The 538,753-nt window shown below is 40.3% G+C and overlaps 2 long non-coding RNA genes, 2 pseudogenes and 14 gene segments (V, D, J or C); 1 reads left to right on the top strand and 17 right to left on the bottom strand.

The window, feature by feature from the left end:
• Positions 1 to 2,024: 2,024 nt before the first annotated feature.
• LOC123620673 lies at positions 2,025 to 479,739 on the bottom strand. The segment is given in 8 exon segments: positions 2,025 to 2,566; positions 3,265 to 3,372; positions 4,282 to 4,326; positions 5,872 to 6,129; positions 54,102 to 54,150; positions 401,606 to 401,611; positions 479,153 to 479,436; positions 479,637 to 479,739. Coding segments are annotated over 7 exon segments (825 nt in total).
• On the bottom strand, positions 49,129 to 411,832 carry LOC123620697. The segment is given in 5 exon segments: positions 49,129 to 49,716; positions 51,063 to 51,121; positions 398,663 to 398,665; positions 411,293 to 411,569; positions 411,754 to 411,832. Coding segments are annotated over 5 exon segments (555 nt in total).
• Positions 82,753 to 137,272, bottom strand: LOC123620833 (annotated as a pseudogene). Its single transcript, XR_006728965.1, has 8 exons — positions 137,122 to 137,272; positions 136,619 to 136,969; positions 109,766 to 109,777; positions 99,067 to 99,111; positions 86,086 to 86,364; positions 85,441 to 85,512; positions 84,970 to 85,089; positions 82,753 to 83,788 (listed from the first exon to the last, which is right to left on the bottom strand). The product of XR_006728965.1 is annotated as an immunoglobulin epsilon heavy chain-like (transcript).
• On the top strand, positions 126,963 to 141,706 carry LOC123620842. Of its 2 annotated transcripts, none has more exons than XR_006728966.1 (3): positions 126,963 to 127,017; positions 129,549 to 130,255; positions 140,887 to 141,706. It is a non-coding gene; the product is annotated as an uncharacterized LOC123620842 (long non-coding RNA). The 2 variants fall into 2 exon arrangements; XR_006728968.1 differs by lacking the exon at positions 126,963 to 127,017 and adding an exon at positions 127,674 to 127,731.
• LOC123620723 lies at positions 235,582 to 236,714 on the bottom strand. The segment is given in 3 exon segments: positions 235,582 to 236,033; positions 236,201 to 236,341; positions 236,709 to 236,714. Coding segments are annotated over 2 exon segments (524 nt in total).
• LOC123620823 lies at positions 248,193 to 248,837 on the bottom strand. The segment is given in 1 exon segment: positions 248,193 to 248,837. A coding segment is annotated over 1 exon segment (285 nt).
• LOC123620770 lies at positions 274,245 to 275,508 on the bottom strand. The segment is given in 2 exon segments: positions 274,245 to 275,214; positions 275,365 to 275,508. Coding segments are annotated over 2 exon segments (408 nt in total).
• LOC123620805 lies at positions 402,445 to 403,191 on the bottom strand. The segment is given in 2 exon segments: positions 402,445 to 402,920; positions 403,141 to 403,191. Coding segments are annotated over 2 exon segments (363 nt in total).
• LOC123620809 lies at positions 420,360 to 421,541 on the bottom strand. The segment is given in 2 exon segments: positions 420,360 to 420,752; positions 420,950 to 421,541. Coding segments are annotated over 2 exon segments (348 nt in total).
• On the bottom strand, positions 427,039 to 429,051 carry LOC123620848. The gene is made up of 3 exons (XR_006728970.1): positions 428,992 to 429,051; positions 428,681 to 428,742; positions 427,039 to 427,106 (listed from the first exon to the last, which is right to left on the bottom strand). It is a non-coding gene; the product is annotated as an uncharacterized LOC123620848 (long non-coding RNA).
• Positions 450,609 to 451,553, bottom strand: LOC123620690. The segment is given in 2 exon segments: positions 450,609 to 451,261; positions 451,389 to 451,553. Coding segments are annotated over 2 exon segments (642 nt in total).
• On the bottom strand, positions 456,711 to 474,670 carry LOC123620778. The segment is given in 2 exon segments: positions 456,711 to 457,055; positions 474,452 to 474,670. Coding segments are annotated over 2 exon segments (390 nt in total).
• Positions 479,740 to 485,945: 6,206 nt separating the features above from the next.
• Positions 485,946 to 486,604, bottom strand: LOC123630426 (annotated as a pseudogene). Its single transcript, XR_006732680.1, has 2 exons — positions 486,476 to 486,604; positions 485,946 to 486,309 (listed from the first exon to the last, which is right to left on the bottom strand). The product of XR_006732680.1 is annotated as a T cell receptor alpha variable 14/delta variable 4-like (transcript).
• Positions 486,605 to 490,657: 4,053 nt separating this feature from the next.
• On the bottom strand, positions 490,658 to 491,800 carry LOC123620734. The segment is given in 2 exon segments: positions 490,658 to 491,395; positions 491,565 to 491,800. Coding segments are annotated over 2 exon segments (441 nt in total).
• Positions 491,801 to 507,281: 15,481 nt separating this feature from the next.
• Positions 507,282 to 507,949, bottom strand: LOC123630480. The segment is given in 2 exon segments: positions 507,282 to 507,688; positions 507,897 to 507,949. Coding segments are annotated over 2 exon segments (459 nt in total).
• Positions 507,950 to 514,105: 6,156 nt separating this feature from the next.
• On the bottom strand, positions 514,106 to 514,807 carry LOC123630538. The segment is given in 2 exon segments: positions 514,106 to 514,527; positions 514,696 to 514,807. Coding segments are annotated over 2 exon segments (471 nt in total).
• A 5,430-nt stretch (positions 514,808 to 520,237) lies between these two features.
• Positions 520,238 to 521,867, bottom strand: LOC123620740. The segment is given in 2 exon segments: positions 520,238 to 521,604; positions 521,770 to 521,867. Coding segments are annotated over 2 exon segments (441 nt in total).
• Positions 521,868 to 531,976: 10,109 nt separating this feature from the next.
• Positions 531,977 to 532,620, bottom strand: LOC123630598. The segment is given in 2 exon segments: positions 531,977 to 532,365; positions 532,569 to 532,620. Coding segments are annotated over 2 exon segments (441 nt in total).
• Positions 532,621 to 538,753: the final 6,133 nt, after the last annotated feature.

Raw genomic sequence — 538,753 nt, forward strand, 5'->3', positions numbered from 1 at the left:
GGAGCCCCTGGTTTTAGGTGGGAATTTCCCAGGTGGCGGAGCTGGCCTGCTCTGCAGATGGCCTCCTTCCTGCCCAGGCCTTGTCACCCTGTGCCTCAGCTTAGGTGGCGCCTGGAAGCAGGAGGCCTTACTCCCTCCATGGGTATGGGTGGGTCTCCAGCCCCGGCTGCATCACCCTCAGGTGACGGCACTGGGCTGTCGGGACTCCACAGACCCCCGGAGGCCTCCTGCAGTCTGGGTCTCCTCTGAGGTTCTTGGAGGGGTCTTCACTGCCTTCCAGGCTCCTGTCCCCTGCCCTAAGCCCCGTGTCCCTTCCGTCTCACTGCAGCCGACTCACAGGAGCAGACCCGCCTGCCCGCCCACCCACGCTCCCCTCCCTGGATCTCTGTGCAGAGCAAAGTGAATTACCACTTCAGGAAAAAAGAAGACAAACTAATTTGCCCTAAGTTTTTAACGGTTTTTAAAGTCTTGTTCTATTAACCCTCCCAGGGGCATTTTCATTTAGAAAGGGGAAGAAAATGCTTTAATGAAAAGAGATCCCCAATGGTGGAATCTCTGGCGTGTGTCAGGCTGAGAGGAGGCAGTTGGAGGCAGGAGGCCTCCCAGAGTCCCCCGCAGGGGACAAGTCCAGTGCCATCCTCCTGTGTGTGAGGGGACCCTTTTGTGCTGGGAGTTCTGAGACTTTTCCCTTTGGTGACCTTTAAAGGGATTGCATTTCGGCTGGAGATGGGGCAGCTTGGAAGGACCTGGGATTCTGTCACTACCCTCAGTACGTGGGACGCTGACTTTTGGTTCTGCAGGGGTCACGGAATCAGAGATGCACGGAGCTGGGGTAGCCTCCACTCTGACCTGCCATTTTATAGGTGGTGACCCTGAAACTCCCAGAGGGGAGGACATGCCCTAGGTCACCTATTAAAGCTGGTACAGGCTGAGTATCCCTAATCAGAAAATCTGAAATTAGAAATGCTCCAAAATCTGAAATTTTTGGAGTGCTGACATGACACTCAAAGGAAATGCTCCAGGGGGCATTTTGGATTCCTGATTTTCAGATTAGGGATGCTGAACTGGTAAGTATTACACTAATATTCCCAAATCTGAAAAGATTCAAAATCCAAACTGCTGCTGGTCCCAGGCATTTCAGATAAGGGATTCTCAACCTGTAGGTGAACTATAAAGGTACCTGGGGCTCGAACCCCCTCCCACTCCTGGGATTAGTAGGCACCCAGCTTGGGTCCTGGTAGCGGTTGTTGTTAGTGGGTGGCTGAGTGGTCCCTGAGGTACGTTCCCATCAGGGCCTGTGACCCTGGGGAGGAGTCCCAGGAGAGCGAGCAGTGTGCTGCGGATCCCAGGGAATCCCACTCCTTGTCTCCTAGGTGAGAGCTCGAGACATCTGCTCTCCGTGGCCAGGTCTCTGGGCTTGAGGGGAGAGAGCTCATCTCCCCTTTCCTCATTCTCATGTCCAGGATGGTGGAAGTGCGAAGTCCTGTTGGGCTCACAACCTCCTCCCCACCCTGCTCCTAGACTGGGTACCTCAAGGCGCTGGGCATGGGGCTGGGACCCGGGCAGCGGAGTGGTGGGTGGTCCCCAGCCACGAATCTGTCAGGCAGTGCAGTTTCAGTGGGGATCCAGTATGAGAAGAAAGGCAAAGGAAACGTTCCTGGAGGGCAGGAGACAGTGGGTGGCATTTTGGGGACACTTGCTGTGTGGTCCCTGCCTGCCAAATTTCAACTCCAGGTCACCACCACCCGTGTGTGGCCCCCGCTGTGGGTGGTCCAGTGCTGTGGCATGAGGACGGCAGGGGAGGGGCCCAAGCTTTCAAGTGGGTTTTCCTGGCCCCCAGCACAGCCTGCTAAGTGGAGTTTTTCAGATGTTATTCCAAGAAGAGGTTGACTTATGCAGCTTGTTGAATTGGGCTCCCTGGACAGCATCATGGACAAATGCCTTGGTTTCTCTCCGCCTGGCTCGAGATCACCAACAAGCAGAAAACGACCCCAACCAAACCCAGTCAAATGGGAAACGCCGTCTCTGCTCTTCCAATCACTTTTAATGAAGCTATGGGCAGCAGGATATACACAGCGCGGCTCAGATACACAGCATAGCAGGGCCTCGGTAATGAGATCATTTCCCCACATCTTGAGAAATAGAGTAACATGTATGTATTTCTTTATGAACACTATTAAAAAAAATAAACTCTTCACAACACTGTCCAGGAGCTAGTCCGAGAGACCCCCCGGGGCTCCCCTTCAGCGGGACAGCAGAGGCAGTGTGTGGGGAGGGGAGGGGTTTCTCCACGGCCGGGAGAGCTGCCGCAGCCCTGCCTCCGCCCTGGCTGTCAGCCGGTGACGGGCAGCAACAGGGGACACACCACAGGGCAGCAGTCTGGCAGCTCCTCAGCAATCTTCATCACAGATTCGGGCAGGATCTTGTCCGTGGCATTGCCGGGGGGCTGAGGGGCGGTGGGAGCCTTCTCCTCGTGGGCTGGGAGCACTCCCTCTGCGGGAAGAGGGGGAGGGCGGCGATGCGGAGCTCGCAGCGAGGGAGCAGGGGCTCTTCTGGTCTTGCTGACCTGGGGTGAGGAAGCACAGAAGTCAGGCTGGACGCCGCGGAGGACGCGGGACTGACAGGGAGGTGACGGGGGTGGCTCTGTGTGGGGCTGCGTCGTGGAGTTCCAGGAGCAAGTGGTCCTGGGGTTCCTTTTGACGGCAGCGGTGGACGGGGTGCAGTTGTCAGCAAGATGACCAGGCTCACTGGGGTGGGGGGCCTGGAGGCTCGAGCGGGATTAGGGGTGATATGAACGAGCATAATGACTTTTCCCTACTGCTCTGAGAGAGCCATGGTGGCACGGAGGACCTGAGGAAAGGACGTGGGGACCCTTTAGGAGACACTGTGGGAGGGCGGAGGGCACGCTGTGTGAGCGAGTCTGGGCCCCGAGTTGCTCTTTTCTCCCCCCATTCGCTGTGCGGCCCTCGATGTCACTTGGCCTCCCTTTCTTCGTTTCTAAAACAGGGATAATATCTGTTCTTCATCCCTCCTAGGGGAGAAAGCGCTCAGCTGAGGTGGCTGAAATGAGTGTGTTTTGTCGTACAATGTTTCAGGCTACTGTTATTAATAAGAGGAACTTGTAACAGAGGAAGTAGAAGAGTTTGACAGGCCCAGGCTTAGGTCCTAAGAGCAAGACCCTGCAGGGAGGTTTGCCCTCAGAGCTGGGGATCCACCTCGAAACCTGCACCCTGAACCCCGCTCCCAGCTTCGCTGCCCTCTCACCTCAGCTGGACCACAGCCGCAGCGTCATGAGCAGATTAAATCCAGCCACTTTGAGGAGGAGGATGCGGAGCCCCATCACTGACAGGTTTTGAAAGTTTAGGTTCGTATCTGTAAAACCAAGAGGTCGCAGTGGTTAGGGGTGTGCACGCCTGAGGTCTGCACAGCCCTGCAGGATGCAACAAAGGCTTTCTCAAGGCAGAGTGGGTGGGTGGGGTGGGCCTCAGCTCCTGGACCTGCCTCTCCCGTTGAGCTTTTGTGCACATCTCCTTGCAAACATATTTGTGCATTCCTCCGGGGTCAACGGTATTGTGTTTCAAAACAAAACCAGCCCCTGGACTTGGCCCTTCTTTTATTTCTGAGCTCCTGTGGGGATGGGGTAGAGGTAGGCGCTCAGAACTTATCATCGTAATGCTTTGGGTCTGGGCCCCTTCCATGAGCATCCAGTGGCTGAACCACAGGAGGGATGACTCAGGAAGAACTACTCAAATGGAAATGAGTATGTGCCCAGGGTAGGTGTCAGGGGAGGGGGTGTCCTTGAGAGGACACAGCCTACAGCCTGTGTGAGCTCTGTTGCTTTTCTCAAAAGGAGGCCAAACCTCTTGGCTACGGAGTGGACACGTCCTCAGGAGGAGGTCAGTTTAGGGCTACACCTAAGGGGCTCAGACGTTGCATAGCTGGGCCACCCAGAAGCTCTCGCTGGCTCCCCTGCCTGTGGAACTATTGCCGGGAACACAGAAGCCTGGCAGTGAGTCACTGGTCTAGCGGAACTCGACACTCATTCTCAAAGTACTGAGAACTTAGAAAAGAAACTTCATGCTTAGAAAAGAAAGTTAGAGATGCTGACAAGGATTCAAGCAAGACCCCGGGCAGCTCTGAGCAGGTCTCCACCTGCCGTTCCCATTCCTCATAACTGTGTTCCCACATCCACTAATTCCTCCCCCCTCCACCCTGTCTGGGTTATTGTGGGTTCACTGCCTTCACAACCCTGCTCAAAGCCAGGCTAGACCCCTCTCTTACCTGTTTCAAAGCTTTTCTGTACCAACTTGGCATCACAGGGAAATTCTAAAAGGAGAAATAAAGAAATTTTCTTAGCTTCCAGAGCACGTGGACTCTCCCGCCCCAGACCTCCCCGTCGCTGGGCAGGTGAATGTGCACAGCCTTTCCAAGCTTCCCGTGGAGAGATCTGGAGGGAACGTACCGCGTGTGGGCACCTGCTGGGGAGAGCCCTTGCCCCTGGCAGGACCAGCCCTCTGGCTTCTGGGCACCATTTTATTTACCACACAGGTTGGTTGTGCAAAGTACACGTCACATGACACAGGCCACAGGGGACTATCACACATAGACCCTGCTCTTGGGCAGTTTCAGTCTAGAGTCCAATAGGGGCAGTGAAATAAACACACAGTGACAAGGGCCATAAATTAGGTGTAGACATTTTCGTGTGTTCCAAAAAGTTTTTATTCCTGCACCCCAAATTTGTTCCTTTGCTGCATCCCTAGTTTGTTCCATTTCAGTAAATGGTGCTACCATTGACTCAGCTGCTCAGGCATAAAACCCAGTCACCTTCTCTGATCCCCTCTTTTCCTTCTCACCCCTGCAGGGTTCTGTCTTTGAAACCCAGTGGTGTTGGCCAACTCCCTGCCAGCACCCGGCCTGGGCCTCCATCATCGCCCTGCAATCACTCCCTTTCTGCTTCCACTCTTGGTCTACAACCCATTCTCCACACAGCAGTCAGGCTGATCTTTAAAAAAGGAAATTAGATGTCCCTCCTCTGCTTGAAGCCAATCAACAGCTTCCCAGTATATTTAGAATAGTATCTGCCCTGATGGCCTTCATGGCCCAGGGACCTGGCCCTGCTGACTTCACCAAGCTCGTTCCTACTGTTCCTCCCCATTCTCATTGCACCCCTGTCTCAGGCTTCCACAGGGTTTTCTCTCTGTCCTTGGCTTGGCTGGTACCTTCAAATAGCTTTTCCTCAGAGAGCCCTTCCCTGACTTCTGTCCTGAAGGGTAGCTGTTTCCTCAACCCCAAGTTAATGCAAACGTTACAATCTGAAGTTTCTTTGATTTTCCCCTGTGGATGGATGGGCTTCCCTAACTAGAGTAGAGAGATCTGCCCGCGGAAGCTCAGCTGGTGCTTTACTCCTCCACTGCAGCACCTGGTACATTCACATAGGTGCACAGTCAGTGGTTGTTGAATGAATGAGTGACTGAGTGAGGTTAGGAGCAGGGGAAGGTATTTTGGCAGACAGAGAGAAACGAGGGGAGACATCTTAGAGAAGGGCATTTGAACAGGGCCTGGTGGAGCAGGAAGGGGCAAACAGCCCAAGACAAGGTAGGAAGGTGAGAGCTCAGAGCAGGGAGACTGAGGCTGGGCCAGTGCCCTCTCCTGTCACCTGTCCATCTGCTTTTTGCCCAGGACATTCTGTGAACTGCCAGGGCAGGGCTCATTGCTCCTTAGTAAACAGAGTGTGGGGGCTTTGCTGACAATTGATGAGGCTGAAACTGCCAATCAGAGCAGCTTTTAACACCATTGCCCTGAGCTCTGGGCAGAACCAGGCCTCTCCTGCAGCAAGGAAACAGCTTAAGAAGGCATCAAGGCTGCACTCACCTGAGCTGGAGTAGAATTTCTCCTCCCTGAAGGTGTCTGCACATGCAAAATCAGTTTTGTTGCTCCAGGCCAAGGCTCCGTTGCTCTTGGAATCCATGGACCTCATGTCCAGCACAGTTTTGCCTGAGACGAACACATCAGATTCCTCGACTTGGGACACATTCAGTTCAGAAGCATAATCAGTGAATAGGCAGATGGAGGTGTTCCCAAATTTAGAGTCTTTCAGCTGGTACACGGCGGGGTCAGGGTCCTTGATATCTGTGGGCCAAGAGGACCAAGGTCAGGAGATGCTCTTGTTTCCCTCTTTGCCCCAACCCAGGCCAGAGTCCAGTTGCCAGTGATGAACAGAGTGGGGCCCTGTGGGGCTGGCAAGTCAGGGGCTCAGGCTTTATATGGGAAATAACATTTTAGAAACCAGCTGTTCACAATGGACTGGGACTCAGGGACAGGCACGAGCCATCAGTCCCGGCCAAGAGGCCAGGCTCGCAGTGAACATTCTCTGCCAAGCCCTGCCTGCCAGTCAAGGAAACCAGAAATGCAGGGCTATGTAATGATATTGCTTATTCTATAATACTTAATAGGAACATCTTCAAAACCTCAGCAAGCCTAGTAAACAACACAGCTCCAGCAGGGCAAAGGCAAGCGTAGAAAAAAGGCCCAGCAACGCAAACCATACGTCTTGGAACCTGGAGTGGCCTCCTGCACTTGGGCTGGGCATTGGCTAGAACTGGAGGTTTCTAACATGCTGGCATTAAGGTGGAACACCTATTGCATCGCCGGGAGATTTCTCTCTCACTGATAAAAGTTCTGGACTACAAATCCGAACACCTGTGTCCAAGCCCCGGCTCTACCAAAGAGTAATCTAGTAAATACTAGATATATCAGCTTGTGAAGTCTCAGGAACTTCACGTGCACAATGAAGATGTTGCGTCATCCACCTTCCTAACCAGGCTACTCTGAGAAACAAATGAGAGTTTCTTCACATAAACATCTATTTAATAAACTGTAAAGTACTGAACAAAGGTTAGTAAGTAGTTAGAGCTCCTGACGCTGCCAGGGTATCGCCGTGGAAAAGTGCTGCTGAGTAACACGGAGTCACAGTTTCTACTCTGCAGCCCCAGGAAGCAGGAGCTGCTGGAAGCATTTCCTTAGTGCTGAGACTCATTCTTTAGTATTTCCGTAGGATTCTGTGTTTTTAATGTGACTCTCATTGTTTATTCTTTCCAACCTCCTGCCTTTAGAGAAGGAAGCAGAGGTTTGAAGGGAGGATTAGCACATTGGGGCCACCCAGAGAGTTTCCAGCAGGGTTGGGATTAGAACTTCCTGCCCCTGTGGTTCTCTGCTCCCAGAGCTCCTCATACATGAACAAGGTTTCTCAGATCCTGGCAGTGCACCCCACTTGCTGAGCCAGCCAGGGTGGCCTTGGCAATGCAGACATCCAGCTGGATGAAAACCAAAGAACTCAGCCCTCGGCATGTCCTTGGGATGCCGATGAAGGTAGAGAGCTGCCTGCAGTGTGGGCTGGACCCGGAGCTGCAGAGCAGGCCGTAGGCTCCATGGTCGGGTGGGGGAGACACCAGAGCTCTGGCCGGGAAGGGTTCTGCCTACTCCCTTCCAACCTCCACATACCTGTGCAGCCTGACATCACTGAGGGTTAAGGCCCTGAGGCATAATTTCTTTACTGGGAGGGGAGAGACAGAGTTAGCTCCACTGACACATCCCAGTGGGTTGTCAGTCATCAGTGGGGGTCTTGGGTAGGAATGCGGGGATGTGGAAGAGTGTGGAAGTGCTGAGAGAATGTGGCCTTGAGGGTGAGGCAGTGGATCAGGTGCTGCAGGACAGAGTTTGGCTTTAGAGGGGAAAGAGGGTTGCTGTGGGGGCCAGAAGCCCAGCTCTGAGTCCTGGTTATACAGCCACTCAAGCCTCGGGGCCAGGGGGTGTCAGACTGGAGAGGGTCTAGACCACCCTGTCCAATATGATAGTCTCTAGCTACACGTGGCTATTTAATTGAAAATTAACCAAGACTAAATGCAACTTAGAATTCAATTAAAAATGAAAACTTCATTTCAGTAGCCACATACAGCTGGTGGCTACTGCACTGGACGGTGCCGGTTGCCAGAACATCCCCATCATCACAGACAGTTCCGCTGGGCAGCGTTGGCCCAGAAAATGCCGTGCCATACATACAACGTGAGATTTTGAGGAATGGCAACAGGAGCTGAGTTAGAGGCACTTAATATTTTTTAGTCCCCTGTCACTTTCGTCCCCATGTACCTTTGGTGCAACCTTATCTTGTCTGAAAATAAGAAATGAGCCATTTTTAATTTGGAGGTCTTTAGGGGTGCATATGCCAGAGCCCCGTGGGGAGAGACATCCTATTCCACCCAACTAAGAAAAACATGTCCTACCCCTGATGCTATCAGAAGGTAGCCTTAGCAAGACCGATTGATGTTTCAGTGTGGAAGTTCAGCTTTTCTAGACCCTACCCTGTCATTTTAATTCAAAACTAACTGCAGAAGCACATGTCAGAATGCTCCAGTACTTTAGATCCCCAAGGGCGCAGCAGTGATTGAAAACTCCTTTGCCAATAAATCTGTGCTCTGTAGTTAAGCACTGGGAACCCAGAAACGAGAGTGAGTGACGCTGACTCCGAGTCCCACTGAGGCTCTGCTGGGCGTGGGAAGCAGCAAGCATGGGCAGACTCACCTGGAGTAATGGCAACTCTGGTTCCTTTGCCAAATTGCAACTGGGAGGCAACACCTGCATCCCACTCCCAAAGTCTCCATTACAGAAACCCCTAGGTTTCTCCTCCTCTGAGGCTTGGGGTAACCCCTCTTTGAGCCCACTCAGGAAGGAAGGAGAGGGGAGGCCCCTGCATCACAGCTGGTTCCTCTCACCTTCACATCTGGTCTGCATTTCTCACCTGGATTCTCAGCTTCCCAGTGGCTGTGTTCTCCTGAGTACTCTAGTATTCCTTTTCTCCATTGTCTAAGAAGACACCTTCTTTCCCATGCTCTCCACCCAACTTTATTATCAGATGTGTTTACTTAGGACAAAATGCATGTGCCTTGTTCATTCCCAAGATCACACCTTCTTTCTTGTTGTCCTTATGCCCGGAACTCCCCCTTTTTCCCTTTCTGTGCTCCTATAGATCTTACCCATCCTTCAGGGCTCAAACAATCCTTCATACTGCATAAAACTTTCTCCATCTAGGCCAGCTTTGCAGCTGGGACCCTATCCCTCTGAATCTCTATTGTGCTCATCGACATCGTCAGTCGGTTCATACTAAAATAGCTTTCAGTTTGCTTAATTTACAATAGCTCTGTACCTTTGGCTATTTGGGGATAGGTCAGACATCTATCTTAGGCTTTCTACTCAGTGTAACATTTTATAGAGTGATAGCCACATAGAAGGCATTTAAAAATACCTTCTGAATGATTAAAGTCAAACTTTAATGTATTTGACTTAGAGAAACACAAATATTCAAGATTGATAGTGATGCATTTTCCCTTCCCAGCCCTCTGTAAAACAATTAGTTATAACATACACAGTTAGCGTTGCCATAGTAGGAACTAATATCTCTCGGGAAGGAATTAATGACATTGGCCCATGGGGTTGCAAACGGTGCTGCCCGGGATGACTCACCAGTTATGACGGACACTTGGGTCCCCTTCCCAAATACGAGTTTACCACTCATTCCTCCAGTATTCACACCGCAGGTGACACCATTACAGAAACTCCTGGGACCTATGACTTACATAGGAGAAGGACTTTTCTCCTATTTAAGGACAGGAGAATCACATTCCTAAGAGTTAGACCTGCTCTTTTGTATTGAAATTTTGTCTCTGGTCCGTACAGTCTTTTTCCTCTTGCCCCCTTCTGCTGTGGTTACCTGGGCTGAGGTTGTGATTTCATGTGATTTCGATAAACCAAGAATCCAGTAGAACAAAAACCCCTGTTCAGGGCAGCAGTATCTTGGATACTCTCGTGGAAGGTGCAGGATGACTTACACATCACCTGTCTTGTGACTCCTAAAGTCTCAGCCTAAGGATAATGTCTCCAGAGCACTGAATGCTGGATGGAGGATTTTCTGGGAATGAGTAGAAAGAACCATTTGGGATCCTACAGAGGAAAATACCTGGGCTCAAGTCAGCATCCTGGACAAAGAAAAAATAGTTGTCAATGTCCACCCTTGTCCCACTCTACTTACTTGGCTGGATGCTCAGTCTGGTCCCTGATCCAAAGATTAGCTTGGAGCCACTGCTGTACCCACACTGCGGGTAAGGTCTTTGCGATAACCTTGCTGATGCCAATCTGCTGGAACTCGCTTGGGTCTCAGAGCACCAATCTAAAATTCTCACTGGGTCTTTGTTCCTCAGATCTCCTATTTCCCAAGGAAACTATTCCCCTTTCTTGTTATGGTAATGTAAACTTTAGTATAGCAAAGCCTTAATAATAATAATTATAATAGTAGTATTTTAGAAAAGCTACTACTTATTGAGTACTTTTTATATTCTGGGCATTATCTCATATGATTATGATGTTATGATGTTATTGTCATTTTGCTGCGGAGAAAGTGAAGACTTTATTGAATACAGCTGCTGAGGGTAGAGCCAGAATTTCCCCCAGGTCTGTGGGCCTCCCTATACATTGCTGCCTCCACACCTTGTTATTTCATGTGGTTTACTTGCCATTCAGATGGGGGTCTGGGTCACTTTTACCCTTAGGAGAGGGTTCAAAACTACTCGACTCCAGAGAGGAAGATTCTTTGAGCAGGTATCCCTGTGCCGTGCTCATTAGACAGTCCAGGGAATTTAGCTACCTGCTGCAATAAAAGAGAATTTGTGTTTGCCAGTAACTCATCTCTTTCCCCCAAGGGCACTTAGCTAATTTCCTGAGTATTCAGATTATCTGGTGCTGATATTATCGGCTTCGCTTGAAGGCACCGAGTATCTGGACCTCTTTTTATGTTTCTGTAAATTATTCTGGTCAGATTTTCATTTACTCAATTGGCTCTTGGTACTTCTGTCTTTAATATGAGAAATGGGAACATTTTAAGTCACCAAGAGAGCTTGTAGAAAGGGAAAATGAGTGCTTCCTGTATCCCCAGGTCTGCTATAAATCATCGCCTATCTTCCCGCAGACAAGTTCTTGGTTCTTCTTGCCCTGGTCATTTGTGTGGTCATACTCACATGGGTACACGGCCAGTCTGGTCCCTGCTCCAAAAATCAGCTTATTGATGCCACTAGATGCCACACAATAGGAGGGTGCTTTACAAGAACTCTAACCTGGGCGTGACCAGCCTGGCTGGGGCTCTCCACTGCCTGTCTCTGATTTCTGGGCTCCCCCAAGTCAAACTTTCTCCGACAAGAGAGACAGTTCTTACCATCGTGTCTTAATTCCTCCTACCCACCCTGCAGGCACTATCAGGAGCCTCATTGATGCTGATTATTTCTTTCTAATCATCACAAAATAACTTCATTTTATTTTGGCAATTGCTGGACACTGAGGCAGCTGTGCAGCAAATGCTCCTGCCACTGCTGGGAACAGCTCCAGGGCAGAAGTGGATGCAGTCGAGGTGCAGGGTCTCCTGCTACGAACAAGGGCAACTTGAAAGCCTTTCCCAAATGTGAATTTTTGGTCTTCTTTCTGCACATCTCCCTCACACACCTTGGAGCTATACATTTCAAAGATGATTCTGGTCCTAATGAGGAAAAATTTCCTTAGAACAACTGTTTCCTGGGTGGTCTCTCAAGCAGAGACATAGACTTCATATATTTATCATCAGATCTCTTTCCTTTTTGCTGCTAAAACTCATTTGTGCTGCTTCCCTATCACAGATATTATAATCCTTTTGCTTCTGAACTCTGGTTCTTGAGAAGTACGAGAGATTTCAGGCTTTCTAAATCCAGCCTGAACCCATGGCAGGGAAGAGGCTTTGGTGAAGCACGCAAAGAACAGATAAATACAGCGGCGCTCTTCCTTGGAGAGATGGGCTTCCTCCCACCCACGTGCATTTGGATGGATTCTGTAATTTCCCAGTTTTGAGCCTAATAACGCTCTCTATTGAAGAATACTGTTAATGTCTAAACCAATATGTTTTATACAGTAATTCCCCTCCACTCAAACCTTCCCCAGCTCTCCTAGCCAGAAGACATCTTTTTCACGATCATTTATTTGGTGACATCTATGTGCCAGGCATTGTGCTGAGTTGTAGAGATGTGAGGATGAAGGGGAGAGGGTCTTGCACTCACTCACCAAGCTTAAGGTGCTGGAGGAGGCATATAAGTACCAGGCAACTAGGCTAGAAGGTTAAGCATGCCTTCCATCGTGCTCCCATTGCAACGTGTATGTACTGCCCCTGTAACATGGTGTCACTGGGCTGTAAGTGTCTGCTTACACCCTGAGCTCCCGGATGGCAGAGACTCTACGTTTTACTCTCTTCCCTCCCTCCGTCTCTCCCTTCCTTCTTTCTTCTCTCCCTCCTTTCCTTCCTTCCTTCTTTCTTCTCTCCCTCCTTTCCTTCCTTCCATCCCTCCTTTCTCTTTTTGCCTTCCCTCCTTCCCTCGGCTTCCTTTCCTTCCTTACAGCTAGCATAGTACTTGGAATAAAATAGTTGCTCAGGCCGGACGCGGTGGCTCACGCCTGTAATCCTGGCACTCTGGGAGGCCGAGGCGGGCGGATCGTTTGAGCTCAGGAGTTCGAGACCAGCCTGAGCAAGAGCGAGACCCCGTCTCTACTAAAAATAGAAAAAATTATATGGACAGCTAAAAATATATATAGAAAAAAAATTAGCCAGGCATGGTGGCGCATGCCTGTAGTCCCAGCTACTCGGGAGGCTGAGGCAGGAGGATTGCTTGAGTCCAGGAGTTTGAGGTTGCTGTGAGCTAGGCTGACGCCATGGCACTCTAGCCTGGGCAACAGAGTGACTCTGTCTCAAGAAAAAAAAAATAGTTGCTCAATAAATATTTGTCAAATGCATCAACCTTTTAAATATTTTATTTCATTTCTAATGCAGTCCTGCTACCTTCTTTTCTTAGGACTATTTTATTTCTTCTTTAACTTCTGTATGCTTCCATTTTCAAAACTTTTTATTATTTTTATGGCATTATTTAGGTTTTAAGATTTTCCCATATCTCTCAATTGGACACGGAATTTTGCGAGTGTGTCCAATGCCCAGAGTCTTTGGGAAGTGTAATTCATCACCTTTCATGAAAACCAAATGGTAACAAAAATAAATCTTTTGGCACAGTCACAATTTCTTTTCTGATAAAGATCTTTTGTCTCAAGGGAATCTAAAAACAGCAAAAGAGTCTGTCTCTGCAATGATGAAAAGGCCAATTCCCACCGGCAATAACAACTATTAGAAAACAAACTACTATTAAGCTAGTGGCTGGGAATTCAGATTTCAAGACATTCAAGCCTCATAAAGAAATATGAAAAATTAGTTCAGGTAGTACAGATTCATCATCTAAGAAAGCAGAGTAGGGACGTTCTGTGTCTTTGGCCAGAGACTAAGTTCAGGCACTTACTTGGCTGCACTTGGAGTCTTGTTCCACTCCCAAAAGTAAGTGTTCTGCCGCTTGTGTCCCCACTCTGCTGCAATGCAGTACAAATACCTGCCCTGCCACCTGGGCAGCTGCCCCTGGCGCCTCACACGCTCACGGCCTTCTCTCTTAGGGAACAAAGCTTCTAAACCTGTTCCATGATTTTGATGATAAATTTCTCCTTCCATGTAACTTTAGGCCCAACACACGGTCCCCCTAAGTCCTCCTTTTCTCCCTGCCATACCTGCATCCTGCCAACCCAGTCCCATGACTCTACTGAGCCCTTCAGAAACGCTGAGTCACCACGCCGTGGCCACTGTGGTAAGAAGGCTCAGGATAGGCAAACAAAGGACCAAACAGGTGGCTTCTTAGGTGTGGGGTCTTCCTTCACCGAGCGCAGGAGGCATGGTGGTAGCAGTGTAGTGGCATTAAATGAGGCCCTAGCATTACATAGGTTTGTGTTAAACTCTAGCTCTGTTATTCCTAGCTACATCATCTTGGGCAAGTTACTTACTCCAACCCTCTGTTTCCTTGTCTGTAAAATGGGCATAATACCAGCCACCTATCATTAGGATGGATGTGAGCACTGAAAGAGAACTTGTATGAAGAACAGAGCATGGTCACGGGCACATGTCAGGCACTGAGTAAACAGTAGCTCATGACAGGCTGATTCCCAGCCTTGCTCTATGCTGGGGGAAAGGACGAGGCTTCTTGCAGCCAGAGGAGGCCCATCCCTGCCCTGCCCACTGCAGCACTGCCGAGGCCTCAGCCGGCACTCTGGCTGGCGTGCTGTAATCTGGGGGAAGATATCTCACGGATCTGAGGGCCGGTGGTAACAGAGTCTCAGCCACAGGGGTGAGGGGCAGGGTAGACCCCTGGCTGCCAACAAGAAAGTTCTGTTTCAGAAACACAAAGAGTGAAGTCTTTTCTCAAAACTTGGGGATTTGTCCTCTGAAAACATTATGCAAAACCCTCGTCCAGCACAGCCGCAATCATGTCATTAGAGCCGACACACTGATAGTTACTCCCTGGCAAAGGAGGACTCCTTTAACGACAGAGCAGACCACACTGCAGACTCACTGTCGCGATATCCTTCCTAACAGTCTGTAGACAACACCTCCCTGATCATTTCTACGACGCTCACACGGATGAACAATGTGGCTCGTCCCTCTTCCAAATGCAAGTTGGCGGTTTCCTCCTGATGCGTACACCGAGGAAAGCCTTTGGTAAAACCTGTCTCACGTGACCGTCCTCTACCGATGGCACCAGTGGCGTTGGGGTGGCAATCCTGGGAAACACAGGCCAATGCTCCCTGGGTGGCACCACTGTCTGCAGAGCCCCCGAGTCCTGGGGCCCAGGGGCAGGGATGTGAGCAGGCAGGATTCAGGCCCTTCCTGAGATCTGTGCTTTTGTCCTTTCCTCTTTACTCCCTGGAATTAGGCCAACACTTCCAAAGCCCTTTGACTCCTTTATTTCTAACGACCTAGACTCAGACGGGGAGCTGCCTGCGTGAAACTCTAGGACTGCTGAGAAAAAAGTCACAATAATTTCCATAAAATTTTTGAAAGATGAGAGGCAATCAGAGACCAGGCTGCCTACTTCAGAGGCGTGAAAGCCGAGGCTCAGGGAGGTCACAGCGTGGGCCGCAGACCTGGGCTGAGGCGGAAATTCAGCCTTGGGTTCCCAGGCCCCACGAGCGCTGCTGACAGACACTCAGCTTATCTCTCCCTGGGTTTGAGGGTCACTTAGCAAAGAGCTGCATGGCTCCACTGAACTGGGGCGAGAGTAAGGGGCTGGGGCCCTGACACCGCTCTGCACTGACCATCAACGCGGCCTTGGATAGACGTTAGACCCTGGGCCTCAGGCGCCCTTGTAACACGAGCAAGATGTCTCACTTCTGTGATCCTCTGTCCAACTGGAAACCCAGCCTCAGGGAAGGGTAGGGACAGCTTTATACAGAGAATGGGAGTGTGGTCAGTGGAGATACCAGGAGAAGGGGAGGGAACAAACCAGGGGCAGGCAAGGATTTGGGGCAGTGACCATCTACGATCCTTAGGTGTGGCATTGATGAACGGCACGACCTCCCTCACTCTCAGGGAAATATGATAAGAGGTTGTTCAGCGCTGGGGTGGGGACAGGGCCAGGTGGGGTGGAGGGGCCATTTGTGCAGGAGGATTCTAGTTCACTTACTTGGTATGACCACCACTTGGGTCCCCTTCCCAAAAGTGAGTCTGTTGTTCCCATAGTCACACTCTGGGTTAGTGTATTACAAAAACGGCCTGGTTTTGCCCACCCTTTCATGGAGGACACATACCCTTCTCAGTAGCTCTAGGATCTGGAAACCCTGCAAGGCTGATTCTAAACTTTTCCCTGCAGGGTGTGGTGTGAGGACTCGAGGGAGTCCCCCAGTGGGTGGACACAGCACCAGCTCCCAGTGCTGTCCCCAGCCTTCATTTTCCTGATCATGGCTGCCAACAAACGTAGCCTCTGGGTATACTCCTCTGGGAAATACAGCATCTTTACAAAACTTTGTGAAAAACACTGCTTCCTACATAGGCTGGGTGGGTGTGAGTATTTCTAAAGATACCAGGGAGCGGGCGGGTATTTTCCCACTTCATCTGCCATCCTTGCAAAGAAGCACCATTTTGCATATGGGGACATATGCAAAAACGCATTTCTCACTTTGCCAGAAAGAGTAGGAGCAAGAGCATTTCCAGCACACTGTTCTGGGGCACATGCTACAAACATGTCTCAGCGTGACTCAGAGTCACCGCGTCCTCTTGGGGCTGAGCGAGAGTCCTGGGTGACTCACGCCTGACTCATTCATTTCTGTTTCTGTTCTCACCTTGCTAAGGAGGCTAACTGCCAACGGGGCTTTTTGTCCTCAAGAAAGTCAAACATTTCAGCACAGAACAGACTCGAATCCTTTTCCAGAAACATATGGGGTAGAATTGTGCTTGTCCTCTGCCAGGGAATGGGGTCTGTTGTCATCCCTGTCCTGTCTCCAGCCATCAGGGCTCCCTGTCCTCCCCACCCCCGCCTCATCTTGGCACATGCACATATAAATTGTTAGACTTTTCATTATGAGTGCTGTGCTCTGATAAGACTGGAAGTTCTTGAGGTCAGGGGCCATATCTTAGGCTTCTTTTTCTTCTTTTCTTTCTTTCTTTTTAAACCAACTATGGTCCCTGGCTTGTTGATGATACTTAATTCTCATTTACGGAGTTGAACTGATTTTTACTGTGCATAATTATTTGGACAAGGAGGCCAGTTTTGGGAGAGGTTAAAAGCTAAGTATACTATGGGTAAATGTGAGCTGCAAAATCTGAGTGCTTAGGCAAGGAAAAATCAAAGAAGCATTTCTAAGAGAGGTAATAAGGATGCGGTATAAAAACCAAAGCTTTGTGAGATTCATATTGACCTTCAGCAGAGAGATGGGAACTAAACGAATAAGAAACTTGATTCAAAGGAAACACAAACATTTTTCTCCTTATAGGACAGAGATTCTCCTTAAAGGGTAAAAAGAATAATACGGCAGAAAATGTATGCTTCAAGCTAGCAGTCTTATTATGATGAATAATAACAAAATAGTAATAATAATAATAATCGATTATAGACCAGAGTAAATGCTATAAATATAAACCCAATGTTAAGGGTGGGGCTACACATTTCTGGAGATCTGACTTACTTGGGCTGACCAGAAGTTGGGTGCCAGTTCCAAACACAAGTTTCTGTAAGCCTGTGTTCACACTCTGACGTAACTCTATACAAAATGGCTCCTTGTAACTGGGCCATAGCCTAGGATTCCTCAGTCACACACAAGTTAGTTGCTAAGGATGCTACTGTGTCTGCATGCATGCACCAAAGTGGTGGGAGGTATGATTTTACCATTTAACTTTCATTTTCCTAAGATCATTCGAAGATGGCAACAAATAAGGCAGAACCCAACAGAAGATTCTGCTTTGTACATAGTGGATTATATAAAAGATGTCACTAATACTCAGGTTGAAAAAATCATTTATATAAGTATAGTTTCAGTTCTAGACAGGACCTAGGAAAGTTTTATCCATACCCACTTACCGAGTGTTTGTTACATGTTTCCTGTAAGAATGATGCCTATGGACCTTACATAATGCAATGTTATTACTGCCAACTATCTTCTTATTTAAATAGCAGATAAAACCATTTCCCTCCCCCCAAAAATCAATGAAAACAGATATACCTAAACTGTAACAAAAATCAGGTTATTTCATGGAACTTACTTGGATCAACAAACAGTCTTGTTCCTGTCCCAAAGATAACTTTGAAGCCTCCAGTATTTCCCACAGTGATTTGTACTGTGACAAAATGAGCCACTTCCTTCTCCTTCCATTTTTATACCACAACTGGGGAGCAGGTCCAGAGTGCCTATAGTAAGGCGCTGATATTAAGAAGCACCTTTTCCTGCTCCCCTAGTAAAACCCACTTGGTTTTTTCCTGTCATGAACGTATCTTACACCTCCTACCTACCAGAAGGTTAGTTCACCAAACAATAGTCATAGAATACGGCTCCAGGACCAGGACCCCCAGGTTCTAGTCCAACCCTCGTTCTCACTGACTTTATGACTTTGGGCAATTCTACCAACCTCTCTGGCTCTTAATTTCCTTATCGGAAAATAAAGAGGTCTGAACTAGCTGATTTCTAAGCTCCCTCTCAGAGCTAAAGTTCTATGATCTGGTGATGTACAAAGTGCCCTCATGCTGCATTTTCTATAATTCACAAACGAGTCAGGCACTTGCAGAGCAGTTACACTGGTGGCTGGTCTGCCTAGGGACAATACAAGAAACAGTGAGGGAAAGGGACAATCAACAAGGGAGTGGCTGCTGCTGGCTCCCCTCTCTCCTCTCCCCATCGGGGCAAATGCTCCCAGCAGCCCTGCACGTTTCGTTTCATCATTGAAACGGGAAGTGAATCCCTTCGACATTTGGGGGATCTAGGTCAACATTTCCTAAAGCTCCATCTCTAACTCATGGCAATATCTAGGGACAGAAAAGATAAATTCCAAGTATTTCCTTACTCACCGTGATTGGTATCACCTCTCATTTCTAAGCAAACCCTGGCACAGGGTCTGGGACATCATGTAGCAGAAAGAGCAGAGCTTTGAGATCAGGCAGGCAGACCTGGGTTTGAATTTAGGCCCTTCTACTCACTAGCCTTGGGATTTTGGGCAATTACTTCTCTGAGCCTCAGTTTCTTCTTCTGCAAAACAGGGACACTGCTTCCTCCCTCATAGAGTTGTTTGAGGATAAATAATACTATGCATCATGTATCTAGCATCTCACCCACACATCAAAGGTGCTGAGATGGTGGTTATTACTTCTATGTTAAGTTAGATTATTGACTAACAAGATAATTTCCTTAGGGTTATAGAATTTGTTTATGAAATGTCAACAAGACTCCGTACCCTTGAGTGCTATAAACTCTAGGGTGGTATAGGAGTGAGATCCCAGAACTACAAATTTTGAGTGCTCTGACCCCTTATCTACTGGAGGAGTCTGAGGCACACACTTGTTCAATATCACACAGCCAGTTGGGGCCAAATCAAATCTAAGACTGTGGACTGAAATCAGAAGCCCCAGGCTCTGTACTTCGCTGACTCTTATTGATCAGTGTCTAGTGTGAAGGGACATAATCTCTGGAGTGAATTGGGCCTAGCTGTTTTGGAGCACGGATAAAATGACCTTGAATATCCTCCCCTGAGTGCTCCTCTAAATTCATGGCAGTAGAAGCAGAAGGGTCTATTACAGCATGGACATGCAATTTTCTATTCGTCCAGATTTTTTCCTCTAACTGGCTCCATTTAGCTCAACTCTAGTGTTGAAAACACTAATGTTGAACAGAGCTTCTGTCAGCCTTATATCTTGGAAAAAGTCTTAATGGTTAGCTAAACTCCACCCCAAAGAAAATATGCTCATATATTGTTTGAATACTTTCACTCATTTGTCTGAGTGTCACAATTCTGAATCTTTCAGTTCTAGATAAATTAAAAATAAGATGTAATGACAAAAATGACAGGAAAAAAAAAAATCTCCTTTTCTTCTGTTTACTGTCACCAGAATACATTTTGTAGCTACCATAGAATCTCATACTTACTCAGCTTCACTTTTAGCTGAGTGCCGGTGCCAAAGGTGAGTTTGTTTCCTCCTCCCCAGGAGCCCCACAGTGTCCAATGCCTCACAATAAACTCCCTCTGCCACTTTACCCCTTTTCTTGGTTTACCCTAATGAGTTAGAAAATACTCAAGATTTAATAGAGCTATTAGACTTATTCATGTAAGAAAAAAGCACCCCATACCCCAAATGGGATAAATTCATAGACTGTTGCTGCTAAGGCGCCAGAGGGGTCATCTGGACCCACTTCCCCATTTACAGATGAGGAAACTGAGGCTTGGAGGCGAGAGATCTACTCTAAGTTACATTGCTAATTGGCAGCAGAGACTAAAGCATGGCTCTATTTGATTCTCGAGCCACTGTTTCTCCCTTCCCACCACACACTTGAATGTCCTGTGTCATGTACTCTATTCTCTTCTTCCCTTTGGCCCGGAAACTTGATTTCTTTGGGTGCTTAATTTCAATTAAGCAAGCATTTCTCAAGCACTTACTTTTATAAAGGACCCTATTAAACACTTCACAGTATATAAAAGAATCTCTGTTCTCAAGGATCTTTCAGTTTTAATAGGCAGATATTCCCAGTAATAAAAGAGTTCTGTAGCTGTATGTGTTGCAGATTGTCTAAGATTCCACAGCTAAATTTGGGATACAGAGGGTTAGAGGAATGTGAAGGATGCGTGGGGGAGAGACCACAGTCTAGGCTTTACACAGGAAGTGAGGCTATTTCTGGAGAAACTATGTTTGTCCTAATCTAGGGTATTATTCTCTACTTCGATATGACCTAGTGAATTAGTTCTACTGTTATTTCCAACTTAAGGTTCAATCTTAAATTCACAGAAGGTCAACTGATAAGACAAGTATGATGGAATCCAAGGATGATACAATACACGTAAGCCTTAAACCACATAAAACAAGGGTGGGGTGGTCAACGTTTACCTGGAGAGACTAGAAGCGTAGTCCCCTTTCCAAAGGTGAGTTTGTTGTATCCTGTAGTCACACTATAGCCAACCCCTCTACAAAAATGGCCTGCAGTGTTGGGCTTTTCAACCTATGATCTGCTTGGTGAAGGGCAAAGAAAACTATCATTCATGGAGAACTTAGTATGCGCCAAGCAGGTTAAGAACGTGCATATATTACATTACCTCTGGGCAACAACTGTGCCATGAACTTAGATGTTATTATCCTTATTTTGCAGATGAGGAGTGATCCAAGACTGAGCAGGTTGGGCCAGCACTGCTAACAAAGACAAATATCCTGGATACAAGACATTTTTGGCAGAGGACAGATATATCTCAGGAGAAGCTCTTAGGGGACAGGAGAACCCACCTCCGTGTTCCTGTACAGTGGAGTTAATTATTTTGCTAGAACCAGACATCAGAACTCAAGCAACAGTGATCCCAATAAACTCAAGCAACAGTGATCCCCCAAAACTCCAGTTTATCTTCCATTACACAATCATTTCTTGAGACATGGAGACATTTTACCCTCAATCTTTCTGTTACCCCTCTGATACCTTACTCACCAGGCCTGACCAGCAGTCTGGTCCCACTCCCAAAGGTCCATTTATAGCCTCCATCTTTCCCACAGTGTTTCATAGTCAGCCAAAAACACACACAAGCCCACACACCCTTCTCATACCTAAGGCCTAGAGATACGGCCCTTTCACCTACAAAGGGGGTTACATCTTATTTTCTTTTTGCATTACACATAACACGCAGGCCATTTGACTCATTGGGTACTTAACAGTGCAACACTTACAATGAAGTCTCTACCTACCCACATCTCTGGGTCTATCGCCATCAAACTCCTGATTTTCAACTCTATTTATCCAACAAGTGTAGCTAGCCTTTTTTCCATTTCCATTACAGTTATCAATTTTGAGATTCCTGACATAGTATCAGCCCTAATTTTAACTTCAATTGATCTGAAACTTCATGGAATAGCATCCAGATCAGGATGAGTGGCAGCTTCCTGCTCCCCCAAGTTTGTTTTATAAGCTCAGTGACTCCATGGGAGACTTTTTACTCACTTGAGTCCTATTCTGTCCCCAAAGCCAAGTGTCCCTCTGATTAAAGGACATTCACTGTGCTTCAAGTTTGGTAAAAAGCACCATTTGTCTTCTCTTTAGTCATCTTTTGCAAATTGACTATTTTCCATTGGCCTCACAGGCAATGTCTTAGTTTTTTTTTTAATATTAAAAATGAACACAAATTAGATGAAATGATACAACTAAAATGTTAAGAGGTGGATGAGGGCTCCTTTTACAATCTGAAAACAGGCAGAAAAGAGCAGGCCCATTATATCCCATTATGAGCTCCAAATGTTACAATCAGAGAGCAGACAACATGAGAAAGAGGAAATGCTTAGGAAATTGGACTCACTTGGGATGACTTGAAGCTTTGTTCCGGTTCCAAAGGTAACTTTCTGGTAACCCCCAGAATTCACACTGTAATGCAGGCCTTTACAGAATGGCTTCCCCTCCCCTGCCACTCTCATTTGGGTGGCATTCAAGTCACTACCCTTGAGTAGGAGAGAGAGTGCTTTTTTCCCCAATGCCTATGGCTACAGAGCCACATGAAAATAGATATTTTACTTAGCACCTACATATTTTCTTTATGTTAAAAGAATGATATGATCTGACCTAGTTCTTTTTGTTCTGTGAACAAATAATAATAATATTTTACATGTGTATAGCATTTAAGAATTTCCAAAACACTTTCACGTACCTTGGCTTATTTTATCTTTAAAATAACTTATGAGGTGATATCAAATGCTTTCATTTTACAGATAAAGAAACTGTGCCCCAGAGGCACTATTAAAGGCAGGTATAAGAGAATTGGAATCATTCAGCCAAACTTTCTGCCTTTTTCTTCAGGATCAACTCTCTGGGCTGTTTCAGTCTGTTATTTTTGGTTCATCTACATGACTATTTTTCCTCCACAGTGAGCTCTTGCTGTCCTCTGTGCCATTACTTTAACATTTCTTTCTACATCAGAATGCACTTAAGTCTTCATAAACCATTAATTTCTCAACACTTGGGCCTTACAAATACTGTAGTGAGTTCGGTGGGCTTCAGTAGCCACATTAAACCTCCCACTTCAGTGACATATTGCCTACTTACCGGGTTTTACGGATAATCTTGCCCCACTCTCAAAGATGAATGTGTTATAAATCACAGCATTGTGCTGTCTGACAAAAATGCCCAAGCTATCTTGATAATAATAGATTAATGTGATTAGCACACATCTATCCTCCCTCATGGGAGCTCTGGTTGGGATTCCCTCTTTTTGATACTGGAATAAAGACTAAGCCATGGAATTAAGCCCGTGAAAGCCTCTGTTCAGGGCACAATAGTAGTGGTACAATAGCTGTAGTGGAAAGCCTGAGTCCAAGTGATATTCCCTAGACAACTCTGAAACTTACTTCTTTCAAAAAGATTTGCATAATTCCACCAAGTAATCTTGTATTACTAGTTAAAGGATATCAGCTCTGATCCCCATTTTTACCTAGGAATCAACACCTGTACATAATCTCATTTTACCAGTGTTTGGCAAACTGCTCATATCCTCGTAGGCAATCTTTCTTTCATCACCTTGTTTAAAAAATTTTTGTGAGCATGGAGCGGGACATGGGATATGGTTAGAGGGTTAGGGGTGGGGGACAGAACCCAGTTTTCATTTTGTTTTAATGATTTTCATCATTAAACTCCAATACTCTTTGACTTAAAGATTAAGGAGATATTTAGTCATATGTACAATAAAAGACCACAGAGTAAGTAGAAGCATGATGATCAATAACTACCAGGCACTTACTGGGGCTCACTGATACGGTGGTTCCTTTCCCAAAGATCAACGTATTTCCCGCCTGGTAGGCACAGTGAAATCAGGCCCTGCAAATACCTCATGTACCTGCTCACTCAAACCCACCTTTATACAACTACAAACAACGGAAACTTGCATTCTGTCCTTGCCTTCGACAAGGTTCTCAGTGGGTTTTCAGGGTTTGGGTCTGCAATAACAAAGCTCTGTAATTTCATGAGAAGGAGGGGCAGCTTGTAAGTAGGTCCTTTATTCACTCAGTAACTTCACTGAACCCCCCGACATGTACGGCATTGCACTGAGCACTGAGGACACAGTGAGAGCCGCTCAGATACTGTCCCTGTCCTCACGGCACTTACGGTCTAGGAGGAGGAAAACAATAAACAAATGCGTAGATAATTTAATGTCAAGTGATAAAAGTATATGGATTAAAATTAGGCTGGCAGGATAGAGAGCAACCAGGCAGTGGCTGTGTTTGATGGCTTGTTAAATTGGCTGGACAGGAAAGGCCTCCGAGGTTATGTCTGCAGTGAAATCCAGGCATGGAGAAGTTAATCATCACCCCCATTTACAGATAAACAGATTGAGGGGCTCAAAGAGCACAGCCTGGCTCCAAATCACAGGGTGTCAACATGAACACTTAGAGCATGCCTTCTCCCTGCTGAAGTACTAGATGTAATGAATTCCTGTTTGGAAAAGATAAAGTAAGGCAGAGATTCTTCTAGAGTGATATTGGGATATTATCTGGGCAAGGAAGCTGTGGCACTGGCCATTGTAAGAGGACACCAGCTGGAAGAGAAGGTGTGGCATCTCAGAGCAGCTTCCTCTGATGGAACGGGCCACTGAGCTAAGGAGATGTCTTCCTTCTGCTTCCCTATGAAGCTTGCCAACAATGTCCACTATTTCCTGGAAGCATGAGCTCTTCTAGTTGAAGTGGGGAAGGCATGGAGAGTATTCTGCTCCCCATGAAATCCGGATAAATTGAGAACATCTGGCAGTCCGCTTAGAATTCCAAAAAAGCTTGCTACTAATACTTGTCTCAATAACTAACTAATCAAATGCAGAACACATGGCAATACTTACTGAGATCCACCTTTAACATGGTCCCCCTTCCAAAAACCAGCTTCTGGGAGCTGGAAAACCCCACAGTGATCCATTTCACCACAAAAACCAAAGGGTGCTTCATTTTCAAGCACAGGAATTCTCCCAGGGTTCTTTTGCTTGGTTGAAACCTAATCCAACACTAAGTGCACATCTAGGTAAACTCAAGAAAAATCTTAAGCTCACACACGTAGGAAGGGTAGAAAGCCTTGGAAGCCATTTACTAACATCTCCCAGCCTCACACATTTCTCTGGGCTTTAGAAGATCTCCAGGGAAATTCTTGGCCACCAATTCTCATGTTCTTTTTCCCTCATAATTAGAAAGTTCTACCTTATATCCAAATTCAACCCTTTCTCTGCCATAGCCAAAGTCCATGAAATATGTTCACCTTTAAGTTTACCCTCAAATGGAATTTTTCATAAAATCTCACTTTTGAAAATCATGAATCATCTGACCACCCATACTTTTCAAAGAGATTTCACATATATTGTCTCATTTGAGTCTCACAGAATCCCTTGACATAGTCAAGGCTAGAATCATAATCTCCACGTTATACGTGAACTGAGATTTAGAGAGTTTGAGTATCTTCTCATGGCTACGTAGTTAGGAGTGGCTGAACCAGGGTCCATGCTGTCTTTCGGCTCCCAGTTGAATGCCTTAATGATTTATTTTGTACACATTCATGTGCAAGACCCTTGTTAGCCCTGCCCCAGTGAAAGAGACAATATCATCAACAAAATAATACTCCCCCCCTCGAAAAATCCCCTCCAGCTCAAATCCTTTAAAGAGCAGTGTCTTTTTAATCCTCACACACTTTCTGTGAACAAGGAGATAAGGATTACCAATATTACAGTTAACATTAATTGGGAAGAGTGAGGGCCAGAGGAAATAAATCAGAATAATGGTTATAGAGACTGCAGTCTGGTACTGGCAGTAATATTTAGATCCTTAGAAAATGTGAGTCCTTGCCCTGCTATGGTGACCATGTTCAAATCACTTTACTACTCTGAATAGAGGGAGTCAGCCCTTTCCACCTTCCTCTGCCTCTTGGGACATTCAAATAAGATATGTGAAGAAATAAAAGTAACTTTATTGTTTCCCTTTTTTTAAGAAAATAGACCCTAGAAAACCTCAAGATAGCAATATCCTTTACCCATGCTGAATTTGTACATACGTGTTTAAGCAGAAGAGCAACACTAAACATTTTTAAGGCAAGTTCGAGATATTTATCTGGGCCAACACAGCACACTCAATTTAAAATTGATGACTGGGCTCAATTGTGGCTCAAGCCCCCATGCTTACTTGGCTTAACGATCAACTTGGTTCCACTTCCAAAAGTTAGCTTGGTCCCTGCAGCGTTGTTCACACAATGATTTGAGGCTCAGCACAAACCACAGGGACCAAGGAAATCACACTCAGTAGACCCCTGACAGAGGACAGTCTCTATGGCCTTGGAAAGGTGGAGGGGTTGCAACGTTTGGGGTAATCCTGTCTCCTAGCACTGTAATCTCTTCATAGAGCTGGAATGCTTGTAGGTGGGCACATATTTGGGTCTAACCCATTCATATAGTTATTCAATACTCTGCTTTGGATGTTTAGATCTGGTTCTGTGAGTAAGGGTAATTGCTCTTGACCAAAACCTCATTCAGGGGCCCATTTGGGCATTTTTAACTTGCAAGGGCCCTTTTAGTCTGAGACTGGGAAGTCCTACAAGCTCTGGGAACCTTCACGGCCAGGCTCTTCATACATTCAGAATAGAAATACGGAATGAACTGACTCATACACATGCATGCACTTGCTAACAGGGGCTCTCCATTCAATTTAGTGCCTAGGAAAGGTCCCAAAGAGATGATGGATACTTTAGTCCTGGGCCCACCCAGGCCCTTTCAGTCACCATACCTGCTGCACTCTCTGGATCAGCTTTACCTTCTTTGATCAAAGTTCAGACCCAGACTCCCTCTAGCCATTCTAGAGCCCATCCAATGGTGAGGCTTGCCCCATGGAAGGGGTCGAGCAGGCTTCTTGGGGAAAGTTTACAGAGCATCATGGAGAGGTCATTCCCAATAAGAAAAGAGTGTAGGCTGGTGGATCCTCTGGCAGGGAGACAGCCAAGAATCACAGGACCCAAGAAAAATAAACCTTGTAAAGCTGTCCACCAGTTTGGCTTGCCCATTCTGGGTGGAGAGCCATACCCTTCCCCCAGTGCTGGGTGTGGACCAGAGCGGGTGTTTTGGGATGTTATGCATGTGCTAGTGGGACCACCACATTTTCCTCTTGGATTCTTGGGTTCCTAAAAGGGACTCTCAGTTATCTTGGTCTTCCCTCTGCCTCCCCACCCCAGTCCACTGGGGAGAGGGGTCCTCCAGGAGAGGCACCACACATATTTCTTTAGTTTCTTTCACCTCCCTTTTCATTTTCTTAACAGTAACATTTCCCTGAGTAGAAAATGACCCACTCACCAGGCCAGACAGTCAGCTGAGTTCCTCTTCCAAAGTACAGCTTCCCCACACTTGAGCCTCTGTCGGCACAGTGCTCATCCCCTTTACGTGAACCTGGCCCTGACGTTCCCCATCCTCTTTCCCCTGCTGCTTTGGGCCTAGGGTTGAAAATTCACCTCCATCGTCTTTAAGTGGCGTTAGGTCTTTTTCTCGTGCAGCTGGCAGTCTGAGCTGGACAATCAGTCCTCAGAGGCTGTATCTCAAAGGACAAATGATCTGTGGTAACAATATTCTTTCCACCTTCAGAGTTCCCTCCCATCAGAAAGCAATTACACATCCTTTTGAGAGTGTTTAAATTGAAAGGAGCTTCACTCCCCTGGCCCTATTTCCCAGCATAAAAGGCTGCTCACTTACTTGGATTGCCATTATGTTTGCATCCCTTTCCAAAGCTGAGGTTGTGGAAACTTGGATAGGCCAGGTCTGTCCTTTGCAAAATCACCCCACTTCCCGCATTCGACCTCTGGTCCTCCCTCCAGGCATTCTCTTTATCTCTTCTTCCCTTTTTCCTCCCTGTTATCTCATTTTATTTTCCCATTTACTGCACTAGGAAATCATATCCCACCATCTTCTGGGCGTAAAAACCCCAAGTAGGCTTTAGCTCATGAATAATTTGATGAACTATTTCTTTAGCTATCAAAATAAGAAGCAGCAGCAGGTCTGAGCTCACCTTTTAAATCTCTAGGCTTGAGTCATAGGATCTTAGCATTCAGAGTTGAAAGGGAGCCCAGAGGTTATTCAGTGTAATATCTAAAGTGGCGTAGAAATCCCTCCTGCAACGTCCTGATGGTTAGCCTTAAGGACCCAACGTGAGGCTCTCCAAGGAAGCAGAGATCACCCTTCACAAAGCAGCCTTTCCCCTGCAGCCCAGTTCTACTTGTTCAGACGGGTTGTACAGGAGGCTTGGGCACATCTCCTTTCGCCTGCTGGTTTTGATTTTGCCTCTGTGCTAACCCCTTCCAGGGTCTACAGAGCAGCTCTTCAAATCTTTGAAAAGAGTTCTCTCTCTTCTTCATACTGTCCAGCAATATCCTCTCTCACCTATTTCAGAGACCTGAGATAACTTCAGATAGTTCAGTTTTTATCTGACCATGAAGACAGTGCCCTCAGCAAATGAGTCACTGTGAAGGCGTACCTGAGGAGGAGAGCTATTTTGGGGGAAAGAGGAGGTGAGGGAGACAAGAGGGGTAGAAAGGCTACAGTTCTAATGCACACTGAGAAAGCTTTTGGAATTTAGTTACCGATTACCTGTACTTCCCAGGTGAAATTGCTCATACACATATCTACCATTTTGTCCAAAATTACTGTGGAATTTTCCTTTTTTACTTACTTGCTCTTACAGTTACTGTGGTTCCAGCTCCAAAGCTGAGCTTGTAGTTATTAGAGCCACAGTGCTAGATCTCCCTACACAAACCTGGTCAAGACCTTGGTTAGGGATAGGCCTGGCTCTGTCCCTCATCTGCTACGAGCCCTTGGGTAGTTATTTCAACCTCTTTGCTTTGTTTTTAACTTCCACACAGTTTCCTCATCTGTGAAAGTGGGGATGATAATATCTATCCCAGAGGGTTGGTGGGAGGGTCAGATGAGTTAAGGTGTGAAAAGGGCTTTGCACATTGCAAGTGTTCAATAAATGTTAGTTATTAGAGTATTATCAAGGCTATCTAATTCTTTTCATCTTTAGAAAATACATACAATTTTAATTTGCATGTCTTCTCTATGAAATCCTAGACATTCACAGGTACTTCAAATTATACCCAAATGTTCTTTTGTCAAGTAGCAACAGTGTAAATAGGGATATTTTCCTTATATAACATCCCAAGAGCATAGTTGGCAGTTTCAGAATGTTTACTGAATCATAGGATTTGTTTATTACATTTTATATCTGTTCAAACTACATATGAATAAGGAATAATAAAATGTTATGAGTGGGGACCCAGAACACAAAATAAAAGCTCAATATACTCAAATACAAACTGATAAGAGAAATTTAGTATAATAAAAGTTAACTATGTTAACTTTTTCTTGTAGGCAACTTCAACTTACTTGGTTTTACATTGAGTTTGGTCCCAGATCCAAAGTAAAATCTGTTGTTGTTGTACACCATGTTCACTACCATTACAAAAAGTCCCCTGGGACTTCCTGAAAGGGAGATGTATTATCCAGAGATGACCAACTAAGTTAGGCCAAGACTGACCCAGCCCCACCAATTCATTGCTAATTCCCTAGGAAATCTGAGAACCGAAGCGAGGACTGTGCTGAGAAGACACATTCATTATCAGAGACAGGCAAGATAAGGCAACTGGGTTTCGTCAGTAGTCTTATCGATTTCTTTTCTTTAGTTTTCTGCTTGGGTTCATTCTTGTGTCCTCTGTGCTCAATGCACACAATATTTGAGACAAGGACATGACAAGTAAATGCTCCTTACCTTTTTCTTTTCCTAATTTTAAATGAAAATTTCCCTAGGGCAGACTTAACTAAGAGGAAAATTCTTATTCTGCCTTTAGTTCCAGGGCTCTGTGATGGGTTCGCTTTCAGATACAACCTGGGTCTGGGCTGTAATTTACAACCAGACCTGAGCTTCTCTCAAGGACATCCCGAGCCACACCAGCTAACCAGCTATTTCTATATGCACGATCTAACAAGGCCACTATAGCCTACATGTCAGGATACCTACATTTACAACCAAAATGTACTTTAATGCCCACATTGACATTCCCTCCCAGACTCCACAGTGAAACGGTACATTTTGGCTTTTTTTCTTTTTTCGCTTCCTGCCTGCATATTCCCTTCGAGGGCGGGGTGGGGGGGAAGAAAAAAAGAAAAAAGAGCCTGCAGTGTTGGCTGTCATTTGCAAGTCTAGATGAAACATTATTTATGGGCAAAATATTTTGCTGACAATTTCAAGAGAAAGGAAACCTCAGTGCCAACAGTTAGACGCCCACACAGTTTGGATTTAAACAAATCTCAGCAAATGAACACAGTTATGAGAAATAAAATAGAGGTGACTTCAGTCTCTGCCAAGTAATTATAATACTTACACAGTTTTGGAGGGCAAGGGGCTTGCTTGTTCTTACTTGTAGAAATAATAAGCAATGTGTTACAGGAATGCTTTGCTGGAAGAGCACCAGAGAGCTATAGAAATAGAGTCTCATTTAAATATCTTAAATAGGCACCTATGTGTTTAAAGACTTATGTGGAAATAAGCTAGAATTGGCTAGCAATGTAGATGGCTAACAACTAGACTTGGTTTAAGATAGTTCCTGGTAAAACCATGTTGTAGCAGATGGTCTGCTCCTAGTGCAAATGTTATCAGAAGCAGAAGTTCCCTTTCTGGAATCTGCTCCCATTATTCAGCAATTCTAGGTTAGGACGGATTCTTCCCTAGCCATTTTCATCAACTCCTATTTGAACTTAGCAAAAAGGCTTCTCTTTTTCTTCTTTGTCCCTGATACATATTTCCCTTCTCACTTCACCCTTTCCAGTGTGCATTGTTAGTGTCTCTCCCCATCTTCAACCCCAGGCCCATTAAGTTATTTGTGCAGAAAACATTTATAGACTAGTAAATCAGTGCAAATAGCATTAAACTGTGGTGGCCTACCAGGTACAACCGTCAATTGGGTCCCAGATCCAAAGGTCAGTTGCCAGCCTGAACCGGAAGAAACACTGTGATATGCTCAACAGCAAAAACCAGATCACATAGGCCAGGCCGGCAGGGCACTGAGTAAAGAGTTGGCAGCTGGTTGCTTTATGAATTAGGCCTGTGTCACTGTCAATCTAGATTTGGTCTGGAGTAACCAAACTGACTGTTTACAAATGCTAAATAAATCCTTCTTTGTCTTTACAATCCCGTGTTCTTTTAGGGGATCTTTTATTACAGCTTTCCACTACAGAGTTCTAGGCATCAAATCTATGTTTTCAATATATATGTAGAGTAAGTGCTCTCTGATTTTAGATGTCAAACCAGCATTTGGATATGTTCATCCAAGGAAACTCACAAAGCCCAGAACGAAGAATATTTCTCTGTTGTGGGCATCACTGGATTGTGCCACCACAGAACTGCCCAAACTCTGGAATCCTCCTTAGGCTGAGTGTGAAGAATCTAAATGAGGTAGGTCTAGAGCTGGCACTGTCCAGTTAACTTGGCCACTAGTATCATATTGATAAAATAATTTTATAATGATCAATTATCAGGGAAATTGCTAGTTTTCCACTTTGCTTTTGGGCCATTTCCTTTCTCATGACTTAAGTAGTATCTGTGTTGATTTATCTGCTAAAGGACTTTAAAACTGTCCCCCAAAACCAATTTTAATATTTCCTAAGGTAGTGGGGATGGATAAAAGGGTCATGCCCAAGAGGGACCAGGGTGTGCATTGTCATATCTGGGAGAAAAAATGGGATTCCCCCTCCAGAATATAAGTCCCCTGAGGGCAAAATCACATTGAGTTTGTTTCCTGCTGGATCCCTGGTCAGAGCACTGAGCCTGGCATAGAGTCGATGCAAAAAAATATTTGTCAGATGAATCTTGCAGACTCCTCAAACTTCAGATTTGAGCAAACTGACAGGTTTGGCAAACTGGAGATTTAAGGTCTAGTCTTAGCTTGTCCACAGACTTGTTGAAGGGCCATGATCAGTCTCTTCCCCCAGTCCCAGTTTTCTCACAAATGGAGACAGTCAGAAAGGAAGATTTTAAAGTTTCTCTCTGCTCCATGAGGCTATGCTGTACACATTTTTGGCCTAAAGTCTCAGAAACAGAAAGTGTCCCTCAGTACTCATGCATCAACTTATTTTAAAAGGTGATTTTCAGACTTTGGGAGAGACTAATCGTATTTATTTTGGTCAATGATTATTATTTACAAGGTTTCTTCCTTCTATAAATTGACATAATCTCATTCAAAGAGAATTGTGCCTTAGAGGGCTTGTTAAGGAATTAGAAATCTTGTCACCAATTACTGTACAAATCCGGGGCTATGATCCAAGCCAATACTCCAAGTAATCAGTCATACACTTTAGTCCCAACACATACATTCAGGAGCAAGGCCCAGAGACACCCTTACATGGCCCATTTTGCACCCAGATGCCAGATCCTAGCCAGGGAGAATTTTGGCCTCCTATTTGACACTCATTCCCCTCTCTAAACATTCTTCATACAGTGTATAATTGGGTCTAAATCAGCCCTTAATCCACAAACATTGCTTAATCCAGGGATACAATTTTATACTTACTGGGCTTCACAGATAACTTGGTTCCCTGTCCGAAGATAAGCTTTCCTCCCTGGTTATAATTCACACTGTGTTACATATCCTGTCAAAAACACATCCAATCTGCCTGAACACATTTCTAATCCTCCACCCCCAAATCCACAGATCGCTCCCACACCACAACGTGAATCATGGCTATACTTCTTACTGTAACTTTTTTCCTTATAAGGGGAACAACGGTATTCACACAGGGACTGATGGAGAATAACGAGAATTCCTATTTATGTCAAAATGTTTCTATTTAACACCAAACTGATCTCTCATTTTTGCTTAATGGCTCTGGGTACTGCTGTTTGGGGAAATGGCTTCCTTTCACATGAGTTTCTCATAGTCTCAGCTAGAAATCCTTAGCAGGCGGGGGTTAAAAGTAAGGGCAGGCGAGGCTCCAGGGAATCAGGCTTACCTGGGGTGACCACAACTTGGGTCCCCGCTCCAAAATTCAATTTCCCCCAGCCGCCAGTTGTCACACTGTGACAGACACCTCTACAAAATGGCTTCCCCAGAGAAGACAGCTGCTAAATGAAGACAAACTGCTCATGGGGAAACAATCTTGCTACAAAATGAGGCAACTGCATGATATGAGATACAAGCTTTTCCTCCTTCTCTTCTAATTTCTCTTCTTGGAAGACACTGAAGATGATGTGTGCCAAGAGCTGCACTTCCGGGGCAGCAGGGCCCGAGAGCAGCACCACTGGGGTAAGGAAGCCTGGGTGCCAGCCCTGGACTCCGCAGTGGTAGGAATCCCCCAGTCTAGGAGTTTGCCTAAGACTCCACCCAGTCCTCAGCACTGCCGCTCAAAACACAGCGGATTACAAGTGCTACCCTCTCATTTAAATAACTGGCGTTTTGGACTCACGAGTCTAGTGGGAAAACTATTTCAGGATCCTTGGGTTCTGTTCCTGTTCAAAAAGTTTTAATCACTGGTCTTTCCTTACTCAGTTTCTAAATCTGTTGAATGGGCATAACTATGTTAGAGTCTCCTTCTCAGGAACATCTCGCCATCAGAGGTTTTACTTACTGGAAGTCTGACAGAGTGGACGGATCCAAGGCCAGGTTATTGGTGGGGTCCTGGTGGGTTTGTTCCTCTCCATACCTTCCAGAGCCCCTTCAAGGATGAACAAGATGACTAGATCCTAGGACTTGGTCTGTCTAGCCCCTTTAATGTCCTTCTGACCCAAGGAGGCCTCCATGGAAAAGACAGCAGGTTTTACTCTTGGAGATAATCATATTCAACACAGAATTTAAATTATATGTCACTTACTTGGCTTGACAAGGAGCCTTGTCCCCTTCCCAAAGACAAAGGAGAAGCCTTGTCCTTCCCCACAGTGATTATCTCAGCATCAAAAACCTGCCAGCTCAGCTTTCCCTCCCACAAAGCCCTCCTGAGGAGGGAACTTCCCATGTGTTTCCTCCAGTGTAATTCATACAGGTTTGTGCTTTTTCTCCCTTTATAAGTGAGCCCCTCCACTTCTTATTGAACTCATGGTTCTGTTCCATACTCCCTCTCTACCTCTCTCTTCATTACTGCTCCTGAGGTCACAGTGGACCCCTGGCCTCAAGCTCCTCCAGTTTATCCCCGTGCTGAACATTGGACGCATCTCCTTTCCCCCATATCTGTACTTACAGGGCAGCACAGACAATCTGGTTCCAGAACCGAAGATCATATTCTGGGCATAGTTATTCCCACAGTGCTTCTGGGCTCAGCAAAAACCCCCTAGGGCTTCCTCCCCACATGCCAGGACATCTCAACACCACAACAACCCAGGACCCAGAACCTGTGTTTTTGGCTGCAGAGTGAAAAAGCCAGCCCATCTGTCAAGTCCCGAAAACAAAGGGAGTTTGGGACCAAGCAGGCAGAGGTTCCAAAACTTAACCCTGCAACCCCCAGTGTCCCGCAGGATGCAGCTCTGCATTAATGAGCCCGAGTCTTTTCATGGAGAGAGGCTTCAGGGGCTGGGGAGAGGCTTAAAGAGGTTCTCATGTCTCCTCCTGCCTTGAGGCAGGGCTGCACTCCAATCACCCCTGATAGCAGGGCGTCTATCTCCTTTCAAAAACCCTCCAGAGAAAGTGCCCTGGCAACTACTCCTGACAGCTCATTTTCACTGTTCAAAAACCTATTAGGAAGGTTTTAGCACTAACCTAACTCCCTTCTTGCAGTATTAGCCACGTCCTGTGGTCTGAATCCTGGTGGAGCTGGAGCATGAGCCCCTCCGTCTTCTGTCTAATGCTTCCTTTCCTGGATTTAGAAATGACTCAACTCCTACCTTACCTTCAACCTCTTTTCTTTGAAATAAACTGCCCCATTTTGCCTCCACAAACATTACTGATCCTCCACCTCCAGGTTTCAGAGTTTCATTTAGTGGCTCCTTTTAGGAGTCATATCTCTCGTGAGCTGCATTACCCTGAAGAGAAGTCCCTTCCCTGTGAAGCCTCCATCCTCCCTCTGTCACTGCCTTTCCACAGGGGGAGCCCATCTCGTGGGAGGGGCTCCGGCCACTTTGGAGGCTGTCGTATTGGGGTCAGCTTGCTGACGGGGTGGTATGAGGTTTCAGTTTCTGCAACACTTGCCCTGCTGTCGTGTGAACTGCATCCCTGCTCCACCGGACAGTCCCAGCCACGCAGCTTTCTGCAGAAATCTACCCCCCCCGCCCACCCCCCCGCCTCTGACACTTGGATGATTTTGTATTCAAATTAGTCAGGATTCTTTCTATTTCCACTTTCAAATCCCAGGTGAAGAATTTCATAGAACAGGCTGACATTCTCCACCCTCCCCCCATTCCAGCTCCGCTCCTGATGCATGACAGAGCCTTGACAGAAGAGCCCGAGGGGCGAAACAAAAGCTCTGCTGTGCGTTAGAGATGATGTTTATCATTATTATTAATAGCTAGGGTTTAATGAGATTTTTCTCTGTTCTCAGCACTATGCTAAATACTTTAGCTGTATTATTTCATTTGATCCTTACAATAACTCAACAAGGTAGTTATATTTTTACTTTCATTTTATGGATGGGGAAACTGAGGCTCAGAGAGGTTAAGTACCTTGCCCGTGGTCACACAGGGCAAGGACTTGGATTCAGGTTTTTCTGTCTCCAAAGCTCATGCCGTACTGCCTAATCCATAATTACTGAAGCTCAAAATGCCAAAGGGGACATGATGGCTGCAGAACTGGCCTCAGTGTTCAGCCTCACACACTACGGCAGATATTTTATTCTCAATGAAAAGAACCACCAGAACTAGACACACAGAGTTCTAGTGGTTCTTTTCAAACAGATTTAAATTGTAGCAGGGGGATCAAAGTTAGATGTGAGAAAGTACTTTCTGGCAGCAAGGGTTGCTCAATTTTGGAATTGATTACAGAAAGAGGCTGAGGAGTTTCCCACCCTAGACCATCTGACAAAGCCAGAGCGTATCCCATTTGGCCAAGAAGCCTGTTAGGAAGCCCGGGCAGGGGTGGTGGGCACTGAGTCATCCAGGTCCTTCTGGCATCCTCATTGGCTCAGTTATTGTTTGTGTCTCTATTTCTTTCAAAGTGTTGTCTATGCTCCTGAGAACCCCTCAGCATGAGCTAGAGCAAGAGTATGCGTGCATGTGTGTGTGTGCACGCGCTCACATCTCATTTTAAAGCAGAGAAGAGAACCAACTCTCTTTGGCCTGGGGAAATAACATTAATAAAGAGCCCAAGCAGATGCACAGGATTAAAGGAGTTTTCAAACTAATGATTTGATTGATTGCCCCTGAAGGCCTAGGTGAAGAAGAACACAACTTACTTGGCTTCACAGTGAGCGCAGTCCCATCCCCAAAGGTTAATTTGCCTGCATTGGTGGTACACAGTGTGCAGTGCTATTGCAATAACCTTGACTGGGGCCTCCAGGAAGACAGGTGGAGGTGGGGAAGGCAAGCAGGAAAACAAAACCTGAGATGACTGCCCATGGCCAAAACAACCTCCTTGCAATTAGGTTATAACGTGGGAGGAATACTGATAACTAGCACCTCCCCAGCCTGATTCTATTTGCTGTAATTTTCCTCGAAAGAACGGGCCTTGGCAGGAGCACCTCCTGGGAAATTCACTCCAAGTGGCTACTGCTCTGTCTCCTGGGATCCTGTCTTGTTTGTATTCCTGCAGGCCCTTTGTCCATTTTCATCCAATTCCTGCCTTTCCCCCCACTACTTTTCTTGAACCTTCCTCCTTGTGGAGGTTCACATAGTTTCCCAGGGAGAGACTACATGGATATTAAAAGCCCAAGCACACTACCCCAGGGAATATGTGCTTTAAAAACCTTGTTTTCCACTGGTATCATGAACCACCCAACACAAACCAAGCAAAGAAAACACCACCTGTGTTTTGACAGCTTCTGCATGATGGAAGATGGGCTTCTTGGGAAGAATAATTAGCCGGAAAGAAGAACTTACTTGGTGTGACCAGGAGTTTGGTGCCCTTCCCGAAAATGAGTCGGTAACTCCCAACGCTAGAGTATGCACAGAGTTTCCTTTGTTTGCAAAAACCCCGAAGATGCTGAGAAAAGTCAGACCACTCCCAGCATAGGAGCAGCTCTGACAAAAGCTCAGAGTATAACAACTACCAGACAATAGGCAAAAGAGAAGAGCATTACTGAGGCTTGCCATGGACTGGACCGTCCCTCAAAGTCCTGGCTAGTCTGTCGAGGTCATCTAGTCTGTCCTCCTGTCTTCAGCCAAAGGTGTTTTCTGACCAAAGACCTGCCTTGCTTTAAAGAGCTCCTAGTTTTGAAGAGCAAGCAACTATTCCTCATCTTTAATTGAAATCCTGCAGACTGCAGTCTGAGCCCTGGTCCCTTTGCTGCTTAAGATTCCCTAGGTGGAGACAGGATTTCACATCGACATACTGCACAGTCAAACTCATCACAATACAGCAAACCAGTCTCAGTGGTTGCTTTTGGGGAGGAAGCTGATATTGAAGAAATGGGTCAGGGTGAATGTTGGCTCTATCTGTAATCTGAATGGTTTACAGCGAGACATTTTTATGTATTACTTGTGCAAATTAAAATTAATAATAACATTAAACAGAAACCTACAATGTATTTAAAAATGGCTCTTGGACAAGCCTTTCTGTGCTCCCCTAAGCTAAGGCATCTGAAGTTGTTTGTGCTAGGGCTTTGGTCTCCTGTGGTCAGAGGCGGGAGCTGGGCCGGGGTGTGTGGTCAGAACAGGCTGGAGGCACTGAGGCCAGGCCACAGTGCAGGGCCCAGCCTGTGCTTGCCATGACTGCCTGGTCAGCTTTTGAATTACAACAGAGTAGACTGTTTCATCTTTCTGCTCAACACTAATGGCCCAATTCCTAATAGACCTTTCTTGAAGGCAAATGCATTCCTAGGTACACTGCAAAATCATTCAAGGGAAGAAGCCATTCTTGATCAAAATTAGGGATGGCCAGGAACACTTACTTGCAATCACAGAGAGTCTTGTGCCCTTTCCAAAGACAAGTTGCCTGTTTCCTGATTCCCACAGTGATCACCTCCATGACAAAAACCCTGAATGACTGGCCTCAGTGGTTTAAGAAGTTTCTTCTTGTTAATCCTCTTCCCTGGTAGAAACATTCAGAAATCTCTCCACTTAACCATAGGTTTTGTTTTTCCTTAGCACGTCTTTGCCCCCTTTTCCCTGAGCCTCTACAAAGTATGCTATTGTCAAAATGTCTCTGGCTTTGCCTGTCTACCCTACTTGATAAGAGCTTCTATACATGCAGTTGTGGCCCAAGGATGCATTTCTGAACTGCCTACAAACTTCCAGCTTATCGTTAGCCTGTGAAAAATATTCCAAAGGAAAAAACCTCTGTTTCTGGCCTCATGATGAACTCTTTGCTCTACTGGGAATAAAATGGAGTGATCACTTCTCCTAAACGAAGAAAAGAGTTCGGAAAATGGCACAGAGTGAGAAGGCTCAACACAAGACGTAGCTCTTGGCCACAGACCATCTTTGTTGTCTCTGACGTTAAAGTAGCTCCTAAAAAAGTTGTCTCACACCCACTCCTGGAACAAGGGAAATGAGAGAGCATGGGCCATCAGAGCCAGGAACCTTAGCAGAGGCCAAAGAGAGCCAAGCAGATCTTTTATGCAGGGTGGAAGGAGACGGGTCATGGGTACGCTGGGGTCATTTCCAAAATCAATTTAGTTGGAGCCAAAAATCACACTGGGTTTAACATTGTGTCCAAACAAAGTCCACTGGGGACAAGCCTGGGGGAAAGACTTGAAAATGAATTCTGGACAAAGTTTCATGGCTTTTTATTCCTCACAGTAGATAAACAATGAAAAAGAGAATTGATATTTAGGTGGAAGATGGGCAGCAACGTTCCCAGCACTAGAGGAGGAGAATTTGGTATGTACTAAGCTGTTGAAAGGCTGAGGACCAGGTCTCTGCAAGAGAACAAGGGCCCAGGACCCAGAGGCCACCTACACATCTTAGAGCCTAAGGAACTTTCCCACCCAACACTCCCAGCACTTTTAACTCAACAGGAGTCAATATCAGAAAATCACGTGAACAGCACTTACTGGGGAGAACATGAAGTTGTGTCCCTTTTCCAAAGATGACTTTGTAAGAACTTTGTTCACACTGTGATAGGGATCATAACAAAAACTCCTAGTAACTCTTTTTGGGAAAGCTACACATTCCTTGATGGATATTTCACCTTCATGGACTTAACACATTCCCATTTTGTCTCTTTTCCTATAATAAACAGGCCTCATTATCTGCTCAGTCATCTTTCTCTGTGTCTCTTGGTTGTTCTGCTTGAATTTCATGCTGCTTATTGCAAACACGCAGAGAGGAAATTGAATGACCTCATTTGACACTGAGAGTGAATTATAACAGCAACAATTCAACAAACTCCTTTCTGATATCAAATACAATTCTGTTACTGCAGGCAAAAAATGCCTGGCAGACAGCCACCGAACTAGAAATCCACTCTTCAGAGCCCAAACAAGGATGTGGGCAGGAATGGGCTGCTTCGGACACACATCTGAATTTCCACCTGGGAGGGACTGCATCACAGAGCCCTTCCCTCACCCTGGCTCTCAGCCTTAACTTTCAGAATCAGCCACGCCACCAAACTCTGAGGATACTTTGCCTCAGGTCAAGCACATGTTTGCTACACTCATTATAGCCCTGCCCGAGCTGGGGTCATAGAGATAATTCATTTTGGCCCAAAGGGATCCTGTTTCGTTTTTTTTTTTTTTGGAGGAGGGGGAATGTTCTCCTTTTGCAGTCCATGGATGTGGTCTCTCACCACCAAGAGATGGAAACTGTACGCCATTGCCATCAATCCTGACCGGATCCTTGTTCGTCATGTAAAGAACAAAGCCCCATTTCCTCCTGCTCATTTTCTCCCTCACCCCAAAGATGCTCTTTGCCATGGTCTTAAAAAAAGTTAACACGGATGGTTACATTTACTAGATCTAAAACAAACTTATGGAGTCATCTGGCTCGTTTCCTTGTCTGCTGGCATTTCCCACAGCTAAACCGTTTAAGAGCAGGCTATTCTATTTTAAAGCTCCTTGGGTTGGTCACCCATAGTTGCAATTATAAACTGTTGTAGGGTTTAATAACCCAGTTAATCAACTTGTCGACATCTGCCTCTTAATATTAATTTTTGGTCTGACATTTGGATGGGTCCTATTGTCTGTCCCCTCAATAGCAATGTGGGGGAACCAACACCCCAGGAGCACCCCAGGAAGGCCAGGCTCCTGACTGCCTCATTTCCCTGCTTTCCAATGAGGTATGTTTAAAATGCTTTTACTCCCCATGGAAGAAATGATCATTAAACAAAAATCTTGTCATCATGCCTGTCACTCTATTTCACTCTGAATTTCCTTTCAGGTGTTTATAAAGCCATCTGGGATCAGCAATTCGTCTCTGAATTGTTTATTTTCCCCCCATTGAATTTGAATAGTAAGGCTGTGTTTTCAGTGAAATTTGACATGTATGGGACTAGATGTGGACATTTGTCAAAATGGGATGATGTCTGCGTTTCCTATTAGATCTTTTGGAATAAATATATATGCAGGCAAAAGAGACAAAGAAGGTACCTTATGAATATTAGAAGCATTTAAAATGAGATAGTTTCTCATTTATAATACAAGGGAAGACAAATTCAAGGGAAGAAAAAAATAATACAAGGGAAGAAAAAAATAATACAAGGGAAGAAAAAAATCACAGTAAACACACAAATCATTGCAGAACATAATTTAAGAGATACTGTGGCTGTAAATAACTCATGGCCTCAATATCTCTCTGGAAAAAGAAGAGCTGAGTTACCATATTAAAGGTGATTTGGGATGGTCTAATTTTGCATCTATTTATCATTATTACTCTATTTTCAACAATCATGACTGTTTCACACATTTGCAAAAGTCATTTTTCAAGATGTACATTTGTTTACATATTAAATTAAATCTCCACTAACTTCACAGCACTTGTTTGGTCAAATATAAACAGAACATGGCCACTTACCGGGCTTCACCACCAGCTGGGTTCCATTTCCAAAGAAGACCCTGGCATTGTTATTCCCACAGCATTTCCTGCCTTTACGGAAAGCTTTAGTGAAACCCAACCAAACACATGGCACTCTGGCGAGGAGGCAGTTGGACTTTCTATGGTTTTTTTTTTTTTCCCTGTGTTTCTGGAAATGGGCTTTTTATGACAGGAAGAAAAAAAATTGGTTCTGCTACATAAAGCAAAACATTTCTCCTTTAAAAAGCCCAAACTTATGAGCTTTAAAACCCTTTTGCATTTGTAGGCTTAAATCTGCCAAAGCTGAATCAAATAACTTGTTAACAACTCTCACACTCACATGTGTGAACTCAGCCTCAGACACACAGGTCTGAAAGGATGATATATTCCTACATCCACAGGGATATTTCCTGCTACGGAGCCATCTGAACTCACCTCCAGACTCTACCTAAACTCCAGGGCCCTGTCCCCTACCCACTGGTCAAGTTATTTCTAAGCCTTCTCAGTGTGCAATAGTGCTTATGTGATAGCCTAAGAAAATATTTCATCAAAGAAGAGTAACAAAAGTCAAACAGTCCTATCTTTTCCCCAAGAAGTTCCACCATGGACTCATATGTAGTTTCAGCCAGGAAGGGGTAGAGAGTAACGACACACCATCTCCCACAACCTTAAGAAAGTCCAGTCCTGAAATAAATGGAAGAAGTGAACATTTTCTGTTATAAAGAGGATTGGATCCTAAAGGCAAGGATGAGGGCACGCGAGAGCCCCTTTATCACAAAGCTGTACATTGGCTGGGCTTTACACTAAGTATCTGGAGAAAAGAGAGAGGAGTGAGCATCCCAGATGGTGATACCAGGTCACTGACTTTCTTGGTTACAAGTAGAGCTTAAATAATAGACTTTTAAGCTTGGAGAGACAAGGAGGCTTGATCTCATCCCCAAAATGACTATGACTTGTTGATTCTTCATAGTTGAAGAGGAAGAGTTCAAAGCTGATTTTATTAGGCGTCCAGAGCAAACAAAAAGAACTTATTCTAGGGAAAGCGAAAGGGAAGCCAATGTAGGAAATAGAGGACGGTGTTACATGGATCACAGCTCTCATACTGAGCTAACTACCCTAAGCCTCCTCTTTCCCCTCCCCACCCCAGGGGGTTAGTTTTGCCTGACTTCCCAGCACTCTTCTGGAGTGTGGCTCTGGAGTCTCTTTTGGAAGAAAACTAAAACATGGCCTATAGAAGAAGGTGCTTATGTCAGGTGACACAGAATTGTATGAGTAGGTTAGCAGAGGTTGTATCCACACAGGTAAGTGTATGACCAGAGCTGATAAATGCCCAGGAAATTGGGTTCACAGAAGCAGAAAGACTGCAGCATTTGGATGAGAACAATTTCCCCACAATAGTCTTTTTTCTTTGGGGTTTATCTTTAAATTAGCACGTTTCCCCTTCCCTGACTGTGGTGTGCCATCCAGGAGAATGGGAAGTTTTGAGAGCCTGCCATATCATGGGCAGATGAGGGATGAGAGCTGGGAACAAAGTCAACCTTCAGCCCTCCTTTTCCTCAAAGGTTGGCTGTAACCTCCCACTTGCTGCGGACACAGAATCCACCTGACAAAGCCCACTACTCACGTACTTGGCTTGACGGAAAGCAGAGTGCCAGTCCCAAAGATGAGCTTGTTTGCAGAACCCCCATAATTCACACAGTCCTTCAGAGCCTTACACTAACCCTTGGGGGGTGAGGGGTGGGCATGGCAGGATGGGGTGAGGACAGCTCAGTCCCACTGCTGCAAAAGCTGACTTTCCAAGTATCCCTCCAACCTTCATAGTCCCCCGACATGCCCTGATGCTGCCTGTTAAGTTACATCCTTACAGGGTTTGTGCTAAGGGCCAGAACCCTGGGAGATTCCAGCAAGTGCCCAGGAGCTTTGCAGGCATCTGCTGTCCTGGGGACAGCAACCTGGGCAAGGATGTCAGGAAAGCTGCATGCAAGCTATTTTTCACCTTTGCAAATTTCAGTCTTTGACTGTGACCCTTTCCCTTTTCTTTGAATTTGCTTTTCCAATGGAATGAGGCTGTTTCTATCCTTGGGAAAGAATTCTAACCGTATCAGAGGGAATTAGACACTCCCTAACAACCTGGCTCTGCTCTCTTAGAGGGCTAGTTAAGCATTATTCATTCTGGAAGCAACTAGACCAAACAAAAGAGTTGGTGGCTGACATGGCTTCTCGCTGGGAGTGAAGACCCCACTTGGGTAGAATGCATTGTCTCCAGCAGGCTGGATTGTTTTTAAAAATATAATTTGTATGCTCCGCTTCGTGCATTATTCAACTAGTGTCTCACAGTCACATCTCTGAGTCTTACCTGGCTTTATAATTAGCTTGGTCCCAGTGCCCCAGATCAACCGATAGTTGCTATCCACACAGACACAAAAACCTTAACAAAAACCTTCACTGTCCTTCTGGGGAGCTTATTAGAGATAAAGTCCAGATAAAAAGTCTAGAGCAAAGCATATAAAACAATGTAGGAGTATTGGCTATTGGAGATTATTTGCTCATTTAATTACATTTGATTCCCTTGCCCATTATAGATTCCAGACACAGATGATGAAATCAAATGACTAAACATCCAAAGTCAATCTAGGTCTCTCTGCATGTAAAGGAAACATAATTCATCAACAGTTTGCAAATTGGAGAAGCTGAACTTGCTTCACCTCCCTGATATTTTAAATAAAAATGCAAAAGCGAGAAACAGATCATTTGTTTGGAGTCATAATGCACCTGACTCTCTGGTGTCTTAGTTTCACTGCTGATCAGATTTTAGTCAGCACCATGGTGTTCACATACAAATTGTCCTGGTTTATACAGGGTTCTGTCTGTGAGAAATGGCACCCTGTGGGCTGTGGCCCCAGGCAGCTGAAGATGTGGAAAGCCCTTATAGAACCCATCGTCGGGAGGGGTTGCCTGCAGGACTGTGAGAATGTACCAGAATGGATTGGCTGTGTATAGAAAACACCTTTTCAGAATTGCTCCTTGGTTTCTAGTACTTACTTGGAAAGACTTGCAATCTGGTCCCAGTCCCAAAGATGAGCTTGTCATTGCTGGAGGACACAGTGATACGGAGACCAACAAAAACCTCCTAAGCCCCTCTGCTCTTTCCCTGTCACTGGCACCGAATGACTATCAACAGCAAAGAAGGTCCGGGGATACATTTAAAGCACCAATGCAATCAAACAGGCAGTTTTTGTTCCGGTTAAGTTTCATCTCCTAAAAATACCTATGACCTGTGCTTATTATGTTGGCAATGCACAAAGTGACAGCTCAAGATAATTCACTGTAAGAAAGCAGGGAGACTCAAGCTCTAATCCCAGTTCTGATTTTTGTTTTTTGTTTTTGGTTTGACTAAAATTATTTAACTTGTCTGTGTGTCAGCTTTTCTGTGAAGTATGTTTGATGATGTATGACCCTGTTTACCTTATTAGAGAACATTGTGGGATAAAAGGCCTGGTCGTGGTGCAGTGGGTTACAGATTGAAATGCATTTTGAATAATGTGGGGAAAACATGATTGTTCAAGTCAAGATATTATTAACACAAATAGCAGGAACTATGGCAGCTGAAGTTTATTGTCAAAATAACTAACAGAAAAGCTTTCCTAGTGAAAACTGAAGGAGAATATATCTGTCTTGTGCGTTTTCCCATAAGAAAGTTAGTGGATATACCTCTTAATCTGCCAGAAGAGACAGGCATGGAAAAGGTCAGCTTAATTCTGAGGTCTGAATGCCAGGGGAGAAGAAATGATTATCCTCCCACAGCAGTGAATAAGCATAGATTAGGTTCCCGTGACATGCTAATTTCCCTTTGCTATTGGCAGTGTTGAATGGAACCAAAGTTATTTTCAAAAATGAATTCGATCATCTTAATGGTCAAACTGGCTATGTAGGTAGATCCAGAAATTGTATCCCATCAGTGACTAGCTGGGAAATGGGTATGTGTGTGTGTTTGAAGAACTCTTCTATATGATTTATAGACATATTAGCCCACAGAAAGGAGAAAAGACACACTTACGTGGCATAACAATCACTTGAGTGCCAGACCCGAGATGCAGTGCACCCCCAAAGCCTGTCTGTCCACAATGGATTGCTCCACTACAAAAACCCCCGCCACCTCTTCATAGCCACATGTCCCGGGTCCCAAGGTGGAAGCTAAAGTATCTCAGGCACGAGAGAGGATTCAGGCACGCATGTCGTGGAGGCTGTGGTATTCCTTATTCCATCTCAGACCTTCCTTTCCAAGGCTCTTCCTCATCCTGGGTTCCGCTCCAGCCTTCAAGGAGGCAACAGTATCGCATAGCAGCCTCCTCCACTCCTGCAGGGGCTCTGCTGGGGCCCACCCTCAGGGAGGATTCGAGCATCACTAAAGGCGCTAAGAAACCGCTCAGAAATACAACTGATGGCTAAAGAGGCAGGCAGCAGCGTGTGGTGAGGATGCCAGTGCTGCCCGTGGGCACGGTAGCCAGGCATCCAAAGGAGAGAGCAAGGAGTTAGATGCTGGAGTTGGAGATGGAAGGGATAGTAAGGAGAGGGGAAGGGTCTGGAAACAAAGGCAAGAAGACTAGACACACACTAACGGCTGATGCCAAAATTAGTCACGCTCTGCTTTGTGAATACACACAAGTTCTAGGGGAAAGAGATTTTCCTGGCTCTGTCAGTTGCTCTGACCTACAACCTCTCAGGTGCAGCTGAGAAGCTCCACACCACAAGCGGGGACCACCTCCCTGTCTGATTTCTGTCCTGGAGAGCCATCTGACCAAATGCTCTGCACGAGGGGGTGGGAACTGCAGACACAAAAAGATACTCAGAATCGGTTTCTCTCTTCCCAATTAGGCTGTCAATCTGTTTAGCTAATAAGTCGTATAAAGTGTCTTAATCTCTTCCCAGGAAAGGAGCCATATAAATGCAAAACAGCAGCGGCAATAAGTCAAATGGCTTGCTGGGGAATCTTTTCTTTGTGTGAAGAGACACTGTTTAGTAGAAGGAAAACTTTCTGCGTGGAGAGGAGACAGACTGAGAAAAAAAAAAAGCCACAACAGCATTTGTTTTTATTAGGCTGAGTCTATACAGCACAAAGTAAAACAGATTTGGCAATTATTTAGGTAATGTGACAGTCAATTTAAGCAATTTTGAGCACAAAGAAATTTTCTCAAGGAAGTGCCTAAATATCTGGGTCAGCTACTGACATTAATCAAATTAACTGGACAATTGTGCTGTATAGACACAAACTAATAAATGTACCCTGAGACAGTTCTTCTGAAAGGCTTACATTTTATAAGCATAACATTAAAACTGGTCCAATATTTATAACCACTCTCTTCATCTTGGCACTGCAGTTGACATTTCCCAATTTTTCTTACAACACACGTCTTACATTGAGAGCTGCAAAGGTAAGGGTGACCTTCTCCCCGGAGAGTCTTATCAGGTTAACACATGGAAGCTCATTTAGAAATTCATTAGGTGTCTGGGATGTGAGAGCTGGTCGTTATAGATTAAGAGCTTTTTCTCAAGTGGCAAAGGACTTACGGGGAATAATGGTGAGTCTCGTTCCAGTCCCAAAGATGAGTTTGCTTAGCCCATAAGTTGACACAGTGTTTCTGCCCCGTATAAAAACACTTTGCTACTCTGCTAGATCTTCTTCTTCCTCTGTCAAGTTCACCACCAGGGGCATGTTTTACACATTTGGACTCCTACTTGGTGATAACCTTAAAAAAACCATCCAATAAAAAGTACCATTTTTCATGTTTCCTAATAAACAGTAAAAAACCCAAACAACCAACAGTCTCCTTTCTCTCACCAATTTTTTTTTTTTTCCCAAACGAAAGCTTGCCGTTTCCATGCTACCTATTTTCTCCCTGGAAGATAATGTTTTCTTAATTCTAGTGGTCACAGAGGTGGCTTCTACTCTATTATACTATTATGTGAAATTGCCTTTATTTTTTGTGAGCCACCCACATTTGATGTTTTTATTCCTCCCAAGTCAGCCAAACTTCCATTCTCTCAGCCTTAGCCTAGAAATTCCAGACCCAACACATCTCAAGCCTTGCTGCTCTTTTCTTCTTTTTACAAGCACAGAGAGCTGTATTTGCCACTCTTTTTGCCACTAGCTGAAACTAAATGGGTTAGAAAAGACCACGTTAGCCAGACTTTCCACATATTCTACTTATTTTTATAAAAGGAAAATATAACCTAAAAGTAAGAGTCTTTGGTTGGAAGTTGAAAAGGCAGAGGCGATTAACCAAAAAAATGAACATTCAGACCTACCTGGTTTTACTTGTAAAGTTGTCCCTTGCCCAAAGATTAGTTTTCCTGTGTTGCTAGAGGCACACTCTAATGCTATGCTTTACAAAAACAGTAAGTGGAGATCATTTCTATTTTTCCTTCCTTCCCTCCAGCAGCGTGATCTAGGCATAATAAAAACACCAACTGAAGACTTACTACGGGCATTAACTCTTTTAATTTCAAAACATCTCAGTGAGCTGGGATGTGAGAGCTGGTCATTACAGATGAGAAAAATGAGGCATAAAGAGATTAAGTAACATGCTCAAGGTCACACAACTAGTATGTGGCAGAGTAAGGATTTGCCTAAACAGTCTGATTCCAAAATTCATGTTCTTGACCACTATGCCACACTTTTCACTAGCTTCCCCTGCCGCCCCATTTTAGGTTCTCCTTTGAAGTGTGTATACTAGTAACACTGACAAAATAGTTAGCTCATTGACCCTAATGAATACATCCTGAGATAGTTCTTCTGAAAGCCTTACATTTTATAAACTTGACGTTAAAATTGGTCCAGTATTTATACCCACTCTCTTCATTCTGGCACTGTAATTGACATTTCCCATTCTTTTTTACTACACATTTTATATTTAGAGCTGCAAAGGCAAGGGTGACCTTCTCCCTGGAGAGTCTTATCGGGCTGGCACATGGAAGCTCTTTAGCAATTCATCTGTGCCCCTATCAAAGGTCCCTTTCCCGGAGCCGCTGGGCTCTGCTGTACGCTCCGCTCTCCTCCTCGAGCCTTGCCAAGCCTGGAGCTCCAGCACAGACCCAGCTCCTAGCCCCAGCCAAAGCCACAGCAGACACTGCTAGGAACACAATTTGGTTTGTGAAGCAAAATGCTGAACAGGGTAGGTGGTCTCTAAGATGCTCCTGAAGATTCTTAGAATAACTTCTCTGGGAAGGCCAGAATTAGGATGAAATCAACTCCTTCCCTGTTACTGCTAGCAAATCCACAATAAGGTTCTAAGCCAATGAGAACTGAGAGATGTAGGAATTATATGGCCAGTTTGAGTCATTCTGGATAATCTGTGGTGGGAGCTATTCTCTAGCATGGTCACTGGATGGCCCTGAGTCCCGAGAGTTCCCAGCAGCACTTGACTCATCTTGGCTAGCAAGAGAGACAATATTTCCCAATGGCCCATGGACAGGCTGGTGCAGGATGGACTAATGTGCTGCACGTTCTCTAGCATTCAATGCTCCTCAACGGCCCTTTTTGGAATGGGCTAACCTGTTTGCTCTGCAAGAATACAGTCTAATACTCCAACTGCCTGCCTACCATGCACTTCTGGCTTCCTCTGCCTAGTTATTTTGATTGAGGGGTAGGCAAGGGTCCAGCTTTGGTGAACAGGACAAAAACACTAACTAGCTGCAATTAGACATTTCAAACAGTAAAGCTTAAAAAAGAAGGAGGCAGTTTCTGAGATATTTTAAACTACATAGACGGGTTTGAGAGAGTTAACATGAAGACTCACTTGGATTTACCGCCAGACTTGTCCCCAATCCCCAAATCAGCTTACGGTTGTTGCCAACATTACACAGCCACAGAAAGCTTAACAGAAACCGACCAGGCCAATGTGTATCAGGAAATCCCTTTCGATCCCCAAATCCGGCCGGCGTGCTCCTCCAGCTGGGACTCTGGCCAAAAAGGCAGCGGAGAAGACTGTTCATTATGGCGGTCAATTCACAGCACGGTCAGGCTCTTCTGAGGTTAAATAGTTCATCCCTCCACCTCCAGACTAAGTTGCCTCCTGACCAGGCCAGAAAGGAGTGGTGTAATCCTGACAAGCCACTGGAGAAGGATTCTCCCACTCCAGGTCTCACCCACCCTGTCTCTAACACAATCAGACTTTCTGACCCAAATGGTTAAGACAAAAAGGACAAGGATTCTTTTTTTCTCCAGGGCATTCGTTCCTGTGCCAGACAATGACATATATACCCACTTTCACATGTACATATGCCATGTGTATATACCATATAATCATTAGAATTAATGATTAGAATTAACATAAAAAGTAAAATCTAGTAGAGAAAACAGAAAACTGAGTTCAGTGCTATGGCTTCCTTTTGAAATTAGAGCATTCATTATGGATTCAGTAGAGATACTCACGGGGTTTGACCATTAACCTTGTTCCCCCTCCAAATGTGAGCATGCGGCCTGCATTATTATTCACACAGTGATCTTCAGCTCAGCAAAAACCTCCTAGAAACTGAACTAAGTTTTCCCTAAAGATCTTCTGGAAGGAGCGATATCGTGAGCACAGAGAATATTAAGTAATTGTCACAGTAATAACCTGGCACAGAATCCTAGCACCAGTTTGGATTTCAGGACTATTTCCACATTGACTAAATAAAGAATATTTTTTCTAAATGTTCTAAAGAAAGAGTTTTCCTGCACAGGCCCAGGATACTGATGGCCAAAATCCTAGCATATCCTCTGGTATTTTAGATAATAATTCTCCAGGGTTCTGAAAATCACATACCTCATTTGGACAAAGTAGGAACAGCTTATGTCTATGGCACCAAAGCAAAAGCAGTCAGAGAGACTGTTGCCACCGTGGGCGGGGCTGAGGGAAGCTGTCACCATCCACATGGCAGGTGGGGGCAGCATGTTGATCCACACTTTGAGGGCGCTGGAACCAGGCACTTCTGACTGAGGCCAGCTCTGGAACATCTAAGGGGATACCCGGCCATTTCAGTCCACACAACTAGAGACAGTCACATGCAATGGTCTGCCCTGGAATTCACCCTGGACTTCATCTCCAGATCTTTCCATCCCCTGCTTAGACAGTCACCAGGAAAAGGACTTTTCATCACTTCCTATCCTTGTTCTAGGAGAGACTTTTCCACTCTCACTGTCCCTTTCCTAGGAGATAACTCAGGTTCAAGGACTAACCTGAAATCATTCCTTTATGATTAAGAAGGTAGCTTCTCCCATCTTTTCTATGTGATCCTTTTGAGCTTCTCTCAATTTTGAGTAACCTGATGACAGAAACCCCATGGGCACCAGCACTGAGTGTCCAGCATGGTCTCCTCCCTCTTCTTCCCCACTGGCCACCTTGAGGACCAGGGGCTTAATGACTGACATTAGGAATTGACCATTCTAGAAAGAAACCGAGAAACATGCAGCCCATAAACTTCCTCCTTGGATTAAGTCAGTGTTATTCCTCCTCCAGGGCATACCTTCCCAGGCACAGGCCCCTCCATCTCACACCCATCACAGAAGCCACCTCCTTCCTTCTGACTTTGCTATTTGTCTGTTGGATCTCTTACCCCAGCCTCCTTAATAAGAGAATCATATAATTTCTCAAGCTCTCCCTATGAAATTGTCTGGTGACATCTATGCTGGGCTGTGAAACCCAATTTGTTTCACCTGTGCAGCTGTTTTCAGTGGTGGGTCCAGAATGGCTGATGCATGGACACAGGGTGCCAGTGTGGGTATGTGTAAGCATTCGGGGGAAGAAGATGCCTGGTTACCTGGAGCACAGCATTCGTGAAAGGGAATAGCTGGGAATAAATTTGGAGAACAGAAAGGACCCAGATTCTAGAGGGCCTTGAGTGACAGGCTAGGATCTGGACATGATTTTCCCTTGAGATAGTTTCTCAAAATATGAATGTCCAGAGGAAACATTGAGTTGGACAGGCAGAGAGAAACAAGGAGGGGTAGGAAAAGCAAGTGAAGAATGTGAAATGAGAATGTAATTTTCAAATAAGAGAAGAAAGAACACAGAATTCCCATTGTGTTTAGAGGAGTCTCTAGAGGTCTTCCAGTCATAAACATTTTTCTAATGATTAATACAGTTCTTATGGAATTGGTGGTAAGTCCATCATGGTGAGCCTCAGAGTGCTCCTTTACCCCTCCTGCCCACAGTAGAGGGACCCAGAATTGCCACTTTAGACAGCAGTAATTTTGGTTTCCATAGTTTATAACGGGAACCTCCCTTATCCTACCTTCCCCTGTCCCTCAAATATAAATACCAACAACTTTTAAAATGAAGTCTGTCTGCCTGAAATACTCACTTGGTAAAACATTCAGCCTGGTGCCTGCTCCAAAGATGTATTTGTAGCTCCCTGAGGTAGTCACAGTGTTATGTGTCTCTACATAAACCAATGCAAGGTTACCATTTCTTGAAGCAGTTTTGCTGTCCATAAGTAGGACATCACACCCACTTTCCCCATTGGAAGGCCTTGACCTCATGTTTTTCTAAAAGGAATTTATTTGGGATTATATCTCAGTCCACAGAGAAAGTCTTCATTGCTTCTATTGGGTCTAGGTTTGCAAAACTTTCTCAAGATCGTGCTATCTTTAAGCATATTTATTAAATAAGGAGATTGATTTAGCAAATGTAGTAGGACTTTAATCTAAATGATTATTGAGTCCTTCAAAGTATTTTCTTAAGGACTTTCTTTGAGAGTCAGTTTGTGAGCCACACAAATAAACCAATGACGTTATTTTATAGTTACACCTCATTTTGGATACCAAACTGTACCAGCAACAAAGTTGATTTCCTCCTCTATTTACAAGTCTTGTTTCTGAAAAGCTTTTGATTATTAATAAAAGCAAAATCCACCTTCAAAAGGTAAAGCCATCATAGATGCCACTAAAAGAAGGTGCTATGGCCTTGGAAGGCAGTTTCAAGAGAGGAGGTGAGCAATGGACAGTGTGGGACCACTTCAAGCTGGGTGCTTTGACTGGGCCACTCCAATGCATAGACTCTATTTGATAGCAGACCAGCCCCCTTACCTCTTGTCACCCCTGGTTCAGACACAGAGGATTGTTGAGGAAAGACTACCAAAACGTGAGATGGGAGACATTCTGCAAACAGTGTGCCTGCAGGAAAAGCACCCTTGTTTCTGTAATTCTAACAGAAAAACAGAATAAACAAATAACAAAAAACACTGAACTCTGGGAGTGTGGAGATAGCCTGTAAATTTTCAATATTGCTTTCTATAATCCATCTCTATTACCTTCTCCCTGACAGCTTTGCAGCTCGGATAAACATTCTGCTTTATTACAGATAATCCAGTGGCGGGGGAGGCCTTCCATGGCACTGGGATTCTCTGCTCTTTCCATAGGGTCGACTCGGCCAGCCTAGGTGAGGGGGTGAGGGCCGTGCGGGGACTACTTTGCACCTGGGGTGAAGAAGGGGGCCATTCAAAGAGAAATAAGCCCACCGACATGACACACCAAGGGCAGTCCTCTCTCCAGAGAGTTTTGTTGTTGTTATTCTTGCAGAGGACGAAAGCCACGAGAAGCTTGTGACTCCTGCTGCTCTCCCTCCCCTGGGTCCTCAGTCCTTATTTTCTAATTCTACCAGGTGACACGAGCACAAACTCAACTGGGTCCTCATCGCATTATCTGTTAAGGACACGCTTCCTTGGCTACACACTGCCGCTTCGGTAGCCTCCCTTTTCATTGGTTTGTTTCTGTCTCTATCACAAAGCTTTTCTTCTTATCTCTTCCTCTTTCCCAAAGCCACAATGTGCTTTGTGGACCTTAGAGAAACACTGATTGCAGTATTAGCACAATTTATCAAAAAACTGCCCCTAGACCTGATAACCAAATCCAGCCTCCAGGGAAACATGTATTAATATCTTGCCCACACATGGGACACAGTTAACAAATGCACGCTAAACAAAGCAATTAAATTCAGCTGTGTTTTGACAGGTCCCATTGGATTTCTTTCCAGAGAGGATAGGTAGTTAACCATAAGAACTCACAGGGTGTGATCAACAGTGAGGTGCCTTTGCCGAAGTTGAGTGCATACCCGCTGTTTGAGTTCCACAGTGCCTTCTCCCTAAACAAAAAGCCCCTCATGGTAGCCACCCTGTCCTTCCTCCTCCTATGACCCCCTGTTAAAGCTAATGTCTAAAAACCAACCACATGGCAGTCACATAGACCATGGATCATCCAGGGCCTTTGATGGTATAAATAAAGCTTCCCTCTTCCATGAAACTACTGCTGAGAGGTCACTGTTGCCCACAGTGATGTGGGTGATCACTATGGAGAACTGCCCTCTAGGGAGGGGGCCCTGTGACATGTGATGAAGCCCAGAGTCTTCCTGTGTCCAGCAGAACAGGTGCTGGTCTGGACTGGGGGGCGTGGATCAGGAGCAATTGTGTGGGGTTCCTGGGTGAAGAGGGAGAAGACGCCCCAGAGAAAGGGGTTGGTAAGTTTCTTCTCATGCACCCTGGGTTGTACTTTAGTTGCACTCACTGACATAGTCTTTGAACCCCCAACACTTACTTGGTTTAACAGAGAGTTGAGTGCCTTTTCCAAAGATGAGCTTTCCTTGGCCTCCTCCATAATTCACACAGCCATATGAGGCCTTACAATAACCAGCAGGTGGGAAGGATCGAGGGGGGGACCGAGTGGAAGTGTCATCACCCCAAAGCTCAGCTCCCACTCCTGGGCAGGGTTAGGGCATTTCTCTAAAACTAACAGCCGGCTGTGCAGATAGATCTGAGCTTGATCTTAAATTGCCAGTTTTGTTCCCGGAACACTGGGTTCTGACGGACTGCTCGTGATAGAAACATGGGGACAGTAGCAAGGTCAGGCAAAGCCATGCCACCTGGCATGGGAGGTCAACACTGGGGTCAGAGAATGGCTATTTTAGGGACCAGGAGCACCCTGCCACTTTCACAGCCACAGTTCTTACAAAGAATCATAATAAAAAACCCAACAAATGAAAAACAACCAAAGAGCTGATTGCATTCCTCTTGGAGTGCAGGGATTCTTAATGAGGACAACCTGATTTCTGAGTTGTTAGGTCTTTTTATCACAAAGTATAGATTTTTCATATCATTTTTACCATTTACATATATGCAGAACCAATGAAGAAGCCAGCTAAATTTTCTACTTCTTCTTAACCTAATCCTTAGGATGGCCAGAATTCATCAACTTACAGACTTCCAACCAGCTCAGGGTCTCAGGACAAAGAAACCAGGTACAAGGATCCTCTTGGAAGTGGCAATGTCTTAATCCCACGGAAACTGCACAGAACAGCACCAGCACTCACTCAGGTCAGCTTTCAACGCTGACCCACTGCCCCAACTTACTTGGTTTTACTGTCAGTCTGGTCCCTGCTCCAAAGCGCAGGGCATTGTTGTTATTGCCACAGCAATGCGTGCTTTAACAAAAACCTCCTGGGGAAACCTTGCAGGCAGCCCCCAGCATGGCAGGGACAAGGGAAAGAGGCACTGACAAACACCACACCACACACCACACGACAGTCCCATGCTCCATTTCCTGCAGGAATGGGGCTGTTTTGTCATGCTTTTCAGTGCCCTGAGCACGAGCTATACCCCAAATTGGCAATCTGAGACATAATCAGCTTTCAAACAGGTCCCTGAACGATGTGTAAACCAACACTGCAAACAAATCATGCCCAGGCACACTGTTTGTCTTCAGGGACCACTATGTATGAGGAACTTCCTGGTGACATGCTCCAGAACACCTACAGTTTGCATCTTAATCATTGGTTCAAAATACTCATCTATTTAATTTCATGTAAATTATCACATATTCATTTCATAATTGTAAATAACAAAACATGGCAGTGCTTTGGGGGAGAGGAGTTGGCATTTGATTATGTTCTCGGAGGATCAATGTTTTACTTTTACGTCACCAAGGGTCTAACAAGCTGAGGGTGTGGGATGCAAGATTCATGGAGTCCCTCTAAAACAGGCATTGGAAGGTCATTCTAGCCCACTTCCTCCCGCTTACACGTATCACCCCTGCGGAAGTTATCAGAGTAAGCAGGACTCTCTATTCTCTATTTGAGAGCCCTTTTCATTGTTATCCACAGTGACAAAGTCCTGATGATAAGTTAATCCCCAAACCACTGTTCCAAAGGAAACACACGGAATGATGAAGACTGAAGAAGCGTGGAGCAGAGAGAAGCCTGTTTGCACAGGTGGAGAGGAAAGCCTCTGTAATAGAAATAAAAATAGCACCGTACTGACTGCATGCCGGTATCCCCAGTGAGATCACCGCCACTGGAAGGAAGGAAGGACTACATCCCACCAGGATATCCCCTCTCTAGTATTCCCTGTTTTAAAGGAACACACAGGTTACCTCACGGCTCCTCTTACCTACTAAGGGTGACCAGAAGTCTCGTTCCGGTCCCCAAAGCAAGTTTCCTGGCACTGCCAGTGGTGACACTGAGAGAACAGAAACCTGCTGCTTGACTTTCTCTCTGGCCTCTGCTCCCCCACCCCACACTCTCCCCATGACCTCTTCTCCGCCAGGCAGCTGGGTAAGCCCTTGGGGATCCATTGCTGTTTCCCAAACTCTGCAGTATTAACTCCTCTGAGGGCAGTAAGGCTCTGGCCAGACACTTGCTTGGCTAACGCTACCTGCTAGTTGCCCTCTTTGACCTCAATTGATCATGGGGCTAGTTGATTAAGGCTGAGGAGTTGTCAAGTTCAACTCTGAAGACATTAAGAATTGAACTCTTTCTCCTTTCTCTTTCTGGGTTTATGTTAATGGATCTTTCTTGTCACACTCGATGAGTGATGGGGCTGAGAAATGAAATGATTAATAACTGTTCTAATTTAAGGTCCCTTAGCCAGGCGGAGAAGAGGGCATGAAGACAGAAAAGGAGAAATGGCCAACCTCCATCTACACAGACATTTCCACATTTCCTAGGAAAGTAATTTTCATCGCAAAGGCGCTGCTGGAGAAGTGGCCTGCATATGTTCATGACCCAGTCCCAAGCTCGTAAACTTTGTCTACTGGGGCCCAGGATTTCCAATAATGGGCTCCTAGTCAAACACAGTTGCAAAAGGGCAGATCTCAGGACTCCTCCAAAGCAGACTGTATCACCTCCTTCATCTACACGGCCCAAAACCTCCTTTGTGCTTAGGACAGTGCCACCAATGGCAGTGGTACCAGAGGCTTAAGAGCAGGGTTGGGACATCCCCATGGGACTTGTATTTAGACCCCTGCCTCCCGGGCAGAAGCACTTACAGGGCTGGATGATCAGCTGGGTCCCTCTCCCAAAGGTGAGCCGGTCACCACCTCCTCCTGTATACACACCCTGGGCCAACCTTTTACAAAAACTTCCCTGCCAGAAACTCATGCCCTCAGCCTCGTAGAACTTCCGCAGCTGTTCTGAAGCCCACAAACACCAGGACAGCTGATAGCCCTGGCCAGTGCTACTGTTCATTTCTTCCTCTCCTTTGTGCTGACATAAAAGCTTGAGACACACATAAGCAGGGGAAGGGGCCCAGGGATGAGGACTGGGAGTGCCTCGGCACAGCGACGAACGGCATCACTCTTGGCCTCTCAGGAGAGTAGACTTGGCCACAAGACCCTCCTGTCGTGTAGGAGAGGATGGGAAATACAGAGGCCCCCAGCCACAAATACTGAAACGGGCACGGAAAGACACTATGGTTTGTTTGTCTGGAATCTAAAGGAGGACAACTCAATTGTCAGGTTAGAACAAATAATAGGAAAAGACAGAAAGATCTCACTCTCCGCTCAGACTTACGGGGCCTAACTGCCAAACGCGTCCTGGTCCCAAAAGTCAGCTTGTCTCCGCTGCCTTTCTTCTCACTGTTGTCAGTCGCTTTACAGAAACAGGGCAGACACCTGTCATGAACGTCTCCTCCCCAACCTGTCTGCCTGGGCTTTTTCATGACACTGATCCCAGAAATGCCCTACAAGCCAAGCCGCGTGCAGCTTTTCTTACATCTCCAAGTCACAGTCTCAGGATCAATTGCTAAGCTCCAAACTACAAACTGAGGTTTCCATTTTGCAAGTCTAGACACCCAAACAGCAAGCACTGTAGTCCACAGAGACACTGACAATTTTTGCTTTTAAATTTAAACTCAGTTTTAGAGCTGTGGGTCACAGCAGTGAATTGGTGGGATTAACTCGAAGGCAACACATGGAAATGCTTAAAGGAGTCACACTAAGTTGCACCTGGAATTTCACTTTTTGTCTCTTTAGAATAAAATACTTCTGAGACAGAAAGAGTCTATTTAATATGGAATGAAACTCAGGATGACATTAGGGTGGGCTGGAATGTGTTTTATACTCACAAGGCTTGACTCTCAAAATGGTTCCTGAGCCAAACGTCAGCTTGTTTCCATAGTTCACACAGCATCAGACTCCTTTACAAAAACAGTGCTTGGGTGTGGATGGGTGTGGGGTGGGGCGAGTTATTTGGTTCTATTAATAGAAACAGAGAACTGTTCCGTTTTGCATTTAGGACCAGCTAGTATTTGGCCAAGAAGCCAAAGACATTGGTAATAATCACAGAAACTTGTAAATGTAAAAAGGCCGATTGTGTATTGGAATTTGGCTGTGTTAGCTCTTTGCTGCTTGGACTAGGATAAATGCTACAAATCCCCCAAGGTTTACTGTATCTTTTCTTTCAGAGATTTTCTAGTTCTCTAGCCAGAATTCTTTCATGTCATCAATTCTAATCATACTGTCCTGTTCCAAATAAATCCACTCTGCTGTGATGTCCTTCAGTTTCAAAATCCATAGCAACTACCAACCACTAACAACTTCTGGAAGCACTGCTTGGAAAATGAACTCATTATAGCTAGCTTTCATATAAAGTTTTCAAATATTTGGGGCTCTGAGTTGGTTTAAAGCCACTCTGACTGTCCCCTGCTGGGTAAAACATTCTTACACTGAATTGCTCTTAGTGGCAGAGGGGAGTGTGGCATTTTCCCTGCGTGTGTTACATTCTCACCTGGAGACAGTTCCCTGGATGCTTCTGGAGACTATGGCAACTGTGGGAGGGACAGGACTGCCTGTCACTGGGTCCCCAGGTCCCACAGCTCAGCTCTGCCACCGTCTTGCTTTGTAACTTCGGGACTGTCTCTGAGCTCCCTGTTCCCAGATACAAAGTAAGAATAGACCACTTTCCTATCTTATCCACAGAGAAAAGAAGAAAATGACTTTGATGTCTAAAGGTGCTTTATCCAACCTGGCTGCGAGGTGCTTTATAATTTAATTTTCCCTGGAAGAGTCTGAGCTATCCAAATCCTCAATACTCATGCCTTTAATTTCTAATGCAGAAAAAAGCAAAGAAAAAAGATTCCTTTGAGTAACTGAGTGGTTAAGACAGTTGGGAAGTGCAGACTTGGTTGGAAAGGCTTCATTCCTCCAGTTCTTGCCCTTTCGGTATGCTTTTCTTTCCATTTTGTGAAGTTGTCTTTGGTTACAAAGTGAACATATTCAAACTTTCCACAGCTTTTAATTGCAGGTGCAAAAAAATCCATTTGCCCCATATTTTGCACATTATTTTACTCTGTGTAGATATATACAGTATCTACCTACCTATCATTGCAGACATAATTATTTTTTTAACAGAATTGTATGCCTTTGCCCAAACTGTAATTAACTAAATGCAGATGTGCTGTCATACTGATAAACTCCACTGGAAAAAAAAAAAAAAACCCCGAGTTTTGCAAGTTTAAACTTTCCCCTTGAGATCAGTGCTTAGTTTTCCTATTTAGATAACCCTGCCCCACCCAGAGCACCTTCTCAAATACCTTTGCCATCTGCAAAGTGAGACATAACAATGGCTTAGTTTTGTAAAATTATACGGCTGACGTTCTGTCTGCCTGCCTCTCTCGGTCTCTTGGTTTGCTTGTCTCTTTGATAGCCTGTGTTTCTACCGTTTCTTCCAAACACTTGCAGTGCTCAAAGTTAAAATTATCATACAAGATAAAAGAGAAGATGCAGTCATGCTGTCTAAATTCTTTTCACATGTCACAGTAGCACTTGATGGCAGCAGGAAAAACAGAATTATGAATCGTATTTTCTAATTTTGAATTAAATATTCAAGACTGGAGTTCCCCCAGAAAACTCAGGTATTTGGCCAGCACCTATCTCTACCAGTTATGAAAACGCTCTAAGCCTGCACAGTCTGCTGTGCCCCCCGGGATCTTACACACAGACTGATTTCCTGCCCACGGGTGAAGAACTTACTGGGTGTAATGGTGAGTCTGGTTCCGGTCCCAAAGGTTAATTTCTCATTTCCATAGTTAGCACAGTGTTCTAAGTCATTACGAAAACTGCTGCTCCAAATTCCCCAAACCCTCCTGCAAGCCCCCACCCCCATTTCTCATGCAGCCCCTCCCTGCAATGCTTCCACAACATCAAAGCCACCAGTGACCCTTTCCTACCATTGCCTGCTGGAACCACTGAGAGAAACCAGGATAAAAGGCTATAAGTAGGAGAGGCTTGACATGTGTGATCTGTTTTGATTTTTCTGCCAAATTTTTCTTCAGAGAGAACAGAAATTCTCTTTCTCCAGGTGGTATCAGTACATCCCCCAGGTCTAAACACAGCAGTGAGCCTGGACACCCTGCCGTCTTTCTCATCCCTTTACGCTGCCCCATGTTCAGTTTTCTGCCAGGTCACCTCATTGTCCTTCTCTAGCCTTCTGGTCCCTTTCCTCTCAGTTGAGAGCTGTCCCTCCAGTTTCTGCTCCTGAGGTCTGTGCCACAAAGGGACGAGCCTCTCTGGTTGGAGCAGAGGTGGTGGGGGAGCTAGAGGGGCTGGCCGTCCCTGCCAATGACCTTGTCTGTCCCCTTTCTTCAGGAATGTTCAAGCAGGGAAATAAAGACCTGTCCTGGCATAAAGCATTCTGCGTGGGGGAGGGCTCTTTGCCTGGGTCCAGATAAAGTTATAGCTAGAAGCAGAGAAACAGAGCAGCAGACTTTTGCTGATTCTTTCTGCAGTTTAAAGGGTTTGCTCGACACAATAGTGGTGGAAATTTTTCTTTGACTTACTTGGAATGACTGTCAAACTTGTCCCTGTCCCAAAATAGAACCGCTGGTTACCGGTGTTCCACTGTGATAGGAAGCTCAACAAAAACCAGGCGGAAGAGAGAGCAGAGCTTACACCTGGGGCCCCACCAACTGAGGAGGACAGGCAGGCCTGGGGGCAGGTGGGTGGGCCGTCTCCTTCCCTGTCCCCGCGCCATGCCGGAGCAAGGGTGTCAGAGGAAAGGACTCCAGGGCTTAGAGCAGCTGCGACCACGTGCAGCTGGAGGGACTGATTCCTCCTGAGAGGGGATTACAAGGCAGGCTAATGTGCAGCTTGTGCTGCTCGCTGTCTAATTAAAGGTGTAGGTCCATTTGTTTTATGCTCGGGCATTTAAAAATTCTTTTTCTTTTAAGACTTAATTTCTCTCCTGATGATCGTATGACTCTGAAGTGCATTTTAATCAGGACTCCTCATTACATCTTTTGACTTTAGTTCTTTGTGAAACTTCTGGAACAATTCATTTTCTCTGGATTAACCCAGTATGAGGCTCTGGTCACCTTGCTCCTTTCCAGAGTGCCTCATTTCTCTAACACCCCCATTATGCAGCGTCCCTTGTCTGTTCCCCAATCCCTGCTTGTCCCCCATGTGCAGTGAGAACGTGCTAGTAGATCACAGGTTGTTTTTCTACTCGCCACTTTCAAGTCCCCTGTTCTCTATGCTACCTGTTAAGGACTAAACCTGCATTTGCTATTCTTTGACCTTTTTTCTTGACCAGAGTTAATATATCTCAATTCCCTCAGCTTTGTGTCCCCAACCACCAGGTGACCGCACACAGCCTCGGCCCCACCACACTCCACAGGCAACACATCAGGGAGACTTACTTGGAATGACTGATAAGCTCGTCCCCTGCCCAAATGTCACCTTGCTGTAGGAGTTGTCACACAGCCACCCAGCCCTTTACAATAACTGACAGGTGACTCTTAAAGGTCTTAGAGCCCAGTCTTTCTTGATTCCACTTCAAAAGGCATTTCAGGTACTGTTCAGCATTACCTGTAGGATCTGTGAGTTGGAGCCACAGGCAGGCCAGATTCTCTTGGGGATAATAGGAAACTTGCTAGGCATGTGTACTTCTCTGCCTTGGTGTCATTGCAATTTCTGACATGCTGCGGGTTTTAAAAAGCACCATTGAGCTCCCTTGTCTCCTTCTCCCTTCTCGATTATTCCCCATCCACACAACATCCCCATCTGCATCTCATTTCCATCTCTAAGCCCCAGCTTGGTGACACCAGGTGCTCAGGCACCATTGATCTGCCTTCTCAGAGACGGCATATGTTCACCGGCGTGCGGTGATTAAAGGACTGGAAATGCCAGGCTCTCGGAGGCTGAGATCTGGGCTCCCCACTCCTTATCTCTGGTCAATATGTTGTTCTCATTTGTCTGGCTAATGAAGAGCTGACCTTTCTAAGAGGATGCATTTTGCTGAAATGACAACTGCCAGAGAGCTAACAACAAAGGCTGAGCTCTGAAGGCAGTTTTGGCCTTTCAGATCCCTTTGGCATATTTTAGTCAATAGGATCCCTAGCTCAAATGTCAACCTCCGCGTCGGCTTCCACGTTCCTGGGCTTGGAGAAACTCAACAAAAAATGGGCAGTATCGGTCCAACCTGCACTCTGCTCATGAGAACCAGCCTTCACTTGGAGGTATGTTGCACATTCAAGATCATTGATCATACCAACCCAGTATTCAGCCTGGCAGCGGAACTGGAACATTCTAGCTCCACTCCACACTCAGCTGGTGTGAATTTATGCTGCCACTCAGTGGAGCAGATAAAGACGACAGTGTCAGATGGCCTCCTGCACACACACAGAACTGGGACTTGCTATCTGCCTTACCAGCTGTGCTGTACGAGAGCAGCTACTCCAGAAATACAGGCCCACACTCACCCTTTGGCATGAGAGCCCACTGGCCACGGTGGAGATCCTGGGAAAACAGAGTGCCCTGCAGAGCAACTGCAGTGATGACATCCTTCTCAATACCCGCCTCCCATCTCAGTCTTATCAAGCTGCAGTGAAAGACAGTCCTGCTTCTTTATGTTTTTTCCTTGTCTCTCATTCCTTTCCTTTATCATTTCCAAGCACCCACGGGCCTCCAGACTCTCCTTAGTCCATTTCCATTTGACTCCCTTAAGATGCCTACAAGAAAGAGCCAAAAGGCCTGAAATGGAGAAGGGAGCAAAACACTAAATACACGGGGGACCCTGTGAGATTGGGTCTTTCCAGCAAGCTTGGCTTCACAGTTAGTCACATTCCTTTCCCAAATATCAGCTTCTCATAGCTGCCATGCAGCTCCTTGCCTCAGGGAGTTTTACGACGACTGACAGAAGGAATTTTATGAATCTTAAAAAAAAACAGTTGAGTTTCTTTCTGTTCCCAGTGGGGTGCGGTAGCAAACACACCAAAGCCAAATCTTTCTATCTGCTCTAATTATCAGCAAGGATACAAGTTACCACGAGGAGAAAGGTATTAAGCCTTGTATCTGAAACTCTTTGGATTTAATTGTAATCCTTTGCCTGGTGGTTTCAGCGATAGGGAATGGACACAGAGGATGCTTATTTTTGTCTCCCCCTCCTCCCCCCACCCCCTTTGTAGTTTTGTATCTACAGAAGCAGTAGGAGACGTGCAGGAAACACAGAGGGATTTGAAATAAGACCTCAGATTCCCATCCAGTTTTCATTTTTTCCTTCTCCGCTTTCATTTAAAAACCATTCTGAACTGAATACCACGTACCTATTCAAACTCTGCTCTCAATTATTCCTCTTTGCTGTGGATGATACCAGTGGAAATAGCCTCAGCTGCACCAAGAAGAATTTAAGATTGATAGGAGGAAGAACTTTCTGACAGGGAATGGTATTAGACATAAGAATGGGTCACTCAGAGGTGTCAGTTGGAAAGGGTGACTGCCCCCCTCCAAAAAAAAAACCTAGGATGTCACCTCCAGAGAAGGCTCTGAAAGCAGAAATGATTCTTTGTCTTTCCAGGTCAAGGTCAGCTGTACTCACAGTGGGGAGACAGACCTAACGGCTCTGAGTCCAAAAGGGAATCTTCGCATATTGAGATTAAAGAAGAGAAAGGACCCTGGAGGACACTACTTTACTTCAAGCAAGATCTGGTTCCCAGGCAACATACATTTCTTTTAAACCTGACACCAGTGGTGAAATTACAGAATTTGCCAGTATGCTGCTGTGTCCTGTTACACTTACTTGGAAGGACAGTCAGGATGGTCCCTTGTCCAAATGTCAGCTTTCCATAGCCAGCACCACCAGCGTTAGCACTGTAGCACGGGTCATTACAAGAACCCCAGGGGAAACTCTGAGGCTCACAGACATCGTCCTCCTTTAGTTCTGGGGAGAATAAACTCACCCAAAGGAGCCTGGATCTGTGAAGCTGAGTTTCTTCCCACCGAAGGTCAGAGGGCCACGTCCGTGTCCGCTCCTGGGACACTGGGCTGCTGCTCTCCCCCAGGGCCCACCTCCCGCCTGTCTCCAGCTCCTCTGGTTTCTGTCCTGAGGCTTACTGATTTCTCATGTTCAGCATCTCTCTTTCTAAAGGTCTCATTTCCATTTTACAGCATCATTTTCAAGACAATTTCTCTGATCAGTTTTCAAGACATGTCCTCCCCTCCCCTCGAGGTGTCACACATTTCTGATGACAATGAATTGATTACAAGGAGACAAGAGGAGAGTGTTCAGCTTTTTGGAGGCTGACTAGAATTAGATGAGGTTTAGACACCAGCCTCATGAAACACTATCTCCTGAGCTTCCCTTCATGCCCCAGCATGAGAAATGAAAACGATGGGCACATTTAACTGAGCTTTCACACAACATGGCTCTTTTTTATTTGTCGGTCTTGAACCTGGTGAAATGTAAGCAGTGGCTCAGAGAAAGTTTATACCTGAGCCTTCCTATGGTGATTAACTATCCTGGGGTCCATTCTGGATTTAGCAAAGAAAGACCTTTGTCCTGGAAAGCCGCTTGCCTGAGGTGTCCTGACCTCACAGAGCAGCCCGGAGGCCACAGTGGTGGAGCCAAGTGAGGTCTCTGTGAGAGGCGGGCTCTTGCGTATCTACTTGGGGTGGCTGTCAGTTTCATCTCTTGACCAAACAAAGCTTCCACTGCTGGCAGTCACAACCATGGGACTCCTTGGCTGTGCCTGCTGGATGCCACCAAAGATGGGAAGAGCAAAATTCAGGCAGTCTCATCACATGGGAGGGTGGTGATTAAACCCTATCCCCAAAGAGTATAAAAAACAGATTTTTTTCCTCATCTTTAATTGAATTCAGTTTTTAAACTCTTTAACTTGTTCCGACTGAATTTATACCTAGCCTCTCTAGTCATCTCTTCAAGCAACCACTTATTAGCAAAAGGTTGAAGTTTTAGCCTGCTTACTACCACGGAAAGGCTGAGAGAAAAAGGCTATTATTTAGCTAAGAAGAAGTACCCATCTCCTCTAAGGACAGCAGTCAGGGATTCGAACAACCCTTCCTGTCTCTTCGCTTTTTCACAGCATTCACTGTCTAAAGAGCTCCCTGCCCTCCACTTCAGCCTCCACAGGACATACGCAAAACCAGAAGCCTGCCTCAGCCGAAGCCCTCAAACAGACAGGCACCATGGTGTTGCTGTGGCAATAATCTCTGTGTTCTGCTGATTGCAGGGAAACAGAATTTAATCATGGGTTCCTTGGACTCTAGCCTTGCCTTGCAGCCCCTGCATAGAAAGAGTCCCCTGCATGGAAAATCCGGCCTACAATTCCTGTCCAGGGCTCTGGAGGAACGCTACCTTGCACAGATATTTTCTTTGCCTCTTTAGGCTGTCAGACTCCCTGGCCTTTCCAGCATTTTAAAGTGTGAGGGTTGTCACAAGTCTCCGTCCCCCAAGAGGCCAACCAAATGCTGAGGGGGGCTCCCAGCTTCCCTCTGCATTCTAGAAAACTCACCTCAGAGCCCTATCCTAGCGTGTTTCCAGTAAAACACCAAAGATATAACGAATGTACTGTCTCTTGCCTTGGCTGCCCGTCCTCTGAAAAGCAACTGAGTCCTTGAGTCTCCTGGGATGTTTGCATGAAACCCCTTGAAGCCTTAATTTGATCAGACCTCAGAGACTGCTGAACGCATGGGATTTAACAACATCATATATTATTTATTGTTCCTGTTGTTGCAGACTTGCTGATTTTGCCCCTGCTGAGAGAGGCACTTCTGCACGTGAAAACTTCACTGCATGTTCTTCAGGCAGGGCCTATGCCAGAACATCCCGTGCTGTCTGCTACCAGGGCTGCATTAACTCCCTCAACACTGCATGCACTGTATCACTGAATCATTTCCAACCACCTCCTCCAGTCTTTTTAAGAACTTTGCCTGGACTGTGTTTTCCGAAGTGCCTCTCCTAGTCTGGCATCTTCTGTTAATCATAGAAAGCTGATCTGAATAATGGGGTATCTATCTGGCCTTTACTCAGCATCCAGAGCACTTAGCTTACACCAAAAGGAGACTAAAGTCCTTCCACAAAATTTTCCCATTTTTGCTGTACCTGAATTTTATAACAAGTCATTTTCTCCCAGCATTGGTTTATTAGTCCACCAGCAGCACAAATTTTCAAGAAGTGCCAATGGCAACCACAGTTCCTTACTTTTATATATAGCATTTTTAACTTTTTCAGGTATTCACACAGACATTATTGTCATTAGGGAAGGGTGGGTGTATATTTGAAGAAGAGAATGTGCTGCTCTATTCTCATGACTCAGAGGACAGAAGAATTTATTCCCTCTCAGGTGAACTAAGTAAAGTGGAGGCTGAATCAATTATTTTGGTAACCAAGGAAAAAGTGGGGTTAAATGCTCTGCCTGAGTTAACCAGACAACTCCACCCATAGAGACCTTAGTTACTGGATTGGGGACTGAGAACACTTTCTTGAAGAGAGATAAAGTGAAGGTAAAAGAAGAATTCTATCTGCCTGTAGAATTTTTAGCATTAGTTAATGAAATTGCAGGTTCCCATTATTTCAGGAGATAAATTTAGGGGCATTAGTTTCTACGTCAGGAAAATTTATATTTGGTCTACTGAATTTGCATAGTCACAATATGCCAATTTCCTCTCTATCTTTTTGGCAAACATTCCCTGACCTTAGCTGAATCCCTCAGGATCCTATATTCAATTTTTCTCCCTGCACGAATAATCTTGTTTAAGATGGATGATAGGAATGTTTTTGGCTGAAAGTAATTTAGTCTTTGTACGACGGAGTTCTAATCCCTCTGATGGGGACCATATCCCCCCAGTACAAACATTAGATTTGAAAGCTAAATTGTGATCTTTTGGAGGGGCAAGTAATTTAAATTAGAAGTTTCTGAACCCTCCTCCCCCCAGTCCCTTCAAACTTACTTGGATTCACGGTTAAGAGAGTTCCTTTTCCAAAGGTTAGTTTATAGCTGCCACCTCCACTATTCTCACAGCCAGGGGAGGCTTTACAAAAACAGGAACAGGAGCTGCTCCTTGTGGAAAGGCCCTGGGGGTCAATATGGTCTTGATCTCTCAACCCGGCACTCAGACTACAGGTTTACAGGTTATTTGATAATAAGTCCAGAAGGCACCTGTTATAGGTGGAGCTGGGCTTCCAGAGGGCACTGGAGCCCTGATATATATGTGAGGGCTGTCCGGAAAGTATCCAGCCATCGTTGATATAATAAGAACAGTTACACAGCTGGATACTTTCCAGATAGCCCTTATATATATATGTGCATGTATATATATTACATTTTTAAATTTAAGTTTATATTTTTTATTGTTCTTTTTATGACTAAGCTGCCACCTTGGTTTTTGTAATCCATTTCTTTTTTTTCATTCCTAATTGTCTTCCCCTGGCTGGTACTCACATAGTTTCTACTTTATCACACTCTGAAGGTAACTGTTTCTCTGCTTTTCATTGAAATTGCTCACATCAACCCACTGGATTCTGGTTTACTGGAAATCGATTGCAGAAGAGGATGAGAGCAAGGGATTTTTTACAGAAACACGTTTAAAGATAGAAATTTGAGGGCTTTCCCATCTTTTCTGGTCTGTTTCTCCATAATGGATTAAGCAAAATGAGTATGTGTCCGGCAAGAACAGCTGGCAGGACGTGGCCCGGAAAGGCAAAGACTGCAGTGAGCCGCATGCAGCTTCACCCTTTCTTACTTACTTGGGTTAAGGGTCAGCCTGGTTCCTTGCCCAAATACCAGCTTCTGGGTGCCACTCCCTGAGTTACACCGCAGCGCACAGCTTTACAGAAACTGCAGACGGGCCACCCTCTCCCTGCCCGGGAAGGAGCCTGCTCTGCGCTCCTAGCACTGCCAGCCTGCGGTGGAGAACGCCCGAGTGTCCCCAACCAGAGGAGCTCAGGACAGGGTCTCCTTGGAGCTGCTCGTTTTCTCCTTCACAAAGTCTCCTTTAGCAGTCGTAGACATGTGCCAGCCTTTTCAGTTTCTTTGCCAGTCAAATATTTAACATCTTTATTTTCACTTCATAGAAGTCTAACTTTTTAAAAAACCTTTCCTTCAGCCTTTTCAGAGCTCTCCCTAAAAACGGCTGGATTAAAAGAATCTTTAAAGTCAGAGTACGCTGGGTCTCCCGAGTGAAGTTAAGCTGGCTTCCTCCTTAAAGTTTCTGGTTTGAATCTTAGGGCCTGCTCGTCTGGGACCTAATTTATCAGGCTCAGACAGGAAAGGTTAAAAGGCAATGCAGAAAATCCGGGGGAAATCCTGTTCCCTGCGACCTTCTTGCCCCTCCACACTTACTCGGATTTATTTTCGTGCTCATGCCCTTCCACCCAGCAGGGGCACGAACAGGGAGCCAGCCCCAAAATTGATTCTGGGAGACACCTACCCACAGGAAATTTAGTGGAGAAACAAACAAGGTTTCTTCTTCTCCTGGGGGAAATTTGATTGAAAAACAATTTTCAATTTTGCAAAGTGAAAAAGATTAGGAGAAAATCTGTTTGCTTCTGTTCTTCTCCTTCCTCCTCCCCCTCCTCTTCAATAGTTTTAAACTATTTATAGACACATTCCCTTTAGGGTTAGAGAAATGTGGCAAGTTTCTAATCTCTTCATCCTTTTTCTTGTTATCTGTTTACTGCAGTCAAGTATTTACAATCTAAATTTATATTTCATTTCCATTTGCAGGAGCTTCTAATACACTTTTCTATTACTTCCAGAACACTGTGTATAATGATAAAGCTCTACAGAAATAAACCAAATCACAAGGAGTTTTTTCGATCTGGAGGCTGGCATTTCTCAAGACAGGTCTGGGGCAAACAAGTTATTATTACTTTTTCAGGCAAGACCAAGATAGGGCCAGTCCAGCCAACTGAGCAACTAGGCTTACAGGGTTGACGTGTCTAAATAACTATCAACTGAGCATTGCTCCTTGGGATTAATTTGGATTTTGTTTTTAATCTAGTTCCCAGATATCAGCTTCCCATCTTTTTTAGCTCTTAGAATTTCTCTGACAGGGAAAGCTTAAGTTAAATCTCATGGATGTTTTTTGAATCTTAACCGATATTTCATCTCTGTATACATCATGTACAGACGAACCAAAAGAAGGATGAATATAATACCTTTGGGAGAAAATTTATAACAGTTCTTTGGGAAAGATGGGAATTATAAAGAAAAAATGGAATTGCATGTGCTTTTTCTGATTACTATTTTTAGTATCTGGAGGACTGTAAATATCCAATCCAGTGTGGAAACATAGCAGCCGACTCACCAGCTCCTTAGACTCTAGTTAGCTACCAGCACACAGGTCAGCATGGAAATGCTTTTCTATCGTATACTGTTTTAGGCATAAAAGACTTTAGGAAGGTCATGTGATGCTAACAGACTACATATTAGGACATTTGGATTCTAGCCTTTCTAATGGGGAGACTAATTTGGCCGTGAAAGTATAAGTTTCATTTTGAGGCACCCATTGAATAGTTGGTATCTTTTGGAAATTATAAGCAAAAGTTAAACCCCAAACAATTGTTTGGAATGAGCTTCCATTGCTACAGAAAATAGAAATTTGCTCATGTAGGAAAATTTCAGCTACATTCAAGTAAATTGAAATTAGGTTTGTTTTGAGAATGGTGGGGCAACACTCAAAATATCCCTCTGGGTATTGCATTTGCATTAGGGAATCCTCTTACACTCGCAAGCTTAGTTGCCACTTTTTCAATGAGGGGCATAGAAATGAGTGGGTATCAAAAAGGGTCTCCTTTGATGCAGAAAGTTCAGCCAAGGCAGGGATGAAAATGGTCCATGAGGACCCAATTAGAAATACAGTGGTTAACAGCATCCTGGGGCATGTTTTCAGAAGTTCACGATCTTTCTGACTAATTTGAATATTTGCTTCCAATCTTATCTTTTCCTTAAATATCAGCTTGTTGGCAATGTCAGTACCAGAAAATCTTACATAGCTTTATCCAACTAGCTTTGCTCCAAGATTTTGAGATTTATAGGGTTTAGATAATTCTTTCTCCTAATTGCACCAACATGGAAGCCTTGGGAAGACAAGGTCATTTGGTTGTTTATATCATTAGGCTACACCTCGCTGTCTCTTTCTGGGTCAGGTTGCATTGCACACTCCCTGCCATTGCTACGTACTTTAGTCTAATCTTCCTGTCCTTTTCTCCTTCCTTTCTAAACACTTTCTGCCCTTACACACGAAAACTTCAATTCAGATTTCATTTGTCAGACACACACCTCCATTAACCAAAACACACTTAACATTCCCAGGTGCTTAAAGGTGTTATAGAAACCTGTCCTGAAGGGGCTCCAGGCAGGGGCTGCTCAGATTGTCATTTTCACCAGGAAAACACATGGTGACAGATGCCAATAACTGGGTGGGTGACTCAGTTATCTTTCACTGAATTTCTAAGGATGGTGGCTTATGTTTGGAAACAAATAAACTTCATTAAAACATACCTGGTCTGACACTCAGAGTTGTTCCTTTCCCAAACGTCAGCTTATTATTGGCTCCTGTATCACACAATGACACGAGACTCTACAAAAACTCGGTTGCCCAAACTCCCCTTGATACTTACTGACATATTTACTTGTCACCGAAGAACCCCCTGATAAAACCAGCTCTTTAAAAATAGTGAGGAACTGGTGGAAGAATTTATGGACCATGTGGGGCCTTCCTTTTTTTCCTCTGTACTTATTGTCACTTTACTGGACATGTGCCTATATTCCCTCACAGTCTACCTGCTTTGATAAAACAGGAGCAGGAACTGCCCGCCACTCCCTGCCGCTCCCCCACCCCCGCCCCACTTTTACAGAGAAGGAAAATAGAGGCTCAGAGAGTTAATCGATTTTCTCATAGTCCCATTGGAAACTCCACCAATTATAATAGGAAATTCAGCTGTCTAGCAGTTTGACTCCTTAGTCTATGCTCCACTAGCACAATCGTTGGATGAAATGGCATATGAGGGTAAACATCAGGCCCTGCCTGCAGTAGGAATACATCAGCAGTTATCTGAGTTGGAATCCATTAATAGGACTGCTGTGGTTTGGACTTGAGTTACAAAGCAGAATGAAAAATTTGGAAATCAGGGTTCCAGAGAGAAATTTGGAAGCAATAATCATTCAAACTTACTTGGGCTTACTGTCAGTTTTGTTCCTTTTCCAAAGACGAGCTTTTCAGATCCCCCTGAGTTACACCCCCACAAACTGCTTTACAAATACTACCAAGACCCTTCCTCCAGGGGCTGGGAGCCAGGGCTCCACCCACTCCTCCAAGGGAAGCATAAGATCACACGAGTGTATGGTTATTCCTAAAAAGAGAGAGGAACTATGGAGAAAATGTGACCACTCTTTTACCTAACAGCCTGTTAGGGTGTTGTCTTATTGATTCAGTAAGTAGTTAATTTAGCTCCTTGGCAGTTGCAGTTAATTTGAAAGAGCTCAGGCTTTGGAGTCAGACAGACTTGGGTTTGAAACCCAGGGAAAGTCCCTCAACTTGCTACACATCAGTTTCCTCATCTGTAAAGTGGGGAGAATGGTAACTGTTTGATGATGTTGATGCAAGGGTTAGGAATATATAACTGGGTCACGGTGGTCCTGTTGATCAGTCCTTGGCTTTACCTGCTGAGAGCACGCTTCTCAGGGAATTATTTTAGCAACTGTAGTGAACAAAGCATCAGTGATTTTTCTCCTAAACATAATCCCCTCACTAATACGCATTTAGCTCTGGAAGCTGAGTGCCAAGAATTAAATTCCAGGTCCTCTTTCTTACTGTATCAACTTGAATAAGTTACCAACCTCTCTTTGCTTCTAAACAAATATAAAAAGTTCTCTTCTATAGCATGAGGATAATAATAGCACCTAACTCACAGAGCTGGTATAATAAGGATTAAATATGATAATGGGTAGGAAAGCATGCATTACACTGTCTAGCACATGTGAGCAATCAATAAATTATCATTATTATTTTAAAATGTTCCTCTTCTTAAAAATCTGAAAGTCCATGGGCACTTCTCTTCCTCTGAATGATAAACCAGCAGGGCTATGGGGGCACAGAAGAGCCACCAAGGAGTTTGAACAGGGAGTTAAGTGATTTTGTGAGAATTTAGAAAGAGCTGCATCCAGCTGCATGGAGGTGCCTCCATGGGATGTGGGGAGGGCCTCTTTTAGCCAGGCAGGACTTGAATATTGGCAGAGGTGGGGCAAGAAGCCACATCCCTGTTAGTTGGTGTAAAATGGATCTCCAATCACTTTCAGGAAAAGGATTCAATGCTTGCCTCCACTTACCGAGATTCACTGTGAGTTGTGTTCCTTCCCCAAATGTCAGCTTAGAGTCACTGGTTTGCTGAACACAGTGCTGAGGGGCTTTGCAAAAACCTGTGGTGTCGGCTTAATGTACCCAGCTTTGCAGAGCTTCCCAGGAACTGGGAATATTTCTCTAACCTCCAAGCTTCAGATTAGGAAGCGTAAGTGATGGTATCTTTCTTTCCAGGAGCCCATGGCTTCAGGGCTGAAAGGTTTGTCCAGAGATTTGATTTTTCACTTCAAGACACCGCAAGGCTCAGCAAGCCAATTCTGTATACATGTGGTCCAAAGCAATCACATAGCTGATGCAATCTATCATAGAATATAAACTCCCACTGGGAAAGAAATTAGCTATGCAGAATTTATAGGTAGCGTTTGATGGTCATTGTCATTGTCTGAAGACAAGACTAGCATTTTCATTCTGTTTTTTTTAGTCACAGATGGCTGCACCTATGCCCTAATAGCAAGTTCAACTATGGTTCTACCTCAGTTAGCTTTTCCTTCCAACAGGCACAGAATGATTTTATCTCCCTTTGGAACTTGGGGCTCCTTTTTGAGTTAAAGGATGTTAAAGGTAAAGAATGTTAGGGATGTAAATGATCCTGCCATGGCCAAGGACTATGATGTTTTTTCTCCCTTGGGTCTGGGCTGGTCAGAGTACGAGCTGTCTTGGCTTTGTCCTGGACCTTGGTATCAGGCTCAGCTGTGTGATCCTGAGCAAGTTCATGGCCTCTCTAAGTTTCACTGTCTTCATTTGCAACTAGGTGAGGAGATCTTTAAGGACTTTCTGAGCTGAGAGTTTTTGATTTGATTCTCTGGGTCTAATTTATCCAAAAATGCTGTGCAAATGTTCCCCCCCCCCCAGGCTAGTCCCCTAATCCTCCTCCCCATTTCCTAAACAAAATAAAACAAATAAGCAAACAAAAGAGTAGGTCTCTACTTATTGCATAGGGAAATAGAGGTTTCCAAGCCTACCATCTGCCTTAACATTTAATCTTTTTACAAGTTTGAAGTCAGAATTTTGCAACCAAATCGCAGGAAGAATTGTTCTTTCTTTGGAACTTTCACATAATTCAAAAACCAAACCAAATAGCCCAACACCTTTGGTTTCAAGACAGTGCTTACTAAGCTTCACTCTCACTTGAGTCCCCATTCCAAATGTCCGTTTCCTATTTCCTTCCTTCCCACAGGAGCTGCTGTCTTTACATAAACTACAGACTCTTGCTTTCCCACAGGAAAGGTGATGTGATCTTTTGTAGCCTTTTCCTGCTGAATAAGAGAATTCATTATCTGGCCAAGTGTTTCAGCCCTCTGATTGCCTGGGTGTTAGGTACTGAGGGGTTCTGCTAAAGCTACTGCTGACTGGAGCTACTCACCCGGGATTATGATGAGCTGAGTCCCCTTCCCAAAGTTGAGTATCTCAGTGCTCTTCACACAGTGCCTAGGCCCTTTACCAAAAGCCCCTCTTTGTGTTGGGCTGCAGCTCCCTGTGCTCAGACCCTAGTCCTGTGTGACTTCCCCCTAGTGTGAGGAAGGGCACAGAGGAGGCCAGCCCCGCAGGCGGTCATCTGGGGTTGCCCTCTCCTACTCGCACAGCCCAGGACTTGGGCTGTGAGGAGAGCAGGACCAACCATGTCGGGATGGTCCAAAGTCCTCTGGCTTCGCAAGGAACCCATTGCCTGAAAAGCGAGTGGCTGTTTCTTGCTGCCCATGCTGTTGTACAGATTTATGAGAAGATAATTGCCTGGTGGTTTCCACTAGCTCTGACCTGGGGCAGGGCAGGGGGCCCCTGTGGACAGTCAAGGACACAAGGGATGCCAGGGTCCCTTTTTCATCACTGGAAAGACAAAAAATCACCACTTCTCCTTTGTTGACTTCTGGGAGCCTCAATTCAAAAACATACAATTCTTAAAATGCCTTTGCTCCATAGGCTTTGCAGATCAGCGTAAGAAAACTTGCAATTGGAAAGGTAAACCTGCCCCACAAAATAATGAATTACATGCTAAAGCCAATCATGCAATAATGTTTTTGATTACCTGGTGTTTTGGGTTATTCATGCCACTGTGCACATTTTTTTTCTGAAGCTAAGCTACTTACTCAGGGCCACTGTGGTTAACTGTGTCCCAGTCCCAAAGATAAATCCGTTGTCATTGTTCATCCAGTCTCTGGCCCTTTGACAAACCCCTGCCTCCCTTAGGGCAACAACACTGTCTCCTCAGAAACTGGCTCAGATGATCCTTGAGAAAAACTGTAGGCTTGTAATAAATATGTGTTAAATTGAGTCGTATTAAGCATTCATCTTTTGTTCCTATTTGTTAAGGAATATTTGAATCTCTCTGACAATTTTCAGATAGAAAAAAATTAATTCTGCCAGATATTACTTGCTGGTTTCATGATTCCTCTAGTCTTGGCTCCAAATGTCAGTTTCCTACTAACCCCATACCCACAGGAGTGAGCACCTTTACAAAAACCGGAGGTGTCAGCATGGTTGAAAGGGATGTGGCATCAGCTCTGCTCTTTCCTCACCCGAGAGAGAAACCCCTCTGTTCCCCACAGGTGCCTCATTTCGCCTGGGGGAGAGCTGCCCTCCTGCTATCTTTCAGAGCAGAGATAGGAGGGAGCAGAGTGGATTTTAGGGATGCAGATGATAAATAAGATATCAAAATGTTATCACACTAGACAGAGATGCCTTCTTTATCTTCTTTTTTTTTTGGCCGAATTGATGGTTTCCCAAAGGCTGTTTTCAGCACTTTTCTCTGTCCTAGATGCAGTAATAACTGGATTCCAACTTGGCATCTGGGCATGAACCTCCAGGCTCTGATGAGTCACACATACTGAACCAAGAAATTATGCTACCCCCCAACGAAGAAGCATGTTTTCCTTTTTCCTCTTGCTGGGCAATGAGGAGTTCAAGCATCATGCACAGGGGGATATAAACTAATAACTCTCAGGTTAGCTCTATAGCTTTATACACTAGCATCCTAGAATGTGAGACCCAGAAGGACACTTAGTGACTGCCTGGGCCAATGCCCTCATTTTAAAGATGAAGATGCTGAAGCTTTGAGGGGTACATTTGCTCAAGGTCATCTAGGTAGGCAGAGGTAGAGCTGGGACTAGAACTCAGGACATCTGAGTTCCATTCCTGCCTCTGTTGCTTCCTTCATGTGAATCAGGAAAACTAGGATCTTCCCTGGGTGGTCTCTGTCCCCAAGGGCTCTGTTGGCTGGCCCAGGTTGTGATTGTCCCTGTTAGACAGTGGATAAATCACACAAGGGAGGTGTTTGGCTTTGGCATGTATTTTATGATTTTAGAGAGAATTATAGAATCTTCTAATTCATTTAAAAATTTTTATTTCTTAGGCTGCAGGCAACAGCAATTGATAGCAGGGGAAATGGCCCATGAGATCCCAGGGAAGCCAAGGAAAAGATAGAGATTGAAAAATTTGCCCTTTACCAAAAGGATAATCCAACAGAGAGCTGGCTCTGATTATTCTTTCTCTGCAGGACTCATTACAGGGAATGACATCTAAAGCAGGGATGGCAAATACGAGCCGTGTGGTGTTACCTCCTGCTCCTGCTCCCATGGCAGATATTGCTAATAGACTCATCACTCTTCTCCTCTGAGTGTCGCCATGGCCTCAGAATCCTTCTTACCAGCGTGCTCCAGGTAGCCACTCCCGATTATTAGCTTGGTAATTGAGATATAATCTGTTTTCTCTCCCTGCCCTGGAGAATGGCTGGAGACAAGACCCTACAGGTGGCGTGAGAAGTCCAGCTGGCAAGAGTCAGGCCAGCTCCCACACAGCCCCATCATGAAAAGTGTCACTGACCTGGTTGGACCAAGACTGCTCCAGAGGTGGCAACAGCAATACCACGGAGAATCCCTTCTTCCTCATAGCAGTCCTTCAAATGCTGGCTTTGGAGAGGTCACTGGATAAAAAACCATGGTAGGGGTCTTCACACTCGCTCTTGCCCAAAGGGCCTTCAGCAAGGTCTTTCCCCAAAGCACAGGCCCTGGGTCACCACTGTGCTGCCTGTGCCTGGGGCTAGAAGTCATCTGCTGGGCCTTGTCCCTCTCTGGTATGCTTCCTGCTGTCCGTCGGGCGTGTCTGTCCCAGGGATCTTGGAATGGAATGTGGCACAGGAAGACAGTGATGCAGAAATCTGTTCTCTCGAGCACTCACCCCCATTACCACACATTCAGCTACTTCTACACTTTTCCTTTTAAATCATGTTTGTATTCTTTCATAAGGAAGACATGCACTTGTCTGTATCCATCCCTACGTCCTCTACTGCTGCATTAGGCTTTTTACACACAAGAAAATGTCTTGTCTGTCTTCTGGTTGGGAATGGGCCCGTTGGGCAGACAGAGAAGCAGTTGCCAGTCTCAGGGTTGAAAGGGGAATGGAGACAGAAATAGCAGCTTTGACTTAAGTTGAGAACAAAGAATGTTTTCCTTCCCTGACCTATTTTCTGTCAACCTCCAGTATGACCTGTTTATGGAGATGGGATAATTAGAGCAGCAGAGGGCGCTGCAAGGTCAAAAACAAAGCCACCCATCTCAAAGGAAACTGGGAGAAAAGTCCCTTATTTGAGTGATAGGAGTGATCAAAATCCAAGCTGTGGGACAAGGGTGGCTTTGTTTACCGAATCCCTTGGCCCCCACCCAGTCTGAGGGCCCCTGTTGAATGGGAGTTTCAGGCTAGGGGGAGACAGCCCTGCCCCATGGGTGGGTCGGTGACTTGGGGAGCTGCACAGGCTGTAGATGCCAATCAACAGGCTTGAGGCTGTCTTCTATTCCTAAACTTTGGGGTTACTTGGTCACGTATTGTGATCTGTCATGGACGAGCCTGTTATTAATACAACTGTTGGAAGACATAAGAGCAGTGGGCTGGAAGGCTTATTTCTCCTGCTCCTAGTGCTCTTAGGGGTTTTGGTGAGAGCACAGCTGCCTCAGGTCTCAGGGGAGCACAGAGCTCTAGGACATGCTTGCAGCACTGATGGCAAATTAAACACGTCAGATTTTTTTTTTTTTAACCATTGATTGGTACAATGTATCTTTTGCTAAATTTCGAAACTTTAAATTTTAGATTTACTCAGAATCTTTTTTTCTCAGCATCTTTGATGAGAATAATGCTCTTAGGAACTCCATTCATCTGCCTATTGAATAAAAATGACAATAGCAACAGCAATACCTGACATTCATAGATCATTTATTTGCTGGGTGTATCACATGTGTTATTTCATTTAATTTTCTAATAGTCCTTTGCAAAAGTTATTATTATCTCCATTTTACAGATGGGGAAATTGAGGCTTGGAGGGTTAGGTCAGGTTTAAGGTCACATAGCAAGGAAATGGGAGCAGCTACGAACCCAGGCAGACTGGCTCCAGAAGTCTACTCTTAGCTGGGATTCTGCGCTGCTGTTCTGAGAAGTGCACTTCCTGTGGGTGCCTTTTGGGGAACACTGGAAGGACACCGGGGCAGGAGAGCCACGGTTATGCCACTCCCAGCAGGGCTCAGTATCTGAACCCTCTGTGCGAAGCGCTAGGGGAGAGGGTGCGCGCCTCTGTGTGAAGGCCCGTGAAGCCCACTTCTCTGTGCTTGGGTGTGGGCAGATGTAGCTGAGGTTGGGCAGCTAGACGAGGTTGGGTAGCTAGACGAGGAGGAGCAGCTTGACTTGAAGACTGTGATGGTCTAGATCAGGAAGAGAATACTCAGCTCTCAAATAAATATCAAGCCTGGGTGACACCTACAGAGCAGGGACAGACACCAGGAGACTGTGGATGGGGGAGTGAGCAGAGTCCATGGGCTTGGGAGACCTGGAGGCTCTGACTCCGACTTCTTCCAGCAGGGGCTGGCAGCTGTGTGCGGGACCCTGCCAGCAGGCGGCGCTGCAGGCCACAGCGGCTGGCAGCTGCTTTGCAGGTGGGGCAGCCACTGGGCCGTGAACCTTCCTCTCCCACATCCAGGGGCCCTGGGGATGCTCACGGTGGGGCTTTGACCTGCCTGGTGTTTACTTTTGCTATTCTTAGGGCTTAGAGTTGCCAGATAAAATACAGGATACTCAGTGGAATTTGAATTTCAGATAAACAATAAATACTTTAAAAAATATATAAGTATGTTCCAATTATGGAATGGCCCAAATGCCTGTATTACTAATTTTTTTTTGTTGTTTATTTGAGATGCACATTTAACTGGATGTCTTGTATTTTTATTTGTTAAATCTGGCAAACTTATCTGTGTCAGTGGTGGGTTTTTAAGTGGAGAGCGTTGCACTCCTTTACTGCACAAATATTGACTGATTGTGATGTGGCAGACACAAGTCTAGGGGCTGGGGACCCATCAGCGAAAAGATCAACAAGGTCTCTGCCCTCATGGAGCTTTTATCATGGTGTGTGTGTGGCAGGGGGTGGTTGCAATGGCAGAGGTAAACAATAAACATGTATAAATCTGATGATTTTAGGTGGTGATTGTGAGAAAATAAGAACAGAGATGTCATTGAAGGTGGTTATGGGTGGGTGGGCGACTAATTTAGCAAGAGTGGCCAGGGAAAGCTCTTTGAGCCGAGGTTTGTGAAAAACTGGGCCCAGGGTTTCAGACAGCTAGAACAGGGTGGCACAGAGGGACCGGAAGGAAGGGCACGGCAGCTGGAGGGGAATGAGCAGCAGATGTGGGGGGAGGCTGCGGAGGGGGCAGGGGCCAGATCACTTGCAGGGTGTTACAGGCCCAGGAAGGAGGTCCAGCTGGCATCATGTGATTTACATCATATGAAGACCTGGGGAATGGATAGTCCAGGGACAAAAGCAGAAGCAAGGGGACGAGTTAGGGGGTTATTGCAATGGTCCCAGTAAGAGGTGATGGTGTTTGCAGGAGGTGGTGGCAGTGGAGATGGGAGAAGTAGTGGATGGACTAGAGGTATATTTTCATGGTAGAACCGACAGGTCTTGCTGATGAATCGGATGTAGGGGAAAAGGTAAATGAATGAACTCCTAGAAACACTCCTGGGTTTTGGGGAGTTGGGGAGTCAGTGAGTCAGTGTTCTGTTTTTTACAGCAGTGCTTCCCAACTGTTGTCATGTCATGGCTTGTGTGGAAAACCATATTTGTACAGCTTGTGGCTGGGAGGGGCTGGCTCAGGGGCTCCAGCCACCCGAGGCACCCGTGGCCGCTCTGAGCACTATCTCAGCAAGCTTGTAACCCACTCAAGGCAGTGCACCCACTGGGAACCTCTGCTTTGGGGGAGAATTTTCCAGCTGGAGCCAGTGTGTGCTGCAAAGCGCCCAGTGAGAGGTGGAAAGTCATGCTGTTGAAGTACAAGAAGCACTTTCAGGATCAGGGCACTCCCTCAAGCATTTGAAATAGAAAATTTCAAGAATGCAAGTCTAGGATAGATTTTAGAGCCAATCTCATCCAATCTCCTTTCCTCCCTCTTTACACAGAGGAGTAAGGGACTTGTCCAAAGTGCTCATTCATTTACTCCCTGTACTGAGTACAACAAAGTGCTAGGTGCTGTGAGGCAGTGCTACCGAAAGGGACGTGTGCTTTGTGGACTGGTACACCAGTCTGCAACCAGATGATACAGAAATGGAGAGTGAACTACTTTTATAGCAATTGGATATCCAAGAATGCCATCATTGGGCTTGCGGTTCCTCCCTTCTTTCCTTCTTTCTTTCTTTCCTTCCTCCCTGCCCCCTCCCTTCCTTCATCTTTTTTTTTTTTTTAATAATGTAATTCCTTTTCATTGTCCAAAGTATTAGTTCAAGATGGATTGAGGCCCAAGATCGCAATAACAACAGCAGCTTCCTTGGCTGGAGTCATCTGCCTCAGGAGTCACAACCAGTTCAGTCACCTGACTGCCAGGGGGCCTGTCTCCCCTCACTTCCCTCCCATCTCCTCCTGCCAGAGCTCTAAGGAGGTCTCAGAGACTGGAACCCTGTTTTTATTATATATCCTTTGCCCTGATAACAAGATGATTCTTACTGCAGGGTTTAGGCTTTTGTTTTTCTGTAAGTCGATTCATTTGTTTGCATTCCTCCTGTTCTATAACCCGTTTCCCTTTCTCTGACGTTTGAAGGCTTGGCCTCTTCCCCTCTCACTCTTGGCGTTTCAGTTATTCTCTGCCTGTGGTTTTATTTCTGGGTCCTTCTACCCCTGTACAAGGGCTAGAAGTTGTGTGCTGGACCCAGTGCCTGGGGAGTGCGGAACTCACTATTTTCTCATCTCTCCACAGACAAGGGCATGCTGTGTAACGAAGTGACTTCAAGCCAGATAGCGGCCAGTGGCAGTGAGGTGACACTGTGCTGCACTTACAACGTTGGATTCTCAAATCCACATTTACTCTGGCACTGAATAAGGCCAGATTATTCCTTTCAGTTTGTCCTTTACAAGGGTGCCACCAGATCTCAAAGTGTGGCTTTTACTCAAGGTTGGTTTTCTGTGAAGCACAGTCAGACCCAGAAAACACTCCACCTGGTAATCTCCCCAGCGAGGACTGAAGACAGTGCCACTTACTACTGCTTCTCTGCCACAATGACACTGGTGCCCAGGAAATCTGTACACAAACCCCCGGGCACAGGTCAGGGGAGCTACATCTCAGGGCAGGTCACGTCCGAGACCTGGCATCCTTCTCCTAGCCATTTCGTGTTCCAGCCTGGCCTTTACAGGTGTCCTGAAGTCTCTGCTGAGACTTCGTATCCAGGGGAGCACCCTGGCTTCAGAGGAGCAGAGCATCTCCCCACTTCTGACTCAGTGGGCCCATGCCACCTGAGTGACTCATGGTAGGCAAGGAGTGCCACATGTGTGAGGGGTACGGTCTTTGTGTCCCCCTGGCCAGGTCACACCTGGTACTGACTGGGGCTTGTGCTGCATTTGCTGTGAGGGCATCAGAGGGTGCAGGTGAGGGGTCCATCTACCGTGAGCCATCAGCAGTGTCTTTATTTTACTCTCCATCATCATTTATTCATTATTGTGAATTGATCTGTTTTCATTTTAAGAATCAATTGGAACATAAAGTTATGTACTTAAAAAATTTCCCCCAGTTTATCTTTTCTTTTGCATCTTCTTATATCCAACCATTCTTATTTCTCCCTGATGCTCTCTGATGCCTCCATTTTACTTTAATTAGAGAAATTTTTTCTTTTACTGAAGAGCACTGAGGTATCCTAGAACGTTGTCTGTGAATCCCAGGATCCCAGCTTCCAAATCCCTGAGTTTGGAGCTCAGTGGTGTCTCCGGCAGCGAAAATCCCTCTGGGGGAAGCCGAGGATGTGATGTTGCCGTAGATACACTCTCAGCCCCTGGGCCTCAGCCCCTCCTTCCTCTACTTCTGTTGAATTCTCTGCCTTAATAGAACTTTAGAGTTATTAGATGCAATCTTAGAAATGGAAGAGGCCTTCCATATCATTTTATAGGAAATACGCTGAAGCCCAGAGAAGTGGGGGCATTCCCAAGGTCTCATAGCTGGCTAAGGACAGAGCCAGGGACGGGGCCCTGCACTTCCAGGGCTCTGTCCTGGGGCTGCACCCTGAGGCTTGATCACAGGCAGTTTGGGCAGCAGTTTCCCTGCACTGCAGGAACAGCGGGTGGAGAGTAGCCACTGTGTGGATGGATGGAAAGAACACAGGGTGAGGGAGCCCAAGGCCTTGGGCAAGTGGCTCGGCCCCCTGGAGCCCCTGTTCTGCTGCCTCCTGGGTGGGTCACACGTCCGTCACACAGTCCACATGATGGGTGTGTCTCATGTCCGTCACACAGTCCACATGATGAGTGGGTCTCATGTCTGTCCCACAGCCCACATGATGGGTGTGTCACATGTCTGTCCCACAGTCCATGTGATGGGTGTGTCACATGTCTGTCCCACAGTCCATGTGATAGGTGTGTCACATGTACGTCACACAGTCCACATGCATGGATTGGAAGGCAGCTGCCGTCCTCCCTGGCTCTAACCTTAAACCTTTTCTGGAGGCTCCTTTCAGTGGAAGAAATTCATGGTGATATGCTAGATTTTTTCTTTTAGTTTTTGGGGAAGTGGGCCAGAGGGTGGCTCATCTATATGCTAAATAAAGGACAATCCTGAAGTTCATTCTAGCTGGTATTCAGATTGACACCTTGTCCTCATTTGGGGGATGCAGGGTGCTCTTGTAGCAGAAACTTTGGGCTGACAGTCTTGTTTTTAATGATTTTTTTTTCTTTTTTAAAAACTTTAATAGATTTAGGGGGTACAAGTTGAATTCTGTCACATGTATACATTGTGTAGTGGTGAAGTCTGGGCTTTTGGTGCACCCATCACCCAAGTAGTGTATATTGAACCCCACAGGTACTTTTTCATCCCCCCCCAACCCCCTCGTGAATCTCCAATGTCCATGATACCACTCTGTGTGGGGCTGACAGTCTTGAGACCTAGGTTCTGCTCCAAGCAATATCCCTGCCTCATAGAATGACTTTGGACAAGGTACATACTTTTTTGGGGGAGGTGGGGGGTGGGGAGGGCATGCTTTTTTTCCATCTGAAATGAGGGTGTAATCTTTTCATTGCTAGCAACTTCTGAGGAACATCCTAATGTTACCCACGGTAATGGATGTGAATGTTTTAGAAACAGGCATTCTTTACACATACAAGATGAAGTTGTGGGGAATTTTTTAATTGCCGATCCTTGGATAGGCCTGGCTTACCCAATAACAGATTGTCCTAAATCCACTGACTCAGTGCTATTGCCCCCTTTCTTTTGCTGGGCTGCAAAGATGTGACGCAGGAGTTTGCAGTTGGTGATGGCAAGTGGAGTTGTTGGTGATGATTGCTCTTTCACTTGGGACCCCCCGCCCCCCACCTGACACTTCACATAGGTGCTGAGGAAACCACAATAATGGCTGCTCGGGCTCTGCTACCTGAGCGGGTGCACCTGGGAAAAGCTGTGGCTTTCCTGAGGTGGGAGTCGCACAGCTCGTTAGCCACAGCGAGGGTGCTGCTGTTGTTACTGCTGTAGCAGCAGCCGGAAACCCAGGGCTGGGTCCCCAAGGCAGGGGCTCTGTAGGCTTGGGGTACAGGAAGCTGCGGCGTGACCTGTAAGTTCAGTTTGGCTTTCAGCTGACTAATAGTGAGTTCACAGAGCGGACTTTCCCCCTGCAGTGGTCCACAATGAATAAAGCCAGAAGTGAGGTATGTATAATGGAGTTTAATAAATGCAACAGAGACAGGCGCTGAGAAGAAAGGCAGAAAACCACCAACCCCAAAGGCCTAGGCAAAAGAATCAGTGCCCAGTGATCTCAAACTCCCTGTGCATAGACTGCCAGGCAAAAGACAGTAAAAATATTGTTTTTATAGGGGAAAGAAAGGGGGTCGCATTACTATCCCTCCCTTCAAAAACACTTGCTCGAAAGCAGGGCCAATGTCTTTTTTGTACTCTCACTACAGTGCCTGGAATTTAGAGGAAGTCAATTCACATATATTAAATTAATTAACAGAAAGAAGTACCTTTCCTCTGTATTTTACTCTGATCTTTGCTAATAGATTGGAGAGTACAGAGATGAGATTTCAGAAACCCCAATGCCTGCTCAAAGAATCTTAGGGAAGTCAAATATAAACTTGTTTGTAAAGTATTGGAAAAGCAGAAAGTACTGAAACTTTGTCCCCCTCCCTCGTCATGCAAAATGACTTGTGTGGCTGTGGAAGTGAATACAGAGGGTAGGATACAGGTGGGTAGAGGTGGATGCTAGTGTGGCACAAATCTTGGCTTGGTTGAGCAGAGGCTTCCATGTTTAGGTAAAATGACACCTGCTCTTCTTCCCCCAGGGCCTATTTTCCTCATGGAGAATGGAGCTGGAAGCCTTTCGGGTCCCACTTTCTACTTCTGAAGGTAAAGAAAGTCAAAAGGAATGAAATACCATTTTCAAAGTGTATCAGTTGTAGTAAAAAAAGAGTCCTACATCCCTTTATGTCCCTCTATACTTTAAAAAGCAACATATAAATAGGTTAGGACCATAAACCCTCTTCTCTAGGACTTTTGTCTTTCTACCAGGCTGGAGGATGAGCTGGGTTTGTTGCCTCCAAAGAAAAACTGGTTTGTCCAGCAGCCATTCAAACGAGGCTATGATGGGGTCAGCTGGAATCAGAAGTGAGAAGCCCAGGAGAAATCATCTTTTAAAACTTTTGGTTTCTTTCAAGGAATGTGGCCTCCTCTTCCTAGTCAGCCTGCAAGTGAAGAAAGTTGTTAGAGCACCATAGATTGTCGGCGCTAGATGGGATGGCAGGGGTCACGTAGTCTGGGGGCGGCCAGCACTTGCTATGCTGGACCATTGCAGACATCACTAATCTATCGTGGTGTGTTTCCCTTCCACATATGGCGACAGTTCAGCTGGTTCAGCTGTCAGTGTTGGCACAAGTCATGAGACCCATTTGCTCTCCTTTAGTCATGTTTAACTCCTTTGTTTTATAAATACAAAAACCCAGGCCCATAGAGGTGACACACACTGGCTAAGGGAACACAGTGAGTTAGTGATAAAGTCAGGACTAAAACCCAGATTGTTTTAGTGCTAGCGTAGTGCTCTTTTTATACAGCCACTGTGTCTGCAGGACTGTCAGTAAAATAACAAGTGGGCTGGACACCCACTTGGGAATGACTGGGTATGTTTACAGTCCAACACTCGAAGTCTAGGGCTGCACCTAGAACAGGAGCTGGGGCTGATAAGTATTTGGGGTATTGGAGAAGGAATAAGGGGGACGAGCTCCACAGGCAGACCTAGGCCCTGTTTGAATTTCATGCACAAGATTACTTGAAAGGGGAATGTAAGTAACAAGCAAATAATTAATGTCTCAGCCCCAGCTTTGTACGTATCCTGAGTAGCGAGTAGTGGGCTATTCACTACCAATGGGGCGGGGTTAGGTTCTTCCCCAAAACAGGTTGGTCCACACATGGACAGGCTGGTCCTATGACTAGGGAGTGGGGAGCTGGGATTCCCTTTATCTGACAAAGATAGGTTCTGCTTCCCCTCAATATTTTTCAGGCGGAGCTTTACTTAAGGCTTTGCAAATAACCCATGGCCTCTTGGCCAGATAAACAGCAGTGAAAGACTAATTCTCCTTATTTAGCTTCAATTTTCTCTCTGGGGTGGAGGTGTGGTTATTGGCTGGTATATTAGAAAAATAGTACATTATACTACCTAATGGGTTTTGAGTCTGGCTTAAAATGAAAGGGTAACAGGAGATGGGATATTCTTATGCTGCGTATCTGAGATAGCCCACCTTATTAATTCTAAATATGTCTCTATTTTCCCTTCCCAATGATTCTTGGTTTCTTACCATTCCTAAACCTCTTTTCCCCATGTGCAGCATAATTTGGGCGGAGGTGGGAATAAGAAGCGGCTAATTCTTACCTTAAAAGAAAAATAGCTTGGCAGTCAAGAGGAAATTGACAGCAACACTCTTGGCAAACAGCATTCGTAGCCCCAGCACCGTGAGGGACACTGTGTTCACCTTCTCGGTGCGACCTATGGCTGAACAAGAGTGAAGAGAGCGGCTTCAGGGAGAGATGCAATTCTCTTCCCCGAACTGGCTTATAGCGGAAACCAGTCTGCCTCAGATCTCCACGGTTCTCGTTGGCCTCCAAGCCCCGCGTGGTGCCAGGCAGCCCTCGGGCTGGGCTCACACCCAGCCAGGCCAGCTTTGGAAGCCTGTGTTTGTAGCCAGGCAAGCTCTGCTAGGGGGAGTCAGAGGCTCAAGAAACCCACTGGGCTCAGTATGGTTTTTGTTTTCTTTTAAAATCTGATGCTTTTTGACCCCAGTTGACAATTACAGAGTTTGCTTTAACCCTCAATCCTGAGGTTGGCCCTGTGATTTGAACTAACCTTTTGGTTTCTGGCACCTCTCTGCAGCTTGCTTCATTGTGGGTTTTTCTGGTTCCCTTGGTTTTATATCATCTGGAACAAACGTCAGTGGTCAGGGTTACATGGGCAACCAAGAGGCTCAAAGAACTGTAGGGTTTTAAAACTAGAGGAGACTTTAGGTAAGTAAACTGAAGACCAGAGGGGTGACCTGGTTAAGGTCCTAGAGCTATTGACACAACCAACATGCTTCCCATTCTGGGCTTTTTTCATTGCACCATGAGGCCAACATCCAGGCATGCCTCTAGTACGTAGGAAGAACTAGGGTTCTTAACCCCATCCTGGGCTGAACTGCCCTTTGTGTTGGAATTTAGCACTGGATTAGACTACACATGAAGTTTCAGTCCCAGACTCGAGTAGTAGGACTGTTACTCATGCGAAGGAGGCAGTGGTTGGTGAGGAGGAGAGATGGGAATGAAATGAGATGGCTTTGCCTTAGATTCTAGCTTTTCCTTCCCAGTCAATGGCAGGCTATAGCTGATCCCAAGTCTTGTTTCCAGCATGATGCCATATTGAGAAGTATCTGTCTAGAGTTTATATCTCTAACTTGCCTTTCCCCCAATTTTTGTTCCCTATAATCTGTACCCCTTAAAGCCAGATACAACTTACCTGAAGAATTTTTCTTCACTTCAAAGTCTGTGGAGTGCACTATTTCATTGTTATGCTGAACTGAACATGTCACTGAATCTGAATCTTCATACCGACCAAGCTTGACAGCACTGTACTTCCCACTGGGAGTGATGACAATAGCAGGGTCAAATTCTTTTATCTTCTTGGATGATCGGAGATTTATATCCACATTCTTGGGGTAGAAGTTCTTCACCAGACAAGCGACATTTGTTCCATTTTTCATGACGAAAACAGTTGGTTTGGAAGGAGGCTGAATTCCTACAAATATAACAGACTTACTTTGTGAGATGATTATCCGCAACTTTGTGGGAGTTAAACAGTCATGATTAATGCCAATTACCCTGGGGCCAAACACTATGCTCCGGACTTCCGTGCATCCTGTTAGTGACCTGGGCTTGTTAACATTTCCATGAAAGGATGGCCATGGGGAGCAGACATGAAACACAGTCAGTTTGACTTCTAGGTAGGAGCTGCTAAGAGAGGGCTGGAAGCAGAGATGGAAAATAACAACTACAAAGAAATTTCTGGATCATCTGGGTTTCAGTTATCTATGTTTTATTAATCAATCCTCTGGACAATTGAAGTCAGCCTGGATATCTGTCTGCATTAGTTGGTTTATTTTAAATGCATGAGCTTTGGAGGGAGATCAGGGCAGGTGTTCAGGCTTTGCATTATGCCTATTAAAGAATCAAGGGTCTGAGAAGGACTGTATAACTCGCTCAAATGCTCTGAGGATGACGGTGTTAGGGTCACTGCAGCGTGTCATCCCCATTTTATGGACTGGAACAGACCTGCCAAAGTTAAGTGGAACATCTCTGCCTTTAGGTAAATACTTATTCTTTTGTAAAGGACTGCCTACTGTGGAGTTTCCTTTGAGTCGCTAATCAGAGAATAACAGCTATCATTCTCAGGAAGTCCTTATAGACATAAAACTCGTATAAACCCATTTCTTCCTGTTTTATTCTAAGAGGAGCTATGGAATGTTGGTCTCAGTAATTAGATCCCCTCCTGGCCTTCTCGTCTTTCATGCCTCACCTTGGACTGTCATCTATCTGCTACTCTGTATATGCATCCTTTTCTTTGCTTAAAACTGAAAGTCTTGAAGCTTGAGAGAGGTAATAATGATACTTTCACACTGTGCCTTATTGAAGTGTTTGAATTGTGATTAAGTTTTGTGTCCATGGAGACTTGGTTTCTTAGGCTCTTTTCCAATAACTGCTAAAGAAAGAGCCCTGCCAATACCTGAAATCAGGAAAGACAATCAATCTGTGAATGGCCATCTGGATATAGTTCCAATCCTACACTTAATTGCTGATTTTCTCTATTAATTGCTCCCATAGATACAGCTGTTAGTATTTAAAACTTAGGTGAGTTTGGCTTCTTGGCATCAAATGAAAAATATGTTGCATTCTAGCATACATTTTATCTGTTATGGTCTACAATCAAGATATTAGGTATTGCTGAACAAAAAGTTGTTAATGAATGTGTAAATGGAAAATAAATAATTTTTCTAATGCTTTACTCTGAATTTAGGTTTAGGTTTCAGCTATGAAGCTCATGGTAGTAGAGCTACAACCAAATCAACTGGTTATGTCTGGTTGAGAGGGAGTGATTCCTAGTCAGGAAGTTCCTGCTGATTAGCTCTTTGTAAATGGACCATGGCGGATCAGGGCTTTCCTAGGGAATCGACCATTCAGAGGAGCCCCCTCATCATTACCATCATAATTCTCCTTCTCTCCTCTGCTGGGAAGCTCAGCTGAAAGACTAATTCTGTTCCAGTCACTCAGGGCAGGAAACTCATTCCTAAGACTCTGGTTCCTTATAATTTTGCTTTAGCTCTCAATAAAAGGGAGGATTTGGAATTTTTCAAAGGGCTTTCCTGGAACCTGCTTTCAACCTGCATGAGAAAACCATTATTATTTTGTTTCCTTGCATAGCCGAAGCCACTGATAACAGAAACTGATAACCCTAGCATTAAGGGCTGAAACCACAAGTGTTGCTCATTCACCTCCCTTCAGAACTGCAACATTTCTTGCTCATATCCTGACTTTGGTTTGAGATATACTCTGGTTGACTTTTAAGGGAATTATGAGTTAGAAAGGAAACTTGTCCATTAAAAAGAAAAACCCTCCCCTTGTTTATTTAAGCATATGACTTAATCCTAGTCTAATTTAGTTGGGCAATTAAAGCTTGCTGGGATTTTAAAATCTAAATTCATCACCAGTTGTCAATGATCACTTTGGGTTGAGGAGATGGGATTTGAATAATCTGAACAATGGTGAAGAATTTGAACCTTGAGGAAGGTCATGTACTTATGATACTGAGCTCTGAATCTATTACACAGCATTTCGGATAGTGCATAATGCCTTGATTTGGTAAAACATTTTTCTTAGACCATCTTTCTAGGTTAATGTCTATATGTTCAAAATAATTGTTTGTAAGAAAAGTGTTTTATTTAATCAATTTTTTGGCATCTTGGTAACCTAAGAAAAAGCTATCTGATTGAATTAAAACTTTTTTAGAAGAATGGAATGCACTCAATATAGTTGCCACATGTATCCTAGTCTATCTTATATTTGGCTTAAACCAAAAATTGAAGTTGTGTAAAATTGTAGTTCAAAATTTAAATTAAAAACTTAATCATTTATCTTTTGAGAATTGTCAGTCTTTCTTCTTGGTCCACAAATGTTATTATATTTCAACATGTGTTTCAAGTACTATTTGTTTGGACAATTGTTTTATTTTCAGACTTTCTCTTTTTATGAGTATCAACACAATGCTAAGTTTAAGTGCTGGTAGACAATACAAAAAGAAGTGCATACCCTTCCTGAACAGTCTTTCTTAATTTATAAACTTAGAAATCCTCTATGTTTTAGATTCACATAGAGAGTCCAACTGATTCCCTAAGAACTGGAACATCTATGATAGATGTTACTCAGAATTTCAAGACTTTCTGTCAGTATGGGATTTAACTTAAACCCTGAGTTTGCTCTACCTGATTACTCTGACCAGGCTAACCACCTCTCTCTAGAATCTTCCAAGCTGCAGGATATTTTTCAGTTTGCAATGAGGCATGCACATGAGTCAACCAAAGGGACATGCAAGGACGAACCAGCCATCTGGGGAATTGGGTCCAAAGTGTCCCTGCCACTGTCTCTCCCCCGACACCTGAATGCTCCAGATCCTAGTGTAATTCTTCTAGATTTCTTTGTGTTTTCTGGGCTGCTCTGAAGAGTTCAGAAATAAGTGGGAGCTATAGTCTTAATATACAGTATATATATTTAAAATTAAAAGTAGTCACAGAACTACTGCAGTGACTCAGTCTGGCATCTTCACTCTGGCCCACTTCTTGTCTGCCCTACTCCATCTCCTAGTTATAATTTCGTTTACTAGTTATAATTTGTAATGCAAACTGGATGGCAGCCCCAGTCCCAGGACTCAAATTATCCCTAGAAATATAGGAAAAACATCAACTCATGGGGCTCCATGAAGAGTTTGGTGCCAGTTCCAAAAAACATCTGTTGGGTATCCCTGGAGCACATTGTGATGGCCTGGGCTCCCTAGCTGCGTGTCTCAGCCTGGAGACCCTACGGCTCAGAGAACTACAAAGCTGGCCTTGATGAGACCAGGGGGCTGAGGGCACACAGTCCCAGTTCTCTTTTAAGCTAGTAACAGTTGAATTGCTGGACAGAGATGTGGGCATGAAATCTCCATCCACGCTGGGACAGGGCTGAGACAGAGCAAGAAAAAAGGGTGACAGCTGACCGATAGCTGCCTTCAAGATGGAAAATTTAACTCCCAGTTTATTGGGAGGGCCTTCCAAGAAGACCACGGTAGCTTGGGAGTAGGGATGCGGCACTGAATATTGACACTTCTTACAATGAATGTTGGATTGAGGAGAGGAGGGTTTAGAAACAGGTTGTTCTCATATTCTGGTTCCCTTCTCTTGGGTCATAAACACTGCTTTTTGATTAGAAACTTAATTCTCCCCATCACTCAGACTGAGTCTCACAATAATAACGAATCTGTTTTCTAATTCCCTGAGCCCACTGAAAGGCTTTCTAAGGACCTGGGGGTTGAACAAGAAATTGGTTGCTGTCAGGGCAGCCCATTGGTGCTGTGTGTCATGGATGTGGGTCAGAGAAGCCAGTGCTTGTTTTGGATTGCTTATTTTTGTTTTATAATTTCTCCTGACTCTGGACCCAGATGCAAGTCTCAGGAGAATATAGTAATCATGTGAAATAGATCTTAAAGACCATATGAATTATTCTGTCTCATCACCAAAAATCAAGAGCCTAGGGCTAGAGCCAGGCAAAAGAGAATGACAGGTGTGTAGGGCCATTATTCACTGTCAAAATGGTAAAGACTGGGGGCTTGATTGGAAATTCTCACTTCCCCTACCTGAGCTTCACATCATCATATTACACTCCATCACTGCAGGAGAAGAAAACCAGAGAAGCAAATGGAGTGTCACTGGGGAGCGTGGTCAGCGTCCTGGCAGAGGGGCTAAGCATCAGTTTCATCAATTTCCTTCTTCCCTAAGACTCTCAAAGGCATAGCCTCAAAGATTTGATTCTAACACTGCAGATAATTCCAAATTTCAAGTGGAAATGATTTAAAGGGAAAAATGAAACACAATACTTTTTGCTCAGATGCAATTTGCTAAACATCAATCAGATTGCAATCAACTACAACACGATTCTGTTTCCCTCCTTTTCATTGCTCTAGTCTCTCTCCCCTCAAAGATAAGAAAACTCACCAAATCTCACTATTTCCCTGGAAACAACAGGAAATGAAGAAGCCCTATAAGTTTATATTATGTTCTGAGAGGCAGAGGCCATATTCACAGTAGTAGTCACTTCTAGGACTGTCAGACTCGCCACATTCATGTATCTTTTCTCACTTCTTTATTTCTTCTGAATAAACAAAATCAATATCTAGCCAGGTAAGAGGCAGTGCCTGCCCCACTGGACTTGACATTTTGGTGTCTGAAAGACCATTGTTCTCTGAACTGGTCCCAGTGATCAACCCTTAGCAGCTATCCAAACTACCTGAATACAGACCCTGGATTTCCAAACACTGAGACAGGCTACCAGTGGACATTGCCTCCAGGAGAGAAGAGTGACTTCTCCATTGTCCTGAAATTGGGGCTGTGTTCTACACTGAATGAGGGCTCCTGAACCCTTGTGCCGAGCCCCCAGATTCAGGGCTAACAGGGAAGGTGAGCACATAACTGCTCTCAGCAGACCTAGGCCAGGATGAACCCTTGGGGACCATTTAGTCTGAGCCAGCCATGTTTGTTTAATACAAATTCTCAGAACAAAGCAACAAGGGCAAGACTGGCTTCTTAGAGAGAGAGAGAGAGAATGAGAAAGAGAATTTCTTTACTTAACTCCTTTCATACCTCCCCCTTTTCCTACACCTTGACCATGACTCTTTTCCCTCCTAGAGTGAAGAGACTCTCCTCATCTAGACATCTAGAGCTTGTTTTTTCCCTGGTCCCAGGGGGCCAGAATCAGAAGCCTGCCCTAGAGCTTTTTTAGGTAGTTATAAAAGACTTACCAATACCAAGCCTCAGAACAGAGTTTCCAAGCATACACAAAGTATTTTCTTAAGAGAAATCTAATGCATTTGGCCTCAAATTTTACCCTGATTCTTTGGAACAAACAATGGGTTTCCAATTTAGAACCAACCAACTTCTCCCAAAACCCCACTCATTCAGGACAAAGCAGCAACAACTCTAAGGGAATATACCCACTGAGCTATAGTAAAACACACAACTTACTTGGTTCCACAATGAGTTGAGTCCCCTTTCCAAAGAAGAGCTGTGCTGTCAGTGCACTACCCTGGGCATCATTACAAAAAAACCTCACCACCGATTTGCCGCCTGTCAGTCCAGTTCATCTGTCTGGAAGGGGGTGGGTGGAGGTGGAGACATAGACCTTTGCAAAGGCTTCTGAGATCTGAGCAGTGTGTTTTGGCAGCTTTTTTGATGTCTGCTATCTTCTCAGTGTTGACATTTAGGAAAGTCCCTAGGTTTTCTGCTGTTATCTCCTCAATCTGCCATCTCTTACCCCTAGATCTCACTTCAGGATCATACTTTCACAGGGAGGAAGGAATCATTTTGGTTTTGCTGAGAATTGCCAAATGGCCCTTGTCAGCAGAAATGTAACTCTAAGGCTCAAGTAAATCAATCACAACAGGACTGTGTCTCCACGGGAGGTGGAACGATGTGATAGTTGGAGCAAGAGACACTGATACAAAAGACTTGGGGTCTGTCCAAAGATCATAATAATCACAGATACTCACCATTTGCATAAATGCTTTTCTATTTAACAAACAGCTGGTGTCTATACCACCTCAACAAACATTGTAATAAACTCTATGAGGTAATATTATTAGATCCATTTTACAGATGAAGTCTCTGAAGCTAAGAGTGCTTCAGTGAGCGGCTGAGCTGGGCCTCCCTCTCAGGTCTCTGGACTCCAGTTTCCATCTGTGGAACCAGAGTGATAGAATAGGGTGGGAAGGAACCTCAGTGGTCACTGTCCAAACCTCTGTGGTCACACGAGGGCTAATTAATGGATGCACAGGGAGAGTTTTGACTCTCTTTCCATTAAATCACGGAATTCCTTCCCAGTCGTAGGATATTCACACCATTGGATACCCTTGCTTTTTCTATCAAATTGTTCCTAAGAATTGGTCTGGGGGATAAACAGGATTGTAGTGTGCTAAGTTGGAAGATACCTTGGACAACTTTCAGTCTAACTACAGGGAAACTAGAGTGCAGTGAAGTCATGGAGTTCATCAGTCACTGAGAAGGATTGGAACTTGGTCTCTGAATTTGGTCTCTGAACTTGGTCTTGTGCTCCTCATTCTACCTCCCATCCACCACCTAGAAGTATTGTAGGGTGGTTCTGGTCATGGTCGTGGCCTGGATCTGTACGTGGTGAATGCATCGATGTTAAGTAAGCAGCTCTCCAGAGTTAGCCAGGTAGAGGGAAGACAAGGAAGAGTCTCTAGGAAAGGCAGTGGATCAAGAAGCCTGATGGAAGCATATACCCTGCCCTGGATTTTATCAGAAACTCAGTCTCTTTTCCTCAAACCATCCCTTGCTAAATTACCTGCTGGAGAAATTTTTCAACAATCTGAGAAATGTTTCCCAACCTGGTGATGTAGGAAGATATCTAATAAAGATAATTGCCAAACATAGTGATTATAAGAAGGAAAACCAGGCTGGGCGCGGTGGCTCACGCCTATAATCCTAGCCCTCTGGGAGGCCGAGGTGGGTGGATCGCTCGAGGTCAGGAGTTCGAGACCAGCCTGAGCGAGACCCCGTCTCTACTAAAAATAGGAATAAATTTTTTGGACAACTAAAAAATATATGTAGAAAAAGTTAGCCAGGCATGGTGGTGCAGGCCTGTAGTCCCAGCTACTCGGGAGGCTGAGGCAGAAGGATTGCTTGAGCCCAGGAGTTTGAGGTTGCTGTGAGCTAGGCTGACGCCATGGCACTCACTCTAGCCTGGGCAACAAAGTGAGACTCTGCCTCAAAAAAAAAAAAAGAAGGAAAACCAAGTTACTTATGTAGTTCTACCTCCAGAATAAGTTCTTTTGCCAAAGATCAGGATTCCCACACAGCTGTTATACCTAATCCAAAAACTGCTTTGCTTTTCTCTTCTGTTTATAGTAACCCTAGCCCCAGTTGCCAAGGCATGTGATATCCATCGGATGGGATTTTCTGTCCCATCTGGCCGAACCTCTTTTCTCCTCAGTCTTTGGGGTTGTCCTTCAGGATGGAGCATGAGATGGCTCCAATGTCAAATAGAAATCTAAGCTTTTGCCCGTGTCACAATCTGACAGAATTTGTGCTCTGAAGGAGAGGGAATGAATGTAGACTGCAAAGGAGTTATTTGGTTTGATCAGGAGTAAAGAAAGGTAGAATAAACTCTATGAAGTGATATTATTAGATTGGTTATAGGGTAGTGGTTCCTAAACTTTGGGCTGCATTTAGGTGGGGCAAAGACCTAGTGGGTTATGTACACCACTCATCTAGCCTTTTAGGGGAATTCCATCTCATATCCAGAGCTTTGCATCATTGCCAAGTATTATGCAGCAGCCAGACTTCTTAGTACAAAACAGAACTAGATTCTTTAGTTCATTTTAATAAACCATTCATGAATACCAAATTGTAGCAAGTTTTCATGAAACACTCACACTTAGAAGACAGTTAAAAGTGTCATATGTAAAAATCAGAGTCTATGAGATTGTCTGTATGCCACTCATAAAACCTGAGGAGGGAATGTGCATTTTCAGGTCAGTTTGTAACCCATGAAGGACTGCACATCATACTCTGAGAGTCACTAACATGGAGGGTGGTTTTCAGTTGATATGAAGTAGAAAGATGTCAGAAGATTCTATCCCTTACTAAGTTTGTAATCTTGGCCAAGTTCCTTAAGCTCACTGAACTTTATCTGCCTCCTTTATAAAATGCAGATAATATCTTCTATATTGGTAGGTTGTAAGATTAAATGAAAGGATGTATGTAAAGCATTCTGTAAACTAGAAAGTTTCGATGTAGTTATCAGAATGTTTGTTAGGGGGAACAGGCATGGTGGCTCATGCCTGTAATCCTGGTACTTTAGGAGGCTGAAGTGGGAGTATCGGTTGAGGCCAGGAGTTAGAGACCAGGCTGGGCAACAGCGAGACCCTGTCTCTCCAAAAAATTAAAAACTTAGCCAGGCATGGTGGCACATGCTTGTAGACCCACCTTCTTGGGAGGCTGAGGCAGGAGGATCCCTTGAGCCCAGGAGTTTGAGGTTGCAGTGAGCTATGATGATGCCACTGTACTCTTAGCCCAGGCAACAGAGTGAGACACTGTCTCAAGTAAAAAAAAAAAAAAGTTTGCTAGGGTGATACTCAGAGAAAATAAGTTTTACCTGAAGCAGGGGGGATGTAATTCACTAAGAGCACAGCTCCCCAGGGAAAGGGTTGTTGAGAGAAGTTGCTGAGGAAGAACAGAATCCTATTTTTTGGTGTTCTTGAGATGAGGAGGGTGCTCACTTCTCAGGGCTATGGGTGAGGACTGGAAACTAGTCCTCTTTGGGTCTTTTCTCTAGGTCGGGTGTGACCTCATTCAATTCTCCAATATTCCCTCTTGAATCCAAAATCATAAGTCTTACAGTGGCCTACAAGCCACCCTCTCCCTACGCCATCACAAACCTGACCTAATTTTTTCATTCTGTCCCCATCACTCCCTCCCTCCAGCTGCATGTCCTCCCTGGGATTCTTCATACAGCCCAGGTAGCACTGGGTCCTCTCTACCCGGAAGAGCTCTGCTCCAGATGTGTGCATGGCTCGCTTAGCCGCCCCCCCAGGTCACTGCTCAAATGCCACCTTTCCAACAACGCCTTCTACGATTCTTCCATTTAAAACTACATACTGCTTCCTCCCACTAGTATTCTTTATTCTCCTTCCCTGCTTTATTTTTCTACGTAGGGCTTATTACCACCTCAAATACTATATATTTTATGTATTTAGTTAGTTTACCATCTGTCTTTTGCCATTAGAAAGCAAGCTCCAGTACGGCATGAACTTCTGTCTGTTTTGTTCTTGCTGCTTCCCTGGCACCTAGCATAGTGCTTGGCACATGATGACAGTGACTTGTCACAGGCTGCAGAGCTGGGACTCAGGCTTGGCTCTGCAGATTCCCAACTTACTTCCATTTCTATTTCCTTTGGCCTTACACCACTGATTCATTCATTCCTTTATGCATTTATTTACTTATTTGACAAACATTTATTTAGTGCCTTCAATGTATTTGTAGATATAGTAAGAAACAACTCAAAATCCCTGCTCTCATGGAGCAAGAGAGACAGACCATCCATGAGCATACACAGTTTCAGGTGGACATGAGCTACGAACAATATAGCAGGAAAGGGGTCTGCAGAATGACAAGGATGGTTGGGAAAGGCCTCACTGACGGTGACATTTGGTAGGGACCTGGAGGAGGGGAGGGAGAAAGTTATGTGAGACCCCTGGAGAAAGTGGTTCCAGGTCGAGGGATCTGCAGGTGCAGAGGCTGTGTTCTGGGAGACGCCCATAAGGGCGGGAGGGAAGGCCAAAGATGCCAGGGAAGAGACAGTGGGAGGGAGGAATGGGAAAGTCACCTCTTGGAAATTTGGAAACATGTTGATGAGCCCAGAATTTTGTGAACTCCTCTTTCTTGGGGGGAAGGGTAATGCTCTGATCATCACCTGGACCTTGCCATGTTTAGGGACCCTCCGCCTCCAGGGGTGTGCTGTGAGGGATGGGCCTCACCAGGCTCCTCCTGGGGACAGAGAAGGCCTCTGTGGGTAACTGGTTTTGGCGTGGGGGCAGGAGCTCTCCTTCAGTGAAGGAGGTGGCGGGGATGGTGCTGGAAGGGAAGCAGCGTAACTTTTGTGTAAGATTCAACTTGGAAAGGAACTCATTAGCGGCCTGAGGTGGAGGCTGGGCCAGGCAGGACAAACTTCCACCGGTGCCCCAATTGAGCTGACAGAAAAGCAGAGTTCTTAAGAGCTCAGGTCCTGGGATCAGACAGATGATTCAAATTATGACTTTGCTAAGCTGCGTGATCTTGGGGAACTCCCCTGAGATTCAGTTTCCTGATCTGTAAAATGCAAGTGATGGTACCTAATTCCATACAATCATGGTGAGAACTGAATAAAATGACATTCATTAAAATGCCTACCCCTGTGGCCTGATAAACGACAGGCACTCAGAAAGCAGTAGGTGATATAATGACGACATATGATGATAGCACTCCATGCAGATATTGCCGGCAACCTTGGCTCCTTTCTAAGCCCCTGCCATCGTCACTGTCAGAAGCACACATTTGCATTGCGGCACTTTATTCCACGCTGTGTTGCCCTGTTCTCTGGTGCTGTTTTACGAAGGTAAGTGGGGTCCTCTGGTTTACTCTATCCAGAGGGCTGAGATGTGTGACGGGACCTGCAGTTGTGGGTCTGTATAGACCCGTTCTGTTAGTTTTGTGCTACCTGGGAGCCTTAGGAACTTGAAAGAAGCTTCTGAGGAAAGAGAGCATCAAAAAGCTTCGGAGAGGATAAAGGTCCTGGGTTTGCAGTGCTGCCTCTTTAATCCAATATTAGTTGTCTAAAAAAAGGAGGCACCATTCAAAGGTATCCCGGGTCCTGCCCCCTCTACACGCCCTTTATCTTTTCATTTCAAAGGATGATAAGAATACACCAGTTCAGTGTTTCCCAAACTTCAATTAATCACATCTTCTTTTTTTGTTATATCCATCTGTCATAATCTGCCTAATAAATGTTTTAAAAATTTACTGACTTTTTAACTTAAGATGTAATTAAAAGGAAACTTTAAGTCATGTGGGTTTGAAGCTCTAGTTATACTATTCTTATGTTCATTAAAAAAGTCATTAACATGAAAGGAAAGTCTATCCATGTACCATCTAAAATCATGTGCTGTGCGCTCCACACTTAGGGATATACTGAACCAAGTAAATCAGTAAACAGAGGAACTTAATTCATTAGGAAGAACTTGGCGAACAAAAGGAGATTAGGGAAATCACTCATTATCTTTTGCTGGAAATGTGGATAAACTATTATTTTAGGGAGAGGTTTGAAAGCCAATGAAGTCTAAAGACAAGGGCCTGAATTAGTTGAATTTTTAAAATCTTTCTAAGATTTTGATTTTTTAAAAAAAGCCTGAATGTGCCTGCTTTGGGTGTCCCTCTCTTTCTCTCAGGAGGCAAAGTCCCTCTCCTCCCCGCAGAGTGTGAGGTCTGGGGGCGTGCAAACCTGTCCTTCCCCGGCCTCCTTCACTGCATACACCAGGGCCACGCAGTCCTCAGTTTCTGAGAGAGAAACTAACTAACATCACCCTCTTCCACCCAACCTCTCTAGAGCCTTCTTTTACCTTGAAAAACACAGGATAATGCCAAAGCCCTAGGGCAGGGTGTGCTGTTTTTTTTTTTCTAGCAGCCAGTTGGGCAGATTTAGGACCATGACCCCTACTGCTAGACCTCCCTAGGACCTTTGAAATGGGTTTTGATATTGGTTTATTACATTCTCTGGCTTAAGATTAATATGCACCAACTGGAAGCTGCTGCCAGGTGGAGACCACTGTCTTTTTTTTTAGCAAGATACAGTTGAATTCAGATTTCACTTAAACGGATACCAAAAGATGCCTTCCTGTGTTAAACATGATTCCTGCATAACAGTTAATAGTGAGTGGTTCCCTGCTCTCTTTGTGAGGAAGATGGACACTATGCGTCCTTAGGGAACTACTCCTGGCTACGTCCTAGGGAACGGCAAAGCATCCCTTAGTTGGAAGCGTTACACATTCACTTTGTTCTGCTTGGAATCTGGTCTCAGTGAGAACCAGAATGTTCCATTTTTCTCACTAGTAACCTAGTTTCCATTTGCAGCTCAAACCATTAGAAATAAATGTCAGGAACACATTCCTTTCTTCTAAAGAGAAACATAGCAGCACAGGTGACCACTTGCTCTGGCCTCACCCTCCAAGCCCAGAGATGAATGTGTTTGGTCTAAGGAAGGTCAGAATTGTTTATGTCTGGAGTCACCTTGATAGAATCACCCTGACTCAGATCAGCCTCATTCCGGGTCAATTCTGATTCTGCTCAGGAGTTGGGTCGATGACTCCGGTTTCTACAGCTGGACCCAAATCCCATGAATTGGGCAGAATTCTCTCACTTTTCTCTGAACTGTATGGGTTCTTTCACATCCCCTAAAGACTATTTTTTTTACAGAAACCTCCCCACCCCTGCCTGCTATGGAAGGGATTAACCATAGTTCATGACTTCGCAGGAGTCGTCCTCGACACAAGATCGGTACTATTTCACCTGCTTCCTATTTCCTGCTATTTCTGCCTTCTGGATGGAAGATGCCTTAACTCCAAATTTCAGAAAAATGAGTTACTTACCTGGTTCCACAGTCAGATGGGTTCCTTTTCCAAAGATGAGCTTGTCTGTATCATAACACAGCATGTGAGGGCATGCCAAAAACCTCTACAGTGTGCCTGCCTTCCTTCTCCCCATTAGCTTTAGGACTGGAGGATCTTTAGGGCTTTGCTCCTTGAAAGATGGCACTTGTGGCTTATCCAACTGGTTCATGAGGATTTAATCAACTGCAGATGGAGATAGGTTTGCTCTTGGGAGGCTGTTGTCTGAGGAGTATGCAGGAGCACATATTCCTATGGTGAACATTCCCAACACGGTACACATTATGAAGTGCTCTGAACTGTTGCTTTCTGTTGTTTTAGATTGTTCTCACTTCCTAGACCTACATTTAACTCTCAGCCTCGGAAAGCTGGCCCCATCAAGGTGATGGGTCTTGGATCTATAACTATTCCAGAGTCAAGGCCTTTAAGTCACCAGTGCTACTATGAGGGCAGATAATGTGTGACACAGTAAGAGGAGACAAGGTGGCACGAAGCACTGGTCAGGTATGGGTGAGTCACAGAAGAGCCAGCTTTAGAATCAGCAACTATGGCTGGTGATTGCCTAAAAACAAATCAATCTCTCTTCAAATCCATCTTCCCAAATTGCAAAGCAGAGCACTTGGGCAAATCTCTCTAGGGACTTGGATTCATACATTCCATATGAAGTAGCTCATATAACTCTCTTTTGCAGTAGAATCAGCATGAAAGCAAGACAGGAATAGTTTTAAAGAACACCATTTTGTATTCCCAAAATGTGCTGTGAGAAAATGTTGAAACTCCAGTTTCACCCAAGGGAGAGCAGCAGGGAGTGAGAGGCCAGCAGCTGGGGTCATCTCCCCCGGTCCAGTCAACTTCAAGGCCTCCTTTCCAGGCCACAGAGCAAGGAGGAAAGCTGCCTGCTGTGTTCATTCCATGAGGCACAGGGCCCGGCCTGAGGATTTCCCAGGGAAATGGCACTTTTGCCCCTGTAGTTTTTGTACAGGTCTCTGTGGGTTTTGTAGCACTGTGCGTATCCACCCAGTCACAGTGCTACACAGCTTTACAAAAACCTCCCCTTGGTTTTGCACTATGAGGCCTCTGAGAAGCCTCAGAGCCAGATGTTCTAATTAAATTATCAAACGGTTTTGGCAGTTAGGCCGGGCCAGGCTGGCTCAGGTGCTCCTCTCTGAGGCTCTTCTGCCCCACTGGCTAGGTCTGCCCTGGGATTTGCAACTAGGGTGGACTTTTAGAAATCATCACATCCACTCTTACTTATCTGTGCTTTCTCGCCAGTCTGCCCTCAAATAGTCTCCTACCAAGGAGTCTGTTAGAAATCTGAATATCTCATGTGGATTTTACATGCTGTGGGTGAGGCCAAAAATGTTTGTGGCCAATGTGATTTCTTCTGTCCCCTGGTAAGCTTTTGAATCACCCTGCCCCAACCTGCTTTATGCTTGAATAGTGTTATACAGTGTTCAAAGGGCTGTCATATAAATTTAAAATTTTATCTCCCACCTTTGGCCTTCCAGTTGCTAAATTCAGGGCCAGTAGCCCATATGGTGCTTTGTGCAATTTAGAAGAGATGACCCCATGGGGCAAACGCAGAGATAGCCCCTGGGGCTCAAGCTTGGCAAACAGATGGCAACTTTGTGTGCTTTATAAAAGGCATCCCTTTCTCCAGATGATGCAGCCCTGCACCAGGGCCTTGGTGAGGCTGGCAGAGCACATGCTGAATTTTAGCCCCACTTGTCCTCTTGGGCAAGTGCCTTCATGCAAGGCACAACTTGTGCAAGTAGAGGCAGTGTCTCCAGCCAAATACAACTGATTATTTTTGGTTATATTCTCATTTGATCTCTGATTTTTAATCCAATTACTCCCTTCTCAAAAACTCCACTTGGGACTCTCAAGACACTGATCTTGTTGGCCTTTGATCTCTGTTTGTATCACTGTGAAAACAAAGCAATATAGTAGCCTCATGGAAAGTGACCTCATTAAATGTTTACCATGAAAGGAGAGTATAAGTTGTGTTGTTGTTGTTGTTGTTTATCAACAGGGAGCAGGGTTGTAAAAAGGTTGATGCTCATACTTCAACTGGAGGTCTTATTTAAATCCATGGTTTATTTAAATTGTCACTATTTTACTTATGCTCTTCTTCTTCCACAACATACAACTGCATTCCAGTACATAAACTCCAAGCAACTTCATCTCTATATACAAAGTCTAACATTCTTTTGCTGATTAAAAAAAAAAATAGGAAAAGCAGAAAAGAAGAAATGTTTTGTTCTCAATAACAGATCTATGTGACAGGGAGGGCTTAGGGCAGAAGGGAAGAAAATATGGGCCTCATGGGGGAATCAGATGAGGATAAAGAATTGTAACTTGGACTCTTGAGTATAGCTAGCTTTAGGTGCTAGTCTTTGAAATGCAAGAGGTAGGTGGTTACTGTGTTAACTAATAAATTAAGCTTCTGCCTGACCCATATGAGATTCACTGACTTCCTGCTGGTGCTGGTGTACAGACTTTCCCAAGAAGCAGCCATCAGAAACTGGCTTGAACAGAAGTAGTTACAGGAAACAAAAAGTTGGGAACCTTGATGAGAATGCAGCTGTTGTCATTCCCAACTCTTCACTCCCTCCCTACAACAGAAGCGTATATTCAGATTCTTTGCCACGTAAGTTTTCAGGGTTTCCTACTATAGGCAGAATATACATCCCACTGTATTGACATTAGGTCTTCGTCATGCCACGGTCCATGGAAGATGAGTGGAAGTGACAGTGTGCCAGTTCCAAGCTGAGCCTCTGAGGGGCATCACAGTGTGGATTTCCACCAGCACTCTTGAACGTCTGCCCTCTGAGATGAGAAGAGTTTGGTCCAGGGAGTCATTGCTGCTTTGCCCTGAGTGCTGGAATGAAGACACACAGAGAAGACCTGAATCCAACCCACATCTTGAAACCAACTCCAGCTGGCTTGCAGAACAGTGAGCAAAGTGATATATGTTTGTTTGTGTAAGCAACTATAATTTTGGGGTTGTTTGTTAGAGATCATAATCATAACAGAAATAGCTGATTAATTTCTGCGGGGATCCCAACCTTCCTATGTTTTTAAATCTCTATCTCCAGCAATCATGATATTGCATGCTTAAAATTTTTTGTGGCTCCCATTATTTCAGGTTAAAGCAGTATGAAACAAAGGGCATTTGCCTACTTGCTCCGTTAAACTCAGCTGCATTGAGCTATTTGCTTCCTGAACGCTCCATGTTCTTTCATTCTTCTTTGTGTGAAATTCCCTTTCCTTCTTCTGTCTCCCAGTTGGTCTCTGGAGCACCTCCTTAAGTCCTCTGCATTTTGTGGGTTTTAGCTTAGCTGTTGACTTCCCTGGGAATTCCTAAATGACTACCCCAGGCTGAACTGGGTTAGGTGTGCAGGCTTCCCTGAAATTTCATGGCATCCGATGCTTATCTCTATCCTTGCACTCAAAACCCTTTTCCTCTCTCCTCCATTAGGTAGAGACTCTTGAGAGAAGGGATCTGTCTGGTTCATCTCTATATATCCTGTGCTGGCACAGAGCCCGACTCAGTGGGTGCTCAGAGTGCCTTCTGAATCTGTTTTAAGGATGTGGTAATTTAGGTGCAGAGAAGATAAGCTAGTAAGTAAGTGGCAGCACCATGGCCAGGTCTTCCCACATCTTCATAACTCCAAGTCTCTTACTGGTTCTCTGGCACCAGGCTGCATTATGGAATACTACCTTACATTTGGTTAGTGGTGCACAATACCACGAGCTATGATCAGACTGATTTTTAACGTTAGCCTGAGTTCAGCATTGTTGGGAAGATTGATTTGTTGTAATTTGCTCCACAAGGTGTAATATATTCTAAATCCAAATAGAAATGGTTTCATGCTGTCTACATTTTTGGAGTATTCAAATCACATTTTCTCCTACTAACATGGGTAATCAAAGATCAATGTGCCTTTGGAGAGGAATCCTAGATGTCACAGTGGGGAAAAGCATCAAGGATCATATGTTCACTCCCCTGGGATTTCAGATGGCAAAGTCTAGAAAGATCCAGTGAGGTTTCACAACTTGGCTAAGGCACCCAATTTCAAAAGAATATATGAGAAATTAAATATCAATATCCGAGTGCAGTGATCTTTTTGGTATACTGAGTGAATACATACTCTTCTTTGGTCTTTCATTCCATCGTTTATGGTTTACAGGTATTTTAGTCCCTCAGTTGATGTCTTTCTCTGGAATGGCCATAGGATTGCTGGCAACCCGTTGTCTTCTTTCTTTCTGTGGCTTCTCATTGTTATATGAGATGCTGTTCTGTGAGAAAGGGGACAGGCAGGCACAGGGTAGGTGTATTCTCAATTTCAGCTGTTTCTGGAAGGAGGCTGGGCCATGTTCTCAGTGAAAACTTATTTTTAGATGAAAGGGACAGTGTGTGGGAACTGGGTTTACCATGGTTCTGTCTGATCCTGACTGGGACCACACCTCATACTTGGAGACTCAGATCAGCTGGAGCCAATTTATGGGATATCAAGTCAAGAAATGAAATAGGGATGGAGCAGGGGCATGCTACAGGCTTAGAACATTTGAAATTGTGGACTTTGAACTAGGGTTACTTATCTCTACCCTGGGTCCTGATATTAACATGTACAGATTCAGGGTTGCAGACAAGTGCATTGTATTTAAAAAGGATACCAGGCTGTTTAAGAGACTTCCAACCATGTCCAGGTAGGAACAGCAAAAGCACCTGTGTGACTGTAGACCACAGGAAGTGAGGTACTAGGGGATTTGATCATAGTCTTTAGATATCTGTCAGAGAGGAGGTGGTTTATCAGAAGACACCTGGATTATCATGTCTCCCTATGCATTCTATATGTTGCAATATGCTGGTTTGTCTGAAATGTATGAGAAAAATCTGGCCTTCCACCGGTATGTAGTTCAAAATAGAGGGGTATTTTAATAGCCTGGAGATTGTGGACATGATGTTCTTGATACTCCAGGAACATTTGAGAAGAGGGAGCTTCTTAAAGGTTATTTGCAATGTGAACTCTGAAGCTATGTAAATGAACATATGATTTTATATTACCTTAAAATATTGGTCTATCTTGCAGTTTTGGATGGAACTCTCACCCATTCATGCATTGTTTTGTAGCATCACCCATTGGTCACTTGGGAAATTATTGGTTCACTGAGTTAAGCAGCTTCCACATGTTGATACATTTTATTATACAATACCAAGATATTACAGCACTGATCCTCACCACCGATCTCCTTTTATCAGAAAAGTTTTTAAATATTGAGGAGTCATCTAGTTCACGGTGGCAGATATAATTTTTCTAAAAGTCTAACTTTTACCTGAAAGCTTGGATTTGATCTTTAGCAACAGCAATCAGTTGTTTATCTTAATGTGAGAGGCTCTGTTCATTCATTTTTGAGACTATGCCTGCCAAATATCCAAGTCTGAATGAGCATAGCTGTCTGTAAGTCCTTCTTTCAAGTAAAGGTGGTGTTTCATGGAAAGTGTGGCTATTTCTGCTTGCAACTCAAACAATTGCACAGGGGTTTCCCTTTGAGAGAATTGTCATAATCTAGAATGGAGCAGAAGTGCTTTATGTATACTTCCCATTTTTCACCCAGAATACTAAAAAGCCATCTATTCAAGGGTTGAGATTTGAGAAAATCAATGGTTTTTAGTGCTTTTCAATGTTGGGGCTGAATTGCATCTTCCTGACATTCACATGTTGAAGCCGTAACACCCGTAACCTCAGAGGGCCTTTCAAGAGGTTATTAAGTTAAAAATGTGGGCATTGGGGTGGGCCTAATCCAATTCGAGTGGTGTTCTCATAAGAAGAGAAAATTTGGACACACAAAGAGAAGAGACACCAGTGACATGGATGCATAGAGGAAAGAGCATGTGAGGACACAGTGAGAATCCAGCCATCTGCAAGCCAAGGAGACAGGCCTCAGAAGAAATCAATCTTGCCAGAACCTTGACCTTGGACTTCTAACCTCCAGAACTATGAGAACTTAAATTTCTATTGTTTAAGCCACCTGGTGTCTGGCATTTTGTTATGTCAGCCCCAGCAAACTAATGCAGTGAATATCATTTTTAAGTGAGGTGGGCTTTCCCCCCCTACAAATATGTGGCAGACAAGAATACAATGTCATGGGTTAATACAGATGATGCCTCTGCCTTAATCGTGCTAAGGCACCAGCAGTTTTATCCACCATGGCTTTTGCACCATCAGTGCAAGTGTGAACACAATGAAAAAGGCAAATAACATCTTGGTGTTATTATGAAAGTAGTTCTAACCTCATGGACTCCCTAGAAATGTCTTGGGGTTCCCAAAGATCCATGGGCCATAGTTTGAAAGCCACTGTCCTATTTCCATCTTGTTTGTGCTGCCAAAGCTGCTAGAGCAGCAGGACGTGCCAGGCTTTCTCTGCTACTTCACCACTCTTTACCTGCCTGTTAGTGATCAGGAGGTCAATTGTATCGTGTGTTTTGCCTGATCAAGGAGTAAGTGGTCAGAGCCATTTTAAGCAACATCTTCTCAGTTCTGTAGAAATGATAAGATTGACCCACACACTTCGGATGAAATGTCTGCAGTCAAGGACCATGGATCTTTACGTTTTCTGCCTCTGATTTCTTCTTCTTGGTGGTACTCTGGAGATCAGATGCTGGATCTATGATGACTCTCTTGGTGACAGAGAAAGAAGGGCTCAGTGATGACCTGAGAGTCTGACTCCATTATCTTCAGTGTCCATGCTATATCTCTGTGGGAATACTTCAGTGTTTCCATTAAAAATAAATACAGGTACTTGGAACTGTAACCTGAGTTTTTGCAAGGCCATAAGGAGGAAGAATGGACTAACGTAGCTTGAGGGTCAATGGGTCAAATAGTATACTTAGCATCTGGGCAGGAATTAAAGAGGCTAGGCTTTTGAACTGGTGAGGACCATGTAAGGCCCTGTGGATGGATTAAACCTAGTCACGTTCTCCTTATTTGAGAGGTCCAGACACACTTTGGATTTTGTGAAGATCTTCTCTTAGCTTCCCTATGATTTCCACCCACCTGAAGGAGAAATGAGCTTGACAATCAACCAACAGATGAAGTTCACTGATGTAACTTCAGAAGTCTGGAAGTATTCCCTGCCCCCCACCTTCCAGCACAAGTGACAGACTTGATTTTCAGCTATTATCATTATCTTAGATCTTGATATGCAGTGATTTTAAGACACTTCAGTTATGCCTATGTCTTGAAAAAGAATAATAAAAATCCAAAATGTACAACTTCATTATTAGTGGTTTTCCTACTTATTTTACCTGTATCGTCAGTCAGGGAAGTCATTATTGTCTTAGAAATATGTTACATGAACATAGAGTTTTAATTTGTTCTAACCCGTACAGATCCAGGGAGTTGTTTGAGCACAGCAGTATTCTTTTTTTTTTTTTTTTTTTTTAAATTTTTAATTTTCAATTGAGACAGAGTCTCGCTCTGTTGCCCAGGCTAGAGTGCTGTGGCATCAAGCTCACAGCAACCTCAAACTCCTGGGCTTAAGCGATCCTTCTGCCTCAGCCTCCCTAGTAGCTGGGACTACAGGCATGTGCTACCATGCCTGGCTAATTTTTTCTATATCTATTTTTAGCTGTCCAGCTCATTTCTCTCTATTTTTAGTAGAGATAGGGTCTCGCTCTTGCTCAGGCTGTTCTCGAACTCCTGACCTCGAGCGATCCTCCCGCCTTGGCCTCCCAGAGTGCTAGGATTACAGGCGTGAGCCACTGCACCCAACCCAGAGCAGTATTCTTTATGAAGGTATGCAGATTTTCAAGAAACATATTGTTTTTCACTTTTTCATTTTCTAAATATGGTGTATACTGGTTTACCACTTAAACATGAAAATGGTAAAAAAATTTATTATCAAGTTTTTTGAAACATTTCAAAAAAGTTTAGTAGAATGTATATCTATAGAATGACCACCTAGATTAAATAATTAATTGTTGCCATATTTTCTATTTTGCTCATGTATTTAAAAATAAATTATGGACATCATGACAATTCGCTTCAGTATATATTAAAAAAAAAGAAGAAGATTTTTCTACATAATCACAGTATTATTTCCCACCTAACAAAATTAACAGTAATTCCCTACAGTGAAATTTTCCTGATTTTCCCCAAAATGTTTTTTAAAGATGGTTTTTAATAAACAGGAATCCATTTAAAGACTATGCCTTTCATTTGGTTGTTAAATCTTTTAAGTCTCTTTAATTTGTAATAGTTCTCCTTCCACTGCTTCCCCTCCAGGGTGCTGGTTTTTTTCCTCTTTCATGACATTGATTAATGGAGGGACTTGGGCCTGTTGTCCAGTAGAATGTCTCACCTTATGGATCTGTCCACATGGTTCTTTATGGAATCCTTTAACTTATTTTTCTAGCTTCCTGTCTCCCGTTAGAACTAAAGGATGGATCCGTTTTAGTTTATCTGTTTATTTTCGTGAGGGATCCTGTGTAGGCGAGGTGTGCACTTGGTGCTGCAGCACATCAAGATGGACATAATGGCTCAGTGAGAAGGAGATGGAGCACTAGCAAAGATGGCGGCAGACAAATGTATCTTTTGTAAAGTTACACATTCCCATTGTAGCCAGCAAGTAATCGGGAACTTCAAAATGTTTTAAAACTTTTTTTTTGGCGTGGAAATTTTTTTGTGCATAATATCTTTGTGTGAAGCAGGAAGCTAGTCATATTTCTTCTTTCTGTTACTGGTAAAGGCTACAATCTTTTTTACAAAAGGAAATGCTACAAAGTCATCACTATATGTTGAAAAAGTAGTATCTAAAAGAGTCTTCAGTTTTAGAAAATAACATAAGGATGTTATGTTCCATTTCTGCACTGAAAATGAAGATTTCATGAAAAGTGTTATCTCTGTGAACTGTTTATATTTGCTCAAAATGGGTTTCTTTGTTTAATTTTGATTGGGTTGATGTATTCTGTCCTTGATGTCATAATCCAGTTAGTTTGGACAATCTAGGGAGGAGGTCTAGGCATAGTTAATTTTCCCTGTACATTGTTTTTACTCTTCTAGACATAAAAGAGCAAATGGACTTGGTGTGCTACCTGGAGGTTGTAATCCCAAAGTGAAGGGATTAATCCCTGTGCTCTTGGATCAAACTCACACACGGGCAAGAGAATAGTGAAAAAGAGCGCAGGGCTTGTAAACTCTGAGACCTGTGGTGTTAACTCTAATTGATCCTCTGATCAGAAATATTGCTCTGCTCCCAGGAAATATCTTTCAAAAACATATAGTTTAAGTGGGTGGAGATAAGTTATCTCTTTGCTCTGGGATGAAGGGACTGCTCGGTGGCATTAGTCAGAGAGGGAGATTCCTTAACTCTCAGTAATGTTCCCAGTGGTGCTAGGTCTTTCACCGTCTTCAAGGACCAGCTCAAGATTCATCTCCTCCAAAAGTTCCTATTGGCTAACTCCACCCAAAAACCTTTTCTTGCCACCATTCTTTTACTTAGTTATGACTTTCTAATAACTCAGGTTTGATTGTTGAAGAATTTACACTTTTCATCACATCACTGGGTCATTTTTCCCATGCTACCCACTGGCGACCTTCTTGCCACTGCTACGCCCTCATTGGGCAGTTTTCTCATCTGAACCAGGTGGCACATGAGCTGTTAGGATTTGGGCACTTAGTGTCTGAACTACACCACATGGATCTGCTTCCATTTATGGTCTCGAGAACACGTTGTTTCAAAAAGTTGGGACTCTGCAAGCAATGAGACAAATTCAGTCCACAGCACTTGCTGTGTTTTGTACTAGGCATAAAGCTCTTTGAAGGAAGGCATTATGTAAATTAGACAGGTCTGGGTTTATCCTCTCAGTTCACCATATACTAATGTGTGACCTAGTGTAAAAGTACTCAGCCACTATTAGTCCCATTTCCTTTACTCTCACATGATATTCTCCTTTACGGTGCCATGTGCATCTTTCGTAAATTTTGAAATGTGTGGTTGGGATTAATTATCCCTGATGTCTGTGGTGATGCTTGTTCATATTCTGAACTACTGTATTAGAGGATACGGAATAAAAAGCTAAAGAAAGGGGCACAGGGGCAATAAGCTTATATATTATTTTCCCATGACACTCAGAGGACTCTTCCCAGTGCTGAGACACGCATAGCAGATCACAGGTGGGTGTTTTTGAACAAGAGTTTAAACACTTGAACCTCTACGGTATATAGTCACTGTGAAACAAATAAGTACAAGAACCCTCCTCTTCCTGTGTTTCTTTCCTTGGCATTTGCCCTCACAACCCTCTGCCGTCCACAACACCTCTCAGATATCCTGTCACCGATACTGTTATTGTGGTTAAATGGTATAAAACTCAGGCACAAAATTATTGCAATCACACAAGTCAGTAAGTAAAACAATAAGAACCTAAAAAAGAAATGGGCAAAGGGCAAACAAAGAAAGTTAATCATTGGTTGACAAACTTGGAAAAATATTTTAATCCTCATGTAATAAAATGTGAATAAAACATTAACAAAGCATTTTGGTGAACACATTTAAACAATGATTTAGCTAGAGAAGGTGACACTCTGAATATGGGCAAGATATTGGTAGCAATATAAATTGTTTAAATTTTATTGGAAGTCAATTAGTTAATGTCAAAGGGTTAAAATATTCATACCAGTTTAAGGACCTATTTCCACTGGGGAATTTATTGTCTAAAAATACTATGTATGTTTGAATCTAAACTAAGGTTTATTATTCTCAGACAAGAGGAAATTCCTTATATTTGATCCCTGTTAAAAATTATAAAGAGGAATATTACAATGCTTTCACTTAATGAGTTTATTTTGAACAGTTGAGTTTAGTGAAGAATTAATCTGTTATGATCTCCATTAACTGTAGTTCATTGGTGCTTATGCAAGTCAGCTGATGTAATTAGTGAAAAAGTTGAGTAAGTATTAATAGTTTAACAAAAACTTAGAAACTATTTTTGGGCCTCCCAATGCCTTTGAAATTGCTAGTGTTTGCTATTGTTTAAACAAGTCTTTCAAGTGAATGTTTTATTGTGGAGATCATGAATATACAGTTCCAGGGTAAATGGCAGAACATTTCTAATGGTATGTGAGTGGGTATTGCCCCTCAAAAATAGGTATTCTGGTAGCTTCAAATATGGATTAATAATGTGCTATAATTCAAACAAAATTGAATCCGATATACTCTAGAAAAAAGAGGATTAAAAAAGTGGCTCAAATGGTGACAAATACATTGATTTGAGATAGTTGTGAAGAATTTTTTTTTTTTTTTGAGGCAGTCCCACTCTGTCACCTTGGCTAGAGTGCTGTGGTGTCATCCTTGCTCACAGCAACCACAAACTCCTGGGCTCAAGCAATCCTTCTGCCTCAGCCTCCCAAGTAGCTGGGACTACAGGCATGCGCCACCATGCCCGGCTAATTTTTTCTATATATTTTTAGTTGTCCAGCTAATTTCGCTCTATTTTTTAGTAGAGACGGGGTCTTGCTCTTGCTCAGGCTGGTTTTGAACTCCTGAGCTCAAACGATCCGCCCGCCTTGGCCTCCCAGAGTGCTAGGATTACAGGCGTGAGCCACCACACCCAGCCTGAATAATCTGAATAGTTATTTTATGAACTATGAGAATGAAAAAGAGCAGTATAAAAAATTGATATATAATTTTATATAATATATGATTTTAAATATGCATGTGTGACTAGATTAATACATTAAAAATTCTAAAGTAGAATTTGATAATTTCATCTATAACCTAAGGGTTTATATATTCAAGTTGATCAAAATTCTTCATTTTGAGCTTTAAATTAAGGGAAATAGGGCCTTATTTTATATGTATATATTTATAAAGTTTCCTCACATACATATATAACAATATTGAATAATGAAAAAGTTATAAGTACAAATATGTTCATCACAGCAATTTTTATAATAGAAAAAATCTGGAAGCTACCTAAATGCTCAACCATTAGAGAACAGATTGAATAAACTATAGAATGCCCCTAGATACAATGTTAATGTAGCTCATTAAAAATACCAATTAGGGAAAATATCCAATAACATAGAAAATTGATTATATATTGTTAAAAAGGATACAAATATGTATATGGAGTATGATTACCATACAGAGTATGTAATTGGCAGGTGTGCTTTTCTTTCAACATAGAATTTTATAATGAATTCTAGGGAGGAAAATAGCCCAGGTCATTGAGTTTAGTGCCCAGCCAAGGTAGACAATCTTTCCGGTCTAGTCAGCCAGTGAATTCACTTACTGACAAGGATGCTAGTTTCACAGTTGAGTGGCTGCCAGCTACTACATAGCTACTCCTGTTATTGAAATGAAATCTCTTTCTAGGTATCTTTGTTTTTTTTTCTACTGGCCCTAATTGTGCCCTCTGCTGCAATGCCTTTCCCCACAATCAGGCCGTTGTTCCCTTTGGTTGTGTGCTCCAGCTGGACTTCTTCCTGGACAGGGGAAAAGAAGTGCCCACTCTGGGAGGCTCCAGACTCTCCAGGTGTGATCCTCACTGAACGTCCAAAGAAAGAACAAGCTTTCACCTTTCATTTTGGGCAGAATTCCTCAAACTTTGAAAATTCTGCCATGGTTCCTTCGGTCTTTAACTGATGGGTATTATCTCCATTAAAATGCAATGCTCCCTCTCCCCCAACCTCAGAAAAGCTAAAGCCTCCCTCTATTTTCATTGCTCAAGCATTATTAGGGACTAGATTCAGGTCATTTCTTGAGATGGGGTTTTGATGGGATTAGAATGAAAGCACATGAAGGATGTGATGAGGAGGAGGGTCCAAGAAAAGGGCACAGACACATTAGAATGGGGAGCCGAAGACGACCTACTTTACAGTTTACAAAGAGGGGGACAGCTGGTGGCCTCCTTAGGTTTTTACCATGACATTAGATCATTCTGGCAATTGGCACGCACTGTCTGTGTGTCTGTGTGTGTTCTGCTGTAGCACTCCTTCAATTGTCATAGTTTCCTTTAGAGACCCTAAGAAAATATACATCCTGATACTGACCTTGATATTTTGGCAAATGTCTCTAGGGAGTTGGATCCATACATTGCATATGGGATAGCTCACATAACTCTCGTTTGCGGTAGAATCAGCATGAAAGCAAGGCAAGATTCGTTTTTAGAGAGCACCTTTTTGTATTTCCCAAATGTGCTGTAACAAAACATTGAAATGCCAGTTTCACCCAAAGAAGAACAGCAAGGAGTGAGAGGCCAGAGGTTGGGGTCATCTCCCCTGGTCCACTGAACATCTGGGCTGCCTTTCCAGGCCATAGAGCAAGGAGGAAAGCTGCCTGCTGTGTTCATTCCATGAGGCACAGGGCCTGGGCTGAGGATTTCCCAGGGAAATGGCACTTTTGCCCCTGTAGTTTTTGTACAGGTCTCTGTGGGTTTTGTAGCACTGTGTCGTACCCCAGTCACAGTGCTACACAGCTTTACAAAGACCTCCCCTTGGTTCTCCACTATGTGGCCTCTAAGAAGCCTGGGAGTAAGATGTTTTCTCCACGTCAAACGGATTTGGTGGTTCAGCCGGGCCAGGCTGGCTTAGGGCATTTATCTGAGGCTCTTCTGCCTCACTGGCTAGATCTGCCCTGGGTTTGCAATTAGGGTGGACTTTGAGAAATCATCATATCCACTCCCATCTGTGCCTTCTTGCCAGTCTCAAAGCACAAAGCAATATAATAGGCTCATGGAAGCTAACCTTATTAAATCTTTACCATGAAAGAGTATAAATTGTGTTGTTGCTGTTTATCAGTACAGAGCAGGGTTTTAAAAAGGTTGATCTTCACACTTTCCCTGGAGGTCTTATTTAAATCCATGGTTTAATGAAATTATCACTATTTTACTTATACTCTTCCTCCTACGCTACATACAACTGGACGCCTGTCCCAGAAACTCCAAACAGCTTCATCTCTACGTACCAAGTCTAACATTCTTTTGCTGATTAAAAAAATAGGAAAAGAGGAAAAGAAGAAATGTTTTGTTTTCAATAACAGATCTATGTGACAGGGAGGGCTTAGGGCAGAAAGCAAAAAAAAAAAAAAAATGTGGGCCTCATGAGGGAATCAGATGAGGATAAAGAATTATAACTTGGACTCTTGAGTGTAGCTAGCTTTAGGAGCTAGTCTTTGAAATGCAAGAGGTAGGTGGTTACTGTGTTAACTAATAAATTAAGCTTCTGCCTGACCCATATGAGATTCACTGACTTCCTGCTGGTGCTGGTGTACAGACTTTCCCAAGAAGTAGCCATCAGAAACTGGCTTGAACAGAAGTAGTTACAGGAAACAAAAAGTTGGGAACCTTGATGAGAATGCAGCTGTTGTCGTTCCCAACTCTTCACTCCCTCCCTACAACAGAAGCGTATATTCAGATTCTTTGCCACGTAAGTTTTCAGGGTTTCCTACTATAGGCAGAATATACATCCCACTGTATTGACATTAGGTCTTCGTCATGCCACGGTCCATGGAAGATGAGTGGAAGTGACAGTGTGCCAGTTCCAAGCTGAGCCTCTGAGGGGCATCACAGTGTGGATTTCCACCAGCACTCTTGAACGTCTGCCCTCTGAGATGAGAAGAGTTTGGTCCAGGGAGTCATTGCTGCTTTGCCCTGAGTGCTGGAATGAAGACACACAGAGAAGACCTGAATCCAACCCACATCTTGAAACCAACTCCAGCTGGCCTGCAGAACAGTGAGCAAAGTGATATATGTTTGTTTGTGTAAGCAACTATAATTTTGGGGTTGTTTGTTAGAGATCATAATCATAACAGAAATAGCTGATTAATTTCTGCGGGGATCCCAACCTTCCTATGTTTTTAAATCTCTATCTCCAGCAATCATGATATTGCATGCTTAAAATTTTTTGTGGCTCCCATTATTTCAGGTTAAAGCAGTATGAAACAAAGGGCATTTGCCTACTTGCTCCGTTAAACTCAGCTGCATTGAGCTATTTGCTTCCTGAACGCTCCATGTTCTTTCATTCTTCTTTGTGTGAAATTCCCTTTCCTTCTTCTGTCTCCCAGTTGGTCTCTGGAGCACCTCCTTAAGTCCTCTGCATTTTGTGGGTTTTAGCTTAGCTGTTGACTTCCCTGGGAATTCCTAAATGACTACCCCAGGCTGAACTGGGTTAGGTGCGTAGCCTTCCCTGAAATTTCATGGCATCCGATGCTTATCTCTATCCTTGCACTCAAAACCCTTTTCCTCTCTCCTCCATTAGGTAGAGACTCTTGAGAGAAGGGATTTGTCTGGTTCATCTCTATATACCCTGTGCTGGCACAGAGCCTGACTCTGGGTGCTCAGAGTGCCTTCTGAATCCGTTTTAAGGATGTGGTAATTTAGGTGCAGAGAAGATAAGCTAGTAAGTGGCAGCGCCATGGCCAGTTCTTCCCACATTTTCCCAACTCCGAGTCTCTTACTGGTTCTCTGGCACCAGGGTGCATTATGCAATACTACCTTACATTTGGTTAGTGGTGCACAATACCACGAGCTACGATCAAACTGATTTTTAACATTAGCCTGAGTTCAGCATTGTTGGGAAGATTGATTTGTTGTAATTTGCTCCACAAGGTATAATATATTCTAAATCGAAATAGAAATGGTTTCATGCTATCTACATTTTTGGAGTATTCAAATCACATTTTCTCCTAGTAACATGGGTAATCACAGATCAATGTGCCTTTGGAGAGGAATCCTAGATGTCACAGCGGGGAGAAGCATCAACATCATATGTTCACTCCCCTGGGATTTCAGATGGCAAAGTCTAGAAAGATCCAGTGAGGTTTCACAACTTGGCTAAGGCACCCAATTTCAAAAGAATATATAAGAAATTAAATATCAATATCCGAGTGCAATGATCTTTTTGGTATACTGGGTGAATACACACTCTTCTTTGGTCTTTCATTCCATCGTTTATGGTTTACAGGTATTTTAGTCCCTCAGTTGATGTCTTTCCCTGGAATGGCCATAGGATTGTCTGGACAACCTGTTGTCTTCTTTCTTTCTGTGGCTTCTCATTGTTATATGAGATGCTGTTCTGTGAGAAAGGGGACAGGCAGGCACAGGGTAGGTGTATTCTCAATTTCAGCTGTTTCTGGAAGGAGGCTGGGCCATGTTCTCAGTGAAAACTTATTTTTAGATGAAAGGGACAGTGTGTGGGAACTTGGTTTACCATGGTTCTGTCTGATCCTGACTGGGTCCACACTTCATGTTTGGAGACTCAGATCAGCTGGAGCCAATTTATGGGATATCAAGTCAAGAAATGAAATAGGGATGGAGCAGGGGCATGCTACAGGCTTAGAATATTTGAAATTGTGGACTTTGAACTAGGGTTACTTATCTCTACCCTGGGTCCTGATATTAACATGCACAGATTCAGGGTTGCAGACAAGTGCATTGTATTTAAAAAGGATACCAGGCTGTTTAAGAGACTTCCAACCATGTCCAGGTAGGAACAGCAAAAGCACCTGTGTGACTGTAGACCACAGGAAGGGAGGTACTAGGGGATTTGATCATAGTCTTTAGATATCTGTCAGAGAGGAGCTGGTTTATCAGAAGACACCTGGATTATCATGTCTCCCTATGCATTCTATATATTGCAATATGCTGGTTTGTCTGAAATATATGAGAAAAATCTGGCCTTCCACCGGTATGTAGTTCAAAATAGAGTGGTATTTTAATAGCTTGGAGATTGTAGACATGGTGTTCTTGATACTCCAGGAACATTTGAGAAGAGGGAGCTTCTTAAAGGTTATTTGCAGTGTGAACTCTGAAACTATGTAAATGAACATATGATTTTATGTTACTTTAAAATATTGGTCTATCTTGCAGTTTTGGATGGAACTCTCACCCATTCATGCATTGTTTTGTAGCATCACCCATTGGTCACTTGGGAAATTATTGGTTCACTGAGTTAAGCAGCTTCCACATGTTGATACATTTTATATACGATACTCAGATATTACAGTAGTTATCTTCACCACTGGTCTCTTTAAATCAGAAAAGTTTTTAAGTATTGAGGAGTCATCTAGCTCAGGGTGGCAGATATACATGTTCTAAAAGTCTAACTTTTACTTGAAAGCTTGGATTTGATCTTTAGCAACAGCAATCAGTTGTTTATCTTAATGTGAGAGGCTCTGTTCATTCATTTCTGAGAATATGCCTGCCAAATATCCAAGTCTGGATAAGCTTAGCTGTCTGTAAGTCCTTCTTTCAAGCAAAGGTGGTGTTTCATGTAAAGAGTGGTTAGTTCAGCTTGCAGCTCAAACAATTAGGGGGTTTCCCTCTGAGATAACTATCATAATCTCGAGTGTAGCAGAAGTGCTTTATGTACACTTCCCATTTTGTCACACAGAGTACTAAGGAGACATCTGCTCAAGGGTAGAGATTTAAGAAAATGAATGGTTTTTGGTGCTTTTCTATGCGGGGGCTGAATTGCATCTCCCTGAAATTCATCTGTTGAAGCTGTAAGCCCCATAACCTCAGAATGTGACCATATTTGAAAAGAGGGCCTTTCAAGAGGTTATTAAGTTAAAAATGTGGGCATTAGGGTGGGCCTAATCCAATTCGAGTGGTGTTCTCATAAGAAGAGAAAATTTGGACACACAAAGAAAAGAGACACCAGTGACATGGATGCATAGAGGAAAGCCCATGTGAGGACACAGTGAGAATCCAGCCATCTGCAAGCCTCAGAAGAAACCAATCTTGCCAGAACCTTGACCTTGGACTTCTAAACTCCAGAACAATGAGAACTTAAATTTCTATTGTTTAAACCACCTGGTGTCTGGCATTTTGTTATGTCAGCCCCAGCAAACTAATGCAGTGAATATCATTTTTAAGTGAGGTGGGCTTTCCCCCCTACAAATATGTAGCAGTGAAAAATACAATGTCATGGGTTAATACAGAATTGATGCCTCTGCCTTAATCGTGCTGAGGCACCAGCAGTTTTATCCACCATGGCTTTTGCACCATCAGTGCAAATGTGAACACAATGAAAAAGGCAAATAACATCTTGGTGTTATTATGAAAGTAGTTCTGACCTCATGGAGTCCCCAGAAAGCTCTTGGGGTTCCCAAAGGTCCATGGGCCATAGTTTGAAAGCCACTGTCCTATTTCCATCTTGTTTGTGCTGCCAAAGCTGCTAGAGCAGCAGGACGTGCCAGGCTTTCTCTGCTACTTCACCACTCTTTACCTGCCTGTTAGTGATCAGCAGGTCAATTGTACCGTGTGCTTTGCCTGATCAAGGAGTATGTGGTCAGAGCCATTTTAAGCAACATCTTCTCAGTTCTGTAGAAATGATGAGATTGACCCATACACTTTGGTTGAAATGTCTGCAGTCAAGGACCATGGATCTATGTGTTATCTGCCTCTGATTTCTTCTTCTTGGTGGTACTCTGGAGATGAGATGCTGGATCTATAATGACTGTCTTGGTGACAGAGGGAGGAGGGTTCAGTGATGACCTGAGAGTCTGACTCCATTATCTTCAGTGTCCATGCTATATCTCTGTGGGAATACTTCAGTGTTTCCATTAAAAATAATAACAGATTACTTGTTTAAGTGACAGGTACTTGGAACTGTATCCTGAGTTTTTGTGAGGCCATGAGGAGGAACAATGGACTAACATGGCTTGAGGGTCAATGGGTCAAATAGCATTATTAGCATCTGGGCAGGAATTAAAAGAGGCTAGGCTTTTGAACTGGTGAGCACCGTATAAAGCCCTGTGGATGGATTAAACCGAGTCAGGTTCTCCTTAATTTGAGAGGTCCAGATACACTTTGGGCTTTGTGAAGATCTTCTCTTAGCTTCCCTATGATTTCTGCCTACCTGAAGGAGAAGTGAGCTTGACAATTATCTAATGGATGAAGTTCATTGATGCAACTGCAGAAGTCTGGAAGTATTCCCTACCCGCCACCTTCCAGCACAAGTGGCAGACTTGATTTTCAGCTATTATCATTATGTCAAATCTTGAAAGTCAGTCATTTTAAGATATTTCAGTTATACTTATGTCTTGAAAAAGAATAATAAAAATCCAAAATCTACAACTTCATTATTAGGGGTTTTCCTATTCATTTTACCTGTACCCTCAGTGAGGGAATTAATTGTTGTCTTAGAAATATGTTACATGAGCATACAGTTTTAGTTTGTTCTAACATGGACAGATCCAGGGAGTTGTTTGAGCAGAGCAGTATTCTTTATGAAGGTATGCAGATTTTCAAGAAACATATTGTATTTCACTTTTTCATTGTCTAAATATGGTATATGCTGTTTGGCCACTCAAACATGAAAACATTAAAAAAATTTCATTACAAAGTTTTGGAAACATTCCCAAAAATGTTTAATAGAATGACCACCTAGATTAAATTATTAATAGTTACCATATTTTCTATTTTGTTCAAGTATTTAAAAATAAATTATGGACATCATGACAATTCGCTTCAGTATATATTTAAAAAAAAAGATTTTTCTACATAACTACACTATCATTTCCCACCTAACAAAATTAACAGTAATTCCCTACAGTCCAATTTTTCCAATTTTCCCCAATATGTCTTTTAAAGATGGTTTTTAGTAAACAGGAATCCATTTAAAGACTATGCCTTTCATTTGGTTGTTAAATCTTTTAAGTCTCTTTAATTTGTAATAGTTCTCCTTCCACTGCTTCCCCTCCAGGGTGCTGGTTTTTTTCCTCTTTCATGACATTGATTAATGGAGGGACTTGGGCCTGTTGTCCAGTAGAATGTCTCACCTTATGTATTTGTCTAAATGTTTCTTTGTGGAATCCTTTAACTTATTTTTCTAGCTTCCTGTCTCCCGTTAGAACTAAAGGATGGATCCGTTTTAGTTTATCTGTTTATTTTCGTGAGGGATCCTGTGTAGGGGAGATGTGCACTTGGTGCTGCAGCACATCAAGATGGACATAATGGCTCAGTGAGAAGGAGATGGAGCACTAGCAAAGATGGCGGCAGACAAATCTATCTTTTGTAAAGTTACACATTCCCATTGCAGCCAGCAAGTAATTGGAAACTTCAAAATGTTTTAAAACTTTTTTTCTTTGGCTTGAAAATTTTTTTGTGTATAATATCTTTGTGTGAAGCAGGAAGCTAGTCATATTTCTTCTTTCTGTTACTGGTAATGGCTACAATCTTTTTTAGAAAAGGAAATGCTATTAACTCATCACTATATATTGAAAAAGTAGTATCTAAAAGAGTCTTCAGTTTTAGAAAATAAGTAACATAAGGATGTTATGTTCCATTTCTGCACTAAAAATGAAGATTTCATGAAAAGTGTTATCTCTGTGAACTGTTTATATTTGCTCATAATGTGTTCCTTTGATTAATTTTCATTGGGTTGATGTATTCTGTCCTTGAAGCGATAAATCCAGTTAGTTTGGACAACCTAGGGAGGAGGCTGAGGCATAGTTAATTTTTCCTGTACATTGTTTTTACTCTCCTAGACTTAAAGAGAGCAAATGGACTTTGGTGTGCTACCTGGAGGTTGTAATCCCAAAGTGAAAGGATTAATCCCTGTTTTCTTGGATCAAACTCACACAGGGGCAAGGGAAGAGGGAAAGAGTGAAGGAGAGCACAGGGCTTGTAAACTCTGAGACCTGTGGTATTAACATTGCTCGATCCTCTGATCAGAAATATTGGTGTGCTCCCAGGAAATATCTTTCAAAAATGTATAGTTCTAGTGGGTGGAGATAAGTTATGTCTTTGCTCTGGGATGAAGGGACTGCTCGGTGGCATTAGTCAAAGAGGGAGATTCCTTACTCTCAGTAATGTTCCCAGTGGTGCTAGGTCTTTCACCGTCTGCAAGCACCAGCTCAAGATTCATCTCCTCCAAAAGCTCTTATTGGCTAACTCCACCCAAAAACCTTTCCCTCCCACCATCTTTTTACTTAGTTATGACTCTGTAATAACTCAGGTTTGATTATTGAAGAGTCTGCACTTTTCATCACATCACTGGGTCATTTGTCTCATGCTACCCACTGGCGACCTTCTTGCCACTGCTACTCCCTCACTGGGCAGTTTTCTCATCCGAACCAGGTGGTACATGACCTATTGGGATTTGAGCACTTAGTGTCTGAACTACACCACATGGGTCTGCTTCCATTTATGGTCTTGAGAACATGTTGTTTCAAAAAAGATGGGATGGGGGAGGGGATGGGTGTATACATTCATAATGAGTGCGATGCGCATAGTCTGGGGGATGAACATGCTTGAAGCTCTGCTTTGGGTGGTGGGGTGGGGGGGGCAAGGGTAATATATGTAACCTAAACTTTTATACCCCCATAATATGCTGAAATGAAAAAAAGAAAAAGAAAAAAGTTGGGACTCTGCAAGCAATGAGACGAATTCAGTTCACAGCAATCAGTTTTTTGAACACTTGCTGTGTTTTGTACTAGGCATAAAGCTCTTTGAAGGAAGGCATTATGTAAATTAGACAGGTCTTGGTTTAACCTCTCGGTTCATCATATACTAATGTGTGACCTAGTTTACCAGTACTCAGCCACTATTAGTCCCATTTCTTTTACTCTCACATGATATTCTCCTTTACGGTGCCATATGCATATTTCATAAATTTTGAAATGTGTGGTTGGGATTATTTATCCCTGATGACTTTGGTAATACTTGTTCATATTCTGAACTACCGTATTAGAGGATATAGAATAAACAGCTAAAGGAAGGAGTTGGGCCACAGGGGCAATAAGCTTATATATTATTTTCCCATGACACTCAGAGGACTCTTCCCAGTGCTGAGACATGTATAGCAGATCACAGGTGGGTGTTTTTGAACAAGGGTTTAAACACTTCAACCTCTGTGGTAGGTCGTCACAGTGAAACACATCAATACAAGAACCCTCCTCTTCCTGTTTTTCTTCCTTTGGCATTTTGCCATCACCACTGTCTGCCATCCACAGCACTTCTGAGAGATCCTCTCACTGATGCTGTTATTGTGGTTAAGTGCTATAAAACTCAGGCACAAAATTATTGCAATCACACAAGTCAGTAGGTAAAACATTATGAACCTAAAAAAGCATTGCGGAAAGCACAAAAGATGAAAGTTAATCATTGGTTACCAAACTTGGAAAAATGTTTTAATCCTCAAGTCATAAAAATGTAATTTAAGCATTTACAAGCCATTTTTTGGGAGAGATATTTAAGCAATGCCTTTGCTAGAAAAAGTGCTTCCAATGCAGGTAAGATGTTGGTGGCAATATAAATTGTTTAATTTTTGTTAGAAGCCAATTAGTTAATGTCAAAAGGGTTAAAATATTCATACCGGTTTGAACAGCTATTTCCACTTCAGGGAATTTATTGTAAGAAAATACTATATATGTTTGAATATAAAATAAGATTTATTTTTATAAGAGAAGAGAAAATTTCTTATATATGATCCCTTATAAAAATTATGAAGAGGAATATTACAATGCTTTCACTTAATTATTTTATTTTGAACAGTTAAGTAGAGTTCAGTGAGGAATTAATCTGGTATGACCTCCATCAATGCTAGTTCATGGATGCTTATTGAAGTCAGCTGATGGAATTAGTGAAAAAAATGACTAAGTAGTTTAACAAAAACTTAGTAACTATTTTTGGGTTTCCCAATGCGTTTCAAATTGCAAGTGTTTGCTACTGTTTAAACAAGTCTTTAAAGTAAATGTTTTATTGTGAAGATCATGAATATACGCTTCCAGGTTAAATGGTAGAACAACAGTTCCAATGTTATGTGAGTGGGTATTGCCCCTCAAAAATAGGTATTATGATAGCTTCAAATATGGATTAATAATGTGCTATAAAAAATAATGTGCTATAATTCAAACAATTGAGATAAAATTGAATCTGATATACTCTGGAAAAATGAGGATTAAAAAAGTGGCTCTACTGATGACAGATACATTGATTTGAGATACTTGTGAAGAATTTGAATAGTCACTTTATGAACTATGAGAATGAAAAAGAGTAGTGTTAAAAACTGACATATAATATTATATAATATATGATTTTAAATAGGCATGTGTAACTAGATTAATACATTAAAAATTCTAAAGTAGAGTTTGATAATTTCATCTACAACCTAAGGATTTACATATTCAAGTTGACAAAAATTCTTAATTTTGAATTTTATAATTGAGGGAAATAGGGACTTATTTTATATTATATATATATATGAAGTTTTCTCATATATATATATAATTTTACATAATGAAAAAATTATAATTACAGATATATTCATTACAGCAATTTTTATAATAGAAATAATGTAGAAGCTCCCTTAAAGCTCAACCATTAGAGAACAGATTGAATAAACTATAGAATGCCCCTAGATACAACATTAATGTAGCTCATTAAAAATACCAATTAGGGAAAATATCCAATAACATAGAAAATTGATTATATATTGTTAAAAAGGATACAAATATGTATATGGAGCATGATTACCCATACAGAGTATGTAATTGCCAAGTGTGCTTTTCTTTCAACATAGGATTCTATAATGAATTCTAGGGAGGAAAATAGCCCAGGTCATTGAGTTTAGTGCCCAGCCAAGGTAGACAATCTTTCCAGTCTAGTCAGCCAGTGAATTCACTTACTGACAAGGATGCTAGTTTCACAGTTGAGTGGCTGCCAGCTACTACATAGCTAATCCTGTTATTGAAATGAAATCTCTTTCTAGGTATCTTTTTTTTTTTTCTACTGGCCCTAATTGTGCCCTCTGCTGCAATGCCTTTCCCCACGATCAGGCCGTTGTTCCCTTTGGTTGTGTGCTCCAGCTGGACTTCTTCCTGGACAGGGGAAAAGAAGTGCCCAGTCTGGGAGGCTCCAGACTCTCCAGGTGTGATCCTCACTGAACGTCCAAACAAAGAGAGAAGAAGCTTTCACCTTTCATTTTGGGTGGGATTCCTCAAACTTTGAAAATTCTGCCATGGTTCCTTCGGTCTTTAGCTGATGGCTGTTATCTTTACTAATATGCAATGCTCCCTCTCCCCCAACCTCAGACAAGGTAAAGCCTCACTCTATTTTCATTGCTCAAGCATTATTAGGGACTAGATTCAGGTCATTTCTTGAGATAGGGTTTTGATGGGAATGGCATGAAAGCACATGAAGGATGTGATGAGGAGGAGGGTCCAAGAAAAGGGCACAGACAGATTAGAATGGGGAGCTGAAGGTGACCTACTTTACAGTTTACAAAGGGCTGACAGCTCGCGGCCTCCCTAGGTTTTGCCAAGATGTTGAATCATTCCAGCAATAGCTAAGCACTATTTTTTGGTTGTTGTTGTTGTATGTGTATTCTACAGGAGCACTCCTTCAATTCTCATATTTTCTTTTAGAGCCCCTAAGAAAATATACATCTTAATACTAACCTTGACATTTTCTGGGGAGGTTAGCTTAATATCAGTTCAAATGATAAATACTCAGAGTCCGCAATATTTTCCCTCGTGCTAATGTCTTTGTTTCTCTCCTTGTACTTTGTTTCCTTTCCTTCTTGTCTTTCTTAGCTTTACTAAGTAGGCAGTGCACAGCAACGACCATTTCCTTGGGACGGGGAGCGGGGAAAGGAAAGGAAAAAGTCTATAGACTTAGGGTAGCCAGGGTACAATCTCTCACAGACATTTGCAGTACAAGGACATCCTTGCAAGGCCTGGCACAAACTAGCAATGATATTCTGATAAGCAGAATCCCCAGCTCCTTTGTCCTGCACACAGAGAGAGGCAAGGTCCTGCTGCTCACGGCTTTGAATGCCTATCCAGTTATGTGGGACTCAGTAAGACGGGCAAGGTCAGTGTTAAAAGAAACGTTATGTCAAAGGTGTGAATAGATCTGCAGATTTTCCTCAAGTCCATGTAAAGTTGTAATACCTACTTTCCAATAATTTCCTTAATTCTGTCTCAGCCTTCTTAAATCTGGGTAGTAACCTCAGTCTTCTTAGTTCCTAACATGAGTTAAATCCCTCAAGATGTGCTGGAGAAAGTCTCCCAGTCGCCCTCTTTGAGCAGGTGTTAAATGATTGATGAGATTGCATGTATGGGAATTTCTAAGAAGATGATTCTCATGCCCGCTCTGGTGGATGCTTCCTGAGTAGTTGGCGGTTGTGGCCCACAGCCGTTGTGAATTGGTCCAAAGCCAGCAGCTTTTGTTCTCTGAATTGGAAAGGAACTCAAATGTGGGGTGTTAGGGGTACAAGGGACCACAGGACATGGCCATTCTGTGCCTCATAAGGAAGACACATCTGTTGGATCAAGCAGCTGGTGAGAAGACCAAGTCAGCAGCCGACATGAGCAGTTTCCCAGCACTCAGTCCCTTTGGGTCCCACCACTTCCCATTTCTCTTAGAACATGGACTTTTCCAGGTTTATTAGCCAAGCTGTATAGTCAGGTCTGACTACTGGTATCAGTGTGATGGCATAAATACTGCTGAATAAAAGAGATCCTTCCCCCCGATGTGATGGAGACCAGATGGCTCAGGGTGTAGAAGCCAAAGAGCCATGGCAAAATTATCCTAACCCCTCCTGGCAAGCAATCTATCCAGAGAGAGAGTCATAGTAGGAAAAAAGCTCTTTCTTGTTTTTCTCATTAAAACAAAGGTTAGTAAATCTTGGTGCAAAATTGTCTCCCCTCCACACAATCGATCTGCACTGATAGTTGAGTTAATTTGTGTATGTAGGACAGAGTCTCAGTTTTTATCACTGAATTCTGTATATGCAGAAACAATGTGCAGAAACTGGGAGAAAAACATTCAAATGGAAATATAGAGTGTGTAGACTGTACACACAGTCTTTAGAGTCTGCCCTGGAGAAAGGGGAAGGTTTTTCTCCGGAGTCAGATGCACTTACTTTACCTTGGGCCCCCACACTAACACAAGGTTGCGTTGACTTGTTCTAGGTTAAGCTTGCCATAAATACATTGTATAAAGAGGTGTGGTATTAGGGAAACAAAAGTAGACCAGAGTTGGAGTTGTCTAACGGGACAATGATATTTTCTTCGAAGATCATATGAAGGCGTATGATCGGAATAGCCTCCATTACAGTCCACAGAACTGCTGTAGTCCAGTCTCTGCCGGGGAGCTTTAGAAGATCCATATATCCTGTAGAATCTAAGATTCAGTTCTGACCCTCTCTAGGAGTGACATGTTGATAGCTCAACCTTTTTCCATGAAAAATTACAGTGATGAAGTGGCTGGACCTGGATTTAGGTAGAAAGTCCTGAGTCTTCCTGAGCTGGGCACCTTCAGTGGTCATAATATCAGTGAAATTTAGGCTTAGTCTCAAAATGCTGCTCTGGGGACAAGTCTCTGAGAAAAATGCCCACAAATGGCACAAGGTGGTGCTAACATTCAGACTTGCATGGGTTAGGTTGAAGTGGGACCGAGAAGTAAAAAAACAAACAAAAAAACACCAACCCCAACCCCAAAGAAAACCCAAAACATGCCCCCTCCAAAAAAAAAAAAAAAAAAAAAAAACAAAACCAGAAATAGGGAGGGACCTGTTTTAGATTTTACATCACTTCCTTGTTGTGATGTAAATGAATGGTCTAGGAATAATCACTGTTGGAGGGTGTAAGGCTCAGGATGAGAGAGGCTGAGAGGGGAAATGAGAAATGGAAAATTTGTAGAGTATCAACACTCAGTGAGTAGATTTCAAAGAAAGTATGCTTTTTAAAAAGTGAAGGCTCAAGGATCAAGAATAGAGAGAGATATTTAGAAACAAATGCTGCAGAAGACAACAAGTGAATGATTGGGTACGAAAATAGCATCGAGAGCATTTTTACTGATGTCCTGTTCCAAGGTATTCAGGCCAGGCTTGAGCTCTTTGCTCCTGATAGCTACCTGGGATAACAAAGACATGAAAGAGGACATTTCTTAGAGGTTTCTGAAGAAGTTCAAAAATGTAAATTGTACATCGACCTTGTAAGGGAAGTGAGAACGTACAGGAAAGCCCTTGTGGGAGTTAGCTTCAGAAGGCAAACACTGGGAAATAGAAATAAGCTGTGGCACTTGCAGAGAAAGTGAAAATTCCATGCTTAATAAATGACGAGATTTAACATAGCTTAGAACATATAATTTTCCATCAGAATATTGGTAAAACATTTCAGTAAACTTGGGTCTGGATGCTTTGTGTTAAGTAAAAATGGTAGCTGCTATTTTGCATGAGTTTAAACATGGAGACACAGGGAACAATTAGTCTTGTCCCTGATTCTATTGTTCAGCAGAACTTCTGGCCCAGAAACACCCTGAGATGTCTTGTGTTTTTCAGTTCTTTTATTTTTGAATGCTGTCCAGGGCTGTGATTGTACCTGAGGACCTTGCCTTTTTCATTCTGCATATGTATGATGTGGGACATCCCAGATTAGAGACACAGATGACTTATTGAAAGCCCTGCCTAAGACCTAATTAATATCACTTTCTCAAGTAGCTTCCAAGACTGGATTTGGAGGCCATTATATAGGAATATAGAAATATAGACTTCCTGGTCTTTTTCTTACTGCCCTCAAATGTAACCACATAATCCTCTGTCTGGTTACTGGGGAGCCAGCTGAATCTTACTTTCTTTTAAGGTTTTAGAGCCTTACATTCTAAAGGTTCCTTTAGAAAAACCTGGGAAAGTATCAGACTAAAGACAAACCACAGCCTGAAGCTGAGGCTGCTGACTTGAGCACAGATGGGAGAATGTTAACAGCTAAGAAATATGAGGTCTTTGGCTCTTTTCCCAGAACTGCCAGGCTAAGACCTTGGCAGAGACTCAACAGGAAACTGAACTCTATTTGCATATCCTTTTATACATGGGAGATTAAAAGCTTCAACCTTGAGTGATCACAGTTTTTGAGAATCATGATGAGGCATTAAAGAGCAGGAGGAGTGTCCCAAGGGAGGTGAGCTGGAGGCGATGCAAGGTAGGTGTGAGGTTAGCAATGACTTTCAATCCCCTTTGATTAATCAAGAGAGTATTTCATTTAGTTCCTTTTTCGATTTTATCCTTATTGGGTCACATAAAGGAATCAGCTAGGCAGGAATCTGCTGTCTTCCTAAATCTTGGGCATCTGTCAAATTTGATCTCTTTTGTCTCCTGGATGCTGCTTCCTTCTCTTTCTTGCTGGGCAGAGACCTATAGCTTGTTAGTGTTGAAGGAAACCTAGACATAATCTAATATAAACTCTTTATTATACAAATGAGAATCTGAGGTACAAAGAAATTAACTGACTTGTCTAAAGTCATACACAAAGTTAGGAGTAAGAGTTCTGACTCCCCAATAAATTTTTTTCCCCCAACAGGCTGCTAGCTCTTTATAGCAGGTGGAAGTTTCCTCAGATCTCAGATAGCTTCTTTCCAGTGCGTGATTTGGCACAGGCACCATCACTGTTTTTTGCCATCAGAGCATGCATTTCTGGCAAGACAGTGGCTCTGATTCCCCGGCTTTGCCCCCTAGTTCCTTTAGACCAGGTCCCTGTAATTTTTTAATGGAAGAAGCCAGAGGAGTAGAACGAGGATATTTATCCTTGTAATTCATTTAGGGAAACTTGGTTTCCTTGGCCAAGTACTGCAGTGAAAACTAACTCCACCTAGACAGCATGGGCAGCTTGAGGATGGACAAATGTCACCCCTCACAGGTCAGTGATTAACTTTATAGGTTCCTTTTTAAGGACAACAAAAGATCTGTATGTCTACAAGGGTACATTAATTAAATATATCCTAAGATTAGGAAGGCCTTTTGGGAGAGCATTCCTAAAGCTGGATAAGGCTGAGTTTTCTGAAAGTTGAGACCACCTCATCCAGCTTTTGTCTCAGACATCTGAACCAAGTCTGTTGGAAAAATGTTTGGTATGAAAAATTCACTCTCCCTGTTACTACCGGTGAGGCTGACACTGGGCTGCATCCCCTTCATCTGGTACCGACGAAAAGCAGTGAGGACACAGTAGCTCATTAGGGAGCTAGACCCACCCAATGATGGTCTTGCCTTTGCGACTGTCAGTATTGTTAGTGCAGGGAAAGAATTTAAGAGAGGTTATGTGGGAAGAATACTCCCGAGGAGGTATTTTGTGAAAAATGTGCTTGCAGCACATTTAGACTTCTTGGTTTGGAAAAAAGCTAGTGGTCATTGGCCACGTTCCCTCCCATTCTAGCTCCTTCAGTCTCTTCTGGGTAAAACTGCTCTGCTGCAGACCATCAAGTGTGGCGGGGAACAGTTCTCATCAAGTGTTGAGAACTTCTGGCTGGTAGTCACCTGGTGTGCCTGGTGCTTACCAGCAATTGTTTAATTTAATCCTTGTAATAACTCTATGAAATCATTATTCTTATTGTATGGATGAGGGAACAGAAGTCTAGAGAAGTTGAGCAAACTTTTTCAAGGTCCTAGAACTAGTAAGTAAGGAGTTGTGATTCTCACTCATTTTTCTCTGATTCCAGAGGCTATTCTCTTTTCACTGCTAAAACAACTCACGGCAGGGCGCAGGGGCTCACGCCTATAGTCCCAGCACTTTGGAAGCCTGAGGTGGGAGGATTGCTTTAGGCTAGGAGTTCAAGACCAAGCCTGGGCAATGTAATGAGACTCTGTCTCTACAAAATATTTTGAAATTAGCCAGGTGTGGTGGCACGCACCTGTAGTCCCAGGTGCTTGGCAGGCTGAGGTAGGAGGATCATTTGAGCCTAAGAATTTGAGGTTGCAGTGAGCTATGATTGTGCCAGCCTGGGTGACAGTGAGACTGTGTCTCAGAAAAGAAAAGAAAAGAAAAGAAAAGAAAAGAATTCACATATAAAAACATATATTCAATTTACAATCCAAATTTTTAAACTTGTTCATTTTAAGATAGGTGAAAGGACCTGGCCAAAGTTAGGGACAATTTGCAGATTATTGTTTTTACGCTCGACACACATTAAAATTTTTGTGAATGATTAAGCCTGTTTATTTTTGTATATCACTTTGCCTTTCTGCACTGTACTGCTTAAGAGAGGAAAATACACCTATTTAAATTGTGCTGTGAGCCTTTTTATTAAGGCAATGAGAATGTTTTCCTGGATCTGCAATGCGGGAAGGATTACAGGAGGTAGTTGTCTAGAACTTAGAGAAAACACCACTCTCATCCCATCTTTCTTTCACCTTGGCATGATCACATGGTTTGTCCTTTCTGTCTTTTCTTTTTTCTTTTTGGAGACAGAGTCTCACTCTGTTGCCCGGGCTAGAGTGCTGTAGCGTGAGCTTAGCTCACAGCAACCTCAAACTCGTGACCTCGAGTGATCCTCCCGCCTCAGCCTCCCAGAGTGCTAGGATTACTGATGTGAGCTACCTCACCTGGCCCCTTTCTGGGTTTTCTTAGCCCTTAAATTCTAGGACATTGGAGGAAAGAGACATAAATACGGTGTTATCACTTTACCTATCTACATTGTATTGTGTGATGGGGGCAAGTCACTTAATTTGTCTGTTCTGCAGTTTCTTCATCTTCAGCTGAAGAAGTTGAGCCAGCTGGTGACTAAATCCCTCACTGCTCCAGCAGTGTGTGTGTACGGGGGTGTGGAAATCCTTCTTACGGGAAGTACAGTGATGGCGTTGATCCTGGAACCGGACTAGCTGTGGACTCAAAGACTTAAGTTGATGCTTACTGTGAACGAGGATTATTATTGTGCCACCTCCGTGATTTCAGCTGATAGTGCCAGTTACACTGGCCCCTTTGTGGTTCTTTGTGACCTTATTTATTAACTTGGTACCTGAAACCCTCTGTACCTCCTTAGAAGATGGAAGCAGTTAATCCTTCATCCATCAGTCACTCATGGCCATACCACAGGTGCTATGCAAACACAGTGACGTCCTCATGTATGAGGAGGCCTTTGACACGACAGAGCATATGACAACACACACTCAGGCCGTGTCTCTTTGGTATTGTCCCTGTGGAGGCCGACTTTCCTTCTCACTGCATCTGAGTAAGACTTCCCACTCCTGTCAGGGGGCAATCAAAGCTGGAAACTGGCCTCGCCTGGGCCTTCGGTTCCAGCCCATCCAGAAGCCGTGGAGGGCGAATCCCTAAAGCTTCGCTCAGTATTGTAAAGGCACTCCAGCTTCCTCCAGAGTCACTCTAAATTCCTCAGGTTTCTTTGTGACTGGCTTCCTGGAGAAGAGAAGAAACCCAGAACCTCACTGAGGTAAACACATGATTTTTTTCAGTTTCACAACCTATTGGGACAGTTTTGGGGATTGATCTACAAGTAACGATGAGGCTGCAGATCCTCTTCCAGGGCTGCTGCAGTAGCCATCTGGGGGCCAGCGAGGGAAATACCTCACTCACTTGGTATTTATTCCTTAGTATCCTTTTGTGGTTGGGAAGAAACACTCCTCAGGCCACAGAATGTGGTCACATGAGTAGCGAGAGAATCAAGGCAAAGTGCTCCAAATTCCATGTCCCATTTTCCATTTGTCAATAATCAGTTCTGTCCATCTTCCTTTTCACGTTGTAAGCTTTGACCATTTCAGGACTGCTTCCTTGCCACACCCTCCCATCCATGCCCAGCACACTTTGTGCTAATTAATGGAATTCCGTCACTTGGGCTTCGGAAATGAAAATGTGAACTACCGGTGAAAGAGCTCTTAGCAAGCCAAGAAAGAAAAACTGCTCCCTGTTCTCCCTAACCTACAGAAAAGCCAGTACTATTATGTCTCTCTCTCTCTTCTTTTTTATGCACTAAAGACTTCTGGTATTCTTTTTTTTTTTTATTTCAGCTTATTATGGGGATACAAAAGTTCAGGTTATATATATTGCCCATGTACCGCCCATCCCCCTGAGTCAGAGCTTCAAGCATGTCCATTCCCCAGACAGTGCGCATTGCACTCATCATGTAGTTATACCCCATCCCCTCCCCCCACCTCCCATCCCCCTGAGTCAGCACCTTCAAGCATGACCATTCCCCAGAGGGTGAGCAACGCACTCGTCATGTAGGCATACACCCATCCCCTCCCCCCACCCCCCACCTCAGTCTGATACCCAATTGGTGTCATTCCCAAATGTGCATTTAGGTGATGATCAGGGAAACCAATCTGCTGGTGAGTACATGTGGTGGTTGTTTTTCCATTCTTGGGATACTTCACTTATTATGTGTCTCAAAACTGTACATGCAAATGTTATTTCTAACAGAGGGGTGCGGTAAACATCCAGACTCCAGATACTGGGCTCCCTGCCTAAACCCAGGCCTTTGCTGAAATGTTACCTTCTCATTGTAGCTTTTCTTGACAACCTGATTTAAAATTATAATCTTCCCCAGCCTGCTGGCAACATACTCTCTCTCTCCCGCCCTGTTTTATTCTTCTCCATGGCAATTATCGCTATCTAACATATATTTTACTTACTTATTTTATTTTGTGTTTATTTTCACTAAAATATAAGCTCCTGAGGCTTCTGAGAGCTGTATTCTCAATGCATCTAGAAAAGTACCTGGGACATAGTAGGTACTTAATAAATTGTTATTGAATGAATAAATAAAGATTGTTTTATTCTGTGAGAGCTAATCTCTACAAGTCTATACTTTGGATTGGTTTTCTTTCATAGTAATCTGTTGCCCTAGTAATATATTTATACTGACATTTCTTTTTCTGAAAGTTATAAATACTCATGAGATTTTCTCCCTAAGCCAGAAGAGGATAATTTCAACTTCCCTATTTGTCCATATGCATGTAGGTAAAAAGAAAACATATTCCTGGCTGTTATATTTTTTACTTAAACACAGAGTTTGAGAACCTGGCTTTATTTAAATTGATACAAGCAAGTGCATTTTGACTAGACTTCCCTTTGTCCCGATACCAGGTCTTTCTCCTATTGAGTATGGCACGCTGGGTGGCATGTTACTGCCCTGGCTGACTGCTGCCCGGGAGCCCTGGGGCATCTGGGGCAAGCCTTCAGAGAACGCCTTCAGTATTTGATGCACTGTACTGTATGCTATTAACATTCACAAATACATGTGTTTATACATGTGTAAATTGCTAAAAAACCCCAAAAGACCCCAATGGATTCTATATTCTTGAGGAGTAACAAAATCATTTGGTGGTAGTGGTGGTGGTGGTGGTGGTGGTAGAATGCAAGGGAGCTAGGAATTGCTCTTTTGTTTGGGAAAATGTGTTATTGTGGCTTTTGGTTGTGAACTAGCATGCTCCAGAAGGTATGTTTGGGGAGAAGGTTTGCAAAATTCCTTTGTGAAATGACGTAGAAGTGCTTAGCTTTCTCCTTGACAGCCTAAGACACATGGCCGGGGGAGTCTTGGGACTCATCAGAGGGAAAAAGTGGAGGAAGCAGAAAGCCTGCCATCCTCTGCATTTTACCCCTGCTGTGGGGGACGTCCAAGGGACTTAGGAGCACTGATGTCTGCTCTCCAGAGTAAGTTACTTGGTGTTCTGGAGTACTTTTTTATCAACCCTTCTGAGAATCTTGTTATAGTCAACAGCATTTTGTTAGGGGACAGATGAAGCTTGGAGAAAGCATCTTGGAAAGCAGAGTCAGCACCAGTCTTGTGCACCAGTGTCCCCTGCACCCAGCACAGGGCAGGTGCCATAGCACTCATTCATATTTCATTCCCTCATCCATTTAATATGTTTATTGCGTACCTATTACGGGCCAGACTTGTTCTAAGTGCTGGAGTTAGGGCAATGAACAAAACAGACAAAAATCCTTGCCATCACGGGTCTTATGTTCCAGTGGAGAGCCAGTCAGTAAATGAATAAACAGGTAAAATATATATAGCATATCAAATAGTGATAAACGGTGTGGAGAAAAATTAAGTAGATACAAGAGATGGTATTTGCTGGATGAATGAATAAAGTGCTTTGACAAAAAAATTAAAGCTGCATAGTTCTCATTTTGATTAGTATTTTGGGGAAATGTGTTGAATTGAAGAGTAGGAAAGAAGCCTTGATTCTGAGTTTGTTCATCTTGTCAGTTTGGAAAATCTATCAGCCAGCATATATTGACTGCGACACTGCAGGGGGCTAAGACCTGCCTAGAGCAGAGAAGGCCTGTTTAGAAATCAGTTTCTATTCTTTGCACAGTGGCTCCTGCACCTTGATCCACCAGTGTTTTCTACTGCCCATTTGCTCATTTTTGAATGCAGAGAACTGTGGATGTCACATTTTGAGCCTTTTTGCTGCCTTGGTATAAGTGATAAGTCAGTGACAATGACAGAGACAAATTTGCATGCTTTGCCTCACAGAATGCATACACATGGGCGGTAAAGTTAGCAATTCTCTGGACCTGACGGAAACCCATGGAATTTCTCCAGCTCTCATTACACCAGCCCCAGACCCCTTGTAGCTGCCATTCCAGGCAGGCCCCTGAGAAGGGGAGGAAAAGGCAGTGAATCCATCAACACCCCCAGAGACTCTAAGGGAGTCCAGCAAGGTACTACCTCTGACAAGCATTCAGAAGGAAGGGATATGTGGGCTCATTTCTCATACTGTAGCCTGAGAGAAGAGTCGCTGACCTAGAGAGTGGTGCTCAGGAGTGTACGTGGCCATGGGCTGGGTAGCAGCTGTCTTCCTTCAAGCAGGGGAGCAAGGCATCTCAGGAGAACAGCCTGGAAGTGAAACTGCAATTGATGTTTTAAAGAAGGGGAGGGAGAGGAGGGAGTGGAAGGAGTTGGATACCTCTACTTCCATTCCCTCTTCTGGAAACTGGCTAATGAGTCAGAAGCAACCTATGCATCAGCAAAGGTGACTGGACTCCACACACCTGTTCCCAGCCATGCTTTACTTGAGATGCTACTATAGGTGAGGGATTTATTTAGTATATTCTGTAGCTCCTAGCCCAGTGCCAGGGCAATTAGCCTTCAAGTCAGACCCAGATCCTGGCTCTGCTTCCGTAAGCAAGCTCTCCGGTCCCTCTGAGGCTCAGTATCCTGCTAATAATGACCTTACTGGGTTGTCATAAGGATAAGTAAGTTCACACCTGCAATGTGGCATCTTATTGGTGATCAGAAATTTAGTTCACTTTGTCCTCAATTATTCTACAATGTAGTTTGCTCTTTCTTATAATAAGTAACATTTATTGAATAGCTACTATGTACAATGCAATTCATTTACCTCCTAACATTAGATTTTTACAACACAGTGAAGTTGGAACTCATTATTCCCATTTCATAGATGGAGAGATATGGATGATTTCAGAAGACTGTGTAAAGCTTGTGTCAGGATCATGAAATCTCGGAGTTAGAAAACATTTGAGAGGTCATTTGGGACCGCTGCTCCATTGTCACAGTTTTTTGACAGAGTGTCACGGAGCATCAGTTTGAGCAGGTCTGGTGATGAGGGCACAGCGCCTGCTGTCCTTGTTTCTGACACGTCCTGGAGATGGGCTGTTCTATGGGCCCCTACCTCCCCAAATTACATGCTGCGTCCTCTAGCACAGAGCCCAGAGTCTGAAGCCTGTTGCTCTCCCTTACTAGCTATAGTGTTTTGGGCAAGTGTTTTAGCTTTTCTGTGCCTTAGGGTCCTCATTTGTAAAATGGTGATAATAATAAAAAATGAATCCTCTGGTGTTTGTGATGATTAAATCATATGACACATGTAAAGTGCTGAGAATGGTGCCTAGAACACACTAAGCACTCAACAGATGTTAGTTATTATTACAGCTAACATACAGTTTTATGGATTTGTCCAGATATTTTCTTTTTTTTACCTGCTTCTCCTCAGAGACATCCTTCCCAGTCTCTCTCAGAGGACTCATTGGGTGTCTTACTAGGAATCCGTCTTGCAGGCTTTATAAAACCATATTTTTAAAACTTTGACATCTGCATAGGCAGCTTTCCAGATGCCATTCTTTTTCCAAAGTTGTGATTGCAAAATGGGAGAAGTATGCCCTTTCAGTGTTGGAGATACACCCCACCTTCCTGCCTATCATCTGCTCAAAGAAGAATAACTGGATTGGAGCAGCAGGCAGGGGCTCCATGGGTCGTGATGGGCCCCCTGTGGTGACCTGGACACATCCTAGGGAGGCTGGGTCCTAAGGCCTTCCCAGCACTTGGGGCTCAGGGTGCCCTGTCTGGATGGGGACTTGGGAACCTGATTTTGTGCAAGGGCAGAGCCAACCATCCAGAGCCGTGCAGACAGTTCAACTCAAGAAGCTGCCCAAAGTGGTGGGGCAGAAAGGCAGAAGCCAGCTTACAGGCCCATGTTGGAATTGGGTAGCAGGACACAGTGAGTAAGTCTAGGATGAAGAGTAGAGGAGAACGATTCTCTGAAGGGTTCGAATGTAGCTGTCTGGGGAGATGAATGGTAAGAGCTCATGGGGGCAGTAACGACTAAAACTCATGGAACAGTTACGCACTGTAACATTTATACCTATACACCATGCGTATATGTATGAGCGGCCAGGCAGAGCCACGAAAGGAGGGAGGACTCTGGGGGGCCCTTGATGAGGCAATGAAAGCCCTGACTGGAACCGAGTGTGTGGGGGGCAGACAGACCCTCGTCAGCCTCTTTGTGCTTCTGAGGAAGGCAGGATATTTGATTAGAGGGGTTAGTCGGAGAAAGTTTTCCCTAGATACTGCCTGAAGTAGTCCAATGAGGCTTTAAAAAGTTTTATTTTAGATTTTAACAAATACTTTTACAACTTTATTGGGGCACACTTCAGGTGAAATAAACTGCACATATTTACAGTGCATAATCTGATGACTTTTGATATACCTGTACATCTGTGAAGCCATCATCACAATCAGGTTACTGGACATACCAGTCGCCACGAGTTACAATGAGGCTGTTGAATAAGGTGAATGGTAGATTTTTCTAGATGAGGCCAGAAGGAAGGCTGATTTCTGCCACAGTTTCAGCCTTGGAATAGAGAGCCCTGTCAATCATCTAAATTTGGAAAAGCACATTTTTCAAGATAAAAGTGCAGTATTAAATTGAGCTGTCCAAAAAAGGATAAAAAAGTGCCAGGAGAAGCAATTTTTCAACGTTTTGTTTTTTAGCACATATGGAAAAAGTGAAGAGGTAGAGAAGAAAAGGAGGACAAAATACCAAATTCAGTCAGTGGTCATCAAAACCGTACAGAATGGGAGGGGTGGAGCCCCGCCCTCGTGTTGGGCAGGGTGGCAGGCAGCGCCCTCGCTGATGCACAGGGGAGGGAAAGGAGCCTCCCCACCTCCCCACTCCTCCTCTAGGACACCTCGATTCATGGTGTACGTGGTTGGGGAGAAGCTGCACGTCACCTGTAGTTGCTCTTTGGAAAGTGCCTCTTTAATCTATACCATACCCTGAGCACTTTGGGTCTGTGGCCAAATCTTTTATGAAGCTCCAAGAAAATTGTTACAGTCAATGCTACAATTCATTCCTTTGACTCCCCCTCTCCCTTCTTCTGCCCCACACTGGGCCACACCCCGCTGTGGGGTGGCATGTCTGAGCGCCACAGGAGGGCATGGGCAAGCCAAGAGTGACTGAACCTGCAGGAAGGGCAGGAACACCAGCTTTCTTTGACCTCCATTTCTTAAATGGAGGACAAAGTCATGATCTTTCTGGAACTGCTGTTCTACATGGATCTCATTGGTTTTTGAGTTCCTCAGAAGTAGACCTGTAGCAGGGTGGTAAATCACAGGCACAGTAGTAAAATCCTTCATCACTCTCTGATGCCGTAACAATCTTCAGTACAGCCTGGTTTCTGGGCAAATCCTGGCCACCCTGGAAACGGCCCTGGAAACCAGGACCATAGGTGTTCGATTCTCGGTATATGAAAGTCAGTGTGTTACCCTGGGTCTTCCTGTACCAGTTTGCGTAGTAGCTGCTGATCGTTCCTCCTTCCATGGAGCACCTGAGGGTGGCAGACCCCCCTACGGGCACAGTCACTGCATGGTTTTCAGGCACCAACACAACGGCTGGCATTACTCCTGAGAGAAAAGACACAAGAGAGGGGCTCAGTGAGGACTGGGGGCTGCGATCATTGAGTAAGGGGCAACGTCCCTGAGTAGCAGGTCCTGGAAGCTTTGATGCCTCTTTGCTGCTGAATCTTGCGTGGCTGAGGTTCCAGGATCTGCCTTACCTGCACAGAAGAGGGAGAGATGGATGAGGGAGGAGATCTTCTTCATGGCTCACTCAGGGAGAGCTCTGCCTGCCAACTCGCCTTCTGGCTGGTCCTTCCTCTGAGTCGACACTTCCTCTGTGATGCACTCGTGCCTGAGGAGACCACTTCCTGTCAGCAGCTGGTTCATTCCCCAGAGGTGTCGTGCTGATCACAGGAGGCTCGTGGGGCCTGCTGCTTATTAATGGGATGACAATGCCACCTTCAAGACAGATAATGTGGTCCAGGTAAGTCAGGCCAGCTGAGAGGGGCTAGCGAGCCTTATTTGATTGATTACAAGGTTTCTGCTTCCTGCCCTAGAAGTTAAACTTGATATTGTTGTTCCATTTTCAAAGTAGATATACGTGTTAGACACTCTGTGGTGATGTTAACAGTTAATATCAAGAAGAAGAATTATTGACATTTACAGCTGTAATCAAAAGAACCATCAAATGAGGAGATCAATAGTATGTGCACAGAGACTCTGAGGATGCTGTAACGATTGTTGTGCTCACTGCAAACTCCCTCTAGGCAAAGTTGGATAAGGGTGATTTGCCCATTCGTAAAAGAACAATCCAATGAAACATTGTCTTCCAAATTTGAGCCAGAGTTTCCTGATCTTTATTGAGCTCATCTATCTTCTTTTCTGAAGGGCTATTAGGTCACCTATGTTGAATTACACAAAGCAAAATATTGTAAAAAAAAAAAACAACCTTAGGAACCACCTCTACATCCCAACATATGACAGCCTAAATGTATACGCACTTCAAAAGAGAGGATTATTTGAATTTTTGGGACCCGCACTTTTGGATTTAAAGGCCAATAACTAAATTTTGAAATCAAACTGGTAAATTAATAGTGGGAACTAGCGAGTGCCCCAGGAGCTGGGAAGAGGGTCACCTGGTAAGCAAAAAGGCACGAGCAAAGGTGGCATCCCATATCTGAGGATGAGTCTGGGGCCTAAATTCCCATGTTGGTGGGGAAAAGATTCGCCTAAGCTTTCTCGATTTCCCCAGTGTGACTGGGACCAGACTGCCCCGAGCAAATTTAGATAGAAGCTGCTCAAGTTTGCTTGGCCCCACGGTGGATGCTCTCCCTACACACCTTGGCCTCACCTCACTTTGCCCAACTGCCCATCCCACCCACCACTCCTGGAGGACTGTGAGCAAGTGCTCAAGCCGGTCACATTCCTTGATGTTATAAATTGCACCGTCAGTACCCACCTGCAGAATGTAATGGTGACCTCGCTCTATAGATCTTTGAAATTTGCCAAGGGCGATCTCTTTGGATTTATATATTTGATCTTTTTATATCAGGTTGCCCTGGCTTTTGGCATATCCTATAAATCTAGTCATTCTTACTATGTGCCAGACCCTGAGGATTCACTGATGAAAGACAGACATAGTCTCTTCTCACATGGAGCTTATGTTCTAGCATGAGAGCCAGTCATCACTTAGTAATTTGTGTAATTAGCTCCTCCACTGCAGCTGTAATGAGTATTCTGCAGAAGCAGAAGGATTGCTAGAGCACGTTAGAGGGGCCAGCTTCTGTCAGAGGGGCAGGGAAGGCTTCCTTGAAGAGGAGGTGACTTTGCAGTTGAGATTGAGTCTGTTTGCCCCTCCACGTCCACTCTGCTTCCTACTCCAGGAGGCTGGCCTTCCTGGGTAGCATCCTCCTGGCTCCCTTGCTCTCTGGCAGCCCATTTGGTTTAACCCATGGGAGGCACCTTTGGGAAAATGGAGAAGAGGAGAAGGGTGGGTTGGGGCGTTATCAGCCCAGACCCCTTCCCACCAGGCTGTGGGTTGGCAATGGCTGCCCTCCTCCACCAGAAGCCACAGCTTGTCCCCCACAGCTGCAGGTTTCAGTAAAGGCTCCCCACTCCATGCTTCAGGCCTGGGGTGGTAGTTGCCAGGGTGGTTCTCTGTTGCCAGCCCTTGGGTGCTTTACCATCTTTTTTTGGTTTCTTATAACCCTTCTGTATTAGTTTTCTATGGCTGTCTTAACAAAATATCACAAACTGGTGGTTTAAAAAAACATAAATTTATTGTCTCACAGTTCTGGAGGCTGGAAGTCTGAAATCACAGTGTCAGCAGGGCTACGCTCTCTCTGAAACCCACAGAGGAATCCTTCCTTGCCTCTTCCTAGCTTCTGATGGTTTGTTGGCAATCTTTGACGTTCTTTGGCTTGGCCTGCAGCTGCGTAACTCTAATCTCTGCCTTCAGTGTCAATGGTATTCTCCCTGTGTGCCTTTGTCTTCACATGGCTGTCTTAGAAGGACACTGATCATATTGGATTAGGTGCCCATCCTACTGTAGTGTGACCTTATCTTAACTAATTACATCTGCAATGACCCAGTTTCCAAATAACTTCATATTCTAAGGTACTGGAGGTTAGGACTTCAACATTTCTTTGGGGACACAAGTCAATCCATAACACCTGACCACATCTTTGTGAATGTCCCTTTCATTAGACTCTCTCTAATCACCCTGAGAGTGACCTCTGTCTCCTGCTGGGACCCTGCCTGAAACACCAGTAGGGGGCATGTGTAGAGAAAGAATGTTCTACATAAGAAATGAGGATATGTGTGTGTGTGTGTGTGTGTGTGTGTGTGTGTGTGTATGTGTGTTGTATAAAGCCTTGAGGCAGGAAGAAATACTGAGGGCTTAAAGCTGTATTCATGTCAAGAGAACAGTTAGCAGGGCTCAAATAAGCCTGTCTTTCTAGATAATTCCTATTGACTCATCCCAAATTATTCAGGAAGTCATTTTGAAAAGTCCCAAGAATGTATATTATGTTTATGACTGTGATTTATATCTTCCATGGGTTAGAGGTAATTTTAAGAATTTATTGTTAATGGCCTCAAACAACCTTCCTCTAGGCCTAAGAGAGAGAGCGAGCTAGTGTGGAAAATAAATCAAAGCCCGAGGTAGAGGACAATATTGGGAGGACAGGTAATGATTTGGTGGGAGCTTGGGACAGGGTGTGGTGGGAAGTGCTCCACCTGCTGAGGGACCACCAGCTTGGCCTGGGCCTATGGCAGGAGTAAAAATGAACGTGAACAAAACGGAGCTTGCATCAGGGTGCCCAGGTGCAAGGTAGAAACATTAGCCAGGGCCCTGCTCCTGGACTCCACCCTTCTCGGGCTCTACGCAGGCTGTGTTCCTTGGGCTCAGTCATTCTTCCTGTGTCAAGACCAGCAATTAGGCCACAAATTCCTTTGCCCTGGGGGATGTGTGTACCTTCATGTGACTTCTAGAGAGAAATACTTTTTTCTTAGTAACATTGGGAAAGATAACTTGTAGGGTTTCTTTGAGAAATAAATGAAATCATACTTGCAAACATTTGGCTCATTGCTTAACTATTTGTTAATTTTCTCCGTGCCACAAAAATAATGATACTGGAGTTAGTAGGAGAGGCAAGAATGGTTTGGGGGGCTTTATCTATTCTCCCCCATAATCTCCATCAGCCTCCTATTCTTCAGGTCTTTTCCAATATTGTGTGTTATGAAAATACAGCCTCAAGGGAAGTTCCTGTGGCATCTTCCAACCAGGTTTCTATCCTCAGCCCTTCATCTATAGAAATTCAGAAGCTGCCATTATTTACGGTGTTTTATGATTTATAAGTGCTGCCTCACACTTGTTATTTGGTCTGTTTTTATCTCCTGTGTAATCCTCCAAAAGCACCTGTTGGACTCATGCTGGTCCTCAAAAATGCTCATTGAACTGACATGATTTCTTCTGCCCACAGGGTGTCTGACCTGAAAGCGAGTTGCTGTCCACTACGTATGAGAGTGAAAGAAGAGCAGTAAGGGGCTCATTCCCAAGATCATAGCGCCGGCAAGGACCCCAGGTCTTGGGTTGTGGTGCTAAAAACAGGCCTTGTCATGACAGGAACTTCTACTGCCTTCAGCCTTACCAGACAGAGGAGGGTTAAGGAAGGAACTGCTGGCCCTAATACACAAACTGCCACAGAAGCGGAAGTGCCTTCCTGCTTTTCTATTAGCGCCAGATGGCTGGAGATGGCTGTGAGGCTGACGCAATTAATATTTCTTTTCCAGGGCCGGGGTGCTGGTTGGGAGCACCAGACAAGTTAACCAGCAGATTAAACAGTGATGGAGGAAGATGTGTTTATGGGCCTCATTGGGAACAGAAGGAAGAATGAACAATTTCAAGGTGGAGGAAAATTTAGCAAGTCTTCTAATCCATGTTTCAGCCCTCACTTACCATAACCTCAGAAGAAAGTTGCTTTTCCTGTTCCTTAAATGAATTCCTTGGACTCACACTCCATTTCTTTGAATTTGCACAGACTGTTGAGGAGCAGGTAGCTGGCAGCAGCAGCCCTACCTCTGCTCAAACAAGCCTCAGAGAGAATATTACAGAGAAGACTGGGGGAAGAGGTCCTGGAACTTGGGGGTCCCCTTTCCTCTCTGCCCACTCAGTTCTCAAGTGGCAGCTGTGCTACAGTGGAGACCACTGAGTTTAGACTTGGAAGATCTGGGTTTGCATCTAACTCCACTTCTTACTTGCAAGTCACTTACTTCACTAGGCCTCAGTCACCTGGACAATAAAATAAGGATAACACTGTTCCATGTAGTGGTTGGTAATCATGAAATTAGGCACATGAGCATACCTTGTAATCTGAGTTAGACCTGTGCTGGTGACCAGATGACCAGTATGGAAGGTAGGGGAGGTGGACTTCAGTGTGTGTCCCACCTACAGACAGAACAGTGGCACCATGGATAGGGCAGCACTTATTAGTCCCCTCTTCTCTCACTGTGGCTCTGAGAATCTCCAGGGAGAATTGTCTGGTTGAATTCTCAGCTCTACCAAGAAAGGGATGTGGGAGACTAGGGCCATAGAAGACTTGTCAGTATACCAAGGTCAGGGCTCTGGCTTGGTTCCTTTTATATTAGTACATAATGTAATTATTCACCTCTTCCCCTGCCATTTGGCACTGAAAAATTTTGCTTCTTCTAAAAGGAACAAATGTCTCAGCTCTTGTTGCTCAAACAAGGTGTCTGGATTGATTCCTAAAAAAAAAAAAAAAAAAAAAAATCAAGGCAAAAGGAAGATAGAGAAATTGAGGAACTGTATCACAGTATCAGGGGACGGGGTACCAGTGTGGGATCCACCTTCCTTTTCAGGTCCACGGACTCTCCCAGAGGTAATTTCATTGGAGGAGTCATTCATTCATTTATTTATTCACCCATTTGGCAAGCATCCATTGGCTTCAATGGTGTTTTCAGAACTGGGCTGGGATCTGTAGGGAAGACAATGTGCTGGGCTCTCAGGAGGCTCCCCAGACCCGGGAAGCTGCAGGGCCTGTGGTTCTGAGGCTCCAGGGCTGCCCTCACCTGAGCAGCAGCACAGGGGAAGGCAGGCATGGCTTCCTGGGAGGACTGAAGCACTCTGCTCTGGGACCACCTACTGGCCCTTTCTTGCACATCTCAACCCACTGGCCTGTGCGCTCTTGGGCTTGCCTGCAGACAGTGAGAAAATGAACCTAAGTCAACAGACATCCTGTTGTCTGAGAACAGCCTTGCTGGTTATGCAGACATTCTGGGTCCTTTTCTTTCTGTTGCAAATGGCAGCATCTTTCTCCTTTCGTGAGGCCAAGAGTTTGGCTGGGGAGATGTTGATAATTAGCTTCAGATTGCTGTTAAGGCTTCTTTCCCTCATATTTGTGAATGCTTCTTTAATTTTTTGTTGCAATATATTTATTTTGGATCTTGTTTTTATACACCATGGCAGCTGCTTCCTAGGAAGAGAGATCTACTTTGCCAAAATGCCAATCTTCCATAAGACAAGAGCCTATAACCATAGCACAGGATGTTATAGAAAATATTACTGCATTAGATATAATTTTTAGCAGCAGTTAACTGCCTACTATAGTACTCTGCCCATATCAAGTGCCCTGTAAATGTTGACGCTGGGCTAAAGAAAACAGAAAACAAAACAAACATAATGGGAAATAGGGTAAGTGGAGCGGGCAATGAAAATTAAATGAGAAAGAGCAAAGTTAAAGCGTGAAAAAAGGCTTAATGGAGTATTATAGAATTATCTACTGAAAGGACAAAGTAGAAAAAACTAAAAATAAAAAGGAAATATAACAACTTAGATAAGAGGCATTTGAGGCAGAGAAAAGCTAGAGAGGTAATGAGGACAATTACTTCCATGCAGTGGTTCTCAATCTTGGCCCCACATTGGGACCTCCTGGGGAGTTCCAAGAAACACCGAGGCCTGGGTGCCACCCCCACGGAGTCTGGTTTAATCAGTCTGAGGTGGGTTCTGGGCCACAGGGTTTTAAAAACCTCTCTAGAGAATTCTGACGTGCAGGCAGGGTTGAAAACCACTGTGTAACGAGAAGAATTGTAGGGCAGTGAAGACTTGTTACAGTGTCCCCGGGGCACAAGGCAAAGGTGTCTCCTGCGGCCACGATGACTGCTGTGGGGTCAGGGTCTGTGGGTCTTCTGCTCCTGTCCTTCCTCCATGGCCAGTGTGGACCCCACAGCTCTCCTGCCTGGTGATTGCTCACTGCTGGCTTCGCACAGACTAGGGGCTTGAGGGTCTGCTCAGGTTAGCGCCAACCACCGTCCTGTTGCCCTGAGCTCCTTCAGTGTGCTGGGTGCTTAGGGGTGCTTGCTAAATATTGGCTAGGTGCTATCATGCTGGCCTCTGAGCCCTTCTGTGCTGAATTAAACGGGCTAAGTCTGCGTTCTTGGTTCTGCCTCCTAATCCTGCCCTGACTTTTCAGATCTAAATTCTGTCCTATCCAGCTCCCCTCTGAGAGGTGTAATTCAGCCAAGAGAGTCCACTAGCTGTGATTTCTTATGCTGGACAACACATCACTGCGTGTGTGCGAGAGGGAACCCAGCCTGTGTACACCCGACTCACAGAGGAATGGGTTCTTGCTGTATTTCAGCTTTGTTTTCTCTCTTCCTCCCTCCCTCCCTCCCATCTTCTCCCTCCCTCCCATCCTCTCCCTTCCTTCCTTCTTTCCTTCCTTCCTTCCTTCCTTCCTTCTTTCCTTCCTTCCTTCCTTCTTCCTTCTTCCCTCCCTCCCTCCCTTCTTCCTTCCTTCCTCCCTCCCTCCCTCCCTCCTTTCCTTCCTTCCTTCCTTCCTTCCTTCCTTCCTTCCTCCCTCCCTCCCTCCCTCCCTTCCTCCCTCCCTCCCTTCCTTCCTTCCTTCCTTCCTTCCTTCCTTCCTTCCTTCCTTCCTTCCTTCTTTCCTTCCTTCCTTCCTTCCTTCCTTCCTTCCTTCCTTCCTCCCTCCCTTCCTCTCTCTCTCTTTCCTTCCTTTGTTTTTGTCTTATGATTCCCAGGCTCACAGCAGACCACAGTAACCTAAGGAGACTGATCATTAAGAGTGAAAGTGTGTCCAGTTCCCTGAAGTGACTACCTGTTTTCAGAGGAAGGTAGATTACCTACTACTCTCTTGGAATTGCATTTTCCCAGTGAAGATTTGCTGCCACAGAAAGAGCTGTGGGTAGAATGCAAAGTTATTGGTGTCTCTGGAAATCCTCTTTGATTTTCCCTGCTTGCTGGAAGAGTGTGGGGGTCTGGTGGTCCCCTGGTAGAGCATAGAGAACCCATAACAGAGGTTTTCATGCTGATAATAGACTAACCTTATGTCTTTGTTGGTTGAAGCCCATTTATAAAAAATTAAAAAATGGTAATTTTGTATTTCCATTTGACAATATTCCAAGAAAGAGGTAAAAACTGGAAAAACCTGCACCGAGAGCAGATGGGCAATTAGTTTCAAAGGGGCCTGAATAGAAGCCCTTCCCACTTTGTAGTATTCTCTGCATACAAGAAAAAGCACTGCCCATCCTCCTCCTCTGAAATGGAGGAAAGAATTTTGCTCAATGTTCTCGGTTGGGAGTAGGCTGGGGAATAGTTCAGGTTTAGGGAGATTATAAATGTTTTTTTCTCTTTTGGTGGTGGGACTTATGAAAAAGTAGAATGTGGATGCTTTAGTGCTGATAGGGAGCTCAAGTTTTGCAGCTGGAACCATATCTCTGTGGGATTAAGATCTTATTATATAGATCTTATACCCTTCCAGCCTGTCACATGTCCCCGGGGCACAGGGTGGTGACATAGCTGGGCTCTCCCGGGACCCCAGGGCAACTCCCTGCTTATCTACCACAAGGAAGCAAATAAAGATCAGAGGGAGAGGAGAGAGCTGCAGGGGCTTCTCTGGGAATGAGACTCTCCCTGCTCTGCCTCAGTGTGGGGGGGGAGAGTGAGAGGTCCCTGTCTTCTGGGCTGGGTCTGTGATGCCAGAGGAGAGACAGGACAGATGGGGGGGGGGATGCTCCCGCTTCTCCTTGGGACGGAGGGTGGTGGGTCTGGCCCTCTGCACCTGCGGCTCCCACTTGCATCATCCACTGTTGCCCTCCCAGTCCTTGGGCTCTGAGCTAATGCATCTGCTGCTTTTTGCTTTGTTTTATTACAGACTGGGAGGAAAAAGGAATGAGGCTGAAAGAATGCCAAAATGTGGAGTCAGAGCTGAGGAAACAATGGGAGAGATACACAGAATCACTGCAGGGTACTTTTGGGAAGGCAGCTATGTAGATAAAAAAAAAAAATAAAAAACCAGTGGCCCCAAGGGTAGCTTTGGGGGCTAGAAGAAGAGCAATCCTAAACCATGAAGCAGGAAAGTTAGTATAGTATCTGAGCAGGATCATGGCCCTGTAGTGGCTTGGTCACTGTGACTCAGTGTCCTGGCCATGTCTCGGGAGCCCACTCTGCATCTGCTGCTGTCTGTTGACATGACCTGTGTGTGCATCGCAGACACTCTTGTTAGTTATGTGGGGTTTACAGTAGGTATTTGGTGGTGAGTGGGGAGAGGTATAAGGGCAAGGACCAGGGTAAATGGTTTATTTATAATATTCACTGTGGCTAAAGACACCACAGTTAAGAGTGGTTGTTTTATAAGCACCACTACTGTGGTAAAGCCTAGTTTAGAATGCAAGGGCTGTTACGTACATCATGTATATGACAAGTTAAAGGGCTCTTAACATTGAATGGTGTAATGAATGCTTAGTATGAGTGAATGAAAAGATTATTGAATAGAAATACAAGCCATCCAGTTGGCAGGGCTTTAACTGCAAAGTAGTCTTGGGAGTTAGCACACGTGCATAACTGAGTAGCGACTGCGGGAACAGGGGAGGGTACCAAAGGACAGCAAAGGAAATACTGTGTGCAGCAAGACTGCCCTTGCGTGATGAACAGCCTCAGCATGCATCACACTGAAATAACATTGTGAGTGAAAGCACAGCACATGACAAAGCACACGGTATCAATCTAATCCATTGGCAGTGTCCAGGCTGTGGTGAGAAACCAAGGATGTAGGATAATAAAAGATTCACAGTGAACGGCACGTGCCGAGGAGATGGAGGCAAAGAGCCCAGGGAAAGAGGTTTTCTGGAAGACCCAACTGATAATGCTCTCTGTCTGTCAGAATACCTTAGTTTTAAGAGTGCCAGCTCATGTCCCAGATTGGTGACCCAGAGGCTGAGCTGAGAGTCACAGCTGCAGGGTGCTGAGATAACTGTTGCCTTTATTCCCAAATGTGCTGTGTCTGCGTTGACTCACAACGTGGTTGAGGACTCAGCTGGACAGCACACCGAACGCAGAGCAGAAATTCCTAACGCCGCCGTCTGCCCAGGGGAGTCCTCGTTAGTAAATATTACAGCACAAACTATACATGCAGGGAAGTGCGATAGGGAACGGACAGTAGTGGAGAAGGAAAATATAGTTTAAAATGCCATGGTCCTTGAAAAATGTTTACTTTTGCAGAAAAGATGCAATCCAGACAGTTTTCCTCTTATTTTTTGATAGGCTGAGCTCTAAGCTTCAGGTATGTGGAGGCTAAGGACAAACTTTTTCTGGGGCAACGAAGATGAGAAAAAGCAGCTTCTATAAACACACACGAGGGAGCTGTGCAAAGGGAGCCACGTCTCATTATGATCAGGGCTTCCCGGTGTGGTGATGAGAGACCCTGACTCACTCAGACGGATCATCAAGTACCAAAAGGCTCTCAGCTTTTCTCTAGGAATACTCAGGTTCGATCAGTCCTCTTTCCTTCTGAGGGCATTAGGAAACCTGGCTGATTTTGACTGACGGAGGAGGTCTTGGGAGAGGCTTGCAAAGGAACAGGGTTAAAATTCAGATGAAGGACCTGAAGTGCAGTTGCCACATGCTATTATTAGAACTGCTGGTGAAACATCTTTTGCAACACCAGGAGTTTTCCTCTTCTGACCTCCTCTTTGGCCCTGGGTCCAAAGCGAGGAGTCAGCATTATGCGGTTGAACTGCTACTCTGGTTGGGTGGGAGAGTTTTAGGCAAGCCCCTTGTCGTTGTCTTTTTGTCTTTTCATTTTAGAGGAGGCAGTAGCTCCAAGTGAGGGTTATTGTGAAGAGTAAGCCATCCATGGCTGTAACATGGCAGCGTTGCCAGATGGGGAGCGGGAGCGCCAGCCATTTATAAAACCTTTGCGGCAGCTTCTGTGACCACAAGGGATGATACTGGCTCGATTTAGCATTTTTAAACTTAAGTATTCACCTCATGCCAATGTATTAGCTGTGTCCTCTCATTTGAGGTTGTTCATTTGGAAATACTCAAAAATGAGGCATTATTTCTTTAAATAAAATATTCCCTTTCATTACATCTGTGTCTCAATGATCCCTAAAGCAGGGATTCGGTTCAAACATTAAATTCAATAATCATATATTAAACAGTTACTATCCAATGCACTGCAGGAACCGAAGATGAAACAGACCAAAGATTCCTGCCCTTGAGGGGTTTATAAATTAGGAGGAGGATGAAGGAGGTATCCAAACAATCGTGGCTAAAAAAAAACCACATGAAATAAGAAAGGTGCATGCTAAGGTGGTTCAATTGGTGGTGGTGGGGATTATAGCCTCAGGAAAGGGTTTCACACTGGAGATATAAATTTGGGAGTCATGAGTACATATGTGAAATGCAATGCTGTGAGCATGAATGAGATCACCTAGGGAGAGACAGAGAAGGCAGGCCCAGGCAAGGGCCCTGGGTGTTCTATTAATAGTATTTAGAAGCTAGACAGAGGAGGATGGGCCAGAAAAGGGGACTGAGAAGGAGAAGCCAGTGGTGCAGAGGAAACGCTGCCAAGTGTGGCATCTCAGAAGCTAAGCATGGAAAGCATTTCGAAAAGGAAGGGGTGGCCAACAGTGTAGCACACCGCGGGGAGGTCGTATGATTGCTGGCTATTTACTCACGTGTTGTCTTATGTCTGTCTCCTGTTATTTTAAACTGGTACATCTGCAGGGGCAGGATCTGTGTCTATTTTGTTCACACTATGTACTCAATGCCTGGCACAGCACTTGGAGCAGAGCAGGACTCAAGATGTATTTGTTGCATAAAGAAAGGAAGGAATAAAAAACCAGTCTTGAGGTGTTTATACGTAATTTAGTAGGCAAAGGTTAGTCTCTGAATAGCATTTTGAGATTCCTGATGTTGAGTTTGGTCTTAGCAAAAAATGCAAGTCTCCTTTTGGAGGCCTGTACAGACTTGCTGGCCTCAGGCACACCTCTTCTCAACTTTGTTAGGTGTCCTTCAATCTATGCACAGAAATGAGGAGACAGCAGGAAGCCGTCTGACTGATCCTCCTGTAATCCTTTGCCTCTAGAATCTCATGAGATATTACCTGTAGAATTTCATGAGATATTAATGGTTGTGTCATTACAAAAAAATTCTGTGAATGCAATCCTAGGTTAAATAGGTATCTTCACAGCAGGGGTTCTCAGAGCAGTTAATATTGTAAAAAGAATTGTAAATATTAAGAGGAGGCTATTAATATGTAGCATTTGCCAAAATTATCTGACATGGACTTCTTTTTAACTGTGCAACAACTGTTAACATCCCGAGGGATGGTGACATTCTGAAGAATAATTTGGCAAATATTGCCCCAGAGTTTTGCAATGATTCTAAGAAGAAAAAAATCATTTAAAATTCCTTTGTAGTTGACATCAGGAGAAACGCCCCATGATGTAGACAAATTACACAGTGGAGTCAAAGGGTGTGGTGGGCTGTAATTATTATTCTGAAGTACTTGATCCCTCCGTCCGTGCAGAAGGATGATCAGTTCCTACCCATTGCTCTGTGCCTTGCAGGGCCCTCTGTGGGAGGGGCGCTCCTCCTGCCGGGTGGGCTTGGCTGTGGAAGGCTTTGCCGGTGAGCGTGAGTGGACGTGATGTCGGCTGCGTCTGAGCAGAAGCTTTAAGAAGCATCTTGAGTTTCTGCCTGCAGCTCTCTTGTCCTTTCTCTTCTGCCATAAGAACAGTGTGTCACAAATAGTGACTTATCTTCCAGCCTGGGCTCTGGAATGGGAAGTTCACACAGGGAGCAGAGCTTAGCCACCGACTTGCAGCCACCAACGTGTAGTAAAAGCAGGAGCAATAGCAAATGTTCATTGCCGTAAGCCACAGAGGTCCTGGTGCTGTGTGTTCCCACTGCAGAGTTGACTTCATACAAAGAGGAAAATATGGGAGGTTGCTATGAATATGACAGCCGTTTTCTTCCATAGCCCTCAGAAGAGACAACTGCAGAGAAGCAGAAAGTGGAATTGGAATGGCTCAGTTTACGGCCAACTTTTTTTTTAATACTTCACAGGAGAAAAATTTTTGACTCTTGCTGCGATTAAAAACAACTCTATGAACAAAAACAGCTCAATCTAGCCCAGATAAAGATTTATAGATCCAGTGTAGGCTGTAAGGTGCTGGCATATCTGAGAAGAAACCTCAATATTTCACACCAAATGAAATCAAAGAACACACCAAAGTGAAATTTCACAGCCAGCCTCACCGGCATAGTTTGCTTCGCAGCGGAGCACGTTGCTTTCTTAACACGCGCTCCGGGTTTCCTCACAGCCCCCATTAGCAGGATAGGGAGGAGGTCAGTGCCTCAGCAGTGCCAAATTCTGGGAATTCTCAGAGGTTCGGGATGGTTCTTTAGTAAGAACAAAGAGTTCGAGGGAGTGATCGTTATTCAAGAAAGCAATGCTCTCCTTTCCTTCTCCCCTTCCTCTTTGCTTTTCTGGATTCTTAATCTTCTCAACCCACACCACCACCATTTCAGCCAGTCTGCTTCATGGTGTGTACAAGAGCAGCACCTTGGAAATACCTAAGCTGTATTTGGCAGGGAATGAGCTACATCCTGTGGTTATGGAGCCTATGAAAGCTCTGATACACATTCACGTCCCCAGAAAAAGAAACTGTGTCTGGTCTAGGGTTCAGTATTTTTCCATCACATTGCAGTTTATTTTCAGTTATTCATATTAACTTGGAAACACTGCAAGCATTATGGACAAAGGTGCGTGTGTGTGTGTGTGTGTGTGTGTGTGCGCGCGTGCGCGCGTGAGCTGTTGAGGATGCTCCTCTTCCTCTCTGGCTCATCCTGAGGCCGCAATCACACCCTCCTGAGGGAGCCGATGCTCCCTGAATGAGCGCGTGTCCCCTCCCCTGAGAAGCCTTTCCCAGCTCTAGCCCATTGGTGCCTTCTCTCCGTCTGCACAACTGTTTGCTCCTTTCTCTGTTATACTAACAGTCTCTATTTTCGTGTCTGTTTCTCCCACTAGAAGGAGCACCTTGAGGACAGGAAGTGAACTTTGGTTGCTTTTGTAACTCAGCATGTGGCAGAGCACATGCTCAGTACATATTTGAGAGATGAGGATATGCGTCTCCATAATTATAGACTTGTGCATTTTAATAATATAGCTACTGGAAATAGCCACACAAAATAACAAACACCCAAAGGGCCCATCATAAGCCTAGCCAAGAGTCACTGAGAAAATAATAATCATACTGAGCCCCCTGATTTCCTCATAGCTGTCGAGACTCTCTGGGCAGGTTTTACTCACCTGTTCAGGGTCCCTTTGTGGGAGCTGGCTCAGACCTATGGAGGACCCTCTGACCCTGCTCAGTTGTTCTGTGAGCCCAAGAATGGTCTCTTGAGGATTCTAGACAGAATGGGTGAAAACCAGCAACCTCTGAGAATCTTGGACTCCAGCTCAGGCTGACCCTGGGGTCTCCAAGGCCACTCAAAAGGAGAATATGGCAAGGCTTGGGAACCTACTGTAGCCCAGAGTCTATGATGATGACCAAACTCTGGGAAATTTATTCATTCATTTCTTCATACAGATATATTTATGCAATTTGCTAGTTTCAATGATAAGCAAAAGCAGAGATGGTCCTTTATTTTGCAGAGCTTACAAGCTAGTAAGAAAATAGGCATAATCAAATGAATGAAATATTACAAACTGATATATGAAAGCATTAAAAAGCCCCAAACTTGAACTTGTCAGGAGATCCCAAGATGCTTTTGAGGAATTAATGTGTAGACTTTGATCTAAAAGATGAGTAGGAGTTAAACAGGTGTTGAGGAGGTAGGAGGAATGTTCCATAGGGAAGGAATATATGCAAAGGCCCTGGGGTCAGAGGCACTTGGTATACTTAAGTAGCTGGAAAAAGACATGTTTGATAGGAACATGGAAAATGAGGGGTATGGCAGAGGAGCTAAGAAGAGGGGGCCAGACTGTGTAGGGTCTTAGATGCCTTTTAAGGATTTTGGTCTTTTGCCTATAAGCAATGGAAAGTTGCTGAAGAATTTTTAATCAGGAGCATGAAATAATCGTATTTATATTTTGAAAAGAACACTCTGGCTGCTTTGGGGAGGACATATTGGAAGGTACTAGAAGCCAGATAGCTTATTTAAAAGGATATACAGATAATTCAAAGAAGAAAATAGTATTTTAAACCAGGGTGGTGGTAGTGGATGATGGAGAACAGTGGATGGGCCTGAGATGATGATATTACTCACTGAGACAGGGAACCTTAGAAAAGGACTGTATTTGTAAGGAAGATCTTGATTTCAGTCTTGGGGTTGAGTTAAAGTACGTTTGAGACATCTAAGTAGAAATGTTGGTTAGGCAGACACGCAGATATTAATTCATGTATTCAACACATATTTATTGACTACCCACTGCATGTTAGTCACTCTATTAAGAATTGTATAGCACAGGAAAATATATTGAAGTTGGATTCTTCTCTCAAGGAGCTTAGAATTTATTAGACAGTCATGAGGAATGGTTGGACCTGATAGCTATTTTCAAATATTTGAATATGTGAAGGTAAACCTTAGTCTGTGTTGCTCCAGAAGGCATAACAAAGACAAAGATAGGAAGTTATGGGGAGGTAGATTTTGATTTGGTATAGGAAATGATTTTTTGAAATAAGAACTGTCATTGAAAATATTTGAATTGAGTCTGGATGATAATTTATTCAATCAATATTTAATGAACATGTAAATTAAATGGAGAGATTCCTGCTTGACCTTTAAGATCCTTTTTGGCTTTCAAATTCAATGATTCTAATTTTCTGTTTAAAATCTTAATTGTTCATAATGAAGGTCACGACTTGAATTTCCTTGAGTCCATTTCCTAATTTGGACTCTACCTATAGACTCCCTGGGAACTTTCAAGGTGGTGTAATGAGTCCCTTCGTGAGGCTGTGACACCTTCAGAATATACAATGTGTTGCATGATAGAAAAAACGTTCTCTTCGATGGCTGGCTGTGGCCTCCTCTGGTGCAGAGGAAGAGGCATGCTTACATGGTTTTAGATCCCCTTCTTTTGTCTTGCCTCTCACTCATAGCCACGGTTGCACAATGTTGGATGATCTGTTTGCAAGTGCAGCCAGTTGATGGCACTGTCCTGGACACACGATTCCTCCTCCTTGCTGCCTTTGGCCATCAGATAAAAATCTTCCATTGCTAGCCGTACAGCATGCCTAAGGACTCCCCTGCTTGGAGCCTGGTGGGAGTGGCAGTCCTATTCCCTTCCCCTGACAGTTGAATTCAGATTTTTTAGAGGGCTGACAGACACTCTTTGGGATTTCTCTTTACTGCTCTGAACTCTTTCAAGTGAGCCCTTCTCAAGATGGATAAAAATCATAGAAAATAGAACAATGGAGGCAAAAAGAACATGAATTGAAGCCAACTCTTAATTGCCTTTACTAGCGGAGTGGGGAAGAACATGAACAATACAAAAGTAATAGCTGGTGTTCTTGTCACTCATTTGGCTTTGGGATTTCTACAGAAACACTTTGTCCATGTCCATACTCTGCGAGGGCCTTCAGTGGCCCTGTCTCCACCTAAGTCTGAGGCTTCAGGTATTATATAAAAGGCCTCCTCTATTACCTACCAGTAAGCTCAGGAATTACTTGGATTTCTCCAGGTTTTTAACTTTAATTCTTGTCTGTTTTTTTTCATTGTTTCATCATCCCTCTTCCTCGGCTCCAGAGTTTGATTTTTGTGCTCACCCCGTGCCCATCTCAGGTTCTGGGTTGCCTCACCCCAACACGGGCCAGAAATTCAGGTCCTCATCCATCCTGCAGGAGGGTGGTCCACTACAGACACACATTGTCATGTCTCCTGTCCTTTTTCTTCCCAATCAGACTTAATCAGACACTAATGACTTACGTTATTTTTTCTAGCTTGACCTTGAGTTGAAGGTATATGGCACAAGATCCTGGGTTTCATCAGATAATCCATGATGGTGCGGTAAAAAGCACATTGACTCCATAAATGTTAATTTATTTCCTAATTTGCTTATGGGTGAATAAGAGTGGTCATACCTAGAATTTATGTAATACCTTTTTCCAAGAAGCATACAAGGGCACAATATTACCCCAATAAGAATATTTATGATATTGGTAACACAAATAATCTAAACCTGATTTAGAGATGACTGATTGCTTATCAGTGAGTCCCATAACCTGCTGCACATCAGAGTCCCTTCAGGAGATTTTTTACAAATACAGATTCTTCGGTGGCATTTAGGAAAAATGAACTTATAGTTTTACACTTCAATTATTGAACTGATATTTTCAATAACGCTGGATTTCCTAGACCAGTGCTTCTCAAATCCTAATATGCATATAACTCACCTGGGGACTCTCATTAAAATGCAGATTCTGATTCAGTAGATGTACGGTGATGCATTTTTAAAAACTTCCAGGTGATGCTGATGCTGTTGGTATAGACCACACTTGGTATAGCAAAACCTTAGACCAGTGGTTTTCAACCCCAGGGGGAGAGAAGGGCAGAAGGGGAATGAGGTTGGATTATTAATACCTAGGAAGCCAGAGCTCCAAGCCCACACCAGTTCAATAAAAATCTCTGGGGATATATCCTAGACTTCAGTATTTTTAAAGAATTTCCCCAGGAAATTCAAACATGCAGAAAGAATTGAGAACTATTGTTCTCGAGATGCCTTGACCACATCTAATGTCCATTTCTCTGTGGTCAGGGCAGGAGAATTTGGGCACATCTTCTTTGTATTAAAGAAACAACAGTTCCTCTTCTGCTTACAGTAGAATTTCTCAAAGCATGTCCTTGGACCATCTGCATCAGAATCACTTAGGGTACTTGTTATAAATTCATATTCCTGGGCCTGCCCCCAGATAGATTGAATTAGAATCTTTTAGCCTAAGCTCAAAAATCTGTTTTGGAAACAATCTCTCCAGGTGCTATGTGTGCACAATAAAGTTTGAGAAGTACTGACTTATAAGATAAAATCAGATCTCTTTAGCCTTGTAGTCAGGGGTCTCTAAACAAATTGGTCACAACCAGAGTTTCTGAGCCCTCTCTTAACCTGCTCCACTGCACTATGTCCTGTGGTAGGCAGCCTCTAGGTGGCCTCCATGCTCCCTGCCTCGGGGTATTCTTGCTCTCATGTAATCCCCTGCCCTTGAGTGTGGGCTGCATTTACTGACTTGCTCCTACCAAATACAATATGGTGGAAGTGATGGGCTGTCACTTTCAAGATTAGGTTAAACAAAGACTATGGCTTCCAGCTCAGAGGCCCTCTCTTCCTCAGAGTTCTCACTTTATGGCCAGTTCTGAGGAACCCTGTGGACATGCCCCTGTGAGGACTCAAGGCCTGTCAACATCCACATGAGTGAACTTGAAGTGGATCCTCTTCCAGTCAAGCCTTGAGGTGACTGCAGCCCTAGCCAACACCTTGACTGCAGCCTGATGAGCGGCCTTGAGTCAGAGGATCTAGTCCAACCACACTTGGATTCTTGAGCCACAGAAAGTATGAGATGATAAATGTTGTTTTGAGGTAATTTGGCATGTAAGAATAGATACCCAGTATACCCACCCTGAGATAGCCTCCCTCCTCCTTCCCACTTACCCAAGTCCCACCTCTTTCAAGCCTCAGCTGTCCTGTGAAATTGTCCCCACAGTGATGGGTCCTTTCATGAACTCCTAGAGCACTGCACGTGAGTCAGCAATACTTACTGTTGTACAGTATGTGCTGGCTTGCATTGTTTATTCTTTTGTAGTCTTCAATTGTAATTTCTAATGCCCTATCTTTTAAAAATAAATTGTAAACACATTGATGAGAATAGAACTTGTCTTAGAATTGTTTCTATTCCCATGACCTATCCCATTACCATGAATTCAGTAAGTGCCCTGTGAAATCATGTGATGAAGATGACAGTGTACTGAAAGAAATATTGAATAGAAGGCATTGGGAGAGTTGACTTTTAGTGGTAGTTTTCACACTCATGTCTGCTCTGTGTCCTAATGCCTGAGTTTTAACCCTATGTGGAGAGAGGGTTCCAGGCAGATACTTGAGCTGAACTGGCTACGAGAGCCAGCAGGATGAAGGCCCTCGCTTGATGACTATTGATGTTTGATCTTTAAGCCCCTTGCCTAGAGTCTGCTCAGTGGGTTCCTCCGGGCCTTGGCTCCCTATAGTCCCAGACCTTCTTGGCTCACCCATTTCAACTTAGGACTTAGGAATCTATTTTTTTTTTTATTTAGTTGATTGATGATCAACTCAGAAATCCCACATTACCACAAGTATTTGTCTCCAAGATCTCTCTCAGCAGCCAGCAGGAAAGAACCTGCATGTTACCCCTTTCTGCCCACCCCCATGGGTTCCCAGGACTCCTCTGCAGCTAAGGGAAGATATAAAACATTCAATACCTGAAATCGTTATGGAAACATTCCAGAAAATGACTCTATTCATCCTTCTTCACAGGGTAAGAGTTAAAGCTATCTCTAATAGCTTTGGAAATTTTGATTAGGATGGTAATGGGAAACCATCCTTGCTTTATCTAGTCTATGCACACGAGCCCTTTCACAATAAAGACAGCAATGAGCTACGGCAGTCATGACAGTAAAAGTTCTGTTTATCTCAGCTGCCTCCACACTGAGAGGGCCTATTCAGTATTGACAGCTACTATTTTCAGCCTTTCCTCAGGAGTCTGTGAGAGACCGGTGCAGGGCCCCGTTGGTCTCTCCACATAAACTGTAACAACTTCTACCCTCTTCAACTGATGAAGAAGGCTCCTCTAAACCAACTGCAAAGACAAGGCCCTTTCCCCAACTCAGCTCCTGGCCTCTCTTACCAGATGTTATCTTGGAGGTTCCCAGTTGGCCTCATCTCAGCTGTGGTGCACATCTTAGCCCAACGCCATCTCTAACTGGATCTGCTGCCTCCATGTGACCCTAGCGTTTCCAAGGTGATCAGAAGCAGAACAGTAGCACCGTGGATATTGGACTCACAGCAGTGTGTCCCAGGGTCTTTTGTTGTTGCTTTTTGAATGTCAAGTATAAATTGACTTTTTAATGTGTCAATTTGCCCTTCGATATTATTCCTTGAATTGTCATTAGAATTGTTTCTCAGTTTGTATATTAAAATCAGGGAGTTATCTTTATTCTTCTTATACCAGCTCATTCGATAGTTCTTCAAGTCCCCTCCTGTTACGCTGCAGGGGAAGGCGGCAGGCTCCCAGCTAGAACAGTCAGGATTTTGGTGTCTGACTACAAAATTATGTCCAAGGAGACCCCTGAAATGAAAAGCCCAAAGTCAGAGAGACTGTGAAGAAGTCTCTCCACTCCAAGAGGATGGAGTATCAGAGCCACGCTCAGCAATGGGTCATCCTTTTAGGCCCCCAGCAAATTGCTCCCTAAGAGTAAAAGGCCCCCACGCCTGTCCTTGTCTGCACAGAAGATGGCAAGGTAGAAGAAGGGACAGGTCCACAGCATGGCTTCCCTGGGGCATGACTCTGCAGTAGGCTGGTGCTCTCCTGGCTGCCCCGACCCAGTTGCTGCCTGCCCATGGGAAGTTTTGTTCATTATAAAGGTGGTTTGTTGTTAGTCACTTCCTCAGAGGGAGGTCTGACAGGCTGGCAGAATCACAAGTTAGGTTGTTTATTCAACAAACATGGGTAACTACCTATTGCAGGCAATACTATTTAGGAGACATAAAGGTGAAAAAGATATGGCTTCTGCTTTCAAATTGAGAATTCAGTTTTCTAGGGAGACAGACATATGATTACAATTACAAAAGAGTGTTAAGTGCAAATATGGTGGTATGTTAACTCCCATAAAAGAAGTAGATACAAAATGTTCCAGGAGCCTGGCAGAAGGAGCTGCTTCTCCTGGGAACACTCAGAAGAGGGAGCCCTGAACTGAGCCCCGAGAGTTCAGCAGGACTTTGTTAGCCTTCATATCCAGAGGGCTTTCCCAGGAGAGAGAGCCGTATGGGCAAAGGCATGAGGGCATGAAGGTGCAAACCAGTCTGTGCCTCCACACATCTGTCTGGTCCCTATGTCCTCCTGATTGGTTACCCTCTGCAATCTCACTTTGGCCACTTCCCCACTCATGCTCAATACTTCACCCACATAAAAATACCTGCAGGTTTAAATATTGAAATAAGAGAACATGTATGAAGCACTTATTCTTGTGGTGGGCACACATCTGTAAGCCCACTACACCTGCTGGCTGCTTTGTCTAGTCTCTTCTGCTTTGCCATGGTGGCGTTAGTGACCTGGTCATAACTCCCTGTCTGAACCATAGTCACCAGGGGAGACATAGAACTTGGCACAGTAAGTTCCTCGGAGGGATGAGGGGTCTGCTGAGCTATGTTAGGCTGTCTGTAGAGTTAGGGCCCGTAAATGAACAAGCTAAATGGACTCATGTCAGAGACATAGGGCTCTAAGGATGGAAACCACATAGACACTAGAGCCCCAGTCTTCTTTGTCCATATGGGATGAAGAAAAAATAAGAGGACTTTCAAAAGCAAAAAGATGCCAAGATCAAATCAAATCAACTGGGCTACTATGTGCCCAGCTCAGTGCCATTCTCTCTGATGGTCTCTGCCACTCTGGGGTCTTTGTATAAAACATTTATCCATAGGATTACTTGGACATTGGTGGGAGAACTTCTGATTTTCTCTCCAATTGAAAATCTAGGAACTATTTTGCCTTTGATCTGAGAATATATTCACCTCTCCCCAGCCCCTGTGAGTTCTTTGGGTAAAAAAAAAAAAAAAAAAACTAAGATAGATTTAGTGAAGGAAAGCCCTTTCCTTGCTTTATCTCTTGCTCATTACCCTTCAACTCCTTGCACAAAGCCTAGTAACTGCGAAGTCAGATGCTGAGGGGTGCCCACAATCTCTGTTTAGGCACTCACTTATCAGCTGTTTGCCCTGTTCCTAGTTGCTGGGCTTGCTCTCTGGCTTCTCTGCCCTGTCTTCACCTGGTTGGACAAGCAACTGAAGAACAGGAATAGAGGTGAAAGAAAGAAGAAACTACGTTTGTGTTTTTTCTTGGTCAGGACCTCAGTGGCTGGGCATCCCAGGACGGCCTTTAGTAAGTAAGTGACTACTCTTCTCAGTCTAACTGGTTTGGGCTCAGAATGCTGAGATTCTAGAATTACTTCTGTGTCTCTGATTTGTTTTACGGAAATGTCTAGGCCTCCCTGGTTGTTTTAAAGCAAACACAAGAGATTTTTGGAAATCAGTGAGGAATTTCAATGGGTGTCAAGGAAAATCACAGTGTCATTTGTCTCTAAAAAGATTTTGGCTGCCAATATTCCATCTGCAGCCTACTTACCCAGCTGTGTGGCACTGAATGAAGCAGCTGCTGAGCAAAACAGCATAGAGACAAGTTGGGACTTTTTTGAGTTGTTATTCTGCTTCTGTTACTGACTTGGGACTCTGGGATGTAAATAAATAAACCTTTTCATATTTAGTCTCAGCTTAGGGTCTAATTCCTTTAGGATATTTTCCTGGCTCCCATCACCCAACTCATGCTGGAATTTAAATAGCCTAATTTCCATCTGTGCTTTCCTTCCGGAACACTCCCGTAATTACTACAAACAAGCATCTCTCTTGCTCCCATGTGTGTCTGATCTGGCTCCTCTATTAGACTGTCAGCCCCATCAGGGCATGAACTCCAATCTGGGAGAGCTTGTATTACTTGCCTTGGTATCCTTGCTCTTGGCATGGCCCCTGGCATATAGTAGATGCTCAATATTGGCAAATACAAAAAGGAACCGTGCGGATTCTACATGCGGAGACTTATGGATGTTTGTTGAACACTTGCTAACTAGTTTAACCTTCCTGCTCACCTTTTCTTCTATGATTGTCCTTCAAGGATTGCACGGGGAGATTGGAGGGCTCCCAGGGAGATAACAAGGTGGTCAGGACAGAGACTCTCAAATATTCCATCAGCTCTACCACACTTTTGCACTGATCCCTACGGGTCACTACCAGGAAACATGCCCATGGGCAGGGCTCACCAGTCAATGCATAGTTCTATGATGACTTTGTTCTTCTTCCCTGAAACTTTCCTTTACCTTCGATGATAGCTGGTTTTGAGAAAAAGAAAAAAAAAGATGATTTCTCTCACTGAGACTCTTAGCATGGAATAATGAATGATGGAAGCAGAGACCTGACACGTTTTCCTGTTGTACATGAATTTCTGAATTGTTCCTTACTGGCAGAGAAGACAGTAGGGTTACCAGAGTTGTACGTGTCCTTCAGGAAACCCGAGTTCTCCAATTTTGGAGATGTGTCAACGAGGGGCCTGGAGGAAGACCACGGCCAGGAGGAATAGAGACTTTACTCATTCTTCAAACGCTCGCTGGGTCTGTGCCTGTCCCATGAGGGTTGAGACTTTGAACTGTGACCCCCAAACCAAATTTTACAAAGGATCCCTCCCAATTACTTTTTTTTTTGCAGTAAAAATAAGTTATTCCTTTACTCAAAGAGGTTAAAGGTAAGGGGAGGGTAGATTGGAAGAAATCTCCCCTCAGAGCTCCCAAATTCTTTATCCCAAGAAAAGCCTCCTGTTTTGTGTTATTCTGTGCCCTTGGAGGGCTGTTCTTGGGGGCCACCAGAGCCGATAAGTCCATATGTTGGCTGCAAATGAGAAAGCAGGCAAGACAGCGGGGGATTAGGGTTTCCACTGATGAATAAACACAGTATCTGAAGCAGCAGGAGACCCCACATCTTCAGAAGAGAAAGCAGAGAAGCCAGTTCTCACCCCTCCATCTCAGCTCAGCGGTTCACCCCAAGAAGCTTCCACTCTGTAGCCCTTGAATACGCAGGGGCTGATGTGGATGTCTTTGTAGAGCCTGTTTGCTCTGGAGTCTTGGACTGATCCTCATTTGGCAGCTTTTCAAGATGCCATACGGTCAGGCATATTTTGACTTAATTTGTTGTCTTCTTGAAGGTGGGAACCTTTTCAGGTCATCTAGCATGCCGGCAATGTTGATAGAACTAATTCCTTACTTATAATTATGTTCATAAACAACTGTGATTGTTTTATTTTTGGCGCTACATTTATAAATTATTCCACTATTCTATCCATTTAATGAGTGAGACTAATATTATATTTTAATATCTCCCAAAGTCTATATTTGCTTGTTTTATGAGGGTCAAGCAGAAATTATTTTCCTGTTTTTTTTTTCTATGTAGGAAGCCCTCAATAATTTATCAGCACCCAGTGAAAAAGGTCCTGAAAGTCTTTTGAATTGTATTTCTCTAAATTTCCATTGATATTTAGTTCCTACTAGATGGGATACTAACGTAGAAAAGAATGTGTAATTGTCCAAAAGACTGACTTATTTCTTAACAACAACTTCCTAAAGGCTCAGCGCAGCCCAACAGTAGGTAAATGTAGTTATCATCATCATCAGGATATCCTCACCATCAAAAACAAGAGCAATTAACACTTAATGATTGCTTTCTATGTGCCAAGCCTTGCTCTAAATGCATTAATATGTGGTAGTTCTCTAAATTCTTGCAACAGTCCTCTAAGGAGATATTACTGTTATCATTATTTTATAGACGAGGAAAGAAAGGCACAAAGTAACTTGTCCAAGGTCATATATAACTAGTGAGTCAGTAAGTGAAAGATCTGGGATTCAAAACTCAAGAAGTCTGGCTTTTAATTCTGAACTGAGTGCGATCACTTTACTATGCTACCTACTCTGTATGCAGTGCCTCTCTCTTTCTCTCTCTCTGTTATATAATTTGCTATATATATATACACATATATAGATATTTAATATTTTTTCAGGCTTTTAGAAATGTTGATAAAGTAAAAGGTCTGTACTTAAGGTGTTAATTGCTGGCCTTGATTTTGTATGTGTCCAATTCATTTGTCCCTCTGGGTATCAGGGACTGTGCTTTTATTTGTCAGGAGGCAGATTCAAGTAATTCAACAGGATTTAATTTTCACTTCTCATGGTTTAGCAAGATAAAAAGTGCTGAGGTGCTACCTGCTGAATACATTTTATTGTTTGAGAAGTGCTTGTTTTATATCTTTGTATCCCCCTCAGTACTCAGTATATTAATTTGTAAGCCATAAGGGCCTCTTGGTTTTGAATGAATGAATTGATGAATGAGTGGGGCAAATTCAAGATGATGTTGAATACCCTGTGTCCTGTTGGTAGACCCTCTGTATTTTCTGTGCTCAGCCTGCCTGAGGCTCATTTTTAGTTTAGTGTGATATCCAGCATGCATCATGGTACCCACAGTGCACAGCAGTAAATGGCTTTGTCTCTTGGCTGTGCATGCTTAATGGTTAAGGTGCTGGAGGACAAATTCCTGTCCACAGACAACTGGTAGAGATCTGATTCCACGGTGCCATGAAAGCCATGGCAGATATAGGTGAGCCTTTGGTTAGCTCTCTGCAGGTACCAGTACGCAGAGTCATAATTCCCATCAGGAATGTTATATTGGCATTGGAACTTCACATCTGTCCCAATCATCATGGCTGTGTTAGAAAATTGTGTGATTTCAGTCCTGCAGGAGCCATCTGGGGAAGAAAAAAGGGTAGGAAATGAGAAATGTGAAGTGGTGGGAAATCACACCCATGTCCCTGGGTCCCACTTACAGAGGAAGGGCGGCACGATGCCGAGAAGCTGGTACATGGCGCGTCTGCGGTTCCTGTCCACGCTGTGTCCTGTGCAGCCTACTTTGCATGCACAGCGCACTGGGGCCACCTTATCTACAACAGCCATGTGGCTGCTTCATTGCTGCTGCAATAAAAGAAAGAGGTCCTTGGGGGTGGCTGGTGCCTGTGCTATCAAAAGACACAGTCAGGTTTGTTTAAAGGCTACAATCCAACAGCCCCCCTTGGAGGCGACTCTGGTGGCCCCGTCCCGACTCAGGACCTGTGTTTTGGCCCATGTGCCATTCCCTTATCAGCCCCAGGAGGCTTATTCTCTGAAAGGAAACAACCAGGGAGATTGTCTTTTGTTGAAAGACACCCGGTGGGTCACGATCTCTTGGGTCCTTGTTCTTGAATGTCAGGAATCTAAGGTGAGCAGGAGGGTGAGCAAGGGTAGTCGTTTTTCTGAATGCATTGTGGCTTCTGTTGCCCATCTGGTAGTTTCCAGTTTGGGGACTTCCTCTTCATAAGCCAGACAGGGTGGAAGTAATTTGTTCGCTTAAAATTAATAGGTTAATAGATTAATCAAGTAACCATTCCTTCAGCAAATGTTTATTGCGTGCCAGCTACATATAAACTTTCTGCTGAGTGCTAAGGATACAATAAAAGCAAAAACCAGCCAAAATTTCTGCCATCACGGGGTTTAAAGTTTGGTGATGATATTTGATTTTGGGCAAGAGAAAGAGGTCCAGCCTGTTAGATAATGTGTACAAAACGGGGCAGAGGTGAGGTGAGGGGGCTTTTTCCCAGTCAGCACAGCTGGTTGTGAGCTCACCACAGAGGAGTCCAGACTGGAATTTTCCCTGGCAACCCATGCCCCATCCAAGAGACAGAGGGTTCCTTTTCTGCTCACCTTCATTTATAGCCATTCTTCCACCAAGAAATCATTCTATTTGTTGACAAAGTTTTGGAGTTCCTGACTTAGCACTGTTATCATTCTATTCTTGAAGCACAGTCAGTGTGGCTGTGATTGTTCCCACTGTGAGGATAGCAGCATCTTTTGTGTGATGTTTTTCTTTTCATTGTGTACACAATGACTGCAGAGCCAGGAAATTTTAATTTGGGGAAAATAATAAGCTATCTCTAGGGCCAATCTTATATTGAGAGTCGGGGTTGATGGAGGTCAAGGATCCTTTTTCTTTTACTGCCTTTCCCAATCTCTACCCCTGCCTCTGCCGCTCTCTTACCTCAGCTCTTTCCTTTGCTTTCTTCCAAGCCTATTTGTCCTTCTGCAAAAGATTCTCATGAACAACTTTAAAGGGATTGACAGGACAATGGACAAAGAAATAAGGAGACACCCATCCCAGGATGCCTGGACTTGGGGTTACGCAGGAGAGAGTTGGGGGCAGCAGTGACCACATAGACACACACAGAGCCATGTGGAGGTAGAGCACTGGTGGCCTGGCTGGGGTGTGCCTGCACCAGACTGGGTAGTGTGGTGTTGGTGGCCAGGGGCCCTCCAGTGGATGAGGTTTGGGACAGGGGAGCTGGTTGGGAAGATGCATGTGTGCTGCATGGTGGCCCTGGACAGGCTCTCTCAAGACTCCTAGGGAAGGCTGTTCCTGGCATTTGCCGAATGTCATACCCTAAGCCATTTTACTGGGATAGGGTTCTAACTGGATGAGGAGGTCACAGACTTATGACAGATTTTTCTCTGGATCTGAGTTTCCTTGTTCCAACCTGAAGAGAGAGGTGAAAAGAGAATTCAGAGAAAAAAAAGAATTTAGATGTTTAGCTTAGATTTCACATTCAAGCAGTAATCAAATAGTTGCAGGCATGGTAGCTGGGTGCTTATCCACACAAGTGGCTTTATCAATAGCAGAAATGGGAAGTCAACTATGAGGGGCCTAAGAAGCTCCTCAAAAATCCCCCAACTCTCCTCTAATTGGTACCTGGAATTCGGTCCTTGGAGATTAATCCTTTGGACTGTAGAAACATAAAAATATTCTTGGAGGGATTGACACTAAGCATGGACTAAAAAATGAGAGAGGATTAATTTCTAATGGCAAAGCCCTGGGGCATGGAACCTAGAGAATTTTCCAGCACACAACCAGGATGCTAGGAAGAGTCCATCTCTCTTTTCTCCTTTACCCTCCCCCATCATTCATCTACTTTTGAGGTGTTTTTTGAATCTGTTTTCTCTTTCCAAGTACTTATTTCTGATCTTCCTCAATGTCCACCTCAGTTTTTGTATTAACTTTATATTTGATCTCACTGTTTTCAGTCTCAGAACCAATCTTCTTATCCATAGTGACCTTTCTAAAACACTTTCTAAGCATATTTCCTCTTATGTACCACCGATGTCTCCCCATTTCTCATAGAACGGAATCTAAGTCCCTTGGCCTTGTTCACAAAACCTTTCTCAGTCAGGCCACAAGCTGCCACTCCGGTCACTCCTCTGCCCCGGCTGACGCAGACAGACTCCACTCCCACGGAGTGAGCACTGCTTGCCTAGCAGGCTTCTGCACCTCCCTGACTTTGCTCAAGCTAAACTCCCTCTGCCTGCCATGTCCTTCTGCAAGCCCTCATTTGTCAAAATCGTTCATCCTTTAAGTCACTTCTACTATAACTTCCACAGGGAGTCTTTCCTAGTCCTCCTGAACCAAGCTAATTTCTCTCTCCTTTGGGCAACTGTACACTGCACTCTGACCAACATTTCTCATGTCTGACTTTAGAAATTAGTGATATGAAGGTCTATATATGTCTCCCTTTGGAAAATACATGCCCCTCCCATTCTCTCACTGTCTTTAGGAAGGTCCATTTCTAAAAGATAGATTTCCTAGGGGATTGATTTCCAAGGGGCTGCCAATGTGCTCTGTCCAAGGCACAGTTGATACGTAGCAGTCTTATCCGAATTCTGTAGGCGAAGTGCAGGACTCTGAACAGAACTTGAAAGAAAACTTTTCTGGTTGGATAATTTCTGGTGAATGAACTAAAGGACCTGGCTCCCACACTAGCAATATTTGGGATTCACAGTCTTTATTGGGGTCCTTGGTGTTCAACAAGGTAGTGTAGTGTGATCATTTCCCCCAGGAAGTAACCTAATATGTGCAGTTTGGGAGGATTGACCAAAATTTCATGTTGTGACACAGCAGCATAAAAAATCAAACCCAGCAGTTAATAATCAGGGATGCTTGGCTTTGGAGTTGTACGAAAGGACAATGGTTTCAAAGGAAACAGTCTCAGACACTTCTTACTTGGGCCAAGGTGAGAGTCAGTAGGTTGGAAACTTAGGAAAGATTCTGGGCTTTTCAAAATCACAAGGCAGGAGGATCTGTGGCCTGCTATCAATGTTATACCTGGACGTTGGGCCAGGCCTCAAGCATTATTCATCCTCTGAGATCTGGACCTGGAAATCAGTTTTGGGGTAGGTCTGTATTTGAATGCAGTGAGCTAATCCTGGAGCCTCTCCTTTCCTGTGGAGTCTTATTTATTGACTGTCAATATCCTCTCTTACGGAAATTTCTATACATTATTTTTTGCAGGTATAGAACAGAGATTTTACTCTAGAAGCCTGTCCCTTACTCACATTGAGGGCATCTTGAAAAAGAACATAGTAGAGGGCATGCTTAACAAATGATCAACTCAACTCCTATGGACAGTCATAGAAAAATGCTATCTTAGAATGAATATTTTCAATCTCTGTTTGTTCTCAGGAAAGGTGTCAAAGGACATCTTTCTTAAATAGCATTTTTATGAGAAGGATGAGGACCAGGCACTCTGAGAATCTCAGTTTAAACTATAAGGAAGATTTAAGTTAGAAATTTTTACGATAGGAGTATTTTATAAAAGCAGGACTTTCTTTCTTTCTTTCTTTCTTCTCTTTCTTTCTTTCTTTCTTTCTTTCTTTCTTTCTTTCTTTCTTTCTTTCTTTCTTTCTTCTTTCTTTCTTTCTTTCTTTCTTCTTTCTTTCTTTCTTTCTTTCTTTCTTTCTTTCTTTCTTTCTTTCTTCTTCTTTTCTTTTAGCAGCGCTGCTCCTTGAAGACTGCTGACAGTGTTGGGATTCTGTAGGCAAAGACTCTGGATAAACTTTAGAGCACTCTTCTTTTGTTGAGGAAACTAGAATAAAGTTGAGAATTCTCATCTAAAACAAATATTCACTCATTGTATTGGAGATTATAAAGGCATCATAAAATTGAACACAGATGTTGTACATTGAGGTAGTGAGTGTTCTGTTAAGAAAAATTAAATGATGTCTTTTTAGTTAGAATGAGGAGCATGTTTTCCCGAAAATGTGAATTGAGTCAGGGCCGTTGATGTCCTATTCATGGTACTGTAAGATCTAATAACACAGCTGAGCTGCATCTGCCTTGTTGGGGTCATGAGGGTCAGTCTTCACCTGAGATGGTGGCGGGGCAGGTGGAACACTTCCCTGGAGGAAATATTTTTTTACCACTGTCAATCACGTCAGGGGCAGACAACGAGCTGGGTTGGACTGAGCTCACTGCTGAGATGTGGAGATGCCTGCAGATGTTACTGGGGACCTTGAGCTGGTCCCTGCCATGTGAAACCTGCTGGGAGGTAGAGAGTCTCATGCGGGATTTTTGGTCTCAAAGTGTGCACTCCTTCCTCTCCTCAAACATTTAGCTGTGGTTTGAATGATCAGGAGAGCAGGCCGTGTGCATGCTGACATGGAAGCCGCTGGGTTGGAGTAGACAGGAGAGCAGCCTGGAGAGAGTCTTAGGAGGTGACACAAGGTGGCCTGAGGAAGAGCTCCAGCGCAGTGGAGCCCCATCGCCACACACTGTGGGGTATGAAATTCCCACAAATCACTTGGGGGACATAACGGATGCTCAATATTCTACATGATGAGACTGCAGGTTATTGTAAATAGGAGATTAATGAAATAGTGTCTGTATCTTATAATCCACAGACTGGTGAGGTCTGAGGACACATGGATGACATAATGAAGGACTTCCTAAAAATAAGAGACCTGAAACTCTTAAAATGGCCTTTGAAATAACATTTGTACAATGACAACCACTGGTTTAATTAACCACCTATCTTTAGCTGTCTTCAAGACTAAGAATGCTCAGCGACTGCTTAATGACTTCAGCTTTAGGTGTCATAAGATCTAGAAAACAGCAACAAATCTGAAAATGGCCAATTCCAATTTATACACATCCATCCCTCCGTCTATCCAACAAATACTTGTTGTTAAGCCCTGTGCTTACTGGCAGGAGTGCAGAGCTTACGAAGATATTACCCTCAAGGGCCTATGTCTGATGCAGGTAGGACCCTGCATCCTTAGTCAGAGAGACACACTGTTCCCGGCTAATGACACAATTAGGCGAGCTCCCCTTCCAGGCTCTTTCCCAGGGGATTGTTTCACCCACGGAGCCAGATCTGTTTTCCAGTGCCTTTTATTCCTATGATCCCAGGCGTGCTGCTGGCCTGGGGGTGCTCAAGTGGTTCTGGCTTCCACCCAGAGCTGCATCCTGAAATGGAAGGGTGCGGAGGGGGCAAAGCTGGAGCAGCGCACCCAGGGCGACTTGGCCGGTCCAGCATTGCCCTCCAGTGGTCAAATGCAGGAAAGTGTGCAACGGTGACCCTTAGAGAAGTTCTGGTGTCTGTGGATTAATGAGGGGGTTCCTGAAAGGCTCCCCCAGATGAAGGGTGGACAAACAGGAATTGGGAGCCCTAGTTGAGAAGTGAAAGTGAGGATTAAGAGTCATCGATGACTGGGCACCTTGAGAGATAAGCACAGAGAGAACCAGGAACAGAGTCTACATTGCTTTCCCAGTTTGGATTTTGTGGGGGAAAATAGTAACTGAGTGGCAAAATGACCAGGCTTAGAAAGTATGGTACTGGGAGTGAGCGGAGTGGTTACCCAGAGCTGTACACACAGTTTTCTCAGGTCATACTTTCCAAGGTGCTAGGGAGACTCTGATCTAGAATTTTTACCTCCAGATTAATGGGCAATCCAGGAAGGAGCGCAAATCTCCTGAAATAAAATTGGATACAGACTTCTGTGTATACCGAACTTTTTTTTTCATTATATTTGCAAAGAGGTCTAATCCATAAGTAGGTAAGTCTGTGTTCTTCCTGGGACTTAAATGGTCTCAGTCTTCTGTTTTACGTGTAGATGGTCCATTAACTTGGCTTTGGAGGGAAGTTTCTCTTAACATCAAGGTGTCTCCCCAACCCCCAATTGGGTCAATGTCACTGGAAGGTGTCCAGCACAGTAGGACACTGTCCTGTCTCCCAGATCACGGATCTATGTATGAGTCAAGGCTGAAGTAGCCTTGGCAGCCAATCTGCTCTTGGCAAAATTTGCAACTAGTGCGATGTTTGCTTCTTTCTTTCTGTTTCACCTTAGCACACAGTGTCCCTCAGATACATCAGCACTCACCTCATGAGGTCATGGAAGCAGTGGAGTTTCACCCCCACCCTGAATCCTCCCCTGCTTTATTCCTTCTAGTCAACCCATGGCTTGACTTCCCAAACCCTCAACAAACTTGAATCCTCTCTGTCCCTGCCCCTGTTGCTTTCTCAGCCTGCTCCCCGAAAAGACAAAGAAACAAACAGTGACCAGTTCAGGAGCTGGGTAACTATAGCACAATGCATAAAAGGTCGAAATGCTCATGTAGTTGCCTGTAAAACCCAAGCAGCTGAAGCCCTTCTGCAGAAGATCCCAGTCTTCACCGTATGAACACTTCAAACTGAACCAAGGCAGGGAGGCCTGGGTGCAGGATAATGAGGAAGGCTGGAACTGACAACAGAAGTTACAGTAACTCTGTGCACGTGTGTGCAGCTCTCTGTGCACTGATGTGTGGTTAAACAGAAGCTTGGTGGAGTCAAGAACTGTGTCTTTCCTGGGCTCCCTCATAATCCCAGTGCTCTGAACGTAGTAGGCATTAGATAATAAGCATATTGCCCCAGAGCACAGGGGCTAAGAGATGATGCCTTGGAATCCAACAATCTAGAATTTCAGCTCTTTTCTGTTAGTTGTTCAATCTTAAGAGAGTTTCTTAGCCTTTTTGAGCCTTAGGTTCCTCATCTGTAAAACGGGGATAACAACACCCCACACACGCCCACACCGAGAACGTTGTGAGCACGAGAGGAGATGGTGCATGTGAGGCCCTGGGCGTTGTGCCTGGCACGTGGTTAGTGCTCAGTAAACAGTGGTTGTTTATATTATGTCCATGTTGGGGGTGTGTGCAGATCTCTGTGGGTACATGAGAGTTTTACAGTCAAAGCCCAACTGAACTGCAAAATAAAATCAGCTTCATTTCAGAAAATGAAAATGTGAGGCATGGGCTGGAACAGATTCTCTCCCCATACGCCCTTTGCTGCTCCCTTCTGGAACTGTAAGGACTTTGCCCAAGTTTCCAGGGAACAACATACTCTAGAGCCCTGTCTAGAAGGGGAGAATCCCTTGCATATAAATAAGCTTTCTGTAGAAATGGAAATCAGTGAAGTATCAGCGGCTGTGACCCTCCCTTTTGCTGCCAGCCCTGATGCTCATCTGACCGTCAGCGCGGCTCTGTCTTCTGCTGTGGACGAGTGTGATTGACCTCGTCTCGGGAGCTGCTAGCACAAGAGAGACTTGGAGGCTTTGCATTCAATCATCATTGAGAGCCTATTAGGAGAACAAGGTACCATGCGGCCACTCGAAAGGCTGAGTCTAGAAATGGCTATTACAGAGGAAAATCCTTCCGCTTGGCTGACTGGGGCCAGGTCTATGGCTTTAAAGCAATTGGCACAGATGCCGAGTGAGGGGGTGCATTCATTTTGTGCTCAATAAAACAACTTTTATTCAGAGATGTGAATTGTTATCCCCTCGGGAAAGGTGAAGGTATAGAAACAGGTTGTAATTTCTTGGAGAATCTAATTCTCCTGTAGCTGGAGACAGAAAGAGAGGGAGAGAGGGAGAGAAATAGATAAAAGGGAGCTCTGTGATCCTAGGAAGTCCTAGGTAATTACCCAGCCTGAATTTCTCCTGGAGCTTTGGGACGGTACCAGATGTGTCCAGGCCCTCTGTGCACCCCTCCACAGAGCCAGCAACCAGAGTCCATCTCCTCCCCCTGTGGCTGTTCCTCATGTCTGGGAACACATCAAAGGAGGTTTGATATTCATAACTGCTGTGAGTCATTTTCACATGGAGCTGCGGGGAGCTGCACCACTGCGTGCTGTATTCAGCCCTTTGTAAGAGCAGCTGAGCCGAACCAATCCCCCAATATGGGTGAGAGTAGATTCCTCCTGGGAGACCGGGATTTGTCTCCAGACCCCTGTGCAGAATAAAATAGGTCTTTTTTATTGAGAAATAGTTATTAAAACATCCTTCAGTCTTGGCTATGCATCTCCGTTGCCCACAGGGACAGCTTTGCATGGTCCTTCGACAAGAGTGTGGCCACCTCCAACCCCTGCAGTCATTGCCAATAACATCTAAAGCCTCCCTGTTTGCTTCACTCTGAGGACAAAAAACGCTAATGAGACTCCAACCACGACCACATTTCTTCTTAACCGGAGAAGGAAATTCTGCGTGTTCCTGTTGAGTTTGGCTATTGTAAGAAAAAGGGCCCTGTGTGACACTCTTTGAGGGCTGGCAGAAGCCTGAGAAATGAAAGCCACAGGATCACAGAGCTGGAATGGACCTTGGACATCATCCACTTCTGGTCCCTCAAATTACAGATGATACATGAGGCACAGAGAGCTTAAGCGAATTGTCTAAGGTCACACAGACAAGAGAGGATTTCTAGCACATGGAGTCATTTTCTAAGGGGAGGGAAATAGTGGCAGGGCAAATCTTGCTACTACTTCACTGGAGGATGTTTCAGAGGGTCAGATCTACGGGAAGGGATGGGGACCAGGAGAGCTGAGCTGTATGTCAGTTCTGCACCTCAGTTTCTCTGTGTGAAAAATGGCTATATTATTTACCTTCATTCCGGGCTCTGAGAAGTCCTGGGAGCTTTGGGCTTTGGGGTCATTAAGAGAACAGTCTTTTATCAGGCCCGAGAGGGGAGCTGCTTGCTTGGACAGAGTAACCTGTTCTCTCAGGCACAACTGAGGCCTTCAGAAGCCCCTGGGTTTGAGAGAGTGGGAGAATTAAAAAAGGAATGGTCAGACTGAGTGGCTGGGGCTGGGGCAAAGAGTGAGGAGTGGGAAACTGGGCAGAATACATTAATAAAATAGAGTAATGCCTGCCTGTCCTGGACCTGGTAACAATCTCCCCGGAAAAACTGCGTCCTCCATGTGACGCTGTTGCCTGCGTCGGACTGGACTCCCTACTTTCGTGTGGGGCAGCATGGAAATGGTGTCTCGCTACCCGCGTGCATTTGAATGTATCTTTGTTATGCTATATCTCTGTAATTCTGCCAGAAAAGAAAGCATAGTTTGCTCTTTATATGCCCAGAACTCCCTTTCCCATTTGGGGTTTGTGGTGAAAGGTCAGACACACAGTTGTCTGGCGGTAATGGGGCTTCTCAGTAAATGAGCCCCGAGCACTGCCCGGGGAGCGGGGAGAGAGCGGCCCCGCGGGCCGTCCTGGCCGAGCGCCCCGTGGCCCTGCGTGGCGACGCCCGTGAGCCCAGAGGCCCGGGCCCCGCATCGGTCTTCTCCGCGTTCTCTTCTGTTACTGCCTTGCCAACAACAGTACCCGGAGATACAAAGGACAACCCCGCACGATGATGCAGTGAATGACTGGTTAGGTGCCTCCTGTTTAATAACCAGAGAAATATTGCTGTGTGTCGTCTCTCCATATGCTGTGGCATCTGTGTCTGGCATGTAAGGGACTCATTTTCTTCACATATCTCATTAAAGATGTAAAGCAAAATGGAGGGGACTGCCAGCCTAAGTCCCCAAGCCCGCCTGCCACTCGCGTTTCTTACCCTCTGCTGCCATCTAGTGGCCCCTTCTGTCTCTGTCTCTCTCTCTCTTTCTCTCTCTCTCTCTCTCTCTCTCTCTCTCTCTCTCTCTCTCTCTCTCTCTCTCTCTCTCTCTCTCTCTCTGCTGCGTTGTCTTTTTCATGGCCGGGCTGAAGTTGCCCCTGTGAAACAGGAGCAAGGCACATAAACACCGGAATCACGGATCTCCTCAGGTTCCTTGTTGCAAATGAGCGTTGGTACCTATCTCCTGACACCTGCCTGGACCACCGTGAAAGTGCTTCCCGGAGCCTGAGAGCCCTCTTCCCCTCTGGAGAGAGATCCTCCCTTGACTTTCTCCCAAATCCGTCCACCGTCCAGACTGTAAATGCAAACCATGAAAACCTGGCACACTGGGCAAGTCTTCCCCCAAACCAGGCAGAATCCCACGTCCCCTGTCCCGGGGCAGACAGTCCCACAACCCATGCTGAAATCTCCCCTGATATGTTGAGCTTTTCTCCACCTCAGAGGTCCCGATGGAGAAAAGCTCCCCGCTGAGGGGAAATTCATGGGTCATTTCAGGGCCTGCCCACCTATTTCCATACGAAGTCCTTGTAAGTGGAAGCTCGCTTTAGTCCTGGCCTCACTGTTCCAATTCAGGACCTGCCTGTCTGAGGCTGACCTTGTTTGACATTTGCTCCGTTGTCTGTGCTGGCATTGGAGTGTGTTTTCAGCCTCGATTTGTCAGCTGTGGGTTTGGGATAGCTGGGAAGCACTCCCAGGATGCCATACACAATGCAGCATGAAGAGTTGAACTCGTTCATTACAACATATGAGAGCCGCCAGCAAAGAGCAGACAGGCCCGTGCCAGCTGCAGGGTTTAGGCGGCAGGGTTTAGGCACGGGCTGCAGGTGTCTGTGCATCACCGTGGGCCCTCCACATAAGGATGGAGACTGTACCTCTGGGTAGGGGCTAGACACAAAGAATGATGTTGCTTTTTGTCATCAAACCAAGCAGTTAATGTCCTCTTTAAGCCTTGGCATGTGTTCATTAATTCTATTAATTGATTCATTCTTCCATATGTACTCAGCTCTAGGATATGCAGTGAAGTAGGCACAAAACCCAGCATTCAACAGTCTCCACCCTTAAGGATCTTGTCAGAGACAGAAATAAGGAGAAGCACAACAGTCAAGGCTGTATTTATTCTCCAAATGAAAAACACCTAACATAGGAAGTAAGGATTCAGAAAAGGGGTGGATCACTAGAGGTGACAGCAGCTGGGAACATAGCATGGAAATAGATGATTCAGACTGCCTAAGGACTTGCAGTGGATAGTGAAATGCTTCCTAAGACGTGTGTCCTCCTAGGTCCCCATGCCCCAAGGACTCTGCTCCAGCTGTTGTCTCCTTTAGTCAGAAGATAACAGGATACAAGGCGGAATCTTCTAGGACCCCATTGATTGACCTGCAATAGACTTCTTCCCCTTCTCAATATTACCATTCATTCATTGATTGACATGTTCATTCATTCAAGAAACCTATAATTGTGCTGGCCCTGGGGTTGTAGAGGTTAAGTCCAAAAATATGCCCAAAGTTTTCATACCAGCGTGACAGTGAATTGGGGCTTCATAGAACAGAGACGAGTCAAAATCACTGAAAATTTTTGTCTCCATCTTCAGTCACTTCATTTGTTAGTTGCCTGTTAATTCTTTGCTGCATTTAGAAATTGGCCCACAGGGTCCTCCCACTTTCACTCTGCAATCCCCGGCGTCCTGCTGTGCCTTTGCACAACCCCTTCATTCCCTTGTCTCAGGGGTGCCTGAGCAATCAGCAGGGATGGTCAGAGAGAACACTTCACTGGTGGTGTGGAAATAGTTTAAAAACAAATAAGCAAACAAAAGACCCTCTGCTTTTAGTCTTGGTTAAAAGTAAAATAGACTTTAGTTTCCAATGGTGTTTAATATGCCTTATGAGGAAGAAATTCTATCATGTCAAATTTTCAAAAGTCTGCACTGCTAAGATAAAGATATTACATTCCATGATGAGAGTTCAGTAAAAAGGGGCTGTGAGGAGACCAGAGAGTTGGGGGAAAGGTTTTCTGTAATTTAAATTTACACAGGATTGGCCTCTTCTTATGTTTACTGACAAGGAACAAGAAGCTGCGATATCAACTCCCCAGGAATATAACCTTTAGCAGCAAAGCATTTGATCAGAAAGAGCTCAAGAAAGTATGATATTGTTCACTTAATCCTCAGAATGTTTGTGTAAGAATATAATTTGTTTAGTTGAGTTGCAAATAAACCCATAACCTTTTATCACTTTAACTCATTCCTTTCTTTCTCTCTCGTGTGGTCTTTTCATTCAGTCAGAGGAATTTTAGACGCTCCTTTTCTCCCCCTCCCCTATCCTGGGGCCTAGCGTATTTCTCAGCAAACCACATGAAATAGGGGCTGCAGTAGACGCACCCTGGAGCCTAGTTTCTTTGCCAGTCCTGTTGTTGGGGGTTTATATTCTGGAGACAGAGAGCACCAGGGAATGCTTGGGCCCAGATAATTTATGCATTTCCATAGGTGCTGGGACACAGGACACAGCTGCTCATTGGTTTAGCTGTGTCCTAGGGATGGGCTGGGTTGCCTTGGTGTTATCCACACTGCCTGGACAGACAGACAGCCCTCCAAACACCATCAGCTCCTGGTCTCGGAACCAAGGTGGAGCTAAAGATCAGAGTCTCCATGTCTTGCTTCCCTCTCTCTTCATTTCTGGAAATGTCACCAAAAAGAGGAAGACATTCTGCTGAACTTCACGGAATTGCAAGGGTGTTTTCACTTAAAGCCTGATGTGGGTTCATGGGAAACACAGCCCCTTGATCCCCATCACATCTTCTCTGGGATCAAATGGGTTTAACTTCAGACTCACAAGCTGGGAACTAGGGAAGGGGATTTAGTTCTCACTGTGCACTTACTTTGTGCCTGCAACTTTACAATGCCGGCTCGTATAACTTTCATCACCAACCAAGGGTTGTATTATATTCCAATTTTATGAACTAGAGGATCAAAGAGGTTAAATAATTTCCCCAAAGTTTTAGAGCTAATTTGTGCCAGAGACAGAATTTGAAGCTAGTTCTAAACTTCTGGCAATGTCTACGACCACATACAGCCAAGAGGACGGGGCAGACTAATTCTCCTCCTTCCTCCTCTGCCCACCACTGTCTTTGTGAAAGGGCCCAGGAATTGTTGTGAGGTGGGAGATTCCTTAGCTGTGGCCCATGGCCCTAGAGCCACCTTCTCTGGTCCCCCCTAAGTGTCAGGAATCCACTCACTTTGGTGGGCAGCTTCAAGCTTCAGCAGGAGCTGGGATCCGGGCTGGGGCTTCCTCCGGGGTGAGGCAGTGTGCAGGGAACAGCCTAGTCACTGCTACAGCCCTCAGCAGCTCCCTGTCACCCCCAGTGTCCTTAGGGCCAGAGCCAGCCAGCATCACTGCAGGTCCTGAACTGGATCTCACTTCCGGGGACCAAACCTCCAAGGAGGAGAGGGCAGAGCCAGATGCCCAGACCACTGCTGCGCTTTGTCCTCTGACAGGCTGGACCTGAGTGAGGAAGATGGACTGCAGGAGTGCCCTCCACCCAGGGCCCGCTTTTCTTCACTGCCCCACAGCGGGCAGGGTGGTGCTGGCTGGCTCCGGGCTGGTCTCTCATGGCTCCTCCAAAGCGGCACTCGCTGAGGTGGGAGTCCCCACAGTCACAGGGGACCATGGGATGAGGGGAATTCCACCCCTCAGAGGAGGAAGGGGATAAAGTTGGCTGAGATGCCCCAGATTCCTCAGCCTCAGCTACATGCCAGGGGCTCAGTGAAGGGCCTGCCCCCTGATTATAGGCTCTATTGGCTTTGGAACAAATCAGAAGAGTTGACACTAATGTTTGTGAGACAAACAGAGGCCACGGAGCTCCAACCACAGGCCAAGGCTTGTCAGGTAAAGCTGGGGTGGGGGCGAAACAACCGAGTGCAGGAGGTGCAGCGGGCTTGCAGCTGGAGGGCAGATGTGAACTTCCAGAGGACCACGGCCGCCTAGGGGCTGGTCAGCACTGACTACAGTAAGGCTGTCAGGCCCTGTCCCTGCTGGCGTAGGCTCCACAGGCTCGAGGGTTTGAAGGGAGAGTAAAAGGAAGACACCTGAAGATAATCTTTGGCGGGTGAGTGTCCTATTAGGCTGGCATTTTTGGACGTGGGGCAGGACTTCTAATTGGACTTCAAATAAACTTGGCAGTCATTGATTGGTTCACTATGTATTGGTAATGAATGGGGGCTTTCCAGGCTGAATAGGGTCTTATAGGTTTTCCGGTTTCCACTGAAAGAAAATATGGTCATTTGCTTTGGGTCTGTGTCTAGCATGAACAATTCTCAACCCCAACACTGCCTTCTAACTGTAGGCCTTGGACAAGACCCCTAACCTTTCTGGGCCTCAATTCCTTTGTCTATAAAAGAAAAGGGTTAAAATATATGATTGGCTGGAAAACAACCCCAGGTGCCAAGAAGGCAGAGGTTGCTCCGGGATGGCCCACCCCTCCCCATTCCCTGCACTTCCCTCAGCAGCACACTGCCCTTCTGCAATTTGTTTTCTTCTGGAAGCTGCTGTAGGTGCTCAGCCTCATTTGATTTTTCCATCTGTGCAAATGGGGGTGCAGTCCCAAAAGTTTTCCTCCAAGCTCTGAAGGCCTCTAGGACCACTCTGGGTGACAAATAGAATTTAGTCACTTGGTCAGTGTGCCTAAATTCCATTGTCATGGTGGCATTTGCATTTGATTTTGTTTTTATAGAATACAGGAGTTAGTGATTCAGTCAGAGAGGGAGGTGTTTCTTTTTGTAAGAAATCTCCTTTAATATTCATGGCATCACAATGATGATGTTGATGTATTATTTAGCCCCTATTTGAGTGTGGTTCTCCGTTGAGCACCATCCTCTGTCATTTAAATAGAAAGAAACTCTGCCCTCTTGAAGCTTCCAGAATGAATCAACAAGCTGGTTCTTGTACAAAAGGCAGACAGAGATACAGACTAGTGCAAAAACACCAAAAGGTTATCCCTTCCTACCCAGGAACTAACCATATGTTTGAAAAGGGATTAAGCTCACCTGTCTGCTGGTGCTTGTTCACAATATCGAAGACATGGCTACTTTGGGAGTAGCCGTATCATTGGAAGGGAGTGACATGACTGCCCCAAATTCTGAGCTACCAATGGCTCAGGAATAGGTCTAGGTATGCTGAGGTCCTTAGCCAACATCAGCCTACTCCTCCTCTCCTTGACAGATGTGAATGGAGGAGGGAAGAAGAGATTCTTTAATAGAGAATTACTGAGCAACAATTTTACATTTAGTCTTCTTTCGCACATCCCAAATTTACAGATGAGGAACTTGAGGCTCACTTCTCTTAGGTGGCTTAAGCAGGATTACGCATGTTGTAAGTAGCAGAGACAGAGTCAAAACCAGATCTTCTTGTTCTCTCTATCATTTAAACCACTTACACTGAATTGCAAAGTGAATCTGATCCCTAGTGAATTGTACTAACAGTTCTGCTTCTGCCACGGCCCCCGAGGAGATAGCTTTCCTTCTTGACACTAATCTCTGAGGCTAAACTATGTCTCCCAAACTCATTTCCATTAATAACATATCAAGGATCTGTCATGCATTAATTTATCCCGTGTGATCTTGACTCTAGTTCACATTTTGGTACCACCTTTTAATGTTATCATTTTCATACATTAAATATGCAGCATATAAAGCCAGTCTTCATTTATTGGTATGTTGATTTTAACCCAAACTTCTTAGTCTGACATTCCAGCAATACTAGGGCATTAACAGTCGGTAACAGTTCTATGTTACTACCGTTGTAACTAACAACTTTGCGTTTTAACCTGCGCCTAAGTGGCTGAGCTCCAAAGGGTCATTAGTGGGTGGATTTCAGATGCCACAGCAGATTGGTGGGCATATAGTTCTTTTTGTGGAGAATTTTTTTTCCAGTGTAAAATCCTACCTCATATGTCACTAACCTATGGATAAGGGCAGTCTTGACCTAAAATGAGGAATTCTGGAAAATTTATAATGCAAATCATACTCTGTTTTTGATGTTAGAGAAAACCTCAAACTGAATCAGCTGAGCTGTGCCTCTGGCCACTTCATGGAACTACAGAGGAGCGATCTCCCCCTCCTCTCCTCTTCTGCTGTGGGCCCATCCATGCTGATGTGATCGCCATCAGAGCTCAGAAGTATGGAGCAGAATCGTCCCTTGGAGGAGGATTCCCTTCAGTGTAAGAAGTTCTTACAGAATTAATCCTCAAAAAACTTTGGTGGACTCTACCAGGTTTTTTCCCTGGAGTTACCAGAAGAGATGAAGGTGCCCCCAATACGTGAAGGTGTCCTTGTAGTGACAGCACCTACTTCGGGCCTTGTGGCTAAGTGTGCTCCTATCTCTCCTGTAAGATCACAGCGGATCCTGGGAGGCAAGAGCTCATGCCAGTCCACTGAAAGAGAAAGTGCCCCATATAGATTCCAAATGGAATCATGACACACTGTGCTGGAAATGAACTGGAACGTATCATAAACTCAGAAGAGGTGTTCATTTTTGAGACACTCATCACAACTAGAGAGAATGTAGCTAAGAAAATGCAGCATTAAGGAGGCCCTGGACTCTCAAAGCAATTGTGAGGAAGTAGAAATTTGGAAGAGATCTTTGCTCCACTGTTTTTGTTTTGTTTTTTTTTTTTTTTTTGAGACAGTCTTGCTCTGTTGCCCGGGCTATAGTGCCATGGTGTTAGCCTAGCTCACAGCAACCTCAAACTCCTGGGCTCAAGCAATCCTCCCACCTCAGCCTCCCAAGTAGCTGGGACTACAGGCATGCAACACCATGCCCAGCTAATTTTTTTCTATATATATTTTTAGCTGTCCAGATAGTTTCTTTCTATTTTTAGTAGAGACGGGGTCTCACTCTTGCTCAGGCTGGTCTTGAACTCCTGAGCTCAAGCAATCCTCCCGCCTTGGCCTCCCAGAGTGCTAGGATTACAGGCGTGAGCCACCGCGCCCGGCCTTTGCTCCTCTGTTATTTGCCCCAGCCCCATTCCCCGCCCCCATGCCATTACTCCTGATTCTCTCTGTTGAGCCTGCGTCGTCTGGAAAATGAGTTGATTGGGCACCCCTGGGAACTGTGGCAGCTCTGGGCTGAACCAGGGAAGGGGCAGGTCAAAAGTCACTTATTTGTGGCCTTGACCTCTGGAGGCAGATGTAAGAACAAATTTCTCACGGGTCTCACGCTAATACTTTTCAAATTTATCTTCCATCTGAGATTCACTTTGGCTAGACAAATACCCCGTGGGCCTCTACCTCTCCTGCTCTTTCTTGCTAATGTAAAATAAGCTCATTGGAATGAATAAAGGGAATGGTATTACTTTGGCTCAAACACTAATGAGCACTTTCGCTTTGTCATAGTGTAAATATTAAAGTTATAAGAGACAGCCCAGGGACCAACTAATTCTTTTAAAGACCCAAAGTGCCTGCATAGTGTCTAAAATTGTACACTGAGGAGCTATGTCTTCATTCAGCGTGGAGACTCTTAGGTTCCCTAAAACCAAAGTCTGCAGGTGCCACCAGGGGCCAAGCAGGATGGAGTGCCTTACAGACCCCCGTGATGTTCGAGCAGGAAAACTTAGCAGTCTTTTAGTCCACCCATCATTTGATGGTGGGAAACTGAGATCCAGAGAGTGCTAAGAGCTCATAATTAGCGAGGGACCATGACTAGCATGCAAGCTGGAGGCCTTCCAGTTGCGTCCTCTTCTCACTCTCCCTCTTGCTGAGGAAAGGACAGTGACATATTTTCAGTTTTGAGGCTAATTTTATTCCCCCAAAGAGCACCTTTGTCACCTCTTCTCCTTGTCCTTCCTTAGGGAGTATACAATGTTTAGCTACTGGTAGATTTGTTCCAGTGGGTCTGGGACAAATCTTATAGAAACATCTGCAATTATTCCATTTTGTTCTGAAATTACTAGTAAAGCATTTCTTGTTTTATTGGTCATTTTTAAGGGGGCAGGAACCCAAGATTAATTGCTATGACTATATGTTGTGCTCACCTTTGATTCACCCCGTTCCAATCCTCAGGACCTGGCAGGAGTGCAAGGTATAAATAGGTATTGAGAATTACTGAATTCACTTGACTTTTTTGAGAACAGTGCCAACATAACTTTGTGTTCCATTTAGATTGCTCCCGCTGTTCCCCAATGTTAGGCATCCTCTTCCTCAGGATTTGGAAACAAAATATCATTTCAGTTTTGAATGAAAGTGGCTCAAGGAACAGATTATGTTTGTAGCTTGTGCTGTTGGACAGAAACAATAAAGAGCTTTCATTTAAGTTTGATACAGTTTAATTCAGAAAAAAATTAAAGGCAGTTCTATTTTACATAATAGGCAGATTTTAGGAACTCCTTACTTCAGGGGTGGAGTATAGGAATGTGTGTTCTAGAAAAATGTAGACAAGTTTATTTATATTAGACAACCCACTTTAAGGGAAACTAGGAATGTTTTCAGGGCAAATAACATAGTATTTAAGAGACATTAATTTATTAGGTCATTTTTCTCATTATAAAAGTATGTTCTCAATGAAGGAAAAATTGTAATTTACATACAATTATAAAAAGAAGATAAAGAAGGAAATCATCTATGATTCCACTACCCAGAGATAACTATATCATTTTGGTATATTCCTTCTAGTCTTTGGTCATAAGTATATTTTCTTACATTGTTGAGCACATTGTATATTCAATTTTCTGTTAACCTTTTTTTCCATTTACATCAGATCAAGATATTTTTTCCCCAGGTGATTTAAAACTCTTCAAAATCTGATATTAACATCATAACGTTAATGGTAAATTTATATGACATAATGCACTTAAAGTGCTTAGAAAAGTGCTAGTCACAAATCTCCAGTAAAGGTGGCTTTTGTTATTTGCATATGTATATGAATGCAGGTGTATGAGAATAGAGAAGAAAACTTAAAGAATTCTAAATTAGTAATATATTAATACATTCTTATTATAAAAATGAAAATATTGCAATTAAAACCAAAATCTCTGTTGACTGTCCTCCCTTACCCTTATATAATTGCCCCTTCCAGAGATTACTATTATAATAATGGGGAATTCATCAATATACTTACAGTCCCTTTACTGTGTAATATTTAGGGCATATATTGTACAAGTATTTTTATTAACATAAATAGCATCAGACTCTATGTTTTGCTCTGCAACTTGCTTTTTTCACTCAATAATACATTTTGGAGATCTTTTCCTGTTACTATGTACAGATTCACTTCATTTAACTATACGGAATGTAGACTTACCATAATGTATTATACTACTTTTTGCTATGTGATTTTGTTCCTTCCAGAATTTTATGACCCAAAAATTGTTGCAATGAACTTGTACATGCTTTCTTTTACAGTAAGGGCAATAAGACTGAGACCCAGTAATTGCTGGTTCATAGAATATATTCTTTTCCAATATTAATATTTACTCACATATACTTTTATGTTGTGATAGAAAAGATACCTCAGCTTCTCCTATTTTCCTCACTACCAGGGTAAAATGCTATATTAATTTCCTATTATTATATATTGTACTTAAAGTAGGTAATTATATTATTTCTCTTCTAACATGAACATTTATCCTTTCACAAAATTTCATTTTGTCATAAAATTAGCATAGGCTTATTAAATTGAAAATTTGGAAAATCTGAAACAGTAGAAGGAAGGCAAGTAATCACCCTATTCCTATGAGCTGAGATATTTAATACTCAATAATGACATACTTTCCTAGGGAATTAAAAACAATTATGATTTGGTAGCAAATACTTTTAAAGATCAGTTTACTGTTATGCTGTTTTGAAATCAACAAAGTAATAAATTATGGCTTAAATATGCCAAGAATTTAGATTATTTGGATTTCTGATTGAAGAATTTAGAAAGCAAAGAACTTGTGCATTTTATATGTTAGCAACAAAGACAGTATTCCACATTTTATTAAGTTTTTGTCCCTTTTTGAATAGTGCTCATTTCACAGAGATGCAAAGTTATCATTACTTTTAAGACACTTCCAAGACCTGTAGGGAAATTATAATATTAACAAGGATAACTTTAAACTTTAAAAATATAAATTTAAAAGTTATTTATAATTTTTATCATAGTTGGAATGTGTGTATCTCTAGAATTTTTATGGGTCTTCATGTTTTTATGAGAATCAAAAATGTGTTTTTAATAGAATGATAGTCAAAAACAACACAAACTGTGAAATGTAAGCAGTGTGGCATAAAAATTAATAACCCATATATTCCGAGCAAAATTAGTAATTTTGTGGTTCTCACCAAACTTAAATTAAGATTTGCGTAATTTCAGTTGGTGAACAAACTAAATGAATTGTAAATTGTTTTTCCTCCTTCCACATGGTGGAGCCACGTTAGCTTATAACGGAAGTAATCAGCCATTCTTTGTTAGTAAGGTGTGTTCCACCCTGTGCTTAATGAGAATTTTTATAAGAGATCTTGGTTACTTTTATGTTCTTATTTTTAACAATCACTTAAAAATAATTTCAAATTGTTTTATTTCTTTATATATTAGCATTCATTAAGAGTTGGTACCAAATGTGCGCCAACAAAATACCTAACTTTTAAGCAGACATTAGTTACAATTCAGTGCCACAAAGAAAGTCAACAACTGCTTGATGTGCTTTATCTATAATTTAGAAAAGAGCAGTTGCTAAATATTATAGCTAATGCTAAGAAAATAAAGGGCAGCATCAAAACAGAAATGTGCTAAAAATTGTAGGTATAAGGGCTCTGTGAAAAAATTCCCCAATCTTTTCCCATGGAAAAAGCCTTAAATTATGCAAAATTGTAAGGAATACCTATGTCACATAAAATGCAACTGACTCATGTTGGGGCTTATCTGAATGATTATCTTATATGCAAATACCGCCACAGATTTCAATGCTCTTCTTTGCTTTCCAAGTGAAAGCCAAATGATGCCAGGTAAGTTGAAGAGAAAACAATTATGGAAAAACGGAAGCATCACAAGTCAGCTGCTCTAAGCATGGGGGACTCAGTAAGTGATTATTACTATTATACATTCACCATTCACATGGCTGTACTGTGTAGAGCTCATCTTTTGTATAAATCATGTAACTACAGTTGACTAGCAATAGCTATAGTAGGAATTACGTAGTAAAGAATGTTTCATTAAAAGTTAAAAGCATTTCTTTCAGTATTTTACTGTGGATGCATTTAAATCAATTGGCCCATCAAGTAAATGAATTAACAGTTCAATATGAATTTATTTTTGAACAAAGGAAAAATGACAATGATGAAAATCATGCACAAAATCAGAAGAATCAAGTTGATAAGCAAAAATACATCACATATATATTTTCATTTATTAAACTCCAAATTGGTGATTTAGTTTCAGTATAACATCATTTATTATATTAAATTAAAATCATTAATTTGAGTTTCAGTGGTTTTGAAGTTCTGTGCATATTTTACTTGCATTTTTTGCAGGTGTATAATAGCAGTAAGCACATAGAGTTTGTATACCGTTTTATGTTTCCACATGCTTAAATAGCATTATGTTAAAAGGAATTTAGTTAACCCTGGGGTCTGCGAAAATTGTTTGTCCTTTAAAGGAGTTGTATCTGACTCAAGTATTATATGTGGTCCTGGGAACTCTGAATTTCCCTTTGCAGATAGTTTTCTCTTCTGCTCTGATTCTACCACTGCTGCCAGAGTCACTGTGTCCTGTGGCTGGAGCTCACTTCATAGAGCTTGGGTGCAGGAGGCAGATGCTTGAGGAACTCTGTGTGCCTGTTGTACAGAGGTAGGTGGCTGAGACTTTGAGCTGGGGAATCATGATGTATAAGGAGGGAAGTTAAGCATCTTCACTGAGCTGGGTTATCAATCTTCCACTCCATGTCTTTCTCTCTCATTGGACAAGATCCTGCCTGAATCACTGAGAGACCAGCACCGTCTGTGTAAAACAGTTCAGAATGAAGTTCTCTTCATTTTAGAATTCAGAGGGCCTGAGGACTCACTTCAGTCTCTTTTTGGTGTTCACCTGCATTCATGTAGACAGAGTCTGATACAGGAAATGGGCCTTTTGTTCATCATATCCTATAAAGTTCCTTTTATTTTCACTATCTTCACAAGGGTTCCTTGTAGATCCAGATCAATATTTTCACATTTGAGAGGAAAGTTCCTGTGTGCCCCTACTGCCCTCTCCAGGAATACCCCAAATCACAGGTCAGCTGTAGTCACAAGGTCACCGGTGAATTCACAGGAGCATCTCCACTTTTCCTTCTGTCCACGTTCACTGTCTTCTGAGATTTGGGACAAAGACAAGAGCTTTAGGAGTTGTACTGGATTATACTGGTCACCTCGGTTAAGCAGACAACTAAGTTTCCAAGAATGCCTTTCTGTGTGTAGTTCTACCTTAGGGTTGGCTAAAAGATGAAACTGCACAAGATATGGAAGACAGAAGCAGTAGCAATTACTCTTAGGAGGTCATTGTGGTCAGATGCAGTGATAGACAGATATAGAGGTGGTTGGTAGGTCCCATATGGTCTCTGTTTCCCTCCATTCTGCATCCAGCTGATCTTTCTGATTCTTGGCCATACTGACCAATAGTGGCCCCAGACCTATCACCAGATGCTTGGCTGTGGACCCACATGAGTGGCAGCTATGGAGAGGTAACCACTTTCCACCTACTTCTCCATCAGCTCCCCTTCAAAGTTCGACTCTGGTGGCTGAAAGTGTTTAGCTTCTTGGGTTTTCCTTCAAGCCCCAGCTTTTCCTGTCCATCCTGCTTCATGCAGACAGAATAATGACCCTTTCTCTGATCCTCTGATTCTCTCTTCTAGACCTTTACTTCTCTAGTTTCTCCCACATTTGTAAGGTCTAATTCTACAACAAATTCCTTATTCCTTTATTCTGTGTCCTTCACAGGGGTTCTGCCTCCCTGGATGACTCCTAACTGATAGAATTATTGGTCCTGGAAGTGATTCCAGAGACAGAATCTTAAGGATGGGAATGGGCTGTTCCAAGTCAATGATTGGGGATTGGGGTTACTAGTGCCGGTTCATTCCTGCAGGATGCAAGATTCCTCTAACAGGTGATTTCAACAAGCATTGGCTTAGTGGAAACTTTGTTAGAGCTGTGTTGCAGACTGAAACTTTGCCCAATCCTTACTTACTCTTCTCTTTTTACAGGTTTCAGATCTGCATCACAGTCTGAAGGTCCTCCGTTGTTTTCCCTATGTTCTTCATAGATGTTTCCTTCAATAAACCTCTAATTGTGGCTTAGTATATGTTTTTTTTAGAGGACTCAAACAGATACAGTTGGTATCAAAAATTGCTCAAAAAAACAGGTAGGGTTTGGGACTAACTTACTTACCATCCCACTGGCCGAGGGGATCACATCCCTGATGGTATTTGGGGCATGGATAGTTCCTAGTGCAAAATGGAGGTCCAGTTGTGGTGGCAGGGAAGTCCTGGTGAGATTCCCTTACAGGTGCAATGATTCAGGCATTTGAAAGACATGAGATGAACAATGCCTACAAAGAGAACAGAATCTACGGGATATTGCTAAATTGTATTAAAACACTGAAAAGAGATAATGACAAATGACAGCATTAAAAACAGTTAAGTCTAAGTGTGAGAGCCAGAGAATGTCTTTTATGACTAAGACACCGTTTTCTCCTTCAGAGGAAGGGCAGACACAGCTGAGGAACAGATAGGATTTGATACAGTTACAGAGCTCCAGATGGGTTTACACGCTTAGCCAAGGAAAATCCGTTATGCTATGGTAACAGGGCCCTGGTTGGGAAAATCTGGAACCCTGAAACATGGGCTGGGGATATCTGGATGGATGCCCCTGAGGATTTTTGCTCTGAACCCTCACAGCTTGTGGAGGTGGTCTACCTTAGTAAAAACTAGCAATTTGCAGGAAGATGCTGCAAAGGCCTCTCTCCTGCACGGCAATCAGTGCCCTGTTAGGAAATATCTCCCTTTTTTCCTGGCTTCTAGGCTCATAACTAAAGTTAAATCCTAGCATAACCATTATGAGCTAGGTTATTTTAGACCTTCCAAGGCATAAAGTTGAATGGGCCTAGCAGCACTCCATTGTAAGTGGAAATAGTATATCTGGGATTTAGCTCAACTTGGACCAGAGTTCATAAGAAAATTGCATGAGCTGGTTACCCAGGACATTTGCCACAATTGCACCGGTGCCCCTCCCACATCTTTTATCTCTGGCCGTATTAGGTGGGGTGTGTGACTAGAGGAAGGGGAAAGCAACAGCCTGAGCTTGCTTTATAGTTGAATTTGCTTGGTATGTGTGTCCAAGCCAAGAATGTACAGCAACTGCTGCATTGTAGTAACATTCAGGGGAGGCCTTAAAAGGGAGTGGAGAGAGAAAAGTCTTCCCTGTGTGTGGATCTGTGAGCAGTGTTCTGGTAATCTATATTTTATATGAAAGGAAAAGTGGCCTGAGGTGAGAATACACATATAGATTCCTGGGCAGTGGACAATAGTCTAGCTGGCAGATCAGGGGCCTGGAAGAAAAAAAGAATTGAAAGGTTAAAGACATTGAGATTGGGGATAGAGGTATGTGGATGAACACATGGGAATAGACACAGTATGAAGATTTTTATATCATATATTAACACTCCCTAGAGAGCATCCACTGTGGAATAGGCACAGAATAAGTAGATAAAATGACTCCAGCACTAAACAGTCAAGCAGACAAAATAACTCAGTCAACTGATGTTAGTTGGCTTTCATCATCAGCCCACTTGGAACTGGCAAGATGAGCATATGAAAAGCCTATCTGCCACAAATGACTATGAAGGATATGCATGGACCCAACAGCATGACCACTTGCTTATCAAGGCTGATATACCTACTGCCACCTCTGAATTTCCAATCTCCCAGCAACAGAGATCAATGCTGAGTCTTGATATGGCACGATTCCTCAAGTACATCACTAACCACTTGGAGGCAAATCAGCCACATGGACTTCTTTCCACCCTGGAAGGGTTTGCAGTTCATTGTTGTGGTGATAGATACCTATTCCAAGTACAGGGTTGCCTTTCCTGCCTGCAGACTCTTAGCCAGTGCTACTTTCCATGGTCCTGTGAAACGCCTGGTCCACAAACATGGAATCCCACACAACACAGCATCCAACCAGGAGACTCACTTTATAATAAAGGAGATGAAAAAATGGGCCTATGATGATAGTTGAATCTGATACTACCCTTTCTAGAAGGAGCCCATGTTATAGAGTGATGGAATGGCCTATGAAAGCTGAAATGACAGCCCAGAGGCACTACATTACAAAGATGGGGTGCTATATTTCCGGATGCAGTATATACACTCAACCAGTGACCTCTCTGGCTCTGTTGTCCCAGTAGGAAGAATACATGGTTCTGGGAAACAAGAGGTGGAAGCAGGAATCATCTCACTTACTCTCAGTCTTGATGACCTGAGAGAGATTTTGTGCCTTCTGTTCCCTTGAAGGAACTCTTTTGCATTCTCCAGGGTTGGAGGTCCTGGTCCCCTACATGGTTGCTCTCTTGCCAGGGGACATGGTAAGAGTCCCATAAAACAAGTTACAGCTGCTGTGTAACAAGCCACCCCAAACTTAGGTGCTTTAAGACAATACTTTATTATCATGTCTTAAAGTTCTGTGGCTAGATAATCTTGGCTCAGCCAGGCAGTTCTTGCTTGGGGTCTCTCATGTGCTTACAGTCAGAAGTTGGCTGGTATAAGTGCTCCTTTCTCTCTGCATTTTCATGAGCATTCATTATTTTTTGACTTTTTAATAAAGGCCATTCTGACCTTTATTAAGTAAGGTGATATCTCATTGTGGTTTTAATTTGCATTTCCCTGATGTTTAGTGATGTTGAGCATTTCTTCATATGTTTGTTGGCCATTTGTCTATTTTCTTTTGAAAAACTTCTGTTCATGACATTTGCCCATATTTTAATGGGGTTGTTTGTTTTTTTCATGATGATTTGTTTGAATTCTTTGTAGATTCTGGATATTAGCCCTTTATCAGATGTATAGTTTGCAAATATTTTCTCCCATTCTGTAGGCTGTCTATTTACTCTGTTGATATTTTTCTCCCATTCTGTAGGTTGTCTATTTACTCTGTTGATTATTTCCTTTGTTGTGCAGAAGCCTTTTGATTTAATCAAGTCCCATTTATTTATTTATTTTTGTTGTTGCTGTAATTGCCTTTGTGGTCTTAGTCATAAATTCTTTTACTAGGCCGATGTCTAGAAGAGTTTTTCCTGTGTTTTCTTCTAGAATTTTAATGGTTTCATGCCTTACATTTAAGTTTTCTAGCCATCTTGAATTAATTTTTGTGAGTGATGAGAGCTAGGGGTCCTGTTTCATTCTTCTGCGTGTGGCTATCCAGTTTTCCCAGCACCGTTTTTTGAATAGGGCTTCCTTTACCCAGTGTATGCTGTTGTCTGCACTGTCAAAGATCAGTTGGTCATAGGTGGATGGTTTTATATCTGGGTTCTCTATTCTGTTCCATTGGTCTACCTCTACTTTTATACCAGTACCATGATGTTTTGGTTATTATAGCCTTACACACTGTTGGTGAGACTGCAACTCAGTATAACCTCTATGGAAAACAATATGAATATTCCTCAAAGAAATAGATGTAGATTTATCATTCAACCCAGCAATCCCACTACTGGGTATTTACCCAAAGAAAAAGAAGTCATTTTATAAAAAAGACACCTGCATTTGAATATTTATTGCAAAGATATGGATTCAACCTAAGTGCCCATCAATTCATGAGTGGATTAACAGAATGTGATATATATATACATACACACCATGGAGTACTACTCAGCCATAAAAAGGAATGACATAATGTCTTCCACAGCAACTTGGATGTAATTGGAGCCCATTATCCTAGGTAAAGTATCTCAGGAATGGAAAAACAAACACCACCTGTGCTCTCTAACTGGGAGCTCATCAATGGGCACACATGGGCACAAAGAGATGTAAAGGTCACAGATAATCAAGAACGGAGGAGGGGGATGGAGGGGAGGGGTAAAAACCTACCTGTCAGGTACATTGAACACCATTTGGGTGATGGGCACACTAAACCCCCCAACTTAAACATTATAAAAGGTATCTATGTAGTGAAAACATTTGTACCTTCTTAATATTTTGAAATAAAAAAAAAGAAGTTGGCTGGGTGGGAGTCATCTAAAGACTCAGTTGGGCATGACATCCTAGATGGCTTCTTCACTACATGACTGGAGCTTGAGATGGGATGACTAAACAGTCGTGGGCCGACTAAGCATCTCTCTCTACATTTGGCTTCCCCACAGCATGATGATATTAAATAATAAAGTCATGGAACTGCTTATGTGGTGGCTGCCTTCCTGCAGAGTAAGTATTCTGAGTCCAAGAGAGAAACTGCAAAGCTGACTGAGCATCCGAAGTCACATTATATCACTTATACCACGTTCTTTTGATTATAGTCAAGTCACAGAGCCAGTCCAGATCAAGGGGAGGGGATTACACAAAAGTCTGAATATTGAGAGGCATGGCTCATTGAGGGCCATCTTTGGAGACTAGCTGTCACAGTTGCCTTGAATATATTCTGAACAGAGATTCTTACATTAATAACTTTTCTTTTGCCAATAAATATTTATAAAGAACCCACAGTGTGTGTAGAAACTGAATGTAAGTAGAATTAACAAAGAAGACATTGTGCCTTCCTCAAAGTTTGTGCACTCTACCATGAAATATTCATATTAACACTAAAGCTAAGAGTAGGCTGGGAATCCTAGAAGTGAGAATTAATGTACTGGTACTGATGGACAATGTGTGTGTTATAGCTCTCTGAGGTGAAATAAATAGATTGATAATGGGCTTCTGTATATAGTTGTATCAACAATAAAACGATGGAATACTTTCCTATCACAAAATTTTTACAACTCAATGATCCTTAATCTGGTAACTCATTCCTCATAAGACCTGCTTGCCTCAAAGAATTATGAGAATATATTAAAATAAGTGTCAGAAAGGACCATGTAAACTATAAACAATGATACAAATGTAAGAGACAGTTATTATCTTTTCAAAAAGAAATTATGATAGGTGTGATATAAATATTAGCTGAATAAATGAATTAGGAGATAAAACACATTCTTCAGACAAATTTAATATGTGATTAGCTGAGCTGCTGTTCTTTTTCAAGTTATAATATTATTGCTCACTCAGCCTCATTATACTTGCCAATTTTTGAAGGTTGTGTCTTAATCCTTTTTTTGTCCCAGATTCATGGCTTGATGTGAAAAAAAGCAGATGAAGGGAAAATGAAAGTCAGAGAGACAGTCATGTTTAGGTGATAAATAACATCCTTTACTTATTTATACATGCATAAGATTTTTATTCATTTGTTGAATAATTCAAAATCCTGGGCTTCTTGATACTTATATTCTGGGGGATAGACAGACAAGAAATACACAGAAAAATACACAATATAATGTCTGCTAATGATGACTGCCATGAAAAAAAATAAAATAGGGTGGGGGAAAGAGGGGTAGGTTGGGTGGGCACTATCTTATTTAGGTTTGAGGGAAAGACCTCTCTGAGGAGGTGACATGTGAACAGTGACTGAGTTGATATGATAGAGGGACCCATCTGGGGTAAAACCATTCAAGGGCAAAACTCAGAGGTGAAGACTGCTTGGCATTCAGGGAACATCTAGACTATTCTAGAATACGAGTGGCCACAAAAGAGTGAGACAGGTGAAGAAAGAAAGTATTCAGTAAAGTTGAGAGTTTCTATTTGTCATATTCTGTGTGATGCTGGAGATATCAAGATGAATGAGACACAATCTCTGTCCTCGAGGAATAGAGCCTCCTAGAGGAAGCAGGCCTTATAATACAATAGGATAATTGCTCTGCTGGAGGTGGTTGCAAAGTTCAAAGGGAGCCAGAGGAGAAAGAGCCTAAAGGTGCCTGGAAGATCAAGGAAGGCTTCAGGGAGGAGATGTCAGGGGACCATGAGGAGGTGGTGGTGATGAGTGAGGTTGGACACACCAAGCAGAAGAAAGGGTGCAGGCAAGGATGCAGGCAAGAGAGATGACAGCGCGTGACATTTCCTGAGTTTGGTCGTTTGATATGTCTAGAGTGTCGCTGCAGATGAGAAGTGTGCCAGGAGTTGAAGTTGGATTGGTAGCTAAGGGCACATGATTGTAGCTTGGGCTTGTGCGCTGCCAAGTCTGAAGAATTTTGAGAAATGAAGTAAAATAACTAAATTTGCTTTTTACACAGAGCCATGAGGCAGCTGTTTCAATCAATGGTGGTGCCATTAACAAAGACAAGAAATACAGAGGTAGAAGAGCTTGGAGCAGGAAGGTGAAGAGATAATGCGCTTCAGGCATGTACAGTTTAGGTTGCCCGAGGGTCATCTGACCAAAAGGCAGTTAGATGTGTAGGTCTGGAGCAAAATCAAGGTTGGAGGCATAACCATTAGGCATTAGCTGTAATCATGGTGTGGGCAGAGAAGTAGACTAAAGTTCGAGCCAGAGAAACAGCAACATTTAAAGCAGGAAGGAGAGGAAAGCTGACTCTGTAGGGGAACCGCCATAGTAGCACTGAATGCACTGTGCTCTAATGTTCTATTTGCGAGCCTAACTTCCCAAGTGGACTGACTGTGAATGCCTTGAAGGAAATAATTACAGCTCATCTTTTTGTGTGTATGCTTGTATTTCTAGCAACTGTGCTAGGGCCTTGCACATGGGGCACTTAATATATGTGTATTTAAATGAATGAATGATTAATTAATGCAAGGACTCTATGACTTGACATTTCTGTTTGGTAGTTCCATTAATTAGTGTGACATTTTGCAGCAGTAGTTCTTTGTGTCTTTTTACTTTTGTTGCTTTTTTATTACACAAGGAACACACATTTATTGAAGAAAAATTAGAAAAAAAGAAATCTAAAACTATTACCCTTAATTTCACTACCAGGAATAACAATTGTTAACATTTTCACGTCTATTCTTTTAGACCACTGCTATCAACAGAAATACAATGTGAACCACATACATAATTTTAATTTTTTTAGTAACTACATTAGAAGAAAGTATAAAGAAATATATAAAATTAATTTTAATAATATATTTTATTTAATCCAGTACACCCAAAATATCATTTCAACATGTAGTCAATATAAAAAATATGAGTGATACAATTTACATTCTTTTCTTCATATTATGTCTCTGAAATCTAGTGTATATTTTACACTTATAGCACATCTCTTTGGACTAGCCACAATTCAAGTGTTTAATAGTCACATCTACTTAATGACTATATACTGGGTGGCACAGTTCAAAACTCTTTATGATATATGCATATATAAGTATAGAGTTATACATAAAATCATAATCCTTGCTTCACAACAATCAGGTCATATAAAACCTACAGTTTTATAACTTTTTGAAATGAAAATGTTTTTAAAATAAAAATTTTAATGTTAGAATAGTTTTGGATTTATAGAAAAATTGCAAAGATAGTGCAGAGTTCCCATAAACTCCACATCTGGTGTCTCTTCGTATTTACATCTTACAGCAGCACACATGCCACATTTAATGAACCAATACTGATACACTGTTACTAATTAAAGTTCATGCTTTATTCAATTTACTTCAATTTTTACCTAATATCCTTTCTCTATTCCAAAATCCCATCTAGGATACTATGTTACATTTAGTCATCATATCTTAGACTCCTCTTGGAAATTTCTTATACTTTTTTGTTTTTGATGATCTTGATAGCTTTGAGGGATACTGGTCTATATTTTGTAGAATTTTCTTCAATTGGGATTTATCTGATGATTTCCTCATGATTGCTAGGGTTATGGGTTTCTGGGAGAAAGACTACATAGGTAAAGTGCCATTTCTCATCACACCATATCAAGGTTATTATATAATTAACATGACTTATCACTGTTGGTGTCAACTTGGATCACTTGGCTGAGGTTGTGTTTTCAGATTTACCACTGTAAAGTTACTCTTTCTTACCCCTTTCCACACTGTGTTCTTTGGAAGGAAGTCACCGTGTGTGGCCAGCATTTAAGGAGTGGGGAGTTAAACTCCACCTCCTTAAGTGTGGAATGTCTACATAAATTAATTGGAATTCTTTTGCATGGGAAATTTGTCTATTCTCTCCCATTTATTTATTCAATCATTTATTTATTTTAGTATTAACTCATGGATATTTATTTTATACCTTGGATTATTACTCAATACTACTTTATTGCTCCAAGTGTTCTGGCTTTGGCCAGAGGAAACTTTTTCAATTGGCTCTTATGTCTCTTTGACATACTCTTATCATTGTGGGTATTTTTTTTCATTGTTTTTGAGCACTGACTCACTTCCTGGCACTGTAAGTTTCTCCAGGCTTATATTATATATTCCCTGCCCTAGCCCTAGAATCAGCCATTTCTCCAAGGAGCTCTGTTTCCTTTTATTGGAAAGTGGTATTAGAAACCAAGTTCTGGGATCTAGCCATGCGTGCTGCTACTGGGTGTCATTGCTTTTCAGCTGGCAAAACAAGGAAGTATATTTCCATATGTATCCATTTGTATTTATATTAAGCCAAACATGATTTCAGTAACTTTTTTCTACTTACTGATATAATTCACGAACATTTTTTCATGTCAACAAATATTTATAAATTGCTTCATTTGACAATAGTGTTACATTACATGGATATGCCAAAATTTATTTAACCAATTCATTACCATTCATTACCATTTGCACATTTATACTGTTTACAATTTGTGGTGTTATTCACTACATTCTGATAAATATCCTTATATGTGTATTTTTATTACATATCAAATTCTTTCCTAAGCATAAATCTCTAAAACTGAAGTGACTGGGTCAAAAAGTGTGATCATTCTTGAGACTGACACTTACTGCCCAAATTTCCCTCAAAAAGTTGTAAATTGTGTTTCTGCCAGCAGTGTGATCTTTGCCAATTTGACTGGCAGAAAATAGTGCCTGACTGGTCTCAAAAACACTTTGATTATGTAGTGCTGGACACTTTTTGTATGTTTATTAGTCATTTATAGTCTTCTTTTGTGAAATGCTTGTTAAGCATTATCAATTTGTTCTATTTGTATTCAATTTATTTTTAATGATTTGGAAATATTTTTATATACTAATGATATGTAGCTTTTGCTTTGAGATATATTTTAAGTACTTTCTACTTCATCATTTGTCTTTTAATTTTATTTACAATGTTTTTAATATTCAGATGTTTAAGAATTTATTTAGCCAGATCTGTCAGTTTTATCCTTTATAATTTCTGCATTTGTCATTTTTACAAAATACTTCTAATTTTTCAAAGTTATATAAATAGTCATCTATATATTCTTCCAGAACTTCTATAATTAAAAAAATCATAAATCTTTTGTATTTGGAATTTATTTGTTGCTTTAATGGATTTCCAGATGGTATCCAGGTGTCTTCCAACACTTTATTGACAAGCTGTTCCGGTTTGATATGCTAACTTTAACATATGCAAAATTCTTGTAACTTGAGTCTCTTATAATTTTAGATTTAATGGTTCTGTTGGTCGGTCTGTCTATCCTTGTATTGGTTCCTTATTATTTTAATTAGCATAGCTTTAGAACACATTTTAATATCTGATATGGCAAATATTCAATTATTCGCTCTATATCTCATTTATTCTTCCTGATAACCTTTATAACCATTTTTACAAGTTACAAAATAAAAATCCTTTTACTGTTTTGATTGGAAATGTGTTTAAATTTATGGATTTATTTGGCAGAGAGTTGAGTCTGTGGGTGGGTAGAACATTTATTTGAAGACCATGGACTATTGAAGAAGAAACATTAGGTTATAAGGAGCACTGATGATGGTTTTATGAAAGGTTTTCCTAGTTATTGAGCTTTCTGTACCCTCCTTACTGCTCCAAGTGATCTGGGAGGAATAAACTAAACCCATGGTTCAATGTACAACAGCTGGAGGAGTTGTTTCCTCTCTGAACTCCTGCAGTGATCGGAGGTCTTTTTAAAGCGTTTGTTCAGCTGGGATATTTTACTCATTGTGTTTATGCATAACAATGTCTCCTAACCCAGCTGTTCCACAACAACAGTAAAACAAAACCAAACAAAACACCACCCTCCCCCTAAATAGTCTATTGCTATTATTAAACATGCATGATGTGAAAACTCTGTGCTAAGTAAAGTGAGGAATTACAAAACAACAACAAAACAAAAAACATAACTAATGTCTTTGTCCTCAAGGGGTTTTCAGGCCAGAGGGGAAGATAAGAAGGTATAGATAGAAGTGCAATACAAGGTCAGCAGTGTTAACTGCAATGACTGGTACGCAGTAATAGTGCATTGCAGAGGGAGAGGCAGTGGTATGTTGACAAGTCAGCTCTTTTAGGGGTAAAGGCCCTGATCTATAGTGCTTGTTGATTTCCGTGGTATAAATATTTTCACTGCACCTGTTTTCATGCTGCCAACACATCACTGAAGGTGGAATTGGGAAGAGATGTGCACACTCAGCTCCCCAGTAGGTACTAGCTCGTCTAGCACATCAGCCGAGATTGGAATGACTTTTAACTGAAGATTATCCCCAAAGCACCATGGGAGTGGGATGAAAAAGGCTTTGAAGGATGGTGGGCTTCAAAAGGTAGAAGTGGGGAGTGAACATATTGCAAAGAAAACAAATAGCCGGAGCAAAATTTTGGACTTGGGGACAACATAGTCTCCTGGGGAATCTGGAAGCTTTGAGCAGGCAAGGTTCTTTGGAGGGACACTGTAGGGAGATTACCCTGGCGGCACTAAGCAGGGAGAATCTGAGCAGGAAGAGTGTGAAAGGGGTGAAAGGGGAGAGAATAGTTAAATGTCCAGTGTAATAATACAAGCATAGGTGTTAAATTTGTCCCTCTTCCTTACCACACTGGGCAATGTGGGAGCAAAGGGCTGAACAGCCCATCCAATCTGAGCAGTTTGAGGAGTTTTCCTTTTTGAACTGCAAGAAGCCAACAACAAAAAAGTAATTTTAAAGTATTTTGTTTGGTTAGTTTATTTTACTGAGTGTTATCTTTATTAGGTTTTTGTTGTTGTTGTTTGTTTTTTTAGAGACTCAGGGTCTTGCTCTGTTGCCCAGGCTGGAGTGCAATGGTGAAATCATAGCTCCCCCTCAGCCTCCTGAAGAGCTGGGATTACAGGTGTGAGCCACTGCACCCAGTCAGTATTTTTAATTTGGTCTCCTTTGATTGCAAGTGATACAAAGTCCAACCTGAAATAGCTTAAGAAAGAAATTAATTGTGTTGCACTGTTTTGTCTCACCTATATCCGCACCCCCCCACCCCCGCCTTTTTTTGTTGCCCAGGGTAGAGTGCAGTGGCATCGTCATAGCTCACCGCAACCTCAAACTCCTGGGCTCAAGTGATCTTCCTGCCTCAGCCTCCTGAGTAGCTGGGACTACATACAGGCATGTGCCACCATGCCCAGCTAATTTTTTCTGTTTTTGGTAGAGATGGGGTCTTGGCTGGTCTCGTACTCCTGACCTCAAGGGATCCTCCTGCCTTGGCCTCCCAGAGTGCTAGAATTACAGATGTGAGCCACCACGCCTGGTCCCACCTATATCCCCTTTGCCTAAGAGCTTTCTCCTCTGGCCATAGCCTGCTTGGCAGGCCTAAATTCTGGGGCAGGGGTAGTGCAGGGTGAGGAATTAACCCTCCTGTCCCGGGGAACTGCCCTCAAGCAATGACATACAGGACTTTTAGAGTATCAATACTCTGGCTCCTTTGGCCCTCAGGTGGGATAACTTGAGGCAAGTGTTTCACACTGGTTCCTGAGTTTCCCAGGCAGGATTAGGCTCCCTTTGCCCATACTGGCAGCTGGCTTAAAACTCCTTTGCATTGGCTGACTTTCCTTCCAGTCTCTCTTCCCATGCTTCCTGGGATCACCTCTCAACTTTTTACACCCTAGCCCCTCATCTCCTCAGCGGCATTCCTAATAGTATTTCCACACGAAGTTCTGGGATGTGGGCTTGGGTCATGTGCTCATCCTTGGACATATCACTGTGGACAGAGAGATGAACTATGTCAATTGGTGAGGCCGTCCAAGGGTGGGGTAGGCCTCGTCCAAACCCAAACATGGGTAAGAAGAGGGGAGGCTTGGTTCATGCGGGAAAAACCAATCAAGGTGTTGTCACCAGAAAAGGGGAAATGGATGTTGGGCAGGCAGAAATATCACATGCACACCTCAGATGGCTTTGCTATCATCCTTAGGCACTAGATTCAGAGATGAAAATGCTCTTGAGGCTGGGGTCTTGTAACCGCAACTCTGTATTTCTTTGATACCAAAGGTGAGACCATTGTTCTTAGAACATCCATTAACTTTCTCTCTAGACTCAACAGTTCCACCCATGTGCTTTGTGTCCACCCTTTTCCTGTCCTGGGGCTTGGTTTCTCCTAGGCTCCTAGAGCAGATGACTGACTCTTGCTTTGTCCTGGGGGTTTTGTGTAAGGCTCTCTCTGTTACTGCTGTCATTGTGGAATCTCTGGTAGCACAGAAGTAGACAGCTGCATCTCTAGGAGTCAGGGCTGAGATGATGAGCTTCAGGACTTTGGTTTTTAAAACACCACAGAATATCATCCTTCCCATGAGTTTTCATTTTCAGAATACAGGTAAATGAGGCAAGTCGTCTCTCCACTGGATGGCTGTTGATACCAGTACATCACAAAGTAAGGAAAACTGACCATGGGTTTGCAGTCCATGGTCACAGATTCCCCCTCTTGTTTATGTACCACATTTGTAGATTGACTGATACTCTGAATATTGCTGGAATCTGTAGAAAAGAAAAATGACTTTGCTGACATTTCTCATAAGGAAGCTGTCACAAGTAGCCAGGCGTTGACCCAGAAAATAAAGTGGCAAAAAGCATGGTCAAATTCTATTCCAACTTCTTTCTCGAACTTCTCTATGCCCCAGGCTCTGGGTTGACAGGTTCCCTACCAAGGCAGACCAAGGCTGTGACTATGCACAAGAGAGGGCAGGCAGTACAGGAAGCATTGTTGGGACTCTTCCCTCTGTATCTGTGTGTGTGTGTGTGTGTGTGTCTGTGTGTGCGCGTGTGTGTGTGTGTGTGTGTGTGTAGGATATATATGTGTGTGTATATAGGATATATATGTGTATGTGTATGTGTATATGTATATATATGTATCCTTCCATTCCCTCTACCTGAAAAAAGTAAAGACACTGCCAGTGACCCTACTGACTTTCTCCATATTACTTCTGGGAGTTGCTATTTCTGGATATAGAAACATGATGGGTGTGGAACAGTTGGGAATAGGTGGAAGGAAGAGAGAAACAGTCCTTGAACCACCCCTCAGGTATGCCAGTCTTTAATCTTATAAAATGGCTTTCTGGGTGGCCCTGGCTTTCTGAGATGAAGTTTGGTATACCAGGTAGGGAATCCTGGCAAAGTTTCAGTAAATACAACTCTATCTGCCTTATATTAAGGGGCGATGTCTCCCAGATTCTGGTGTTAGACTGTCGTCAGGGTTACTTCTCAGTGTTTTTGTCAGTCTTCATGAATTTCTGTATTATCCTGCATCAGTGAAAAGAAAATTAAAAGCAAAAACAAAAACATGGCCACTTGCAGTTCCTTACCTATAGGTTTCTCCACTATAGTGCTTACTTCATTGATCCCCAACATTTTTGGCACCAGGGACTGGTTTCATGGAAGATAGTCTTTCCACGGATGGGAGTTAAGCAGAGTGGGATAGTTTTGGGATGATTCAAGCATTACATTTATTCTGCAGTCAAACCTCTCTGCTAATGGTAATCTGTATTTGCAGCTACTCCCCAGCACTAGCATCACCACCTCAGCTCCACCTCAGATCATCAGGCATTAGATTCTCATAAAGAGATTCTCTAAAATGTAAATGAAAAGGAACCGGGACTGGATGAATCTGAAAATTTTCAAACTCTTTAAATGGAAAAAGATGCTGAAATTAGGACTGTGGGAGTGAGGAAAAGCTGAGGGTGTGAGTATACAATCTTTTATGAAAACCTCACAAAGATTACAAAGTGGGAATGTTCAGTTATACACAGAGCTTTTTAAAGTCATTAAGGATGTGCCCCATGGATCCTCTCAATCAAACCATAGGACCTCTAGGAAGCTTAAGAGTATTGTCCCTCAGCCGTCTGAGCAGGAGCCAAAGATATAGTTTGTCTGGAAAAGATCTGTGAGTGTAGCTTTTTCTTATGGCATGAACTTCATTAAAATCCATGGGAGACACATAAAGTTCTTGGGAAAATTATTTCAGTAGAAACACCACTGGCTTTGACTGACAGGGACAGAGAGAACATCAAACGAAAAGATCCCCAAATTTCTACTGGCGGGAAGCAGGCTGACAAAACTACTCAACTGCAAACATATGTTACCTTTCATGAAAGAGGAAGGGTGACTTAAAGAGTAGAGCTGAGAATTATTCCTAGGCTTTAACACCTAATCAAGGAACTCTCAACATTTTCCCAGCTGGATTTCAGAACTGATATGGACCAGTGACTCCTTTTTATCTTTCTTCCCCACCCCCCAAAAAAGTCTATAGCTGTTATTCCATGCCTTCCTAGTTATGCCTGTTCCAACACTGTAGGATGGGTGTATTGGGGGCATATCACTTCTCTCGTTAGTTCTATAGGTTGACAGATGGAGAGGAATTGTATCCCAAGAGCTGTTTTTGACAGATTATACCTAGGAACTGTGTTTGAACTTGGACATAACTGACTTTGAGCTGAAACTATATGGAATGCTATTCTTGAGACCTTCAGGGCTCTGTGTGAAAGTACTTTGCAAATGGTAGGAATGTGAATCATTGGGGGCCAGATGTTGGGCTGTGGTGGATAGATAGATCTCTGTCTCCTGGTGTCCATGTCTTTGTACAGTCCCCTTTCTTGAGCATAGGAGGGTCCTGTGACTTGCTTCTAACCTATAGAATATGCAAAGGTGATGGGCTGTCACTCTATTATTATTCTACATTAAAAAAGACTCTATCTTAGCAAACAGGAAGGAGAGTTTCTCCTTGTTGGTTTAATGACATAAGCAGTCATGTTGCAGAAGCCATTGTGACAAAGAAACTGCAGGGGACTCTCAGAACTGTGGGCAACCTCTAGGACATAAGGATGGCCTCCCACTGACAGCTAGCAAAAAGCCAGGGGCCTCAGTCATCCAGATGCAGGGAAATGAATTCCACTAGCAACCTGAATGAACTTGAGAGTGCATTCTTTTATAGCCAAGCCTTCAAATAAAAAATGAAGCTCAGCAATACCTTGACTGGAGCCTTGTGAGATCCTGAGCAGAGGACACAGTTAAGCTCTGCCTCGATTCCTGACCTGTGGGAACTGTGAGATAGTAAAATGTGTACTGTCTTAAGCCACTAAGTTTGCGGTAATTGGCTACACAGCAACAGAAAACTAATACAGCCAACTTGTGTCATTTATTTTAAAAATTTCAAGAATATATGATGATATATATGTCCCCTACCAGCCAAGATAGAACCTATTGGTTAAACTCTTGGTTATAAGAGGCATTCCATGGTAATTTTTGGAAGAGGCTGCAGCAGGGATTGCTGACCAGACACCATTTTAAACTACAAGTTAAAAAGTTTCTAACAGGGAGCATTTGAGTAGGGGAAGAGTAAGGTCTGTCATGTGAATCACAAAGGTTAAATAATTTTTATAGGAGGCAAGTGTAGTAGGAGAGATGAGAACTCTAGTTTTTAACCTGTCTGTGGATGAGGGACCCCCTTTGAACTACTGATGACAGTAATGAACCCATTCCCACTGATATACGTGAAAACCACAAAATGTAGGGGTGAAGCTTCCTAATATGGGAACCATGTAACCTGAAATCCCACATAAGGAGCTGAACTAGAGGCATTAAGAATAGTTAAGTGGGTTCCATAGTGATCTCCATTAATTAATGAAATTAATTAGAGCTGAATTACGTTTCCGTTGGATGTGTTAACAGTCAAAATGGTATTTATGTAGACGTGGAAAATTAAGAGTGAATGTGAAGGCAAAGAAAGGAGGAGAGTCAGTTATGACATGAAGGTTTCATTTTTGTTTTCTGAGAAAATAATGGTGTCATCAACAGAAATACTATAAACAGAATAAGAGAAAGACTGGGAGAAACCATGAGTAAACCTCTATCACTTCTAGATATTAGACTTAGAGATTTTTAAAGATTCTGTCTCTCATTTACTAGCTGCAGTTACTCAGGGGCCCTGAGCTTTTGGGCATTAGAACTTGGGGTTTGTTTATTGCTATGTAAATGTCCCTAATGGGAGGCTTTTTCTGGGAAGAGAATGGCCCTCTTGCCACCTGTCATGGACTGAATTGCATCCTCCTAAAATACATACCTTGAACCCCTAACTCTCAATGTGATTGTATTTGGAGATATGGCCTTTAGAGAAGCAACTGAGGTTAAATGAGGTAATAAGGGTGGGCTCTTAATCCAACAGGACTTAGTCTTTAAAAGAAGTGGAAGAGAAGCCAGGGATGCCCAGGCATAGAGAAGAGGCCATGTGAGGACACAGAGAGGAGGTGATTATTTTCAAGCCAAGGAGAGAAGCCTCAGGAAACAACAAACCTGCTGACATCTTGATCTTGGCCTTCTAGCACCCAAAACTGTGAAAAAATAAATGTTTGTTGTTTAAGCCATGCAGTCTGCAGTGTTTTGTTACGGAGCCCTAGCAGACTGATACGCCACTCATCCAGGGAAGCCCAAACTCAGGCCCTCCCCAGATGTCCCAGGTTTTATGTTCAGTTTCCATGTGTTGCTGAGACCCTTTCAGTATGAGAGTATACCTGAGAGTGAGATCACAAATTGGGGGTCCTTGCTTTTTGGCATTAGGAGAGACAGCGATACTCAGAGTCTGGTAGATTTTGAGTGGCACATCTACCTGTATTTTAGGAAATATCTATCACTTACATGAAAGTGAAAACAATAGCTATTCATGTTTCTTTGATCTCTCTCAACTGCTTTCTGGCTTATTCACCTTTATACCACTGGCACTGACTGCAGTGTCTGTCACCTGGTAGATAAATACGTCTGCAGTGAATGATTCCCTGAGCTCAGCATTATCTACAATCCCCAAAGTTCCCTCCAGTCAATAGGAATTCCCATTATAGAGGCTCCTATAGAGATTACTAGCGGTGCTCCTCAGCTCTCAGAGATGGCTGTGGTAATTTTGCGGAGAAAGTGTTGATGAAACAACATCTGCCAGAAAATGGTGTTTCCCAGGCACTGCTATTGCCATCAGCACAACTTAATTCATCCTGGGTTTCTCTCTTTATAGAATAATCCTCACATCCCAGATCTGCATAGCAGCTCAGTCACACTGTAAGATCGACCTTTATAAGGCATCTAATGATAGAGCTATTTTGTTTTAAATGTGGCAGTACATAGATTTCCAAAGAATTTCCTAGACGTCTGATAGAGCTGCATAAGGAAAGCAAGGTTGCCTACTTTTGTATCATGTCACACTGTTGCTGTTCCCAGATTGTGCTTTCATCAATCAGTCCTGGAATCTTATTTCAAGCTCCTAAGAAAAGTTAGAAAAAATGCCCTGGAATTTTGATGTCTACACTCTCAAGGTGCATATGGCTTTTGACAAAAAAAGTGACAATTCTAGATGGAGATGGTTTTGTTTGTTGGAACTCGAACTCCAGGAAGACAAAAATGAGCTGCTGAGCTGAACAGACATTTAAAGCCTGGCTGGTCAGGAGAGGTTCAGTTGCTAACAAGACATTCACTCATAAGTATCTAGACCTCTGGCCAGTTGGCACGGCTCTCTACAGTAGCATTGTAAAGAGAGACGTGGTGTTCATGAATATCAACTAACTGTGATTTATTCAGCAGAGAGTACGATTTCCTAGGCAGACACCGTGCAAATGCATACCATGTTATCTCAGGGAGAGTAAAATTGGTACATTCTGCATGCAGTAGTGTCGGCAAGGTGTGCATGAGTAAGGTTTTCTGGGCCATGTGATCAATGTATTTATATACCTCTGTTGAGTGGAACTGCCTTTCCCCTTGTTTGTGTTTTCAAGCACAGAAATGTTCGTTGGTGTAACAATTCTGACTTCTCTGCACCCCCCTTGCTCACTTCTCCCAGAAGAGGGAAAAGCATTTCCTGGCTACGCCATTTAAATTGAACACTTCGTTCTGCCTGTCAGCCTCGTATGTGTTGTTTTTATAACACTCTTCCTAATTTGCATATGCATTGTTTATGTATACGCTTAGCCTGTATTTCCCATTAGATTATAAGGAATTTGTTGTCAGATATATTTTTTTCCCTTGCACTGTATTTTTGGGATCTAACATGGCACTTGTCACCAATGCACAAATAAATGCAACCTCCAGCAATAGAATTGCAGTAAGGTTTTACAGTTAGCAAGCGTGAAGGATAGGTGGGAAACAGGGTGGGATTTCAGTGCTGGAAAACAGGGTAGACAGTCTTTGAGGCAAATGGAATGGTCTGAGCAAGAGTGTGGAGGTGGCAAAGCACAGTGTGTTTTCAGGGTATGCACAGTCTCCAGAGGAATCCTGGAGTGGTGTTGAGGAAATACAGCCTGGAAGCCTGCTCTGGCCGCAGCGGGTAGCATGGTTCGCACGGGAAAGCAGGGCAAAGGTGCATGTGTGAGGGGATTGCTGCAGGGAGACAAGACAGCTGTGGGAACGGCAGTCTTAGCGGCTTGTCCTGGCCCCCCTCCTAACTGAGTGATGTGGGGGGAGCAGGAAATGGAGTCAGAAATGTTCCATCCAAGACCCGTAGCCAGGGAGTACAGCTGGAGGAGTTGGCTTGGTTTCTGGGTTCCGCAGGGAGACAAAGCTCAGACAGCAGCCTATTTTTAAAACAATTTGCTTTGTTTTGAGAAAATGCTATTTTTATCTGCTGTCCAACTACCTCAGGTACTAAATTCAGGGAGGAGAATGCTTCTGAGAATGAGGCCTGGACACCCATACTCTATTCTCTGAGCCAGCTGTGGGAATGTTTTTCCTAAAATAATCAGTAGTTCGTTCTCCAGACCTCAGAGGACCACTCAGTTTCTATTTCCTGACCTTTTCCTGAGTGTGTTTTTGGGTCCCTCCAGGACATTTCTGGCTGGCTCTTGGGTATTTTGTTGGTCTTTTGCTGTCACTCTGCTCTCCATGCCCCCTCTGAGGGCACAGGAATACAGATCCCGGCTGGATTGTGAGGTGATGAGGTTGATAAATTTGGCTTCTTTCTGGAAGTTCACTGGATAGCATCCATTTGTTGAATAATCATTCTAATTGCACAGAAGAATAAGATAAATCTTCTCCCCCTGGGAAGCTGTTTGCATCCAAGTATTAATAACACAGAGTCCTTGCAGACTAGAATCGAATCATAGCTCCCCTCTCCTGCACAGATACTGCTATTGGGATTGATGGCCCTCTGAGCTTTGCTGGAACCTACGGGCAAGAGAACCAGGGCATCCTGCAGTGGGCTTCCCAGGGGATGGGCAGGAGCTCCTGGTGTCAGCACCATTGGCTCAATTTCCCATCCTTCCCTCTGAATGGCCCTGCAGTGGGTCCTGACACCAGCTGCCTGGAGGTGGGCCACACCTCACGGGCACAGTCCTCCACAAGACTGACCTCCCTTTGGACAACAGCTACAAGTTCAGGGGTCCCCAGGCTGTTCTCACTTCTGACTAGCTGGCTACAAATTTAGGGGTTCCCATACTCCTTCAGTTTTGATAGGGCATTCCATAGAATGACATGCAGCACTCAGGAGAGTGCTATACTTATGATTATAGATTTATTATGGCAGAAGATACAAATCAGAACCAACCAAAGGGAGAGAAGCATAAAGTGAAATCTGGGAGGGTTCTAAACATGAAGCTTCTGGTTGTCCTCCCCCATGGAGACCTGGGTGGTGTGATTTCCTCCCAGCCATGCTGTGTGATCGTACACACAGAGTGCTGCCAAGGAGGGAAGCTCACTTGAACCTGTGGTGTCTAGAGGTTTTACTGGAATTTGAGACCTTTAGCCTCCAGTCCCTCCTGGAGGTTCTGGCCGACACTCTTAGTATCTGGTTCTTCCAGAGGTCAGGACTCATATGGCATGTTCCAAAGCCCCCATCATAAATCACGTTGTTAGATTGACTGGTGGCCAAAGCTCGCAGGCAAACAAAGATACTATCAGGCGGAACATTCCAGGGACCTAGAGTTCACCTCCTAGTAGCTGAAGGCAAAGGGCAGACCTGTTTGAAAAACTTAATTCTTCACTATACAGGCCCGAAACCACCAGCAGGTACAACCTCCCTCCATTCCCAAGGCCTCAGAGCCTGAAAGGTGACACAGTCCCAGGTTGGGGCCATACTTAACTAAGACGATAAGGACCATCACAGTCCAGACTGGAGCAAGCAGGCTAGGCTTCAACTTTTTCTTTCTTTCTTTTCCTTTTTTAGTAGAGACAGGGTCTCTTTATATTGCCCAGGCTGGAGTGCAGTGGCTATTCGCAGGGGTGGTCATAGCTCACTACAGCTTTGAACTCCTGGGCTCAAGTGATCCTCCTGCCTCAGCCTCCCAAGTAGCTGGGACTACAGGTGCATCTGGCATTTTTTTTTTCTTTTTTTTGTGGGAGCTGAGAGCTTCCACTCTTGCAAGGTACATACTTGACAGATCATATGCCTGGTCCCTGGAGCTTTCTGGCACTGCTGCCCCAGAACAGGAAAAGGGGTTTCTGGGGAGGACTGGCTAACAGCAGACCTTGCCAGATGCCTGCCTGTTGATCTTGTTTCCTTGCTTCCTCCTTCCTACCTTCAGGGCTGTTTCCAAAATGACAATTCCACATTCTCAAGACCAAGCCTTGATATTGTTTCAGGCTGAATGAAAAACAGCTATTTGATTCATTGATTCAACCAGTGTTTTTGTTTTTGTTTTTTTTTCAAGACAGGATCTCTCTCTGTCCCCCAGACTGGAGTACAGTGGCCTGATCATAGCTCCCTGTAACCTCAAGTTCCTGGGCTCAAGTGTTCCTCCTGCTTCAGCCTCCCAAATATTACTAGCTGGGTCTACAGCTAATTTTTATTTTATAAATATTTTGTAGAGACGGGGGTCTAGCTATTGCCCAGGATGGTTGTGAGTTCCCAGGCCTGGTAGGAGGAGCAGGGTTTCTGGTGAGGATCCAGAGTCTTCATGCCCCCGGTCTTTCCTGGAGACGGACTGCTGGGTAGCTGTGACTCCTGCAGTTCCCCGTGGGCTCTTCTGGGCCCACAGAGAAGGGTGAGGGTTGGGCAGGAGTCAAGAACCAGGCCAGAGGTGCGTGAGGGAGAAGGAACACATCTGAGTGTCTGCTCACTGCCCGTTCACAGTGAAAACAAAAGGCCTGCTAGTTAGTGCTGTCCCTCCGTCATTTTTCCTGCCCTCTTTGCTCACCTGCAAGCCCTGGACTGCAGGCCACAGGACACCAACCAGGGAGTCCTGGGCCTTGGAGCCCCCAGCCACACCCTCCGCACCTCATTCCTGGTGGAGTCAGGGGGCGTCGGAGGACACGGGACATTGCTCACACAGGTAAAGTTGTGAAGGGAACGATGCTGGTTGTTACGCATTATCACTATCGTGTTCTCAGAGTACTGTAAGAGCTACTCGTTGAAGACATGGTAAATATGAGAGACATTTGAAAAGTATCTTTGATGGAATTATTGAAAATGAAAAAAGACATCTTTCCCTCCTTTATGTGTTTTCAAGTGCCTGTGAAGTTAAGAAAACGCTGAATAAATCTGATGGTAAGTTGAATGCTGTCAGACAGAAGATATTGTTGTCATTTAAAATAGAGATACTGCATCGTGTTTTAAAGAGACTCTGTTAGAGCCATCTTATTTTCTAAAATTCATTTTCACAATGAAGAATGCCTTTAGCTATGTTTCCAATTTTTGTAGAATCTGCACAGTCCTTTTATATTCACTGAATAAATTAGAACTAAATCAGCAATGCTACATTTAGCTGTTTACTAATTAGTGAGTCACAAGGTGGTGAGTCAGAACAGCCTCCACAGTAAGCACAGTTTACAACCACAAGGAATAATCATGGTGTTCTCTAACAAACATTTAAAAAGTGAGCTTTCTGTAGCAAACATTCCTAGACAACAATCCTTGGACCCATTAGGAGAAGATTTTCAGTATTATAGGGAAGCTCTTTGCTTCTTTTAGTTAATAGGTAAGCAGAAAACTTTATCACCATAAGATACAGAGTATGGATTTAGCTTACTTTTTATGTTAACTGGCATAGAACTATTCATTAACTGCTTCTCTTATCTACCTATATGCAAATAATAACTCATATTAATTGAACACTTTGCTATATGCCAGGTACTGTTCTATGTGCATATAATTATGTGCATATAACATATAAATATTACCTTTTATATATTGTCCTCTCTGGCAGCCCTATGGAATAGCTATTATTATTATCCCAATTTTTTAAAAAGACTGAATTATGAACAACTGGAATTTATTCAAGGTCACAGAGCTAAAACGTGAAGAATCTGAACCCAAACACTCTGGCCCAAGAGCCTGTGCTTTTTACCTCGGTCTTGTGTCTGATACTGTTATTTTGTTTCACCCAACAGAGGCTCATTGTTAACCCAGTGTTTTTCAGTCTCAGCCGTCCTTGTGTCAATAACTCCCTAAAATTTCTCTCAAGTTTCTTGCAAAAAAAAAAAAAAAAAGTGGTGGTGGTGGGGAAATATGTTTAGTTTTAACTTGACTTTTAATCAGAGCTGAATCAAGGATATTTTGGGCTCATAAAAAATTCATTTCCACAAAGAGCTGTTGGGAGAAAGTATACATCTGTTCACTGAGCCATTATTTCAAAACTTCAAGAATATGTGCAGGCTGGGCCTTTTCAACACTTCACTAAAACATAACTCAGTGTGATGAGATCAACAAGCAACTTACATTTTAGTAGGTGACAATAGGGAATAAAAAAAAGACTCAATTTTTCTGTTGAGTGATTCTGACTTGCGCTTGGTGTCACCTGCTGATTGATGATCTCTGGCCTGCGTTGGCCAACTCACCGAGAGACTCGACAGATGCGTGCAAACAATGTGGGGAGTGGGGGTGTCTATTCTCTTGAAGTGATCCGGTTTTGGGGTTAGAGTTATGATTTTTTTTTTTTATTGACAACAGTGGCTCCTATGAGGTTTCTAAGAAGATGGAGAATGAATGTTAGGCCTTGAAAGTCAATTGTTTGGAAATTGCAAGACATCTGCTGGTCAATGGGTTTGATGTCAAAACAGAAATGATCGATAGAGAGGGGGACAGGTCTTAAGACAGCAGCACGCAGTCTAACTCCTTTGCGTGCCCTTGAGGGAGACCAATTTGCAAGGCTGGTATTTACTGTTTCATTTGACTTAGTTGTGGCATTTACATAGTAATGTTTTCAGTTTAACTTGGGAATGTCATTTTAAATCCTATACATGCTTCATATAAAAGTGTCTAAATGAGTTATATTATGTGTTTACTGTTTCTCAATGTTTGTTTATGTGCCAATTTGAAGCTGTTTGCCCATCACTGCCTTCATTGTAACATACTGTCAGCAGGGTCCCCTAACGAGAAATGTGGTGTTCTTCTCTCCTGTGCCTGCAGTACCAAATGCCCATGTTTGAGGATTTCACCAAATTCCGTACTAACCCAAGCTATCTCTTTTCGTAAGTATTCAAGTTAGCAGTTTTCAGTTATGGTGTTTTGGTTTCCTGGTCTAAGAAACAGCCCAGAGCCCTTGGTAGGCCTGAGGGCCGTATGTAATACATGTGAATGTCATTTGTCGTTTGTGTGGGAGCAGAAAAGAGGTTGAATACAGCTGATCTAGTGAATAGAGATGTAGCGGGTAAACATTTTGTAATTTACTTGGATGTACAAACCAGGACATCCTTATTTTCTGTAACAACTTAATTTCTAACTCCAGTAACCATTTTCCTTGGCATCAGAAAACTTACTTTAAGAAAATACAGGTTTTTCTCAGTTAAAGCATGGCTTTCTAAGTCAATTTAGGATTTCTTCCATCAATTCAGGTTCTCCCCCTCCAGCTCCTGTGGTGACATTTAAGTTCTAGTGGCCTTAACTGGTGTCCTAGCAGTGGTGGGGGCACTGGCTTGGGCTGGTGTCTGCTGGGATGTGGAGCTTGGGGTCTGGTCTGGGACATTATTGTTTCTAATGTTCATATGCCTGAGTCCCTGTAGGTCTCTGGCTGTTGATCTACATGCTCTGGTCCTTTGTGTTATAGTATTGACACCCCTCGAAGTCCACTAAGGCTCTCTCAGTTAATTTCTATGCCTTTTGTGTGTGTGTGAAAATTCAGCTGCTCTCACACCAGTCTGGCAGAGTGGGGCTGTCTTGGGCTCTCTTGGCCTGTTGGCAATACCGCACAGCTATCTCTGGTGAAATATTGCAAGATACTGTCACCCGGGCTTTCTGAGAAGAATTAGTTGTAAGTGCCCTTTACTTTCGGATACCTAAAAACCTATTTGGGGGCTGCATTGTTGCCTTCCCCTGCCCCACTGGTGGGAGGGAGTGTAGAGGGAGGGCACGGAGGTCTTCACCAATGTCTTACTTTCTTGCTTTTGTCTCCATCACCCCTAGAAATTCCCCAAAGCCAAGAAATTTGCATCAAATCTAGGGTTGCATAATTGGTCTTTGTATCAACAAATATTCTAAGAGAACTTTTTAAGGCATAGTTTCTTTTTTAAACTCAAAAATTGTAACCCAAACTCAGAACGCTTTTTTTTCATTCTATTGTCTCTAGAGGAAGTTTTCAAATTTTATTTTGAAACTTGAAAGCAAAGAACTTATTTATCCTTTCATCCTTTTTCTTTTATGTTCACTGTGAACTCCCTTCTCCAATACAGGAAGAGGATCAGAACTTCCCCAGCTGCTGCCTAGCATAAGAAGGATAACAAGGCATAGGTGATTTTCAGGAATAAAATACACATCTGTTCATATGAAAGTATTACTTTGCCATAGAGATAATTAGGATTGGGGGTTAAGGCAACCCATCTACTAACAACTTTCTATGAGATCAGAGAGAAATTTTAAGTGATTGCCTTCTGAGAAGCCATATGGGGCACTGATAGGAGCATGAGCTACAGAGTCAGATGGTTTGGATTCAAATACTAGGAGTGTATGGCATAGGCCAAAGTATTTAACCTCCTTGTGCCTCAGTTCCATACAGTGGACTAATAACCAGGGCTGTTATGAGGATTAAATTAATATATAGAACACTCTGAACAGAAGCCAGTTAGTCGTAAGCACTTAACAAATACTAATGATTATTATTATTATTAGGTGTTGCCAGCCCACGTGTTGGAAATGTTTTAAAGTGACTATCTCATGTACACGTGTTCTAAACAACACAGGTAATCATCAAAACTTAGGCCTTTAGTTACTTCTTCAGGTTTTTTTGCCCATGATACCTACTTTTAACTTTTTTTTCACTCTCTTGATATAACTGGTTAGTTGTGTAGGCATCATGTCAGTAAAACTTCTTTTATCCATATATAGTTGCTCCATACAGAACATAGCTGACCAGAGTTAGCTAAACCTGGAGGTTAAGGGCACAGTCCTCCAGACTGACAAGTCTACCTAACACTCGTGACCCCAACTTCTAGGAGTTAGGACCCAACTACAAAAGATGGATGAGTCCACACAAGACTACCATCTCTACTGGCACCAATGACAAGTTTGATGTTTCCTAAAACGGGTTTCATAATTTCCTAGAAAGACTCACAGAACTCAATGAAACCTGCTATACTCATGATTAGTTTATTACAAGGAAAGGATACATTAAAATCAGCCAAGGGAGGAGAAGCATAGGGCAGAGGCTGGTGGGGTTCCAAATGTGAAACTTCATTGTCCTCAGGGATGGGTTACCCTCCCAGTATCAGTGTCTGATGATATTCATGAAATATTGTCAATCTGGGAAACTCACCTGAGCTTTGATGTCCAGACCTTTTATTGGGGCTTCATTGTATAGTCATGATTGATTGATTACCTGTGTGGTTGAACTATCTCTAGGTTGACAGATATCTTGTGACCCATATCCCTCACTCCAAATGATACAGCTGGTCTTTCCGGCAGGGCCAGCCCCAGACCCTAAGACTATTGAGTGTGGCCAGCCCCATTGCTGACTCATCTTGCTAGCACAAACTATCAGGGTGGTCCAAGGGGCCCACCATCCATAACAAAGACACTCCTGTGATTTGGGAAATTCCTTGACTTTAGAAGTTACCTCCCAGGAACTGAGACAAAGACCAGAACTGTCTGGCTTTTTGAGGCTAAATTCCTTGCTACACATAAATAGAAGAGCCAGCAAATGTCAATGTCAGTAATTTAAATTTTCCCATTGTCATACAGTGCCTGGCTCACTATGGCCTCTCACCTCCCAGTTCAAGTTTGGAGGTGACTGGTCTGGTGCTGTTGCTGTGCCCACCATGCATACAAACATACCCTCTGTGGTTGTCCATGTTGACACCTATTTTTGTGTGAACTCTCTTTAAAGTCTTTATTTTTTGTCTCCACTCCTATTGGACTATAGCCTCAGTCCCAGAAGCACTGCTTCACATGCTTTCAATCCTCTTCGGTCAGTGTTTGAGTTAATGGGATTGTCACCAGGAGCATCCACACTTGAGGGACAGCCCATCAGAGAGTAAGATACATGCCCGATGGCTTAGATGCATTTGTTCATCAACTATTTGTCACACTCCTTTGTGCCAGGCACTATTCTGAACACAGGGCATTTAGTGGAGCTTAGAGGTTAATGGGAAAGGCAGATATTATACCAATAATCACACAGAAATACACAGAAATTGTGATAAGGCCTGCGAAGGAAATTACAGGGTTCCTTAAAACAGTAAAACAAGCGAGCAAATTTAGGTTGAGAGGGCGGAAAGTGTTCTTTGAGGAAGTGACATTTAATTCAAGACTTAAAGTATGGTAATTATGAGCCAAATGACTAGAAACCCTGATTTGATTTGAGCTGGTAAGAACAGCATGATGTGACCTCTAAATTTAATCTTTGCATTGCACCCTCCCACTCCCACCAAATGAAGAAAATGGTGCTTAACTAAACTTTAAATTCAGTGGCCCTTTAATCTAAGGTTCTTACTTGCTCTAGGGGTTAAAAAGAAACCTAGTGAAAATATCTAGTGAGGTTATGAAGAAATATTCCAAGAGAAGAATAATTTAGAAAGTTTTCAGTTTATCTCATGCCTGCATCTGCGGCAATTGAAGGCTCTTTTCTGTCTTTGAGTAGATGGATACCTGTGGGCTCTGACTTCTGAGATCCACCGTGCTTTCTTGCCATGATATGTGTTGGTCTAATTATCAAAACTAACTTTATTCTTTTGCATAGGCACATTTTTCCCAGGCAAAGGAACCAGAGATCATTGTAAAACATTGTGAACTCTGCCTCAATGAGATGAGCCAAGTGTACTACAATGAAAAGGTTAACCAGCTCTGATACTTAGCTTAAAGAATATTGGAATGAAAGCTATGGTGGGTCTCAGACCAAATACTGTGAGATGTCTGTGTGCTAAGTACAAGAAAGAAAGAGGAAACTACTTTGCCTAGTCTAAGCAGATAAGGAGGAGGGGAGGGATAGTACATGGCTCACAGAATCATTAGGCAGGCTGGAGAAAGAGACTCTAGGCCTGACTTCCAGGAGCAATGACCAGAATCACCCATACAGCTGGTCTGGTGAGGAAGTTGCTGTCCCTGTCCCAATCACAGCTGCCCCCAGTGCCACCAGCCACAGAGCATGCAGCCAAATCGGCCCAATCAGGAAGCTGCTATTGCTGCCAGCCTGAGCCCATGCAGTCTCTCCAGTCCCTAAACCAAGAAGAGGGATGACCCTGCATATCCTGTTCTTCATGTTGCTCATCTTCCCATCAAAGACTCAGCTGAATACAGGTCTGCACCCTATAGCAAGGGAGTCTGGGAAATGTTGTTAAAAAATTTTCTACCTTGGAAAGGAGGGATTCACAGTGCATGGAACTATCAATGTGGAGATGGTGTTTGAATCCTTTCTGGAATCCATTAATGAGTGTTGTTCACTAAAGTAAAAAAGAATGCCTGGGGAGATAAAACAACAAAGATGATTATAGTGATAAGAGAAAGATTCTCAAAGATTAGGAATTCTCAGCCTGAGAAGAGAAAGATGAGACAAAATATGTGAAAGTATATAAAATGTCACAAGAGATAGTGAAATGAACTTGATCATTAAAATAGTAGAACCAATGTTTGAAGTTGATTTAAGTAAAAGGGCTTTACATTATACAAAGCCGCATTCTTACAAGTGTCAGCATGGTTTGAATTAATCATAAACTTGACATTATATGTAAATAAATTCAGGGATGAGAAATGAAAACTAGTTTTTAAAGGTAATTATATTACAGATAATAGAAAAATAAACTAGGTTTATCAATAATTGTCATGCCATACCATATGGGTGACACTTATTTTTGTCTTTACTCTTTATCTAAATCAGGCAGGGCTGTTTCGTAAATATTTATATGAAATTATTCTTTGTTTGAAAATGGCCAAAAATGATAAATGACTAGAGCCAGAGAAAATGAAATGTATGAAATATTGATTAAAGAATTAGGGAATATATGATCAAGCAACAAGCTCGTTTCTAAATGTTAGATATATTTGAAGAGGCACTCTTCCCTCTAATCCTTTTGGATGGTTCTTTCCCCAGCCAGGGGTAGTTTCCACATGTATGCCATGCATGCACAGATAGGGACTCGGCTGGATACTTGAGGGGCCCCTCCACAGATCTCCAGGGTCTTCTCTCTGTGTAATTCTCTCCTCTCATGTATTCTGTCCTATGAACTCTAGCTGGCTTAGTCTTTGCTAATTCCCAATTCTGTGTCTTCAACTTGGGGAACCCACCAGTGTCTGCCTCAATTCCCCCTCTCTGTGCAGTGGCCTAGAAACTCTCTCAAAGCAGTAAGCTGGGGCAATGTTAGGGCTCACCTCATTTGCTTCCCATCTCTCAGGGATTGTTGTCATTCATGGCTGGTGTACAGTGTCTTGAAAATTACTGTTTATGCAATTTGGGGCTTTTTCTGCTGTTTCAAGTGGAAGGGTAAATCCGGTACCTGTTATTCCATCTTGGCTAGAAGCAGAAGTCCAGATAACATGATTTTTAATGGTTGTATCTGTTATACAAATGTGCCACAAATTTTCAAATCAATTCCTCTAATGTTAGACATTGGGATTTCTCTTCCTTCTCTACTCTTTTAAATAAAGTTCTCATGAACCTTCTAAAAACATAAATCTTGGTACACACTTGACTGTTTTTTTAAGAAATAAGGAATTTCTGGGAGTGGAATTTCTAGAAGTAGAATTACAGGTTCAGAGTGCATGGATCTGATCTGATCTATATATTGGCAAATTAATTTTCAGGCCCTATGAAGTAGCTTTGTGCTTGATATAGCACTCCGCAGTGGAAGTGGACCCTGGCGCCAGACTTTGCCACCCGTAGGATCCAAGGGAATAAATTCTCCAGTGGTTCTGTGGCCTGTACTGTCTTCTAGGTCTTGGTTTGCCAAGTCAGTGTATATTAGTGGATTCTAATCTATAAGGGTCCTTCTCTACTTGTCTCTTAGACTCACTGTTCTTTCACAGCCAGCGATGAAGGAGCTTTGCTGCTTATCTTTCTATGCTTGCCTCGAATCTGGCAGTATCTGCACTAATTCAAGAGTGTTTCTTTCCTTTCTCTTTCTTATTCCTCTCTCTTTACTTCTCTGCTATTTTCTTATAGGAATGAAGATAAGAGATCCAAGATGCAAGAAAGCCAACATGGGAGAGTGGTGCTAAAATGTCCTTGAATCAAATCTGTGCACCAGGACCAAAGAGCAATCCATTCACACAGGAAAAAGAATGGAGGTCAAGGGAAAGGGAATCTCTAAGGGAAAAGAAAGGAATAATTAACCTATTTGAAGTGCTGGAAACATTTGGGAAAAATTACTAATAAATGTTCTTAAGAATATGGTGAAGGATTTAGAAAAAAAATAGAAAATTGATGGAAAGCAAATGAAAAAACGAAGTAATTATTAACTAAAAGAAAGTTGTGCTAGAAAGGAAATGTACTTATGGTACTCAGTTTGGCTGGACAGTGACAATATTTGGTCATAATCATATAATATATGCAGTAACTATGACTTAACCACAGATTTTGATGTAACCATGTTGGGAAGATGACAGTAGTGGTGTGTTACCATAGAAAGAAATCAGTAGATCATGTCTAATACTGATAAATCAAGGGCATAAGCATATTATTTAGAAATTGCTAAAATGGAATCAGATTGGAAGGTGGAAGTAGAATATGGTATTGCTGTTTTCTTGATGGGGTGTGATAAGGACGGAACAGACCTTTGTAACACTGTTTTTTCAGATATGTGCAGGTAGTATTGTGATTATAACAACCTTTGATTTAAAAAAAAAAGAATTTAGCTATAACTTAATATGTACAATTTATTTTGTTGAGTAACAAGAAAAATGATAACAATAATACTTACGTTTTGATATAAGAATTCCACTGGGGTTGGGAATAATAACATGAATCCTTTGAGACATAAAGGTAGGGAACCATTGATTTATATCTAACTGGGTTTGATATTTTGTTTCTTGAATTTCCACAAATGCAAGTTTCCATTAGGGATCTCTGTATGAGAAGTATGAGAAGCTTAGAACCTGTATATTTTTCCCAAAGAAGTCGTTGAGCTTCCCTAAGACCATCTCTTACCAGTCATTCATCTCCATACCATGGACCAAACCATAGAGTCATCCTTCTACCATGAGTCCTAAGGCCACTCTATGTTTTTCTTAATACTACTAAAAAAGGCAAACTGATGGGCATAATTAGGAAAGAATTTGAAAACTAAAATTATTATTAGATGCTTATTATTTGTATTCCATTTACTTCTCCATAGATTTGAGGTATTAACCCATGAGAGAGTATTGGCAAATTCATGGTGCATCGAAACCTAATACTGATAATTGGTAGCCCTTCTGTAATGCTAACTATGTGCCAGGGACTGTGCCAAGCACTTCATGTATATTACCTCATGTAATTCCCACAATCAGGGTTAGGTACCATGATTAACACTGTTTCCTTTTTATAGTTGAGCAAAAACTGAGGTACAGAGAAGGTAAGTACCTTGGTCAGGATGATCCAGTTAATAAGAGGAGAACCAGGAATTTTATACCCTGTGTATTCTATTTCCAATGTAAAGATCATGTATTGTCTGGTTAACATACTGGAGATGATGCTATAGAGAATAGAGATGGTCTAGAAGGGAAGAATGTTATATTTTAAAAACTTAAAAATCTTATATCATCTATCCAAGGATAGAGACAGACACATCTGAAAAGACAAGAATAAGAAATGGGCCTGGCGCAGTGGCTCACGCCTGTAATCCTAGCCCTCTGGGAGGCTGAGGCGGGTGGATTGCTCGAGGTCAGGAGTTCGAGACCAGCCTGAGCGAGACCCCGTCTCTACTAAAAATAGAAATAAAAATTATCTGGACAACTAAAAATATATATAGAAAAAATTAGCTGGGCATGGTGGCGCATGCCTGTAGTCCCAGCTACTTGGGAGGCTGAGGCAGTAGGATCACTTAAGCCCAGGAGTTTGAGGTTGCTGTGAGCTAGGCAGACGCCACGGCACTCACTCTAGCCCGGGCAACAAAGTGAGACGCTGTATCAAAAAAAAAAAAAAAAGAATAAGAAATGATGCCTCAACTTTAGGGTTTGGGTACAGGCTGCAGATGCCTGGAAAGCGCTGTGTCCACCACAGAGGTAGATGATGGAGTCAGTGGGCTGGAGTCTGTGATGTGCAGGGAGCTGTGTCTTTCCTTTGTGTTTATCGTGGTGAATACTCTTCTGTTCTTCATCTCTAAACTCAGTATAAAGAAGGAGACAACGCTTCCTCCAGGATCAGTGTAAGGTGGTCCTTCCTGTTGAGTAACTGCAGTTGACTGTGATCAATTCTCCTTCCTGGCACTCAGGTACTGAGGACTCTGCTCCACTATGTATTTGCCACTTACCCCTGTTCTCAAAGACATCATCAAGAACAGAATATTACCATTACTGAGGCATTTCTACACATTTCTTTCCTTTATATATTTGCCAGAAAGCTCTCCAGATTAGCCACTTGGAGTCCCTTCTCTCCCCTTCCCAGAATTTTGAAAAAATATCTCATGTCCTAAAACTGCCAAACTTATAGCTTAGCTGAAGCCACAAAATAGCCAACAAAACTTGCCAGTTCTTCACCATTATTACTGCATCAGAAGCTCATGCAGGTCTCTGTTAGAGGATTTTGGAATATATGTTAGTTGATCAAAGGAGTCTATTATTATTATAATTTCTCTACATTTACTGTAGAGATCAAAGAGGATTCCTGGCCCATCAGAGACAGCAGAAATGCACACATATAAACTCTTTCAGGGTTACCTGCAAAGTGAACTGTCCATAATCTTTTAATATAATGCCCACATTGCCACCTAGAGACAAGATGCATAGACATTTATTATCTAGGTCAAATACTCTGATTAAAAAAACAAGACAAAGAACCAAACTTAGCATCATCCATCATCCAACTTGTTCTACATATCACAATTGATTTTTATAAAACCACTGTGTAAATACATAGTTATCTCCATTAAATATGATTTTGGTAGTTTCTGTCCATCCTTCCAGTTTGTTGAGATGATTTTCAATGTTTAATTTATGATATATAAACATATTAGCTACTAATCTCAGCATTGTGCTATTTATGCATTCGATGGGCATACCTTATGTGACTTCACAGAAGATGAATAAACAGGTCAGGATGAAGAAGAAAATCCCGGGGTGGTAACAATAGAGACATTTCTCTACATTGAATCTTTATCTGTGGCCAGTCTTTCAGTTGAGGATCCACCAACTGTAGCATCATGTGGAACAGCAACGTGAAAAGAGAATATGGTTTGGTGCCAAATGAACTTACATTAAGTAGTGGTACTTAGCCCCGCTGCTTACTAGATACTACTGGGTTTTAAATAGTTACCACAACTCTTCAGTCCTCAGTGTCCTCATCTATAAAATGGGTACAGCAATACTAAACTTGTAGTTTTGTGGTGAGGATTACAAATAACACTGAGAGTTAACAAAGCATAATGGTTAAGAATGCAGGCTTTGGGTTAGTTTATCTGTACTTGTATGCCAGCTCTCCTCTTACTAACTCTGTGTTCTTGGGCAAGTTAGTTAATTTCTCTATACCTTGGTTTCCTTATTTTTAAAAAGCGCTAGTCATTGTACCTACGCCATGAGGTTGTAGTGAGGATTAATGCACGTGAAGCACTTAGAACAATATTTCATACGTATTAAGCACTTGGTGCTAGCTATTATTATAGATAGTACAAAAGGGCTTGTGATAAATACATTACTCAATAAATGATACATGATACATTTTTTTTATCTTCCTAATGATATAGTGAGGAAAAAAATGCCAAATGTCTTGCAAACATTTGATACAATTTAAATACATGGAAATCCCTTGAATTTAGCAGCCTTGTTTTAAATATGTCTTTAGTGAACTCCGTCTGGCTCATCCTGATCACTGCATTATTTTCTAACAGCTCACATGTTGTCTGTTAATAATCTGCTCTAGAACTTTGCTGGGTATCAACCCATCTTTTCCGTGTTCATAGGTTTGAGATTTCCTTCATTCCCCTTAGGTTTTTGAAGTTTTTGCCCAATGCCTCTCCGACCATGCCTGCAAACTCTTTTTGTATTTTGGGAATGAATTTAAATGGCCTGGAAGACTTGATCATTTTGAAAGCATCTAAGTCCTCTCTTAGTGTCTCTTCATCTGTCATAATTTTCCATTTCTTCACTTTTTCTTTTCCAGTTAGAAAATTATTCTGTTTGATGGAGAAGTTGAGGTGCTCTGCTTCTTTTTTATTCTCTGCCAAATAATTATATTTTCCTTACTATGTAAATCAATCTTCCCCCCCCACCTTCTTTAAACTATTCTAAAATGCTCTTTATGTTGCACTTCACATTGTCTTTAAGCTTTAACTTTATTCTGGGTTTTCACTTTGTAATGTTTTCCTTAAAGGCTCCATGCCATCTTCACTATTCCTCTTTGCTTGTGTGTCAGACAGTCAGTACTTTTATAATTTTTAGTTAGAATCTGAGTTAGTATACCTCCATGTGCTGCCATAAGTTTTATTAGATGACTCTATCTTTCATATCCTTATTGGAATTGTTTGCAATGGAATAGTAAAGAATGTAATTATTTTTTAGAGCTTCTCATCCCATTAACTATAATCACATTTAGAATTTTTGGCTGTCTTTTTTATTGAGGTAAAATTCACAAAACATAAAATTCATTGTTTTAACCATTTTAAAGTGTGTAATTCAGTAGCTTTCAATATATTTGCAATGTTATGCAACCGTTACTGCTACCTAGTTTTAGAACATTTTCCCCAAAAGAAACTCCATACACCTATTAAGCAGTCCCTCCCACTACCCCCTTCTCACAGCTGCCGGTAGCCACCTATCTTCTTTCTGACTCTATGGATTTGCTTACTCTGGGAATTTCATATAAATGGAATATACAATACGGGCATTTTGTGCCTGGCTTTTTCACTTAGCATAATGTTTTCAAGGTTCATCTGTGTTGTAGTAGGTATCGGTACCTTATTTCTTTTTATGGCTGAATTATATTCCATTGCAGGATATGCCACATTTTGTTTATCTGTTTGGACTATTTCCACCTTTGGCTATTATCAACAATACTGTTATGAACATTCATTCAAGTCCAAGTTTTTGTGTGGACATATGTATCATGGGTAGATACACAGGACTGGGATTGCTGGGTCATATGTAATTCTATGTGCAACATTTTGAGGTGCTGCCATACTATTTTCCAAAGTGGCAGCATCATATTACATTCCTACCAGTAATGTCCTCAGTGTGAAATAGTATCTTGTGATTTTGATTTGCATCTGTCTCATGACTAGTGAGTACATTTTCATATGCCCATTAGCCGTTCATATATCTTCTTTGAATAAATATCTACTTAACTCCTTTGTCTACTGTTTTTTTATTTGTCTTTTTATTATTGAGTTGTAAGATTTTCTTATATATTCTGGGTACAAATTCCTTATCATCAGATATATGATATATATACTTTGCAAATGTTTTCTCCCATTCTGTGGCTTATCATTTCATTTTCTTTGAAGTGATGGTGTCTTTTGAAGCACAATTTTAATTTTGCTGAAATCCAGCTTATCATTGTTCTATTTTATTGCTTGTGCTTTTAGTGTCACTCTAAGAAATTGTTGCTTAACCCAAGATTCTGAAAATTTACTCCTGTGCTTTCTTCTAAGATTTACAATTTTAATCCTTACATTTAGGTCTATGACCCGCTTTGAGTTAATTTTTGTGTGTGGTGTGAAGTAGGAGCCAGTGACAGGGAAGATGACACATTGATCATAATGGCCTGGCTGGGGGTGGACTATGCCAGGTAGGCTGAGCCCTGTTAGGATGCTCAGCACCAGGCAGAGAGATTTCCACAAGAGAGCGGAACTGCTACGGTAGGACTTGTTGATTCCAACATGCTTTGAGTACTAACCTGCCCCTCTAAACGTACCTTTTTTCACTTCATCCCATGTTATATTTGTGTGATTGTTTTTATTTCTACTTCACAGATGAAAAAACTAAAGCTCTGAGACATCAATTAACTTGGCCAAATTTGTATAGCGAATAAGTAGTAGAGCCAGGGCTAGCGTCCAAGTTGTTAGATTCTAATTCCTGAACATCATGCAGGGAAGCCTGAAGGACAAGTGAGAGTTGACCTAATTGAGAGCAGGGATATTATCTGAGATGCTCTTTCTTGACCCCATTTTCTGTCAACGTAACCCCTGTGCCCCTGGAATTAGAGGCAGTTATAGATGATTTTGTTTTTCCTTTAATAATGTCCCATCAGGACTGTCTGTGAGAGAGATCAATCTTCCTTAGCTTGGATCTCCCAGCCTCACTGCACACTACATCTGGGCCCTTGAGGTTTTTGTACAGCACCTGCCGGGTCTTTGGCACTGTGTCTCTCAGAAGGCAGAAGTACACAGCTGAGTCTGATACCTGGACTGAGTGTTTCACCATGGGGAAGCTCTTTTCTTTAATATTTCTGACTCCAAAGTTTTTGTTGTTTTCCATTGTCTCTCTCTGAAGAAACTGCAGAGATTTATTGGGGTACTGGACATACCAGAAAAGGGTAGGGTACCCTGTGGATGTGCATGTCCAATTCAGAGTCACAGATGCTCCCTCTGAGATGATGACTGGGCCTGTCTGATTCACTGAATTGACACTGGTTCATTCCTGTAGGGGAAAAAAGTCCTTGTTTTATGGGTTTGGCTAGAGTTGTATCTTTTGGAGAAAGTTTTTATTATTAAGTTTGAAATAATAAAAAATATTTTAATAAAATGTACTTGCCAAACATTAAGATCAGAACTAAAAAGCTGAGGGAAGAGTTCATGGTTAGTGTCTCTGGTCTACCAGCGGGCTCACTGTTGAAGTGAAGATACAAAGGGAATACAATCATTCTCAGAATGCAAGCATAGATTATTATTATATTGGTGAACAGCACCCCCATGCGACAAGTGGATGAACAGGTTATGAAATGGTCATCTGGCTCTCAAGAATTTACTGTCTTCATTCTTAAGAGATACGTTGGGTGGAAGTTGGTCTTTTTGTGCAAAGGGGACTTACTACATCTCTAATAAGTCCGTTGTCTCTAGAACGCATTCTAAGAGAATAGCTTCCAATAAAACGTAGGCATCACAATATGTCAGTATCTTAGTTATTTCCATTTTTTTTCGGTTTTTATAAATGACATCATGATAAATATACGTTTGCATAAACCTTGTTCATACATCTAATTATTTCCTTAAAATAGGGTGCACTGAAAACACATTTTGACTAAGTGCCCAATGGCAACGTGTCAAAGTTAGTATTTGGCCACAGTTAAACCTGAATCTATCAATAAAATAGAATTAGCTTCAGAAATACAAGAATAAATCTGAAATTTCATCCAAAATTTAATTGTTATTATAATTGCATTATTAAAGATTTAGCATTCGAATTTTAGAATTTTAGCGCTACAGTAGTGGAGCAATAACCTCTCAGGACTGTCTATTGATTGCTTCTGTTGCCACCATATTTCACACACAACTTTCTACTGAGAATGGTAGTGAATCAAGATATTTTTTGTGCTCTCTTCTAGAAGAGGATAGTGCTGAGGGTACACTTGTGCCTTTTTTATCTGGACTTGAAGATTTGGTCGATGGTGATGGTGCAGTTCTGTTGAAGTCAGCCTTCAAAGTGGAGTTTTGTCCCCTTAACTTTGTTCTGGTTTTCTTGATTGCTTGTTTTCTCCTCTCTCTCCCTCCCTTCTTCCCTCCCACCCTTCTTTCCTCCCTCCCTCCCTCCCTCCCTTCCTCCCTCCCTCCCTACCTTCCTTCCCTCCTTCCTTCCTTCCTTCCTTCCTTCCTTCCTTCCTTCCTTCCTTCCTTCCTTCCTTCCTTCCTTCCTTCCTTCCCTCCTCTCTCTCTCTCCCTCCCTCCTTCCCTCCCTTCTTTCCTCCCTCTCTCTCTCTTTCCCAGCCCTGGCATTATTTTGTCTAGTTTTTCAGAACTGGGAAAATATCTCTCCAAGTATACAATCTTGCACTCAGACTAGAAGTGATTGGGCTTAGAGTTGAGTATTTGTAGTCTTTATTTCTGGATACATAATGAGTGGCTCAAGACTAGTGCTGCCCTTTTGGGAAGGGGCCAGGGGTGGTCCTTGGAATAACACAGAAGGAATGAGAAGAAATTCCATGATGGTATATGTGTATGTGTGTGTCTGTAACCTTCACTATTTTGATAACTGGAAAAATGAATCACATTGTAATTTTTTATGTTTCTTTGATTGCTAAAGAATTTGTATACCTCTTTATAAATTGGCCTTTTATACTACTTTTTGTGAATTGCTTATTTTTCCCCAGCACTATTAGTGTTTTATTATTGCTATGGTTTGAACGTGTCCCCCAAAGTTCATGTGTTGTAAGTTCAATTCCCAGTGCAATGGTGTTGAGAGGTGGGGCCTTTAACAGGTGATGGGTTAATGCCATTATCATGGGAGTGGATTAGTTATCTCCAGAGTGGATTCCTGATGGAAGGATGAATTCAGCCCTTTCCCCTTACCTCTTTCTTGCATGAGCTCTCTTGCCCTTCGCCTTCTGCCCTGGAATGATGCAACAAGAAGGCCCTCACCAGATGTGGGCCCCTCAACCTTGGACTTTTTAGTCTCCAAAACTGTAAGAAATACATCTTTGTTCTTTATTAATTACCCAGTCTCAGGTATTCTGTTATGGCAGCACAAAATAGACTAAAACAATTTTTGATCTATAAGACATTTTAATTACAAGGGTATTATCAGAAAATCACATGGTACTTATTTTAAATAGCTAATGGCAAAGAACATTCCTTCACTGTATTACTGGGCTTATAGGTTTGATTAGTGAGCTGTAACTGGAGGACAATTTGTTCCCAGCCAGATACAGGCAAGGTTTTGACAAATCTTTCCTTCCCCCATTTCTATAATAAGATGCAGTCTTACAATGCTTCTTAACCCTGGGACAGCAAATCATGCAGTTTGTCCAACTTTCCACATATGCTCCTGTACCCCAGGGCTCTGTCTAAAGAGGAGGAATGCAGTGCTCACCCGTGACTGCCCACACCTGGCCCTCTCGTGCCCCTCGCGATTTGCACTCAGCTCCTCCTTCGTCTCTCTCACTGTGTCATGAGGAACACAAAAGTACACAGTTGGGCCTAGTGCTTGGAAAAAGGGTTTCTTCAGGAGGAAGGAGGTTTTGCTCCTAACCTAGTGGGCCTGAAACCTTTGTGATTTTTCTCATTTATCATGATGCCTCAGAGAGAAGGCATTTTAATGCCTCTCTGGGGTATTGGATATATCAAAAGAGGAAGGTGCCTACTTATTTTGTATGTGCAGTTCAGTGTCAGGTGTGTCCCTTAAAAGAGGGTCACATGACCCTCTGTCTGGGTCACTTGAGTCTTTAATGATTATTCCTGGAAAACCAAGGCTTTTCTTAGAGTGAATGGAAACAGCATTGAATCTAATTAATAAAATGAGAGGTAAGAGAAATTACAAAACCTGCCAGAATTTTAAACTGTCATTTATTCACCAGAGAGTAACAATATCCCACGCATTGCCGGAGAGGCACAGATGGTGGCCGCCCCAGCTCTGGACGCTGTGGGGAGCCCACGCTTTCTCCCAGCTTGGACTGTCTGTCTCCCAAGACCTGCCCTCTCTTGGAAACGGCAATTGAGGCTTTTAACACGGACCATTGGTTGCACATCTCCTCTTTTGATTTTGGGGGGCTTTTCTTTTAGTAGTGGTTTCTCTTTCAGATGTGAGGCTCCAGGATCACTAAACCTACTGGGTCCTTAGTGGTGTACACAATGTACTTGGCATGATTCCATGTAGGAATCTCTCTTATCTTAGATAAGCCAAGATATAAGTGCTTCTGCACTGGAGGAAGGAAACAAACAAACAAAAAAACAAAGTGTAATACAATGACACCCTACTTTGGGTTAGAGAATGAATTTGGAGCATTACTTATAAGTCTCCTTATAATTCTCATTGAATTAGTGGCTAGAAGAGGGAAGCTCTGCTTTGTGAGACATGCTGCCCTTTCCGTGCCTAGTTAAATAAATACAAATTAGTAATGATGATGATGATAGCTAATATTTACTGAGTGCTGAGCATTGAACCAGAAGCTTTGCATACATTAATCCACATGACTATAAAAAGTGCTTGTTATATCATGCCAGTTTAGTATCATCCCTGTTTTACAGATGAGAACTGATAATCAGAGACGCTAAATAAGCTGCCCCAGGTCACACACTTCTCAAAAGTTGGTGAAGCCAGGATTCAACATCCAATCTCTTGCTCCATCCCCTGAGTCCATAGGCCTTGTCCATCTGTCCACAGCTTATTCAACAGTTACAGTTATTCGCTAGGGTCTGGATACTATAAGCATCTGTCATACTCAATATTTGTTGAATAAATTAATCAACCAGTCAATGAATGAATGAAGTATTTGATTTCAGAGCCTGGGAATTTAACTAGAACATACCTCTTTCTAAGGGTTACTTCTTTACATCTTTGCTCCTTGCCTTAGAAGAGAAGGCAACAAAGGCCTCAGCAAAAAGCCCCAGACTGGCAACGCTAAATGATTTTTAATAACCATGCAGTTTCTGCTATGAAGGAAGAAGTCTGAAATGTCATCAGGGGAGAACTAAGTTGGGAGCCCTGTCTAGACAGCGCCCATGGGTAATGGCAGTGAATGTTTCTCACTTTAAAGTTGAGGTAAAGCACAGGGTAAAACTCGGCCGCTTACTTGGTTTGACTAACAGTCCCCTAATGTGTATTTTTTTCCTCTGCAGATAAATCTCGTCTAGCACCTGGGTCTCAAATTTGTTTGAGTAATGGCAGTTCAAGCTGGAGACAGAGCCAGCTTCCTGGGTGTGAAGCCTGCACAGTCTGACAGGACCACATGCTTGGCGGCCCCATGCTTTACTGCTCTGCTGGCACCATCTTGAAATTTGTAATAAGTTTTGAACAAGAGGCTCTGCGCTTTCATTTACACTGGGCCCTGCAAATTTTGTAGACGGTCTTGCCAAATGCCTACGTCTCTTGGGAACTGAGGACTGAGCATTCTTCTCCATTTGTTGATCACTCAACCCTGTTCAGAACAATGAGGCAGCAGAGATCTTCATTATTCACTGAGGCATGTGGGATTTTTATTTGCCCTCTACTCCAACTTTTCCATTGCCTTCTTCACCACAGGACAATTTTCTAAGGTCCTTAACATGCCTAAATTGGAGTAGGAAATCTTGCACAGCAGAAGAAAGCACAAATATTGCCCTCTGGAAGATGCCTTCACAACAAACTTTCTTATGGCTGAATGAGGACTCCTTCCTATCATTTTTCCCCCAATCTCACGGGTCATCTGCAGTCGGAGGATCCCCAGCAAGGCGATCAAATGTGTCTCTATCCTTTTTTCCATCAGCAGGAGCAGTAACAACAGCTGCTCCTGAATGGGCTTTTCTTGTGGAAGAGTCCTCTGCGTTCAGAGTAACTCCAGACACCCTCGGTTCTGATGTTAATGTTATACAACAATCTTCCCTGCTTTCATCTTGACCACCTGTAGTTTATTCTCAGCACAGTAGTCAGAGTGGGACTTTTAAATGGAAGTCAGATTCTACCACTCCTTTCTCAAAACCCTCCTGTGAATTCTCATTCTACCCAGTCCTTGAACATGTGAGGCATTTCCTAACTTAGGACTGGACTCTTCCCTCTGCCTGGAAAGCTCTCTCCCCAGATGTCTGAAAGACTCACTCTCTCATCTTCAAGTCTTTGCTCAAACGTTATCCTCTCAGTGAGCCTACTCTGGCACTCTACCTAAAATTACAGGGGGAACCAGCCTCCTTCGGCTCCACCCAGCATGCCCTATCCCCTAAACTGCTCTGATTCTCACCTCCATAGACTTATCTTCTGATATACTGTATAGTTTACTTCTCATGTTTCATGCTTATTAGAATGCAATCTCTATAAAATCTGATATCTTTGTGCATTTTATTAAAGATATAGCTCAAGTGCCTAGAAGAGAGCCTGGCACATATTGGACACTCAATAAACACTTGTTGAATAAGTTAATTATTTGATCAGAGAACAAACATACTTTCTACTTTACAAAGGGACTGGAGACATTCTCCCCCACGGCCATACACATTCGTTCTACATTTACACCAACTACGTGCCAGGCCCTGTGCTTGTGGATTTCACATGCTGAGAGGCAAAGGTAACCAATTCCCTGAAGGGTGGCATTCCACAGAGATAATTGGTTCTCCTAATAGAACTCCAACCTATTGCTTGAGTCAATTAATTTTAAAAGAGTGCTGAGGTAGCAGATCAGGACTGGAGCCCACAGGGTATGTTGATATTATTGCAGTCACATAGCTCGGAGCCCAGCCCCCATGCCAGGGTAAGGCCTGGTGCTTTCCCAATAATGCGGCTTAAAAGTTCCAAGGCTGAATACTGGGGTCTCTTTCTTAGGGTCTGACATTGGCCCTGCTAGATTGCTGTGTGCTGTCTACATGGGGGATATGGGGGATATGGGGCATGTGCTGCCCCTGGGGAAACTCCTTCTCTTGTTTTTATGAATTTTCTCTCATAAACAGTGTTCTAGAAGGTCTGCTATGTGTGATGTTTACTTGACATATATACCATCTCATTTTAAATGTCATAAAAACTTTGGCAAGTGGTTATTATATTTCCACATTTTTTGATGAGAAAAGTGAGGCTTAAGTACATTATGAAACTTGCCTAAGGGCATAGAGCTCATAGTAGAAAAGTCTGAACACACAGGAATTCCTTCTGACACCAAGTCTCGTGTTCACGCTATTGTATTATTAGAATCTTTGAGCCTAAATGCAGTGGGAAAGTAGTTTCAAATATCATATTGTCCTTTATTAAAATTTATTTTTTTTCCCTGTAGCCCCTTTGTCATAAATTCTGCGGATGAATCTTATTGATCCAGGAAAGGGAGATTGATTGCCAAAGAAGCTAATGAGACCAAAGAGCAAAGAGTCAATTTTTTGACTTTGTGTTTCAGAATGGACTTAAAACGTCTTAAAAAGAGAAAATATCCTTAAAATCAAAGCATTTTTGAATTGCAAGATCCAGGTACCTGATTTTTTTACTTTTTGTTTTTTTGAGACAGTGTCTTTCTCTGTCACCTGAGTAGCTGGTACTACAGGCGTGCACCACCACGCCCAGCTAATTTTTTTTTTTTTCCGGTAGAGACAGTGTCTTGCTATATTGCTCAGGTTGGTCTCAAACTCCTGGGGTCAAGTGATCCTCCCCCATCAGCCTCCCAAAGTGCTGGGATTACAGGTATCAGCCAAGTGCCTGGCCTATTTTTCTTTTTTGAGAACTTGCATGTCAAGATCAGAGCCTGAGGTTTCAGGGCAGTTTTGTCACACATCCTGAATCTAAAACCCTAAGCTGGTGATGCTGGTGATAAAAGCTACAAGATGGCTTGGCCGTCCACTACAAAGAGAATTTTTTCCTGCTTCCCATCTGGAACTCTGAATCTAGCTTTACAAAATGATCTACTGCAACATATTTCAGACACAATAGGGTAGCAATGACACTATGAACTTTTAAAATGTTGTCTTCTAAAAATATCTTCTGAAAATATTTGCTAGCTTGAGGGAGTTCATGGGAGGTAGCTGGGAATTGAGGCCCAGAGGACCTCATTGAAGACTGTCATGGTGAATAGTCTAGGGATGAAGGATGTAGTTGAGTCTCAGAGGATCAACAAAGTGGCTGAGAGCCGAGGTAGCTGGGAGAGACTGAAAAGCTTGCATGCTGAGTCTTAGAGAAATTCCTAGAAGCTGCCACATGATATTTACACTTAGATCTCATTGACTAGAACTTAGTTCATGGCTGTACCTTGCTGCAAAGAGGACTGGGCAACAAAGACTTTCTTCTGGGGCAGAATAAAGGAAGGGAAGAAAGCAGAATGGATATTGAGGGAAAAATAGCAGGCTGCACCACACAGGATAAAGAAGGACTTTATATAATGATAAAAATCTAGAAGAAATGGGTAATTTCCTGAACATGATTAATGCTAAAAAGACTTTATGAGAGATGTACATCATAAACTATATATATCAAAAGCATTGCAGCTAAATAAATAAAACAAAAGCAATTTGTAGGGCAAACTTCATAAAATAAGTGAAAAATTTCAACAGTCCTTTTTCAGAATGTGACAGATTTAATAGAAAACAAACACAAGGACATAGGAAGACTTAATGATATGATCAAAAAAGTTGAATATATAGACATATATACATGTATAAATTTGTGGCTTTCAAATAAAATTAATTATGATTAAGTATTTGATCTCAAAGTAAATCTTAATGAGAGTTGCTAAAAAGTAGAGCTCATATACATATACTCTCTGATTGTAATCCATTAAACATAAAATTAATAATAAAAAGGCAAAAAAGCTTAACTCTTTTTTTTTTTTTTTTGAGACAGAGTCTCACTTTGTTGCCCGGGCTAGAGTGAGTGCCGTGGCGTCAGCCTAGCTCACAGCAACCTCAGACTCCTGGGCTTAAGCGATCCTACTGCCTCAGCCTCCTGAGTAGCTGGGACTACAGGTATGTGCCACCATGCCCGGCTAATTTTTTCTATATATATATTTTAGTTGGCCAGATAAGTTTTCTATTTCTATTTTTTAGTAGAGACGGGGTCTCGCTCAGGCTGGTCTCGAACTCCCGACCTCAAGCGATCCACCCGCCTCGGCCTCCCAGAGGGCTAGGATTACAGGCGTGAGCCACCGCGCCCGGCCCAGCTTAACTCTTTTGATATTAAGAAATGAATTTCTAGACAAACTTTGGAGTAAACAAAATATTAAAAGAAAAAATAACCATGTCAAAAGCAGTGAAAAAGAGAATAGTTCACACCAAAACCTATGAGACAGAGTGGAAAGTATATTCAAAGGAGAATTATTATGTCTCTTTTCTGAGACATAAATAGCACAATTGAGAAAAATGTCTCCTAATCCCCACAGTAAGTGGACTTGGGAACTGATGTATCTGATTAGAATGAATCCAAGTATTTTATGGAATTTCCTGTTAGCAAAGCTCTGGTCATTGACAACAAGTGCCAGAAGCTGGGGTTAACATCACTGGGAACATTCATGAAGGTCCCACTGGGGTGAATATATTTGGTTAAGTATATTCTAGTGTGTTGGAAATTGTCACATTTGATAATATTTTCTTACTACACCATCACACCCTTAAAATCAGCTAGTTCAGTTTTGAATGCCTGTATTGTGTCTTTTATGATAAGGTTTAATGACATGTTTTCAGTGACAGTAAGTGATTCGAGAAAAAGAAAGTAAAAAATTTATGTACTCATAAATTGGGAAGGAGTCAGTAAGGGAGGTGGGAGGAAGTTAGTTTTTTATGTTCCCAATTTCAAATTAGTGGAATTCTGAATCATGTTCATTTGTTTTTGTTTATATTATTGACCTTAAGAAGATATAAAAGTTGATCTTCAGAATTCATGAGTCTACAAGAAGAAAGAGATTTGGAGACTTAGGTGAATATTGCTCCTTAAGTAAATTAGGTTGGATTGAGCAATGATTTCTTTCCAGTCATGAATGGTTTCCTTGTGAAATTGTTATCAACATGGAAATCAGTGTGTGAAGATGTGCTGTTAAATGCTCCAGAAAGGCTATAGAAAATCTGATGTAACATCCTGTTGTCTGATTATGTAATAACACAGAAATTGAGTTAATAAATGCAAAATAAAAATTTCCTGACAAACTGTCATTAACAAGGAAACTTGCTTTAGTAACAGTCCAGGAAACTTGAAATTTATGATACTTATGACTATTCATAAACACAAGGTCAAAGTTCTTTCAGCCTAGTCTGTAAGAGCAAAGCTTCTGCTTGACTCAAAAGATGATGGAACTAGTCAGTTTTCCATGTCAAATTTCATCTTATCGGAATGTGGAAGTTATTATAGTCTGTCCTGGAGGCCCTGAGTGGCAGCAGGAGCTTTGGTCTGTACCCTGCTGCCGCTGACCTTTCCTAGCCTGTCGGCAAATTGCTGGAGAAACTGATTGGCTTGTAAAGACTCTGGGGCAATCTGGAGAAATAAGTATTTTAATTTTTTAATTTTTTAAATTGTTCTGTTGCCTAGGGGTGTCCAAATGTTGAAATGTTAAGGTCAGCTTTTACACTGTAATTGTAATTTCTGGGATATTTTCATTTAAGAACTTGACTGAATCAAGATTATTATTTTTCTAGAAGTTTGGAATAAATATCTGATAACATTGATATCTGAGGGTACTGACCAGGGCTTGTTCATCTCACTGGCGGAATAGGAAAACTTGTTTTTAATTACTTTTGTGTAACATTCAATTTGGGGATTTCTTGTAAGATGATTTTCCTGAAAGTGAAATTCGTTCTGATCTAATCTGAAAATGGCAAATAAAATTGAACATAAATTTTACAGTTTAGCAGAGTGAAAACAAAAAAATTGAAGGGCAATGAGCACAGGAAAAATATGATAGTCTTCTGATTGGCAAAGACACTCAGATAGTGTTGGGGTAAATCCAGGTAAGAGCCAAAGGATACATTTTCTTGAAATTACACCCTGAAACTTTTCTTGTAAGAAGCTTGAGACTGTGTGTGAAAAGAGCCTTGTGATTGAGTGTGGAGGAAACAGCCACATTTAGATAGAATGTTTTTGGCACATTTTGTCATCTGGTAGCTTCTGTGAGCATCTCATTTTTCCAGTGTTTTTCCTGGGAGTGAGAAAGCTGCATGGTTATCCACCCCATTCTACGGAAGGAGAAACACTGGGGGAGAGGAATTCCATGTTCAATGGCAGGCACGGCTGGGTTTATTCAGAACTCCTCTTTCTTTTATAGCTTCAACAGGTCTGAGATGAGACACCACATGCTCAGGTCTCTTGTAGGCACTCCTGTTTTCTTTTTTTCACCAAAAGAATAAAAAAGGGGAAAAGTCATTAAAAAATCTGATTTGTTATAATATGAGAAGCTTCATTATGGCTTTCTTATTCAATCCCTTCTTTTAAGAAGTACCAACTGAATCGTTAGGGTTCTCTCCTGACTCTGTTTCACGGAAGTCTATTTAAAATACTGCTTCAGTAATGTCAGCAGACAATCAGGTTCTGTCTCCTATTGTGTGTTCACTCGTGTTCTGATAGCTGCAATGAAACATGCGAGCTGAGTAATTTGTACATCAATCTCTGACTTACTTTCTTTTTTCATGGTGTCTGTAAGATTCGTGAGCAGAATGGAATAGACCATTTGAAGCCACAGTATCATTTATGAGGCTCCCACATTTATTAATTTGTGATGGTAAGTAGAACTTTTTAGCTGAAAGTTCCCTTGCAGCATATTTTCTCCCATTCTTTCAGTGAATAAGCCAGGACTGTATTATATATTTAAATTTCAATTTAAATGTATAATATAACTAAATCTGTATTTTTATTGTTCGTGCCACACATTGCTCCTTAGGTATTCCAAAAAGATGAAGAAAGTGGATTGCAATTACAGATATAAACATATTATGCATGAAATGTCTGAGGAATAAAATCTCTGACCTTTTGTGGCCTGTGAGGATTTCACTGATTTTCACAGTGTCATGGGATCCACAATTCTTCATAGTGGAGGCATCTGATTTGAGTTTGGATGTCAATTAGTAACTGACCCAGTTCACCAACAAGCATTACCACAACAGAGAAGAGGGGAGCAGGACAAACCACCAGACTCAGGACCCGACTGTGCAGGCAAAGGAAGGAGAAGCGCTGTGGCACAGTGCCACTGATCTCGGGCAGTAAGAGATGCAGGCACAAACATTTTTCCGAGTAGTTGGAGGGAAGCAAAGCCTCTAAAACAATAAAAAATTGATATTAATATCAATTATGAATCGATATTATGACTTTGAGAAAGTGTTTGTCTTATTTCAGGCTGCCATAACAAAATCATAGTTTGGGTGGCTTGTATACAACAGAAATTTATTTCTCCCAGTTGTGGAGGGTAGAAGTCTGAGATCAGGGTGCCACGATAGGAGGATTCTGGTGACAGCCCTCTACTGGATCGCAGACGGACGCCTTCCGGTTGTATCCTCACATGGCAGAAATCACAGAGAGGAAGCAAGCTCTCTTCTGACTCTTATAAGGGTACTAATCCCATTCATGAGGGCTCTACCTTTATGACCTCATCTAATCCTAATTACCCCCCCAAAGTCCCTGCTTCCTAATGCCATCACGACAGGGGGCAGGATTTCAACATATAATTTTTGGGAGACACAAACGTTCAGTCTATAAAAGTGTATATACATAGGCCGGGTGTGGTGGCTCCCCTGTAATCCTAGCACTCTGGGAGGCTGATGTGGGCAGATTGCTTGAGCTCAGGAGTTCAAGACCAGCCTGAGCAAGAGCGAGACCCTGTCTCTACCGAAAATAGAAAGAAATTATATGGACAGCTAAAAATATATAGAAAAATTAGCCGGGCATGGTGGTGCATGACTGTAGTCCCAGCTACTCGGGAGGCTGAGGCAGGAGGATTGCTTGAGCCCAGGAGTTTGAGGTTGCTGTGAGCTAGGCTAATGCCACAGCACTCTAGCCTGGGCAACAGAGTGAGACTCTGTCTCAAAAAAAAAAAAAAAAGTGTATATACATAGATCAGGAAGATTCTGAAGTTTCAACAGGGTCCTTTAACTTGGGAGTGACCTCCCATTGTAAGCTCTTTTGGGATAAGAATAGTACAGGACAAATACAGGTGTAGTAGGATCTACAAGAAGACAAATATTAGTTATATCAAAGTAGATACTACTTTCTTTGCCCTTAAAGTGTTTTCATCAAAGCCTTTGCAAGGAGATTAGAACTTAATATGTAATTTTATTTCATTTTATTAAATTGTATTTAATTCACTTATATCACAAAAACTGAGTGCCTATCAATGATAAAGTTTTGAGTACTTTTGTTATTCAGTAAGAAAATCACAGAAAATCATTGTAGATTCACTAAAGGTAATATTTTTTAGAAAAGTAATTGTTGATCCTATGGAATTATTGTGCATGTCCTCTGTTAGAAAATGTGAATTGGTCACCTTGGAGAGTCTCATTTGGGGGGATAAATCACCTTTGAGTCACTGAAGGGAGCCTTGGTTAGAGAGGGGCTGCAGGGTCCTCAGGGGTTATAAGAGAACCTTTCCTTGAGAGGGTCAGTACATATCCCTACTATCGCTCTAGAGAAAGTGAGAGTAATCAGACCCTTTGGCTCTGAAATATGCAAAACGAAAGATATTTTCTCACTTAAGACGGGAGAGAGGCCTTTGTCATGGGCCCATGATATGAATGTTAGAGCCCATCTGACCATCTGTCCCCAGCATTCTTTGGGAACCTTTCCTTGAGAGGGTCAGTACATATCCCTACTATCGCTCTAGAGAAAGTGAGAGTAATCAGACCCTTTGGCTCTGAAATATGCAAAACGAAAGATATTTTCTCACTTAAGACGGGAGAGAGGCCTTTGTCATGGGCCCATGATATGAATGTTAGAGCCCATCTGACCATCTGTCCCCAGCATTCTTTGGTTACCTGGGGCCTGGGCAATGCTGCGAGTCTATGAAGGAGACGAGTGCAGAGTTCTGCAACTTTGGGAGCCCAGGCATGAGTTATCTTTGGCCAAAATGACACTCAAGGAGTGGGATTGCCTTTCAGGGGCCGCATTAGCAGTGGTCCAGCATTCCCTCTCAGACCGTAGGGGTGACTGGTGTTAGAAAGGAAAAAGGTGAGGTCCACTGCTTGGGCGTGGAAGCTGGACTAACACTTTCTGAACAGCCTAAGTCGCCTGGACTCCTAGACAAGTCAGGGATGGTAGTGGGGAGGGCCTCAAGAGAGAGATAATGAACTTCCTGCTTATTTGGCAGGTAGTGTCTCTACTAATTCAGTGGGAAAATAAAAGAGACATGAGAGTATTTGTATCCCGGGTTTGTAGACCAGGTATATGCATCATATTTTCATTCAATGGTACGGGTTCAGGCCTTTCAAATAAACCTTTTATTTTCTTTTAAAGTCTTACAGTAAGAATCTCTTCACACATTGGGATAAACAGATATCTAGATCACATTGTTATTACCTGACTACTGCAATCAATATTTTAGCAGGAAACACTGGATAAGGAACCTTTCAGAGAATATTCTTTTATAAAGCATTTATTCTTTTTTTCTTCCATTGGTAAATGCTATATGTTATATTCGCCTATAAGACAAATAATGATTCCACATTTCATAGGAATTATTTGTGACAGTTGCACTACCTGTAAAGCCATTCTGTGATGGAAGACTAATGGATTTTGACTGCGAGGCAGTGAAGGATGAAACCTCATATTCTCAGGAAAGACATGTTTAAGGTTCTTCCCTCCCCCACCCCTGAATCCATTTTTCTTTTTAAAAAATGTCCACAGTTAAGAAAACAAAATCAAAACACCATCTTTTTTATTCATTTCAGAATTTTCCTTGCAGAAAGGGATGCAGAGACAGTGAACTAAGCCTCACCGCTGTAGTCCCGGCAGCAGGGGTGGGCCTGGAGCCCCAGCTGCAGGTTTGGGTACTGACTGACTGTGTCAGGGGAGCATTGTGTGTCCATGGCACAGAAGTAGGTAGCAGAGAGGCCATGCTGGGGACCCCCGATGTGCAGGGTGCTGAGGCGGGCGTTGGTGTCAAGGGAGGCTGTTAATGGTCCCTTCTGCTTCACTGCTCCATTTGACAGCAATACAAACAGAAATTCCAGGCTCTTTCCCGGATCCTGTCTATACCAGTACAGTCTATCTGAAGCAGAGCTTGAATAATTGCAGTAGATGGTGCAGTCTTCTCCCTCCTGGGTGTTCAGAGATAGAGGGCTTTGCTGCACTTCCACCTCTCCAAGTAACCCTGTCCAAGAGAACATTTCAGAAGCAGGCGTTCACTGGTTACCCCGACAATACAGTTCCTCCCCAGGGAACCCAGATGAGTTGCACTGAATCTTGTCTCTACCCCTGAACATTGTATAGACAATTCCTTTCCCCCATGGCTCCCTTTCCAATAAACCCTCAACTCACAGTCTACTTGAAGCCACAGAATCACTGCTAGTAGGTTCTTCATGTTTTTTTTTCTGTCCAGTTGACTGAAGACTCAGATTTGGGAGACTTGAAAGCTGGCCAGGGCTCTCCAAATATAGTTTTGTTTTCTTTTTTCATTCTCTACAGAAACACGATTTCAACAGATGCTCCAACCAATTAGTATCCCATCATGCAATTCACTCAGTTCCTCCCTTTCATGAAGAGAGAAAAAAGGGGGCGGGGGTGGCGGGGCTTTGGACAGAAGTTGCGAGTGGAAACAGTGCCCTCTTCAGGATACTTAGAGAAATTACTGAGAAAGTAATTTCATAGGATTGATGTAGACACAGGTGGAATTTGCTTCTTGTACAAGCAACCAAGGTGTTCCTAAAAATTTCTTAGCAAATTAGTTCTTGAAAATCTCATTGATTCAGTGAGTTAGTTTTTCAACTGATAGAAATGTAATTCAAATAAGCTTAGGCAAGAAGAAAAATGCATTGACTTCTGTAACCTTGTGCTGAAGTGTATCTGGGCTTCAGGCACCCAGGGTTCCAGGGAACTTAATCCTTCAAGAATTCTCCTTTCATTCTGCTTCTCTCTCTGTGTTAGCTTCATTCATTCATTCAGCAGGAGACGTGAATGCAAACTTTTTCTGGCTGGGGTTCATCTCATAATGTAGCCACCGAAGTATGGATGCTCCCTCTTTCTGATCCTAAATTAAAAAAAATACTGGAGGAGGGCTTTGATTTTCTCTTTCTGAGCCAGCTTTCCCTCCAGGAGTTCAATTTGTGACTAGATTGCTGTATACATAACATGATTGGTTCAGCTGGGTCAAGTGGCCACCTCTGGGTCATTCAGCAGCACATTCATGGGTAAGACGGCAGTCCTCATTCATATCACACGGTTAGAATTTATCTTTTGCCAGAAGTGAGTTGCTGTTATGAGTGGACAAAATAGTAGATGCCCACCACAATTAGGTTGTCTGCACTATAGATGGGAGGAGGGTAGAAGGAAGGGAAGACTTTCATTTCTTTAGGACTTTTTGAAACACGAATAGCTACTTCTGATGAACTGGGTTAGTTTATGAACCATCTCACTCTCTTGCATGCAGTACAACTTGGTATGTACCAGTGTATCATGTTGACTCTTGGAGAACACCGTCAAATTTTCTTCAATTCCTCAAATACCTTTTATACAAAGTTATAGAAGAACAAAATATGATAATAAATAATATGTATTAAGCTGTACTGTATGCCAGATGCTATGCTAAGTGAATGCGTAGTCTCACTTAATCCTCACAATGTCTATATCTTACAGAAAAGGAAACTGAGGCTTACAGAAGTTAAATAATAAGCTTAAGTTCATGCAGCTGGTAAGGGAAGATGCCAAGATTCAAACCATCTGTCTAATTACTGGGCTAATGCCCAGTCCTGTGCATTCCTGTGTGTATGTAACGGACTTCTGTTAGACTTGAGGGCTAAGAGTGGGGGCAGTAATATTCCACCCACTACACTCATGGCAGTCAAAGTGGGACAGCTTTCCACGTATGATTTCTCTACCTTTTAAATCCTAAACTCAATTGTGTACTGTCTCAAGCAAGGTCTAACTGAAATCCCCTTTCCTACATGAACTCACCATTACTGATAAAACCATTCAATACTGATTTTTCTTTTTAAGAAGACTGGAGAAAATGAAAGACATTAGAAGAAAACAGACATTATATTCAAAAGTACATACCAAGTACCCACCAGCTATCACGTAATGTGATAACTAATGGGGTGTAGGAATCAAATAATTTCACAAGATGTAGGCTTGGTCTTAACGGAGTTGTAAGTTAGAAAGATTAAAATAACACGTGTGCAGCTAAAGTTAACAGTACAAGGCAGGATAGCAGCACAGCAGTATAGCAGAACAGCAGGCTCTATGTGAATTCAGAAGAGAGGGAGATTATGAAAGGCTGTAGGAATTTAGTACAGTTTCTTTGAAGGAGCTGAGGCCTGAAGAATACATACTGTTTAGATAGTTAGAGGTAAAGCCCATTTCAGGAAATATAGGGAGGTAGGAGTGAGGATATGTCTTGGAGAAAGTGTTAAGAGTAGTCTGACGAACAGAGAAAACACTGGGTAATAGCCTCTGGGAGTGAGGATGGATTGATGCAATGAGGAGCAGATTATGGAGGTCATTGAAAGCCAGTCAAAGGGGCTTATATTTATGAGAAAATAGGAACTGTTGTGGGATTTTGAATAGTGGTGTGATATGATAAAAATATATTTAAAAAAGAAGGGTGTGGCAATGGTACAGAGGGTGGTTGGGAACTGGTGGGACAGGGAAGAAGGGTGAGAAAGTGACTTCAATAATCAAGGGGAAGGAGGAGAACACTCATTTCAAGTTGGTGGGAGGAATCAAAGGACTTAAATAAGGTGGTAGTCATGAGAATTCTAAACAAAGGATAAACCCAAGAGCACTTCAAAGGAAAAAATGAGAAGCATTGATACCTGGTTATTAAGTATGAAATGTCCAATTTCCTTAAGTACTAAGTTTGACAGTTGATATCTCTGACATTTCACTTTGACACTTGTTTTATTTTTATTTTGAAGGCACATCCTTGGTCTTTCAAATGGACACTTTGGCTTATGATTATCTTTCAAATTTTTTTTTAGAGCAATTTTTTTGTGGAACTACGGATAAGTAAAAAATTCATGTTATTTTCAAATATGAGTTCTGTCATGGAACCAATGCTGCACAGACAGCTTGAAACATCAATGAAGTGTTTGGGAAGGATGTGGCTAATGAATGCACAGTACATTGATGGTTTGAGAAGTTCCATTCTGGTAATTTTAATCTTGAAGATGAGCACCATGGATGACCTGAGACCAAGGTGGATAATGATGAGCTGAAAACTGTAGTGGAAGCGAATCCATCTCAACGTGTGAATTAGCAGCAAGATTTGATGTTACTATTCCAACAATATTGGACCGTTTGAAACAAATTGGCAAGGTAAAGAAGCCGGATAAATGGGTACCGCATGAATTAAACGAGCATCAGAAGAGGAATAGTCTTGAAGCTTGCCTTTCTTTGCTGTCAAGACATAAAGACGAACCGTTTCTACACCATATTGTTACTTATGATGAAAATTGGATTCTTTTTGACAATCTCAAGCATTTGGCACAATGGCTGCATAAAGATGAAGTGCTGAAACACAGTCCAAAACCGAATATTCATCAAAGAAAGCTAATTGTGTCTGGTGGTCCAGCGCTGGTATTATCCTCTACAGCTTCATGAAAGCTGGTCAATTGATTACAGCAGATATCTACTGCATCCAATTGAATGAAATGATGAGGATGCTTGTGATTAAGCAGCTGAGATTGGTCAATAGAGACAGGACAATCCTCTTCCAAGACAACACTCGACCACATGTTGCACAAACAACGCAGCTCAAACTACGGAAGCTGGACTTGGAAACTCTCTGTTATCCACCATATTCACCAGACCTTGCACCAACTGACTACCACTTCTTCCGGGCTTTGGACCACTTCTTATAAAGAAAAATATACAATTCTCAACAAGCTGTGGAAAATGTCTTTTGCGATTTCATCACCACTCGCTCTCCAGTCTTCTTTGCTGCTGGCATAAGCAAGCTACCATTAAGATGGCAAAACTGTGCTGATAGTTTAGGCACATACTTTGATTAGTTGTACTGCTTCTTGTTTGAGATATAATCAACTAAACTTTTGATTCGAAATCGGACATTTCATATTTAATGATCTAATATTAAACTCAAAAGATTCAGACCTGAATAAAGAAAGAATGTGTGCCGTTTATGGAAACTGGGAAGTTGGAGAGGCATCTGAGTAGAGACAGTGTTTTGAAATTGAGATGATAATGAGGTATTGAGTGAAAATGCCAGATGAGAGCTGGAGGGAAAGGGCAGGATCTCAGATAAATGGAAAGTGCTTCCTGACACATAGCAGAAACTCAGTAAGTGGCACCCATTATTATGTGTTATCACATGTACTGCATAGTATTATAATTGGTGTGCACATCGACCTGTTTCTCCCACTGGACTGTGAGCTCCATGAAAGAAGGGAATTTCTCTTGGTCATTTTTGACTTCCCAGCGTGTAGCACAATGATTGGCACATAGTAGAGATTGAGTATATATATACTTTTTGCAAGATGAGAACATAGGACAGTTGAGACATAGGACTTGGTATATGTGTAGTATTTACTTGTTAAGGATATGGAGAAGGACAAAGAGACAATTCAGGATTATTTTCCTTACAAGTTGATGCTGACTTTGGAATTATAAAATAATATAAATTTTTAGAAAGTTGAAAAGTTTAAATGAAAAGCTTATATATTCTAAACATTATGCATTTCATCAAGATCTGTTTACACAAAGCATCAACCAATGATTTAAAAAATTTCTTCTTTATGTTGGTTATATCACCTTTCTCATTCTTAAGTTGTATATTTGTGTTTTCTCTCTTTTTTCTTAACAGATTTTCTGGAAATCTTGACTTTATTTATAAATTCTGTTTTGTTTTGAGTTTAAATTAATTTCCACTTTTATCATTAAACTTCTCTTTATTTTTTGCTTATTTTGCTTATTTCTTGAACTACAATATTTGGCTCCCTTGTTTTACTCTTTATTAATAAAAGTGTGTATTTTCTTATGACTATTTCTTTGACCAAATCCATAGATTTTTATATGTGGTACCATCATAGTGTTAATTTTTAAAAAATTTTAATGGCTTGCAATTTTAACTCTTAGTTCTTTCACCTGGAAATTTGTTCAGAATATTATAAGTGGTTAATTCTCTTATCCCTCATTTATTGGCTATCTATTAATTTCTACCTTTATTGCATTGTGTTCAGAGAATGTGGTTTGTATATGAATCTTTCCTATTTATTTGAGTCACAATATATGTTCATTTTTTTGATAAATATTCCATAACTATATCTTTAATATAAAGTTATTTTTCATCTTCCTCTCTCTTTCTCTCTGAGAACTAGATATAAAGTTTCCCACAATGAATATATTGTCAAATTATTCTTGTATTTCCAATAAATTTTGCTTTATATTTTTCTGATGCAGTGTTGTTTGTTGTTTAGAGAAGACGACTCTACCACTCATTCAATGATTGCCACTAAGTGTGAAGAATGTTCTGACAGGAGACATACCGGGTACTGTGGGAGGTTTAGTAGGTGGTTATATCTGAGTCAAGGGGGCTAGGAAAAGCCTCCCCAAAGAAGTAACATTCAAGCCAAGATTTGTACATTTTAGGATCTGAAAGCAAACAGTATTAAGCAGGGTCTTGTAGGACACTTAAGGCATACTGAAATCGTGTAATTTGAGAAATATGGCACAAGTTATAAAAATATAAACGTATAAACAGGGTGTAGGGAACATGCAAGAGATAGTGCTATACCTTGGGACCACCATCACTACAGACCTTGAATGGAAGGGAGATAAAAGGGCTATTTGGAGAGGCCACCTTAAGGAGCTGACCTTGTGACTGTAGGTTAATGTTAGCCTGTGTCAGTCCCAGAGAGAGGAATTTGAGAGAATATATACCCTGACCTTATGCTCCTCCTTCTCTCTGATCCCTGTGGGTGCTCACCTTGGGGCAAAACCTACAGGAAACCAAAAGGCAAGATAACTCATTGATGTAGTCTCTACAGATTGGTCACTGGGAGTACAGAGCAGGGAAGGAAGGATGGAGAGAGGACCTGGAAAGACAAGCCAGAGATACTAAGTGCACAGTCCACTATGGGTGAAGAAGAACAGAGATGGGAGATGAGACCAGAGCTGTAAGCCAGAGGAAGGAAGGCATTGGGAGCCTTGGCAATGAATCTGGATAGATCCTTTGGGAAATGGGAAGTCACTGATTAGTTTTAAGCAAGAGAGAAAACTGATCACATTTGTATTTTTAAATAACTCTAGCTAGAGTGAGGAAAACACATTAGAGGGGCTGAGGACTTCATTCACTAGGGTGGGAACACAGAGAAGGAGGACCTATAAGTGGTGAGATGATGAGCTGGATCCTGAGCATATTGAGGCTGAAGAATCTAGGTGGGTCTGTGCTGACGAGGGTCTTCGACAGAGATGCAGATTTGTCTGTCTAGGGCAGTTAAATGGTGGTTAAGATTAAAGAGTCAATGAGATTGCCTAGAATCTGTGTGTAGCATAGAAGATGGGTTAGGAACCCCAAATTTCAAAAAATTGGTAGAGAAGTTATAGCCTTCAAAGGAGAAATAAAGTAGGAATGGCTAGGAAGGTAGGAGGAAAACCTGGAGAACTTTAGGAGGAGAAGTCATGCTCTTAAATTGACAAGTTAACTCTCTGGCATCCCCTCGATGAGTCAGGACAGGCTTTTGTATTCAGGATAAGATTAGTGAGGTCATTTTAAGAAAGAGACAACTTCACACTGATCTCTGATAGATTCTCTTCATCTCCAGTAGTGACTCTGACATAGTAATAAGGAACCCTTCCATGAAGACGTGGATTAGAGTGAATTTGCTTCATGCAAGATCTCCATGTCCACAGATTATATTTTTGTAAAGCATCTATTTGAAGCCAGAATGTGCCAAGTGGTTGTGGAAAAGGTATGACAGTAATACAGTCCATGGAATTTGAAATTTTTGCCATAAATTAATCATCTACCTTCATTTGCCTTCATGACTAAATCCAGACTATTGCAAAATAATTAGGAATGTTTCAAGAGATCTTGTCCATTAATTAGGTTTCTTCTGACAAGAAAATCTTTAAATATTCAGATATCAAATTATATAAATAATGCCCAGCTACCTTTTTGCCCAATTCACATGTATGTGGAACCAGGATTTTATAGCTTAGGTATCAAAAACTAATTATCTGATTTGGTGTCAGAATGGCCTTATATGTGCTAAAAAACAAAATTCTAATACAAATAGGGAGTGAGCCTGTGTTCAAATTTTATTAATGTCCTTAGTGAGAGAACCAGTAATAAAAAGAGCTGATTCCACAAGTGCTTACAGGAAAAGGATATACATGCATAGACAGCAAAATAAAATATTGTTAGTGTTGATACTATAATTTGGGGTTAATTTCTCTTCCAGGCTATGAACTCATAACACTTCTTCCATTTCTGTGGTTAACCTCTAACCCACAGGCGTGTAAACCATCTGAGCCTTTTCTCAGTTATGGATTGCTGGGTAAACATGCTGCAACAACAAAGTTATATTCTCGAAGAATGTCAGATAAATGCTTACTTGAAAATGCTCTTGCAGATAGAGAAAAAAAGATCTAGCAATCATCATTTTTCTTTTCTCTAAGATTGAGATAGCTTTTTCTTTCATGATGTTATTAATGAATGACCATGACATTTAAAACTGCCTTTCCCAAGATAAAGATACGTGTTCAAATGACTTTGTGTCATGCAAGAACTCAATCTCCTGTAATTTTCTAACTCATCAGGAGCCATTCTTGCAAGCCAGAAATGTCAAACAGGTTTTAGGAAATTTATCAGGTTTATTGAAACTCAGGGCTCTTTTCTTCAAATCTACTGCTGATTCTCCTCAAACTTCATCATTTAATGAAGACTCGCTGAGAATAAATCAGTAATATTTAGAGTGGTATAATGCAGGGATTTTCAAATTAGGGAACAGATACGTATTTTAAGGGAATCAATTTCCAGATCTTCAACTTCCCTAGGTAACCTTTTCTAAAAATGATCTGCCTGAGAACTTGACGGTAGTTCATTTTTCCTATCTTTATTTCACAATTCTTCTCCAACCTTCTTCAAGAAGTCTTTCTTTGTAGTATCGCCCTGTGGTTTAAAAACCTCTGGGGCATTAAGCAAAGGGACAATTTATTGGTGTCAAGGAAGCCTCCTTTAATTAAGGCACCATAAATATGACCCCAGTTATTTTTAAAAAATGCATTTCTAAAAACTACTTGCAGGGTTAAAAACCTATTAAAATTGTAATATACTTACATTGTTTTAATCAAAGGTACATTAACAATAATTGTATTCATAACTCAATCTAGACAAGTAATTTTTTAACAATTAGAGCAGTATGGGCAGAGGATATCAACAAATAATTTCCATTTCATACATATTTTTTATTGCAGACATTTGGGTGATCAACAAAAGACTTTTAAACAAAAATATATTATATTAAAATTAAATTCTGCAGAAGTTAAATGAAAATATGATTTCAAGTAAAGAAAAGAGAAATATAAAGTCTTCAATTATTAATGAAGAACTTGTTCCTGAATTTTAATTGGATGTTGATGGGTATCAGCTCACTTTGGTATTAACATTGCTTTGAGTATGTTTAAAATCTATTCTATGAGTTTTATTTGAAAATGTTGATATTTATAATACGATGAAATTTACAACCTTTACAGCTATTTAAACCTTTAAGCTAATGATAAAATATTTTAGAAGTCAACTTAAAAATATGTGAAGGTTATAGTTTTCCAATGTCTAAACAGCATTAGTAGTTGGCCTACACACATGAACACACTTTGATGACAATGCAGGAATTACTGTCAATATATGTTTATGTTCAGTCCCTTAACCATGCTTTAAATTTGTGTGTCCTACAGTGTTTGGTGGAAAGTATCAATCCTATTGAAATTCATGCAGCTTCTCGTATGTTTCCCCTTAGACCTGAATACGGATGAAGAAAGATGGAACAAGGGACCTTTAGATCTGACATCACTCACCTTTTTGAATTTGCAGATGTTATGTGTAGGAAATTATCAAGCAGTGCAATTCTGAGCTACTGTAGAGGAGGCATGTGTGGCAGATACCAAATGGGTTATCTGCTTTATCTCGTTTATTAAGCAGCAAGTGTTTCCTCCTATCAAAAGAGGTTTAAACTTTGACTGCTGTATTTGATGGAAAATGCTCTTTCCTGTTGTCACAGAGAGAATGCAGCTGTCAAAGATGCAAGACAAAGAGCTCAAGTTAGAGAGCGCATTAAAGCTCCATGCTGTTGGTTTTGTTAACAACCAAAGCAGGCTGAAAGTGTTAGTAAAGAACATTGGTGGGAAGTGAAATATCCATACGGATTAACTGATGGAGTTACAATACCTAAAGGCTCTGCTCTGACCAAGTTCTTAAGCAAAGACTGAGATTATTATAGGCACAGAAGCAGGAACTCGGCATTCTAACCTAGGCAGTGGGGCAAAAAATAATTTGGGTCAGAGGAACAATCAGATTAGCTCATACTTATTTATTAGACTTTTATTTTATGAATACCTCTAGATGTCAATTTTTTGGGTCCTTTCCTCTTGTTTCTTCATTAGCCTGCATCAGCTCTCTCTTACCTAGTAGAATATCTGTTATAGTATGGTATTATACATGTTGTGTTTCCCTTCAAGGCAAGGATGATATTTACAGCGTTTACCCTAATAAGTAATAACCACAGGCACATTTCCCCTGTAACTAGGCCATGTACTCGGTACATGACCTGATGCATGTGTGAATTAATTTTTGGCAGCAGGAGGCTCTGGTACATTTCAAATCCAGTGTACAAATCATTAAACTGAAGACATATCAATGTTTTTTCCAGGTGAGAGAGCCAGAGTTCTCTCTGTTAGGCCCTAAAAATGTCTTGGGTTTCAGCCTAACTTATAATGAGAAAGAAGCACTTTGCATTGAAGAAGTTTAAAATATTGGATATTCACAAGTCAAATTATTGCAAACTAATGTTTAAAAGGGGATAAATTTCCTATGTAAAAAATGAATGGTAATAGTGTTATTTTTACATTTAACTTCTATTAAGAAAAATAAATGAGTAATTCCTATTTTGCAATTACTACACTATATAAAACGAGAACAGACTATAAGCATATGTATGGTACTACACTGTTTTCATGAACTTATTTCTTATATTCTATCTATATGTCTATTAAATTAATGAGACTGAGAAGCCATAGAATTCTGTCACCCTTTGGGGGAGTCCAGTGGTTAAGGAGTCACACATACATTGTATGATTCTAGGCAAGTTAACCTCTTTGGGCTTTAATTCCTCATAAAACTGGGATATTAATAGTACAAATTACATAGATTTGTTGGGACTACTAAATGAAATAATATATATTATGCACCTATCAGAATGTGAGGCACATATACATACTCAATGAGACTTAGTTACCACTAATATTATCAACATGATATTATAACTACTATTAATTTTCAGCATGCCATACCATCCTATGAGTTAGCTCAGAATCCTAAGTTAACACAACTATGGATGAGATGGCAAAATAAAAAATTTATCACTTTTTACTTTATCATGTGTAATGAAAATGCCATCAATTAATTAAGTTCATTGAAAAAAGTTTTTTAAAAAATCCTATCTGTGAATTAAGGAATGTTGTAGGCGCTGTTGCTATTAAAATGAATAAAAGTCTGTCCCTGATAACTAAAGTTTGCATTTCAGTGGGGCAGTAGTGAAAAACACATATAAGTACCACAATGTGTTAGATTTGCTACATTAGAAATATGCTTAAGGTCTCAGTTTTTTAGGGATAAAGGAGGAAGTGGTCAGTTCTACTGGGGCAAGAGAGACAGGACAAGACTTCAGAGAGGATGGGAAGTCTGCAAACCTTTAAGAGGTTTGTGGTTAAGTGGTTAAGTGTGGGTAGGCATGCCACACTGAGGGAACAGTGCCAGCCAAGGCACAGATGCAGGAAACAATTTCATGTACTGCAATGAGGGGAGTGTACAGTGGCAGGGGGATGGGAATACGGCAACACATGAGGCTCAATTGCTAAGCAGGGACTGATTAATCCATCAGTAGATGATCTGTCACCATTTACCCTGTCAGGCATGGTAGGTGTTGGAGATACAGGCCTCTGCTTTGATGAATTTACATTCTGAATAATCCCATTTCTCCATTTCTGTGGGAAATGGGGCTTTATGGAAGTGGGGGTGGACAGGATCTGATTTTTATCATAGGAAGATCACTTGGGTGGCTGTGAAAAGCAATGTTTGAAGGGTGGTGCAATTTAGGAGAGACTAGATGAATAAATTATTTATCAGTGCAAATGAGAGGAGCCCTATGGAAGACATTAGAAGTAAGTTTGGAAAGGAGAAACAAGCTCTGATAAAAACCTTGATAACTAGCCTGAATCTGTAAGTAGTGATGACTCACTGGCCCTCAGGGGTTAAGGACAAGATAAAATCTGAATAGTATTTGGGAGGCTGAGGCAGACGGATCACTTGAGGCCAGTCCTCAAGACCATCCTGGGCAACATAGTGAGACCTTGTCTCTAAAAAAATAAAAAATAAATTAGCTGGGTCTTCATGTCTGTAGTTCCAACCACTTGGGAGACTGAGGCAGGAGGATCATGTGAGCCCAAGAATTCGAGGCTGCAGTGAGCTATGATCATACCACTGCACTCCAGCCCAGGTGACAGACAGAGACACCAGTCTCTTAAGAAAAACAAAAAACAATGACAACAAAAACCCCTGAATAGCCCGACAGTATCTTCCTTGTGTGAGAGGGAAGATTTCACTGAGCTTGGTGTCTAACTCACTTTTCCAGACAAGCCGAAGCCTGGGTGCTGAGCTGAGCTGGGGTGTGGTCCCAGGAGCTGATGTGTTTAGAGGGAGTGGTGGGAGTGGAGGGTTTGGGAAATGACTCAGTGGTCCAAATTATGACTGGGCAATTTGGCCTCCCCTTGGCCTCTCCCAGATCTGGTACTCCCACCATTCATTCTAAACATACCTCCAACCTAAGCTCCGGAACCCACTCGTTGGACTTAATTATTTCAGCTGTGACAGTGTCATTCCAACTGTCCTTCACTCACCCAAAGTGGGCAGACAGAATTAAATGCTCCACGAGGGAGCTTAACGGTGAAGGGGGTGGGGAGGCATTACTTTTTTTCCTCCGGAGAAGACAATGATTTCCTCTCCGTGTTGCTGAACCCTGAGCCCTCCCCCGCCCCGCCGCCTTCTGCACAGACGCTGAGGTCTGAGGTTTTTGTAAACCCCTTCCTATCGTTTGTCTCGCCGGGGGCGGCGTTCGGAGAAAACACAGAAATACAGCGCGGCGTCCTCCGGCCGCGAGTCTGAGATCCTGAGACTGAACAATTTGGCTGCTTTCCGGAAGTCCACAGAGAAGCGACTCCTTCTTGCAGGCTGTTGGTCATGAGATCCTTGGCTAATAACGAGAATCATCTGCCCGCTGGGAGTCTGTTTATGCCAGTACAAATAATAATAATTCACACTAGCGGCGTACGTGCAGTCCAGGGTCACAGTCCCGCCCCGCCGCACGGACATCTTCGGTTGGGACTGAGTGACTGTCTGGGCCACACTGCGTCCTGCGGGAAAGAGCAGAGAAAGGGCCTCCCTGGGGCATCGTGTCAGAGACGGGGACAGACCCTCACGAGCTGGTTCCCGTCCCCACCCACCCTTCTTCTTCTTGATCCAAACTTCAGGCAAAATCCATCAGCTTTCTCACCCACACTGTGTGGGCCCAATGAGGAGATCAGATCCCTGTGCTATTTTTAATCTTTCTTCCTACTTTCCAGTCCTGTTGGATACTAGTCAAAGCAAGTGCAAGTGCAAGTGCCTTCCTTACCAAGACAGGCGGAGACCACGAGTGCCCACACCAAGCCAGGGCACGTCATGCTGGCAGCTCCCTCTCGCAGGCTGAGACATCTCCTGTTCTGATCTGAGCCTTCTTATCTGCTGTACGCGTGACGTCACTGCTTCAGAACAGGACATGCGGTGGCAGGTGGGCTGTGGATGACGTCTCCCTCAGGAAGGCTCATCGGTGCTCTTTGTCTTTTGCTTCAGAGAATAAACCTGTGGCTACATAATGGCAAATAAAAAAAGATGTCAGAATGGTAACTTATTCTGGGATAAAAATGAAGAGGGGAAGGAGCTGGTAAATTGTTTTTATAAAGACATAATTTGGAGAGGAGAATGAGATGAGTGGAGGATAGGAGGCAAAATGAATTTGACTTCAATTTTCTCTGTAAGCTTCTCTCTCCCCCCCCTTCTGCCTCTCTTCCCCTCCCTCCCTCCCTCCTCCTTTCTTTCTTTTGCTCTTTGCTTCCCTTCTTCCTCCTTTCCTCCCTTTCTTTCCCTCTCTCTTTCCTTTCTTTCCCCTCCCTCCCTCTCTTCCTTCCTTTCCTCTTTCCTTTTCTCTCTCCCCTGTCTTCAAGCCAATATCAAAAAATCGTCTCTAGGTTGTTACAAAATAGGTATTGGTTATATTATTCTTTGACCAAACTGTATCATTTTGAGAAATGATTACAATAATGACAGTAATATCAACAACACTGAGATAGTCTGGAGAAAATTGAAACCAGGATTTTGATATCTAATTTCACTGTAATTTGCTGAAGACTTTCTTTAAAAAAAAAAAATCTGATTTTGGTTGTGTCAGGGAGCTCTACGATACTGATGGCAAGTGTTCCTGTAAGGACTTTTGTGCCCTTCTATTAATGACATTGTGAAGGAAGAATCAGAACAATTAACATAAAATTCATTTGGGAACATTCTGTGTTGTACAGCTGGCAGGTTTTCAATGGCATCTTATTTTTCCTCATGCACGCACTCTTCTATGAGAGAGGAAAGGTCAGGAATTACAGTCTTCATTTTATAGAAGAGGCAACAGAGCAAAAATGAAAACTCACAATGCAGGGAACCACTAGTCTCATTTGCATTAATTTTCTCTCCCTATTGAATTTGTGTCATCCAATGTTAGATAAGGCCTTCTCTATAGTCTAGCTTTATGTAAACTTCTTACCCCTGTAAAACAAGAAAGAGAATAAAAGACTAAATTGAAAGCTGAGTTGCCATGTAAGGAGTTGTGGCCTTAATGCTCCCTTCCTATTTATTGTTTCCATTTGGGAAGTGGTTAACTGAGCATTTTGCCACAGATGTTCTTAACTCCAGAGGACTCCTCTGACCTAGACTCTACAGGTAAAGGAGGGTTTGTTCCAGTTCTTTTGTCTGTATTAGAAACTTAGCTAATTCTTCAACATGAGATAGGCTTTTACAGATAACTTCTGTCAATGGGGACGAGCAGTGCCCTCTTCAGGTCAAAGAGATAATTATTGAGGCAATTTCTAAGATTTCTTTCTCTGTATAGAAAGAACTTAGTTGACACAAGAAATCTGTCTGGAAGTAATCTGTGTTAGGGGATGAAGTTCATACATGGGTGAGAAAGAATTCTCAGACAGTGACTAGGATATACAGAATTAAATGTTTTTTTCCCCCAGGGAAAGAGAGAGGGAGAGAGAGAGAGAGAGAGAACACAAAAAACAAAAAACAAAAAAACAGAGAGAGTGGCCAGGACACACAGAGGAAAGTGGTAAAAATGGCTCCCCCCTCCAAGCTTCAGCAGACTGATTACAAAAGTGACTGCAAGATGTCAGCGAGTTCTGAGTTCTTTCTCTTTCTTTTTTTTTTCCCCCCGTGAGCCTGGGTTATCTGAATCCTTGAAATCTGTTTTTTTTTGGTGGTGGGGGGGAGGCGGCAGGCAGGAACTGAGGCGGAGAGCTGGAGCAGGGAGTTCACACCCCTACTGTCTGCTTAGGCTCATAAAGGTTGAGAAAGAACTCAGAGATAACAAGTTAGGTCACACGTGTTTTAATTAAACAAAGCGTACTTGTGAGTTTATTTCTCCTACTTTCTGTTTGATAGCTTATTTTCCTCTCTTAGATAGGTTATTAGTAAGACCACCTTTCAATCTGTTTATGAGTTTCAGATTTATATTTATACTAAATCAAAAGGCCTTGATATTTAAAATGTACTTGTTCTTCCCTTTATCACTGGTTTACCTTTTCAAAGAAACCTCTTTATTTCCCTTTGTATTATTTCAGGAATATAGGATGATTAGAATATAAATTTTAAGCATAATCTTAGGGCTTTATCAGCACTTATTATGTACCCAATGTTCCAAGAGCAGTGAGGAGTGCTGAAGGGGACAGGCAAACTCTATCCACACAGTGACTGAAATGTATCTGGGGAGGAAAGGTGAGCATCTTGACACAACAGCAAAAGGATACACCTCAAGAAGGTATGTCACTGAGAGTTGGATTGTGTGGTTCAGATTCACTTAGTATATGACATTGGAGGAGAATGAAAGGATTTTTTTTGACTATTATAGAAGATCCTTGGAGGGAAAGGAGGTTCCCAGTGGGCATTACAGGATTAATATGGTATAAACAGTCTGAAATATACATAAAAGGGAAATTTGGATGAGTGGAACAAACAGAAAAGAAATGCTAGAGCCAGCAATGAGTTTGAGGTGCCTATGGGTCAGTGAGGAAAATAAACTAACTGGAAGATAGGCATATCACATATCTGTAGAGATTGAAGTTTAGTGAATGTGATCCACCTCATCATCTTTTGAAAAAATAAGGTGACATCTTCTTTTTCCTATTAGTCACTCAAGTACTTACTTGCCCTTATTAGCAATCAGCCCAGTAAGGTTCACCTGAATTCTCCTCTGTTCTTTCTCTATTAAATTTTCAAAGAATCTCTGAATTAGTTTGCATTTCTCCCCAAAATAAAGCCTGCAGCAAGGACTCGGGAGACAGTAGTTTATTTAGGAAGCAGGAATGAGGAAATGGGTCAAGCAATACTGGGGCTGGATGTTGCCAGAATCTCCCAAGAAGCACACAGGAGCCCTCTCAGAAATGTCTACTTGCAGAACCCAAAGCTAGTGCATTTTTCCCTGGCTCTCTTACCCCATTGGTTGGTGCTTGCCAGTGGGGGTGGAAATTCCCCTACAGTGTAGGAACTACACTTCCAGGCTGTGCTTGCCCAAGGGCTGAGGGAGCTCCTGAGGAATCAGAGAAAGCCCTGGGGTAGGAAGTAAAAGAGCACACATAGAGTGTGCTTAATGTCAGATGTTATCAGCTTGAGGTGAGTGTGAGATCCTCCAGAATTGTCTACTACAGCTCTGGCTAAAATCAGATAGGCATTTAGCTGGACCACGGGCACATGCAATATCAATTATAGTCCTCTCTTTGCACTACTCAGATGTGTGCTTGCCATGTATTATCACCACAGTGTCCCTGAATCTTCAGGGCTGTGGCTGGCTCCAGTCTCTTTAAAACACTTAATACAGGAAGGTTGCATGACATTCAGGTCTTCAGGCCTTCATTGCTGAGGGGTCTCAGTTCTTAGTCACTTTGCCCTTTTCAGGCCTCGTGGCTACAACTGCCACTTGCTGTTTTTACTGGGTCTAAAAACACCAGGAGACACAAAAGTGAAACCCTTAAGTTCCACACACATTCCTCCTCACCCTCATCGTGTCATAACAGCCCAGTGCTTCATGATAATGAGGGTCAATTACCCTCCTGTTCCAATTACTCTCTCTTGCCTGCTGGACCTTTCACGCAGGAGTTCAGAGCGACCTCGGTGGCAGTCACACCTGCAAGTTACTGAATGCCCCGGTGGAGGCATCCTTCCTCTGGGAACTAAGACCTCTAATCCAGCAGAGCCTTGGGGGAAAGGGAAACATAAATTCTGAAAATGAGTTACCTGAAGTGATATGAGAAGACTGTACTTTACTTCCATTTCTTGGTTTCTAAACTCTTGCCACAGCCCCATATATCAGCCAGTGGTTTAATAAATATTATCGCTACCTGAAGGATAGCATTCCAACCACTGAGGGCGTGGCCCCTGATCTGGCTGCTCAGCAGAGCCTTCACAGGCCCTCGGACCTAGTTCCATGGGCCTAGGTCATCTCTGAAGTCCGTGGTGGGCCCGGTGAATCCCCTCTCTCGTTATGCCCAGTGTCAAGCCTGCTGTGTTCTAAATGGGTACCTTGTTCTGAGGAGATGCAGTTTGGACTAGATGGACAATTGAAAGAACAGGCAACAATTAACAAAATGGAAAAGGTTCAGATTCCTGGAGGTAAGAGCTCCCAGGCAAATTATAAAGATTCTCTTGACAGAGACAATGCTTAGGACATCTGACCTGTTACCATACCATACAAAGCTCTGAAGGTCAAATGCAACAGTACCCATGAAGGCACTTTGTAAAACTGGAAAGCACTGCATATGTCATTATCTTTACTGTTATTTTAAGGAGTGAAGCTTGCAGATGTCCGTCTCTCTGTGTTTTTTATAGCCAGATAGGAGGAGGTTTTATTCCCAAGAGACATCAATGATTATTTTTCTATACCTGTTAGGCCAGCCACTCCCCACCCCGACCTTTGCACAGACACTGAGGTCTGAGGTTTCTGTAAGCCTCTCCTTGTCGCTTGCCTCACTGTGTGAACCATGAAAGCACAGAAATACATCGCGGCGTCCCCCAGCTGTGAGTCTGAGATCTTGAGACTGAAGGATTTGGCTGCTTTCTGGAAGTTCACCGAGAAGCGATTCTCTGTTGCATTCTGTTGCTTATAAGCTTCTTGGCGAATAATGAGAATCATCTGCCTGCTGGGAGGCTGTTTGTACCAGAACAAATAATAATTACTCTCACTAGTGGCATATGTGCAGTCCAGGGTCGCCGTCTCTGCCTCCTGCACAGACATCTCTGGTTGAGACTGTGTGACTGTCTGGGCCACGCTGGATGCTGTGGGAAAGAGGAGAGAAAGGGCTTCACTGGGGTATCATGTCAGAGAGGAGCAGACACTCACAAGCTGGTCCCCATCCCCATCCACCTTTCTTTTTGATTCAAGCCTCAGGCAACATATATCTGCTTTCTCTCTCCAGGTAGCTGGGATCTAAGAGACAAAGCCCTTCTGTTCTATTAATCTTTCCTCTTCCTTCATAGCCCCATTAGATGCCGTTATAAATAAAGACCTACACCTTCCTTACCAAGACAGGTGGAGACCACAGCTGCCCACAGCCAGCTAGCAAGTGTCATGCTGACAGCGTTCCCCTGCAGGGTGAAAAGTCTCCTGCTCTGATCTGGGTTCTCCTCTGTGCTTGGTGACAAATCTTCAAAGCAGGAAATGCTATGACAGGTGGGACGGATGATTATGTCTCAGCGAGGAAAGTTTTCTAATACCTTTTGGTTTCTCTTTCAGAAAACAGAGCTTTGGTTATGATTTCAAATGAGAGTGAAAAATGTTTTCTGAGTTCTTTCAGCCTAGGAAGAAATTAAAGAGGAAATGGAGCCGGTAAATTATTCTTGATAAAACCTAATCTTGGAGAGGAGAGTGGAATGGTGGGAGGAAGCGGCGGATTCCACTCACAACAGTGGCAAACTCTGATTTTCCTTTTCTTCTTCTTCTTCCTCATCTTCTTCTTTTTCCTCCTCCTCCTCTCCTCTTCTTCTTCTTCTTCTTTTTCTTTTAAATAAAAATGACAAAGCAAATCTGATAAAATATGAACATTTAATTATGGGTGATAAGAATATACCTGTTATAATATATTCAATTTTTTATATTTTTATAATTTCTCAAGATATACAAAAAATGAGAAAAAATATATAAGCTTGTGACTGACAGAGCACTGACTAAATCCAGAGATAAGTGAAAGCAGAACATGTAGTGTCTAATTGTGCTTATAATTTCCATGGATTAAAAAAAAGCCATGTTTATGCTGCATCAGGAAGCTCTGAAGTGACTATTATAGAAGTTCTCATCAGCACTAAAGTGATTCAAAACATTTAGTTTATATTTATATATAGAGTTGTTCAATCATTCTCATTCCATTTTGAAGAAATATTGTGAATAAAGAACTTTTTAAAAACCTTACTCTGATTCATTAGAATTTTGCATTTCCAGTGGGAGTGACCAGGATCCTTATGTAATTCCAGAACTGGAGTTTCCAAGCTGGGAGTATGAATGGGGGCCCAGTCACCTATCAAGTGCTGTCAGAGGAGTAAGGGTTCTCTGTGCTAGAGGTAGGTGGCTGAGTGTCCCCACTCAGAGAGATGTGCAGGGAGTCATGAGCATTGGGCCCAGCCCTGACTGAGGCTGCTAAAATTCCTTATGCTGCAAAACTCAGTTTGATGGCCATGGAAGAAGGAGCACCAGAGTTTCTTCTAGATCATCTCTATCCTTGTCTCTTGATTTGAATTCCTGAATCTCGGTTTTGGATCCCTGAGAGTCAGCTCCAATGGAAGGATTTGTGCACATGTAGTTTATTTCTGGTGATTCTAGGAAACATTGTTGGGAAGTGAATCAGGGAGGAGGAAGCCAATGCAAGGTGTGCTATCCAGACAGTTACCACGACAGGCAAGTGGAACTTAGAGCAGCTGGGTAACTTGGGAGACAGGGTAGCACACCCTTTGGAGTTGTCCCAAATGAGGCTGAAGAAGCTGGAGGAGTCATTTATAACCTCATTGTCCATCACTGATCAGGGATTGATTTGGGGGCATTAACTCTTTGGCATTTCTGGCTTGCACTGAACATACTGCTCCCATGGCCAGAAAAAGGTTCTCAGAGTTGCTGGGATTTTTGAAGAACAATGTTCAGTGCATTGAGGTGACTGCCAAGGGGATGTGGGTGGGGTCCCAACAGCATCTGTACAGTTCATTCCTTGCTCTGCTGAGACCCACTTGTGCTCTGTTAAATCCACTCAGATATCCAGTTCTTTTTTTAAAAAAAAGACAACAGGAGGGTTAATGGGACAAGTTACACTTGCTGTAGTCGATTCCATGGCTGTAATTCATATTTATTATCTTCTTCCATACCACTCATTCTTGATTCTCTTCACCTTCGGCTAACACTTCTACTGGTCTAGATTTCTTTCCCAAGGAGGTAACCTAGACAAGACCTTCAACCCTGAGGGTCTAAGCCCCTAGCTAGTCTGCTCTAGTCAGGCCATAGATGCTACAATTGCCTGTTCACAGTGATCACTGGCATAAAATTGCTGAAAGTCATCCCAGTGAATGCTCTGAGTTTTAGACATATTTTCCCAGCCCTCACTAGGTAGTAACAACCCTATAGTTTCATGATAATCAGGATCACCTGTCCCTGCCAGTGTAGTAACTGCTTTCTTGACCTTCTGGTCTACTGGCATGAGGATCCCAAAATTACCAGGCAGTGTGTGTAACTTTAGGTTTGGTAAAAACCTTTCTATTTCCCTAGTAGAAGTATCCTCCTCCCTGTTCCCCTCAAAAGGAAACAGGACCTCTAGTTCAGCAGAACCTACAACTGTGAGAACAGGAAACATAGAAGTGGGTCATTGAAAGTGGGAGTTGATGGGGAGATAGTCCTACTTCCACTCCTTGGTGCCCAGGTCTATGTATTTTATACAACAGGGGCACAACGTTATCTTGAAGGACAGCTTTTCAACCCCTCAGAGTGCTACAGCTAATCCGGTGCTGTAGTTGAGCCCTTAAGTGGTCACTCCAAAGTTCCATCAGGCTAGCAGTTTGTGGCTAATGCTATATGTTGTAGGGTCAGTATACCCAATGGACACGCACCCATTGTCACACTCCCTTACTGTAAAGTGGGTCCTTTGATGCAGAGGGATGTGAGATCCTGTGATGATCATAATAATCAATCAGACACTCTGAGCCCTCAGTTCATGTGTCTATGTACTGTGGAGGGGAAGATAAACTCATACCCAGAATATGTATTAATAATAAAAATTTCTAGTACTTCCAGGCTGGAAATGGTCCAATGTTATCAACTTGCCGAAAAGTGGGTGGTTGGTCTCCTTGAGGGATGATTCCATGTTGAAGGCTCACAGGCTACTGCTGACAGGGTGGATGTTTGGCAGCAGAAGGCAGCTAAATCTGTCTTGGTAAGAGAAAATTCATGCTTCTGGGCTTATGGAGAACCTCAATTCTGTCACCTTGGCTAATCTATTCATGGGTATATTGTTCGAGTACTGAAGTGGACAAGGACAGACATCATCTGGCTGGCTAACATCCTCTGGATGGATCATCCTGTCCACATGGTTGCTCAGTGCTTCCTCAGTAGTGGGCTCTCTTGTGGGTATTGACGTGAGACACATGATCAAAGCAGTTTGTGCCTGCACTCACTGCTCCTTCAGTTTATGGTCATCTGTAAATGTGACTCACCCTCCTCCTACCCCATCTGCTCAGGGTTCTGACCCTAGAAAAGAGCACTTTTCAAAAAGACTCATTGTTTATAACTTTTGGCCACACCCCTTGACTTTTTCTCTGGCCAGCTGGTTGAACTTTCATTCCTTTAAAGGAGGAACCAGCTTCTCCATCATATTGTGTTCTCGTTTTCCCTCTTCCTTTATGAGCTTTGTACCATTTTCCCTCAGATTTTGGTACTTGATCTTCTAAGTCAGTCTTTTGGGAATGTCAAAATACATTTTTTTAAATACTGAATTTGATGGTCATGGCTTTCATGATTTTGTATTTTCTGTATCTTTGGAAAAGTCTATAAAGGAGCTCAAAGGCAAGACTTTTACTCTGTTCTTTCTTTGTTCTTTAGTGTTCTCTCTTTTCTGATATCAAGCCTCAAGTTTTGAACTAGTTTTAACAGAGGACAAACTTCACACTGAGAAACAAAATACATTAGATGGTATTTGAAAGCATCATCCCTCTGCACATGGTCATCAAATGCAACGTTAACATTATGTTATAGAAAAGCCCCTCGTATTGCTTTTTGTTCACAGCAAAGTTACAGTAAGTGTCCCAGGGCCCGTATAAAAGGAGGCGTGACTGGGCCTCTCAGCAAGTTTTGGGTACAGGTGCAGGTGCCTGCGGGGCACTGTGTACTCGCTGCACAGAAGAACACGGTGGAGTCATGGAGCTGGGAGTCCCGTATGTGCAGGGAAAAGTGTTGATCTCCTTTGTTAAACCTGGCTGTGAATCTTCCGCTGATCTTCTCCTTCACATTTGATCGCATTTGTATCAGGGAGATGAGGCCTTCCCCAGGATCCTGCCTAAACCATTGGAAGAAATCTAAAGCGCTGTCTCTGTAACTGCAGTTCAGTGCGAAGCTGTCGCCTTCCTCGACTTTCAGGGAAGGAGGACTCTGTTCCACTGGTGGTTGTTCATTTGACCCTGCTCCGGAGGAATGAAAGATTTTCATACATAAACAGTTTTGTTTTGTTTTAGAACTTTCCTCATTTGTTTTACATTCCTTAGAGACCCCAAGTTGTCCCTGGGATCCCTTTAGAGTTCAATGCCAGGGCTGCCCCCACTTTCTGTTGTTGCTTGTGCCTTTCCTCCCCTCTTCCCTCCTCCCCCGACCCCCACTCACAGGTCAGCTGCACACACAGGAGCACCAGCGATGCACTCAGGGCAGTTTCCATTCTTCCTCCTTCCTGGACCCTCTGCGGATTCAGTTTTGAGGCCTGGAACTGACCATGTTCAAAGGGCCTAGTTCACTGTCCTGGATTCTTCTGGCTCTTTTGGTTTGGAAGCCCTAGGGGATCTTCATTCTGTTTTCACAGCCAATCAAAAATGTCATTGTCACATTAAACACATCATTAAATGTCCTTCCTCCCTCCCAGGTCTCCATTCACCTTGTTCTAGTTTCCTGCAGTGCCTTTGTCAATGGAAGCACTGCCCCCGTGTGGTCCGAGCTTTTTTTATTAATTTTTTTTTATTTCCCTCTTATTGCAGAGTAACATATTATATTAAATTAAAGGTAAATAGAACATACCTAGAGGCAAAAAGCGAACAAAAAGGAAAGAAAGCAAACATGGTGTTAAAAGTTCTGTTCTCCGGTGATGGTGATGACTGCCTGAATATCTTTAACACTTGATACTTCCTCCCTCACTGTCCTCAGCTTTGATGGACATCCATGCAGGTTCTTTGCCTGTATGACACCGTAAGTACATTCTGAGGGCTGGAAATAGGGTCAGAGAAGACTTGATTCTTTCTCTCAACTGATTCTTTCCCTACCAGAGCTTTATTATATCTCTCCCTACCAGAGCTTTATTATATCTCTCCCTACCAGAGCTTTATTATATCTCTCCATCGGAACAGCTTTAAATTAGTTAAGAGTTAGACCTTTTTCAAATTTTCTCTAAAAACACAAAGAAGGGAAATATAGTGTCCTTTTTTAAAAAAGAATATGTGCCCAGGTGTGAGAAAGCAGCTCGGTATATGGCTAACGCTGAATGTGTTAATGCTTTTGCAAACATCCAAGTGCTTCTTATATTTAGATCTGAGCACCTGTGCAGACTCTGGTAATTTCCTGTGTTTTACATATTAGTTTTCTGAGACTCTGCTTTGGGGTCTCCTGTATTTGCAGCAATGATTGGGGACTCAAGATGAAGAGAGGATAGGGAAAAAAATTTCCTTCTATTCTTTGCCTCCAGTTCTCACCCTGCTGATTCTAGGTGCCTAACACCCACTCCCATCTTCTCAGCTACATTTCATGGATAAAGGCCTGGCTTGGCAAATCTTTCCCCATTCTTTCCTTCCTTTGTTTCTTATTGTGATTGTGAGATAAGTGGCTGAGCCTCCACGCTGAGAGTCTGTGAGAAGTAAAGAGATCTTGGGAGTTAACTGTGGATACTACTCTTCCATTCTTCTTCATGTGTGAAATTATGTAACACAGGGAGAATCTGCTTCTCCTAGCATTCTCCTAGCTTCTCCTAGGCACAGTGTTATTGCACCTCAGACTGCAGTTAGCTTTCTTCTGGAGGTGCAGGGTAGGGGTGACACTGGACTCTACCTGCCCCTGTCCTCACATTTCTGCCTGAGAAGAAAACAACAGACACATGAGGTAGTCACCGCCGAATCTCGCTGTTTGTAAATTGGTGCACTTTCCCCGTAACCTTATGATCATTCTTCTTCCCAGTTAGAACATCCCCACATCACATCAAGTCTGAAACCACAGTAATACTAGCAAAATTTCTAGTTTTCTTTTTGACATTTGTCTCTCTATTGATAAGGATACTTACCAGGAATGTTCTCGAAGAAGGGGGTTTCAGTCTGGGAAGAGTAGAAGGCGCTGTCTCAGTTGCTTGGAAGAAGTAACATTTCAATGAGTGTTTCCCTTGGAATTTTCTTCTCTCCTGTCTCTAGTATGGTGATTTCAACATTCTAGTACCAGCAGGCATCTATCTAGTTAAAGATGATTAATGATTTTCCTGAGCAGTGATAAACAGAGGTTGTGGAAGGTAAACAATAAATGTTGAGTGCTGTTACCTCAACAAGTTTATTCAACTTAAACCTGTGGGGACATTTAAGAAAATGTACAAAATAGAATATGCTAATTATACAGTTGGGAGGATAAGAAAAACACACCTAAAAAGTTAACTAACTCTAGGGGGCAGTGCTTGATAGGCATCAGCACTTACTACTATGGAAGCAAAATGTAAGAGCAAAATATTTGCAGCTCAGAGTCAGGAGCTTAATAACTGGCACAAGAGCTAAGAAGAAAAATCATATGATTATCTCTATTGATGCAGGAAAGGCATTTGACAAAATGTAAGACATATTCACGTTAAACACCCTCAGAAATAGAAATTGATAACGATTTCTTTAACGCAAAAGATGCATAAGCCACAACACCAAACCAGTACCTACTTATGGGGAAGCACAAGAAATTTTCCTATTAAAGCAGAAGGAGGAGGAAGATGTCCATTACCTCTACTACTATTTAACATTGTGTTGGAGCTACTAGCTTGTGCAGTCAGCCTGGACAAAAACAATTAGAAGCATAAGAATTGGAAAGAGAGATAAAATATCATCTGCATGTTTGCAGAGGAGACGATTGCATATCAGAACCCTAAAAGAAAATAAAGACCACTACCAAAATGTTATAATATGAACAACATTTGAAGAAACATTCCTGTCTTTCATATGTCAAAACAAGAAACAGTTGAAAGAAAGTGTGGAAGAAGAGAGCACATTTTCTATTGCACAAAAGTGAAAGGAATGAGAAAGGAAAGAAAATTCTTAAGTGAAAATTAAGACTATGCAAACAGGTCAATTAGTGGAATAGCAAATAAGTAATTAGGTCCAATCATATATGGAAATTTAGCATATGATAAAGATAGTATCTCAAATCAGTGGGGTGGGGGATGACGTTTCAGTAAGTATGTTGGAATAACATGTGATAGGGTCCCATTTTAGACCAGCAGTCTTCAAACTGGGGCCATGTACTCTTGGAGGTATATGAAGACTTTCCTAAAAGTGTTCTGCTCTAGAACATGCTTGAAGCCCAGATGTCACACATTTCTTTTTTCCCATTTCTCTTTTTACCATCACCCTTCCCTCCCACCCTTTTAAGAAAAAGTCTACATCTCAGCCTTCCTGCACAGTGCATTGCTTCAGTTTGCTAAAACATCTCCAAGGTACCAAATAAAAAGACAATTTATTAGCTTCTGGCTTTTGAGGGAAAGTCCCCAATGGGTAAGCAAAAAATATTGCAAGACAGAGACATATTTCAACTGGCAACAGCCTCAATGCAAGGTTCCTTACCTTATCCATCTATCTACCTCAGAATTAGAATTATGAAATGAGTGGTTGTCACTGGAACCCATCATTTAACATCCTTATTGAGGTAAAAAATGAAGTCAGACTTCATTTTGATAGAAAATACATCTTATGGGGCTGGTTTGTTGACAGTGTGAGGTGTGGCAGAAAGAGAAAAGTTAAAGTAGATTCCAAAATTTCTGGCTGTAGTAATGAGGTGAATTATATCTCCATTTTCCTGAAACGGAGAAGAGTGTGGGAAGAGTTTATGGAAGGGAATCAGGCATTATGTTTTAGATATGTTAAATTTAGATGCTGGTTAGACATCTGGGGTAGATGTTACGTAGTTATAGCATATATGAGCCTGGCTTTCAATGGAGAGGGCTGGGATGAAGGTGAAAATATGGGAATCATCAATGCGTAGATGGTAATGAAACCCATATTCCTGGATGAGATCGCTGAGAGAGTGAGTGTAGATAGAATATATGTTTGAGGACTAAGCCCTGAGATGATGCAACATCTAGAGGTCAGCAAGAGGAGGATGAGCTAGAAAAGCAGACTGAGAAGGAGTGGCTTGTGAAGTTGAAGGCAAACCTGAAGAGCGTGGCATCCCCAATTCAAGCAAAGATGGTGTTTCAAGTAGAAAACAGCCATAATGTCAAATTATCCTGAGACATTCAATAACATAAGAAATGGTAATAGATTATTGGATTTGTGGCTATGAAAGTCACTGGTGACCTTAGCAGAGTAATTCCAGGGGAACAGGAGGGATAAAAATCTGCCTAGACTGGGTTCAAGTAAGAGAGGGGTTAGGGAATAGAGATAATAAATTCAGAAAACTTTTTAAACAAATTATGTTTAAGAGAAACAAGGAACAAAAAGACTATAAACTGTTTTACCTATTGAGCCAGAAATTCCAGTTCTAGGATGCTATCTCAACAAAATGATGAGAAATTTGAATTAAAATTTATATTTAAAGATGTTGACCATAATGCTATTTAAAATGATTAAAAATTGGAAATAATTAAAATATCCAAAACCAGGAAAATTGTAAAATTAAGTATGGTATACCCATGATGTGGATAATCAATTCAAACTATAAAGGCAAGGCATTTTTTAGTAATAAAAGGACATAAAGTTGTTCCCACAATATGATGTAATAATGTGCAAAAATGGGAAACAAGTATAAATAGAAACAAAAATGGAAACAAAAATAAAGTAAAAAATAAAAATATGTTTATGTTTATGTGGCAGACTTAGCAATTTTTAGCATTTTTTGCAATTCAAAATTCATAAAACAAACATAGGTTAACATCATTCTTATTTCTCATAATGAAAGTAGACCAATTATTATCTGCCTTTACATAATTCTGGTTATTTTGACTAGAAAATGCTTTTATGTACCATAAATTCAGCTCATAAAACAGAATATAATTGAAAGTATACTCTTCTCTTTTGTCTGTAATAACTAATGGATCTATTGGTTGTGAATGACAGAATCTCAACTCATGCTGGCTTGACCTCCAAAGAAAATATTTTGACATTTGTAGCTCCAGGCAGAGCTAAATTTATAGGCTCTGATGCTCTCAGAAATCTTTCTTCCTATCTCAGTATTGTCTTCCTCCATCTCCGAGACTAAGATGTGAATGATGCTCCCTAAAGCTGTGCATTGAATAATATGTGGTAGCTCTACTGGTCAGAAAAAAATAAGAGAACTGCACATGTCCACTAAAATGAATCTGTCTGCAAAGCCCTTTTACTCACTTATTGCTTAGCTTTACTCACTTTGTGCTTAGCTTCTTTTCTACTGTGATTTTTAGTTTTGAGATGCTGTGAACCTATGCTAATAACTCTTTCAAATTTCTATTATATGATAGATTAAAGCAAATCCTGAGTGTACCCTTTGGGACAAATCTTCTCTGTCTATGGATCCATTCTTCCTTCTCCTCCCTTTGTCCTAAATTGTTCTTTGTCTCTTCTGACAATTCAAGTTCCCAAATGAGTCTATGGCATTACCTGACAATCTGGACCCAGAAAATCTTTTCTTGGTAGAAACAATGGTGAGTGAGATTATTTTAAATCCACTGGTTGCCTTTCCAGAATGATCCATTCTGGATAGATATTTGATGCCAATAAATGGTGCAAGCATTCACTTGAAGTTTCCTTCCAAACCTATCACTTCATCTATCACTGAATATTAGTACAGGAAGCCTTTTTCTCAATAAAATAGATTTCTCTTCCTCATTGTTCTCAGTTTTTAATTTTAAAGAGTACCTTTCTCTTTCTAAGTGATGTGGAAATAACAATAAAAGACAGAATAACTGCTTTAGCTTTACTATAGGTTGATGTCTACTTTTAATGTGCTTGCTAGATTTTAAAATCCTGTACCAATTAATAGAAAAATCGGGCTCCAAAATCTCTAAAAGTTTAGCATATTGCTGCTTGAAGAACCATTCTATTTTATGAGCACCAAACCATGCTTTTGTAAGAGTAAACCAAATTAGACACCAAACATGTTTGTGATGATCAAAGAAAGACACAGGGGGGTAAATTAGAGATTAGTCCTAATGTCTAAGGACTGTCTGCCTGGTTTATCCTTATGGCAACGCAGTACCCTGAAGAGTGGGGAAGAATAGCGGAACATACCAAAACCAGGCCTGTGCAGGTCCTGGGGTAAATAAAATTTCACATCAATTCAGGAGCTATTTTCAATGGAAATCATGCAAAGGTGTTTTGCAGCCAGACAAGAAAGAGAACAAAGTGTAAAGCAAAGAAGAATGTAGTTCTGTTTTATTTGGTTTGTATTATTTGATATAAAATTTGTCCTTTATGTGGTTACTGAGTGCAGAGAAGCTATTAGTGTCTCCCCACTTCCAAACAAAATTCATGCCGGAAACTGATCATAAAATTGCAACACATTTGGGCAAGTGTTTAGATTTTTCCTTTCCTGCAATATGGGCTATTGGTTGGTGGTAGAATTGCTCAGGGAAAAGGAAATTTATCTGTCTATTGCATCAATTATTATGGAAATAAAGTTTTTCAATACATTTAGAAATGTGCTTGTAGAAGTAAATCTTTGATGTTATTTGACAGTTTAAATTTAGATTAATAGCTCTTTCGGAAAAACAAGTTTATGATATTTCCTAATGTTGTTTATAGTAAAGATGGATAATCTCCTACCATGTTTTCTGTTTGGAAAGAAACCCAGTTCTGGGCTGCACACAGACTTCTTACACTAACAATTGCCTCAAGCTAACATTTCATCTTATCTCACAGTACTTCCCAATAAACACTGTCCCTTTCAATCATATTTGAAAAATTTTAATTTCCTAAACCATTCCTGTTTATTATTTCTTGATCATTGCCCTTGATAAGTTTATCCTGCCTAGAATGTGTTCGGTTACCACCTCCCTCATTTAAAATCCTACGCATGCTTGAAGTATTATACAACTCCAAAATCCAATTTCCATTAAGTTCAAAATGATTTTTTTTAATCCATGATGCATTTTGCAAGCTCTTTTGTTGTTTAGGTTTTTTTTTTTAATGCTATTTGCTCCTATACCAAACTTAACATTTTTAATTTTGCACAAAATCTTATCATTTTGTAATTTTCTCTGCAACACCAGCGGAAAGTGGAAATTCTGCTTTTCTACAAATATTTCCTCTAGTAAGGAATATTTTATGCCTTAAAGCAGTCTGTTTCATTTTGGGAAAACTCTAACTGTTCTTCCTTATAGTGAGCTAAAAGTTGTTTTTAAATAAATTCTAACCATTGGCCATAAATTTTCCTTTACACATGGATATAAGTAAATATAACTAGACATTTATTCACTCAACCATCGTTTGGTTAGTGCTTATTGGTAAAAAAAAAAAAAATTGATGTCTCCATAAAGCTAAAATCTAGTGGGAGAGATATTCTCATGTCTGCTAGATAATAAGCTCTTTGTGTACAAGCATAATGCATAATATATTTTTATGTTGCCTAACGAAGTATGTAGATAAGATGAAACAAAAAAGCCTCAGATATAAATTATGAAAAACATCAATTTATGCTGATTAGAAGAGGAAGTGAGTGAGTGGTCCCTCTCGTGGGGCTGTGTAAGGACCGAAGGTGTCAGGGGGTCCCCATGGTATGGGGTGGAAGTTGGTGGCTGAGCCTGTGACCTGCAGGGAGCTAAGCCATGCTCTTCTTAATGACTGGGGCTCCCACTCTTGCTTTCTGCTTTTTCTCTGAAATAATGACGACTACAAGGACGAGGTCTTTCATAGCACTGTGTTTGAAGCACAAAAACCAATAGTCTTGTGTAACTGCTGCCTTGTCTTCCTCCTTGTTCAGACTGCTGTTTCCTGACATGAACTGATCCCCGTTGCGGTGGAGAGGTTGCTGCCTCTTCCTGCGGTTCTTATCTGCCTGGCCCGGTGGCGGGCATCCGCATGCGTGCTTTCTCACGATGGTTGCCAGCGGTTTCCCCAGGGGCCTACACAGCCCTCCCCCTGCACGCTTTCCTGAAATGGGTGATCAGCTTCAGGCTTAAACTCCTCCTCCTCACCGAGCTCACACGGGGACCAATCCAGCCTCTTATTGCGAGGCCCCTACTAAGTGGTGGCTCTTCCGCGGCAGGGGTGGGATCAGGCAAGTTGGTCCAAACCTAGACAGATTCATTAAACCCATAGGAAATCCATGGAAAATTGTCTCAATAAAAGGTGGGAATATAGGCTACTGCGCTTGCTTTTTCTCTGCTTTCTCCTGCCTTTTATCTCTTTGCCCCCGAGACACTTGACCAGTTCAGAAGCTGGTTGTCTTCTAGACACATGGTGATAACCAGACCTCAACTCAGTGAAGTGGGTGAAGGCTGGACTAGGTGCCTCCAGTCATATAGGAAGGGAGTTGGGTAGGATAAGTTAAGCACCTTCCTCCCTTCTTCACAGTATTTGTATTTCCCCAAAAGGTCGCCTCTTGCTGCTCCCAGCTCCCCCTCTAATATCTCTTTTGTTAACATCAGTCAAACTGGTTGGCCTCTCTCACCCCAGTGGAATGGTCAATAATTTCTTCTTTTAAATTGGCACTGGGAAATTTAGTGATTGTTCTCACCAGCGCCCAATTCTGCTGTGATTCTTAGACTATTCTGTAATGTCTGTCAGTAGACAAAGTTCTTAATATAGACTTATTATTTGATTATGTTTAAGGAACATAAAATATGACAAAGACATTGCCATAGTGGAAAATAGATTGCATATATATAAACAATTTCCAGATGGTTAAAAGATTTTATTGTAAAAACCAAAATGATAAAACTATTGGCTAAGAATCTAAGAATATTTATATAAACTTGGATTATTCTTAAGTATGGTAAAAATGCAGAAGCTATAAAGAAGACAGGCATTTTTTTTTCCAATTTGCATAAGAAATTTTTATTTATTTATTATTTCAGCATATTATGGGGGTACAAATGTTTAGGTTATGTATATTGCCCCTGCCCACACTGCCCCCCAAGTCAGAGCTTCAGGCGTGTCCATCCCCCAGACGGTGTGCATCATACTCATTATGTGTATATATATATACCCATCCCCTCCTCCCCACTCCCATCTGCCCGACACCCGATTAACGTTATTCCCATATGTGCACTTAGGTATTGATCAGTGAAACCAATTTGATGGTGAGTACATGTGGTGCTTATTTTTCCATTCTTGGGATACTTCACTTAGTAGAATGGGTTCCAGCTCTATCCAGGAAAATACAAGAGGTGCTGTATCACCACTGTTTCTTATAGCTGAGTAGTACTCCATGGTATATATATATATATATATATATATATATATATATATACCACATTTTATTAATCCACTCATGTATTGCTGGGCACTTGAGTTGTTTCCACATCTTTGCAATTGTGAATTGTGCTGCTATAAACATTCAAGTGCAGATAAGACAGGCATATTTAACTATATAAAATTTGAAATATATTAAAAGGCAAAAGATACCATGCTACATACAATAAATAATAGCCAGAAAACAAACAATAGACTGGGTAAACGACAAAGAAATTTTGACATCTCTGGCATACATTTTTAATGAGAAATAAATAACCTAAAAGAAAAATGAACAAAGTTGTTAAAGGGAAAGGCATAAAGGAAAAAATCCAATTGGCCATAAACTTATGAACAAATGTTTGATCTCCATGGCAGATATGTTTGCCTAAATTTAGAAACGCAGGAAGAAGGGTGGGAAAGGACACTCAGCAGGTTATTAACACTCTTTACCTCAGTAGGGATGAAAGAGAGCAAGGGAGTGAGGATTAACTTTTTCTTTATATATCTTCTTATTATTTCACTTATTATAACAACAGTATTGTTTTTATAATTTGAAGTATAGTAAATAAAAAGTTTAAAGAAAAAAAGAAAAATATTAGATTCAAAGAAAATACTGTGTTTTTATCTGCTAACATTTGAAGGTGAGAGTCAATTTAAGCACAGTGGATTGAAAGCACTGCTCAATGAATACAGTTTGAGACAGTTTTCCCTGTAACACAGTTACCCATTTTCCTCTCCATACTACATAATGCTGCCCACAGTGTCTAATCTTTTCAGTTTAAGGTCTGTGGATCTTCCTCAGTCCCTGCAGCAGGTAAGTCTGAAGTATAATCTTTGAGGGGTTTTTTTGTTTATTTTTTTAACAATAGTTTTTATTTTCCTCTCACTGTGGGTACCCTGAGTGCACAGAAATACTCTCCTAAGTCTCTTGGCCTCACAAGTGGATAGTGAGAATGACAGCCTTGGTTACTTTCTGCAAGTTCACAGAAAATTGTTCATTCCTGGCTTTCCTGGAGGCTCCTAGACTTTGAGAAATCATGCGATTTCCCCACTGGAATGCTCCCCAAATTAAGAAAGAAAATAAGGTGGATTATTTGCAAAGTATTTGTAGTTCAGAGCCACAAACTTCCCTTCTTATGTGAAGATCTCAGGTTGAGACTGAATGACACTTTGAGTCCTGCTGAATCCTGCTGAGGAAACAACAAAAACAACATCAACAACAGACAACCACACAGATCTGATCTCTGAATCACAACGAGATGATCCTGAATAGCCTGTGTAGAAAGCCCCGTGTCCTAAGAAGATTGCCCTGACAACAAAAGAAAGCACAGCCTGGTTTCTATCAGTCTTTTCCTCTCTCTGGCCCAAAGCGTCTTTCAGATACTCCCCAAGTGTCCATCCTCCCTCAGTTGATCAGTCCTGACTGGGTAAGGTGGAGGCCACAGTTGGCCACATCAGGCAGGGTCAGTACGTGATAACAGGACTTCTCATTTCCCCAGTTAAAATGTGTCTTGTTCTGCCAAAGCCCAGGGCCCAGGTCTGCTTGTGTGCACAGCCAGCCTCATGCAGAGCGCTGGGGCTGTGTGGCGCTGCAGCCCCCCAGCGGGAAACGGGGCTTCCGTAGATAGTGCGGACTGTCCGTCACGTCCTGACTCTTCATAGTTACCTCAAATTAATGCCTGCTTTGTTTCCTAGTACAGAACAAATATCAGGTTGGATTCCCACTGTTAAGTATTTTATTTTTAAAATTAATTTTTTAGAGGTATGTTACCCAGGCTGGACTCGAATACATGGGTTTAAGCGATCCTCCCACCTCAGCCTCCAACCTGGCCTCTGTTGAGTATTTTAAATAGAGTTATACTTCTCTGGTTGGAGAGAGAGGAATGAAGGAAAAAATTGGCATCAACCATAGTGTTGCATTACTGGAAAGTTTTCAAATATGGGGGAGAGAAGTCTTTGCTATTTTTTCCCCAATAGCCATAAGAACAAAGCCAAATGAGAGGCAATTTGAGTAAGAATCCATATATTCAAATTTGCTTGGGAGTATAGGGTTTCTGCGAAGAAAACCTTCCTCTTAGCCGCTAAACATGTTGGAAAAGAGAAACAAGGAAAACCTAGACTGAAGTTAGGAGAACCCTCTAATTAAAGTCAGAAGGGTTGATTTATGTTCCATTCTGCCACTTACTAGTGGTATGACCTTGGCAAATTAATCTTTCTGAGCCTTAGTTCTCTACTTTATGGAGAAATAGTATTGTTACTGTTAGTATTACTAAATACAATATAACATATTGATAGAATGATTTATTTTCATGAATTAAAAGACAATGAAATGATTTCCATCTATCATCCTGGCTTGTCTTAAGTAACTTTTGTTGAGTAAAAGAAAATTGTGTAGAAAAACATATAGTTATGTTACCATTTATGTGAAAATGCTACAAAATAATAGTATATATTTTCTGTGAGTATATGCATACATATATGTCAATATTAATTATGATATAAAGGCTAAAATGTAAATTACAAACCCAAAGCAACATTTAGCTTTGAAAAAAGAGACCAGATGAAGACGTGAGCAGAGAGAACTTAAGCTTTATCTGTAATGTTCTAACTTTTTAAAAATGACAAGGCATTCATCTTTTATAAGTATAAAATACTCAGGTGTTTTTAAACAGCTGAAAGACAAAACTCAAAGTGAGGCTATAGCTTTACCTAATCTTCCTTCTTTGAAACTGGAGTTGGTTTCCCATGAGATGTCAATGGAGAATTCGGAGTTTTTGGTACAATCAGCTCGATCTTCCACTTCCTGAGTCTACTGCAGAGAAAAGAGAAAAGAGCTGAAGGTAGTTCTTTCTTACTTGCCCATACCAAAGATGGGATTAAGACACAAAGAATATTTCAGTGGGGGCTCTGTCCTCAGGTCCTGGAGAAGAATGAAGGAAGAGAAGTTGGGGGTCAGTGAACCAGAAAGCTGGTGTCCCAGGGTCCAAGAAAGGAAGAACAGCCAGGCACAGGGCTGGGACTGAGCAGTGTCCTTGGTTGTTTAACACTAGCTACCAAATTTGGAGCTCAGAGACTTTTGAAATTTTTATTTATTGTAGAAACAAGTTCATAATTATTTCATGAAAAAATAAAATGCTAAGAAAGAATACTTTTATTTTTGCATGAAACTTTCCAGTTTTTATCTATGTGCTTCAATTATCTGATATTAGTGTGAGCATAGCATGGTTATGATATGGACTCTATATTTTACTTAATTGTATGTCAAGAGCATTGGTTGTGGAGCATACAGTCAAGTTGCTATCCAAATTCCTCTAAATGGTTGAAAACTTTTTACTAGAGTATCTTCTTGCCTAGAAGTTTTTTCTATTTAAAATTAGTCTTTAATGTAAATTCTGAGAAATAGATCAAAGGTATCCATTCAGTTCCAAACAGTGCAAAGGTATAAACTGTTTAATGAATCTTAACATCCCTTTCCAAGCCATTCACTGTGTAAAGGGTTGTGCATATATTGTGTTGCTACCAACAGGATGTGAAAATAAAAACTCCCCACAGACAAGCTAGGTGAAACTACATTATTTTATGCTTTCATGAAAAAGTCCCCCATAGTTTGATTTGTTTTTTTAAAAGTTAGATTTAAGCAGATTTTTGCAAATTATTTTCTAATCACAGTATTTTTGACTCTTTTGGTAAAAGAAACTATTGTTGAAGGTCCCATTTGCTGTCTTATTCCCAGGCTTCCCCAATGACTGGTGCAGTTATTCAGCAGGCAGCGGGGTGCAGGCTTCCCTGGGAGCTGCTGGGCCCTGAGATGTCCAGCCTGGAAGCAGTAAGGTGCTGGTGCTGCCACAGACTTTGCACAAGACTCTAGGCCTTGCCCAGATAGATCTGCATTAAATGGTAGGAGTCAAAAGCATGGCTCGCATCAGTGTAGTAGGTGGCAGGTGCTTTTCTGCTCCGTCCAGCAGGCAGCCCAAGGATCCCACGGTCTTCGCTGGCCTCTCGTCTCCACCTGGGCAGATCAGAGCTGGCGTGGAACCATGGCAATAGTCATCCCAGCAATTTCTCTCCTCACCCACCACTCACCTCAGGCTGAACATCTTTTTCTTTCCTTTAGTCTTGTGAGGAACCCTCCCCTGTTCTTCTTCCCACCACGAGAAATTCCCAACTGCCCAGGGCCATGAGCTCCGAAGCCTCAGGGCCCCTTTGTCCTCTAATTGCTGGACTTCCTGAGCACGCACTTCAAAGCCTGGATCTCCCGGGCTGGAAGACTTCTCTAGGTCCCAGACTTATGTTTTAGGATTTTAATTTTTTTTTTCTCCAGTAGGGTATATACGAGATTCTCAGATACTGATAGAAAGGCCCTTTGAAACCAAAATAGTTGAGAGAGAAAAAGAGAGAGAGAGAGAAACAATAGATGCCATTGCTGAGCATCTAGGACATGATGCCAGGCACTTAACCCAAGTGTTAAATCAATGTCTCATAATAGCTTACAAAGCAGAGTTGCCGCATCTAATTTCAGGAAACTGAAATTCTAAAATCTAAAGCTATTTGCCTACAATTACATAGCTATTATTAGACAGAATTCTCCTGATCCAGTGTCTCCCAACGACCATGATGCCTCTTGCAAAAAAAACTTGAGTGTGGTTACGTGTGTGCCTCATTCTTCCTGTGCATCGGTGTTTTTGTACGGCTTCCCTGTGAGATGTTCTCTTGGTGCCTCTCAGAGCACAGTAATACAGGGCAGTGTCTGCGGGAACCAGATTTCTGATGTACAAACTTATCATATTTTCTGTACTCTTCGAATAAAACCTCTCTCTGGCAAAATTGGCGTCTCCTTTTCCAGGTAATCCCCACCCTCTGTGGAGAATATATTCCGGTGCCTGGTTTGGATACTGTCGAAACCAGTAGAGATAAGTGTACCTCCCAGATGTACCATAATTACAAACCAGATCCACAGTTTCCCCTTCTGTTCTAGATACTTCTGTTTCCCGAGATGTGATCCAGTCTGCTCTCCCTGGCCCTACAACATAAAACACATGTCAGCCGCAGTGTCAAAGCAGCTGCCTGCTCCAGGAGGGCAGCTCCAGGTGCGGGGCAGGACTGTTACCTGCAAAGGCTAGAGCTAGAAGTGAAGTGAAGATAAACTTGCTGTTCATTTCTTCTGGAGTCCTGGCTTAGGACCTTACATCAGTTAGTGGCTACTTCTAACTGATGGCATCTCATAATCAAGTCACCGAGATAAGTTTTCAAAGCTGCCTATCATGACTCACAAGTCAAAAGTGGGAGGAGCTCAACTGAACTACATAGATGTCTTTAAGGAACAGAAACACTCGTTTTCTGTTTGAAATCAGTTGAAGTTCCCACGTCTCTCAAGATTTATTTTCTTATATTCATTGGCACAGGTGAAATGGAAAGTAAAGTGCTAAACAGCGGTAATTTCTGTAGGTTGAGTTTATAGATGTTCCTTTAATTTCATTTTTTCTTTTACAACAAATGAATATTTAATCTTACAATGAATGTTGTTTTGGCAAGAGGTTGATCTTTTAAGATATAAATCGTTTGGTTCTTCTTAAGGTTTAAAACAGGGAAGAGCGAAAAAGAAGCTTTCCCCTTCCAGCTGCACCCCGCCCCCCCCAAGGACAACTAGATCTCTGGCTTCTAAATTGTGAACTCCAAATATCCCAGGGCCAGAAACAGTCGGGTGTCTTGCAGAGGATTTCCCACTCCCATTTTGTAGCCCCTTAAATAAATGAAAGTCAGATTCTCCTCCCATATCCACTACCTTGTTTCTGTATTTTGGTGTAGATGAAAACTAGGGAAGAAAAGAAAATGGACAGAGGTCTTTGCAGGCTGAAAATGGCAGGATATGTTCTATTAATTTGTATGCCATTTCTCTCCTGCTCTTTGGACTATTACCTGCGCTTTTCTTAAACTATGTCCACATTTCCTGGGCACTGAAACCTGAACTGTGCTGGATTTGCAGTGAGTTTTCTAACAAACTCAGGAGCCCAGGTGGCCTTTACTGCCTGTACTTTCCTATACAGAGACGGGATAGTGAAGCTCTCTACTTATAGGACAGTTGTTAAAATAAATTATTAGGACAAGTAGATCTCTTTATAACTTGAAAACATTTCCAATTTAAGGGAGCATTAGTCTACAGTGATTCGAAGAGCTACCAATAAAAAATCTTGTTTTAATGCTGTATCACTGGGTCATGTATGGTCATGCCTATTCCTCACTGAAATTGAGCTAAACTGTGAGTGTCAGATAATAATCATATAATACCGTTTCAGTCTACTTGGGTTTTGGGATTTTAAAATGAAGCATATTGTATTTTTTCTAGTTCTAAAATAATGCTTAGTATTGAATTCATGGTACACAATTTGAAAAATAAAGAATATTATAAAGCAGGAAAACAATAGTCTTATGTCTAGTAATCAAAGACAATGAATACTGATGCCAATATTTTGGTGTTATTTTATTCACATTTTATTGTGAACATGTTACTCTATTCACATGTTAAACACATGTTATTCCAGTGTTTTGTACACATTTTTTGTACATGATTGTGGTCATACTGTGGGTAAAATTTTTCCCCTGTAATATTTAACATGGGACATGTAATGGAGAAAGTATAGCATCTAGACTCAGACTTGATTTCAGATTCTATTAGCTACCTGTTTGGGGCAGGGTCTAGGGGAGCTTAATCTTTCTGAGTATGCATTTCCTCACCTGTTGACTAAAAATAATGCTGATGATCCCTCAGAGTTATTTTGAGAATTCAACAAGGTAATATTTACAAAGTACAAGACACATAGTATTTGCTTCCAATAAACAGTAGCTTCCATTGCAAATTCTCTGTAAATACAATATATATGATTACACAATTCATTGAAAGACTATACCATAATGTAACTAAGCTAAGTTTATGTTAATTTTGCATAATTCACTTCAGCTAACTCTTTTCTTTTGGGAGCCTGTTTAAGGTACTAAGTGTTCAAATTAATGTGTAATATCTTGAGAAAATTCTATCACCACTTTTAAAAGTGCCCAGCATAGGCAACAATCCTAAAATCAAAAGAATAAATAAGAATACTGCCAAGTGGGAAGGAAAAGCCTTTGTTTGAATCAAATAATGATACCTGCTTGCTCCTACCTTTTGTTCTTTGCTAATAGGTCCAACAGGAAAAGTTCCAGGCAGAACTCTACCTATGAATGTGTCTGTTCTGGGTGGGACGATGAAGCATCTTAACTGCTGGGCAGAGTCCCTGATGGGTAGTGCACATACTAGTTACCTGTACCATCTGATAAAAGGGCTTTCTTTCTACCACAGGTTATAATGGTGTGGTAATGCAGTTGGCATCCTATGAGTGACCTTCTAGAAATATTAGCTATGTTAAATCCTCAGAAAAGCACAGAGAAAGCAGTGAACGCAGTGATTTGATTCAGTCTGAGTTAGGATTCAGTAAACTGCATAAATAATTGTCAACATGGCAAAGGATCTTGACCAATAGCTCCTTTTCCTTACAGCTTCTTTTTGCTCAGTTTCATAAGCTCCCCACATCTTATAGTTGCAAAGCATCAGCTGTAGCGTTTGGGTACAGGCTGCAGGTGCCGGAGGAGCACTGTGCCTCCTCCACAGCACAGAAGTAGATGGCTGAATCTTCGGTCTGGGTGGCTGTGATGTTCAGGGTGCTGAGAAGTTCTTTCTTATCTAATATGCTGCTTAACCTTCCTGACTTCTTCTTGATCCCACTTGAAGTTAGTGTAAACAGAAATACGGGAGCGTTCTTTTCCTGCTTGTACCACTGTAGGCTTTGAAAGTAACTCACTTCATAATTGCAGGTGAGAGTTGCACTGTCTCCCTCATGGACAGCCAGAGATGGGGGGCTTTGTACCACCTTGTCTTCACTGCTCACCCCTGTGTAGAAAAAAGTAATAATTATTCACCATCAGAACCATAGGGCTCCCAAGGAAGTCAGAATGAATTCTAATTTCCCCTCTTAGTTTTCTGAGGATCAATCCTCAGGTTTTCTGCTTGTTCCTGACCCTTTGTAGTAACCCTACTCACAGCTCAGTTGAAGCCAAAAGATCACCAGTGAAGCCTGTGGATACTTCTCCATCTTTCAACTCTCAAGTGTGTTTTCCTGGGCAAAATGTGGTTCACTGCCCTAAGCTTTCTTTTTTCTTTTTTGAACCAACACCCTCTACCTCTCTCTCTCTCTCTCTCTCTCTCTCTCTCTCTCTCTGTCTCACACACACACACACACACACACACACACACACACACACACACACACAGAAACAGAAATAGCAATTTGGTTATTCAGCCAACCAGAAAAAGTATCATTTGGCTCAAATCCAAATCCCTCCCATTCTATCACCCACAGGACTCATTCCAAATAGAACACTGCCATCTTGTGAGATGGTGCAGAACAGCTGAAACCTTGTATCCACATATTTTACCAATGACAGCAGATTCTTCTAAAATTGTCTTACTATTGAAGAACAGACTATCCAAAGCTACCCATTGCTCTGTGAGTCAGACATTCCATATTTCTTGTCCAGGATCCTTAAGGGAGTGGGTATGCCTGCTCCATAGTCTTTCTTTCGTCTACTTGCTAACTGTCACCTAGCGTGGCAGGGCCAAGCCATGACCCTGCAAGTGACAGGAAGTCCCTGAGGAACAGTAGAGTCCACAAATGAAAATAATCTGGGTCCCTCAAAAATCATGTAGGGCAGAACCATCTGCTGACCTGAATAGTTGCTCTACTTTTTCACAAGAGAGATAAATAAACTTTGTTCTTTAAGTCTCTGCATGCTTGGCATATCTTTATTAAAATAACTTAGCTTACCTTACTAATACAGTTGGAGTATAGCTTTGGTTGCATTCCATTTCATAAATGTTATTATATAGTTATTATGTAGTTTGCTTGTTGTCTCATCTAGGAATGTCTATTTTTAGTAAAATACATATAATCCATCTATGGAGTGGTGTCCACGTCTAAGATGACTAATTATTTCTTGCTTGATCTTGATGATCACTAAGGAAAAAAATTACTTATTAGGAAGTATGGATCCCAAGGTGAAGACAAACATATTTGCATTTCAGAAAAGCTGAATTGCCCAGTAGAGATAAAGTGATGGGGCAGATATGCCTACCTGTAGCTGAATGGGAATGGGGAAAGGAGGAGAAAACATGGTTGTCCATGGTTAGCTAATACCCATTTTTATTTATTTATTTATTTTTTATTTCAGCATATTACGGGGGTACAAATGTTTAGGTTACGTATATTGCCTTTGCCCCACCCGAGTCAGAGCTTCAAGAGTGTCCATCCCCCAGATAGTGTGCACTACCCCCATTAGGTGTGTACATACCCATCCTCTCCTTCCCCCCCCACCTGACCGACACCCGATGAATGTTACTACTATATGTGCACTTAAGTGTTGATCAGTTAATACCAATTTTCCACTGAGTACACATGGTGCTTGTTTTTCCATTTTTGTGATACTTCACTTAGTAAAATGGGCTCCAGACTATCCAGGATGACACAAGAGGTGCTAGATCACCATTGTTTTTTTGTGGCTGAGTAGAACTCCATGGTATATGTATACCACATTTTATTAATCCACACATGTATTGATGGGCACTTGGGTTGTTTTCCCATCTTTGCAATTGTGAATAGTGCTACTACAAACTTTATAGTGCAGATGTCTTTTTTAGAGAATGTTTTTTTCCCCCTTTGAGTAGATGCCCAGTAATGGGATTGCTGGATCAAATGGTAGTTCTACTTATAGCTCTTTGAGGTATCTCCATATTACTTTCCACAGAGGTTGTACTAGTTTTCAGTCCCACCAGCAGTGTATGAGTGTTCCTATCTCTCCGCATTCCCACCAACATTTATTGTCTTGGGACTTTTTGATAAAGGACATTCTCACTGGAGATAAGTGATATTTCATTGTGGTTTTGATTTGTATTTCCCTTATGCTTAAAGAAAGTTCTTGGGAATGGAATTGTGCTAGGGACCCTATAGATAGCTGTGAAAGCATTACCTCAATTAAAACATTAATAGGATTTTAAGGGTTATGCCATGTGCATGTGTGGGACCTGCTGAAACATTGGGCTGGATCTTCAGGGGACTGCTCCTCATGGAGAGGGAAGTGAATTTCTTATTCACATTTGAGAATAAGATGATCTCTGTGAGACATAAAATCCACTAGCTTTAAAACTGCCTGGAACTGCCCGTATCACTGGACCATCTTTTTTCAGAAACATCCTTCTGAGAGATATCAATTTTCCTCAGGATACCCACAAGGAAGAAATCTACAGTACATGTTTTGGAGCAAAACCAGTATTGCACTTGAGCCAGCTCTGTGTAGCTCTTTACAGACTTCAGCTTTCTTTGGCACATGCTGTTAGGGTAATAACAATAATAAACATATCAAGAAGTATCATCAGAGTCTCTTCTGGTGAGTGAAGACCTGGTATGATGTGCCAGATGTTTTCATATAGTTAACCCAACAATTATCCCCAATCCTCATCTTTCATGTTCATCTCCCTGACAGAGGCTAGATAAGTTAAATGCTCACTTTCCAAACCTCCCTTGCAATTAGTGCTGACTATAAGACACGATTCTGGCAATGAAATATATTATGTCTTAGACCCCTTAGGTCCTTAGGTAGATTTCTAGGAGTGTAATTGCTGAATCAAACATTAACTCTATGCTTAATCATTTGAGGCATTGCCTAATTGTTTTCCAACGTGGCTATACCATTTTACATTCCTACCAGTGGTGGATGAGGATTCCAATTTCCCCACATCCCACCAGCTCTTATTATTTTCCATTTCTTTCTCTGTTCTTTTATTTTTTTTTTAATTATGGGCATCCTACTAGGTGTTAATGTGGTATCTCGCTGTGGTTTTGATTTGCATTTCCCTAATGAATAATGATGTTGAGCATCTTTTCATGTGTTTTTTGGCTATTTGTATATCTTTGGAGCAATGACTATTCAACTTACTTGACCATTTTTCAATTGACATTTGTCTTATTGTTGAGTTGAAAGGTTTTAGAAAATATTTTCTCGATAGTAGAGCCTTATCAGGTACATGATTTGCAAATACATTCTTCCATTAGGTGGGTTGTCTTTTTTCTCTTTCTTTTGTGGAAAATATTGTGAATTTTGATGCAGAAAGTTTTTAATTTTGATAAAGTCTAATTTGTGTATTTATTCTTCAGTTGCTATTCTTTTGGTATTATCTCTAGGAGACTATTTCGTAGTCCAGGGTCACCAAGATTTACACCTATGTTTTCTTCTAAGATTTGTATTTCTAGCTCTTAACATTTAGGTCTTTGATCCATTTGACTTAACTTTTGTACATGTGTGAAGTAGAGATCCAACTTTATTCTTCTGCATGTGGCTATCCAGTGGTCCAGCACTATTTGTTGAAAAGACTATTCTTGTCCCATTGAATGGTCTTGGCACTATTGTTGACAATCAGTCGGTCACAGATGTATGTGTTTATTCCTAGACTTTGAATTCTATTCCATTTATATCTATTTTTAAGAGAGATGTATTAAAATATTCTACTATGATTGTGTGTTGATCAATTCTCCTTATATCCTGACAGAAACAAGCAACTAAATTTACCATACACATTAAAAAGGAGTTGGCAGGGGGATATTTACCAGGCAAAGAACACAATCTTTGGAAGATAATCTCTTGAATACATGAGAGTTTGCATTCATGGAATGACAGGGTATAGGCTGCTTGCATAATCACACTTCATGCCAAGAGGAGCAGAAGCTGAAAGCAGCATAGTGACTGAAGTCCCAGCTGCAAGTGTGAGTACAGGCTGCAAGTACTTGGGGGGCACTTTCTATCTGGCAGAGAAGTAGGTGCCTACATCATCAGGCTTGGAGGCTGAGATATTCAGGAAGCTGTCCTTTCTGGTTCTACCAAACTGAGGAGTCAGTGTCCCATTTCTGGTCAATTTGCCATCCTTATATAAGGTTATCAAGGGGTCAAGACATTCCCCAGGATCCTGCTAGTACCACAGCTAGGTGTTAAATATGCTTGAGGAATTGCAATTCATAGAGGCATCCTCTCCTTCCTGGAGGGACATAAACTGAGGACTCTGATGGAGCTATTGACCATTCATTCCTATTTAGAAAGACAAAAGAAGGTAGTTTAGATCATCTGTCTTTAGGTCACCGTTCTCAGAACTGTGATAGACACAATATCCTCGAATTTCCCGGCCCTGTCTCTGTGTTTTTCCTTTCCTTCCTCCATTTCTGGCTTTTTTCCCTTTGTTTCCCTTTGTTATGATATTGATTTGAAATATGATAGGCTGTGGCTATAGATGGCCCTTTCTAATAGATCCATTTAGAAGACAGAGTTATTAATAATATGGAGTTAAAGTTAGCCTGGAATGTAGAGAAATATTTTTGCTTGTTTTAACCCATCCTATTTTTTTTTTCTGACTGTGGTATCCATAAGAGCACCACAGATACGCAATGCAAGGGCTTCTAGCAATAAGGGTGCATAGACAAACCTGATAGATTTAGCTGCTTTCTGAAAGTTTAGAAAACATCTGTTCTTTATTCCATTGGTTTTTTCAGTTGACTCCCAAAGCACAAGGCAAACTATCTTCCTGTTAGGAGGCCATTTTTACCACGATGATAATTATAACATGTATACCCTCTGAGGAAACTAGGTTCACAATCTCCTTTCCTCTTTAGATATTGTTGGTTAGAATGAACCAACTTTCTGGGACATGCTAAACCCCATAAACAAAGGGGAAACTAGACTAATCCTCTCACCTGATTTGTAATGTAATTGCCAAGAACTGCTGGAACAGGAGATAAACCTTTCATTCAAGAAAGGAGGAATAAAAACTTGTTTCCTGCCTTCTTTCTTCTAATCACTCGCTTTTCCCACTTACCTAATCCCAGACTCCCCATCCTGGCAGACAGAGCTGGTCACCACTCACTCATCGCATGCTAGGAAAAGTAGTGCGAGTATCCTGTCCCTTTGGGAAATTTCTGCTGCTCCGAGTCAAAACTAATATCTGGGGCTCAGCCTTGTTGAGTTTATTAGACATTCTGAGGCAGAATCACAGGAGAGTGCGACTGCTTTTCTCTGAACAGTAAATTGGTTTATGATGGAGGTGAAAGGAAGAAGAGAAGGGTAAGTTGCATGGCATATAACCTATTTTCTTAGGCTGACCTAAGACACCAATGTGGATCTAACAGTTTATTTTTCCTGATAACAATGGTTTACCAGTCTTGTGGGGCATGATAGTTTAATCTTTAAATATCCTTATTGTTAGGTTTAAAGAATTCATCCTCCCCAAACTTCCATCCAAACCTCCTATAAAACCCACCCCTCTCCCCTTCCTAGGGGTGTATTGGGCACATAGCCTCTGCCAGACCCCTAGGGAGATAAGGGAATGAAATACAAAAGAGAAACTTACTTTTCTCATCCCTTCTGATAAGGACTGAGCTTATCCCTCCCGGTTGTTTCCTAGGGAGACAAACGAATGGAATGCAAGAGGGGAACTTACTTTCCTTAACCCTTCTGGTTGTTTGAAAACAATTTATTTACTCCTCCCAGAAAAACCTCCTATAAACCCAAGGCTCTTCCCTTTTCTCTCCTGGACGCCTTTTTCAGTCCCCACCCATCTGCACCCAGATGCTCCAAATAAACAGCATTTTGCTACACATGAGGCTACCCAGACAGTAAAGTCAAATTAAATTTGGGATTAATTAATTATATAGCTTCCCCTTGAATCATCCCTACTCCCTCCACTCCCCCCTTTTTTTGCAGTGAGACAATTGCATCATCCTCAGAGTTCTTGTCTTGGCTAGTGCCCCAACCACTCCTCAGGAGCCCTGTGTCAGAGAGCATCTGTGGCCCAGGTGCAGGTTTGGGGACAGCTGGTAGAGGCCTGGGGATCACCGTGCCTCAGCTCCACAGAGGTAGATGCCTGAGTGGCTGGGCTGGGAAGCTGTGATACGCAGGGAACTTTGCTGCTTTTTCTCATCCAGCTTGGCAGTTATTTTTTCATGACTTTTCTCTTCCCCACCTTTCAGTAGCAACATCAAGAAGATGAGACCACCTTCACCATACTTCTGCATGTACCAGTGTATGCTATATAAAGTCTTTGATGAATTGCAGTTTATGGTGAGGTCCTCTCCCTCTTGGATGATCAGGGACCGAGGACTCTGTTCCAGTTCTTGGCTACTGACCCCTGTTCAAAAAGATAATGTAAAGAAAACACAGATTATTGTCAGATCTTCATGGTCATAGAGGGATGGTGTTTTACTCCCTCTTCCCACATCCCCCAGGCAGCAGCATCTTCACATCAACAAAAAATATTGTCCATTTTTGTAACACATATCTGGCTCTCAAAAGGGCCTTTACAGGACAGAAGATGTCCTGGGATGTCAGTTCCTGCCCTCAGGATGCTGTCATCATCTCATAACTCTCCCAGACTAACCACATACTCACAGGCTAATTGCAATCCCAATATCCCTACGAGTACTTGCAGAGGAGTCTCCATCCCGTGGATCTTCAGAAAACACAGCCAAATTGGTTTTTCCTGAATGGGCTTCCCCAAAAGATGTTACTTTGCTCATTGGTGCAAGAGACTACACTAACCAGAGACCATACCTGGATTCCTATTTGTTCAGCACTGCAGAAACCTGACTCAAATACTTTTTAAACACTGCCACCCTTTGGCCAGGCTGAGAAATATTGAATAATGGACCACTTTTCTGGAATTAATTTATATAGGAGATACATCTATTTATTGCAAGAAAGTTGTCATTTATTATGAGATATAGAAAATATCATGTTTCTCTTGCATGATTGAGAAAGTTTCTCTTTCATAATTATGAGAAAGTGAAAAGGTCTACTCTCTATAGTACAGAGTAATTTTTTTTCAACATTTGGCTCTGTCTGCTTTTTGATTTCAGCCATTTAAAAATTACTTTGTTGATATATACTTCACATATAATAAATTGCAGATATTTAAAAAGCACAATTTAATAATTTTTGCCATGGACATACAAATGTTAAATCATCATCACAATTAAGGTAATGAACATTTGCACCATCCCCCAAAGTTCCTCTGTAACCCACCCTTGTGCTCCTTTTTAATCCTTCCACCATACCTTTCTAACACATCCTCCCCTCCCCTGTTCAGCCCAGGAAATCTCTGGTCTGCCTTCTCTTAAATATAGATAGTTTGTATTTTCTAGAGTTTTATGAAAATAGAATCATATGGTATATGCTCTCTCTTGTCTGGTTTGTTTCAGCATATTTATTTTAAGATTGTAAATTAGCTTGACTGCCATAACAAAATACCATAGATTGGGTGGTTTGAACAATAGAATTATTTCTTACAGTTCTGGAGACTGGGAATTCCAAAAGCAAGGCACCAGCCAATTTGGCTCCTGGGGAGGGCTTTCTTCCTGGCTTACAGAAGACCTCCTAGCTGTGTCCTCACATGGTGAAGGGATTGAGCAAGCTCTCTGGCATCTTTTTTAAGAAGGACACTAATTCCATCACAAGGATCCTGCCCTCATGACTTCATCTAACCTTATCTACCTCCCAAAGGCCCTGTCTCAATCGCCATCATGTTGGAGGTTAGGGCTTCGATATATAAATTTTGGGAAACACATTCAGTACACAACAGAGATTCATCCATGTCATTGCATTTCTTTTAATTGCTGAATAGTATCCCATTGTGTAGATTCACCTGTTGATGGAGATTTAGATTATTTCCAAATACTATTTTCTAAGCTATTGTATAAATATTTACATATAAATGTATGTATGGACATATAAACTTTTATTTCTTTGTGCAATGCCTAAGAGTAGAATTTCTGGGTTATATGATAGATTCATGTTTAACTTTTTAAGAAACAGTGGAACTATTTTCTGAAATGGTTGTGCCATTTACATTCCCAGTAGCAGTATATGAGACTTTTAGTTACTCTACAATGTCACCAAAACTTGGTATGGTTAGACATTTTACATTGTAGAGCAAGTGAAACTCTCATAACCCAACTGGGTAGTTGGTTTTCAGCAAAAATACCACAACAATTTGTAATGAGCTAAATATTTGTGTTCTCCCCAAATTTATGCATTGAAACCCTAACCCCCAGTGTGATGGTATTAGGGAGATAAGTCATTTGGGAGGTGATTAGGTCATAAGAATGGAGCCTTCATGAATAGGATTATAAAAGAAACCCCAGAGAGCTCCCTTGCCCTGTCCTCCATGTGTGGACACAGCAAGAAGACTATGGTCTGTGAAGCAGGATGCAGGCCCTCACCAGACACGGGATTTGTCACCTCCTTGATCTTGGACTTGCCAGCCTACAGAACTGTAAGAAATATATTCCTGTTTAAAAGCCAACCAGTCTATGGCTGGGCATGGTGGCTCATACCTGTAATACTGGCACTCTGGGAGGCCAAGGTGGGTGGACCATTTGAACTCAGGAGTTCGAGACCAGCCTGAGCAAGAGCGAGACCCTGTCTCTACTAAAAATAGAAAGAAAATTATCTGGACAACTAAAAATACATAGAAAAAATTAGCCGGGCATGGTGGCGCATGTCTGTAGTCCCAGCTACTCAGGAGGCTGAGGCAGAAGGATTGTTTGAATCCAGGACTTTGAGGTTGCTATGAGCTAGGCTGACACCATGACATTCTAGCCCAGGCAACAGAGCCAGACTCAGTCTCAAAAAAATGAATAAATAAATAAAATAAAATAAAAGCCAACTAGCTATGGTATTCCATTATAGCAGCTCAAACTGATTAAGACACAATTCAATGAGGAAAGGACAATCTTTTCAATAAATCATGCAATGATTGTATGGTCATATTTAAAAATATGAATCTTAGTGTATAGCTAATGCCATATAAAAATTAACTCCAAATGGTTTATAGACCTAAAAGAAAGAGCTAAAATTATAAAACTTCTCAAATAAAACATGGGGAATATATTAGGTACCTTGGGTTTGGCCAAGATTTGTTAATTATGACACAAAGAATACAAAACATAAAACTAAAAAATCAACACACTAGAGTTCATAAAAATAAAAATAATTGCTCCCCAAAAGACACTGTTAAGAAATAGAAACAGAAAATCTTTGCAAAACATATATCTGACAAAGGATCTGTATCTAGAATATATAAAGAACTCTTACAGATCAAAAGTAAGACAAACACTCACTTTTTAAAAATGGACCAATGATTTGAATAGAAAATTCCAAGGCGGGGGAGGGGATGGAGGTATAACTACATGGTGAGTGCCAGGCGCACTGTCTGGGGAATGGACACGCTTGAAGCTCTGACTCGGGGGGATGGGCGGGACATGGGCAATATATATAACCTGAACTCTTATACCCCCATAATAAGCTGAAATAAAAAAAAAAAAAGAAAATTCCACAGGGAAGACCTATATGGTAAATAAGTACACAAAAAGCATCATTAGTCATAAGGAAATACAAATTAAAACAGCAGTGTGATACCACCACATACCTATTATATTGACATGCTATATTGTTTCTTTTTATCATTTCATTAGTGTCTAATTTTAATAGAGAATAATTTAATATTTCTATAATATTTAATCTGTAATATTTCCTTCCTTTGTTTGCTTTGAATTGAGTCTTCTCTCCTTTTTTAGTTTCTTGATGTGACAGCTTAGGTTTGAGACCTTTATTTCTAATATAGACATCTGGTGCTTTAAATTCCTCTTCAAACAGTGTTTTTGCTGCATACAATTAATTTTGCTATGCAGTGTTTTTATTTTAATTCAATTCAAAATATTTTTAAGTTCCTTTAAGATTTCTTCTTTGACTTACTGGTTATTTAGAAGTGTGTTGTTTAATTTCCAAATATTTAGAGTTGTCCTAGATTTCTTCCTGTTGTAGATCTTGGATTCTATCATGGTTAGACAAAATGCATTTTATAATTTTAATCTTTTTAAGTTTGTTATGGTTTGCATTGTGTCTCATCATGTGCTCTATTCTGGAGAATTTCCACATGCACTTGAAAAGGGGGTGATTCTTCTGTTGTTGGGTGGAGAGTTCTATAGGTATCAATTAGGTCAAGTTGGTTGATAACGTTTGGTTTTCTATGTCCTTGCAAATTTTCTATCTGGTTACTCTGTGGACTACTAAGAGTAGGTTATTGAAGTCTCCAAGTAATGTTGAGTTGACTATTTTTGCCTCAAATTCTGTCAGTTTTGCTCCATTAACTTTTAGGCTCTATTTTTAGGGGAGCATGTGTTTATAAATGTTATATTCTCTTGATATATGACACTTTTTATCATTATAAAATGTCCCTCTTTGTCTCTAGTAACAATTTTTGTCATAACGTCTGTTTTATTGACATTAATATGGCCACTCTAACTTGTTTTTTGTTAATGTTTGCATGGTATATCCTTTTCCATTTTTTTACTTTCAACCTATTTGTGTCTTTGAATCAAAGTGTGTCTTTTGTGGACAGGATATACTTGGGTGTTGCTTTTTATCCAATCTGGCCATCTCTGTCTTTTGAGTGGGTATGTAGTCCATTCACCTTTAATATAATTATTGATATGCTTAGATTTCTGTCTGCCATTTTTGCTATTTGTTTTCTATATGCTTCTTGTCTTTTTTGTTCCCTTGCTCCTCCTTTACTACTTTCTGTTGTGTTAGATATTTTCCTGTGTACCCCTTTAATTCATTTGTTGTTTTTGTTTTTTTAACTGTAGTTTTGAGTGATTTACTTGGTAGTTGCTTTACAGATTACATCTACATTTGTCACACTCTATTTCAGATTAATGCTAACTTAATTTCAATAAAATACAGAAACTTTGCTCTAATAAAGCTCTATTTCTTCCCCCTTTCTTTGGGCTATTATTGTCATAATTGTTAGGTATATATATATATATATATATATATATATATATATATATATATATACATTATAAACCCAACAATAATGTGTTATGATTTTTGCTTTATATAGTCTTATGTCTTTTTTAATAAATTAAGAGAAGGAGAAAATATATATTTATTTGTAGAGTCTATTATATTAATCCAAATGTTTACCATTTCCATTGCTTCTTCTGTGGATTTGATTTACTGTCTTCTGTTATGTCCCTTCTCCAAAATAGTTCCATTCCCTGCCCCCTTCTTTGTACTTTTATTGTCATATATATTATATCTTTATAGAGTCCAAGCCCAACAATACAATTTTTTTTTTTTTTTTTTGACACAGAGTCTCACTGTGTTGCCCGGGCTAGAGTGAGTGCCGTGGCGTCAGCCTAGCTCACAGCAACCTCAAACTCCTGGGCTTGAGCGATCCCACTGCCTCAGCCTCCCAAGTAACTGGGACTACAGGCATAAGCCACCATGCCCGGCTTATTTTTTCTATATATATTTTTAGCTGTCCATACAATTTCTTTCTATTTTTAGTAGAAATGGGGTCTCGCTCTTGCTCAGGCTGGTCTCGAACTCCTAACCTCAAGCAATCCTCCCACCTCGGCCTCCCAGAGTGCTAGGATTACAGGTGTGAGCCACCACGCCTGGCCCCAACAATACAATTTAAAAAATATTGTTTTATACAATTTTCTTTTAAATAAGTTAAGAAAATAAAAGAGAAAAATATATTTATAATTCAGTTCATATTTACCAATATAATTACATTTACCTGTGTTCTTTTTTTTTTTTTTTTGAGACAGTCTCACTTTGTTGCCCAGGCTAGAGTGAGTGCCGTGGCGTCAGCCTAGCTCACAGCAACCTCAAACTCCTGGGCTCAAGTGATCCTACTGCCTCAGCCTCCCGAGTAGCTGGGACTACAGGCATGCGCCACCAGGCCCAGCTACCTGTGTTCTTTATTTCCTTGTGTAGATTAAGGTTACCATCTGGTTTTATTTCCTTTCATCTGAAGAACTTTCTTTAGAATTCCTTGTAAGCCAAATATCTGGTAATGGATTTTCAGTCTTTCTTCATATGAGAATGACTTTATCTTCTGAGGGGAACATTTTCCTGAACAGCTTCTTTTTAGGCAAAGGATTAATCAGAAAAAGATGTGTCACTGAGAGTGAAGAACACCACAGGCATCAGGATGCAATGGGGAGGTGTATCTAACAGCCAGGGAAGCAGATGACTGATAGGGAAGCAGTTGGAAAGAATTTTAATAATGTATTGGCTTGCTAGAGTGGCTATAACAAAGTTCTGCTAACTGGTGGTTGAAAAGACAGAAATTTATTGTCTCACAATCCTGGAGGTGAGGCTAGAAGTCCAAAATTAAAGTCCCAGCAGGGCTGGTTCCTTTGAGGGCTGTGAGGGAAGGATCTGTTTTGGGCCTCTGCCCCATGCCTGTAGAGGCATCATCCTGTTTTCTTCCTTCGTGTTCACATGGCGCTCTTTCTGTGGCTGTGTCTATCTCCAAATTTCCCCTTTTTAAAAGGACACTAGTCATATTGGATTAGGGTCTACTCTCCTGATCTCATTTTAACTTTATCACTACTGTAAAGACTTTATCATCAAATAAAGTCACAGTCTGAAGTACTAGGACTTAGGACTGCAACATATGAATTTTTTTGGAGGGGGAGGCACAATTTAGTCCATAACAATGGGTCATTTTGAAGACTTTGCGTTTTGGGGGCCTTACGCTTAGGTAATTACAGGCTGTTTTAAGGGATATTTCGAGACCCAATGACCCCCTCCTCCACCTACCATCCGCCCCAAATTTTGTACACCATCTCTTGGTACCTGGTATCCCATCACTAGAAATACTTGGGTGGATAAAGCAGTATTTTAAGAGAACTTCTGTAAACATGCACTCCTTTTACACAAGAAGAATAATAACAACTGCCAATGAACTACTGGATGAACTTGTTTACTAAATTATACGCAAGTACTAATGTATGTGGCTAGTTAGGGAACCTAATTTGTTTCTGTGTGTGACACAATTTAACCCATAACAAACAGTACGTTTTATCTTTTGATCCATGAGCCTGTTATTCTTTGTGTTTTTAAAGTCACCTTGTACAGCATCCCTTCTTCAGGTGAAATGCAGAATTATGGAGCCTATCATTTTAATCAAGAGTCCTGTCTTCCCTTATCAAATATCTAAACTCTAGCAGGGTTCTCAAGTCCCCACCAGATTAGGTTGAATAAATGAATATTCCTGATGAGAAGAAAATGTTGGGATTTATGTTTGTCAACTTAGAATGAGGAAAATATGCCTTAGAAGGCTTGGATTTGGTAATATACAAGTAAAAATAGCAGGATAAAAGTGTAATAAACACATTTTAAAGATATATTTAGAGAAAGTACTTAACAATATATGTAACAGGCATAGTAATACACATAATATTAAAAGAATTTTTACAAATAAGAAAAGACAATCTACTAGGAACTGCTTAAATAATATTATTCACCATGCTACAAAAGTGGAATCACAAAGATCCTAAAATGGAAAGTTATTCCACTGCACTAGTAATCATAAAAGTACAAATGCAAATACTAACAAAATACTTTCAAGTTATCTAAAATCTAAAAGGATTGATAATAGTGTTAATCAAGATGCAGGGAAATAGGTTTCCCTTTCCCTGTTCCTAGCAGCATAAATTATTAGAGCCATTTTGGAATGCAGCTTTTCAATATTTATAAAAATATAAAACAGGCTTATCCTTTGACCCAGCAATTATACTTCTAGGAAACTATAGGAAATACATATATGATTTTAACATAACAACTAAGAAAAGTAAAAAGTTTAAATATTATTAATAGGCAAGCAAGTTAAATAATTATACAACCATACTATGAAGATTTTTGCAGATATTGAAAAGAATAAAGTCAATTTACACACACACACACACACACGTATTCTGCTATGATCACACCTCAAAAGAACTATTTTTAAATAAAAAAATAAAAACAAGCTGCAGAAAAATACATATAGTATAATCCCACTTGTGTAATAAAATTGGGTATCTGTTTATATGAGTATCCTTGTTAATGAAAAGCAATATGATTGTCGGGGCACACTCCAAACTGTCAAAATGGGTCATTGTAGGAGTTGAGGAGGAAATGGGGAGAGTCAGTTTGGGGCTTTCAGGTTTTACCCCACATACTTATGTAATAGCTTGTGTATTTTACAATGAAAAAAGATTTGTGCATTTTTGTGTAATAATAAAAATATTTCAACACAGATTAAAAATGAAATTAATATCCATATATCTATTCCTTTTTTGTTCCCTTCCAAATATTATTGATATCTGATCTGTATTCCAAGAGTTTGTGCTACTGATGAGCAACAAAGAAAATTTCAAATTTTTCTAAAGAGCAAATGAATCAATTTCTGAAATTCATTTTGCTTTTTGAGAGGTTAGAAGGACTAATATGATATAATATCCAGAGCCTGGGCACTTCCCTGGGTCCAGATGAAGAAAGCCTTTGGGACAACCAAAAGGTTGTTCTCACCTTGTACAGTGAGACCTACATAGAAAGCAACATTTGATTAGAAGAAATGGTCCTGGAATATTCTCATTTTCCGTCTTCACTGAAGAATTGCAATTGTGAATTTTGGTCTCCTGGCAAGCTTCTCATTTCTTTCTCCAGGCCCTCTTTAGGACTTATTCAGCTCTTCTTCCTCAATCTCTTCATTCCTTTAGTCTGCTCCTCCTTGATTTCCTCACCATTTTCTCTTTAGTTGTTTCCCCCTTTCTCCTTTATTTTCTCCTTCCTGTGTTGAGCTTCTGCTCATCCTTGTGCACTGGCCTCTTTAGAAGGCTGCTGCTGCTCCCTTCCCCACCGGGAGATATTGCACAGGTGCAGCCCCATCTGTACCAGTGTGGTCTCTCGCGATGCAGTAGTACACGGCAGTGTCTCCCATGGTGACACGGGGCAGGATCAAGGTACTGGACTTCCTGTCAGCAGAGATGGCCAGAGTGGCCATTCTATTGGTCACGTTGCTTTTTAGACCATGAATCACGTACTCTGGACCCTGGAGGAGAATCTGTCGATACCAATATATGTACTCACTTCCACTGATTGTGGAGTGGTTACAAGGCAAGTACACAGGTTCTTCTTCAGTAATTTCCATTGAATTTGGCTGGGTGGTCTTAGCATCAGCCATAATACCTGAGGGGTTGAGAAACAATGGATTAACTCCGGATTGTCACAACTTGGTGCACCTGAAGGTCAGTGTTATAAACACTCCCAGAAATCTCCTCCCTGGCCCCTACCCCATACTTGAGTATTTTCATGTGTGTTGCATAGGACAAGAGAAATATTACTGGTATATATTCCCGAGCAATCTGGAGCCACAAGGCCAAAGATAATAGCCCACCTTCCATAGCCCTTGAGTTCAGTAGACCCAAAACTCCTTACAGCCTGACAGCTGTGTGCCTTGGGGGATCCTCTGTGAGTAATGGATATGACCAGCCTCTCACACTGATGCTCAGACTCCCTAGAGAAACACATAGGCACAAATTCTTTCCAGCAATTGGTAAATCACAGTGGGAGAAGTAGAGATAGCAGATACCTCTCCTTTGTCTTTGCCACAAAAGCCAGCCTCTCAGAACACTTACCCAAAGTTAGGAGTACAGTAATTCTGGTCACCAACCTCATAGTTCAAGTGCACACTGAGGTTCCAGGACCTGTGTCTGATGCTAGGCTGGGGGAGGTCTCAGGCAGCAAAGCACAGCCACCTACACAACCTCCCACCAGCCAGCTTTCGTTCTGAGTGCTCCCCAGTCAGCCGTCAGCTAAAGAGAGCAGCCTCCTGGTTAGGTCTATCCTGACCCCAAGGCTTAAACATACATTTAAAAAGAGGGTAAGATACAATTATTATTTTTGAGTTAAAATAAAACTTGAAAAAGAGAGTAAGAATGTTTTTCCCAATGTTTAGCCCTAATTTGGAAGGTTCCCACTGAGATCATTCTCAAGGTTCAAGCTTAAGTAGGCCATGTCTAAATGAGTAAAACCCTTCACAATGAGATTATCCATCTCTTATTTGTGGTAAGGGCAAAAACACACCACTAGTTGGGAGTTTAACGCTCCATTGAGCTGGTGGGAAATGCCCTTTATTTTAAGAAATCTACATGAGCCTTGTGTTGTAAGCAGAAGAAGAGAATTGCTATCCATAGCTCCAGAGCAAGTACGTTTTAGAAGCAGTAATACATAATTAAATTTCAAAAGTTAGAAACTTCTTTCTGGTCCAAAAAATCACCATAAGCTAAGTTAAAAATCAAATGACACTGTAGAAGAAAATACTTGCAACATATAGATAACAAAAAAAAATTTCATGGTTGCATAATATTGCTGGTGCTCAGTGTGATGACGGAAAAAGATAAAGTTAGGACTCAGGGTAAAATCCAAGTCTCCTGGTATTGAGGCCTCCCACATGGGCTCCTAGAATTATGACCTAAGTGTATTTTAGAGGGCCATTGCTGGGTGCCTCTGGTTTGGAGACAGGAGCCAATGACTTGAATGGTACCTATTTGTACCCCACGTAAGCCCCTCTTAACACACATTTTTTCCTCTCCATGCTCATGCCTAGGAGTGGCATGCACTGAGAACACTAAAAAGATGGGAAGAGAAGACACAGAGAGGGGAATGAGATGCTGCCATTTGACAACGGAGGTACAAGAACAAAAGAATTTCCCTAGTTATTCTCAAAAGTGGTTATTAAACAAATGGCAGCTAGTGGCTCAGGCCTGTAATCCCGCCACTTTGGGAGGACGAGGCAGGAGGATTGTTTGAGGTCAGGAGCTCAAGTCCAGTCTGGGCAACATAGCAAGGAGCCATCTCTACAAACCATAAAAAAAAATTAGCTTGGCCTGGTGGCATGTGCCTGTAGTCCCAGCTACTCAGGAGGCTGAGGCAGAAGGATCGCTTTTGCCCAGGTCTTTGAGGTTACAGTGAGCTATGATTGGGCCACTGCACTCTAGCCTGGGCAATAGAGAAAGACCCTGTCTCTGAAAAAAATAAATAAATAAAAAGAAATGGGACAGAATAAAATTAAAATTATTCATCCTTCTCTGCTAAATAACTAAGCACGTCAGTCTAACAAATGGCAACAAATATTTCACCATTTAAAACTGAACTATGGGCGGGGCGCGGTGGCTCATGCCTGTAATCCTAGCACTCTGGGAGGCCAAGGCGGGTGGATTGCTTGAGGTCAGGAGTTCGAGACCAGCCTGAGCAAGAGCGAGACCCCATCTCTACTAAAAATAGAAAGAAATTATATGGCCAACTAAAAATCTATATAGAAAAAATTAGCTGGGCATAGTGGCGCATGCCTGTAGTCCCAGCTACTCGGGAGGCTGAGGCAGTAGGATTGCTTAAGCCGAGGAGTCTGAGGTTGCTGTGAGCTAGGCTGACGCCATGGCACTCATTCTAGCCCGGGCAACAAAGTGAGACTCTGTCTCAAAAAAAAAAACAAAAAACTGAACTATGTATCAATCACGTCTCTTTTCTTTCCATGTGGGGTCAGCTCTGCTCTGCATTTGGGAAGGGGCTTACACATACATCTTTGAAGATGAGCACATATTCAAGAAGAGATTACATAGTACAAGGTGACAAAAGGAATGAGCATAAATTCTTTGTACAACTCAATGACAATCTCTCCCTCACCCTGGAAGGGGCTTGGATTTGCAGCTGTACCAGCTCCCTCTTGTGACTCCTTTACTCAGAGCTAGAATCCGTTAGCCGTCTCTCAGTTTGTTTCAGGTCACATTTTAGATGTGCTACCTCCCTCTAGTGGTAAGGCTCCGTGATGCGCTTCCTACCACAATGCTGTAAAATTGAATTATTCTCAGTCCTGTTGGGATTTTAGAATTATTTCTGTGGTGTTTTCTCAATTATTGCATTTCTTTTAGTTTTCAAGGTATCTTATTCTTTCTATGTTTGAAAGAAGTTCCAAAAACCCATGTTATTCATTGTGTGCTATAGGATTTGGCACAGATTAAACACAATAATTATTTGTTGGGTGAATATATCAATTAATACTTATTCATCACGTTACTGGGAGAAGTTATATGGAATAACTCTTGAAATTATTCCAGATAAAACATTCTGATTTTCTGGAAACCAATTGAACAAAATTATCCAAAAGTAAAGGTAAATGCAAAGTTTAGACCTGTGGGCAAAATTCAAATAGCACTCCAACCTTCACTCTCCATCCTCCAAAAAAAGAAAAATTCACAAATCTACAATAGGGAAAGACTAGGTTTGAGAATATCATAGCATATAACAAAACAGTCATATAGTCATACGATAAAATAACTATGCCTACAATAACTATTTATAGTCTGTGCCAGATTATAAATGTGTCAGAATAGAAACTGACAATAGTAATTCAGTGTTGGCATAAATATATAAATAGAAATTATTGGGATTGCTAAAAGAAGTATGAAATGTAGAAGTCCTTATGTAATCTAGTTATATTATGCAAAAGTCAAACCAACATTAGAACTTTTTAGCCAATGTTCAAATGGTGTGGAGAATCCAGACTGAGTCCAGAGAAGAACAATGAATACTGTGGTACTTTTTTGTTTGGTTTGTTTGTTTTTATGTAATAGCTTCATTAAGATATAATTCACATATTTTACAATTCACCCATTTTAAGTTTACAATTCAATGGTTTTTGGTATAGTCACAGAATAGTGCAACCATCCCCACAATCAATTTTAGGACATTTCATCATCCTAACAAAAGAACCCTGTACCCATTAGCTATTGCAAACCATTTCTCCCCATAAAACCCCATCTAGGCAACCACTAATCTATTTTTTGTCTCTGTAGAATTTCTCATTCTGGATAGTTCATGTAAGTGAAATTATAAAATATGTGACCTCTTGGGACTGGCTTCTTTCATTTAGTATATTTTCAAGGTTCATCCATTTTGTATTATGAATCAGTACATTACTTTTTATTGCCCAATAATATTCCATTGTATGAATATACCATATTTTATTTATGAAGTCATCAATTGATAGACATCTGGGCTTTCACTGTTTCCTTCCTGTACCAAGGGGAATAATTCAAAGCCCTGTCTGTACAACTGTAGTTGGTAAGAGCTGTTTCCCTCTCCCAGACATTTAGGATTGAAAGACTCTACCACATCCTTTTCTTGGCCACTCACCATTGTTGAGGCACTGAAGATGGGTTACTGAGTCATTTTATAAGTTTACATTTTATTTGTGGAGTATCTACAGGAAACCTGGGGAGAACCATAATGACCTTCCTCTCTTTCCCCAGACTTGTGATGGCCCTTCCAGAAGCCCCTGAACTTGCAGTTTAGCTGAAGACATAGCAACAAGGGCTTCTCCATTCTTGCCTTTAGAATCACCAGTGATCTATACTTTCTGGGAAGGAGAGCATATTCTATTCTCAGCGTTCCGGCTCATTCTTAACCTGGCTAAGGGCCAATAGGAGACAAGCTCTGCTCTGCCCAATACAGAGTTAAACAGTGAACTTTCCATTTCTCTGCATGCGAAAATGATGTGCTGCAATCTTGTGTGCACATCTCTAATTGACAAGGCACCTTGTACAACACTCACTCATTCTGTCTTTAGAGGGAGAGCTGGCATATCTGTTTGTCTCTTAGAAACACCTTTTATTTCACAAGTAGGAAATTAGTAGTAAATCATAAAGTTTACATTTTTTGGTGATTAAATTACAGACCTGTGTTTAAAATTTCTGTTCTATGGTAATTATTTTTAGGGCTGAAAGTAGATAGAAGGGAGAAAATGTCTGACAGTACCAAGTAAGAACGTAAGACTACTAGACTCAAATGAAAACACAGAGGATGTTATCCATTGATGCCTTTTACACCCTGTTTCTACAGAAGCAAGTAGATATTCATTCCATAGAAGAAATCTTCGTTGATGTCCTGATAAGATAAAGTCTCTATTTCAAGACAAGCAGTGTTGGAGCTAAGCTTCAGAACTATTGAGAAAGGTTTTTTTTTTTTTTTTTTCTGTAAATGCAGCCTTCTGTTACTGAATGGGAAGTTTTGACGAACAACTGACAGAACAAACATGAGAGAACTGGTGCTTAAATAGAAGCCCCAAATTATGGTCTGTTACCATGAAATGGTCACTTCACGCTCATCTCAGGAAAGTCTGGGAGAGACAAATATTTCATTAGAGACCCAGATTTTTTATTTTAATGTTTTTGTTTAAAGAAGGAACAACTCAGAGTCTTTGGAGAGACATTAGGGTTATTCATTTGGACTTCTGAGACCCTTCCTGGTCCTAGAGTCTAGACTGATTGTATCTCTAGTTTTATTAGACATTTTGGATCCAACAGGAAAAATAAACTGATATTCAAAGAAAAGAAATGAGGCACAGTCTTTGATTTTATTTTTCTCACTAAGCTCTAGCAGCTGAACACCAGTGAATGAGACAGAAGCAGAAATCGTGTCTTGAAGAGTTTGGATATGTTGGCCAACCTTGTGCTATTCTCCTTTTGATCAATCCTATCTTGTAGATGGTGTTTCAAACCAAAAATTCTACCACTAATTGCAAAACTTCTTTTGGACATTTAAAGCTACCTGTGCTGAATTTTCTATTATTTGCTCTTAATAAGTTTAAATGAAAGAAAAGGAAATGAGAATATAAGGGTTAAATAGTCTCACATACTAAAAACGCTTAAATAAAAGAAGTTCGAAAGCCGGTGCACAATGGAGTTCAATGGGAAGGGAACACTTCCCTCTACTGAGTAAGTGGATGAATTGGCATGCAAACTTAATATTAGAGTTTCACATCCAGTTCCTTAATATTACCAATCAATTTCTTTACAAAAACATTGGGGCATGATTTGTGACTATTGGAAAGAAAAAGTAGAGTGTCTTAGAGTGTAAATTTGGTAAATTTGTGCATAATTTACCAAGTGTCTAGTAATATCAGAAACAATTAATTAGAAAGGAATTGCAAAAGTTATCATTTCATGAAGTCCTCAGAACAGTGTGCCTATTTTTGTCCCAAAGAGATGCTCGGTAACTACTTTCTAAAGTAGAAGCACTGTTTAAAGTGGAAATTCATCCACATTGGACAATCATGTGCTGACTGGAGTTCCTCCCTGCCCAGCAGTCCTCAAGAGGATGGGTTATAACCATGTGTGTTTTCCTTGTACCAAATACACTTTGAACTCTGATGGAAGAAGAGTAAACAGATCTTTTTTACTGACAACTTAAATATGTTTTCTGAATAGTATAAATTTAAAGGGTGTCTTGATATAGCCAGGCTTCAATGGATAGACCTATAGAAGCCATCACACACCACAATTTTTGTTTCCTTGTCTCCTAATTTTTCCCTCTATTAGTTCTTAAGCCCATAACATCTGGTATACCGGCTCCATGATACTTCAGGACACATCACTTTTTTTTACAAGGTGATAAAGCTCTGGTTCAAATCCCTTTTAATGTCTTGCAAAATATTAAAGATTAAAAAGTATCAATGGGGTCTTTGCTTGAACTATTACCAACTTTGCAAAATGGGGTAAGAAACTCTAATACCCTGGAAAAGGTGTAGGGTAGGCAAAAACTGTCATTACTTCAATTTCAGTTTGTTTTCTCTGTATGAGTAGAGCTACAGCCAGGATCGGTGTATATGTGTATATAAAAACACACAAATTATCACTTAAGCTAATTTTCCTTTGATAGTCTAATCACTCTGGTCTGCCTGAGGAATGAATGTGTATGCTCTTAGTAAAACATATTTATACCTACTCCTTGTAAAATTATTACACCAGCATAATTATGGTAAAAATAATTGGATCTTCTTTCCAGGCTTTTGTTTTCCAATATAAAGGGTCCCCAGATGGATGTCAGCGCCTGTGCTTGAACCATCCACTGACTAGAATCAAACTCATATATCTCCCCCCAATCTCCAAGTTTCTCCTTTAATGTCAACAAGGGAGAATGTTCATGTCTCCACTATGAGATGGCTATAAACCATATTTTTGGAGGAGCCAGTTCCTGAAATTCCTGAAATTTATTTTTGAACTCATTCACTTTGAAGTGTTAATGAGTTTCAAGAAGCATATTCTTTGTAATATCCTTTCTAATGTACTTCCATAGTGTGAGATTTCACCTATGTCAATATGCCAAATACTAAAGCAGACAGTCTCATTTAAACTACCTTTATTAACATATCAGAAGGAAAAGTATATGTAAACCTGCCCCCAAAGACCTATGAGCCATTTCCCAAAATGGCCTCATTCAGTTTATTTTCCAAGTTAGGCATCTGGACATTTTTCCTATTATCTCTCAATGTTCTATCATGATTAGAAAGCCTCAGCAGATGCAGGAGGGTTGAGGACTACAGATTTCAGCTAAGTACATTGCAAAGTAAAAATGTTATGTAGTTGAGTCTTATTTCAGAGTCTCTTAAATATGCAGTGATATTTAAATTATTTCCCTGTTATAAACTCAATATTGCAATGCAGCAATGAAAGGATATGACATGTATCAAGAGCTGCGATTGGTGGCTTACTAATGCGCACTACATGCCAACCACGGTACTTTGAATTTTATTTAATCCATCCTTTTACTTAATCCTCAAAATAAATTGAGAGTGAAGGGAAAAAACTCAAGAAGTTCAATAACACAAAGAGACAGCATATGAACCTAGATATAGCTGATAAACAAATCAAAGTTTCTTTTATCCTATCATTCTGCTACTGTATCAGCACCTACAACAAATCTTGGACAGATAAAAAGCTTAATGAGAAACATTCCTTTTTATCTGCTTCCTCAGAATATACCTAGTGAATAAAAACATGAATAAACATCTTTTAAGGTAAAACTCCATGGAGATAAAGGATTGAGAGAAGATAATGTAATACAAATAAGAATGGTGGCTCACTTAGCCTAATATGTCCCTGACAGTGGTGTCCAACCGTGTTGCCTCTAGGGATAGAAAGTAGGAAATGAAAAGACCTGAAAATAGAGGGCTCTACAATAAAGATACCCTTAAATATCAAGGTTTTCCTAAAGCAATTTTACTGCTTCACAAGCCACTTAAAATCTGGCTTCTTGAATTACTGTTAATTTATATTAACATAAATTTAATAATGGTACCGTGGCTATGTTGAAAAGGAATCTCTGTGTTTTAGAGTATTCCACCTCAGCTTTTAGCAGTCCCTGAATTCCTGCACCATGGAGACTCTCTCTCTTTTTCCCCGTCCCCCACCTCTCTCCTCACCTCTCTCTCCTGCTCCTGCCCCCAGCTATAGATTGCTGTTGCTAATTATGTAGTGCTTCCTAGGCTTATTGTGTGGGTAGATGGACGTCTCTGTTGTCTTGGTCCAGCTTCAATCTTTGACTGGCTCCATGTGTCTGGATCTCAGATTTAGGGTTTCCTCAACATTCATGACCCCCACCGCCCCCACCACCCTGCACAGCAGCCAAACACTGCCATGTTTCTCTGTGGGTCTTGTGCAAGAGAGTTTTTTGCCTGTCTCTCATAGGTAGCAGAATTAGGATGGTATTGTTACAAGATCTTCAGCTTAGAATGATTTTTTGCTCCTTACCCAAAGGTAGTGGGTTTTTTTTTTGACTCTTCTCTTTGCTGCAATTGATCTTAACCTGTCCCTGGGGTGGTGACAGGATTTGCTGTCAGCTCTTTATCCCCATCCCTAACAGGTTACATGAAGTGAGAGGCTGGTCTAGGCGGGAGTGCTAGGATTTGTACTTTCCTGAAGTGGCAGCTGATCACGTCTTGTAGGCTTCTGCTTTTGGTGGAGCTCCCTCTGTGTCCCACCCTGCCCCTGTTATGTTTGTGAACACCTGTGAAAATGGCCCTACCAGTGAATGCAAACTCCTCCTGTGTCTGTGACCCCCAGTAGTTTTATATTCTGATGATAGCTCTCACTCAGTCTTTTACCTGATTTTTTTTCTTGCTTGTATGGCAGACAGCATTTCTTTTTCCTATACTCTGCCGAAGTTGTGCCAGTCAATATGTAACAGAGTAGTTGCCCCTCCTCCCATAGATATGGAGGCTTAAAATCAAGAGTGGGGAATATGTAACAGAAGGAAGGGCCTGAAGGAAAAACAAAAGATTTTCTGTCTCTTTAAAACTTCCCCAACTCTTTTTGGGAACTGTAGCCTATCCTGTACCCCTGAGGCAGGTTAAGTCCTTTGTTAAAAGAGATAACTCCAAACTCATGATGGATAATAGCCTTAAACCTAAGACATGAAACCATAAGAATTATAGAAGAAAATATTGGAAAAACTCTTATAGACATTGGCCTAGGCAAAGAATTTATGAAGAACCCAAAAGCAATCATAGCAGCAGCAAAAATAAATAAATGGGACCTGATAAAATTAAAAAGCTTCTGCACTGCCAAGGAAACTATCAATAGAACATATAGACAACCTACAGAATGGGAGAAAATATTTGCATGCTACACATCTATAAAAAGCTGATAACTAGAATCTATGTAGAACTTAAGAAAATTAACAAGAAAAAAATCAAACAACCCCATTAAAAGTGGGAAAAGGACATGAACAGAAACTTTGCAAAAGAAGACAGAATAATGGCCAGCAAACATATAAAAAAGTGCTCAACATCTCTAATCATCAGGGAAATGCAAATAAAAAGCACAATGAGATATCACTTAAGTCCAGTGAGAATGGCTTTTATCAAAGTCCCAAAACAATAAATGTTGGCATGGATGTGGAGAGAGAGGAACACTCATACATTGCTGGTGGGACTGCAAATTAGTACAACCTTTATAGACAGTAACATGGAGATATCTTAAAGAACTAAAAATAGAACTACCATTTGATCTAGGAATCCCACTACTAGGCATCTACTCAAAGGAAAAAAAAGCATTTTATAATAAAGACATCTGCACTCAAATGTTTATGGCAGCACAATTCACAATTGCAAAGATGTGGGAACAACCCAAGTGCCCATCAATACATGAGTGGATTAATAAAATGTGGTATATGTATACCATGGCGTACTACTCAATCATAAAAAACAATGGTGAACTAACACCTCTTGTATTATCCTGGGTGGAGCTAGAGCCCATTCTTTGAAGTGAAGTATCACAAAAATGGAAAGACAAGCACCACATGTACTCACCATCAAATTGGTACTAACTGATCAGTACTTAGGTGCACATATGGAAGTAATATTCATCAGGTGCCAGGCAGGTGGTAGGGGGAAGGGATGGGTAAATTCATAACTAATGGGTGTGGAATGCACTGTCTGGGGAATGGGCAGGCTTGTAGCTCTGACTTGGATGATGCAAAGGCAACATATGTAACCAAAATATTTGTACCCCCATAATATTCTGAAATTAAAAAAAATAAAAAAAATCTCAAGTTATATGCTGTTGCCTTATTGATGACATGACATTATTTTCTCATTTTTCTTCTCTGCCTACATATTAAAAAAATACTAGTGTATTATGATTAAAATTTCCTCCAAGTGATACTATATATGGAGTAATCCAGTAAAATTATGACTTCAATATTGAACTATGTGTTGTGAAGGTAATATTTAGGAATGGGTTATGAATTAACTGAAACTTATTTTTGAATATCCAATGATATAGAAATGTCTGTGAGTATTATTGGCTTTTTTGGCAAGAATTTTTGTTAATAAAATACATGTGGGTTGCTATTTAAAAAAAAAAGATAACTCTATCCCAGGCAACACCAGACCCCAAGGTGGGCAGCTGGTGGAGTTCATAGGCTTTATCTTTAGCAGGGATGGGGCAATTAGAATAGTTAACCATAATAGCCTAGAACTGAGGGGCCCTCCCTTTAAAAGCTCTGTATTTTTGCTTATGTGGAGGAAATTTGGATTTTGAGACAAGAAGGTCTACCATTTTTCCTCCTTTGCAAGCAAAGTAATAAAAATTCTCTTTCATCCTCCCCAAGACACTTGTTCTCATTCTTCTGATGTGGTCTCAAGGACAAGTGCTGAGTTTTCAGTAACACATATGTCCATCTCTCCTTGGAGAAGACTCTTCCTCATTGGAATCCAGTCTACTTATCTACCCTGCCTGTGATCTCAGCTATCTGACGGGTTAAACAAAGTTATGATTTTTCTATTTATCTAGTTTTACTTGTTAAGGTGGAAGCCACACTTTCATGCTTTATATATCCAAGGAGGAATTGGAACTCTATCCATCTTCTATTGCATATAAAATTGAAACATTGATATCAGAAATTCAGGATCTTTGTCAGCATTCTTTCTGAACCATAGCATAAGAAGCACTGCAAACCATATTACCATTGTAAATCACAGATCATAATTGAAATACCTCCTTCCTATTCAGTCTGAGAAGGAGGGCACTGTTTATCCTTCTGCTGGCTATACTTTGACTTCCGTTGGTCACTAAGCTCCTGTTTTAAAGAAAAGTTTGAGCCAATTTTGTATTAAATTGTTAAAGGTCTCATAGAGACTGGAGTCTTTACTGGGTCTTTGTTGACAGAGGAACGGGCAAGTGCCTAGGGGGCATCTTTACTGATTCTGTGACTCCAGCTAGGTTGTGAGCCAGTAGTAAATTTGGACACAATGAGAAATCCCAAGGAACATTGCAAGGCTGAGGAATTAGATAATTGCCGTTTATTCTGATCTAGAGGGGCTCTCTCTGGGACCTTTAAAAATGAATTTTGGATATGGGATTATGTATATTATGGACACCCAGGGAACATTGTCAACATTATTACTCATCTTGAGCTTAACCCAAAAATTATGGGGAGAAACATTTTGGAATCCATGTCAGAGAACTTGGACATTTCTCTTGAAATAATTAGAAGTAACTGAAGGACTTTACATATGACATAATTATTTTCCTGAATGAACAAGTGATTGACTAAACTAATGGCAGTAAGCATCCAAGAAGTATGGCAATCTAAGGAGGAATGTCCAAATTGCCCAGAAACAGGTAACAACCAGGAAAGAGCTTGTACTTGATGCATTCCATTTTTAGTTCTGGCACAATGTTGAAACTTTAGTTGAAGGCACAAGGATTAAGAGGAGACGAAGTTTAAGGGTTAGGCACTGTGTCAGGCCTGCAGCCACATGTAATAGGGTCCATTTAGCATCCTTAGCAGAGGATTGCTATCGGGAATTTCTTAACACAAGAAAAATGACTCATCAGAGTCAGAAGACTAGCCCTGTGTTCTGGACCAAAACAATTAAAAAGCAGATGACTGAATAAAGGAATATTGTGCTTTAGAAGCTGCAGTCTCATTTCTGGTGCTTCCATGGACTACTCAGGTGGCTGCAAGATCAACTTCAGGTCCCAGCATCCGTAGCAGCATCTCCTCACATGCCTCCTTTTTCTGTTGTGGTTAACCAAAGCTTGTGATGGGCGTGCGGCTGTAGGGAGCATGAGAATCAAAGGGCATGCAAAGCCAAGCTGGAGTTGGCAAAGATTAGAGTGAAATCTAGCCAAAAGGAGGTAGGAAAATGTGTCTGGTAAAGAATAAGGTTGTTGTTCTATGTGGTCCAATGTACTCCAGTCTATAATCTCACTGAGATTGCATTTCTCTGGCCAGATAGACATCTCGGCATAAAAACCTTTATTTTGTGTGGTTGTTTTTTCCTGGTGTCTTCCATACTATCCTCCTCAAAAGATTGGATTGAGCAGGTATAAAGTCTGAAACTATCAATTATGGTTTTAAAATTCTGCCCTTCATGTTACCTTTTTATTAAATATGTCATACTGCATGGGAAGAAATAGAAATGTGATGTTATCTAAGGAGTAGGTCTTTTACATACGGTCCTGTGTGGTCTCTACTCCAGCTGTGAGGGAGTGCTTCCTAGAATGAATTCAATGACTTCCTTTCTAGATCTTATCTTATGCACCTTAACCACTAGCTGCTAACAAAGGTATGTGAGTTTTCACTGAGAATGTGGGAATAGGCAATTGCCTCAGGTCGAGTTGTGACCTTTTTGTAAAGCTCTCCTATCACTTTTTTCACAGTGGGCTCTCTGAGACAACAGAAATATGTTGCCGAGTCTTCCGGCTGTGATGATGATATGATGAGCCGGATAGTTTTAGTTGCTTTCTGGAAGCTCACAGAATATCGACCCTGCGTTGCATTGGTATCTGCGTCTGTGCGCTGAAAAATGAGGAAAATAATCTCCCCACTGGGAGGTCTTTTGTACCAATACAATATATAATACGGAACACTTGTGTTATATGAACACTCTAGTTCCACGGTCTCACCCTCCTGCTTAGATATTGCCGCTTGGGATTGAATGACCTGCTGGCACATGCTGGATCCTGTAGAAAAGAAGAAATAACAAGACTGATCCCCTGAGCCTACCGGTAAGAGAGCTGCCAAGAACATCTGGGGCAGGAGTTAAACCTTCAGTCAAGTCAGAAAGAGTCAGAATCTCATGTCTTTCCCCTTCATTCTCATAACCTCTCAGAGTTTGTCATATATGGCCAATTGCTCAGCCTCTCTGCCCTCCCCACTGTTTCCTCCCAATTCTGGACAGTCCTCAGCCTCATTTTCAGCGACTATCCCTACCAAGGAAGACAGAGGCAATCAACACCCATGATGTGCTGAGAAGAGTCATGTTGGCACTTCTGTCTCTGGGAGAATATCCCCTGATCTGAGTCTGGGGCTCAGTTGATTTGGTTTTGTGTAAAGCTCCACGAAAATTATTGGAGGTGGGCAATGCAGCTGTCTCAGAACAGGAAATTGGTATGGTGGGGAAGAGGGGCAATTGTCAGCTCATTTCCTGCTCATGTTTGCATAGACTAAATTGGGCCACTAGATGTGTTTAAGATAGCCTCTTTCCCCTAATAAAGGTTGTTCAGTTACTCCCTAGAGATTTTCAAGCCACAAAATTTTATACCTAGACTTAGGTTGACATTAAAAATGCAATACCTATATATTCTTTTCTGAATAAAGACAAAATATTTTAAATTAAAATGCAGATGTGTCTCTGTATCCTTGGATGTGAATAGATATACATTCTTATACACGAAAATTCATGGTAATACTATAACTCATGACATTCTTCCTTGTCTTGTTTCCTTCTCAGTTCATAATTTCAAACATTTTGCTTTAAAGTCTGCTTTCTTTTCTGATTATCTTAAACTTCTGATTGTCCTCCTAATGTGTGATCTAGGTAACTACATTTTGTTAAGACAAAAGAAAACTTCCATTCTGTTCAATTTCATTTGTCCTGGGCTCAGCTATAATGGAAGATCACCTCTATGATGAGATATTATTCCCCATTGTCTTAGTTCTTTTTGTGTTTCGGTAAAGGAATACCTGAGGCCGGGTGTGGCGGCTCACGCCTGTAATCCTAGCACTCTGGGAGGCTGAGGCGGGAGGATCGTCTGAGCTTAGGAGTTAGAGACCAGCCTGAGCAAGAGTGAGACCCCCGTCTCTACTAAAAAAAACAATAGAAAGAAATGATCTGGACAACTAAAAATATATATAGAAAAAATTAGCCGGGCATGGTGGCGCATGCCTGTAGTCCCAGCTACTCGGGAGGCGAGGCAGGAGGATCACTTGAGCCCAGGAGTTTGAGGTTGCTGTGAGCTAGGCTGACGCCATGGCACTCTAGCCGGGCAACAGAGTGAGACTCTGTCTCAAAAAAAAAAAAAAGGAATACCTGAGACTGAGTAGTTTATTAAGAAAAAAGGTTTATTTAGCTCACAGTTCTGCAGACTATACAAGAGGTGTGGGTCTAGCATCTGCTTCTGGTGAGGGCCTCAGGCTGCTTCCACTCATGGCAGAAGATGAAGGGGAGTCCATGTGTGCAGAGATCACCTGGTGAGAGAAGAGGCACGGGGGAGGTGCCAGGCTCATTTAAACAATCATCACTCACCCCACCACCACCCCAGGCATTAATCTATTGATGAGGGATCTGCTCCCATGATCCAAACACCTCCATTAGGCCCCACCTCCAACACTGGGATCACATTTCAACATGAGATTTGGAGGGGACAGATATCTAAACTATAGCACTTGTAATTCCAGGTCACTAGACAGTCTCTGAAATAAGACGACAATTATCTTTTTTCTCTACTTTCACCTCCAGCCCCTCAGATTGCCCAACTAAAAGAAAAAAATTTGGAGCTGCCATTCCATGTTAATCACCTCCCACAATTTTATTTAGAGAATCTAGGCTCACTTGAAAGACCACTTTTTGTTAGTAATAAAAATACTAGACAAAATTCACTGAACATTTATCATGTTCTAGGAACTTTATGTATATAATCTCACTCAATCCTCACCTGAGAGAAAGGCGACCCTTGTGAGAGATTATTCCCTTCTCTCCCATTTCACAGAGAGGAGATAGAGGCTCAGAAACTGGCTCAAGATCACAGAGCCGGCACATGGAGGACCTGAGTTGTAATGGTCCTCTAATTTAAGAGACTGAACTTCAGTCATTGCATACTACCTCTTGTTACCTTTCCCTTCCACTTCTTATTACCTTATCTCCACTTCTCCTTCTTTTATTTTTTCCCCAAAGTAAAACAGAAGAATTACTTTTATTGAGTTAAAAGAAGTATTATAGACTATCATGAGATCTAGAATCCAAATTCTTTTATTTTTAAAATCAATTTCATTGGAAATGAATTACATGAAATAATGTTGCAAAGTGATGTCTTTTTTTATGCTAATGAGTTGACTGACAGCTGGCAGCCCCTAGGCAGCTTTAGGATGGGGGCTGGTCACTGGAAAGGCATGATTAGAGGGTTGGGACTTTCAGCCCCACCCTGAACTTCTGGGAAGGGGAGAGGGTCTGAAGGTTAAGCAGACCACCAATGGCCAGTGATGTAATCAATCAATCTACATAATAAAGCCTCCATAAAACCCCAAAAGGACTGGGTTTGGGGAACTTCTGAATAGCTGAACACAAGGAGGTTCTTGTGGGGTGGTGCACCCCAAGAGGGCATGGAGGCTCCACACCCTTTCCCCTTACCCTGCCCTACACATCTCCGTATTCTTTGTAATAGCCTTTATAATAAACTGGTAAACTTAAGTGTTTCCCTGAGTTCTGTGAGTCACTGTAGCAAACTAATTGAACCCAAAGAGGGGGTCATGGAAACCTCGACTGAGGCTTGGACTTGTCACTGGTATCTCAAGGGAGGGCAGTCTTATGGACTGAGCCCTCAACCTGTGTGATCCGATACTATCTCCAGCCCTTCACCATGTTTCTGCCTGTACCAGTGTACAGAATATAACATCTCTGGGGAACTGCAGTTGATGGCAACATCTTCCCCTTCTTGGATGATCAAAGCCTGAAGACTCTGCTCCAGTTGTTGGCTTCTCACCTCTGATCAGAAAGACAATTGAAAGACAGGAAACCCTCTTGAGATGCACAACCTCATAAAAGGAAGAACGATTTTCTCCCCTCCTTCCTTCCTTGAAACATAAGCATTGCCACATAATTACAGAGCATTTTCTGCACTTCTTTTTAGGTCTGGTTCTCAAAAGGGCCCTTCCCAGGACAGAACGTTTCTGCTGTCAGGGTGCTGCCAGATCACAACCTCTTCCAGATTGAATTGTGTACTCGCAGGTCGACTGCCACAACAAGGTGCCTGAACGCACTCTTGGGAGAGTCTCCATCCTTGGCTCCCCAGCAAATCCAGTGGGCTGGGCCAGCCTCTGAACAGGTATCTTTAGCAGGAGTTATGTTTGGCTCAGAATGAGGCCTGTTGCACTTGTTCCCAGGATCCTGCCACTTTAGGGGCAACCAATCAGAGAGACATCACAACACAGAACTGTACTTTTGAGTACAGTTTGCACAAAACCATATACATCTATCTAGAATGCTTTTTAAATAGTGCTGCCCTGGGGCCAGACTGAGAAATGTTGATTAAAATGTGGATTTTGGCTTTTCTTGAATAAGTTTTCATTCAAGTTGTCTTTTTCATGCCATAAGGAAGGGCCTATCAACATACTGTGTTAGAGAAAAATCCAGGATTAATTAAGAGAAATAAAGAAATATCAAGGAAAAATTTATTATATGTACACACACATGCACACACAGATATATATATACACACACAATTATATATATTTACACACATACAATTATATAAATATATATGCATATATGAAATCAGAGTAATCTTTCCAATAGTGACACTTCATTATACCATTTGCTTGTGCAGGTCTCTTTCACTGCTCATCACTGCCTTCAAGATAATGTACAAGCATCTTGTAATGGCTTTAAATTCTTTTCACAAAGTAGTTTTTGCTTATTGCATTAGTTTTATATTTACTGCTGCCCATTTTGAGTTGTATGCTCCAGCCATTTTGAGTTAGTTTAATGTCATTCTTGTAAACTAAATTTTGACTTCATGTCTTTGTAAATTCTATTTCTCTTTTTCTATAATACTCTTTCTCTGACTCCATTTTTGGCCATCTTTTTTACACATCTTAACTTAGATACCACCCCCCCAGGTGGCTTTCCCTTACATTCTGTTTCCAACTTAAATGCCACTGTTAGGCAGTCATATTCTACCCTTCTCCTGTGACAGCTTTTGTTACACTATCTTGTAATACTCTTTATTATATTACAGACTCCCTGAAGGCAGAAACAGTCTTATTCTTCCTAGTTGCATCTCTTGTTTTTGAGTCCAAGACACATATTAGGTGTCAAATAAATAAGCTTGTTGAGTGAAATCTCAAGTAAATAGAGAACATATTTGGTAACTTCATAAATATTATGGTTGCTCATTTATAAAATTGAGATTTGAGATTATGGCCACTTTACAGTAGTGGTTTGAAAATTTTATGACATACATATTTATAATTTTATTCATAGCATAACTCTGGCTTTCAGTCCTCAGATGCACTGTGTTTTCTGTTGCCTTACTTGTGATGTTTCTACCTTTAAGACCACTTCTCCCACCTCCTCTGTCTTTCAACCTGATTGCTCCTACTAAATCTTCAGATCTCACCTTAGGCATCATACTCCAGACTGTCCTGACTCTCCTCCAAGGCCGGGGTGGGGGTGGGACTCTCTATATGCCTCCCTACCACCCTTGGCTTTCCCAAGCTTGGTGCCGTCTCCCTTTCCTCTGTCTGGTCAGCCACCTTACAACTAACTAGGCTATACATTTAGTGAGAGAAGATACTATATATTTTCCCATGCTCTTTTTTCCCCCAGCATGTAACATGTATGTAGAACTCAGTGAATAATTGCTCATTGACAGAACAAATAAAACTTGAGAACAATGTTTGCTAGAAATTATCGTCCTTGCATTACAAATGAAGGTTCTGATATAAGATGTTAGTTAAGAGGTTAATCCACTTGCTCAAGATGACGTAGCATGCTCACGGCCAGCACAAAGCTAGAAAGTAGCTCTTTACCCATGCTGTTTGCCAAATCCACTAGATGAGAAAAGAATATAATTAGGTAAATGCGGGAATGATTGAAATGTGAAAGTTGAAGCAGTGTGCAGAGATTGAACAAAGATAATAGGAATGAGAGTTGATGTAGTATTCCTGTTTCTGGTATGACTCTGTCACCTTAGCAGGGTAGAGCAGACATGAAATGAGGTAAGTGTAACAGCAATTAGCATGAAAAATGTCCATTATAATTGAACTTTATAACTGTGTTTGAATAATTTATAAATCATGTCAAGTATATCTGAAAATGAGAAAAGCTGATATATTGTCTTAGGGTGTTACAAACAGTTTTGTTAAGAACAAGGATATATAGTAACCAGACTGATTATTCATCTGCATTTCCATATATTTTGAAATTGAAATGAAGCGATTCATCAAAGCTATATTCTTCAACACCCTGTTAGAAGCCAGCAACAACTGTCATGTGTCTCTGCACTTTTGCTGGGATCTGCGGCTGCAGCTTTGAGTTTCTGGATGCCTCTGTGCAGAGTATCCACAGTAGGGTATCCACTTGGAGTAGCTGAGTCTCCAGATTGGGAGCCTGAGATGTGTATGGAACCAAAGCCACCCTAAGTATGAAGAGTGACGCTTAGTATTCCTTTCTCTTTTTCATTCTCATTTACTTGCATTACAAAAAGGATCTTGGAATTTTCCCTGCCTATACCAATGTAAGCCATAAAAAGAGTGGAAGAAATACTGCACGTGAGATGGGTCCTCCTGGATATGGAGGGATAATGAATCTAATCTACATTGAGTTGCCTCACATCCGTGTTCAGAAAGATAGAATCAATATGAGGGAATTGACACCATCCCCGCGAGGACCCCTAGATGAACCAAGCTAAGCAAGGCTATATATCATCCCTATTCTGTTCAGAAGCACCTCCTGAAGTCACTGTTCAGATCAAGCCACAACTGATGAGATTTACAGAGACTTCCCCAGGCTTCTTAGAAGGTGTTCTGAACTTCTACATCCTATTGTAAAGGTCTTCAGCTTCAGAAAATTAGCCCATGAGGGACAAGTGCCAAACATTTCTCTACAAATATGATATATACAAATAAAATCATACTTTTAGCTGTTCATTATCTATAAGTGATAGACTTTTCTCTGGGTCAGTAATGAAGAAATGGGTGCTAAGAATTGTAGAAATTAACAGCCTTTCAAAAGTGTGCATGACTTGTTAATGGTTCCTATAGGGAGGCTGCACAGTTGGTGTTTGGGACGTGGGTCCTGCAGTCAAGCAGTGTGAGCATGAACTCCATTTTCTCACAAGGTTAGTGATACTGAGCAAATTACTAAACTCCCACAGCCTGTTTTCTCTACTAAAATATGAGTTATTCTAACAGCTGTCTTAAAGAATTTTGGGGAGGAATAGTTAAGATAATGCATGCAAAACAGGTAGTATAATAGAAGTTCAAAATGATTTAAACATTATTACCATTACTCAGCAGTGTCCTCTAAGTGATAAAATTGTTTCCCGTGGGGGTACAAGTTGACAATTCTGGTACCGCTATACGTGTGTACTAGAATTGAACTACTATGTAAATGAATGGTGGGTGGTGATGATAAAAATTCTTTGCTTGACCAAATTTTAGTCAGGCTCCTAGAACTTCTCCTAAGCCCATCTGTGCACTTGCTTGTAAAATCGTAAAATTTAGTTTTAATAAGACCCCTGCTAAGTCAGTTTAGCGAGAACCACCCTCTCCTCAATATCTGATCACATCTGATATCTAAGTGGGCTCCTTATCCGCTACCATCCTCCAGGTTATTCTGATGTCTGATCGCCCTGCCTGTCTGCAGCAAGAATCCCGTTAAGTCAGTTTAGCCAGAATCCCCCTTGCCCCTGATGTTTCCTCTTGGTAATTTTCCATCCAGTGACCCCTACCCTGCTCCTTGGCTATAAATTTCTACCAGCCCATGCTGTATTCAGAGTTGAGCCCAATCTTCCTCCCTCCCTGCAAAATCCTGTTGCAGTGGTCTCTTATACCTATCATGGTGGTCCTAAATAAATTCTGCCTTGCCATGCTTTAACAAGTATTACAGAATAATTTTTTTTGTTAACAATGGGAGCCAGATTTTTCATTTTTATAGGGGAATTTATGGGTAAGCAAAGGGAAGAGGCTAGCGTGATCCATGTGGTATTGATTTTGAGTTGGAGACATCAGTAAGAACTGATATTTAACTTAATATAGCTACAGATGGTTATGTTACATACAGAAATATTTATGGATATGTGGATATATACAGGTTAGTATTCACACATACATTTCTTTGATGAGAGACGCCTGTAAGCTGAAAAAGCCTAAAAGAAGTGATATATCAGGAAATGTTCTTCACTGGAAGAACTTGCAGTAGGACCTCAGTTTTCCCATTGCAGACACACATTCTTCCCCCCGCCCCATACAAGTGAAACACGGCACCCTCATTCCAGAAGTCAGCGGGAACAAAGCATCTCCAGGGAGTTGTGCTTTAGCGAAACCAGCAACCTCTCTCTGAAAGTAGAGAAGGACAGTGGTTAAACTCTTTGATACTCTAAAGCTCAAGGAACTTTCCTAACTTATTTGTAAAGCTTACCATGTATCAGTCTTCTTTTAAGCTCAACTTGCCTCACATACTTCAGAGCACTCTCTTATACTGCTGTGGTAAACACAAACAGTCTGTGTTCTTCCCAGTCTGGGACCACAGAGCAGGTTTGGGTACAGGCTGCAGGTGCCTGGAGAGCACTGTGCACTCGCTGCGCAGAGGTACAAGGCTGAGTCTCCAGGCCCGGAGGCCGCAATGTGCAGAGAGAGGTGTTTGGCACTTCTGTTTGAGAAGACTGTGAATCTTCCATCTTCTTTTTTATCCGTAGTTGAAGATGTAGATATCAGTAATGCAGGACCTTTAGCAGGGTATTGTTTGTACCACAGGAAATAATCAAACATGTTATTAGTGTAGTCACAGTTCAAAACAGAAATTCCTCCTTCTTGGACACTCAGGGATGGAGGATTTTGCTTAACCTGCTGGTCATCATCCTTCCTTTGACTATTTACCCCTGTTTGGAAAGAGAGTAACAGATTTTACATTTTATTCTTAACGTCCCCACAGAAAACCATCGTGATCAAGAAAACAAAACAAAACAAAACAAAACAAAAACTCCAATGATCTCATCTCCCAGCATTGTAGTGTTCCTTGGATTTTTTCAACAATATTCAAAGCTCCCGTCCTCGACTCACAGTCTGACTGAAGCCACAGAATCAGCAATGATGCCCCCAGGAGCTTGCCCATCTCTCCCGCGAAGATGCAGGTTGTCTTGTCTCCTGGCTAGGCAACAGCCAATCTGACGTCAACTTCGTATACTTCATTCATTTCCTTCCTCAGATCCTTCTAACTCACATGAAAAGCCCTACTTTTAGCTAAAGGTATTTATCTTTACAAAAGGACACACTGCCCCCTTTAGTCCAAATGTAAAAAATTTCTGAAAATATAATTCTGTATTTCCTAAAGATGGAAGTACAATGCCTTCTCTATAAAAAAGTTAAAATGAGATAGAGAAAGAGAAAGAAAGGTTTTCAGAGAACACATATCCAAATATATATCTTTTTTGCAATAGTAGAAAATGATACCTGAGCATATAGAAAATTATATTAGTTCAAATGATTGGCACATTGTCAACTGGCATACTTTGGGAAACACCTCATTTAAAAGCATTAATAAGAATTGGAACTTATTGGGAACACATATGGTATGATATTCTATTTAATACAATGATTATAAATATTTGTAGCTTTGTTTTAAATGCAATTGAATTCTAACATGGTCTTCAAATGTGTCCATATTTTCTCTGGTTAAATAAATAGCACAAGATAATTGCTAAATTCAAAATATGAGTGTCTCTCTCGAAGATACAAATCAGTCCAACATAATTTATCCTCTGCATTATATCACCGTCTGAACTAAATTATCTCTCTTGCAACTTCAATAAAATCATTTAGCGTGTTCTGTATTTTCAAATGAGGAAAACCATGACATAATCCTATAAAGTCTACAGACAACATGAGGCCATAGTTGTGAAAGTTACTAGAAGATATCAAAAAAGGCAACATATTTTTTTACCTTCACTCTTGGTCTACATATAGTGTATTTCTCTATAGATTAATACAAGGGAAGAAACAAGAAAAATTAACTGTACTTTCATTGCTAACTCAGTATGGCAACTCATGATTGCAGCTCAGAGTAAATTCCAAAATATTTTTGAAATTACTTTTAGGAAAGACACAGATAACACATAATAAGATAATATTTGCTGCATATTTTACTGTGGTAATAAACATTTTGAATTTTCATTTGAATAATAATGAAACTAATATTTGAAGGGGTCAGAATGCCTCTGTTAAAATATATTAACTCCATTAATATATTAAGTCTATTAAAAATAATTGTCCAGTTCGGGAGAATCTAATATTAATAAATTTTCCATATTATATATTATATACTTTAAACCCATATAATTCAGACTTCCTAGTAAAGAAATTTTTACTGATTTATGTACTTACATATTCAATCAACATTTATTTAGTTTTTATGACATAACTGGTACTGTGCTTAGCTTAGGGTTTCAAATATGATTATGGAACAATCTTCATTCTTAAATACCTAATGGTCTAAAGAGAAAGACAAATGTGTAACTACACACTTAGAACATGGCATGGGACATGAGTGTTTTAATGAGGAAGACGTAACGGTGATCCATTAGCTCTGCTGAGGAGGCTGGCCGTGTGGAGCCAGGGAAGACCCCACAAAGGTAGAGCTCTTTAGCCAGGAGTGCTCAGGAAACGTGCTCAGTTTGTTAGCGTTGGAGTTTAGTGTCTGTGTGTAGGAAATTTGTGAGTTGGTGTTAGGAAGGGCAGTCACATGCAAAACATGAGGCGCTATGCATGAGCCACGTGTAAGAAGGCTGACTTTCTGGGTCCAGCGGGACTTTTGGACTATAATGCACCCTCTCTCTCTCTCTCTCTCTCTCTCACAAACACACACACACACACATATTATTTAGGAAACAAAATACAAAATATACGATGCACAAATTTAAGCCCAGACCACAAGCCCCATGTAGAATCACTGGGCATGAGTGACTCCTTTGTTTTGCTACAGGAAATTGGTTTAATTGGAAAAAGTGTTGGTGCAAGTTTTTTCAGCAAGCTTTGGGGATGATTGTGACTTATTGGCAGCTGATAATTTTACATTTGTGGTGAATTTGCTTTGTAATACTTTGAAAAAGAGAAATATACTGATCCTTGTCTGTGGACATATACAGAAGTTAAATGACGGCATTACTGCAGCTCTTGTCATTGTGCCACTGGCAGCACAGTAGCATGTGGCTGAGTCTTCCTCCCTAGCTGGCTGCCTCTGTACATGGAAGGATGTCTCATCCTGGGCCAGATCAGCTTGATGCTCTCTTCTGAGGTGTGTCACAGGAGGAAGAGGGGGTGTCTGCTTGCCTCTACTAGACACAGTAGAGAGAACAGGGACATAGTGGCATGAGCAACTGAGAAGTCCCAGCTCACCTGCCTTGCAGCCAGTTAGAGGCAGAGACATGGTTAAGTAACAGCTGAGGAGATTCTGCTCCTTGTGGGATATCAACGCTGGAAGCAGGAGAGGTTCTCATACTAAAGAGTTTATGTCATTAAAGTTATTCTAAGTCATATCACAGAACAATTAGAATGAAATAGAACTTTTTCTACTGAGAGTGATGATCATTACAAGAACTGACGATGCCTCAGCCATACAAGAACAGGAGGCTCCTTTCTGGAGATGAAGAAGATTCCAAGTGCTTTGAGCTTCTGGAGAGCAGAAGTTGAGCCTAAAGAATTTATTAAATGCTCAGTTTTCGCTAAGGGGGTTTCCACATTAATGCAAACAGTGGCTCTCACTGCCCAGCAAGCTATGGAAAGTCATGTTGGCACTTTTGTTCCTAGGGAAGTAATCACTCTTAAGAGCCTGGACCTCAGTCTTGTTCAGTGTTTACGACAAGCCCTGTGCAGGATCACAGGAGATGGGTGACACAGCAGTTATCTCTGCACAGGAAATTGGTTGGAGCAGCAGGTAGGATAGTTGTTATAGCATATCCTTATTCATTTTGCCACCAGATATGTTTAAAGAAGTTTCTCTTCTCTACTAAAGACTATTCAGTTATATTACCAGGAATTTGTGGGACATGAGAGTTTATTCCTTTGATGTCTTTACTATAACAACCCAGAATTAGATTGATATGTTAATATTTTAAATTATTCATAAAGTTATATTGTAAGTAATTTCTTTCTGAGGAGAATTTTTTAATTAAAAATAATTCCTAGGCCAGGCGCAGTGGCTCACGCTTGTTAATCCTAGCTCTCTGGGAGGCCGAGGCAGGTGGATCGCTCGAGGTCAGGAGTTCGAGTCCAGCCTGAGCAAGACCCCGTTTCTACTAAAAATAGAAAGAAATTATCTGGCCATCTAAAAATATATATAGAAAAAAATTAGCTGGGCGTGGTGGTGCATGCCTGTAGTCCCAGCTACTCAGGAGGCTGAGGCAGTAGGATCGCTTAAGCCCAGGAGTCTGAGGTTGCTGTGAGCTAGGCTGATGCCACGGCACTCACTCTAGCCCGGGCAACAAAGTGAGACTCTGTCTCAAAAAAAATAAATAAATAAAAATAATTCCTAGATTCTCACATAGTGATAAATTTGTCTCCTTACTCCCAATGTTTCATGGAAATACAGGAGATCACACACCATATCACTTTTTTTATTCTTTCCCCTGTAAATCTTGATTATTCTAGATTTACAATTTTTCATTCTTCCAGTAGATATCTGAAAACACATTTTTTAAAGACCGAAAAGCTTTCTATTCTATTAATTTGCCTAGTGCATCAGTCAGGGTACAGTCCATGAAGCAGAGTCACCATGAGTCCTGTGGGGCAGGGATTTAATTACAGGAATTTGGCCTTACACAGTTGTGAAAGGAGCTGAGGAAGTAAAGGTCTAAGGGTAGTTGAAGGGCCAAAGAAGGAATCCCTAACTGGTCAATCTGAGAAACTAAACATTTGCAGCTGCTGACATGTGATTTGAAGGGGAAGTTCATGGAGAAGTCTAAGGAAGCTGTTGCCTTTGGGTAGCTACCGTCTCCATGGGTCTGTTGCCAGGCATGATAGTGGTTGGCCAGCGCGGTGAGCAACAGGAAGACATGCTAGACATGGAGTGTAATAGAGCAAGGACAAGCTGGAACATATTGGGCATTAATGTGTCTGTTTGTCACATAGGACTTTTCAGAAAGCAGTGGCTATTGTTCCACTTTTGCCTCGCATATCTCACATACATTCCTCTCTGGCCAATTTTAACCTACTATCATAAAGAAGGGAGCTCTGGGAAAGTTGGTTTCCAGTTTAATGCTGTACAAATCACCATTGTCTCATCCCTTGTAAACTTTGCATTGAGTCATATCCGATTTAATAATATTTAACATTCATATAATACTCTAGTAAAATAATTCTTCTACCTAATATGATGTAATTGTCCTGCATAAAATTTAAAGCATGTGAACTCTTCAAAAGAAAATGCACAGATTCAGCAGCAGCCACTCCTAAGCTTTGTCACTCAGTTTTGCAGTGGGAAGCTCCACCTACTTGTGGTCTAGTCCATCTTCTGCACGTTGTGGTGTGCATGTGTGTGAGAGAAAGTGTGTGTGTGTGTGCACACACGTGCGTGCATGCGTGCATGCATGCGTGCATGCATGTACATTGGATGTAATACAGGGCTTATCTTATTAGAATTCAAGAATCTTTGGGGGGAGTAAATTCTTGGTGTATGCAGAATAATTTGTGTGAAGAATGGGGACATGGTACCTTAAAGAGAGAATAGAGAAACAGTTTATATATTTAATATCTATGAGGATCCATAAATAAGAGATATTGACCAAGCTAAAATCTGGGACAGGATATGATCAGACTGAGAAACTTTTCTGAGTTGTGAATGACTTGTATAAAAATATTATATATATATATATATAAAATATACATTTTTTTTATACATAGGCAATTCCCATCTTTATATTGCATGTATCTTATTTAATTTATTAAAGTCAAATGATATTAATATAATAGCAATTCAGGACATATAACTACTATAGGAATAAAAGTGTGTCATAATAGTAGAAAGAAAAATATTCACTTCCTCAGTCCTTTTCATATACATGTGTGTGTATATATGTATATACAGGTCCTAAAAGTTTGCTTCTATTCTATGAATTCAACATTCAACATATAGACACACAGGCCACTGGTTTTTAACTAGGAGCTATTTCCTCCTAGGGGACATTTGCAGTGTCCAGAGACATTTGTGTTTGCCACAACTAGAGATGTGCTACTAGCATCTACAGAGTCAAGGCCAGGGGTGCTGCTAAACACCCGACAATGCACAGGAAAGCCCCTCCCCCCAAGAGAATTACCTGATGCCTCCACGTTAATAATGTTGCTGCTGAGACAATGTTTTTCAATTCAGACAATCCTTCACCAGTTTCTTCTTATCTTTATTTCTCCATCTTCTTCCCAACTACACCTTATTTTTACTCTATTTGCCTTTTTCTTTCCTTTTATTTTTCTTGTCCTTGAATTTCTGATCTTATATGCAGTACAGGCATGGCTTAGATAAGAACAGTAATCAGAGATTAGAAATAATTTTGGGACAAATAGATAAAAGCTCATATTGGTCCCTGATACTAAGAAATATTGATTCATGAAAGTAAAATTAAATAAACATGAAACAAATCTCAAACTCATTTTGACTCTTGGACATAAGAAAACAGCATTGGTGATAAGAAAGCAGGGTCATGTGTGTCATTGAGAATTTTCTGGCCCACAGACTCTCTTGCTACTCAGCCCCCCACGCTCAGCCTAAATTATCAGCCCTCTTCATGTTTCAGAGATTTTCATTCTCCATGCAGCCGTTAATCCTCCTGAAAGCCTAAAGTAACTGTTTCCAGGTTAGAATGCCCCCTTGAGGACTAAAACCCAGAACTCACACCACTTCCTCTGCAGTGCAATGGCCACCCCACCCACGGTTTCAGTCTGGTTTTAGCCATCAACAGTGTATTTTTAGGAAGGCACAGAGGAACGCAGGAGCATGGAGATTGTCCAATTTCTCGTAGCAATTATTGCTCTGAATGGAGGTTGTAGGTTAGAAGATTATTGAAATTCCAGCCCATGGAGAACCACGGCTATGGGATCTAGTCTCTGTCACTTTATCCCCGTGAGAGTGAATTCACTGGAAGCAGGGACTGTCCTTTCCAAATTCCTAGTACAGAATATATATATATATATATATATATATATTTTTTTTTTTTTTTTTGAGACAGAGACTCACTCTGTTGCCTGGGCTAGATTGCTGTGGTGTCAGCCTAGCTCACAGCAACCTCAAACTCCTGGGCTCAAGCGATCCTACTGCCTCAGTCTCCCGAGTAGCTGGGACTACAGGCGTGCGCCACCATGTCTGGCTAATTTTTTCTATATGTTTTTAGTTGTCCAGTTAATTTCTTTCTATTTTTTGGTAGAGACCGGGTCTCGCTCTTGCTCAGGCTGGTCTTGAACTCCTGACCTTGAGTGATCCTCCCACCTCGGCCTCCCAGAGTGCTAGGATTACAGGTGTGAGCCACCGTGCCTGGCCCTAGTACAGAATATATATTGGGACACAAATGAAGTTTTGAGTGTACCTTATGGAAGCTGTGGTTCCCACCTTCAAGTTTTAAATTTTTAAATCCATTATGCTAGGCATTTCCCTAGATGATGCTAATCCTCACAGTAACCCTATAGATTAAGTATTTATACTTACTTCCTGGAATACTTATGAGGAAATTGATGCTCATAAAGTTACTATAAAACGTCCAGAGTTACACAGTAAGTGGCAGAGCCATAAGAAACCCTGCTCTTTTCACAGTGTCACATCACTTTTCAGGGTAAGAGACGGGCAAGCACAGTAGTTATGGAAAGACATTGGGCAATCTTGTTGAGAAAGTAAAACAAAATCTCCTGCCAACCCACAGCACCTCTTTACAAAGGTAGAAGAGAAAGAAAACAGTTTTATTATTGAATAAGCCCTTGAACCAGAATGTGATGTATATCACAGGCAATCCACCAAAGAGATTACAAAGACAAAAAAAAGAAAATTTATCCTTTCATATAGTCAAGCAGATGCAATAATTGCATATAATTTCTCAAGGTAAACAACAATCAGTCCGTAAGAAAGAAGACTTGACAGCACCATTTGTCACACACAGTTCATCCTCAATTTACCTGGTAATTGGGCCACCTGTGTTCTCTAAGTGCCTTTATGTGAAGGAAAAATTTCTCATACCTTTATGGCAGGAGGTGGGTTTGCAACTCTGAGCAAAGTGCCAGCTGGAGTTAGGCTCTTACCCTCCCACAGAAAGCGGGTGATTGGGGCACTATCTCCCTTGATGACTGCATTTCAGAAAGATGGCTCCCAGGTGCTTGAGAAAGATAGTTATGGGTTATAAAACTGGCAAGAGATTTATTTAGCTTTTAAAAAGGTTTACACCCATTTCAGAGGGACAGAGAAAGAATTCTCAATTACAAGTTTTGTAAAGTAAATGCTCTAAGAAAAGCGAAGGAAGAGTGTCTTTCCATGTTTGCACCAGGGAGAATTAAAATTGTTTTCTTATTTTTAATTTGTATTTTCCCCTAACATCTTCAGAATGAAAGAGTTCAATGTGATAATATTTTTAGGGGATGCTTTTGGAATGGATTACTGGGTAGTATAAGGCTTAAACATAAGAAAAATACCCTTTGGAATCTAAAAGTAAGAGAAATGTAAAACTGCAGCTATTATTTGCATGGAAATTGGTATCTTCTGTGATTAAAAGACTTAGGATGAAAAGCTGGATTACATAATCTTCCATGAGTGTAAGAAATTGATATAGAAATTTAAAAACAATGCCTCTCTAAAGAGAAGGTAAAGTTTTTTCTTCATAATAAACATGGGAACATTAATTAAGAAATATATATATGACCAATATAAATGAAATTTTCTTCTTTGTGTAAAGATGGTAATTTGCTTGTATATCTTTTCCTGCACTTACACATAAGAACAGAAAATCACAAAACCATTTTATGTCAATCCTACTACAGTTAGGATTGTGTTTAGCTACCGCAACAAAAAAACTCAACCAAATATTAATAATTGTTTATTAAAATTATTCATGCAAAAATAAATCTGGGGCTGGATTTGAGTTGGCATCTAAAGGGCTACCAGGCATGGGATTGGGGAAGGGGGTTATGCTTGTGCTTTCCTTTATGGTAAAGTTATCACTTCCATGTCTCAGGAAGAATAAAAGGTGGGAGGAGGAGCTTCCATCTCATTGGTTGGAACTGTTTTATATGGGAATCCATAGCTGTAAGAGAGAGTGTGAAATATAGTGTTGAGTTTTTTTAAAGCTGCAAATACAGTTGCCCAAATCAAAGTTGAGAGTTCTGCTTATAAGGAAGCAGAAGAGAATTGTAGTTAGGTTGGCAACTTGCAGTGTCTGCCTTTCTGACTGCTATGGTGAGGATTCACAATATCAGGCAGAGAATAATTCATTCCCCCTTGAGGATTCAGTGAAAATTCCACAGTAGGAATGACATTTAGTTAGGAGCTTTAATAATATTATTTTAGGGACATTTATTGAGTACATATGCCATGCCTGGGACTTCAGATAATCTCAGATATTTTATCTCATTTAATTCATAGCAACTCAGCAAGATAGGTGTTCTTATTAACATTTATAAGGAAACTTGGGTGAAGATAAATAATTGTCCAAGGACACAGAGCCAGACAATTTCAAAGACAGGATTTTAACCTAAGTTATTCTGATTCTAAAACCCACGGGCTTTGTGCTGTATCATCTTATTTTACAGAACAAATAGGAATTCTTCAAGTATAGAAATGGGCCAGTGGAAGGCTTGCCATGTGGAAGAAACTGACAATTTCTATCTTTTTCAACCTTGCAAACTTGAAGTTATTGATATCTACCATTCATCCCCATGCAAGTCCTGTGCAAATACGGCCCATTGTATTAAACCACCAGTTGGGAATATTGCTTTGGAATCACAGTTGGATGTTACTGAAGTACACTTCAGGCATCTTTCTTGCAAAAAAAGTCGTAATTATCTCCTAATCATTTTTGACTATACTTCTGCCTTTTACTCCAGCTTAATAGTGTGGGAACACAGCAGTCTTGTCTCCAGAGTGTTAGAAGAAAGCTGTGAAACCATCCATTTCTGTGCCCTTGTACCAACCCTTCCTGGCTTCAATCTTGAGGAAACGGAATGGCCAGTCATAACCATGATGTATTCTGAAGTTCTTCGTGTTGATCCTTTGGGTTCAATTGGCATGTGAGTTTAAGAGGTTCCCCAAAAAATTAACAGAAAATCCTGAGGAGATGAAAAATCCCTGATGGCAAGTTATTTTATGGCAAAATATAAAAGGAGGAATTAAAGAAGAAAAGAGGAAAAGGAGAGAGTAGGGAGGGGAAAGGGAGGAAGGAGAGAGAGAGCAAAGTCATTTCAGGTTGGAGAAATGAGAGAAGGGTCCCTAATTGTCTTCCCCAGTGCCTTCTGCTTTGTTTCGAAACAGGGGTGAAGCACTCACTCGGAACTGCTGTCTGACTGCTTCCTTTTGTCCCTCCACACCAACTCCCTTCTTTCCTGCCTACCCTGGGGCACTGTAGGCCCATATGGTTATTCATTCTCCCAGCAGGTCACATTTCTGGAGATCTGTCTTATAGCAGAGGGGTCTTGTTCTCCAGCGTGTGTGCAAAATGTTTTCTGGAAAGGCAGTGGAAATGGTTCCATGAGGGGCTGAGGTTGTTAACGTTGTTCAGGCCAGTGTGTGAGGAGGCGGTGAAGGCAGGCAGCAGCAGTGTGACTGGGGCTGGCAGCAGGGTCTGGGTGCAGGCCGCAGGTGCCCTGAGAGCACTGTGCCCATGCACAGAGGCAGCAGCCTGCATCCCCAGGCTGGGCCGCAGCAATGTGCAAGGAGCTGTCCTTTCTGGCCTCACCAAACCGAGAGGTTAGTCTCTTGTGCTCCTTCACTTCACCCTTAACTAATGTCTCTGGAAGCACAGGGCCTTCCCCAGGCCTGTGTCTGTACCATTGCAAGCTGTGAAAAACACTTGAGGAGTTGCGGTACACAGTGAAATCTTCCCCCTCCCGGATGCTTAGAAAACTCGGTTTCTGAGGACTCTGCTCCAGCTGCTGTGTGCTCCCCCTGCTTGGAAACAAAGCAGAAGGCACTTGGGCAGGGACTTAGGGATCCTTTCACAACTGAAAATGATTTTTCCTCCCCTTTCTTCCTACCTTCTTTAATTCTTCCTTTCAAACTTTGTCATAAAATAACTTGCCATCAGGGATTTTTCCATCTCTGTAGGATTTTTTGTTAATTTAACTGGGAACCTTTTCAACTTACATGCCAATTGAATCCACGGATCAACACGGGGAGTTTCAGAACCATCTCTTCTTTCCATCACGTGGTAGACATCGTCACTGACTTTAGCTCCTCCTGAAAGAGGCTTTTCTGGGCTACAGTAGCACTTGTCACCACCCACTTTGATCTCAACAGAAAGGCAGAAGACTTTGTGTGGAACAAATGGAATCAGTCACACCCCCCCACCCCCGCACCCTCCCTGTTCTCCAACCCCAAACTCTGTGTTGCCTTTTGAAATACTACGCCCCCGTGGAGAGAGAGAAAAGTGATTCACTTTCAACCGTGCTCTATTCCTCCCAATTTCATTTGGTATGCATAAGTATCAAGATTTAATTAAAAAGAGTATAGTGACCTTATGCAGAAATAGAAAATATGTCCTTTTGATCACTTTAAGGACAGAATAAAAGAATAATAGAAGATAATGGAAATTTCACCTTATCACTTCTGATATCCTCAACAAGCATGTTCAGCCGTATAATATCTGGGTAACTGTAGTGGGGAGTGTGTGGTACAGAAATGATATTATATTTTCAGGGCCACATGGCATGGGTAAGTACTGTGTCATAAACCTATTTCGCCAAATTAAAGATGAATAATCCCGTCATATAATATTAACTGCGAATACTTTTCTGATACCCCATTGCATTACTGTGCCGTTATTTCCCCAGTTCACGCCTATCAGAGCCCTCATCACACTATATTGTAATCGCACTTGTTGGACTCACCTACAAGTTTCTTGAGGAAGAGTGTGCTTTTTTTTCACTTGTGTGACCCCAGCAATTATCAGGCAAAAAACTATGTGTGGGTGTAGTGTATATTCACATATCACAGACTCTTGTGCAAATGAGATCATTGTTGTTATAGCTACTGCTCACATTTACTAGTAAAGATAGGCAGTGCTGGCCATGTGACTATTTGGTGATATCACAAATGGAAAAATACCAATGCATATGCATTAAATTTTTTTTCCTTATGTGGAGTGTATGGGGATTCAGATTTCTCAAGCAGAGCTTAATATCAAGGGGCCAGCCTTTCCGGAACAATGAAAGGGCTGCTCAAGGATCACAAGCTAGTGACTGATTGTTTGAAGCATCCCATAACACAAACCCTTTAAATATAGTATAGATTTCTCTCCAAAATAGGCTAACCGATTTAGCTTTAAGAGGAGAATGAGAAGAAACTTTCCTTGACACTGGGAATAACTTTCATAGCCATTATACAGACTTGGAATCTGGAATGATCTTTTTTAGTGCCTGAATCTCCTGACACCTTCAAGAAGAGTCCTGCTGCAGTTTACAGAGAAGGAACAGCGTGACTGGAGTCACATCTTCCTCCTGGGACTATGGCCTAATAAGAATTGTCAGGGATAAGAAAGGTAAACATAATCATAGATTGACTTGAGGGATAAAATAAACTGGAGATGCCTCAAGTGTCCCTACAGTGGAATGTTTCCAGCTGCCTGAACATAAAGAAATTCTCATTTAATCAGGACCTTTGTCAAAGTGCACTGCGGCCAAGCTGCAGTCCCACTTACTGACTTACTGAGTGCTTCTTACTTAGTAACAGCCAGGATTAAAGAGAGGAATATGAAAGGGTCCCTATCCTTGAGGAACATCAGCTAGGGAGGAAATAAGAACCAAAAAACATTCATCATATGGTGGATATGTGCTATATGTGCCATTGCAAAACTATCTATAAAACACTAAAAGAGGGAAAGGGCAAATAACTGTAATTTAGATAACTTGGCAAAAGCATTTTTAAAGGATGTAACATTTACTGGGTTTTGATCATTGGTAGAATTTTCCAGGTTTATAAAGGAGTAACATATAAAAGAAAGTGTTAGAACTAACTGATGAGCACACATGTGCACAGAGGGAAGTAAAAGTCATTGGAAATCAAGCAGGGGGGAGGGGGAGGGAGGGAGGGGCAAAAACCTAGCTAATAGGTGCAATGAACACTATTTTGGTGATGGGCACACTTATAGTCCTGACTCAAGTCATGTAGCAAAAACATTTGTACCCCCTTAATAGTTTGAAATAAAAAAATAAAAGAAAGTGTTAGAGTGAATTCATCTGATATGGCTGAAGTTCAGAAATCATTCAGGTAATGACAGGGATGAGGAGGAAAATTCCTGGGAGTAACAGTGCAGATGGCCAAGTGAACCTTGACTTTTACTTTTGGGTAATGGGGAGCTACAGAAGGTCCTGAAAGATGGTAGTGATCTAATCAGTCATGTGTTGCATGGTAACTTCAGAGGTAATGAGAGATTGGAGAGGTATGCACTAAGAGGTAGAGGATATACTTAAGAAGTTATTCCACTTAGCCAGAAGATAGATGATGAGGACCTGGATCAGCATAGTTAGGTAACAAGGGGAATGAAAAGGAGTAGCTGAATTTGAGAAATATTTAAAAGATAGAATTGCTATGACTTGGTATATCAGTCGATTCTGACCGTGGTAATGCTCAGTGCAAACCATCTTAAAATCCCAATGGCTCACAACAGCAAATTTGTTGTCCATGGTATGTTAATTGTGGATCAGCTGCAGTCTGACACTCTGAGGCTCTGCTCCTGGTTGCAGGCGGATGGAGGGTTTGCTCCATGAGTCATCTTTTCCTTCTGGACTATGCAGACTGGGTCTGCTCAACATTAGGGAATAGAAGCTGAAAGAGTAACCATTCTCTGGTATATACCAGGTAGAAATAAAAGGAGAAATAAAAAGTCTCCATAGGAACACAGGCCAAAAAGCATAAGGTTCACTCGTTGGTGAAACATTTCTCCAGGATCCGATTTTCATTCTTCAACTCATGCTTCATTCATTAAACACAGTTTCAGGCAGTACTAGGTTTGGGGGATATAAATGTGACAAGATATACAGTTTCTGCCTTCTGGGTCCTCATAGTCCTAACGCACTACTGTCGAAAACAATTTTTAAAACTAATGTGTCAAAGAAGATCTGCACCAGCATTACAGGCAAACCTCTTACAGGTAGTAACTGCTAAAAATGGGGCCATTGGGAAAGACTTTAGCCAGGGTTTAGAGAGGCAGCTTAAGAAAGATTTGGAGCTTGTCCGCTTGCCTTACACACAAAGTAGAGCTCAGTGAGAAGCAAGAGAAATAGAACAAGCCCTTAGGAGACTGTGCTAGAGAGGAAAGGACCAGAGCCAGCCACTGACCCCTCGGATGCTTCCACATTTCCCAGAGCTTGAATAGAAGCACCAACCGCAACACCAGGTCCCTCGGAAACATGCAGTGGTGAGAGCCTTTGGCCCATGTGGACAATTCTCCTTTCACTCTGAGCCCCCCTTGGGTAACCTCCAGTGTTGATGAGGGGTGGTGGAGAGAGACTGAGTCCAAGGTGCCAGGTCTGTGTAAGCCTCTCCTCAGCACCACAAAAGTCCTCAAGGGAGCTCAGGACCCATCAGAACAGAGAGAATATTGAGTAGAAAAAATTTTGGATTAAGAAAAAACTTTCACAAATACTTCTGACACTTAAAACTTTTGGTGGAAGAATGATGAATTCTGCCTTAATGATTTGATGTTGGAGTCAAATAGATCAATATTCCATCATTGCCATTTACTAGCTAGGTCACATCAAATAATTTGCTTAACCCACTTCTGTAATAGTTCCCTAATTAGTAGAATGGGGCTTCTATTACTTCTGCCATGGGGATGTCTTGAGGATACACTGAGATTATATATGTAAACCAGATTATGTTTCAATCTATTTAGACAATTCCGTGAAGGTCAACTCTGCTACTCCCATTCCTCCTCAACAGGCCCTTAGCAAAAGGCCCCGCCCAGCTGAGTCCTTATCTAGAAAAATCCAAGAATACATCACCATCATCAGCCACATCCATTCTAAGTAAAAAATGTCCAGAATATATGACTACATTGCTCTGTGACAAGAGGTATGTGAAGAAGCAGAACAACTATACAAAATCCAATAATTAGTCACTTTGTCCCTTTTTAAACAACTGGTCTACAAAGTATCCAATTAGGTCAAATAAAAATACATAGGTATTTTTGATATGGCAAACTTGATAAACTATTAATACAAATGCAACTAATAGTGCCATCAACTCTTCTAAACACCTTATATACACCAATTCATTTAATCCTCACAACAACACTGGGAGGTATTTAACATTATTCCCATTTTTCAGATGAGGAAACTGAGACACAGAAAAGTTAATTAATCTTCCCAACATCATACAGTCAGTAAGTGACAGAGCCAGGCTTCTGATCAATGCTGTGTGGCACAAGAATGGACACACTTAGCTACCTTGGAATACTGTCTCTCAGATGGTCAGCAGACTAGCAGCATCAATATCACCCAGGAGCTTGTTAGAAATGCAGAATTTTAAGCCCTACTGAATCATAGTCTGTACTCTAACAAGATCCCCAGGTAATCTGCATCAAAGTTTGAGATGTAAAAGTGGTATGGTAACCCCAGAGCATTGTGTTAATTTTTGAGAATAAATATGCATCCAAACTAAGTAGATCCAAGAGAGAAACATATATACTTACCTATTTTAATCACTTTGAATTTTATGAATGTTTTGACATATACTTTCCTTGTAAGCAGCTGTGGATATTCACTTTCTCAACTCAACTATTGAGATATTTTTATTCCCTTAATTTAAGTCTGTAATGTGGATACTAGAGATATCTTATGTTTTTATTCTCTTAATATTGCCCAGGGGAATCTGTTCTACTCATTTTTATCCAAGACTGAGATTATTACATCCTCTCATTCCAAGAGAAACACCCTTGCTTTAGTCAATTTATTCAAGCCAATTAGTAGCTTTACATAATACTAAAATTCTTAAAATGACTACAGTGTAGAGGGCTGGAGCTTAATTTTGAGATCAAAGATTTAATTTCCTTGGATGTTAACAGGCACTATAAATTAACTAACTGGTCTGTGTTCCTGATTAATTCATCAAAGCAACTTTCTCTAATTCTGTTTTGTATGAATAACTACCTCTTTAGTGATTTAAACCCCTGACTATATTGCAATTTCATACACAATCCATTCCAGAAATAGTCTACATTTTACTTAATCCATAGAATGAGGCTCATCCCCTCATTTATATAATTCCTTACTAGTTTTATATTATGTGATAAAAAGATATATTCATCTTAGAAGATAATTTAGAATAATCCTGTGAGAGGCAAAGTAGGTAAAATTGTCCCCATATAATAGAGGGGGAAGCCTATCTAAGATCACAGAGTAGGTATGGATAGACAAGAGTTAGAAGTCAGTTTCCCTTTTTTTATTTTTTTAAATTTTTTTATTTCAAAGTATTAAAGAGTACAAAGAGTTTTGGTATTTTGGTTAAACGAATCTCTTTTATAATGCTTGAGTCATGGCTATAAGAGTATCCATCACCCAGATTTTGTTTGTTGTACCCATTAGGTAGGTTTTCACCTGTTCCCTCCTTCCTCCTCCCCTCAGGTTGATTTCCGTTGAGTTCTACTTCCCTCTATGTACATGTGTGCTCGCCGGTTAGTTTCAGTTTGGTATTGAGTACATGCCTGATCCTGTCAGGGAAACAGAGAGGCAGGGAAGGAAAATGATGAAATGGGACAAAGAATGAAATGTGCATGTTGATGAAATGGAAGAAACTAGAACAGAAGTAACTATAAATTAAAGAGATCAGCACTACATTCACTGGTGTGTGTGTGTGTGTGTGTTTGTGTGTGTGTGTGTGTGTGTGTGTGTGTGTGTGTCGGGAGTGCTCATATTGCAGGCCCCTTTTATGCAGAAACAGGAAAAAAGATAATGTAAGCAACATTAAAGGAAGAGGAACAGCAAAGTATGAAAAGCTACTATTGTAACTGAGTGTATAGATTTGAGTGACCTAGAGTGTCACATTATATAATGCCAAAAAACGAGAGAGCAGAACCGAGTTACTGGCATGGCTGATGCAGACGAAGAGAAGTTGATAATAGTCCGTATTACTTATGAGTAATATTTATTGAATACTAGATATTTGCATTTCCGGATTTTTTTTGACTGTTAAAAATATTTGATTCATTGAGTCTGCTCCTCCCAAAACACCTGCAGAGAACAAGTTTGCTGCCTTGCCACTAGATGCCTTAGCTCACAGCACCCCTGGTGCAGGCTGCAGGTGCACAGTGCACAGTGCACAGAAGTAGGTGGTTGAGTCCAAGGTTGGGAGATTGAAAGGTGGAGGAAGTTATGCCTCCCTATTAGTAAAGAAAGTTTTTAATCTTCTCTTTTCCTTTCCACTCCAATTTAAATTTATTACAAACAGGATATTGGCAATCTTTCCTAGAGTTTTGCTTGTACCTGGTAAAGCATGAAAAGAAATGGGAATAGGAACTTTGACCTGTCTCCCCCATTTGGCATGCAGAGATCAAGGACTCTGTTCTCTATTTTTGGGCAAGACAGCATGTGACACATAAGTTTGGAATTACTACAGAATTTGCATCCTTCTTATAGCTTTCTCACAGGGAACCCTGGATAACCCACCATGAGCATGACCGGGTGCCTTATCCCTTAGCCTGCTGGGAAAGTCTGACAGCTTCTGTGCTCACATCTGGTGTGAAGCCACAAGAGGTGAGCAGAGGACCCCAGGGTCTTCTCCTTTTGTCTTGGCTAAATATCCAAACTTAAGATGTTCTAAATTAGGAACTGTTGAGATCTGATGCTTCAAGAAACAGGATTATGTGTATGATTGTAAAGACAATCTGTGACAAACTCTATTCATTGCCCAATAATCATTCCCACAAACCAATTTAACTTATATTGTGTCACTAAGGTGAGTGGAAACACAAATGTGGCCCCTTTAGGGGGATTCATAAATATTAAAAATATTAGCCAATGTGCAGTAAACAATTTCTGTTAGGTGTGTATTCCAAGTACAAGGATTCTGTTTTTCAGGTTTATGAGGCCCTGAGAATTTTTTGCGAGGCTGGGAGCTCTTTCTAATCACCAAACAGCCATCCCACTCTTGGATCTCACTAATTCTTAGAGAGTTGTCAAAAAACAATGACCTGGTCCCTGCTGCTCTAGGACCCACAGAACTTTTTCTTCTCTCTTGGAAAAGCCACATTCTCCTTACTTTTTCTTACCAAAACTCCTCTTCCTTCTCTACTTCCTCTGTAAACTCTATACAATCCTGAGTAAAATTACATTTTCCAAAACAAGCTTCCAAAACAAGAAGACCTTGTATGCAAACACAGCGTTCTGTCTTGTCAGGCATCAGCACTTACATGTTGAAACACAGAGACAACACCTGCATGAAAAGAGGTGAGAAGTAAGGAGAAACACAATGAGAAGCAAAATATAAATTAAGATAGCAAAATAATAGCAAACTATATTTACGTAGATATAGGTATGCATATATGCCTATATATTCTCTATATAGGTGTATATACACCCATATGTACTATATATAGGTATAAGTAGGTGAGTATATATCTATATATACACACACATATGCATTTCCATTATATCTAGTTTAAAACTTTTTTAACATACAGTCATGTTAAAGTGATATTTTATAAAGTTTTCTTTTCATCTATATCTTTCATTTTTCTTTTAAATTTCATTCATTTGCACCTTCACTTTTTCTGATTATTTCAATGAATGACCTATTCATCGAATTTTTTCATGATTCAATTTTTTAAAAATTACTCATTGATTCTATTTTTTCCTTTTTATCATTAAGTTATGCTTACATTTATCAATACCATTTTCATACTTTCCTTAGATTGATTTTTCTTCTAATTTCTTGAATTTCATGCTTACTTATTTTATTCATTTTTAACTGCTAATGAAAGTGATGGTGCATGATGGATTTTAATATCATCACAATTATCATTATCATTACCTGGTAACTAGGCCACAGAAGCACATCCCAGACAGTCTTTCTTGTCGAAAAGAGAGAATAAGCATTCTGCCCTTGGGAAAGCGTTTTCATGTATATTTTCTTCAACTGGCTTCCAAGAATGACATTTTTTCATTTCTGTCATGGGGCTGTCACATGGGAGCAGCTTCATCTGTCACTCTCATGCCTCTCAGAGCACAGCCACCTGCTGCAGCATCTCTCTGCTTCACCCTGGGAAGGTGCAGGTTGCTGCACCTTCTGTCTGGAACAATTGAAATTGTTCATGGCATTTGTCACAAGACTCTTGTATCCTGGAATCAGAAAGCCTGGTCTTTGGAGGGGATGCTGTCAGTCTCAGGCTACATTTTCGTGACTTGCTTGGCTGGCCGTAAGATCCTGGCGGCTGCTGTGAGAGACTGCGGGGTCTGAGCGCTGCCTCCAGCACTAGGGAAGGGCCACAGCATCGAGGTACTGCAGAGCCCCTGTGAGCACCGTCCCAGGAAAGGGACACAGTGGGGGCCTGGCTTCCCACTCACACTAGAATGGAAAACACACTGGGATCCTGGGACTTGTCCTCAATGGGGTCTGTGATCACAGATGACACATCCCCTGAAATCTGACGCTGATTAGGCAAAGGATAAGGAAAGGAAGATTCAGCCCTTTAGGGAATTCTTCATTCAACACGGAAGCGCTTCAGAGAGTCACCTACTGAAGAATGGACATCTGGAAAAAGCGTAGGAAATTCTGGTGATGCCCACAGATCTCGAGCGCCCAATGCATACAGTCTTTTCTCAGGACCTCATGTGTTCTCTGTTGTACCCGTAGTCACAGAGCCCCGAAATAAGGACATTTATGGGTGTCCAGTATCTGATATATTTTCTTGCCTAGTATTTCCTACTTAGCTGTGTATCCCATTCTGACGTTCGCTTCTGTCACTGAGTTTTTCTACAGAGTTCCTTCTGGCCTGGCCCCATCAATCTGTCTGTGGTAACATGGTACATACACATCAACTCTTTTCTAATTCCATATTAAGATCTCCCAGGGAAGAGCCTGCTGCTGAAGACAGGGACAGTGAGAGAGAGAGAGGAAGGTCATGAGAAGCGGTTGCAGACTGAGGGCTTCATGAGAGGAAGCTCGGGCAGCACAGGAGTAAACTGCCAGAGTCCCTCTTCATTTACTACAGTCTCGCCTGCTGGATAATGGAAAATGGAGCTGACTGTAGGGACTGTCCCTGGCAGGAATTGGCTTTTGCCCAGAGTCAGCGAAGCTGGACTTGCTTCTTGAGGCCAGAGGTCAATAGGTCCAGACACAGCCTGTTGAACAAACAAACTGTTCCCTATGGCAGATAGCCAAGGGCCTGAGGTCTTGCACGCAAGCCAAGGCGTCTCATTGTCCTGCACACGGTGATGAGGTCAAGAGGTTAAGATGCAAACATCTGCCTCCCTTGAGCAATCGCCCAGAAGGAATGGAAGATGTTACCTCAAGGCACTAAAGATAGTCACGTACCAGGAGGTAGCTGCTGGACAGAAAGAGTATAAAAATAAAACGACTGGTGCTGTCAGCACTGCAGTCTTGTACCGTCTTTGTGTGTCTGTGTGTTTCTTTCTGTGTTCATCCCCCGTTCTGCAATCGGGCCGCAACACTGACAATCCTCATCTCCTCTCTTACCAATTGGCTTAAACAACAGCCTTGAGAATAAAGAGAAAATTTTCCACGTAGTTTGCATAGCAATAGAAGGAAAGATATTGTGACTTCAGCTAATAATCAGGGCTGTGTCAGGACAGAAGAGAAATGATCTTCCACTTCATCAGTACAAAGAGAAGGAGCTGTAAAGAAAATAACATTTATAACCTTGCAGAGAGACGGGGACCAGATCTAGGACAACAAATCAACTGAAGGTTAGAGGATGTTGTGCCGAGTTCTCTTTTATCACGTCTGCAGCCCCAGTGTTAAGCAGGCATCAGGGACGACATCTGTCTGTGTCATTGAATATCTGAAGAGATAATATGTGCTCAGTGGTTTCAAAGCACTTTCCCTGCTCTCTCTCTTTCCCTCTACTTTTCTTCTATTCTGCCCATCCTTTACTCGCAATATATGTGTACAACAGAATACATCAGTAATGGAATAAATTGAAAATACTTGGCTTAAGTTTTATAGCTAGGGACTTAAAACATTGTCTTATTTCAATAGATTTAGGGGGTACAAGTTGAATTCTGTTACACGTAAATATTGCATAGTGGTGAAGTCTAGGCTTTTAGTATATCCTTCACCTGAACAGCATACATTGTACCCAATAGGTAATTTCTCATCCCTCATCCCCCTCCTACCCTAACAGCTTTCAAGTCTCCAGTGTCTATTGACACCACCTTGCCTACTCATAGCTTAGCTCCCACTTACAGGTAAGAACATGCTAGATAGGGATTTAACTCAGTTTACTGTCCTCAGTGTACTAGATTTGTGATTACGGGAAAAATTGTCTTCTGGGCCGCCATATGAGCTAAATATTTTTTATTCTTTGAACATTGAAACAGCTTTTGATGAGATGATGATGATGATGATCCCCGTATACAGAGGATAAAACTGGAATTTAAAATGTTTATTAACTTTTCTACTATAATTCAGTTGATGACAGCATTGAGAGTTGGACACATGTCTATTCAATGCATAAATGTACTATCTTAAATGACTTATTATATTCTTTTACTTAACAAGAATCACTTATACTTTCCATGTTATTGTCATTAAATTATATAATATATACATAAATCTTGCATAATATAAGCTGCATAGTGAACACACAATCAGAGAAGCACCAACACAAAAAAGTTGAAGAGGATAGCAGCGGAGGAAAGTAATAAACAATCTGAGCTGGTCATAGTACATATTTTCTATGAGATGGAGCTCATAGAACCGATTTTTCTTTTTTCTTTTTAGCTTCTATATTAAAATTGATTTTTAAAAGTTAGTAGACTTTGATTTTAGAGCAGTTGCTGGTTTACAGAAAAATTGAGCAGAAAGTACAAAGAGTTCTCATATACTTTCTCTGTACTTGCCCACAAAAAATTGATTGTTACACTCTCACAGATCAAATAGAATATAGAAAAGCTGATTTTTTCTTCCATTATGTCCTATAATGCTTCTGACAGTTAAATGAAATGTCAATGTGTTATTATATTGTTATATTGTGATGCATTTAGTGAAAACTAAAGAGAAAGGTAGGCACATTGCACTGGGAAGGGCTACGAACTCCTCACATTCCAGTCTATTCTGAGTTTATGGGCTTATCACATGCTACTTCCAGCTAGTTCCCAGCAAAGCCTGAGTCATGGTTTACTCTACCAGACTTACCATTTGTTCATAGGCTTTAGTCACTGCATGACTTGAATATTCTTGTGTTTGTCCCTTCAAAGGATAAGGGAAAGCATGTTGACATAGTTCCATTTAACAATTAGTGTTGTCCCATATCATGTGAAAATATGGAGATGTACTATAAGGTAACCTATAATGTTCTAGTATGATTCATCATGTGTATAATATTAATAGCATTTATTTTGTGGCAGATAATTTTTTTTTAAAACTGTGGTAATTTTTTTAAAAAGATGAAGGAACAAGGTTCTCCTGTACCTCTTCTGAGATCATTATTATAATAGGAAAGCTCATAACCAGGACTGTGGCATTTGATGTGAATAGAATTGATCTCAATTTAATCTTTGAGCATGGGAGAGCAATATAACTTGTAAGAGGCTTACCATTTTCCAGCTGGGTGCCTGGTACAGTAGCAGTAGAAAATACTCTTGTTTGCCTGAACTCAAAAAAGAGTTTCCTGGATTGCTAGGATTTTTTTTTTTTTGATGTAGGACATTATAACCAGGGACACACCCAAAGAAGGAATGAGATTGATTTGAGACTTTTTTCTTCTTCTAGTGTAAATATTTACTGTTATAACTTTTCTTCTAAGCACTGTTGATGTGCTATTGTTGTTGAGTGTCCATAAACATCGATAAAGTCAAATTCATTGATAATGTTGGGTAGGTCTGCTCTATCTTTGCTAATTTCCTAACTATTTATTCTATTACTTACCAAGCATGAAGGGTTAAAGTCTCCAAGTGTAATTGTGGTTTTTGTCTATTTTTCTTTTAGTTCTAACAGTTTTAGCTTCGAGTATTTTGAAGCTCTGTTGTCATTTGCAAACTCATTTGACTTTATGTTTTCTTAGAGAACTAATCCTCTCACAATTGTCCAATATTCCTCTTTATTTCTGTAATATTTCTTTTTCTGAAGTTTAATTTGTCTGACATTAATATAGCCCTTCCAGATTTATTTTCATTGGTGTTTTTATGGATATCTTTTTCCATTCTTTTACTTTTAATCTATCTATACCATTATATGTATTTAAAGTAGGTTTTATGTAGGCAGTATATGGATGAGTCTTTTTAAAAGAAGAATCCGTGCTCATAATCTCTGTCTTTAAATTTGTGTTTAGACCATTTAAATTTAATATAATTTTGATATAGTTAGATTTAAGTTTACCATTTTATTATTTATTACCTGTTTGTGCCCTCTGTTTTTGTTCCTCAATATTCTATTATAATCCATTTATTTGATTTTTGCCTATTTCTTTTTGTATCATGTTTTCAATGGTTTCTCTAAGGATTGCATTATCTCTGTTACTTAATCTTTCATGGTCTATTTAGATTTATTTCACTGCTTCAAGGAAAATATAGAAATCTCACAACTGTGTAGGTTACTTCACCTTTTTATGTTATAGTGGTCAGATGTCTTCGATCTTCAGACTTTGAAAACCCCAACAGGTGATGTTATAACAATTGATTGCAGTAGTCATAAGCATATTAAATTAATTAAGAAGAGAAATTATTGTGAATAATGCTGCAGTGAACATGGAAGTGCAGCTATCTATTTGAAATTCTGATTTCAATTCTGTTGGATATATACCCAGAAGTGGGGTTGCTGTATCATATGGTAGTTCTATTCTAGTTTTAATTTTTTGAGGAAACTCCATAAATTTTTTCTATAGCAGCCACACCATTTTACATTCCCAACAATAGTGTACAGGGTTCCAATTTTGTCACAGCCTCACCAACACTTGTTACACATATATTTTTATAATGGCCGTCTTAACATTTGTGAGGTGATATCTCACTGTGGTTTCCATTTGTATTTCCCTAATGATTAGTAATAGTGAGCATCTTTTTACACACCTGTTGGCTATTTCCATGTCTTCTTTGGAGAAACGTCTAGTCAAGTTCTTTGCCCATTTTTTTAATTTTTTTTTTTTTACTACTGAGTTTTAGGAGTTCCTTACATATTTTGGATATTAGCCCCTTATCAGATATATGGTTTGCAACTATTTTCTCTCTTTCTGTAAGTTACTCCTTTGCTGCGTATAAGCTTTTTAGTTTGATGCAATTCCAACTGTCTATTTTTGCCTTTGTTGCCTGTGCTTTTGGTATCATATCCAAGAAACCATTGCCAAGACCAATGTCACGAAGCTTTTCCTCTATATGTTCATCTAGTAGTTTAACATTTTCAGTATTATACTTCAGTCTTTAATCCATTTTGAGTCAATTTTTGTGTATGGTGTAAGATAGAGGTCTAATTTAATTCTTCTAAATGTGCTATTCTTGATAGCCAAGATATGGAAGCAACTCAAAAGTTCAGTGGCAGATAAGTGAAATAAAGAAAAAGTGATATATTCACAAATCAAATATTGTTGAGCCATGAAAAAGAAGAACATCCTGCCATTTGTGACAACATGGATGATCCTGGAGACTATTATGCTAACTGAAATAAGTCAGGCACAAAAGGACAAATACTGCATGATTCCTTTTATGTGAAATATACAAAATAGTCAAATTCATAGAAGTAGAGAATAAAATGGTGGTTTTCAGGGATTAGAGGGAAGGAGTTGTTGTTCAATGATTATAAAGTTTTAGTTACGTAAGAATAAGTTCTAAGTTCTTCTGTATAATACAGTGCCTATTGTTAACAAGTGTATAGTATTGTGCACTTAAAGTTTTGCTAGGAAATTCTTATTGTTCCTGATAAAAAAAAATCTGCCAAGAGGGTAGATCTCATGTTAAGTGTTCCTACAACATCCACAATAGCAGTAACAACAACAGCAACAAAAAATAAAGCAGCATAAGGAAACTTTTAGAGGTGATGGATATGTCTATTGCCTTGATTGTAATAATGGTTTCAAGTATGTATGCATATGTCCAAACTCATTGAATTATATATATTAAATATATATAGTTTCTTATATATCAATTATACCTCAATAAAGCTGTTTTGAAAAGAGAAGAGAAAACTAGGTTTTTTGTATTTTGTCATATATTTACTGTTTCTGTTGCTCTTCATTGTTGAAGTTCTAAATTTTCCTTTGGTATCCATTCCTCAGTCTGAAGAACTCCCTGCAGGATTTCTTTCATAGGAGATCTGCTAACAACGAATTCTCTCAGTTTTCCTTCCTTTAAGAATGTCTTTATTTTACTATAATTTCTCTGGGATATTTTCACTGGCTATAGAATTTAGGGTTGACAGAGTTATTTTTCTGTTGGCATTTTAAAAATGTAATGTAAGATATTAATAGATAATGTATTCTTATAGGCCACTGTGAGGTCTTTGATTTTACTCTGAGAGAAATGGAAAGTTATTATTTCAAGGATTTGAGCAGGAGAGTTTACCTGACCTATGTTTTAAAAATCTCACTGGCTGCTGTATTAAGAATGCACCATGGAAAGGCAAGCAGGGAGACAATTTAGAAAGCTCTCACAGTAATTCATTTGAGAAATGAGGATGGCTTGACCAAGGCGGCAGCAGTGATCAGATTGCGGGTCAATTTTTAAGATAGGGCCAACTAGATTTCTTGATGGATTAGATGTGAACAGTGAGAGAAAAAATATGAGTCAAAGATAAATCTGAAGCCGGGCGTGGTGGCTCAGGCCTGTAATCCTAGCACTCTGGGAGGCCGAGGCGAGTGGATCGCTCGAGGTCAGGAGTTCCAGACCAGCCTGAGCAAGAGTGAGACCCCGTCTCTACCAAAAAAAATTAGAAAGAAATGATTTGGACAGTTAAAAATCTATATAGAAAAAAAAAATTAGCCAGGCATGGTGGCGCATGCCTGTAGTCCCAGCTACTCGGGAGGCTGAGGCAGGAGGATCGCTTAAGCCCAGGAGTTTGAGGTTGCTGTGAGCTAGGCTCATGCCACGGCACTCACTCTAGCCTGGGCAACAAAGCGAGACTCTGTCTCAAAAAAAAAAAAAAAAAAAAAGATTAATCTGAGCTTATGGCCAGAGATTCTGAAAGAATGGAGTTGCTATCAATTGAAAAACAAGAGGTAGTAGAAGGAGCATGTCAGAGGTGAGGAGGGGAAGACCAGGAGTCCTATATTGGTCACACTAAATTATTAATAGAATCCTGACCCTCTAGAATGCAGCATCTGCAAGCAAAAGGAGAATATCCACACAAGTCTCTCTGTTCTAGGTCTTGTGTGACATGACCTTGTAGTTAAAGAAGGAATGTGTTGAAGTTCCTGTTTGTTCTCAGGAGCCAACACTCCCCATGTCTCTTCTTTTCCACCTTCTTCGCTTTCCTTTTTTTTTTTTTTTTTTTTTTTGAGACAGAGTCTCACTCTGTTCGCCGGGCTAGAGTGAGTGCCTTGGCATCAGCCTAGCTCACTGCAACCTCAAACTCCGGGGCTCAAGGAATCCTTCTGCCTCAGCCTCCCAAGTAGCTGGGACTACAGGCATGCACCACCATGCCCGGCTAATTTTTTCTATATATTTTTAGATGTCCACATAATTTCTTTCTATTTTTTTAGTAGAGATGGGGGTCTTGCTCTTGCTCAGGCTGGTCTGGAACTCCTGAGCTCAAACGATCCTCCCGCCTTGGCCTCCCAGAGTGCTAGGATTAGAGGCATGAGCCACAGTGCCCGGCCTCTTCGCTTTCCTTAAATGAGAGACCTCGTTACAAACAGGTCAGGCTGTGCCCCGAGTCTCTGAAAAACTCAGTGTCTCAGGAGGTTTGTGTTCAGCTCCCCCTGCAGCCCCAGGCACTGTGTCACTCAGAGCACAGAAGTACTGGGCTGAGTCGCTCAAATGGGCTGAGTGTTTCTTCAGGTGAAAGGAGGTTTCATTCTTCCTGAATTCAGCCTCGAAACCTTTCACGCCTTTAACCAAGGTGTCCCCTGATGTGTACTTGAGCAGAAACTGGAGGCTTTGGCCAGGGTATCGGACGTACCAGAAGGGATAAGATGTAACTACTCCTCGGGAATAGTTGCACCTCAGCTTCAGAGGGCCTCCTTCAGAGACAGTGACGTGGGTGTCCGGCTGGGTCACTGACTGGGCTCCTGTCCTTCCTGCAACATCAACGCTGGGTCAGTGAGACCAGAACAGACCTACCTGGAATGAGACAGACGGCGTCTCTGTTTAAATTCCAACTGGACCAATATTCCTTCTACAGAGGCAGGAACGGGGTTCCAATATTACTCACTTAGTGTGTAGAGCATTCCAAGCAGTAGAATGGTTCCTGAGAGCATGGCTCGGCATGAGTGAAGCTGAGAGCTCCGTTCTGGAAGATCTCCCTGAGCAGGAAGGAACGTGCCAAAGGATGCTGAGTCCTTGTAATGGGGAAAATCTGGGATTCAAAAGTTCCCCGTTTAGGCAAGGCCTAGAGACTTAGTAGGAGATACTCTTCCTCAACAACTGCTCTGGTGTGGATACTGCTGAAAATGTGCACCTCAGTGAGCTGTGAGGGAAAGCAGCTCAGGAGTGATAGAGACCTTGTCTTAGCAGACATTTCCAGCCTATCCAATATCGCCCTCTGGAGGTCAAATATAGAAACAAATTGAGTCGGTTTTTATGCTCCGTCTCCTTGCTCCTATATAGGTTTGAATTTCTTAGCAGCATAATCTGGTGAGAGTGTTTTCAGGGGTTTGCTTATTAAGAAGCTGTTTTACTATTATGAACTAGATAATATTATTTAATCCTATGAACTACATAGTATTATCATCCTCATTTTTATAAATGATGAAACTGAATCATGGAAGAAAAGATGCAATTTGTCCAAGATCATAGTAAATGGCAGAACTGGAGTTTGTCTCAATAGTATGATTCAAGAATCCACATTATTAACCACTGATAACTATTGCACACTGTGTACTACAGCTCTTTAAAGCAGATATTATCTTTACTTAACAAATGAGAAACTCTTTATGAAGTTAAATAATTTGTCCATGGACACACAAAGATTAGAACCGAATTCTTTTCCACCCCAAGCTCAGTTTCTCACCCACTACTTTATCTGTGATACATTACTACTCTGTAAGAGTAGATGCAATTTCATCAGACAAAGGCTTAGAGCAACATTCAGAAGAGAATAGTGACTAGAGAAAATCCTCAAGGAACCCAAACCCTGAAGGGATGAATAGTGGAAAAAGTACCAAAGAAACCTCAAAGGGTAGTCTACAGAGGTAAGTGGCAAGTGTTCTTAAAAAGAAGGGAAAAGTAGTTTTAAATGAATGGCCAACAGAGTGAATGCTGAAGAAATGTCTAGTAAGATGATGACTTTTCAGTGTCTATTGATTTTTTTATTGAAACATAATAGTTGTGCACATTATGGGGTACATGTGATATTTTGATACATGCATACAATGTGTAATGATCAAATCAGGGTAACTGGGTTACCCATCACCTCATTTATCATTTCTTTGTGTTGAGAACATTCCAAACCTTCTAGTTATTTTGAAATATGCAATAAATTATTGGTAACTATAGTCATCCTATTGTGTTATTGAACTACGGATTTTTTAACAGCACAGGGATCACGATTTGGGTCTTTTTATCAGAAGATTAACTGCAGTGATATAAGTCATGGGGATGAGACAAGGAAGAAAAAATTTGAATATAGAAATCTCTAGAAAGAGATTTCTGCATCATTTGAAGGGGAGGAAAGAGACATGGTGTTAACTGGATGAGGATGTTGAAGTGGTAATGGTAGTGCAACTAAAATTAGGATATATTTACATACTTTTGGAAAGACTCTATAAACAATAGATTAATGTTCTGAGGAGACATACAGGATTAGAATATGGATTACAGGTAGAAGGACCAAATTTTGGTAGGAGAAAGGACAGTTATTTCCCAGTTTTTGGAAATAAAGTAGGAAAGGATTGATTGAGATTTAAGTAATTCTTTGGGATATAAAGGCAGAAATTTGAAACATCTATTATTTTCTAATGGAATATTTTTTGGTCTTAAAAAAGGAAATTAAGTGTCTCCCAAGACAGTGAATGGGGGAGATTCTGGGTCAGGAAGTCTGAGGTATGTGAGAAGTTTTGAAATAGCCTCCTGTAGGAAAGGCAACGGGAGATGATTACAGAGAAAAAAGAACACTGTTCTGGCAGAACTTTGGGCCTACTCAGTGTTGAAGATAACATGTTTCAGTGACGCCAGTCTGCACACCCATGTGATTAGCCTGAATGAACCCTCCTTATCAGAAGAGGTATGCATGACAAGAAGGAAGATATTGCTCTATGATTGGGAATTAATAAGATCATTGCTATGACACAATTGAAATAAGAATAATGAGGTTAATGACTAAAGATTGAAAGTAATCTGCCATGGAGTTTAAGTGTTATAGGTAAGAAAATAAAAGATAAGACGCCTGTGAGAAAAAAAGTGACAATAAAGGGGTTAAGGAACTAAATGATAACATATAGTCCAAGAACAAGTGCAGCGAGAGTAACTCTGTGAGAATCTAAGGGAGGTTGTACTGGATGTAAGACTGGATGTAAGATTTCAGAGGTGTTGCAGCATCTAAATGGAGAATTATCATAGAATCTTTCGAGAGTTAATGGCTAAAGGGGGTTTGAAATAATGGTCCTTAAAGTCGATGAGTTTGCGCTTCTCTCTGAATGGTCCGTGTGGATGTTTAAGTCACGTGGTGTTTAGCTTACAGTGGAATCTTCTGAGCTGTGTCAAACTCTTCACTATGTGAAGAGGAGTGTTTGCTGTTTATGAAGATGACAGTGAAAAAAGGAATTGGGAAAAGTATGACAAAGGGCATGGGCCTCAAGGGTGCAAAGATATTCCCATCAAAATTCTTCTCAGCCACATCAACAAAAGAAGTCCTTATTTCTTGTCTTTTCCCCCTTGATCCTGTCTGTCTTCTTTTCCTTATCTATTTTCTTCCTTCTTTCCTTGCTTGCCCTCATTTCCTCTTTTCTCTGCCTTCCTGACTGCTGTTGATCTTTCGTTCTGAGTGAACGCAGCCTACCCCTGCCCCACCCGCCAGCAGGAGATATTGCACAGGTGCAGCCCCATCTGCCCTGCTGTGTGTCTCTCAGGATGCAGTAGTACATGCCAGCGTCTCTCAGGGTGACATGGGGCAGGGTCAAGGTACTGGACTTTCTGTCTGCTGCGATGGTCAAAGAGGCCATGTCATTGGTCACAGTGTCTTTTAAACCATGGACGATATACTGCGGACTCAGACTGGGATTTTGCCGGTACCAATGTATATACTCATTTCCACCGATGGTAGAGTGGTTACAAGGCAGGTTGACAGCTCCTCCTTCAGCACAATCCATGGAGTTGGGCTGGGTGGTCTTAGCATCAATTATAGTCCCTAATGGGTCAAGAAAATCAGATTAACTCCTCATGCCCAAATCAATATAATTCTATGGATCAAGGATGCAGTATTCCCATAACTCTCCTCTCTGACCCAACCTACACTCAAGTGCTTTAATTTACGTCTCATGAGAACACAAAAATATCATAGGTGTTAATTATAGAGACCAAAGATACATGCTAATAATCAGGGACTCCATAGGCTGTATTCCATGGGTCCTTGGCTCAATAAACCCAGAGATTTCTTACAACTGGATACTGCCAAGGGCTCTTCTGGGGTCATGGCTATGATCCAACCTGTAGAATTATGCAGTTCTTAGACAAATGCACAGACCAGTTCTCAGTTATATCCCTAGCATGCTGGATAAAGCACAGGGAGAGAAGTGAAAAGCAGATCATCCTTCAGGTTCCCTTGTCCTCAAAAGCCATCCCTCTGTAGATGCAGGACACTTACCCAAGGTCAGAAACACAGTTACTCCTGTCACCAGCCTCATACTTCAAGGACAAACTAGGATCGTGGACCCAGAATTCAGTTTTGTTTTTTTTTTTTTAAATATGATCCTAAGCTTAAAGAGTTTCCAGAGAACAGAAGCAACAGCTACTAGTAAAGACTTACAAGGAGTGCAGCTATCACTGTGTGTTGTCAGGATCTTGTCAGCCAATGTCTGAGCACTTCCTTGTCTTGATCCTCCTCCTCCGTTTTAGTCATGCTCCCGAGAAGGGGCTGAAAATATCAGCAAGGCATCCCCAACTCAGAGGGTGTCCATTGAAATTGTTTATCAGGTTTAAAGTCTAAGAGGCACCCTGTAGATGAGGAAAATCAATCACAAAGATGTGTCTATCCAGAATCCTTCTTCCATGTTTTCTTCTTCAATGCACCAAAGAAATCCTGTGACGTTTCATGGGTCTCGTGGAAAGTGTCATTTAATCTCAGAAACCTGTAGTGAGCTGTGTGTTGTAAGGAGTTGAAAATTCCATCTACATTGCAGGAATTGGAAGTGAGGTTCCTAAGTTGATAGTGGTATGCTCGAGAGGAAAGAAAAAACTACTAACATTGAGACTGAAAGCCAAATCTTCTAGAACTCAGGTTTTCCACAGAGGTCCCTGGAATCATGTGTCCATCGTCATCTAGGTCAACACTCCTCAGTGCACCTGTTCTCGGTATAGCGACTGATGACATGAATGAGCTGACTCACACCCTCCTTAAACACACGGCTTTAATTCTTATTTCTAAGCCTGCACTTCTGCCTGCTGTGCACCAATGACACTGGGGCAGAAACAAGACACAGCAGGAAAAGCAAACATGGATGGGTGATGGTAAGAAAAGGTAAAGGGAGAGTATGAAAAGGTGTAAAAAATGGGGAAGGTAAGGGATGATTAGGGAAGAGAGAGAAAGCTTCTTCAGGGAGGTGCTTGGCTTAGGTCATAGGTGTAAGGGCCCCTGACCCTTGAATCTATAAACTCAAGAAGAGGTCATAAAGTACAAATTGTCCAAAAAGGGAGAAAGTGTGTCACTTTTCCTGTTTTCTGTGGAACTTCAGTGGAAAACAAACTTTCTTTCCCTTGTCCCAGAAAGGAAATTAAGTTTGCAGATGATGCAGCTCCCTCTTGTGACTGATAGATGAACTGCAATCCTTTGAGAGACTTCTCAGCTTTGAAGGTAGAAAGGTATCTTAGTGATTATGTTTCTGTACTCATCTTTGTTTTATTGCTCTTATAACATTCCAAGGAAGGTTTTAACTATTTTTTATTACTTTTTAATTTCAGTAATATCCCTTTATGATTCTCAATTGTTGAATTTGCTTTAATTTTTCGTTTATTTCTAATCTTCCCATTTAAAGGCTGGTTCAAAAGCCCACACTACTCAATGTTTGTCAGACAGATTGTCACAGTATAAGCACACAATAAATATCTGTCTCATGAGTGAGTAGATGAGTCATTATTCACAAATTTACTGAGGAAAGTTATTCTGAGCATATCTTTAAATTATTCTATATACAATCTTCTAGTTTTCTAAAAAACATAAAAGACAACAAGGTCAGACTTGTGGACAAATATTCACTGAGAGTCTGCACTGTTTCAGATTATAAAATTAGCAATCAAGAGTACAGTACTGCTGAAAATATGAGAATAAACAAAAAATGAAACTTTCATCAGTACTGTGTCTATGAAAATATCCAATAATTTCAACATTACAATTAATGGTGAAATATTGAATATTTTTTCTCTAAGGTCAGGAAGAAGACAAGGAGATACACTATCACCACTTCTATTCACAATCACATTGGAAGAACTGGCACTAATAAGAAAAAAATAAAAGACATAAAGTTTGGAAAGGAATAAGTAAAACCATACTTATTTGCAGATGACATAATTACAGATTTGGAAAATTCAAGGGAATATAGAAAGGAACTACCAGAACTAATAGGTGAATTGAACAAAGTCACTAAATACAAAATCCAATTGTATTTCTGGATTCTAGCTAAAAGTAATTAGAAAATAGAAGAAAAATGTCATTTACGATGAAATCAACAAATGAATGAATTTAATGAAAGTTATTTAAGTCCATTAAATTGAAAATTTTAACCATTAATAAAAGGAATTAGGGAGTACTTAATGAGAATGCTATATTTATGAATCTGAAGACTCCATATGTTAAAATATCAGTTCTTTCAACTCAATCTGTAAACTCAACAAACCCCAATCTAATTACCAGCAACCTGTTCCAGTAGAAATTGAGAACCTTGTCCTATAATTTCAATGGAAATGTAAAGTCCTAGAATAAACAGGATAACCTAGGAAACAAAGGTGAAAGTTGGAGAACTTGTATTTACAGATTTCAAGATTTATGTAAAGCCTCAGTAATCAAGAAAGAATGTCCTATTGGTATGAACATAAAATAAAAAGGTCAATAAATTCAATGAAGTCCAGAAATAGACCAATACATGTATAAGCACTTGGTTTTCTTTGAAGATGCCAATGCAATTCAAAGGGGGAGAAGATAGTCTACTCAAGATAAGTGCTGAAGCAGTTGGTTATTCATATGTGTGTGTGTGTGTGTGTGTGTGTGTAAAAGAACTTTGACTTATCCATTACACATATACACACACACAAAATTCAGGTGGATCAGAAACCTTCATGTGAAAGGTAATAAATATTATAAAGCTTCTAAGGAAAGACATAAGAGAATATCTTTATTATTTTGGAAACAGGCAAAGATTTCTTTAAATATATACAAAAAGCACTAACTATAAAAGAAAAAATAAATGACAGTGTCAGACTTGTTGACAAAAATTTAACTATCTAGAAGCCCAGGGGTGTCAGGTCAAGGATCGCCCCTGCCCTGTGATGTCAGCGGAGGCCAAATGCAGATCCTGGACTTCTGTCTCCACCATGCAGTGAGGTACTGTTCCCCCGCTCAGGCTAGAGTGGTATCAGAGAAGGCCAGATAAAGCAGAAGTTTTCAATAAGATTCAGGGTCTCAAACAAGATGCTTAAGTGTCTAGATTTCAATTAAAAAAACACTCGTCATACCCAGAGTGAGAAATATCTTAAACTGAATTTTAAAAATTCACAATCAATAGGTGCCAACACTGAGATGACAGAGGTGATAGGATTATCTGATCTAGATATTAAAGGAGCCATGGTTAAAGTGCGATAAAAGCAATTACAAGTCAGCTTAAAACAGATCAAAAAATAGAAAGCTTCAGAAACAAATAGAAAGTCTCAGCAAAGAAGCAAAACATATTAAAAAGGACGACATGGAAATATTAAGACTTAAAAGTACAATGACTGCAAAAGAAAGCCCACCAGATGGGCTCAGTAGCAAACTGGAAGGGACAGAGAAATGGATCAGTGAACTAGAAGATAGAACAAAGTAAATCACTCAACCTGAATAACACAGAGAAAACAGAGTGGTGAAAAAATGAACAGAGCTTCAGGGAGTTCTAGGAGTATAATAAAAGATCTAGCATACCTGTCATCAGAGTGCCAGAAGGAGAGGAGGAAAAGGGCAGGGCTGCAAAAGTGCTCCAACAAATAAGAGCTGAGAACTCAAATTTGGCAAGACACAAAAAAAAATAAAAGTATGCTGAGGGAAAAAAGTGAATCCCAAAAGTTACATACAGTAGGACTTCACTGATATAACATGCTTGAAGTGACAAAATTATAGAAATGGAGAACAAATTACCAGTTCCCAGGGATTAAAGAGGGCACGGGGGCAAGAAGGAAATGGATGTGGCCATGAAAGGACAGCAGGAAGCACCCTTGTGCTGATGGTAATGTTCTGTGTCCTGACTGTATCAATGTCAATATTCTGGTTGTGACACTGTATCATAGTTTTGCAAGATGTTACCTTTGGAGCCAATTGAATAAAGGGCATGCAGGATCTGTCTCTATTATTTATTCAAACATATGCCAATTTATAATTATCTCTGAAAAAGTTTAAAAATATGGGTCATAATATTAAGTATTAGTAAGGTTACACAGCAACTGAAACTCTTAATACATTGTTGGTGGATGTATAAAATAATATAACCTCTAGAACTGTTTATAAGCTTTGAATAAAGTTAAATATGTGCTTATCCTGTGACTCAATAATTCTACTACAACAATAAAACTTGCACAAGAATGTTCAAATATTTCACCTGTCCACAAAAAGACTCATGTAAGAATGTTCACAGCAGTTTTATTCATAGTAGCTCCAAACTGGAAACAACACAAATTTCCAAATTACCAGACAGATAGATAAGCAGGCTGATATATTCACACAATGGAATAGCATTCAATATAAGCACCATAAAAAATGTGCTGTGCTGTATGATTCCGTTTATATGAAATTCAAGAGAAAGCAAAACTAATCTAAGGTGATGGAAATCAAAATAATGGTTATCTTGGGGGCGGGTATTTATTGAGAAGAGGAATGAAAGAATTTCTGGGTTAGTGGAAATGTTCTACATATTGATTGGTGGAGGATTATTACACAAGCAGATGCATGAGTAAACATTCATCAAACTGTACACTCAAGGTTTGTGCATTTTACTGTTTGTAGATTATGCCTCAGTACAAAAAGCCAAAGAGACATGCTGAATTGATCAGACTTAGATGTGGTGCCAACACAAATAAAATACTGCATCTTTCCTGATACCGGGATCACCTAGGTTTCCCAGACATTTCTTATCTACTTTGCTGAAGATTTTTCAGGCTTTTGAATCAATTCCAATAAAAGAACCAAAGGTTTGTTCTATGCTGTTGGGCATCAGGAAGCACTCAATATTCTAATAATTTTATTTTTGTATCAGCCTATATGTATATGTGTTAAACAAAACAAAACAAAACATGAGTTCATACTGAAACCTCATATTCCAAGCCAACTCCACTGCGTTTGTATATCCTTCCCCTTCATTATTCGTCACTTCTCCCAGGAGTGAGAAATCTGGCTCTTATAAACTGCTATATATTTTATTTGTATATATTTGATCAATCCTAATAGTCACATAAATTAGTTTAAGAATTGCTAACCAATATCCATGAAAAAACAAATTTATTAACTAGAGAATGGTATTTGTCAGCCATTTTTTTTCTTTAGTCTTATAATATCCACTCAAAATACTGTTTTCAACAGTTATGCAAGTTACTTATTTTCTTCTGCACAGACAAGAACTTTGGTGTGGTTTTATTAATCATTATAATGTCATTAGGTTTATTTGCGCAGTCCTATTTCATTTGTGGTTCTATTCACATTCTGGTTATTTTTTTTAAATTGACACGGTAACATTTAGTCTTTGCGGTGTAAATTCTATGGCACAGTCCTCACCAACCCCAGGCAACCTTTGATCTGTTTTCCATCTTTATAGTTTTGTCTCAGCCCAGATGTGGTACAAATGAAATCACACAATATGTAGTCTTTTGGACTTAGTTTCTCTTATTTACCAAAATGCATCCATGTTGTTGCATGAATCAACAATTCATTCCTTCTTATTGCTGAGCAGACTCAATCCTACGGCTGTACCACAACTTGTTTGACCATGCTCCAGTGGAACATCTGGGTGGTTCCCAGGTTTTAGACATTATGAATTAAGCTGGTATAAACAAATAAATTTTTGTCTCAACGTAACTTTTATTGCTATTGGCTGAACACCTAGGAGAATTGCTGAATCACATTGTAAGTGAATGTTTAATTGTATAAGAACTGCCAAACTTTTTTATAAATACAAAGTGCTCACCATTGATATTTCCTACCAGCAATGTATAAGAGTTACAGTTGATCTGCAGCCTAACCAGTGCTTGATATTGTCATATATATGAATTTTAGCCATTTTTACAGGTGAGTAAAGGTAAGCCACTTAATCCCTTGAGGTTTTAATTTCTTCACTTACATACTGGAAATTATAAAATCTGTTTTATAAAGGAATAGTATTGTTCCTTGTTTTTAACCCTTTCTCCTGTGAGTGGGGGAGAAAAGCAGAGATGTGAACTAATGGACCTGATTGTGGTGAAGAGTCAAGAAAGAGTCACTCATTTTATAGCAGGGACATTCAGATTGGATGTGAAAAAAAGAAAGGGCATGATTAATGCTTTCCAAAAGATATTTCTAAAATATGTTCTACAGATGTGCTTTTACAAGCTAGTTCAACTAGTTGTGGTCTTTGGAAAAATCTTCATATAATCTATGAAGAAAGCCCTTTTGGAGGAATATGTCAATAAACTTCCTTTAACTAGAGTCAAATTGAAATTATCCATTGATTGCTTGTTTCTGTACATGGTGTCTCCTAGGAAGCAAATGTCCAAGAGTCAAAGGATGTGATCTCTTATGTGTGCTTAATAAAAGACACACTGGAAAGGAAAGGGAAACAATCGATAAAGAGAACCAAGAATTATCAGACCATAGTCTGTTTAAATTTGATGAAGAACCAAAACTGGATCTTAATCATACAGGTAAGATTTTTTCTTTACAGGTGAATCATCTCTGGCAGCTGTTTTGATGGATGAAATCATTTTCCTACTGGCTATAAAGGGGATTTTTTTGATATTCCCAGAATTACTTATGGGGCTTTTTAGAACACATCTCTGTTTTCCAATGCTTGTGATTTTGCCAATTTATCTTTTACTTTGGAGTGCAGCAGAGCAAATACAGAAAACATATGAAAAAGAAAACAAAGGGTTGGAAACTTGGTTGGAGAAAGATCCCAGGAAAAGGAAAAGAGGTCATAGTTTGAGAAGACTAATGTCCAAATGGGCCAAGGCTGTGGCAGGAGAGAAGCAAGGAATTTTTACAGAATAATTTTAATGTACGGATTTTTGGCACAACTTTGTAATAGCCTTGGAAATCCTATAATGGATTAAAAAAAAATCAAATAATTACGTTACTTTTAGAAATTAACCAAAACATGTGTATGTGTTCTCATCCATATTTTTCTATATACATATGTTATTTTATTTTAGTTTATTTTATAAGTAGCATAGTACTATTTTGTATTTGGCCTTGTTTATTTGATACCTTAAATTAATTCCTATGTTATAAAATTTTCATCACAACAATTTCTTTTCTTTCTTTCTTTCTTTCTTTTTTCTATTTTTTTTTTTTTTTTTGGAGACATGGTTTAACTCTGTTACCTGGGAATGCAGTGGCATGATCACAGTTCACTGTGGCCTTGAACTTCTGGGCTCAAATGATCCTCCCACCTTCCTCTCAAAGTGCTAGGATTGCAGGCATAAGCCACTGTGCCTGGTCCACAATAACTTCTAAGGCTACAAAATACTTGATGAAAAAGATGCAAAAAACTTACTTGGCTATTCAGCTGTGAAGTAAATATCTCATTTAATTTTAATGTTAGCCTCTATAGCACAGTTGTATTTGTCTTCTCTTTCTCAGGATGAAAATCTTTGTTAAGTCCTGAGAAAAAAGATAATTGGTTCCATCAATGAACATACTTTGGAATCTCAAAAAATCTATGGCTAATATCACTTTCGCATGGTTAGACAAATTCACATGGCTGCCAGAACTTACATCATGAACTTCGTTTGAGCTTGAGTATAACTGCAGTTGGCAGAGAAACAAAGAGACCATGCGTAAATCTCTTGATGAGGCACCTTCCAGTTTTTCTAAGATCCATATTTAAAAAAAAATCTCTGTTCACTCATTTCTCTGGAAAGGTAGTACCTCATGCATGATCTTCTTGTTATATTAGACTTTTCTGCATCGAGACAGATGAGTCTGCATAGGTGACTGTTTAGGGACATGGCAGTAAACTTTTAAATTTTGAGTACATGATGAAAAATGTTTAATTTTCAAACCTTCTACAGTGCAGTTGGGCTTATACCTTAAAGAAACTGTTTGTAAACCACTGACACCACTGAGAGAGGCACTCAGGAACATTATATGAATATCTGTATCACAATTTGTCAAAACCCACTCAATCTTCCTGGGACAATTGGAATTCCCTGAGACATCTGTGCAGAACAAAACCAATAGTTGAGTTTTATGAAGTAAAAATGTTAAAAACTTCCAGATCTTACAGAGTGAATTTCTACATGCATTCCCACTGCCCATGGGGAGGATTTGCACTAAATTCTCACTGACATCGTGACTTCAGCTTTCTCTGGCTCCTGCTCTGAGCAGGGAGGTGGGAGGGGCTGCTCCTAGGTCCCAGGGCAAGGTTTGGGGACAGGCAGCAGGTGCTTGGGGAGCACTGTGCCTCTGCACAGAAGTAGGTCCCCATGTCTGCAGTCTGGGCGGCTGTGATGTGCAGGGAGCTGTCCTTTCTTGTTCCTCCAAACTGAGCTGTCAGTCTTTTCTCCTTCTTCACTTCTCCAGCCTTCACCAATATCATCAGGAGAACAGGGCTTCCCCCAGGCCGCTGCTTATACCACTGTACAGTGTTTAAAGTGCTTGAGGAATTGCAGTATGTGCTGAAGTCCTCTCCTTCCTGTATGTGCAGGAACTGAGGAATTTGCTTTACCTGTTGTCCATTCAGCTCTGTTCAGAAAGACAATGGGAGGCATCAGATAGAATCAGATTAGACCTCTGGTCCCTGAGCTCCAGGGTCTCTGTCACTCTTCTTCTCTACGTCTGTTTTTCTCTTTCTTTCTATGTCTCCCTCCCCATTTCCCTCTACCTTCATGTTCCCTCTCCCTCACCTTTTTTGTTTCTCAAATAGAAAGTCCATTCCCTGCCTGGAGGTAATTGTCTACTAGGTGGGATTTTCGGAAAGCCATCAGGCAAGTCTCAAACTCACGTGACGGTTGCATCCACAAGATCAGCAATGGTATGGGGAGTAGCATCTCCCTCTCCTTCTTCAGATAGAATTGCTGAATGTAATTGCCCCTAAATGGGTTTCCTGTGTACAAGCTTCTTCCAGATCCAAAGATACAGTTGTGGTCTATTTAGGAAAGTAGTATATGCATTTTGAAAGGGGGAAAAGGATGACTGCAATTTGAGACAGCCAATCAGACTATTTTACCCACCCACTTCAGAGGAAAGTCTATGTTTGCAGATGCTGCCCCCTGTCTCTTGACTCAAAAATTGCTGCTTTGATAACCAATTCTTTTAAATTTGCTTTCTGATTTAGGTGGTGTGCAAGTGTGTCAAGGCTTGGAAGAGAAGAGTTTAGTGATAGTAATATTGTTCAGGAAGGAACAATTTGCCTTCTAAAAATGGATCCTGTGATTTGAAACTAGAGCATCAGAAGAAAATAGAAAGTCCCATTTTGCCATTTCCATTGTCATCAAGAATCATGCTGTTCCATGCAGTATGTGTTTGTACATGTGCTAATGGGACATAGTAGGTCACAGACATTTTAATGAGTGTGAGAAAGACTCTCATAATTCATTGTTAGACCGCCCACTACCTCAAAATGGAAGAAAAAAAGTACGTAGATCTCCTTTGTCATCTAGATTTCCCTTGTAAATTTTTCATTTTAGAGCTCATATCCACTTTCCCATTATGTTACCTTTACACATGACAGCAAGGGTGGGGAACATGTTAATATAATTAGAAAGAAAAGCTTTACCCAACAGATATCAATTCCTGTAGGAAGGCTTCTTTAAAACAAAACCCTTGGATAGAGTAGCTTCCTGTCCTGATGTATTCTGCCTGTAATCCATCTAGACTATGTGGTGGACATGTGCAGAAGATAAAAATAGAAGGTAACTTAAGGAAAGCTGTGGGCTCCCACAGAACTTTGTCACACTTCTCACAGTGCATATTGCCTGTATAACTATCTGTTCATTAACTGAGTTGGCCTCATGTACCCTGAGGGTGTGCACTGTAGCATCTTCAGGAAATGTACTGTCTCATAAGGGTAGCTACTAGCCACATGGGGATAGTTAAAATTAAATTAAATTTAATTTAATTTAAAATTTAGTTTCTCATTCATACTGGCCATGTTTCAAGTGCTCAATAGCCACAAGTGGCTAGTGTCAACTGGACAGTGCAGATGTAGAATATTTCTACCACCTCTGAAAGTTCTATCTGACAGTGCTGCTCTAGAATGCAAGGTGTATGGAAACAAGGAATTTCTGCTGTTTTATTTGTTGATGTATCACAAACACACTCCTTGATATGTGGTAAGCACTCAATACGTATTTGTCTATTATTCACCAACATGTCCTAAGAAACTATACTAATATCTGATAAACTGTGGATACTCAAATATGTATAACATGCTAAATAACATTGTATGCACTGTGTGAGAATTTGAACTTGAAATATTCCAAAGAACATCAAATCATATTGGTTTGCCATGTGCCCTTCCATGGAAACAATCAAAGTTTGGTTGTAGCTATTTAGAAATGTTACCTTTGGGAGACGGCATTGGTTTCCTAGGGCTGTCCTAACAAAGCAACACAAACTTGTTGGCTTAACATGACAAAAATTCATATTCTCACAGTACTAGTAGCCAGAAGTCTGAAATCAAGGTGTTGGCAGAACCCTGTTCTCCCTGCCTGCTCTAGGGCAGAATCCTTCCTTGCCCCTGCCAGCTCCTGGTGACGCCGGGCGTTCCTGGGCTGTGGCTGCAATAGCTCCAGTCTCCACCCCGGTCTTCAGGTGGCCTTCTCATGTGTGTGCTTCTTAAATGGAAACTTGTCGTTGGTTTTATGGTCCACTTGAATAATCTAAGGTTACCTTATTTCAATATCCTTAACTTAATTACATTTGCAAAGGCTTTTTTTCCAAATAAGTTCACATTCTCAATTTCTGGGGATTAGGATGTGGACATATGTTTTAGGGGTCCACCATTCAACAAGAACTCTAATGCCTGTGAAGTGTTGTCATTTAAATGTTATAATGGTGGAAGTCTCAACATTTCATTTAGGGTCAAAAGGAATCTAAATCTGAATTACTACATAAAATGGAAACAAATCAAGAAGCAGGTTTAGGATATGCTGGAAAATGACAAACCCTGTGAGGTAAGGTGAACTTTTCAAAATACACACCATGAGGATACTTTTTCCTTCTTAGGGTTGTTGAATTTGGATCTCAAGATGAATACAAAGCTAACAGTTTTATGGCAATAAGGGATCCTTCCCCATTTGCAAGGAGCAAGGAGTCTGAAGGAGCCCCTGTGGATGCTTTAAAAGTTCTATCATCTTCATCCAGGAACGTGGCATTGCCTCATTTTACATAAACAGATGTAAACCGAGACAGAGGAATCTTGCCCAGGAGAAGTTTGCCCTTTCGCCACCCACAGTACAGTCTCTCTTGTAACCCCTCTGTAGATCTTATGGTTTTAAGTGGAAATTTGCTAAAGGAAGAGACGGGGACCGGGCCAGACATTGGTTTTAGGAGTAAAAGGAATCTCTGCACCCCTGGTAGGAAATGCTTCCATTGAATATAAACCTAAAATAGCTCTCAGTAGTAAATATTTTTGTCAAAATAACCATAGGTGAGAACAAGATCCAGGAATATTTATAATAAAATGTTACAAGTTTTGAGTCTAGAGGCAGGAGGACAATCAGGAGACCATTGAGGTGATTCCAGTGAGAGGTGCTGAATGCCTGATTTAGGAGAGTAGGCAGGAGTATAGAACTAAAGAAACTGGATATGAGCAGTATTTGAGAAGTCAAATTGGCATGACTTTGATGACTACTGGATGTGTGTTGTGCTTCCTTAGCACTTTGATATGCATCTGCCATAGGGAATGTGTTTACTTTATTAGCTCTTGTGATAGCTAGAGTCCCCAAATGACCCATGTCCTGTTTCCCAATATCCAGGCCCTTGTGTAGTTTCCTTCTGCGTGACTCACTTTTATAAACTGAATGCAGTGACATCTTGGCAGTTGTGGCTTAAACATTAAAAAGGCCTAGCAGCTTCCACTTTTGTGCTTTTGGGAGCCCCAAGCCACCGGTAAGATGTACAGTTTCCTCACTACATAGGCCGTGAGGAGAGAGCACATGGAGAGGCCACATGTATGCGGAGAGGCCTTGAGCATCCGTGGAGTGAGGGATGAGCCCAGCCATCTCGGTGTTCCAGCTGCACCAGCCTGCCAGCGATCCCACAGGGTTCCGGATACGTAAAGGAGCAATTTGGGAGATTCCAGTCAGCCAAGCCCCCCGAGGATCCCAACCACAGCCCATATCACAAGGAGCAGAAGTACCATGAGATAGTAAAATGGCAGGTGTTTTAAGCCACTGAGTTTTAGGGTGCTTATTATACTGCAACCCCCCATAGCACTGAAGTCCTGCAAAAAAAAAGTCTTTTTGAGAACTTGTGAGAAATAGACAATGACAATGTATGTTTCCTATGTCTGATTTCTGATTGTCTCTAGTAGCTTGACTGGAAACATCTGTCTGTTTCTCCAGCCTTCTTTTCCAATATCATCCTAGTACTTCTGCTCTGGCACAGACCTGGTGGCCAGGTCAGATGTAAGGAGAGCCCTGCACTTCCACGGCACAAGAACAGGTGGCTGTTTGCACAGGCGGGGGTCCTACAATAAACAGAGATCTGTATTCTTTATTTAATATTTGTTTTTATATTTCTCTCATTCTACTCATTCCATGTGACTAAACTGAAAAACAAATGAGGGGCTATTTACAAAGGTATGCCTCTGTTTCTATAAATAATCACAATTTAACTGTTTTCAATTTCAGCACAATTTTGGAACCAAGACACTGAAAATTTTGGTCCACATTTCCCCGGTTACACACAGCTTTCATAAAGATATGAATATTTCTGCAAGGACTCTGCCCTCCAGATTTGGTTTTTCCTCATGTTTGTAACAGTAGATTTTCCAAATTACACGCCCCAACTTCCAGGGTTGGTTGCGTGTGGGAAGACCTCTATCACCTCACAGCCTAGGGCAGGCAAGGGGCTCAAGGAAGCTGGAGTCATGGACCAATTTCAAGTAGCACCATTCTCCACTTGAGTGTTGTATAAATTTAATCAATTTCTATGTGCTATGACATCAAGAATGGAGTGAAGCAGTGTGTTGCAGCCATGCACAAATGAGTCTTGTTTTTACTTTTTACCTGTGGCTTTTGTTTTTACCAATTCAGAGGTAAAGCTGCAGAATCAATACTGGAAATCTTAGAAATTCTTCCATTGATTTTTATGCCAATTACAATGGAGACCTGGTTTGGGAAGTTGACCAGCAGCTAAAACAGTGATTGCTCTTCTTTTGTGTTGTTTTTTGCCACCAGCAATAGTGTGCGATGAACCAAAGCTCTCCTCAACTCAGCCCTGTGCTATGCACTTCCAACTGTACATACACATCCAAATAATATTACAGATTTCAGCATTCCAAAACTGATGCAGAAATAGATTTGTTACTATCATGGGAATAATTTTTGAAAAAAATCTTTTCACGTGTGTGTCTCTTAAATGGGTCCAGTCCAAGGAATTTGTATGTAACCCAATATTGCTTTTAACATACATAGGATTTTTTTCCTAAATATGTGATATTGACAATAATGAGATTTTAAAAGATGTAAATCCACACAAAGAGAGAGAGATTGAGAGCAATACAACATTGTTTGGGACACTGGACAGGAGCTGGGTAAGGAGTCATTAATGTCAATATCTGGAGAAGGTCGGAACTCAAGCTCTTACATGAGGAAGCCCAGAAACAAGTTAATTTATGTTGACAAACCCCCCAAAGGCTCTGAATTAGAGGCCTCTGGATGACCCCATGGGACTGAAACTAGTGGATTGTTTGGAAATCTGCAAAATGAGCAGAGCACTAGACAGTCGACGTGACCTGCTTCATGTACAAAGGAAGAAACTTCGGTAACAGAGTTCAATTATTCAATATCACAATTACATTCCAAGGTGGGGGACAGACTGGATCATATTTATTAGTGAACTTCCCCTGTCAGTGTTCCTTTCTGATATCATTAGTGCTTTTTAAAAATGAAAATAATGGCTCTGACTCAGGGGGATGGGCGGGACATGGTCAATGTATATAACCTGAACTTATGTACCCCCATGTTGAGCTGAAATAAAAAAAAAAATGAAAATAATCACATGTGAGAAGTGAAATATAAATGTTCATATAGGGAGAAGGTTGAACTAAAGCAAAAACAAAACTCACAGCAGATTAAATGAGGCAGCATCACCTCTTCTGACATCAACTGTGCAAATTCCCATGCCAGGTGTATGAGGAAATGGCATGTCCCCACGCCCCAGTTGTGATTGTGAGGAAATAGGTGGAAGAACTAGCTTCCGGGACACAGCAACAATGAGGGGTAAATATGACCGTTGTTTACTGAGATTATTTTAGGTAGATTAGAGTAACTATCTTGTTCATTCAGAATCATGCCCAAAAAGGAGGCAGTAGATCAGACTCAATGATATGGCTCATGCTGTTGAGAGACAGGTTAGTAGTGGTTAGTAACAGTCCAGTTAGTTGAAGGAGTTTCGATTACTAGCATGTTTGTTTTCCTATATTTGCATAATCTTGAAAAAACTGTCATTCACAGAGTTTACCTTTTCCACCCTACACATGCTTCTTTGTTGATGCTGGGTAGTGGAGCAACACCAAGCACAAACTTGGGTATGGGCTGCAGATACCTGAAGAGCACTGTGCTAAGGCACACAGGTATGTGGCTGAGTCTTCAAGCTGGGATCCTTTGATGTGCAAATAGCTGTAACCCTCCTTAGTGTTAAGAGTGACATTTATTCATCCTTCCTTTTTTTCATCCCATTTAGATTCATTACAAACAGGATCTTGGGGCTTTTTGCAAGTTCCCATTTGTACCCGTGTAAGGCAGAAAACAAGCTGCAAGGGAAGCTGCAGGTGAAACTGGTGCTGTCTCTGTCCTGAGCATGTGCTGACCAAGGAAGGACTCTACCCAGGTTCAATGTGCTGCTCACTCGTGTATAGAAAGATTCAAACATAGAAATTAGTCTCTCTAGAGAGTTTGTATTTTCTTCACACATCCCCAAATAAAACCTAGAGGTGTCTGACTGCATCCTTCTCTTTCCTCATTACCACTCCAGATTGCTCAGAATGTCTTCTGCGACCCCCGGACTTATAGCCAAGATGAAGCCAGAGGAGTAGTAATGAGGCTGCCAGAGGATTCATCTCCATTTTCCCTGCTCCAGTATCCTCAGCCTAAGAACATTCCACAGCCTGGATCTGTGGAAATATTCAGTTTCAGAAAACAGGGTTCTGCATCGGGTTGCCCCGCCAACCAGAGACAAGCTTCTGTTAATGTCTAGAAACACTCTGCCCTGCATTCACAAAGAGGGATCAAACACTGCCTTCTTGAGGCTGAGGTCACAGTCATTGAGGAAATCTCCCAGGAGTTTGGAACACAAAGAGAACTGGCAACTTCTCGAAAGTAGGCTGCCTACTCATAGACTGCTATTACTCAAATTTAGAAGAAATTGCAGGTGGGCTGACAAATTGTGGTATGAAAAATGCTTTAGGAATCTTTTATATGAATTTTCAAACATTTTTTAAAACTTTCAAATCCTCCAAAATTATAAATGTGCATACATCTAAGTTTTAAACTACCTTTTGCTTTATGTACATTATTCTAATACAAAGATCACATAATAGAGATATTACTAATTCCAACTTATAAATAAGAAAACTAAATCTAAAAGAGATTAAGTAATTCTTTCAAAGTCAGTTATCTGGTAAGTAGCATACTAAGGATTAGAATATATATCTGTCTGGCTTGGACTCTACGATCTGTGGAATCCGCCATGTTCCTTACCTTTGTGGTGCTCAGTAAATGTTTTAAATGTTAGATAAGATATGTTAAATCACTTTCTGAAAAATGGAGCAGAACTGGAAGACACCTCTATGGCTAACTTCTAGTTCTCCCTCCCAAGAAAAGAGATGAGGTTATGAATAGTAAAGGGAATCCTGAAAGCCTCAGTAAGGACTCCTAATTTAGAAATGAGAGGACCAGGGTTAGGGTGGGCTGCTAGACAAACAGATGCCATTTGAAGTTGAGTGGCATTTTTCTCCAGATCACAGCATTCAGGTGATCTAGTGATAGCACAGTGAAGGCATGGCCACACCACTCCCACTTGCTGTGAAGCTAGTCTCTGATGAGGACACAGACCCTCTGAGATTCACCCACAGATTGGAGGGCAGCATCCAGACCAAGACAGGCAAACTTCCAACAGCAGAGAGCATTCCTACGTCTCGTAGGGCTGAATCCTACAAGCTACAGTCACACACTTTACTTGAAGTAGAGGCCAAGCCCATTGGCCGCTAAATACACCTGGGCTGAGAGGGAAAAATAAACAGAAATGAGATTCCAGGCATGGAGGTTGTACTAGGGAAGAGATAGAAAAAGGCCCACAGTGCAGGGGGAGGAGAAGAAATTAAATGAATGGATTTTTAAAAAACATTAATAAGACAATTTTATGTAGAGATAAGCACTATAAAGACAATATAATACTGTAATGAGATGGAGAGTGGCTCTTGGAGTGACAAGAGGTATCTGCTCTCACAGGATATGGAGGAAATTCTCAACTCTGACACTAGGCAAGGTACTTGACCTCTCTCGCATTCAATTTCCTTTTCTGTAAATAACCAGCAGCTTTCTGTAGGCACTGAGCTTAGCATTTGCATTCATCCCCCTCATTTACTTCTCAGAATAACCCTTTATAGTGGAAACTATCAATATTCACATTGTAGGGACGAGGAAATTGCAGTATGAAAATTACTAAGTATTTTTCCCAAGTATATTCAACTAATGTGTGTTAGAACTAGAGATCCAATCCAAGCCTATGGTCTTAATAACTTTGCTACATTGCCTCCCTAAAGAAGCATGTCAGAAACCTTAACGGGTTCCAATAAGAATTAAATGAGAACACATATGTAAATCGCCTAGTATAATAACTTACCTGTCTTAGGCACTCAACCATATATATTCAGGGTAGAAAATACTGTGAGTTTGGGAGACATAATCTGAAATTGCAGGGGAGTCTATCCACAAGACTCAGTATTTTTATCAGGTGTAATTTGCATAGCCTATCTCAAATATTATCATAAATATCCATGTAATAGCATGTTTCTTAGTGTTCATGGAAAATCAGTGTATTATGACGTTATATTGGGAGGTTGGGAGGCAGGTTATCACATGGGGAGAGTATACCAGGCAGTGTTCCCTATGGTGGTTTGTTTTTCTCCATCATTGACACTTCCTTCCACTTTTCAGGATATTTCTACACAATTAAGGTCAGAGCAGTAGACACAATCTTACTCAACAGAGAAAAACCACCCACCTTGTGCAACAAGGCCAAGCTTTATATCCAAGATATCCTATTAGCCTAAGTCATTTCATATATTTGTCATTTTGAAGTCCATCACCGTCATATATTCTGGGCAAAAGATAAGAAACCAGCCAGTTCTCCTGAATCCTCTCTCCCATGAGGACTGCAATGGGAAGGTACTGACTGGTTCAGAAACGGGTGGCTCCTACTGCAAGTGGACTTCCCCACAACTCAAACCATAAATAACACAGGCGGCAGCAGGGAGGCCAGTGTAAACCTCACAAGGTATTTCAGAGACACCAGGTGGCAGTGCTTCAGCAAAGATCGCTTTACCTCTGGCCATGTGGGGTAAGCTGGAGCCTGACTCTCAAAGAAGGAAAATAGAAAGGTTTAGATAAAGGTTTCATAAAGAGGAAAGATGTAAAGGAAATTCAGAGGTACACTATGAAGATATTTGGTGGAATAGCATTATAGGCAGAGAGAACAAAGGAAAAGGGCAAACATCCTGATATGCGAACATGCTAACAGTGTTTAAGGATTAATGTCTCCTCTTTCCCTCTAGCCCCTTAGACTCCCAGAACACCACTGTAGTAAAGACTCGCTAACTATTCTGACTGTTAATCTGTCAGTTGAAGGTTTCCTCATCTATTGATCCTAAGGCAATTTGTACCTAGGTTTGTCACCCTGTCACCCTCAACCAAATCACTGTTGTGGGGCAAATGCTTCTCCATTGTCCAAATCTTGCTGTTTAGGAGCCTTCTAAGACCCTACACTCTGGCTGGCAAAAGTTAGACATGTTTTTCAGAGTTAGGGAAAGTTATGTCTCATTTTCCAAATATAAAACAAATGGGAGCAGTAAAACCTATCTCATAGCTAATGAACGAGAAATGTGTAATACGGTGCCTGACATTTACAATAGTTAATACATATCAACTTTATTTATTTATTTATTTTTGGGTAAAACCTGCCTTTCCTTCACTGTCCAGATCTGTGGCCCATTACTGTTTCTTCTTCTTTGCCCGTAGGTTCAGGATGGAAGTTTCTGAAAAAGTTACTCAACTATTCCTTTCCCTCGAGGTAGTCGTCATTTTTCTCTATTCTGTTGGGCATCACTTCCTCCTAGATACATTAACACTCTTCGGATGCTTGAGGGACACAGGTGCAATACTCAAATGGGATTTTATTTTCATTTCCCTAATGAGTAATGATAGCAACTGTTTTTTATGCTTATTATTTAATACTATTCGATATTATATTTCTATATCATGTTTCTGAAGCAATTCTTCAAAGTTTTGCCATTTCTATTAGTTGTTTCATTTCTTATTGATTTGTATGAGCTTTTTATGTATTTGCATTTGAGTTCTTTTTCAGAAATATGCCAATACAAGTATAGTTTTCTGGTCTGTGCATTGACTTTCTACCTTCTTAATGGTGATTTTTGATAAAGATAGTTTAAAAATATATTATCATATTCATAGGAAGCTAGCTTGAAAGTTTTATTTGCTTATTTAGTTTAAACACTTTAAAAATACTTTTCCCTTGTTGACTTCTGCCGCTTTTGATGAGAAGTCATCACTCTCAGTGACGTTTCCCAGAACATGGTGTATCAACTTTCTCTGGCTGTTTGTTGGAAAGTTGTTTTGTATTTTTTATTTTACTTAAATAAGTGTTCTGAGTATGGATTTGCCTTCCATGCACATAATGCTTCTGCCAAAGCCATAGTGGTGGACCTACAGAATTCTTTATTCAAATTTATGACATTCCCTACAACATTGCTCTTGACCAAATAACTTGTTTTAAAGAAAGTCGAGTGTGCCAGTGAGTGAAAGTGCTTGTTGAGAACGGAGAGATTACTGAATGGGTAATGGAAAAGGTAGTTATAAAAACCAACTACAGGGTCAGGCTCAGTGGCTCACCACCTGTAATCCTAGCACTTTGGGAATCTGAGGCAGGAGGATCGCTTGAGGGCCAGGAGTCTGAGAAAAGACTGAGCAAGAGTGAGACCCCGTCTCTACAAAATAGGGAAAAATTAGCCAGGCATGGTGGCACGTGCCTGTAGTCCCAGCTACTCAGCAGGCTGAGGCAGGAGGATCGCTTGAGCCAGGAGTTTGAGGTTATAGTGAGCTTTGATAAGGCCACCGTACTCAAGCCTGAGCAACAAAGAGACACCCTGTCTCAAACAAAAACAAAAACAAAAACAAAACCCAGCTATAATCATATGATCATTATAGAAAAAAGAACTACAATGTTATGAAAATTTTTTTCATTGTTATATGAGTATATTTAAGTATCTATTAACTATGTTTTCACTCTACCCCCCCATTTACCTACATGTAGAAGCAAAAGATGTGCTATTAAGTTAATGTTATATCTCATTATATTTCAGTAGTTAAGCTACCAGATACCAATGCAAGAGCTAGAAGAGCATAGAACATGACCCAAAGATGGATAAATGAACTCTGTACCTTTCTTAGGGGAGAAGGTTAGCATGTTTATCATTGAAAAAACAATAATTGCACCACATGAGCAGGAAGCATACATTTTCTATTGTCTTTATTTGAAAGCTAAATTTTGTTAAGAGAGGTACATATGGATGTCAAGTTTACATGGGAGGTACTGTGGTAGCTTTGCACTGTCTCAACTTAAGGAACTGGAAATATTTTTTCCAGAATTTGCTTCCCAGTATTGTTCTGGGTTAAGTAGGAAAAAATTGTGCAAGATTGGTGCCAGGCTCCAGGACCACACATGTTGCTCCTGTTCTAATAGTCCATCTTATTGTTGACTAAAAACTCCTCCATTTCCCATCTGATCTCCTCCTTTGGCTTCTCCTTGTCTTGGGCCAAGTATCCAGATGGCATGATGGCAAACACTAATGCTTCTTTTGAAGGTCACCCACCATTATGAGACCAAAGTGGGGAAGAGACAAATTTTAGTTTTTTCTTGTAGGTTCCATTTGTCCTCATGGGTTCCAGTATGACCTTACAAGTCACAGTCTGTGCATGCTCTTGTCCACATCCAACTTACCTTCTCAAATGTTATTCTAGCTGACCTGTAGTAAATTTAGGCTCAATATCGGATGCAAAGACAACTGCTTTCCATAGGGGTAGGACTGTATTGTGCTTGTATCACAGAGATGTCTGTCGTGCTTATCCTGACTTTATTTTATTAATGCACATACTAAATGCACAGCCCCAGAATTTAATGAGGAGACTGAATGCTTTGGATCAATGGGATAGAAAATGTGACATGGGGACAATTCTAGGACACATGATCTAGTAGTAAGTACAGCTCTACTTGTGAAGGCAGCATAACTGAATATCCTGATCTTCTTCAGGGTCTAATAAATAAAACTCAATATCAGATTTTTGAAAGAATAATATGTTATTCCTATTATAATTTCATATGACATAAACAACTGAATAGCTGCTGGAAGTCCACCAGTTCCAGGAATTGCATGAGGTCAAATCCTTATGACTAAGCTCTTATTCTATATCACTCATGGTGGTTCTGCTTCTCTGATTGTAACCTAATTGCCACAAAGCCTAAGGGGAAAAGCCTCAGGATATCATTTTTAAAGCGATTCCAGATACCTAGACCCAGATTTTTGCTATGAGCATCTTTAATGAAACTGCCACTTTGCATTATTGTGGGGCAGGTAAATCAACTTTAGACAGCTTTATACATTTTCTGTATGATCTATTTTAAGTCAAAAATTCAAGTATTAGAAGAAAGTTGTTCTGAACACCCTGTTCCCAAATGAGGTATAAGGAGGTTTTACTTAGAATTCAATCTTCTGATCCAGGCCACAGGTTAAGTCCACAGACCACAGTCACTACCATTTCTTGCCTGGGATTTGCAGATGTGTATTTCAGCTTGGCTCCTGCAGCACGGGGTGGGAGTACTTTGTCTTTTTGAGCTCTGGGGTTTTTGTTTTGCCTTTACCATCACTTCAAACACTGTGTATTCTGCTAAAGCACAGAAATACTTTGCTGAATCTTCTAGCCGTAAGGCTGAAATGGTCAAGTCGATGGACTTAGCTTCTTTCTGGAAGTTGACAGAAAAGCGACCATTCTTTGCATTGCTACTACTACCAGAATACTGGTGGAGAAGGAAAATCATCTCTTTGCTGGGAAGTTGCTTGTACCAATAAATATCGTATTCACTCCAGCTTATTTCATACCAGCAGTTCAGGGTGACCACCCGCCCCACTGTCGTAGATGTGTCTGTCTGGGCTTGAGTAACTTTCTGGGCCACAGTGGATCCTGTGGGGAAAATCAGAAAACAGAGCTACCTTCTGATGTAGTGAATAAAATATTACAAAAATTAGACTAATTTAGACCCAAAGACAAAGCAAATTGAATTCCTAGTATGCTCGCTTTTCTCTAATTTCCCCTGAGAAATTCCACACGCCTGTGTGCAACCCTCTCATCCTTCACATTCTCACCCATGTTTGGAACCATCTGTACCAGAGTAGCTGAAGGCCAGGAACACCCACAGCAGGCTGAAGGGTGGCATGTGTCGTGTGTCTCCCTGCACAAATGTGCTTTCTGTGCTACCTCCAGCTCTGGGTTCACTGTCTGTGAGTGCTCAGTAGTATATAAGTGTAGTTCCTGTGTTCTGATGTCACTTCCCCACACAGGAAATTGGGTTCTCATGTTCATAGTCACATGGTCTATGCACAGAGAGAAGGAAACTGTGACTGGCTAACCCCAGATTTTTACTTGCCTACTTGTCCTTTCTTGGTTATTAAATTAAATAGTACCTACCGAAGAGGCATGGAAAAAGCAATTCATATTGAAGGTTGGAGCTACGGGGAACTGAAGTTGATGTACGTTGATTTTATTCAGTTGAATAATTCTGGGGTCGGTTTAAAGTAAAATTTATAATGAGCCATGGACCCTCTTTGTTATCTACTTACTTGTCATTTGTTCAGCATATATGTGCTTTTCTTTATCCAGTATCTAATGAAATCTAAAAGAAAAATATTCATGGATCTTTGGCTTTGTTTGTGACAGGCAATCCTATCCTTTACAATTCCTACATGTTTCTGCCTTCTTGCTGAGTTCAGGGACTCTACTTACAATCTACAATAAATAAAGCCACTTCAAAATCAAATGGTAAAAATCAGTCCTTGTGACTTTCAGGAGCTATTTAACTATTTGTGTTTTTATAAAATTATAACAGGAATAAATTTAATCCTTCAAAATCTGACATTGAGTTTGATTTATTAGACTAGGATCAGGATATTCAGTCCTGGTGCCCTCTCAAGTAGCATTGAACTTATTTAGATCATGTATCCTCGAATTGTCTTGATGTCACATTTTCTATCCCATTGATCCAAAGTATTCAATCTCCACGTTAAATTCTGCAGCTGCACACTTTTCTATGTGTAAATAAAGTCATGATAAGCATGCCAGCTCTCTCTGTGACTTAGGTCATTATCTACTCCTACAGAACGGGGTAGTCTACAAGCACTTTGAGCATGCAAAACCACTGTAGTTGGGAGCTGGATTTTTTTGTATGCTTTATGTGATCAAGTGGAATTTAGCTGTTAATCTTTTAGGTCATTTAATTTTCTTAATGATGAATTAATACAAAGTGACCAAGAGACAGTCAGAAAGAAAGTATAGACAGGTCTCTAAAATATTTCCAGTTCTTTGATACAGATCAAAATAACATATCAATGAGTGGTGCAGGGAAAAGTTTCTCATTATTTGAGACAAACTGCTTCTCTGTCTCATTTCACCTTTGAGGGTCCGACAGGGAGCCACACTGTGATTTTTAATTATTTGTACCTAAGCAGATGGAGACCATGAATGCCCACAACAGCCTGGCAAGCAGCATAATAGCAGGATTCCCTCCTGATGAAATAGCCCTGCTGTGTGCCCTGACAGTGGAGTGCAAGGTGGTCCCTTGTGTGCATTTAGCAGCTGCCCCTGAAATGTGGTCTTTGGGTGGGTCAAGTTTGAATGTGCTATGACACCGAGTTTGGAAAATTGGGCCCACCCTAAACATCGTTTTGCTCTTTCTTGTGATGTAATTAACAAATGACAAATGATTGGTTAAGGACAAGTATAAAATTTAATATTGAATGTAGTATTAGGAGATTAATCATTTAAAATTTCCAAGTTTAGTAAATTAATCTGTAATAAATCTTAGGGGCTTATCTGAAAAGAATTTATTATGAATCATGGCTTTGATTGCAAAAAAATTCATCCTGTTTTGAATGTCTTCTTGCTTCCAACTGATTCTAAGGTGAAACGTGCTGACCAATCCTTGGGTTCAATACAGGAGACAAAGCAGAGTCCTCATCTCCCTTCTTTTCTACTTACCCCTGAAACTGTATTCTACTTACCCCTGAAACTGTGTGAACTGATAATATCATAACAGCAAAGCATCTGCTCAGACAAATGAATTTAAAGAAATTTCCGAGTTCTCTAATCTCTCCTGTTGTGTAATAGAGTGTCAATGGTAACAGCCGTAAAGACCTATTATTTATAATGTTACTCTTTGGTTAATTTTTTCATAAGTTCCATGCACCTTGGAAATTCAAATATTCAGCTATGTTGTAGCCGTGAGTATATGAGTATTGTTTCATGAAATTCTACAATTCTTATTATAGCTATCAGGAAAACAAAATGTCTCATAAAATGCAGTTTTATCAGCAAAAATATTCAAAACTATTAATAGTATAAATGTTGTCCAAAATAAAAGTATTTCCCTCTTTGGATATTTAAAGAATGAAGATACTTTTCCAATTGATGGAGAGGCTGGGGGCGGTGGCTCATGCCTATAATCCTAGCACTTTAGGAGGCCAAAGCAGGAGGCTTGTTTGAGGTTAGGAGTTAGAGACTAATTTACTCTGAAACTTCATCTGGTGAGAGAATTTGCGTCAAACTACCAAAGTGCAAAAAATGTATTTTTGTTGGACCAACCCATAAAGAAACGCAAATGAGAATAATTGAGTAATTCTATAGTAAACTGTCATCAGACTCTCCCTGGTTTCTTTACAGAAATTCCCAAGCTCCCCTACCAAATGAAGCCACAGAATCACGCTTGAGGTTCCCAGATCTCCCCAATTCTTTCTCCCCCTTACAATTCTTGGTAATGGCCTTCCTCTGATGCTGGCCACGGAGTCCCACCTGGGCACTGTATTCTGTTTCATTCTTGTATATTTCGGTCCGATGAAAGCTACTGCAAGCAGACATAGATACTATTTCAAATTTCTTCTCCAATTTTTCAAACTACTAGAAAAGAAAACGAAACAAATTTTGAGAGCTAGGGGGAGTTCAGTACTGACATCTTGTGGGTATATATCCCATTCTAAGAGACAACTTATTTGATTTTTTTCATATTCTCTTTTTATGTATTGAAAAAGTTTGCATTGTGGACTGGAGGAAGGAGCCTCTGGTGTGTTTATTTTGGGTTGAACATCCTTTCATTCATTAATTAGAGATTTTCCCAATGAAATTTTTATTGGTATTTATCTGACCTACCAGAATACACCTGGCAGTCATATGTAGTAAGTGTCCCATTCTCCGGACTGATGGAGATAGTAAAAACCGATTGTTGCTATCCATTTAAAAATATATTTTTTAAATTTATGAAGTAATTCTTATGTGAAATAGTACAGAAAATTATAGAGCAGACACCTTAGTACCCGACAATGAGAATAAACAGATAAATAAATGTTTAATTTTGTTTTTATTTTGAGATTTCTCATTAATGGTGCCATGCAGCATGTAGCATTCTGACAATTGCTGTTTACATCCAACATTTTCTTTTTAAGAATCATCTATGAAGGGCCGGGCGCGGTGGCTCACGCCTGTAATCCTAGCTCTGGGAGGCCGAGGCGGGTGGATCGCTCGAGGTCAGGAGTTCGAGACCAGCCTGAGCAAGAGTGAGACCCCGTCTCTACTAAAAATAGAAAGAAATTATCTGGCCAACTAAAAATATATATACAAAAAAATTAGCCGGGCATGGTGGCTCATGCCTGTAGTCCCAGCTACTCGGGAGGCTGAGGCAGTAGGATCGCTTAAGCCCAGGAGTCTGAGGTTGCTGTGAGCTAGGCTGATGCCACGGCACTCACTCTAGCCCGGGCAACAAAGTGAGACTCTGTCTCAAAAAAAAAAAAAAAAAAAAAAAAGAATCATCTATGAAAACATGTGTAGAACCACTTCTTTGCTTGTAATAGCTACATACTTCCACTGTATGAATAAAGTACTATTTGTTATTTCCCTATTAAATATACTTATTATTTTTAAGCAGTGTTGCAGTGAGCATTTTTGTAAATGCCTCCTAGTTCACATATTTTAATATCTTTCATGGAGATATTAAATTGGTATTGCTGGATTTTTTAACATGTGTCTTTTCTTTACCATGTTAGGCAAATTGTTCTCCTAAGTGGATGTATAGATTGTTCTCTGTGTGGTGGTTTTTCTGCACCTGGAAAAGTATAGTAGACTTATCTTCCTATATTCTTAACACAGAAAGTTATCAGATATTTTAATTTTATTGCTGTGATAGAATTTAAATAGTAATTTCTTTTAATTTGATTTCCTTAAGTACTGTGGAAGTTGAGGTTTTATATGTTCACTGACCATTCCTCTTTCCTCTTCTTGAATTGCCTTTTATATCCTTACCTGTTTTTATTTTGGATGTTTTCTTAATTATTTGAAAGAGTCCCCTGTCTAGCCTTTTTAATACATTCTTGGTTATATTGTTTATGAACACATCCCAGCATGTGTTTTGTTTTTAATTTTGTAGTAGGCACACAGCAGGTTAAGAATTTCCCTACAAATTTTTATTTGTAATTGTCAAATACTTTTAATGGTTATAAATCTATTTAGTTTTTCTATTTCTTCCAGGGTTAACTTTTGGTAGTATATATTTTTCTATGAAATTGTTCTATCTTTTAAAAGTTTTAAAATTTATTGGCTCAAATTGGACATAACTTTCTCTTAATACATTTTATAATTTCTACTGTATCTCTAGATATGTCTACTTTTAACCTCTCCTGTTATTGTTTTTGTTAGTTTCCTATTGTTGCTGTAACAAATTACCACAAACTTGTTGACTTAAAACAACACAAATACATTCTTTTGCAATTCTCGAAGTCATAAATTTAAATCAGTTTCACTGGGATAAAATCAAGGTGTCAGCAGGTGTGAGTTCCTTCCAGTAGCTATAGGGAATAATCTGTTTTCTTGCCTTTTCCAACTTCAGGGATGTCCTCCTTCCCTTATCATGTTGCTTTTTTCTCATTCTTACTCTACTGTCTCCCTTTCATCAGGAGCCTTGTGATTATATTGGGTCTACCTATATATTCTAGAATACTCTCCCCAATTCAAGATCCTTGAATTAATCACATATGCAAAGTCCCTTTTGCCATGTGTTACTCAGTAGAATTGTATCCTCACAATTCACATTTCCAGTATGATGAAGTTGAAGTCATAATCTGCAGTACTGAAGAATGTGAACTTCTTGGGAAATAAGGTCATTGCTGATATAATTAGTTAAGTTAAAATGAATTCATACTGGAGTAAGGTGGGCCCCTAGTCCAATATGACTGGTGTCTTTATGAAAGGAATGTCATGTCAAGAGACAGAAAGACACACAGATGGAAGATGATGGAAGGTGACACAGGGAGGACCTTCATTTTTTGATTGAAGTATAATTTATACAGTGAAATACCATCTACAAGCTAAGGAATGCCTGAGACTATCATAAACTAGGTCTGGAATAAATATTCCCTGTGCCCAAGAGGGAGCATGGCTCTGCCAACACCTTGATTTCAGACCTCTGTCCACTTGAACTGTGAGACAATAAATTTCTGTTGTTCTAAGCCACAAAGTGTGTGGTACTTTGTTACTTCAGCCCTAAGAAACTATTACAACATGTAAGGCAATATATTCACAGACTGGGGTTTATGACATGGACAGTTTTGGGGGCCATTACCCAGCCACCACATTGTTTAGCTATTTTCTATTTTTTCATTATCAACATTATAAAAATTTTTTTTTTCAGTTCTTCAAAAATATTCATCAGGCCGGGCATGGTGGCTCACGCCTGTAATCCTAGTTCTCTGGGAGGCCAAGGCAGGAGGATCACTCGAGGTCAGGAGTTCGAGACCAGCCTGAGCAAGAGTGAGACCCCCGTCTCTACTAAAAAAAATAGAAAGAAAATTATCTGGACAACTAAAAATAGATACATAAAAAATTAGCCGGGCATGGGGGCACATGCCTGTAGTCCCAGCTACTCAGGAGGCTGAGGCAGAAGGATTGCTTAAGCCTGGGGGTTTGAGGTTGCTGTGAGCTAGGCTGACACCATGGCACTCTAGCCTGGGCAACAGAGCAAGACTCTGTCTCAAAAAAAAAAAAAAAATTCGTTGCTTAGTTTTGTTTCCTATTTGATTAAGTTCTGTATCTACCTTTATTTTTTGATTGAAGTATAATTTATACAGTGAAATAAATGGGTCATAATTATAGAATTAGAGGAGTTTTGAAAATTGCAAACAGTCTTGTAAACCACACCGCTATCAAGGGATAAGACATTTTTTTCCTACTCCACCAAAATCCCTGTGTCCCACCCAAACAATTCCCAACCCACTGTTCTACTTTCTTTCACCATGAATTAGTTTGTCTATTCTAGAATTTCACATAAATGGGCTCAAACAGTATATACCATGTACCCTTTTGTGTCTGACCATTTTGCTAGGCTATAAAATTGGGGTTTATTCATATTATTATATGCATCAGTGGTTTAGGCCATTTTATTGCTGATCGATATTCCATTGAATGTATATAGCACAAATAATCAATATATAATCTTTTATTTGTGGACATTTTTTTCTGGTTTATGGCTATTATGAGTAAAGCTGCTGTAAACATTCTTGTACAAGTCTCTTTGTGGACATATGTTTTCGTTTCCCTTGGGTAAATTCCTAGAACTTGAGTCACTGTGTCATGGTAGAGGTATGTTTCATTTTATGAAAATTTGCCTAAGTGATTTGCCCAGTTTACGATCCAACCACCAATGTTTAAGAATCTGTATGTTTCACATGGTCACTTTTTATTTTGAAATAATTTTAATCTTACATAGAAGTTGCAAAATAGATCCGAATTCTTTTGCATACTTCAATTTTCTCCTATGAAAGCATGTTACTTAACCATAGTTATGTGCCATTATTATTGTGTATTAGTATCAAAACCAGAAAATTGATATTGAGACAATACTCTTTATTAAGCTACAGACTGTATTCTGATTTACCAGTTTTTACATGCAGCCTTTTTTTCGCTTCATCATTCCATAAAATATTATCACATGATTAGGTTTGTGTGACCCCACTGCAACTAGGATCGAGAACTGTTCCATTACCCTAAAGAAATTCCTTGTACACACCTTCCCCACCCATAACACCTGGAAACCACTCACCTTTTCTTCATCCCTAAATTTTTTGCATTTTGAAAATGTTGCATAAGTGAAATCATGCATAATGTAAAATTTCAGATTGACTTTTTTCACTCAACATAATGTGCTTGAGATACATTCAAGTTGTTGTATGTTATCAATAGTCCATTGGTTTTTTTATTGATGAATAATATTCCATCATATGCACTGTAAATATACTGCACCACAGTATATTTATCCATTCAGCCAGTGAAGCATGAAGTTGTTGAGATCCATGATGTGTTACCTGTATCACAACTTATCCTGTTTTATACTGCTATATGTAATGAAATATAAGAATATACCACAATTTGTTTTTCTATTCACCAATTAATGAACATTCGGGTTATTTCCAGTTTGGGGCTGTTATGGATAAGACTGCCAATACACAAGAGTCTCTGTGTGAACATATGTTTCATTTATCTACTTATTTATTTTTGAGACAGGGTCTAGCTCTGTCACCCAGGCTAGAGTGCAGTGATGCAATTATACCTCACTGCAGCCTCAAACCCTTGGTTTCAAGCCATCCTCCCACCTCAGCCTCCTGAGTAGGTGAGACTATAGGCAGGCACCACCACACTCAGCTAATTTTCATTTTTATTTTTTGTAGACAGGAGGTCTTGCTCTGTTGTCCAGGTTGATCTCAACCTTCTGGTCTCAACCAACCCTCCTGCCTTGGCCTCCCAAAATGCTGGGATTACTTGCATAAGCCACTGCGACCTGTGAGTATATGTTTTAATTTATTTTGGATAAATACTTAGGAGAGCAATTTCTGGTCGTATGTTGAAAGTAATTTGTAAGAAACTGCCAAATGACTTTCCAATGTCATACTAACTTGCATTCCACCAGCAATGTATAAAAGTCTCAGTTTCCATTGCATACATATACCATATTTTCTTAATCCACTCATGGACTGACAGGCACTTGGGTTGTTTCCACATCCTTGCAATAGTGAATTGTGCTGCCATAAACATTTGAGTGCAGATATCTTTATTATAGAATGTCTTTTGTTCCTTTGGGTAGATGCCTAATAGTGCTATTGCTGGATAAAATGGTATTTCTATTTTTAGCTCTTTGAGGTATCTCCAAATTCTTTTCCACAGAGGTTGCACTAATTTGCAGACCCACCAGCAGTGTAAGAGTGTTCCTATCTCTCCCCATCCTCGCCAGCATTTGTTGTTTTGGGATTTTTTGATACTACTCAATTATAAAAAACGACAGTGATCTAGCACCTCTTATATTTTCCTAGATAGAGCTTGAGCCCATCCTCCGAAGTGAGGTATCACAAGAATGGAAGAATAGACACCACATGTACTCGTCATCAAATTGGCACTAACTGATCAATACTAAGGTGCTCACATGGTAGTAATATTCTTTAGGGATTGGGGGGTTGGGTGTGGGTAAACTCACAACTAATGGAGGCGGTGAATGTTGTAGGCGGGAAAAGGCACCCCTCAAATCATGATTTGGGTGTGGCAAAATTGTAATATGTAACCAAAATATTTGTACCCCTATAATATAATGAAATACAAAAAAAAAGATAAAAACACACCAAAAAAAAAAAAAAGTCTTAGCTTCCCCACCACTGGTTGAGTGTTAAAACCATTTCAAATACTTTAACTATTAATATTATAAAAACTTAGTTACAGTTTGGTCATTTATTAAGTTTCTTTTGTTGGCTTTAGTAACCAATCCCTCATACAGCTACAGCAGTGTTTATACATTTATTTCATCTCCTCTGCATGCAAATGAAAGCTAGTCTACACATCTGCCAGTGTAAGATCCCACTGCTGGGTTGGGCTAGAGCCTCAGCTACAGGTTTGGGTACAGGCTGCAGGTGCCTGGGGAGCGCTGTGTGCTTGCTGCACAGAAGTATGTGGCTGAGTCTCCAGGCTGGGAAGGCGTGATTTGCAATGAGAAGTGCTTGGCACTTTTATTGAAGAAGACTGTGAATCTTCCATCTTCCTTTTTGCTGTCGAATGAGCGTATGGCTATCAGCAACGCAGGACCTTTCCTAGGGAACTGCTGGTACCATGGGAAGTAGTCAAAAACACTGTTCTCATAAGTGCATTTCAGAATTGAAATTCCTCCTTCCTGGACTATCAAAGATTCAGGACTTTGTTTCACCTACTTCTGGTCACTTTCTTCCTTCTGTTGGCCACTCACCCCTGCTTAGAAAGATAACAAAATGTCATTAGGACCCCCAAATCATATTTCCTTCTTAAAATTTCTACCTGCCTGAGTTCTTCTGTACCCCACTTTTGTCATTCACCCTATTTAGCAACATATCCTGCAGCTTCTCCTCCACAACTCACAGCATAGTTGAAGGTACAGAATTAAAAATGATGCTCCCAAGATCTTGTCCATCCCTCCTGGCTCCTAAGCTCAGCGACAACTCAGGGGGTCTTCTAGTCTTCCCAGCCATCTGGAACTCTGACTCTGTTCATGTTGGATTTAATTCTTTCAGCGGGCCCCGCCCTTTCACAAATGCTTTCACTTAAAGCCATTTCTGTTACAGGAAGCACTTCCTCGCTTTGTCCACATTTAGAATTGCTAACAACACATTCGTTGGGAAGCAGAAATCCCCTCATCGCACACAGATAAGGATCAGTTTAAAATTTCTCTCCCCCAACCTTCTTCTATCTTTTCCTCACACCTTTTGGTTTGTTAAAATCATGTGATAGCACAGCTGAATATGTCAGTAGAGATTGCCTTATTTTACACAGTGGAAGAGAGAGACTCCCCTGAAGCCACAGATTAGCGTGTGTAGGGGCATTTAATTTTTTATCACAAATATTAATGATGTTTACTGAGGACACACAATCGCCCTAATATCCCATTACAAGCTGAGGTCATGGAACAGAACATAGAGAACATACGGTCCCATTGTCCTCAGGGAACTTAAATTTTATTATAATGTTTCAGATACGTCCATTCCACATTTTACATGACCCTAAGAAAGGATAGAGGATAATTCAGTCAATCTCAGTTTATTCATATTTCTTCTAAAGTATATATCATGTAAATTATGTATTTTTAAGAATACGCCTGGAAAAAGAAATTAGGTAATACTAGAATTATCTGTTCTGGAGGACCTTGGATATTTAAGTGGATAAGAAAGGCTGGAAAAAATTCAGCAGAATTCAGAAGGTATGGAGCCATAAGTAATGGAAATTTTTTGGTAGCTTTTATCCTGAGTTTGAATAAACATGTAACGTTTTCTTCACAATTCATCGTCATGGATCCAACACGAAAATATGAAGAATCAAATTGTCTTCTGATGTTAATACAAGCAGGTCACAGAGGCAGAAATAGAGGATAAATTTAAAAGCAGCCCCCAAAATAGAGGTGATCTGTATTGTAAATAATAGAAGTTAAATTACATAAGAAGCACGTTTATTCTGAAGCACAGAGAGGATTTTCTTGTGTGTATAGTTGATGCCACCTTACATACATTCAAAGGAAAGTATCATCCCAGTCTAACAGTAGACAATAGTCCTCAATCTAGAATCTAATTCTTTTGTACTCCAGTACACCAAGGTGATTTTTTAATTGTTTTTTGATGTGCTTTATTTTCTTTTTCATGTATGCATTTATTTATGCATGTCTTCAATATATATTTACTGAGTGCCTACTAGATAGGCAGTACTTAGGTGTCATTCATGAAAGAGACACACAGTTCTAGTCTTGAGTTAACCTGGTCCCAGTCCTCTAGTACAGGCAAATAAAACCTGCCAAGGAGACCTCTGTGTCTAGATGATTTGATGAACTGTGCTTCTAGACGCAGTCAGAGGAGGGTTCAGATGGAGGAGATGCTTGAACTGGCCCTTAAGCTATGGTAGATTTCCCTGTAAGAAGAATAGATATGGGAATTTTAGGAACAGAGTAACTCACTATGGCTAGAGGTGGGGCCGTGTATGGGTGAAAACACTATAAATTTATGTTAGAGGAATTAATGTGGCCTTGAAGAATAACATGCATCGTTTAAAGAACTGTGACTTTCAAACTCACAATTTTCAACCCTGTTAGGCTAGAATAAATATAGATACTATTAATTTTTAGGTAGATGGATGGATATACACACACATAATTTATATGTATATATATATAAATTAAAAAATTAGAGCAGACTAGGAGATAATTTACTGGACTTTTTAAGGATAATCTCTGGCTACTTGATGAATATGTGTATGTGAGAAATACTTTAATCTTCTTTGACACAGCATTGCCCCTTTGTGGCCATGTAGGAAGTTTGCACTGAACAATTTTCCAGCTTCTTAAAACTTCGTGCTTAGCAACCCCTGCACCAATCAGAACACTGAAATAATTGGCTGAGTCTTCCTTCATAACCAACAAAGTTTTCAGATAGAAGTAGATTTGCTCTTGTTGAGGTCAGTGATGAAACCTCTGCTGGTCTATGCTAAGGTGTGTCTCAGGTGAATCTGGAGGAACAGGTTGGGATGCTGGAGGTACCAGAATAGAATAGGGCTATTCAAATAAGCACAGTGACATGACAGCTGCCCTGGTGTTCCTCCAGAGGCAGAAATTCGCCCTCAGACTGAGTCACTGCATGGGATCTCCTTCCTCCCATAGCATCAGCATCAGATCAGGGAGAGCTCTTTGCACCAAAGAGAACAGGTCCTTAAACAGATTATAAATTACATAATAATACTTCATCTTTGTCAGCAGTTAGTATAGTCATCTTTTTATTGTTAGCCAGCATAATAGCTGTATTTGGTGTCTTATTGTGGTATTAACTTGTACTTCCCTGATGATTAATGATGTAGGTATCAGCAAATTTTTCCATAAAATGTCAAATAGTGAATATTTTCAGCCTTGCAGGCCTTTCAGTCTAAGTAGCAACTACTCAGTTCTGCCACTGTAGCATGAAAGAAGCCATTGGTAATACATAACTGAATAAGAATTGCTTCATTGTAATAAAGCTCTATAAAAATAGGTTGATGACTGAAATTGGCTCATGAGCCCTATTTTGTTGTCTCCTGGCCTAGACCATATTTTCATGTGTTCACTGGTCATTTATACCTTTTTATTTGAAGGAATAGTCAGCTAAAATATTTTGCTAACTTTTAAATTCGATCATTTTTTCTATTTCATTGAGTTATAAGAGCTCTTTCCATATGCCATACACAAGACTTTTGAATCATATATACATTTCAAATATAATCTTCTCATTGGTGGCTTATGTTTTTGAATTCTTAAAGACGTCCAAGGCCTCTGCACTAACAGTCCAAAAACAATGCTGACAAAAATTAAGGAAATTAAACAGTATGTCATGTTCATATATTAGGAGACACAATAGCTTCAATATGGCAGTTCTACTGAAAATCTTGTATAAACGTAATGCAGTACTACACAAAACTCCATCAGGATTTTTTATAGAACTTGGTGATCTGATACTGAAGATCTGATACTAAAATTTATACAGAAATGTAAAACACCTAGACTAACCTAAGCAATTTTTAAAGGGAATAAATTTGGAGGGCTTACTCGACATGATTTTAAGACATCACAAAGAACAATATTCAAAACAGTTTGGTACTAGTGAAAATAATACTTGCACATTAATGAAACAAAATAGTACAGAAATAGGTTCACAAATACATGGTCAATTAATTTTCAACAAAGATGCCAAGACCATTCAATGAGTAAAGAAAAGTATTTGAAGAAATATCTGTAAAGCACATTAAAATAGGGTATACTTTTATTTCAATGGATCTGGGCAAAGTATTAATAAATTGAAAACCCTCTGGAAAAGATTTACTTTCTGATGCCATTAAGAACGGGAGTGATTTATGAGAGGAGGTCAAAATATCAACACTAACAGGAGTCTGGCAGCAGGTGATTCCAACCCTCATGGATGACTTTGAAGGGTTCAAGATTTTAGTAGAGGAAGAAATTGTACCTGTGGTGAAAAAAGTAAAAGAACTAGATTTAGCAGCGGATGCTGAAGATGTGACTGAATTACTGCAATGTCATAATAAAACCAATGAGGAATTGCTTTTGATGGATGGGCAAAGAAAGTGGTTTCTTGATATGGAATCTACTTCTGGTGAAGATACTGTGAACATTGTTGAAATGACAACAAAGGATTTGTATTATTATTATATAAACTTAGTTGAAAAAGCAGTGACAGAGTTTGAGAGCACTTTCTCCAATTTTTTTCTTGTAAGTTTCCTAGTCTACTTTTTAGAAAATTTTAAAATTAATGAATAATAGTTATATGTATTTTGAGGATACATGTGGTATTTTGGTACACATATATGATATATAATGATCTAATCAGGCATAAAGGGCTATCCAACACTTTATGCATTTATTTTTACTTTTGCTGGGATCATTATAATTCTTCTCTTCTAGCTATGGTGAAAAATACAATAAAGTACTGTTAACTATAATTTCCCTTCTGTGCTTTGAAATACTGGGACTTATTTCTTCCATCTAATTGTACTTTTGTACCCGTTAACCGATTTCTATCCATCCTGACTCCTATTTTGAAGTAGCTTATGTTACAGAAAGTCAAGTGTGCCAGTGAGTAAAGGTGCTTGCTGAGAGCAAAGGGATTATGAAATGGGTAATGGAAAAGGTAGTTATTAAACCAGCTACAACCATATGATCAGTTCTAGAAAAATAAAAGTACAATATAAGGAAAATTCTTTTTTCATTGTGATATGAGTATATTTAAGTATATATTAACTACTTTTTAAATCACACCCAGCATGCCTACATGTAATAGCTTAAGATGTGCTAATGAGTTAATCTGATACCTCATTATATTTCAGTAGCTAAGCTACCCGATTTCAATTGCAAAGTGTGACTCAGAAGAGGAAAGAACACCACTCAAAGATGGATAAATGAACTTCATATCCTCTTTAGGGGAGAGGGTTAACATGCTTTTCACTGAATAAAGAATAATTGCATCACATTAGCAGGAAGTATACTACATTTTATATCGCCTTTATTTGAAAGTTAAATGTTGGCAAAAGAGGTGCATATGGATGTCAAGTTTGCAAGGAGGGAGTTTACTGCACTAGCTTTGTACTGTCTCACCTGAAGGATCTGGAAATATTATTCCCAGAATTTGCTTCCCAGTATTGTTCTGGGTTAGGCTGAAAAAAAAAATTGTGCAAGATTGGTGTGAGGCTCCAGGAGCACACATGTTGCTGCTGAACTAAGAGCCCATCTTATTGTTGGCTTAAAATTCCTTCACCTCCTAAGAGATCTCTTCCTTCAGCTTCTCTTTCTCTTGGGCCAAGTACCCAGGTAGCGTGATGGCACTGCTTCTCTTAAAAGTCACCCAACACTATGAGACTGAAGGAGAGAAGAGATAGACAAATTTTAGTTTGTTCTTGTGGATTTCAGTTGTCCCCATGGGTTAGAGTATCACTTTACAAGTCACAGTTTGTGCATGCTCTTGTCCAAATCTAACTTTCCTTCTCAAATGTTAGTCTAGCTGACCTGTATTAAATTCAGGCTCAATACTGGATACAAAGAAAACAGCTTTGCTTAGCAGCAAGAGTAGAATAGAGTGTGTATTGTATCACAGAAATGTCTGGCATGCTTAAAATGACTTTATTTTACTCATAAAAAAATACATAGCCACAGAATTTAACAAGGGAGATGGAAGCTTTGAATCAATGGGATAGAAAATATGATTATTGGGACAACTCTAGGACACATGATCTAGTACATACAATTCTACTTGCGAAGACATCCTCTTCAGAATGGAGTAAAAAAAACTCAATGGCAGATTTTTGAAAGTATAATATGTTATTATTATTTCATAAAATATAAATACCCAGATAGCTTCTGAAAATCCACCAGCTCCAGCAATTGCACAAGGTCATATCTTTATGATTTACCTCTTGTTCTGCATCAATCATGGTGGTTCTGCTTCTCTGATTGTAACCTAATTGCCACAAAGCCTAAGGGTAATGGGCTCAGGAAATGATTTTTAAAGAGATTCCAGATAACTAGACCCAGATTACTCTAATAAGCATCTTTAATGAAACCGCCAGTTTACATTATTGTAGGGCAGTTTTTTTTCAATGTTACATAACTTTACACAGTTTCTGTATGATCTATTTTAAGTCAAAAATTCAAGTATTAGAAGAAAGTTGTTCTGAACACCTGTTCCCAAATGAGGTATAAGGAGGTTTTACTTAGAATTCAATCTTCTGATCCAGGCCACAGGTTAAGTCCACAGACCACAGTCACTACCATTTCTTGCCTGGGATCTGCAGATGTGTATTTCAGCTTGGCTCCTGCAGCACGGGGTGGGGGTGCTTTGTCTTTCTGAGCTCTGGGGTTTTTGTTTTGCCTTTACCATCACTTCAAACACTGTGTATTCTGCTAAAGCACAGAAATACTTTGCTGAATCTTCTAGCCGTAAGGCTGAAATGGTCAAGTCGATGGACTTAGCGTCTTTCTGGAAGTTGACAGAAAAGCGACCATTCTTTGCATTGCTACTACTACCAGAATACTGGTGGAGAAGGAAAATCATCTCTTTGCTGGGAAGTTGCTTGTACCAAAAAATAGAGAATACACTCCAGCTTGTTTCATACTGGCAGTTCAGGGTGACCACCCGCCCCACTGTCGTAGATGTGTCTGTCTGGGCTTGAGTAACTTTCTGGGCCACAGTGGATCCTGTGGGGAAAATCAGAAAACAGAGCTAATCCTCTGAGGTAGTGAATAAAATGTTTTAAGATTAGCCTAAATTAGCACGCAAAGACAAACCAAATTGAAATCCTAGTATGCTTGCTTTTCTCTAATTTCCCTTTCCCTCCTCAGGTCCATGAGAAATTCCACACGCCCGTGTGCAACCCTCTCATCCTTCACATTCTCACCCATGTTTGGAACCATCCGTACCAGAGTAGCTGAAGGCCAGGAACACCCACAGCAGGCTGAAGGGCGGCATGTGTCGTGTGTCTCCCTGCACAAATGTGCTTCGTGCCACCTCAAGCTCCAAATTTGCTCTCTCTGAGTGCCCAGCAGTGTGTATGTGTAGTTCCTGTGTTCCAATGTCACTTCCCCACACAGGAAATTTGGTTTCTCATGTTCATAGTCACATGGTCTATGCACAGAGAGGAGAAACGGTGTCTGGCTAATCTCAGTCTTTACTTTGTCTACTTGTCCTTTCTGGGTTATTAAGGTAGATAGTACCTAGAGAAGAGGCATGGAAAAAGCTATTCATATTGTAGGTTGGAGCTGTGGGGAACTGCAGTTGAACCCGTTGATTTCATTCAGTGGAATAATTTTGGAGGTCTGCTTAAAATAGAGTTTATAAGGAGCCATATATCTTCTTTATTATCTACTTACTGGTCATTCATTCAGCATGTATGTACATCCTTCATCCAGAATCTAATGAAATTTCAAAGGATAATACTCACGCATCTTTGACTTTGTTTATGATAGCCCGTTCTATCCTAAACAATTACTGCATCTTTCTTCCTCCTTACTGAGTTCTAGGACCCTACTTACATTCTACAGTAAATAAAGCCACTTAAAACTTGAGTGCTAAAAATCAGCCCTTCTGACTTTCACAAGTTAATCAGTTATTTGTGTTTTTATAAAATTATAACAGAAATAAAATATAATCCCTTCAAAATCTGACATTGACTTTTATTTATTAGACTAGGATCAGTATATACAGTCCTGGTGCCTTCAGAAGTAGCATTGTACTTATTTAGATTATGTATCTTAGAATTGTCCTGATGTCACATTTTCTATCATAATCATCCAAGTACTCTAGGACCCTTGTTAAAATCTGTGGCTATGCATTATTAACTTGTCAAATAAATTCATCATTTGCATTATAGACCTCTCTCTGATATTATGCCATAATCTACTCTTACTGAGCAGGAGAGGCTGCAAGAACTTTGGGCATGTCAACACCACTGAAGTTGGTAGCTGAATTTTTTTCTATGTTTTTGTGTGATTGTGTGGAATTTGTCTGTTAATCTTTTATGTGGTTTCATTGTCTTAATGGATGAATTATTATAAAGTGACCAAGACACAACTAGAAAAGAAAGGACAGACTGTTCTCTAAGATATTTCCAGCTCTTTGATACAGATCAAAATAACATATCAATGAGTGGGGCAGGGAAGAGTTTCTCACTATTTGAGATATCTACTCTACTGTTCCATTTCAGCTCTGAACGCCACCAGGCAGCCACACTCTGATTTGCAATTATTTGCTCCTAAGCAGATGGAGACCATGAATGCCCACAGCAGCCTGGGAAGCAGCAAAATGATAGGATTCCCTCCTGTTGAAATAGCCCTGCTCTGTACCCTGACTGTAGAGGTTCAGGGTCCCCCAGGTGTATTTAGCAGCTGCCCCTGAAGTATGGTTTCTGGGTGAGTTAAGTTTGAATGTGCTTGACACCGAGTTTGGGAAATTGGATCCATCTTAAATATTGTTTTGCCTTTTTTTGTGATTCAATTAATAAGTGATTGTATCTGGTAAAGGTGAGCATAAAACTTAATGTTCAATGAAATATTAGGAGACTAATCATTTAAAATTTCCAAGTTTAGTAAATTATTCTGCACTAAATCTTAGGGGCTTATCTGAAACAAATCCATTATGAATCATGGCTTTCATTGCAAATATTCATTCCTGTTTTATTTGTTCTCTTGGCTCCAACCAATTCTTAGGTGAAGTGTGCTCAGCAATCCTTGGCTTCAATATAGGAGACAAACCAGAAGTCATCACCTCCCTTCCTTCCTATTTACCCATTAAACTACGTGAACTTGTAACCTCATAATAACAAAGCATCTGCTCTGACAAATGAGATTTAAAAGGCTTCCAAGTTTCATAATCTCTCCAACTGTATACTAGAGTATCAACAAGAAAAGCAGTAAAGGCCTACTATCTATAATAGAACTCTTTGCTAAATTTTATTAGAAGTTCCATGGGCTCTCTAAATTCAAATATTCAGCCATGTTGTAGCCTGGAATATATGTATGTTGTTTGTTGCAATTGTGGAATTCTTATTATAGCTACCAGGAAGACAATATTTCTCATAAAATGCTGTTTTATCAGTGAAAATATTCAAAACTATTAATAGAATACATGCTATCCACAATAAAAATATTTGCCTCTCTGAACATTGAAAGAATGAAGATAGTATTTCAATTTTTGCTGAAACTTCATCTGGTGTAGGAGTTTGTGTCAAATTACCAAACTGCAACAAATCTATTTTTGTTTGATCACCCCATAAAACAACCCCAGTAAAAGTAATTGAGTTATTCTCTGGTCAACGGTGGTCAGACTCTCCCCTGTTGCCTTACGGAAATCCCCAAGCTCTCATACCAGATGAAGCCACAGACTCATGATTGAGGTTCCCAAATCTCCCCAGTTCTTCCTCTCACATTCATGGTAGTGGCCCTCCTCTGGTGCTGGCCACGAAGTCCAGCCTAAGCACTATGTTCTGTTTTATTCTTGCATATTTCAGTTCTATGAAAGCTACTGCAAGCAGACATAAATACTATTCCAAATTTCTCCAATTTTTCAAACCACTAGAAAAGAAAGTGAAGCAAATTTTGAGGGCTAGGGGAGTTCATATACCGACATCTTGTGGGCACATCTCCCAATTGCTGGACATAACTCGTGATTTTTTTTCATTTTCTCTTTTTATGTATTGAAAAAGTTTGCATTGTGGCCTGAAGGAGGGAGCCTCTGGTTTATTTATTTCAGGTTGCACATTCTTTGTTTTTTGAATTAGAGGTTTTCTCCAGTGGAATTTTTATTGACATTTATGTGGCCCACCAGCATCTACCTCACAAAATCATGTGTAGTAAGGGTCCCATTATCCACTCTGTGGACTGGTGGAGATAGTGAAAACTGTAGTTGTTACTGTACATTAAAAATTTTTTTTATTTATGAAATAATTTTCATGTGCAAAAGTACAGAAAATTATATATCACACAGCTTTATATCTGACAACCAGAATAAACATAAATAAATGTTTCACTTTGCTATTTTCCACATTTTCTTCTCTCTCTGTCTCTCTCCTTTCTCTCTCTGAAACATTTCAGACAGAGATAAAATAGGAACTGCTGATTGTTCTTTTTTTTTCAAAGCAGTAATCACTCTTGGGCAGAATCCATGCATGTCTTTTTAAATTTAACTCTTAGATATATATATTACAAAACAACATATTATATTGTGTTTACATTTTGAAATTTCTCATTAATAGTGCCATGCAGCATGTATCAACCTGACAATTTTTTTTTATTTCAGGATATTATGGGGGTAGTCACCATCAAATTGGCACTAACAGACAATTGTTTTTTACATGCAACATTTTATGTTTTTAAAAGTCATCCATGAATATATATGTAGAACCCCTTCTTTGCTTGTAATAGCTAAGTTCTTCCATGGTATGAATAAGCCATTATTTTTTAGCCCACTGGTAATTATACTTACTATTTTCAAGCAATGTTGTGGCAAGCATCCTTATAAATGCCTTCTACTTCACATATTTTAATATCTTGGCATTGGTATTGGTATTGCTGGATTTTTAACCATGTGTCTTTTCTTTACCAGTTTAGGCAAATTGTTCTCCTAAGTGAATGTATAAATTGTTCTCTGTGGGTTGTTTTTCCCCACCTAGAAAAGTATAGTAGCCTTATTTCCATATATTCTTGTCAACACATAATGTTATCAGACATTTCAATTTTTATTGTTGATAGAAATGAACAGTAATTTCTTTCTTTTTTTTTTTTTTTTTGAGCAACAAATGTTTATTGCTTTCTGAAAAAGTGCCAGGAACAGACTAGCCAGTGAGTCTTAGTTCTCATGGAATTTAGAATTCAAAGGAGGAGACAGACATAAAATAAATAATTATAAATGGCCAAATCCTGGGCACTGATGTCTTCTCTTTGTGGTTTTAATGTGACTTTTCTTTTGTTTTCTTTATTTCAGCATATTACAGGGGTATAAATGTTTAGGTTATGTATATTACCCTTGCCCCACCTGAGTCAGAGCTTCAAGCATGTCCATCCCCCAGACGGTGTGCACCGTACCCATTACTTGTGTATATACCCATCCCCTCCTCCCCTCTCTCATCTGCCTGACACCCAATGAATATTATTATTATATATGCACTTGAGTGTTGATCAGTTAATACCAATTTGATGGTGAGTATATCTGGTGCTATCTAACAATGGTTTTATATCTGGGTTCCTAGTTCTTTTCCATTGGTCTATGTCTCTGTTCTTGTGCCATTACCCTGCTGTTTTAGTTACTATAGCTTTGTAGTGTAGCTTGAAGTCTGGTAAATTGATGTCTCCCAATTTGTTATTGTTGCTTAAGACTGCTTTTGCTATACAGGGTCTTTTTTGGTCCCATACGAATCATAGAATTATTTTTTCTAGATCTGAAAAAAATGATGTAGGTATTTTAATAGAGATTGCGTGGAATCTGTGATCACTTTGGGTAGTATAGACATTTTAACAATATTGATTCTGCCGATCCATGAGCATAGTATGGTTTTCCACCTGTTTACATCCTCTGGTATTTCCTTCCTCAGTGTTTCGTAGATACCCCTGTAGATGTATTTCATCTCCTTAGTTAAATATATTTGTAGGTATTTTATTTCCTTTGTTGCTATTGTGAAGGGTATTGAGGTTTTGATTTGCTCTCAGTTTGACTGTTGTTGGCATACAGGAATGGTACTGATTTGTATACATTGATTTTGTAACCTGAGACTTTGCTGAATTTGTTTATCAATTCCAGTAGTCTCATGGCAGAATCTTTGGAGTTTTCTAGATAGAAAATCATAATGTCAGCAAAGGGTGATAGTTTGACCTCTTCTGTCCCCATTTGGATGACCTTGATTTCCTTCTCTTGTCTGATTGCTCTGACTAGGTCTTCCAGCACTACGTTGAATAGAAGTAGTGATAGAGGGCAACCTTGTCTGGCTTCAGTTCTAAGCGGGAATGCTTTCAATTTTTCCTCACTCAGCATGATGTTGGCTGTGGGTTTGTCATATATGGCTTGTATCATTTTTAGGTAAGTCCCATCTATGCATATTTGTTAAGAATTCTTGTTATAAAAGGGTACTAAATTTTGTCAAATGATTTCTGAGTCTATTGAGAGAATCATGTGGTCTTTGTTTTTACTTCTATTTATGTGTTGAATTACATTTATAGATTTGTGCATGCTGAACCATCCCTGCATCTCTGGGTTGAAGCCCACTTGGTCATGATGGATTATTTCTTTGATAAGCATCTGAATTTGGTTTGTTAGGATTTTGTTGAGGATTTTTGCATTTATATTCATTAGGGATATTGGTCTGTAGTTTTCTTTTTTTTGTTGCGTCCTTTCCTGGTTTGGGTACAAGGGTGACATTGGTTTCATAAAATGTGTTGGCGATGATCCTTCCTTCTCGGTGTTGTGGAATAATTTCTGCAGGATTAGCAGTTCTATTTTGTAGGTCTGGAAACATTCAGGTCTGGCAGGTTTTTTCAACTTTAGACAACTTTATACATTTTTTGTATAATCTATTTTAAGTCAAAATTCAAGTATTAGAAGAAAGTTTTTCTGAACACCTGTTCCCAAATGAGATATAAGGAGATTTTACTTAGACTTCAATCCTCTGATCCAGACCACAGATTGAGTCCACAGACCACAGTCACTACCATGTCTTGCCTGGGATCTGCAGATGTGCCTTTCAGCTTGGCTCCTGCAGCGTGAGGTGGGGGTTCTGTCTCTTATTGAGCTCTGGAGTTTTTGTTTTGCCTTTACCATCACTTCAAACACTGTGCATCCCAGAGAGCACAGAAATACTTTGCTGAATCTTCTAGCCGTAAGGCTGAAATGATCAAGTCGATGGACTTAGCTTCTTTCCGGAAGTGGACAGAATAGCGACCATTCTTTGCATTCTGACTATCTTCAGAATACTGGCGAAGAAGGAAAATCATCTCTTTGCTGGGAAGTTGCTTATACCAATAAATATAGTATGAACTCCAGCTTGTTTCATACTGGCAGTTCAGGGTGACCGCCTGCCTCACGGTCATGGTTGTGGCTGTCTGGGCTTGAGTGACTTTCTGGGCCACAGTGGATCCTGTGGGAAAAATCAGAAAACAGAGCTAATCCTCTGAGGTAGTGAATAAAATGTTTTAAGATTAGCCTAAATTAGCATGCAAAGACAAACCAAATTGAAATCCTAGTATGCTTGCTTTTCTCTCATTTCCGCTTTCCTCCTAAAGTGTATGAAAAATTCTACACAACTGCTTACAACTCTCTCATCCTTCACATTTTCACCCATGTTTGGAACCATCCATACCAGAGTAGCTGAAGGCCAGGAACACCCACAGCAGGCTGAAGGGCAGCATATGGCGTGTATTCCCCTGCACAAATGTGCTTCGTGCCACCTGAAGCTCTGGGTTCACTATCTCTGAGTGCCTAGAAGTGTTTATGTGTAGTTCCTGTGTTCTGATGTCACTTCCCTTAGCAGGAAATTTGGTTTCTCATGTTCATAGTCACATGGTCTATGCACAGAGAGGAGAAAAGTGTCTGGCTAACCTCAAATCTTTTTTTTTTTTTTTTTTTTTTTTTTTTTTTGAGACAGAGTGTCACTTTGTTGCCCGGGCTAGAGTGAGTGCCGTGGCATCAGCCTAGCTCACAGCAACCTCAAACTCCTGGGCTTAAGCGATCCTACTGCCTCAGCCTCCCTAGTAGCTGGGACTACAGGCATGAGCCACCATGCCCGGCTAATTTTTTTGTATATATATTTTTTAGTTGGCCAGATAATTTCTTTCTATTTTTAGTAGAGACGGGGTCTCGCTCTTGCTCAGGCTGGTCTCGAACTCCTGACCTCGAGCGATCCACCCGCCTCGGCCTCCCAGAGCTAGGATTACAGGCGTGAGCCACCGCGCCCGGCCTACTAACCTCAAATCTTTACTTTGTCTACTCGTCCTTTCTTGGTCATTGAGTTAGTACCTAGAGAAGAGGCATGGAAAAAGCAATTCGTATTGTATGTTGGAGCTGCGGGAAACTCCAGTTGAACCCGTTGATGTATGTTGAGTTCATTCAGTGGAATAATTTTGCAGGTTTTCTTAAAGTAGAGTTTATAAGGATCCATGTACCTTCTTTATTATCTGCTTACTGGTCATTCATTCAGCATGTATGTACTTTTCTTCATCCAGAATCTAATGACATTTCAAAGGATAATACTCATAGATCTTTGACTTTGTTTGTGATAGGCAGTCCTATCATAAACAATTACTGCATTTTTCTTCTTCCTTACTGAGTTCTGGAGCCCTATTTACCTTCTACAATACATAAAGCCATTTGAAAATTGAATGGTAAAATCAGTCCTTCTGACGTTTAGAATCTAATCAGTTATTTGTGTTTTTATAAAATTATAACAGGAATAAAATATAATCCTTTCAAAATCTGACATTGACTTTTATTTGTTAGATTAGCATCATTATATACAATCCTGGTGCCTTCACAAGTAGCATTGTACTTAATTTAGATCATGTGTCTTAGAATTGTCCTGATGTCACATTTTCTATCATAATCATCCCAAGTATTCAATCACCCTTGTTAAAATCTGTGGCTATGCATTCTCTTATTTGTCAAATAAAGTCATGATTTGCATGCTGAACTTCTTTGTGATGTTATACCATAATCTATTCTTACTGAACGGAATAGGCTGCAAGTACTTTGAGCATTTCAAAATCACTGACATTGGTGGCTTAATTTTTTATTATGTTTTTGTGTGATTGTGTGGAATTTACCTGTTTATCTTTTATGTGATTTCATTTTATTAATGGATGAATTATTATAAAGTGACTAAGGCCCAACTAGAAAAGAAAGTACAGATAAGATCTTTAAAACATTTGCAGTTCTTTGATACAGATCAAAATAATATATTAATAAGTGAAGGAGAGAAGAGTTTCTCATTATTTAAGACATCTGCTCCTGTGTCTCATTTCGCCTCTGAGTGCCGACAGGCAGCCACACTCTGATTTGCAATTATTTGTATCTAAGCAGATGGAGCAGCCTGGGAAGCATCATAATGGCAGGATTCCCTCCTGTTAAAATGGCCCTGCTGTGTACCCTGACAGTAGAGGTGCAGCGGCCCTTGGGTGCAATTAGCAGCGACCAAAAAATGTGGTTTCTGGGTGCGTCGTTTGAACATGCTATAACATCAAGTTTGGGAAATTCGGCCCTTTCTAAACATTGCATTGCTCTTTCTTGTGATGTAATTAACAAATGACAAATGATTATATCTAGTAAAGGACAAGTATAAAACTTAATGTTGAATGATGTATTAGGAAATTAATCATTTGATAGTTCAAAATTTACTTATTTAATCTGTACTAAACCTTAGGGGCTTATCTGAAACAAATTTAGTTTGAATCATGGCTATGATTGCAAATATTCATTCCTGTTTTGATTGTTCTCTTGCCTCCAACCGATTCTAAGGTGAAATGTGCTCACCAATCCTTGGCTTCTATACAGGAAAGAAACCAGAAGTCATCAACTTCCTTCCCACTTACACATGAAATCATTGGAACATTTAACTATATAACATCAAAGTATCTGCTTAAATGAGATTTAAAAAGGCTTCTGAGTGCTGTAATATGTGTAGTTGTATGCTAAAGTATGAATGATAGCATCTGTAAGATCTATTATTTATAAAACAACTCTTTGCTTAATTGTATTGGAAGTTCCATGGACCCTCTAAATTCCCCCAAATATTCAGCCATATTGTAGCCATGAGTATATGTATATTGTTTGGTGCAATCGTACAATTCTTATTATGTCTACCAGGAAAACAAGACTTCTCATAAAATGCTGTTTTATTAGTGAAAATATTGAAAACTATTAATAGTATAAATGTCCAAAATAACAATATTTCCCACTTTGTATATTGAAAGAATGAAGATACTTTTCCAATTTGTGCTTAAACTTCATCTGGTGAAGGAGTTTGTTTCAAACTGCCAAACTGCAAAAAATGTATTTTTGTTGGGTCACCAAATAAAGAAACCCAAATGAAAATAATTGAGTTATTCTTTGGTAAACTCTTATCAGACTCTTCTGGGTTGCCTTACAGAAATCCCCAAGCTCCCATACCAAATGAAGCTACAGAATCACTACTGTGGTTCCCCAATTCTTCCGCCCTCTTACATTTTTTTGATAATGTCACTCCTCTGATGCTGACCACGTATTCCCACCTAGGCACTGCATTCTCTTTTATCCTTGTGTGTTTTAGTCCAATGAAAGCTACTGGAAGCAGACGTAAATACTATTTCAAATTTCTTCGCCATTTTTTCAAGCTACTAGAAAAGAAAGTGAAACAAACTTTGAAACAAGGGGGAATTCATATAGTGACATCTTGTGGGTACATCTCCCTTTGCTAACAGACAACTGATTTGATATTTTGTTCATTTTCTCTTTTTAGGTATTGAAGAGGTTTGCATTGTGGACTGGAGGAGGGAGACTCTGGTTTGTTTATTTCAGGTTGAACACCTTTTTATATATAAGTTAGAGACTTTTTTCCAGCGGAATTTTTGTTGGAATTTATGTGGCCTACCAGAATACACCTGGCAAAGTCATGGGCTGTAAGGGTCCTATTCTCCATTCAATGGACTGGTGGAGACAGTAAAAACTGTGATTTTTATTATACATTAAAAAATTTTTTATATTTTATGAAATAACTCTCATATGGAAAAATACAGAAAATTATATAGCAGACACCTTTGTACCTGACAATAAGAATAGACACATAAATAAAAGTTTAATTTTGCTATTTTGTACAGATATTCTTTTCTGTCTCTCAGACATTTCAGATAGAGCTAAAATAGTAACCCTTGCTCCTTCTTTTGTCATTCCCAAGTAGACATCATTCTTGGGAGGATCCCATGAATGTCTTTCTAAGTTTAACTCTTAGAGATATGCATCACAAGCAATATATTGTATTGTATTCATATTTTGAGATTTCTCATGAATGGTGCCATGCACTACATATCATTCTCACAATCGCTTTTACACACAACACTTTCTTTTTAAGAGTCATTTAGGAAAATATATGTTGAACCACTCCTTTGCTGGTAACAGCTACAAACTTCCATTTTATGAGTAACAACTATTTTTTTTTCCAAAATTAATTATACTTATTGCTTGCAAGCAGTGTGGCAGTGAGCATCCTTGTAAATACCTCCTTATTCACATATTTTACTATCTTTCATTGGAGATAACAGGAATTGGTATTGCTGGATTTTTTAACATATGTATTTCCTTAACTAGTTTAGGCAAATTGTTCTTGTAAGTGGATGTACAAATTACTTTTTGTGGGGTTGTTTTTCTCCACCTGGAGAAGTATAGTAGCCTTCTGTCTATATATTCTTATCAACACATAATGTCATCAGACATTTTAACTTTTACTGCTGTGACAGAAAGGAAAAAGTAATTTCTTTTAATTTGTATTCCTAGAGTACTTATTGTGGAAGCTGATGTTTTACATATTCACTGACCATTCCTATTTCCTCTTCTTGAATTGCCTTTTATATCCTTAACTGTTTTATTTTGGATGTTTTTCTGACTTATTTGTAAGAATTCCCTATGTAACCTTTCTAACACTTTCTTGGTTGTATGGATTACAAATACATCCCAGCATGTGTCTTGTTTTCTTCTTTGTAGTGGGCACACGGCAGGTTAAAAATTTCTCTTCTATGACTAGTTCCTAGAGATTTTTATTTCTATTTATCTAATAATTTTATTGATTATTAATTTAGTTTTTCTATTTCTTTGCAGAGCTAAGTTTAGGCAGTATATTTTTTAACAAAATTGTTCTTTCTCTTAAAGTTTTAAAATGTATTGGCTCAAATTGTACATAACATTCTCTTAATACATTTTTAAATTTCTACTATATCTCCAGACATGTCTGCTTTTTAATCTCTCTCATAATTGCTTTTATTAACTTCCTATTGTTGCTGTAACAAATCCCCACAAACGTGGTGACTTAAAACAACGCAAATATATTCTTTTTCAGTTCTGGAGGTCATAAATCCAATTCAGTTTCACTGGGATAAAATCAAGGTTTCAGCAGGTTGTGAGCTCTTTCAGATAGCTATAGGGAATAATCTGTTTTCTTGTCTTTTCCAACTTCAAAGAAGTCCTTGTTCCCTCATCACATTGCTTTTTTTTCATTCTTACTCTACTGTCTCCCATTTATAAGGAGACTTCTGATTACATTGGGTCTACCTGTACAATCCAGAATAATCTTCCTAATTCAAGATCCTTGAATTAATCACATCTGCAAAGTCCCTTCTGACATACTTTAGTCTGTTGAATGGTGTCCCCACAATTCATATCTCCAATATGATGAATTTTAAGCCATAAACTGCAGTACCAAAGAATGTGAGCTTATTGAGAAATAGCGTCATTGCCAATATAATTAGATAAATTAAAGTGAATTCACACTGCAGTAAGGTGGGCCCCTAGTCCAATCTGACTGGTACCTTTATGAAAGGGATTTCCTGTGAAGAGACACAGACACACACAGAGGGAAGATGATGGAAGGTGACACAGGGATGACATGACCATCTACAAGCTAAGGAATGCCTGACACTACCATAAGCTAGGTCTGAAACAAATATTCCCTGTGTCCTAGAGGGAGCATGGCTCTGCCAACATCCTGATTTCAGACCTCTGTCCACTTGAACTGTGAGACAATAAATTTCTGTTGTTGTAAACCACAAAGTGTGTGGTACTTTGTTACCACAGCCCTAAGAATCTATTACACCATGTAGGCAATATATTCACTGACTCTGGAGATTATGACATAGACACGTTTGGGGGCCATTATCCAGCTACCACATTGTTTAACTATTAAAATTTCTATTTTTCCCATTATCAACATTAAAAAATATTTACTTTGTATAGGTCTTCAAAAATTTTATCATTGGATTTTCCTTTTTATTGCTTAGTTTTGTTTCCTATTTGATTAATTTCTGTGCTTATCTTCATTTTTTGATTGAAGTATAATTTATGCTGTGAAATAAATTGGTCTTAAGTATAGAGTTAGAGGAGTTTTGACGGTTGCAAATAGCCTTGTAAACCACACCACTATCAAGGAATAGAACAATTTTTCCTTCACCCCACCGAAATCCCTTGTGTCCCACCCAAACAATTCCCAACCCACTATAATTCCTACACCATAAATTAGTTTGTCTGTTTTAGAATTTCACATAAATGGGCTCAAACAGTATATACAGTGGACTCCTTTGTGTCTGAGAATTTTGCTAGGAAATATATAATGAGGTTTATTCATATTGTTATATGTATCAGTGGTTTAGGCCATTTTATTGCTGATTGATATTCCATTGAATGCATATAGCATAATTTATTTAATCTCTTATGTGTGGACATTTTTTCTAGTTTATGGCTTCTATGAGATAGCTGACATGAACATTCTTGTACAAGTTTCTTTTTGTGGATGGACATATGTTTTCATTTCCCTCGGGTAAATACCTAGAAGTGGAGTCACTGGGTCATGGCAGATGTACATAGACTTTTATGAAATTTTGCCTAAGTGATTGCCCAGTTACATCCCAACCACCAATGTAAAAGAATCTGATTGTTTCACATCCTTACTTTTTATTTTGAAATAATTTTAAATATACACAGAAGTTGCAAAAACAGTGCAGAATTCTCTTGCATCTTCATCCAGCTTTCCATGGCAGCATGTAGCATAACCATAGGTATGTACCATTATCATTATGTATCAGTATCAAAACCAGAAAATTGATATTGAGACAATAGTATTTATTAGGTACAGACCTTAATCTGATTCACCATTGTACATGCCATCCTTTTTTTTTTTGAGATATAATTCGATAAAATTATAGAATTTGTATAGCATTCTATACAAACATGTAGGTTTGTATAACAACCACTACAATCAGGATACAGAATTGTTCCATTACCCTAAAGAAGTTCCCTGTACACACCCTCCTCAGCCATGACCTCTGGAAACCATTAACATTTTCTTCAGCCCTAAAATTTTTGCATTTTGAGGATGTTTTATAAGTGGAATCATACATTTTGTAAAATTTGAGATTAACTTTTTTCACTCAACATAACATGCTTGAGATACATTCAAGTTGTTGCATGCTATCAATAGTCCATTCCCATTTATTGATGAAGACTATTCCATTGTATGGCTGTGCACTACACTATATTTATCCAGTCAGCCAATGAAGCAAGAAATTGTTGAGATCCATGATGTGTTACCTATATCACCAATTTATCCTATTTCATCCTGCAATATATAATGAAATGTAAGAACATACCACAATTTGTTTTTCTTTTTACAAATCAATGGACATCTGGGGCTGTTATGGATAAGACTGCTGATAAACAAAAGTCCTTTTGGGAATATATGTTTTGTTTTATTTATTTATTTATTTATTTACTTACTTACTTACTTATTTATTTTTGAGACAGGGTCTCAGTAACTACCCAGGCTAGAATGCAGTGGTGCAACAATAGCTCACTGCCGCCTCAAATCCCTGGGTTCCAGCCATCCTATCATCTCAGCCTCCTGAGTAGGCAGGACTATAGGCAGGCGACAACACATTCAGCTGACTCTTATTTTTATTTTTTGTAGAGAGGATGTCTCGCTCTGTTCTCCAGGCCGATCTCAACCTTCTGGTCTCAAATAATCCTCCTGCCTTGGCCTCCCAAAATGATAGCATAAGCCACTGTGACCTGTGAATATATGTTTTAATTTATTTTGGATAAATACTTACGAGAGGAATTTCTGGTCATATGTTGAAAGTAATTTGTAAGAAACTGCCAAATAACTTTCCAATGTCATACTAATTTGCATTCCACCAGTGGTGTATAAAAGTCTTAGTTTCCCTACCACCAGTTGAATGCTTAAAACCATTTCAAATACTTTATTAATGTTGTGAAAAATTTCTTATAGTTTGTTCATTTATTAAGCTAAGTTTCTTCTGTTGGCTTTAGTAACCACTCCCTCATACAGTTACACCAGTGTTTATACATTTATTTCACCTCCTCTGCATGCAAATGAAAACTAGTCTATACATCTGCCAATGTAAGATCCCACTACTGGGTTGGGCTAGAGCCTCAGCTACAGGTTTGGGTACAGGCTGCAGGTGCCTGGGGAGCGCTGTGTGCTTGCTGCACAGAAGTATGTGGCTGAGTCTCCAGGCTGGGAAGGTGTGATTTGCAATGAGAAGTGCTTGGCACTTTTATTGAAGAAGACTGTGAATCTTCCATCTTCCTTTTTGCTGTCAAATGAACGTATGGCTATCAGCAACGCAGGACCTTTCCCAGGTAATTGCTGGTACCATGGGAAGTAGTCAAAAGCACTGTTCTCATAAGTGCATTTCAGAATTGAAATTCCTCCCTCCTGGACTATCAAAGATTCAGGACTTTGTTTCACCTACTTCTGGTCACTTTCTTCCTTCTGTTGGCCACTCACCCCTGCTTAGAAAGATAACAAAATGTCATTAGGACCCCCAAATCATATTTCCTTCTTAAAATTTCTACCTGCATGAGTTCTTCTTTACCCTACTTTTGTCATTCACCCTATTTAGCAACATATCCTGCAGCTTCTCCTCCACAACTCACAGCATAGTTGAAGCCATAGAATTAAAAATGATGCTCCTAAGATCTTGTCCATCCCTCCTGGCTCCTGAGCTCTGTGACAACTCAGGGGGTCTTCTAGTCTTCCCAGCCAGCTGGAACTCTGACTTTGTTCATGCTGGATTTAATTCTTTCAGCAGGCCCCGCCCTTTCACAAATGCTTTCACTTAAAGCCATTTCTGTTACAGGAAGCACTTCCCTGCTTTGTCCACATTTAGAATTGCTAACAACACATTTATTGGGAAGCAGAAATCCCCTCCTCACACAGATAAGGATCAGTTTAAAATTTCTCTCCCCCAACCTTCCTCTTCCTTTTCCTCACACCTTTTACAGTGTTAAAAATCATACAATAGCAGAGCTGAATATGTCAGTAGAGATTGCCTTATTTTATACAGTGGAAGAGAGAGACTCCCCTGAAGCCATAGATTAGCGTGTGTAGAGGCATTTCTTTTCTTATTTCAAATATTAATGACGTTTGCTGAAGACACATAATGCCCATAATATCCCATTGCAAGGCGAGGTCATGGAACAGAACATGGAGAATATATGGTCCCGTTGTCCTCAGGGAATGTAAATTTTATTACAATCATTCAGATATGTCCATTTCATATTTTGTATGACCCTAAGAAATGATAGAAGGCAATTACTCAATTTCAATTTATTTATATTTATTCTAAAGTATGTATCATGTAAATTATATTTTAAAGAATATACCTATAAAATGAAATTAGGTAATACTAGAATTATCTTTTCTGGAGGAACTTGGATCTTTAAGTGGATAAGAAAGGTTGGAAAAATTCAGCAGAATTCAGAAGGTATGGTACCATAAGTATTGGAACCTTCTTGGTAGCTCTTACCCTTAGTTTGAATAACCATTTAATGTTTTCTTCACAATTCATCATCATGGATCCCATATAAAAATATGAAGAATCAAATTGGTTTCTGATGTTAACACAGGCAGGTCACAGAGGCAGAAATAGAGGATAAATTTAAAAGCAGCCCCCAAAATACAGGTGATCTGTATTATAAATAATAGAAGTTAACATAAGGAGCACATTTTTTCTGAAGCACAGAGACGATTTTCTTGTATGTATATTGGATGTCACCTTACATACATTCAAAGGAAAATATCATCCCAGTCTAATAGTAGATGGAGGAGATGCTTGAGCTGGGCCTTAAGCTCTGATAGATTTCCCAGTACGAAGAATAGATAAGAGAATTTTAGGAACAGAGTAACTCACTATGGCTAGAGGTGTGGCTGCATATGAGTGAAAACACTAAAAATTTATATTAGAGGAATTAATGTGGCCTTGAAGAATAACATGTATCATTCAAAGAATTGTGACTTTCAAACTCATAATTTTCAACCGTTAGGCTAGAATAAATACAGATACTATTAATTTTTAGGTAGATGGATGGATATATACACATATAATTTATATGTATATATATATAAATTAAAAAATTAGAGCAGACTAGGAGATAATTTACTGGACTTTTTAAGGATAATCTCTGGCTACTTGATGAATATGTGTATGTGGGAAATACTTTAATCTTCTTTGACACAGCATTGCCCCTTTGTGGCCATATAGGAAGTTTGCACTGAACAGTTTTCAAGCTTCTTAAAACTTTGTGCTTAGCAACCCCTGCACCAATCAGAACACTGAAATAATTGGCTGAGTCTTCCTCCTTAGCCAACAAATTTTTCAGATAGAAGTAGATTTGCTCTTGTTGAGGTCAGCTATGAAACCTTTGCTGGTCTATGCTAAGGTGTGTCTCAGGTGAATCTGGAGGAACAGGTTGGGATGCTGGGGGTACCAGGATAGAACAGGGCTATTCAAATAAGCACAGTGACATGACAGCTGCCCTGGCGTTCCTCCAGAGGCAGAAATTCGCCCTCAGACTGAGTTACTGCATGGGATCTCCTTCCTCCCATAGCATCAGCATCAGATCAGGGAGAGCTCTTTGCACTAAAGAGAACAGGTCCTTAAATAGATTCTAAATTAGATAATTGTACTTCATCTTTGTCAACAGTTAGTATAGTTATCTTTTTATTGTTAGCCAACATAATGGCTATGTTTGGTATCTTATTGTGGTATTAACTTGTTCTTTTCTGATGATTAATGACGTAGATGTCAGCAAATTTTTCCAGAAAATGTCAAATGGTGAATATTTTCAGCCTTGCAGGCCATTCAGTCTAAGTAGCAACTACTCAGTTCTGCCATCGTAGCATGAAAGAAGCCATTGGTAATACATAACTAAGAATTGCTTCATTGCAATGAAGCTCTATAAAAATAGGTTGATGACTGAATTCAGCTCATGAGCCATATATTGTTGACCCCTGACCTAGACTATATTTTCATGGGTTTACTGATCATTTATACCTTTTTATTTACATGAAAAGTCTGCTAAAATATTTTGCTAAGTTTTAAATTGGGTGATTTTTTTCTATTTCATTGAGTTGTAAGAGCTCTTTCCATATGCCATACACAAAACTTTTGAATCATATATACATTTCAAATAGTATCTTCTACATGGTGGCTTATGTTTTTGAATTCTTGAAGATGTCCAAGACTTCTGCACTAAAAAGTCCAAAAACAATACTGACAAAATTAAAGTAATTAAACAATATGTCATGTTCACAAATTAGTAGACTCAATAGCTTTAAGACAGCAGTTCTATTCAAAATCTTCTATAAATGTAATGCAGTACCATTCAACATTCCATCAGGGTTTTTGCGTAGAATTGATCATCTGATTCTGCAATTTTATACAGAAATACAAAACACCTAGGTTAACCTAAGCAATTTTTAAAGCGAACAAAGTTGGAGGGCTCAGTCTACATGATTTCAAGACATCACTAAGAACAATAATCAAACCAGTTTGGTATTAGTGAAAATAATACGTGCACATTAATGAAAGAAAACAGACATTACAGAAATAGATTCACCAATACATGTTCATTTACTTTTCAACAGAGATGCCAAGACCAGTCAATGAGTAAAGAAAATTATTTTGAAGAAATATCTGCAGAGCACATTAAAATAAGTTATGCTTTTATTTCAATGGATCTGGGCAAAGTATTAATATATTGAAAACCTGCTGGAAAGGATTCACTCTTTGATGCCATTAAGAACAGGAGTGACTTATGAGAGGAGGTCAAAATATCAACATTAACAGGAATCAGGAAGAAGGTGATTCCGACCCTCATGGATGACTTTGAAGGGTTCAAGACTTTAGGGGAGGAAGAAATTATACCTGTGGTGAAAATAGCAAGAGAACTGCATTTAGCAGTGGAGGCTGAAGACATCACTGAATTACTGCAATCTCATGATAAAACTTTCACCAATGAGGAATTACCTTTTATGGATGGGCAAAGAAAGTGGTTTCTTGAGATGGAATCTACTTCTGGTGAAGATGCTGTGAACATTGTTGAAATGACAACAAAGAATTTGGGATATTATTACATAAACTTAGTTGATAAAGCAGTGGCAGGGTTTGAGAGCACTTTCTCCAATTTTTTTTTCTTGTAAATTTCCTAGTCTATTTTTTAGAAAATTTTAAAATTAATGAGTCATAGTCATACATATTTTTAGGGTACATGTGATATTTTTGTACACGTATATGATGTGTAATGATCTAATCAGGCATACAGGGATATCCGACAGTTCAAACATTTATCTTTCCTTTTCTTGGTATCATTACAATTCTTTATTTCTAGCTATAATGAAAAATACAATAAAGTACTGTTAACTATAATTTACCTTCTGTGCTTTGAAATACTGGGACTTATTTCTTCCGTCTAATTGTACTTTTGTACTCATTAACCGATTTCTATCCAGCCTGACTCTTATTTTGAAGTAGCTTGTTTTATAGAAAGCAAGTGTGCCAGTGAGTGAAAGTGCTTGCTGAGAGCAAAGAGATTATGAAATGGGTAATGGAAAAGTTATTTATTAAACCAGCTATAGCCATGTGATCTTTTGTAGAAAATAAAAGTACAATGTAATGAAAATTCTTTTTGATTGTGATATGAGTATATTTAAGTATATATTAACTACTATTTTAATCTCGTCCCATATGCCTACATGTAACAGCTTAAGATGTGCTATTGAGTTAATCTGTTAACTCATTATATTTCAGAAGCTAAGCTACCTGATTTCAATTGCAGAGTGTGACTCAGAAGAGGAAACACCACCACTTAAAGATGGATAAGTGAACTTCATATCCTCTTTAGGGGAGAGAGTTAGCATGTTTTTCACTGAATAAAGAATAATTGCATCACATTAGCAGGAAGTATCAATTTTCATATGTACTCATCAATTTTCTTTATTTGAAAGTTAAATGTTGATAAAAGAGGTACATATAGATGTCCAGTTTACCAGGCAGGTACTGCGCTAGTTTTGTACTGTCTCAACTTAAGAATCTGGAAATATTATTCTTAGAATTTGCTTCCCAGTATTGTTCTGGGTTAGGTTGAAAAAAAAATTGTGCAAGATTGGTGTGAGGCTCCAGGAACACACATGTTGCTGCTGAACTAAGAGCCCATCTTATCGGGTTGTTTTTTTTTTTTTTTTTCTTTGAGACAGAGTCTCGCTGTGTTGCCCGGGCTAGAGTGAGTGCTGTGGCGTCAGCCTAGCTCACAGCAACCTCAAACTCCTGGGCTTAAGCGATCCTACTGCCTCAGCCTCCTGAGTAGCTGGGACTACAGGCATGCGCCACCATGCCTGGCTAATTTTTTCCATATATATTTTTAGTTGTCCAGATAATTTTTATTTCTATTTTTAGTAGAGATGGGGTCTCGCTCAGGCTGGTCTCGAACTCCTGACCTCGAGTGATCCACCTGCCTCGGCCTCCACGAGGGCTAGGATTACAGGCATGAGCCACCGCGCCCGGCCCTTATTGTTGACTTAAAATTCCTCCACCTCCCAAGAGATCTTTTCCTTCAGCTTCTCTTTGTCTTTGGCTAAGTACCTAGGTAGCATGATGGCAAACACCACTGCTTCTTGTAAAAGTCACCGAACATTATGAGAGTGAAGGAGGGAAGAGACAGACAAATTTCAGTTTGTTCTTGTGGGTTCCTATTGTCCTTGTGGGTTGCAGTATGTCCTTACAAGTCACAGTGTCTGCATGCTTGTGTCCACATCCAACATACCTTCTCAAATATTAGTCTAGCTGATCTGTAGTAAATTTAGTCTCAACATGAGATGCAAAGACAGAGCTTTGCATTGGAGTAGAAGTAGATGTGCTTGTGTCACAGAGATGTCAGACATGCTTATCTTTATATTTCATATAAAAATGCACAACCACAGAATTTAACAAGGGAGAATAAATGTTTTGGATCAATAGGATAGAAAATGTGCTATCAGGACAATTCTAGGACACACAATCTAGTAGTAAGTAGAATTCTACTTGTGAAGGCAGCATGACTGAATATCCTGATCTTCTTCAGCATGTATTAAATAAAGCTCAATGTCAGATTTTTGAAAGAATAATACGTTATTCCTATTCTAATTTCATAAAACATAAACAACTGAATAGCTCCTGGAAAACAACCAACTTCAGCAATTGCACAAGGTCAAATCCTTCTGACTAAGCTCTTACTCTACATCACTCATGGTGGTTCTGCTTCTCTGACTGTAACCTAATTGACATAAAGCAAGAGGAGAAACGGCTAAGGAAATGATTTTTAAAGTGATTCCAGATAAATAGACCCATAGGATATGGTCAATCACAGAGAAAAATCCCATAAGCTATTGAGAAAAATGTATATTCAGTGGGTTTTGGATAGATGATCTATAAATAATAGCTTCATTTGTTCTAGAGTTCTGTTTAAGTCCATTTTTTCTTTGATTATTTTGTGTTTGGAGGATCTGTCCTGTTCTGTCACAGGGATGTTGAAGTCTCCAGCTATTATGGTGTTGCTGTTTATTGTTTTGCACACCCTTTTACTGCATTTACTGACTCATCATACATGGTGTGGTCAATTCTCACCCACAAGCACCACCTACTGGCTTAGAAACTAAACTAGGTGTGTTGTTATATAAATAAAAATCCAAAGGTAAGAATCAACAGAGGTAAGTTTCTCCAGATGGGAAGAAATCAGTGAAAGAACTCTGGAAGTATGAAGAATCAAATGGAAAGGACAACCCCAAAAGGAAACACCAGCTTCCTAGTAAAGAACACCAACCAAAATCAGAACACTGAAATGACAAAAGAAGAATCTGGAACATGGGTTGTAAGAAAATTCAATGATATGCAAGAGACAATAGATACCCAACACAAAGAATCCACAAAAAAGAAAAAAAAAAACAGGACTTGGAAGAAAAATTCACGAAGGAAATTGAAATATTAAAGAAAAATGAAATAGAACTTCTGGATATGAAGAATTTATTCAAGGAATTACAAAACACAGTGGAAAGCTTCAAGAATAGGATAGATCAAGCAGAAAAAAGAATCTCAGGGATTGAAGACAACACCTTTCAATTAAACAAGTCAGTCACAGAGATAGTGTGGAGAAATAAGAGAAAAGAGCAAAGCCTATTGAAATGTGGGATTATGTGAAGAGGCCTAACAGAAGAATAATAGGCATCCCTGAGGGTGAAGCAGAAAATGCAGCAGGGTTGGATAAACTATTTGAGGTTATAATGGAGGAAAATACCCTCGCCTTGCTAGAAATCTAGATATCCAGGTACAAGAAGCTCAAAGGCTTCCTGGGAGATTCATTGCAAATAGGAAAACACCACAACACATACTTATCAGACTGGCCAAAGTAAACATGAAAGATACCCTCCCAGAAGTCATAAGGTGAAAGCAGCAGGTAACTTACAAAGGAAAATCCATCAGACTAACTGCAGACTTCTGAACTGAGACCTTACAAGCCAGAAGAGATTGGGGCCCCATTCTCAGTCTTCTCCAACAGAATAATGCCCAGCCTAGAATTTTGTATCCTGCAAAATCAAGTTTCTTATACGAAGGAGAAATAAACACCTTCTCAGACAAGCGAAGGCTGAGGGAATTCATCAAGACAAGACCTGCCCTCCAGGAAATACACAGCACAGCATTACATACGGATCAGCACAATAGACACTCACCAATGTAAAATCATCCAAAAGCTAAAAGTCAAAGGCCAGATACCACAATGGCTCAAGGGAGAAAACAAAGCAACAATATTCACCTCAACAGGATGAACAGAAATTGGCCCCATTATCAAGTTTTTCAATAAATATGAGTGGCTTGAACTGTCCACTAAAGAGACATTGACTGCCCGAATGGATAAATATGCACAAGCCAAGTATCTGCTGTCTTCAGGAAACACATCTAACCCACAAGAATGCATTCAGACAGAAGGGATGCAAAACAATATTCCATGCTAATGGAAGCCAAAACAAAGCTGGCATAACAGTTCTGATTTCAGATAACTTAGTCTTCAATCAACAAAAGTAATGAAAGACAAAGATGATCACTATATAATGGTGAAGGGTACAATTAAACAAGAAGACATAACAATTCAAAATATTTATGCACCTAACTCAGGTGCACTCAGATTCATAAATCTAATCTTAATTGATCTCAATGTCAGATTTTTGAAAGAATATTGTAATTCCTATTATAGCTTCATAAAACATAAATACCTGAATAGCTTATGAAAATCCACCAGCTCCAGCAATTGCAAGAGGTCATGTCTTTATGATTGACTTCTTATTCTATATCACTCATGGTGGTTCTGCTTCTCTGATTGTAACCCCATTGACACAGAGCCTAAGGAGAAAGGGCTCAGCAAATGATTTTTAAAGCAATCCCAGATAAACAGACCCAGATTACTGCAATGAACATCTTTACTGAAGCTGACACTTTACATTATTGTGTAATGTGTAGGGAAGGTTTTTTGAACTTTAGACAACTTTACAAATTTTCTGTATGATCTATTTTAAGTCAAAAATGCAACTATTAGAGGAAAAGGGTTCTGAACACCTGTTCCCAAATGAGGTATAAGGAGGTTTTACTTAGAATTCAATCTTCTCATCCAGACCACAGATTAAGTTCACAGACCACAGTCACTACCATTTCTTTCCTGGGATCTGCAGATGTGCATTTCAACTTGGCTCCCACAGCATGGGGTGGGGGTGCTGTCTCTTATTTAGCTCTGGGGTTTTTGTTTTGCCTTTACTATCACTTCAAACACAGTGCATCCCAGAGAGCACAGAAATACTTCGCTGAATCTTCTAGCCGTAAGGCTGAAATGGTCAAGTCGATGGACTTAGCTTCTTTCTGGAAGTGGACAGAATAGCGACCATTTCTTGCATTGCTACTACCAGAATCCAGGCGAAGAAGGAAAACCATCTCTTTGCTGGGAAGTTGCTTGTACCAAAAAATAGAGAATGCACTCCAGCTTGTTTCATACTGGCAGTTCAGGGTGACCACGCGCCCCACGGTCATGGATGTGGCTGTCTGGGCTTGAGTAACTTTCTGGGCCACAGTGGATCCTGTGCGGAAAATCAGAAAACAGAGCTACCTTCTGATGTAGTGAATAAAATATTGTAAAAATTAGACTAATTTAAGACCCAAAGAAACCAAATTGAAATCATAGTATGCTCGCTTTTCTTTAATTTCCCCTTTCCTCCTCACGTGCACGAGAAGTTCCACACACCTGTGTGCAATACTTTCATCCTTCACATTCTTACCCATGTTTGGAACCACCCATACCAGAGTAGCTGAAGGCCAGGAACACCCACAACAGGCTGAAGGGCGGCATGTGGCATGTATCCCCCTGCACAAATGTGCTTCGTGCCACTTCAAGCTCCAAATTTGTTCTCTCTGAGCGCCCAGCAGTGTGTATGTGTAGTTCTTGTGTTCTGATGTCACTTCCCCACACAGGAAATGTGGTTTCAGCTGTTCATAGTCACGTGGTCTATGCACAGAGAGGAGAAACGGTGTATGGCTAACCTCAAATCTTTACTTTGTCTTCTTGTCTTTCCTTGATCATTAATTTAGATAGTACCTGGAAAAGAAGCATGGAAAAACAATTGATATTGTAGGTTGGAGTTGCGGGGAACTACAGTTGAGCCCATTAATGTATTTTGATTTCATTTAGTGGAATAATTTTGGAGGTCTGCTTAAAGTAGAATTTATAATGAGCCATGTACCCTCTTTTTTATCTACTTACTGGTCATTCATTCAGCATATATGTACTTTCGTTCATCCAGAATCTAATGAAATTTCAAAGGATAATACTCATAGATCTTTGACTTTGTTTGTAATAGGCAGTCCTATCCTAAACAATTACTGCATCTTTCTCCTTACTGAGTTCTAGGGTCCTACTTACCTTCTGCAATAAATAAAGCCACTTCAAAATCGAATGGTAAAAATCAGTCCTTCTGATTTTGAGAAGCTAATCAGTTATTTGTGTTTTTATAAAATTATAACAGGAATAAAATAGAATCCTTTCAAAATCTGACATTGAGTTTTATTTATTAGACTAGGATCAGTATATACAGTCCTGGTGCCTTCACAAGTAGCATTGTACTTATTTAGAGCATGTATCTTAGAATTGTCCTGATGTCATATTTTCTATCCTAATCATCCAAAGTATTCAATCACCCTTGTTAAAATCTGTGTCTATGCATTGTCTTATTTGTCAAGTAAAGTCATGATTTGCATGCTGGACCTCTCTGATATTATGCCATAATCTACTGTTACTACACGGGACAGACTGCAAGTACTTTGAGCATGGCAAAACCAAAGACGTTGGTAGTTGAATTTTTTTGTATATTTTTGTGTGATTGTGTGGAATTTATCTGTTAATCTTTTATGTGGTTTCATTTTCTTAATGGATGAATTACTATAAAGTGAGTAAGATGCAACAGAATAGAAAGTACAGATAAGGTCTTTCCCAAAAATATTCAGCCATATTGTAGCCATGAGTATACATGTGCTGTTTGGTGCAGTTCTACAATTCTTATTATATCTACCAGAAAGAAAAAGCTTCTCGTAAAATGCTGTTTTATTAGCGAATATAATCAAAAATATTAATAGTCTATCTGTTGTCCAAAATAACGATATTTCCTACTTTGTATATTGAAAGAATAAAGATACTTTTCTGATTTGTGCTTAAACTTCATCTGGTGAAGGAGTTTGTGTCAAAATGCCAAATTGCAAAAAATGTATTTTTGTTGGGCCACCCAATAAAGAAACCCAAATGAGAATAATGGAGTTATTCTTTGGTAAATTCTCATCAGACTCTTCCTAGTTTCCTTATGAAAATTCCAAGCTCTAATACCCAATGAAGCTACAGAATCACAATTAAGGTTCCCAGATCTGCCCAATTCTTCCTCTTACATTTATGGTAATGGCCCTGCTCTGATGCTGGCTACGTATCCCCACCTAGGCACTGCATTCTCTTTTATCCTTGTGTGTTTTAATCCAATGAAAGCTACTGGAAGCAGACATAAATACTTTTACAAATTTCTTTGCCAATTTTCCAAGCTACTAGAAAAGAAAGTGAAACAAACTTTGAAACAAGGGGGAATTCATATACTGACATCTTGTGGGTACATCTCCCTTTACTAACAGACAACTGATTTGATATTTTGTTCATTTTCTCTTTTAATGTATCGAAGAGGTTTTCATTGTGGACTGGAGGAGCGAGCCTCTGGTTTGTTTACTTCAGGTGGAACAACTTTTTATATATCAGTCAGAGAGTTTTTTACAGCAGACTTTTGTTGGCATTTTTGTGGCCTATCAGAACACACTTGGCAAAGTCATAGGCTGTAAGTGTCCCATTCTCCATTCTGTGGACTGGTGGAGACGGGAAAAACTGTGATTTTTATTATACATTAAAAAAAATTTTTTTTATTTTATGAAATAATTCTCATATGGAAAAGTACCGAAAATTATATAGCAGACACTTTTGTACCTGGCATTGAGAATAAACATAAGAATAAATGTTTAATTTTGCTGTTTTCTACAGATATTCTTTTCTGTCTCTCAGACATTTCAGACAGAGCTAAAATAGTAACCCTTGCTCCTTCTTTTGTCATTCCCAAGTAGACTTCATTCTTGGGAAGACCCATGTATGCCTTTTTAAATTTAACTCTTAGAGATATGCATCACAAGCAATATATTGTATTGTATTTATATTTTGAGAATTCTCATTAATGGTGCCATGCAGTACATATCATTCTCACAACTGCTCTTACATCCAAAATTTTCTTTTTAAGAGTCATTTAAGAAAATATATGTTGAACCACTTCTTTGCTTGTACCAGTTACATACATCCATTTTATGAGTAAACAACTACTTTTTCTTCCAAAAATAATTATACTTATTACTTTCAAGCAGGGTTGAAGTGAGCATCCTTGTAGATAACTCCTTATTCACATATTTAATATCCTTCATGGAGATATCAGGTACTGCTAGATTTTTTAGCATATGTATTTCCTTAACTAGTTTAGGCAAATTGTTCTCCTAAGTGAATGTCCAGATTATTTTCTGTGTGGTTGTTTTTCTCCACCTGGAGAAGTATAGTAGCCTTATCTCCATATATTCTTATCAACACATAATATCATCAGACATTTTAACTTTTATTGCTGTGACAGAAATGAAAAGTAGTTTCTTTTAATTTGATTTCCTAGAGTACTGTGGAAGCTGATGTTTTACTTATTCACTGACCATTCCTATTTCCTCTTCTTCAGTTGCCTTCTATATCCTTATCTGCTTTATTTTGGATGTGAGATACACACATACATACACATATATATATATATACACACAAATATAAAAAATAAATTAGAACAGAGATTAATTTATTAGACTTTTTAAGGATAATCTCTGGCTACTTGATGAACATGTGTACATGAGACAAACTTTAATCTTCTTTGACACAGCATTGCCCCTCTGTGGTCATGTAGGAAGTTTACACTGAACAATTTTCCAGCTTCTTACAACTTTGTGCTTAGCAACCTCTGCACCAATCAGAGCACTGAAATAATTGGCTGTCTTCCTCTTTAGCTAACGATTTCTTCAGATAGAAGTAGATTTTGTCTTGTTGAGGTCAGCTATGAAACCTCTGCTTGTCTATGGTAAGGTGTGTCTCAGGTAAAAGGTGTGTCTCAGGTGAATCTGAAGGAATAGGTTGGGATGCTGGAGGTACCAGAATAGAATAGGGCTATTCAAATAAGCACAGTGATATGACAGCTGTCCTGGTGTTCCTCCAGAGGCAGAAATTCACCCTCAGACTGAGTCACTGCATGGGGTCTTCTTCCTCCCATAGCATCAGCATCAGCATCAGATCAGGGAGAGCTCTTTGCACTAAAAAGAACAGGTCCTTAAATAGATTCTAAATTAGATAATTGTACTTCATCTTTGTCAACAGTTAATATAGTCATCTTTTTATTTTTAGCCAACATAAAGACTACAGAGTGGAATCCTGTTGTGGCATTAACTTGCACTTGCCTGGTGATTAATGACATGAGAATCAGCAACATTTTTCCATAAAGGGTCAAATGGTGAATATTTTCAGCCTTGTCGGCCAATTTGTCTGACTTGCAACTACTCAGCCCTGTCATTGTAGCGGGAAAGAAGCCATTGGTAGTAGATGACCAAATGAGCATTGCTGCATTCCAAAAAAACTATATAAAATACCTAGATGGCTGAATTTGGCTCATGAGCCACATTTTGTTGATCTCTGACCTAGACTATCTTTTCATGTGTTTATTGGTCATTTATATCTTTTTTTATAATGAAGAGTCTGCTAAAATATTTTGCTCATTTTTAAATTGGATCATTTGTTCTCTTTCATTGAGTTGTAAAAGCTCTTTACATATGCCACACACAAGACTTTTGAATCATATATACATTTCAAATAGTATCTTCTAGTTGGTGGCTTGTGTTTTTGTTTTCTTGAAGATGTCTAAGGCCTCTGCACTAAAAAGTCCAAAAACAATGCTGACAAAAATTCAAGAAATTAAAGAATATATCATGTTCACAAATTAGGAAACTCAATAGCTTTAAGAGGGCAGGTCTAGGGCTCCTTTTCACCTCTCAGCACCCACACAGCGTGCTCATAGGGTAGAGGTTCCATACTGGAAGAGGCAAGCCAAGAAGACCAGAGAATACTGTCCCCACCCAGCACCCTACTCACAAAGTAAGGGTGTCACACATAGCTCCAGAGCCGTGACACAGACGTTGTGTCCAGGGAGAGAAGCAGCCGTAAGAACAGGGAGCTCTCCCTTAGGAAAACTTTATTTGAAACAGAGCACTGGGGACTCTAAGCCTTAAGGGTGCTGTTGAAATGAATGGGGATTTTTGTGGTAAGCAATTAAGAGGAGGCTGGTAGCTCCAAAGAGAAGCAAGCTAAATCACAAACGACTGGCTAAAATATTAATAGAGAGAAACAGGAAAAAAAAAAAAAACAACTAAGAAGAGTCAGGAAGACTCTCATAACAAGCCTCAAGGATTGGCTGCAAAGACTACCTGTGCAGAGGGGCCTGAATCTAACTGGATCAGACCATGGAGGAATTTATGCCCCAGAGTGTTGTTGAAAACACTAGAGTAGTCAGCGAGCACCTCCTTACTGGAAGCTCATAACTGAGTATGATACAATAAGAGGCAAATAGTTTAACAGAAAAATCAGGGAGAAAACCACTATCATACCAGGTTGTCTGTGCACATACTCAAGACCCTGTGTCATCTGAGAGACAACATCATAGGCTGCACCCTGTAGGGGAAATTCTAGAGTTGGAAAGTGTAATAATCAAATGAAAAATTCACTAGAAGGACAAACAGTAGATTTGAGCCCCTGAAAAATGAATCAGTGAACTTGCAGATAGATCTATAGAGATTATGCAATCGAAAAACAGACTGAGAAAAGAATGAAGGAAAATGAACAAAGACTCAGAGAAATGAAAGGCACCATTAAGCACACCAATATGCATAATGAAAGTACCAGAAAAAGAAAAGAGATGTTGAATATTTTTCATTTTTGTTGACCATTTGTATATCTTCTTTTGAAAAATATCTGCTCATGTCATTTGGCCACTTTTTAATGGGATTTTGTTTTTTTCTTGCTGAGTTGAGTTCCTAATAGATTCCAATAAATAAGTAAGTTATTTATTGGAAAAGAGAGAGAAAGGAGCAGAAAAAAATTAAAGAAATAATGGCTAAGAATTTCCAGATTTGATGAAAAATTTTAATCTACTCATCTAAGAAACTCAATGAACTCCAAGTAGAATGAAGACAAAGAGATCCATACCCAGACACATCATAATAAAAGTATTGAAAGACAAATAGAAAACTTTGATAGCAGAAATAGAAAAACAAATCTTCGCTTATGGGGGAAACTCAATACAATTAACAGTTGACTTCTTAACAAAAACAAGAGCCAAAAGGCAGGGAAAAGATATATTGAAAGTGTTGAAAGAAAAATACCACCAATGAAGATCCTATATTCAGCAAAAGTATCTTTCAAAAATGAAAGTAAAATAAAGACATTCCCAGATAAATACAAACTGAGAGAATTCATTGCAAGCAGAACCATCTTATAAGAAATAATAAAGGAAGTTTTCTTCAAGCTGGAAGCAAGTAACCCCAGACAGCAATTTGTATCCACACACACACATACACACACACACACACACACACACACACAAAGACAGTATAATTGCATATTTACTCTCCTTTTTACTCTTAAGTGATTTAAAGAGGAATTGTATAAGCAATACATATATAATTGTATTATTGGGCTTATAAAATATAGAAATGTAATATATATGACAATAAAAGAACAAAGGAGGAAGGGAGTTGCAAAACTGTATTGGAGTAAGAAAGTAACACGAGGTGGTAACTTTAATCTACAGGAACAAACAAAGAGAACCAGAAATAATAAGTAAGAAGGTTATAAAACAAATTCTTAAGTATACACTTGCTCTCCTTTTTGTTCTTCAGCCTCTTAAAAGATAAAATTACATGAAGAAATAATTATAACAATTTATAGTTGGTTTGTAACATATATAGATATAGTATGAATAACAATGATACCAAAAAAAAGGGAGGATAGGGGATAGAGCTATATAGGAGTAATATATAAAAATCTTATTGGAATTAATTAGCATAAATCTGAAGTGGATTCTGATTGGTATAGATGTATATATATATTGTAAGGTCTAAAGCATCCACTAAGAAAGTAACTCAAAAAGCATAAGGGAAAAATAATTAAAGAAATTAAAATATTACAAAGAAAATATTTACTTAATGCAAAACAAGGCAATTACATAAGAGCAGAGGAAGAAAAAAGACATAAGCCATAGAGAGGACAAAATTAAAATGACAGATATAAATCTATCAATAATAATATTAAATGTGAATGGATTAAACAATCCATTAAAAAGCAGGGATTATCAAAATGGTTATATATACATATATACACTATTAGAGACATGCTTTAGATGAAAAGATATAAATAAGTTGAAAGTAAAAGGAGGGAAAAAGATATATCATGTAAGCAGCAACCATAAGAGAACAGGAGTCATTATGCTGTTAGTAGACAAAATATACTTCAAACAAAAAATGTTACTAGAGATAAAGAGGGACATTTTAGAAAGATAAAAGGGCCGATCTATTAAGAATATATAACAGTTATAAACATATATGCACTTAACAACATACTTTGGAATACATGATGCAAAAACTGACAGAATTGATAGGAGAAACAGACAATTTATCAAAAACAGTTGGGCTGGGTGCGGTGGCTCACGCCTGTAATCCTAGCACTCTGGGAGGCCAAGGTGGGTGGATCACTCAAGGTCAGGAGTTCGAGACCTGCCTAAGCAAGAGGGAGACCCTGTCTCTACTAAAAATAGAAAGAAATTAGCTGAACAACTAAAAATATACAGAAAAAATTAGCTGAGCATGGTGGCTCATGCCTGTAGTCCCAGCTACTTGGGAGGCTGAGGCAGGAGGATTGCTTGAGCCCAGAAGTTTGAGGTTGCTGTGAGCTAGGCTGATGCCACGGCACTCTAGCCAGGGCAAAAGAGCGAGACTGTCTCTAAAAAACAACAACAACAACAAAAAAAAAACCAATAACAGTTGAAGATTCAGTACTTTACTTTTAATAATAGGACAAGTAGGCAGAATATCAACAAGGAAATTGAACATTTGAACAACACTGTAAACCAGGTAGACCTAACACACATCCACCCAAGATTAGAAAACACATTCTTCTCAAGCATGCATGGAATATTCCCTAGGATAAGTCATATCCTAGGCCATACATACAAGTCTCAAGAACATGAATGGGACTTAGCTGAGTGGAGCATAACATTTTAGAGTTTTTTTCCACAGCCATTTATCAATATATGAACATGCAGAGAACTTTTACTTTTCTTTGCTGCATGAGTAGGATGGAACTCTTTACTGTTGGTACCTGTTGTGGTGAAGCAGACCTGAATGTGCTTGAGACACTCAACCAAGTTGAATCATTATCTAAGATGTCTAATAACATCTTTATTGGAATGTTTTTCTTTTCTTTTTATTCGTTTTACTTTTTACCCTTTTGGAGTCTAGCATACTATAGCTTAAACATTTATTTCGTTCTGTCCTCATATCAGGTATTCTACTAGTTCCAAGTTAGATGTTTATAGTGCAGAAGGAGATGCATATTGAGAAGGGGTAATAAGACCAAAGCCCCAAACTTGTAGAGCCAAAAAGCATCAGTAGTTAAAACTCTGCCAATGCAGGTAAGGAATATTAAGCTGTGCAAATGCTGCGGTGATGGCCTTGTGGTGTGCTTGTGTCTGGGGGAGGGGCTGAGTCCTGCTGAGGGTTTGTGTACAGGCTGCAGGTGCCTGGGGAGTGCTGTGGCTCCACAGCACAGAAATAAATGGCTGAGTCTGTGGTCTGGGAAGAGGAAATGTACAATGAGCTGCGGCGTTCTTTAGTGACTGTTGTGGCAGTTAATCTTCCAATCTGCTTTGTCCCTGATGGAATGTAAAACAGGTTGATGAGGCGTCCCCCTGGATTTTGGCGAAACCACTGCAAAGTTCTCAGAGCAGCAGAAAAATTGCACCACAGCATGGAACTGGCTCCCTCGTGGAGACTCAGGACTGGAGGACTCTGCTCCACTTCTATCCCTCTCACACCTGACCAGAAACGGAGAACAATCATAGGTGATGGGCACTGTAACACTAAAAATGCCCCCGTAGATTATGAGAAAGATAGAAAGTCTGCAAGACTTAAGACCTTTCTTCCCTTCCTCCCCTGCCCCCAACAACACTGCAGCTGCTAAATCCTTCCAGGTTCCCATCCAGGATGGCCCCAACTCACAGCAAACTTGTGCACTCAGAAGTCCCAACAGAGTGCCCAGTAGCCTCTTCATGACTCTTTGCCTTGTTGCTTGGGGCATTTTCAAAATAAAATATAGTTAACTAAATCCTGGAATGGTGGATGTCATGATGTGGTTCTGGAACTGTTCCTGCTCCTGCAACCAGTCAGCTCCACCTAACAAACACTGCTCCAGCCCAGACACTACCTAGTTCTTTAATGGCACTGTGTGACAGGCAGCCCCTCCCACCAGCTCAAACTTGCATGAGAATGGGTGGAAAGTGGTGGAGTTAGAAGGGTAAAAGAAAGGTCATTATTCTATAACTTGAGGGACATTTTCTGATAATCCTAGATGTAGTAAAGAGTGTGAGAGGTCCTGAGAGAAGGAAGGGGAGGGCCCTCCTCCAAAGGAAGGCATGCCTCAACTATACTAATTAGAGCCTGTGGAGGATCATAGAATGACCATTCACATTTTTAACCCCCCAAAACAGGTGTGTGTTCTAACAAAAGGATCATTATTGACCGATGAATTAATTTAGGTGAAAGTCATACCAGTCATACAAAGTGATAAGAACATAAATGTTATTCATTTAATAATTTGCGTAATAAATTATTACCTATAATTACAATTACATTTTAATTTCTGGAATATACAAAATATGTGAATTAGGACTCTCCTAGAATAACAAACACTTGTAGTAAATATTGTTGTAAGAAATGACTCTAATAAGATTGCAAATTGTGAGGGAGAAAAAATGGGATCGGTTCAGACATCTTTTCTATGTATTAGCCTGGCTGGACAATATGTTTTGTTTTTCTAATTCTTATCCCATACAAACTTCCTATGGCTTATTGTTACAGCTCAGTAAATCTTGTTTTCTTCATAATTCCTCTGTCTTCCTCTTTTACTCACACTTCCTCCTCTCATTACATGTTTTGCTTCCATCCATATTCTTCCTTTTCTCTTTCCTTTTTTTTTTAATTTTCTAGTTACAGGAAAGAGACAGAGGAAAGAAAAGATGGCATTCAATTGTTTAGAAACAAGTTTGAACCTGTGAAATGAAAGTTCATATTTTTTCCTGTTATACGAAAATCTTAGGCAATAAAAAGGAAAAAAGTCTGAATTTGTTCTTTTGAAATTCTCCATCTTCTATTTGGCTTTATATGATTCTCCATTTGGTCCAGGAATATTTTCTGATATACAGATAAAGATAATGATAGAGATAGATAAAGATAATGATAAAAATTTAAATATAGATATATATGCATTAAAGTTATAATCTAGTCCTTGAATATTCTTATCAGTCATTGCTCTTGTTTTAGAAGACAAAGCTATCCATTGAAAGCAATACTCTGCAAAAACATGTTTCTTATGGCTAATAAGGATTAAGTTTGTCCTCACACACAATTATTCTTCCCTCTTTGCTATTACTAGCCCCCATCTTTACACTCAACAACTTTTTCAACTCTTTCAACAACTATACTGCTAGATCCCTTAGGGGAGTACCTCAGTTTAAGAAAGTGCCTATAGTGCCTCCTGATGGGCTAAAACCTTAAAAAAGGAACTCTTCTCCGTCAGCATATACACATACCTCAGCCCGGCTGTCCTTTCCTAGGGCTGTACCTACAGACGGACATGCAGCCACAGACATGTCCACAGGGTGGGCAGTATCATAAATAGGACTATGAGTCCCCATAGAGCCTTTTTATGAGAATAAATGTAATGTGATTTTATATAATATGAAAACAATCTGTTTAATTTTACCTATAAACTTAAAAACTATGAGGCCAGCAATCTGACTCAATACAGTTTAGCCAATATATTTAAGAGTGTGTTAGACCTGGGGAAATGTAAATATGAATTAGATACTATATCTTTCTTCAGACAGCTTGTGATATAGTGGAGGAGAATATAATAAAGACCTACAAGATGCCGTAACAAAAGGGAGCCACAAACACCACGTGAACACCAAGATAGTAACAATTACTTCAAGCTTCTATTGCAGGGCACAACTTGATGGAGGATGTGATGCTGTGTGCCTTCTGTGGAGGTAATGGGATGGGAGAGAGATAAAACCAAAGTTAGTGATCTTTAAAAGTGACTATTTTAAATACAAGGAAAAGAGAAGATGAGTGAGCATGTGTATGGCACCATCTTTAGACTCAGGCAAGAGGGCCCTTGCCTGGAGTCCCATATTTTACAGGGACACCTAATCTCTTTCCCTCTTAGTATCTCTCTCTCTCTCTCACTCTCTCTCTCTCTCTCTGTCTCTCTCTCTCTCTCTCTCTCACACACACACACACACACACACACACACATACACACACACACACACACACACACACATAAATGTACTGAAGAACACCAGATATCTCTGTCACTCAGTTCTGGATACAATCTCCAACCTTTAGCAACTACTAACACCACTGAGGATAAAGGAGAATCCTTCTTCACATACTGTGAACCTTGTCCTTAAAAATGCGTTTGAATGTCAGAAATATTTGTGGGTTATGCTGCTGCTGCCATAGGAGACAAACTCTAATTTGAAATTTGGGGGACATTCAGGGAAGAGAAAGAAAAATTAATTAACTAGCCCAATCTTTCCTCTCAGATGGCACGGATCCAATAGATTCTTACATAATGAAATCTTGTTTCCCAAGGGTGCTAAGGATCTGTTTTCTTTCTTTCTCTTATGTACTTATCTGAGGTTGTGCAGAGTATTCATGAATCAGCATAGTATTCACGAAAATTGTTCATAATGGCTGGAACACTTTATAATATTAAACAGTATTACTTTTAAAGTGTGTATATTTATTCTATATTAAACCTGCATAAAAGGTGATAATGATTATGTACTTTAGCAACTATAACAGACATTGAGACTAGAATAGTGAATAGTTTTATTTTTATTAAAAATATATAATTTATTTACACTTAAAAAACTTAAATAAAATTTTGATTTTATTTAAATACATTTTATTAAAACTGTTGATTGTTTATTATTTGTATTTTGCTTTTTAGTTTTAATAGATTATTTTAAATAATTTAAAAGAAAAATAACTGTTTTTAAAAAGCTATATGAAAATAATTTGTGCTTTTGCTTGGGATTATAAATATGAATAATTCTCTGTAGGTGGATTTGGAGGGAAAAAGGGATGGAAAATGAGAATCCTTACATTTTCACTAAAGTAGAAATTGAAGTTGTCTGCAGATACTGAACATTAGATGAGTTGCTCATGAGTGTTGCCAATGTTTACTATTGGCACTGTGAGGAATAATGTAGGAGAATAAGTAAAGATGACTAAGGAATCACTAATTGCTATTAGGTACTCAGCAAGTATTAGAGAAATTGAATTAGAAGGGAGGAAAAGAAGAGAGAGGTAATCTGAGTGTGTCTGATTAACAAAGGGCTCATCATCGATAGAACAACCAATGCCAAGATTCCACGTGGAACTCTGGCACGACACTGTGTTTAATTTAGAATGCCTTTTGATAGGGACCACTAGGTAAAGATCTTTTATCCTTTCCTACTTATAGTGTCTTTGGAAAGATTGCTTTATACACATCCTCAAATGTCAGCTTTAACTTAGTCTCCCAACTTCAAATACTTTAATCAGTTAGCTGAAGTCCTTTGAAGAAGTTTCTTTCACTGAAGTCAGGAGACTGGGTAAAATAATCTGTAGATAATGCAGTTTGAAATAAACACTTATCCTGGGTTTTCTGATTGCTTGAGAGATGAGATTAATAATGTAAAGCAAATACTTGATTTGCCGTATACCAACCCACATGGGCAATCTCAAGTCATCTCAGCCCATCACTATCTCAAATGACATGAGAGAAAGTCACTTCCTCCAGCTTGTTGAAAATCCTATAGCCTAATTTCCTCTAGAGTCAGGATCCAGGAGTCTTTTCTTTGTGAATGGCTAAATAAATAAATAAAAGAAATAAAAGATGTCCATGGGAACTAAATACTTCCCAGGATTCTACTTTCTTTGTATTGTTTGCCTTCATAGAACATGTCAACTTCCTGAAAATAACTGAGGCTGAGATCCTCAGTCATTTAAGCTACGTGTCTCAGGTAGGCTGTATTCAGTTCCCCCTGCAGTCCTGGGCAAGGTGGGGTGCAGCACAGAAGTACTCAGCCCAGTCATTCCCACGGGCTGAGGGTTTCCTCAAGTAGAAGAAGTTTCCATCCTCTAACTTCAGCCCCCAAACCTCTAACACCTGAAGCAAGACAGTTTCCTGACATGTACTTCAGGAGAAGCTGGAGTCCTTGGTTGGGGTATTGCACATACCAGAAAAGATACGGCAGAAGGGACAAGTGGCTACAACTCAGCTCCAGAGGGGTTCCTCCAGAGATAGTGACATAAACATCAGGCTGGGTCACTAGCTGGGCCCCAGTTCCTCCTGCAATATCAATGCTGTGTCAGTGAACTCAGCTAACACAGAAAGTCTCTATTCAGAGCCAAACAGACAATGTTCCATTTGTGGACAAGGAGTAAAATGGAATGATGCTCGGGAACAGGAGCCCCCCAAGTGTTAAGATGCACACCAACATCACAGCCAAGCACTCCCCACAGACCAAGAAAATCTGGTGACTGGGGAACTCGAACCCAGGTTGCTCCAAGGTTAAGGAGAAATGACAGGGGATTTAGATTTCTTCTTCTTAAGACATTGCAGGAGCTATTAGGTAGATGTGCTCTCTTTACAAATCTGCTGCCTCTGGTGTCTGTGAGGCTTTATACGTCGTTGTCCAAAACTGCTGTCAGAACACCTCCTGAAGCTGTGGGGAAGGACGGATTTCGTAAGATTATTCTAATCTTTTACAGAAAAGCCATTTCCAATTTAGGCCACAACGCCCTCAAGAGGCCAAATAGATGGCTAAGGAGAAATTCACAGTTTTTGTGACCTTTGCCCTCATGCTTCCTGCCCTTCTGGGGTTGGATTGCAAAGCTTTATGATCATACACAGAGGAGGATTTATGCTTTGTAAGCCTGAAACTTATAAGAAGGGGGCTTTTAAAAAGAAGAACATAAAATTATGAATAAAAAAAGAGGGTAGAAAAATAATTCTTTAGAATGAGAAATAAAATCACAGCAAATTACAAATTTTAAAAAACAGATACCACAAACGTCAGAAAATTCAGAAAACTCCATAATATTTTATTAGTTATTTCTCTGACACACTTCTATAATACTTCTTGTTTTTATATTTTGTTTTTATACTTTTGTTTTTATAATTTTGGTGTCCATACTTCTTAAGTGGCTCTTCATACGACAATACATTTGTAATATTTCCTATGTAGAGAAAAGAAAGATAATGCTGTTTTTACTCCAAGCATGGTTGATCATTTTTTTAAAAATTTACGATGCATATGATAATGTTATAGGAATGCAGTCAAATTTTGGAAAATACCTATCAAGTTACTGAGTGCTATAAGATTTTATTACATTTCAAGTTTTCTTACATTTATTACATTTATTTACATTTATTACATCTTCAAGTTTTCTTATGCTGTAACAAATCCTAAATATTATGAACTGATGACATTCACTAACCAGTTTATGAAGTCTGTATTAGTTTCCTATTGCTGTATAACAAATTACCACAAACTTAGCAACTTAGAACAACACTTATTTATTATCTCACAGTTTCTGTAGAAAGCAGCAAAGCTGGATCTCACAATGCTGTGATCAAAGCTTGTGGATCCTCTTCCAGATTCACTTGTTTGTTAGCAGAATTCATTTCCTTATAGCTGTAGAACTCCTGGCAACTTGACTTCTCTAGCAGGAGACTTTCTGATCTCAGGAAAAGCCTAAACCCCCTTTTAAAGAGCCCACTTGATTAGATCAGGCCTATTAAAGATAGTCTCCGTTTTGGTGAACTCAAAGTCAAACTGCTTAAAGACTTTAATTACATTGGCAAAATCCCTTTACTTTTGCCATATGACATAACCAATCCTGCCAACGCTCAAGAGGAAATTGTACAAGGTGTGTACACAAAGGGGCAGAAATCTTGGGTGCCATCTTAGAAACACATTTGTGAATGTTCTCATTGTACTGGTATATTATCTGTGCTACATTATCCCCATAAATGTAAACCTTTTGTGACCAATCAGAAAAAAGTTAATTAAAACCTTAATAGATATGATTGAACCAAGCCATTTTATGCCAAAGGAGAAGCATAACCAAAGAAAGGTAAAGAATCCAGTTTAGATAGAGTACACAGATACCACAGCAGTGGACAATGAAACTAGAAAAGTATAACGGAGCCAGTTAGAGAGATGGGACATAGGTTCTAATACTGGAAAGTGGCTGACAATAGACCATCATGACTTTACACTGAGGAACCAAAGATTTGTGAATGCATCACTAGAAAAAGAAAGGCAAAATAGTATAATGTGAAATAATTAGTAAGTGTCAAAAAAAATTTGTTTGAAACTTGTGAAATCTTGCTAGCAAACACCTAAATATATAATAAAATGATTGTGAGTCACAAATAAATCCAGTTAAATCCAAATTAAGTGCATCCCTAATTTAAATTGACCTTAGCCAGATCCCAAATAAACTTGTGGCCACTTTATCACCACCTGACAAAAGTAGATTTGTAATAAAAGGGAAGTTGGAGTGAAAAAGCAAGGAAGGGGTGGAAAAGAATCTGGAGATACCTCAAAGACAAAGAGCTAAAAATAGAAATACCATTCGATCCAGCAATAACACTATTGGGCATCTACCCCAAAGAGCAAAAGACATTCTATAATAAAGACATCTGCACCCAAATGTTTATGGCAGCACAATTCACTATTGCAAGGATGTGGAAACAACCCAAGTGCTGTCAATTCATGAGTGGATTATTAAAATTTGGTATATTACTCAATTATAAGAAATGACAGTGATCTAGCACCTCTTATATTTTCCTGGATTAAGCTTGAGCCCATTATCTGTAGTGAGGTATCACAAGATTGGAGGAATAGACTCCACATGTACTCGCCGTCACATTGGCACTAACTGATCAACATTATGGTGCTCACACGGTAGTAATATTCTCCAGGGATTAGGGGGTTGGGGGGTAAACTCACAACTAATGGACACGGTGTGCATTGTAGAGGGGAAGGGCATGCCTCTAAACCTCGCTTGGGTGAGGCAAAGATATAAAATGTAACCAAAACATTTGTACCCTCATAATATTCTGAAATAAATAAATAAATAAATAAATAAATAAGAAAAGCAAGGAAGGGTCTTAACTGATTGTGGTTAAAATGTCTTACTTTTTGAAAAATATACCAAATCTATGATAATGTGAACACATGTAGGGGAAAGTAACTTCTTTCAAGAGTGAATATTCTCCTCTTTTTTATCATACAGTTAATTCATTTGTATTAATAATAGAAGTTTATTTAAAGCATGGAACATAATAACTAGTAAACTACCACTCTTACAGCTCGTTTCTATCTCACATGTCTGAATATATGATTTATCTACAACTTAGTTTGGAACGACAAGAAAGAAACCAGCTTTGAAATCCAGACTTGGCAGATGTTGTGAATGGTATCTCATTCCCCTCATCACACAATATAGAGCCCACATATTTAGTAAAAGATAGGAACAAGCAATTCTGGATAAGAAAATCCCCCAGGAAGGCTAAGGTGTCCGCTGGAAGTTTTCAGGTTGTACTGATGATACAGTTTGGGATATAAATATTGAGAACTGTTTTACTTCTCCCTGACTTATCTCGATAATACTGTCTTATTTAGCTACATATCAATTACCTATCTGAATGAAGGCCAGGCTGTCTCAAGCTTTAATATTCTTTGTGGTAGCTCATTGATTTTCCATGTGCAAAGTGAGACTCCTATGGCAAAGTTATAACTTGGCAGGGAAGAAAAATTAAGTGTCTATGAGAGGGATATGTGGAAATAAATGAAGACCAAATGAGAAAAGCAAAGGCTACTTATTCAGGGCTTGCTATACCAAAGGAGTCAGCTACCATCACTTGTGTTTTGGCAGAGACTCAAAGACAGGCTGGAGAGTGGTGAGGCTTTCCCATGGGGGAAGGGAAGGAACAAAGTTTCAAGTGTGCCCCAGATGGAGGCCATTGCATGGGGAAGATATAGGCAGGCTAACCAGAAGTGAAGCATACGATGTGATTGATCAGAGTTCTCTATTTGGCTTTCTCTAGTTCGTGCTGAGTGGAATAAACCTCCAAAACGTATGCTAAGTGAAAGAAGCCATACACCAAGGCCACATGTTACATGATTCCATTTATATAAAATGTACAGAATAGGTAAATCCATGGAGCTAGAAAGCAGGCTGGTGGTTGCCAGGGGCTAGGGAGGAGGAGGGAAGGTGAATGACTGCTTAATGGGTATGTGGTTTCCTTTGGAATGTTGAAAAGTCTTTGAAACTAGATAGAAGTGGCATTTACACAACATTGTGAATGCATTAAATGCCACTTAATTGTTCACTTTAAAAAAGTGAACGGTATGGCATGTAAATCAATCTCAATAAAACAGTTATTTAAAGTTGATAAAAATGTAAAGATCAAAGAATTCACAATTTAACTTCAAATCATTATATCAAGTTTTGCATATTTAATTGCTTCTATCTGGAGAGAGTGTCAATTCAGAAAACCTCTTAATGCAAAAAGGACGTGTGGTTGGATCCCGGCCGTAGAGTTTGGGTATGGGTTGCAGGTGGCTGTCATGCACTGTGCCTCACAGCACAGAGGTAGGTGGCTGAGTCACCAGGCTGAGAAGCTGCAACGTTTAAAGTACTTTGTCTTGATGATTTATCCAATGAAGCTTTAAATCTTCCACTCTTTTGCTCTCTCTGATTTGACTGAATTAATAACAGAGATGTGAAACCTTTTTCAGAGTCCTGCCTAAACCACTGAAGGTTGTAAATAGCACTGTCAGTGAAGCTGCAGTTGAGAACCGAGCTGTCTCCTTCTGGGACACTCAGGGCTGCAGGACTCTGCATCACCTCCTGTTTACCGCTCACCCCTGTTCGGAAAGAGAACCACAGACTAGTTAGTGGCTAATGATTCTTTAGAAATCACTTTTAAATTTATTTTTTCAAGTTCCGCATAAACTTTCAGGAAACCATACAGGCACAAGTCCCTAACTTTCTCTCTCTTCCCTGGGAGAAATGTCCTGAAATCTCCCTGGTCTTTGCTCATTTCCAGAGCCCTCTAACTCACAGTCTAGTTGCAGCCAAAGGATGAGCAGGCCTAAGGGTTTCTCCATTCCTTCTGTCACTCGGACTCGCTGAAAACTGAATTCTTGTGTCTGAAATGTTGACAATGGCTCACAAGACAAAAGATCTGCTTTGCTCTCTCATATGTTCAAGCATTTCTACAGGAAAGAGAGTCGGCCCAGCCAATTGGAAATAAGGTGCGCACACGTAAAACACACACACACACACACACACACACACACAGATGTGCAGAGTGTGGGAGGTGGAAATGAAAACACTGCCATCTCAGGACCAAGCACAGCACTGCTAGAGAAATGCTTCTCTCTCCCTCTCCTCCACCTCCTTCTCCTCAGCAAACAAAAATGTTTAAATATCAAATTTGTAGAATGCACCCATATCAGTGCATAGAAAGAAATGCTTATACTAGAAAGAATAATTGTAGATTTTCACCATACAGTGACAACCACTTTTTGCAGATTTCTATCATCACCTCCTCCTCTTGCCACTTCAGCCCTTAAGGACCAGTTTCTATTAACTCACACTTCCGTAAAAAGCCTTTTTCTACCATTTCTCACTTACCAGATTGCAAAAAGAGTCAAAAACCATAATATTAATTTTCTGTTGTTGGTGATGTCAGGAAATGAGCACTCTCATATCTTGATGGCTGAACTATAAACTAATAAAGATTACAGGGGTTATTTACATATCATTGGATGAAGAAATTCTATTTGGCCATAATTTTTTTCTTAAGAAATATACTTACAAATACACGCATAAAATGGTATAGTCTATGCAGTAGTGAAAAAACTTTAAATATCTTTTCAACACAAATAGTCAATATATCAGAGTAGATCTATTTTATAATATACTGCACTATTGTGAAAAAGTATAAGGTAGGTTAAATTTTTTGACTTGCAAAGATTTCTATGACTTATTCGACCAAATCACAATATTTTCCAGATAGTGTGAGCCCAGTTTTGTTTTTAAAAAGTATGTTTATTATGGGTTTGTGCCTAATGTATAGTAACAGTGGATGTGTGTTCACCAAACCTTTAATAGTGACTGAGAACTTTGTCAGGGGCAAATAACTGGAGTATTGCTTTTTATTCTATATTGCTTAAATATTTATACAATTAAATATTAATTTATAACTTGATTAATGATAAAATAGAGTACTTAACAGATATATAGAAAGCTAAGTTGAAATAAGAAATATTAATATAACTGTTTCTTTCTAGCAAACTTTCAAGATCCATTTATCTCTCAAATGCATGCACTATAGTTGAAAAACTTGAGAGAATCCAGACATTTCTCAGAGGAATAATGCTCAATTTATGAACTTTACACAGGACCTTTAGCAAGAATGAAAATTTTAGATTGGAAAAAGGACAATATCCAGGCTCCTCCTTAAGGCTCCCTGTTTTTTATTTCCTGCCCCAGTTCTTGATTTCCTGTGCATTTTCCTTATTTTTTCTCCTTTCCTTCTTCTTCTTTTATTTTCCATCGTCTTCCATTAATATCACAGTATCTCGCACAATGACCTCTTTAAATGAAAGTTATCTCCTCTCTCCACCAGGGAGACATTGTGGCCCAATCTGCCCCACTTGCATCTCTCTCAATGCAGTAATACACAGCACTGTTTTTAGGGTAATCTGGTGTAAAACCAGGTACTGGACTTTCTGTCCATAGGGATGTGCAATGAAGACATCTTATTGGTCACATTGTTCTTTAAATCTCAAATCAGATACTGTGGGCCATGATTATCAAACTGTCCATAGCAGATTGTGTTTTATTTCTTCCAGTGGTGCAATGGGAACTGGGCATGTTCAGTTCTCGTTTTTCAGCACTGTCCAAGGAGTCAGGCTGTGTGGTTTTAGCATTACGAATCATCTGGAAGAGGGAAAAACATCAGATTATCTACAGACCTCCAAATCACAGCAGATTTTTTAAGTCAAAATATGAGGGGACTTCAAAAATTTCAGGGAAAAATGGAATTAAATGATAAAACTAAGAAATATAAACTTTATTTCTCAACATAAGTTCCAACAAGTTCAAGACAATTTTGTAAGTGATATTATTAGCCATTTAGTCCATCCCTAAAGAACTGAGCACCTTGGGAATTTAACCATGCCAATGCAGTCTTTTTTACATTATTAACTGAAGAAAAATTGGTGTCCTTTAAAGACTTTTTAAGATTAGGAGACAAAAAGAAGTCAGAAGGAGCCAAATCAGGACAGTAAGATAGATGCCTAATGATTTCCCATTGACACTCTCACAAAATTGCTCTTGTTTGTTGAGAGGAATGAGCAGGAGCATTGTAATAGTGGAGAAGAACTCTCTGGTGAAGGTTTCCCAGGCATTTCTCTGCTAAAGCTTTGGCTAACTTCTCAAAATACTCTCGTAAAAAGCAGATGTTAACAGTTCTTTGGCGCTCCAGAAAGTCAACTAGCACAACAATTTGAGCATCCCAGATAACTATCACCATGACCTTTGCTCCTGACTGGTCTGCTTGTGCTTTGACTGGACCACCCCACCTCTTGGTTGCCATTGCTTTGATCATGTTTTGTCGTCAGGATCATACTGGTAAAGTTATGCTTTATCTCCTGCTATAATTCTCCCAAGAAATGCTTTAGAATCTTGACCCCACTTTGTTTAAAATTTCCGTTGAAAGCTCTGCTCTTGTCTGCAGATGATCTGAGTGTAACGGTTTCGGCACCCATTGAGTGGAAAGTTTGCTCAACTTTAAGTTTTCAGTCAGAAACATGTAAGCTGAACCAACCAGGTGAGATGTCTGTGGTGTTGGCTATTGTTTCTGCTGTTAATCATCAGTCTCTTCAATTAACGCAAAAACAAGATAAATGTTTTCCTCGAAAATTGATGGCGACAGTCTGCCACTGTGGGCTTCATCTTCAACATCTTCTAGTCCCTTTCTTAAAAAGAGTTATTTCGGGCGTGGTGGCTCACGCCTGTAATCCTAGCACTCTGGGAGGCCGAGGCGGGTGGATCACTCGAGGTCAGGAGTTCGAGACCAGCCTCAGCAAGAGTGAGACCCCGTCTCTACTAAAAATAGAAAGAAATTATCTGGCCAACTAAAATATATATAGAAAAAAATTAGCCAGGCATGGTGGCACATGCCTGTAGTCCCAGCTACTCGAAAGGCTGAGGCAGGAGGATTGCTTGAGCCCAGGAGGTTGAGGTTGCTGTGAGCTAGGCTGACGCCACAGCACTCACTCTAGCCTGGGCAACAAAGCGACACTCTGTTTCAAAAAAAAAAAAAAGAGTTATTCACTTGTAAACTGTTGTTTCTTTGGGGCGCTATCCTCACAAACTTTTCATAAAGCATCAATAATTTCACTATTCTTCCACTCATGTTTCACCATATATTTGATGCTTATTCTTGTTTCAATTTTAGCAGAATTCATGTTGCTCTGATAGAGGGTCTTTTCTTTCTTTCTTTTTTTTTTTTTTTTTTTTTTTTGAGACAGAGTCTTGCTCTGTTGCCCAGGCTAGAGTGCCATGGCATCAGCCTAACTCACAGCAACCTCAGACTCCTGGGCTCAAGCAATCCTCCTGCCTCAGCCTCCCGAGTAGCTGGGACTACAGGCATGCGCCACCATGCCCGGCTAATTTTTTCTATATGTATTTTTAGTTGTCCAGCTAATTTCTTTCTATTTTTAGTAGAGACGGGGGTCTCACTCTTGCTCAGGCTGGTCTCGAACTCCTGACCTGGAGTGACCCTCCTGCCTCAGCCTCCCAGAGTGCTCGGATTACAGGCGTGAGCCACTGTGCCCGGCCGAGGAGGGTTTTTTCAAACTGATGTCTTATCCTTCTTATGCTGCAAACTATTAATAGATTCGTTTTTATTATTATTTCAGACATGTTATAACAGTTAATATGAGTTTATTTTGGTGCAAAACTGTTTTGAAATCTAGGCATAATTTTTGCATATTAATACATATTTTCCATGAACTTGTGGAAAACCCCTCACACAGTACCTAGAGGTAATTTTCTCCATGACTCCCACCCCCTGCTTCAGTTTCCTCTCATTTCTGTCCTACAGAAAGAGCCAAATACGGCCTGCATTATCTAGACTCACTGGTCAAGAGGCAGGACTCTATTGCTCTGCCTCCCATTTTCCCTTGGGCATAATGACACAGGAAATTCTTTACAGCAAAGAAAGCTCTGCTGTGAGCTTTCATTGAGGGTTATAGACTAAATTGTGTCCCCCTAAAATTTATATATTGAAGTCCTAAATCCCATACACCTCAAAATGTGACTTTATTTGAAGTGGGGTTTTTACAGAGGCAATCAAGTTGTGAAACTGGGCCCTAATGCAATATACAAGGGGAAATCTGGACACAGACATGCAGAGAGGGAAGATAATGTGAAGACACAGGGAGAAGATGGCCATCCTTCTGTTATTTACTGTTGAGTTCTGGGAGTTCTTTGTATAGTCTAGATATAATTCTGTGCCAGATACATGGTTTGTAAATATCTACTCCCAGTCTGTAGCTTATCATTTAATCTTAACAGGATCTTTTACAGAGCTAAAGTTTTTAATTTTGATGAAGTCCTATTTGTCTGTGTGTGTGATGCTTTTGGTGTCAAATCTAAGAACCCTTCATCTGGCCCCACATCCTGAAGATTTTTCTCCTATGTTTTTTCCTAGAAGTTTCATAGTTTCACATTTTACATTTAAGTCCATGATCCATTTTCAGTTCATTTTTATGATGTTTATTTTTTAAAATATTTTTTAAAAGGAATGTGTGGTTATTTTTGTCTTGAGCTTTAGCTATTTGCTGTGATCAAGTAACTACCTCAAAGCAAAATAACCAAAATGTAAGTTGAAGACTTTTTATAAAAATAACCTTTTATATTTTAGGGCTGACATTTTCCTTTTTTATACTTGCTATGATCTCTCTACCTTAAAAATAAATTTAAAAATATAGAACCCACACCAAACCCTTCTCAACCCACCACCCTCTGAAAGCCCCTAGCATGTGTTACAGGGCAGTTTTTTTAAATTATAGATTTGGAAAACAGTTCCATCTGTCTTACTATCCAGGATAACTTTAAATTTTCCTAACATTCACATTCTTTTAAACTTTAAAATTCCATAAGAAAAATACCTATCTATCTTTAAGTCATCAAAATGAACTAAAAGAGATTCTCCTCCCTCATCTATAACTTCTTTCCTGATACTTAGGTATGTGTTTCTTGAAGAAACAAAAAATTCTCTGCAAATTGTCCAGAAAACAAGAAATCTCTCTTTTTGTTATTACTTTTTGCTAAAATTACATGCTTTCATCTACTTCTTTTCACAATCACAGTTTCAAGGCCAAAGAGCTTGGCTCCCCAGGATGTAGTCATGCTTCTCCCAGGAACAAAGTCCTGCTTTTGCTCTCGTGGGTGAATTTTGAAAAGATCAGTATTAAAATTGAGGACAATACTTTCTAAAAGTCTTCTTAATGGTTAAAAATCCAGAAGTTTTAAATGATTTTTGATTGAAATAATTTAGCCTTTGGAGCCAGAGTCAGGAAATCCGAAAAAGAAGCTCATTTTCCTTAAGTCTTAAGCTAGGACTTACAGTGGAAGAAATATCTATCCAAAAGCTAAGTAAATCAGCTAAGTCACTAGACTGGAAAGACAACGTATAAAAAGAAGCAGAGTAAGTCATGGCAATGGTAAAGACAAATGGCAACAGAGCGTGTGACTCCACCCAATTTTACACAAGAGCAGCAGCTAGTGTATGAAAACACCTACATGCAGGAGTCATTTCATTTGTGCCCTAGAAATTCAGATGGAAAGGAAAAGCATGAACTGAGACAACTGTGGTTTACTTTCAGCCTGGCTCCCACACTACCAGCCTCAGCTTTATAGGATGCATATCTCTAGCTAAAGTAAGTAAATATTCGAGGCTCAAATCCTAAAATTTCAGGAGATAAGCCAGAAAAGAGCTAAGACAGAGGGATGCCGTCACTGGCTGAAGCCAAGAAGAATCAGCACACATATATAGGAGGGACTTCCAAGTCCACAGGAAGCTGAATCAGATGTATACCTTGTTATATAATCACTCGGGTGATGGTGATGCCTGTGTCCGTGCCAAAAAGATGGGGACCACCTAAATGGCAAACCTGTAAATAGTGCCCTGTGAGGAAAATCTGTAAAAAGAAAGGAAATATATGACACATTCAAATAGAAGGGATGGTCTTATGGTGATTAGAAAAGGATATTCAAGAGATAATTGATCTATACTCATGTAACAGCTTCCAAAGGATAGAAGCTCTGTATCTGTCGATATTATCAATCCATTTGATATTCTTCGATCAATAAATATTCAATGAGCAACCACTATGTGGCAAGTACTGTGTAATGATGTATAATACATATAAATTTCCTGACCCTATGGAGCCCGCAGTTTTGTAGGCATAATAGGAATTTTTTACATCTGTATATAAATAGACATAAATATATAAAGGATATTATTTGCAACAATTCCTGTTGTCTTAGACTTTGGAGAGAGCCACCAAAGGCTTATAGACCACAATATATGCTTGGAGACTCTTACAAAACGTGTGTAAAGCAAACAGATTGGAAATAATTCTTAAATGAGAGAGGTAATCCATTAATTCAGGTCTGGTATTTTAAATTTTCTGCTAAATGTCAGGAATCATTTTTTGAGTATCTCTCAGTATTACTGTTTCTTGCAGCAGATTCTAGGGTGTATTTTTCTTGTTTCAAATCTTTGACTATTTCCCTTGTAAACTACTTACATCTATTTGCTTTATTATTAATAAAATATTTCCCTGGAAAACTTTGCTTACTTTCATCTAGTATGTTTTACAAAACTTAACTAGTTAATTACTTCATAATTTGGCTACGTAATTCCACCCTTCCTTCTGTCTCTTTTTGTCTCTGTTTCTGTATCTCTCTCTTTCTGTCTCTCACCTGACACACACACACACACACACACACAAAATGCCCTTTTTTATTATTATTGTTTTTTGCACAATGGGTATAGGAATTCCTTTTAAAAGGAAGAATATCTTTCTGTTTAGAATTCCAGATAAAAACAAATCCACAAAGTTAATTTCCATCTAATATCATCAAACAATAGCAAAGGGGCATGTCTGTTCAGTAGTTTTAAGACAGCTAATCTGCACATGAATTTAATGCAGAGTTGTCTGAAATTGAGGCCATCTGGAGTCTTTAGGAGCTAGGTAGTAAAGTAGCTTACAAATGATAATGAAGAAGAATTGAAGATAAAAATGCTTTTGACAAATGACATGTTTACATATGTTCTCTGAGCCAGAGAGACAGCATTTTCTTAGAGTGAAGCTCTCCCTTCCAAACCCCCATCTCTGCTGACAGCTCCTGTCTCTTCCTGTCCACACTGCGACTCTCACCAGTGTTCTTCCTATGTGCTCACAGCTGGGGGACGTCTCATGTTGATAAGAGGTTTCTATAGGGCTCCTACAGGCACCTATTTCACTGTGGTTTCTCTCAGAGCACAAAAATACATTGCTGAGTCCCCAAGCTGCAAGGCAGTGATGGTGAGACTGATGGATCTGCTTGATTTCTGGAAGTTCAGAGTATACCGACCCTTTGTTGCATTCTGCTCATTAAAAGACTCCTGGTCAATAAGCAAAATCATCTCCCCATTTGGAGATTGTTTGTACCAGAATAAATAATAACTGAAAGTAATAGTTTCATATACACAATCCAAGGTCACAACCTTCCTCTCCAGCATAGAAATTGTAGCACGGGCTTGAGTTATCTTCTGGGACACACTGGATCCTGAGCAAAAAAAAAAAAAAAAAAAAAAAAAAGGAGGGGAAAGAGAGAGAGAGAGAGAGAATTAGATTGATTCTCCTGGCAGTACCCATGGGTTTGTAAGGAACTAATGCGGGACAGGGCTCTGATTCCCCCATCCATTACCCTACTCTTTTAAACCCCATTAGACAATAACCACCCACCTCTACCCCCAAACTTGGGAGCTGAGAAAAGCCTGCATCTTGCGTTTGTGGCCATCCTTACCATCCTTACCAAGGCAGATAGAGGCTATGACAACTCTCAGAAGGCAGGGGAGCAGCATGTTGGAAGTTCTTCCTCTGAGTAAAAGATGCTGTGCTCTGTTTCAAGTTTATATCTTAAAAGCTTGCCTGTGCCTAAGGAGTCACGTGCACAATTACTGAGCTGTAAGATGTTTCTGTGCCAGAACAGGAAATGTAATTTACTGATATCAGTTTGCCTGTGTTATGCCATGGCTTTTTGACATGGCTGGAGACTCTAACCTGCTTATTTGGTCTTATCATAATTTAATGGACAGTAATTATATCTGGACATGAATATGAGTTAAATCGAAGGTCATTAATGATTCAACCATTTGCTATATTTAGCCAATGCATCTATTAATAAGATGGATTCATAAGTTTCATAAGAAATACAATTTATTATGGGTTATGGTGACACTGACAACAAATTATCACTCATCTTTTTGTTTGGTGTATACTTTTTGTCTCCAGCAGAAATCTACAGTGAAATATGTTCACAGATTTTTTCTTCCAGACAAGAAGATAAAACTATTCACTCTCAAGAGTCGTAACTCTTTCTTCCTATACTCCAAGGAATTGGATTCTGGGAAAATTTACACTAAATAAAGTTCCTTGTCTGTTTAATGGTGTTACAAATTTTCCTGATTAATAAAATTTGTCCAATTGCATGTGTCCAACAGCAGTCAATAGTAAATCTGTGCTAGAAAAAAAAAAACCTGGCTTTCAAATATTGCACCCTGGAGTCCAATTGAGTGCAGCCAAACCACCAGACCACATGTTAGTATTCTTTTAGATCATAAATGAAACAATTCAAAAATTGCAAGTGCCTCTGTCAGTCCTCTGCTGCAGCAGGTGTGGCTTAAAGGCTTTTTTCACTGGGAGCATCTTCATGTTTCAGCAGCGTGAAAGCTCATGACTGATTTGCTTGTGTCCATGTGCTGATTTATGAATGTGATTCAATTGACTGCAGCTTTTAATTGTTTATTTATGTTCTTTTCCTTCAATGAATATTTAAATTTAGTGACATTTAAAGTCCCTCTTATATTATGAGAAAATAATGTGTTTTAAAGTCCAGGATGATTTAATTAGTGATAAAAGTGTCAGAAAGCAGTTGTTTCTAAGAGGAGGAATTTGACTAGAAAGGGGTACAAAGGGACTTTTGAAGTGAAGGAAATGTTGTATGTATTGTTGTGTTACAAGGGTATATATAGTTCTCAGAACACACTAAATTGAACATGTAAATGCATTTCATTGTAGAAAAATGTACCTTGAAAAAGAACTAAAATAAAATAAAATACACAGAGATAAAAATTAATTTGCCAGATTTCTGCAGCTGCTGCAGAAATTTATTTCTATTTTTCTAATTGTTACAGAACAGCTGGATCTGCCATAGTTACAGCCTAGCCTTCTCCCAATCCTTCTGACAACTGCCTGAGACTTGGAATCAACAAAGACTAACTGGACATTAACATGCCCTGAGAGGCTGAATATACACAAATGAAATGATTAAAGAAAATGCAACACCCAACAGCTCTGAGAATAAAGATCTATAGCTACACATAATAATACAAATAAATCTCATAAAGTTAAGATTGTGTGAAATAAGCCAGATACAAGAGTACATACTAAATGATCCCATTTAAGTAAAGTACAAAACTACCCTTTGCACTTAGTTGTCAGGATAATGGTTACTTGGGCTGGGAGCAAACAGGGAGCAGGTACAAGAATGGCCTGGCATGTGGGTAATGCCCTTTTCTTAATATGGTATTAGTTTCATGGGTTTTTCCAATTTGTGAAAATGTATCTAACTCTATAATTATGCATGTGAACATTTCTGTGTATATTGGTTATTTTATTTTATTTTTGGTTCATTTTTATTAAAGTATAATTGACATAATAAAATGCACAGATATTATTTATTCATTTCAGCGAGTTTGAGAATTTTATACACCTGTGTAACCACCACCTAAGACAATAAATAGAACATTTCCATGATCCTAGAAAATCCCTTTGTGCCCCTTTCCAGTAAAACCCTTCTTCCCAGAGGAAACCACATTTTTACTTCTGTCACTATGATTTAGTTTTTTCTGTTCCTGAATTTCATGTAAATAGAATTATATTTGGAGGGAAGGGTCCGGTTTCTACTGTTCAGTGTAGGGTTTTAAAGATCCATTAATATTGTTGTGCTATCAGTCAATAGTTCCTTTTTATTATAGAGGGATACTCCTTTGTATGGATATCCCATAATTGCTCATACATTCTCCTGTTTATAGACATTTTTACAAATATTTTTGTATGGGTCATTTGTGGGCCTATGTTTTCACTTCTCTTTGCTAAATACCCATGGGTTTACCTGCTGAGCCATCACAAGTCTCCAAAGTGACTGTGACATTTTACGATCCCACCAGCACTGTGTGAAAGGTCCAGTTGCTGCACATATTTGACAATAAACAATAGCTTGTTCTTAGATCCTCTAGCAGAGATAAATGGCATCTGAATGTGGATTTAATTTTCATCTCCCTGGTGATTGATGATATTTAGTCTACTTTATGTACTTGTCTTAGTCTGTTTGGGCTGCTATGACAAAATTCCATAGATTTGGTGGCTTATAAACAACAAAAGATTTTGTTCTCACAGTCCTGGAGGTTGAGAAATCCAAGATCAAGTCACCAGCAGATTCAGTGTCCAGTGATGGCCTGCTTCCTGGCTTATAGATAGCCATCTTCTCACCTGTGTCCTCACCTGGCAGAAGGGGCAAGCTCTCTGGGCCCTCTTTTAAAAGGGCACGATTCCCATTGCCCAGTCACCTCTTAACAGCCCCACTCCAAATGCCATTACGTTGTGGTTAGGTTCTGTCATAAATTTGTTTAAAATAGTTGCTGCCTTGGCATCTATTTGTAGGCCTGACACAAGTTGTACTCCATCACCTTTGGCCTAGTTGAAACTTCCCCTCCTGTGTGGTTCTTCCTCATTCCACTGACCCAAAACCCAATGCATCCCACAGCTACTGACTCCCCCCGCCCCGCCCCCGTGCACCTCCCCCACCTTCTCTCTCTCACTCCCCACCTGCTGGTTGAGGTCCCTGCTGCCTCCAGACTTCCTCTCTGCCTCCCGTTGGCACCCCTAACCTCTCTAGGACTTAGGAGTAATAAATTTATTCTATTGTATACATTTTTGTTTCACTTCTTCATTATATCTAGGCTGACCTACACACCTAAATTTAACTTCCCCCCAGTTGAGGCTCTCCTAGACAGGGGCTATTTTGGCTTACCGCCACTCTCAGGAGAGAGACCTCAAAACCAAATTAGAAAGAAACCATAACAAATCAAAATCACAACAGGTTCCAACATATGAATTTTGGGGGACACAAACATTCAGTCTGTATGAGTACTTACTGATCATTTCATTTATTCATATTTTAGTATTGTGCAGTCCTCTTATTGTTAATTTGTGGGAGTTCTTTATACATTTGGAAATAATCATTTTCTAGCTATGTCTTCCTGGAATATTTTTTCAGACTTTGGATTGTTTATTGATTTTCTTAATACTGTCTTTTGATGAGAACCACTTTAAAATTTTACTCGCGTCCTACCTGTTTATTTTCTTTCCTTTTTTTTTTTACATTTACCAATTTATTACAAAAGATATTTTAAAGGATACAAATAAACAGCCAGATGAAGAGCTACATAGGGTAAGGTCTGGAAGGACCCCAAGTGCAGGAGCTTCTGTCCCCATGGACTTCACCACGTTCTCCCGCACATGGATAAGTATCGTTCACCTTCCTGTGAGCCTCCACATGTTCAGCTACCTGGAAGCTCTCCAAACTCTGTCCTTTTGGGGTTTTGTGAGGCTTCATTACATAAGCATGATTGATTAAACCGTTGGCCATTGATGATCAACTTAACTTTTAGCCTCACTCCCTCCTCAGATGTTGGGGGTGGGTTGCAAGTCCCAAACCTCTAATGTCTATAGTTTCTTGTTAGAACTGAGAAGTTATTCTAGGGTCTGAAGTTTGACCAATGTTCAAGTAATTTTTCTATGTAGGGCTACCACAGTTCAACTTTGGAGTTAAAAAACGTGGGATTAGATTATCCATTTGGCTCCCTAATCAGTAAGAGATAATATATAGCTTTCTTACTCTTTATACACACAGACAGACATGGGTCTTTCTTGTGAGAGGCATCCATGATCTTTGCATTAAGATCTTTCTTGCTTTACAGAGAAATATATAAGGATATTGAAATATTTTGGTTTAAACTAGTATGTTGTTTAAAGGGTTGAGATGTGCCAAAATCCTGGGCTCCTTTCTTCTATTTCAGATGAATTATCAGAGAACCCAAAGCCCAATCCTGAGTGAGTGACTACACCATATCCTTGGGGTTTAAAGATCTGGGTGATAACAGAGGGGAGGAGATAGCAGAGGGGTTTAAAGATCTGGGTGACAGCAGGGGAGGAGATGTCCCTCAGTGTCTTTTCTCTCGAGAGGCCTTTTAAAGCAGTGCTTCCTGAGCAGCTTCATGGAATGAAGTGTTGGTGGGGAGATGGGTTGAACTTTCTGCACCAGGGACCAAGGAGAGGCAAAGCCTATCTTTGTTGTGAAGACCCATGCAGGAAAATAAAGACCAGATTCTGTGTCTGTCATTTGGTTCATAAATGGTTGCATGAAGAGCACAGGATCCCTGGAGATTTTAAATAGTTAAATAGGTAAAACATCTTGGTAGAGATTAATCCCATGTCAAGGTTTTCCTGGAAATGTTTCCTATGAGAGGTACAGTTACGCGTTGTTCAGTGACAGGGGTATGTTCTGAGAAATGCATCGTCGCTATGCGAACATCATAGGGTGTACTTACACAAACCTGGATGGTTAGCCTACTACATATATATTATATAGCCTAGGCTATATAATACAGCCTATGGCTCCTAGGCTACAAATCTGTATGGTATGATACTGTACTGAATACTATAGGCAACTGTAACACAATGGCAATTGTGTATCTAAATGTGTCTAAACATAGGAAAAAAAGGTCCAGTAAAAACATAATCTTATGGGACCACTGTGATACATGCAGCCCATTTGTTGACCAAAACATCGTTAGGCAGCACATGAGTCTGAAGGAGAAAGAAGCCTTTCTGGCTGAGCACCAGCCCTTCTGAAGATCAAAACTTGGGTTGCCTTTAACACTGACATCACCCTATACTACCTGCAGAGTAAGTCACAACCTCCTAGGTTTCCAGGAATTAGACCTGAGATTGGTTCATTTCCTTATGGAAACATTAAACACTGCCTAGGGCGAGAATATAACTCTGGCCTCCTAAGACTGCTCACCGTCAGTCCCCCCAAGCCCTCAGGGTTTGTGCTCAGCTCCCCCTGCAGTCCCTCTCACTGTGTCCTCCAGAGCGCAGTAGTACACAGCTGAGTCTGACATGTGGAGGGAGGATTTCTCCAGATGGAAGGATCTGTCGCTCTTAACAAGATTGGCCCGAAAACCTTGATTCTCACTCCTCTGGTTTTCTGTTGAGCTCTTCAGGAGTAGTTGAGGAGATTGACTGAGATATTGGACATACCAGAAAAGGTAAGAATCTGAATAAGTGGTCTGGTAAGTGCAGTTCAGGATCACAGGTGCCCCCTCTGACAGAGTAACTGTGCCTTCTGTCTGGTTCACTGAGTCTCCATTGCTCCTCCCTAAAAAAAATTAAAAAATAATAAATTACCTTGTTATATGGAGAAGACTAAAGGTTATCATTATTATAGGAAAATGAAATATCATTAAAGCTTAAGATAAAATGTTACTTACTAAATATTAAGATCACAAGAACTGAGCAGGTGACAGAAAGCATGTTGGTAGAAGGAAATGATCCTTGCTCCTTGCAATACATCAAATCTAGTAGTAGGGCTGGTCTCCAGTGAGATCTTGTAGAAACTCCTCAGTCATAACCTAAGAGCGCCTTTCTGTACAACAGTCTGTCTTGTGACTTCAAAGAAAATACGCGGTCAAACCACCACCTGAAAGCAAATGCCAACAGCATCTGAGATAGCAGCGCCCTCTGGTGGCTTTCCTGAAAGTGGCACCACAGCCTCGTCTGACCGGTTTTAATAGTAATATAATAAAATAGCTTCAGGGGAAGGTAGAATGGAGTAGCACTCTAAAAAGAAAGCACTTAACGTTCACTTTATGGACACACAAACTACACTTCGGGCAATATTCAATTATTACTTGCATCATTTTCTCCATGGTGCAGCGATCTATAACTTCCCAAACAAGGCTCAGGCACAACTTTTAAGTAGAATAGTCTGAGACCTCTTCCTTGCATACGTCCCTATGGTTTCCATGTTTCAGAGAAGGCTCCGTCTGCCTAGAAATTCCTCTCTACTCTTCTTCAGTCCTTTGCCTGAATTAGTTCTCTTCCACCCGCGAGACACAATCAGCATGCCATCTCACAGAGGAAATATTATCTAATGCAGTTCTTCTCAAATAATCTGGGATGAAGGACCAGTGTTTTTACCAATCCATCATGGACTGCTATACTTTTGGTTAGTTTGTAGGGTTTTTTTGTTTGTTTATTTTAAGTTCAAAATACTAATTAAGGTGGTACAAATGTTTTTGTTACATGTATACCTTGTATAATGCATAAGTCGAGGCTTTTGATAAGCTTTTATCCCGCAGCCTCCCTCCCACCCTTCCCCCTTCTTGGTTTCTTATGTCCTTTATATCACTGATATAACAAAATTCAGCGTGCAACAATGTAAAGTACACAACATCTAACACCCAATCAAAATTATCAGGTATGTGAAGAAACAGGAAAATGTGATCTATAACCAGGAGAAAAATCAATCAATTGAAACAAAAATGACACAGATGACATAAATGCTATTAATATGAAAGGACTTTAAAATTATTGTGATATGTGTATTAATATATACACACACGATATTCAAGGATGTAAAGAAATATAGGAACATGAAGAGGAGAAAAAGGAAAGAAATAAAAAGATCCAAATGGAACTTGTAGAAATAATAAATAAATAAATAAAATGAAAAATAAGTTGCATAGGATTATCAGCAGATTAGAAACCACAGGGGAAAAACTCAGGGAACTTTAAGAAAAAGCAACAGAAATTATCCACAATGAAGCAGAGACACAAAGGATTGTGAAAAGGAATATCGCCCTTGAGCTCTACAAATTCAAGGATCTAATACATGTCTAACTTAAGTTTCAGAAGAAGATAGGGAAGAAATATATTTAAAGTAAAAAATGGCTGATACTTTTTCAGGTTTAATTATAAATTCACAGATACAAAGAGAAAGAACTATAAACAAGGTTCATCATAATCAAGTTTCTTAAAACAAATAATAAAGAGAAAATCTTAAAAGCAGCTGGGGTGGGAGGGGGAGAAGGACAGGAAAGGACATATTAGATCCAAGGAGTTAAAGCTAAGAATGGCAGCCAACTTTTCATCAGAAACAATGCATGTCAGAGCTTAACTTTAAAGTGCTAAAATAACTTTAAAAAATAATTGTTTAGAGGAAAAACTATAAAACTGCATTGTAGGGTTTTTTATTTATGTAAAATAAAAATGTATAACAACAATAACACAAAGGATGGAGGATAAATGTTGAAAGTTTATTGCACTATATGTGAAGTGGTGAAATGTTATTCAAAGTCAGACTGTGATAAATTGAATATATATTCTGTAAAGCATGAATTCTCAAATTTTTGGTCTGAGGATACATTTATATTCTTACAAATGGATTCCAAGAAGACTCCAAAGAGGTTTTATGTGGAATAGAGATAGAGACAGAGACAGAGGTGGAGATATATTCCATTAACCATCAGAGTGGTGGCATTATCTCACACCACGTAGACTCTGAAAACCTTGCACATACAACTGTGAGACTATGAAAGTGGAAAAGGCAAATAATGTCTTACTGTTGTTATAAAAATAGTTTTGGTATGCCAGACCCCCTGAAAAGTCTCTCTAGGGTTCCCTGGACCATACTTGGATGACAGCAACCGTATACCCTTAGCCTTATGAGAGACAGGTAACCTTACTTTGGTAATTTGGTCCTTGAAATGCCAATTCTTTCTTTTCTTTCTTTTTTTTTTTTACATCACTGTTCTAATTTAAGTAAGTATTTTCTTTTAGAAAGCCAGGTTTTAGATGTTTAATGTTATAAGCCAGGCCTTCCCCCATTCCAGGGGCATTTACCTGGACTTTAGCTGTCTCTTGTTTGTTTTAAAAGGGATTTCAGGAATTTCATTTAAAGATATTGTTCTCTTGCTATTTGTTGGCTTGTTCATCTAGTTCCTCTGGAAGTATTTGTGCTAATAAAACAAGCCCAGCAGAAGATTTAAAAGGGCCATTTTCACAATTCGTTATTTCTCCAGGATTGGGTTTACTTTATGCAAGGTATGATTGTATTATTTGAGAAGTCAAAACATAGTTCCCTGCTGACATAAACCATTTTAAAGCATTGGGACTTTGTTACTGCAGACAGCTATGATATATTTTTACATAGGCTCTGAGGGGTAGTGCTGTCAATATGATAACATCAGTCATGACTAAAATCAGTTGAACATAAGAATAATTTTCAATTAATAAATATTTACCCTAAATAGATTTTCTCACCAATTAAAATTCCTTGGACTCTTAAACTCTTACTAAAATTATGGTCATGAGTACAGTTACTATGCTGACAAGATTCTCTGTAAGCAGACCATGCTCAGGAATCCCTAAGCTTAAGTATTCATTCCAGAAATTCAGAGTTATCTACAATGTGTAAAGCTCTGAAAAAAACATAAACCAAAACAAAACATAATTCCTCCCTCAAATTGCTTTCGATCAAGTGAAAAGCAGATAAGTAAAATAAATCCTATTCCCCGTCTGTACTCCCCCTAGTACTTGGAATGAGGATCAGACTAGAAATAGATACCGGATATATTTATCACTAGACAAATAAAGCTTATTTGAGTATCTTATTTACAGTGCTCAGATTTATTTATTTATTTATTTTGAGACAGGGTCTCCCTCTGTTGCCCAGGCTAGAGTGCAGTGGCGTCATCATAGCTCACTGCAACCTCAAACTTCTGGGCTCAAACGATCCTCCTGCCCACAGCCTCCCATGTAGTTGAGACTACGGGCACGTGGCATCACGCCCAGCTAATTTTTTTTCTATTTTTGGTAGAGATGAGGCCTCACTCTTGCTCAGGCTGGTCTTGAACTCCTGACCTCAAGCAATCCTCCTGCCTCAGCCTTCCAGAGTGCTAGGATTACAGGTGTGAGTCACCGCACCTGGCTCAGATTTATTTTTATCCTTGCGTCTCCCTCTCCCTCTCTTATTCCTCATATCTCAATGTTTAACCTCCAATGCTCAGGTGTCTAAGACCTAGTGTGTGGAAATCAAGAATGTTGCAGTAGAAGGTATTATTTACTTTCAGGTTTGGGTGTCCAGACACCCACCTGGTTTGTTCTACATTCTCTCCATCTTATCACATTAGTTCTCTGACTACCTTTCAGAAAGGGTTAGTATCATATAGTTTGGGGAATAAGGAAAATTAAGTTTTATATTAATATATTTTAAATTCTATTAACCTGATTCTCAAAATCAAAAAATTCTCCATTTTGCTTGCAAGTTGAATTACTCAATGGGTGGTTTCTGGAATTTGATCAATTTGAAACGTATTTCATTATGATTAAATTATGGTCCTTGAAGCCCATTGCTACTACCTCTGATAGCCTCCTTTGAAACTTTTTTTCAATATGGAGCCTAGGATATAAACGTAAAATTAAGGCTGCCCTGATCTTGAAAGGGGTCTTCTTCTTGTCTCCTCCTTACCCTCAAAAGCCAAATAATTTGGAGATCCAGTGACTGTTTCAACAATTCCGTTTTTGCTACAGAAGTCCTATAGAGCAGATGCAGTGTACCTTGTCAGTCCTTGAGCTGGGTGGAGACAATGTTGAAATAAAATTACTCTACTCTACAGAGTCCCCTAAGTGACTTTTCCAGTGTTGTGAGAGATATAAAAGTGTAAGCACATTTCAAAAATGTATAAGTTCTTGGGGGTGATAATATATAAAGTCCTATCCAGGTAATTTGGCATAGAGAGCTTGGATGAGAAGAGTGGGCTTTACCCTTCACTGAGTACACCAGTTCAAGTCACTTCACCTCTCTGAACCTCAGGGTTTTTTTCGTTTTTTTTTTTTTTTTGAGACAGAGTGTCACTTTGTGGCCCTGGCTAGAGTGAGTGCCGTGGTGTCAGCGTAGCTCACAGCAACCTCAAACTCCTGGACTTAAGCAATCCTCCTGCCTCAGCCTCCCCGAGTAGCTGGGACTACAGGCATGCGCCACCATGCTCAGCTAATTTTTTCTGCATATATTTTTAGTTGTCCAGATAATTTTTATTTCTATTTTTAGTAGAGATGGGGTCTTGCTCAGGCTGGTCTCGAACTCCTGACCTCGAGTGATCTACCCGCCTCGGCCTCCCAGAGTGCTAGGATTACAGGTGTGAGGCACCGCGCCCGGCCTCTGAACCTCAGTTTTTTAAATCTACAAAATGAAATTAATTCTCTATACCTTGCCTTGTTCACAATGTTATTATAAGGAGTGAATATGTTTTTAACACTTATGAAAGTGCATTGTACAATTAAGTGGTACAGTTAAAATATATTCTAAAAAGTCATTGGGTATTATATCAGAAGAGAGAGATCCCTGTGGGCTGAGGTGACCAGGAAATTCTTCATGAGGCAATAATGATCTGAGATAGTCTCTAGGATTGGGAGGAAGAATGACGGCAAACAGTCAGACAGGTGCAGTGACGGGAGCAAAGGACTATAAGCAGAGCTGTGTAGGACAGTGAATGTGTCCCAGCGTCATTCTTGAATTAGACTTAATCTGATGAAGCAGCAAGTTCATGTCAAAATTGTAGAGGCCATCAAGAGCTGCACCAAGCACTTTAACCTTACTTCCATAGGCAAAGGATGGTCACTGAAGGTTGTTAAACAGGGAACTGATGTGATTGATGCTGTATGTTTTTTAAAAAAAATAAATCATTCTTAGGTTATGGGGCAATTATGGGGAGGAGATCCTGGGAGAAGGGGGCTGGTTGAAAGGCTGTGAAATGCTGAGGATCTGAACTGGGAGGAGTAATCAGCAGGATACAGAGGGCAGTTCAAGTCCACCTAGTAACATATTGGATCCTTGGACCTGGGAGCACAGCATCTTTGCAAGTATGTATCAAAAGTAGAGGAGTCCTTTGTTGAATGAAAACTTATTAAGCATCTGTTAAATGAGGGCTAGTGTGAAGGGCAATGAGAACATGAAAAGGGATTGAATAAGAATTGTGTTCTCAGAATTTAGTCAAGAGGGTGGATAAAGTTTATCTTTTAAACTTTATTGATGTATAATATACATTCATAAAAGTGCAAAAAACTTAAGTGTAAACCTTGGTGAGTTTTCATGAAGTGAACTCACCCATGTCAGTGGCACTCAGATTGAGAAACAGAGTGTTACCAACATCCCAGAAGCCTCCCTTGTACTATCTCCCAGTCACTATCTCCCCTAAAGATAATCCCTAACTGTACTCTTCTGATTTACAACTTCATAGATTAGTTCTGCCTTTTTTAAACTTCTTTTGTGTCTGACATTTTTTACCGAGTAATATTTGTGTCATTTGTTCTACATTGAGTATATAGAGAATTTATTCAATCTCATTGCTGTGTAGTATTTGATTATCATAATTCATTTATCCTTGAAACTGCTGATGGACTCTGAGTTGTTTTCTAGTTTTAGGGTCCTATAATTACTGATTTAACAAATGTCCTTATTCTTGTACATGTTTCATTAATGAATATACGTAACTTTTTTGTTGGGCATATACATAGAAGTGGAATTGCTGGACCATAGGGAATGCATATGTTTAGCTTTAGTAGACATTGCCAGTTGTTTTTCAAATTATACCAGTTCACATTCCTTCCAGCTGTATATGGGAATTCCTGTTGCTCCATGTTCTTGTCAGCATTTGGTATTGTCCTTTTCATTTAAACCATTCTGTTCATGGTACAGTTACAGATATAAATTTTCAGAACCATATTGCAAAGTATCAAGTGGTAAGTAGCAATAAAAGTTAAAGAGTGATTGGGGCCAGGTGCAATGGCTCACGCTTATAATCCTAGCACTCTGGGAGGCTGAGGTGGGAGGATTGCTTGAGGTCAGCAATTTGAGACCAGCCTGAGCAAGACCAGCCCCATCTCCACCAAAAATAGAATAAAAATTAATTTGGTGTAGTGGTGTGTGCCAGTAGTTCCAGCTATTCAGGAGGCTGAGGCAGGAGGATTTGTTGAGCCCAGGAGTTTGAGGTTGCAGTGAGCTATGATGATGCCACTGCACTCTAGGCAGGTTGACAGAGCAAGACTCTGTCTCAAAAACAATAACAACAACAAAAAAGGGTGATTGGGAAGTTCAGAGGAGGAAAGATTGCAGTTTATGTTAGTGTCAGGAGAGCTAGGTCATGTAAGATAAAGATGGTTACTCTACATTCTCCAGGACCACTCTACATTTTAATAGTTGTGCTTGTAAATTATGAAGTGCCAATAATTCAGTATCTAGGCCACATCTCCTAACTAACAAGAAGCAAAACAGATATCTTTTTTCACCTGCTGTGCTCCCCATTTTCCTTCCAGAAATGATGGTCACGGGAGGTTTAGACAGAAGTTTAGCCTGCAGAGATGGAGAAAGGACATTCTGTGCAATTGGAAAATTTTAAGCAGAGTACAGATTAGTGACCCAATATTGATACATCCATATTTTTATTAATAAGCAGCAAAGTGAGGAGTGCGGGGAGTTAGCTACGCTCCCTGCAAAAGTTCAGGTCCCTCAGACAGGAGTCGTCGCAAAGGATGAAAAAATAGTAGGAAACAGAAACAAAAATAATACACAGAGCCAAAGATATAGTTTATAAAGTAAAGATTTATGAAGATAGATAAAGCAGGGTGCCCAGAAAGTTACATCTCTTCCCATGGAAATGCAACCCAGACTCAAGTTTTACACAGATACTTATAGGGCAGATACAGGTTCTCGGTTGCCAAGGGCAACGGGATTTACATAATGATAGGTAGTTTGGTTTAGGGTCAAAGTCTTCTAAAAGGCTACTTCAGATCCTTTAACTAACTTTATCTAGGTGAACAATGAGTTATAAAATTTTCTTGGGGCAAACTTCTAAGTTTTATGATAAGGCTATTACTTTAGCAAAAACAGAGACATTGTGGCTCTGGTTATTGTGTATTAGGACATAGATTTCAGAAGTCAAGCATGAGCTGTCTCTTATGCTATTTACTTTAACCGCATGGTTCCATCTGGGCCTGGCTCGGGCAGCATATCTTATGATCAGCTCTCATCTCCAGTGACCTGTCTTTGTTGATCAGCTCCTGCATCCCGTGGCTCTAGGCAAGACCTGCCCAGATTGTAGTGTCGCCTTGGAAAGCAGCTGCTACTGACCATTGAGATGCTCTCCTGAGGCAAGGCAGCTTTTGATATGTGAACTAACACATTTACATTTTCCTTTAGGGCAAAGCCTTGCAAGACTTCCGAAATCATTTCTGTTTCTAAAAATTTATGGGGCATTTCTATAAATCAATATTTCCTAGGCTCAACAAATTATCTTCATTTTACAAGGGACATTTGGCATTCCTATGATTAGAAAATCTGTCTCTCATCCTGCCTTAGAACTTCACAGAGGAGCTGTGTCCTCTGGAGGTCCAGCCAGCTAGTCAAAGTTCAGTATGACCTCATGCTTGTCCAGTTGGCATCTTCTACTTTTCCTGATTCTCCCAAGCTACAGAAAGAAAGTGTTATCGAATGCCTTGTGAAAGAAACCATAACATCAAATTCAAATAAAAATATTTTTCTTCTGAATTAGTACTTAGTCATTCCCTTTCTCCTTCTCCCTTTCCTCTCTTCTTCTTTTCCTCTCTCCTTCTCTCTCTCTCCTCTCCGTCCTTCTTCTTCCTTCTCTCTCTCTTTCTCTCCTTCTCCCTCTCATGCCTAGCTATGGTAGCTTCTGTGTATTGAAATTAAATGATGTCACAAGTCACTCTTCTCTCTGCCTGCTTCCTTTGGCTTGTTGATAATACTTGCACATTATCATGCAATGTGTGGAGCACCATGCAAATTTCTATAACAACAAATTGACCTTTACCAAATAGAGAGGGGTAGCTAATAAGTATTAGGAACTCAAAAAGGCAGTGGATTAAGTGCTCTTGTGATGCAAGTAAAATTTTGGAAAAGACTATTCATCAACTGCTAATTAAAGCTCTACATTTCACAAATGAGAAAACAGAAAACCCTAAATGAGGTTCAGAAGAGTTACTATTTCCTTAAAGATCACAGAGCTCGTTTGTGTAAATTTCAGTTTAGTGTTCTATACTGTATACCACTACAGCCCACTGTAACATGACCTCTATAAAGGCAGAAATTATATCTGCCTTAACTAACATTTCCTCAGTGCTTACTACAGATACTAAATATCTTTTGAATTAATGAATAAATTATACTTAAGTCTCTCAAACTGGGATACATATTGTGATACACGAAATCATGAAGGGAAAACATGTATAATTTCATGAAATGTTAATTTAGATTTGTTTGTCTTGAGGATTAGTTTATATCTTATAACTATTTAAAATTTTACTATTAAATTAATTCATACTATGAAATGAATGGTAAATGTGAATACATTTTATAAACAAAATGAATATAGATCAAAGTCATTATTTGTTCAAACAGAACTTTTGACCTCTACCCCAGAGAATCTAGTGTTCTAGGTCTTCCCATTTTTATAGGTAAGCTAGAAACCTACAATAGTTTTTAGTGTGATGCCTGATTTTTTAAATGGTGATAATTAATTCAGAGTTATGTGGAGCAAAAGAAATAAAAACCCCTGCTCCCGAGCACCTGATGTAACATCTGAGAAAAAAATTTGTTCAGACAGGAAGTAGACATGGGACAAAACCATCTGGGTGTTGGTTGTCATAGCAGCTGTCAGTCTGACCCTGACCACTTCTGAGCTTCAAACTGGCCAGAACTCAGAGGACAAAAGATAAAGGCAACAGACTTCATAGGTTAGGACAAATTTCCACCTTAACCATCTCCCTCTGTAGGCAGCCTCTAACTGAGAGTAAAATATTTAGATGTTTTTAAAAAATCAGAATTACATCACAAAAGGAGAAGAGCCAGAGAGAGAAAATTTGAGGAACATTTCACATCTATTCTGCTATATAATAAATAGGCTGTTAGTATGATTATGGAAGGAGGTCTAAATTAAATAATTTATTCTACTTCATTGAATAATGATACTATTTTTCAGAAAAATCAATAAAAAGCATTTACAAGTGAACTAAAGCATTCTACATAATAATGAATGCATGATTGTATGAATGATTATAAAAATTTGACAGCTCATCAGTGGAATCACTCCTTTGGTCTGAAGATAATTCAATAGTTTTCCCATTTCAATAAAACCAACATGAGATTAATATATTTTGTTATTGCCCCTTTTGTTTTATAATTTTTATATGTGATATAAAAATATGTGGTATATATTCTATCTCAATCTATTTTAAAGAAGATATATATACTTCTGCTAAATGGCATATCTAAGCATTGTATATGAATTGAACTAAGATTTCCTAGCCAAATCCCCATGTGTGCTGACACAGCCCCTGCTTCTTCCTGTCTGTGATGGAGTCTCTCCCCAGGGGCCCTATCTCTTGAGGTTTTTGTAGGGCTCCTGCCGGCACCCGTCTCACTGTGGCTTCACTCAGAGCACAGAAATACACAGCTGAATCCGTGAGCTCTGAGGCTGTGATGGTGAGGCTGATGGAACTGGTGGATTTCTGGAAGTTCAGAAAATACCGATCTTTTGTTTCATTTTTCTCATTAAAGGAGTCTTGACGAATAAGGAAAATCATTTCTCCACTTGGTGGTTGTTTGTACCAGAATAAGTAATAAGTTGGATCACTGGTGTCATACACACAGTCCAAGGTCACACCCTCCTTCTCTGCCACAGAAATTTCAGGCGGAGCTTGAGTTACCTTCTGGGCCGTGCTGGGTCCTGTAGGAAAGAGGAAAGAGATAGACTGATCCCTTTTTTGTAACCCTGGGGATATAAGGGACAAAGTGGCTTAGGACCTGTGCTCCCATTGTATTGCCCATTATCCCTCCTTTCTAAGCATCATTAGACTACAGTGTTCTGCCTCTCCCCACATCAGTCAGAGCTGACGGCAGCCTGAGTCCTGTGCTTGTGGTCATCCTTACCAAGACAGATGGAGGCTATGACTGCCCTCAGCAGGCTGGCGAATAGCATATTGGCAGCTTTTACCGTGAGTGAAGTGTTCTATGTTCTGCTTCCAATCCAGATCTTAATTCTGCAACCTGAACTCTATCGAAGCAAAGTTACTGGGCTGTATGGTGCTTCTGCCCCATACAGGAAATACAGCTAGCAGATATAGGACAAGTTTGACTGTGTCTTGTCACATGCTTCCTGCGTAGGTGGGAGATGCTGGGTTATCCTGAGTGCCTATATCTACTGGACTTGAAATAAACAGCAGTAAAATCAAATCATGTTCAGTTAATTCATCTTTGATGGAAAATATGCCACTTACAATTTATTATGAGCTATAGTCAATACACGGGTTAACACAGTTATGCACCTTTTATATATGCTTCCTTTTCTCTAGATAGAATTGAAGTGAAAAGTAATCAGAGTTTTGACTCTCTAACAGAAAGGCAAAAATTTTAGTCTCAATCTTTGTTCCTGCCCTGCCAGTTGTGGAATCCAACAAAAGTTTCATGAGAAATATTTTATTGTTAATGAATGATTTCATAACATACCTCTAGAATCACAAAATCTGTCAAGTGTGTGCCATGTCACATAACAACAGGGAAAAATACATATATGTATATTCGCACACACATCTTCTGTATGTGTGCTTGTGTGTAAACAAAAATATATTCCAAAAATTCTACTCAGTTCCCCAAGACAGGAATTTCTGCTATAACTCAATATGTACATTCCTGAAAATCCTTCTGCTCTTCCAAATCACACACGTTAATTATGGTGGAAATCAGGATAGGGGAAAACACAAAAATATACAATTTGTAACCAGAGCATTATCAAAAATAATAGAAATCCTAATAAAAATACCAGCAGAGTTCAACTACATTAGCATTTGTTCCTTGCATCACAGTCTGTAAATTCTTTGTAGCTTTAAGATATTGGGACTTGGGTTTTACCCCTTTACATACAGCTCCATGAGAGGTCATGTATTTATAATAAGACCAAGTTTATAAAAATTTTGTATCATCGTTCTTCATAATTCAGTATCTGTAACACTAGATGTAGGGATATCATCATGGTCTTTTTTTCTATGGACTTTATTTTTTAGAACAATTTTAGGTTCACAATGAAATTGAGCAATTGAGCAGAAGATTCAGAAATTTCCCATACAGTCCCTGCCCCCACACAGACATAGCCCCTCCATTATCAACGTCCTGTACCAGAGTGATATATTTGTTATAACTGATGAACCTACATTGACACATCATTATCACTTTGAGTCATTAGGGTTCACTCTTGGTGTTTGTTGTACAGTCTATCGGTTTATTCAAATGTATAATAACATGTATCCACCTTTATAGTGTCATACCGATTTTATCATACAGTTTCTCTGCTCTAAAACTCTTCTATGCTCTGCCTGTTCATCCCTTACTGCTCCCTAACCTTTGGCAACCACTGATCCTTTTTCTGTCTCCATAGTTTTGCCATTTCTACAATGTCATGTGGTTGGAATCATACAGTAATAAAGTCTTTTCAGATTAATTTCTTTCACTTAGTAATATTCATTTAATGTTTCCTCAGGTCTTTTCATGGCTTCATAGCTCTTTTTTTTTTTTTGTCTGTTTGTTTTTTGTTTTGAGACAGATCTTGCTTTGTTGCCCAGGCTGGAATACAATGGTGCAATTATAGCTCACTGTGACCTCAAATTCCTGGGCTGGATTGATCCTCCTGCCTCAGCCTCCCAAAGTACTGGGAGTGCAAGGATGAACTACTCTGCCCAGATGATTTTTAAAACATAGTTTAAAATTTATTTATGTTTCTTAAGGGACATTAACAAAGGTCAGACTTAAAACTATAGCAACACTTCTTTTTTTCTTTACCCAGTATGTACTCCAGAGTCTCTTACTATCTTGCACCTTTTTCTCCACTCTCCTCCAAAGATTGCCCCCATAGCTCAATTATTTTCAGCACTGAATATATTCCATTGTCTCATACCACAGTTTATGTTTCCATTTACCTACCGATAGGCATCTTAGCTGCTTTAAAGTTCTGGAAATCATGAACAAAGCTGGTATAAATATCCTTTTGTAGGTTTTTGTGTGGACATAAGTTTTCAACTGCTTTGAGTTAATACCAAGGAGCACAATTGCTGGATTGAATGGTAAGAGTATGTTTAGTTTTGAAAGAAGCTGCCAAACTGTCTCTCTAAGTGGCTGTAACATTTTACATTCACACCAGAAATGAATGAGAGCTCCTATTGCTCCACATCCTTGCCAGCATATGTTTTTGTTGGTGTTATGGAATTTAACCATTCTAATGAGTGTGTATTGGTATCTCATTGTTTAATTTGCACTTTCCTGTTGCCATATTATGCAGAGCACCTTTTCTTATGCCATGTGCTATCAGACTTGACTTAGGTTATGAATAGGAAGAATGACAATGAACTAAGTTGATTCCACATATTCTCAACAAATTATAGTTGTATATATTTACAGGGTATAAAGTGGTTTTATGATGTTTTTAAAGTTTATTTCAGAATATTATGTGGGTACAAACATTTTGGTTACATAAATTGCTTTTGTACCATTTGACTCAAAGTGTGCCCATCCCCCAGATAGTGTGCATTATACCCATTGGGTGTGAATTTACCCATCTCCTCCTCCCTCCCCCACCTGCTTGATTTTTGATGAATGTTATTTCCTTATGTGCACATAAGTGTTGATCGATTCGTTCCAATTTCATGGTGAGTACAGGTGTTGTTTGTTTTTCCATTCTTGTGATACTTTACTTAGAAGAACGGTCTCCAGTTCTATCCAGATTAGTACAAGAGGTATTAGTTCACCACCTTTTTATGGCTGAGTAGTGCTCCATGGTACATGAAATTTTTAATTTTAATGAAATCTAGCTTGTCAATTCATTATTTCATTGATCATGTCTTTGGTCATTGCCAAACCCAAGGTACATAGTGAAAAACTTGTCCCTGAGAGTTCTTTAGTGTGACACAATTCTTAACACGCTTGGGGAAAAAATCAGAGAATCAATGCAACTTCCACATCATATTGACATCTTATCTTTATTTATTAATTGTATAAAAACAAATTTTTAAAAAGAGATATACATTATAGCAGAATATAAAATGTTGTGTCCTATATTCTCAACGAGCAGACACATTTGCCATTAAAATATTCTTTGTATTTGGAAAATACATAGTCCCTATATCCGTGGTGAATGCTCCTATGTCTCCTGATAACAGCCAGCCACTGAAGCTCCTATAGCCAGACTATTAAGAATTCATCTAAGCAAATTTATGGTTCAAAAACATAGAAGATGGTGACTGAGTTTTTTGGCTTCAATATTTATATAGACTCTTATGATTGTCATTTGAGTAAACCACAGCTTGTAATATTGCATTAAGTTTTTCTTCAAATGTAAACGTAACAATCATGAAATCTAAGAATACAATTGTATTATTAAAAAAAACAAACTTCCAGATGGCTCTATCATGTAATTTTTAAGAATACTGGTCATGTATCATACAAATTTAAGTCTCATTTTGGTATAATTCATTATTTTTAAAGGACATTTTCTTATATAGTTATTCATTTTATATCTATAAATGAATATTCATACCAAATAAAACAAACAAACAAAGCCAGAAACTTCTAACTCAAAATATAATAGAGTTTAAAATAACAGAGCCTGTATATATGAATGTTCACAGCAGCTTTACTTATAATAGCAGAAAAATAGAAACAACTCAAATGTCCATCGACTGATAAATGAATAAAGAAATTAATGATATATTCATACAATGGACTATTATGTGGCCACAAAAGGTAGTGAAGTACTGATACATGCTGTATCATGGATGTACCTTGAAAACATTATGCTATGTGAAAGAAGCCGGATACAAAAGTCCCTATGTTACATGATTCCATTTATATAAAATGTCCAGAATATACAAATCCATAGAGGTAGAAAGTAGATTAGTGGTTGCCAGTAGCTGGGGGAGGAAGAGAATGGGAGTGACGGATGATACAGAGTTTCTTTGCCAGGTGGTGAAAATATTCTGGAATTATATAGTAGTAATGATTGGACACTCTGACAATATCCTAAAAACCATTTACTTGTAACATTTAAAAAGGGTGAAGTTTATGGTATGTGCATTATATCAATAAAGCTGTTATTTAAAAAATACAGAGGTGAAAATACTCATATTAATGATAGCTAAAGTGACTCAAGTGCTGCAGTGGAAAGAGGACTAGGGCTTAGGGAACCTGCCAGCATCAGGACAAAGTGAGACTATTATAATATTTCAGTCTTAAAGAAGATGATGATCTCTATGGGACTCCAGATGCAGATTTACCATGAAGTAAATTAGCTTTGGTTTCAGGGCATTTTCTTACCTCAGGCCCCGGAAACTTGTATTTGTAATTTTGTTTTCTAAAAGATAGCTCCAGAAATAAAGAAGCTTCAGGTCCTGCAAAACTTGCCTCCTGTGCCTGTCCAATCCACAGAATCATGCAAGATGGATAAAAGAGAAACAAGGCACAAGGCTCACAGAATTTTAGAATATTAGTAAAAGTTTCTCTTGGTGAGCTACACCCTCTGAGGGTTTCAGTGGGGGACTCATATTTTTGTTCGGTGCTCCTTTGATATGGAGAAACATGAAATTATTTTATCTATTTGGGGTCCCAGGGAACAAGAGTCTATGTGCATCCTTCTTTTATAGACAGTCACCTGAGTTCTTCCTTGGCTGCTGAATTTGACACATTTCGGAAGGATCATGGGCATAAATGCAATGATAAAAATAATATGTTAGGTTCCACAGTTATAGCCATGTCCAGAATCCAGGATTTCTTGTAGCCCAGATCCTAAAGTCCAGAATCTGGATCATTATTTGGTGTTACAATAAACAGGTGCCGAGTTGGCAGGAAGATCAGTGTGGAGGTATCTTGGCACAGTGTGAGCAAGACACACCATGGACACAGCCTTTGCTGACTGGGCTGTTCTGAAACCACAGGGCCTGTGACATAAGGAAAATCTCTTGTCAGGACTGTCCCCTCATAGAACTTATTTATGCAGCAGCATTTTGAGGCAAACGCAAGAGAAGCCAAGTGAAGAGAGAATAAATACAGCAGTCTCTGGACATGGAGTTTGTACAGGCAAAACTCAGCAAGACATACAACCCTTGTCTGAATCTTAAACACAAGGAATGAGATTCAAGGTGACACATTAGTCCAGGAACTATTTTTCCTCAGAATTTTTATTAATAGGTTATGAAATATTTCAGTGAAGAGCAATTGAACTGCCATGTAGCAGTTAATGTCACTTTTCAGGATTGTATGCCATCGGGGGAAAGAAGAGATATGTGGGCTAAACACAGAGGCATTTCTAGAAAACAGAATTTAGCTCCCTTTTTATACTGTGTCCCCACCAGTTCCTCTCTGGAGAGTAATCCAAGAACTCCACTTTTCCTTGGCTCCAATGGATCACAGCTGGAAGTAGTTGGAAGAAGCCCCCAGCATAGAACACCGGAAAGAGGAAATAATGCCCCCTCCTCAGGGCTGCACAAACTAAGGCCCCACCTGCGCCCCTCAGGGTTTGTGCAGGGCTCCCCCGCAGTCCCTCTCACTGTGTCTCTCATCACGCAGTAGTACACAGCCGAGTCCGACAGGTGCACTGAGGGTTTCTTCAGGTGGAAGGAGCTGTCACTCTTAACATTTTTGGCCTGAAAACCTCTGCTGTCCATCTTCTGGTTTTCTGATGAGCTTTTCAGGAGGAGCTCAGGCTCTTTGTTTTGAAACTGGACATACCAGAAAAGAACAACTGCATAGCTGCTCTGGTAAGTGCAGTTCAAGGTCAGAGCTTTCCCCTCAGGCAGGGTAACTGGGCCTTCTGTCTGGGTCACAGAGTCTCCATTGGTCCCTCCTAAAAACAGTAAAGGCTTTGTTATGTTGGCAATGTAAGATCATAGTCCCCAGTTTGGAAGAGGTTAAAGGTCAACCTAAAACCAAGGAATGGGACACCTAAGAAGTTTTGAATAAGTGTTACTCACCGAATATCAACAAGATCACAAGTCCTGAGCAGGGAGCCGACAGCATGGCCAGCTGAGAAGCAGTAGAAGGTCTTGTTCAGGGATACATCAAAGCTGAGAGGGCTGTTTCTCTAGTTTCTTGATCCAAATCTGGCTCGTGTGTTAAGGGGGACAGACTGCTCTACAAGATCATGCCACAGACTAGAAAAGAGAGAGATGCTCAGAAAGGGAAGATGAATTTGTGTGGAGCCACCACCTGACGGGAGCAGTGCCCTCTGGTGGTCCCCCTCTGCTCCTGCAGCCTGCTGTGCACCTGCGAATGACATTTACCCTGCAGTGGAGCTTAAGCTGCAGACATGGAAGGGAATTGGTGTCTGAGGTGAAGGGTGGGACTCCAGGAGGGAAGCACCAAACACTCTCTGCAGACTTCACAGTGAAACCTGGGGCTGAGACAATGGGTAATTCCTCTATCACCCTCTTTAAGGTAAAAGAATATGATGCCCTTAAATCTCCCCAGTCCCAGCATCTACTGTTTATTCACACCAACAGGTAAGTCAGTTTAGGCATTTTAGGGTATCCTGAGAGTATTAAAAAGGCACATTGTGAGATCTCTTCTTGGCATATTCCCTGGAATGAGGAGGTGAGTGCCTGTTCTTAGAATGCCCTCCCTTCTCTCCCCTACCTTTTGCCTCAATAACTCCTGTTCATTCTTTAAGAACCAAAGTACACACCACCTCCTTGTGAAAGCACTCACTCTTTCTTCAGGCTCAGTGCCCACCATCCCCCCACCGCATATTTTCTATGCATATCTATCACCGTCCTTACCACATCATATTAGAATCATTTCTGTCTTGTTTCTCAAGCTGCATTTGGTGTTCCTGAGATCAGGAACTTAATCCTATTAGTATTGGTAACTCATTTCCCAAAACATACAAGCTCTCAGCTCATATGAGATGCTTAAAAAGTGTCTGAAGAATGGGCGAATAAATGGATGAATGGATATGTCTGGTGTGTAAAATATCTTTTGATGAGGGAAAGTCTATGTGAGAGGATGTGTCTTAGGCCCCTGCTGTGACCAGCTTCTTCCAGAGGCAGAGCTGGGACCCGATAACAGGTGCATTCAATGTTTCTCAAAATCGAGTAAGGGGCAGATCTTATGAAGGGCCACTCTCGTACTATTTTTTTAAAATACTGTGGTACCTTTATATATAAAACAATAAAATTAGGTATCAATTTTTAGGCTCCTAGGTTTTATACAATTATCAAATCAAACAAAAAAAAACGTCAACAGAATATAAAAATCAATAAAATTCAAGTTAAAACATTAGTGTAAGGGATGATCTTTCATTGAAATTAAAGAGGGCTGGGCATGGTGGCTCATGCCTGTAAACCTAGCACTCTGGGAGGCCGAGGCAGGAGGATCGCTTGAAGTCAGGAGTTCGAGACCGGCCTGAGCAAGAGTGAGACCCCATCTCTACTAAAAAAATAGAAAAAATTAGCCAGGTGTGGTGGTGAGGGCCTGTAGTCTCAGCTACTCGAGAGGCTGAGGCAGGAGGATCGCTTGACCCCAGGAGTTTGAGGTTGCAGTGAGCTAGGCTGACGCCACGGCACTCTAGCCCAGGCGACAGAGTGAGACTCTGTCTCAAAAAAAAAAAAAAAAAAACAAAGAAAGAAACTAAAGAGTTAGTACAGGCTTATTAAAAGAAAGCTATGGACATGTATAGTTGAATAACTGACTTGATTAAAAGGATTTGGAATTTGATGTACTATTGTTTGAGTTATTGTGATTAGTGATTACTAGTTTTTTTCACTCTTCCTGTTCAAAAATACACATGTCAGTCCCCATTATACAATTTTATTTATTTAGTGAAGCATCAAAGAACTTCAGAACTGAAAAAATACATATTTGGCATTTACTGCTATTTTTATGTCTACTGAATTGCGTGTTGATACATACAAACAATGAATGTGAGCAATATATCCTCTTTCAGTGGAAATATGGAGATTACTGTGATAATGCAGCTCTTTGGAGTTTGGCCTAACTGTAGCACTATGTGCTATATCATACCCAAAATTTTCTGAAAAAAATTTCTCCACCTAAACTTCAACACCTTCATTTGTAGAGTGCTATTATTCCACTTGCCCTTAATTTCATAAAAATGACATGAATAAAGCATCAAAATCAAAGGAGCTCCCAGGAGTTCAAGGCTGCAGTGAGCTCTGACTGTGCCGATGTGGTCCAGCCTGGGTGACAGAGTAAGACTCTGTCTCTAGAAAGAAAAAAAAATCAAGGGTACTCTTCCAAGTTAGTCATCTAGATGATTAGAAATATACCTTTATTATTTTATTTTGTTGGAATCAAACAAAAAACTTCAAATCTAAAAATTCTCATGTAATACCTACATACCAAGGATTGGCAGACTTTTTCCTATAAAAGGCCAAATAGTAAATATTTCAGGCTTTGAAGTCTCTGTTGCAACCACTCAACTCTGCTGTTGTAGCATGAAAGCAGCATAGGCAATGCATAAATCAATGGGCATGTCTGTTTTACAATAAAACTTTATTTACAAAAACAGTTAGCAGGATGTTTTCACCTCTAGGCCACAGTTTTCTGACCACTGCTATACTCCAGTAATTTGTCCACATACCTCCAAAGATCCATGAACTGCAGTCTGAGAAACTCAGGCTTATTTTCTTGAGTGTTCTCTCACTACAACATTATCATAACTCTTTCACGAGTCTTAAAGTAGGGCTGGGCATGGTGACTCACATCTGTAATCCTAGCACTTTGGGAAGCCAAGGCAGGAGGATGGTTTGAGCCCAGGAGTTTGAGGTTGCAGTGAGCTATGATGATGCCACGGCACTGTAGCCCAGGCAACAGAGCAAGACCTTGTCTATAAATAAACAAATTAATTAAGTAGATTAAGTAAGTTAATAAATAGAAAGAAGAAAGAAGGAGATTTGATGATCCTAGTGCCTAAGATACTTTGGTGCTCAGGTTCAAGGCTGGGCAGTGCAAATAATAGTCCCTGATTTTAAAGAGTACACAGAGTAGTAGGAGAGATAGCTTTTAACTAAACAAAGAAATAAAGGAGAAATTACATGTTTAAAAAAGAGAGAGTTCCATAATTCTAAGAGAGCACATTGAGCTTTCTTCTGTTACTGACTTTTGAGTAGGTGCTCAGGAATGAGTAGTCATTTACTAGTTTTTACTCTTTCGAGGGAACAGAAAAGAATTTTAAGAAAAAGAATAAGAAAATATCCTAAAATTTCTTTGAAAGGGTTATATAGGAGGAAAAGGTGCTATCAAGAAATTTAAATAGGACATGTACTGAAGAAAAAGAAAAATTAAGAGCATATTGTGGAATGAGACTGGAGCGGTAGTGAGAGTCTAAATTATGCAGGGTTTTGTAAATCACATGAGGAAGTTCTTCTCTATCCTAAGAGCAAATGAGGACCCAGGTGACTGACATGGTCAAATTTGCCCTCTGACAAGGTCACTCTCACTCTATACAAATGACTACACTGAAGAATGATGGGGTCTGTCAAGTGTGCTGGGGGCAGGGGAGCAAAGGACTGGGGTGGGCTTTTAATCAGGGTGTGGAGGTGAATTAGGTTGTGGAGGTTGTGATGTCTTCTAGAAGACTTAGTAGGTGGTAAATTCAACAGAACTGGGCGATAGATTGGGGATGGTAATTCAAAAATGAATAACTATGAACCAAAAATATAGTATGACTCCTAATATGCCCTAAACTGAAGGTATGGCAGAGACTGCTAGTTGCCTGTACTATGGTCTATTCTCTTCTATTTTTTACTACTAGAACTCCAATTTTGATGCAGGTGGAAACATGCTCAGATAAAAAAAATAATCCTGATATCCCAGCCTCCATTACAGATGGCAGGAGGGGACATCCGATAACACTCTGGTAAATGAATGCAAGTAGGAGTTTTAGGGACTTCCAGAAAAGATTGGCTCAGCAAGCATATACCCTGAAAGGTGTATGACATGGATGAATCTCTAGCAGTCTCTTGGAAGTATGAAAACAAGAGTGCCAACTTAAAGATGAGAAACAAGAGGCTGGAAAGATGCTGGATCCTTCATAACATGATAAAGCTACCGTGCCAGCCCTGTACATTACAGAGCTTCTTTATGTGAGAAAACATAAACTCCACCTTGTTAAAAACATTATTGTTTGGATTTTCTGTAATGTGGAACTGAGCCAATCTCTAACTGATATAGATGATATTCATTAAAAATACAAATTCATCACTTCATTAGAGACTGACTGAGTAAGCTGGAACTGAGCCTACAGTACAGATCTTCAAAGGTGCTCTAGGTGATTCTGATACAGGGGACTCTGGTGGGTCAAGTTCTGGTACTTGGGAACCACTGTCCTATATAACCTTTCCTTGCCCTTTCCCACCTTTTGCACCAAAGCATGTACATAAATACAAATGCTCCAATTTTCTCCACAATATCATTTTCAGTAGTATACAAACTGTGTCAAGGAAACTATAGCCAGCATTTATTTATCTTGGTAGGAGAAAGAAAAAAATGGAAGGAAAACTTCTATGCATTGGGTAATAGAAGTGTCTGCTTTCAAAATACAGTATTTCAGGACCTGGTCATGGAGAACATACATCTCTCCCTTGGATGGGCAAAAAATACGACTTTGCTACAAGCTTCCATTTTACTAATGGAGAAATTGAGGATTGGAAATCACACAACTAGTAAATGGCAGAACTAGATTCAGATTTTTGTCACTATTACTCCAAAGATTCAGAGCTTTGTCTCTCTTATTACACAATGGTTTCACTCTTCATCTTTAAAATGACAAATTTGGTTGAAAGAGTCCTAAGACTCCTTCTATTTCTAATGCATGACAAATCCAGTGTTTCTGATTCAAGAGTCAGAGGAATGTAAGAATCATCTTAAGTATCTCAAAGACCTACCTAGGTCCTGGGGAGGCTGCACATAGGACAGATGACACCTTCTAAGACTGAGCAGCCTTCCTCATCTTCTGTGAGTGTCCAGTGATTATGCTTTTTCTCCCTTAGAGCTTAAGGGATGTTTTGGGCTCATTGATCCAAATCCTTCATTTCAAGCAAGGAAATCAAAGGCTGCTATGCTGGTGATGTGCCTAGGGACAAATAGGTAGGATTGGCAGAGCTGTCCCTGGCATTTCTGTTTCCAGTTCCAAATTTCATGCCCTTAGCCCTAGTCCAAATGCTTTAAAAAAATCATAAATTTGAAAAGGTTTCCCTTTCATGTTGTCAGCTGTTTTTAGGTTCTTCTTCATGGGAAGATATATATAACCACCAATTCTACCCACTGTTTGGGCTTCTAAGAAGCAGCTCTGGCAGGGTTTGCGTAGGAGCCCCAGGTGCCTGGTGAACACTGTGCATCTGTGGCACAGAAGTAAGTAGCCGTGTCTGCAACCAAGGAAGCTGTGATGATCAGGGAACTGCTTTTGATGGAGGTGTCAAGAGTGGCTGTTAGTCTTCCATGATGTTCCTCTCTTTTATTTGCACGTATTAATATTAACAGGGTAAGGCCTCTCCCTGAATCTTGTCTATACCACTGTAAATTGTTTATACTAGATTTGTAACTGCAGTTCATGGTGGCATTTTCACCCTCCTGGATGCTCAGAGCCTGCGGATTCTCTTCTCCTTGTTGGCTGTTCACCCCTAGGCAGAAAGACAAGACCGAGACCAGGAGTCAGTCACTGCATTTTCAACTTAATAAAAAAACTTTACCTTTTGTCCCTGTGGGCTCTGACCTCTGGTCTCCCTGTTCCCGTCACCAAAAGCCCCAACTCACTGGCCAGTTGAAGCCATAGAGTCACCAAAGACACTCCCAGGAGAGTCCTCATTCTTCTTCGTTGGGATCACGGAAGAGTCAGCTCTGGAGCCTGAAATGGAGCCAGGCTCTTCAGTCAAAAGAGCAAGTTCTCTATATTGAGTAGTCCTTCTGCTCCCATCTCAGGTTTTTTTTAACTTAGCCCGTCAGAGGCAACCTCAGTCCTTTGCTTTGAACACACACATGTGAGTCTGAGAGGGAGGCACTGTCATCTTGTGGTGACAACATCATCCTGCTGATAGAATGTGCTCTGGAATGATGACAAACGTATAGAGCTGAGTCAGAGGAAATTACAAAGCTAGTCCATTCCCTGCTTTTACTGAACTCTGGTTCCAGCTGAGAGTAAGAACAGATACAGTACAAGTCAGATAAAAATCAATTAAGAAAGAATGTTGCTGCCCAGTAATTATAGAATACCTTTGAGAAGCACTGTTAAGTTTCCTACAGTTACTACAAACTGTGATGATGTAGCTATGAGCTCCACTTTTTAAAAAATTTGCCTCATGCTGAAATGAGATTATATACAAGTCAGTGTTCTTACTGATGTATAACAAAATTTGACTGTGGATGAATTAAGTAGAAAATGAATACATTAATGAATACCGGGTTTGCCTCAGAAATTCCAGTAGAGTCAGAGAACTGAACTCAAAAGCTATCGAGTCTGGAACGATGCAGAAGATCACTCTAGAGAACTGTTCCTCTGAATATCTCATTGGCTCCTCTTCTGAAGAGCCTTCATGTAGTAATAGTTTCTTCATGCCTGCTCATGCAGGACAAAGCATGCAGCCGCAATTCCACTGCTCTGCTGCTCTATGAACTATCATCTCCATCTTGTTGTAATTACCACCACTTCCTAAAAGAAAACTCTTAAGTTTTCCTTTTTTTGTGTAAGTAATTCCTGAGTCAAAGTTTGGGAACAATGGATCTGATTGCTGAAGCCTAAGTCACATGCCTGCATCTATCTGTCCACTAGGCTGGATATGAGTGTACTGTATTAGTTTATAGAGTTGCCATAAAAAAATATCATGGACTGAGTGGCTTAAACAAAAATTTACTTTCTCACAATTCTGGAGGCTAGAAGTCCAAGGTCAAAGTGTTGGCAGGTTGGGTTTTCTTCAAGGCCTTTTTCTATGACTTGCTGATGGCCACCTTCTCACTGTGTCCTCACGTGGTCATCAGTAGCTGTTTATGTCCTCTGTGCCTGTATTCTCTTGGTCTCTTGAGGTGAGTTTTAATGAGAAAACTATTGTCTTGATATGTAAGTTATTTTTCCAATTAAGCAAACTATTGTCCTGATTAGGCATCTGTTTACCCAGAGGAACATGCCATTTGCTTATGTAAATTGGCTTGACACAGTTCCCTGAAGAAACGAGTGAAGTCACATTAATGGGAGTGGTCTCACATGCTGATAGGAAGGTATTGTTATTTTTCACATTTGTTTAAATGAATTTATTTAACATTTCTTTACTGCATATATATTGTGTGTTCCATACTGTGTTAGAAGGTCAGGTTAAAATCAGAGAGAACACAATCACTCTTCTCTGGAACATTCAACCCAATCAGACGAGGAGAAAAGCTAAAGTTTTAATCCATTGTGATAAGTGCCAGTATGAAAATTAATATATTGCACAGTCAGCGGTAAAAGAGTGAGACTGTAGCTCCAGAAGTCATAAGATGATTAAAATATATTATAAGAAGCCATTTGAGCTAAAAATTGAATAATCCATAGATAAAACAATAAACACCACAAATATTCAAGGACTTGTCACCTCAGTGAAGTTTCCAGGGGTTCAGTGGTCCAGAGAATGTTAAGCCATCCCTTCCAAGGTGAAAGATATGTTGCTGCACCCACAACACCTATCACAGAAAATGAAGCATAACTCTTGGTAGGCCATTTTGAATTTTGAAGGCAGCGTATACCCCATGTGGATGTGCTACTTTGACCTATCATTTATAGAGTCGCCTGTAAAGGCGCCAACTGATCAGAGCAAGAGGAGGCTCTCCACCAAGTTCAAGCTTCAGCGCAATCTGCTTTACAAAGTTGGTCTTAGGATTTACCAGATTCAACAATGACAATTGGAGTTTCCATGGCAAATAGGAATGTCATGTGGAGACTCTGGGAAACGCCAACAGGAGAACCACAGCATAGACCTCTAGTACTTGGGAGAATAGATTCCCTTTGCTACAGATAACTTGTCTCCTTTTTGAGAAACAGCTTCTAGCTTGCCAGTTGACCTTGGTGAAGTCTGAATGTCTAATTTAGGAAAAGTAAGTGACCATGCATTCTGATCTTCCATCATAAACCAAGTATTGTCTGATCTACTTAGCCATAACGGCAGACATGCCCAGGAGCAATCTATCATAGAGTAGAAATTTTATATAAGAAATCATATTTAGGCAAATCCAGGAGGTACAAGATAGTTGCATAAGTAGGTGGCTCAGATTATTTTGACACCAACTTTTCTTGTGTTGTCTTCTCTTCCTTAATCCATGTCTATAAGACTTCTGGGGAGTTCCTTACAACCAATTGACTGAAGAACAACAACCAAAGAAAATCAAGCCTACTTTTCATATGGATTTGCACATTATACTATTTACCAAAGGAAACTAACACTGCAGGACAGTGGTGAAGAAAAATCTCTCCAGTGGACAAAACATCAAGTGTTCCATTTTGGTTGTCCACATTATCTAGAGGGAAAGATGGCCAGAAGGGCTGTCCTACATTGATTTATGGGAAGTTGCTAATGATTTGACTGGGTGACAAAAAACTTGGAAGGAATGGGATTAGAAGATGGATAATAAGGAAAGCTAGGAAATAGGTACCTCAATGGACCTCTCAAAATGGGTAAAAACTATCAAGATAACTGTGCTCCATGTGAGTACTGACCAAAGAAAAACCATTGCAGTGGAAGCTTCTATAATAGACAAAATGATGGATTCTATGGATGTGTCAACTCTTTCCCCAGCCATCCCAATGCTTGTTCAATGATCCTATAAACAAAATGGCCTTGTTGGCAGGGATGGAAGTTGTGCGTGAGCTCAAAAGCATAGATTTCCCCTTATTAAGGGTACCATTATGTGGTGTTGTCTCTGTCACAGCCAGAATGCATGGCTCCAGACATCAGGAAAGTAGTCCTGGGAGTGGATCCTGTCACTATTTTTACCAGTAACCCACTAGCATAAGTTTTTATTCCTGTCTTTGTAACTTCGAGCTATGTTGGTTTGTGGAGGTTTTGTTCTCTATAGGGAGGAATGCTTCTACCAGAGACCCAACAATAATCCCACTGAATTGGAAGATGACACTGTCATGTGGCAATTTTGGGTTTCATATGTCACTGAACCAACAAGTAGGAAAGGACGTTACTGGCTGGAGGGATTGATACCAGTTACTATGGGGGAATTGAGATGCTGCTACAGAACAGGTGTAGAGAGGGCTATATCAATATCAGTCTCTAGAGAAAGAATGATCCACTATGGCCACGTAGAGAGCTTACGAAGAAATATTTGCTGTAACTTCTAAAGGGTTTGTGCTCTGCTTCCCTTGCTAAACCAGCTACTGTGCCACTCAGAGCACAGTAATACATGGCTGAGTCCTCCTCTTGAACAGATGTTTTTTCCAGATGGAAGGTTGCCTCGCCTTTGTTAAGGACAGCTGTGAAACCTTTGACACTCTCTCCAGAGATGTGTTTCAGGAGTACCTGGAGGCCTTGTTTGGGGTACTGGACATACCAGAAGAGCACAGGACTCCCAGAGTACGAGTAGTTGCACTTCAGCTGCACGGGAGCCCCTTTAAAGACAGAGAGGCATTCTTCAGGCTGAGTCACTGTCTGGGCTCTTGTTCCTCCTGTAACACCAATACTGGATCAAGAAAAGCCTTCCAGACTGAGGAGAACGTGTCATTAAAATGAGTCTAAATCAGAAGAGCATAGAAAGACAGACTAAAAAGAGACTTTACTCACTGAGCGTAAGTATCATCACAAGCACTGAGATGAGGGTGGGCTTCATGTCTGAGCGGTGGGGAAACAGGCCGTTCTTTTCTGGAGGTCTTTCCAGAAACGATGCAGCCACACAGACACTCTGACAGCGCCAGGGTGAGTTTACTCAGCAGATAAAGCAGAAAGCTCTTTCTGAAAGGACCGGGCGGCTTTCTATCAAGTTCGATTTGTTTAGCATCCCCCTCTAGTGGCCCAATCTGATACCGCAGATAATCTTAGGCTTGAGGAAGCCTTCACATTGTCAGAGTATAGGGGGATTTCCTCCATAGTTACTAAAACAAAGTGTAATTCTATACTAATTGAAACAGAATTTTACCAGAAAGGCTCCTATATAGGGATCAATAGAGTAGAATATAAAGTCCACACATAAAAATTTATTTAAAATAAAAATAGAGAAAGATAGTATATTTGTTAAAATGTGATCATGAAGAGTCACTTAGAAGTTAACAAGTAAATTTGGATATCTACCTTAATATCTGTTAGAAAATAAATTCCAAAAGGAGATGATATTTAATATTTTTAAATAAAATAAAAGATAAACTATTTTTAAAATAAATTTAGGATAGTCATGGATTTTCTAAGCATGGCAATCAGAAAGCATAAGAAAAAGTATTGATATATCACACTTCATAGAAATTTAAACTTCTCTACAGGTATTTTAATGAAATATTTAAACATCACCAGATCAAATTATTTTCCATCATTCATCATTGATTCTGATCTTTCCCACAAAGGATGTGGCCCTTTAGAATTTTAGTTTTACAAGTTAAAAAAAAAAAAGGCCATAAATAAAGGAACAATCGTTTGGCTTAGGGAGAGGACAATTCTAGAAAGATGGTAGATAGAAAATGTCCCTGATCCCCTCTCCTTAGCCAAAGAGCTTCTGTGGTCACTAGCCAGGTTATGCCAAGAGTGTTCAAGTGAGGTATCCCATTTTGGGGTCAGATACAAATCTGGGGTCAAGAAGCAGGGAACTCCAGGATAAAGAACAGAAAACCATTGGTCAGGGAGATAGCTTGTCCTGCAGAGATCAGTGGACCTCGAAAGAAGAAACTAGTTCTCTTGGGAAAGTCTCTCCTCTGGGCCTGAAATAACTGGGAAGAAAGTAACAGATAAGCTGAGTCCTATCTGTCCTCAAATGAGGGGGAATACAAGGACATCAGGGAGCAAAGAGATTTTCCTTTAGTGTTTCAGCAGGGTACTGGCATAGCTGCTAATCTCAGGGCTGCACTGGTGACCACAGACACAGAACTGTCTAGGTTTTTCACACTCACAGGGTTGCCTTCACCTAAAGTGTCCCAGTAATCAGACATGTCAGGATAGGAGTGGGGAAAGGGAAAAGATACTCCAGGGACAAATAGGGGCCTCATCTGGGTCAAGTGTAACCTGAAAAAAGTATGATACTTTGACCCAACTTAGCCAAAAGTCAGGACCCACAGTTTGAAAAGTGATTGAGAATTCATTTATAAGAAAGCTCTCATAAAGGAAGACTATCTCATTGAATGTATTGTTTATTTATTTAATCCCCTTAAAGGAGTAAATACAACTAAATTAAATTGGGAGAATTCTGTAAACCCAGGACATGTGGACATTATGAACATACAATCTGTCTCCGGCAAGACTTTGGTGGATAGAAAGAGAAATAGGACATGTATACAATGGCCACCCTGACCTCCTTTTCATCTTTGTTCTTCTCTGTCCAACACTTTCCCCACTCTCCTTGCAGACCCACCTGGTCAGTTTTGCTCTGTGAACATGAGATAGAGGTCACAGTTTTTATTGCAGCAAAAAACACATAACATTAAATTTACCATCTTGACTCTTTTTAAGGGTAAAATTCAGTAGTGTTACATGTCTTCATATTGTTGTTCAACAGATCCCAAGAACTTTTCATTTTGCAACACTGAAACTATACGAGGCGTAGGCCACATTTGGAAATTCAGTTAAGTGTGTCATCTATCTTTTTCCCTAATCGCTCCTTTCTTTTTCTCTTTTCTCCTCTCTCTCAATATTTTCATTATTTTTTCTCCCATTTCTTCCCATCTCCTTTGTCTTGTTTTTCTAGTCTCAGAAGAGATGTAAGAGAAGGTAGAAATCACTGGAATAATTTTTAAGTCAGAAGAGAAACTCACATTTCAGGATTGTCAGTGATAAAAATCAAAGCTATAGAGCTTCCTGCTTCACCATGACCCTAGCTGATGCCTACTCTCAATTCTGCTGGGGAATCATCTCTGTGACACCCCTCACAGCCACAGAACATCTTCGCAGATGAATATATGGAGATTCCCCTTGTTCTTTTAGCATACGACTCATTCAGATGTTTTCCTAACTGCTGCTAACCCTCAGTCAAATTTTCACTAATATTCAGCTATCTCAGAACTTGAGAAAAAAGTTTCTCATTTAGAGTAAATCCTAGAGCTCCCTCTAGTGGTCTAAAACCATCAGGCCAGCTAGCTCATCCCCAGAGCCCCAGAGCCCTCATTCCATTCTCTCTGAGGAACCACCTACAGATTTTCTAGACCGAAAGAATTGTCAGGCTGATGGGAATCTTTTTTTAAAGTAAACTAGTTTCTTCCTCAAATTCCATTTAATGGAGTTTACCATATTAAAATATTTTGTCAAATTGCATCTTCAAGGTTGAATGTTATTCTCCAATCTATTTCAAAGTAAGTCCTTAGCAATTTATTTAAGTCCTATTGTAAGCTAGATCTTCTGCTAGGTCTTAAATTAAAAAATGGATAAGACGTTGTCTCTACTCACAAGACATTGCAGTTTAGTGGGAAAGACAAACATGTATATATGTGTGTGTTTATTCATATGTCAAGTAGCATCCCCCAAAGTACAAAATGAACCTAAAAATAAGGAGACATATCTTATAACAAAAGATGATTAAACAAAGATTTAAAGATAATGTGATCATTTTTGTCTGTTTCTTAGAAAAGATGGAATGGAATGGAATCAAGAGATTAAATAGAGGTATGAGCTTGGGAGTTGAATAAAGACCCCTACAAGATAAAAATGAAAGAGGAGTAGGTGGATGGAGATGTAGAAGGAACTCAGGGGATATGAAGTATAGTGACCTATTATTTATTATTAATTTAAAATGTTTAAGGAAAATATGAACACATTCTCAAAATTATTTATAATTTAAATTTTTCTCTGACTACAATTTCCAAATACATAGCAGTTTGCAATATGAATTATGTGCTCAATTATATGTCCTGATGACCTATTGACGTTAACACATTTACTGTATAATATTCCATAGCATAGATTTATCACAATTTCTGTAGCCAGTCTCTGAGAAACAGTTTGAGTTTTTATTTTCACTACCACAAAAAAAATCCGCAGTAAATATTTTATGCATGTTTCTTTGGCAGAGGCCAGAATGAAGTGAAAGAATAAGCCATATGGTTACCTGGAGTACTAGTACTCAAGGAAGAGGAATGAGAAGCTGCAAAGACTTTGACACAGGAAACAAATTGGTGTGTTAGAGCAACAGTAAGCACAGTAAGGCTGGAGAGAGTGAACACACTGGAAGACAGTGGCTTATATCACATGCCAAAGGTGTGGCAGGGAGCTAGATGGACTTGTGTACTATAGGAAAGAATTTGCTTTTCATTTGAATAGGACAGTAAGACATAAGAGAGTTGTGAGCACAGAAATAAAATTACCTGAATTATGTTTTTAAAACATTACCTTTTCTGCTGTGTGGAGACCAGACTGAAGAGGGGCAAAGATCAAAGAAAGATCAGTTGGGTTTATTCCAGTCAGCCAGGCAAGAGATAACTGTGGCTTCAATAAGGCTGGTCATGAGTGAAGGTCATGAGAACTGGTTGATTTGGGGCATAGTTTAAAGAAATGGCTGGTGGGATTTCCTAATAGATCAAATGGGGGTATGAAAAAAGTGAGAAGACAAGGTTGATTTCAAAGTTTTTAGCTAAGGGGATTAGAAGAATTGATACATGCAGTTGCCACTTACTTACATGAGGAAGAGTTCACAGGAGCAGGTATAATGTAAGGAAGGCTCAGTCACTGGAGAGGTCAAACTCAGTAGATCATTTTCAGATATATTAGGAATTTTCAAATATATATATATATATATATATATATATATGCCAAAAAGGATACATCAAATAGGTCATTTCATATAGGAGTCCAGAAATCAGAGTAGCCATCTAGGCTTGAGTTATAAATTTGGGTATTTAAATGGTATTTAAAGCCAAGAGACTTAATGAAACCAGCTTGGAATAAAGTATCAGTAGAGAAAAAGAGTTCCAAGGATAAATCACTGAGGTACACCAATGTTTAGAGATAAGGGAAAAAACACTGAAGGAGACTGAAAAGGAACTAATGACACTGGAAGAGAATGAATAAAGAGTGGGGTCTCTAAACGTAAATTTATAAAGTATTTTGAGAAGAATAGCCTACAATGTCAAATGTTGTTATGATGCCAAGTAAGAGAACTTAATACTAATTGTAGTAATAAATGATATATAAATTAAAATGGCTAAATTTTCCTTTTAAGATATAGAAATGATCTGAATAATTTTTGTATCCAGCTCTCTAGCTCTCTACTTCTTCTCTACACAGCTAAATGAAATGAGTTGACAAAAGAAGTTGAAGGGATATAATTGGGCTCTCATCGTGTGGCTGCCTCAGGCAGCACCACTGTGCCCACAGCGAGCACCACATTCACCAAGATGCCTAGGAGAGGTCAGTTGTGGTGAAAGACTAGTTAAGGAGAAGCCCAAGAGGAAAACAGTAAGAATCCTGTCCCTGAGAGGAGTGACAGCCAGATGGCAGAATAGGAAGCCCTGAACCCTCGTTTCCTCCAGGGACACATCAATTCAACAACAATAAAGTGATCAGTTCCCTTTTTGAGAAGCCCACTAACTAGTTGAGAGGCTCCAGCACGCTGGCTGAGTGAGAAATCAGCCACATCAAAGCTGGCAGAAAAATCTGTGACACCCTCTTACCATAATTCCCACGCCCAGAACAGTGTTACATAAATGAGAGGAAACCCCCAGCTTCAGTCTCTCTCTGGTGAGGGAAAGAGTTGGACTGTACATCCAACATTCCAACTTTTCCAGGGGCTGCATAAGAGACTGGCTTCTGTGTTGCCTGCCAGTGAGTGCTGATGGGACACAGCGTATTCCTGATGCCAGGAATATGAACAAGGAGGGCAGTTTGAAGTACCATACAAGCACTTATCATATTCCCTACCCCCAACTCAGTGCAGCCCCAGTGGGTGAAAAATTCCAGCCCTTGGCTTCTTCCTGGGGAAGAAAACAGTTAATTTCCAATGTTCCAACATTTCTGAGTGGTTCCTGAGGGACTGGTTTCTGTCTCAGAACACTGATGGGACCAATGTGCTCTAGATGCCTAGGGGCCACTAACAGCAAAGATGATGGTTTGGACCAGCACAAAGGTTTGAAAGGCCCCCAAAATCTCTGGCCAGACTGAATGGAGAGGTTGTTCTCCTGTATGAAATCGGTATATACAGAATACACACTCTTCATAAATACACAAAGAACAGTCTCCAGGGTACATCACATTTTGGCCACAAAACAAGTCTTAACAAATTTAAGAAAGTAAAGTCATATTAAGTATCTGTTCCGACCAGAATAGAATAAAATTAGAAATAAATAGCAGAAGCAACACTGGGAAATTCACAAATATACAGAAATCAAACACCATACTCTTGAGCAACAAATTGGTCAAAAAAGAAATCAAAAGGGAAATTAGAAAATGTCACGAAACACAAAAACCAAACACAATATATAAAAACTCATGGTATTCAGCAAAAGCAGTACCATAGTGATAAATGCTCACATCAAAAAAGAAGATCTCAAACACAAAACATAACTTCACATCTCAAAGAACTAGAAAAATAACAAATGAAGCCCAAATTCAGTGAAAAGAAAGAAATAATAAAAATTAGAGCAGAAATAAATAAAACATTAAATAGAAAATAATAGAAAAAAATAAAGAACCAAGTGCTGGTTTTTGAAAACATAAGCTAAATTGACAAACCTTTAGCTAGACTTAAAAAAGAGAGAAGACTCAAATAAATAAAGTAGAAAATGAAAGAGGAGACATAACAACTGATGCCACAGAAATAAGAAGGACCATAAGAGACTATGACAAAGAAAACCCTAAAGACTCCTCCAAAAGACCAAGTGGAAATTATCCTTGGGATGCAAGGACATTTCAACATAAAAAAATCAAATAATCTGACAGACACACCATATAACAAAATAAAGGATAAAAATCACGTGGTCATCTCAACAGATGCAGAAAAATCACCTAAAAAAGTTCAACACCCTTTTATGCAGGACAATTCTCTGCGTGGCCTTGAACCAATCCAGTTCTCCCCACTTCCTTGCTCATAGTTCTCAAAAATAACTGTAGAAAGTGCTGGAGTTGTAACATCCTAAGATAGGGAGGAAATGGCTGGAACAGCCTGGCTCTACCTCAGATCCCCCTAGAAACAGGAGGTCCTTCAATGCTTTATAGCCCAGCATGTCACATCATAAAACCCAGGGGCATGCTAATTTCTTGGGCCCCTCAGCTGTGTGGTAAGTGAGCCACAAGTAGATGAGATTCCATCCACCCCAGGAAGCTTTCCGGAGACTTATGGGACCAGCTTGCAATGAATCCTAGGCCTCTGTTGTCCCATACTGCCTATCTGTAAAGTAATAAACCTGATTCATGTAGCTTGTTGTATGCATAGGTATTCTGTCTCACTGGACTCAGACAAGTTAGTAATCATTGCACAGTGAACTTGCTTCACGTTTCATAATAAAAATGTTCAATAAATTAGGAATAGAAGGAAATTACCCCAACATAATAAAGACCATATATAAAAAGTCATAGCTAACATTATACTCAATGGTGAAACACTGAAAGCTTTTCCTCTAAGATCAAGAACAAGACAAAGGTGTCTACTCTCACCATTTCTGTTCAAAAAGACTGGAAGTCCAGGTCAGAGCAAATAGGCAAGAAAAATAAATAAATAAAAGAAATCCAAATCAGAAAGGAAGAGGTAAAATTATCTGTTTGTAGATGACATAATCATATTCATTAAGAAAAGCCTGAAGACTTCACACACACACATACACACACACACACACACACACACACACACACACAAAAACCTGTTGGGACTAATACATGAATTCTGTAAAGTTTCAGGACACAAAATCAACAATTAATCAGTAGTATTTCCATACACTAACAGCAAACTATCTGGAAAAAAAATCAAGAAAACAGTCCCATTTACAATAGCTACAAAAGAAGTGAGGAATTTCTTATTTACCTAAGCTTACTAGGAACAAATGTAAGTAATGAGGAAAAAGACTTGTACACTTAAAACTACAAAAAATTAATGAAAAAAATTAAAGAAAATACAAATAAATGGAAAGACATCCCATGTTCATGAATTGGAAGATTTAAAATGTCCATATTATCCAAAGCAATTTACCGATTCAATGCAGCCCATATCAAAATCCCTATAGAAATTTTTTGTGGAAGTAGAAAAAAAACCTAAAATTTTAACCTTAAAATTCATGTGAAACTGCAAAGGACTCAGAGTAGCTAAAACAATCCTGAGGAGAAAAAAAAAAAAGCTGAAGGCATCCCACTTCCTGATTTCAGAATATATTACAGAGCTACAGTATTTAAAACCGTGTGGTGCTATCATAAAGATAGACATATAAACAAAATAGAGGCCCCAAAATAAACCCAAACATATACACTCAACTGATGTTTGACAAGGGTATCAAGAATACATAATGTGGGAAGTATAGTCTCTTCAACAAATGGTGCTGGGAAAACTGGATATCCACTCGCAAAAGAATTAAACTGAACCCTTATCTAACACTATACATAAAAATCAACTCAAATGGATTAAAAACTTAAGACCTGAAACTGTAAAACTAATAGAAGAAAATATGTTAGAAAATCTCTATGCCATTGGTCTGGATAATGAATTGTTAGGTACAACACTAAAAGCACTGGCAACAAAAGCAAAAGTAGATAAGTAGAACTGTATCAAATTAAAAAGCTTCAGCACAGAAAAGGAAATGATTAACAGAGAAAAAAGGTAACATATGGAATGAAAGAAAATATTTTCAAACCATATGTCTGATAAAATATTTTCAAGCCATATGTCCCCAAAATATATAGAGAACTCCTACAACTCAATAACATATAATAATAATAATTACTATTATTGTTGTTGATTAAAAATTGGCAAAGGGCTTGAATAGACATTATTCCAGAGAAGACATACAAGTGGCCAGAAGTTATAAGAAAAGCTGCTCAACATCACTAATCATCAGGGAAATGAGATATCACAATGAGATATTACTTTGCATCTTTTAGAATGGCTATTATATTTTTTAAAAAGATAATGAATATTGGTAAGGATATGGAGAAATTGAAACTTTGTACACTGTTGGTGGGAATGCAAAATGGTGTGGCAATTATGTAAAACAGTATGAAGGTTTTCCAAAAAAATAAAAATAGAACTACCATATGATTCAGCAATCCCACTACTGGGTATTTATCCAAAAAGGATCAATTCAAGATATTGAGCTTTTTGTCCTCCCATGTTCATTGCAGCACTATTCATTCTCATTAGCCAAGATATGCAAACAACCTAAATATCCATTGATGGATGAATGAATAAATAAAATGTGGTATATATATATATATAATGGAATATTATTTAACCTTAAAAAAGGAGATCCTGCCACATGCAACAACATGGATGTACCTTGACGACATTATATTAAATGAAATAAACCAGTCAGAGAAGGGCAAATACTGCATGATTCCACTTATATGAGGTATATAAAATAGTCAAACTCATAGAAGCAGAGAGTAGAATGGTGATTACCAGGGGCTGGGGGGAGGAGAAAATGGAAAGATGTTGGTCAGTTATGTAAGACGAGTAAGTTCTAGAGATCTGTTTCATGACATTGATCAAATAGTTAACAAGACCAAATTGTACACTTAAAAATTTGTTAAGATACAAAACCATATCATCAGTGAACACTGATAGTTTGACCTCCTCTTTCCAAATTTGATACCCTTTATTTTTTTCTCTTGCCTGATTGCTTTGGCTAGGACTTCCAGCACTATGTTGAATAGAAGTTGTAACAGTGGGCACCATTGTCTTGTTCCAGTTCTTAGGGAGAATGCTTTCAAGTTTTCCCCATTCAGTATGATATTGGCTGTGGGTTGTCATATATGGCTTTTATAATTTTGAGATATGCTCACTCTAGCATCTAGAAAACCCCAAAGACTCCACCAAGAGACTCCTGGAATTGACAGACAAATCCGGCAAAGTCTGGTTACAAAATCAATCTAACACAAATCAGTAGCATTTCTGTATATCAATAACAATCAAGCTGAGAGTCAAATCAAAGACTCAAAACCATCCATAATAGCTACAAAGAAAATAAAATACCTAAGATAAGATCTCTACAAGGAGAACTATGAAACACTGAGGAAAGAAATCACAGATGATACAAACAAATGGAAAAACATATCATGCTCATGGATCAGTAGAATCAACACTGTTAAAATGTCCATACTACCCAAAGTGATTTATAGGGTCAGTGTAATCCCCATAAAAATACCATCATCATATTTCACAGATCTAGAAAAAAATAATTCTATACTTCATTTGGAATTATAAAAGAGCCCAAATAGCCAAAGCAATCTTAAGCAAGAAGAACAAATCTAGAGGCATCACGTTACCTGACTTCAAGCTATACTACAAGCCTCAAACCAAAACAGTATGGTATTGGTACAAAAACGGAGACATAGACCAATGGAACAGAATAGAGAATCCAGATATAAAACCATCTACCTACAGCCAATTGATCTTTGACAAAGCAGATAACAATTTACACTGGGGAAAAGAATGCCTATTCAATAAATAGTGCAGGGAAAATTGGATAGCCACATGCAGAAGAATGAAACAGGACCCCAATCTCTGACTATATAGAAAAATTAATTCAAGATGGATAAAACACTTAAATGTATGGCATGAAACCATAAAAATTCTAGAAAAAAATGTAAATAAAACACTTCTAGATATCTGTCTAGGCAAGGAATTTATGCCTAAGACCTCAATGGCAACTACAGCAACAACAACAACAACAACAACAAAAATGAATGGGACTTGACTAAATTAAAAAGCTTCTTAACAGCTAAGAAAATAATCAACAGAGCAAATAGACAACCTACATAATGGGAGGAAATATTCACAAACTACATACCCAATAAAGGCCTAATATCCAGAATCGACAAAGAACTCAAACAAATCGGCAAGAAACAAACAAACAAACAAACCCATTAAAAAGTAGGCAAAATACATGAGCAGAAGTTTTTCAAAAGAAGATAGACAAATGGCCAACAAACATCTCAAAAAATATTCAACATCACTAATCATCAGGGAAATCCAAATTAAAACCACAATGAGATATCAACTTACTCCTGTTAGAATGGCTTTTATTTAAAAAGTCCAAAAACAATAGATGCTGGCATGGATACAGAGAGAAAGGAATGGTGATACACTGTTGGTGGGACTGCAAATTGGTACAACCCCTATGGAAGACAGTATGGAGATTTCTCAAAGAACTAAAGGTAGACCTACCATTCAATTCAGGAATCCCATTACTGGGTATCTACCCAAAGGAAAAGAAGTCATTTTATCAAAAAAACACCTGCACTCGAATGCTTATTGCCACAATTTCAAAGATCTGGAATCAACCCAAGTGCTCATCAACTCATGAGTAGATTAACAAAATGTGGTATACGTATACCATGGAGTACTACTCAGCCATAAAAAGGATGAATTAATGCCCTTTGCAGCAATTTGGAAGGAAATGGAGACTATTTTCCTAAGCAAAGTATCTCAAGAATGGAAAAACAAACACCACACGTACTCTCTAATAAACTGAAACTAACCGATGGGCACACAAGTGTACAAAGGGAAATAAAAGTCACTGGAAATCAAGCATGGAGGAGGGGGAAGTAGGGAGGAAAAAGCAAAAACCCACCTAACACATACAATAACACTATTCAGGAGATGGGCACTTTTATAGCCCTGACTCAAGCCATGTAATGAAAACATTTTGTACACCCTTAATAGTTTGAAATAAATTTTTAAAAATTAGGATAGTAGATCTCATGTTAAGTATTCTTACTCTGAAAATTTTGAACCTAAGCAAAATAAAGGGCCATAAAAGGCATAACAAGAAGACAAATCTGTCAGAAAAACTCTAAACAAAAATGAAAAGGGAGACAAAAGTAAAATTGAAAGTGGTGGAAAGCCAAGAAGAAGTTAAATGTCAGCAGCCAAAGAAACCAAAAGCAAGAATGTAATAGGAGAGCAAGAAGCCAAGTCTAAATATTTTTGAACACAGACTTTCTACCCACTGTTTGTTCAATTCATGGGAATATTTTTAAAAACCATTTTTAAATGCATGTCTTAATAGCTCCAGAGATACCTTCATAATAAGGCAAGAATCCAACCTCATTTCTTTTTTAAAAATGTAGATTTAAGTAATTGTAAATATTATTAAGTGAGATGATTCACTTCATTGTATTTGCTGTCATAAATTACGAAATGTTGAATTAAGACTTAACTTATGCATGTGTAAATTGTTATTGTATTTTGAGGGGCTTTTCTTTTATCCTAACAAGTGAATCAAATCACAAATAAAAATTCAGAGTCATAATCATATATATAACTATTTTAAACATGTTGTTTTTGATACAATTATTTCAGAGTAAATAAAAATGTACCCTGCTTTTGGATATCCCCATTAGAATTAGTGTATTTTCTGATATTGTGAACTTTGATAAGATGGTCCTATTTTCCTATGAACTTTAATAGTATGCTTTTTGAAATATTGGAAATTTTTAAGTGTGTAATTTTATATTATATCATAAATTTGTGTGACTTCTTAAAATGAAATTCCTAAGAGTTTTTCAGTAGTTAAATTTACCGCATTTGACATCTTTTCATTGGTTAAATTTTTATGCCTCAAATTTTTAATTTTTAAATAAATTTTATTCACTCAAATAGCTGTTTCAAAAATGATTACAACTAAGTGGCTTTTAGACTTCCAATGTTACACTAAAAATTATGCTCAGTTTGTTTATTGGTTTTACATAATGCTCACTAGTTAAAAATCTCAATACTTATCATGACATACTTTAAAATATGTCAATACCACACAGTGGGCTATTATATACGTGATAGAATTTAAGCTGAAAATCTAGGTTGAGAATCTATAGTGCACTGATTGAGAATCTATGCTGCACAGCTTATCAGCTAACATAGTAACCAAATGCATCAGATATTCATCTATTGATCAACACCTGAAGCAATGCTAATTGTCATAATGAGCACTAGAAAAAATTATTTAAAACATTGTTGCTTTTTTTTTACTTCAGAGCTCCCACACTTTATGATGTACTTTCTTCAGAGTGTAGAGGCAGGACTCAGATTTGGGAATGGGGAGGTCTCTCCAGAAGAAATTCATCAGAAGACCTCCATGTGGGACAAAGTGTATCTGAATAGGGCATGGCATTGACAATGAAACAAATAGGAGACAAGCACTTCCCAGGGCTCAGCCTGTCCTGCCCTATTTGCCTTCACAGGAGGCACAGGAAAAAGAGACCTTCTTGAAAATTCCCCAGGTTAAGTTCTTGAGTCACAGGAAGTCCCAGTGTGTCAGGAGGTTTGTGTTCAGCTCCCCCTGCCGCCCCAGGCACTGTGTCACTCACAGCACAGAAGTACTGGGCTGAGTCGCTCAAATGCGCTGAGGCTTTCTTCAGGTGAAAGGAGCTTTCACTCTTGCTAAATTCAGCCTTAAAACTTTTGATGCCTGTGACGAGGCTGTTTCCAGACGTGTACTTCAGGAGAAGCTGGAGTCCTTGGTTGGGGTATTGCACATACCAGAAGAGATACGGTGGAACAGAAGAGGAATAGTTGCACCGCAGCTCCAGAGGGTCTCCTTCGGAGACAGTGACGTGAAGGTCAGGCTGGGTCACTGTCTGGGCCCCGGTTCCTCCTGCAACGGCAATGCTGTGTCCGTAAACGCAGCACAGACTTCGCTATGAAGAAAACATGTCTCTATTCAGATCCAGTTAGAACTCAGTCGCTTTCATGAAAGGAGAGAAGCAAATGGAACGTTACTCACCAAGGGCAAAAATCCCCTCAAGCACGAGGAGGAGCAGCAGGGCCATGGCTGAGCCGTGGAAACGCTGCAGGGCCTGGGCAGGTGGGCGGTGGCCAAGGTCTCTGAGCCTCAGGAGCCAGCAGGAGCGGGGAAGCTGGGCTGGACAAGTCCCTTGCTTTGGCAAGTTTCAAAAAATGGCTTAAAAGAGTCTCTCCCTTAAGGAGTCTGCAGCTTTCTGGCTTCTTGTTCTCGTCACACGTTCCCTACCTTCACAGACATCAGGGAGGTACATCAGCCGGCTGCAGGGAGGAGGGGCTCAGGGGATAATGATGATGATCATCATCATCATCTGCAGTGAGAACAGGTACCGTCTTTGTGCAACGTCGCCCTCTAGAGGCCAGAGACGGGACCAAGGATCCAAGACAGCGAACTGCTTCCTCCTCATTGCGGAGATGTGATAATCAAAATATTCCTCCGAAATCAAGCAGCTGGGAGGGGGGAGGAGGGTATGGGTAAATTCACACCTAGCGGGTGCAAAGCACACTATCTGGGGGATGGGCACACTCTGACTCAAACGATACAAAAGCAATTTATGTAACCAAAACTCTTGTACTCCATAATATTCTGAAAAAAAAAAAAAAAGAAAAAAACCCAACAGAGCGTGTTTCTCCCTTCCCGAATCTGTGATGCTGTCACCTTCTGTAGTACATGCTACCAATCCTGAAATACGCGGAAAATGGGAGTTATGTGCAAATAGAAGAGTAATTTACTTCACTGAGAAATTGGTAACAAAAGATAATACTCTGAACTTTGGAATACCATTGAGACACTCTGTTTTTTTTTTTTTTTTTTGTCAAAGCCATTCATCAGAGAGAGGGGAGAATATTGATTGCCTAAGGCAGAGCTGAGATTCACACAGCCCTGTGCTGCTGGATGTGAGCATCAAACTGGTTAAAATAAATTATTCCTTTATTTGATGCTAAACGAAAAAAAAAAAATAAACAAGAGACTTATACTTAAAATCAGCCTGCATTACATGACAATAATTAATAAGTCAATTCAAACTAATAAAGGCAATAATTTTCTTTGTCAAGCAGAAAGTGTGAAAAAGACTCCTTGGTTTCCGGTCAACAAGTGTGATATTTGTAAGGCTATGTTGAAAAAGAGAAAGTGACAGTCCTGTTCCAATTCTCAATGCTCAGAATGCACTGATAATCTTATGCCAAATTATGGGAATCTGGCACTGAAAAAACATTAACAAAGGCCCACCTATGGAGAAACTTGAGCAGACTAGTACAGATAAGAAAATATAACATAAAAATAAGTGACTCTCGAAACACTTAAAAAGAGAAAAAGAAAAGCAAACCTATATGAACTCAAGAAAGCTGGAAGGAGTGCAACTAGGAGACCAGAAATGAGAGGAATTTGGGGAGGTATAGAGGACATAGCAGAGATTGATGGTGACACTTGACAGAGCTAAGCAAGCAGCAGTCCTGTGTAGGTGGGAGACAGTGTGTGTCCAACAAAGGCAGTTGCCTCCATGGTGCAATAATAAGATGAAACTCTTGAATGAGAAGCCTTCCCCAGACAATTTATTTTATCATGGATGTTATTGCATCCTAGAAATGAGATAACCAAATAGGAAAGAAATTTCAGGAAAATGAGAATCTAGCCAATAGGGATTCTTTTCTCAAGATCAAAACAAACTCACTCCTTTCTGTGTACACTGTTGATTTGTACCAGCCTTAAATCTGTTCTGCCTTGGGCTTCTAATCTGTTTCTTGATTGTGCCCATGGATTGTTTTCACATGTATGACCAAGTAATATAGTCAGTCTGAATTTTTAAATATTACTAAAGCATGCTTTTGATTCAAAACTTCTAACTAAGTATATGTACTCTCCTTGTATCTCTCCAAAATTCCCTCTAAAGTAAAATTCAAAAGTGTAAACCTAAATCCATAACAGTAAAAGTAATAAAAAAGATATCAACAATTTTCAAATATGGAAAGTAGTTATAAGCACACTGATGGATGAAACAAAGAGGAAAAAACATGGCCTCGAAGGAACTATGAGAAGACTACAGTGGAAATGAGGGTGAGTAAAATCTACTCTATGAGACCCTGGAAAAATTCTGGACTGAAAAAGAGTAGGCATGATGGAGGGTGGGAGGAATAGAACACAAGGGGACATAATGAAGGTTCTGCACTAGCCTCCCTCGGTACTAGCATCCTGTTGCTGTATTTATATGTGAGAAGCATAATATAAAACATTTAATCCTGGACATTTAATCTTCACAAGAGTTGAAATGACCCACCTGGGAAGCCTGACGTTTTTAGTATGAATAGTTAACAAAGTTAGGCATTTTCAAACTGATATCAGGTGCAGGGAAAGAAAAGTAGCAACTTAATTACCAGTTTCCTGCCCATGCATCCCAACAAGAAACCTACCGATTCACATGATATGCCCACGTGCCAATCTTACTGGCCAATATCCCATTCAGGAAGAAACCTTGTGAGGAACATGGGCTCAATGACATGAAGAGTCCATCCTGCTACTCAGTCCTTCATTCCTAAATATAAAGAACAGAATAACATTGATGATATACAAGCATAGACTGTATCTCTTTCTGGTGGCCTCTGTACACATGGAAGCCCAGAGTCACCAACTGTGAATCATCATTTCTACCTGAACACAAGTATGTTAACCTACATATTTCAACACTTTTAAAGATTGGTAAGACCATCTGTATAAACTCCATTAAATAAAGAAAGAAATGAAAATGTAGAATACAATTATAAAGTCTATCATTTCTTGAATATTATCCATGTCCCTGGAGAGTTCCATATTAATAGCGAACACTGTTGGTTCCCAGCCTAGATCCCTTTTCCCAGGCCAATGTAGACAATCCCCAGCTACTGCGAGTGATGGCTACTCTTGGCTCACAGTTGCTCCTTTCCCTAGAAAATTGACCCGTGCCAACAAGAGTCACCATTTTCCAGTAGAGTATACCTCTATCCCAATTAAAACCACCGTAATGACTACTTTATTCTTACAAATAATAGGTCAGCATTCTGGTCCCCTTCCCCCAAGGTGGAAGGGATCAACTCTATAATGCCAGTCATGCTCCAGAGCTCCGCATGAATTCAGGCTGAATCAAGACTTCCCACTGAGCCAGATCCATGCTTAGCATTTCCACCTGTTTCAACCTACTTTCCTCAATAAAATATGGGCAAAGAATTCCCAATTCAGGCTCTGCTTTTTAAAAACTCATATGAAGATATTTTGTTTAATCCTGAAACCAATCCTGAATTATATATAATAATATAGCAAAGATCAAATGGCCCATTAGTAACATAATAAATATTTAGACCAGAACCACACCCCAGGTTCTCTCCAGAGTGCCATGATGCAAAAAAGTATACAATAAAAGTGAAACTAAAATTTAAGTATCTTGATTCCAGCACAACTTTCTGCTCTTCCTCACTGCCTTAAACTCTTTCTTCTGTGACTTGGAAATATTTGTTGAGAGTCTTCCATTCTGATGATTGAGAGTTTGAGGCAAATTCTGATTGGGTTGCACGCTTTTTGTCAGTGACTATGTGAACAAACTGAACAGAAACCTTAATTATCCATTTCCAAGTTTTTCCCAGCTCCTGGACTACATAAACAATGTCAGGAATAACAGACCACAGATTCTATTTTACAATAAACGTAACTTTGAAATTTTTCTTCATGTAATTCAAATTAATATCTATTCAAAAGCTTTATTTTCACCAGGCCACAAACATTTTTCCTGGACTTGGCATAAGTTACAGGGCAAATCTATAGTGCCATGTAGTCAGGAGAGGGGAACATTCATATGATCTTCAGTATTTTCAACTCTCCTGAACATTTGCCAAAAGATTCTAAATAACATAGTCTTTGGTAATTGATCCACACAGGTGTTTATTCACCATAACAAAGGCCCTGGTGTCTGGAACTTTTTTAGATACTTACTCCAAGATCCTTCTCAAGAAATCTGAAGTCATTCTATGCTCCCACACCCTGCTGGGTGCATGGGGCCCTCTATGGCATGGCTAATGCTCTCTGTGATTTCCATGCCACACTCAAGGACACAGGGATCAATAAACTCTCCACAGTGTTCAAGCCAGGAGTTTTGAGTTTGATTCATATTTTACCACCAAATGGCTACATAGACCCTCTTTAATCTTTAATCTCTGCAACCATGTAGGCTTTTTGTTTTAACCATTCTCAACCACTGACTCCAGTCCTTCCATCTATCTATCAAATATATCCTTATATAATTCAGGAGTGGGGTTGCAGTTGAGAGAAGAGATGTGGTAGGTGTTTTATAACTAAAATAATTATGACTTACGAAATTTCAAAATGTATAAAGTAACTATATGCACATTTTTGAATGCCAATCATACCTCACTAAAAAATATTTTTACAACTAAAGTGGAAAAAAAAAGACTGGAAAACATTTCATCCAGAGCAATATTATGTCTTTCATTTTTTTCAGGGTCACCAGTATTTTCAGAATTGTGAAAATACTTTCCAAATCAATCAAACCCTCGATACTATTACTCTTAATTTCTATTTGCCTCTAGAGAGCAAAGAGAACTTCTCTGCCCTACAGTCTAAGTTCTGTAAGTGGCATTGCTGAGGCCCCAGCAGGTTTGGGTGCAGGCTGCAGGTGCCTGGGGAGCACTGTGTGCCGACTGCACAGAGGTAGGTGGCTGAGTCACTGGGCTGGGAGTCTCTGATGAGCAGGGAAACATATTTGCTGGCCATATTGAGCTGTGCTGTAAACCTTCCTTCTTCTTTGTCACCAGTGGAGTATATGGACACCAGGAACTCAAGGCCTTTCCCGGAATACTGTCTGTACCATATGAAGGACTGAGAAGCTTGGTTGCTATAAGTGCAGTTGAGAGAGGCCATGGCTCCCTCAGAAACACTGAGGGATTTGGGAGTCTGCTCCACCTCCTTCTGTTGACTCCTCACCCCTGTGTAAAAGATAATATTCAGACAAAGAAGGTTGGTTGGGTAGTAGATGCTTCCTCCCCAGAATTTAAATCATCTTTTTATAGGCCTCCCACTCTCTCTTAGTTACAGAAAAAAAAATCATGTTTTTACCACAGGCCTAGAATAGACAATAACTCCAAATTGTGTACTTTATGTTCCTCTGGTGATGCCCAAAACTCACAGCTTAACTGAAGCCACAGGATTGCCAGCAAAACTCTGAAGGATTTCATCATTTTCTCCACTGGTTCAATGAGCATTCAAATTTTAATCTCCAAAAAAATCGGCATAGCTCAGACGTTTCTAATTCTTCTTCTTTAAGAAGCATAAAAATATTGTGTTGTACTCACTGAAAGAAAAATGCTCTTTTTATCACTTTGGCTATACCACTAAGCCACTCCCCTCATCTCTCTCTGTCTCTGTTTCTCTGTATCTGTCTCTCTCTGTCTCTCTCTGTCTCTCTCTCTCTCACACACACACACACACACACACACACACACACACTCACACACATACACACACAGGAGCACATGAGGCTTTCCAAAGAGTCCCTGAGAAGAGACTGCCATCTTGTGGACTCATGATAATGATCAAAGAAATCTTCAAAATGCAGACTCTTGTTATATGAACTGTTACAAGTAAAAATCTGACACTTTAGTTAAATTCAGAATATATAAAAAACTAAAACAACTCAATGGCAAAAATAAAAAAAATATTAAAAAGTGGCCAAAGATCTTGCCAACTGTTACCACTTCTATTCCGCATAGTACTGAAGGTCCTAGCCAGAGCAATAAGGCAAGAGAAAGAAATAAAGGGTATCCAAATCAGGTTAAAGGAGGTCATGCTATCCCTGTTTGCTAACAATATAATCTTGTATCTAGAAAACTCTAAAGACTCCACCGAAAGACTCCTAGAATTGATAAATAAATGTAGCAAAGTCTCAGGTTACAAAATCAATGTACACAAATCATTAGCATTTCTATATACTAATAACAGTCAAGCTAAGAGTCAAATCAAGGACTCAATGCCATTTAGAATGGCTACAAAGAAAATAAAATACCTAGGAATATACTTAATCAAGGAGATAAAAGATCTCTACAAGGAAAACTACAAAACACTAATGAAAGAAATCATAGATGAAACAAAAAAAATGGAAAAACATCTCACACTCATGGATTGGTAGAATCAACATTACTAAAATGTCTGTACTGCCCAAAGTTATTTACAGATACAATGCAATTCCCATCCAAATATCAATTTCATATTTCACCTGCCTAGAAAAAATAATCCTAAGCTTCATTTATAAACAGAAAAGAGCCTAATAGCCAAAGCATTCTTAAATAAAAAGAACAAATCTGGAGGTATCACATTATCTAACTTTAAATTATACTTCAAGGCTATGGTAACAAAAACAATATAAAAGTATAACAGTATAAAATTAGAGACATAGACCAATAGAAGCGAACCAATAAACCATAAATAAAACCTGCCTACAACCAACTGATCATTGACAAAGAAGACAACAGCATACACTGGAGAAAGGAAGCCCTATTCAATAAACGGTGCTGGAAAAATTGGATACCCAATTGCAGAGGAATGAAACAGGACTCCTATCTCTCAACATATACAAAAATTAATTCAAGAAAGGTAAAGGACTTAAATGTAAGGCATAAAACCATAACAATTCTAGAAGAAAACATCAGAAAAACTCTTCTAGACCTAGGCCTAGGGCAAGAATTTATGACTAAGACCTCAAAGGCTAATACTGGAAGAGCAAAAATAAATGAATGCAACTTAAATAAACTAAAAAATTTCTGCAAAGCAAAGAAAATGAAGAACAGAGTAAATAGACAATCTGCAGAATGGGAGGAAATATTCTCAAACTATACATATAACAAAGGACTAATGTCCAAAATCTAAAAAGAACTCAAGAAAATTAGCAAGAAAAAACAAACAGCTCAATTAAAAGTTGGCAAAAGACCTGAACAGAAATTTTTCAAAAGAAGGTAGACAAATGGCAAAAAAAAAACTTATGAAAAAATGCTCAATATTACTAATCATCAGAGAAATACAAAGTAAAACCAAAATGAGATACAACCTTACCCCTGTCAAAATGGTCAAAATATAAATGTCAAAAAACAATAGATACTAGTGTAGATGCAGAGAAAAAGGAATACTTATATACTCTTTGTGGAACTGCAAACTAGTACAACTTTTATGAAAAACTGTATGAAGAATCCTCAAAGAAATAAAAGTAGCACTACCATTTGATCCAGCAATCCCACTACCTAGTATCTGCCCAAAGTAAAAGAAGTCATTTTATCAAAAAAACACCTGCATTCAAATGTTTATTGCAGCAAAATTCACAGTTGCAAAGATGTGGAATCAACCTAAGTGCTCATAAATTCATGAATGGATAAAGAAAATATGGTATATATAAATACCATGGAGTACTACTCAGATATAAAAAGGATTGAAACAATGTCTTTCAGAGCAACTTGGATGGAACTGGAGACCACTATTCTAAGTGAAGTATCTCAAGCATAGAAAAACAAACACCACTTGTACTCACTAATAAGTGGGAGCTGAATGATGGGTACACACAGCCACAAAGACATGTAAAGATCATTGGAAATCAAGAAGGGGGGAGGGATAAAATGTACCTACTAGTTACAATTAACAATACACTAGTGATGGGCACATTAAAAGCCCTGACTTCAGTATTATACAATGAATCCATTTAATAAAAACATTTTTACCCCCTAAATATTTTGAAATTTAAAAAAAAGAAAAAACAAAGAATAGAAAGAATTATAATTATTTCATTATTACTAGATACTTTCACTATTTGTGAAGTGGCATAGTGCTTTTTGAATGTAGACCTAAGCTACTTATAAATGTAATTGCAAACTACAGGGCAACCACTAAAACAAGTTAAGAAAAAATATAACTTATATGCTAATATAGGAGAGAAAATGGAGTCATGTAAAATTCTCAGTGAAAACCACAAAAGGCAGAAAATTTTTGAAGAAAAAATATGGAAAAAAAACAATGGGACCAAGTAGAAAACTGTAACAAATATTGTAGATATTAATCCAGCTATATCAATAATCTTTGAACATCAATGCACCAAATAAAAGGCAAATATTGCCAGAGCAGATCCAAAGAAAAAGATTCAACTATGTGTTGTCTACAAGAAACTCACTTTAAATATAAAGTTACATATAGATAAAAGTGAATGGATAGAGAAAAATACATCATGCTAACACTTATCGAAAGAAAGCAGGAGTACCTATATTAATTTCAGACAGAGAAGACTTAGAGCAAAGAACGTTATTAGAAATAAAGAGGTGCATTTCATAATGATAAAGGAATCAGGGAAAAGCTTCATGACATTAGATTTGGCAATAATTTCTTCTACATGATACCAAAAGCATAAGATGCAAAAGAAAAATTAGAAAAATTTGACCACATCAAAGTTTAAAATTTCTGTGCATCAGAGGGCACATAATCAATCAACAGAGTGAAAAGACAACCCAGGGAATGGAGAAAAAACTGTAAATCATATATTTGATAAAAAGTCAATATCCAGAACATATAAAGAACTCTTACAACTCAGCAACAAAAAACAGACTGCCAATTGAAAAATGGATAAAGGAGTTGTATAGGTATTTTCCAAAGGATATGCAATTGGCTGGTAAGCACAGGAAAAGAGGCTCGTCATCACTAATCATTTGAGTACTACAAATAAAAACCACAATGATATGCCACTTTATACCCATTAAGATGACTACTATCAAAAAAAAAAACAGAAAGAAGCATTGATGAGGATGTGGAGATTTTGGAACCTTTGTGAACTGTTGGTGAGAATGTAAAATAGTGCACCAGCCACTGTGGAAAAGAGTTTAGCCCTTATTCAAAAAATTAAAAATAGAATTAATTACTCTATAATTCATTCAACAATTCCACTTCTGGGCGTATACCCCCCAAATTAAAATAACTTGGGTATATCCCAATAATATTGATATATTTGCATACCCATGGTCAGAGCAGCTTATTCAGAATAGCTAAATGGGAGAAGCAGCCCAAACGTCCACTGACAGTTAAATAGATAAACAAAATATGGTATATACATACAATGGAATATTATTTGGCCTTAAAAAGGAAGAAATTCTAACAATGTGATACAACATGGATAAACTTAGAGAATATTATGCTAAATGAAATAAGCCAGTCACAAAAACATAAATACTGTATGATCTCACTTATATACCTAGAGTAGTCAAATTCACAAAGACAGAAAGTAGAATGGTGGTTTCCAAGGCGTGAAGGTGTTGGAGAATGAAGAATTATTGTTTAGTGGGTTCATAGTTTCAAGTTTGCAAATGAAAAGAGTTCTAAGGATGGATGGTAATTGACAGTTGCACAACTATGTGAATGTGCTTAATACCACTGAATTAATACACTTATTAATGGTTAAGATGGTGAATTTTATGTAATGTGTATTTATCCACAATTAAAATAATTTTAAAAGATTTTAAACATGCTTTCCTTTAAGATTTCTACTGTACCTCTACTTTACAAATGCAAATATAGGAGGAAGTTATAATAGATCATTTATCAACCAATCATTACCATTCAAATTTTAAGGCAGGAGAAACTGAGTTTGGAGATATAAGGAAGAAATTGAAGAGAATGAGGATTTTGGATTGTAGAACATTAAGCATAACCAGTCTAGGGGTGTGCAAAAAGATCCACATGATGGCATTAAAGGCTCTTGGAGAAGTGGTGAAGTGAAGGACAAGAGCAGAGAAAAGAGAGAATTCGTTCTCTGCGTCTTCACAATGTCCCTCTAAGAGCTAGTAATTATTGATCATTTTATGTATAAGTCTGGTAGGGGGCAGGTAAACTTACAGTATAGAAATTGGGCTCTTCCATGCTAGAGATTATAAGTTTATTAAATGGAATGGGTCCTGGGAATTTAACCATGTCAATGCAATCTTTTTTACATTACTAACTAAAGAAAAATGGGTGCTTTATAAACATTTTATAGGATTAAAAAAGCAAAAGAAGTCAGAAGGAGCCAAATTAGGACTGTAAGGTGAATATCTAATGATTTCCCATCAAAACTCTCACAAAATCGCCTTTGTTTGATGAGAGGAATGAGCAGGAGCATTGTTGTGGTGGAGAAGGACCCTCTGGTGAACATTTCCCTCTTAGCGTTCTTCTGCTAAAGCATTGACTAACTTTGTCAAAATACTCTCATAATAAGCAGATGTTATCATTCTATGGCCCTTCAGAAAGTCAATGACAAAATGACTAAAGTATCCCAAGAAACAGTTGCCATGACCTTTGCCATTGACTGGTCTGCTTTGACTTTGACTGGACCACTTCCACCTCCTGGTAGCCATTCCTTTAATTGTGCAGTGTCTTCAGAATCATACTGGTAAAGCCAAGCTTCATCTGCTGTAACAATTCTCGGAAGAAATGCTTGAGGATCATGATTCCGCTCTTACAAAATTTCTGTTGAAAGCTCTGCTCTTGCCTGCAGCTGATCTGGGTGCAACAGTTTTGGCATCTATTGAACAGAAAATTTGTTCAACTTTAATTTTTCAGTCAGAATTGTTTAAGCTGAACCAGATGAAATGTCTGTGGTGTTGCCTGTTGTTTCTTTGTTTCTGCTGTTAATCATGGGTCTTCTTCAATGAACAAGATGAATGTTTTCCTTGCAGACCAACATTCATGGCCTGCCACTGCAGGCTACATCTTCAACATAGTCTCATCCCTTCTTAAAATGAGTTATCTATTTTAAAACTACTGATTTCTTTGGGGAATTATCCCTCAAAACTTTTCCATAAAGCTTCAATGATTTCACAATTCTTCCATTCGAGCTTCACCATAAATTCAGTGTTTGTTCTTGCTTCAATTTTGGCAGAATTAATGTTGCTCTGGTAGCGGCTTTTTTCAAAATGATGCCTTATGCTTCTTAGGGTCTCAAACTAGATCCTGTTCAGGCATGTTATAACAAATTAGTATGAGTTTATTTTGATGCCAAGAAATTGAAATCCAGGAGAGTTTTTCATAATATGCATTGACATGAACTTTTTAAAGACCCCTCATATTAATTGAACAAATTAATCTCAAAATCTAAAAACTCACACAGACTTTTAATAACACTTTTCATTCATGTGTTTCTGAATTTCCATAGCAATTCTTCTGTCTCAATCTAATAGCCAAAAGATAAATTGCTTATTGTGGCTGTTCTTTCTCTTCAATCTTTGGTCAAAAATTTGGTATGTGCAACTTCAAACCAGAGATTCAGTGACTGGAATGTTTTGAGGAACGATAATTCTGGAAATTGTCTATGAATTTAGACAAGTATTTTCTTAGAGTGAGTGTTTTCCTTCCAACCCTACACCTGTGCTGCCACAGGCCTAGCCACTTCCTGTCTGTGATGGTGATTTCTTGCCTTGGTCCCTACAGCAGGTGGATGTCACAAATAGAACTGTGGAGTTTTTGTACCACTCCCTGTAACAATCCTCTCACTGTGGGCCCACTCAGGGCACAGAAATAGATCGCTGAGTCCCCCAGTTGTAAAGTTGAGATGACAAGCTTGATGCTTTTGCTGGCCTTCTGGAAATTCAATGAATAGCGACCTTCTGTTGCATTTTGCTGGCTGTAAGAGTCCTGACGAATAAGGAGAATCATCTCCCCACTGCTGGGCTGCTTGTACCAGAATAGAGCATAATTACCCAGACTCGTAGTGGTGTCATATGTGCAGTCCAGAGTCACAGCCTCCTTCTCCTGCATCAACATTGCTGGTTGGTCTTGAGTTACCTTCTGGGCAATACCAGATCCTGAAGGAAAAAAGATAAATCAGAAGGTTTAAAGATAAGTGATGTGGGACAAAGAAATTCTATTTTTACACACTGTTACCCTCCTTCCCAACATCCTCATAAAACACTCCCTGTACCCCCAGTCCGTGGGTCACAGAGGAAGCATATTCCCCTGGGCCATCCCTACCTAGCCACATTGAAGCTGTGACCACCTTCATCAGGTTACAGAGAAACATGTTTGGTTCTTCCTCTAGAGGAAAAATATCTTCTGCTTCAATTCCAGGACTGCACCGTGAGGTGAGCCTGACAGGGTGAGAGAAGACTTACTGGGCTATGTGCTGCTGCTGCTGCTGCTGCCCTAGAACAGGAAACAGAGGTTTCCTGGTGTAGCAAGTTGGTGTGTGTCATGTCAAACTTCTCTGAGTACTGGCCAAGGATCTTACCCAGTGCAAACTTCCTTTTGGATTAACCAACATTTAATGTGATAACAATTAAATCTGAAAATAAACATAGGTATATTGAAAAGAAAATTGATAATTCAACCAACTACTATATTCAGTCATTATATCTGTGATGGAACTGGGAGATTAGCACTTATTTTAAAATATTACATGTATATACAACTATTATGTACTCATAACAACTAAAATTTTTTAAATTAATATAAACAAATAATAAAAATTTTAAAATACAAATGTAATGGATTATGGAGACAATGTAAGATATAATAATCACGTATCCTCACATCTGTGTATGCTGTTGTTTCTACTAAGTTGGAAATTAATCACAATATAATAAAAAAGCAAAGCTGCTAAGACTAATCTCTTCAGACCTTTCAACTTCCTTATTGATAATAACAATATTTCTCCTCCTTCCAATGTCTGTTCAGTGCCTATCTTGGGCCAAAACAGCAGAAAAAGCTAATCTCTCCTTGCTGAAGAGTTTACAATGAAGCCCTCAGACACTGAGTCCTGCCATGAACGTCCCCTTCACTTCTCTATTTAGCTTTGACAACCCAACTGTGTTCCAAAAGGCCAGATTAGACACCAGAGTGTGGTCATTACGTTTTCAAATCTTTGAATTTATGTTTTTCCATTACCCCAGTTGGAGCCCTAAATGAGCCACGATAAGACAGTACATTCTCTATGCCCAGCTCTGAATGGGATGTATCCTAGATGACCCCATACATCTCCCCAGGACAGCTGACCATGCCAGCAGCACTGACAGTGACAAATTTTCTTTGTGTGTGAACACTATAGGGAGGCCATGCCCTGGGATATTACTCAACAACATGGCAAACAACAAAAACTCACTGCCTCTCATAGCTTATTTTGTAATACAGCAGCCATGGTTTAACTTCCTTATGTCAAAATTATTTCAACCTTGTCTAATTCGTTGAAGAATCTTCACATCTGTCATGAATCACCATTAAATATGATGAAAACACATACAGTATAACTGTTCTTCTCTCTGAAGATATCCAATATTTTTTATCAGTTAGTTTATGAAATATCATGAATTTGTTCTTACAGTATTCAATTCTAATACATTTATCAGTCAAAATACTCTCATAATTATGCCTCTGTTATTCAAAAAGTGTCCATTCCAGAACAGATATTTTGGACCATCTCATACCTACTTCTTGATTAATTTTGTATTTTAATGTCTTATCTTCAAATTTAAAAGGAATGATACACAGCTGGTTATGCGATAACTACTCCAGACTCCATTTTAAAATACCTTAACAAAAGGGAAACTAATTCAAGTAGCTGAATTTGTGGCTCTCTTTTGAGCATGTCAAATTTCAAAAAATATAGAGAGTATAGTCAAGATGTTTTAATGTAGTTTGCCACTTCCAAATGCTATGGAGACAATGAGGATTCTTAACCTTTTTAAACTTTTCTTAACTTTCTTAACGTCAACCATTCTACAGTCATTCAGCATTTGAAGCAAATTGGAAAGGTGAAAAAGCTCAATAAGTGGGTGCTTCATGGGCTGACCGAAAATCAAAAAAATCGTTGATTGAAGTATCGTCTTATTTTACACAACAACGAACTATTTCTTGATCAGATTGTGATGGGCGAGGAAAAGTGCATTTTATATGACAAAAAGCAATGACCAGTTCAGTGGCTGGATGGTGAAGAAGACCCAAAGCACGTCCCAAAGTCAAACTTGTACCAAAAAGTCATGGTCACTGTTTAGTGTTCTGCTGCTGGTCTGCTCCACTACAGTTTTCAGAATCCCATTACATCTCAGAAGGACGCTCAGCAGATTGATGGGATGCACTGAAAACTGCAATGCCTGCTAGCAGGCATTGGTCAACAAAAAGGGCCCGATTCTTCTCCACAACAACGCCCAACCACACATCACATAACCAATGCTTCAAAAGTTAAACTAACTGGGCTACAAAGTTTTGCCTCATCCACCAAATTCACCTGACCTCTTGCTAACAGACTGCCACTTCTTCAAACATGTCCACCACTTTTGGCACAGAAAACTCTTCCACGACCAGCAGGATGCAGAAAATACTTTCCAAGAGTTCACTGAATCCCAAAGCACGGATTTTTACGCTACAGAAATAAACTTATATCTCATTGGCAACAATATGTTTATTGTAATGGTTCCTATTTTGATTAATAAAGATGTGTTTGAGCCTAGTTACAATGATTTAAAATTAATGGTCCAAAATTGCAGTTACTTTTGCACCAACCTAAGTATTTAGTTCCATTGATCTATTTGTTTCATTCTATGCCAAACTCAAAAGGTAGTTTTACAGTAAATTTTATTACCTGTTAAGGTTTAAAGCTTAAATGTGTCTGGATCTGAGCTAACTGTGTACTGGCTCTGCACACTCTGGCTAAAGAATTTTTGTTTCTATCTTTTGGGAAAATTGCCACCTAAAGAAGATACAGCAATCAAACCAATAGCGATTACACTCTTTCTCTCTTTTAACCTAGAAATACACCAATATAACATAAATCACGATTCCCACTCACTCCATTTTCAGTCTTGGAGAAAATGGGCCAACCAAGAGTCAACTTGCTTCTACTTGACAGGAGCTAGTGGTATAGAAACACTAATAATAAAAGCCAGTTGAGGTGCTGGACCACAAGACTGACCATTCTTGTTCCACTGTTTTAATCGTAATTTAATCCAATGAGTTTCCCTAAGAACAAGTCACTTAGCTAATACCTAACAACCATAAACTCAGCTAAAAGGGATCATTCTCACCATATCCATTGCCAATTATATCCATTCATAGGAAGAATTTGACGAATCTTAAAATTAACCTACTCTTGACCAGGGGTGGGAGAATTAGGGAATTAACTATTTATGCAATTCTTTATTTCCATTGATTTATCTACGACACTAGAGGATACCACTTTATTTATTTTTTTTTATTTGAGGATACCACTTTAAAAAGAAACTTGTCCTAAAGTTTAACTCAGTCACAATATGAAAGTGAGGCAGGGATATTGTAGCAAACTATCTAAAAAATTAACTATTAGTCCAAATGCTTTCTGCAGTCCACTACGAAGAATTGAGTAAGGTAGCTGAAAATATATATATTAAAAATTGTCCCACATACCCCCAAAAGAAACATAAAGGTAGCAAAAGAAATTAAATATCTGGGAATAAATTTATAACTATCGTAAAACAATGAAACTTTATGGAGAAAGAAAGGCATAGATAAACAGCAAGAAATATAACATTCTTGAATAATCATGCAATCAAATACAATTTTAAGGAGTTTTATTCTTCAAAAATCAATTTATGAACTTAATCACAAAGCCTAAATTAAAGTTTTGAGTATACCATAGCAGAATTCACTTTTTGCATCTTTTATTAGCAAACATCTACCGATTATTAACTATGTGAAAAAGCTTATGCTAGGTTCTGCAGATCCAGCAGTGATTAAAACTCACAACTCTCCCTTCTTAATTCTGTGAGAGGGTAAATATGAACAGATACTAATAAGATTTTGAAAAAGAAGACTAGATTGGTGAGTCTAATCTGAAGCTCACATTCTCAAATCATTTCCTATCCTAACTTCCCTCAAACACACAAACAGTATATATCCTATCTAGACTCTAAAGGAAAACCCAAGTCACATTTTCTCAACCAGAAACAGCAAGTAGAAAGTGCTGTCAAATTTTACAACAGGTATAGAGAGTGAGAAAATAAAAATCACTGTGACTTATACAAATCTCTCATGGAGCTATAAAAAAGCATGTGTTTGAGAAGATTTGATGAAGTGAGAAGTGGTCAATTCAGGACACAATATTAAGTGAAAAATCATGCTCATATTTTAATAAGAATCTATGAAGGTATTAACCAAACAGCAGAAATTTATACAAGCACATAATTATCAATTTCTTATTTTCCATATTTAGCATGTAATGTTTTATAATCAGAAAACAATAACAAAAGCAATTTTTGAAACGTAAGAGTTAAAAAGTCCATCTGTCATAGGAACTGTGATAATGATACTAAGGGGTTCTTTATAGAAGAGGAGTCTGAATAGCAAAGGTAAAGTCATCTTTAAAGCCTGGAATACAAAGTAAAACTTCACTAATTCCCTCCAAGAATCCATTACATGGAATTTCCGGATTGCCAAACACAGGGAGGGTGACATGGCCAGAGAGGGCATGGAAGTTTGGTTCCTCTTCCCTGATACCTTGCCCTATGCATCTCTTCATCTAACTATTCACTTTATACTATGTAAATTGAAGGTCTATGCCAAAGGAAAGGCAGTGTGGCTTCAGCTCCAGTCTCAGGTTTGGGTATAGGTTACAGGTGCCTGGGACGCAATGTGTACTCTCTGCACAGAAGTAGACAGCTGAGTCTCCAGGTCGGGTACCTGCAATGTGCAGGGAGAGATGCTTGGCCGTCTTATTCAATAAAACGGTGAATCTTTGTTCTTGCTTTTTGTCCATATTTGAACGAATGTCTATGATGAATTGAGGACCTTTTCCAAGCTCTTGCTTATACCAAGGGAAGTAGATTGAGGCACTGTCTGAATAAGAACAGTTGATAACAGAGGTGTCTCCTTCCTGGACACTCAGGGTAGGAGGACGCAGCCCCGCATTCTCTTCTCCACTTACACCTGTTCACAAAGAAAAAGACAGAGAAAGGAGAAGGGTTGTCAGGTAATTATTCCCTAGAATTTTCCTTTTCTACAGGAACTAGAGGAAGCCTGAATAAAGCAAGTTTTCTTCTGGACATATAAAAAGCATCCACTAATATACTCTTTTTCCCAAAATTCCTCAACTCACAGTTCAGCTGCAGCCACAAGAACATAAATAAAACTTGAATGGATGTCATCATTATTCTTCCTAATTAGGATCAGTCATAGACCTGCAATCTCCAGCCATGAGAGCTACTTGTGTCATATGGTTGTCCCTCTTTTCTCCAGCACTCATAGTGGTATTTCACAGTGTCTACCCAGCCAATAAGAAAAGGCTCTGCTTCTGTCATAAGACTATTCATTCAGAATCCACTAAAAGGAACCCTCTGCATATTTTGCAACTACAGAGGTGCACTACCATCTTGTGGTCACATCTTGTGGTACTTCCTGAGTAAATATTCTCTTACCATATGAGGGACTCAGATGCATAAAAGCAGCAATAGGTGAAACAAATTAGGTTTTTAGAGCAGAGATTAAAAGCACAATAAGAGGCCGGGCGCGGTGGCTCACGCCTGTAATCCTAGCACTCTGGGAGGCCGAGGCGGGTGGATCGCTCGAGGTCAGGAGTTCGAGACCAGCCTGAGCGAGACCCCGTCTCTACTAAAAAATAGAAATAAATTATCTGGCCAACTAAAAATATATATAGCAAAAAATTAGCCGGGCATGGTGGCGCATGTCTGTAGTCCCAGCTACTCGGGAGGCTGAGGCAGGAGGATCGCTTAAGCCCAGGAGTTTGAGGTTGCTGTGAGCTAGGCTGACGCCACGGCACTCACTCTAGCCTGGGCAACAAAGTGAGACTCTGTCTCAAAAAAAAAAAAAAAAAAGCACAATAAGAGTGTAGAGATCGAGATTTATATTTATACATGCTTCTAAGTCATTATTAATAAATTGGAAAGAGGTAGATGCTGTTGGTGTTTATTCAATGATGGATCAATTTTACATATTTGAAATGAGGAAAACACAATGATCAAAGAAAAAACTTAATACTTTCCTTTTCAGTCAAATGTACCATCATGATTTGTCTGTCATTCAGAAACGTTGTTTCCTAAAGGAACATGTAAGCCAAAGACTAGAGTGAGAGAGAGAAGACTAGTCTATTTCAAGTGCCTCTGATCTCAGGTTCTGCTCCGCCATGCCTGGTCTTGCCCAGGGCTTTGCTATTCCCAGAGAATTGGGAGTACCAAGAATCGAGATGTGGAATCTTTCTTCAGTAAACGTGACTGTAATAAAAAGTAAGGAATTAAATCACAGTGATGAAGATGCAGGGGGATAAGTTCCATGAATTCTTAATACTCCAAACATAGGAAAGTGTGAGCCATAGATTGTTGGTTTGCAATGAGAAACCTGCCATGCTTTAAGAAATCTCTTCCTATTGCTGTATGGCTTGCATTCTGCAAAATGCTGAATGAGAGAGGAGAAATTCTCAGAAAACATTGGGCTGCAGATTTAAAAAATGTAACTACATGCAAGTTTGTTATAGAAGTGCTTGTATCTTCTGAAATCAAAATTGATAATTTCAATATGGCATGTCCTTTAATGCAATGACCTATCTGTAGTAGAACTATCCTCTAAAGGATGAGCCAACCCTCCTGTCATGGATTCTTGCTGCTTTGGCCATTGCTGGCTTAGATTTTACACTATAATTTTTCTCCCAACACCACTATAATGTTCTTCACAAAGATACTGATAAAGTCATTCAGTCCTGTCAGTTTTCAGGGTTATGTCCCTCTTCTAAAAACCCTTTCTCATTTACTTTAATTTCACAATATTTTGATTACCTCTGAAAGAATTAATATTAGGGAAGCCTAAATATTACCTATGTTTCCCAGGGGAATAGTACAAATATGAAATTGACCCTAAAGATCTGACCATGAGAAATGGTTCCTAGGAAACCAAGACTTCTTTCCAGAAGGGAAGCCCCTTTCTGTGATTTGTACTCACTAGTCCCTGAGAGTTACAAAGAATAAATCTAATCTCTTATTCACATCTCACACCCTTAAAGATTTAAATACAGCTATGATGAAGAATCTCAACTCAATATATAAATATATATGTATACATAAAATCTATGTTTTTACATATATAAAGCTTTTCATTCTAATCATCTTCTCTTCCCTCACCCATTCTCCATTCAATAGAATACCCTAATCCTTCACTGGACCAGTTTCTCTGTTCCTAGAGATAGATACCTGAGGTCAATATTTGCCCTTTTGAGTTATGGTGTCCAGAACTAAATGTAATGGTCTGAATATGACCACTCACATGGAGCACAGTGTTCCATATATTAACTACAGTACCGGTATAGCCATTCCCTGGACAGAATTCCAAGCCCATAATTATTTCATTGAATATTGCCTGACCATTGTCAAAGTGTTGGCCCAAAAAGGCTTTTTTAGCACCTTCATGGACTGTCAGCTAATAAGGACAATGTTGTTCTTAGCTTCCCACTTTCAATGATCATTTTTTTGACAGTGTATGAGTGATGATCATTATGTTCATATCCTTCCTTCAAGGCATGTCCACATGGCATAATGAATATACCTTGCAATTTTTAGGCAAGTCCTTAGAAATACATCTGGGTATTGGGGATGGCACCATCACTTTCGGCTCATTCCAGGAGAAGCCAGTGATGGAATGATTTGCTAGTAGAAGAACAGTGGCTCAGTATGAATCTCCTTTCCTGCCCAAAAGGGCAAACATTTACAAAAATTGGAACTCTCCATTCTCATGGTCGAACTGATTGGACCAAGGCTTTCCTGGTCCCAAACTGCAGAGATCAAAGTGGCTGGGCTTCCATTAGACAGTTTCTCTTTGCTCAGCAATATGGTCCTGGTTGAATGGCAGAAAGAAAGAATGCTAAGGAGGAAGTGAGGAACTCTAGTTTCTTTCTACTCCCATCTCATTTACTATCTATTTGTTTCATACTGGCATCTTGGATATAGGTTCTCTGTTTGTAAAATGATTCTACACTGAAGGATTTCTAAAAGCTTTTAAAGTTCTAAAATCCTTTGCAATTTAACAAAGCAGATATTTACTGAGGACTGGTTGCGTGCAACATGCAGTGATAGGAGAATGGGGAGAAATTACCCTGCCTCATGGAACTCCAAAACCATTTATTTTCACACCCACCTGCAATTTAGTGGGTCTGAGATTACCCCTAACCAATCCTTGGGCTCTTCAAAAGTGGAGACAGGATCCTCAGGATGAGTTCCTATCTGGGTTTTCATTCCTCCTCTACCCTCAGTGATGGATCAAGAGGAGCCTAAATCCATAGTAAAATGGGACTTTACTCACAAAGTGTAAAGACCATCACAGGCAGTGATATCTGAGTGGACTCCATGGCTAAGCCATGGGTAAGCAGGATGCTCCTTTCTGGAGATTCATTTCTTATATCTATATGTATAACATATCATATCTTTCTTGAAGGAAACACAACACATACACCTCAGCAACTTGGAGAACCTGAAAGAAGTAGACGAGTTGCTAATACGTAAAGCAAAAGGCACTTTCCCAAACATCTTGCTTGTTTCCTGGTTTCAAGCTCCCTTCCTGCAAGGTCAGTTTGGGGGTTCAAGATTCCAGAGCTGGCTACATACTTTGTGGGACCCAGTGAAAAATAAAATGTTGGGATTCCTTGTTCAAAAGCAGAGAAAATGTGCCATTAGGTAATAAAATATAAAGGTTTCTTTAAAAAATATTTTATTACTTGTAAAACACAATAGGGTTTATTATGATACATGGGAAACAACATAAATTTACAACTTGCTCAAAAAGTGGTGTCATAATTTTATATAATATAACAATAATACTTTATTAATGTGATCTTAATTAATCATAAGATTTTTCTACCTCACTTTTCTGCAAAATAACTTATTCCGTTAACAAAATTTAGCAATTTCATTTTCAAGCACTACAATTGAAAGTGATGCAAGTTCTCCCAGTAAATGCAAGATCTTAAATAGATTTTTCATCATTTCTAACTTTGAGAAGGATATTTCACTGATGCAGCTGATACTGGAGCTCTGGACTCTGACTCGGGGGGATGGGTGGGACATGGAAAATGTATATAACCTAAACTTATGTACCCCCATGATGAGCTGAAATAAAAAAAATATATATATAAAAAAAAAAAAAAAGAATATTTTATATACTGTGACAATGTTAACATTATCATCTGATGAATTAATTGAAATGTAAATTTTAGTAAATCAATGGTTCATGTTCCCTGCGAAACAATTTTTCTAAAATGACTTAATTCCTAAAGTAAATCAGTTTCATATGAATATAAATTTCATTTTAAATGTAAATTTATATAACATTTTAATGTTCCCTCTGAAATTTTCCGTAACTTATGGAAGTTGTATAAGAAACTGAAAGTGACTTCACAATATATATATAGTTCACAAAGCTTGTTTATGCATACTATCACTGCATCTTCAATTATAAGAAAAATTAATTAGAACATTATCCTCTCTGTTAATAAGTGGTTCATTCAAAACTTCACATGAAAATAGTGTTTTTTTCTATCAAATTATCTTTATACTTAATTTCTATTTCTAAACCTGCAGATATTCACTTTGTAATATTAGATCAATTTTCAAGACCAGAGTTCTAACTCCCCAATGTTTTAATGCATCATTCATGCTTACAATTTTATTTTGTAATAATTTACTGACAAAATTTACTACCAACCCTTTGGTTATCCGCAGAGCACTAGACAGCCCGGAGTGTGCCCGGGCCCTTGGAATGGCCTGACAAACTCTCAACTCACAGGCTGTCCACTGAGCCCATGAACCTGAGCCTGCATATGTCCTTGTCCTGTGTCCTGCTCCCCTGTGCATCTCCTCTGCTCATGCACATGCTCAGTCCTCTTATCAAATTCACTTCAAAACATAAGTTCAAAGATGAAATTATTAAGAATGTCAAGGCAGCAATAACAGAGCATTGAACCAAGCACCACACCCTTTGTGAGAGCCAGGCCTGTGGGACTGCATAGGTCACATGTCCACGAAGCTGGCCCGCTCCCAGCTTCACTGGAGTCCACTGGCTTGTCTTCATCTTGGTTCTCAGGGTCCCACTTCTTCCTAGTCCATGCCCTCACATTAACATAAAATATCTTGCAAGACTGATGTCTACAATAATTAGAATTGATGCACACGCAGGTTTAAACTTTGAGTTTAGTTATCAAGCCTTGGTCTGCGGCCACAGCACACAATGGTTTCTTTTAAGTTAGCCCTAAAGGCTTGTTGCTCCCTTTCCCAGACCTTAAATAATGTTACAAAATCATGACCAATAGATCATTAAAATGCAAAGAACACAAGTGGATTTTAATTTAACAAAATAAAAATGAGCTCTCCTTTAAAGCATGCTATTTAGAAATGAACAAAATGAATATTTTTGTCAGTAATGTATGTGAACACATTGTGCACCTTTATTAACAGAATTAATTTCCATTTTGTGATTCTGAAAAGACTTCTATACAAGGTAGCTCAGAGTACATGCTGTGATGTCAGACTTCCTGAGAGGGAATCCCAGCCCTGCTTCGCTAGTTTAATAATTATGAGAGCTCAGGCAAGAACTTATGCTGTATAATGCTCAGTTTATTCATATGCAAATTGAGGAGAAAGTACCCATTTATAAAATATTGTCAGTACCTAGAAAATATATGTAATAAGCTAGGGAGAGTGCCTGACACTCAGTGACATTCTGTATTCTTTTAATTATATTTGTTATGGGTCCCAGGAGTGAAAAATATGAATGTAAGCATTGAAAAAAATACACATGCTCTCTTCCCTTTTCCTGGAAAGTTGAACCATCTACAATTAACTGAGATACTGAGTCATCATCACTTTTCTATTTGTCGATCAGCATGTCTTTTTTCAAGACTTTTTTATCACAATAATTTATATGCTCTCTAACAAGAGATCTCTTTTAATACTACATTGGGGACTTGACATCTTTATCAGTTGCTCCAATGGCTCTATTTCAAAGCTTTTCCCTACAAAGGAATTTCTGGGAGAAAACAGTACATAAAAACAAGTGAAAATAGCAGTTCTGAAACTGTCAAATTTTAGGTGAGATAAAAGTGCTACGATGTAAATCAAAACACCCAAAGCTGTGCAAATGGTACTGTGGGGGCAACATCCCTCCCTCCCCCACCCCATGGAAGGGGTTGGGCTGCAGGCCCAGCTGCACTTTGGGTTCAGGCCACAGACTGCCTGGGAGCACTGTGCGTCCTGCGCTGCACAGAGGTAGGTGCCTGAGTCCTCCAGCTGGGTGGCTGTGATGTGTAGGGTACTATAGAGTTCCTTAGAATTCATTGTTGAATTTAACCTTCAGTTCTGCTTTGTCCCTGAAGTCATGATAAATAGATTGATGAGGCCGCCCCCAGGATTCTGTCGGAACCACTGCATACTGTACACGGTAGCAGAAAAATTGCACCTCAGAGTAGGGCTGGATCCCTCCTGGAGACTCAGGACTGAAGGGCTCTGCTGCACCTCCAGCCCTCTCACCCCTGCTTGGAAAGAGAAAAGCAAACACATGTGATGTCACTGGGGAATCACTGATGCAGTTTCCAAACCTGAAACACATCCCAAGAAACACTCTTGAGGACATAGGACAATCCCAGAGCTTCATGTCACCTCCCCTTCCCCTGTGAGCTGTGGAACTCTCCCCAGTCCCCCTTCTGGCACGGCCCCAACTCACAGCAAACCTGGAGCCACAGAAGCCCCAGCAGAGCTCCCAGTCTCCTCTCCATGGCCCCTTCCTGGTCGCTGGGGTGCCTTGTCCCTGCCCTAGAGGGTGTAGCATCTGGGTGCAGACAAACCTGTTCTTACTGTCATCAGGTTCCACCAGACTCACTGAGCACCAATCATTCATCTTGACAGGAAGCCCCACCCACAGCGGCCCAGTGAGACTGACAGTCATCTCTCCAAACTGTGAATGTGAACATTGTGGGGTAGGAGGCAGTGTTTCCAATGTATTAAAGACATAGAGATTTTTTTTGTTAAAACACTTTATGTAAGAGAAGTTTTGGGGATAGTTTGTAAGGAAAGGGAATGATACATCTGAGAAGAATCCATGTCTCAATTGGGTTAAACAGAGCCTTTAAGAATCATATAAGACTGACCATTTCCCAAATTACATACCATGACAGAAAATTTCAGAATTTAATTTTATGAAAATTCTAATAAAGGAAAAATATTTGACAGTATGCATTGTGTATGAGAAGTAAATAGAGTTTCTTATATCAGGAGATCATCATCTGCAAAGGAAATGTTCTCAACTAGGAGTTTGGTTGGTTAGAAAAAAAACAGAAGACATGTATAATGTTCACTGTGATATAATTTCTACCTGTCCCCTTCTGTCCAGCCCTTTCCCCACACACCCTGCAGGCCACACAGCTGTTCTGATCAGCCACACATGCTGGTCAAATTAGATACTGTCCTCTCCCTTTTCTCTTTCTACTTTTGCTCTTTATTTTTTCTCTTTTCTTCTCTTCTGTTTATTTTTGTTGCTTCTAGTCTCAAAGATACACGAGTAGATCAGATACAGGGGTATTTGGAATAATTTCTAGGTGAATGAATTTCAGGAAGTTTAGTCACAAAAATTGAAGAATTGAAAACAGGTAATGGAGATGTTTTCTGTTGCGCTTCCATGTTCGCAATGCCCAGTAAACTCCAGTTCCCTTACGCTCTGCTCAGAAAATCATCCTCACAGTGGATTTGCAGAGATATGGGCTCCAGCTTTCTGAGGTTTTATATGGAATGTCAGAGCTGAAAACCTGAGATGAACTTTCCACAAACACTCCCACCCTTTGCCATCTGTGATTTGACTGACTCACAAGCTCTCTGGTCTCCTTCTTCAATTGTTCAACCCCCAGGACCATCAGAAAAAGTCTTCACTTCTGGTAAAGCCGAGACTGCCCCCTAGTGGACTGAAACCATCAACTAACAACACTTGGGACCAACTAACTCCTCAGCAGTCTCATAACCCCAGCGCCATTCACTTCATGTTTTCTGATGAAGGAAATGCATATGGTCAGAAAAAAAAATAACCACCTAGACTGAAAGGGGGGATTAATAATGAACCAGCTACCACATTTAAAATGTCATTTCATGGAATTTAATATCTTAAAGTAATTTGACAATTTTCATCTTGTGCTATTCATTTGATTTCTCTAATTTTAGTCTTAAATAAATCCAAAAACATCCTATAGATGTTTTATAAGTGAGTAACTTACTAGATTTTAAGAATATAAAAGGGGATTAGACACTAGTTTACTGTCTACTGGATATCTGTAATAAAATCAAAGAGTAGGACCTTAAGAGGAGGGGAAACTAAAACTGTGATCCCAGAGGCAGGAGAAATACTTACATATGGGCGGGTCAGCAAAACCTTATGAAGAAGGTGGTCATTTTTCCCTCTGCTTTTTCTAATGAGAAGAATAGAAAAGACTATGGATAAACCTCTATTATGGCTTTATGAATTTTTATAGGTTTTAATATTATGGAGAATTCATGAATATATGAATTATTAAGAGTAATAAAACATTACATATAGACTAAAATTCTCTTTGATTACCACTCCCAATTCTGGCCCTTTCATCACTCATTACCCTAATCCTTCCTTATCTTACCAATTTGGAGTTGATGTTTTTAGGCATTTTACTCTAGATTTACATACATATACAAAATATTTAATATGTGAAACAACTGAAAATATACAGTTATTTCATTTCTTGTTTTAAAATGCACTACAAAATGATATGTCTTGTGAATATCTTTTTGTAACTCACTTTATAAACTCAATAATAAATCTCATAGGACCTATTATAACAACTCATAAGGGCCTACTGCTGCATTGCACCATATTAAGGATTACCTCAGATTATACAGCCCTTCCCCTGTCAATGAACACTTAAGGCATTGTTTTTCTAAACTGTGTAGTATAACACGGGAACAAACCTTTTAAAGCATTCCTATTCACTCACATGTGCCATGTTTCTCTAGGAGCAGAGACTAGTAGCGAGTGAAGGGATAATCCCTGTGGCTAGTAGTGAAAAGCTCTCCAGGGAGTCAGGAGATCAGGGAGAAGCATCAGCCCTGAGGAAGAAGAGAGTGAATTCATGTTCCAATTATCTTGTTGATTTTCTTTTTCTATTACTTTTCTTAATGTCTATGGGAGTTGTAGTCTAACAGCTAATTTCAGAGTTGGTAAATATAGCTGATACATATATCTGGTGTATAGGTTCTCCCAATCAGCCACAGAGGTGATTCTAAATATTGTAAGTCAGGAGGAGGAAGAGTACACCCAATAAGGAGAGAAATATAGAAGGTAAAAATGTTATAGAATAACATTGGGGAAAGAAAAAAAGAATAACCTTAGGCATAAAAATGTGTGTGTGTGTGTATATAATTTAAGGCTATATATATATAATTTACTTTTAAGAACATAAATACACTTTACATTTTATAAAACAGTAAAAAAGAAAAAAGAAAACTATCAATGCAAGAAAAGACACACTAAAAAAAGGAAAGAAAAAATCAAGGACTTGCAGAGCAAAACCAAAATGTTAAACATGAAATCAAACATATCAGTAATTAAAACATACATAAAAAGGAATTATCTGATTGAATCAAAACAAAACATCTTGCTGCATATTGCTCAAGAAAACAAAATATGATCCCTAAGAATGCTGAGCATAGAGAATGGGATTCTTCCTGCTGTCCCCTGCGTGCAAGGCAGCAGCTCCCCACCCAACCTCTAAACCCACCACACCCACCAAAGAGACATCCTAAAAGAAGGATAATTCTGCTGACGGTGCAGTAAAGAAGGAGTCCAAGAAGAGAATAGGAAGTTAGATAAATTGGCCTCTGCAAAGGTAAGATCAAAGCAAGAGGAAAAAAGAGACAGGTAAAAGAAATTAACATCCAGACAGAAAAGAGAATAGGGCAAGAAAAGAAAACTGGCAGAGATAAAATGCCAAGAAGAAATTCATATTTAGGTGCAAACAGAATGAAACTAAACATGAGAAAATTTAATACCCTGATGTAGCAGAGGAGAAAAAAGCCAAGTCTGAATAACAGCTTTTAAGTTTTTATCTCACTGCTCCCTCTACCTCATTTCTTTTACAATTTGAAATATTTTATGAATTACCTGTATTTGTAATTACACATTTCTGGTCCCTCTAGAAACATACTTAAGATATGAGAGGGACAAAAGAGAGAAGGCAGGAAAACCTCACCATCAAAATTATATATGACCGTTGTGTGAAAATACTAAAGTCTTTCATCAAAGGAGGCTTCACTTGTCTTGTTTATAAATTTCACATGTTGAAGCCCAAACCCCCAGTACCTCAGAATGTGACTGTATGTGAAAACAGGGCCCTTAAAAAAGTAATTAAAGCAAAATGAGATCATATAGGTGGGCTCTAATTCAATATGACTGATGTTCTTATAACAAAGGGAAATTTGGACCCAGACATGTGCACCCTGAGAGGAAAGCCCATGTGAGCACACAGTGAGAAGGCAACCATCTGCAAGCCTCTGTAGAAACTAACCCTGCCAACACCTTGATCTTAGACTTCTAGCCTCCAAGACTGTGAGAAAGTAAATTCTATTGTTTAAGCCAGCCAGTCTGTTGTATTTTGTTGTGGCAATCCAAGAAAATTAGTATAAGGTAAATTATTAATATCCTATTATATAAAACATATAACAAAAAGCAACTTGTAGTCATAAATGTAGCTACAAAATATCTTCAACATTTTAATATTCGATCTTTTATGCCCATGTTTTGGTGCATTTGTTTCCTAAATAAAAGTGCTCCCTTGTCTTAGATATCCCCATAAGAATTGTATATGGAGGTCTAATTATCCTTACAACATTTTAATGTGCTGAAAAGATTGGAAATTTGTATTGGATGTGTTGTATATTTAATATTAAACAATAGATAAGTGAAATCTTCTTTGTAAGTTACCTAATAACTTTAAAATATTTTAATATTTACTGTATATAGGAAAATGACTTTAAATATTAAATAATTTCTCTGGAATAACTGTTGAGAAAGGATCATAATTATATGACTTATAGAACTTCTGAACATGCAGGACCAATTATCTAAAAATTATGCATAAAATGTGTACATCAGTTACTAAGAATAAATACATAAAACTGTTAGGATATATAATTTGCATTAGATCTTTTTCAACACAGACCATAGGATATAGAGTATGTACTAGTTCAGTTAAGTCTCAACTCTAAGGAGAGTCAATTGACCTGGTCAAGATGGAAAACTTCAGGGTACTCAGCTACTGGAAGGCCACAGCAGAGGAAACCAGAGTTCAGCTGTCCACATCTTGAGTGCCATCTGAAGATTTGCTGAATAGTATAGGGAATATCAGATACAGGGTTTTTATTATTAAAATTAGTGACATGTTAAATAGCATAATGAATGTTAGAAATGGGTTTTAAATAAAAGTACTTACGATATGTGTTTCAACTAAAATCTTTTAGAGACACATTCTCTCCTTGCATGAACAGATTATAAAAATCTAGGATAGCCTGAACCTTGTATCCTTAACAATAGTACCAAAAATTTAATCCCTAAAAGATTCCGTGTCCAGCCAGTGATATGCACAGCTAAGTGGAAACGCAAATTGTGCTATATTCATGTAATAGGATGCTACTCAGAAATAACAGTAATGAATGACATGAGAATATGTCAAAAACATGAAGAATGAAAGAAACCAGGCACAAAAGACTACCTACTGTATGATTCCATTTATTTGAATTTCTAAAGCAGTTAAAGTAAATTATACAGTGATAAAAATAAGAACATCTATTGCCTCCAAAAGGTGGGTTAACTGGAAAAGAAGACACAAAAATGTTCCAGAGTGATAGAAGTATTCTGTCTTCAGATTGTTTTAAAATTATCATTGTCCTCTCACTCCATTTTAAAGAAATAGAAAATCAAAAGCAAGGAAGTATTAAGAAAGTTGCATGCAAGCAGAATGACTTGGAATTATAATCTTCAGACACATTCTCATTACTGAATGAATGCCTATTTGTGTTTGAAGTTAAAATACCTTTGGAAATTTGTTACAATATGTCTTGATGGCATAATAAACTTTTGTGTCAAATATGCACAAAATATGAAAAATCAAAATTATCTTCGATAATATACAAACGTGATATTTCCAAATTCTTAATGTAATTCTTTATTATAAAAAATTTTTCATAATGGTATAATCATATAAGTAAAACAATAAAGCAAATAGAGCAATAAATAAAACAAGCAAGCAACTTTGTTTTTCAGGCAGGAGTGGGTAGGGAGACAGGATACTCTCCAGCTGCTTGAGGTCCTTGGTGTATGCATAAACCTAGTCCAATCAGGATGGAGAAACTATATTGTAATCTGAACAGGAAATTTTAATATAAATAATGATTAACTATAACAGAGGGTTAGAGTAGCAACAGAATGGATAGTACAAAGAAAAGAAAACTCTGCTATTCCTATTCCTATTCCTGTAGGAACATCAGATATGAGGTGCAGCCACTACTCCCAGGGCTGGGACTGAAGGCCCAGGGAAGAGGCCCAGCCACATGCTCAGCGCTGAGACTCAGATCTTGGAAAAAGCACAGCTGTGGCTCACCGGATGACAGAGAAGTCGCTGTAGTGCTGTACCAGTCAAAATGGCTGGAAATCCACCCTCTAAACTTGCCAAAATCTATCCCCTAGGTGCTGGGGAAAACTATTCACAGGGTCATGTCTCACTGGAGGTGCTCTTCCACAGAACAACCTAAAAATAGGGGTGCTAGAGGAAGCTCTGGCCACTGTGCACTGCAGGAACCTGGTGCAGGTGCTCTGCATGAGCTGGACACTGGAGAAGCCTCCATGCTGCTGAATCCTTTCGACTGACCATACAGAAACCAGAAAGCAAACCCTTTCTTCCTATATGCCCTACTGACAGAGCTTAACTTTGTGCCAACTGACAAAAGAAAATAGTTGAAGGGTCCCAATCCACCATCGCAAAATAGGCAAACCGTGAATTTAGAACTAAGAGTCAGTAAATCAATTCACTTCTTGGACTACTCAGCTTCTATATGCAACTTTCTACACACATTTAAAACACATAAAACAATAAAACAATTCTATATATGTATCACTATCAAGATACAGAAATATTTCTTGCAAGTGAAAAATGTCTCATCCTTTCTCCAAAATAAGAAGATGCATAATCCCAAGGGTCACTGTATTCAGTGCTGATTATATTAATAACTCTTCAAATTCAGGGACACTATTTCTGAAAATTCTGTTATCTATACACTAAATTGCAAAGTAAATTTCCAACAGTTTGTATATAAAATAAAAATAGGAAGTAGAGAGAAAGAAGAAAATGTTTAGCATTTACAAATATGCACATACATATAACAAGCAAACTGAAAATATGCAAATGTACTACAGTCTACGTTTCTGTAATTGGTAAATTGTAATCAATATCTATAGATTGTTTCACTTGTACCTATTCTGTATTTCCCCTGCCTCAGCCAAAACCTCAGCTTGTCTAGTTGAGTGATTCAAAACTTTAATGAAGAAAGATCTGAGCCCTCAGTTATCCTGACTTCTTTGGTTACTGCAGTTTTCCATTAAGCTTTACCATTGAGCATGGAAGTACTAAGAGGCTCCAACATATTATTTCTTGCTTCCACTATGTAGAAGCAACCCAGTTTTCTTTTTGTAATCAGGATCAATCCCTACAACTAATAGATATTTTTCTTCCATGTGGGTTCAATAGTTACAGAGACCAAAATGCCCAAGAGGTAGACTTATCATCCATTGAGTGAATCACTTTTGTGATCTCTAGTGGAAGAATTCTTCCCTTGCAGACTAAGACCAAATCAACACGGTGTACAGGTGCCAGGGTGGGAGGATAAAAGTCTATTAGTGAGTTATTAGGTGTAATCATGAGAGAAGCCACTCCCATGTCCACCTTTGGATTCCTGAACCCAGTTATTCTGACTATATGGGAAATGGCAACATGTAATGGTCTGTGATTCAAAACAGATGCCGAGTCCTATAAGACACAATGAGGAGGAGAAACCAAAATGCATGAAACAGGAGAAATTTACTCCTTACAGATCCTAGAGAGGTGGAACCAGGCAGTGGGGCGGAGGGAGGGAGCAGGAAGAGAGCAGGAAGAGAGAAAGAAAAAGAGAGAGAGAGAAGCTGTGGGGCTACACTTTTATTCAGCTCCATGGCATTATCTCTTAGGCTTTCCCCAGAGGGGGTTGTGATTGTCTAGTTTAAGGAAAACACACGGGAAGGAGGCAACTTATTTACATGACTCAGGTTGACCTTTAGGTTTTACAGTGATTGGCAGCTCTGGGGTGTGTTGTGTTGTGAAGCAAGACTCCCGCTGAGCCAGACCCATGCTTAGCATTTCCCCTTGTTTCAACCTACTTTCCTCAATAAAATATAGTCAAGGAATTCCTCAATTTGGGCTCTGTTTTTTAAAAACTCATACTAAGACAATATATTATCTCATTTAATCTTGAAACCAATCCTGAAATACATATAATAGTATAGCCTAAGATCAAATGGCCCATTAGTTACATAATAGATATTGAGACCAGAACCACAACCGGGTTCTTTCCAGAGTGGGACGATGACAGAAGGTACACAATAAAAGTGGAAATAAAATTTAAGTATCTTGACTCCAACACAACATTCTGCTCTTCCTCTCTGCCTTTCAAATCTGTCTTCCAAGACTTGGAAATATTTGTTCAGAGTCCTCCGTTCTGCTCATTGAGAATTTGAAGCAAATTCTGATTCAGTTGCATCCTTTTCCTCAATGACTATGTGAACAAATTGAAAAGAAATCTTAATTCTCCATTTCCAAGTTTTTCCCCTCTCCTGGATTATGTAAACAACATCATGCCTAACAGACCACAGATTCAGTTTTACAATAAATGTGACTTTACATTTTTTTCATCGGGCCACAAACATATTTCTTGGACTTGGTATAAGTTACAAGGCAAATCCATAGTGCCATGTAGTCAGGAGAGGGGAACATTCATATGATCTTCAGTGTTTTCAACTCTCCTGAACAACATTTGCCAAAACATTCTAAATACCATATTGTCTTTGGTAATGGATCCATACAGGTGTTTACTCACCATAACAAAGGCCCCTGGCATCTGGAACTTTTTTAGATACTTACTCCAAGATCCTTCTCAAGAATCTGAAGTCATTCTGTGCTCCCACACCCTGCTAGGTGTATGGGGCCCTCCATGGCTGTGGCTAATGTTCCCTACTATCTCCATGCCACATTCAAGGACACAGATCAATAAACTCTCCACTAGGTTCAAACCAGGAGTTTTGAGTTTGATTCAGACTTTATCAATCATGGGCTACATAGATCCTCTTTAATCTTTAACCTCTACAACAATCTAGGCTTTTTGTTTAACCATTTCTCACCCACTGACTCTAGTCCTTCCATCTATCCGTCAAATGTATCCTTTATAATTCAGGAGTGGCATTGCACTTGAGTGGAGATGGGGTGGGAGTTCTATAAAAATATTATAACTTATAAAATTTCAAGTTTTATAAAGTAAATATATGCACCTTTTTATGCCAGTCATACCTCAATAAAAAATATTGTAAAACTAGAGTGGAAAAAAAGACTGGAAAACATTTCATCCAGAGCATTATTATGTCTTCCATTTTTTTAGGGTCTCCATTATATTCAGAATTGTGAAAATACTTTTCTAATCAATCAAACATTCCAGATTATTACTTTTAATTTCTATTTTCCTCTACAGAGCAAATAAAACTTCTCTGCCCTGCAGTCTAAGGTCTGTTTCAGGCATTGCTGGGGCCCCAGCAGGTTTGGGTGCAGGCTGCAGGTGCCTGGGGAGCACTGTGTGCCGACTGCACAGAGGTAGGTGGCTGAGTCGCTGGGCTGGGAGTCTCTGATGAGCAGGGAAACATTTCGGCTGGCTTTATTGAGCTGTGCTGTAAACCTTCCTTCTGCTTTGTCACCAGTGGAGTATATGGACACCAGCAACTCAGGGCCTCTGCCAGAATACTGTCTGTACCACACGAAGTTCTGAGAAGTAGTGTCACTATAAGTGCAGCTGAGAGACGCAGTGTCTCCTTCAGAAACAGTGAGAGATTCGGCAGTCTGCTCCACCTCCTGTTGGCTCCTCACCCCTGTGCAAAAGACAATATTCAGACAAAGAAGGTTGGTTGGGTAGTGGATGCTTCCTCCCTAGAATTTAAATTGTTTTTTCACAGCCCTCCCACCCTCCCTTAGTTACAGAAAAAAAAAAATATATCATGATTTTTACCCACAGGCCTAGAATAGACAATAGCTCCAAATAGTGAACTTTATGTTCCTATGGAAATACCCAAAACTCACAGCCTAACTGAAGCCACAGGATTGCTAGCAAAACTCTGAAGGGTTTCATCATTCTTTTCTCCACTGGTTCAATGAGGATTCAAATTTTAAACTCTAAAAGATGAGTGTAGCTCAGACGTTTCTAATTCTTCTGCCTTAGGAGTCATAAAAAGAATCTGCTGTACTAATTAGAAGAAAAATGCTCTTTTTATCACCTCTGCTATACCACTAAGCCACTCCCCTCATATCTCCCCCTCGCACTCTCTCTCTCTCTCATACACACACACACACACACACACACGCACATACATACACACACACAGGAGAACATGAGCTTTCCTAAGAGTTCCTGGGGAAGACACTGCCCTCTTGTGGACTCATGATAGTGATCAAAAAAATATTCAAAATTCAGATCCTTGTGTGAACTGTTAAAAGTATAAATAACACTTTAGTTAAATTCAGAATATACAAGAAACTCAAATAATTCAACAGCAAAAAAAAAACAACAAAAAAAATCTCATTAAAAAGTGGCTAAAGGTCTTGCCCACCATCACCATTTCTATTCCACATAGTACTGGAAGTCTTAGCCAGAGCAAGAAGGCAAGAGAAAGAAATAAAGGGTATCCAAATCAGAAAAGAGTAGGTCAAACTATCTCTGTTTCCTAACAATATCTTCTTATATCTAGAAAACTCTAAACTCTCCACCAAAAGACTCCTAGAATTGATAAATAAATTCAGCAAAGTCTCAGGTTACAAAATAAATGTACACAAATCAGTAGCATTTCTATATACTAGTAATGGGCAAGATGAGAGACAAATTGAGGACTCAATACCATTTACAATAGCCACAAAGAAAATAAAATACTTAGGAATATACTTAACCAAGGAGATGAAAGATCTCTACTAGGAGAACTGCAAAACCCTGATGAAAGAAATCACAGAAGACACAAACAAATGGCAAAACATCCCATGCTCATAAATTGGTAGAATCAACATTGTTAAAATATCCATGCTGCCCAAAATGATTTATAGGTTCAACACAACACCCATCAAATTACCTACATCATATTTCACAGATCTAGAAAGAATAATCCTAAGCTTCATTTGCAAACAGAAAAGAACCCAAATAGGCAAAGCAATCTTAAGTAAGAACAAATCTAGAGTCATCACATTTCCTGATTTCTAATTATACTACAAGGGTATAGTAACCAAAACAGTATGGCAGTGGTTTAAAGGTAGAGACATAGACCAATGAAACAGAATGGAGAATCCAGAAATAAAACCATCTACCTACAACCACTGATCTTTGACAAAGCAGACAACAACATACATTGGGGAAAGGAAGCCCTATTCAATAAATGGTCCTGGGAAAACTGGATAGCCACATGCAGAAAAATGAAACAGAACCCCTATCTCTCACCATATACAAAACTTAATTCAACATGGATAAAAGACTTAAATGTAAGGCATGACACCATAAAATTTCTAGAAAAAAAACATAGGAAAAACTCTTTTAGAAAGGGTTAAACAAATAATTTATGACTAAGACCACTAAGGCAAATACAGCAATAACAAAAATAAATTAGTGGGACTTACTCAAATTAAAAAGCTTCTGCACAGCAAAGGAAATAATCAACAGAATTAATAAACAACCTACAGAATGGAAGAAAATATTTGCAAACTATATATCCAATAAAGATATAATATCTAGAATCTACAAAGAACTCAAACAAATATGCAAGAGAAAAACAACCAATCCCATTAAAAAATGGGCAAAAGAAATGAACACAAGTTCTTCCAAAGAAGATACATGAATGGCCAAATAACAGGCAATAATGCTCAACATCCATAAAATGAAATGTAAAGCTATTGTGAGATACCAGCTTACCCCTGTCAAAATGGCCATCATTAAAAAATTGAAAAATAATAGATGCTGGCATAGATGCACAGAGAAAGGAATGCTTATACACTGTTGTGGGACTGCAAATTAGTACGACCTCTATGGAAAACAGGATGGAGAGTCCTCAAAGAAATAAATGAAGAGCTATCATTAGATCCAGGAATCTCACTACTGTATATCTACCCAAAGGAAAAGAAGTCTTTTTATTAAAAAGACATCTGTATTCAATTGTGTATTGCAGCACACTTTACAACTGCAAAGATGTGGAATCAACCTAAGTGGCCATCAACCCATGAATGGATAAAGAAAATGTGAAATGATGTGGCGTATATATACATACACACACACCATGGAGTACTACTCAGCCATAAAGTGGAATGAAATAATGTTGTTCACAGCAACTTGGATAGAACTGGAGACCATTATCCTAAGTGAAGTATCTCAGGAATGGAAAAACAAACACCATGTGTACTCACTAATAATTGGGAGCTAAACAGTGGGTACACATGGACACAAACAGACATAAAGGTTGTTGGAAACTAAGAATGGAAGAGCATGGGAATGAGATGAGGGGTAAAAACTTACCTGTTGGGTACAATGAACACTATTATGGTGACAGGCATACTAAAAGCCCCAATTTAAGCATTATATAAGGTATCTATGTAACAAAAACATTTGCACCCCTTTAATATCTTGAAATTTTAAAGAACTGGCCAAAGATCGAAGTAGATATTTCTCAAAAGAAGACAAAAATGAGCAACAGGTATGTGAAAAAATCTTCAACATCACTGATCATCAGGCAAATGCAAATCAAAACCACAATGAGATATCATCTTACCCCAGTTACAATGGCTGTTTTCAAAAAGACAGAAAATAAAAGATGTTGGTGAGGGTGAAGATAAAAGGTAACTCTCACACACTGTTGATGGGAATGTAAATTAGTACAGTCAGTATAGAAAACAGTGTGGAGATTTCTCAAAAAAATAAAAATAGAACCGTCATATATCCAGCAATCCCACTGCTGGGCATTTACCCAAAAGAAAGGAACTCACTATATTAAAAGGATACATGTATCCTCCTGTGTATTGCAGCACTAGTCACAATAACAAAGATATGGAATCAACCTAAGTGTCCATCAAGCTATGAATGGATAACGAAAATGTGATCTGTTTACACAATGGAATACTATTCAGCCATGTAAGAGACTGAAATCCTGGCATTTGCAGCAACATGGATGGAACTTGAGGTCATTATGTTAAGTGAAATAAGCTGGACATAGAAAGACAAATAATGCATTTTCTCACTCATGTGGGAGCTCAAAAAAAGTCAATCTCATGAAAGTAGATAGTAGAATGATGGTTACTAGAGACTGGAAAGGGTGTGGTGGGTGTGTCGGGAGGTGTTGAAGAGAGGTTTGTTAATGGGTACAAACATACAATTATATAGAAGGAACAAGTTCTAATGTTTCATAGCAGAGTAGGGTGACTATACTTAGCAACAATGTATTGTATATTTCAAAGTAGCTAGAAATGAGAACATATCAAGTTCTCAACACATAGAAATGATAAATGTTTTTGGTGATGGATATCTTAAATACCCCATCTTGATCATTACACATTGCATGCATATAACAAAATATCACATGTACCCCATAAATATATAAAAATGTATGTATCAATAAATTTTTAAATTTAATAAGCATTTGGTCCCATGTAACCATGTGTGTGTGTGTGTGTGTGTGTGTGTGTGTGTGGCAGATGGATGAGTATATGCGTGCAGGTTTTCATCTATTGGCAACTCTTGTCTAAGTCAAAGCAGTTATTTCAAATAGCCATTTTCCTTGACTGAAAACTATAGTCATATTTCATTTTTTCTATATAATGGAATAGTCATAACATATTCTATTACACAAATCTGGGTGATTAATGCAATTCAAGGAGTATTTCATATTGCATTGCTCTTCTCCATGTCAAACCAGACACACCTATACTATTCCATTATCTTCAATTTTTAAATAAATTCCTTGTAACTCAAAAAGAAAATCCTTTTGAAACAGAACAGGCTAAAATCCGCCTGAACAAACATGGTTCCAACTTGCAACCTATGCAACATTTTTTAACAAGACCAGGAACTAGATGAGCTTGGAATTTGTCATTCCCTTTTGTACCAATGACACATCTGTGTCAAAACACCACTTATTTGAGTTGGTACAATAGAGGTGAACCTGCCTTCAGTACTTAAACTGTTAAGAAAACCCAATATGCCTGTTCATTTGTCTAGATCCTTTTATTTTCTTTTTTGTATAAAATTGACATATAAGAATTAATCTGAAAAAAATTATGGATCTTGTCTCTCTCTGCATTTCAATCCTAACCTCACCAGCAAACCAGATCTATCAGAGAGATATCCATGCAGGAAGCTTGAGTGTACAGAGAAACAAGCACAGACAACTACTGCTTCTTCTCTGTTCCACAACCTGCTTCATGCTCTAGCAGAAGCTGACGGCTGGAGGCCAACAATGGTGCAGGCCCTTTCTACTCAAGAGCCATGTAACCAGTATTGACCAAAGATGGTGTCTGGAAAGGCCCTTCCCATTCCCACCAACAACTACATAGGAAACAGAATGAGGGAAAAGGTGCTGATGTTGAAATCCTTTTCTCCAAGAGTACATTGCACTTGACAGAAATCACAACAATCATTTCTCTCAATAAATGTAAAAATCAAAGGAGGACTGCCAGCAACACAGGTGGCAGTACAGTCTTGGAAAATTTATGAAAACAAAGTATAATGTCTTTGAAATTTAATGTGGACCTAAAGCACAATCTATAAGAAGCACCCGTCCCCCGACCTTGTAAGGTTTTTAACAAAAAAGTTACATAAGTGATTCAATAGATCAAATGTCTGGTGAACCCAAGAGCCATATCAGTGCTATCCAAAGGACAGAATTCATATGGCATCAAAGTTGTCTTGAAAATTTCGGTGCCTAATGATGTCTAGAGAAAATACGAAACTCTCATATGCCTAAAGGACAGTGTTATAGCAATTAAACAAAAAGAAAAACCACAGCTCTCTCCCATGAGTTTTAAGTAGTCTTCATTTTCCACAGTAGTACGTTTTCTAGATGTGTCTTGTAAACCTCAAAAAGTGTTGGAAAGCAGATTTCATTTAAAGGAAATTTACTTTAAGATAGATGCTTCTGTAAATGGTACCAATTTTGTGTCCATTCGAAATATGTAAGTTGTACTGTTAAAAACAACAATGAAGGAGATCATTATACATGTAGAAACACACACATACACACACACACACACACACACACACGCATCTTTACCCATTGTGTTCCCATTAATATACAGTATCTAGAGTGATGGTTTATGCACTTGTCTTTTAAATCATATAGAGAAAAAGAGAAGATACAAACCAAAAGCACAAACTTACTGGCTTTATATTTACCTATACAGTTACTTTTACCATTTGTTGTTCATTATTTTTTTGTGTAGCTCCTGGTTACTACAGTCTAGTCCCATTTCATTTCAGCCTGGAAAATTCCCTTCAGATTATCCTGTAGGGAAAATCCACAAGCAATGAACACCCTCAACTTTAATTTATCTCTCGATTATCTTAATTTCTTCTTTATTTTTGAAAAAATAGGTTGCCAGATATAAAATTATTGCTTGACAGTTTGTTTCTTTCAGCACTTTCAATATGTCATCCCGCTGCCTTCGGACTTCCATGGGTTCTGAAGAGAAACTGACTGCTAACCTCACTAAGAACCCCTTGCATGTGATTAGTCATGTATCACGTGCAGCTTTCAAGATTCTCAATTTGCCCTTGTCTTTGGACAGTTTGATGATAAAGTGTCTCAATGCGAAATTTTTTGCCTTTATCCTACTTGGTGCTTGTTGAACTTCTCGGATGTACAGAATCATGTCTTCCATCAAATTTAGGAAGTTTTTGGTCATTATTTATTAAAATATTCCTTCCTTTTGCTCTCATTCCTACCCTCTGGGACTCCTGTTATTCTAATGCCTGAAAATTTGATAATGTCTCATGGGCTACTTAAGGCACGGTTAGTGCTTCTTTCTTTCTTTTTTCCCTCTTCCTCAAACTGGATAGTTTCAATTGAGTTATCTTCAAGTTTGTGGATTTTTTGCCTTGCCTGCTCAAATCTGCTGTTCAATCTCTCTAGTGAAGTTCTTTTTCAGAAAATGTCCTGTGTATAGCCATTTCTCCTTCCTGAGAGAGTTCTGAGTTACAGGAAATACAGGAAAACCTTCTGTATGAGTCCTGCGGGTTTTCCCTCCAACCATACACCTGTGCTGCCACAGGCCTAGCCACTTCCTGTCTGTGATGGTGATTCCCTCCTTTGGTCCCTACAGCAGGTGATGTCACAAACAGAACCCTGAGGTTTTTGTACACCTCCCTCCAACAATCCTCTCACTGTGGGCTCACTCAGGGCACAGAAATAGATCGCTGAGTCCCCCACTTGTGAAGCTGAGATGACAAGCTTGATGCTTTTGCTGGCCTTCTGGAAATTCAATGAGTAGCGACCTTCTGTTGCATTTTGCTGGTTATAGGAGTCCTGACGAATAAGGAGAATCATCTCCCCACTGCTGGGCTGCTTGTACCAGAATAGAGAATAACTAGTCACACTTGCACTGGTGTCATATGTGCAGTCCAGAGTCACAGCCTCCTTCTCCTGCACCAACATTGCTGGTTGGGACTGGGTTACTTTCTGGGCCATACCAGATCCTGAAGGAAAAAAAATAGAATCAGAAGGTTTAAAGATAAGTGGTGTGGGACAAACAAATTCTATTTTTACACCCTGTTACCCTCCTTCCCAAAATCTCCATAAGACAATTCCTGAACCCCCAGTCCTTAGATCACAGAGGAAGCATAATCCCACTGGGCCATCCCTACCTAGCCACACTGAAGCTGTGACCACCTTCATCAGGCTGCAGAGCAACATGTTTGGTTCTTCTTCTAGAGGGAAAATATCTTGTTCTCCTTCAATTCCAGGACTGCACTGTGAGATGAGCCTGACAGGATGAGAGAAAACTTACTGGGCTATGTGCTGCTGCTGCTGCCCTAAAACAGGAAACAGAGGTTTCCTGGTGTAGCAAGTGGGTGTGTGTCATGTCAAACTTCTCTTTGTACTGGCTCAGAATCTCATCTAAAGCAAACTTTTTTTTTTTGATTAATCAACTCTTAATGTGGTAACAATTAAATCTGAAAACAAGCATAGGTATAGTGAAAAGAATATTGATAATTCAACTGACTACTATATTCAGTCATTATGTCTGTGATGGAAATGGGAGGTAGGCACTTATTTAAAAGTAACACATGTATATACTACTGTCATGCACTCATAACGACTAAATTTTTTAAATTAAAATGAATAAATAAAAATTTTAAAATACTACATGTAATGGATGATGGAGACAACATAAGATGTGATAATCATGTATCCTCACATCTATGTATGTTGTTGTTTCTCCTAAGGTGGAAATTAATCACATTATGATAAAAAGGCAAAGCTGTTTGGACTAATCTCTGCAAATCTTTCGACTTCATTATTGATATAGCAATATTCCTCCTCATTTCCAATGTCTGTTCGGTGCCTATCTTGGGGCAAAACAGCAGAAAAAACTAATCCTCCTTTGCTGAAGAAGTTCACAATGAATCCCTTAGACATTGAGTCCTGTCATAAAGGTCCCCTTCACTTTTAAATTTTCACAACCCACCTCTGTTCATAAGATCTAGATTAGACACCAGAGTGTGGTCATTAAGTTATTAGATCTTTGAATTTATATTTTTCCATTACCCTAATTGGAGCCCTAAATGAGTCACAAGACAGTACATTCTCTATGCCCAGCTCTGAATGGGATGTATCCTAGATGACCCCATACATCTTCCCAGGACAGCTGATCATAGCAGCACTGATTGTGAGAAAACTTTCCTTGTGTGTGAACACTATAGGGAAGGCCATGCCCTGGGGTATTACTCAACAACATGGCAAACAACAAAAACTCACTGCCTATCATAGGCTATTTCTTAATACAGCAGCCATAGCTTATCCTCCTTGTCTCAAAATAATTTCAGCTTTGTCTAAATTGGTTGAAGCATCTTCAGATCTTTCATGGAATCACCATTAAATCTGATTAAAACACATACAGTACAACTGTACTGCTCTCTAAAATACCCAATATTTTTTACCAGTTTACTACTTATGCAATATTAATTTCTCCTTATATTAATAGTATTCAATTCTAATATATGTATCATTCAAAAGAGTCTCATAAATTGTACTTCTGTTATTCAAGAAATGTCCATTTCCAGAAGAGATATTTTGGACAATATCATACCTACTTCTTAATTAATTTTGTTTTTTAAAGTCTTATCTTCAAATTTTAAAAGGGATAACGTGCAGCTGGTTATGGGATAACTACTCCAGAGTCCGTGATAAAATCCAGTCCCTTAGCAGAAGCAAACTTAATTCAAGTAGCTGAACTTGTGACTCTCCACGGAGCATGTCAAATTACAAAAAATACATACAAATATATATTACAAAAAATATATAGAATGGCAGTCAAGATGTTTTAGTGTAGTTCGCCACTTCCAAATACTATGGATACAGTGAGGTTTCTTAACCTTTTAGCTTTTTCTCAACTTTCTCATGTATCTCTATAAAACTGGACACCAAATACAAAATTATTTGATGTCTTGATGCTACTCAAAGAAATTTCCATAATAAATACAGAGCTCCACAGTATGAAAGACACTATAGAAGCTAGGAAATAAATGCTTGAGCTGATGATCATGCTAGACATGCCCTTTTGACTAAAGTCCTTATGCTAATACCTCTTATAGAACAAGAAGACAAATCCATGGAGAAGTTAAGTAATTTTTTCCTTGATGAGTTATTGATTTGTTTTATGAATGAAGATTAGATATATGAAAGCCAGAAAGGCTTCCTGGTGGAACCAAATGATCTCAAAGAACTTGCTAAAGCCATCCAGAGACAACTCATTGCAGAAAAGACATATGGCTGCCATATTAAACAAACATTTAGGGGGAAACTTTTCTAGGATAGCAGGGAATGTAGCCAGTTCATGTGTTTTTTTGGAATCCAGAAAATCCCATGAAGACTGTAAAAATGAGATATGAACTGGAATATTGTCTTAAGAAAACAGAGTATCTCCAAAAGGGTTGTGTACAATTATATTCCTTGTGTCTGTTATGAGTATTTATTGGTAGTAGTCTTTTTATTTTTTACATAGGTTGAAGGCATCTCCCGTTAGAAAGACACAGCAACTCGCAATAGCTAAAAGCAATTTGATTTTGTGTTCCCTATCTATGACATTTCAAATTATCTGTAAGTAGGAGAACATATATTTTGGGGACAGTTATGTGAGTTTTTACCCTCACTCAGGAACTTTGCTTTTTTTATCACCTTGTGATTCTCTGAAAATGTGGAAATAACAGATGGAATATTAAAGCTGATATTCAATACTGCATCAGACATCCTTGAATTCCCATGGCCTAATATATTATTACCCTTAGCCCTCATGGCCCTGCAGTATTCCCCCTTACAAAGTCATGTGTTCTCTCACTGTGAACTGGTCACTAGTAGGTTCATATTACTCAGAATGTCCTGAACCATACATATTCCATTCTTTTGCAAATTTAACCAGATAAATAAACCTATGATATTCAGTCCTTTCATCAACAGGGACAGGTTGGGTTTCCTGGTCTTTTATTTAATCAATCTTCACATGACCTAAATCTGGGTGACTTCTGAGAAAAATTCCAGAGAATGATTGCCTTTGAACCTCATAGAAATGGCCTTTGTGGGTACTGTTTATTACCAGTTCAGCAGATAAAGCACAAGGAGTTCATCTGTGGTTAGTTTGTACTGATTACTATGACATCATCCATCTTTAAATGACAAGAATTAAAAAGTTGCTCACATTAAAGATCTTAAACTGAGGTTCTCTGGAGAATCTTCTGAAACAGACATCCATAGAAGATGAGTGCTAAGATCGTTAAAGTAGCATAGTTTCCTAAACTAGACAGCTCCATCCAAGTCTAATGGAACAGAATTCTTTGGAACCACTATCATATTCTCCTTTGCATTTTTTCTTCCTTCAGTAGTATCTTCTCATTTAATTATAGAACATTATATATTTCTAACTTAATCCACTTTGTTCTTTTGCTAATAAAACAATTTGCATAGATACACACTTTACTTAAAGCAATAATCACTCTAATGTTATAATTCAGCTCTACAAAGCCATAGCTAGTGCAACCAACTTAAAGAATTGTGGGAAGACCTAAATAGTAACCATACCCAAAGATGGCTAAAGTGAATTTTGATCAATCAAATTAGCATTAAAATGTTACAAAAACGTCTGCTGATAAAAATTTAGGATAGAGTCGGTACAATTAAAAACCCTCAGCTGAACCTCTCCATTATCAATTGCCATGGGGTTTCTTTTGCAGAACTATAAATCAAATCTCCAAAGATATTCAAACACTGGAAATGATGAGTTATTCCTGTGAAATGACTTATGAGTATAATACATTGAGGTGTGGAGAAACTGGTGCATGAAGGCAGAGATGGAAATCAAGAATGTACTTCCTCTAATCGATAACTCAGACTTCACACAAGTTTACATATTGTATGTTCCATTCATATGACATTCAGAAAAAGATAATGGAGCAGAGCAAGCATTTGAGGATGGGAAAGGTATGATTGTGAAAGGATAGCACAAGAGTGTTTTGGGGGTGATAAAACTGTACTGCATGTTTGGGTGATGGTTACATGAATCTATAAAATGTATTAAAATTCAAAATTCACAGACTGAACTACACACCAAAATTAAAAATTAAATAAAATTTAAAACACTTAGAAAATAAAATAAAACAATTAACGTTATATCTATTTTTCTGACTAGACTCTGCCTAATACATATATCATTTTCTCAAAATGGAAAAGAAAAGCACCAGCCATGTCAACTGTGGTAGGAAAAATAATGTCTACAGAAAAAAAATCACATTCTAATTCCTGGAATCTGTGAATGTTACCCTTTTATGGTGGAAAAAAAAAAGACTTTTCAGTTATGATTAAGGGAAGGATACTAAAATGGGAAGATTATCCTGGATTATATGGGCCTTAAGGGCAATCACGTGCATACTTACAAAAGGGAGGCAAAGGGAGACATGACAACAGGAGAAGAGAAGCCAGGGTGACCACAGAGGCAGAGATGAGAGTGAGAGACCACAACCGGCAGCCATCAGAGTTGGAAGAGGCAAGGAACAGATCCTCTCTTATAGCCTCGGAAAGGGTCTCTACTGACATCTTGATTTCAGTTTAGTGAAACTAGTTGCAAAAATATTTCTGTTGTTTTAAACCAGAAAATTTGTACACAGGCAATAGAAGAAAATACACCAACCTTGGTATATTTGTTCCACATGTTTTATTCAGTTTCATTGATCTATTTGTTTCAATCAATGCCAACATCAGAAGGTGGTTTTACAGTAAATTTTATTACCTGTTAAGGTTTAAAGCTTAATGTGTCTGGATCTGAGCTAACTGTGTACTGGCTCTGCACACTCTGGCTAAAGAATTATTTTTCCTTCCATTGGAAAAATTGCCATCTAAGTAAGATACAGCAATCAAACCAATAGCAATTACACACTCTCTCTCTCTTAACCAAGAAATAAACCAATAGAGTATGAACCATGATTACCACTCACTCCATTTTCAGTCTTAGAGAAAATGGGCCAGCCAAGAGTCAACTTGCTTCTACTGGACCAGAGCTAGTGGTACAGAAACACCAATAATAAAAGCCAGTTGAGGTGCTGGGCCACAATCCTGACCATCCTTGCTTAGCTGTTCTAACCCTAATTTAATCCAATAAGTTTCCCTATAAGAACAAGCCACTTAGCTAATAACTAACAACCATAACTCAGCTAAGAGGGATCATTCTCACTATGCCAACTGCCAATTACATCCATCCATAGGAACAATATGAGGGATCTTCAAATTAACCTACCCAAGACCAGGGGTGGGAGAATTAGGGAATTAACTATGTATGCAACCTCTTCATTTCCATTGATTTATCTACAACACTAGAAGATACCACTTTAAAAAGAAACTTATACTAATGTTTAATTCAGTCAAAATATGAAAGTGAGGCAGGGATTTATAGCAAGCTATTTAAATTACCCATTAGTCCAAATGCTTTCTGCAACCCACTATTAAAAATTGTGTAATGTAGCTAAAAATCATATATGAAAAACTTCCTCACATACCCCAAAAAGAAAGATAAAGGTAGCAATAGAAAGTAAATGTCTGGGAATAAATTTAACCATCTTAAAACAATGAAACTTTATGGAGAAAGAAAGGCATAAATAAACAGCAAGAAATAAAACATTCTTGAATAATCATGTAAACAAATATAGTTTTTAAAGAGTTTTATTCTTCACAAATCAATTTATAAGTTTCATTCAACCACAAAGTCTAAATCAAAACTTTGAATATAGCATAATTCACTTTTTCCTTCTTTCTTTAGAAAACATCTACTGATTATTCATTATGTGAAAAAGCTTGTGCTAGGTTCTGCAGATCCAGCAGTGATTAAAACTCACATCTCCCCCTCTTATTTCTATGAGAGAGTAAATATGAACTGATACTAATAGTATTTTGAAAAAGAAGAATAGATTGGTGAGTTTAATCTGAAACTCTCATTCTCAGATCATTTTCTATCTTAATTTCCCTCAAACAAACTGTATCTATCCTAAATAGACTCTAAAGGAAAACCTAAGCCACATTTTCTCAACAAGAAACAGCAGGTAGAAAGGGCTGTCAAATTTTACAACCAGTATAGAGAGTGAGAATATAAAAATGACTGTGACTTACGGAAATCTCTCATGGAGCTATTAAACAGCATGTGTTTGAGAAGATTTGATGAACTGAGAAATGCTAAATTCAAGATGTAGTATTCAGTAAAAAATCATGATCATAATAATAATAAGAACCTATGAAGAAATTAACCAAACTTTAGCAAAAACTTATCTGGGCACAGAATTATCAATTTCATGTTTTCTATATTTGTCATGTAATGTGCAATCAGAAAACAATAAGAAAAGCAATTTTTGAAAGGTAAGAGTTGAAAGTCCATCTGTAGTAGGGATTGTGATATTGATACTGAGGGGATATTTACAGGAGAGGAGTCTGAATAGCAAAGGTAAAGTCATCTTTAAAACCTGCATTTAAAAATAAAGCTTCACTAATTCCCTCCAAAAATCCACTATGTGGAGCTTCCTGATTGCTGAACACAGGGACGGTGACAGGGCCAGAGAGGGCATGGAAGTTCAGCGCCCCTTCCTCTGTACCTTGCCCTATGCATCTCTTCATCTGACTGTTCCCTTTATACTATGTAAATTGAAGGTCTATGCCAAAGGAAAGGCAGTGTGGCTTCAGCTCCAGTCTCAGGTTTGGGTATAGGTTACAGGTGCCTGGGAAGCAATGTGTATTCTCTGCACAGAAGTAGACAGCTGAGTCTCCAGGTCGGGTGCCTGCAATGCGCAGGGAGAGATGTTTGGCCGTCTTATTTAATAAAACGGTGAATCTTCCTTCGCGTTTTTCGTTGCTATTTGAACGAATGTCTGTGATGAATTCAGGACCTTTTCCAAGCACTTGCTTATACCAAGGGAAGTAGTCTGAGTTGCTGTTTGAGTAAGAACAGTTGATAACAGAGGTGTCTCCTTCCTGGACATTCAGGGTAGGAGGATGCAGCCCCACATTCTCTCCTCTTCTTACACCTGTTCACAAGGAAAAAGAGAAAGGAGAAGGGTTGTCAGTTAATTATTCCCTAGAGTTCTATTTTTCTACAGTAACTAAAGGCAGCCTCAGTAAAGCAAGTTTTCTCCTGGACATCTACAAAACATCCATTAATATAGTCTTTTCCCCAAAAACCCTCAACTCACAGTCCAGCTGCAGCCACAAGAAAATAAATAAAATGTGAATAGATGTCATCATTATTCTTCCTAATTAGCAGCAGTGACAGACCTGCAATCTCCAGCCATAAGAGCTACTTATATCATCTGGTTGTCCTTCCTTTCTCCAGCACTCATAGTGGTTTCTCACAGTGTCTACCCAGCCAATAAGAAAAAAGTTCTGCTTCTGTTATAAACCTATTCATTCAGAATTCACTAAAAGGAACCCTCTGCATATTTTGCAACTACAGAGGTGCACTACCATCTTGTGGTCACATCCCTAACTACCGTACTTCCTGGGTAAATATTCTCTTACCATATGAGGGACTCAGATGCATAAAAGCACCAATAGGTGAAACAAATTAGGTTTTAGATCAGAGATTAAATGTACAGTAAGAGTGTAGAGATCAAGATTTGTATTTAAGCACACTAAGTCATTGCTAATAAATCAGAAAGAAGTAGATGTTGTTGATATTTATTCAATAATGGACCGATTTTATATGTTTGAAATCAGGAACGCACAATGATTCAAAGAAAAAATTAAATACTTTCCATTTCAGCAAAATCTACCATCATGATTTGTCTGTTGTTCAGAAACATTCTTTCTGAAAGGAATACGTCAGCCAAAGATCAGAGTCAGAGAGAAAAGACTACTCTGTTTCAAGTGCCTCTGCTCTCAGGTTCTGCTCTGCCACGCCTGGTCTTGCCCAGAGCCTTGCTATTCCCAGAGAATTGGCAATACTGAAAGTCAAAACGTGGAATCTGTCTTCAGTAAAGAGGAATGTGATAAAAAAAAAGGGGGGGGGAATTAAATCACAATGATGAAGACGCAAGGAGATAAGTTCCATGAATTATTAATACTCCAAACATAGAAAAGTGTGAGCCATAGACTGTTGGTTTGCCATGAGAAATCTGACATGTTTTAAGATATCTCTTCCTATAGCTTTGTGGTTTGCATTCTGCAAAATGCTGAATGAGAGAGGAAAAATTCTCAGAAAACATTGATAAGCAGATTTTAAAATGTAACTACATGCAAGCTTGTTATTGAGGTGTTTGTATCTTCTGAAATCAAAACGGATAATATCAATAGGGCGTGTCCTTCGATACAATGACGAATCTGTAGTAGAACTATCCTCTAAAGGATGAGTCAAACCTCCTGTCATGGATTCTTGCTGCCTTGGCCATTGCTGGCTTAGATTTTACACTACAATTTTTCTCCCAAACACCACTACAATGTTCTTCGCAAAGATATTGATAAAATCATTCAGTCCTGTCATTTTCCAGTATTATGTCTCTCCTCCAAAAACCCTTTCTCATCTACTTTGATTTGTTGATTTTTTTATTACTTCTGTAAGAATAAATATTAGGGAATTCTAAATAATACCCATGTCTCATAGGGGAATAGTACAAATAGAAAATTGACCCTAAAGATATGATCATGAGAAATGGTTTCTAGGAAACTAAGACAACCTCATTTCCAGAAGGAAACCCCCTTTCTGTGATTTGTACTCACTAGTCCTCTAGAGTTACAAAGAATAAATCTAATCTCTTATTCACATCTCACACCCTTAAAGATTTAAAGACAGCTATGGTGAAGAATGTTGTCTTATCCGTCATTCCGGAGTCAGAATTTTAGTTCAATATTTGCCCTTTTGAGTTATAACATAAAGAACTGAATGCAGGGATCTGAATATGACCACTCACAGGGAGCACAATGTTCCATATATTAACTACAGCACTGGTATAGCCATCCCCTGGGCAGAATACCAAGTCCGTGATTATTTTGTTGAATATTACCTGATCATAGTTTAAGTGTCGGCCCAGAAGAGCTTTTGTAGCACCTTCATGGGTTGTCAGCTGATAAGGACAATGTTCTCCTTAGCTTCCCAATTTCAATGATCATTTTTTGGCAATCTGTGTGTGTGATAGTCATTATATTCATAATCTTTCTTCAAGACATGTCCACATGGCATAATAAATATACCTTGCTGTTTTTAGGAAAGTCCTTAGAAATATATCTGGGTATTGGGGATGGCATCATCCCTTTTGGCTCACTCCAGGTAAAGCCAGTGAGTGGTGAACTCATTTGCTGCTAGAATAACAGTGGCTCAGTCTGAGTCTCCTTTCCTGCCCAAAGTGGCAAACACAGAAATTGGAATTCTCCCTTCTCATGGTCAAACTGATTGGACCAAGGCTTTCCCAGACCCAAACTGCAGAGATCAAAGTGGCTGGGCTTCCCTTAGACACTTTGTCTTTGTTGAGCAATATGGTCCTGGGGGAAAGGAGGCAGAAGAAAGAATGCTAAGGAGGAAATGAGGAACTCTAGTTTCTTTCTACTCTCAGCTGATTTACTATCTAATTGTTTCATACAGGCATCTTGGATATAGTGCCTGTTTTTGTAAAATGAGTCTGCACCAAAGGTTTTCCAAGATCTTTCCTAGCTCTAAAACCCTTTTATGCACTTTAAGAAAGCAGATATTTACTGAGGACTGGTTGTGTGCAGCATGGAGTGATACAACAATGGGGAGAAATCAACCTGCCTCATAGAACTCCAAGAACATTTTCACATGCACCTGTAATTTAGTGAGTCTGAGGTTGCCCCTAACCAATCCTTGCGCCTCTTCAGAAGCAGAGGCAGGATTCTCACGATGAGTTCCTATCTGGATTTTCAATCCTCCTATACTATCAGTGATGGATTATGGATCAAGGGGAGCCTTAATCCATAGTAAAATGGAATAAAATGGGATTTTACTCACTAAATGTAAAGACCATCACAGATAGTGATATGTGGGTGGACTTCATGGCTGAGTCTTGGCTAAGCAGAATGTTCTTTTCTGGAGATCTATTTCATATATTTATATCTACAGCATATCATATGTTTCTTGAAGGAAACATACACACACACACACCTCTCAGCAACTTGGAAAACCTGGAAGAGGGGAGGAATTTCCTGATATGTTAAGCAAAAGGCACTTTCTCAAACATCTTGATTGCCTTCTGGCTTCAAGCTCTGCTCCTTTCCTACAAGTTTAGTTTGGGGGTTCAATATTATATAACTTGTGGGGCCCAGTGCAAAATAAAAATTTGGTATTCCTTGTTCAAAACCAAGAAAAAACACCATTAGGTAATAAAATAAAAAGAGGTTTTAAAAAATATTTTATTACTTCTAAAACACAATTGGGTTTATAATTATACATAAGAATATAAACTTACAAACTGCTAAAAAAAAGGGTGCCATAATTTCATTTATATAATAATAAAACTTTATTAATGTGATATCTTGATTAATCATAGGATTTTTTTTACTCACTTTTCTGCAAATCAATTTATTAGGTTAACAAAATTTATACTTCTGGCAATTTCATTTTCAAGCACTATAATTGAAAGTGATGTCAGGTGCTCCCAGTAAATGCAAGATCTTAAATAGATTTTTCATCATTTCTAACTTTGAGGAGGATATTTTGTGGATGCAACTGATACTGGAGCTCTTAAAAGTATTTTATATACTGTAACAACGTTAACAATATCATCTGATGAATTATTTTAAACATAAATTTTAGTACATCTACGTTTGATGTTCCCCATGAAATAATTGTTCTAAAAGGATTTAACTCTTCACACAAATCAGTTTTATATAAATATGAATTTCACTGTAGATGTAAATTTATGAGTGACATTTTAATGTTTCCTCTGAAATTTTGTATAGCTTATGAAAATTGTATGAGAAACTGAACTTCAAATATATGAGTATAGTTCACAGTGCTGATTCATGTATACTATTACTGCATCTCTAATTATAAGAAAAATTAATTTTTAAAATTATCGTCTATATTAATAACTGGTACATTCAAAACTTCACATGAAAATAATGTTTTTTTCCATCAGGCTACTATCTTTACACTTAATTTCTATTAATATATCTAAACCTGCAGATATTCACTTTGTAATATTATATCAATTATCAAGACCAGAGTTTATTAACTTTTTGAAGAATTCTACTCTCCAATATACTTTATTGCAACATTCATGTTTATGACTTTATTTTGTAATATTTAGTGAAAAAGTTTACTGCCACCCACTTTGGATATCTGGAGAGCACCAGACAGCCCCAGTTGTGCCTGTGCGCTTGGAGTGGCCTGACCAAATCTCAGGCCACGGGCTGCCCACTGAGCCCATGAACCTGAGCCTGCATGTGTCCTGTCCTGTGTCCTGCTGCCCTGTGCATCTCCTCTGCTCATGCACATGCTCAGTCCTCTTATCAAATTCACTTACAAAACATAAGTTCAAAGATGAAATTATTAAGAATTTCAAGGCAGCAATAACAGAGCATTGAACCAAGCACCACACCCTTTGTGAGAGTAGGGCCCGTGGGACTGCACAGGTCCCATGCCCAGGTAGCTGGCCCGCTCCTAGCTTCACTGGAGTCCACTGGCTTGTCTTCATCTTGGTTCTCAGGGACCCACTTCGTCCTAGTCCGTGCCCTCACATTGCCATAGAATATCTTGCAAGATTGGCAAGATTGTTGTAATTGATCCATATGCAGGTTTAAACTTTGAATTTGGTTATCAAGTCTTGGTCTGTGGCCACAGCAGATAACGGTGTGTTTTAGGCTAGTTATGAAAGCTTTCTGCTCCTTTTCCCAGACCTTAAATGATGTTACAAAATCATGACCAATAGATCATTAAATGCAAGGAAGACAAGTGGATTTTATAATAACATAACAAAATGAAAATGAGCTCTCCTTTAAAACATGCTATTTAGAAATGAACAAAATGGATATTTTGTTCAGTGATGTATGTAACTATATTGTACAACTTTATTAATGGAAATCATTTCCATTTTGTGATTCTGAAAAGTCTTCTATACTGGGTAGCTTGGAGTACATGCTGTGATGTCAGACTTCCTGAGAGGGAATCTCATCCTGGCTTCACTAGTTTAATAATTATGAGAGCTCAGGCAAGAACTTATGCTGTATAATCCTCAGTTTATTCATGTGCAAAGTGAAGAGAAAGTACCCATTTATAAAATATTGTCAGTACCTAGAAAATATATGTAATAAGCTAGGGAGAGTGCCTGACACTCAGTGACATTCTGTATTCTTTTAATTATATTTGTTATGGGTCCCAGGAGTGAAATATATGAATGTAAGCATTGAAAAAAATACACATGCTCTCTTCCCTTTTCCTGGAAAGTTGAACCATCTACAATTAACTGAGATACTGAGTCATCATCACTTTTCTATTTGTCGATCAGCATGTCTTTTTTCAAGACTTTTTTATCACAATAATTTATATGCTCTCTAACAAGAGATCTCTTTTAATACTACATTGGGGACTTGACATCTTTATGAGTTGCTCCAATGGCTCTATTTCAAAGCTTTTCCCTACAAAGGAATTTCTGGGAGAAAACAGTACATAAAAACAAGTGAAAATAGCAGTTCTGAAACTGTCAAATTTTAGGTGAGATAAAAGTGCTACAATGTAAATCAAAACACCCAAAGCTGTGCAAATGGTACTGTGGGGGCAACGTCCCTCCCTCCCCCACCCCATGGAAGGGGTTGGGCTGCAGGCCCAGCTGCACTTTGGGTTCAGGCCACAGACTGCCTGGGAGCACTGTGCGTCCTGCGCTGCACAGAGGTAGGTGCCTGAGTCCTCCAGCTGGGTGGCTGTGATGTGTAGGGCACTATAGAGTTCCTTAGAATTCATTGTTGAATTTAACCTTCCATTCTGCTTTGTCCCTGAAGTCATGATAAATAGACTGATGAGGCCGCCCCCAGGATTCTGTCGGAACCACTGCATACTGTACACGGTAGCAGAAAAATTGCACCTCAGAGTAGGGCTGGATCCCTCCTGGAGACTCAGGACTGAAGGGCTCTGCTGCACCTCCAGCCCTCTCACCCCTGCTTGGAAAGAGAAAAGCAAACACATGTGATGTCACTGGGGAATCACTGATGCAGTTTCCAAACCTGAAACACATTCCAAGAAACACCCTTGAGGACATAGGACAATCCCAGAGCTTCATGTGACCTCCCCTTCCCCTGTGAGCTGTGAAACTCTCCCCAGTCCCCCTTCTGGCACGGCCCCAACTCACAGCAAACCTGGAGCCACAGAAGCCCCAGCAGAGCTCCCAGTCTCCTCTCCATGGCCCCTTCCTGGTTGCTGGGGTGGCTTCTCCCTGCTCTGGAGGGTGTCACGTCTGGGTACAGACAAACGTGTTCTTACTGTCATCAGGTTCCACCAGACTCACTGAGCACCAATCATTCATCTTAACAGGAAGCCCCACCCACAGTGGCCCAGTGAGACTGACAGTCATCTCTCCAAACTGTGAATGTGACCAGTGTGGGGTAGGAGGCAGTGTTATCAACGTGCTAAGATATGAGGGTTATTTTTTTCTTAAAACACTTTATGTGAGGGTAGTTTGTGGAATAGTTTGTGAGGAAAAGGGAATGATACGTCTGGGAAGAATGAGTGTCTCAGCTGGGAAAGGCAGTGCCTTGAAGAATCACAGGAAGAGTGACCCATTTCCCAAATTACACACTATGACAGAAAATTTGAGAATTTAATTTTATAAAAATTCAAATAAAGAAAAAATATTTCATAGTATGGATTGTGAATTGAGACATAAATACAGTTTCTAGATATCAGGAGATCACCATCTGCCCATAAAATGTTCCCAAGTAGGAGTTTGGTTGCTTAAAATAAAAACAGGAGACATGTATGATGTTCACTGTGATATAATTTCTACCTGTCCCCTTCTGTCCAGCCCTTTCCCCCACACCCTGCAGGCCACACAGCTCTTCTGATCAGCCACACATGCTGGTCAAATTAGATACTGTCCTCTCCCTTTTCTCTTTCTACTTTTGTTCTTTATTTTTTTCTCTTTTCTTCTCTTCTGTTTATTTTTGTTCCTTCTAGTCTCAAAGATACATGAATAGATCAGATACACGGGTATTTGGAATAATTTCTAGGTGAATGAATTTCAGGAATTTTACTCATAAAAATTAAAAAATTGAGAACAGGTAATGGAGATGTTTTCTGTTGAGCTTCCATGTTCACAATGCCCAGTAAACTCCAGTTCCCTTACCCTCTGCTCAGAAAATCATCCTCACAGTGGATTTATAGAGATATAGCCTGCAGCTTTCTGAGGTTTTATATAGAACATCAGAGCTGAAAACCCGAGATGAACTTTCCACAAACACCCCCACCCTTTGCCATCTGTGATTTCACTGACTCACAAGCTCTCTGGTCTCTTCTAATTGTTCAGCCCCCTGACACCATCAGAAAAAGTCTTCACTTCTAGTAAAGCCTAGAGTGCCCCCTAGTGGACTGATGCCATCAACCAAGAACATTTGGGACCAACCAACTCCACAGCAATCTCACAACCCCAGCCCCATAAACTTCATGTTTTTCGAAGTGAAAACAAAATAACAGCCTAGACTTAAAGGGGAGTTAATAATGAACCAGTTACCACTTTTAAAATGCCATTTCATGGAAAGTAACATCTTAAAATAATTTGACAATTCTCATCTTGTGGTATTCATTTGATTTCTCTAATTTAGTCCAAAATAAATCCAAAAACATTTACTGAAGGTCTATAAGTAATTTACTAGCTCTTAATAATTTATAAAGGGGAATTATACACTAGTTTACTGTGTACTGGACAGATGTAATAAAATCAAAGAGTAGGACCCTAAGAGGAGGGGAAACTAAAAGCTGTGATCACAGAGGCAGGAGAAATGCTTATATATAGGACATATAAGGTTGGACACAACCTTATGAAGAAGGTGGTCATTTTCTGCTTTCTCTGCTTTTGCTAATGAGAAGAATAGAAAAGAAAGAATATGGATAAACCTTTACGATGGCTTATTTCATGAATACATGAATTATTAAGAGTAATAAAACATTACATATAGAATAAAATCCCGTTTGATTACCACTCCCAATTCTGTCCCTTTCATCACTCGTTTTCCTAATTCTTCCTCATCTCATCAATTTGGAGTTGATGCTTTCAGGCATTTGCTATAGATTCACATACATATACCAAATATGTAAAACACCTGAAAAATACAGTTAGTTCATTTCTTGTTTTAGAATGCACTACAAAATGGTATGTATTGTGAATATCTTTTTGTAACTCACTTTATAAACTCAATAATAAATCTCATAGGACCTATTATACCAACTCATATAGGCCTACTGCTGCATTGCACCATATTAGGGATGTATCTCAGATTATACAGCCCTTCCCCTGTCAATGAACACTTAAGGCATTGTTTTTATAAACTGTGAAGTATAACACTAGAACAAACATTTTGAAGCACCCCTCTTCACTCACATGTGCCATGTTTCTGTAGGAGCACAGACTAGGAGCAAGGGAAGGGACAATCCCTGTGGCTAGTAGTAAAAAGCCCTCCAGAGAGTGAGAAGATCAGGGAGGGGCATCAGCCCTGAGGAAGAAGGGAGTGAATTCATGTTCCAATTATCTTGTTGGTTTTCTTTTTTTATTACTTTTCTTAATGTGCATGGGCACTGTAGTTTGTCAGCTAATTTCAGAGATGGTAAACTCTGAAATTACTGTCCTGATACATAGAGCTGGTGTACAGTTTCTTCCATCAGCCACAGAGGTAATTCCAAAGATAGTAAGTCAGGAGGAGGAGGAGTACACCCAAGGAGAAGGAGTGACATGTAGAAGGTAAAAATGTTATAGACTAACACTGGGGAAAGAAAAACAGAATAACTTTGGGCATAAAAAATGTGTATACATATAATTTAAAGGTACTTATTATAAAAACATAAATACACTTTACATTTTCTAAAAATGTAAAAAAAAAGAAAACTATCAATGCAAAAAAAGACAAGACAAAAATCAAGGCTATGCTGAGCAAAATCAAAATATTAAAAATGAATCCAAACATATCAGTAATCAAAACACATATAAAAAGAAATTGTCTGATTGAATCAAAATAAAACATCTTGCTACATACTGCTTGAGAAAACAAAAAACAATCCCCAGGAAGGCTGAGCAGACAGAATGCAATTCTTCCTCCTGTCCCCTGTGCAAGGACAGCAGCTCCCACCCATCCACCAAGCCCACCACACCCACCAAAGATCTTCCCAAAACAATGTCAGTTCTGCTGACAGGGTGTAAAGGAGGAGTCCAAGAAGGGAATAGCAAGGTAAATTGACTCCTGGAAAGGTGAGATCTAAGATAAGAGGGGAAAACAATAGATAGTTAAAAACAAAATAACATTCAGACAGGAAGGAGAATAGGAAAAGAAAGGAAAACTGGCAGAGATGAAATACCAAGAATAAATTAAGATTTAGGTGCAGAAAAGAATGAAACTAAACATAAGAAAATTCCTTAACCTCGTGTAGTAAAGGAGAAAGAAGCCAAGTCTAAATAACAGCTTTTAAATTTTTATCTCACTGGTCCCTTTACCTCATTTCTTTAGAGATTTGAAATATTTTATGAACTACCTGTATTTGTAATTGCACATTTCTGGTTCCTCTAGAAACAGGCTTAAGATAAGCCAGGAAAAAAATACAAGAGAAGGTAGGAAAATATTATCATCAAAATTATTTATGATCACTGTGTGAAATTACCAAAGGAGGCTTCAGTTGTCTTGTTTATGAATTTCACATGTTGAAGCCCAAACCCCCAGTACCTCAAAATGTGACTCTATTTGAAAACAGGGCCGGTAAAGAAATAATTAAAGAAAAATGAGGTCATATAGGTGGGCTCTAACTCAATATAACAGGTGTTCTTATAACAAAGGGAAATTTGGACCCAGAAGAGGAAAGACCATGTGAGAACACGGTGAGAAGGCAACGATCTATAAGCATCAGCAGAAACTAACCCTGCCAACACCTTGATCTTGGACTCTGGCCTCCAAGACTGTGAGAAAATAAATTCTGTTGTTTAAGCCAGCCAATTTGTGGTATGGGAGTTCTATAAAACAATTTTAACTTATAAAACTTCAAGTTGTATAAAGTAAATATATGCACAATTTTGTATGCCTATCATACCTCAGTAAAAAATATTTGAAAACTAGAGTGGAAAGAAAAGACTGGAAAACATTTCATCCAGAGCAATATCGTGTCTTTCATTTATTTAGGGTCTCCTCTACTTTCAGAATTATGAAAATACTTTCCTAATGAATCAAGCACTCCAGATTATTCCTCTTAATTTTCATTTGCCTCTAGAGAGCAAAGAGAACTTCTCTGCCCTGCAGTCTAAGGTCTGTTTCAGGCCCCAGCAGGTTTGGGTGCAGGCTGCAGGTGCCTGGGGAGCACTGTGTGCTGACTGCACAGAGGTAGGTGGCTGAGTCACTGGGCTGGGAGTCTCTGATGAGCAGGGAAACATATCGGCTGGCTTTATTGAGCTGTGCTGTAAACCTTCCTTCTTCTTTGTCACCAGTGGAGTATATGGACACCAGCAACTCAGGGCCTTTCCCAGAATATTGTCTGTACCAAAAGAAGAACTGAGAAGCAGTGTTGGTATAAGTGCAGTTAAGAGAGGCCGTGGCTCCCTCAGAAACACTGAGGGATTTGAGAGTCTGCTCCACCTCCTTTTGTTGGCTCCTCACCCCTGTGCAAAACACAATATTCAGACAAAGAAGGTTGGTTGGGTAATGGAAGCTTCCTCCCCAGAATTTAAATCATCTTTTTATAGGTCTCCCACTCTCCCTTAGTTACAGAAAAAAAAAAATCATGTTTTTACCCACAAGCCTAGAGTAGACAATACCTCCAAATAGTAAACTTTATGTTCCTATGGAAATGACCAAAACTCACAGCTTAATTGAAGCCACAAGATTGCTAGCAAAACTCTGAAGAATTTCATCATTCTTTTCTCCACTGGTTCAAGGATGATTCAAATTTTAAACTGTAAAAAACTGAGTTTGGCTCTGATGTTTCTAATTCTTCTGCCTTAGGAATCATAAAAAGAATCTGTTGTACCAATTAGAAGAAAAATGCTCTTTTTATCACCTTTGCTACACCACTAAACCACTCCCCTCATCTCTCTCTCTCTCTCTCTGTCTGTCTCTCTCTCTTTCTCACGCACTCCTACACACACTTGCACATATACATATACAGGCGAACATGAGAGCTTTCCTAGGAGTTCCTGGGGAAGACACTGCCCTCTTGTGGACTCATGATAGTGATCAAAAAAATATTCAAAATGCAGATCCTTTTCATGTGAACTGTTAAAAGTAAAAATGACACTTTGGTTAAATTCAGAATACACAAGAAACTCAAATAATGCAACAGCAAAAAAAAAAATCCCATTAATATTGGCCAAAGATCTTCCCCACTGTTGCCACTTCAATTCGACATAGTACTGGAAGTCTTAGCCAGAGCAAGAAGGCAAGAGAAAGAAATAAAGGATATCCAAATCAGAAAAGAGTAGGTCAAACTATCCGTTTCCTGACAATATCTTCTTATATCTAGAAAACTCTAAACTCTCCACCAAAAGACTCCTAGAATTGATAAATAAATTCAGCAAAGTCTCAGGTTACAAAATCAACGTACACAAATCAGTAGCATTTCTATATACTAGTAATGGGCAAGGTGAGAGACAAATCGAGGACTCAATACCATTTACAAAAGCCACAAAGAAAATAAAATACTTAGGAATATACTTAACCAAGGACATGAAAGATCTCTACAAGAACTACAAAACACTGATGAAAGAAATCATAGAAGACACAAACAAATGGCAAAACATCCCATGCTCATAAATTGGTAGAATCTACATCATTAAAATATCCATCCTGCCCAAAGTGATGTACATATTCAATGCAATTCCCATCTAAATACCTATGTCATATTTCACAGATCTAGGAAAAGTAATCCTAAGCTTCATTTGGAAACAGAAAAGAACCCAAATAGCCAAACAATCTTAAGCAAAAAGAATAACTTTGGAGACACCACATTATCTGACTTCAAATTATGCTACAAGTCTATAGTAAGAAGAACAGTATGGTATTAGCATAAAAGTAAACACATAGACCAATAGAAAAAAATATAGAACCCAGAGATAAAAGCTTCTACCTACGACCAACTGATCTTCAACAAAGCAGACAAAATTATACACTGGAGAAAGGATGCCCTATTCTGTAAATGGTACTGGGAAAACTGGATACCCACAAGCAGGAGAATAAAACAGGACCCTATTTCCCACCATATACAAAAATTGATTCAAGATAGTCAATACTTAAAAGACTTAAGTGTGAGGCATGAAATCATAAAAATTCTAGTAGAAAATATAGGAAAAATGTTTCTAGTCATAGGCGTAGGCAAAGACTTTATGACTAAAACCCCAAAGGCAAATACAGCAAAAACAAGTAAATGGGACTTAACTAAATTAAAAGGCTTCTGCACAGCAAAGGAAATAATCAGCAGAGTAAATGGATAACCTGCAGAATGGGAGAAAATATGCTCAAACTATATATCCAACAAAGGACTAATGCAGAATCTATAAAGAACTCAAGCAAATCAGCAAGAAAAAAACAGACAACCCCATCAAAAAGTGGGGAAATAGATATGAACAGAAATTTTTCAAAACACGATAGAGAAATGGACAAGAAGCAAATGAAAAGGGCTTCATCAGGAAAATGCAAAGCAAAACCACAAGAAGATACCACCTCACCCCTGTCAAAATGGCCATAATTAAAAAGTCAAAAAACAATAGATGCTGGTGTGGATGCAGAGAAAAAGGAACACTTAATCACTGTTTGTGGGACTGAAAATTAGTACAGTCTCTATAGAAAAGAGTATGGACTATCCTCAAAGAAATAAAAGTAGACTTATCATTTGATCCAGCAATCCTACTACTGGATATCTATCCAAAGGAAAAGAAGTTATTATCGAAAAGATAATTATACTCAAATGTTTAGTAGAGCACAATTCGCAATTGTAAAGATGTGGAATCAACTTAAGTATGCATCAATTCATGAGTGGATAAAAAAAAATATATATATATATATACATATATATATATATATCTCATCTCACGGAGTACTACTAAGGCATGAAAGGATTGAAACAATGTCCTTCATGGCAATTTGGGTGGAACTGGAGACCATTATCTTAACTGATGTATCTCAGGAATGGAAAAACTAACACCACATGTACTCATTAATAAGTAGGAGCTAAACGATGGGTACAAACAGGCACAAAGAGATGTACAGGACGTTAGAAACCAAGAAGTGGGGAGGAATAAAATCTTACCTATCAATTACAATTAACACTATTCTCATAATGGGCACAATGAAAGCCCTCACTTCAGTATTACACAATGAATTCATTTAATAAAAACATTTTTGCCCCCTAAATATTTGAAAATTTCAAAAACAAAGAAAAAAACAAAGACTAGGAGGGAGGAGTTATAATTATTTTGTTATTAGTTATTTTCATTATTTGTGAAGTGGCATAGTGCTTTTTGGAAGTGGAACTAACTGCTTGTAAAAGTATATTGCAAACTGTAAAGCAACCATTAAAACAAGTTAAATAAAATATAATGGATATGCTAATATAGGAGAGAAAATAGAGTCATGTAAAATGCTCAATTAAAACCACAAAAGGCAGAAAAAGCTCTGAAGAAAAAATATGGAAAAAGAGCAATAGGAGGAAATATTAATCAAAAACTTTAATAAATATTGTAGATATTAATCCAACTATATCAATAATCACTTTGAACATCAATGGTCTAAACACACCAATGAAAATGCAAATATTGCCAGAGTGGATCCAAAGAAAAAGATTCAACTGTGTGTTGTCTACAAGAAACTTGCCTTAAATATAAAGTTACATATTGATAAAGGTGAATGGTGGATGGGGAAAAATATATCATGCCAACACTAATCAAAAAGAAAGCAGGAGTACCTTTATGAATTTCAGACAGAGAAGACAGAGCAAAGAACATTATTAGAAATAAAGAGGGGCATTTCATAATGATAAGAGTCCATTCTCCAGGACGACAACAATCCTTAATGCACATGAGCCTAACAGAGCATGAAAATGCACGAGGCAAAGAACTGCAAGGAGAGGCTAACCTGCAGCCTTCTAGGTCCTTAAGTTTTGACTGAATCCAAACTTCCCAGAACAAATCCTTTATTAAAGCTTGGATTCTGTCAAAGGGCAGCACTTGGGGAGCTGGAGGGCCGCATGTGGCCTTAAGGCCCCAGGTTCCTCACCCCTGGTTGTAGACTTTGACGCTTCTATTTCAGAAAACGACACATCCATCAGGCAGAAAATAATACAGACATAATTGGACTCAACAGCATCAATTAACTAGATATGTATAACATCTATAGACTACTTCATCCAACTACAGGTGAAAGAATTTCAACAAAATAGGCTACATTCTGAGCCATAACACACTTTTTAAATTTAAAAGGATAGAAGTCCTCCAATATCTGCTCTGAGACTATAGTGAAATGAACGATGACAACAGAAAGATAACTGGAAAATCTCAAAAATTCATAGAGATTAAATAACAAATAACATACTTCTAAATAACACATGTGTTGAAAAAACAAATATCAAGAGAAATGAACAAATATTTTGAACTAAATGAAAATTAAAACACTAACATATCAAAATTGTGAGATGCACTAAAAGCAGTGCTTTCGGGGAAATTTATAGCATTTCAACACATATTAGGAAAGAATAAAGATCTAAAAATCAATGGTCTAAGTTTCCATCTTAGGAAAATTAAATACAAAGCAAGCAAGAGAAAAGGAATAATAAGAACTAGAGCACAAATGAATTAAACTGAAAACAGGAAGTCAATAGAGAAAATCAAAATTCTAAACAATCTCTTTCAGAAGATAGAAGCAGAGTGAATATTTCCTAGCTCATTCAATGATGCCAGCATCATCCTAATACCAAAATTAGCAGAAAGACGTTACAAGAAAACTACAGACTAATATCCCTCAGGAACATAGAGGCAAAAATCCTCAACAAAATATTAGCAAATCAAATCCAACAATTTATAAAAAAGAATTACACATCACAACCAAGGGGATTTATTGCAGGTATGCAAGGCTGGTTCAAAATTTGAAAATTAGTTAATGTAATCCATCACATGAATAGGCTAAAGATGAAAAACTGCACTATCTAATCAATAAATGCATAAAAAGTATTTAACAAAATTCAATACCCACTCATGATAAAAAAAAAAACTTTCAGAAAACTAGAAATAGAGGGGGACATTTTCTTTTTTTTTTTTTTTTTTTTTTTTGCGACAGAGTCTCACTTTGTTGCCCGGGCTAGAGTGAGTGCGGTAGCATCAGCCTAGCTCACAGCAACCTCAAACTCCTGGGCTTAAGCAATCCTACTGCCTCAGCCTTCCGAGTAGCTGGGACTACAGGCATGAGCCACCATGCCCGGCTAATTTTTTTTTTTCTATATATATTTTTAGTTGGCCAGATAATTTCTTTCTATTTTTAGTAGAGACGGGGTCTCACTCAGGCTGGTCTCAAACTCCTGACCTCGAGCGATCCACCCGTCTCGGCCTCCCAGAGGGCTAGGATTACAGGCGTGAGCCACCGCGCCCGGCCTGACATTTTCAACTTGATAAGCAATATCAACTAAAACCTACAGTTAATATCATACCTAGTGATAAGGAACCTGAACTTTCATACTAAAATGAGTAACAAGTCAAAGATATGCCTTCTTTCTATTCCTTTCCAGCATCATACTCAAAGTCCTATCTAATACAACAAGATAAGAAAAAGAAAAAAAAAGATACATAGGTTGGGAAAAAAGAAATAAAATTTTGTTCTCAGATGACATAATCATCTCTGTAAAAAATCCAAAAAAAACAACAAAAAACTCCTGAAACTAATAAGTAATTATAGCAATATTGTAAGATATAAGGTGAACATACAAAATACTATATATTGTATATTATACAATTATTTATTATATATGATCACTTTCCTATATGCCAGCAATGAAAAGTGGAATTTGAAATTAAAATTGCAATACCGTTTAAATTGGCACTAAAAAGATAAAATACATAGGTAAAAATATAACAAAATATGTATAAGATCTATATGAGGAAAACTACAAAACTCTGATGAAAGAAATCAAAGAACAACTAAAAAATGAAGAGATAAATATGGAGAGAAAGTCTTAATACTGTCAAAATCCCCACTCTTCACAGTTTGAACTATAGAGCCAATGCAATCCCAATGAAATCCCAGTAAATCTTTTGTGGATATTTATAAACTAATTCCAAAGTTTATTTAGAAAGAGAAAAGACCCAAATAACTAATAGTATTTTGAAAGAGAAGAATAAAGTCAGACAATTGACACTACTTGACTTCAACACTTAACATAAAGCTAAATAATCAGGGCAGCCTGGCAATGTCTAAAGAATGAACAAATAGATCAATGGAACAAAATATAGATCCCATAAATAGATCCACATAAATATAGTCAACTGATTATTGACAAAGGATGAAAGGAAGGAAGGAAGGAAGGAAGGAAGGAAGGAAGGAAGGAAGGAAGGAAGGAAGGAAGGAAGGAAGGAAGGAAGGAAGGAAAAGAAGAAGGAAGGAAAGAAGGGAGGGAGGGAGGAAGGAAGGAAGGAAGGGAGAGGGGGAGAGAGGGAGAGAGGGAGGAAGGAAATGAATCATCCTAAATGTAAAATACAAAACTATAAAACTCCAAGAAGACAACATATGAAAAAAGCTACATGACCTTGGGTAGACATCAAAGGCATGGTCCATGAAGTAAATCATTAATAAGCTGAACTTCATTAAAATGAAAAACTTCTACTCTTATAAAATGCAATATCAAGAAAATGGAAGAAATGCCACAGACTGGGAGAAAATGTTTGCAAAAGGCAGATCTGATAAGAAACTGTTATCCAAAATATACAAAGAAGTCTTGAAATTTAACAATAAGAAAATAGACAATCCAATTCAAAAATAAATAAAAGACCCTAACAGACATTTCACCAAAGA

The sequence above is a fragment of the Lemur catta genome, chromosome 1 (genome assembly GCF_020740605.2).
Source record: "Lemur catta isolate mLemCat1 chromosome 1, mLemCat1.pri, whole genome shotgun sequence".
NCBI lineage: Eukaryota > Metazoa > Chordata > Mammalia > Primates > Lemuridae > Lemur > Lemur catta.